At 39.5% G+C, this 569,405-nt stretch overlaps 5 protein-coding genes across 10 annotated transcripts; all 5 read left to right on the top strand.

Annotated features, from left to right (window-relative positions):
* Positions 1 to 36,946: 36,946 nt before the first annotated feature.
* MSL3 (MSL complex subunit 3) lies at positions 36,947 to 56,801 on the top strand. Of its 3 annotated transcripts, none has more exons than XM_084226981.1 (13): positions 36,947 to 37,082; positions 38,915 to 38,997; positions 39,575 to 39,670; positions 40,246 to 40,346; positions 41,212 to 41,303; positions 42,012 to 42,134; positions 42,558 to 42,718; positions 44,609 to 44,767; positions 45,034 to 45,293; positions 45,667 to 45,776; positions 45,965 to 46,064; positions 46,490 to 46,574; positions 55,912 to 56,801. In XM_084226981.1, the coding sequence occupies exons 1-13, from the start codon at positions 36,984 to 36,986 to the stop codon at positions 56,009 to 56,011; spliced, it is 1,569 nt and encodes a 522-aa protein (XP_084083107.1). In that variant the 5' UTR covers positions 36,947 to 36,983; the 3' UTR covers positions 56,012 to 56,801. The 3 variants fall into 3 exon arrangements, with proteins under 3 accessions (XP_084083107.1, XP_084083106.1, XP_084083108.1); XM_084226980.1 differs by having other exon boundaries at positions 45,031 to 45,293; XM_084226982.1 differs by lacking the exon at positions 36,947 to 37,082 and adding an exon at positions 37,153 to 37,669 and having other exon boundaries at positions 45,031 to 45,293.
* A 31,368-nt stretch (positions 56,802 to 88,169) lies between these two features.
* Positions 88,170 to 481,389, top strand: FRMPD4 (FERM and PDZ domain containing 4; the record flags this gene model as incomplete). 3 transcript variants are annotated; one of them, XM_084201307.1, is made up of 17 exons in its annotated part: positions 88,170 to 88,267; positions 372,092 to 372,208; positions 416,993 to 417,153; positions 419,258 to 419,360; positions 451,274 to 451,319; positions 460,365 to 460,469; positions 461,652 to 461,759; positions 464,693 to 464,824; positions 466,835 to 466,954; positions 467,612 to 467,748; positions 468,975 to 469,101; positions 471,460 to 471,549; positions 472,132 to 472,314; positions 475,530 to 475,668; positions 476,258 to 477,319; positions 477,645 to 478,916; positions 480,038 to 481,389. In XM_084201307.1, the coding sequence occupies 17 exons, from the start codon at positions 88,170 to 88,172 to the stop codon at positions 481,387 to 481,389; spliced, it is 5,352 nt and encodes a 1,783-aa protein (XP_084057433.1). The 3 variants fall into 3 exon arrangements, with proteins under 3 accessions (XP_084057433.1, XP_084057435.1, XP_084057434.1); XM_084201309.1 differs by lacking the exon at positions 88,170 to 88,267 and adding an exon at positions 188,392 to 188,432; XM_084201308.1 differs by lacking the exon at positions 88,170 to 88,267 and adding an exon at positions 188,392 to 188,432 and having other exon boundaries at positions 451,274 to 451,325.
* Positions 481,390 to 519,024: 37,635 nt separating this feature from the next.
* Positions 519,025 to 541,354, top strand: PRPS2 (phosphoribosyl pyrophosphate synthetase 2). 2 transcript variants are annotated; one of them, XM_084226689.1, is made up of 8 exons: positions 519,025 to 519,184; positions 528,133 to 528,316; positions 530,937 to 530,957; positions 533,578 to 533,676; positions 534,726 to 534,850; positions 537,322 to 537,495; positions 540,326 to 540,485; positions 541,069 to 541,354. In XM_084226689.1, the coding sequence occupies exons 1-8, from the start codon at positions 519,063 to 519,065 to the stop codon at positions 541,159 to 541,161; spliced, it is 978 nt and encodes a 325-aa protein (XP_084082815.1). In that variant the 5' UTR covers positions 519,025 to 519,062; the 3' UTR covers positions 541,162 to 541,354. The 2 variants fall into 2 exon arrangements, with proteins under 2 accessions (XP_084082815.1, XP_084082816.1); XM_084226690.1 differs by lacking the exon at positions 530,937 to 530,957.
* Positions 541,355 to 548,088: 6,734 nt separating this feature from the next.
* Positions 548,089 to 553,395, top strand: LOC311150929 (toll-like receptor 7; the record flags this gene model as incomplete). The annotated part of the gene is made up of 2 exons (XM_084200986.1): positions 548,089 to 548,169; positions 550,255 to 553,395. The coding sequence occupies 2 exons, from the start codon at positions 548,089 to 548,091 to the stop codon at positions 553,393 to 553,395; spliced, it is 3,222 nt and encodes a 1,073-aa protein (XP_084057112.1).
* Positions 553,396 to 557,238: 3,843 nt separating this feature from the next.
* Positions 557,239 to 567,706, top strand: LOC311150928 (toll-like receptor 7; the record flags this gene model as incomplete). The annotated part of the gene is made up of 2 exons (XM_084200985.1): positions 557,239 to 557,358; positions 564,566 to 567,706. 2 exons carry the CDS (start codon positions 557,239 to 557,241, stop codon positions 567,704 to 567,706), a joined length of 3,261 nt encoding a protein of 1,086 aa, XP_084057111.1.
* Between the last annotated feature and the right edge of the window lie 1,699 nt (positions 567,707 to 569,405).

Genomic DNA, 569,405 nt, shown 5'->3' with positions numbered 1-569,405 from the left:
CCGCGTCCCACTCCGGCCCCCGCTGCTGCTTATGGAACCCTGGTCCGCCCCGGCCCGGGCAGAGATGATGTCTCCACTTCCAGCAACAAACAGGATACTCACATTGTGCAGCACACGAGACAGGGTCTTCAACGGAGCTCGACTTGTAACTCTGTTCTGGCCCACTTCTCTCCTGCCATCCTCTGAAACGCCTGCTTTGAGGGCGCATGGACGTGAGCCCCATAGGCAGCGTGGGTCACCGAGACCTGTAACTCGTCTGCTGAGTACCTCACGGCCACAGAAAAGGAAAGGAGTGGGACCAGTGACTCTAAGCCTCCTCAGGACAAGTAACAGAACATGTTTATCTTCCACTGAGACTTTCTCTGTTCCCACTCCAAGCATAGGCAAGGAAACATCTACCAGAGAGACAGCAGAAACTTGGGGAAAGCAAAATTGTAAAGAAATGCAGAAACAGAATGCACAGAGAGGGACAATACCATAAAGGCAGCCAGCTCCTTCCTCACCTGGAGTGAAGGAAGCAGCCCCTCAGCTGCAGAATCTGACTCCTGCCACTGCTCCTAGCTGGGAATATTAACAGTCCTCTTCCCCTCACTGGGGGAGTTCAGCAGCAATGTTCATCATGTTTTCCCTGGATCTCCAACACCATCATTTATTTAGTGTTTAAACTTTATTAAGTAAACTTTAGCTTCATGGGTGTGTTCAGTTCTGTTGCTATTGTGTCAGTGATTGCTACAGCCACTACATTTTTTGAGTTGGAAAGCAAAACACACAGGACCAAATCCTGTTTTTCTTCCTGACCTATACTTTTATTTATAGGATAAGTGGAAGATGCCCAAGGATAACCCCTGTGAAGTGGCAATCCTCCCCAATCTCAGATGCTGATTCCATAGGGCCTAAGCTTCCTTCTTTTGACTTGAAAACCCATCAGCTCCACAAATTCCCAGTCTCTCCAAAACTGTTGCAGGCAGCTCTTAGAAAATTTGCCTAGAAAAAGACTGGTTATTTTGAAAAAAAAAAAGTGCTTTAGCATGTTAAAAGGGTTATTTTCTCCTCACGCATTTTCTCCTCAAACCCTAGTGCAGGGTTGTGTTCTCTCTCAGGTCCTGGAGCCAATGTAGGTAAATGCTCTATAGCAGCACTTTCTGGTTTCATCAACAGAGTAGACAGTTCTCTCCTCTGTGGCTTTGTTTAAGGTTCATAAACAGCAACAGCACACAAGTACATCCACTTTCAAAGGGAGGTGTTCTGCTTTTAGGTAATGTTTCCAAATGAGGTGGGGTTTTTTTTTTTTTTGTTTGTTTGTTTTTTGAGGGTTTTTTTTGTCTGCAAAGTTGCTTTCCCGTCTTATTTTCATAAACTGTCCTATTGCCTAATTCCAAGTTCCTCCGCAGCTAAGGTTGCAGCTGTTTCTGTTTAAAGCTTCATTTCATTTTGCCTCCTCATTAATGCCTTCAGTAAGGTCTCATGCTTGAGTCTAAAAAGAAGGTCTGAAGCATAAAACAATCTGCATTTGTTTTTGCAGTTCTGAGCCTATTCTAGCAATTTAATTGAGACACATCTGCAATACAAATATACACACGTGTGGCTCCAAGTATTTGCTCTTTTTGTCCTGTACAAACATCATGGGAACATAAAGGGACAGGAAGACGTGAGGAAAAAGGCAGAGAGGGAAATTCAGAGCTATAAGGAAGTCATCACATGAGGAATAGAGAGGCAATCACATTTGCCTCCAAAATTCACCAGAAGCAGTTCCCGCCACTCTCTGTGAGGTGCCCTGCCCCCTTGGAAGGGCTCATACTCCTGGGCACAGCCAGTTGCCAGCAGGCAAACCCCCAAGTTTCCAATTCAGATCCTTACACGCTGCACACACAGCCTGTGAAAGGAGACTGAAATGATCAGATAAGTGCATAGCTGGGAGTATACGTCACAGGTAGCAGCTCTAAATGAAGTGGAGGCAAAGCATTCTTATTTCCACCTGCCTCAGCCCAGGTATGACTTATTGCCCAGCTGGTTTTCTTCATGAAAGGCTCCATGAAAAATTACAGTTTTCATGAGACAGAGAGGATCACAGCTGCTATTCAAAGAGTAAATGCAGCATATGCATAGAGATGCTCCATGTAGACAACTTCACTGCTGGTCTTAGCTGCTGTCTGCATCTATCAGGGGTAAAAACAATAAAAGCACTTACTGATTATTTTTGAAGTTTCTGTTCATTATCACTATGAACTGCATTATTGTGAGGCCTGGCATCACCATCCTGAATAGGCTTGAGCTCTAGTGGGCACACTACAAGCACAGGACAAAAACACAGTCCTAATTCCCAAATTTTACTGAAAACTTCCACTCACAAGATACTGTCTGGGCAGCCATATCAGCAGAGGATTAGTGAGATAATGCTAGTTGATCTGATGCTGCTAGCCCTTCCTTTCTGAGGCAAAACACTGGAACAGGCTGCCCAAGGAAGTGTTGGAGGCACTGTCCCTGGAGGTATTTTTAAAAAGTGGAGGTATTTAAAAGAAGTGGCACGAAATTTTTTCTACTTATGCTTTCATTGCCTTGACCTTGACCAACAAAGTCTCCCAGCCCCTTGTGCCTCAAGGTGAAAAAACCTGTAAATAGGGAAAAAGGACCAAGTTGTGGATCTTTTCTTGAGGAGTCACAGACAAATGAAGTCTCAGGAACCAGCGGGGATGAATCTGAGGGTGCTCAAATAGCTGGATTATGTCACTGGAAGGCCCCTTTTTATGTTTGAAAGACCATCAAAATTTGGAGAAGTACCTAATGGCTTGGAAAAGGCTGAATGTTGCACCTGTCTTCAAAAAGAGCAAGGACTACCCAAGGTGCCACAGGCTGGTGGCTTCACTTCAGGAAAATCACAAAAGCAAGTTCTCTTGGAAGCCATTTATGGGCACATAGAGGAGAAAAATGTGACTGGAAGGGTAATGTGATTATCAAGGGTAATCATCAGTGATGGAACTTGTTGTGGAATCCCTACCACTGATAGTTTTCAAGAGCTAACTGAAGAAGACACTAAGCATTCTTGTCTTAGTGTTTGCCCTTCTGTGACCAGGAGGTTGGAGTATAGACCTCTTGAGGTTCTGTCCAACTTGAATCACTTTCTGGTTCTAAACAAATACTAATTTTGAAGCAAAGTCAAGAAGACCTTAACCTTCAGAAAATTTTCAGAGACTTTATGTAAATGGCTATCATCTGACTTTATAAAAAGCCTGTTACATGGTTAAGTTTTAGAAAAACTGTGGTCTTATTGTTATTTTAACAATGTCTGGTTTTATTAATGCCCCATTAAACTGAAATTGGAAGAAGTGACTGTCGCCTGTTTTGGTTGAAGTTTTAAAAAATATTTTTTTTATCAAAATGAATGTATTCATCTCAAGAATTAAATAAAGCCTGTTTTGTTCAGACTTCTGAATAATCCATGAAAATAAAGGCGATTTGGAAAATAGTAACTTTTTGTTACTCGAATTATTTATTTAGAATTTATTAAGCATTATAAAACCCTAAAGCCACTCTTTTACCTTACTTTTTTTTATTACAAAAGAATTCCTAAGTTTGTCATTCCCAGGATTTGATTTTTTTGGACAAAAAGGATTTTATCTAAAATGTATCTCTGCCAGTCTTTCTGTGAAAATGAAAGAACTGTTATATTTTTTTACAGAACTTTTGCCTTTGTTGCAGTGGAATTGATCTATAAACATTTCAGGTCAGCACTTAAGGCTGCTCCTCCAGAAGAGAGGGTGCTACAGAAGTGTTTGTGGAACAAACAGCTGTGGAGTGGGGTGCATAAGTCCACACAAGGAGCCAGCACCCAGCTTTTACTCCAGTGGGGTTCAGCCTTCACCCAGCTGGTGACCTATTCAGTGCTTAGCTAGGAAAGCTGAATCTGTGTGACAGCACTGAAAAAGAAAAAAATTAAAGAAAAAGCCATTTTCTGTAAAGAGAAAAAGAGGCTTATTTATACTGGAAGGGAGAAGTGATGTAATGCCACTAGTCCTCAAAACGTTTGCTATACTGAAGCAATAATAATGACATCGGGGCGCCTATTATATATCCTTATTGAAGTTATATATATACAGCGTGTAAATCTGTTATATAGCATATAACTATATATATATATATATATATAACATATATAACTAAATGTGGGGCGTATATTGGTAAATGTGTGCGTATATACACATGTACATTTAGATATACATATGTGTATAGAGCATGCATACATATACACCGGTACTGGGGGTCGTTTCTTGAGAGAGATAGCGAGAGGCGGAGAATTTCGCTCTCTGCGCTCCCTCCAGGCATTCCAGCGCCGCACGGACAAACCCGGCAGCGGCCCGGGGATCACTGACCGCGGGGGGCGGGGCCTGCACCGCCGTGGGCGGATATTCGGCTCTGGCCCCGCCCCTCGGCTCCGCCCCCCGCCGCGCGCGCCGCCCGCAGCCGCCGTGCCGATGCCACGTGGGAGGCGGCGGAGCCGCCGCCGCCGCCGGGCCGGAGTCGCGGCCCCGCTAACGCTGGGGACGGCGCTCACCGGCCGCCGCGAGGAGGGGAGGTCGCGGAGCCCCCGGGACCGCGCCGGAATCGCCGAGACCCGATGGGTGCTCGGCGCGGTGGCGCCCGGTTCGCGGCTCGGCCTCCCAGGCCTAGAGGCGCTGGCGGCGGCGGCCGGGCCTAGGGGCGGCTCTCCGCCCTGGGCGGCGCCCTCGCTGCTGCAGGTGCCGGCGGCGGCCCAGCCGGCCCCGCGGCGGGACGGCAGCGACCTGCCCGCCGGCGCGCCCGCCGCCCTGGCCGTGCTGCGGCTTCAGCCCGGCGCCGAGGGCTCGGCGCGGGCGGCAGCGGCGGCGGCCGGGGCCGCGCCGCGCCTGCGGACCGTCTACGTGAACCCGCGCTGGCTGGAGCGCCAGGCCGCGCTGGGGGCGGCGGCGGCGGCGGCGGCGGCCGCCAGCCCCTGCGCCGAGGCGGCAGCGGCGAGCGGCGCGGCCGGGGCCCCGGCCCCCGCCCCAGCACCGGCCCCGGCCCCTGCTCCGGCGGCGGCGGCGGCAGCGGCGGGGCAGGGCGAGGCCGAGGCGGCGGCCACCCCCTACGTGGGGCTGCGGCGGCCGCTGGGCTACAAGTTGGCCAAGGCCACCAAGGAGCGGATCTGGCGGGGGGAGTTCATTGACCTCTTTTCCTTGCTCCACACAGAGCTGGCCCCCGAGCACGGCCCGCGCCCGGGGGACACGCTGGACCAGTGGGTCTCGGCCTTCCTGGTGTACGCCAGCGTGCTGTGCGAGAAGCACCCGGCGCGCTGCGGAGCCATGTTCAAGTACCTGGACACCATCCGCAAGCTGCACGCCACCTACGGGGGCACCTCCTGGATGAACTACGATGAGGACTTCCGGCGGCGGGCGGCCAAGAACCCCTCGCTGCCCTGGGGCGACGTCGACTTGGACCTGTGGATGAAGTGGATGGCGCCCCTCAAGTCGCTTGTCCCCAGACGCCTCCGTACTGAGAGCGAGACGCAGGCCTCACCGGCCCAGCCGCCACCGCCGGGCCAGAGCCCCAAGCAGGAGGAGAAAAGCCAGGTGTGATGGGCCGATGGCCGTGTGTTTCTCTGCTCCGCTGGCTGGGCATGGCGCTCCCTCGGATGGGAAGAGGAGAAAGGCGCAGTTGGGGTGCCCTTGCCTTGGTCGCGCAGCTCTCGTCTCATGGCACTGACCCTTTGCCCATATTGACCATAGGGACACGGTATTGCGGGTGTCCCGCTGGCCACCGTGAGAGGTGTGCGCACAGATGGATGCTCTGAGCAAATGTTTGAGCATTTATTGCTCCAGCCACCAGAAAATAGGAACCCCACTAGTTCCTTCTTCTGGTGTATTTTTTCATTTTCCTGAAGACGTTAGAAGAAAGATGTTCTGTGGTTTTTTTCTTTTCCTTTGAGTTGTCTTTAAAAAATCAACTTTCTCAGCAATACAGTTATCTGTATGTAAGGCAAAGAGTACAGACTCTCCTGTTACTATGGGAGCATGTGGGCAGTTGCAGACAGCATGGGATGGCAAAAAATTGATATGAATAAAGATAAACTTCAATAAGAATGGCCACGGTGTGCAAATTCACCATGATTTGAAGCTTAAACTTGTTTTGGGGCTCACTAGATTTAATCCACAAGTTAGAGCCTGTTTTGTGGGAAAAGATGGATGAGTGGGATTAGGAGAAGTAGGGAGGATTTTGTGTACTTGGTTTGCTTTCAGTACAGGCATCACTATATGAATTGGTATAACCTGTGGTGGATGCAGGCAGGTCTACCCTTTCTCCTGCCTGAGGCATGATGCTCCACAGCCACAGCGGGTTGCCTGTCTATATTAGGGGTTGTGCTGCTTCTCTTATACTGGTGACTGCAGTCTGCCAAATTCCCAGCACAGAAAATTCAGCTGAATGCTGAATGTTAAGCTTCATGCCAGCTGAATGGTGACAGATTCTGTTATATTTGCTATGTTTATTTTTAACAAATTTTTTTTTAAAGAACTTCTGCCTTCCAGAAGAATTTTTGTTGCTTTATCAGATGCTGTGGTTGTCTGGGATTGCCAGCACTAAGTTTTTTGACTCATGTTAGCCTGGTCCCTTTTTAAGGCATCTGAAAGTGCTTAGTGTATCGCACCAAGTCTTGCCTTGGTACATATCAAAAGTAACTTGTCTAGGCCAACCTGTGACAAAGAAAGGGAGCAAACACCACGCGTAAGATAGATAAACCCAGGCCTGTTGGCCTTGTGCCTTCTGTGCTTGATGCTCTGTGTTCTGCAACTTTTTCTGATATATCTGTTTACATTTCTCCATTCTCAAGGTGAACAGCTCAGTTCTTGTTTTCCTGCAGATCTTATGTGAGCACCAGATGGGCAATGGCTTATAGCTTTCATCTCATCTGAGACTGGACCTTCAGCTTGTCATGTTAACCACTCTTGAAACTTCTTCCACAGCAGCTGGTCTGTCAGTGCTGAGCTTTGCTGGGTTTTCTGCTGAGGCACCAGGGGTCTCAATCCCCTCTGATTTCATGGAAACATCCTAGTTGATTTTTATCAGTGGCATTGTTGTACTTTTACCCCAGAAAGTGTGTAAAGAAAAAAAAAATAAACATGTTTATTTTAACTCTTAGAAAATATCAAAAGTTTAATGTTTGTAAAATGAGTAGTACTTTGACAGCACAATGAAAAAGTAAAACTTGTGCAATTAATTGCCGTGGTTTTAGCCACCTTTCTGTTATTAGAGCAGTTTTTAATTGGTAGTCTATAGTCTCTTATAACTCTTTAAAAATGTCCTTAAATGAAATGATGGTTTAGGCAGCTGTCAAAAGTAGATGAGGCCTAGGATAAAGCATGAATTTATCACTAGCATGGTCGCAGCAAGGAAATATTTTCTTGGAGGTGACCTGTGTATTTCCCCAGTTCCTTGCAAGTTCTCTTTATATTGTGTAAAACTACTTCAGCAAAATAAGATGTGACATCACAATTGAGCAAAAGAACTGGAGAATCAAAATGGGAGAGAATAGCCTTTTATGGCCTTAAGACTTTGGACAGAATCTAAGCTTTTCCACATTCACACTGTCAAGGGAAAGAGGAGTGTTTTACAAAAACCTTTTTTTACCAGGCTGTTTTGAAATTATTTTCTTTTTGTAGTGTCAAGGGATAGTGTTAGGCAGCCTGACTGGATTTCATTCCCCCTTTTAGTCCAAGACTCCTTGAATTTCAGCATCATTTAGTTTAGTGCCTGTATCTCTAATTGTGCATTTCCACAGATGGTTCAACAGTAAAAATTAAGTCAAAGTGTAGAAGGCATTGTGTCTGAGCACAGCTGTCCTTTCTAAGGCACTGGTGAAGAGCTGTAACTTTGCATTACATGGAAAGAACAAAGTGGGAAATCCTAGTTTTAGTTTGAGTGCAATAATTGGTGTGTGTGTAGGATAGCTGAGAGTCATTCCTGCTAATTTATGTCTGTGTGTATAACTTCAGACAATTCTCTTTTTTTCCCCAGACTCCATGAAAACAGAAGACCAGTTGGGATGGGAGTCAGACTAAGTGGGTGAGTTTATTTATAAAACTGAATAACTTTGGATCTTAAATATTTGCAGATTTGTTAAATACAGAATTTCTTATTGGTGCCAACAGCCTGACTCCGTTGGTGTTTAAGTGGAGCTCTGGTATTCTAGTGCATTCTTTTACCTCTGCTTCTGTTGCGTTGCAAGCTGTGCTAGAGAAGACGTAGGAAATTCATTTTACCCAATCAGCAATTGTAACAATGGACTACAAACCTGCAGAGCAAGCCAGTTTGCTGGAAAACAGGAATTCCTGCAGCGCAGCACTTGTCACAGACTATCCAAAGAGGGCAAAGATTCAGGAAGGTGAATAAATTGAACACTGGTTGAATGAGGTCAGGAACACTCTCCCGGAGGAGAATCCTGCCCTAAAATACTACTTTGAAAGTAAAAGCCAATTTAATGCGCAGATTAAACCTTCTCATTTGACCAAACTTGTGTGCAATCCTGGATCTTTGCAGATCACAACCGGACACTTCAAAACCCTATGTATTATATTTGTTTTAAAAAAATAAATCATAACTTGTCTTGTTACAGCTGTTACTTTTCCCATTTCATTGAGAGTATCTGCAACATAAATGTGTATTTGACTCAGAAAAGTATCATACACTTGGGATAATAACTCAGGTTGTCAGCAGAATTATTCTGTGAGGCTCAGTATCCTCTTTCCATTGTTCTGCATTATCCATTGCTGTCATTGTCAGATAGACCAATTGTGCATTACAAAATTCTTCATCAATTACAATGATTGACCTAAGTTATAATTTCGTTTTTATCATAGTAGACTACTTAAAATCGTGACCATCAGACTAGACCTTTGTAGTCTGGTGTTCATGAAAATCTTTTTTGCTGATGCACAGTTTTCATTCTGCATCTCAGTATTTTGTTTTCTTCTCCTTTTTCCTTGCATACTAAGGGGTATGGTCAAGGTAATACTATGATCCAGTAATGCTCATGATGATAAGGGTTTGCCTTTAGTTGTTTCAGGAAAAAGCTGCCCTTATGTCCTCTCCCTTTCTCAATATTTCCAATAATATGCATAACATAAAGTGTTTGTAAATTGATATCAAATTGTTTGTGACTTCACCTAAATAAATTTTTATATTTAAATCCTATTCTTAATCTTACCGGGTTTTTTCCTCCCTTGTTCTTGTATTGCTGCTTTGCTTTTGTATTCGCTTTTTTTTTTTATCACCTGACTTTTTACACAATTTCTGGTTTTCAGTTATTAAAGCACAACTGAATTTTAATTAACAGGTGAAAATCAATTAGCCTTTGGAATTTTCTTCCATTATTTTGCATAAAGACTTCATAATGTAGCTGTAGTTGTTGTAGCTTATTCATCTGCCAGTTTTTGAGACAGTGATAGCACATATTGGGCCTTGAAAATGAAATAGCTTCTGTACTAAAATACAAAACTGATCTAGTGAATGCTGAGATTCCTGCATTTGATACAGTAGAATATAGAGCCCTTTTACACATTACAAAAGTACTTTTTGTTTTCAAGAAGGGGCTTAAGCTCAATCATCTGATCACTCATGCTATTTTTCCCTTGTCTTCCTGTTTTAAGAATTCAGAACTTGGTTACTCTCTGGTCTGTGCTGTGCTTGTTACCATCATTGCTACATGAACCACAGGGCTGCTCCATCACTGCAGGCATCTCTGCCTGAGCAAGTGCTGTAGTGTCAGGATTTGGGGAGAGGTCTGGGAAGAGGTGAATGTGGAGTGAGGAAGAGTGAGCAAAAACTGGTCTCATCTGTCTCTGATGAATTGTCGGAGTGTGGGTCCTAACCTACAGACTCAGAGCAGCAAAGCAGCAAGTTTTGGTTTTTGTGTCCGCTTTGAAAGCAGCATAGCCAGCTGGAGTCTAAAACACTTCCTAACGTTCTTTGCTGAGTTCCTCTGCCAAGAATGTTTTGGGTTTGTTTGTTTCTCTCTCCAGCTTTCATGCCGTCTGGTGCCCTTCCTGGCACTGCCACCGCCCAGTCTCCTGGTTGCTGCTGCTACTGGGTTGGACCACCCAGTCTTCCATATCTGCTGTAGAGAATTGCCAGAGCTCTACCTTGCTCTCCAGTGTCAGTGGCTGCTTTAAAGTCACTGCCTGCTTTCATAATGAAGTTGTGTTTCATGTCATTGGCAGTTATGTTTTTGCAACCTGTGGGACCTCCTCCCCTCTTTTGCAGTTTTTCTTCCTCACTCTGAGCCACCCTGTAATTTCACTGTGGTACTTGTGCATTCTTGCATTAGGGTTTATTGTTTCATGTGTGCTTTGCCTCTCATTGCTGTGCTGTAAGATTCTGCAGGAAATTTTCCTTCTACACTAGTTTCTCATTAAAATGTTGGACTTAAGGAATTTGTTCAAATTTCAACTGTTTAGTTACTGCATGGATTTGCCTCTGTCCTTGACACTGGGGATAACCCTTTAATTAAGTGCTGTGTGAGGATAGAGCACACACTTGGAGAGAGGCTTGGGATTGAACCATGATTCTGTTCCTCTCGGAGTAACTGTGATCTGCAGTGGAAACCAGTGATACATAGGGAGTTATTTTTCTACAAATACTATTTCTCTAAGTGCTATTTCATAGCATGGGGGATGTCTTTGGTATAGTTGCAATTTCTTATGCTTTGCTCAAAAGATTTTGAGCATTTTTACAAAGGTGATGTAAAGCTTTTCACTAAGACTGATGGAATTTCCAGTTGGGAATATTTGTGAAGTGTGTGGGAATGTATTTGTATGGGAGAACCAGCAGCTTATGCAAAAACAGTTTTCTCTCAGTTAACTAGAATTAAGGAGCGTATTTTTGAGGAGTAATTTCAAATAAGTTTATTTTTAGGGATTTCTAGCAGGATAGCTTTTTTTTCCCCACAGATGTGCTTTTTCATGTGTTGGATTTATATGCATTGTTATTGTAAAGTACAAATTAAAACTAATGCAGTGTGATTCTGCCAGCACAAAACAGCTGCAACGTAGGGATAAGACTAAAATACTTTCTTTCAGTAAAATTCTTTCAGTAAGCTGACATGCTTGGGGAGTTCAGAGTTGAGCTGTAACAGAAGTAGAGTCAAATAATTGGGATTTCTAACTTCCACCTGTGTGCAGCAGTTCAGTTTGAGGTATTTAAAGCATCTGAAAAGACAAGGCTGTTACTACACTTCTGGCCTTATTAGTACAATGATGTGTCTTTAAAGATAAGGTGACAGCAGAATGTTTTGCATATGAGGTAGCCTGTTGCATCTGCAGTTGAGCAAAATTACTTCTAATCTCTGATGAGATCTTCTCAGTGTGACTTCCAATTTAAGCTTTAAACATTGCTTTCCCATCTTCTGCTGTCTTGAGTCATTGTACCAACTTGGTTATCTTCTTTATAAAAATCTGGTGAGCACAGCAGACATCTGAGGGCAGCGTCTGATCAGCCTGTCTCTATCTACGGAGCCTTTCGCTCTGTGTGGGTAGTTCTGCCAGGTTGTGTAGTCTAGCGTGAAGGAAGTCAGAGAGTGTTTAAGTGTGGCTGGGTGGGGAGCACACAGGAGGCTCCCCAGCTACCTGCAAGGCTTGTGTGGTTTTAAGAAGCCAGTGGCATTGGCAGCATTTTTTTCTGCCCACTCCTCTGGTAAAATCAAACCCAAAAGCCCCCAAGACTGTTGTAACCATTGAGGGAAGGGATGTGACTCAGTTCTAACAGCCTTGGTGTTGGTGGAGATGTTGCCTGGTGAAGTTACCAAACTTCTTTTCAGGTCATAGGCTTAACAGGGACTGCAACAATTGATAGTGTCTGTGGGAGTGCTTTGGTAACTCTTCCTAGGATGAGATTATGTCTCTGAAAACTTGGCTGGAGAAACTATAAAGATCTTATTTTCCCCTCCAAACCTGTTTTGGTACCCAAGTTTGGTTTTTACCCTATCATGAAGTTTAGGATGCCTCAGCCCAACCCAATAAAGGACACTTGGATCCATAAATTCTTCTAGGTCCAGGATTTTTATTTTTTTTTTCTTCACTTGGAAATTCTCATCAAAACTTGGCATTGGTGCAGTTTAGCAGTTTAATGGGAAATCAGCTGAAGAGTAGCAGAGATTTAAATAGCTGGAACATGTTTACAGTATCTTGCTATTTGTAAACTTGAAATAATTCAATAAGTACTTTTACCTTTTTTGGTGGTTGTAGCTCTTTTTTTACTTTAAAGAATACTTTATTATCTGCAATGTCTCAGTGCACTGTTGCTGTGTCAATATTTCCAAGGCAGCAGGGGAATGTTTACATAAAAGCACCAAAGTGTTTTCTTTAAATTTTTTAATTGCAAACATTTGTGTCCATAAAATCCTTCGCGCAAAACTTAGGTAGCTAAGTTTTATTTATTCTGCTCAAAGCTAAACCTGGATCATATTCAGTTTCCAGATTTATTTTTTTTTTAAATTTTCTGAACCGTGCAATGTGAAGATTTTATCTGAGCCTACATCAGCAGGTGTAGAAGATTCCACCTGCCACTTCAAATGGCAGTTCTAATGATCTGAAGTCAGGAGTGGTTGTTTAAAAACAGCTACATTGCTTACACTGGCTGCCGTGTAAGCGCTTTCGATATAAGCACCGTCTGCATTGCTGATACTCAGTGTCCATAAATGCCCTCTGTTACCCCCAAATATGAGGTTACACGAAGGTAGTGGCAGTAAAGTGTGCTGATATTGGTTGGTGGGGCTGCTTAGTTGATAACCTGCAAGACAACATGGTGGCAGAGGACCTGGACTGTGTGTCCAGGAGGAGATGTTCCTGGCATAAAGAGGGACAAGGCGTGTCCTTGAAATGTGTAACATGAGCTAAGAGTTCCAGCCTCCTCTGCCTGAACTTCCCACCTTGCACTTGGGCATTCTGGCATGTGTCTTCCACCATACCTACCTAGTCTCAGCTCCTGGGTTTTTTTGTCACTTTGTAACAGTGAAATGTCATTGATGGTGTTCAGAGCAAACAAATACCAGCAGGGCAGGCAGAGTACATCTCCCTGGGATGGTCTAAGGGAAAAGATTCTTTTCCCTTAGAGTGCTAAGCAGTGCTTAGGACAGCAGTGCTAAGGGAAAAGATTCTTTTCCCCAACTTTTAGCTGTGGAATGATAATTACACAAGTACTTAACAGAGGTGCTGGAATTACAAATGTTAGCAAGTCCACACTGGCAATAATAAAGTAAGGTTTGTTTGAGGTGGGGAAACCTCTGAGGGTGCCTTTGCACAGGGCATGCAGATGTGTGTCTTGCTGCACGTGGTGTGACTGAGTGGACTTGAAGCAATAGAGTTCTTGAAGTGGTATTGGATTGGGAGAAGCATTTCGTTTTCCTTGCCTGTGTCATTTTCCTTGTCCTTTCTCCTTCACCAGCACTCTCCCAAGTAGGATATGTGACCTTGTTATTGAGTACAGGTGGATAACAGGGAAATCTCACTACCATTACATAGGATTGCTGGGAGAAATGAGTGAGTTTACACCTGTAAGATCATGAAGTTTTTCCAGGAGCAGCACAAAAAATTTGGGGGTATTCAAAGGCAAAAATAGTGACTTTGAGGGTACCCAGTCTGTCACTTACTTTCCCATTGAGGAAAAGAAGATGCAGCTTTGTGGCTTAGTGTGGCCAGTGGAAAAGCTTTGGGCAGAATATCTCAACGGGGTTTGGTTGCAGAAAGTAAATTACACATGCATCAGTATTGCTGCAGGTGCTCTGTGGGCCAATATGTGAGCAGAAAAAGGAGCCCTGGCCAGTAGGTGAGGCTGTCAGTGATGCTGATCCACCAAGTTTGAGGGCATTTCATAGAACTGATTGCAGAACTATGGAGCCCAAGGAGGGACCTTAAAAGACCACTCTTCTTCTTGTGCCTTAGCATGCTTTAAAAAAAACCCAAAACAACAGAAAATCAGACAGCCACAAAGTAATTTCATTGTAAGACTGGAATTTAGTTGCAAATGCTTTCTGAGAGGACAGTGGGTGATATCTGATATGCACCATTTCCTATCATGCATTTTCTGTTCTAAACATTTTGATTATCTGCAAATGAAATGGAGTAAAATTGAATCTTTCAGTGTTAGAAAACAATACAATTTACCTGTGTGTTCTTTACTTTTGTTAGGAAGCATTTAAAAACATGTTTGATTTGTTTGGGGTTTTTTGTCAGTGCTCAAAGCATTGAAGACAAACCCTTAGCAGGTTGCAATGCTGTTGCACTGCTGAGAACAGCACAAGTTGTTCACAGGCCTGTGTTGCCCAGAGGTATAAATAAAGTCAGTTGTTCCCCATCAGATGGGGAGGAATGGATAAGTGCATCCATTACCTGCTTCTTGCATGAGGAAGCTGTTAATACAGAGTGCTTCCCCAAATGGAGAAGCGGAGAATGAGACCTTGGGTCACCTGCTTCCCCGCCGGTTCACTGCAGCAGAGCTGCTGGGCTGGGATGAACTGTACCTTTTTACTTCTCTTGATCTCTCCAGCCCACAGTCCCTGAAAGAGCAGTTTCTGTAGAGCATGGAAACAAAGAAACTCTTTCTTTGTGTTACTTCCCCCCCCCCTCCCCCACTGTTGTGCAGCTTCGGTCTTGACACCTTGTTCTCTGAAGGTCCTGCAAGAAGTGCTGTAACTGAGAAACAGAAACGGCTGAGAGGTTTACTGTTGAGTGTAAGAAAAGGGCAATGCTACTTAGCTTTCCTGAGTCTAGGAATTGTTTGTTATAGCCTGGTTAATATCTCCCAGTGTTAGAGGACCAGAAAAGAAAAACCTGCTTATTGCTGTGGCTCATGTTGCCCAGGAGAGTACCACAGCATCACCTGTATATTGAATGGCATGAGCATGGGAAGATTTGGCTGTGGTAGGAGGTAAAAATTACTCAAACAGATATGTTCTGGTAAGATGGCTTATTCTGTGGCTTAACCTGGCAAGCCACAGGAAAGTAAAACATGTCTTAATTCTCTTTCAAAATGTAGAAATTACTTTCTTGAGAGGATGTTGTTGCCTTGAGCATGTGTGCCTTTTTGATGTAGTGTTTTAAAAGTAATGATGCAAGTGATGGCCCCGCCAAGCAAGAACTGAAAGCTTTGAAATGTTTGCTGTAGATGCTTCATCTGTGAGTGTACTCTGCTCAAGACTACTGGCAATTAAATTAACTGATGTATTAATATTTTAATGCCTGTGAAGTTGCACCACAGGTTTACAGTGTCATTATTGATTAATTATTTTATGCACAGCAATCAAATGACCTCATGTTCTGATTTGTCATCTTCCCTCCTCCCCCTGCCTCCTTCCCTGTTCCCCCCATCCCAGTCTGTGGGAGAGATGCCACTGTGAAAAGGAGAGCAATTTCAGGCATCGAGGTGAAGGCTGGACTGACTTAGGGAGCTTCAGAGAGTGCCATTTACCTGATGTTCTCCTCTCTGTTGCTGCACCCCTTGAAAACAGACAGGACTAGAGCCAAGAGTCAGAAGCACCTGAGTGGGTCAGTGAGGAGGACTGAGCCCTTTAAGATAGGTAAGGATGGGAAAGTTGCCAAGATTTAATAATTTTCACCTATGGTGTCCATTCTAAGGATTTGGTGAAATAGGAAATGCACCCACCCCACACACTAGTACTTACACAGAGCTCCAGAAAAGGGGGGAAGTTTGGGGCTGGCTTTAGATTCCCTGCTTTCCCTCCTTGTCTTTTTGCCATGCTTGCTGCAAAAGCTTTGGCAGGAGGAGGGGGTCAGTTCACCACCCCTGTTCCTTGTGACACCTGGCTTGTGCAGTTCCAGGTGATGCTGGGACAGTTGGTGCTGCTGGGAGAGGTGGGTGAGCTGTGGCTGGGGACTGTTGGGAGTAGTACAGGACATCACATTGTGCTATGCCAGGGCTGCACAACAACTGCCTGAGCTCGTGATGCTGTAGGAGCTCGTGGTGGAAGCAGAAATTTAGTTGATGTCTAGAAAAGATGAGTTTGGCAAAATTGTATACAAGTGTTGGAAATTGTAACTACAGAGCCACAGGAGGCTGGAGGAAATATAGTTACTAGGGGAAAACAGTAAACTAGGGGAAACACTCTATTTGGAGGTCTCTTTCAAGCAGTAAGGAAATAGCAGTCTGTAAGACTTTGTTGTCTGTCATGTTAAGGACAGTCAATACTGAGTCATACATTATAGCAATGCATTGTGTAAATCAAATTATTGAGTGGCATATGAATATTTGTTGCCTGTGCTGTTTCCCATTGCAGTTTCTACTCCAATCTTTGTCCTGGAATTACTATTTTTTTTTTTTTTCTCTTTTTTAAACTAGGAGTTCCCAGGGGCAGTCAGTGGCAATACCCTGAGTAGAAATTCTTTAGAGCTCTCCTAGATACACTCATGGTTTACCTTTCATGTGTGCTCCTTTGCTCTTATGTAGAGTGGATTTTACCTCCTGTTGTTCAGCGTAGTTTTCCAGGGCCCTTGGCAATTTCTCTGTTTCCTTTAAAGATAATTATTCAGCCCACAAATTTCCAAATATCCCAATGTTCCTTCTAATTTCTTGTGAATGAAGCTGCTTCCAACATCTCTAAATACCTCTGCTAGGTAGTAGGTAGGAGAAGCTCAATTTCTGTGTGTGTGAGATTATTTTGTTCCTGTCATGTCTCTTGTCCTCTGACACACTGTGCTGTTCTTTAGAGTGCAAGCTTTTCCTTCTCATGTTCTTAAAACAGAGCTTAGTCACCTGACCTAGGATGCAGCATTATGTCAAAAAAATATCATTCAGTCCATTTTGTTCAAAGTGAAGCTGCTCCTACTGCAGCTATATAAAAATTACTCCATTTTTTCTCAACAGATGAGCCACTTATGTTCAGCATACTCATATATATTTATTTATTTCTAATTTTCCAATTGAGTGTTTTCATTGTTGAAGATGTTATTTTAAGAGGTTGTGGCATCAGAAAAGTTATTTGTTTCTTCCAGAGAAAAGCAATTCCTATAAAGCAGAAAAGGTCCTGAAAATCCATCTCAATTATTCTAGGATGTTTTCTTCCTTTTTACACCCTGAAAGGAAAATTGATTGATCTAGGAATTTGCAGAGAAATTTCTCCCACTTTACTGCAAAGCCTTAGAAATACATTATAACAATCTTCTCATGCACTTTTTACTGCATAAAGGTGTGTGCGGTAACAAAACATGAGTCTTGACTTATACATTAATGAAGATGGCTTGCAATACCAGTGGGATGTTTCAAAACATTTTTAAAACAGAATTTTTAAATAATTTCTCTCTTTACTTAGAGGATAAACAAATTATGTGAACCAGTTTCTGAGACTATATTTGTAGCACTGCCTTTAGTTTCTATTTTGGTGGTCTGGCTTGGAGCCAGACTTTTTTTGTTAACTTGGAATTTTTCTGGAACAATGCAAAAATGGCTCTCTTTTATTATTCCGAACATTTTGCAAAATCTCCTTTCCAAGTAGACTTTTCTAAGTTAACCAACGCTTGTGCAGTTATTTTCTACTTCTTAGAAAACCACAGCTGAAAGGAGCAATTAAAAACTTGATTGCTGCTTTAAACTTGGAATTTAATCTGTATTTAACACAAATAAGCTCTCATTTCAAGATTGCTTAAAGCAGCTGTTTCCCCTGTCAATGTTAATCATACTTCTGGGTATGTGCAGACTGTAGGATCTGGCACTTAGGGATTTAGAAATCATGGCCTCTCGTACAAGTGATTCCAGATGGGTGGATTTTTCCTTTGGAGGCTCCTGGGCCTTCCCAAGACATGACTTGTACCAGCCACTCCACACTTGTAACACGATGCCTCTCGAGAGTCATTTGGTGTAGCTGGGCTGTATTGTGCTTGGTAAAGCTGCACTGAATTTCTCTCATCCACACTTGCAAGCAGATTAATATTAGGCCTTACCAATATCAATATAAAAAGAAGCACATGAAAAATCCCTGGTGGTGACTCTCTGCATGCTCCCTGACTTTCACTGCCACTGCAGGAGCAGAGAGGTGCTCTGTGCAGACACAGCTGAGCTGATCCTGGCATCAGGTGCCACAGAGCTGTGGCAGCATCCTGGGGATGTGGGTCCTGGCAAGTCCCAGTCCCTGCTTGCTATAAACAGCATCCCCAGCAGGAACACAAAGGAGGTAAACTGCTGCCCATTTGTGGCTTTTGGGCAAGGCAGATGTCCACTTCTGTAGTGTGATGTACAGAGCTAGGATGTACTCAAAAAGCAGTCTAAGCATAGGAGAGCACTGGACCCAAGTCACACGAGTCCCAGCCATGGCAATGACTAAACCTGCATGTGACTGAGCTGTGAGTTACTGTACAGGATGCCAAAGCATTGTGCCTGCCTACCTTTACTCTCCTTCCCCCCCAAAATACAAAGCTAAGTTTATATAAACTTATATGTAAAACTCTTATATGCAAATACCAAGTGGATTTCATTCTCAAGTTTTAAATAAATGTCAATGGTCTAATAATAAATAAATAAATAAATAAATGGCTATATGTGTCTGTTTTATTCAAAGCTACAATTGCAATCCAGAAATGTTTGTTGGAGCCATCAAATTTTCCCCAGCTCTCAAGCAGAGAGAGAATCTTCTGTTGGGAAGTCGGCTGCCTCAGGTGATGCATTGTTCATGGGTGTGTTACATCTATTAACTGCAACAGCAATCCCTGTCTGAAATTTGGGGTGGTTGGGGGGCTCAGCTGCCATCTCACAAGTGCATCACAAGGCTTGTCACATAAAATCAAGGCACCTCCAGTTGGATGAACTTGGGTAAGCAGCAGGAGGACAGAAAATCTGATCACCAACAGTTTTAAGACAGCGTCTTTTGGTTGCTCTCTTCGTGTTCATCATTCCTAAATCCCAGGAAAAGTTCCCACCATCAAGAAAAAAATTAGGTCTTTTTTTAAAACAGGACGTAACTTCACATGCACAGGCTTGGTATCCACAAAGTTTCAGTGTAAACTTTTATTTCCTGGGCAGTAGAGTTTTCACTATCTTCCTGAGACATTGATAGTCTTTTCATTTTCATTCTTTCAGCAGACTACAGAGCAAATAACAAATGAGTACTTTGATTTTTACCAACTCCTAGTAGTTGGCCTGTTTTCATAATGCAGAAATTATTACACAGATTGTTGTTTTGGCTTGAGGAATAAGTTCTAACACATTGCAGATCTTTAGCAGGGAGAATTTGTTCTGGAGACAACCATGTGTCCTGGGAAAGAGATGAGAAAAGATAAACAAAATAAATGAACATTTGGAATGGAAATGATGAGGTAGTAGCTGCCCAAAGTGGAAAGCAGAATTCAAGTTTATTTCTTCTCATGCATGTGCAGTAGTTTGGTATCTTGAATCAAAAGAAAGAACACACAGAATCTGCCCATTCTTTCCAGCAACTGCCTGCATGTTCACATCCAGCTAACATTTGCATTTTCAGTTTAAGCAGGAATACTGTAAAAAGTCCTGGTGAACCAACAGACAATATATTGCAATGGTTATTTATGTATTGTTAGTCTTTTTTCGTTCCCACTACATTTAGATACTCATTTGTTTTCAGCTTGAAAATGTGAGAAGGTGTGAGCTCTGTTTTTGATTAGCTATATAGACCCATCCCACAGTGCATCACTAATTGGTAAGATTTAAATATCATAAAGCTAGACTGAGTTACAGCATTAGCAATGGATCCATCCTCCTTTGCCCTGATTGCAGGTCAGCTGAGGATTTCAGTGGTGTGGGAAGATGTATGGCTGATGTCAATCAGCAAAGCTGGCCCTGCACTGCACTCATCTGGTCCCCTGGCAGCATCAGAGCCATGCCTGCTTGAAGGCAAGAGGTCACACTCGGTGCACTGCTGAAATATGCCTGTTGTTGGCAGGAGGGTCCCTAGTGCAGAGCAGTGAAATTCAACGCAGTCCTCAGGATCAGCCTGGCAGCAGCTCATGGGTATGAAGGCACTTTGTCATTCTCCTTAGCCAAGCAATGGAAATGAGAGGCATGTTTCCAGGTCGTGTCAGTGAGTTCCAGGGAAGTGCTTGTCAGTAACTCTGTGTGTGCTCCCACTGTGCCTTGCTAAGAGAAGTGTTTCAGCCTCTCCTGGAGAGGGATGAACTTTTGCAGCTTGCAAAGTATCTTTAACTGCTCTAGCTGAGCCTCAGACTGATTTTTCAGCTCCTTAAACAAACCAAGAGATTAAAAGAAAAAGCACTCTCAGTCTGTTTAAGCTGAATTTTTGTTCTTCTGAAAAAATAAATATTTCCTTTTAAGCAAAAAAATTCTAGAGAAAGTTGTAGGGGGTAAAAAGGCACAGACCTATTTCTTACTGATGAGGAAAAAACAATAATTTGACAAGACACCTTTCAAGGATGCCATTTGCTCCTTGTCAATACATACCTACAGTACAGATTTAATTATTAAATCTGAACTATTCCTCTTCTAAAGTTTCCTCTGAGCTTTCTCTTTACACATAGTCACTATGCTGTATCTTTCTTTCTGCCTCTGTCATTAATCCCTTTTTTAATTTTTAAAAATTCTTTTTTACTGTTAATTTGATTTAAAACACCACTGTGAAGTTTTTTTCCTTGCCTTCCCACTGGTACCTTCACCATGCACCCAGTTTCCCATGACTGTCTACTCATGTTGTATGCCAGAGCCTCTCTACACCCCATCTCCCCATACCACCATCCTCTGCTTCTCTTGCTTTGCCTGAGGCTCTGCATGTCCTCCCACCTGATCTTTCTTCACACTTCAGAATGCCATCAATGTCCCTCTCAATCTCAGCTGGTCCTCATGCTTGCCCACACTGTGCCCCTCCCCAGGCCCACACCCCAGTCCTCACTGGCTTCCCTGATACCTGCATCTGCTCTCCCAAATCAGCCCTCAGATTAGGGGATTCTCCTGATGCTTTCTTTTCCATCTCACCCACTGACATTCCTAAGCAGCATGGGAGCTGGGTGAAATCAGAGCATTGGTTTTGTAATAAATAAATAAATAAATAAATAAATAAATAAATAAATAAATAAATCTATCTTTAAGGCTTTTCATGTCTCTAATCAGAAAAAAACACAGAAAAATACTCTTGTCCTAATAGAAATCACAGAGGTAAAATGGCACACAGTGGGAGTAAGGAGGACAGATGAAGCAAATCACAGAACCACATAATGGGTAAGGTTGGAAGGAACTACAGTGGGTCATCAGCTCCAGCCTCCCTGCTCAAGCAGGGTCATCCTGGAACACATGGCACAGGACTGAGTCCAGACAGTTCTGGAAAATCTCCAGTGAGGGAGACTCCCCAGCCTCTCTGAGCAATCCAGTGCTCAGTCACATGCACAGTAGGACAGTTCGTTACCTTCAGGTGGAACTTTCTGTGCATCACTTTCTGCCCATTGCCTCTTGTCCAATTGCTAAGCAACACTGAGCAGAGCCTGGCTCTGTCCCCTTGACACCCTCCCTGCAGATACTGACAGACATTATTGAGATCCCCTCTCATTAATCTCTTCTCCAGGCTGAACAGGCCCAGCTTCCCCAGCTCTTCCTCCCAAGAGAGATGCTCCTGTCATCTTTGTTGCCCTCCAGTGGATCCAAGTCCAGGAGCTCCATGTCCATCTTGTATTGAGGAGCCCAGAACTGGTCACAGCACTCCAGATGTGGACTCAGCAGGGCTGAGCAAGGGGGCAGGATCACCTCCCTCAACCTGCTGGCAATGCTCTTCCTAATGAACCCCAGGATCCCACTGGCCTTCTTGGCCAGCACGGCATACTGCTGGTTCGTGGACAGAAGGTTGTCCACCAGTATCCACAGGTCCTTCTCCACAGAGCTGCTTTCCAGCAGGTCAGCCCCCAGCCTGTACTGGTGCAGGGGCTTATTGTAAAATTTGCAGCCAATTTTTTGTTAATTGATAGTGCCATCACTCAATAATCTCCTTTTTCAGTGGGTCCTATATGCCCATAATAATACCTAAATTGGCTTAATTGCTCCCCTTCCACTTCCAAGCCTTTGGGTCTATAGCTGCCATGTTCCAGGGAAGCAGAGAATGCAGGAACTCAAAGGAAATGCCACAAATGCCTGCTGACTGTTTTTTCCAGCTATTCCCACAACAACCTACAGCCCTTTTTTGTGGCTTCAGCACGTGACACTGTGAGTCTGCAGCCAGCAGCATGTGTGTGTGAGCGGGCGAATGATTATCTGGAGAGATGAGGCAATGTGGTTTCACTGCAATGCAAAACCTCCCCAACTCCATGAGCTCCTTGATAAGACCAGCCCCACTCAGCGTGGCAGGTGCACTCCTTTTAGAAAACAAGGCAGAGAAACATATCTTGGGAATATTCTACAGGTCTGGAAAGGTTTGAGGCACAACTTTGTGAGTAGCTTTTATTTTTTACTCCAGTCACAAGCCTTATCATGGGTATGGCTTTGGGAAAGGGTTGTGGTCAAGAGAATTAGGAGTGCATTCAGGTTTGCTACTAGGAAAGAAACTAGCAGCAGCCTGTGGTAACAGAGCATTGTAATTAAGCCAGGTGAAAACTAAAACCACATTGAAACTCTCCCATAATTTGAGGTCTTTGAAATTCCAAACTACATCTAATTTTTGTAGCTTAAGCAGATACTGCTGTTAGACACCTTAGCTATCTGTCTTAGGCTGAGTCAGGGGTGATCTCATGACTGAAATCATACCACATGTTCCTTTACTGCTCTCCCCAGGACTAGTGCATGACAATAACTACACTGAAGATTACTTTCAAGAACTCCATAAATACATAATTTTAAAAAAATAGCTAAGATATTCCAATGTTTAATATAAAATGTACTGCTCCTCGTTTGTCGCAAATTCACTTTTATAGCATTTTACTAAATGACCTTAAGTCAAAATCATTTTCTTGAAAAATGAAGCATTCTTTTAAAACCTATTAAGATCCCCAGTCTTTTTCAACCTGGAGGAAGCAAGACAAATAAAGACTGACTTGATCCAAAGCCATCTGACTTCATAGAGAGTTTTGCTCATTTTTGGATTAGGTTCTCCCATAAAAAGTGATGTAAGTCATGGTAATGGATACAAAAGTTGTATTACTGGATCACCCAGCAGCACAAATCTGTATCAGATGTGAACACCTCTGCATTATGCCATATCAGAGTGAAAAATATGTTAGGTATATTGATTTCTTGCCAGGTACAGGAGAACAAACAAAACCACAGCCAAAAGAAAGTGTTATAATACCTTATGTAATATCTTATGTATAGCTTCTATAATAAGAATTCAAACAGCCTGCGTAAGTCTAGGATAAGACATACCTCCTACATACATTTTTTTGAACCAGTATGAACCAGCAGAGTGAGTTTGCCCAGCACCTTGCAATTTGTGTCTATTAGATAGGGTATGAAACACCCTAAATAATCATGTCAAACCACAGCCTGAGCACATAATAAAACCAGCTATTTCAAACAAAATTTCAATCTTACACACAGCACAGTCATGTAGCCGAAAACAGAAAACACACACATGGTCAGGGGAAACCCCCATGCTCAGAATTAAGTAATTAGCTAAGAAGTTGCACAAAAGGGAGGTTGGTTAATCCATGATTTCCACATTTCAGTTTGGCCATAAACCTGGCAATGTTTAGCTAATACCCCAGAGATCATTCCAGGCTGGAAGGATATCTTTCAACCCTCAGCTGGAAATATTAAACAAGAAGTTTTCTGCGTGATGGGATCCAAACAGTGCTGCTATAACATATTTCTGCAATCTCTGCAGCTGGGGTTCTCAAGAGGTTCATGTACCAGAGGTCCAGAGGCTCTCAGAGGCACACTTTGCACCTGAAAATATGAAAAGGGCACATCCTAGAAGAGTGGTTCCCTGTTGTTAAAATATGGAGTGCTGTTCATTCCCTTACGTGGCTCTTTAATAGAAGAAGCCAAATATCAGGAAGAATATTTGGATTTGCCTCCACAAGAATCAAGGATGCCTTTCCAAATTATTTGCACCAAAAATCATCTATTTGAAAAATGCTATCCTCTAACAGCATGAAAAAACCCAATCCAAAGTCCTGGAAATATAACAGCATGCTTAAATGACACCACTAACAACACAGAACCGTGCCAGGCTGAGGGTGAGTATTCTGGAAGTTGTACTTTTGGCTCTATTCAGCCCTATTAATTAAGAGTGTTGCAGAAAGTTTTACTATCTTCCCAAATTCCTTTGAGATCACTACTAAAGGAAATATAGGCAGTGGTGTAACCACAGCAAGTCTCTCAAAAGATCAGATACTTAATTTTGCTTAAACAGAAAACACATCCTGAGGAATAGAAGAGATTTTTTTTTCATAATATGGTGGAAAACATAATTATCTGTCTCCAGAGAGGCTATAAACTGTTGCAAGTAAACATTTAACAAATAAAATGTAATCTGGTAATCAGTTTAGTGCTGTGCCTTTACCCTGAAATAGACTGTCTGAACTCAGAGCAGAAGACCATTAACCCGAGCTATGGCCAGGCAATGCCAAGCTGGAGTAAAGGCATTATCATGCACCTTACTGCATCCATGCCAAGAGTACACAGAGCTTTCTGGAAATGCTGAAAACTAACTACTGCACAAGAAAAAAACAGTGCCACAAAGAAGTGCTAGAATGGTGAGGAGAAAGCTGTAGTTATCCATCAGGCCCTGTTTCCCTGCACAAGAAGGGGCTTGGCAGTGGCCACTTGCTGGGAGTGCCACAGTGCCTACAGTCAGTGACAGCATCCCCAGCAGGGTGAAAGATTGCAGAACCCTCAGCTGGCCTGTTAGGAGATGAATGGGCTTCAGTCCCTCCCTGGAAGTAAACTATAACAATTCATACTGTTTTTTAAGTTGGAAAGAGTCTCTGTATTCTTTTGTAGCTTGCCCACATTTAGATTTCACTTCAAGACATTGTTAAAGTGTGGGAGATGGCCATAAAGCAATCAGATGAAGTGTTTTCCTTTCCTCAGACCATATTTAGCATTGGAATGACAGGTTACATTACTGTGGAGTAATGTAACCTGCATTTGTTTACTCATTGAAACATAGTCAGAATCCAGGAGTATTTGAGTTCCTTTTTCAGGCTTTAAATAACCATTTTCACATCTTTTAGGTTTTTCTGGAACTCAGTCAATAAAATGTCTTTCAGTTTTCATTTTTAAGTTCATGTTCTATATATAGACCATATGTTTCTTAACATCTTATGCTCTGACTATATGATACCTTATAGACATAAGTCAGTTTTCTTGTGTTTCCTTTTCAAAAGATATTTAAAACTTTCTCATAAACTATTTTCTAGTCCTTGATATTCTCAGATATGTATGAAATATAAATCTATGCCACTTCAGTAGCCAAGGCTACTCTTAGTATACATGATCCAAAGAAGTTTGGACATTGCATGAGTAGTCATATAAATAATTGCATTCAATAAATAAATTAAGTTGAAATATAAAAAACAACAGTGTGACGTAATGTGATTTAGTTTACACAGAAATCTAAGTGCAAAATGTCATACTTTGGATGCCAAATACAGTATTAATATTGGATAAAAATGAGCCACTTACTCCAAGTAGCTTCTCTGTAAACCCAACATCCTGTCTTTCCAATATGAGTACTGGAATGAACAATATTCTAGGCTATTGGAGTGATCCCCTTCACAGCTTATTCAGCCTTTCTCAGCTCTCCTCCTATGTTATGCACAATCCGAGAAGACCCCAAGACTCATCTCAGCACCCACTGCCAAGAAGATTTCAGCCAGCAGCAGCTCTCCTGGATTTGCAGGTTTTGTCATGAACTCCCCAATCAGCCCTGGTCTGATGCTTGATGAAGCTGAACCCACAGCCCTCCCCAGGACCCCTGAGCACTGAGGTGCTGGGCATCACAGGAGCAGAGCTGGACCAGGGCTGAGGCCCCTGCTCCTCTGGGGCTTGAAGGACTCTGGTTTGCCAGCCACCTTTAGTCATTCTCAACTGGCACATGCAAGGAAAATAAGCATAACACATCTTATAGTCTTGCTGGCTGACTCCAAGATACCTTATCTATTTCTTTTTTCCTAGTAGGCTGTCAAGAAGATCATTAAAGATTTTCACATTTCCTCCAGACTTGGGTCCTGGAGTTTCATCTGGCCTTGGGCTACTGAATGAATACTGACTGTAATTCCCCTTTCACCCCATCACAGTACAGTTTCTATCAAATATAGCTTTGTTGAAGGGGTAAACTACTTGTGATTGATTTAATTAGGACATTAACTTGTCCTTTAATGTCCTGCCCTCCCTACAGGTGGGGCCTCACCCTCAAGTCTGTTCTTCTGACCTCAGGAGCCCAAGAGGTTCCCTGGAGAAACCATGTACATAAACAGGGGTGATGTTCACCTCTTGACTTTGGATGGGACAAAGCAGGGACCTTCAGTGTGGTCACACTGAAGTAGCTACTAATATTTCACCATGTGTTAATACTCTTTGCTGAATAAGAACAGAGTTCAGCTTTTGCTTCATTTCCAGCAAAACAGAGACTTTCAAACATGGGCTAATCATGTGTTTTGCTGAATTTTCAGCCTCCAGCAAAACAACCAAAGAACAGAGGCGAGCCCACCATCTGAGAAGCCTTCCTTCTTCCTCCTTCCAGGGTGCATTACCTCTGTTTACTTGTATTTGCAAATGGTAAAAAAAAAATAAATTGCACTGTGTGTTCTTTAGTTGAACCATTCTTCCCTGGGAAAGGCTGGTTAGTCCAGAGCACACCAAGTAATACTAGAAGGCAGAAATGACAAGAAAGAACAAAGACGCATTCATTTAGCGCAAAATAAATATGTTGAGAAAGGAATTACTCAAGGCTTGAAAGAATATAAACCCACATTTTTAATTCTTTATGTAACAGTGACAGCAGCCTGAGTAATCAACAAGAGGAAGTAATTGCTTTAAATTAGCATAAACTACACACTCAATTTTACTAATAAAAGACAGTGGGAACATTTATATTACAAGATTTTTAATAATAAATCTTATATCTCAAATGGAGTGAAAGAAAAAAATCAAAAATTCATGTTAACTGGGAAAGCAATTTAAATATTAGGTATTAGATAGGTTTGATTAGGGAAAAATCACAGAACTATCAGAGGGAAAGTTGTTATTTTCAGTTTATTGAAGAGAATTCACTGGAGGTGGGGTAGAGCAGTCGATGGTAGTTTCTCTACCTTAGATATCTAAATCCTCCTCTACAAAATATCTGAGGAATTGCTGTGGTTCATCAGCTGGACTAGGCCAGACTAACAGTTTTAACTCTTGTCATCTTTCAGTCTCTGTGAATAAACCTTGCTTGGGGCAGGGGCAGGTCCAGGTCCTGCCTCCTGGAGGAAAGACCCAGCCACTGGCCTGAGCAGTGAGTCTCCATCACTGTCTTTTTTCACAGCAGTATTTATACACAGGGAAGCAATATTAAGGGAAGCCTGAAGAAAGCTCATTGTGAACAACTTTGCAAATTGAATGTTGGGTGGTATTCTAAGAAATGGGAGAAAATCTCTGGCAATGAGGGTGTGGGGAAAACAAAAGCTTTATTTTTCCATTCTCATTTTCAGACTGGTTTGTGTAGCCTTTCTTATAAATTAATTAGGATGGACTGAGTGGGAAAAAGGGATGGGGAACTTGTACACTTTATTTCTGAACTGGTTTCCAATTCACTCAGAGCTTGGAAGCAAAGGAAGGACTGAAAGGATGGGATTTCACACCACAAAAACAATTCACAGAGATCAATTTGGCTTCTCAAATTCTTTCCCACACCATCTGCTGCTCACCACTCCTAGTTCTTGACTCTCAAACCCACCTCTGACCTCTACTTCATGCCAAATATCCTTCATTTTATAATTGTAGACAGGGCTATTGTGTGTCCACAATAATTTGTCTCAGCTTGGGAAGAAATTAAGAAAATATGGGAAGACACATAACTGCTTCCAGAACTACACTCATTTCTACACTTATTTTTCTAAGAGCCATCAGTCAGATCCTCACTCTGAGGATAGCAAAGGCCATTCATGGTTATTTCCCATGAAACCAGGACTGCCCCTCTAAAGCACTCTTTTGCAAATACATGTCATGTGGGGAAGGGCATGGAGGGCTTCACTGTTTCAGAGGGAATTTTCTTTTTTCATGCTCAGAAAAATGACATTCTGTTCCAAAGCAACTGCATGCCGAGTTTGTAGCTAAAGTCATTCTGGAGCTATCCAAGCAAGGAAGAAAAGGAAATACATATCCCAAAAATGTTTTACTCATGGAAATTTATGTTTAGGGTCTAAATAACCTAAGAGATGCTTAAAAAACTTTTGTGAATTCTGAAAAGAAAAAATCACTTAAAAGCATAGGGGCCAAATAAAGCATTGAAAATATCAAAGTACTGGACAGATTACAAACACATGAAAATGTTCATTTAAGGCTTTGAAATTGGTCCCATCCCCACCATTATTTCTTTAATGAAAAGAGTAAAAATAGGTTAAATCAAGAAACAATTTCCCCCATGTGAGTTTTCCTTTTCAGTTCATTTAGAAATAATTCAGAAGTGCTCTTGTCATGTCAAATGAAAAACTGTTAAGAATGCTTCAAGGAAATATATTCATTATAGCAGGCTTGTTATTTGGGTCTTCTAAAGGTTACCTTGGTAACTTTTTACATTGATGTTCCACAAGTACAGTTCACATCCTGTTGTACTAGAAACAGCTAAACATTTCAAGAATGCTAAGTCGTATTTCAATATCACTCTGTACTTTGACTTTTCCAACTGCTTTGTCTGACTTATTCAATGAGCAGGGAAAGAAGCAAAGGGAGGAACAGAAGGTGTCGACTGAGTGATCTTACAGAATAAAAGACCACATTGTACCTTGTTATCTCAGGTATTTATTTTTTAAAGTCTCTCCCCTTCTTTATACTTTGGAATAAGATGACCATGAAAAATAGAGCTTAGCAAAAGAATGGGCATATGAAAAGAACGACTTTACTGTACCAGTACATCAGTTGAAACTGCGCAGTATGTTTGACAGCATGAGGACATGCCTTTCTTTGGAAAATGTAATTTCATAGATCAAGCAGGGAAGGTGTAATTTTCTTACCTGTACTTTATAATAACCCTTCTGCCTCTTTTAATAAATGTGCACAGTCAGTTTTGGGTAGGTTGTTTTGGTTTTTTTAATCAATCACCATTTATTTTCATTAATTACCAGTTTATACTCTTACACCAACATGAGGAAAAATATTGAACCCATGCATATTCTCACCCTTCCCTTTCTGAGTCATGTAAAAACCCTTACATCCAAAGACATTCCTGAGAACATGCACTCCAACCAAGTGAGTGTGAAGTCAGAGGAGTTGAAGGAGTCCCTGAGCACTACTAGAAATCTTCAGGGAGGTGCTCTCAAGGTACTCTTTTTTTTTTTTTTTTTTTTTTTCTTCCTTAAAAAAAAAGAATGGGAATGAAAAAAAGGCTTAGGTGAAAAATCAGATGCATATTTTGTCACATGCCAGGTAGAAATAGCAGCCCATTTTGTTATGGAACAAATGTCAGTTCATCTCTCCCCACCCTACAAAAACAGAAAGTGGGTGAGAAAAACACTTCAGAAAATCCAAACGATTGTGTGGGATCACAAGAGATACAATGAAAGGGGAAAGGTAAACAGTGTTGAAATAGAATATGGAGGTGGTAAAAAGGAGGACTGCTGGGATTACAGAGGTTACATTAAAGAGGAAAACAAGAGCCATATGTGAATCCCAAGACCCCTCCAAAAGTAAAGAATATCACCTCAGCCTGTGCAACTGTCTGAATTGAGGACTTCTCAGAGACCACATCAGAGACTGCCTGCAACTTCTAGGGGCTCTAGAACAACACAACCATCAATACCCAGGGAGTGGCTCTACAGAAAAGAAGAAAGCAAAAAACACTTCTGTGCTATGGGACTGCAGAATGGAAAGGGCTGACTTCTAAGGCTGTGTTCCTGAGAGCCTGGGTGACTCAGGCTGACAGCTGGGCATGCCTGCTGCTGCACTGCCTGGCCATACTCCACAAATCCAGAAAGCAGCTTCTTTTGGCCTCAGTCTCAGGGCATTGGGGTGCCCTCTGCGCTCTCTGGCACTGGCTGCATCTGATGTGCCACACAACACCCACCTAACCCTCCTGCAGTGGCCCCAGCTGTTCTCTCCTCACTTGAACTGCACATGCCCTCTTACACACCCTGCTCTGCTCAGCACTTCTCTGCTCACTAAGGCAGACACAAGGTCCTGTATCTTTTCTTCCTTTCCAAGCTCCTGACTTTGGGGCAGCAGCTTGCTGTATTATTTACGATGTCACAGTGCGAAGGCCAGGAACGAGGGAGGTTTGCATTCCTAGAGAGCCACTTCTTTCCCATGAAAAGTATGCACAATCCTAACACCCAGAGTATGTTTTCTACTACAGACAAATAATTTCCATGATACGTGGTATGTATAAATACCGTATTTCTACCTCTTCTCCTACAACTTTTGCCCTCCATAGCAACATAAAATAATGACAGACCCTAAAGGAAAACAGCAAAATTTTGTCCATTTTCCTTGTATTTATTCTATGCAGATGGGGATGAGCATTTATAAAGCCTCAATGCACACCCTTTGAATCACTTGTGATTATGATTATTTTATCCTTTTTTTGCCCCCTCAAGTACTTCTGCAGCTTCATTGACCCCACTCTGCTACTGTGGTCAAGCCTCTCTCACAATACGTGTGTTCAGTATGTTTTCTCCTAAAAGTCTTGGGCCACCAAAAACCTGAAGATAAAACTGGAAATACAACTGAAGGCCTGAAGATTGTACAGCCTGCTGCCTGGACGCCTTCAGGCCCCGTGCCTTGATGCCAGCACCATTTCACACTGCATGGTTCCTTCACTGTCCAATTAAACCAGAAAAGTAGAAAAGTTTTAACTTTATCTCTCTGCTAGATTTAAATTTTATTGTTATTTCATAAGACAGAAAACAAGGCAAAAATACTGAAGTCAAACGTAATGTGTATTCATAATATCTCTACCTGGAGTTATTAAAATCTTGATTAGTTTCTAAGAATATTTGTCACTACAAGTTGTTTGTACTTCAGCTCAAGCTTCTGCTCAATTTTGCCATAGCTATATTTGTTTTACCTATATTCCAACGAGGCTCCTTATTGCACACACAGCCATGCCAGGACAACTGGTGATGGAGGGAGAAAACAGCCAGCAGCAGAAACTTTTTAAGCTTCTTCAAGGAATCCTGGCCTGAGACCTTCTAAAATAAAATAAATCTCTACCAGTCACATGCAGTATAATGTGGGGTGGGTTTTTTTTTTGCCCAAAGGACTCTAAAGCTATGACCACAGCACTAGAAAAAACAGGGCCTGGAAATGAGCTTAAGCACTGGACTGCTAATTGCCCATTATGCTTAACTGCAAGCATGTGTCAGGGAAAAGGTTTGGCTCATGTCAGCTCACACTGTCCCAGACAGAATCCAGACCAGGAGATGGTGAGAGTGCAGCCCATTCCAGCAGGGAGCATGCACCAGGCAAGCACAAGATCAGCCTCCCTTTTCCCCTCTTCCTGTGCCTAGCATCACCTTTTTTCACTGCCTTCAGACTCTCCAGAGCATATGACACATGTTCTCAGCTTCATGCTATGAAAATGTCACTCCAATAACCCTTTTTTTTTCAGGAAAAGAAAGAGCCAATAAAAAAAGCACAAGCACCCTAACAGTTGTATCATAGGTCCATGGAAATGAAACAACTGGTTCATAAAATAGATCTGGTCAGATCCTGGTACCTGGCCAAAAAGCCAAGTGCCTTCACTTTATTATTTATTATTTGTTTTATTTGGTGTTATAAATATAGTCCAGCTGCAAGAATCTGGTCTTGCCTTCACAGGGATGGCAGAAGGCACCTGTGGCACTAAGGTCACCATCACTTGGACAATACTGTCAGGCACACGGTGGATGGAGCTGAGAAGGGCCAGGAGCTGCATTGATCCTTGTGGGTCCCTTCCAACTCAGCCTATTCTGTGCTTTTGTGATCCTGCTGAAACCCTTGAGGGCATTAGAACCAGGAAAGATTTTTTTCCTTGTGCAGAACAAATGTTAGTTTTGATCCTAGAAACAACAATTGCTTTGGCTGAAACCTCTCTGTTTAAACAGATACCCAAATAAGAACATCAGGAGGAATGTCCTTCATAGGGAACAATAACCTTGCCATCCGTAGTTCTTTTTTATCCTTGAGATGTCTGTAGCTTTAGAGTAAATTAGGGTGGTTTTTTAATTCTCTTTGTTTTTAAGATCTCAGAATTTAATTATGTTGCAACAGGAAGCAGGCTTCATTTAAGTGATGTCAGAACTTCTTTCTCGAGCTGTTTCATGAGAAGAAACCTTACTTCTTTTTCTCTGTTTACACTGAAGGTTCATGAAGCCAATGTAAACAACAAAATGATTGTAAACACCAGGGATTAACTTTAGGAGATTTGAAAGCAACAGGGTTTGCCTTAATAAAATCAAACAAATAATTAAGCAGCAGGGTTTGCTTTAATAAAATTAAGCAGATACTTTAGTATTTCTATATATATGTATAGTTTAGAGGTTCTGAAGAAGTATGTTCCCCTTATTAAACATTCACCATTTGAGCTTTTTGAGGATTTCCTCAAATAATCAAGGATAGCATTATGTTGGTGTTGAGCTAATTTTTTAACTTCAGGGAGAGGACAAGTGGGTTATTGCTTCATTAAATGTGCAGACACGCACTGAAATTGTACCCTCTGCACTGCAATACAGCAAGATTTTTATTCAATACAATATTCTTAGAGGATTGTTGTCTCTTTCTTGTGAGCTGTGCTTTGACTCTAACTGCCTCCTCATCTTTCTTACTGTGGATGTCCTCTGCTTTCTCTGAGTGTTCTGTAATATGATTGGGAAAATCACCATGATACTAATACTAAAAGTCCTGGTTATAATTACTTTTTAAAAATGAGGGGGCAAAAAGGAAGAATGTCACTCTGAAAAAAAAAAATTATCTCGCTCTAATCAATGTCAGAACAAATTATTTTGCTTTTTAACAACCAAAACATAGAAGAGAACATGCAGGTGATGGCTGTTGAATAAAAGTTTAGGGAGAAAGTTATACAGTTTTAAGAGATTCCAATGTGGCCAATGCGATGAGAACCTCTTAAAGCCAAAATACTCTCAGAATACTTAAAAGTATCTGCTTGCCATTTCCAGACTGAACAAAATCAAGGCGGGATTTTAAAGAACTCAGTGCAGGGCTAAAAGAATTATTGATTGCTTAGGTATAACTGAAATCTCACTGGGATTTACAAGAAACAGCGACAGTGTGGTTGCTGGAGTTGATGGAAACACCCCTTGTCTCTACCGCCGTGCTCTCGGCTGACGTGTCTTCCCTTCAGCACCGCACCAATCCAGGTGAGCCCGGTAAATACACACCCGAACAGCGATCCCAGGGGAAACTATGAAAAGCGGGGCAGATTCAAACAACAGCAATTAACAGGATGCATACTGCATCTTGCCAGACTATCTGGGTGTGTCTTTAGGCTGCTGTCACCTTTGTGTTTGCCTGCGGACGCGCAGCGAGAAGCCCGGCACCAGCGGACGCGCGGGTAAAACTCAGGGTGCACACAGCTTAACCGCGTCCCTGAAGGCTCCGCACAGAGCAGACCGTGGGCAGGCCGCGGGCATCCCTGTTCCCCGCACAGCCAAAGTCTCGGAGTTCCCAGTGCGCTGCGCAGGAATGATCGAGGCGGGGAATTCTCCTCCTCAGGGGACCCCGACACCTCTTCCCCGCGGGGCCGGGGCGCTGCCCGCGCTCGCCGCAGGACTACAGCTCCCAGCGAGCCTTGCGCCGCCTCCATCTTCCCCCTCACAAACAGCGCGCGTTGCGTGGTTGAAACACAGCGCCTTGCTGAAATAAAACGTGTCCTTGAACAAAACTTTCTCAGAATGTGCTTTGAGCCTGCGGGGAGGCGCACAGCTGAAATAGATCCTCGGATTAGCCGAATTAGCCCTCATGATCTCGTTGGGTTCACTTTGGCAAGAGGCCGGAGTCTCCACTCCCGGGCCGCTCTGCCTCCCAGAGGAGCTGTAAATCTGCTTTTCTTTCCTGGAGGCGATGTAGTGGCCTGGGAATGTCCTCAAAATACGTGGTGGGTCAGCTCATCTCCTGCTTCAGCAATATTCAGCACACCCGGCACTGGCCTCTCGCACCACGCACCCCCCTTCACTGTTGCTCAGGGTCTAGGACGATGCTCCTGCAGATGCTGCCTGACATTGCTCTGCCGCCTGTGCTTTCTCCTTGCCGTAGACTTGCTGCCTAGGAGTGAGGAGCTGTAGTTATAGCTTTGCTAAATCTCATAGATCTATACCGGGCCTTTTGTTTATGTGCTGTCCATGGCAGGAACAACTCACAGCAGGTGCTACACGGGCAGTATGCACACACACACACAAACACAATTTCCCAAGTGGCTATTGCTCTATATTTTTGATTTTGGGCAGCCATTTGGCAGTCCTCACTATGGAGGACTCCGTACCTTTGAAAAGTCCATGTTCTGTATTTTATGTGTAAGTAGGCATTGGCGGGGTAGCACTATCACCGGTTTTCCATAAACACCCCAGCATTTCTCCTCTCCCATCTCCCTTTGGGTGGGTCTTAGTTAAGCACAGCTCACATACAGGATGTTGAAAGCCCTGCTAGAGGAGGAGCCTTGTAGGAGATCTGGCAAGGCCAGGTATCTGCAGCAAGGATTATCTACAGCAAGGTGGCTCAGGGAGATAAGGGTGGATGTACATGTGCATCTATCCCAGAGTGGGAGCAGGGAGAGAGTAGAAAGGGCAACAACTGGATTTCAAATGCTCAGGCAGAGACCTGTATATAAGTATTAGGAGACCCAAGTAGAAAGAAATTTGAGTCAAAAGATTTGAGGAGTAGATTGGATGGGAGCCATAAAAGTGGGCTGGGATGAACTAGGAGAAGCTGAGACGAACAAGAGGTAGAGTCTGCAAGTGGACACCAGTGGGGAGGAAGGAAAAGGAGGAATCTAGGAGGCAGTGTGGAAATACATAATCTGCTTATGCAGAAGTGGTGTGAGGCTCCTCTTGTGCAAGTACTTTTATCACCACGTTGGAAGCAGGGACACAAGCACAAGTTGGTGATTCTCCTTCCCTTGTTTTGTTTTGTTGTTGCTGTTTTCCCCCCATTTTTAAAGCATGGAAGCAGCTTTGTTCTCCAAATGTCCAACAACACCATATTCTTTATCTTGCAAAGAAAAAAAAAACAAAAAAAAACTTAAGTAATACTTCCTGCAATTGACATTGCACCCATGCACTTTTGGAGCCTGTTTTCTAACCTAAGCATCAGTGAGCTCTGAACAATTTCAGGAATGCTTTCTTAATTTCTCTCACTCTTTTTCCATCAATTGGCTTCTCTCACTCCACCCAGTCTTAGCAGCAGGTTTACAGACTTTTCTTACCATTCCCACTATAAAAATATGTACATTTTGAATCAAAAGAAATTGAGTACTCAGTCCATCCTATCCCAAGGAGCAGTCACCTTCTCAGAATCTTGTTTTCTGGGTACCCCCTATCACTTTTTACCTTCAGAAACTTTCTGGTAATACACTAGAACTCCATATTCTTTCCTGTGGCATTCCTTACAGCTTCCAGCTTTCCTATCAGCCTCAGTGACTGGAAAGGATTTAAATTATTAAATTTTTTATTTAATATTATTTAATATTATTTTATTTATTATAATTTTAATTTAATATTATTTAACTAATTTTAAATTTAATATTATTTAATTAATAATTCTGAAGTCTTATTGCCACCCCTGCAGTGACTGGAAGAGGATTTAAAATCCTCTTCCCCTTAGCACCAAACTAGTGTATACACAGTTGCACAGTCTAGAATCATCCATCTCCTTGACAGCTTCCACAGAAAACCAACTTCAGAAATGCTAAATAATCACAAATTAACTGGTCTTTCCACAAGGCCCAGGCCTCCCAGCCCTGTTATGGTCTTGTGTAAATCAGAAATCCAGAACTGGCATAAAAACTGCAACAGCCGGAGGGAGCATCTAATAACATCGTGTGGGAAACTGCAGCGTTCCCCTGGCTGAACCCCATGAGGTCCCTTCCAGGCATCAGTCAACATAAACTGTCAAGAAAGCTGTGCATTCATTTTGATTATCTGCACTATATGTGTGCTTGTAGAATCTGAAATTAAACAGCGGACTGGGTTTCTAGTCCCAACACCCTATTTATTTCTGGTTTTATTTTCCTGAAGGAAGGCTGAAAGAACAACGGAGAGCAAAACAAACCTTGCGGGAGGTTACAATGTACACAAAGCCATCTTGGGAGTAGGGGCGGTTCTTCGCTCAGCAGAGAACGCGGGAAAGAGGGTGAGGAATGGGGATGCCTGCTGATGTTTAGGGGAAGCAGCAGCAGAGAGAAGGGCAGCTGTTGTCCTCGGGGTTCACTTAACCCTCACCCGCACCCTGCTCGGCTGGCGGGCACAGGCCCAGCGCACGCCCCGGCTCCCATGGCGCCGAGGCACCGCCGCCACGGCCGGGAGCTCTCGCCTCCTCCAGGGACTCCCCTGACCCAAGGCGGGCGGCCGCCCCTCCGCCCGGTGGGACACGTACACCCCCCCGCCGCCGCCGTCGCCGCCGCCCCTCCCGCCGCCAGCTCCCGCATCCCGTGCCGCGCACCCCGCGTGACCGGCGGGGCGGGCACGGGCGGGCGGCCCGTCCCCGCAGCGCCCGGGGCCGAACGCCGCTCCCCCACCCAGGGCAGAGGAAGCCGGGCGCTGCATCCCCGCTCCGTCCCGGCCGCCCGCCCCCGCCGCAGGAGCCGGGGGCGGGGCGGGGCCGGGCCGTCCGCGGCGCCTCCCCGCGGGAGCGGGCGGGGCTCCTCTCCTTTGCGCCATGATGAACAAATGACCTCGCGGGGAATGAAATTTAAGTTCCACCGGGGAGAGAGAGTTCTCTGCTTCGAGCCCGACCCCACCAAAGCCAAAGTGCTCTATGATGCCAAGGTGACCGGCCGCGTGCGCTCCTGCCTCCCCCTCCCGCGTCTCCCCGGGCGGGAGGGCGCGGGGCGGGGCCGGCGCGCGGCCCGCCCGCTCCCGTTACGGCTCCTGCTCTCCCGTTACCGCTCCCGCCGGGCGCTGGGCGCGCCCCCGGGCGGGAGGCGGCGCGGGAAGCTGCTGTGGGCCCGGCCGGGGAGGCGGTTCCGCCGGCAGCTGCACTTGTTGCGGGAAACGGGCGCCGGCCCGGGGAGGGGGGAACAGGCGGGGAGGCCGCGGTGCCGGGGACGCCACGGGACGGGGAGACGAAGCGAGGCGGTGCCGTCCCTGCCGGGCCTGTCCTCCCTCCGTTGTTGCTCCCTACGGGCGGCTCAGGCCGGTGCTCCGGTGGAGCTCAGCTCTCTCCCCGCGCCACGGGAGCCCCGGGGGCGGGGGTGCGCGTAGCAGCTGTTTGCGAGCCTCTGGGCCTTGGCCGCGCTGGGGAGCAGAGGCGATGGGGCCTGCCCGCCACGGCAGGTAGACAGCGGGGCTGCCGAGCCGCCCTGGAAGTGCCGGACGCGCTTCCCGCCTTCCGTGTTCGGCTGAACACCTGCAAAGTAATTCTGAAGTCTTAGTGCCACCCCTGCCGTTTTGTAGTGTAGCTGGATATATTTCCTCTCACGCTTTCCCATACTTACTGCCCGCCCCGCTGCGTTTCAAAAAGGTATAAGTGGTACCGCTGGTGAGGGAGAATATACGGAAATAGGATAGTAAGCAGTGCGCGGTGGGCCATAGGTCAGTAAGGGGCGACTGCCTCGATTAGGGCCTAACCGTAAGAGGAGTGAGAGTAATGATAGAGCTTTATGTAAATAGTGTTGTTTTAAGGTATTAGTGGTACACAAGGTTATTTTTCAATGCCAAATAATCTGTGACTGACTTAGAGTTCTGGGTGTTTTTTTGTTACAGAGAGGGATAAAAAAGGAAGTGTGTAACTGGATTCTTGATGAAATTAGTATTTTTTGCTGCAGGTTTGCAAGTTGTGCTTATCTATGTTTCTCAGACATCTTTGATTAGGAATGCCACTGCCTGTAATATTCTGGGCCGCCCTTTTATTTGTACATTTACTCCTATGTCCTAACAACTGGCAGCTGTAGTTGCTATCCCTATAAACCTATAACCTGAGTACAAAAATGCATAGTACCTTTTTTTCTTACTGTCAGGTACCCCAAACAGCATAAGTGTCTGTGAATCCATCAGTAGTTCTTAAATTCTGGACACCCAAATTGAAACATCACTTAGCCAAAGTACTGATAATGATCTATTGAAAGCCCCTCAAGTGCAGGCACCACATGTTTTTTTTCTGAGGTGCAGGCCCTTTCATATTGGCCATTGCATATTTGTGAAAATGAAAGAACACAAGGGTTGAGATATTCCCAAAGCCTGTTTATGTTTTGTGGCTGAGAGTCTGTGGTGTTCAACAGAGCAGTATTTTTGAGGTTTATGTATAGAGAGCTGTGTTTCCTGCTTAGGGGGCTTGAGCAGACAGCACAGGGGAGAAAGTGTAAGTAGCCCAAATCTCCATATCCATACTGTGCTACTGCACTGTTTGATGTCTCCTTTTGTCTTGAAAGCATGAAACCTTTGAGGATAGGACAAAGATAGCGCAATGCTAAGAGTAGTCAATAAGAAAGATAGATAAATTCTCTAATAATTTAGTATAATCCTTCTGTTCATGTCAATATTAACTGGCAAAATATGAAGTCTTTAATTTTTTTTCTTTCATTGTGCATAGACGTTCTAAATACCCAACGGCTTAGTATCTCTCAAGCTTTTTAATATGTACCCTTCAATATTTGTTTCAGATTGTTGATATTGTTGTTGGAAAAGATGAGAAAGGCAGAAAGATTCCAGAATATCTGATCCATTTTAATGGTTGGAACAGAAGGTAAGAACCTACCTATGTGTGTGGTTTCAGTTCTTCCATTTATTCTGCAAAGATGGGCTTTGCATAGAATATCAAAGGACCAATGTTTGCAGGAGTATTTTTATTTTTGTGAATGCCTTTAAATATACTTGTTCATGTTGACATTGGTCTGTATCCATAAATTTCAGTGAATCAGTTTGTTAGACATGAGTTTAAACCTTATGGGATATCTGCTTGTGACATATACTTAGGGCACCTAAGTTTCCGTTAATAAAAGGTTTATGCTTTGTTAAATCTAGCCCTGGATTGTTTGATACCAGGGTCAGTACATGAGTGCAGTGTCTTGACTGTGATTGATGGTATGTGTCAGTGCTAGAAATGCTGTTTTGGGTAAAGTCAAGGCTTGAGAGATTTTAGATGGCAATGTGAGAGCTGAAGCCATGTCAACAGAGAAGAGTGCAAACCTTGTGATGCAGATGTTGCTTCTGAATGACATTTAATTAGTCCTTTTTGTAGATTTAAAGTAAATTAATTCATTGGTAATCATGAGTGGCATATATTCATAGTCATTTTTTACTTTCTTTTGACCTGTCCTTAGCTGGGATAGATGGGCAGCTGAAGATCATGTTCTTCGGGATACAGACGAAAACCGCAGATTACAGCGTAAATTGGCACGGAAGGCTGTGGCTCGCATGTAAGGAATCATTTTGGCCTCAAAATAAATGAGATTCATTTTCAGATTCAGACAAATACATCCAGGTGTCTACAACTGAGCTTGGCATCTGAGCTCAGCATCTGAGTTCATGCTGTAGGTGATAGATATAATACATAATACAGTCAGTGCATTCTAGAGAGCTACTCTAAGCTAGAGACCTGTGCATTGTTATTAACACTCTAAAAGACTAACAACTCAATAGCTGTGTTATTCTTAACTATTGCTGTGAAATGACTGTGTATTGGATCTGCATCTTCCCAAAGAAATGCACTTGCAAAACACTTCAAGAAAACCTGAAGTATTTTTGAGCCAAAGGCAATAATCTAATATTGGTTGGCCATGGCTAGAGGATCTCCTTGAGAGCATGAATGTGAGGTAATGTACAGACATTGGGGTATCCACTGTCAAATAAGCATTGTCCAAATAATTTCAGCTTTAATTAGTGAAAATAACTCAAACATAGGTTTCCTGTGCATTTGCACATAATCAAATTAGTTAGGATAAACAAATGAAATAATATTTCCCAAATGTCAGTGAACATTTATGTTCTGTAGGAGAAGAAAGGGAAGAAAGAAGAGACGCTGCAGGTTGCCTGGTGTTGACTCTGTGTTAAAAAGCCTTCCTGCTGAAGAAAATGATGAGAGTAGCGAAAACTGTGAGTTTGTTTTCATCCTTTGGTAACTAGTGGGATGCTTTGACCTGGGGATAAGTGCATGGTGTCTCTTGCCATGAGAGTATCATGGTCCTATTCAAAGGCAGTCATATGAAGAGTGAGGACTATGTTTCATGCTAAGCATCTGTTAAGTTGGAATATCTGTTTTCTTCTTGTAGTCCAGAGGCTTCTCCTTGCATCTCTTTTACTCAGCTGTTCTAATCAGTGATTTGAGAGCTCAGTGCTGTTTTCTTTAGTGTAGTATTAATAGGTGTGAGAACCCCTCAGATTTCTTTGTTTGAGGTTAGGAAACACAACATTTCCCTGCTAACGTTTGTGTATTTTTGAGGGCAATAAGATTATTTTTTCCCCAGTCTGCCTCACACAAAGGTCTGTTTCTTGTCAGCTGACTGGCTGATTTCACCTTCAAGCCATATTTTTAATTTCCTGCATTTTCCTTTGTGACTAGAAAGCCAGCAGGAACATGGGCTGGCACTTAACTGATGTTGTGGGAGCTACTGGTACACAGAGTCATGCCTTTTGATTGAATGATTATTATGTAATCCCCTGTGCAGAACTAAAATCCAGTGAAAATGTGGGCACTCAGGAATGTTTTTCAGTTAGAGAGGAGGCAAGAATGAATACTTCCTATTAACTCACCTTACATGTTTAAAATATTTGTAGTGGGCTGTAAGTAATGCATGCATAATTCAATTAGAATTACTCATCCTCATTAAATATAACAAGATAATTGTGGTTTTTCGGTGGGTTGGGTTTTTTGGTTTTTGGATTTTTTTTGCATTGAGGCCTCAAAGTGGTCATAACCTCTGTAATGTAATAATAAATCTGTGAAATCTCTTTTATGCAGCTATAAGTAGTTCTTCTTCTGATGACAGTGATGAAAGAACAGATGAAGAAATAAAGAGTGAAGAAAGTGACATAGATGAGAGGACAGAAATGGTATTTTTGTGTGTTCTTAAGTTAATAGAATTTAAATATCTGCACTTGATACTCTGGAAAGATTGAAGTAGGTGAAATATAGGCCACAGCTGGTAATTTAGCTGGAATTAAAAGCATAGTTTTTTTATTCCTGGTGATTGGGATTTTGAAAATTATACAATGTCATTTTCTTATAGAACTGTATGATATAATGCTAAAAATACACATTTGTTTCTTTTCCTCTCATTCTACGCAGAGTGCTTATGTGGAGAAAATGTAGCAGACTAGATTTTCCACTTTTGTGGGTGCTGTAAAAATTTGCTTGTCTATGCAGGTTGGACAAACCCTAATAGCAGCAGGGTGTTTGTCTTGTATTTTACTATGAGACAGACATGTCAACCCTGGTCTTAAGTTAAAATATAGAGAGGACTGTTCTGTTTTCAAGAAAAAAAACAAAAACTTTTTTTTTCTACAGTAAGCAGTTGTTCTGAAGATGTGTAGACTTTAACAACTACAGTGTGGGTAATCTGAAGCAGCAACACCTAACAAATTTCTGTTGTTTCTTTTTTTTTTTTTTAGCTAAATGCTTTAGAGAACACTAAATTAAAAAAAAAGGTTTAAAAAAATGAATTAGTGCCTTACTTCATTTAAAAAATTGAATTAGTGCCTTACAATTGAAGTTCTTTTTTTACAACCAGTATATTGTTTTCTTTCACTGATCTGTTGTAGAAAGAAGAACAAGACACTCATACAAAAAGGGACATGGAAGAAAGAGCAATAAGCATAGAAATTCCTGAAGTCTTGAAAAAGAAGCTTGAGGAAGACTGCTACTATATTAATAGAAGAAAAAGGGTACAAAATAAATGTTGGGGCTCTAATGTGCATGGGGGTGTGAGGAAGGTGTCAAAAGTAGTCCTTTTTTATACAACTCCTGGAGGTTTTTAACTTCACCTTTTTAGCTTCATGTTGACAGGGTAAGGAAGAATACAAAGAGTGTAGGGAGTAGAGTTCTCTATAGCTATGACAGTGGCTTGCCATATTTAGCAGTGTACTGATTGTGCTTTAGAATGCAGATTGCTTTTGAAAGCTGCAAATGCAGCAGACTTGTTAATCTGACCATGTTTCTTGTTTCTCTTGATGTTGATAAAAAATGCAGTTTAAGGGTTGAAATTATACAGTCCTGAATTTGCTTTATGCACTAGATCTTTACTAAATTAGTTGGTACATTACAACCTGCTGTTTCTATAAGACATTAATTTTTTGTTTCTTTTTCAGCTAGTGAAGCTTCCTTGCCAGACAAATATAATAACCATCTTGGAGTCATATGTAAAACACTTTGCAATTAATGCCGCTTTTTCAGCCAATGAAAGGTCTCGGCACCATCAGATGACTCCACATGCTAATATGAATCTTCATTATGTGCCACCAGAGAAGAAGTAAGTAATCTTTAGTGCACTGCTGTTGTCACAAGAAGAATGACCTTCCATTCTGTGTTCTGTTCTATGGCTGTTCACTTCTGTGAGCTTATATCATTATGTATACCTATTTACAGGGCTCAAAGTATTTAACAGATAACTATAGCAGAGTAACACTGATAATTTGTTTACCAGTGAGAGAGTCCCTGTACTCTGAAAAGTCATCATGCAAAAGTGTCAATATCCTGTTCTATCGTGTAAGTTCTTACAAACATTGAGATCCCTTTGGAAAAATGTGTTGCAGTTGTCAATGTGGAGAATTTCATACCGGATATAAGAATACCCTGCTTAGATAAACTTGAACAGGCTCATGTATTAAAAAGGATAAAAATTTAATACAAACACTTAAAAAGAATTCCAGGTGCAAGTTGTTTGTTTTAAATGGATATATGATCTTAACTCCTAGAGTCAGTATGTAGGGAAACTGTGGTAACACAAATCCTGATTTGTTGAAATTTGTGTTTTAGTCTGTTTTCTCAGCTGAGCTGTATGTTCTTCTACCATGCTGCAAATGCATTGACCATACATGTTTGCAGTGTGGTGGTTTTTGATTGTTTTGGGGATTTTTTTCTCTTACGGTAAAGATTTCTGATATTAGATGAGACTGCTTCTATCTAAGTACAATGGGTTGAAATCTTGTTATTTTATCAATGACAAATCCTGATTTGTATTAGTGTTCTATTTCAATGGTGTGTAATTATGCTATTCCTTGCAATATTTTAGCCTGAGTGTCTTGTTTTATGTGGGTGTCATTCATTCTTTGACAGATTGACACTTTTCCTTCTTTGTAGTGTAATCCCCCAAACAAAAGGTTAGCTAAAATATCAGAAATATGAACAGAGGGTTTTACACACATTATGATTTTTACAGGTTTATGTTCAAGTCACTTCCTCAATAAATTTTTTTAGTTAAAAAAAAAATGGGAATAGTTTCAGTGATCATTAAGTAGGAGGGATTCAGCTGACATCTTCATTGTACTTGCCTTACTGCTTTATCACTGAAGGTTATTGACCTTCTTGGATTTATAGAATTTCTGCACATGATGGTCCCCTGACCCAATTCATGTGTAGTAGTTTTAGTAGGTAGTATGGAATATTGGAAGTTTGGAATTTCAAACATGGATCATTTTGGCAGAATCAAATTGTTACCATACACAGATGTGCACTTGAAACATGAGGGGAAGACCTTCACAAAGGTGAGAAGTGTTGCAGGTGCCGCACTCCGTGGTTTTGGTTCTTGTAATAGCTCGTGTACTCATCACCTAACCTTGTAAGTCTTTCACACAGACCTGAGACTGAAATTCCTGGTAGCCTCCAAATGTAGTGCTCTGATTACCAGAGCAGACCATTGGAAACTGCTCTGCAAATGTATCTGGTTTTATTGGTTCACTGGATATCTCTTGAGCACAGACTTAACTGCAGCTTAGTGGCTATAGGTCAAATTCTGCTTATGCCTTTTAGAGAGATTCAATTTGTTTAGTACTTACTTTTTCTGGCAGGTGCGTCTTTTTCAGTGTAGTGAACTTTGAAAACCAAAATAATGTTTACTTGAAAAACATCTAACTAACTTTATTTACTTCACAGTAGACTTTATTAGTTTAGTAATACAACAGTTGTGTGATTTTGCTTGAGATTAAGAAGCACACCTTTTAAAAGAACTTGTATTTCTGAAGTTAACAATAGCAATCACCATCTTTTAAAGTGTGTTTTTAATCACTTATCGTTACTTACTGATTGAATCAGCATATTGTAGCTATGATGTTAATGGACTGTATTAAAGAGCAGTTTTGTGCAACTATGCTGAAAAATAGTGCTATGCATCTTAGAAATTCATCATTTTTTTCCCCTCTAGTGTCGAGCTATGTAAAGAGATGGTGGATGGGCTAAGAATAACCTTTGACTTCACACTTCCCTTAATTTTGCTCTATCCTTATGAACAAGCTCAATTTAAGAAGGTGACTTCATCAAAATTCTTTCTTCCTATCAAAGAAAACTCAACAAATACTAACAGGTAGGTTAGATATAAGAAATTTAATACTCCTTATCTCAGAAGGTAGGAGAATGTGACATTTATGGTTTTTTACCTTAATTTGAAGATAAGTATACTTCTGGAAAATAGAATTCTATAGAAGAGCTTATCACTTTAATAATTATTGGGAGGAGATTGTCTTTTCTGAATAAAAGTGTTGAATAAGATCTGTGAAACTAGAAGAATTTCTTTTGTGGCTAGAACCCTGACCTCTTCAATTGTGTAAACCTGCCATAATTTCCTAGAAGTCAGGAGGAACTTTCCCCAAGCCCTCCTCTGCTGAATCCACCCACGCCTCAGTCGACTGACAGCCAGCCCACCACAGGGGAGCCAGCCACGCCGAAGAGGCGAAAAGCTGAGCCCGAAATCCTGCAGTCGCTGAGGCGTTCGACGCGCCACAGCTCCAACTGTGACAGGTTATCAGAGAGCAGCGCGTCCCCACAGCCCAAACGGCGGCACCTCGACACCCCCGCATCTATGCCAAAGCTCTTCTTGCACCTGGAAAAAAGTAGGTTTTTTTTTTTACATTGTGGGTCTAAACAAAGCATAGAGTTCTGTTCTTCTTTTAGTGCTGAATGGGCTGTAAACTCAGTGAAAGAAATGGAAGTCATTAACTTTTTGTGTCAATTCTTTAGCTCTGAGACCTTATTACCAAAGAGAGAAATACAAGGCGATATTATCAGTACTTTGGTATATTTTTCCACAGATTGCAATGAGCTGCTTTTCTGAGAGTCTCTTTTAGGATAATCTTTATTGAATTTCAGTGTTTTTAAGACTTCAACCATTTTAGCAGCAGGCCTTAGATGGATTTAATGGCTTATAGTTCCAAGTAGTAAAATTTTTCTTACTTCTTTTGTTTTGTTTTTCCTTTTGTTTTGAAGAAACCCCTGTCCATAGCGGGTCATCTTCACCTATAACTTTGACTCCTAGCAAAGAAGGGAGTACGGTGTTTACTGGCTTTGAAGGCAGAAGAAACAACGAATTGAATGAGGTAACATTTTGGTGTTATGCTCCTAGATTTAATGATTAAATGTTTTGTAGACCTGAGAGTAAGGCTATGTAAGGAAAGATTTTGTTGGTATTACTTTTTTCATCTTTGAATTTGAAGTTCTGTACATTCTAAATAGTTTATGATGTTTTAAAGTTTTCATAACCAGTATTTTCATATTTTATCCATAGGTTTTGTCCTGGAAATTGATGCCAGAGAATTATCCACCAAGTGATCAACCACCACCTCCCTCATATATCTATGGATCTCAGCATTTGCTGAGGATGTTTGGTAAACTAATGCAAAATTCTCTGCAATTTCTCTTATTTTTTTTCCAGTCCTGATATCTGTGTGATTTTTCTGTTTGCTTTATTAAATTTATTTTTATTCTTGGAGGAATGTACATTTTAATCTATTTGGAACTTTTAGGCTATTCATAGATTTGGTTATCTTTTATTGGCTCTGTAAGCCTTCATTTTAAAAAGGCAAAGCAGTGTTACTTCTAGTACACTATCAAACATCATTAAACCCAGCAGCATTCACTTTCTTAGCATGTTTCTATTTAGTAAGGCTTTGAAAGATCAAAAGTAGCTTGCAAGGAAAAGTGGGGTCTGTGGTGAGAAGAAATTTTTATAGTTTTTTCTGTGTAGTGGATAAAAGTAATTTGAAGTTGCATTTACAAGAAGAGGTATAAACATTATTTATTTTATTCACAGTAAAACTACCAGAAATACTGGGGAAGATGTGCTTTCCTGACAAAAACCTAAAGGCATTAGTAAAACACTTCGAGATGTTTCTGAGGTAATGTGACACAATATACCACAGCAGTGTTTCTATTGTTACGTAGATCTTAATGTCCTGGAATGACAAAGAGGGTTTAAAATAAGATACTCATTTTCTATAACTACAAGATTAGGATAAAATTAGTATACTTTAACAATAGCATTTTGAGTAACGATAAATAGAAGATTTTTTATTTTTTAATTCCAGTTGAAGGGAATCAGAATTTTCTACTTTGAATTTTGATAAACACATTGATATAGAACTGAAGTGTGAAAGTTTGTTGATATGTATAGAATAACAAGTCTGACTTGGTTAAGTAGCATGTTTTATGAAGAAATGCAAAGTCTGCATTGGTATTTTTTATCAATATTAGCAGGGGGAGAAACTTGTGCTTTAAAACATGTTTTTAATTATGGTAGTTTCTTAAAAGAAATGTCTGTCTTAACTGAGCTTTTAACAGAAAGGTTTCTCTGTGATGCAGTGCAATGGTTTGTAGGGGTATGCAACTCTGACCACACTAGCTTCACCACTGGAGTCAGTAAGGTCATACCTGCACTATCATCAGATTGGTTTATCGGGTACTGTAAGTAGTATTTCTGCATGATATTGAGGATGTCGTTAGATATCTAGTGTTGGCTCTGTGTTGTGCACCAGCAGTACACTGGAAAACAAAATTGCCAAGGAAAACTTTCAGGAGAAGGTGTTGTAGATGGTAATGGAACAGATAATGGAAATTGTAACTTAAATTTGGTCAGTGACTTCAGTAGCCACTTAGGGAAAGCTAACATAGGATTACACCAGCATAAAAAAAACTTGTATTAGGTATCAGGGAGATGAAAGCTTTAAAATGCTTTTACTTTAATTGCTTATTGAAAATAAAAGATGTTTCCAATGTCAAAGTTTCTACAATACACAGTTTTTCTCTGGGAGCAGTTAGTTGTCAAGTGTTACTGATTCCATTTTTCATCTCTTTTGTCAGATCCTTGTTGGCATGCAAAATACCTTTCAATTAAACAGGACAGAATTAGAGCTTATTGTTGGAAGACTGTTTTTGCTTGAAGTGAATATTTTTTGGGGAGCTTAACTCACTGTGGAGCAGATCAGTTTTTATCAGACTTTTGACTGTTCAGATTCTTCTGTGTTGATCAGAGTAGATCTCTGTTCTTTAGTGTCCTTAATGCCATGTTTTCATTTCCATTCTATGGATAAGCTTTAATGGAGTGGAATAGATGAAAGGAGAAAGAATCATGTCTCCTACACCCCATAAAATAAAGGTTGCTTATTAGGAAAGGGTTACTTAAGGGAACTGAAATTTCTAGTGGTAGTATCTGTATGTGTTTTACTTTTCCATTTGAGCATTTCATTGAAATGTGTAGTCATCTATAAATAGAAATAAAAATCATGTTTCACATCAGCATTTTTAGGGGAGACAGAACTGTGCTTTTGAAGCAAATCTGTCAGTAGTTCCCCTTTTGTATCTTAATGTCATGGTGGAGAGTACTCCAAATACACAACCTGCATTCCTTTCAGAAAACACTTAACCAGAGGTGCGCTTCAGTCCTTGAGGCCAGGCTACAACAAAACCAAAATATGCCCCACAAGGCAAGCCTAATGTGGATAACGTGGATATCATGTATCTGTTACAGCAAAATATTTGAAGGCTGTTTTTTTTCCAAGCACTTTCTTTTTTGACAGTGTCAAGAAAGCTTCAAAGTTACAGTTACTGCTGTAGGAAGCATTTGATCTTAGTTAGCTTTGTAATAAATACTTTTCTTAGTCTACTTTCTTTGTCAGCTATGCTACTGGGCAACAGGAACCAGTACAAATTATTAGACACTTTTTTCTCAACATGTATTCACATGGGGCTTTGGAAAGTTTTTCATTTAGGCATTTATTTCTTCATGCTGCTTGTCACTGAAAGGGGTCAAACAATTATTTTCTAGACAATTGTTTGTGCTTGATTTTTATCACAGAAATAGTTCTGCATTATCTGTTTCTGATCACAAGAAAACTTGAATTTGAGGTGACATCTTTTACTGAGGCCTGGAAAATACAATATATGTTCCCAACAATGCTATTTAACATTATATAACAGAGTAAATATAAAAGCAAGCCTTTACTTGAAAGATTTCAGGTAGACAATATGGCAAAAATTGCACATGGTATGGTAATTCCACAATTTTTATAAAGTCAGTCAAGTAGTGTACTTACCATATACTGTTCAATTAAAAGGTTAATTGGTTAGGTAATGATCCCTGGGGTCCTGCCCCACTAAAGGCAGAAGTTTCTTTTGCCCCATTTTTTTAATGTCTGATCCAGATTCTGGTTGGAAAACAGAACGTCTGTGTAGTTGGTTTTCTTCTTGGAGTAAGACTAAACACTGTTTATAAGGTTAGCTTATAGTTTCTAAATATAGGGAGGAAAGGTAGGAAAATTGCTAGAAACTACAGCCATGCTTTTGAATCTACAAAGCTACAAATACATGAAAGATGCAAAAAGCTTAAAATCTTTAGGCATCAGTACTAGTTCTTCAATTTTCACATTCTGTCTTTTCCTTTTTTGGAATTAAAGGATTAATGGATGATTATTATAAATATTTTATATCAGTTCTGTTCTGGCTCAACTTTTGAACAGTCACATCTTCCCTACAACATCTGTATGCATTAGGTGTTGGCAGCCAGTTTACTTAGGACTGCTTAATTTTTTAATTTTTTTTTTTTTTAATGAACTGCTCTTAAGTGAGAAGCTGAAGTACACTCCTTTTCTTTATTTTTCTAATAGCAGAAAAAGGATTGATGGTTCTGCTTGCATTAATTAAACTACTCCTGAATCTTCTTTGATGTCTAGTAGAGTAGTCCAAGCATTAGTAGTTTATGTATTCTTAAATAAAACTTAAATGCAGTATACAACTGATTTAGTTCATGCATAGATACCGATATCATTTTGAATTACGATTTTGTGGCTAAAATTTGTAGTTTACCATTTATACTATCAATCTCCTTGGGCTGAGAAACTGACACTTATGTAATGTTATACTTTTTCTGGGAGCTTTTTGTCTTGAGTTTGCTTAGTTCATGATAGAGGCATTAAATTAGCTTCAAGATGCTACATGGATAATATTTTTCAGTCATACCCTCAGACTACTGCTAGACAAGATTTTTCTCAATTTCCCAGACAACATATATTTTTAAGGAATGTATGAAATGCATCTTTTTGACTTTCTTGTTAAGTAGAAACTCTACCCTCTGTGCTTAGTCCAGCTTTCTAAAGTGTGCAAAATGAAAATTTCTTCATGGAGAATAGGAAAGTTTATTTCTCAATAAAAGAATTTGCAGAAGAAAATCAGATTGTCAAATTAAGTACAAAATTCTGAATCTTAACTTGTTTACTTTTGAAATAATTCATAGTACTTGCAGTCTAAAGTAGACTCACCAGTTGGTTTCACTGAGTTTCACTTGGTGCGCATTTGGTCCCAAAGACTAAATAGTCTTTGGGACCAGGCAGTGGGTGCTAATGCTTTAGCTGTTGCTTAGTGGTGCTAACTGGTAATTGGACTAGTGAAAGATCCCTGATTAAATCTTCTTGCCTGTTAATAGCTTTAGAGTAAGAGGAAGTATTAGCTTTAAACTAATTCCATTATTTCAGCCACTTTTCAAATAAAATGCTGCATATGCTCTATTTTACAATTTCCTGGCATTGTAAAGGGCCTAACATGCCTTCAAAGATTGCCTCAGTGGTGAGAAATGACTGGCAGGAAAGTGCCCCTTTCTGTTTTGCTGGTTCCATTAATTTGTGCGCAGCCTTGGCTTGGAAAACTGTTTTGGAATCAGAGGCCCCCTCCCAAGTCTGTTAACCAATAGGAGCTACTTAAGAGTTAGGAGGAGGACACAGTATATCTTTTTACAAGAGCAAGACCCATCTTCACTGAGGTAATTTCAGAGAATGTCATTTGCATTTTGGGAAAAAAGGCAAAATGAAGTGGTATAGAAAGGCATAGACAGATATTTTGACTTTGATGAAATACAAAAGAATAAATAAGTGATGAAATATTTCTAAAATATTGCTTCAGAAATTTTTAGTAAGTTTTCTTTTAGATGAGGCCAGTGTATTAGTTCAGATTATGGAGAACTAATAGTCAAATATTTTAGTTTTGTTAAAAACCCACAGGTGTTTCAAACTCAGTATTTCCTTTAAGCTTAGATACCTTTTTTTTGCCCCCCCCCCCCCTCCTCCCCCGATGCTCTAAAATCTGCTTCTATCTGTGCCACTCTGCTCCATGGGTAGAAAAATATTTTGATCCAGATGAGTTTTTCTGAGAAGGAAGCCAAATCCAGAGGACTGTAATAATAAAATGTGTCTATACAAAGATGACAAGTTGTTTCAAGTAACCTTAAGAAACAGATCTCTGGTGCTGACAGCACATTTTGTGTGTAATAATTTTTTTATATATAACTGCAGTGGTGAATTATCACCACTAGTCTGTGCTAATGTACAATTATGAGAGGCTATTTGTGTCTGAGAATGAAAAAATTAAGCATTGCAAATGGTGAATGGATTAGAAGACATCTTTAGTTAGGCAAATTTGCTTTGTGGTAGAGTTCCTGTTCATTGTGAGTCATTGTGGCTACAGTTGCAAAAGGGCAAGTAATTAAAAATCACATTCTGAAAGACAGAAAAGCATGCAATTGTGCCAGTGTTTCTTACATTGTATTATTAACCGATTAATATTGTTGAATTATGCTGGGTTTTTTCCTCTCAGTTTTTTGGATTAAGCAGCTCATTGGGTATGGCACACTAGAAAACTTCATGGAATTGGAACCTAAATGTGAGAAAATCAAGTTTCTGAGTCTAAATGGAGATGTGGGTTTACAGTGCACAAACATGTAAAACAACATTTTTTCCCATGTTCTGAAACACTTTGAAGTGAAGGAATTCTCTTTGCACAGTTGGATAGTAAGGGGCCCTCTCAAACTTTTGAGCCCTCTCAAACTTTTGGCACCTTTAGGTAGAATACTTCTTAGTGAGTACCTGGTATTGTGCAGGTTCTTACTTCCAGTGGGCTTTGTTGGCTGCTTGGTCTGCAGAATGTGCTCATTGGTGCTTATTGTCATATCGACTAAGGTTTTGTTGCATTGCCAAAAACTGTTCCTAAAATTCTCCATGTGAATTGCTTCTCTTCTTCTGTTTTCCAAATCATCAGGTGCCTGGTAATTTGAATGAGCATATTGCTAGTCAATAGCTGAGGTTTGGATCATGTATCTACATTTAGAGGTTGCCCCAAGTACTTTAAATGTGTTACGGTAGCTTTTTCAGAAGGCAGCTCTGGGGACCTGTGCTGGCCTGGTCACGGGGTCTTCATCCTCAAGACAAACTAAGGACTCCCATATTGGGCTCTTATAGGACTGTTTTCCAAAAGGTCTTTGGGAAAATTAAATTCTCACTCACTCAATCTGATTCTTGGAAATGTTATGATGGTAGCTTGGCATCTTCAGGGTTCTCCACACTTCCTCTTAAAAGGCCAAGGAATATTATCTCAATTTCTGTATATCAGTGAGTCACGAGAGTCCAGTCAACAAAACAGGCCAAATTACTCCTTTAGCATGGTTCTTGAGCCATTGGGTGTTAGAATAAACATCTGAAACCTCAATTTGCTTCTTCTGTTGACTGCAATGGGGTTATGATGGACTTTGTCATCTTTTGTCCTGAACAGCTTTCCAGATGAGACAGGCCTATAAATTGGGGAGGGGTGAGGGTCAGATGGTGGCATATGTTTCTTTGTGAACCTAAAGCCTTTTAGTTTTCAAATCCCGCATTTGAGTAGTAGTGTCAGAGATGAGGTAACTTCTTAATCTGCAAATGACATTTCTTTCAATGAGGTGACTCATAGAGTTAGGACTCATAATGGTCTTCTAGCAAATTTAGATAGATCATTACAGTAGCCTTTCAAACAGGTCACTGATGTCATCAAAGCATCTTCTTACCTTTTAAAATTCTGTAGCAGAAGAGTGTAAGGTCACCTTCCTGGGAACTTTTCCTTTGGACTCTGTCTTCTTATACTTTATACCTTAATGGCTGAGGATGTCTTTCTAAAAACTAAGGTTTTCTTTTCTTTGTAATTTTCACACTTTCTGGGCTGTCCCTAAGTTTATTCATGTGATGGCAGCTGACATTTAAAAGAATTCTTTTTCTTCATTCAGAGACTTCCAGTAATAAGTTTTGTTGGTGGTGTCAAGGCAAGGCCCACCAGAGTATGCTCTTGAAACTCCTACTAATTCAGTGACTCTTGTTGAGGTATGTTCATGACATATGTCAAATGGCCTGCTAATGTGGATAGCAATAATTCAGTTCTTCTTTTTAATAGATCTACCTGTGTAAGTCAGTCAGATGATAGTGTATTTGTGAGGCTACTGCTTGCTTAAAAACACCCACACTTGAAGATCAGAGCATACCTTGAAGAATTCATAAGTTGCCCACATCTTTTCCCTTGTCTCCATCCCCTCTAGACTCTTTTGAAGTGTTTCTAGAAGGGAAACCTATGGTAGGGAGGAAAATAACTGCATTGTGCCTTATTACTCTGTTCTCAAAGCATGAGTTTATTTTTAAGAACGTTAATGATGAAAAATGCATGTAGTCTCAAATCAGTGTGGACTGTGCATTCCAGAACTTGGTTGTTGATCAGCAGTCTTGCTTTATAGATGTATGCATATGAACTCTGTAAAAAGTATAAAAATGAAACAGGCAATAATGCAACAGGTGACTGAATGGATCAGATTTGTAAGTTAATAATGAAACAATTTCTGAATAGCTCGATAGCAATATGCTTTCTGATCTATTGCTGAACATTGGCTTTGTCTGCTAATTACAGCTCCCTCTGTCTTTAAATCTTGGCTCATGACTTTCAGGTAACAGTGTAATTGATCTTGATGCTGTTCTAGCTTGTCCAAGAGCAAAGCAATAGTGAAATATCTGGTAGGCAAAAGTCTTAGGAGACTCCTAATATTGCTGTGTCAGTGTTCTGCACTCTGATGTCTTTTGAATAGCAGCTTCAGAAGGGCCCCTGCTCTGTGTATGCAGGTATAGAAGGGATTGTGACAGAGGCTGACTGCATTCCTTCAGTAGTTTTCTCCTACTTCTCTGCAGAAAATAATTTGTGTTTGCTAGCTCTGGGGCATTTTGTTTTTCACAACTGTTACATGAAGAACAGGGAGATGTACATTTGACTGTGTGCCTTTTTTTGAGTTGCAGCTGTGGCACACCATCTCAGGTAAAATTTTTCATCTGTAGCAGCTCACACTTCAGCATGCACCAAACTGGCATGTATGACTGAGGATTTAAGCAAAAGTCAGGAAATTTCTAAGAGGAAGGGAACCTATTTCCCATTACTTGCTGTTAAAATTCTTGGGACTGTCAGCTACCCAAATGCCCTCTGAAGGTTCTAAAACATGTTCCCTTGTATGATCTAGCTCTTAGTACTGTGTTTTACTGAGTGTTATCCAAAAATAGTAAGATTTTTAGCAGCCCCTGTAATTTTTTTAATGTCTTGGAGTCATTAATATGTGTTAATGAAGAATTATTGATCAAATACCACTTGTTGCTTATCTTAGCTGTATACAATCTAAGTACATTCAAAGTTAGGTTCAAGTCTATTAAGTTTTAGGCTTTTCCACACTTGCTTCATACCAACCCCTCATCCTAGAAAGTGATTTGTAGCTAACTCAAGTCAGAGGTCATAGCAGTTGATGGCTTGGGTATTTTATTAGCTTCTAAATTGCTATAATTTGAGTATTCTTTTTTAGTGGTTTGAAACATTTTACATCAGAAACCATTTAGGTCCCTCTATATACTGTTAATTATAGAGCTGCTGTGAAATAAGGAAGTATGGAAGAAGTTGACAATGTGCCTTCTAAATTAATGGTGACACCATAAAGGATTGATTTCTTTTAAAAGAGTTTCTATTTCTCACTGCTTTTTCTAGAATTAGTAGGATGTAGCTAGTAATTCCTCCAGTTTAGCACTTATTTAACACTTGCAAGGATTGGGGAAAAATCAACCCTTTTTCATTTATCTACAATTTTGTACTGTCACTATTTTCTATGAGCTCTGAGCACTTAATATATTTCTTATAAAATTTAAGTGCTTTATTTAGAGGATCTTGCCAGTGTTCTTTGATGCTTTGGCTCTCTTTAGATCAAAGAACATGCCTAGTTCAGGCAGTGCAGCAGTGAGTGAGGTTGGAGGAGGTCTGTAGTTGGTATGCCATTCGCATGAACATTTTTTAAAATTTGGACTTCTATGTCCAAAGTATTGCTTATACAAAACTGATATTTTCAGCTTCCAATAGTGAAGTCATCACCCCAGCCAGTGTTTCTTGAGAGAACACAGATTCTGTAAATGACATTGCTTTCTGTTGTTTCTTTTGCTTCCTACTCTTAAAACATGTAGTGAGCACTTTGCCATATTTATTGATGCTGATCTTTAATTTCCAGGTATTTTTGAAGGTCTGTGTTTTTTTCTGAAGTACAGCTTAAATTTGATCTTGAGTTTAATAACCATTTTGACCTTTTGCACCCATTTATATTCCCAGTGTCTTTGAAATCAAAGGAAGGAGCTTATAGTCATTTTAGCTCTTTTTCATTGGTGTTCGTAGCAGCACTGTTTATTTTCATTTTCAGTCCTAAACAAAAGAAACAGTTGTGTCTTAGAAGAGCAGGAAAACATTATGAAATATTGGGTGCTTGGTGGTTTGAATAGTATTTGGAGATCATCTTGCAGAAATATGAAATTAAGGAACTGAATTTGCAAAGGATGTGTTTTGTCATTGAAACCCATATTTAAACCAGAAAGATGGAGACCCTAAAGGCACATGAAACATATGAAAAATCATAGCTTTACTTGCCTTAAAAGATATAGTTTGGCTCCTTAGTGGCTCCTGGCTATTTGTATAAGATATTGACAAAGTGATAACTGAAAATACTGGTTTGGGCATAAATGAAAGTAGTGTGCTTAGGAGGCAACTTACAGAAGTTGCAGAAAGAGCTCTTCTTTTTCCTTGTGTCCTAGTTCTTTGAATTCTTTTTCTGAGTATAGCTTTAACTTTCAGATTTTTTTATTTTGTTTTGTTATTGAGCTTGAGGAATTTTTTTTAATGCTTGTTAGATTTCAGAATGCTAGAGGAAGGCTGTTTCTATGTGAAACTTGTAAAAAATAGGGCAAATCCTTTGTATGCCAAATTTCAAAGAGTAATAATTCTTAATTCCCAGGCTGTGTTTTTGCTGAGCTTAAAAATCAATTTGAAAAAAGCTTTTCCCTTAAATGTTTCATATTTTGTTCTTTTTTTGGTGTGCTTGCTTCTCAGGTTTTTAGCAGAATACCATGATGATTTCTTCCCAGAATCTGCTTATGTAGCTGCATGTGAAGCCTACTACAGTACTAAAAATCCTCGGGCCATCTACTGAAGCTATTAATAAGGATTAAATCCTACTATACATGACAATGCTATTCTGCTACATGGCTACAAGATGAGAAAGGAATTAGAGCAACTTCTGGAGTTGAAGACATTGGAAAATATCTTTATGATGGTTGGATTACTTAGGAATGGAGAACTACTTTTCACAGATGAGTATAAACAGTGGTGTGAGTCACTTAGAAGGTTGGATATAAATCTGACTCCAGATGAATGAAGAAGCCTTGTTCTGACTTTACTGCACAGGACTACACAGAGTAATAAAAAGCAAAGGAGGCAAAAGCATTGGCAACAGGACATTCTCATGAAGACAAATCACCATGCTGTATTTCATTGTAGCTCAGCCTCTCCTGCCTGAGAAATAAGACTTGACTAAACAGTTACACAAAGAGAATTTGTGACTGGTATCTTATGGATTGTTTTCCTCAAAAATTACATTTCATCTGTGGAACTGTCATAATAGAAAGGATTGCTTAATGTAAAAGTGGTTTTGCTGTTTGGCTAGTGTGACATCTGCCTCAAAAATGACTTTGTTGCTTGAATGAAAGATGTGTGTTGACTTTGCATTTCACAGGGGTCTATATAGACCTTTCATGGTAAAGCTGACAGGGTTCTGAGCAGACCAGACACAGCCAGGGATTCGGCATTTACCTGGCAGTAAATGATTTCCAGAGCCGTTATGAAAGAACTGATTTTCTACAAGTAAATGGGAAAGTCAGTGAAGTCATTGCAATTTAATTGGCAAACACTTATTTTCTTAATAAAGTTCACAGTGACTGCTGTGTGGATGTGTGATTTTGACTGTCTAAAACATCTTGTTAGTCCTCAATTAGTATTTTTGAGGGTGCTAAGTGTGCTTATAATGAGAGGTGGGAGCACTGACAACATATGGAGAGGAGCCCTTTCTGTATCATTGGATGTTCTTCTGCAGACTTAAAGGATGTCTCTTTAGACTTTTTTAGACACTTTGGCTCTGGAAATAGCAGTTCAGTGAGAACTGAGTTCCTACAAATCTGACAACACATTCAGTAGAAATTAATTGAAACATAATTCTTGTTGTGGAAACTGCATGCAGGACTTAGAACACTGGCCCTTCCAAATCCTCGGCTGTATCGAGATAGACACAGATTTTAAAAGCCGTGAGAGAAAACAGGACTTTAGTTTACAAACTGCATTAATCACCCTGTAATCCTTCTTGGTTCAGAAAACTTCCACCTATAATGCAGAGCTCAAGTTTCCTCACATTTGGAGAAACTAGTAATTTGAAGGCATCATCTTTCACACATAAATGGCAAGCTAAGGCTAAGAGGCCAAAAGATATGTAAAATCTGCTGTTGATGTTCATTGTCACTTTTCAGAGTTCTGTGGTGTGCTCAAGCTTATGAACTCAAAAGATTAGGATTACTTGGGTTTTAGTAACTTAGGTTCTCCTTTTTAGAAAAACTTCTATGAAGAGTCTGCTGAACTCTAGTTGTTAAACCAGTGGCGTGGATGCATGCAGATTTGATGACTGTTAATTCTAAAAATTGCCATTTAGCAGCACTACTCCTTTTAAACATGTTTCTCTTGTACCAAGAAAACCCCATATTTGTAAGCTTTTATCATTCTCAAATGACAGAAGTTTTGAATCTCTAGCAGAATCCATGTGCATCAAAACTTTGCCAACATGTTTCATTCTAGGTTTAAATGCTGTTTCTCTAAAAGAGAGTTCAACAAAATACAAACAAACTGTCTAACATGAGATCAGTCTAGGAATGCTGCCTGAAACTTCAAAATTCTATTTTAAGAATGCTCATGTATAATAGGACAGATCTGGTTTTGTTCCGTTTTTTGCACCTGTGAGTATAAGACACATTACGAACTGAGTCCTGTTGTGTGACTGTGTTTAACTGTTGAAATGAAAATTTCTGCATCAAAGGGTCAGGAGTACTGTTGGTATTGCCTTGTGGAGATGCTCAAAAGATGCGAGGGGGGGAAAAATCTGATGGTCCAGTTATAGTGTAGTCTTTGTGAACAGAATTTTTCATAAATTCTGTTGAGGCTGCTGTTGGATATAATATTACATACTATCTTACTCTTATAAAACCCAAAAGCTTTTCTCCAAAGTTGTACCTCTTTGTGCTTCTTGACACTTCTGATATAACTTTAATATTTGAATATATATTTGAATTTTAAAAATTTAGTTTTATAAATTCAGTGACAGTAATGTGCAACTTTACTGTCACTCTTCATTTATGGCATTCAAAATTTTAATACCTCATTTTTAATTTTTTTTTTTAAGCTGCAGCAGTGGGAAAACTTGAAACAGTGCCCAAGAGGGACAGTTCTTACTAGTCTTCAAATATATAGAGACTTACCAGAGTGGGCCCCAAAATTCTTGGAATGTAATATTCAAGGGTTCTTGAACTCAGGAAGCTCAATGAGCTTCTTGGCTCAGGAAGCTTAACAATGTGGCCATACAGCCTATGTGAATCTGGAAGAACTCTTCCAATGTCCTTGACTGATCAGACACTTGATGGGGATCCACATCCATCTGAGATGGTGGAAATGCACTTATCTATTTGTCATTATTTAGTTGCTCTTTGTGAGTTACTCATACCGTGTTTTCTAACCTGAGTCAAACTGGTGTGGACTAGCTGGAGGAATATGAAAGCCTGACTGAAGCAGGCTACAGGAGCCTTCAGAGGAACAAGTCTGTCAACAGACTTCAGAGACAGTCCCCTGCAGCAGAGGAGCTGAGCTGAGGGAGCAGGTTAATGGGCAGTGATAGTTCATACCAACATAGCTGTTTGTCCAAGTCACACATGCTCTGTTTCCAAGGGAAGGCAGTTTTGTTTGTGTGTTTAAGGAAATTATCCCTCTGTAATTACAGTGCATACTTACACTGGTTAGTCTCTGTGCTGAAGGTGAGTCCTGTACTTCCCTTCAAGAGTGGGGTGCTCCCACAGTGGGTTTGATGTTGGGTTTTGGATATGACTGTTCTTGGGAAAAGGCAGAGGAGAACAATTGCAGCCTAGGTTTAGAAGCAAATGATGCAGCTGATGGGTGGGAAGAGAGCTGCCCCCTTCATGTCCTAGGTGCTTGGGCTGCCCACCTAGGACTCATTTCAGTACCTGCTCTGACTTGGCACAGGAAGGTACTTGAGGAACTTAATGTGGTACCACAGGACCATGAAACTGACCTTATGTTAAGTGCTTTACTAAAGTTTACCAAAGAAGAATAAGCAAAATATGACTCTAATATTCTTCTGTTTTATTCCTGATTTTAAGCTTGATTCTGTACCTATCATCCTTGAGGAAGAAAGGCAGAAAATCAATACTGTTCTTTCAAGTGCGCTGTCTAGAATTGCCATGTTGCCTTTCATTTTGCTGTTGTGTTTTTCAAGCTCCTGTTTTAAAGCTCAGGCTTTCATGGGGGTCCTTTTCAACTGAGATGACGAATGTAAATGTGACCAAGTGCTAATTAAGAATATGTTCCATGTCCCATTCTGAAAGCTTATGCACTTGTTAGGGTTTCCCTTGGCACTTGGTGTGGGGTAACAGCAACTGTGTCGTCACCCCTTATGTCAGGAATGTTTGATAGGAACATGTCAAACTCTAGTGTAGGATAACCTTGCTTTGGATTACGCTGAGACAAATGTCTGCAGTCAAGGAGGAAATAAAAAACTGATTGGAAGTAAAAAGCTGTTACTGCTTTTCATGTTTATATCATCAAAAATGTTATCAACACATTTGGGAAGAATGCCAGGGAGATTGTTATTGGAGTTAAAATGTATATGTGTATATTAAATCCTTCATTTTGTGAAAATTACACATTTTCTCCACTGGCATCTTTAGCATCTCTTCCAAAAATATGTATACTGGGGTGGAAATAAGCTGCTCAAGGCAGGGGGAAGGAAGGAACATTTATTCTTCACCAAGTCTCAAGTCAAGTCTTAATTGTGGTAGAAAAGCTCAGTGCTGACAACTCTTGGACAGAGAGCCTTGTCTTAACTTTGGGCTGTTGCATGTTTGATGACTTTCAACTTCTTGACCAATAACAGAGGCAGAAAGCAAGATTGCACTTCAGAGCACGCAGTGGCTAGTCTAAATTCAGGGATAAACTGCCAAATAGCCGCAGCATAAGCATGCTTTGGCTAAATGTGTTATGTTTTCATCCTGTGTACTGTAGAATCTTTGTGATGGCACTTAATCACATTAACAAGTCAAGATACCTGTTCTGTTTTATACATTAATACATCTCAGTGTGTCGAGATTCCCAGGAACAACAGTTCTAGATGGTATGTTCATTTTTTTGTTCCTTTGATCACAATCAGTACAACCTTGATGTGTTTACATCAACTTTTCCCTTGCTGATGAAATAATGAATTTGGAATGATTTTCTCCTTTTTGTATAGCTGCATGCTTTTTCTGTATGAAATTAGTGAGTACAGGTACTACACTGCTAGAGTCAGAGGTAGAAACACTACAGTATTTCTGTCTCAGTTTTTGGTGGTTTTTACTTCAGTGACAACACCCCTCCCCCCAACTCCTAAACCAGAGTTTGGAATATATATGGCTTCAGGAAAATGTTATCAGCAATGACTGAGTGGCAGATGTAGATGCTTACTAAGATCTAACTCGGTGCATTCTCTCTGTTGCATGCATAATGTATTTTCCCCATCTAACTCACATAGCAGATGACTTTTTTGCATTAAGGGTGAAGATTATAGCAAGTTGAATAAAATCAGTGAAGTATAAACTTGTGCTCAAAGATGAAAAGAAGTCTGTCTTGAAAAAGAAAATTAGGGGGAAAATGAGGTGCACATTGTTCCTGCTGTCTGTCACTTGGGAGTGGTTGCTTAGGTCATGTGAGCTGGGCAACAGTGTGAAGAAAACGAACAAAGCTCAGATGCATCACTAATCCCATCACTAATACTGACCTTTAATAATGCATTCCATGGAATGGAGTAATTTCTCCGCCATTTTGTTTCCCGAAATGGTGGGAAGTTATTATTAAAAATTACTTTCTTAACCAATACAAGATATTGGATCTAATTCTGGGGGAAGCAAGCCAGGTACTAAAGCATTGAATCATACGAATGTGTCCTTAGGGATATTTTGGTGTGATGCTAGAAAAAAAAATGTTTACGTAGCAAGAAATGTAGAGATGTGTTTAGTTCCTGGCAAAATGAGCAATAACACTTCCATTACAGTTATAGTGTTCAGGTTGGGCTTCGAATAGATAATGTCAAGTAGGTGTTCAATTTATTAGACATTTTTTAGTCTTTAATTATAAGCTATTATTAATTTCCAATCTGATAATTAAGTTAATAATCTTTAAAGTCCTTGAAACAAAAATATCTCCCAAGTATTTTCTTTCTTTACTCCCGTCTTTCCTTGCTTATATTTTTTTTCTATTATTCTAGAAAGTTGTGGAAAACATGCTCATGAAGATCATGGAGAGAAGAACAGTTCTGACTCAGACTAAGCAAGTCTGAGCACATACATTTCTTAACCATTTATATGTTTCTGATTCATTCTGAGGTATAATCATCACATCTGTACATCATAGACTAGGTTTTTATTTGTAGGCTTGAAAGGAGAGCCAAAATGAAAGAGTTGAACTGAATGGTGTAAATATCTAATTGAGTTAATGGATAATTTAAATATGCCTGAAATTAGTCCCTCTGTATGTATTTATATGATGGGGTTTCTTTTTTGTTTTATGTGTAGCTTTCTGAGTCTGGTTACTTGATGCCAAGCATTATAAATGAGGGCCTTTCTCTAAAGTGTAAAACTGATTAAATGTTAACATGAGTAATCAAACCATCAAATTTTGCCATAATTTTGAATTCAAACATAGAAATGATACTATCCCATGTTATAAACAAACATTCTGCCCTTCTTTTTGTAGAAGCCTCTTAGAAAATAGAGTATATGACAAATCTACTGCCAGGTGGCTGGCCTGGTGAAGGTGTTGTTCTCAACAGCAGGACTAAGGTAAGCTGCAGCTCTCCCCAAAAAGCCTCCAGTCCTTGCAGGGTTCTTCCACTGTTGGGCTGGGGGCACTGGTAAGCACAGAGTGACAGAGTCCTTAGATGGAACAAACCTTCCCAAGTTGTCTTTTTTGTTTATCTTTCAATGACAGCAGTACAGCAAATGCTTGCATAGTTGATATTTAGTAAGAGTTTTCATGGCTTACCTTCTGTTTTTTAGGCTGCTGAGTTAAGAAATCAAAAGCAGTTCTGTTTAGGTTTTACATGCATATTTGAGTAGGAGGTAGATTTTACTAATTGTTTTTAACCAGATTAATGAGGAATTTATTTTCTGTTGCTGTGAGTGACTACTGCAGTGATATAACTTCTTTGGCATCAGAGATTTAAACATTATTTTAAAAAATCATTTATTATAAACAGGGTGAGTAGTAACTAATTGGACATTTCCTAAAGATTTTGTTTACTGGCATATGGATGATATGACACATGTAATGTATATGCAGTATTGCCAGCTGTAGGCATTAGAAATCATGAGTCAGACCCTTAAAAGTCTTGGAAGTGGTAAAGAAAATGTTACAATTATCTTCTGTTCTTTGGGCCCCTAGGGTAACATGAGTCAAGCTTGCGACAAGGCTTGCTTGAGACTTTAGGAAGGAAAACTGAGGGTTTTGACTAGTCATGTGTCTTTTAGAGTTGGAGCTTTGGAAAAAAAAAAACAAACACAAAACCTTGCAAGACTGGCAATAAAAGGATGATTTGGCAATGCTCTAATAGAGCAGGATGTCATTAATCTGAAAATAATCATAGACTGAATTTGTTTGTGAACATCTGTGCGAACATAACACAAGCCTCGGATAGTGAGGTTTTCTGGGTAGGAAAGTTAGAGCTGCTGATCTACAAAACAGGCTGCCTTTGCCAAAGGCATAAACCTAAATTTGTAGATTCAATTTTTTAATTGTTTGGAATGACTATTAATAAAATGAGAGAGATAAATTGTTTACCATAGTAACAGAGTTATGCTGTGCATGATGATAAAGCTGATGAAATCATGCATCAGAAGAAAATAAGAAGGTAAATGAGAACTCCACTGTTTCTGTGTGGTATGTGCAAACTTCTTATGTTATTTATGTTGTTAGATCCACTCATTGAATTAATTGTTCCTCTCTTGCTGTGACAAGATAACAAGTTGTTGCTGTTACCTTAGGCCCAGCTCTGGCAAGGGTAGAAGGTATCTAAAGAAAAATATAGGCTGAGATCAGATGAGCTAAAGAGAGCAATCCACAAATCCTTTCTTTTTCTAAATCAGCACAGCAATCTGTATGGCTGTAGTTGCCTCAGTTTTCTGCAGTAAAGTTATTTAGATGTTAAAAAGACAAACTGGGCTTTCAGCACCCCTGGCAGGCTTGCAAGGCCATGTGGGATGTACAGATTGAGCACCAGTTTTGCACTTGGATCTGCTGGAGGACACGTGCCTCTTGCCAATGGCAGTGCAACCCATGTTACAGCAAGAGCAACTGCTGTGGCAAGAGGAGCAGGCTGGAAATGCTGTGGCAAGTCCTTTAGATACAGTGGATTAAAGGTGGATTGGACAATGGGAGATCTGGGTTTGGTGCCTACTCCACCTCAGAAGTTTAGCTATGCACTCTGCAGACCCTGTTGCATGAGGCTTCCTTTTAGACTGCTCCAAACAAAGTCGCTTTGCAGAAAGGGCCCTGAGAGCCACAGGAAGGAAGAATTTTCTTTCTCATTGAGCTAGAGAGTGATATTTCCACTTGCATGTTCTGATTTCCCCATACAGCACTTGGTTTCCTTTTTATTTTTTGCACACCTTGAGGACAGCCTTGCCACCAGCCTGCTAGGAGATACAGAAGTAATTTATCTGAGAAATACCAGCCCAAGTTGTGAGCATTTGGAGTGGGCCAAAGTCCCACTACAGATCTGAAATTTTGGTTCTTCTGGTAAAGAGCCAAAAAAGCCCCCAACCTATCTATGCCCCCAAACTTTTTTTTTCTGTTGCTGCTCAAGCGTGTAGGGTAGGATTCAGCCCAGCAAACAGGGATAATGGATCTGACATACCCTTGTCTGAACAACCTCCATAGTCCTTGGAAAGAAGGAGTACTTCAGGGTGTGGCTGATCTTACCCTGAAGTAGGTGTTGAGCACAGGATCTTGAGCCACACTGCCTCCTCTCTGCTTAGAGAATCTAGAGTCAAGAGCTTGACAGAGGTGCTTAGGCATACATATACGTGAGAGGGTCCCTCCATGTACAATTAATTATAAATTTAAAGTGATTGGAGCATTCTAGAGCTTTTACTTCATGGTTTTGCTCTCCTTTATTTAGGGTACTTTTGTAAATGTAGATCACTCTTGCTCCAAGCCAGGAGAGGTTGGCTGTTATTCTATCTAGTTATTACAAGAGCATTCAGAGACTTGTGGCATGAGAGCAAAGATGGAAAAAATAAAGAATGCACGAATAACTGTTAGTTGTGGAGGAAGAGAGCTGACAGATTACTGGCCAATGTGTGCACAATGTGCAAGCAGACAAACAAGCACAGTGGTTTTACCTGCCTCTCCTGCAACGTTTAGCCCATGGTTGCTGGTGTCATGCTGGCAGTTGCAGGCAGTCAGTGAAACCTGGGCTTTCTCAGATCCTGCAGCAGAGACCCTATGCAGAACACCCCATAGCAGCTCTTGCTAAAGCACTGTGAAAGATAGTGCTGCTGAGGGAGGAATAAACCCCAGCTCAAACATCCTTCAGTGGTAGGAGTGCATTCTTCAGTCCCATACCAATCACAATTTTTAATTGCTCACATCAATCATTGCTTTTCTGCTCAGGAGCCTGTGATGCAAAACCCATAGAGGGTGGAACCTGGGTTCAGTTTTGCCATTTTTCTCACCTAGCCTGTTGCATCAGTGTTAGAGCAGCTGTGTTTTTTGTACTTCATGGATTGAAGCCATGTGTGGGGATTTAAGCAGTCAGTGACACATTAGGGATAGGTAGCAACACACAGACTGCCTTGTTGTGAGGCTGCCCATGCCTACCTCCACCTGGCTGGGAGGGAAATTGCCTCTGGGTTGGTGGCTAGAAGAGCCTTACTGTAAAGCAGTGTTCAGATTTGGGAGAACAGCTGGTCAATGAGGTGAGTGTGTGGTCCATGTGGGATTGAGTGCAGGCAAGCTGTGGGTCATCATGTGGAATTAAGGACTGGATGCAGCATGGGGTTTTATGTGGCTTTCCTTAGAATTAGCAGTAGGTTGGTTTTTGAGCCATTTATGAAGCTCTGATGAAGAGACTGCAGGGCATTGAAAGGAGCTCTTCTGAATATACATTTTGCTAAATACTTTATTTCTGTCCTTGAGCTTAAGGCCATGCAAATTCTGGCCTGTTTGACACTGTGTTTGTCATAGGTACAGGCATTTGGGTGAAAAATATAACACTACATTTTCAAGCAGTGTTTAGATTCTCCCTGATATGCACTTTTTATAAAATATGCAAACAATTTTGAAGTCAATTTATCCTTAGGCTATGTTAAAAAAATATGAAAAAGATGCAGCAACACTTATATTTGGAATCAGTTGAACCCTAATTTAGCTGTTCAAGTGTTTGGTTACTTTAAGAAATAGACTTGTGAGTAGTCATCAGAGTTAACAAATCTCAAAACCCCAAGTATGTTTCCTTAAATCCATATGGGTCACCTGTGTGCTGAGCATAGATGAAAGGAAATGGTAACAAACTGGGCTTCCTACATTGAAGAGGTTTGATGAAGACTTGCTTGTCCAGAGTAGAGCACTCAATGCCGTGGCAAACAAGTGCTGAGGGTTTCATTGTAGGGGTGATGGTGGAAGTCAGTGTTATGGGCCAAGGAGGTACAGAAGTGCAGAGGAACTGCTCAGAAATAGGGTGAACAAATGGAGTTTGTGGACATGTAGTACATGCTTTCCAAACTGTGATGGATGTAGGCTTCTCTCTCACTACAGATGAAATAATGAAAAATTCATAAGCACAAGAAACTCATTTTCTGGGACAGTAGAGGTGCAATTAGATTAATATTCAGAAGATTGTAGTCCCCACCTGGGATTTGAACTCTGGATTAGAAGATTAAAACTGGATCACCATATGCTGCTCAATCTCTGTGTGTAATTTGGTAGTTGTTCCTCTAAATAATTAATTAGATAATGCTCCCTGTCAAGTAATCAGTTTGGGGTTCACTTGAGGAGAAGTAATATAAAGTCCATCAAACCAGAGAGGATTTTATTAGGACAACCATGATTAAAGTTTCAAACTCTAAATGAGGACTTCTTAATTATGTTCAACTGCAGAGGGAGAAAAATTTAGTGTATTGAAAGATTACAGAAGTCACCTCTATTTTCTTTGATTTTGTCTCAGAGCAGAACAAGAAGAAAATTCACATCTTTCTCTTGGAAAAGTGAGTTTGACAAGTCTTGTGGAGTTATGAGTGGCAGACCTGAAAGCACAAGAGGCAAATCAGTCAAAATATTTTAAAAAAACCAAAAACCTCTCCTAGTTTTGATGACACCATTTCCATGAATGCAGGGTTGTGTTAGGCATTTTTCCAGTCATTTTATAGTATTTATTGTGCTTCAGCTGAAATGATACAGAGCAAGGTGAAGTCAGCACCTTTGCCTCTGATAAAGAACTTTCTGCAAAAAACCGAGACTTTCAACAAAGGAAATCCAATTGAAACAATTTCTTTTAAAAGACCCCAATACTAATTGCAGTTTTAATAAAAAAATGACCGAAAAACCAGAAACCAAAGCAACTATGAGGGGTAAAACAGCAAAGTGGAGCTCACTGGGGGTTAGTGTTGTGCCTAATACTTACTTCTGTACAAATGACCTAAAATAATAAGAGACAAAAACTTACACATCAATCAAATTCACAGATGGTATCCAGAGGCTTCAAAGAAAGCAGAGACAACAGATAAACCACCAAATAAACTAGAGATTTTAGAGAAAAAAGGAGCATTCAAGGACAAGATGCAACTTTGATACGTTTAAAGTTCTTTTGTGGATTAAGAGAAGGCTAAAAATGCAAATGTATTCATAGAAGAACACAGACACTGATTTCATCAGGAGACAGGGACAGTTTTATGTAACTGCACCTCACATCCTGTGACCAGGGGCAATTAGTTTAAATTCTATTTAAGAGCAGTTTTTTGGTTTTACGAGCTCTGTGCCTAAGTCTGCAGAGAAGCTGCAGGATTTTGTTTTCAGATGCTGCTGGATTAAGAGAGCAAAACTTTTTGTATTTCTTGTTCCCAGTTTTGTCAGTACTTGTATTTTAAAAGGATGAGGTTTGGCTGATGTTAGGTTTCAACATTGGTGGGAGACTTGCCCTTTACCAAAAGCTTAAAAAACATCAGTTTGCCAGTGAAACTTGTTGACTTTGCATCCACGTTTGATGAGGTGGGTCTCTGTGTAGCTAAATGTATCTTAGGCCACCTATGTCTGATGTCTGCTTCCATACCTGCAATGTAACCTCCTTGTTTTGATTTGGCACACAGGGCTGATTGGAAAAGCTGTGGTATTCAGCGCAGGGCTGTAAAACTCTATGAGTTTGTTATCCTTGGATAAAGGACAAGCAAATAATATTCTGCCAGATGAGCAGGTAGCCAAGAAACAGATGACCAAACTGATTTCTGGGTAGCAAAGGACATTGCCTGAAAAGGGGCACTAGTACTTATAAAAGGAAAGAGATCATTTTACAAGCAGCATTTCTTTGATTACCAGAGAAAGATGTAACTTGGCTGCAGGGACCAGAAGAGATGGGCCTTCAGCAAAACCCTAGAGTCTCTGTGACCACCAAACATATCCAAAAAAGTGATGGAAAAACTGAAGCAGTGATTCAGATGTTGCTATTTTTCTGTCTGATTTCCTGTATTACTTTGTTTCATGCATTGACTGAATAATGTGATTTTTTTTCTTTTTAGACAAAAGTTGGCAAAATTTTATGTTCTTCTATTTCTGTGGGTCCCTGAAAAATGAAACAGTAAACCAGTACATCTGTAAAGGTAGCTGCATGTATCAGAAACTTGAGAAGTATTTTAGTGGAAACATGGAGGAAATCAGATTGTGAAATTAAGCTGCTTATGGTCCAGCATTATTGTTATCCTCCCAGGTAAGGGTGTGCACACTACTACATGAAAATGTCTAAGGTTGGGGGCAGCCACTGCCATGTGAAGTTGAGTAGTTATATAGGAAATAAACAAATAGGGTTATTAGTAGATATAGTAATAGTATTATTAGTTGTAGTATTACTATAATTATTCATTTTTATTATAGTTTTTTATAGTTTGACAAATAGTCAAAGTGCTGTTGCTGCAGGAATGAATACACCTTTGCATTTGACATGGTTGTCTCAGGGCAAGACTGGTAATAGTCTGAAGGGCCTGTGGTTCAAATCTGCCATTATTAGCCCAAATTCATAAAGGTTTGAGGATCCCTAAGTGGGACTGAGTAATTTCACATATTAAACCCTAAATTTTGATCCTTACTTGCCGTTCCCTATGCTAGCTCTTTATACATACAGATTTTCATACTTGTGTTCACCAGTATTAAATATTTTATTTCTGTGCACAGAAATAGCTGTTAGTGCAGTGGTTAGAAACCAAGCCTCTATACTTCTGATCAAATTTCCCAGTCATTAGTTAAAAGATCAGGCAGCTTCTCTCTAGTCCAGTGATTTTTTTAATGACTTTTTGCTCAGGAGTATGACTGCACAGGAAGGGAGAGGAACATCCTGAGCATAAAGCCTGCAGCAGCATGGTTGGGATAGCAAGTGAGACCTGTACACAATTTAGTAATTTGGCTAAAATGGAAGTCTCCTGCTTCCCTGTCACACAGGCAATGACTTTCCCTGTGTTACACAGGCCTGAGTTCATTGTACAGCTGCAGTGCAGGAGAGGACTCCAGGCTAGAAGTTCCAACCTGATGCTAATCACAAAATCCTTGAGGTTGGAAAAGACCTTTAAGATCAAGGCAAGCTGTAAGCCTAGCACTGCCAAGTCCACCATAAGCCCTGTCCCCGAGTGCCACATCTACTCCTTTTTTTCAATAACTTCAGGGCTGGTGACTCAACCACTTCCCTAGGCAGACTGTTCTGGGGCTTGACAAGCCTTTTAGTGAAGCAATTTCTAAATGTCCCCTGGCATGACTTGAAGCTAATTTAACTGTGACTCAGGTGTGGCCACACGAGCAGTGGGCTCTCAGGCAGGTGCCTCTCTGAGGTGTCTCTCAGCAAGCCCTGGAGCATCCTTGCTCCCTACTCTGCCTGTTACAAATCCAGTGGAGGAGGCACTCAGCAGCCAGGCACCAGGAGGGCAGACACTGCAATGGCTGCTGCCACAAAACCTGGATCCCTTAATGCATCTAACCCACGGCTCTCTGACTTACAGTGCAGATAATCGTGTAGAAGGGATGCTAAAAGCCAGCAAGTTACTTAGGCAATGCAGCAGCAGAAGGAAGGTGAGGATGGCAGACCTCTCTACAATTGCATTTTGCTTGCTTTTCATTCTTCACAAGGGGACGTCTGTACAGTGGCATGGATATTTTCCCCATTTCCAGGATGCCACTTTTTCCAATGCAAATTTTTGTTTTCCTCCTCAGAACGCTTCTCTTGTTCTGTGTCTTCTGGGTGCTCTGTGGACTGTGCAGATTTGGCTGTGAGATGTCCATGCCCACCTCCCTCCTGCTGGCAGGGAAGGAGTGTGGGCTGCAGAGGAGCCACAGAGGAGTGGGGCTGGTAGCATGGATGTGGCCCAACAAACCTTGTTCTCAGTCAGCATCCTGCATTTTTGAAGCAGAGGTTATGAATGTTGGCCTTTCCTGTGTTTTCTGGAAATGGCTGCTCTGAGAGTCCCAGTTCCTCACAGCATTAACAGCTCACAAGCATAGACTTGGTGCACTCTTGCTTCTGCACAGCATGAGCTCCTGCACGATGAACCTCATTTCTGCAAACCTCTATGTGTGTACATTTGAAATGTAATGAATTTTGTAATGACTATAATTATATAACTTTATTTCATCATGTGTTATAGAAGGAGTTTGACCATTAGCTGGCTGTTTGAATATAGCTTTAATGGCTGAACTGTTGCTGAAATTATAGTTTCACCTCTACTGATAAAGGACCTCTGGATCTGCCAGCCTGAGGGATTTCATGTGCTTTTTTGGCCTACAGCTGGTTTCAAAATCACCATTTTGATAAAATGTCTCAAGTGTGAGAACTCAGCACATCACTCCAGGTATCCAAAACTACTGTGAGAACCCTTAGAGGGCTCGAGAGTCTTAAAATGTTGCCAAAAGTGCCTGGTAGCTTGACTTTGATCCATCTAGAGATGTATATTTACATCACCTGTATATGAAGATATGAGAATCACTAGAGTTTAAATAATATAAAAACAGTATAATTACAAAGCAAAACACAGGTTTTAAAATTTTAGTACAGAGGAGTTATAGAAACAAGATAGAAGAATTTGAACCTGCCTCGTAGTTCTTCTTCCTTCTTCATGTCTTCCATTTTCTGTGTGATGCAGATATTTTTTAATAAGTTCTTAGTGAAAGTACACTTGCTAATAAGAATGATAAGTATTAGAAACAAAAGGTAAATAAGATTTACATAATTTTTGTTATAAAAAGACACGACTGCCCTGTAGGTGGTCAGAGTGTTTTTAGCTGCCTTGCTGGTCAGATCCCGGCTGAGCAGAGAGAAAACTTTGTAGATAAGAAATAATAAACAACCTTGAAGACCAAACCTGAGAGTCCAGCCTTGTCCTTTGAAGCCCGATCAGAGCAAACCCATCTCACGCGTGTCTGGGCAGCGACAGACAACAGCCGGCCCGGACGTCAAGGAAGATGTTTTTATTGCAGATTCATTTTTCATATTTTGTTTTTCTCTGGTGATTATAGCAAATCTAGATGGTTTCAGCTTAATTAAAGTATCTTAACTTGGCAGGGCAACATAATCATAAGATGTAGGAGTTTTATAATAATATAAAAATTTAATAAAAAAAAAAGCAAATACTTATTGTGAAAAAAGCCTTATTTATTTCCAGTGAAATGACAGGCTTTTCTTGTATATTTAGCCTAAGTTTTAAATCACTAACTAAGGACTAACTACGTTGCATAATTAAGCAAATTCTAGAAGATTCCAATTGTTTTACTGGAACTTGAAATGTATTTCATGCTTTCTAATATGTTTGCTCAATATTTTGGCTTCTTCTAAAATAGCAGTTGGGAGTAGAGAGCAGTGAACACATATTAAATCTGAGTTGAACTATATTCTTCAGAGATGTACAGCATTATTTTTAAATGATGCATTCATGGAAACACTATAATCTCACCAGAACTACTGGATTGTGTTGTTCTAGGGCTTTCTGTGTTTTCTGAAGTCACTGCCTCTCAGTCTAAGTGCATCACTCTTTTAACTGATCTCCATATTTTTAGTTACAGCCATAAGCACCCTGACATAGAAGCATATACTCTGCTTGTTTCAGAAAAATTATCTCCTTTTCTGAATATTTTGTCAGAACCTCTTGCAAAGAGTGAACATGGAGCCAGCAGAAGCTCCATCAAATGATGATGTCTTTGCCTTCTCAGTGGGTGATGTGCTTGATAGTGAGAGAAGATTTTCAAAAGGTTTCATGCTATGTCAGTGTCTGAAAGTTCAGGTTCACAAAAGCATTTCTCATTGGTCTAGAAATCTCAGACAACATCTTTGTTTTATCTGCTACATGATCTCCAGCCCTGCTGAAACATCCTGAACATAAGGTAGTTGGATATTTCTGGTTTTGAACTCTAAAGATGAGGTCTCCAAGAAGCATCAGATAATGAAAGAGAAGTGATTTCATCTTTGGAAATGAAGAGGTTTTATGTGTTTCTTTCAAAGTTCAAGTCTTTTTCCAGCTTTGAGTATCAAGTGCTGTATTTTATATATCTCTATATCACACTTCTTTACTGTGCATGTGTCCAAGCACTGGAACAGGTTGCCCAGAGAGGGTCTGGAGTTTCCCTCCCTAGAGAACTGTCTGGATGCATTCTGTGCTCTGGGATGCTCCTGCCTGAGCCAGGAGATTGGACCTGATGACCCACTGTGACCCCTTCTAACCTGACCCATTCTGTGATTTCTGACTCATAATGTTTGCTCAGTGCCATAAATATATTGAGCAACTCAGCTGAGCAAGGCAGAGCCACCTCAGAAAAATTCCTAAAATAATGACGTAAAACCAATTTTATGTGCTGGATATTTTGAGGGGTTAGTTTGATTAGCTTGATATAGGACAAGTCCAAAAATTACAAAGAAAAGTGGTCAAGCTTCACCAGAAATTTCAATTTTACAGAAATCTGTCTGTGCTTCCTCAGTGGCACTCCAGCTGGGACACTGCAGCTGCATGCAAATATCAAATACCTTCTTAGGGTGAGTTGTGAAAAACTGGCCAGAAAAAACAGCAGAGTGGCACTGGTAGGCTTGATCTTTAAATTCTTGCTTTTCAAATTACAGCTGAATCTAGACGGCCATCATAAAGGGTCTTCATTGCTGAATCTTTATCTTTACAATAAATTTAGATTTTGTTCCAAACAATGCTGTGGCAAAAATTTTGCCATAATGACAATTGCAGAGTTCTAGTTTCCAATAATAATATTAAATGTGGAACACAAAGAGAAACTCAAGTTGGGCTTGAAAGTGCTTTATCAGCACAAGACATTCAAGACAAGAAAATATTGATTTGAAAAATGGGAATTGATTTACCTGCTTGGTAAAAGTCTTGGAAAACATGAAAACTACAACTCACAGAGAAAGAGAGTGCAGCTATTTACTGCCATCTGTTCCTTTTCTTAACAAAGGGTTTGGGGCACCTTTCCTCCCACTACAATAGTGCTTGGTGCTATACAAATTTGGGGTTTTGGGCTTTGTTTTGGGTTAGTGGGGTTTTTTGTTGTTCACTTGGGGGTTTTTTTGTGTTTTTTGGTAATGTACTGCATGGAGATGCCTAAGCAATACTCCTGTCTTGAGATATCTGGGCTTGTACATTTTTATGCCTGGAATATTGTCTCGGCATCCTTGTCTTTATGCAAAGTGAAGTGAAGCATTGGCTCCAATCTAACTTAGCTGCAAGAAAGGCAGTTTTATTTGTAATTGAAATTAAGTTAATATATGCGTTCCGACATGTCTCAAGGCAAGTGGAATTCTTTGTTTTATGTAAAATATTTACATAATTTTCTATGCCTTTTGCATCTTGTTGTCATTCCACCTTATATTTCTACATTTCGTGTACCTCGGAAAATACAAAAATGGAAAATGAAGCTAAAAAGCTTTAAAGAAAAGCTTTAAAAATCTTATATTTGCATTCTGGAAAACGGCTCATTAATTACAGCTGGAAATGAAATGTGAAAGGCTGCCAGCAGAGTCAACTCAGGTTTGTGACAATGATCATTTTATGACTTGAATCATGTCAGTCTCCCAGAAGATTCCCTCCTGCTCACAGAATAAGTGCATAATGAGTAAATGACTTCTTACAGTTGCCAGGTAGCTTGGAGCAGTGTTGTGTACTAAAATTATGTTTATTTCCATATTCTTGGATCTAGTTTTAGTTTGCCTTCCTGGCATCAAAACTCTGAGAGGTGTGACCCACGTTCCTGCTCCTTGTTTTGTGTTTGAGGATGAAGTGGCTGAAGCAGGTGGACATTGCAGCTCTCATCTAGCACATGGTAAGTACCATCCTCACAAGTCATATTTGGGCAGGCTGAGGGCACTAGGGGTTTGGAAAGGTGAAGTTCCCACTAATGCTGACAACATTCCCACCTCTCTTAATGTAGGCAGGAATCTGTTAGAATGGGAGACAAACCAACCTTATTCATGAGGAAGGTGGCTGAGTGGCAGGATGGAGTAATCAAAATAAGAGGGTAAGACTGACCCCAAACCCCTGAAGACTAAATGGAAACATATTCTGGGCTTAGGAAGATATTGAATATTGAGGGCCAAAAAGTAGTAGAGGAAAAAATTAGTGATGTTTCATCTAATAGAAATAAATAATTGCATCGAGTAAAAGATAAATCTTTTATTCCAGTCTAAACAGGTTGTCAATACCAACATATTCTCTCATTTTTATTGCTATTATTTAATGACTCTTCAGTAGGAGTAGCTGCAGATGAGAGCAGTTGTTCCTTCTATGGCTGCATTTTGTTATTTTGATTTTCTTTAGTTAAAAATGTGAAATGTGAGTCGATCTGACACTATAATACATTGCTGCATCATGCTAGTAACTCCATCATGGCAGGGCTGGGACCTGCAGAGTGTGCAGAAGTGTAAAGTCTCGATTTAGATAAATGAAGTACTTATGTGCAACAGTGCTTGCAACAATAATGTTATCTGACAACGACAGCTAATGCACATGGTACAATTCTTATGAAATGTATGAATCATCTGTCTTTGGGGAACTCATTGTAACTTCCTTCTCCTGATTCTGTGTTAATGTAGCAATATAATTTCTGTTTCTTACGCATTTTTCTCAATGGAAAAAGAGGAGCAAGCCCCAGCATTTAATAATCACAGCCTTCAGAATGCCACACGAGCTACAAAAGCATACAAATAGGCTGGGAGCATGCAGAGTTATGGAGAAAAGAACAGCGTGTTCCTCAAAATTTGCAAGCACCCATTTGGAAGAGTGCTGTGAAGGAGAACTGCCATGGAGGTTGGTACCAGTCCTTGTGCCAAGGCTTGCTGTGGATTATTCTGGACCAATGGCTTCCCCAGCAGTAGATGCTATTGAGATTTCTCACACAGCTTTCATGCTCCATCCTTTGGAAAGATCCTTGGAACGTGTTCTGGCTATCAGGGAGGGAAATTTTTGGGTGGGCTGCTTGCCTGGTGCATAACAATCTGGGCAGAATGGATACCTTTGGATTGCTACAGTTCAGCTAGCAATTGATTTTCTCTGGAGACAGGATTAGGGTTGCCAAGACAGTTTCTTGGCCCAGTTACCATTGACACTGTGGGCTCCCCCTGGAAATCCATGCAGGCCTATCTGGGGATGTCTTCAGTTAGCACAGGGTGGGTTGGCCATGCTGTCTGGTCAGGGGTATGTGTGTGATTGTGTGTGTCCTTTATTTGTTTATGCCTGCAAATAAACCATATAGCCAGTTCCAGATTAAAATGTTTCTGAAAAACTATGATTACATTTTTCCAGGAAAACTATAAAAATTATGAATCACCCCTGTTACATTTTCTTTTTCTGAAGGATATTTACTAATGCTTTGTCCAGATTGAACAAGGAAAACCTACTCCTTTTATTTTCCTATTCTACATCTACTAAGGTAATGGCTACCAAAGTAGAACAAGAATGGCATAACCCAGGAATATTTGGCTTTGCAAAATCCCAAGAGGGTTGAAATCTCAGAGGGTTGAAAATTTTTTCCCATTAAAAAATAGCCTATATTTAAAATTAAATGAAGCATATTGTAACAAAGAGTAAGTGTGGGTAGAAAAGAATTGATAGTGCTTACTGTGGTGTAACATTTTCTAGATTGAACCGATTCAGATTTCAGAAAACTCTGAATGTAATTTGGGCATTTATACTGTGGACTGCAAAGCCTGTGAAGTCAGTGCAGTCCTTCTGTTGTCCCAGTGGTCTGTGAATTAGGGACTTGCTGGAGATCTGGATTAGCCTGGCTGCATGCAGAAAACATTCTTGCATGTTCAAATCCTATTTCATCTTTCTCATGTCTCATTGTCCCCTAAGCCCCATTGCCTTTTTAAGGATCATAAGGACAAGAACTGCAAATAAACCATGTTTTTAATGTTGTTTAATTTTTTTATATGTGGAAAACACAGAGGTGACTAAAAGAGTAGTGATTAAAGTCTCAGGTTGAACGTAACCAAGTTTCCCTGATCTCTACTTAGACTAATCAGAGGCACTTCCTTTTTGTTTGGCACCTTTTATTGCTTGACTTTAGTGATGTATCAAAGCATGCATTTGAGACAGTCTCTGCCATGCCACTACTTCTTGAGAGCAGATTTAATTTCACTTTGGTGAGGAGATTCAGTGTGCCTAACATTGGTACTGAAATCCTTCATGCTGTCAAAGGCTGGAAAATAATCTCCTCCCTATGCCTTCTGCCACATACACAGGTGTAGAAACACATCCTGGGGCAAAATCATGCACATGCTAAATCCAGCAGGGCCATTAATGCCAGGAGGGAATAGCATATACATGTGTCATATATATCTATATATCTTCAGTACAGGTAGGACTTATAGTAAGAAGAAAAAAAAAAAAGTAAAAACACAGCTGGTAATTTGATTAAGTTATGTTTTTGAATGAAGAATAACTAGTTATCACCAAAGAAGTCCAGAGGGTAAGCTAAATGTTCTGCATATCACTTTGATATATTTGATTTCTCCAAACTGAATTAGTTCTAGTTTTTTCATAAATAATACCTCTTTTTTTATAAAGACTTTTTCAAAGCTTCCAATTGAGGTGAGATTCATTAAACAAATCCAAGGATGATGATTCTCACACTGGTCAGGATTTGATAGAGGTGGGTATGATAACTCTACAGCTGATTCCTGTCCAACAATTTCCCTATGGTAGAAGGTGATACTTATCCACTTTTTACTTCTTCCAAATACCATACATGCACACAATGAATCTGTGCTGGTTTTATTTGGGATGGAGGCTACTTTCCTCACATGAGCTGATAGGCATTATGTTTTGGATTTGTACTGGTGAGAGAGGTGTTGGTAAAACACCAACATCTCAGTTATTGCTGAGCAGCACTTCAGACAGATCCAAGGCTCTTCTGCTCCTCACCCCCACCAGCGAGGAGGCTGGGGGTGCACAAGGAGCTGGGAGGGGACACAGCCAGCACAGCTGACCCCAACTGACCCAGGGGATATCCCACACCATATGGTGTCATGTTTAACCTACAGGGCTGGGAAGGAAGGAAGCTGGTGCTGTTTGGAGTGATGGTGTTTGTCTCACCAAGTCACTGGTACATGTGGTGGAGTGTGGCTTTCCTGGAAATGGCTGAACACCCATCTGCCCATGGTAAGTGGTGGATGAGTTCCTTATTTCCCTTGCTGTGTCTGTTAAACTGTTTTTATCTCAACCCCTGAGGTTTGGTGCATTTACCCTGCTGATTCTTCTCCCCATGCTACTGCTGGGAGACTGAGTGAATGGCTGTGTGGGCCTGAGCTGCCTGCTGGGGTTATACCACCACAGAATTAATTTCACACATTTTTACAAGAATAGATGACATGAGGTTAATTAGCTCAAGGTTGCAAAATGAGTCAGTAAAGGGTGCTGCTGTCCATTGGGATCTCGGCTGATGTATTGAGCTATCACAGGCATGATTCTTGGCCTGAACAGCTGTGACAGAACATGGCAGGAAAGGATACCATCAACCTCAAGGAAACACCAGATTCCCTCAGTTGAATCTTTTCACAGAGAAAAACTGGTACCCCATCTCCTGTCAGCTACTTATTAAAAGTCAAGTATTCAAGGTTATTTATTAAAATGCTATTATGAAGCGTTGCCTTCTGTTCTGTGCCTCCACACTAATAAGCAAGATATTTAGTAAATCAACTGCTTTCAACAAACAAGAGCCAGCTAATTAATACAAAACCTCTTTTGCAGCACTGTAAAAGATTATCCAAAACAGTGAACGCATCTAGAGAACAACAGAACATAGTTGTTTATTGTAGCATTTCATTTACACAGTTGCAATTGGCAACTATTTAGAAATTGTTGAAGTTTTAGAAATATTTATAGTATAGTATACTGAATATTGTAAATTTTTTTAAGAGTGCATGATATAATTTGCAATGTGCTTTATGGAGTAATTCTTCACAGCAAAGCTAATGCCTTCATAAATGTCTTTATAGGCATTGGTAGAAAAAGGTACAAAGGAAATTATGAAACAAGCGTGATGACACTCTGAGATTGTCACAATGGTACATCTGGTCTTTGTGTCCATTTGCTTTGTTTTATCATGTAAGTTTTCAAATCTAATGGCCATCTTTATGATTTTCCTTTTTGCAGTACCTTGCAGAACAGGCTGTGGTTCAGACACCTGTTGGTGGAGTACAGCCCAGAGAACCAGCAGAAGGAGATGCGCTTCTGGCTCTGCATTTCTTGTATCCACCCCAAGGCTACTGTTGCCTGTCAGCTTTTCTTTAGAATCAATTAAACCTCAGACATCTCTTCTGCTTCTGGAGATCTTAATATTGGGTGTTTTCAAAAGATACTGGTAATCAAGCTGGGACCCTCATCCAGCCAAGACTGTGTCAGGAAATAAGAAGGTTTATCCTTTTGAGAAAGAAGAGAGGCTTAGGAGATAGGTATGCCACATGACTGGTTAAATACAAAATAAAATGTCCCTTTTGGGTGTGACAGAGGCACACTTATGCACTAACTTCAGTGGCACTACAGGCATGAAGAGTCAGGTTGAGAGCACGTGCTCAGGTGTACCACATACTCCTGGTCACCTAGAATAACAAGATGACTGCAGTAAAGCCAGCCCTAGCCTGTAGTGAGGTCACACAAGCTCAGGGGTGAGTGCCAGTGAGGCAGGAAGCATTGTCCAGCTGCAAGACCTGCAGCCTTTCTCACAGTGCCATGTAGATGGCAGCTCCCCACCAGTTTTACACAGCAACCTGCTGCAGGAAAGGGCAAAATCTGTGTGGAGGGACCTTCTGCCTGACCAGGCTTCACCCACGGGTTGCTGCTGCAAGGCTGTTGTGCATGTGGCACAGGGCTCGGGCAAAGGGCTCTCTCAGCAGGCACAAGGCTGCCTGTGCCAGTGTCATGGGCTGTGTGGGGACAAGCCTTCTCTGACCAAGCTGCAGGCTCTCCCAGGAGCTCCTGCCTGACTTGCAGTGCAATTGGATAAATACAGAAGCTTCACACACTGTGAATGTCCACCCTTCAGCCAAAGTTACTGTGGGAGTCATTAGTATTAGCATTAAAAGTAATCTTTTGTTACTTTTTATGGGCAGTGACTGTGTACAATGTCTACATCTGAGTTATTCATTTGGGGCACCATTCCAGCACCAGGAGATGAAGATGTGTGTTAAAGTAGGATTTACCTTCATCATCAGTTGGTGATCCAGATAAATGCATAGGATGCAGATGGTATTGGGCAGCCAATTCAAATTCATAAATTTACAGATTTTGTAAAATCTGAACTTAGATGAAAGGGAGGAAAGCAATTCTCCATGTCCAGCGACATCTATTTACCTCATTATTTTCTAATGCCCCATTGCTGTGTACATACCTGCTGCTTCTTCTCCACTTTCCATCTCTCTGTGCCAATCACTTGTTTCTCTCTCCCATACTTTGACCCTGTAATTCAGAGAGCAGAGAAACTGATACTGCAATTCTTGTGCTATGCCAAACACACTGGGACTCAGGCCTGTAAATGACTCCAATACAAACTACTGTAATAAGCCTCATTAACAACATATTCCCATCAGGATGGCACTTAAACACATTTATAAAACTAAGGATGTGCTTATGTTCCACTGAAGATAATGCTACTGAGGGCTACCTTTGGAGTTCAATGTGGTTTTTTCACCCAGCCACAGCTTGTAATTCAGTTGTCTGAAGCTGTTGATCTAAAACTCTGCATCAGCCCCAAGGAAAGGGGAGCCTAGATTACATGTTGTAATCAGGAAAATTACTGTTTGACTGCTATTGACATTTCCTTGGCACTTCATCACCAGGCTGTGAGTGCCCACAATCATTCTTTGCCTTTCTGCTGCATCTCATTCCAGTCAAGGATCTCAATACGTGTTACAAATGGCACCAGATTTGGTGAGAAGCTGAGTGTCAGTAATTGATTGATTAGCTGTCTTTTTAATAACATCTACCCTTTTCATAAAATCTGGGCTTTGACATTAAGGCTTAAGCTTGATTTGGCAGCAGATTTCAATTTGTACTCTTCATGCAGCTGACAGCAACTGTTGTTAGGTTTGGAAAACAGAGTTACATGATTTTAAATCCCTATATTTCATGTATAATGCTCAGGTTTGGAGCCCTCTGCATTATGTGTGGTTCCCATTTTCACCGGCTTTGACAGAGTTGAGCCAAAAAATAGCAAGTCCACGCAATGCTTGCAGGTTTATGATGCAGGATGTAAAGCAGTAACAAGGCCTTTAGAGCTGTAGGGGTTTAGATTGGTTTTGTTGGCTGTTATTGTTTCTAAATGGCTTCCACTTTTAAGCAACTGTAGGTAGGGCTTGTTGATTGTGGTCCTTCAATGATGCATGGAGATCTTACAATCCAATTAAACAGAGTTCCCAGCAGCATCTCTGGGAATTTTTATGCAAACAGTTACATTTACAATATGAGAACAAGCTGCATTATTGGTTTTTTCTCAAACTGTCAAAACATTTAGCAATCCTATCCAGGCTGGAGCTGCAATCTTGCCTGCTCACAGAAACCAAACATCACACGTGCAGAGGGAGCAGAAGTGTGAACAGTCTGCACCAGAGCTGTTCTCCTGAGGAGCCCTGAGGTGGTGAGTGCTGGGATGGAAGAGCTACCATGTCTGGGCAAGTCTACTTTCTACATTAAATACTTGGTATAATTTATTCAGAGTAAAATATGCTTTTAATATTCCTTGCTGTGGTCCAGGAAAGTCAGGTGCATAGGGGATGAGAGAAACAGCTTGGGAAATGGTGGGTTAAAACATTGTCCCCTTCATCTGTTGATTGTTAGCAGTATCAGAGGCAATGTCTTTTGAGGCTCTTTCAAAGCTTTAATAATTTGTCTGCTGTTCACACATGTAGATGTTACAAAAAGGGAAAAAGATGCTTAATAATGCTCCTTACATAAATTAAAAAAAAAAAAGTTCTTATAAGAGAAGGTTAAAAATCAATGTGAATAAAAGGAAGAGTCTAATGATCATACAACCAGTCTTTGAAAAAATCTTATTAATCTTTCTCTTATATTAGACTATAGAGAAAGCAGAGCTTTTGATAGACTAATTACAAGCTGAAATGTGTTTATTACCTTCTTTTTTATATCTTCTCTTTTTCTGTTGATCAGGCTGACTTGATCCATTCATCTCATCTTTGAGCTCATTTCATCATGAACTGATGAAGCTCTTAAAAGAACCTGTGATGCCTGATAAGACTATTTTTCTAAAACTTTGTTTAGAACTCCAACTCCAGATACTTCTTTTTGACTTGGAAGAGGGGATGACTTGGGTAAGAGAACTGTTTTCTGCACACCAAATTTTGTCCCCATTCCTGCAGCTTGACTCACCCATCCAGTGAAAAGAGCAAAAGATTAAATCAACAAAAGTAGCCAAATTTGTCCTCCCTCTGGATAATTTTATGACAACAATAATGCTATTGTTTAGGAATTCATCTCCTCTTCTCTCACTTTAAGTCAGCTTTGTATATGTGACAGAATTATAGTCTCAGGAGCAAAATAGAATATTGTGGCAGAAGTACCTGGTAAACACTGAAACAACTACCTAGTCACGAGGAGAGTGTCACATTTATGAGGCACAAGAAGGTACATAAAATTCAGTGTATAAAGGGTATCACTGATTGCTGTGTCATCACCATCCAGGAAGCTCAAAGGGCTCTCTCTATCTTTCAGTGGTGTAAAGGAAGCCAGTCCAATGAGATAATGATGTTGCAAGAGAACATGGGTTTACAAAATATGCAGAATCATGTTTTCTAGCAATTCTTCAGCGGTAGAATGAGTTGGGCACTTCTGAGAGGCCTGGCTAGAGGCTCACCCTCATTCCCAGTCCCACCACAACCCATGGACAGAGTGGAGCTGTCCCAGGAGAGCTGGTAGGAGAGCACACACACTGTCCTGCTGCAGGGCCTGCATTTACATTTATTCTCTTTCCATCAGCTTTACAGGGGAGTCAGAGTCATCCCACAGTGTCTGTGTGATTTTTTCTCTCTTTTAATCTTGAAAAAAGATGGGATTTCTCGGAACAGATCCTCCTCTCCCCCAGCACAGCCACACTACAGATACAGACAGTGACCACGTGCAGGATTAATCTGCTTTGAGAGGAAGGGCAAAGCAACATTTTGGTGCTGCTCTTTCCCCCATCCTGGAACCTGTGAGAGCCAGAGTGGCCCAGAAGTCCAGGAGGGTGCTGGCTGTCCCCAGAGTGCCAATGTGCACAGGCCAGCATCTCACTGCCAGCTTTGGGGCAGCACCACACACATGCTGGCAGCACCGAAGCTGAGTTTGCATGTGACACAGACAAGCTGTGCCTGATGTGCTGTTGTTCTTTTATTCGCAGTTGGTGAGTTTTAGTGATAAAAGTCAGCTGCATTTTCTCTTTCTTCCTCTTCAGCTAACAAGACTCAAAATAGGGGAAGGATTAAAAAGCAGTAATGAGACTTGACATAATTTTGCCCATATAGATCAATGAAAGAAATAAAAGCTCAGCTTCACTTCAGCTGTATGTAAAATTTGTGGGAAGCTCAAGTGCAGCTATGATAATAATAAAAGCAACAATACCAATGATTTACTCCTTTATTCCTGGCTTTTCTCTATTAGGTTTCTTTTACCAGAGATAATGAGGAACTCAGAAAGTATTTCAAGTCAGAGAACTGCTTTGATTTTATGGAGCTATCGTTTGATGTTGGAAGTAAAATGCTATAAATGATAAAAAATTGAGGTATGTTTCTGATTAAAAGGTAAAATCCAATTCTGTCTATAGGATATTGACTTGCTCTTTGCTGTTGTGTGGCTTCAGGCAATTTGGGTCTCTTTCAGTCTTGTTTCTGTTTCCACCTCCCATCTATCTATATTGCAGTCTTTTGTGGTTATTGACTAACTCTTACTGTTGTATAGTGCCCAGCATAGGGCAGTCTCAATTCCAGCATTGTGCTTCAAACTCTAAAATAAAGAAAATTGAGTAAGCAGTGACCAATTTTCTGCTCTCTGACTCCAACTGGGTTAAAATGGTTGGAACTGAAAAGCTGTAGAAGCTCCAAGGGAGTTCTCTGAATCAACATTATGATTTGCTATTGCACTGGTGACACTTCCTGGTTAAAAACACTGGCCCATAGACAGGAGGATCCTCATCTAAAGGTGGCTGTCAGAACCTTCAGGAGGCACTCTGTGTCCAACAATCCCTGCAGACACAGCACCCAGGCACTTTCATTCCCTGACAGGGCCTGCATTCATCCAAATTATGAGTTGCACTTTTACTGGTGCCTGAATGAACACCAGAGACTGGTGCTGAGCACTAGTATGTGCCATCTCCAAAATACTTTTCCATTTAATGTAATGAGAACAAAGAAGTTATTGTGCCTTGCCTTCCTCAAAAAGTCAGACACAATACAAGTTCTTAAAGTTCCTAATGTCAGTTAAATGTATTTTTGAAGGCTACCTGTGAATGAAAATATCGCTAAATTTGCTGTGAACTTCTAGATACTGAACAGCCTCTAAAAAACCTTGCGGTAGATGATGGTAATTTCTTTAGAAATATTCCTCATTTGATATATTTTCTAGAAAGGAAAAGTGCAAAACCAATTTGACTAATTATAAAGAGATTTCCTTTTCTTCTTTATCTGTGAGGAGAGATAAGATTTCAAAAGAAAAAACTCCCTTGTTTTTGATCTACCTTTTCACACAGTGAAAATTAACCAAGTTATTCTGATACACCTGATACAAAAAAAATTTTCTTTTCCTTTTTAATTTACAAACTTATTTACTCCCCAAAAGATAATGGGGAGGCTACAGGAATGGTTTTGGTGAGAAGATGCCAGAAGTTTCCTCCATGTATGGCAGAGCCAATGCCAGGCAGCTCCAAGCAGTGCTGAACACTATCAGCTCCCTGATGGGGTTTAGGAAAGTGGGACTGGGCTACATGGAGGATGGGAATATAATTTTCCTCAGTAATTCTCCTACCTGGACTGCCCAGGTGGGTCTGCAATCAGAGACGCTCTCTGGAAGGAGTGCGGTTGAGCAACAGAGACTCTGCTATTAGGTATTCTCTAGGGTACTTTATTTTCTCAGGTTCCAGGAGGGGGAGAAGGTATCAGAGAATGATCAGGGCTGGTCAAGATAATTAAAATGCCTTTGGATTGGATGTTTTTCTTTTTAAAAAAGAAAAGAAAAAATTAATTTGAATGTTTGGATATATTTTTGTTGATTGTAAGCCTTTTGTAAAGGCTTTCAACAGCCAAGATGGCCTGTTTGTCTTTTCCCTTTTCTTCCCTTTGTTTAACCATTCTTTCTTTTTTAACTATCAACTGAGTTTGAGATAATGAGGTTGTGTAGAAATGTCTGGTGAATGTCTGTGCAGCATGGGACTCATTGCCCCACAGAGCCCGCCTGTGTGACTGCACCGTACACCTGCAAACCCAGCTGCAGAAGGGATTTCCAAAGAAAGAGCACTGATCAGCAAAGATTCAGGTCTGTAGAAGTCATGGGATGTAGAGCAAGCCATTGCCATGAAAGCTTGCACATCCTGTAACTCTGTTTGTATGAGCAGTTCCATATGTTTCCATGGAATCGCTCTTGGAAGTCAGATTAAGGATATGAAGGCATCTCCCTGAGCTGTGTTTAACTTTCCTTAATTGTTATGACCAAGTTATGAAAATTACTCCAACACAGTCATATAGCTAAGCAAGGGGATATTTTCTCATGTCTAAGGCAAAATAAGGTCAATTTTCTCCTTTCCCTTCTGAATATCTTCTCCTAAACAGTCTGAAAGAGATCACTTGCTTTTCTGGGCAGTGAGAGTGAGGGGAACAGCCAGCCCTGATGTTGGAGTTAGTGGGGGACTGCAGCTGTGCCTGAAGTGGGCCAAAGCATCCAGAAGGGGCCCTGTACAGGTGAGGTATCTCCTCTAAATGTCAGTGGTCAGTGCAAACTGGCTTTCTGGAATAAAGGCATCATAATTCTTCCGGACTTATGTTTACTTTTAGAAAATAGGTTTCAAAGGAGAGAAACCATTGGGGTGTTTTCTCCCCTACTGCTGAAGTCTTACCTGCAGTAAGTTGCTTAAAGCCACAGAGCCCCTGGGAGTGAGTGGAGACAGGAGTGTCTTGCATTTTCTAACTTTGTGATACATGCAGGCAAGAGCAGATATATTGTCTTGACCCTGAGATTCACCAGTCATCTGGTAAAGATTCCAAATACTCCTGCAGTGAGAATTTTATGTGATGAAGCGCTCCTAAATCTCCAGTGACGGTTGATTTGGATACATGAAAAACAAAGCAGCAGTAACAAGTCTGGTGGAGTATCTTAACTGGGAGTGGGGGTCCTGCACACTCAGGGCTCAGAGAAGCCATCTGGTCTCCCACTGATCACCTACACATTTATCTGTGCCCTAGTGGGGCACAAGTCATTTGCATCGGTGCCAGCCCTGCCAGGATTTTCAAACTAAAATTAAACATGAAGTAAAATGTTTCTAGAGCCATCATTAAGAGAAACAGAGGAGTTGCATATTTTCAGTAATATTTGCAAAGTACCTTGCAGACTATAGTGTCTGCTCCAGGGAAGGTTTTCTCTCTTCCCTGGCAGGATTACCAATGCACCCTCTGCTGCAGCAGCGAGTGGAGCAAACAGATCTCAGAGGGTGGGTGTGGAGCTCCATGGCATGTTAGGTGTCTCAAAAATAGGCTCAAATGTTTTATTCTCTTTCTGCTCCCATTTGATGCTATTTATGTTAAGACAAAACTGGATGTGTAATATTGTTGTAAATAATTGAAGAGCCACAGTCCCTTAAAGTGTTTCCTGCATTGCACTCACAGCCATTTGGAATTTCAATATGAGAATTGTCAAAATGGCTGCAGTGTCCTTATTTTAGATGTGGTAGGAAGAGAGAACACCAAGCACAGTCCAGCTAAAGAGGGAAATAGCAATGCTGCCATATTAAAACAGTGCTGTCTGAGATCTGTATTGTCAGAAATACCTTAGGCCCCTCCTTGAGTTAACTTAGGCCTAGACAGAGGGAATAAGTAACTATATCATAAATTCATACATATCTTTTGTGGCTCAGAATAAGAACTAGTTCCAAGGTACCTGGTAGCAGTCCTGGAGTTGCTGTGTCATGCAGCACTCCCATCCTCCCTGAGCCTCTGCAACACCTCTGGTGCAGGGCAGCAGTACCCCAGTCCAAAGTCTTCTCATCCTTCTAAATGCTGTTTGCACTGTGGTTTTACCTAAGAGCCTTGGCTGTGTGTCACAGATGCACAGTACCAAATGGTGTTGAAACTAAAATAGAGAGTTCTATTTCCAGGCTTGCAGTTTTTATATACACCAAGAGACAGGAGGAGGTGGAGAGGTAGAAGTGGGCAATGCCCAGCTGGACTAGCACCATAATTTCTGCCACAGTTTGAGTGCAGTGGGAAGCTCTTGCTCCTGGGCATCTACTTGTGAAGGCTGTGAGAAGAAGATTGTGTGAAGACTCAGCGAGCTGGTTTACCCTAAGAAGGCTGACAGCGATCCCAGCTCAGCTTGCTTACAGTAGATGTGAAAGGTACATTTGCCTTGTAGAAGCAGCCAGCAGGGCATGGATGAACCCCTTTCCTCAGACCTTGGTTCTCCCAAGGCTGTGGCCAAAAGGTGGATGCTCTTCTTCTCCTGGGGTCTCTGCCTCCTTCCCCTCCACACTGTCCCCCTCACTCTGTGTTTTCTATCAAGTGTGCAATGCAGCCCTCCCTCACTAAGCACAGCGTACCTGAATTGCTTGTGGTGGCCCAAGCACAAGATCTTGTTGCACCATCAAGGATTTGTCTAGGTTTTTTTTGTTTTCTTTTTTCTGTGTAGTGTGGCTGGTGTGAAAGGATTCTGCACATTTTCACCATTAGGACCAGAGCACAACTAAGAGCCATGGAGCGGTATTCAGCCCCAGGAGGTACTGAGGCCACTACAGATTTTTAAAAAACCTTCCTCTGACAAAAAGTCTTTTTTTGTGCCAAAGGTTTTTTTGCATTTTTTACCAAATTTGAACTTGTTTTCTCTAAGAAAATCTCTAGCCTCTTTAAATTCAGTTTGTGCTTACAAGAGAGGTGTGAAACATATTAGGCAGATGAGAGAAGCTAAACCAATGTAGGGATAGACTGTTCAAGGGACTGAAGTTCTAACTATAAATTATTTAAAACACTGAATTTGAATTTACAATATCCTTTAAAATCATCCTCTGTATTCCATAATTGGAGGTAAGACTTTCAGAGATATTCAGCCTGCTGCCCTATGCTCAGCATCTTTCTTTCTTTTCCTCTTCTTGCTGGAAAGTACCTGATAGCTTTCACTTCCTCTCTGATCATACTGCATTTAAAGTTCCTTTTAGGTGGACTTTAAACCCTTGAAATGTGAGTTCACAATATTCTTCTGTAAAGGAAGACCCTCTTCTGGTTTTTACAAGCATTATATGGTTATCCCTGTCCAGACAAAGGTACACGAGGAAAGGTACGTGCTTTATTCACTGTGTTGTGTAAGCCTCTCCTGCCAGCATCCTGGCTTGATTCAACACCGAGTGGAGGACTGCTGCTGTGCTCCTCATTTTTCACTTGAGAGGGGAATGTGGATACACAGAGAGCCATGTTCACAGTGTCATCTTCCTTATCCCTGTAGTAAATTGGGCTGGCTCAGAAAAAGAGGCTATTTTTCCTTATCGAATATGAGTGCTAGGATCCAAGGCTCTGCTTGCTGCCTTGGAGAGGCTTTCAGTCTGCTACTGAAAGTGCTAAATCCTACACTTCTGCTAACTGGTTGGAGGAAGCACCATCCCCCAACTGTGTGGGTTTCAACAGTGATTTAATATATTTTTAAGTGCTTTAACACTTTCCCTTATACATGATGGGCAATCTCTAAGCCTGGATGTTGGACAAATTACCAATAAAAGGCACTGCTTCTGTTGAAAAGAAAACCTCAAGCGGCTTCTGGTGCAGACATTGTGTTTGTAAATCACTCAGGGCACATGACCTCTTAGCCGTATCTTGTTTCCAACTTGCAAAATGATGTAAAGTGATTGGGCTCCATGCACTCACCACCACTCTCCCCCCTTCTCTCATCTGTGTGATTTTCCTTCCCCCGAGCTGCTCTGACAGAGTGAGCCCAGCTTGCACCAGTCTTTTCCAGCTGAGGGGCAGCAGGTGCAGAGTGGCTTCATGCACTCCTTGCTCCCGCCAAGGGCAGGGTCCGTGACAGATTCCTGCCTCCATCATGGAGAGGGACTTTGGCAGTGGGAAAAAGCAAACCCTTTGCATTCCCTGGGACATCAGTGAAGTCATGGATGGAGTGGAAGAGGAGCAGTTTTGCCCGTGAGTAACAACACTTAATTTGGTAGCTGCTTTCTGTGCTGCAGAGGGTTGATCCACGGCGCTGAGAGCTGCTGCTGCATCACCTGGGGACAGACTGAGGTCCGTGTGTCCCTCAGCATGGCAGGGGTGCCTACAGCAGCTGCCCTCCAGCCCCTCAGAGGGTGACCTGGGCAGACAACAGCTAAAGGGTGGGCACCCCTTGTGCATGTGCGGTATCACCGGGGCTATGAAGTTTTCGGGAGCAACTGAAAGAAGGAAAAAATTGGACCTGGGTGAATTTCTGAAAGAGAAGACAGCCCCATACTAGTGATATGCTAATGCATGTAATTTTTTAAATGGCAGTAGGAGAGTTCGTTTCTTTCTTCTCTTAAGAGGTTAAAAGTCTGCTCAGAATAAGAGGGCAAGAGAGTATTTGTTTCTATCTAGATACTGTGTCTTTTGCTGTTGAAGACCTGGATATGCAGCTGCCAAAACTGCAGCAAAGAGGATGGGTTTGGTGAGGTGAGAGAAAGATTGGCATAGAAAAATATATGTTGACAGGATTTTAGGCTAGCATAGTGACAGTGCCAAAATTTTCTTTGGTTTTAATCTTTGATAAGATGAACAATCCTGGCTGAATTTCAGTACTAATTGAGGGTTTCTCTTTTGATCATCATGCACACACCAGACTTCAGCACAATCTTTAGAACTACTTAACAATGTACAAAGACATTCAGATATCCTTCTCAATCAGTAATATGGACATATAAACAGTCAGAATTTTTAATTGAGAAGAATGTTTTTCTGGTACAAAAGCTATCAGGTGAAAACCTGAATCTCACAATACTTACAGACATCCAATTCCCATCTGTCTGACCAAGCTTCTCTCATTCCTAATGGCAGCTACGGTACAGTACAAAGCTGTGTTGGATCCACCTGCTCCTTGATCCTTGTAGATTAAAAGGATTTAATGGGGAGGAAGTTCTGGGTTTGGGAAGAGGGAGGGGGAAGGGCTGCTTTTGGAAGGCTGTGTGTTGGCTGATGTGCTGCTGTACGATCGGCCACAGTCTTGGTCTTTCAGCCGTGGCTGTATTAACTGCACTACAATGTTTCTGTTTATTTCTTTCTTTCAAGGGAATGGGGAGAATTAAATCCCATTTTCTCATCCAAGTTATTCCTCTGAGCCAAGATCATGTACTCAGTTTTGGCAGATGCACTTGGACATGTGCCCCTGTCTCTTTGTTTGTAAGGCATCCTTTTCTTTCCTGGTTTGGGGAATGTGGAGTGAATCTTTGTCCCTCAGGAGTAAGCAAAGAGCTGTACACTACACCAGCATATTCTTAGGGGCTTATTATGAGCAGGTAGCCCAGACATTGGAAGGCAACTGGTCACAACTTCCTTTCCTATCATACAGTACTGCAGGACATATATCTATAGATATCATCTATATCTATATCTGTATCTATATATATCATCTATATCTATATCTATCTCTATATCTATGTCTATATCTATATCTTTATCTGTATCTGTATCTATATCCATCTACATCTATATCATCTATAGTGATATATATATATATATATATATATGTATAAAATCTAATATCTATTATATATATATATACACACATACACATGTATGAGAATGTATGCAAACTTAGATCTGGGATAAATTACCCCATTAATCACCTCCTCTGTCAAGGTTTGTGAGAGCAGGAGGCTTGGGAGCTATCCCACACTCCCACTGGGGCCAGGGCTTAAGCTTTCCCATGGGCACAGGTGTGAGCTGCCATGGTTGCTGCCATTCCCCTAGTCTGAGCTTACTGCTTTGCTGGTGCACACAAAGAAAAAGCTGCATTTTTGAGAAGAAAAAAAAAAGTTACCTTGCAGCCTATTCTTTCCTTTACCTTAAGAATCAATGGGAAAAGGAATGAGATAGCACAAACCACATCAGCTTCCAGCAAGAATAATTACACTTCTCCTGCTGTTATAAAGAGCAAAATAAAACCTTTAAATGGCACCATATAAAGGAAGACAACAAATTAGGGGAGTGTGGATACAAATATTTAGGACAGTGAGCAGTGTCCATTTCTTATCATAATATTGTCTCATTATTTTTTTCAGTTTAGTCTTAGCTAAAATAAATCTTGAAGTATCATTTCTATTTCTACATGTGGCTTCCACCCTCCCTCCATAACACAACATTCAGTATCCATTTAGATGGCTACTAATGGTTGAAAATAGCTGGCCCTAGTGAAGAACATAATAAACCATTGTACAAATATAATTTTCTCTTGCAATCATGTAGATACCCTACCTGAGGTTAGCTCCACTTTGTGAAACAAGCATGGGGAGTGAAGGTATAGGGGGTTCAGTAAACTTTGCCAACTCTTTCTATAGCTTTTCTTACCAACATTTATATCACATACTGAAATACCATCAGATAGAGTTGCTTTTGACTCCTGTTCTGCGGTGCCTACAACTTTCAGGAAAAAGCATATTAAGATGCTGAAGTGACTTTAATCTTCCACTTCATTCAGTTTAGGTTTTTTTTTTAAGCTGGAGATAAGTATTTTTATACTAATCAGTCTAACCCTCATTGAGGTCACTGTTAGGTAGGATGAACTTGGACAGTGACATGGCTTGTTCTGTCAGTTCTAGGGTAAGTATTATTCATTTAATATGTGAATAGAAACACAGCAGCTGCCTGACCTTCACATTAAGAGGTGTATGATTTGTTAGCTGTCTGTGAAGCCTTTGATTCACTGAGAAACTTATTCCACTTGCAGTGAAAGCTTCCAGCAGATGTTTTTTGATGGATTTCAGGGTGGTGGAGAAGCAGTTCAGTGAGCAGTGCAACCAGTCTTATGCTTTGATTCCCTGAAGATTTATGTCTTGAGGTTGAGCCACCTTGCACACACTGGTTCAGCCTGGGTGGCTGTCTTTTCTCTACCTCACTTCCTCCTTCCATTAATCATGTTCAAACTAAACTTCCTTGATTCTCCTGCTACACTGTCAAATAACCTTGAAATTGGCCAGCAGCTTCACGGGCTATCAGACACACAGATAACAATATCAGGTAAACACAGTAAAACACAGTAGGTCTGTACAGATATCTCTAAAACAGGTAACTTTCAGTTTCAGCATTTTACATTGGAGGGGAAGAATATGTTATGTCCAGGCCAAGCCCTAAGAAGTGCTAATTGAAGTGTCTTCAATTTCTATTAAATCCTACATAAACTTTCAGTTCTCATCAGAGGTTTGGATCTGGCTATGACTTCCTCCAGAATTGAGGCAGGTACTCTCATAGTTTATAATATTATATTATGATAAATTAATCTGAGGGTGAAAAACCCAACAACTCCACTTGATTCCACACCTCAGAACTGTAGTGACCCCAGCTGTATTTTAAATGCTGTGCAGACTTGCTTTTGGTAATAAGAATTTCTGGAGCTTATTCAACCGTTTTCTTTCTGACTTTGGGGCAGATGCTATAAAATGCCTTAAGCAAAAAGAGCTTCATATTGCAATATTCTGTCACAAGTATGACAGACTTGTGATCACAGCTGCAGGATGAGCACCATGGTATTTGAGGAGGTAGAATGTGCATTCCTGAACCCCTCCAGTAATAGTCCCTCACCAATCAGCAGTAATTAGCTGCTGCACAGCTAATTTGAAGCAGAGTTTCTTGTGCAATTGTGTAAGGCCCGTGAGTTTGGGGTCAGGTGCCCAGCCGTGGCTGATGTGCAACAGGAGGTCAGGGAAGAAGGTGGGAGAGAGGGGGCTTGCAGTGAGAGGGTCTGCACCTACCCAAGGGGCTGTGGGGCTGTTTCTGCACTGGCAGAAGGGATGGCTGGGGCTCAGGCAGCAGCTCTTGGAGGAAAGAGAGATATTTTGGCTCAGCTGTGCCTGGAACTGGAGGATAGAAGGCTGAGAGGCAGCAAGGAGCATTTAATGTTTTGATGTGCAGTATGTTGCTCTGCATCTTCTGCTCATCTAAAGGTGAAGGTCACCTTAGATTCAAGAGTGCTTTGGGTTTGGGTCAATACAGGAATTGTCTCATCTTTCCGCAGAGCATTGATGGTTGCATTAACCAGCTGGGGTTTTGTCTGAGAGGCTGCATTGTGCTGCCAGCCCAGCTTGTGCCGCAGAGATATCGAGCCTGGTTTGGAAGCTGCAGGAATGAGGGTTACTCAGAACTTGTGGCATTGGGGTTCTGCTATCACAGTTAGTGGGCTGATGCCCACTCCAATCCCATGCAATAGTATTTTCTTTTTAAAGAAGAAGAGACTGCTTTTGAGTTTGTTGAGGTAGGCAGGGTGCAGTGACAAGATGGTAGAAACAGGACCTGACATCCTTTCCTATGGTCAGGTAGGTTGCTATGGTGTTTAGGAATAAAATGAAACAGAGAAGGAGGAGTAGCTCTAAGGCTGCAAACTTTTATTGTTTAAAATCACTTTAATAGCATATACAGCTCTACACGAGCCCTGGTATTCATGACTTACTATGTTTCATTAAGTTGGAGATTATTAGCTTTTCAGAAAATAAAGGCCTGAGGTGCTCCTGGTAGCACCTATACCAAATGTGTACGAGCTAGAGATTATTTTTACTCTTTTATCTGGAGAAAAATTCTAATTAATTTTACCTTTCAGACTACTATTAATTCAGAATCCACTGAGAAGATTTTGATTAACCAAAATTTATCCTTTTATTAAACAAATTAGAGTCATTCAAGAAGCACATGAGAAATTTGTAAATCTACTATTAGAAGTAACTTATGATTTTACAGTAAGAAGTCAATTTGCCAGGAAGAGGAAACCATTTATGTTTCAGTGGGACCAGACATACTCAGAGGTGTAGCATCACATCAGTGAAGATAAGCAGCTGCATTGCTCAGGATGTTCCTAATTGTTTGTTTCCTGTATGAAAAATCTGCTTCTTGTATGTTAACACTCAGAAATGTTAAAATATGAGTTGAGAGTAAATAAGCTGAACTGCATTTAGTCATTGCACCAGCACTCTCAATAAGATTTGACCTTAACTCAATTAAGCAGAAATTATTTTCAAAGTGATAGAAACTAAGTGGTGCAGTAGAGGCTATTAGGTTGCAAATTATTATGTATAAGGATCTGCAGTAATTGTCAATGGTTCTTAATATATAGCAAAAATGGAGTCATTCAAGCCAGAGTGGTACTAGGGCAGGGAGCACACGCAGATGTTTATGTGGGAGCTGGCATGCAATAACATGTTATTGCCTCAAAACTTGTAGTCTAAGCACTAAATTATTCTGAGACTATTTAAAATAGAAATGAGGGCATCTGCAGGAGACTTTGATGAAGTTTACCTGCACTGCCTTAAATATGGGCTGGAATTAACTCTGCTGACCACTGTGCATAAGGAGGCTATGGAATGGGAGCAGGATTCTGGGAGCAGCCAAGGAAAGCCGAAATCTGTTGTGCCAGTTGTCTTAGGGAAGTGGTAAGGTGTGAGGGATTCAGGTTTCCCTTGAGAAGGGAATTGAAGATGTGACTAAGCAGGGAATGCCCCCTGGATGAAGAAATGGCATTAAAGTGCCTCTACTGTTGAACTTGATGTGAGGGAGCCAGGGACTGCCAGCACTGGTGCAAGCTGGCAGCTCATAACACCTGTCAGGGTGAAAACCCCAGCACCACCCAAATCAGGCTCCATATACTCTATTCTGCATCTCATTGCAGTGAAAGGTGCCACCATGTCCAGCTCCAGATCTTATCTGGCAGTGCAGATAACTCATACATTACATTTTCTGTGAGCAACACAAAGGGTCTGGAAAACTTGTCTGAATCTCCCACTGTCTCCTTCATACATTTCCTACTTTTCCTGTCTCATTTGGCATTTCTGAGCTTTCTCATAATGAGCATTCACAGAACAACAATAAAGAGGAAATTTGGTGAAGAATAAAGGTAAATTTATTAAATCTAGCAAGTGGGGAGAAAGATGATGTGTGCTGCATCTATAATTTTGCCAATAACGCTGACAGAAATAGCAGTTTAGGGTTTGCATTCAATTTGTGCATCTGCTTTTCTTCTCTGCTCCTTTGCAATCAGACTAACAGCCCCTGCAGAGACCATCAGTGGCAGCGATTACATTATGACCTTTTAAAGCTTACTTTCAGAGTAAAGATTTTTATCCCATATTACCAATAATTGCTGACTGAGTTTAATACAATCCTCCCAGTGCACTGAAACTGCAGCGTTTGTGATTTCCATGTTTAATAGATCAAGTGTCATGGCTTTGGGAGAGACAAACTGTTGTAACAGCATCTCAGCCATTTGGTGATTTCAAATATCCTACCAAGATGCTCTGTATTTGCTGTATGACTCTGCTGCCCAAATCTGGCAAACCACATCACCCTGCTGTTGATTATAACAATGTAAGGAGTGTAGCCAGAGATGACCTTCAAGGGCTTGTCAAAGCTTTGTGATAGTGAGGCTCCTGTTTAGTTTTATCTTCAACCAATCCATGGGAGCTGAAAGCAAAAAGGTGGTACCCATGCTTCAGCCTGCCATGGCATGTCCATCCTTTGCAGCTGTTTACTGCATGTAGCCCAACAGATGTTTCATGTGACACCTGTAAAAGCCAAGGCACAGTGATCTGTGTCTCTGTGCAAAACTGCTTTGGCGCACATCTTGGGCATTTGTGTGCCTGACTTCAGTCACATGTAGTGTGTTAGTTTGGACTTGTGGCATATGTGTATGCCAGACAAAATCTGGCACTAAATAAAAGCACAATCAGGTCACCAGCTCAGTATAAACCAAGCAATTCCAGAACATCCTTTTGGAACAGTCTAGAGGTACTGAATTGAGATGTAGACTGTGTCTTACATATTTCTTGCTTCTTATAATGAGGAGAAATATCATTAATAGAGTCCTAATAAAAAATTTGCTTATTAACAATTAAAGGTGTCACAGCAATTGCTATATTGTTTTCCCTGGAGAAATACTGCTAGCCTGAAAACACTTGGTAAGGCAGTCCTTTGTGGCTACTGAATCAGACCAATAGGCACTTTGACTCCTTCAGCAACAGCCTTCCTCCAGGGCTGCAGCTTTAAGAGCCTGTCTTCCTACATATATGCACATACACACGTGTGTGTGCGGGCACATACCGGCATGCACAGGTGTGTGCACACATTCCCATGACCATTTTTCCTCCCCAGCCAGTCCTCTTTTTGGGACAGAGCAAAACTGCAGTATGGTGGAGTGGTCATTCCTGGTGTATATCTCTGGGGCAGGCTCACTTTGCTTTTGCCATGAGCTGAACTTGAACAAGGTATGAAAGCTCTCTACAGCCATGGACAGGCCAAATCCACCTGGAAAAGGTGCAGTGGTCGTGCTAATACCATCAGAAACTGGGATGTGCCAATTTGTGTGAATTACAAAACAGCTCTTCAGGGAAGACTGAGAATGATCCCAATGATTTTTAAATTAAGGTCAAATTTGGAAAACTTTGTTTGGTTAATTTAGTTTTTGCATCTTCTGAATGCAGGTCAAGATCAGTTGACTGGGAATGACTGATTTGCAAAGTCAGTGCAGGTGGATTTTAGTGCTCAGTGCAACAAAAGCTGCTCTGAACCCTCACTCCGTTGCTTATCTTTGGATAAAGATGTCCATGCTTACTTATGGCTGATGGCAATTTGTTTCCCCATGAAGAAGTAGCATATCAAACTGATGCCAGAACTACCACTTTTAGAAGCCTCTTGGAGATGTGCTTTTACACCTACCTAATTCTTGGTATTGGTTGAGGGGACAGCTGATGCATTGCCAAACATGCCAGTGGTATACTGAGTGAGAACATATTCACTGGGTTCTGGATGAGACTCCTGAGCTGAATCATGGGTTCACTAATAGTAACAACTCCTCTTCACTGTAATTCCTGCTTTTGGCATCAGGGCAATGGCTCTATATCCACAACCTGAAAGAGAAAGCCTTTACATCCCATTCCTTACTGGTTTGTCAAACTAACCAGATTCTACGAATGAAACTAATATCCCCTGGTGTGTAATTTCCTCATTAAACAGAGAACCAAATATTTTTCCAGACCTCTGCTTTGTAGAATCCTGTATAAACAAGCTGAGAAGGCTCATCTCTTAAATTTTTTAATACAAGAAGCCTTTATAATTTTTTGAAGCGCTGAAATTGAGATCTGACTATTAGCTATAACAATTTTAATGCTTTTATTGAGCAGCTCTGACATCCATCCTTCCCATGTATTGTCTAAAAGAGCATTAACTACGTGCACGGGAGTTATGAAACTAGTCAGCTAACATTCGAACAAACATTTTAGCAGCACACCCCCACAGTTTTCAGAGGCTGAACTTTTGTTTCAGCTGTGATGTTATACAATCCTATTTCCATGGCAAACTTACAGATACACACTTGTCAAAATTCATGGTTTATTTAGCAAAACTGTCGAGGCACATATGTGCCATATGCATTCCCCTATTCTTTACAGACATGCTTTTTAAAACAGCGATTTCCTGCTGCAATTAAGTGTGGTGCTTGGACTTCAATAGATATGTGTGACATTGAAAGGGAATCTGGCTTGGACTCCTATCACTAAAAAGAGCACCTGTCAAGAAACCCTATGTGTCTTTCTACTGTTCCATCTCCTGCCTATTACAGACTTTTGAACATCCTGTTTTATTTGATTTTTATCAGTATTTATCCTGCATTCAGAAGGCATTCTTTCCTTCAATAAAACTGCACTTGCACACACCTTAATATCAGATATTTTGGGCACTGTCTATCCATGAATCTCAAAGATCAATGAATGTTATCTGCTGTGGCATCTTCTTCATATAGTCCAGGATATGTACACAGGCAGTCTGAGCACAAAGCAAAGGAGGTGCTCCTTCCAGCACAGATGTGTGTCAGGCAGGCAGCCAGAGGCAGGATTTTGTGAGCCCCCACCTTCCTCTGCAGACAGAGGTTTTAGCTCCATGCTATGTCTGGAGCACTGCAAAAGAGCAAAAGAGCAACACACAATGGAAATTGAATGCTCAGGCCTTGACTTTCAGCTGAGTAGAATCTAAAAACCTGGTCAAAACATAGAAAACTGATTTTTTTTTTTTTTTTTTTTTTACCACATATATAGTTTGAAAATATTTTCAGTGCAGAGAAAATTCCCCCTTCTGCCTTTGTGCCCTTCCTGTGTCCTTTTCCTTATTCTCAACCATCACCACTAGCCCCTGGCACTGTGCTCTGGCCATCGTCTCTGCCACTAGCTAGGATGCAACCCTTCCTATCCCCAGTGCCCTGGTCACAGTTCACTCATACCTTTGCTCCCAGTTGTCTCCCTCACCACCTTGTGTCTTGCCTTCTCCCATTCTGCTGCCCCTGTTTCTGACCTAGCATCAGCCACCCCTCCTCCCATCTTGGCACCTCTACCCCTCTTTCTCCCAGGGTCTTCACACCCTTGACTATTAATTCTAATCACAACCATTCCTGGGCTCCAGGATCAAATGTGTCTTGCTTCCTTTGCACCTGGTGCCCTGAGACAAGATGATAGTTGCCAAAATATGATAAATACAGGCAAAGTTCCCTGGTTCCCATCCTAGTGCCTGTATCCATGACACTGGGCAGCCCTGCACCACGGAGCCCCTTGAGGGTGTCCTTCACACAGCTGGGTTCAGCTGCCTAGAAAGACAGCAGTGAGCCAGTGCAAATGGAAACCTGCTCCAACATGAGAAAGACATTCCTGTAAAGGATGATGTAAGGCTGCTTATTTGGGGTTTATCAGACCTTGTTTATAACAAGGAAACCCAAGCAGCAAACCAGAAAAAAAGCAGGCGGAGAACTAAGGAATCCAGATCTAATTTTCCTTGCTCTGATCACTAAGATGACATAATCTCAGATGAGTGTGTAAAATACAATTGTGTGGTGACCCCTTTCTCCCTTTGCTGGTCACTCCTCCACCCCCAGCACAGATGCAGAGCTATCAAGCCATGACTTAACTCTGAGCCAGCTCAAAGCATAGGCACAAAAGAGCCAAAATAAATTTCAGTGCTTGAATAAGAGAACCAAAATCCCTTTCCTGTCCTTGTCCATGACGTGAGGAGGCCACTTTGCACAGTGGCAGAGACATTTGTATTGGGATTGGAAGGGGAGAGAGAAGTGACTTGAAGAGGAGGCTGTGCTTAGCTCTGCAGGAGGAATCACTAGCCAGAGCTGGGGGAGGGCAGATGGGAGTTTACAGGGGGATGCACAGGCCACTTTTATTTTTTTCCCTGTCAAATAACACTCACTAGCACAGCTTTCCCCTTCCCTACTCTAGCTTATTCACCTCTAACGGGTGCCAAACTGCCTTTCCTCACAAGAAGTCCTTCTCTGTACCTCAAGCAACAGGAAGTCCTTAAGCTTCCCAATTTTCCCATGTGAGAGACGCCTGGAATGGTGTAAGAGAAGGAGAGGGGCTGGGAAGGAAACCCTGGCCAACTGGACTTTTATTTTTTTAATAAAAAATAAATACTAACTTGCTATGGTGATAGTGTGCTGAAGGCTGTGGTTGGAGGGAAGCCCTAAAATGAGCATTTGAGGCCCTATTAGATCAGTCCATATAATTTGATATAAACACCAAACTACATGTTGTAGCCATGTTTTACCTTTAGTATGACCAGTCTGCCAGCTCAGAGTTCTGAGCTTAGACTGTAGGCCTAGTCAGTGAGAGAGCAGATCCCTAATGTTTTGGACTGATACACAGGAAAATGGAGAGCCCTACCTGAGTTAGACAGATTGCAGCCTTTCCCTGTACCACAGGTGATGATCATGGTATGATATATTTTAAAGTAGTCAGTTTTAGTGCTAGCAGTTCTCTCTGTAGTATCTTTGAACCTTCCATATGCCATCAGCAGCTATATATATAGCAACCTTAGTTTAGTGTCCTTTTCAAGGCTTAAAGGCGTTTTTCTAGTTTATTTTTTTTTTTGCTTTGTTTTTGGAGAAAGGGAAGAGGAGAAAAAGAACCAAAAGTTAGTGAGATCATGTGGAAGTGAAAGAAATGTGCAGTTGTGAAGGTTGCCTGTGGCAGAAAGGCTCCCTGAAAGGGCAAGCTGTTACAGCCTTTCAGTAATTTGCCTGTTCTGTGAGGTTGTTAAATAACCAAATCCTTCAGCTGAAATTGTTCTGTCCCCACTCTTGTCTGTACCATGGCACAAACAGATATAGCTGTTGTGGTAGGTAGTTGAAGTTTCTTATTTGACACAGCTGGAGCTCGATGCACTTGCTAGTAACAAATATTCAAAGATAAGCAGAAGTGAAGCTGGATAGAGGCCAAGTTCCTTAGTTTGTCCCAGAATAAATCAAAGGGTCTTCTGAGACAACTGCCAGAGGTTGAGAATTACACCTCTCCTTCTAGTGAAATGAACACAATTGTTTCATAGATTTCCCCTTGCTTTAAAGGGAGCGACAGCAGCATCGAGGACACACGGTCAGTGACAGTAGTCCCATTATCCCATCATGGCTCTCTAGGGGAACAGGCACATTTATTATTTTGTTTCCACCCACACCAGCACCCTCATACTGCATCATCCTCCCTTGTTTCTAGGAGTGCTATGTGTCACCTATGGAAGCATACAGCTCAAACAAGGCTTTATCTCTCTGGTTAGCTTTCCTGCATTGTCTGACTAGGATTAGATGTCCACAAACTTAAAGCTCCATTAACACATAACAAGGCTTAGGCAATTTACTTGAATTATTCATACAAAATACTGTCTAATTACTTTTTGAGTTGATGTAATTTATTCCTCCCCTTGCTAAATGTAGAAAAAATACATGTTTTCTACAACCACTATTATTAAGTAAATCAGGCTATTCCCTCTGCTTGTGATTGCCTGAACATCAGACTTTTTCTTTGGGAATTATGAATAAGGCCCAAGTCTTCACTGCTCTGCCCTACACAAAGGACAAAAAGCTATATGTAGAGATAATAGCCTTATTCCCTGTTGTTTTAAGCACATATGTGATTCTACTCCCTGGAAGCACACTCCCAATTTGTGAGCAATCTGTTCATCCAGTCTTTCAAACACAGTACTTTTCTTCCAATGCCAAAATTTGAAATAACAGAACTGTCTCCTCTGTCTTTTAGTCTTTTGTGCACATAGCCACCTAAGTAATTAATTATTAACAAGAACCACTTTCCAGATAATGCATTGTTCTTCCTCACCTAAAAATGAATTGGAATTTCCTTCATTCCTGTCACATGGGGAGTAACTGGAAATACCTTTTTCATGTCAAAGTTGTTGTGAGTGACCAGCATCCTTTACTGCAGAAACTGGCAAATTCACAAGAGCATTATACCAGATTTTTAGTTTCTTTACCAAATGAGCCCTTACAGTTCATCAAAACACCAGCAATCATTTCCTTAGCCATTAAAAACTTCCCTCCTCACAGAGCTTACCATGTACAAACTTGAGACCAGGACAGAGAACTGTGGCACAGAAACAGTCATGGAGGAAATCTGAGAGGTGAAAGCAGATTTGTTTCATGATTAAATACATATAAATAATAACTGAATACGTGCTGAAATGAAAGAAGTAATCCCAAACAAGAAATACATACCTTATTCCTTTTCTTCCTGTCTCAAAGCAGCCATTTATTCATCTTAAGCCTGAGTTTGTAGGCAGAGTAACGAAAAGAAAATGATGGAACCATTGAAAATACATGCTTGCATTTTTGAAATGATGTAAGTAAAAGTACCAGGATGCTGAATCAAATACACATAACTGAGTTGATAGTTACTGACAGTTACCATGGGTATCTTTTGATATATTTATATTTAACTTATCCAACAATAATTTACACCACTCTTAAAATCAAAGGTTAAAGTAACTATTGCTATGTAAGAAATAGGTATCATCAGTGAGTCTTCTCCCGTACTGCTGAATGTGCAACCATATGTGGTGATCAGTTTAATATGGCCATACCCACGTGCACCTGCAAACAAGAAGCTTAAGATTTGTTGGTGTTTATTATATGAGTCCAGCAGAAATGTTTGCTTGATGTTCTTTTGTTTTAATAAATAAACTGGCTTTCTTTTGTAGGACATTTTAGGTGGGTTTTTTCCTCTACAGCTTGAAAATTTCTTTTCCTAAAACGTGTTTTAGGACAGCGTTTAAAATGGGTTTCCATTGGCTTCTATGGATATAAAAAATGCTTAAGTGCCTCTTAGGAATTTTTAATGTTCTTTGAGGCAAGAGAGTGAGAAGAAGGAGTTAAAAAACACAAGTGCCATAAGCAGAAATAGATTTTACCTTCTACTGGAACACAGTATCATCCCAGTGGAAGTCATTAGACATTTTTTCTCCATATATAATGAAGGGCTGCAGTGACTCATTCCTGAGTTGTAAATGAATATTTAAAACCTTTCAGAGCCATGGTCAGGGACATCATAAAAATGAACAGCTCAGAATATTATTCCAGCCTGTAATTTCTTAGCAAGGAGATGATGCAGGTCAACTGCTGAGTAAACCTTGTTTATGGACATTGAACTTCAGGTCAAGTGTATTGCTAAGAAGTATAAGTGCTGATGAATGAAAGTCAAAGGCAATTATGAACAATTATACCTGTATAAAGCTAAACATGTCTTTTTGCTTTTGCTGTTTTAAAATATTAGTGACCAGAAATCATCAGAGACAAATCAACAAACTAATTTCTACAGACTTCTCATCAAAGTGCCTTCTATCTCTGATTTTTGTCTCATGTCTGTGGGATCAAAAATGACATTGTGTCATTCTTTCTCGCATAATTACATTATTGCCTTGCTAGAAGGAGGAAATCTTCTTTCAAGACTATTGTCAAACATTGTCCTTTCTATCCTGTTTTCACTTAGCCTCTACTTTTCAAAGTATTTGTATTTTCTAGTGTGATTTTATCCCTTTTTTCATTATCTGGCCTAGTAACCTGGAGAACAATGGGCAGAGGAACACATGTTGGCCAAAGCATGGCATCCCTTTTCCCTCCCACATCCTGTTGTAATTTAATTTTCTTTTTGCGTGTCACAGGGGTGTATCTCGTGTATCTCACCAGTAGACTGAAATGTAGGTATCACTGCTGACAATCAAGTATCTGGTCAGGCTGGAAATGGTGCATAGAAATCACAAGAAAATGATATTTTTACTTTTTTCTGTGGCTCTTGGAAAATTACTTTTGTGTTGTGTGCCTCCATTTTTGCATTTGTAGGAAGCACATGGTTACTCATCTCAAAGGACTGCTAAAACTCAGTTTATCAATATCTGTAAAGCACCATGTACTCCCAGATAGAAAATACACATATTTCAGAAGATTAAATTTAATACTTGTGGAATTCAGAGGTTTTAAAAATGGTATTTCATCCACTCAGAACATCAATTCCAACCTACACAAAGCAGTCCCTAAAATATCCCCCAGTCTTTTCATGAAAACCATGGCAAGTCCAAGCACTTTTGTTCAATTCTTTATTCAGAAAATATTCAGAGCAAAGTCCTGTCCTTGCCAAAGTGAGTGGCTAGGGTTTTGTTTCCAATCTAGATTTAGAATCTCCAGACAATAAAATGCTGCTTATGCCCTTTGGAATCATATTCCAGTGGCTTATTGCCCTTATGGCTAGAAGTCTTGGGAGATGGCATTTCCCAAAGGAGTCTACCCATCCTCAGATTTGATTTGAACCATGTCTTCTGCCTTTTAATTGAATATTAAATATATTCAGAAAATCATTTAATAACATCTTGTGGCTGCTGGCCTTTTCAAAAACAATAATGTAACTATTTTCTAATAATCTGAAAGCATGTTGCCTTTCCAAACATCTTGATTTATATGAAGGAAAGAGCTCAGGCAACAGAAAAAAAGGAACATTTTCATTCAGAGAAATATTAAAGTAGTTTTCAAAGGCTGATACTGAGAAAGTAGAGGCAGTGGGAAAATGAAAAAGGAGTTTATTAGGAGATATATATCCCTTCTGTACAATTTAATTCTCGAGTAGAAGAAAGTACATAGCAAGTGTTTTACTCATATTAAAAGAAAATGAAGTCTGGATGCATGGTTTCACATCCAATATGATAACACTGGTATTAGGTCAGCAAGCACTATAGGAGTATAATTTTTTCCCCTTTCATACAGCTGGATTGCAATTTCAGCTACAGGCATGTAGAGACAAGGGAAGGAAAGAAATCTTACAACACTTCAGACATCACTTTGAGGTACTCAAATGATCCTGGATTTTAATGACAATAGGTGATTGATGTTACAATGTTTTAGTTAAATGCCTGGGTTATTATGCTGTGAGAATTCCTGTCAGCCACAGCTGCATTGTTGCTCTGAGCAGAGCTGCAGTGAATTTCACTCCCCATTAATAAGGTGAACTAGAACAACCTGTATCTCCATGCTGCAGAACTGAGGTCACAACAATAATGCGGCACTAAAATTTGCTTTAAACCATAGAAATTTTATCCCAACCTGCATGAGGACTAGACCAGATCTTCAGGGGATGTTGCTTCCTTCTATCATTCTGTTGCATCTGTGGTGTATGATCCACATCTTCCCATCTGTTTGGAGTTTAGATCCTTAGACAAATGGAAAGGGAATGAAGCTCATAGTGTTTACATTTTTCAGGACGGACGCTGCCTAGAGTAAACTCCTTGTTTACAGCCTACAGAAGGGACACCAAGAAATGAGACTGGCAGCTAGTGAAAAAAGGTCAAGTCTTGCAGCTTGCCTCCTGTCCAGAGGAACCATACACAGGATGGACAGCTCATCCTCATGAGGAGAAGGGAGCTTGTGGCCGTGCGGAAAGGAGGTCACTCACACTGCCAAGAGGTAGTCTGAACGGGAGAGGCGATCCACTCTCTCTTCTCTGCCTGCATCCCTCAGGTATTCTGAGGCCAAACTCTCAAAGTCATGTTTTATAGCTCAGTACAATTGTTCAGGTTGGTACGGCTTCGTGTTTAACAATTTCCATTTAATGGAAGTCAGGAAATATTAAATGTCTGGTTACAGTACTGTACCTGTGTCTCTTAAGCAATGAAATGAGCAAGGACAACTGAATTCAGCAAATGCTAAAGCATTCTGGATCCACATGGATTTTACTGCAATATTTTAAATCATTCAACAGAAAATGCAATTCTCCTGTCTAAATGCATGTCTCAGTCCCTTTGAATCCAGTAATAGGTCTCAAGAAAGTTTTGCTGATGCTGTGCTTTCAAAGCTGACCGTGACTCTACCTCCTGCCCCAATTATCAGTCAGTTTCTTTAATAATTCAAAATCCTTGCTAAAATCCTGACCTTAGAGATTAATAAAATGATCCTTTATAGCCTTTCCAAGTTAGGCCGATTAAACACAAATTTGGCACAGACAACCTGAGAAACTTCAGTAACGTTATCCATTTAGCTAACAGAGTTACCTCCCCTGCTGACGCACTCCCAATTAATGCCAAGAAAGGCATCTGATCCCGTGGAAGGGGACCGCTTGTTCCGTGCTCTCCATTCCCTTGGATTTGGTCCCAATTTAATGATAACATCACTGTGATTTTCTTGAGAATTGTAATTATTTTATGGAAGTGGGCAGTGTTCCGTCCAGCTCACAAGCCTTCCCGAGAGGACAACAGGCCCCAAGCCTGGATGGGAGCAGGTGTTTTGGAGGGAAGCATTCATTAGCTCCCCCAAAAGCACATGAAGAAAGGCGTGGCAGTGGGTGATTAATTTATACCCTGCAGCACGAAGACACCGGAGCTGAAGTATTTTATAATTGCAGCTGACGGTCTTGTTTGTATCTGCTCATCAGCTTTTCCAGACCTAGGCTCTGCTGCAACCAAGCAGAGCCAGCTTAGCTCAACTCTGCCTGGAAGCAGCTCCGATGAAACTGATGCAACTGTACACACGATGACGGATTTAAAATTAGTTTTTTGTTATGCTAGTGTTTATGAATGCCAGCTGAGTCACTGCAGGCTGAATTTAAACCAGTTTACTAGAGTTCATACCCAAAATTATCGGGGTTTAGCCAAACCAGTTTAAAACTTGACGGTAGGGGTGGCACTGGCTGAGCAAGTCTTGCTGCAAGGCTGTCAGGGAGGAGGGCCATGCTGAAGGACAGAGGACGCTCTGGCCACAGCCCAGATGCCCATTGCCTCTGCCATATCCCCAGGGGTAGAGGTGACATGGGTGATAGCTGTGCCTGTCCCTGGAAGGAAGAGGAGAGCAGGAGGTCTGGTCCCAGGAGGAGTTGAAGAAATAGAATCATGGAAACATTTAGGTTGGAGAAGACCTCTAAGGTTGTCGAGTCCAACTGCTGACCCAGCACTGCCAAGTTCACCACTAAACAAAGTCCTTAAAACCATATGCACACGTCTTTTAAATGCCTTCAGGGATAGGGACTCTTACTGGAGTCCTGCCAGTCAGCGCCAGCTGGGAACTTGTCCCAACCCTTTGCCCAAAAGACCAACATAAGATCAGCAGATAAAAGCTGTATCTCTTGGATTATTTTGGGCAGTTTTTCCCACCAAACCTTAGTAACTTTGTTTTCAGGATCTAGCCCACATTGGAGAAGGGAGAGAGACCATCTAACCATGACTGATTTTATAATTTCCAGAATATAAGGTCATATGAAATGATGTCAGTAAGAATGAAGTCTGGTTTATGTTCTTTCAATGCTGAACTGGAGGCTTTGTGTAATATCTCATAAGAGGATGTTGAGGCCCCTCCCAAGTCCCAGGCAGAGAGGAGTGTCCAGGTGGACACTGTGGAGCACATGGGGTCTCCCATGGCAGGGAAGATGGGAGGTTTCCAGCTCCTGGAAAAGGCAGGGGGCTGTGCCTCCATCCAGAGCCTGAAAGGAGTGTGAGTGCCCCGTGGCAGGTGGGGACAGAAAGCTGTGCCCAGGGAGGCATCCCAGGCTCAGGGCAGCACCAGGAGGAGGCACTGAAGCATGGCAGAGAGACATCCCCCTTCCATGGGGACAGAGGCCCTGTCTCCTGGCCTGCTGATGGGGGCTTGGGCAGATCCTGGGACCCCTGCTCTGCACAGGCACCTCTGCCAAGGCCACAAGAGTGCTTGTGCTTTTCTCCTGGATCCTGACACTTTGGGGAAGGGGCTTTAGCTGTCTGCATAACTGTTGTCAGCAAGAAATTGGCTTTTACCACCACAGGCCCCACTTCAAGAACTGAGGAGGGCTTTGTGGGCACCTGAGAGGCACCACACAGTCCCTGCAAGCAGGAGATGGAGTCAGGCTCCCCACTGCAGTGCAGGGCAGGGTGGGAGGACAAGAGGCATCAGGTATATGTTGAAATGAGAGTTTTGGGCTGTGGAAAAAACAGAAACTGTCTTCCTGTGAGGGAGGCAGTGGAGCAAGTCACCCTGAGTATCTGTGCCATCTCCATCCTCAGAGGGTTTGTTCCAGATTTCACGGCAAGATGTATTCTATTGCCATCTGTATGGCAGTGGTCTGGTGTCAAGTGGGCAATGCTCCTTATCTCTCTTCCTGAGTGATCATAATCAACAGGGGGACATCTGCTGATAAGGGGCTATTGAATGTCACCACATGACTGATAAGAACTCTAACATCCCATTGTGAGATGCTCCGTCCAGAGGGAGGAGCCAAGCATTCCTACCCAGATATAACCTGGAGATTCTGACACACCAGCATGGCTCTTCTCCACTGGACTCCCCAGAGGAACAGCAGCTGCTGCTACTTCCATGGATCTGTGGAGGAATAATACACTCCTTTCCTACAGGACTGCCCTGCTCCAACAGAACCACGCCTGACACTCCAGGAGGACTGCAGCCCCTTTTCCAACCGGACTGCTACCAACACCCTGACCCACGGGGTGTCAGGTGGAGTTCTGACTCTGACAGTGTTGTTCTGGTGTATTGCATTGTTGTATTTTATCATTTTATATTTTTTCCCTTCCCTATTAAAGAACTCTTATTTCCTGCTCCCATATTTTTGCCTGAGAGCCCCTTATTTAAAATTCATAGCAATTCAGAGGGGTGGAGGAGGGTTTGCATTCTCCATTTCAGGGGAGGCTCCTGTCTCCTTTAGCAGGCACCTGTCTTTCCAAACCAAGACAGGGTTTCAAGCCCCAGCTGGTCCAAGCCATGAGCAGCCTGCTCTGGCTCCAGCACTGGCCCTGCTTCGGGCCAGGAGGTGGGATGGAGACCTCCCAAGGAAACCTCCTCACCTGAATTGCACCATCTTCCTATGATAACCAACACGTGTTTTTAAACAAAGACAGCTTTGCATGGACAGCACATTAAACTTGGTCCTTAGCCTCAATAAGGTCTTGTGGCAGTAAATTATATAAATTATAGAGATGAATCAGTTAACCATCATTTCAGTCAGCGTTATTTTCACCCTGACTTTGATTTAAGGAAGCAAGACATTTTCATTTTTGCAATCCCATGCACTTGAGGGAATCTTTCCAACATACATGCTTAAGTAAGTAACCTCTTTTTGACAGTGCTGAGCTCTCATCAGCTGTCTCTTGAAGGGAAATTATTGCCAACTGAGCACTTTGGAAAACTTCTTCTTTTGTTTATCAGCCTACATAAGACTTTTGGACCCTAATTTTTGGCACATTTTCTTGAGTGTCTCTGCTGCAGTAGCTTCTATGTGTTCTGGAAAGGTGAATTCTATCCTTCCAAGAAAGGAGCATTATTATCACAGTCACAGAGTATGCTGAGCCAGAAGGGACCCACAAATACCACCAAACTCCTGGCCCTGCACAGGACCATGCCAAGAGTCACACTTGTCTCTGAGAGCATTGTCCAAGCACATTTGGAACTCTGTCAGGTTGGTGCTGAGACCACTTTGCTGGGGAGCCTGTTCCAGTGCCCAACATCATACCTGTGTTATCATCCTCCCAAGATCAGAGAGTGGCTGACCCATCAAAAGTCTCACAGTGAGTGAAAATTGATATTTCAAACACAACCACCCATCTGTTAGTCATAGATTCCATTAGCAGAGAAGCAAGATCCACCATCCTTATCCAATCAGGTCCAAGTTTTGCTAAAATATAAAGGAAATTATATTAAATATGAACCTTACTATGTTTACCTAAAATATCAAATTTTGTGTATGTTCTATTTTTAGTCATATCTGTAAAAGAAAAGACATTTTTTGTTTCCAGCTTTTATTTATATGTCTGTTTTCTTCTCTTTTTGCAGTAAATTAGTCACTAATTTAATCATCTCTAAGATCCATATGCTCGCCCACACCATCCTTCATATGAGTACAATGAGATAAAGATTCTTATTTGCTGCACTGGGGTATAATTAAACTTTCTAAATTTCAATTATTTCAATTTCTTACCATGAGCAATCACATGGCTGCCTGCAATAAAAGGAGATACTGTTTGCATTTTAAATGTTTCAGAATTTTCTACACTCATCTTTTAATTTAGCTTCCAGTCTTTGATAACGTGGTTTACTTTCATCAAATTAGTAATACACTCCACTGACATGGTTTCTTTTGTTTTGGTTTGGTGTTTTTTCCCTCCTATGGCCGTATTGGCAAGTTTCACAGCTGAGCAGTATGACAAATACCATATGTTCACCTTCAGGCCACTATGTTATTTGCTGGTAACTGAAATTCCGGCTGCTGTAGTTGCTCTGTGAAATTAGGAGTGACTATGACACTTTCCTTCTATTACCTTAAGTCATCTTCTGTATCTAGGCAACTTTCTAGAGTCACTGCTCCATGAAATGAATTGAAATATGTGTAGATTCACATTTCTCTTTGGTAAAACACAAGCAACATTTGAATTTTGAACAGAAATGAAAAACATTCCAATTGGAAAGTTGCCTGCAAAAAATTCAATACTTTTCTGCCTTTATTCATTTATTTCAGCCTATATTGCTTATGAATCTAATGAAATGCTAGGCTAGAGCTCCATTTTGGTATGAAATGACTCAAAGGAATAGCATAAATGTCCAACTTCATGAACAGTATATGACAAATCTGTAGAGCAAGTCCTTTGATTAGTTTATCTAGTGGTTTATAACTTTGCTTTTGAATAAACAGGGATTATCAGACTGAAGTGGTGGGAGAGTTTGCTATGAATATTCATGCAAACACACCTGTCCAAAGTCTTGTGCAGTTTAATGGAGCTATACCTTTGCCTTGCTCTTATGAAATGATTTTTAAAACGAGGTTTTGTTCATTCTTGTTTAAAATGTCAAAGAAAGAGGGCACAGAAGAGCAACTGACCAAATTGCCATTCCCTGAAAATCAAAATGACTGTCAATAGGAACTAAGAGTTCAATAGAAAGGCAGGATTGGGCCTTTTATTTCCTAGTCTTTTTTATGTCCTGCTTCCCACAGGAAAATGGCTGACTAAGTAAGAGATTTCATGTTTCTTGCTTTTTTTAATCTTCTAACAAGTGGTGCAGTCCACCCAGATCAAACTTTACTCATTTCTAGGCTACCCCTGGGCCAAAGGGTTTCATTCCTTGCTCCACTGCCTCTAAAGAAATTCTTTCTGGTCCATCCTGAACACCAGCTTCTTCTTCTCCTCTGATTGCAGAAATCCTCCTTAGTGCATTGGGCTAACCCTTCCTCCTTATGCTTAAATCCTTCATCACTGCAGCCACTCACCTGCAGACATGAAGCAGATCTCTAGTTGGCAGCTGCACTGGAAGTTTACAAAACTTTATTACACACACAGTCTCCCAAGTTAGCAATAGTGCTAATGCTGTAAGGTGAAGAAAGGGAGGGAAATAGACATCAGATTCCAAGTTAGCAAAAGTGTTATTGCCTTAAGAAAATCATTGGCAGGTTTAGTGTGGGATCTTGCCAGGACTTTGCAGGAGCGAGGGGAGAGAGCTAAAGATACAGAGTTGGATGTAATCTATATGCTTTACACAGTAATAAATAGTTCAGTCTGCAGTCATAAGGAGGATTTACAAGGTGTTCTTTCACCCAGTAAGACTTTCCTTAAGGAGGTGGATCTGCTCTTTCTACAATGTGTGAGGAAAATTAGCACCCTAGAGCAGAACCTGTAAAGGCGAAGACAAGAGCTGTCTAGGTAGCAAGAGAGACTTAAGGAGCTTTAGATCTGCTTCCCTCCAGGCAGTGTTATTTTGGGCTGACTAGAGATGCCTTCACACCTGTGAGCCCCCTCCTGGAGTAAGCTTTCAGAGAAGCCAGGACAGCTTGTTCTCCAAACAGCAAGCAGGTGTTCTCCTTTTGTGGAAGGGTCCAAGAAAAAAAATCAGTCACTCAGAAGCAGTGGTGGCACCAATTCTTCCTTGTGGCTTTGTTTGCTTCCTCAGGTACTCCAGATTCCCATGAGATGCATGACAATTGTAGATGAGGAGGTTTCAGTTAAAGTGGGAATTCTGATGAAATTTAGACTCCTTAATTCACAGCTGTTGTCCTGAAAACCTCTGGCTTAACTGTTACATATTATTAGTAACAAACTTGATCAATCTATGTTTTGGGTCAGTGCATAGAAAATTGTAGAGTATGTAGAAATTGAGAAAATTAGAAAGTGTTTGCCTACAAGCAGTGTTCTTCAAAGACAATAATTAAGTTGTGGTAATTTTGTTGCTTGGTATTGCCAAAATCCAAAGACACTTTGGATTGCATATTTTGGGACCATCTAGTCTTTGGATCAAGGGCACAGATGTGTGATTTGATTTCTCTCTTCCCTCTCTCCCAGACATACCTACATCCCTTTAAGGTTGTAAAGGAGGTAGATGAAGTCTTCAAATAAAATTATTTTCTTGTGTTCATTTTGAATACAGAACATACTGGTAAAACTGTTCCAGCTAGTAAAGCTGAAGCCTTGTGAGACTAAGGTGTCAAAAGAAGAGATGTTAGAACAAGCTGGTGAAATTAAACAGCAGCATATTTAAAAGAAAACTTGGCTACTGTTCCATCAAGTGTTCCGTGGAAACAAAAGAACAAAATGGTTATGTTGTTAACAAAATGCACAGTGTTACTTTAGAAGAGACCTTAGGACAGCAAATTTCAGTCCTATATCTCACAAAAACTGTGGCAACTGTGGAAATGATAAACAAGTTCGTCTAGTGTCACTATTGAGTAAGACAATGAAGCAGTAAATAAAGGAGGTTGTTAGAAAGCAATAGGAACAGGAAGAGCTGCAATACTCACAGATAAACACTGATGCTGTAATAGAAACTGGTGTTTTCTGGTGTCTACTGACACTTTATTGTAAATGCCATATCTAATGTAAAATAACCTGAAACAATTTATTCAGTCTTTAAAAAATGAAAATTTTTTGTCTAAATTCCTGAAGTGGGGCCTGTATACTGAAATTAGGTATTATGAGGTGAGGGAGTTATGATTAGGGAACAGCAAGCTATAGAAAAGCAAGGACTACAGGTAAATACCAAGGTACCATGCTGGCAAAAGGCCAGCCAAGGGATGACTGCAGAGCTGCACTATGAATACTGTCAAATGCATTTCAAATGATGGTAAAGCTCACCTGAAGTGCAATAGAGTGTGAAAAACACCTAAAAAAGAGACCTCACAAAACTAGGTAAACTGGCAGTGGAATTATAGATGGAATATGTCAACGAAAGAGTATCATGGACAATATTGCTAGTTTAAAAATGAAAAAAAAAAAGCATCCCTAATGAATCCTTAATGCATTCCTCAGAATTAGGGACAGAAAGGGCCTTCAAAAAATTCACCAAAGTCCTCTTTATCTGCAGCAATGGCCAAAGTGTGCCTGCATGTCTAAATGAGAATATAAGCAATAATAAAATTAATTCTACATTGTAGATGTAGCATACTTTATTACACATGCCTAAGGTTTCTTAAGGCATAATGTGTGGGTGCATGGGTGGGAGTGCAGAAGTACATATATGCACTGACATAAAATATTCACCTATCTACAGAGCTGAAGTTTTAAAAGCAATAATATTTAATACAATAATCCTATGATTCAGATGTTCTGTGCAGTCCTGGGGTGTCAATACCCTGAAGTGTTGATGCTTCAGCTATTCTGTCTGTACACATATGCTCACAGAAACATGTACATGCAAATTTCTGATATACATATAAAAATATTCTCCCCTGTTTCACTGTCTTTTATAACATTTTCCTGCTTATGGATGCCTTACAGAAATAATGAAAGTTTATCATAGGAGCATAAACTGAATAGACAGGGACACCCTGTTTCACAGAGGAGTTGAAGAAGTGTATGACAGATATGTGAAATCAGGATACAGAGAAAGGCAATCAGGTGATGTGTTTAAGGTGATGCTTGATGCACCTAAAACACAAAAAATCTGAAACATACAAAGGTACTCTTATATTTATCACTGGCAAAGTAAATTTACTACCATGTGTGGAACCTACTGTCATATGATAACCCCTGAGCCCAAGATTCTCTGGCACTTAGACAGTTCAATGACAAAAACATTGAACCATCAAGTAAAAAAGAAATTAATGGAGGCAGCAAGGCTTAAAATTATAACCTCTCTAGCATCCAGGCTTTCTACAGTGTCTTTGGAGTGATCTGAGGCACCTGAAAATACAAGTAAGCATTGGATTGATGGGTAACTGTGATATAGTAAGGTAATACCACAAATCCCAATTTGTTGCATTCCTGTAATTTAAGGTGATCTCAGTAACTTTGTTGACTGCATTTCCATTGATCTTTGATAGTAATAGGTCATGTTATGTTCCAAAGAATGATCTTTTAGCCTGCAGTAAACCTCAAAACCTAATTTTCCATTAAGAATTACATCTTCTTTTTGGCACCTTAAAGTAGAAGCTGAGCTCTGTGTGAGATTGTGTCTTGCAAGACTGCTAACAGTTAGCAATGATGGAGTAAATTCAGGATAAGTAGGAATCCCAAGTGTTGTTTCTGCTCCCTAAAATTGAAAATCCTTCAATCTGAGCAAAGACAAGTGAATATCCATTTTTTCCTGAATCCTGATATGTGTTGAGTTATATGATTTCTTTCAATGCAGTTTTTTTTTTGTTTAGCTCATCTATAGTTTAGCTCAATTTTAAAACTCAAATAGAATCATAGTGAAATAAAACGTTAGTACCGAATTTTAGACTGAGGCACAAATCTATGGAGGCCATTTAAGCATTTGCTATAATGCTATTCCAGGAGTAGGTTTTTTCCTTAGACATTTCACCCCCCCAGATAAAAAGAAAAATAATGTCTCTATTGTGTGTCTTTATAGTCTTTTGTCATAATAGCTTTTACCACAATTGTTACTAAGTTTGCAAATGCTAAAATGTTAAAACTGGGCATTCACAAGCAAATGTGAATGTTTATTTAATACCCAAGTGTTCCAAAAAAGTGTTACCACTTATTTGTAACACTTGGGTATTAAATAAAGCAAATCTCTTGAAGGGTCCAACATGCTCAGTAACTGCAAGTGGCAAAAATGGAGGAAAGTCCTCTGGCCAGACAGGCGTTTCTAAGTAATTAATTTTTTTTCTCATTTTGTGTGTTAAAACTGTAATCCAGACTGGCTGATTTAGGGGTGGTTACCTCTGTTCAGCATGTCTGATTAGGTAACTTGATGTTCCTCTGCCTGGGCAGTATGGAGGCTGACAGTGCCTGCTTCCTCCTGTGTGAGCAGTTCTTAGGACCAGGTAAGCCTGGCAGGGACAACTATCATTATGATGAGGGAGATGCTTGGGAGAGGGCTGGTGGCTTTGGTCCAGTGGTATGTGTGGTGGGGATGTTGGCTTTTCTGCTCTCTTCCACTCTTGAACTTGCTGGGCAATTTTTTCTGTACCTGTCTAAAGAAATGAGAGACAGAGCTGGTGAAAATTAGTGGCCTCATAGAGGACAAAGAGCTTGCACGTATCTTCATACAACCAAAACCCTGGTGTTTCTGGTTTGGGGTTTTATTTCAGTTTCAGTAGAAAACAGGCAATCCTCTTAGGGAAAACCAAAACTGGAGCTTAAGTTCAGATGCTGAAGTCAATCAGCTACACTTCACAGACAGACAAGAAAACAGTCTGCATTTGCTTACTGCTCATTGCACTTCCTTCCCCTTCCCCTTCCCCTTCCCCTTCCCCTTCCCCTTCCCCTTCCCCTTCCCCTTCCCCTTCCCCTTCCCCTTTCCCTTTCCCTTTCCCTTTCCCTCCCTGGTTTGAATAAAAGAGACTAAGAGCAGCTTTATCTGATTCTACCTCAAAATATTTTGCATAAATTGCTCAGAAAAGGAGGCAGAACTGCTTTGCTTTCTCTGTACCTAGTCCCTTGGTAGGCTGTTTTTCTCTCATCTGGGGTGATATAATTGATGTCAGGGGCATTCTCTCTCCCAGCATCCTTGCCTCCCTCCTACTGTCCCATTCCAATTGCCCAGCCCTTTCACATGCTGCTGCCTTCTCTCAGACTGCTGCCAAGAAGTGAGGAGAGCCAGAACCAACCAGAAGAGAAGTCTGGAGTATGTTGGGCATATTTGTTCCCATTCAGCAGCATGTTCACCTCCTCCCTACATCTCTGCTCAGGGTCCCTTTCCAAAGGTAGCACTGATACCTTTGCGTCCTGACCTTGTAATACTAATTTAGAAAAATCCGAAATGATCAAATCGTTCTATGAGGCCAAGTTCTTGCAAGCACAAGTGTTGGCATACACAAGGCTGGAGGCAGGAGATCCCCATTCCCATCCACTTCCTCCTGGGCACAACAAGCAAGGCTGGTTCTGAGAACAGCTTCTGATTTCAAGAGCTGGAAGAGATCAGATCCTAATGACAACCATGCTGTTCATACACACAATGCTTAACTTTCTGTCTTAACTGAATCAAAGCTACTTTTGCATAGTGCAGGTTTTCATTGCCAAAAGGTTCACGTTGTTCCTGAATTGTTTCCCTGTGTGCTCTGTAACTGCTTTGCTGCAGTCACTGGAGATTGCCCCAGAGAAGGAGCAGGGTGAGCTCAGTCAGTGGGGTACATAGGAAACAGCACACTGATTTCTCCTTGTTCTTTTCATCTTAGATATTCTGGGCTGTAGAAATAAGATCCAAGAACTTTAAGAACATGCCTGTAAAACCTTTTGCCAGGTAAATTTAAATCACTCATTCCATGGCTGCTCTCTGCAGGTGCATAAGGGCGCTGAAGGGAGAACCCTGTTAATTTCCTTTGTATTTGTTTGAGGACTACGTTATATTCACTAGGGGATCCTTAACATTGTGTTCTTTCATTTTTTTTTGCATTTGAATATATATCTTAATATTGCCTTAGAGTTTTGTTCCTAATTCTAAAAGCAGGGTAATTGGTATGCTATTTGCCATTTTGGTTGCTATTTTCATTGTGAATCAGAAGCAGATATCTATATTTACAGGCTGAAAGTGAGTTATAACTCTCTCCATTATTCTAAAATATAGTTTTTCCTTTTTTTTGTTTCCTCCCAGCAGCAGTAAGCTCTTTAAAATAGACCTTCTTTTTCGCCATCAAAATAACACACTGTGTACCCTGCAGTTATTAATCACAGCCTATCACTGAAAATATTATTTGGAGGGTGAGGGAGCTGTTCTATGTCATGTAGATATTCAGATTTTTTTCCCCTTTTATGAGTAAATACTCAGTTTCAGGAAAATGCTCCGAATTGTTAATATCTGGTGTGCCAGCCTCAGAGAGGCTTTAGCAGCCTCTGAGTTGAGCATGCTGGGTAAGCAGCAGGAGAGATTGCTCTCCTCCTTACTCTTGGGTCACAATCCATTCCCTAGAGGGAGAGGCTTTCTGGCAGCCTGGCTTGTGTGCCATGGAGAGCTGTCCAGAGCATTTGGCCTTTCTTTCAGAAAGGTGCTTACAGGCAAATAATACAAGGGTTGCCTAGAATCTTTGCAGATCTGGGGACATTGATTTCTCCTTCAGTGATTGTCAGCTCTGCTGGGGTTGATCCCTGGGGTTGCTCCCCTTTGGTGTCAGTGTGGGAGGCAGAGGTGACAGAGCTGTTTGCCAAAGGGTGAAAATACATTTTAGCTCATTTAGGGCTGTGAAAGGCACTGGGCAATTTGTTCTCTTCTTGCCACTCTGCCCCTTCTTTCAATGTGTGCTAATTACTCATGTATGCTGCAGTAAATATTATTTACTCTTCTTCTCTCAGGGCAATTGGTAATTCATAGAGGGTTGGGAACAGCTGGAAGGCAAAGCAGTGATCCTGAAATTTTCTGAGACTAAAGTCAATGATATTTTTATGGTCATCTAATTTTCCTGGGAGTATTCTGTGTTACATTAAGTGGTTGTTATGCACTGATGAGCATGCCTAATAAATGTAGCCACTTCCCCCTGATAAATTATGGGAACAAATTTGAATGCTCATTAACGTGTATATATTAACCCTGTGTGAACATTGTAGAGTTCTGTGGGGTACGAAATTATCACTGTGGCTTTTCCTGCTGTCTGTATCTAGGTTTATCATTTGGCAGGAGATCAGCCTGAATGGAAATAAATAAATTACTTCTAATAAGGGAAACTGTACTAATATAAAACTGATTTAAAATCCCATACCCATGGGCAGTTCCTCTCCTTTAGTATTACCATTGAGGAAGTATTGAGAGAAATGACTGCAGGAATCAGTACAGTAGTGAGAGGAGAGGTAGGGAGGGCCCTCTGTGCCAGTGGCAAACTGAACCAAGTAGAAGTGTCACTTTGCTTTATTTCTGGTGGTGTCTTTGGGAACAGCAACCTGCTCAGGACCTTTACAAGGACATCACTTATGTTTGCTTCTTTAATATAAAGCTATTTTTCCATAGCCACAGACAGAGGTTTTTACTGTTGCCATAAGCTGAGGTACAGTCTCTTTCGGGCAAAAGAGTACTTTTCTTCTAGGAAAATTCAGCAGGTAATAGGCTTTTAATAATAATATGCAAAATAAGTCAAAAGGAGTAATTTTAAAAAGTAGCTTTTGAGCCAGTATAGCTTTTCCCCAGGAGCTTAGATCAGATAACTGGTTGCATTAATTGGTACTCAGTGTAGGAAGAGATGCTAAATACTTCTGCCTGTCAATTCACCCAGATGTACAGAATAATCCAAAAAAGCGCATGCAGTAACTGACAGGAATGAATTCTGAAAGAGCTGACAATCATGAATAATGCAGCAAGGTAAAAAAATACATTGTGGTTGAGAGGCAGTTCAGAGGCTCCTCTACTAACACCTTCTTTAAGTGTATTGTTCATAAATGGAAGTTTTCCTATGAGTTGCACTAAATTAGACAGCAAATTATGAAGGTAAGCTTACAAAAGAGTGGTATCACATCTGTAATATTTAAAATATAAAAACCTGGGGCCTGGGAAGAAAGCTTTGCTAAAATGACTTGTTTGAAATTGTAAAACAAATATTATCTCTTTGCTGTCTGTAAGTATAACAGAGACAAATTTCCACTGATTGGGATATAGACACAGTAAAAGAGATGCTTCTGCCCAGAGGTCCAGTAGAAAGCATCCCAGTGGCCTCAGTGGATGCTCATGAGGGAATATTTTCATATTCCTTATCTTAAGCACGTAATTTGAATATGTAGGTGATGCCAGTATTCTCTGAAGCTTCAATCAACACATCATTGTCTCGTTTGACTGCAGTTTTGGTAGGGTTACTATTTTTGTCTGCATACATTTCCTTTTCACCTTTGTCAGCTTAATGCAAGACTGCAAGAATAGAAGTATGAGTGCTGCTAAATGTACCCCAGCAACGACCACAAGCACAATAGTAAGAGTAAAAAATAGGAGTGTTTCAAGGAAGTTATGCTACCTTCCCAGCATGGTTTCTTAGCCTCTGACAACTTACATCTCTGAAACTGAGCTCAGAATTGGTGACCCTGTTTCAGATGCACTCAATGGATGTTTCTTCATAATGTACCCATCTGTACCAGGAATCACTGTCACCCCTATCAGAATGACCTCTGCAGTTTGTTGTGAAAACTGTGCTTTTTCTCTAATACTTTTGACCAGTTTCATGTGTTTGGTGGAGGTTGCTTGTTTGTTTGTTTGTTTGTTTGGCTGGTTTGTTTATTTTGTTGTTCCCCAGTCTGTGGTTGCTTAGTTTCCCTAAGAACTGTCAATGCCTGAAGATGGCCTGCTGAAAGCCCACTGAGTACTACTGGGGTGCTTTCTGTCTTGTTCAGGAGTTTGTGAGGCAGGAATTCCCTCAAAAAGTCCATGCTGACTCTTTCTTGGTGCCCCAAAATTGTCCATGTCCCTCACATTCTTTTCTGTATTATAAGTAGGTAGGCAATTTCACCAGGAAAGCAGTTTAAGTTTTGCATTTATATTTCCTCTGGGTGCCTTGATTCCTACAGAATAGTGTTGGTTTTGGTTTTTTTTAAATAGAAGATATCTTTGCCACCCTCCACTTCAGAGGGTCATCAAGGATACATGTTGGACTGCAACAAAATAGTCATTTCCCATAATGGAGTTTTCATTGTGTGGGAAAAAAGTGCCAGACTGCCATGTCATGCCCAATATAGGAAGAAGATGAATATGTAGGTCAATTTTTAGCAAAGGAAGGTAAGCATACAAAAAAGTGAAGCAAGCACAGTAGCATGTACCAAGGCTCTGTGAAACACCAGCATTCATCAAGAGCAGCCCTCAGGAATGACCTGAGGTTTGGTTTTTACACAGACAAAGCGTTTCTGGAGTTCTTGCACTGTTTTTCAGAGCTCTATCTACCCTGCCAAATAAAAGATGACATGGTTTCAAACCAAATCCAAGTGACAGAGTCAGGGTTTGTGTGTATGCTGTGAAGCAGTAGCCTCCTGCAGACCATGGCTGTCTTGCAGGCAGCTGTTTGGAGAAATCCATACCGGAACCAAGGGCTCAGAGAACAATTATGCTGTGTGGACAATCAATAATCGAGCTTGGCCTTGTTTTATTTAGGGTATAGAGGCACTCAGTGTGATCCTTCTAATAAAGAGGGACAGCTTGTAAAAGGATAAGAGAAACAGAGTGATTTCTGAGTAAATAATCTGATCTGGGGAATGATGTAAATGATGATCAGAGGCACTTCCATGCAGCGTGAAATCATTAATGTTATGTAAGAGCTGAAAGCATTCATGTAAGGCTGGTGCACTTGTATCAGGACATGGATAGTGCTCTTACTCACATTTAGCATCCTTTTATTCCTGGATCTGGGGTCACTTGGGAAGACCCATCTGCATAAACTGTATTTAGACTGTAATATTTTGATGTTAACTAAGCTGAAAAGGGCTCTCCTGATGAGCTCCTTCATGAAAAAACCAGACAAATCTGAATTTTGGAAGGAATGACTGCATATGTCTTTTTGATACTATTCAGTGTCATGAAGTTGCATTTAAAATGTGACCCAAGTAAAAATGAAGTCAAAATGGGTGAGAGTGTTTCTGCTTACTCCCCTGGTGTAAAAAGAAGATGGTGGTTTTAGTGGCTGAGAGTTCAAAGTAAAAGCAGTGCTAAGGAGGCAGGTAGTGTGAGTGCCTTTCAGGTCAGCCCTTCAGAGGCTGAAATAAGCTGTATTTAACACTGTCTGCTTTTCAGGCTTAGATTTCTCTCCACAGTAGTTTTTTTCTTGAAGCTTAATTAACAATGATGTTAATAAAGTTTCCATTTCCTGACACAAAATCTTCATTCTTCCTGAACTAAATGGTAAGCATAAGTTAAATAATACAAGCAAATTTGCCTGTGCTGTATAGCTTTTAAAAGCATGGTAGACATGCCTTGTTAAGTAATTGAAGAATTTCAGAGATATAAAAGCACGTGATTGGCACATAATGTGCAGTCAAGGGAAATACTATCCTGAGAAGCTTTCAGCAATGAGACACCAAAAGCTGCACTGTGCAAAATTCACATAAAAGAGCTAATGGGCTTCACCAGAAGAATCCAGAGCATGCTGATCCATCCATCGCTGATGAAAACCCAGCTCAAGGCTAGCCAGGACAATGGTGGTTATTTCATTTCTTTCCTAGTAAAAAACACTTTGTCTTTTAGGCCTCAGAGCGCAGCCTACCCAACACACGAGTAAGAAGGTGCTACCTAGAAAAAGCTGTGGTTTGCACAGCCCAGGTCATCATAGACTCAAAGAATCATGGACTCAGAACAGCTGGGGTTGGAAGGGACCTTTAAGGGTCATAAATCCAACTAGGATCTTGCCCTCCATTACAACCACCCTGAAAGACTTTTCCTCCGTGTCATGGTGCACAGTGGCACTCTCTCCCAGTAGGACACAGCTCTGCCCTGGAGCAGAGGATCTGGGAAGGGAACTGAGTTAGGGAAAGGTGCTCCCTGTCTGATTAGAAATCAGCACCCTTTTGATAATGGTACTCAATATAATTATTTGTGTGCAGTTTCAATTTCCTCAGCATCTCAGTAACTGTCCATGTTTTGACTCTCTTATGTGCTTCAATCTTTTCTTTGGGGGGGACCCTTAGGTAATAGAATTATTTAGGTTGGAAAAAACCTGTAAGCTGACTGAGCTGAACCAAGTCTGAGAGTGTCAGGGATGTTTTTTTTAATATAGGCTTACAGTCTTTTCTGAACCCACCTGAGTGAAAACCGTGTAAACCAAAGGGAACACAGCTGGATAGGACACATAGAGCAGTGTTTATCTCAATGTAATTTTCAATCAGTGGAACTACACTTTCATTTCAGGAAGACAGAGAAGCTGTTATTTTGGACAACTACAAATTTAGGCAAATGGAAATTGCACATGCTCTTCTGCAGGTTCAGACATCTTCAAGAGACAGACTAAGATTTTTTTCGTGAATACCATTCCCTTTTAAATCAGTTGTAGTAGTTAGCTGCAAAGAACCTCTTGGGTACTTTGATTTCATTTGTTTTAGAACATAAATAAGGTATATTTAGCTAATCCTCTAAAATTCAACTGCATTATATTTTTTATTAACCTCTCTAAAATACATTTTTACTGTTACATTTTAAAGAGGATTAATATCCCTAGTATAAATCACAGTAGTCTCTTTAGTTATGGTGCATCTTAAGGTTTGCAGATTTTAAATTATTGAAATGTTGTTTTATGTTGCCTAATTTATTCTGTTAAAGCTGTTGAGAGTGTAAGACTGTCATTAAGATTATTTTACTGCTTAATGCATCAGATACAAATCTTTTTGAAGAGATGTTTATTTTTCACCTATTATTCAAAATCTCAACCAGTCTTCATCTTTTTCTTAAATGTTTGAGAACAGATGTAAATGTTTGTAGACAGATGTAAAATATTAAAAAAAAATAGGTCGTTATAAAAATTTATTTGATAATAACCACCAGCAGGTGCATTGTCTGTATGCCACTGATAAATTGGAAATGCTAGCAAGCCCTATTCTGCCTTCTAAGAACCCGAACATGAGCTGTCACATGAACATATCTGGAATTCCTTGATATCTTTCCTCCCTGCTATCATTCTGCTATAGACATTTTTCTACAATTTTTTTTCTCACCTGATGTGGATTACATGGGACATTCTCACTTCCAGAAAAGACTATTAAGGTAACTCTGCAGGTGTCATCCTCTTCTGTAAAATACAATTGGGGTTGATCTGTGAAACTCTCAGCAGAGGTCTCCTCTCTCCCACATGTGCCCTGTTTACTCTGAATCACAACTTCCACTCAGAGCGAGCTGCAGAGGCTTGGCACAGAAAACCACCAGGAGACCAGTGAGCCGGCGTTTCCTGGGGCAAAATGAGGACATGCATGTTTTCCTTCAGATGGGGATTTTAAAGCCATTGCAAGTGGCTTACATATAATTCCTTGGATTTATTTAAAAAGTTGGTTTTAATAGGTGAGTGGGGTTACAGCAAGAATGAGGAATCTAGTCACAGTTTAGCCACTGATCTTCTGGATGATCTCGTAATAGTCACGTGTCAGGACTTTCAGAAAGGGTCTGGAATTTGGTTGTCCCAGTTTAGAGTCCCATTTCTAATTTTTGTTTAATTTACTTTTCATTTATTTAGGAGGAACATTTAAAAATGTTGCCTGGTTATTTTAGGTGGAAACATAAAATAGTTCCTTTGAAGCTGACTGCATCTTAGCCCAGGCTTTTGGTGTAGGAAAGTACTTTTCCTTTTCTGTTTTCTTATCCATATTATGGATCCAGAAATATTAATAATGTAAAACTTTTGCATCTCTATTAAGGATATTTAGCTCTGCTCCATCTGAAATCACTACAAAGCTGTGAAAGCTAGAAATCAGGCGTTCCTATCTTTTGAGCCTACAGTCAAGTGTTTCTACATGAATTTGCATTTTGAACCCATACATGTTTCAAACTGGTTTGCAGCATGCTGAGAGTGGGGGCAGATATGAGAGTTGTCTTAAGGACAGCTTCTCAGTGTGCCAGCTGGATGTTCCTCCAAAGAGATTGATCATGAGCACCCATTGGACTGCACTTTGCTGGCAGGAGAAGGGAAAGGAGGAGCATCACAAACCCTTCATCTCACGTGTGGGCCAGTGCTGACCATGCAAGGATGTGCCCTTGAAGGAGAGAGAGGGGGATGTAACCATTGCACCTGCGTCTCTTTGCCAGCCTCACGTTCCTACTGCCTCTGCCAGGGAAACCATTCACTTCCAAGCACCCTGGCACAGCCTGGACAGGGCAGTGCAGCAGCCTGAGGGCATGTCAGCCTCAGGAGGATGTGAACGTCAGGAACGGCAGAGTTCAGCTTCACTGAACTCCTGGGTGCATCTGATTATTGTTTTCAAGAAACTTCAGCAGAAATTCGATCAAACAGGCAGGGACTTTATTTTTATTTTAAACTGCAATAGAGAAAAGGAGAAAACTCCACCGAGATCTTAATGTAGGATTATTTCCTGTAGCCATCTTACCTACACACATACATATACATATTCCTTGTGAATAACTGCAGTCTAAAGAAGAAGGGATTGAGAACTCTGTGATGGGTTTGTTAATTCTCAAATTCAGAGACCCCTAAGGTCTAGGTGGGGATTACCTGTTTGGAGGGGGATGGACTTAACCCATAAGCTCTATAAAGGCAGCTGTGCAACAGTGAAAAGTGGAAACCTAAGACTGGGATTTGCTGTTTGAAGTAAGATTTAGAAAGTATCGCGGAATGTAGGGTGTTTGGAATCCTTGCTGGAATGTGGAGGGAAACAGGGGCAGCTGAGGGCAAAAGCAGGGAGCCCCAGTGACCTGACAGATAAGTAGCTCTCCATGACAGGCTTTTACATTTCCTTGTACTGTCACCTACTACTCTCCATCAGAGAGATGCTCCTGATCAGATCAACAGCCTACCTGCAAATCAGCCCTGCTGATCAGACAGGCAAATCTGCCCTGGCTCTGACACCTTCCAGCAGTGCCTGCAGTAGGGCTGATGCTGCTTAATTCAGATTCCAATGAAATGCAGTTTGTGTGTGAATGTGTATGCATGAGGATATAAAATCAGACACAAATTACTGAGTTGGGTTGCTCTCTACCATAGAAGAAGATATTTGAAAAGGTGTGAGGAAAAAAGGAGCTGTATTTATAGTACAACATTGCAACATTGTATCAAGTAATTAATTAGAACAATTGACAGATCATAAAATTTTTGTGTTTTTTTTTTCTTTGTTAAACTGACAAACAGAAATCAGAAAGGAGCTGATGTGAGTTAATAGAATGAAAATGAATTTTACAAAAGGAAGTAACAACCTGCTTTAGTGTTACCATAACTTTTGGTATTTAAATATATGATCCTTATCAGAGGGCTTTGATTAGCCATTAAGCAAAACTGAATTTTGTTTTAATCAAAGTTATAATGTTAACTGCTTATTTCACAGTTTGCTTGTGGTATATTAGCAGTAATATTTTTATGTAATGTAAAAAAAGAACAAATGCTATCTAGAAGGATGATTATTATTTTAGAATTATTCATAATTTTGTATAAATTATATATGATGAATAATTGTATTCATTAATAATGATGAAATATTATCTAGATTAATATAGATTAAGTATTATATAATTATCTCCCTTCTTGTAAACTGTACTTCAATGGTGAGGTTCACTAATTCAATATCTAAAATGCAACTTCTGGTATAAGGGATGTGTTTTTTTTACTCTTCTCTTTCTTCCCAGGTACCTATTTAGTGGAGTTTTAATATACAACTGTGTATTTGATACAGCTTTGTCAATGAAGGCAAAGTCAAGAATGATTTAGTTATAAAAGCAGTTTGTGGTTATCTGTGGGTGTGTGTTTGACACTTTGGATTCATCTTTTCCTGTCTTCTGAGAAACTTCTCAGATCTTTATCTTTGCAATGGGTAATTTACCTGGATTTGAGGGCCAGACATATAGGTATATCCTCATCATATAATAGGAATGTTAGAGATATTTTCAATTCAAGCCTTGTAGGTAAAGACAGATATCTTGCATCCTGAGCCTTTTTTTTTTCCTGGGAAGTCAACACAGAAATTGGAAGATAAGATATGAAGTTCCTGGGGTAACCACATTAATTCTTGCAGCACTGCATGAAACACAGAGTTACACATTACACAGGGGTACAGACTCAGGACAGTACATGACAGAGACTTGTACCAAGGGAGCTCCTAAGACAAGGGCAAGGGCAAGTAGCCACCAGTAGGGAATGATGGCCATTTTCTCATTTTCTCCACCAGTAGGGAATGGTGTTCCCTATTTAGGAGATGGCTGCATGCTGGCTGCAGCTTTTAACAAGTCAACAGCTACAAATTGTATACTGCTCTGACCAGTAAGGATTATGCATGTATTAGAAGAAAAGCAGGACTTCCCTCCAGCTGAAAACTGTCTTTATTTTTTCTTCCCTTGCAGCATCAATGTGTTTATTCAAATGTTGATTAAATTATCTGTTGTCTAAATTAGAGCAAGTTAAGGATGCCCACTAAGGGCAATGAAACCATCACCCCTTTTCCAAATAGGAAGCAGTCTGCTGTTCACTGAATGCTCTTAAATCCATGCCATCATTTCATGGCTTCATTGAAATGTGGGATTCCACCAGGACTAGCTCTGAATGCCTGCTTTGCAAACGAGGAAGCCTTGGTGTCATCTCCCACCATGGCTCTGCTGTGTCTCCTGTGGAAAGTCTTAAGCAACTGCAATGCATTCCCTGTGCTCCTGTAAACTCCTGAAGTTTGTTATCTCTTATAACTTGTCAGACATGGCTAATGATGTAGTAGATGCAGTAGCAAATGGATGTCAGTCCTTGGAAGACCATCATCAAGCCAGTAAGTCAGGAGTGTGTCTCTCCTTTATATTCCCTATGAATCTATATTAGAAATATAAAAAAAATCTCTTGTAGATGGGTAAGCATGAAAAGAGCTTGTACCAAGATTTTTACAATTGCACTAAGAATTTAATAATAAATGTGCCCTTTTAAAGGAAAGCTTGTGGATCCATTTCAGTTTTGAGGTAAAGGGGCAGGGTGAGGGTGAGCTATGAGTGTGTGTTTTACCACAAATAATTTAATCTCAAACAGATTAGTAGGTCATATTGCTCTGTAAGCAACCAAAGGGGGGAAGGAGTGAACTCTAGGACATCATTTTTAGAACAGTTGTTACTTCCCAATACCCTGCTAGGGGTGACTGAGGGAGAAGCAGGGGTGTGTTGATTGGATTTGGAAGAATTCTTTGTAATTAAGCTAAGTGACATGATAGGTTAAGTACAATGAAATGACATGACACTCTCTCTTTCTCTTAATAAGTAATCATTAATAAATGACAATTTAAATGCTGTTGCCATACAATAGGAGCTAACATGGTTCAAGATTGGTCATAAGAAGGAACAATTAAGTTCCAATTATTTTTTACTAATTTACATGAAGTTCACATATTTCTGTGATTTCAGGTTGTTGAAAGTCAAGCACTTTAAAGGAGTTCCTTTACTGAGCAAAAGTTTTGATTTTTTTTAAAGGAGCCCTTATACTGGCTATTTCAAGTTTTTTTAACATGTCTCCACCCCACCCCCCATTAAATCACTGTTAGGTCATCTATTTATTCTCACAGATTAAAAAGTTATGCTAAATTAAGGTGAAGATGGAATTATGCTGCACTTGTTAAAATCTGCTGGGCTACAATGTAAACAGACATAATGAATTGACTACTTTAGGCTTCCCCATATTTTTTAAAGTCTTTTACAAGAAATCATAATTGGCTGAGATGACTGCATTTTTTGCAGCCTGTAGAAAGAAACAGTGATGTTTCAGAAGTGCTGACTGAAAATAATGCAGGGCTTTTCTTGTCTACTAATTTGTATCCTCGTATCCTTGGCTTTTCTCCTTATAATTTGCACAGCATGTTGTGTTTTGAGGCAATTACAACACCAATTCTAGAATAGCTTTCTCTCCTGACTGGACATAATGCTGGGAAAAGGGAAACAGATTTTTCCTTTAACCTGAAAAAAATTAAGAAAATTGCTTTTTTAAGGAAGCAACTAAACATACACAACATATGTTGGTGATTGAGGAAGAGCTATATAGCTCAGATCTGTGAGTTATGTAGCTCTTTCTCAATCACAAACAATTCAATATTTAGGCATTTGTATGTATACAGATTTAAATAGGTTAATGTTTGTGTGCTACTTTAATAAAGGAGATAACATTCCCCTGGATTATCAGTATAGTCCCAACAATGTAAGGCATAGCACAGCAGTAAAACACACTCATGAAACACCTTTGGGAGAAAACAGCCTTTTTACTCTCATCCATGACACTTCCTTTTCCTCTTTTCAATTTTATCTTTAAAATTAGTGCTGTATTGCCAGCCAGCCCATGAAAGGAATTAATAGAAATTATTCCATGAAGTCAAGTTAAACCCTACCTTTCCCCTGAAATTCCAGAGCAAATCCAAACTAATTATCCCAAAAATAAAACCAGAGCAATAATTTGTTCCTTTTCTAGCAGACAGTAGAAAATGAATTTCTCAGTTGGGTACAGCACAGACCCTTGGGACAGCAGGGAGTCAGTAATCTGTCATTTTATAATGGCCAGGTAGGCCCTTTTAACACAGATTTTGATCAACCTGCTAACATTCATGGCAGCCTTTCAGTATTTCTAGGGAGACCAGAAGAAAGGTAGGGACAGACTCTTCAGTGTGGCCTGTTGCAATAGGACAAGGGGTAATGGTTTTAAATTAAGAGATGGTTAATTTAGATTAGGGATAAAGAGGAAAAGGAGAGTGGTGAAACAGTGGAATAGGTTGCCCACAGGGACAGTAGATTCCTGCCCCATTCCTGGAAGTGTTGAATGTTGAGGGAATATCAGACTCTAAGGTGCACACTCTGCAAGTTCGGCATCAATTCAGATTTAGATAGAACAGCTGCAAGGGGCTCTCTTGTAGCAAGTCCTTGCATACATAGCATTAAATTTGGCTAAGGATAAAAATTATAGTCAGTATCTATGGAGAACAGATGAAAATTGAAACTACCATGGTAATCTTTGGCAAGAACAGACAAAGATGGGGACTTTTCATCTCCATGGGCACGAATATGGATGATGAAATGATGAATCTGCCAGAAGAGATTCTGCCTCTGAAATAAGATTAGAACAGTTTAAAAAAGCAGTGGAATCGCCTCCTGCATATGATTACTTCTGTTTTATCTCTACCTCTGTTTTGGAATTTGTAAAGAGCTAAATTAAGAGTACTTTACTTCCCTGTTTATACAATGTCTACACATTGTTTACACTTGTTTCAGTTGAGTCAGAATAATCTCAAAACAGTCTTGAGGGCAGAGCATGCCATACCAGCATTCAGCAAATGCTGCCATCTCTTTTTGCCATCTTAATGCAAAGATTGAACTTCACTCAACCTGTCAGACCAGCTTTATTCTCTTTGCTTGGCTAGAGCCAGTACAGCTTTACTGAGTTTTAGGGAATAAAACAATCCAGACTTTCTTCTGGAAGCTGTCAACTATGCCCAGAAAATTTGCAGGTGTTCCTGGTAAACTGTGTATAATGCTGCAGATTGAGGGATCCCATCTTTCAGCCATTCTTCCTCCCAGTTACACCAATATGAGAACTCTGCAAGAAATTGCCATTCTTTGCTCCCACATTTCTCAAAATGATTACAAGAAGTCCGTGATACCCAATTATTCCCACATAGTGCCTTTTTTTAAATCTCTTCTTTAGACCTTTTGACCTACCTCTCCTGCAGGAAATTTTACAATCAACTTCCTAATGTTCTTGACAAATCTATTTTTAAATAGACACTAATCAAATTGCAAATTACAAAAAGATTATATTATGTTCTATTAGTGCTTTCTAATGGAAATAAAAGCTACAAAATAAAGCTAATACAGGTCAGTTGACATAGGGAGTATGGCAATTAAAACTGTAATCAATCAGCAACTGTTACCATTTGTAGTTTGCAGATCCATTGCAATGAGCTCTACACATCTATGCAATATTCCAGAATTTTTTTTCTCTTTTTCACACCAAATAGGCCATTAGAATATTCTAAACCCCCCTTACATTTTACAGAGCAGTTTCTGCTACCAATTCAATTATCATTTTAAACAAGGCATTTGATGTTTTCTGGAATCTGAAAGACCTGTTTGACCTATGACATTTCAGTTCAGAGTAGGTGCTTGCTTTGCAGCAGAGTGATCATCCACTTAGTGCTGTGCTTGGGCTGAGTGCACCCTGAGTGGGTTTGCAGCTGACCCCAAGCTGAATGGGGCAGCTGACATGCCTGAAGGGTGGTGGGGAGGGATAAAATGTAAGAAAATAAAGATAGATTGTGCCGAAGGTAGTCTCACACCTTCTCAACACCTGAGGAGCTGCAGCTGTACTGATCACCAAAGATAGGAACAGCCTGCCCTTAATGAGCCACAGCAGTGTCCAATAAGAGGAGTGCTGCAAAAGAGAGGGTTAGGTGGTTGAGGAGAGAGATGGAGTTTGTTGGCTGTGCTGTGAGGAGCTGCCCACGAGAAATCACCGACAAGGCATGGAACTTTTGAAATATGATGACAACAGGGTGGGATATCATCCTTTGGGACCTTGGCAGGCTTAAGGAGTGAGCCCATGGGAACTTCATGAAGTTCAACAAGGTCAAGTGCAAGATCCTACAACTAAGCTGGGGAATCCCCAGCATCCATACTAAGGATAGGGGACTAAAGAATTGATAAAGGCCCCCCAGAGAGGGACCTAGGGGTACTAGTAAAAGAAAAATTGGATGTGAGCTGGCACTGTGTGCTTGCAGCCCCCACCTGCATGGCCAGCAGGCAGAAGGAGGGGGTGTGTCCCTGTGCTCTGCTCTTGTGAGACCCCACTGGAGCTGTGGGGTGCCCAGCACAGGAAAGACATCAATCTGTTGGAGCAGGTCCAGAAGAAGGCTGTGAAGATGATCCTCTGTATAGAAATGCTGAGAGAGTTGGAATTGCCTGGGAAAGAGCAGATATGGGGAGATTTTTTTGCAGTATACTAATATATTAGGAGGAGTTATAAGAATATTGAGACTTTTCACCAAGGCCTGTATTGTCAGGACCAGGGGGTAAAGATTCTAAACTGAAAGGGGGTAGGTTTAGAAAAACTGTGCCCAGAAAAACGGTGGTTGTTCCATCACTGAAACTGTTCCAGGCCAGGGAGAATGCAGCTTAGAGTGATCTTGTAAAAAAAAGACTGTACCCATAGAAAGTGAGTGGATTAAAAGATTTTTGAATATCCTTTGCAACAAAAACTACTCTATGTTTCCATGACTCTAGACTTTCCACATGTATTTGTACTTATCACTAAGGATATGTATCCTTTTAGTCTTAAGGTAGCTGAATTAAAAGCACTCTGGGACTGGTGTACAGCAATAAAAATTATCTGGAAGATATAAGCCCCTTTTATTTCATCAATATTGAATGTTAACATAGGTTAAAGTAAGCAACACAGCTAAAGACTTAACAGTTTAAAATGTATGTTCATCATTATAAAGAAATTAATTATTACTGATATTAAAAAAGTGTTGTTATGCCAAAAGAAGAAAATACTTTTTCAAAACTTGGAAAGTCCTCCTTGACTATGCATTACTCTGTAACTTCATGCCAACATAATTAAGGTTTATTCTTCCAGATGTAAAAAGGTAGAATAAGTTTCTTCTCCTGTATGGACAGACTCAAACACGTTTAATTTCAATGAACTTTGGCTATTTCTTGCTGCTGTGTAAGAGCATGGCAATTTGTTACATCTATGCTTCACATCTTGATGGAGCTTACAAGAACCATACACAGCTCCTGTATTTTGATGATAGCAGTTCAATCCTTTATCCTGAAAGTGTACCCCAAAGTGCACCACAAAGAGTAAATCACTGAGAGAGTGAATAATGGCATATGAGCAAAGGTTGTACTTGAGCTGGAGTTCTAAAACTAATGCAGATTTGTGTCTTAAAAAGCTATACACAAAAAATAATCACTTCAGCTCAATGAATCTTTACAACAGACACTTCTCTCGTTTTCATCAAGTGTGTATGACGCTTTGAGTCACAAAGATCTTTCCTATCCTTTAGGATACCTACAAGAGTTTGATCTAAGGCCAGCAGAGAGGGTTATGTTGGTCTGCAATCTTGCTGTAAAATGAACAAAGACAAGTTGCAAGTCACTAATACCTCCTCTACCTGAGGAGAGACAGGCTTGCTGGAAAATGTGCTTCAACTGGGAGAAAGCACAAAAATGTAAGCATGGCATAAATGTCTAAGTTACTGATGTTTGAGTTCTTTGTAGTGCTCTGTTAACAACTTTTGGTAGTGTCCACCCTGCACATGTGAAGCCTTTGCTGTTTATACTTGATTAACTTTGCACTTCTTCCTTTTAATCAAAACATGAGGCAGAGACGGGATCTATGCTGCAACACACTGCAGCTGCAGCCCACTTCTACTTTGGAGGAAAGGATAGGAAAAAAGAAGAAAAGTAGTGATCAGTTTTTTGTTGGCAGGTCCTTGTGAGAGTTTTGATGGGGAACAGAACTCTGGGCAAGCACATTATTTCGCCTAAATTCGTCCTTGTGGTTTCAGTCAGTCAGAACTGATATTACTGTGTGCTGCTGTTGAAGTGCACAGCTGAGCAGCTGCTCCCTCTCAACACAAAGGAGGCTGCACTTCAGGACATGTTCAAGTGATTCTGAATTTAAAGCTTTTTGGGGTTCTTCAGACTAAAAGGCATTTTTACCACTTCTGCAGCTACCGGTGTACAGGGAACAGACAAAGAGTTCCCTGGAGCTGGTACAGATGAAACTTGAATTTAAATAGCACTTGGGTAGTTCTGGAGGTTTTTCATTCTTCTTTTAATCTGTGTTTAATCTATAGTCTGTAATGACCAGAACTTATACATAATTCTCTTTAGGGCATGATCCTAGTGTAATTAGTGTCAAAACCTGACTTTAATTAATGAGTAGGATAAGCTTCAGGGATGGCCATGCAGAAGAACTTCTCAGCCTAATGAATTGATTTCCACTGAATTGGCTATAAATATAATATCATTAATAATTAATTGGTTCATTGCAAGGATACCAGAAGACACTAGAAATGAGCAGATGTTACTTTTTTTGCCTCAGAAGCAAGTTTGAAGGGTTGTTTCCCCACTATGCTCTCTGACAATGTTGGCAGAATTTATAATGAGCAATGTAGGCCTGTCTTTGGCAGAGATGAGGAGGCAGAGGTTTGCCTGTGATGCCTCCAGGTACAGTTAAAGCAAAGGTCCTGAAAACTGATCACTCATGCCACAGAAGAAACAGCTGAAGGACCTTCAGATATCCTTGCAGTCACTGCATCTTCCTGAAAATCACCCCTGCAAAGGTAACAAGTAGGTAAATGATGACGAGATCATCAAAAGAAACAGCACTAAAATTTTTTGATGACCAAAAGTATTTATTTGATGAGGAGGCTGAGACTGGCACCAAGCAGATAATTTCAACACTTCCATTGTCCTGTAGGCTTCACTGCTCTACACTGGGAAAGTGATTCCAAAAATGCCACACTGCCGCCAGTGTTCCTTTTTGGGAAATGAACATCCTTAATGCATTGCTCTTTAAAGGTCATGATTTTTCATACCTTAGTTTTCTTGTTTTGTAGACTATGTTCTTTCTAATCACACTCAAAAATCTGTAGATGTCTTCATTTGTGCACAGACTTCCAATTAGGAATGGAAAAGACCCCAAAACAATTGGATGGGAAAAAGTAAAAATTACCATTTTGATTCTCATACATATTCTGTGAGCAGCATCCAGACCTGATTCATCATGTATTCTCTTGCAAATGAGCTATGTTTGAAAAGCTCAAGCTTTGGGAAGTTCAGAGGGCTGGAGCTTCCTGTTCCTAACACAGAGACGACAGAAACTTTGTTTTACATTTGCACAGCTCAAGGAATGCTCCAGTCAGAGATGGGGAAGGATTATTTCCAGCCGCTCTTATGAACTTTGTTTTCCAGATCAGTAGGAAACCCAAGATACTTTACATAAGTGCTGATGTGGAGGTGTTTGCATATAAGCTTATTTTAAGGGATCAGGAGCTGGTGCTGTGCTATCCCAGTGTAACACACCCATTGCCACAGCAGTCCAGTAATGCTCTCTTGGCTTCCTCCTTCATTACAAGTCTCAAAACAGATGCTCTTTGAATTGCATGTCCATATTCCTGATAATATCTTTCACATTTTCAAGCCTAAGTCCTGGTCTCTTGCATGGAAAGGACTAATTTTCTCAACTGCAGAAAAAATACAGAACCCCAGTGAATTCCTCTGGATATGGTAAATGACTAACATTCAGGAAAATCAGAACATTCAGACATTTTAAAAATAACCTAACTATTGAATATCTAAGCATGCTTGTTCAAAAATGTCATTTAAATGTGTCTCTTTGTGGGTATTTTAGAGAAAAAATATGTGATTTTTCAAACATGGTTTTCAAGTGAACCTATTTAAGCTGAGTCTGCATTTCTGTACCAGAAAGAAAATGCACAAAGGTTTAGCAAAGGTGAAAAAAATGCCTTTAAATATGAAAGTCCCCGGGCTCCTGTTGCTTTTAACAACTGAGAAAAATAAGGAAGAAAAATAGGTTGGTTTTCATGTATTTGTTTAGATTTAGAGAAGAAAAAAGAGGCATCCATCCAAGGCTCTACATTTCTGCTATCATTAACCACACAATAAACACATTCTCACCACATTAAATAATCACTTCAACAGGAACTAAGCTGGCCAGCCAGCTACCTACAGGGAGTCCTGGGGGACAGAAGAAGGAAAAATAAATACCTGTGAATACTCTGGGAAAACAGTTAATCTCTACTTTTCAGTAGCACAGCACTCCTGCTACTAGCCAACATGAAGAGCAAAAAAGCTCAGTCTTATAAACTCATTATGATACAAGATGGAATATTCCCTGCCCTGATTATTTTGCCAAGCTAAGTGGACCAGTGTTATTTTGGGTGGCAAAGAGAACTTTCTGCTTCGGAAGGAAAAAAGAGAGCCTGGCTGATGATGCTAACAGATCAAAGGTGGGGGATGTGTGGATTCACTGAGCTGTGGAAAAATACCCCAGTATGCAGAACCAAGGGTGTTTACCAGACATCTGCTTCAGGACCCAAGAAGAAGATGTACACAAGCAATGGGTTGCATTTTTTACACAGTTTTTGCATACGTGAGTAGGTTTTCAGGCATTATATCGTGTACTGAATGTATTCATAATACCATACATAACAATGCAAATTAAATGTTTAGCTTACCAAAATGTGTTAATGATCTAAGGGTACAATCTAATGTGTCTGGAACTAATTAGTGCTGAACACTGCAGCAGGAAGGCAGAAATGCCATGCACAGTTAAGTATGCAACTCTACACTGCAGGGGAAAACTCTGCCTTGTCAGAGAGCATGATCAATACATGTCCAAGGCACCAAAAGTGATGAGGTTTTGTGCAGCTGCAAAATACATCCTCACATTCTTCAATTTTTTGCTACTGAGATTGGCACTATAAGGTACATTGTGTCAGGGAAATGCGCCGTCAGTCTTCTCTGCAAAAAAGACACAAATCTATGGATTTGTTTTTCTTTCTGGTCACAGTATTTTGAAACTGAAGACATTTACAAATAAACCTCTTAGTTGAGAAAGGAAATAATTACAGCTTTAGTAACAATTCTGAGCCTTATGAAGGAATTCTTCAAAGGTTCTATAGTAACAAAAGAAAAAACCCAACCATTTTCATATATTTCTCTTTGCATTTGTAGGTCTTATAAGAAACTGATAGGGTTTCATTATGGGAAGCAATTTTTGGATGTTAATTCTTTGCTCATCTGTCTCCCCAAGCCCCTCAGACATTAATTAAACTTTTATAGCCATTCAAACTAACATCTAAACATTCCAACTCGGAGCTGCTTAAGTACAGCCTCAGGCTATATCTGGCCCAAATCCAGCAGAATGGCTATGTGCCCAATCCTCTGTTCCAGCTATTGACTGTTCTTGACCCCTTTTCCCTTTACTTTTATCATCTATTATCTTAAGGGGGCTTATCCTGCCCTGGTTCTATTTTGTCCAATGGCATTACAATTTATTATTTTTTTCTGTACCCCTCCCACCTGTGGCCAGCAAGTATTTTTCCCAGTAACGCTTTCAGAGCCCTGAAATACCTTGACAGTTTGACTTTATTGAAGTTGCACAGCGGGTGATGGTGATGGTTGTTTGAGCTTGTGCTTCCAGATGGCATGAGATCAATACATGGGATGTGACTCACAGCTAACTGGATATTTGGCCTTTGAAGTGAAGTGTTGCAGTTCCTTAGTAAGTGTTCCAAGCCTTACAGTTCTGAAGGGAACTGCTTGCTGATATTTGGTGAGGGAGAGTTACAAAGTGTCAGAGCTGAAGAACATTTGGGCTGAGGTTTACTGTTCGAGCCTTCAGCCCATCTGTATCTCCCAGTGCGTTTTATACTTCCAGCATCTAGGTGTGCCATGACTTACACAGATGTCTCAGCTCCCATGACCATCAGTGAAGTTTTAGAGAGTGATCAAGTCAATTTTGGGTAAGAAAAACAGTTATTCAGACACCACTGACCATGGGAACAACATCTCCATTGCATTTATTTTGACCTTAGACAAGCATCACCTACCTGGGGACACCTATGTTGCAGACAGATAAAACTGTCAGGTTTTTTGCACACAGATATGCAAATCTTCCAACACGTGACAGTTTCATGAAAAATATTCTTAATTGGAATCTGAGAGTGTTTTCCCATCCACAGAGCCCTCAACTATTTGGGTAATGTTTTCTAGACATATGGTTAGCCGTGACTTTTTTTGCCAGTTGAATATTACAGAATCCTCATTCAGAAAAACGTATAGCAGCAAAATAATATTACTCTCTGGGACAAAACCAAGTTTATTAGTAACTAGTTCAGGTTCATGAAAGAAAGCATACCACTTCACGTGAAAAGAAGACACTGTCTGGCCATCAGTGGATTGCAACAGGAATAGCAAGGCTGTTATGATAGCCTTAGGAGTAATTTGTCCAAGAGTATTTCTGATTTTTGCTAGTGTTAAGGAAAGGATTTTTCCATTTATATTGCTTTATTTTTGACTAGTTTTCTAAATCTTGTTTTGGATGTGGCAGAAATGTTCCTTGTTTAGACATTTCTCTTACAAAAAAACCCCACCCTGTTTTGCTCACATATCAAAGTGTTTCTTAAACTGTAAATCATAGATGACTGTATGCGTGATGGTAGATTTCTGAGGAGGACAACAGTAGCAATATTTAGCAGTGGGACTTCAATCAGCTGTACTATGAGGTCTGCCATCCCCCAACAGCACAATAAGGCTGGGGCAGGGAGTGTGAAGCCCAAGGAAGAACAAGGTCTTCTGCCTGAAGGTCCGCCTGCTTTAACTCTGATAGGAAGACAAGTAAAATGTCACTCCGCATTTCAGCAACTATATTTAGATAAATACTTATGATTGCCATGTAAATCATATAAAGCAGAGTCTTAGGTATTTAGCAGTTATAGAGAATTAGGAATCCTGGCTGTATTGGGTCAGGGTGGGGAGAGAGGAGAGGTGATTGGCACCTGGGAAAGGACCGGGATACCGAGACAAACTGTGACATCACACCACAGCATGGCTGAAAATTTGGATTCTAATGGTTCAGTTTGTCTTGGCCCTTTCAAATAAACTCAAATGCCTGCCAGCAGTTAACAAAGACCTGGTACTTGGTACTGCAGGAGTGATACTCTACTGAAGTTAACAATGGTAATTTTGATTGCTCTTCCGGTGTGGAACTATGCAATCATTACACTTCATTAATCACATTCAATAGATGTGCAGTTCTATGCACTAGTTCAGGCTGGGAAACTTTCACAGTTCCCCTCTTCAGAGATTATTCCTTTCCCCAAAAGCACTATTACCCTTTTTACTCTAGGCTCTTACCAAAGCAAGAAATCTCAAATTTAATGTTTTGTGTTTACATTACCAGTTACTAGATGGGGCAAGCAAATGCTCCAGTATTTTTAGAACCCAATATTGCAAACTGTTTATACACAAAGCTAATAGTTATGATTATCTTTATTGCTCAATCCGCATTCAGAAAGGCTTAAAGAAATGAGGAGAGAATGCCTTTGTGAGAAACCTACTGTCCAAGTCTGTGAAATCTACTGCCTATGGGCAGCTCTACTTAAAAGGCTTGTTCCTGAATCCTGTTTTCTAACCAAGAACAGGATATTCAATTTGTAGTGTAAATGTACTGGGGCAGAAAGAACTGTTTATTAAGTTCAGTCTTCTGTTTAGAAGGGAAGCCAAAAGGTCTATATCTACAAAATGCAATTTTTATGAGAGTTGATCATTAATTCTGGATCCTGACATTTTGCAGTCTTGATATATTAAAAAAGCTACTAGATAAATCTGGCAGATCTCAAAGAAAATTAATTAAGAAAAAAATTTTATAATATTCTGCTTGTTTCTGGTAAAGATGCATGAAGTTATAAAGAGAATGCCAAAGGAATTTCACCTCCCTCCTAATCCTTATTCATTTTTTCTGAAGATTAATTATGAAAAATCTACCAGAGACTCATTAAGTGCCAAAAGAAATGGCATATATGTTAATATCCCTCTAGGAGTCATGGGTATGGCTCCAGGAAATGAATTTATAATTCATGCGAATATAGATAAAATTCTTTAGTGTTTGTTCCTGGATGTTACAGGACAGGCTCTAAATATCAGAACTTGCAAAAACTATGCAATAAATAAGATCAAGCTGTTCCTTGCACCAGAGAACTAGTATAGAAACAGGGTTTTTTTTCTCTGCTTTCTTCTGTCATCTTCATCTTGCTTAAAATACACAGCAAGAGTTCTGCCAATTGGGATGTAAAATGCCTTCTTGATTGTAGCATATAATTAAATCTTCCCTTTCAGCTTTTTCTCCACATCAGTTTATAAAGGATCTACTTGAATTTGAGGCAAAAAAAGACATCTGGCTTCATGGTTTTGTGTGGGCTGATCTAGTTATATTCCTTTTTAAAATATATATATTTGCACTGAGTCAAACCTAAAATAATGCACACTCCTTACCCACTGGAATATATTCCTACATACTGAGAGGTGAAATAAATTCTGCCACAATCACTGAAAATATGCCAGAACCATTACTGCACATTGCACTACCTTGGCCCATTACCAAAAAAATTGAAGTCCTACACAAACCATGCCCTCTGCCAAACCCCTAACTAAATATCAGATCTTCAACACAAAAAATTTCAGCCACTCCAAAACCTTCTCTTCCAGGTCCAGTTTGTGACTTTAGTTAAAAAATTAAAACAGGTAAAGACTACTACTACAGCATATTGTACGAGAAAGAGAGTTTGTAAAAAACCCTGCCTATTTTCCTAGAGCAAGCCAGAACTACAGGTTTCAAAGTACTGAAAACATTTTTGCTGGGTCAACATCATCACAGCCATGCATTTACAGTGTCCTTGATAAGAGTCACAAGGCTGCTTTACAATGAAGCTCATTAAAAATGATCGATACTTAACAATTTTTGAAGGAAGCAGCAAACATATTTCTTTGATATAGTTTTACATGCTGGAAAAGACTGCAGTTTTATAATAGCGGTGGAAGGTTTAAAACTCAAATGATATCATTAGAAAACTGCATGATTTTTTAATGCCTAAAAAGGGCAAACAAAGCAGCTAATTCTGGTGGCAAGAGAAATCCATAAATCATGGGTGGTGGAGCTGACAGGGTGAGCTGTAATGCAGCTGTCCTCATAGCACACTGGGATGGAGGGGGCTCCCTCGCTGCCATTGAGTTGCACCACTAACAGAGCAGCACTTGGAGTACTTGAGAGGGATCTGGCTTATCCTAAATCCATTTCCCAGAGTGAAATAAAAAGAAATGAGAAGGTTTAACAGTGTGTTTCAAAGATGGTTGTGCATTAAGGCTGTCAAACCGTGGTTAGCATCAGTCCGGACTGTGGGAATTTTGCTGCTTGGTAAACCCTGGATGTTTTGCCAAGTGATAAACTGGATCTTTCAACAGCTTTCTAAATTGTTGGGATTGGGATTGCAGCCCCTCCAATTATCAAGGCTGGCTCCTCTGCCTCGACTGTGCTGTACTCACAACCTCTGCCACCTCTGTGCTGTGGCATCAGTTTATCCCATGGGGATCTGCTGGGGTTGAGACACCTGAGGGATTCACTTGTGAGTACCTTGCTGTGAGTATAGGCTTTGAGCTGCTTTTGAAGGAGATAAGGAAAAAAGGGCTGTTGGGCAGCATCGTGTATGGTTCTTGACGATACAGAACCATGTCATACCCCAAACAAGCTCTGAAAACAGCTTTGATGAGACCTGTTCATCACTCCAGCACACGGCAGCTGGCAGTGTTCCTGAGGGATGACAGACCCCACAGCGAGCCCAGAAGTTCCTCTGACACCCCACTGGTGCTGCAACTTGTAGCAGGAGAGAGATTTAGGGATCTAATATAACAAACCCCATACACAGTCCAGGGTGTACCCCTTTGCCCAGGTACAAATAATTTGGTTTTAGAGAAAGGCTGAAATTTATGCTCCTTTACCAAATTTCTACCCTTATGCAGTTGGCACCAGCAGAGTTGCTAGTTGCTGGACAGGCACAGGTAAAAGGGGCAAATTGATGATCTCTTAAACTGGAGCACTTGCATCAGCTATATGTCATTGCCAGGCAGCTGCTGGGAGTGGGGCCATGCAAGAACATCAGCCTCTGGTGAGCCACATGGCTTCACTTCTATCTATCCTGAGCATTTTGGTCACTGGCAATACCAAATGGCAGCCAAGCTATGGTCAGAGCTTTGCCCCCCTCAGTGATGGAGCTCTCCCAGCCTGGAAATGCACAGCTCAAGCCACATCCACAACCCCAGACTCGTGGAAACAGGAATTCCAGACTGTTCCTGAGTGAAACTACAGCTAAAAGAGAAGCTACTCTTTGCCATGTGGAGAGGTGAAGAATAAAGGATGAAGAGAGGGGAAAAAAATTTAGTTTATTGCCAAACAGTAAGGTAAAATAAAAGATAACAGATGCATGTGCCTAGAGTAGTGCCATTCAGATGGGGCTGCAGCTGGAATGTGTGGCTGTGCCGCGCCGCGCCGTGCCGTGCCAGTCCTCTGTTAGCCAAACAGTGAGCAGCCTGCAGCACGAGCTTCTGGGCCACAGGGACAGATTCCCCTTGCACAGGGAGAGGGTAGGGCTGGGGCAGGTTTGGAACTTGCTGAGGTGTGGAGTCAGGAGACATCCAGGGCATTTTGTAGGAAAGTCTCCCTAACTGACACCTTGATAGCAAATTAACCCCAAGGAATTGCATGCAGACAGCTTAAAAAATCTGGGACAGAGGTGAAACAAACACATCAGTTTTTATTTCAGTCTGTGCAAGGAGAAGAGCAGCATAGGGCTACTTACAAATGATTGTAAATTTAAGCACCTCCTGAATTTTTAAAAACTCCTCTGTCTCCTATCTTGAAGGTCATGTTAAGTGGGAAGCATTTCTGATCTCTTTATGGATTGCCACACACAGTAAACCTTTAAATAAGCAAGTGTCTTGAGCACATGGAATGACTATATTTTGCAGAGTCTTGGACAGTTTCCAAATGTATTCCTCAATCAGGTTGGGGTGCAGTTTATAAAGGCTAACATACTTTTAAGAAAGATTTGAAGTGACAGCTTTTCACATGCCCATTATCTGAGAGGTCTGAGCCCTCTCTCCTGCAGTGAGACTGACAGACTGCGTGCAGCAGGGAGGAGAATGAGCAGGGAAAACCCATGAGAGCTGTATTGCCAGTTCCATTCCATGTGTGCATACCTGGCTTTCCTCTGCGAAACAGGGATAATTTCCTTTTAATCTATTACCACACTTTCAAAGGGTTTCTTTTCCGCTTGAAATGTGATTGTGAAAAAATGTCAAGTTTTGCGGAACAAATTCACTCTCTGTGTGGATCCAGTCACATCTGCTAACCACAGTGATGAAGCATTAGCTAGTTCTCAGCTGAAATGTTCTGGCCTTTGTCCAAAGTATTTTGGTTTTTAGCCTAAAAACAATAATGTTCAGTTCTAGTGTGTAGTTTTAAATAAAAAAAGAAGACACGTCACCCATTTTTTTATTTTGGTAATGAAAGCAAATGCTTTGGGCCCTCAGTTTCTACTCAGTGACAAATGCAATTTTTGTCAGAAGGTGGTTTCTGTAGAAAATTTTACCAAGCTTATCATGTATCAGCTCTACCTACAGCCAACAAAGCAATGCAAGCTATCAAAGCTATTAAAAGGAAATTTTTTGGCGGTTATGAGTTTGGCATTAGTTACTGGTAAGTAATCCTTAGCTGAATAGCATGGGGAAGGGGAAGAAGAGTCAGAAGCTGGGAAGCGGAATTGGCCAATGTCACAAGGAAGAGCTGTAAAAGGGAATTGCCACTTTGGACACTGGGATGATCCTGTGAGGTGGCAGCGTTTGTATTGCAGATGAAGTTGTATGGCTCTTACCCAGAAGAAAATAAAGCCTACAAGGAATAGGCAAAGTGAAGTCCAGCAGCTCATTCTTGTTTATTGTCTATGTGTCTGGCTGTCTTCTAGGGTGTTACTGCCACTAGTCAGTCGTCTCAGCACATTCATCCTGTCTCATGTAGCAAGGTTTTCCTGTAGGAATGATAAAGAGCCTTGAATATTTCCCATAAAATTCATGATTTCTTCTCTGGCATTTCAGTATGACTAATAAGATTTTTGTTATCAATTCTTCTGAGCATAAGCTTTAGTGTAAGCATTTCCTGTGGACACATCTGAACTTAATCACTGCCCTAGACAAGCATGAAGCAAGCAGAAGAGTTCCTCACACAACAACAGATCTTGGCACCCATGCTTAGAGGAAGATTTATATCTCCCCACAGGACCCCTTAACAACCTGCAGATTTGAAGAAAAGGAGCAGAAGAGATGATAGTACCTTTTCTAAAGAAAGAAATATCCCTCTCTGTGGAAGAATGATCTCATGAAAAGCAGTCAACATAGCACGTTCTGCTTCCAGCCCGTATCTTATCAGCTCGGCAGATTGCAGGTTGCCTGCAGACATCCTGTCTGGATGCCCTTGGGAACATGGTAATTGTCTTATTGCATTCAAGCACACAGCATCCTCAAGTATGTGTCTCTGACCATGCTGGAGGGCAGGCTGAGATGCTCGCTGGCCAAACACTTCTACAGCTGTATGGATGCACCTGGTTCTGCAAATTAAGAGACACTGTTCTCACACAGAATCTTGGGAGGGCTGACATGTATCTGCTGCTTATGGAAGGAAGATAAATAAAATTCAGATACAACGACACCAAAATACATAGAGGGAAAAGAAAACAGGTGTTAATAAGAAATAAGGAATACAGAAGGATCATGTGCTGGCTTTCAGTGGAGATGGAATTATGGTTAGGCAAAGAAGATACATGGGCTCTGTATGAGTTAATTTAGAGGTATCCTGTATTGGAAACTACTTTCCTGACAGGGCAGATCTGCAACAAGCAGCAGATCAAGGAGGAGAGTTCAAACACATTATTTTTCAGCTGCTGCCATGATGAGGACTCATGGCATTAACTGTCACAGACACATTTTATGAAAAATCCTTTCTTTAGGATTTTTTCTCCTGAGAAGCTGAGAGGCCTCAGGAACAAAATGTAAACAATGATTATCTGCTGCTGTGGAAGGCAACAGGTGGATCTGTGATTGGTCTCATGTGGTTATTTCTAATTAATGGCCAATCACAGTCCAGCTGTCTCAGTCTGTGTGGTCAGTCACAAGATTTTATTATCATTCCATTCCTATTCCTTCTTTGCAAGCCTTCTGATGAAATCCTTTCTTCTATTCTTTTGGTAGAGTTTTAATATATCGTAAAATAATAAATCAAGCCTTCTGGAACATGGAGTCAAGATTCTTGTCTCTTCTCTAGTCCTGGGACCCCTGTGAACACCACCACAATTAACACCCTGCCTCAGAGAGAAACCTGGATTGTGACAGTGCAGGGCAGATACAGAGCTGGGTTTGCGCGCACTTAATTTCTGAATCATCTCTGGAAAGCTAAGGAGAAGTAGGTTGGATTATTTGAAAATATTCCTAATACAGTTTAACAATTTGAAGTTTTAAGATAACTGATGATGTTAACATAAAGTTTTATAAGTAATTTTCTGTCAGTTTTTAAGCAATTCCATGTCATTAGAATAATACACTAGTAATTTATATAGTTTGCTCTAGCAAACAAGACTCAAGAAAAGATTTCACAGAGTGAGTTGAAAAATTGTCCTTAGGAAACCAGAGAGCATTTTCATTCTTCCATCCAACATTTATTTCACACGACAAAAGCAGCTCATGTTCCTCTGATGTGTTTTGCATACTGAAGACATCATACTGCATGTGGATACTTTAAAAAAAAAAATCAATGTTGCTCTAACCTCTGAAGTGTTCTCTGCTCTGGTATTTCAGCTTCTGCCAAATTTCTAGCCATCTAATGTTTTGGTTCATTGTCTTTACAACCAAATGAGAACCCCGGTCTGCCATTGGCATCAGCAGGAGTATGGTCAGTCAAAACTTGGATTATCATAGAAAGGAATACTAATTTGTATACTGATGCTGACTGACTTTGATTTGACTTTGATCAGAACTCTGAGGAAAAATATATACAGCTACTGAAAGAAATTCAACATTATAGTAAAGTCATTTGCTCACCAGCTGTTAAAATTAAATAGCTATACAAATGATGTGCCATAAAAAAGACTACTGTTATGCATAAGAATGTGTCTCTTCCTTTGATGATTGTTCTTTGATTTGTGATAAGGTGGAAAATATCCACATCCTTAGCAAAGCTTTTTTATTGCTAGTGACACTTGTTAATTGTGATTTTACGCAAAACAAGTGTCACGAAAAATGCTTTCAGGTCTCCAGTAAAGAGCGGCTGTCATTCTTCTTCCTGTTAAACTTCTTGCAACTAGAAGAAGCAGCATGTAGTTGTATGTAGCACTCCCATCAACTCCCAGAGGAATAAAGAAGTTTATCACCAAGGCAGCATTCACACTCTATTGAAAGCACACAAAACCTAATTGAAATGTGAAACAAGCTGAATGACATGTAAGTGAAAAGTTGCATTGTCTTGTTTTGATATGGAGAATTTAAAGCAGAATAAAAATAATAGTGCTGATCACTTACTTGGTGTCTTTTGATGAAATTCCTTGGAACAAATCTTGATATATTCTACCTCTGTGATATATGGCAGATGAGTACGTTTCCATTTTGTGGAGAAACAAATTCAAATTCACCAAAGTTGGGAGTTAGTTATCCAGCTGTGTATTGAAGCACTTGTGCAGATGTGCAACTGAAGAGCAAGACTCTTTGCTTTGATTCAGTATTCTCCTTCATCTTGTTTTGTTTCCAATACAAAATTTTTCAGTAAAGTGACTTTAATAAAGAGCCTTCTGTTTGAATTATTTGACAGTCATCTTTGATATTTAAGCTGTGATATGTAATTCTTCGTGATTTTTATTCGTATGCAAAATACAAAGTAGCACAGCTGAAAAAGAGAAATTTTAAAAATAAAAACATCCCACTTTGCAACATTCAAGTACATGCTGATTTTTCCTATCTGACTGCAAAAAACTTTTCTATATCAAGAGCTGAAGGAAGATAGAAGAGGAGGCATTCATCACTGAGCTTTATATATGGATCCAAACTTCCACTAGACCTTTGAAAAATGCAATTTGATTGCAGGTTTCTGCCTACCTACTGTATGGGCCAGATCCATACAAGCAGTTGTGTAATACTGAATAGAAATATTAAGTGGAGTCCCATAGATTGTTGGTCAGCCCTTGAACATCTGAGGCATGTAACTGATAAATGTGTTCCAAGGGAAAGTGTGAACTGTGAACTGGTTCATCCTGAAAACAACGTAGAAATGAGAAAATAATGAGTTGTAGGTGAAACGTGAATGGATTTCAATCAGATGTATAACTGGTTTGACACAAGGCTACTGTCATTTCACTCTGACAGATTAAAAGTGATAAAAAGGTACTAGTGCAATCCATAAGGAGTTCAAAGAGAAAGTGTTGCATGGGAAAACCTGACATAGTGTACATAGCACTACTGCTTGGGGAAAAACATACTGAAACTCAGATTTCTTCTCTCTCCTGTTCAAGGCACTCATTGCTTGCAAAGCCAAAATGGAGAATCTTGGTTTCCACAGGCGTTCAAGCAGATGCCAGGCTGCAATGATCTATGCTTGCTGTATGTACACACAGCATCAAGAGAAAGCAATGTTATTCAAATGAACCTCTGGTTTACTAGATGAATTTAATTATTTCTGGTTTGTTTTTGCCCCTAGGGGCTAGTTTTTGATGGAATAAATTCAATATTAGTACTTACATGACTTGCAGTACACAAGCAACATTGTCAAGAGCATTCCAAAAGCTGTGTTCAATTATAGCTCAGTGAAGTCAGTAAGGACAATGAGGTTACATCTGTTATTCACAACCTTCAGTGGAGAAAACTAGGTTGCACATAAACTGAATATATAAGGAATAAAAGAACATACTGAGATCAAGCATGGATAAAATTTTGACTGGAGACCTATATCCTCAGATTAGTTTTTCCCCACAATAATTAATAATATTTTCTCAATAATGAAGGGAGAAAGTTTATATAGTGGGCAAAGTCTGTAATTCCAAACTTCTCACATGTAAGATTCTCACAGACAGCCATTTTAGGGGGATTGATTTTTGGATGAAACCATTGCAAAAAATTTGTAAAGGAATTTCTTTCCTGCATCCCACATTAAAGCTCCTCAAAATGCTAACTGCTTTCAAAAAATCATCTATATCAGCAGAAAAGAGAGTGACGTACTTTGGGGTTTAACAGAGTGATTGGCAGTGATTCAAATAAGTCCTTGTAAAGTCATGAATCTCCAGTTAAAAAGAGCTAAAACATTGTTGTGCTTGGGGGAAGATAAAACCAGTATTTATATACGTGAGGTCTGAAAGAGATCTCTACTTAGGCTAAAGAGCATTGAGGTCAGTGCTCACGTAGGTTTACAGTCATATATCTTTACTGGCACATGCAGTTGCTAGTAATTAAAAAAGATTATGTTTCAGTTGCTGCTTTGCCTGAATAGCTTCCCAGGCAAGTGCAGGAATGAGTGGGAGAGGGAGGTGTGCAGCAGTGGGCTTTTAATGCTGGTGGGAGGTGGCAAAGCAACTGTGTGCCTGCTTGTGTGGTTACCAAAAATAGTAGACAACTCAACTGAGCTAATATGAAAATTCTCGATGAAGGGTAAGAGCATTAAGGAGGACAAATGTGCTAAGAAAGGTCCCCTTCTTCCACAGAAGGTGCTGCCACGTACAGATGCATGACAGAAAATGCTGACATTGTCTCTTAGTTGCTGTGGGATGTGATAGAGATGAAGGAGATAAAATGAGAAATGCATTTCTTATCCTCCACCATGTTTTGTTACCATGAAGCATCCTCACGTTTGGAGCACCATGTGTGACTGAGGCAGTGACCAAAAGGCCATGTGGAAGAAGCACAGTCTAGTCAAAACCAGCCAGTATGTGTCCTCTGCACCACCAGCAGTGCCTTGATGGAGTGCTCATCGCTCTCTCAGTCACCTTGTAGATGGTTGTGGGAATGGTCAGTGAGCCCATCACTCCTACTTAGGAACACCACCCTCATGAAAATTGGGTGCCAATTCTAACACTTCCTTTACACTAAAGAAGGCATAGGATGTAAAAATGCCATTAAAATTAAGGACTTGAGAAATTAGCTACACCATTAAAAGGCATATAAAGAGAAATTAAATACTTGTCTAAGATATGTTTTGCTAATGATGATTTCAATCTGACTTTGAATTATATTCTGGTTTGTAGACTGACCTGTCAAACTGACTGCCAGAATATCCTACACAGCCCTCCAACACAGTAAATATCTCCATTAACAAATCTGTTACTGAAATCTGCTTTCCTGGGAGTGAAGACTGACTTGGAAGTAAAGTTTCTCTTTCCCATTACTCTTTTTTTTTTTGGTTGCAAGTGAATTGCCCCAAGAAACTTTTCAAAACCCCCTTACAAGTAATTTAATGAATACAATTGTTTTACTCACTACAGCCTTTCCTCTTTTTCACCTTTGTCAGATATGGTTTTCCTTTTGTTCCTTAATGTTGATTGTGGAATCTGCCGTCCTGCTGGAAGGCTACCATTTCTGTGGATAACTTAGTTGCTATAAGCTCCATCTTATTTACAAAATAGGAATATGCATTTTCCCGGAAGACAGGAGGGTAGTGCTGAGTTGCATCACTCTAAATATGCATGAGCTTTGAAAATAATTTTTAATGCTTTATAACTTCCACAGGAGTCATTATACCAGCGTCTAAACAAGAATGATGCATGGCTCATCAGAAATCCTTGACAGAAATTAGGTACAATAATAAATAAATAAATAAATAAATAAGCATGGAGTATTGCTATGTCTGGATCAAGTGATCTTTAATTATGAAGATCTTTAATTTGTTGAAATTCCAAAGTATAATTTCAATGTGTGCCACTTTCAATGTGTGCCACCTTTAGCCTGATTGCTGCTTGTGTGGTTATAGTTTGTCTGGGTTGTTCATCAGCCATTTTCAAAAGAGGAATGTTGCTTGTCACTGCTGATGTAACATGACCTTTCTCAGGCTCCATGAACAGCAATCAAAAAGGTGTGAACCTATGTGATACAGATCTGGATACCTGTTTTGGGTCCCCAGCAGTTCAGTCACTGGAAACAGCCAGAAACCACTGAAAAGACAAATTGTGGCTGCTCACAGATTTATTTTGAACAGACCTGACCTGTCAGTCATTGGAAAACCATCTGTGAGCTGCTTAACCTTGATAATAATTTGTTTCTTCCAGTTTCTGAGGCAACTCTGTGCCAAAATATTTTGGGGTGGATATAAATCTTCTGGTGGTACATGACTTCTTGGGTCACAGTCCCAGCTTGCTTACGGTAGGGTGTCAGTTTCTGTTTGGTCAAGGCAGTAAGGAATGTGTCTAAGTTAATTATTACCTGTGACTTCTGTAGATCCAAGTTTCTAAAAAAGAGAAGTATTGTTAAACACTTCTGGCAGCACTGAGACTCCTCTCTTTTTCTCTTACATGTCCTGGATTGATTCCACCATGCATATTCACCATAAGTTGTATCTAATTCTGCATGTGGGATTACCTCATAGGATTTTATCTGGCAGGTGCAAGGTTGGAAAAATGCAATTTAAATTTTTCTCCTGATTTTCTATTTCCCTGTAACTAAGGAACATGTACAGCAATAGCACTTATTGCAGCTCTGTAACATACCTGAAAATCAATTTGCTTGTTTTACCAGTCTGTTTACTGATTTTAAGATGATAAATAATAGCATATGAAGAATTCTCCTAAAGATGTCAAATGCTTTATATAGCTTTGTTGATATAACACGAGTGCAGAAAAATTACTTGATTTAATACAAACATCAATACATACCAGTCAAACATAAGCTGAATGTTAAACAAACACATTGCAATTCCGAATGGATCATAGATACAAGATTAGCACCACCACTTCTCTCCTCCAGCTCTGCCCACTCTTTTCACTGAGCCTGGGACATGCTCAAAGCTCCAGCACTGTCAGTCTGCACCCAGTTACTCATTCCTGTCTTTTCCACACCTCAATTCCTTTCACTAATGGCCAGCACTGGAGATGAGCTTGGAAGGAGAGGAGGAGCCCGGTTTGCAAGTGAGAAATACTGTATGAAAAGTTCTGACAAGAGGTGTAATTATGATAAACAGTGGGAAGAGGACTCTTGCTGAAATGCATTCAACATCATGGTCTACCTGAATTATGCTCAAAACCAGTGTGTGGATCTTAATGTGTTGGGGTTTGGGAGAATGGGGGAGTATTGGGCTTTTAAGAAAAGAGCCAGAACACTACCAGAGCATGTTTTTCACATGATTGCTGGCAAGCCTATACTTTCTGACATGTAAAAGGTTTTCTCCAAAAAACTTCCTTCCAAACCTCTTGAAGGCCAGATTCAGTCACACTAGCAAATATAATTTTATGGAATGCTGCATCAGGGGAGCAGTAGCAGTAGACTGGCAGCTTGGTAGACCAGTGTAACACCAAAGTCCAGTCTACATCTTGCTTTCATGCCTCTGTAATACAGACCCTCAAGGGAGGCTCTGAGACACAGACCTTTACTTGAAGTCTTTAGATCAGAGTTTCTCATCTAGCTTCTATTCTTCTTTGTTGTACAAAAAGTATTGCCTGTCTGCAGCACCACACACCAAACAACTCAAATAGACAGTAAATGGAAAGGAAAAGACACTTTTAGGCATTATTCATCTTAACTGTAAAGCAGCAGCTGAATTAGGTCAGATGAATCACATCCTAGAAGCCACTGTGGCAGCAAGCAGTGGGTGACCAGCAGAGACAGCCAACTGCACCATAGGCCTCTGGTGTCAGACGATGTGAGTCCTGTTTATGAGGATTGTTGCCAAGACCAAATGAAGCTAGAGCATGTCTTGATTTTGTAGAAAAAAAAAATCACCCCTTTCATGCCCTTAAATAGGGTTCATAATGTTTTTATTTTTTTCCAAATTTGACTAACATGCTATTTAATAATTGCCCTATGGTATTGCCACCATACTTGACCTCCTGATCCCTTAGAGACTTCTCTGTATTGAAATGCCATCAGACCCGAGGCACTGACACGATAGGCGAAGTTTTAATTTTTTAATAATTCCTGTGAAGCAGTAGTTAATCTCCTGTCTAGCAGCACAGTCAAATTGGCAACTTCTCAGCACTGTTTTGTGTATTCATTTATTTAGCAAAGCCTGCCTTTGGCTTTACAAAATGGTATTGAGACCTTATCCTTAGAAACCACGTTGCACCCAGGGGACTGAAACTGATGTAGAGTAAAAATAACTGCTGGCTCCACTGTAACCTAGAGCAGCCATGGAAATCAGGATGAGGCTTCACCTTGCCTCAGTTTAGTGGCTATTCCTTCTCTTATGATGTGATTCATTGGACTTAAACATATCTCTATAATGAGATCCATTACATCTACAGGTGCCTTATTCTTTAGTGATTTTGGAGTCTTGGGTGAGGGGATTAAAAGTATGCACTTTGTAAGATAGGTCCCATTCTTCCAGTTTAAATGGAAAAATGTTGGACATAACAGTGAGGGAAGAATTAATTTGGTTGTGAGTTCTAGGAGCACTGTTATTGTGGGTTTAGTTGATTTTTGTCCTTTTTTTTTTTTAGTAGCATTACATCTTTTCTAAGGCTATAGTCATGTTCATCTCAACAAAGTCAATCGTATTAAAAGCAAATCCTGTACCGGAATTACCAGTTACATAACTCATGAAACCTTTTATTAAGGCCCAGTTGTCGTAGGTTCTAGTGCATATATATTATCATTGCTCTACTGGTTTCAATGTGTGTGCATCCAATCATGCCAGATGAGCATCTGGCCCCAAATGTTCAGTACGTGACTCTCAAGATGCTTTTAAGAGTGTGGTGAGAGGAAAGGATCGTGTTAAAGGCTAGTTCATTTCATCACTGGTTTGTTCACAAGAGATGCTCTGAGTAAAGCAAATAAAATACGTCACTTTTTCCCTCTCTAGTTCTTTCAGTGACCCTCTTGCTGGAATTTCAAACCAGGAAAGTCCAGAAAGGGGAAACTGCTGGTGCTGAAGGTTGGCTTCTGGGACCTATCTCATTTTCTATCATGCTATCACTAAAATGATATCATTAATTTCTTCTGAGTTATGAGTTTGACCTCAGTGTGTAATGGTACATGAATGACTTTTGCCATATCTTTCATAGTGTGAGTAGATACCAAGATTTGCCTACAAAATATTAGAGAATCTGAAAAATGAGTAATTAAAGATCCAGATAAATCAATTTCTCAAACTGGGAGAAAACACAAGAGTGAAAGTAAGTGATCAGATTATCTATTCAAGTGCACATGAGGAAGTCATATGGAGTAAACTACCTTCATCGTCACTCAAACTATTCCACAAATATTGCCTGAATAATCTTTTAGATATGTAAACCTTTACTTCTCTTTTGGACATTTGGAAACTAATGCAGTCTGAGTAGCTATGAAGGCTGTTGAATCAGTGGGATATCTCCAAAAACACTTACAAGGCTTGAGATGAAAACTTGCTAATTTAAAAAGTGGCTTCTGATTACAGAAGTCAAATTAGTGGCATCTTGTATCTAGATGAGTTTAAAGAAAGTGATCATCTGTGGCTAACCCTTCAGGATGACACTCACTTTGAAAATAAAGCCCCACATGTCTCAGGCTAAATACTGAATATCAGTAGCTCTGTTTGAACAAATGTCTCTACAAGTTGTCTGTTAACGATTTGCTCACTGCCAGAAATAAAATTAGTTTCCGAGCTAGGATCTGGATTCAGAAATGTTGCCTAACCCCATATTTATACTGCACTTGGAGTTTTTCAGTGCCCTGGAGTTTTTAACCCCTAGATCACGTATTCAAACCACCTTTGAGAAAACAGCAGTTACACTTGTTATGGGCATGCCTAGCTTGAATCAAAGCTTACCTTAGGAAAAAATCCTGTCTGCTTTTTGCACAAGTGGAGATGTTTACCTCATCCTGTGATCCCAAAAGAAGGGCCCAAACACAAGTTTGCTAGTAGACCAGAGTGTCCAGCTGTCACGTAATAGACCCTGCAGACATCAGCCTTTCAACAAGGCTGGTGGTGGAACGTGTTCAGCCTGAGAATGAAGACTCCGGGACCTTCCACTGGCACTTTTTTAATGGAAAGATCCATAATGGTCTCCATTTCACTTCTCTACTGTGTGAAAATGTGAGTGGCACAGTACAGTAAACACCCACTGGGTTGTCAGCTTTGCTTTTACAGCAAGGCTCTGGAGCCTTGGAGTGGATTTCCTGAGTGTTTCTCAATTCTCTGCAGCCACTGCACAGAAGTGATTCTGTCCTCTCTTGTCTTGCTCTGCTTGGGCCTGCAATGAAAGGCCCTTAGCCTTGGTCATTAGCCTTTAGCTGAAATGATCTTTGCTAAGCTGTGGTCCCTTCCAACCTTACAGTGATTCTGTAATCATCACTGCAGCAATGCCAGTAGTGTTTGTGATCCAGCCATTCTGTTCTGGAGTTTTCCACCTCAGTAGGAGAGATTGCATTTCTTTGTTATTTTGTCAGCCTAGGTGACAGCTGTGGGAGAGCAGGTGGGTCTGTCTTGTTGGAAATGGAGATGCCATTTAACTAACTGCTTTCAGCACATCCCTTTCCATGGTGGCCGCCTTTGATGGTGAAAACTCACACATCTGGTATGCAACTTAATGACTGGAGCCACCACTTTTCCCTCTTGTTTTGCTTCTCTTCATCTACTTGGACACAGCAGTTCCTGTCACCCATTGTAGTCTGGGGGTAAGGGCTGGTGCACTTCCCATAGCTTCCCACATGCCTGTCACCCCAGCCTCACTGTATAATCTGTCCTTTCTCCTTCCCTGAATTAAGCTGTGTCCAGTGCTGCACTCCCGGAGTGAGGGCACTGGGTGTCTGAAGAGAGGAAGGAGTGCTCCCTTGGAAGTGCTCAGCTGTCATCTGACTTTCACAGCTGAAGGATTTTTTCATGCAGGATCACTGGGGAATAGGTTGTTATTCCTTCAGCAACTGTCTCAGCACCATTGTTTTTAAATTGCAGTGTAGGTTGGTAAGGAAATATTTTCTCTTTACTTGAAGAAATTGTATATCTCACAGGTGTTTTGTGAGGTGCTTAAGTTCTGGATCTGTAGGATCCTGTTAAAGACATAGTTTTCAAAAACTAGTGGCATCCTCCTTTGAAAATCAGAGGTCTTCAGCTTGGCAGAGGAAAACTTAGACCTAGACTCACTGGTTTTAGTGGACTGCTTCGTACTGTTTGTCCTGTGATATTTAACTGATAGAGAGTCTTTCACTGTCACGCTTTTCTTTGCATAAGCAGAAGAAAGCTTTATTTCATTACAACCCCCAAAATTATATTCTATTCCAAGAATCCCAGCCAAGGAAAAGAAAACAAAGCAATGAAAAGAAAACAGCTATGCGTATCCCTCCTTACACCGGCAGCTACTGACACATCATTAGCATTAGGCTGGAATCACACATGCTCCAGTCTGCATCAACATACATTTCTATATTTGTTAAGGTTAATCTCAAGGCTTGTTTCAAGGTGAAGCTACCCAACAGTTTTAAAAATGGTCATTAAATCATTACAGCCCAGACCACGGGACTGCAATTTTCCCATTGATCCTCTCGTGTCAGCAGCATCGACATGGATTGGCGTGCGGGAGTGTCACTGCCATAGGACCCCCCCGTGTCCCCCAGTGCCCCTGGTAGCTCTGAGCCAGCAGCAGTGTCCCTGGCTCCATAGGCAGCCTGGGAGAGGCCGTGGAAGGGGCGAGGAGGGCTGTGTGTGGTGTGTGTGCAGGTGTGCGTGTGGAGGGTGCCGCAAAGGAGGCACGGATTCACCAACCCAGATTGCCGTGCCCCAGGACTTTGCCACCCGGTTCCATCAGCTTTAAACACAATGGATGTTTATGATAACCCCTTGGGAATCTTCACCGTGATTCAGTGAGTAAGCTAACACATCTGTTCTTCCCATTTTCAGCTAATGGAAATATAAATATTTAAATATATGCATACTTTGCAAGGGCAATATGGTTTTGAATACTCACACCTCTGTGCCCTTAATGGTGAGGCATGTTTTGAAATGACTTAGTTAAACACTGAAAATAGTTTGACCTTTGAATTAAACTAATCTAAGTAGCATTTCAACAAGCAGCAACACAAGCATTCTAGATAATTTATTGAAAATGCCATAGAACTGCAGTGAACTTCAGAAAGTGAAGAAAGGAATCAGGCATTTTCTTTCCGCAAAGAATGCTGACTCTCTCAGAAGTTTTAAGAATGTTTTAGTAAGCACGTATTTATGTCACAAATGGATTTGAAAGATTGTGAAAGTAATGAAGCAAGTTCCCATTAAACTGCATGGTATGCTTGTCTTTGAATAATGAACTCATACTGTAGATAAATTATTCAAGATTTCACTGTATTGTATGTATTGGGTCATAGCATAGGATATGATGTTTGTTTAAAGAGTGCCTCTCTGCATTTATTTGCTCAAAGAGGTTGTCCAATACTTAGGAGGCTGGGAGGTGGTATGTCTGGATTCTGCTCCCAGTTCCACCAAGGACAATTCTTCAGCTCCAACTCAGGTTGGAGTTTTTTTGTTTGGTTGGGTTGCTTTTGGTTTTCTTATGTTGTTGTTATTGTTTGTTTTTTCATTTTGAATCTTTGGTATTTTTCATCTTTTTGGATGCAAAACTAGAATTTAATGAATAACAGTGTGTCAGGAGAGTTAAGTTTTGCCCAATCCAATCTTCAAGAATTGTAAAGGTTTGAACTCATCTGGTCCCTTTCTACTTGAATAGAATTGTCTCTTCTCATTGAACTGGACTGCAGCTGAAACAATTTTCTCTGGATCTTTCAGTAATGTAGGTTGTTTGTGAATGATTTAACTTGTTTTGTCTCCATTTAATTTTCCACAAATACGACAAAACACAATAAGCCCAAAGACATCAACAATATGATTGTCAGATTTCTGTATCTATTCCTTCTGCATTGTTTGCTTTTCGTTACTCTTTTTTAAGTTTTAACTCTATGCTGCAAATTTTTGGGACCTTGTCTTTGTAGGCCACCAGTGAAAAAGCTAGAATATTCTGGGGCATATTAAAATAAATTCCAGAATTCTGAATAGTTTCTTTATGAACAAAACTCTGCCCTTCCTCCACTCCATGAACCCCAAGGCAGATGGGCTCCTGCTGTGGGGCCACCTTACTCCCTTCTTCTGGATGCAGCAGCTGAATGCAGAAATTGGGCAGACTTCAAAAAGAAAGAACAGAGACACAAAAAAGATTGCAAATGAAGAACCACATTCACAAATATTTCCCTGTCCCCACCTTCCCTACTCCAAAGGCAAGAAAACAAACACCAGGATGGAATACAAACGGACACAGTCTCGGGAGCAGCAGAGGGATGGCAGCTTCAGCTCCAGGCACACGGGACCTGCTCGGGGCAATGTTGCTGCTCCTGGTCTTCCAGAGCCTCTGGATACTTTGCCTTTGAGGACTGCTGGGCTGCTATGTAAAGCAAGGCAACCACTGCCAGATTAATGGGGCATAGCAACTGAACTCCTGCGGGAGGATTTGCTGAATAAATGGATGGAAAGATAGGTTCATCTTTCCATAGGCTCCTTCACATTTCAGGGGGGCTTCAGGAAGTGTGTTTGCAAATTCAGACCCAAAGACTGTACAATAGCTGCTGGTTTTAAAGTTTATATGCACTGAAGTTATGCTCAGCAGGCTTAGAACTGATAATTTTTTTTTTCCAAGTGGAATTCTTTGAACATACTGCTGCAGAACAAAAGATGCTTGGAATGAGTGGGCAGAGCTTGTGCAGGCTCTACCATAGAGCCATGAGAAAGAGGCAGAACTCTCTATTATGCACATTCCCCTTAAAACATGAAGAAAGCTGGCAAGTCCTGAACAAGCATAAAGAATTTGAAAGCTTAAAAAGAAAGGAAATATTCAGACACAGTCATTACAGTCTCAGTTCTTTGATTATCTGGAAGAGGAGTGCCAGGGATCCAGAGTGAATTAAATAAGGATTCTTGTATAGTCATCAAGCCTCTGTATTATCTGCTGCAGATTTCAGTCTGACGTAGGCTGGGTTTTTTTTCCCAGAGCAATGAGCTATCTCCCAAAGTCAGTAATACACTGACTCTCCCTATCTGCTTGTGGTATAGCCACAAAGCTTGATCAGACAAATGCTCCTTGGTATACATGGCTGAGTCTTCATCTCTGTGAAAGCCATTGTCTCTATAAGCAACTGTGCTTCATTGCACTCTGAATGGAGAGAAGCAAGAAAAATCAAATCACAACGAACAAAAACCCCAACAAAAAAACTCCCAAGAAAGCAATATATCTAGCAACAGTTGGGCAGTGAGGGCTATGCCTGTATTTGGGGTGTTCTCCTGATTCTGTTTCTGACACACTCTTCTTTGAATGCCCATTAAACTCACTATGAAACGGACTTGCTGGAGTTTAACCAGAGGAATCGGCTTACTGGAATACAGTATTTGTGCTGTCTGTGATTTGGCAGCAGTAAACATCTCCCTTATGCAGCTATCTGCGCAGTGCTGTCCCCAGAGCACCACTCCTGACTCACAAAGCATCATAAGACCAGGTGTCCCACCATGGACATGCCTGGAAGATGACAACATCTGGCAGTGATGGCCTGGGACAAATAAATACACTTTTGGAGCCAATGCATATCAAAACTTGAGAGAATAGGCTAACAATGTAAAGGATTCCAAAACCAGTGATGTGTACTGCTCATTGTTAAACTTTCAAATTACAAAAAAGACAGGTATTTCCTGATTTGCATCTCTTTGTAACATTTAAGTCCTACCTTTCCAATAAAGAGGGAAAAATAATTTACTAGCTCTCATAGTGGTTCATCTAACTTGCTAGTTTTTTGTTTAACTGTGTCCAGACAATGTGAGCAGCTAATGATGCTTATTATTTCCACAGTCAGAATCTCTTCCCACACAAAGGATTTCCCTGGACTAAGACCGCTCCTAAGTGATCCCAAGATGTGTTTGTATTAGCAGTTTAGTACAGATCAGGAATCTACCCAGGAAGCAAATATTCTGTCCTGTTTACTGTACTTGCATTCTCAGTGGGAATGAAGTGGTCTTGGAGCACACAAAGTGCATGTCCCTTTGCTGAACCAAGTAGATGGGATTCACTCAGTATCCTGTGCAGGGTACAAACCAGAGATAGTCTGAAGTAATACCCCTAAAATGTGTACAGACTGGCCCTCAGCTGCTGTGTACCCACCATTTCACTCTACAGATCCACTCCAATCACACTGTGCTACTTGCCAATGCAGAGATGCCCTAGACTTCAAAAGGGGACAGTCAAACTCAGCCTGGCACTGAGCCAGATCAGCTATTAGCTTGCTGGCTTTTGCAGCAGTTTGCACTGAGATTATGAAGAGGTGCTGAGCAGGAAATCTATGACTGCAGTGTGGGTGGTGTTTAAAGCAGCTTTTAGCTTTAGGTTAGATGAGGGTGTCTGAAAGGGTGGTCTTAGTGAATTTTTTTGCTTCTAGACAAGATGTGTTGTTCTCTCTTGGTTTGTTTTCTTTTCTCACTATGCTCATCATCATTATGTGAAAGGTTGTGTCAGGATACAGCAAGTTCTAGCCAATGCCAACAAAAATGGCAGTAAAACCCACTGTCACAAGCCATCCACTTTTAAACAAAGACAAGGTAGAGCAAGTGTTACAAATATTCTGTCAGAGAGATCATCTGGATGATATAGCTGGATCTGTGACCTTCCTTGACTCACAGGGGATCTTTTCTGCTCAATAGGCCACTGAAATAGCTGACTTCTGGCTAGATTTAAATAAGCCACTTGTAAATAATTTTGTCATGTGTACTGAGAGGGAAAAAATCTGGCTAAAATTGATTTTGTTCCTGTACTTTCACAGCATTTTGCCACAAGCCCTCAGTATTGACAGTCTTCCCAGACCTACAGTGAATTCACAGTGGCTGCCCTAAATATCTCATGCCTGCTATTTTCTCTTTTCCTACATGTTCATGTTGAATAAACATTGAAACCATTTCTGTACTTGAAATATTTTCATACTGTGGTTAAGTTTCCAAAATGGCAAATGCATAAAATTGTTCTGTGATCAAGTGTGTAAGTGATACTTTACTGAGAAGGTACAGATGGGAATGACAAACAGCTCCCCGTTAATCTGAGTTATGCTGTGTTTGAACCCACTGCAAAGCTTACATTCATTCCAAAGGATGGGATATTGGGATTATGGAATCCTTTGGTTCAGTCAGCTGTTCCAGCTGAGCTAAGAGTAGTGTAAGTGATTATGGCTATCACCTCACACTAGACCCTGTCCTGTTTTTATGGAAGGAGGGGTGCCCTCAGATGTGGGGCACTGAGCTCTTGTTGGACAGGAAAACAGTGGTGGTCTTTGAGATGGTGACCCATAGCTGGAAGTAAAGGGTTATGACAAATGGTACTCTCTTGAAAAAGGCCAGGGACTGACAGCCTAGGCAGAGGGTCACCTGGCAATGTGCTCAATTTTGGCTCTGCTTTGAGCAGGAGGTTGGAAGAGAAACTTCCAGAAGTCCCTTCCACTCTGAATAACTCTGTCATGATGTTAACAGGACAGTGGAGAGGAAATATGCTAGAAGTAGCTTATGAAAAATAAATTAATGTGACTCTCAGAAGTCACAGACCTTAAACATAAGCAAAATACTGATGTTGATGAAATCAAGAGAGCTGCAGGCAATTACAGCACAAGCGTGAAAGATTCTATTTGGGAATCAGATACATGGTCAAATTGGCAATAACACATTTGTCTCCCTCCTCTTTGATGTCCTTCCTTCACCTTAATACCCAAACTTGCCAGTGGCACAGTTTGTAGTGGCAACTTCAGTCTTGACAAAGTTAATAAACTGAAAAGGCATTTTTTGTTGTGTCATGACATTGGCCAGCTTTTTGTTGGTCTTTCAAGCTGTGAGACCCAGCTGAAACACAGCTTTTAGTGGTTCTGACAATTTAAATATTCTTAGCTGGTGCAGCTGCAGAAGAGCATCCTCAGGTTGTTCAGTTTCAGTCTGCAATAAAATCTCAGTATCAAAATATCTCAGGCTTGCAAGGGTCTCCATGTGGCAAAGCAGAGCTTATTGTGGGCTGAGACATCCTGGTGTTCAGCATAACAAACTAGAGCTCCCTCAGAACTCGGGGAAACTCTCCTCTGCCATGAAAACATCTTCTTGTGCACCTCAATTCAATAGCAGGTAGAATTTTTTTTTAAATGGCTGTCTGGCACCTGCCTGCATGAGTCACCTTTAATAATGTGCCTTTTTGAGCACTGTTTTCAGAGGTATTCATTGCTTGTGTTTCCACTGACAGTGAGTCTGGAGCAGAGGGCCCTCACCTGCAGTTTTGCTAATCAAGCATCAGGTGTTTGATAGCAGAATTGGTGGTCATTGCAGAGAGTTCTTCAGTATATTTCTGTGATTTCATGGTGAGTTTTACTGCAGAGCTGCTGAGAAAGGAAAATACTCATTTGCATGCTGCAAAGCATAGGCAAGGAGCCAGATCTGTGCTATTACAATATCTGATCTCTGTAAGGCAAACATCCTTTTGAAAGGAGCTAATGTTTCTGTCTATTCAATTCTGATTCACAGTTCAGCACTTTCCTCATTCAAACACCCTGGGGAAGAGTTAACCGTATTTTTCTCTTCTCCTTTTATCTTTATTCCTGGATTAAGTGAAGAAATTATTGGTTCATGTTACAGCCCTTTTGTCCCCTTGCAGTAAATCATCTGCAATATTTCTTGCTATGGGTATGCTACATGTCGTGTATACTCTGTTCATGTCCCACTGAAATAGTTAATTATCTGCATGACAAACATTCAAGTTTTATCCTATGAGTTGCCCCATAGGAGGTACATATTGTTAACTAATGCATGCATGCACATATCTTAAAATGAGCTTTCCATCAAAAGCAAAATATTGCTATAAAAAATTTAATAACAAATGTTCTTGATTATTTTTCCCTTCTGTTTATGAAGAAAAATCATAATATTTAGTATAGTCATTAGTAGAATCTCAGCACTAATTTTTTATCTGCTGTTCACTTGCTGCCCATTGCAAACACTTTCCAAAAATCAAATGATAAGAGTCACGAGTTGTAGTCTCTTCTTTCTGAGGGGACATGACTGACTATTAAAAGAACCTTTAATTCTGCAAATACAAATGTTAAAATTATTTTTCTATAAATACCACACAAAATGCAATTCATATTTATCACTTGTATTCCTGCCAGGAAATTTAATTGCTGTTCACAGAGAGCAAGTATGGAGAAAAAAAATCATTTAAATATTTAAACATTTAAACATTTCCTATATGTGCTTTATTTGTGAAAAACAATTTGTGAAAAAACAATCCAAACAAAACAAGCCCACAAAACTCTTGTGATAGGGAGCACTTTACATTTATCAACACAAAGACTGGTTATGTCTTTCTCATCAGTCAGCCTGCTTATGCTTTCTCTAACACAGCAGTTGCCCTCTACCTACACCTGCAGTGTCCGTATGGACCCCTTGCCTTTCCAGCTGAACAGGCACAGGAGCTAATTATTCTTGAGATGATCCTCCATGTAAAGTCTGGGGAGCATTTCAGAAGCCTCTCCCTGCTGAACCAACATTCCCAGCATGCTGAAATGCTGAATAAATAACTTCCCTCCAAAATCAATGCATGCCATATACTGCTCCTTCATTTAAATAACATCTTTTTTATCCCAGGGCTTTGGGGTTAGAGTTCTGTAATGTGGAGGCTAGTTATCCCTGCATGGTTTCTGGCTTCAATTGCAGCCCAGGCTATTCAGGAATCTTTTTCTTCCAAATACTTCTGCTTGGTCCCACTGTGGCTTTGCTGACAAATTCTCTGCTCTGTGAGTGATGGCCCACAACAGCATCAGGTATGAATTTAAAGCCTTTCCAGCCAGTCCTTCCTCCCCAGGGGATGCCAAAGACCCTGCTGGTGCCCCAGAGCCTTGCTGCAGCAAGCCCCTCGTGGGGTGGTACCTGCTGAGACTGGGATGCCTTTGCCTGGTTTGGGCTGCCCAGGCAAAGGCATCCCAGCCTGGGTGGTTTGTCTGCTCTCACCCCACTCTCAGCACTGCTGGAGGGGGCTGTACAACAGCTGTGCCTCACAAACTCAGCTTCCCAGGGTAGGAGCTTCCAGATTCAAAGCTTCAACAGTCCTTTAATGGGGCTACAGAAAGAACCTTTTGCAGGAGGTACATCTGCTTCTAAATAGCCCTGGTTCCACAGCTACAGGTTAGCAAAGACGTCAGGGTTTCACAGCATGCCTGGGGTTTTACTGAGCTCCTGTCATCAGCCCCTGGGATCTGAAGGGGGGCAACAGGCTGCATTTCATCACATGTTTGTATTTCAAATGAGACTCCGTTTTCTTTTACTTCAACAGTACAGCATTCATGTTTTGTAAACATTGATATATTGAAGCTGGAACAGCACAGCTCAACGGATGCTAATGAGCTTTAAACAAATGGAAAAGACATATGAGTGCTTGCCGAGTTCCAACCTTGGCCAGCTGCACCAGGTAGCAGGGGAGGTTGCTTGTGGGATACAAATAAGTAGCATCAGTCCTCTCCAGAGAAATTGCTCAACATCCCTGCACATAGTGACACAGGAAAATATCTCTCCAGCTGTCAATCCTTCAGACTCCTACAGGAAGAAAAAATTGCTGTGGTTTGTTGTGACTACTTATCAGTTTAACTGGTTTATATAACCAAATATTTTACCCACATTGAAAAAATTTCAACAGTCAAATACGACAAAGAATTGAGAAAAATACATGTGGCACTAGGAAAACTGAATCCTTTTCTGTAAAATCATAAGCAAAGGCAGGGAGAAAAATATCATGCTTTTTTTTATTTTGAAATTTGCTATTTACTTATTTCTAAATAGTTATGGTTGCTTTGAAAGGTACCTTAAAACTTAAGGAAGAAATGCATTTTTTTCCAGGACTTGCAATTTTATTCTTTGCTGAAGGTTATAATTTTTTTTTTCTGTGCAATTTATTGAGCTAGTCAGGAAGAGAATTTGAAAAAAAAAGTAAGCAGTATTGAGCAGTATATTCCTGAGCATCTCTATAGGAGGACAGGTTTCTTACAAATTAGTATTCCTCAACTCTAAAAAGCTTTCTCTCCGATTCATATGGGTCAAAAATGTTCCTCTCATGAAAACAATTTAGAAAATTCAAAGGTAATCCAATTCTAGGCTCTCTGCCATCCAGGTGCTTGTACCCAGCAGGAAAAAAAAAAATCTCCTTAATCCTTTTCTGTTTTTAAAATTACTTGTTTTTCCCTTTCCCAGCACTTCTTCTGTTGAACACAAAAGTTATCATATCCAATTATACCTCTTTGTCCTTGCTTATAAAATCTTCATGTCTCCTTAATTATATATTAACACAAGATTAATCACTTGATCAATCTCAGTTTTTTTCTCATCTGGCACAGTGACAGCCACCAGCCATTTGGTGGCATGCTCACAGGGTTTTTGTTCAGCCAATGTATGTGTGTGACTGCATGGGGGAAAAAAGAGGGTGAACTGGAGAGAAAGAAAGAGCAAGAATACCAGGATCACATTTAGCATGGTAAATGCCACGGCATTTTGGAGAGACCAGCTTCCACATGTGATCATCTAATAGCTTCTGATCCATGTTGTTGTGCATTTCACTGTTTATGTAAGAGAGGCTGACAGGAAGGGCACTTCTTGGCAGTTAATGATCACTGGCATTGACCAAGCCAATCAGTCAGTAACTGGAAATATCTGACCTTTATGGCTTTCTTCCTTTGATGATTCTCTTTAATCATATATTTTTTTAACCTTTCCTGTTGGATCTAAAACTGTGTACTTTGATATTAATAAATGTGCCATACTAGAATGAAAAGATTTTTCTTTCTCGGACTATTCCTGACAGTTATTGTAACCAAAGGTAAAGCAAGATTTGCTTCTGCAAGCTCCATCATATTTACACTTCTAATGTTTCCTTTACCTCCCTAACCTTTGCTGGAGCTGCTATCACTTTGTACTGTCCACTGCATATTATCATCAGAGTTCATCTCAGAAAAAGCCCTGAATTTGTCAATGATTGTTTGCTTAAGGTCTGCTACAATATGAGTATTTTAACCTAGGGGATTCAAAGGTTTCCAAAATTGACTTTCTCTGACAAAAATACACTGTTTGATGAGGACTGTAGCCTTTCTTTGGGAAAAGGAAATTAACAAGATTTTAATTTTCAGATTATTTGGGGTTTATTTGGTAAGCCATTGTGAGTTAAAATGTTGGCATGAACAGAATTCAATTTACTAGAATGTATCATATTCATAGCATTCTGAAAAGAACTTTGCTTTCCAAGCCCATCTTGTGAATAGTTGCATTTATTACAGTAAATACTTGTATACTTCTGGCCAGGGAGAAACATTCTGATTTATTTAGGCACATATGAATACGAAGCAGAACCTCAGATTTACAAAGTGTGTTATCATCCAACAAATTTCTTAAAAATCATGGCTAGTGAGTGAAGTTCTGAAGGCCATGTTTGTCTTGGTGGCCCAAGTTCCAGCAGAGAGCTGGAACTGGGCAGGGGTGCTGCTGCTCTGACCTGCTGGAGCCTTGGAGAGATGGCTCTGCTCCCCATGACTGAGGCTTGGAAACACATTGGCCGTGCAGCCAAGTACAGCAGACATGGGGCAAGTTCAACTCAGTGGGCAAATTGATTTCCATGGTCATATTTTGTTTTGTCTTCTGGTTAAGCCTATTTCATGTATAGCATAACAGGCGCTGCAATACACAAGAAAAAGGGACCAGTCCAAGGGCAGTGAACTGGACACTGTGCAAAGGGAAAGTAGCACAACTCCAATGATTTCAGTGGGCATTCCCATTAACATAGTGCCTCTAGCTGGAAAGATGCAAGGAGGTTAATGTGTGTTAATGCATTCTGGTCTTTGGTGAAGCTCAGAGACTTTGTCCTGCCCAGTGTGAAATCTCTGTATTTGACTTGTGTCATGGAAAAGGTTACAGTTATTAGGAACCATACCTTTAAGCAATAGACTTTCTGTATTACAGCATTCTGGTAAGTTTGAACAATATTTCTAAAATTATATGAAAATTACTTAATGTTTTTTGAATTATTGTTTGTGAAGCGTTTGTTGAAATTACTGTGCTTCAGTGAATGGGTGAAAAATCACCTATCCCTGAACCTGAGCTATTACAGTAATTGTCTATACCTAGAAAAATACAATATTGGTATAGCACTCCATGAGCATTGTGTCCATGACAGCGGGCTCTCCTTTCTGGCACCAAGCAGCCAATGAGCAAAATGATGTTCAAAATGCCAAGCCTCATGTCCATAAATTCACAGAACAAAGACCTGTATCTTGTCACCACACAGATCCCTGCCTTGTTTTGCTCGGTACCCTACGCATCCCCTGACTGCACTGGTGGCAATTATCATGACACTGTGAAGTGCCCTGAGACCAGCTGCTGAAAAATGCCATCCCTGAGTTGCTGCTAAATAACCCCACGAAGCCAGGCTCCCCCCTTGTGAGGGAGAGCAATTCGTGCTGGGCCTGGGTAAGGGGACGCTGGGGAGTGAGCTCTGGTTTGCAACTCAGCTAATTAAACATTAATGAAGTCCTTTCAAAAGAGGGAGCTTTGCTTCACACGTCTGAATGCCTAAATCCAATCTGTAAATGTTTGTTTTCCCCATTTTAGCTTTTTAATTTATTCCTCAATTTTGTAACCTCTGAAATGATAATAAAATGAACTAGATTTCAAATAGAAGTCTCCAAACAGTATTTTGGCAATTTGTTAGGAGCTGGAATACATATGGATTACTCTGTAAATCTAAATTATTGGCACTCAGGAGAGATTATTTCCATGCATTTTGTTTTATTGTGTAATATTTTGCAGCTATGGCTGCAGTGCTGTTATTAACTTACAATAGTTCTAAACCCGGGTAGGTGATAAGATCATTTACTGTGTAAAATTCAGGCCTCCAGAGTAAGATGGTGCTAATCAGTTGAGCCACAGGAGTTCCAGCTGCTCACTCTCTCCAAAGATTTGACCCCTACTGTATTGGAAAAGTCTCAACAGAATTTTAGTTTGTAATTGGAAACAGTTGGTAGAATATATGTTTTTCTTGACTAGCTATAACAGAGATAAGATACCGAAAACATTGTCACAGCACAGGATGATTTTAATTTATACAAAGAAATTAATGACAGGAAAACAGTCTTTCCAGATGCAAAGATGGTTTTGCATATTGCAAACATGCTTTCAACCATTTGGAAAGAAGTGTTCTCCATTGAAGTTAATTCCTTTTCGCATTAATTACTTATGTATCTTTAAAAATAAGGCAGCTCTCTATGTTAAATAACAGCTGGCCTTGGTGAAAGATAATTTTTCAACTTGGACATTCAGGAGATAGGGTATTGCCACATTCACTCTTGGTCCTCAGGCAAGCGATTCTATTGGATTTTTTGCCTGTAAAATGAGATAAGTCGTCCCTCCTAGCTAAGGTAGGATTTTCCTTCCTTTTTTTCTCTCTCTCCACTTCCTTGCACTTTAGATGGATTTGAATTTATTCACTTAGGGGAAAAAAAAAAAAAAAGAAAACCAATGCTTGCTCAAGAAGCCCAAAAACTGACTTAGTCAAAAAAATCTTGAGAATTGTAAAGTCTAGCACCAGTTCCCACAGGGAGGAGAAGAGGACAGATAGAGTCACTCACAGATGGTCACTCACTGAAAGCTGTGAAGATGTTTTTTCTGAGCAGTTGGAACCTGGCTGAGAGATGTCTTTCACCAGAGCCTTTCTGAGCCCAGCTCCAGCCACCATTGATGTAGGTGGTACTTACTGCTCACACAGCTTCCCCAGCTGGTCTGGGCTGGTTGTAGCTTGAATTATGAAGGGCTCTGTCATTTCAGAGTTGTATAAATGTAGATTGCCACTGTCACCACACACATAACAAACACCGGATTTCTTAGGTAGGTCAGTGACCAAGATGGAAGAAGTCTTGCCAGTTCCAAGTCCTGCATTTAGCCTGCAATAAAACCTCTTCCCCCAGACACTCACAATATTTGATTTGAAAGTATAAAAATGTATTACTCTTGCTGTGTTATGTCTATCGGGGGCTCATTTAATGTACTTTTACTGTCCTAGCCCAATTGATTCAGACATAACTGAAATAAAAATGTTATTTAGAGAAGCAGGTGAATGTTATGTAAAACCAGAAGAATGCCATTCAGAACTTCAGTTCCTACTAACCTACACAAAAATGCTGGAGGGAGTGTTCAGCTTATTTTCTCAAATTATCACTTATGGCTTAGGTTTCAGACCTTAAGTTAATGACAGCAGTTAATTCAAATAACAATTTGAACAGACATATGGGGGCTTCTCACCATTAATACATTCTATGCTAGCAGAACATGCAATGGAGGAACTTCTCTCTTCAAACAGTAAGCATTTGTATTTGTTTGATATGTTTACAGACTGATGTTAATAGTTTTCTTTTTGAGAAAAAGAAATATATATATAACATGAATTGCAATTGAAGAGCAAGTGGCCTTAGCAAAAATACAGGAAAACAGCACAGGGCACTTTCACATACTTAAAGCAACAAAGAATGACTTGTCCAAGCATCCTGTCAGCTCTTCAAAATGAAATTCACATGATCAGACATCCATGCACACGATCAGGCATCCATGCAACTGTGGTATGTGTTCTTTGCACATTTTTGTCAGTCTCATCCACCGAGCAGCTTGCTCAATAAAGCCCAAAGGAAAAAAAAAATCAAAATTATAAATTTTCCTTATGCTTTTGATAAAGGTGTTAGATTATCTACATTATCAACATTTGCAGCAACATCACACCAGTTTGAGATCTTGTCAGAGCTTATAAAAGTAGCTGAGCCAGGTCTTATTGACAGGGAGATGGCAAGCTTCCAGCAGCTCCCAGGTGCTGCAGAGTTCAGCAGCAATTAAAGATGTGCCACTCTGCCTCTGAGCCAAGACCATGATAGCACGAAAAAGCCCAGAACAAAGCTATGAAGATCCTGTCAGCTTTTGGAAACCATGTAAAACTGAAGTTCTGGCTACATGTGGTCATTAACAATCCCTTCAAGCGGTTGGAAAATATCGTGCAATACCTCCTTTATCCTGGACAGGTGCCAATCCGGTTTAGTCCCTCATCTGGCAGCTGATGTTCCCTCTGTGGCCTCCTGTGAGCACGGTGGTCTTGCTTTGTGGACAGGGCTGGTGGATGGGAGCTCTGCTTCATGCATGGCTTCCATTCTCTGCATGCCCACTGTGACTGTGTGCTCTTCAGCTTTCAGCTTGCCTGAGCATTCCATCAATGAGAGCATGTGGTTAAAGTTAACATGAGGAAAATGGGTAACCGCATTACTTGAGAAGCAGTCACACAGGAGTTTTGGTGAATATTTTAAGCATTTATATGTAAAACCTGCTTGCCATTCCACTCAACCACTTCAGGACTGACTCCCTCTTACAGTTAAAACCCTTAGTGTTTTCCAGATATCTTTTAGAATATTTAAAGTTTACCATGCTCTGAGCATGCTAACATTCCTGACCCCTGCAAGCTGGACTCAAAGTCAAACAGAATCACAGACTAAGATGAAAAAGACCTGTACAATCATTGAGTCCAACCCTTAACCCAGCACTGCCATGTCCACCACTAAATCATGTCCCTAAGTGCCCCATGTACTTTCTAATACCTCCAGGGGTGGTGACCCAACCACTTCCCTGGGTAGACTATTCCAATGCCTGGCTACCATTTCTGTGAAGAAAGTTTTCCTGATACCCAACCTGAACGTCCCCTACTTCAACCTGAGGCCATTTCCTCTCTTCCTGTCCCTTGTTATCTGGGAGAAGAGACTGACCCCTGCCTCCCTACAACCTCCTTTCAGGTAGCTGTGGAGGTTCCCCTGAGGCTCCTTTTCTCCAGGCTAAGCTTCCTCAGCACTCCTGGCTGGATTTGTGCCCCAGACCTGTCGCCAGCTCCTTTGCCCTACTTTGGATGTGCTCCAGCAAATCAGCCTCTTTCTTGTAGCAAGGCACCCAAAACTGAATAGTGGCTCCAAGGTGTGGCCTCACCAGAGCTGAGTGCAGTGGGATGATCACTGTCCCAGTCCTGCTGGCCACACCATTTCTGACACAAGCCAGGATGGTAGAACAGCAGACACAATTTGCATTGACCTACAGTATCCACAGCCACAAAAATGAAGTATTTTTTATCTCCTGACTGCCAAACTAGATAACTGAATAGCTCTGTAGCTACAGCATGGGAAGTGAAAGGTGTGAATGGTAAATGCCCTGAGGTCTCTAAATTACCTAAAACATTCTTTCAGTAACTGTAAGATGGTTTGGTCTCACCAACAGCATTAAAACTTACACTGTGGTTCCAGTTGAAAAACTGGGGTTTGGCATTTCCCAGTGCAATATAGCCCCAGTTTTGTTCTCATCCTGGATTTTGCATAATAAGTAAAGCTGTCACTGGTTTCTGAAAAAAAAAAAAAAAAATATATATATATAAATATATATATATATATATATATATATATATATTTATAGTGCTGATTCAGAGCTCAAGGTCAGTCTATGTCAGAGAGACAAAAAGGAGACCTTTATGGCTACATTGTTGGGGAAAAATATTTAAAATAACATCTCTTCAAAGCTATACAACTATTTTAGGCATGTGGTGTGATTCTTGGGGCTGTCCTGTGCAGGGTCAGGAGTTAGACTTCAATGATCCTTGGGTCCCTTCCAGCTCATGGTATTCTAAGATTCTATGATTTTAGAAGCTACAAAAAATTGAGGTCAAGCAGTCAGCAAAGTGATTCTGAAATGGTCAAGGGTAAAAAAAAAAATAAAAATCTATCACCATGATCTATTTGCACTTCATCATCTGGGTATCACCACTGAATTCTTAGATTCAGACAGCCAGAAGTCCAGAAATAATGGGATAAAATAAAAGAGGAACAAAGATTTTGACTGGAATACAAATTTTTTTTCCTAAGTTATTTTGAAGCTGTTGGGGAACAAATTGCTACCTGCACTATTTTCAGTCATACCAATAATAAACCCATAAATAAAGACAAAACTGAAGTGAAGTAGAGCACTGCTTTCCACAGCTCCTGCCCTTGATCCCTGCAAATAACAGGAATCACTCTAGTTGTCTTCCACATGGTCTGATTAAAAGTTTTTTGAAATTCTATTTCACAGCCTTAGTGTTTTGAAAATGTTGTTATCCTCAGTTCTTTTCAATAGACAGAAACAGAGGTCTCCAGAGAGTCATTCATCTCATCCTAAGATAGGCATCTAAGACAGGTCAACAAATGGTGTTCTGAAGATGATTCTATTAACTATAAAGGGAGAGTAGACTCAGATATCCAACTTTTAGAAGTCTGTAATTAGACAAGATGATTTTCACTCATTGAGCTACTTTTAGACAACTTTTTTTTCCTCTTAAGTTATAAAATCTCAGCTTTCTAAACTAGAAAAATGCACTACACCCTTACTAATTTTAAAACCCTGCATATAGTAAAACGGACTTTATTCTTCTGCACTCCAGACAAACTTTCAAGAGTTTCCTTTTTCCCCCACTTGAAATGCCAGCATGCTATAGGGACATTGCTCTCTCTATATTTCTAGGTGTAACTCAAATCAAAAGTGTTTGGAAACTCGTGAAAAATATTGTACCTGTCACATTTTCAGCTCAGGTTCCGAGACTTCCAGTTCATGTATGATTCAAAGGATCATCTAAATATTAGGATGCCTGTCCAAACTAAAATGAAATTCCAGATACTTGAGATTCACCTGTCATTGAAGATAATGTTCCATAAAGAAAGCTCCAATTATTCCACTAGCAATGAAATACTGAGCATAACAGTAGTAAAAATGGCACTTACTGAATTTACAATGATGCAAAGCTATGAGCTACCAGGAAGATGAACAAGGAGTGTGGGAGACATTTTCCATTATTCATACTAGGAGCTATACTCTGCTCCTTGCTGTGAGCATACCCATCCTGTACAGTTTGCCCAGAGTCAGATACTGTCCACCCCAAACAATTGCATGTGTCAGTTCAAATTGCTCACTGAACGGTGACGCCTCACTCATTTCATGCTCCTCACCCTTTTCTCTGTATCATTCCTTTGTTGTGACCCTTTCTGTCAGAGATGTTAGTTTTAGAGCCAGCATGAGATTAACTGCATAATGCTCCCCTTTCAAGCCAGCCTTTGCTTTATCTCCATCCAGCTGAGCTGGACACCGGGATGCACCGGGCCCCCCCCGGGAACGGCTGCAGCTCCCTGTAGCCTGTTTGCATAACAGCTCACTCCTCTTGCTAACATGACCACAATAAGAAGAGGGGCCACATTTTTTTCCAGAAATAAAACAGATTAATTCTAAATCTACTGCAGAGCCAGGATAATAATTCTTTTTTTTTTAGCCATGTGTTTAACCATTTCTGAGGAGTCTAAAATAGCTAGACATTTGTGTGTATGCTATTCTTGTTTAAGGAACAATCCTCATCTGGGTTTACCAGGGATTTAAGTTTTCTCCCCCCAGTTCAGCAAAAACATTCAGAAAAAAAAAATCAAAATCAGAAGACTGCATTACTATTCGTTAGTCTCCTCAAAACAAACATATTTAGAATTTTCCCACAGTCCATCCACTGTTTCTCCAGCCAACCATTACTCAAAGATGTGTTTATCTTCTTTCAAGGAACAGTTATTACTACATTTTTTCATGAAAGCCTATACCTGCTCTCTTTGCTGATTAACCAGCTAATTGACCCCTTTTATGCGGAGGGTTTTTTTTCAAGTTTTTCTCCTGCATGTTTATTCTCTGCACAAGGCATTGATTTTCTCATGCTTCCGCTATCCAGGCAGTGCTGAGTTCTTCCCTTCAAGCTACGCTGTAATAAAACAGAAGAAATGCTGCAGTATTCTCTTAAAAAAGATTTTAACATGGATAATATTTACAAATAAAATTCACGTCTCTTAACTTTATGCCTCTATAAACTAAGTTTCTAATAATTCAGGTCATTGCAAAGAGACCATTTACATTCTCTACAGTCTTCAGACAGAAGCTTCCAGAGGGTAACTTATCCCCTGCTAAGATGGGTGCTCAAGGCAGGCACCTGCAGAAGATACTGGCTCCTATCTCAGCCATTAAATAAACACAGGACCTTAATGATCTGGTAAAAAGAAGACATGTAGGGTTAGGCAGGGTCAAGTTGCAGGAGATGAGATTTGCCCAGTGTCTGAATACCTTTAGGAACTTCTAATCTTAAAAAAACCCAAACCAGCTGTTTTCAGATAATCTGAAATAACCTTGAAGTGAAATGAGTGGTGCTGGATCATTTATCGCAGTTTAACATGGAAATTAAAGCAATCACAGAGAAATGTGTTCCAGGTGATTACAAAATTCCCCCCCCTGCCCCCCATTTCTGTGCTCTTTTGGAAAGATAATAGGAGCTTTGATTGTGCATCACCCAAGGATACCCTGCCTATGTACTTCAGAAAGATACATTTACTACGGTGATATAATGTTGTTAAGTACTGCTTAGGTTCCATGTCCTGCTAGGGAGGGAGCAAAGAAGAAAAGGAAGAGTCATTTTATCTCACTCTTAAATCTACTTCAACATATAAATTTTATCCTTTCTTGAATAAATTTAAATACGTCAACTTTCCCAAAGTTTGAAACTGCAAGCATTCTAAAGCAATTTTTCACATGATATATGTAGAGATATCAAAACCATGATAAATATCAGTTCATCTACAAATAGCATCCTGCTGAACCTATGTTGAACAGGAAAGTATCAGTAGATTTGGGATTTAAAGCTCCTAATGAACCTGGTAAGCTTATCCTAAACATAAGTTTATTTCTACTTTTGCAGAATAATATAAACTTGCACAGATGAGAAGTATGTGAGCTAGGTTGGGTGATTTTTATTTGCCATACGCATTTACTGCACTGGGTCTTCTTGATGACGTCTTTCTTTTGCCCCTCACTGTAGACCTAAAGCAGGTGTTGCAAACCTAAAAGCCTCCTGAAACAGCAGGATCCTCCTTATCCCATGCCTGCCTGTGATGTTGTCAGAGCATTTCCTAATCTCCATCCCTGTTGCCTTTTGACAAGTGTATGCAAGATTTGAACTAAGGGAAGGAAAATGTCTTCTAAGTAATATTACTGGGGGGAACTTTTGCCCCATTTGACTGAAGGGAACTCTTTACTTTTAGGCCAGCAAGCAAGGAATAGAGGAGTTTTAGGATGTAAACTCTTCAAAAGTTTAATTTGCTTTTGAAAATTGAATTGTAGCGCAGTATGGAAATATTGAGGGAAGTCTTGGTCTTTTACTGAAATAAGTTGTGGCTCCTGACAGTGATCTGCATACAGATTATGGCACAAGAAAAACTTTTGGGAATTAATCTGATACTATGAGGGGAATCAGATGGGACTCAACAGGACAAGAGATGCTCCATTTGTCTCTCCAAAAATGGCTTCTGCATTTTTAACTTGTGGTAAGCTGTTTTTTAAGTTAGTGCTTTATCCCCAGGAAAACTAAATTGCCAGGAAACCTGAATTTATGATGAGCCAATGTCAAGATCATGTAGTCTCAGCCCACTGTAACCACGTTTGTTATCCCTAAGTAGCAATTCAGGCTTTCTGCTATTCAGAAATAAATGAGCATTTTTATCTGCTTGTGTGCAGAATTTATGAAGCATACAGGAAAAGTCCCAGGTCACAACATTATTTACTTAGTGCTGCAAGGGGAGTTCCCTGGCAGCAAAGAAGAGCTGTGATATGACATTTTCTTAATATTTCTCTCTCCCCATCCTTGTTATGTACCCTGCAGTACTATGAGAGAAACTCTCATACCCGTTCTGGGAAATAAGCACATCTGGGTGCCTCCCGAGAGAGCCTGTAGATTAATGCTCACAGCATGGGGAACAAATAGGAGGAATTAGGGCTATGTTCTCATTGGAATCACAGAAATGTGGTAGGATTCTTCACACAACTGGAGAAATATGATGGATGGAGACAGACTTTTTGGAAAGGGTGGCAAAAAGGGTGAATTATGCTGTATGTGAGGGAGCAGCAGAGATGGATGGAGCTCTGCTTGGGATAGGTGGTAAAAGGGCTGAAAGCTTGTGTGTCAGGATAGGGGACAAACTGACACAGGTGATGTTGTGGGTGTCTGCTACAAACTGCCTGGTAAGAAAGAAGTGGATAAAGTCTTCTTCAGACAACTTGAAAAAGGCTCATGTTCACTGGCCCTGGTCCTCATGGGGAGTTAGAATCATAGTGGTATCTCCTGGTGTGTTTTGACTGAGCAGATAATGATGGAGCTGCTTTGGTCATGTCATACTTACAAACAAGGAAGGGCCATTTGTGGATCTGGGGCTGCCAGCACCCTTGGCTGCAGTGATTATGATGACTGGAGCTCAGAAGATGGAGTGGAGGGAACAAGGCAAAATTAGGATTATAAACCTGGACTACAGCAGAGGAGTGATGCCTTAAACAGCTGGAACAGAGGCTAGACAGAGTTAAGGGGAATAAGAGGATATTTCTTGAAAGGCCTTCAAAGGCCATCCCCTGGCAGTACCAGAGCCACGGCTTTGGCTCTGCCCAGATGGATCCAAGATGGAAGCAAAAAGAGGGCTTGGTCACCAGACCTCATATTTTTATAAGTTTTGATCCATTAGGATGTTGGAGTTAATTGTCAAATTACAGCCCCAGCCCATGAAGTCCCATCCTTCTTATTTTTCTCTCTTCAGTCCATGTTGTTTATACTCTTGGGCTTGAGATCTGGATCCAGCTGTCCTTGGTCCCTGGCAAGAGAAGGCACTGTTGGGTCTACCTGCTCTGTGAAGAGAGCTTACTATCCCTTACATGAAACCCAGACCCACACATAAAAGCAGCCTAAAATCAAAAAGAAGGAAAAAAAATCTAAAAAAAATCTAAACCCCAAGGTATCAGGAGACTTTGGCCTTTTTCAGAGATCTGCTTGGAAGAATGCCATGCAATATGTCCCTGGAGAAAAGAGGGGTCAGGGAGAGCTGGTTCATTATCAAGGATCACTTCTTCCATCCTCAGGGGTGGTCCATACTAATGAGCAGGAAATCAAGCAGAAGCAGTAGGAGGCCTGCATGGTTAAACAAGGAGCTCCTGACTCAACTCAGACATTAAAAGGAAACATACAGGAGGGGGAAGCAGGGATTTCAATGACATTTATGAGAGAACTCATCAAATATCAACAGTCTCAGTTTCCTAAAGAAAACTTGGTAGGGGACAGGACAAGGAATTTTAATTACAGAGAGCAGAAAAACAATGCAGTCTATGCATTTCATATGGCATTACCTACAGATCTGAGCAGGTTTCATTCTAACTCTGAGAGAGAGTAACTTTTAAGGAATAAGAGACTTACCATCCATTGGGACAAAAAGTGATCTGTGTTGCTGGTATTTTAGATGATGTCCCATAATTTTCCCAGTGCCTTTATATGGATATTGAAAGGAAAGAGTGATTGATGCAGAACTGGAGGGTCTTCATATCTTTGGCAAGTAAGACAAAGCAGGCCATCAGCCCTCTGATTGCATTTTGTACAGTGGATATTTTCCAGCTCAGTGCTTAACCATTAACTTCTCAAGGTAAAATGACTACTCAGCGCACTGAATATATTGAACATTGTAGAAAGACACAGGAACCTTTAAATGGGCCAGAGTGGGTCATCCATCACTCCAGCCAATGGTGTGTCTATTCCAAATTCTGTCTGCCTGATATTCAGCTGGAAGGAGTCCCTGAACCAGGTGGTAAATAACTTGGCTGTGCACAAACACAAATCAAAAGTGGTGTGGAGGCAGAGGTGGTGGAATAATGGTAAACAGCATCTAAAAAAATTTTAAAAATTTGCATTACTAAGTCTGCATTCTCAAAGCTCTCTTCCCCCCCCCATCCCTTTTTTTTTTTAATATAGAACTTGATGTCTACCACTTCACTGATGCCTGGGGCCAGAAATCTATGGAGAAAATCTGGTACTCAAAATACAAAAAAACCTATCTTCATTTTGCAAAGTTTCTGACCAGACACAGTGAAAAATAGCAAATACAGTCAATAAAAAAATACATATACTTTAGCACTTCCCTGATCTGCAAGGAAAATTTATGGGCTTCAGTTTAAAAGATGGTGTAGAAGAATTTCTTGGACTATAAAACTTTAAAAGGAGGATTGTTTATATGTTCCTTGAAGACATAACCACTTCTGCTTCATATAAATATATATACCTATATATCCACACACACACAAAGATTTATAAAGGTGATATAGTTAGGTAGTATTACAGTAAGCAGCAGTGATCAATGCACCACAAAGACATAAAGTTTGTGCTAATGGGTTTTTGATGTTGCTGGAAAAAAACCCAGGAGTGATAATATTAGCCAGATGATTCAAAAAATGTATTAAAAATAACACTAATGAAAGGTCAAAACATTGCAAAAGGAACATTGCAAAGCTCTTGGAAAGAGTTCTGGGACTCTCAAGGCCTCAGATGACTCTTGGGGATTATCAAAAAGGATCAGTCTTACTCATCCTTGAGTATGTGGAATGAGTAAAATAGCTTTGCTGCCCACTTTCACAGTATATTTTTTAAGGTCAAGTAGAATCAGAAAATGTTAGAGGACCACAGAAACACACCCTTCAAAACAGACTTAAGAGCTTCCCGACTTCAAAACTTTTATTAGCAGCAACATTCACCAGGCTGCAAACCACAATTCCATCCACTGTGCTCCTTACTTTCAGACTTAGTGTGTCCAGAACTAGTAGATAAATTCATTTCATGGCCACAGATATGGCTTCCCAAAACTAAAAAATTGAGGTCTGCAGTGTACATCTAATGTTCTCAATGCTCTTATGATTTTTTTTCAGCAGCAAAGCCTCACATCTTTCAACCACTCTAATTTATCAGACACTGCCATTAAATTATTACGTCTTTAGAGATCTACATGTGATACAGGCTAATGCCAGAATTTATCAAACTTTAAACCAACGAAGGAACTAATTGGAATTGCTGTGTTTACACTAAAAATAATCATAACCCTAGCTAAACAGCACAACCCTAGAATAATAGAGAACTATTGTGTAGTGAGTATGCTCATATCCCTGTTACAGCAGTTTTATTACAGTCTTCTTTAGGTGGCGTTTGTTTGAATTATTTGAAAGTAAATATGAAGAGGGATAAGGGGCTATGAGAGTATTCATAAAGTATTTTCTTGAAATATTACTCACAATATTACTCTCCTCTTGTGTCTGTCTTTATCTGGTGAATTTAAAATGTCACTTTTTATATATTTTTTAAATTAATTTATAGAAAGCCTTTTGATACACTAAAATATGACAAAAATTCTCAATGTTACAATACTAAGCTTAAATTTAAAGGATATTATATTTTTAGTGTTTTTAAATCACATTGGTCTAAAACAAATATGCAATATCTCTCTAATCATCCTCTTACAGTTACAGAGAAAAAAAGTAAAAATAATCCCAGTGACTCCAACTGCTTTTCTTACAAACTATCCTATAATTTGAAGAAAAATAATGAAACTACATAAAGCTGGTTTTAATGGGATTTTGGAAATTTTTGTGTTCTTACTGAGGCAATTGACTATCAAAGCCAACTCCTGAAAATGTGCATTGTTCAGTAAATTTTTATTTTATTCAGAGTAGGATGGTGTGAAAAATATCAGCCATGGAAAATAACAGTCAGAGTCAACAGAGATCTAATTACAATGTCAAAACAAAACATCTTTCATGTAAATTATGCTAGCAACAAAATATAAATTATGGCCATAGAAATGAATGGAGAAATTCTTAATCAATTAATATAGAATATAGATTTTTTTGTCTCTGTTGAATCAGCATATAACTTTAATAAATGCTATTTCTAGCCTTAAATTGGCATGCAGTTACCAGTCCACTGCTTCTGGAACAAATAAACTCCAGAAGATTACCTGTAATGTTTGAAATTCAGCCTGGGTATTTCAGGAGGCAAATTGACTTGGATCCTTCACCTCAAAAGTCTTATATTTATTCCTGCAAGTTGCAGAACAATTCAAAGTAATCAGGGTGATAAAAGCAGTGAAATCTCATTTTCCTGAAAGCTTTTACTGTTCTTATTGCAGTGTGTTAGTGTTCTCAGTCCAGTGTATTTTGAAGTTAATTGTAAATTGGAAGGTTTTCAGGTAGATGCTAAGAATGTCTGAATAGGGCTATAGCAGCATATGCCCTTTTTGGTGAACCTTTTAAACACCAGATACACAATTAATGCATACAAACTCATAAAAGCTGCAGACTAAATGAGTGAAGTCAGAAAATCAATTATAGAACAACAACATTTTTTTTTCCTTTTAAAAAACTTATGGCCTACTGTCACCCGTTCTATTTAAGATTTATACCAACACCCTTAGCACCTCAAAGCCATCACGATTAATAAAACAGATTTTTCAAAATCTGTTTCATATTGCTTCCTCAATCTGCTGAGTTTCTGTCCACCTCAGTGACCTAAAATTTCTGACTGACAGATTCCAAACCCTGCAGAATGATCACTTATGATTTCATATGAATAACTTAGAACTAGAAACAGATATTGTACCTCAAATAGGGTGTAAAATTCTGTAAAATGTTTGTGTCCAGTTCTGGCAACTGGTAAGGTACAATGGCTATATGCCTGCATTGCTCTTATGGACAGACAAAATATTTTTGTATTTTGGAGGGCTTTACACTTGTATGAATATTATTTTCCCTTTCATTCTAAGGACTGTGCTTTGTAGCTAGGCAACCATGCTGTAGAGCATTATAGTATAATATTTTTTAATTCTCTAAAAATGATATAGTTATTTGTCCACATTGTTCTCTAAATTTTTCTATAATGCTGCATAAACACACAAATCATGGGTTTGTGCCTTTGCACTTTATTGCCTTTAATGATTATATTTACCTATATTGTGGGTCATCTTCAGAGCTTATTTCTGCCTTCATTCCTTGTTAGCAATTACCAGTCATTCCTTTTTCCACTCTGTGGGAGTGGATCCAAACCAAAAATATGATCAATTGTTCCTCTGTCCCAATGATTCTTTTGTGCAGGACTCTGTGGTGCTCAGCTTGGCCATTACTCCTTTTCATCTACAAGGTCATGACTGTTTTAAGCTCTCTTGGCACCAGTGAGCACCGCAACTTTTAACTTGGTGATCTCTCATCTAAGCAGTACTAAGGGCTTTGAGTTTTCCCACTCAAAGTGGGACAAAATTGAGATTTAAGTGAGAATTTCTGTACCATATTTATTGCAAAAGATAAAGATACTGTCAGGCTTCTAATGACAGAATTTGTATCTGTTCCTCTACATTATGAATTTCATTATGAAGAAGTAAACGAAAAATTGCAGAGGATTAATCAGTGGCAGAGGACAGCAGGATTTTGCAGTCTCTTGTGGGAAGAGCAGAGTGGGATGAAACTGGATGTATGGAATCAACACGGTATGAATGTAATATTACTGTCACCTCTGGCATTGCTGTCTCTTCTTTGTCTTGGACCAATATGAGTCTCTCAAAGCTAAGACCAAGAAGCCTCCATTGAGAAGTATGGCTGCCCACTTATTTTGATGGTCTTGGGATGAGTGTGACTTCAACTTTGCACTCAGTACCCTTATGCAAAAAGCCTGGCCCTAGATTAAATTCAAAGTGTCATTTTTGACATTAAAAAATCCTTTAATGGGCAGTCATTTAAACCCTGGTGACATGACTCTTAATTACAAGAGAATCAAGATTATACCAAATTACACTGAAATACAATACACAATTTGTGGTGAATATTTAGCTTTGGGCTTCAGAGCTCATACACATCCTCTTTTGAGCACCGGGATGGGATTGTGTGCCACAATACCAGAAAGATATAAAGCTATTGGAGAGTGCAAAGGAGGGCAACAAAAGATGGTGAAGGGTCTCAAGGGGAAGCCGTGTGAGGAGCAGCTGAGAGCACTGGGTCTGTTCAGCCTGGAGGGGACTGAGCAGAGACCCCACTGCAGTTACAATCTCCTCATGAGGGGAGCAGGAGGGGCAGACCCTGATCTCTGCTCTGTGGTGACCAGCGGCAGGACCCAAGGGAATGACCTGAAGTTGTACCAGGGGAGGTTTAGGTTGGATATCAGGAAAAGGTTCTTCACCCAGAGGGTGGCTGGGCACTGGAACAGGCTCCCCAGGGAAATGGTCACAGCATCAAGCCCGACAGAGTTCAAGAAGCATTTGGCCAATACTGTTGGACACATGTGACTCTTGAAGATGGTCCTGCACAGGGGCTGGAGTTGGACTTGATGATCTTTGTGGGTCCCTTCCAGCCCAGCATATTTTGTGATTTAGTATAACTACTTCTTTTAACACAGCTGGCAGGACCACAGATCTCTGTTCCTTTCTCTTTACTCTGGCGATTGGTGCAAGCTTACCTTGACACAGACACTACCTGAGAGATCCAATTCAGGAGCACAAGCAGTGGTGCAGAGTTGAAACCCCCACCTCTAAATTCTCCCACTTCTCTCCAAAAAAACCAAGACACAAGCTGAACAACCAGTCAGACCTTAGACGGACAGAACTGCACTCAGAAAATGCTTGCAGTCAGTCTCCACTGCCTTCACAGGGAGAACTGCTCAGAAGTGGTAAGGTGACTTTCAGGTAAGCAGAGTTTGTTCCTCCCAAATGCAAACGTCTTAAGCAGGAAGTTGATGGGTGTAGTCATGGCCCCTGCAGTGGGGTTCTATTAATCTTCCTGCTTCAATGGCTTTTTGACAATTTGGCCATTCATCTGGCAGAGACATAGGAGAAGTGGGCCCTGGAGGACAGCCAGCATTGTGGAGTTGACCTGATGGATAACCAGAATAATAATTCAAGTGGATGGTCTGACACAACTAAATATGTATTTTTAATTTCATGTGTTTCACAACTTCCAAAATCCTGACATGTTTTCAAACTGCACTAGGCCAAAAGAGTCTTGAGGAATTGTTACACCAGATGTTGTGCATCTTCTCCTAGATGTGTTTCTTGAGGCACTCTGAAAAGACTGGATTCTCAATGACTGGGGCTGACTTGGCTTGGAATTTCATGGGCATCTGATTTACTTTCCCTTAGTGTATGCTGTGCTTTGTTTAAGAGGGACCTTGGAGCAAGGGGAGGTTGTTCCTTCCCCAAGGGGCACTGAGGGGTGCTCAATGAGAGAAGGATCAGGAGACTGCAGGTGCACAAAGGTAAGTTATAGAAGGGGGTCTTGACATCACGCATAGAAGACGAAAACAAAGATGACAGAGCAGGCCAGCAGGCTTTGGAGGGAGAGGGAGGAATTTCTAGAGGACTAGAGCAGACAAAGCAGGATTTCTATCCAATCAGAAATCTGTAAAGTTAGCTGGAATCATGGACTACCCTTCAAAACACACTGGATTTGTACAAACTCTGTAGAGAATTCAATTTCTCTTTATGTCCTCTTTTTGTCCTTTTTAAAAGCTAAGATTTGGGGTTTCAGTTTTCGTTCAGATGAAACTTGTATTTCTGAGTAATGAAATGCAGATATGCAATAACCTAACTTTGAAAGAATCATCCAGGGGGAAAAAGTGCTTTGGCATATTGTAAACAAATAATTGTACTATTCTCAGCAGAGAAATACAAGAAGGCTTTAATAGGACATTTATATCATCTTAAAACCACCCATAAGGTACTCACTGGACTGATTTAAATCTACAGTCACAAAAGTATTTCATGGAACATAAAGTGAGCAGCCCCTTTCCTCACCTCTTTCTTACTGCTTCACTGCAAGTGAAAGGAAAAATCTCACATAGCTCTGTGTTCCTTGCTGCATGAAGCCAGCAAGCTTCCTGACAGTTTCACTGATATTATTCTGGCTGCTAAGCTCCGACATAGTTCTGAACCCCAGGCATTTTATGAGGCCTGCTGTGATTTGAAAATACCAACGCCGATGTTTACATGGAACAAGTCCTGGTTTTTTGAATTTGACTAAAATACCATTCACCTGCAGCTGCAGAAACTCAAGCAATGGGTTGGGCAGTGGGAACAATTTTCCCAAGGGCTTTGTGGAAATTGCGCCATGTTTCTTTTTTGCAAGAGCTAGGAATATCTGTTAAGTATGTTACTGCTCTTTCATTAAATGGAATCACTTTAAATTCCTTTATTATTATTGCATTTGGATGTAAAATACATATCTGTAGAAGATCTGGGTGCACATTACAAAATTTAGATCAGAATTAGGCAACCATTTCTGTGACAACCCCCACATAGCACCAAAATAGCTGCTCTGAAAAGAAGTGATATGAGGCACATGATTAAATGTCAGTGAATTCTAAAGACTGTTTCTACTAGGGAGCACAAAGAAAGTGATCTTGCATTGTGCTCTAAAATGTCTCTACCCTGTAAGCTGATCTGCACAGACTGATGGCTCTTATGTTGTGTGTTGGCTCTTTGACTCATTTTTGACTCCAGAAGGTGTGCATGTCCATTTGTGCGGTCAAGGTGCATGATCTAGGCAGAACAGCATGCCCTGGAGGATGCTCTGCAGTCCGTCTCGCTGCTTTAAACCTCAGGGTTTGCATGCTGCAAAGGGGGAAGGGTAAAACAGGTCTGAGATAATGAGTATGGAGACAAAACAGGTTATGAATTTCACCCAGACTAGAACTGGTAGCCAAAGAAGTGAGAACAGGTGTGAAGCTCTCTTGTCAATGTTTCTTGATGATCTGGGCAAACAGAAAACATGGCACAAGAGCTTTGCACACAGGTTACTCAGGCACGTGGCAGGCCACTTGCTGATGGGGATTGGAAAGCTGGTTTTCTATTTCCTCCTAGCTGAAAGCATTAGGCTTGTACATTGTAGTAAGGAAATAGTTTTCTAAATGCACTGTATTTACAGGATAACTTTAATCAACTGCAGTACATTTCTAAAAATTGCACATACTTTCTTAAGAAACTTACGTGAACTTTATGGCATGTTCTTGTCCCTTTCAGCTTTGCAGTCCCTGCTGGTCTTTCCCCATACCATATCCCCAAGATAGTTACTCTCCAGTATTTCTTGTTAAGACACATTAGGGATTCATTTTCTGTTCTAGAAGCACTACAGAGCCTGAACAAAAATCAAAATCCTTAGTGACACTCACCAGTGGTCACTTGAATAAACAGAAGTGTCTCGAGCAAGACTCCTTATCAAGTTTCTTAGTATGCTGAGCATACAATCTGAGTAACTCTCTTACTGACAGATTTGCAGTCTTCTCTTCTGCCTGCAAAAAACAGCATTCTTAGCGCAAGCCACATGAAACAGTTGCCTGGACACACCTTGCAAACCCAGATTTACACTGAGAAGAGCCCCTGAAGTACAGAGTGGCTGTCCTGCTGATGCTGTGGTCAGGAAGAGCAGCTGCAGCGTGCTGTAACTTACTTTAGCTGAGAGTAATTCCTCTGCCTGAGACCTCACTTATAATTCACAGGCCTAGATGTATTAAACCTGCAATTAAGATCAAAAGAACACATTGTAGTGGATAAAATATGGGGTGTGTGATCTTTCAAACTACAGGCTGGAAATTTTATGACAACATGTTTTGTCTCTTCACATACTTAGGCAACTTTGTATAAGCTGCTTGGTTTTTAAAAGTACCTAGCAATCTCTTTTTCATTTGTGAATGTTTAGTATTACTGACAAGTAGGCCACCTATGTGCAAGTGCCTAAATATGGACTGAGAAAACTAGGTTTTGGCACCCAGATACAAATGCTGTGTCTGTGAAGTTTCTGCTCTTTGGGAAAATCTCTTTTTTTTTGCTTTTTTTTCTTCTCTCTCTCCTCTGACTCTGAGCTATTTTGCACCTGTGACATTGCATTTTTTCCCCCTCTTTGCTGAGATGTTTGCATATACCTGAATGAACACAGAACAAAAGTTTACAGTATTTCTTAAGTTTCACCATAATATCCCATTCTAACACAGAAAAAAAAACAAATACAGACAAGTTGGCAAATTTTTAATCCATAACTAAAATAAGAATCTGCTACTGGGAAGAATAATAAATATTTTAAACTTCAGACTACAAACAAAAACAAAGGCTTCCTTCCCCAGTACAATTCCACCACAACAATCTTGCCCTTGGTTTGATGATATCGTAAAAAAAAAAATTGAATATGCCTCTGATTTTTAAAATTCAGCACATATTTGATCATTTTAATCACAGATAGTACTAGAAGGACTTCAGTGGTATTCCTGCTTTTTAACATTTTATTAATTTAGAAGTTCATACTTTGATCATTTTCTCTGAAGTTGCCACAAAATTTTCATTCTGCAATCAGTTTTGGCTAAAGTATGAGAAAAACCCTGATGGCAGAATCAGGATTGCCTTTCAGAAAGAGGGTGAATGAGGTTTTACTTTTCCTCAATTTTCATTTTATTGTAAATGAATTTTAAGCACAAGTACTTGCACATTAGCATTTCAAATTTCTTTTTTTCTGATTCATCTCTATACATTTTCTTATGATTTGTGAAGTCATATTTATTCAACCAACACTTAAACACGTGCTTAACTTCGTGATTGTTTCAAGTTATATTTTAGATTAAGTGAAGCCATGAATAGGGCTGATTATAAGAATATCTACCATTTTCTTGAATTGGGTCCATTTGTCAGTAAAAGAGTAACTGTAGATAACAGTCCTTTCCATATTCTGATTTGAATATTTCATACATACCCATTCCAGAAAAGTGAATCCTTTTTAATAAAGATAATTTCATTTTAAAATAACTAATGCATTAGCATTGTCTTATTCATCAAAGTAGAAAATGTTGTCTAAGGTTCTCTTCCTTATCTTGACCTCATCTGAGTATTGCAGCATAGACAAATATTCTATTTAATGGTGTTTTTCTAATGCTACAGGCTCAATATACTGCAAAAGTTTTCAGTTCATAATAGCAATCAGTAGTTTTTGTTAACTGTCCTGATAAATATAGGTTTGACTACATATGTGTGGCTTCAGCAGAATTGTTGCATCAGTTGCAATATTCTTGCTTATGTTGTTCTATGCAATTCAGTATCCTTTAGGCTTCTAGATTCTTTTCTTAATTGGCAAGAAAGAAAATCTTATCTGCTATTTAAATTTTCTATCTATTACCTAATTTTGCACTTTGACATACCATGTCCACCACACTAAATTACTCAGCAAAATTGAAAATATACAGAGTTTAGCACTCTGTATGGGTCAATTATAAAATAGGCCTGAAAAAAGCTCTATTTGACACAGGTGCCAAAAATGACAGGTAGAATCTGCTGCACAGATCCAACGTAAGCAGAGGAACTTCTTGATAATGCTGTAAATACAGACATGGAGAAAATCTGTAATGATTACAATGTTTTTATGTAGAACTGTATCGTGTTGGTAAGCACCAGGATATAGAAATGTATTCTACAAAATGCCTGTTTCGAAGGCTCAAGGCTGAAAAAAAAGAATGTAACAGTTTAAAATACAAGTACCCAGAGTATTACAGGACTTACTACATGACAGAATCATTACCAACTATCTTTAGAAATAACAATCAATAAGTAGGAGATCACAATGACAAAATATCTTCCCTTAAAACTTTGCATCACCAGCTATGTATTAACACCGCCTTACTCAATGGATTTTATTATCACATTTCTTTACACATTGTTGCCATTTGGATATGAGTAATATCAAGCACTGCAGAAAAATCATAGAACCTTCAGCTCTTATCTAAAAAAAAAATTCCAATTTGATGACTTTTAAACCATTTTGAAGATGAGACACAGCACTTTAAAGTATCTTTTAAAAGATTCCAAATCACTAAAAATCCTACTTGACTAGTCTCAAAAAAATTATAGTGGTGAGTTTTTAATTCACTTGGAGAAAAACTTGTGAGACCTACAGAAGTATTTAAATATTATGTGCTTGGTTTAGGATTCTACCTGTCTTCATTTAAATTATCTGGGATCAAACTTTATGCATCCTATAAATGACACAAGATGCTACTGGTCCAGCTACAGGGCTAAATGTTTGTGCTGCTTGGTATCCAGGCAATCCCAAAGCATCTTCTTCTGGGGATTATTTAGTGCCTCAGAAGAAAAAATAAAAAACCTTTGAACTCAGGAACAAAAACATAAGTGTTTCTTCATGTCAGTTGTAAAGATATACACAATGCATCTTCATAGCAGATTCTCTAGGACTAAAACAACAGGGTTTTCAAAAAAATTAAGTCTTTACAGTGACTGGTTTTACACATTACTTGGTTTTAAAGTTTAGATAGTATAGCTTTCCTGTCTGCATTACATATGTCTGCCATTTCCTTCAGAAGAGGGAGCATCATAAAATGACACAGATTTCCTTCTCTAAAAATGCCTATGAAACTGCCATACTATATGAATTTAAGGCTTTTACTGGCCCACAGTCTACACAAGGATATCTGTGATTACACAAAGCATTAGTATTAAGTGTCCTAATTTGATTACTCTGGCCAGGCATAATAAAAAGACGATAGTGCACGGTAACAAAGCATCCTCAAAAAGCTATATTTACTATCTAAAAAAAAAAAGGTAAAAAGCCAGGTAAGAATTCAGCCAGGAAGGGATGTCAGATTCTTACTTTCAGATTAGAAATGTTCATGTTCAATTATTATTTGTTACTGAGATACTGAGTACGTGTTGGTTTGCTGTCTCTGGCTGCCTGTTCTCATTCAGTGTTTACATGTACCTTTGTCACATTCAAATGGGTTTTACTTCACCTGACTTCAGTCATCTGGAAGACAGTCCTCTAGTGAAAGGCAGGCATCTGTGCTGCCTCTCACTGGAGTTAACAAAGAAAATAAAGCACCTGCAAAAGGCAATTTATGTCACTTTTCCTAGAAAGAGATGGTTTGGAGTGCTAAGTACTGTGCACGACAGAGGTAGGGTATGACTAGCTGAGGCTGGATCCTGAAATTTTGGTAGCTATTGAGAAGAATCCCACTGTAGTAACTGAAAGGTATAAATGTATGTGCAAGAGTGCAGTCATGACATAGTCTAATTGATATTTCTGCAAATGAAGATAAAATACCAAAATATTATTTCAATGTACAGTTGATGTCTTCAAAGCCAGTCCAAACTACACATATCAACACTCACTCTTGAAACAGAACAACGCCCACCACTTCGCTTCTTTGGGTAGGCAAATTTTAATCTTTTACTATGAGACTGACAGTTTTGTATCCAGTTGCCATGACAGCAGAAGCCAAAGAACCATGAACCAAAGTTCACTCTCATACCCCAGCCTCCTTCCCCATGTGCGATTCTCACATTGCACAGCTCCAAAAGGTTATCAGCATTTAGCACAGTAGGAAGGGCACTTGCCCAGAGTCTCTTTTCATGTCTCACATCTGGGAGTATGGCTCCTATGATACTGCTATTAATGAACCTCCAGCAGGTTGGCTGGTCCAAGAGTATCTCCACAGGCATTCTGGAAGATTTGCAATGTCACAATAGCTTCTGCCTAGGAAAAAAAATATAAAAGTAACTATAAACACAGCAATATGGCATATATCTTTTTGGAAAGCTAAAGAAAGAGGAGATAATTTCAGCTTCATTTCAAATTTTAATGACTTTCACAAAGGCCTACCATTTTGGGTACACACCCTGTGTTTACAATACTGATGTTTATAAACAACGATCTTTTTTATCTCTTAGTCATTGTTTTGCTAGGCAAAATGTCTTCTTGTCATAAGACTGACTCTTCATTACCTTTAACACCCCTGCACCTGCTCTCATTTTTCATAAATGTACTTTTTGAATAAGCAGAGTATGGCATTTCTGATCTGATCTTATGCTTTCTGCTTTTCTACATATTGCTACTGAAAATACTTCAGCCAGCGTATCCTAGGATCACATTTGCCTTTCCACTGAAAGATCCTGAAACCACAGAAATTCCAGTGACCCCTTAGAATTTCTTCATTTTTCTGGCATTTACCACTATCCTCTAAGGCACCTTTATGTGAGAAGCCTTGGAGCATGAAGTGCTCAAGACGAGAACCTTGTTTGATATGGAACATATGTGCTTAATCTTATATATGCTGTATCATTTCATCAGTTTCAGTTATCTTTGTAGGATCTTGGCCTATCTCCTCACTCTATAAATAAATAATGACAGATTTATAAATAAATCAGTTTCTAACCAGCTGAAACTGTGTTATCTTTGTAACTTTTACCAATCAATAGAGCAGCATGAATGACAGGCACAGGTTCTGCAGTTTAAAAAAATATAGAATAACAATAAATAAATAGAGTACACGTAAGTACCACATAAATATTTTGATGCACTAGCATAAAATATTTCATATGGTGTTTCAGAATATGCCCAAGCCGTTTACATCTATGCTAGGCCAGGAAGTGCTTTTTAGCTAGCAGTTCAATGTTCTCACAATATAAATAGATGATCAATCATTCTTTGTTGCTATTGTTTTAAAGAATAGTTTGAAACCCAATGCACACTGTGTTAGTACTGCCTGTTCTTTTTGTTCTCTTATCAATACAAGTTTTAGTATTAAAAAAGTGCATTGTTTTCATCCAGCTGCAGGAGTATATGTGTTGAGCTCTACTGTTATTTTCTAAGTTCTTGGTTGGTGGGAGGGTGCACGTGCAAGCCTGCAGAAGAGACTGAAACTCTGTGAGGGCACAAAGTAAAGCACATATCAATCCATTCAGAGAACAAATACAAATGAAAACAATTAAGTGGAGAGAATCCACTCCCATACAGAGAATTACTGTATTACAGTGCAGAGTTTGTGTGGAGATGAATTTGAATTTCACCTGCCTTCCTGTTCTGCCCACTCAGAGGAAACTTATGGAGACCTGAAGTCCAGTGCCTCATTTAAAGCCTGAAGCAGGACATAAGTAAAAGGCAATGCATCTGTTCGTGTTCTTGTGTCAGGAGCCCTAGATTAATCATTTTTTCCACAAGATGTGGTATGAAGAATGCTTGACTTTAATTATGTTGCCACAAACCAGCCTTGTCATGCTCCTGCCACAACGGGGACGCCGTCCGTTCAGGTCTCTTTCCTGGCGTGTATAGGGAGATCACAGGATAGTACCAGCAGCCAGGCGGCGGATTTCAGCCCGGTGCCTGTCCTCGGTCCACCACTGATGAGCACTCAGTGCGAGGGCTGAAAGCCAAAAGGCCCTTCCTCACCCTCGGGGACTGCACGGAGCAGCGTGATCGTCGAAGCAAAGACGGCTCTCTGCTTTCCCAAGTTTTTGCTTTTGCAAGGCCCAGGGTGCTTCTCCCAGGCTGGGGAGATGTCGCCTCCTACTTACCAGGGCTCCCCTTCCCCTCTCGCTCAGCGTTCCGCTCCCTGCCCCGCGGAACCGCAGCCGTGCCCCTCACACCCGGACCCCTCGCCCTCCTTCCCCGGCACCGCGGCTCCGGGAGGCCCTGTGGGGAGCGCTGAGCTCGGCCCGGCGCCCGCAGCGCCGCCTCGGGCTGGAGCGGCGATCAGCGCTCGCCCGGGCCGCCGCCCGCGCCCTGCGCTCGCCCAGCGGAGCGGACGCACGGCCGGCCAGAGGAGAAGGCACCGCGATACAGCCTGCGCTCTCCTCAGCACCCCCGCCGCCTCCCTCCTCTGGGCACTGCAGAGGGGCGGCGGAGCGCCGTCGCCTCCCCCTCCGCTCCCGGAGCGCGGGCTGCGGGCAGCGCTCCTGCCGGGCAGCCCCGGCGCCCGCTCCGCTCCGGACTTACCCCGGGAGAGCGCACGGCAGGCGGGGAGCGGGGCGGGGGGAGCGGGGGGAGGGCTGCGCGCAGATGAGCGCCGGTCCTGCGAGATGCTGCACGCCCAGCTCCCCGCCGGAGGGGGGTAGCAGCCGCTGTCTTCGCCGGCTCCTGCTTTTTTTGCAAGGGCTGTTGCTGCCGCTGGACGCAACCTTCTCCCGACATGGAGCTGCTGCCGCCGCCGCCGCTGCTGCTGGAGTGAGTGACTGTGACGGGCAGAGCTAGCCGGCCGCATGGATGGATGTGTTTAGCTTTGTGAAGATTGGGAAGCTCTCCGGGTAGGTGTTTGCCGCCACCGCCGCTGCTCCGCGAACCGCGGGCGTCCCGCGGCTGCGGGCGCTGCCCGTGCCCTGCGGGGGCAGGGAGGGATGGGGGCTGGGGGGGGCTGCCCGGCGTGGGGAGCGCCCGCGCCGCTCCCAACTTCTCTGGCAACGGGGCTCGGGCTCGGTGTCGGGGTGGGGCGGTGGGGGCTCGCTGTCCGTGGTATCTGCCCGGGCCGTGCCGATGTCCCTGCGCGGGATGGGTCATCCCCCTCTCCCTTGCGAAGGGACAATGAACTGCGGCCGCAGTTGCGCGAGAGCGGTGCCCTCCTTGAGACGTTGGCCAGAGCGGGCGGCCAGAGTGCTTCTGGAAATGCAAAAGCGGCGACAGGAGCCGGAGCCGGGCGCGGTGGCGGTGGCTGAGGGGTGTGTTGGTGTTCGGGGGGTGGTGGCCGCGGTGCGGGTATCGGTCATCTGCGGGAGCGGGGGGCGAACTTCCGAGGAGCCAGCAGCGCCTGGCCGGGCCGCGCCGCCGGGAAGGGTCTCGCCCTGCCCCTCCGCTCCGCTCCCGCGGTACCTCGGGCACACCGGCTCCCCCGGGAGCCGTATTTTTGGAGAAGTGGTGAAATCGTCGCCACTCGCATCGTTTGTGAGCGCTGCCCCTCCGCCGTTTCGCACGACGATGGGTGCAGGGGCGCGAGAGGATTTGGAGCCTTTTATCCCTTGCTTGTAAGGCTCGTACTCCTCGTTGTTTAAATGTGTGGTTGATTTGTATTGTTTTTCCCTATTTCTTTGTTTTCCGAATAAACCTTCTCTTGAATGGCCTCAGAGTTGTGGTCTCAGCCTGTGGACTGTTGCGTTCGCAGCCGGTTGCCAGGCCTGGAGCTGCATAGATAGATCAAGAGGCACAGCAGCCCCTGTTACAATGTTCCCACCGTAGTTAAGCGTAACTGGAGGTAGCCCTTCGCAGTTACACAGGGGATTGTGCTTTATCTCAAAGATGCAATATGAAAGTACTTGAGTCACATTTCTTTTTCAGGGTTCTGGTGTGGATAATCTTCCTAAAGGATTTAGCTTTGATCACTGTAACTAGGAGTGTTTCAAATTCTTATGATTCACTGGTTCCTACACCATAGTTACCATATCCTTTTCTGTTTATGAGGCACGTATGAGGCAGAAATTGGATGGTGTACAAAAGGGAGAAAGGCCTCGGTAAGGAAATAAAAAAAGGTGGCTGCTCCAGTGACGGTCAGGTAGGGAGCTTGTCAAAATGACAGATGGTCTGTAAAGAACAAATATTGCATGGCTAGAAGTTACAGAGTGCCACAGGTGCAGGCGCTGCCTTTATCCCCCAAAATTCCCACCATTGCACCTGGCTGTGATTACAGCTCTGCTTGTGGCATGCCAGCACAGAACAGCTGCTGTCATTCGAGCACATCATTGTCTCATCCTGCTCACAGCAATTTTACACCATGTGACAGTGACAATACAAGCAGCCCCCTCGGCTTGCCTTGGGTGGTGTTACTGGCTGATACCGCTAGAGCTGCAGCAGCAGGAACTACAGCAGAAACTTTGAGCAGAGGAAAAAATATGCTCACACAGATAAGGAATAGGTCATGTAGTATGATACTTATTTCCAGGTAACTGAATTGTGTGACCTTCTCCAATTTTTTTTGGAAATCATGTTTTAGAAAAAACTCCCAGGTCTTCACATCACACTTGGTCTAGAATCAAAGGCAGAGAAAGGGATGTGTCATTCACAAATTTTATTATGTCAGGTTCATGGCGATTGTTAGATGTATATATTGTAAGCCTGGGTCTTTCTTGGTGTGTACAAAATCTGTAGCTTTCTGCATACTTGAAGACAGAGCTAAGATTTGCATTTAAGTAAAGACAGATAATAGAAATTCTTCAGAAGAACCTGAAGGTTCCTTCTGAAATGAAATTGCAAGTTTTAAAGCTTGTATCTGCCTCTGCTTCATTTAAGGATGTGAAATACTTACAGACTGTTTATCTAGTAGATTGCAGTACATGATTTCTGTACTAAGCTACACTTTTTATTTCTAATTTTCCGGTTGTTAAAAGACATAATAGTTTACACAGGACTTGACTTTACTTGCTGTTACCTAGGTTACAGCCAGGTATCTATTGCAGTTTTATGAGAGCATCGTGAAGAAGACAGGTTCCAGTGTAAACCCCAGTTTTAGTCCCTTTGTGCATTTGGGTTGGAAAACTAGTTTGCCCAAAAATACTGGTTGTTTGCTGCTGGAAGGAAGGCCTTTCTGAAGAAAATATTTAACTGAGAATGTTATCTTACAGGCAGATTACCGACAGAAAGTTGTTTTGAACATGGCTGGTGCTGAATTTCTTTTAAATTTTATTTTGTTGTGCATTCAGGTCTCCTCATTTTAAGTTGCAAGTCTTTTACTACAGTTTTAGTCTGCAGCCTTGATTTTGCAGGCAGTGGCACACCTAAGCTCTGTTATACATGACTACTGGAAGGGATGCTTCCTAAAGCCATTATATGATTTTAATGGAACTGGTAAGAATTTAAATTTTGTCTCGATGAATGAACATAGAAAATTTTTTATCTGGAATAAGCTTAAGATGAGGTTTAAAGTCCTAGAAGGTGGCTACTGGATATAAAATTTTACATAGCATACATAATTTTTTATATTTTGATTATCTGTGTGGTTTTTTTATGTGGTACTTTTGTGTTTAGCGTCTTTTAGACACTCTGCTTCTACAATGGCTTCAACAATTGTCCATACTTGCTGGGTAAGTGGAAAATATGGGCATAATCTGGAAAAGGATTATGTGCAAAAATGAGAGAATGCCAAACTGGTTTTATGACAAATCTGCTCTCTGGTAATCTTGTCCCTTCCTTGACTTTGTAGGTCTGTCACATTGTGTACTATGCATAAACAGACATATGCTTCATGATAAAGTTTCTGTTGAAAGTTTGGAGATACCCATCAGACACTGAAACCAAAAATAGCATTCAAAAACAGTGATCACACTTTCCCTGACATAGCATCTCCTCCAATCCCGTTTTGGAAATTCACCGATCTGGTAATGGTCTGGAGTAAATGTTTTGGTATAAATCTTATGGTGTCATTCCCTGGAGGGAAAAACCACAAACAAACAACTGCCCTTTATTGTGATGAATGTCCAAGTGTAGAGAATGATTGACAAGTCTTGTTCAATGGATCAGTGCCCTGATGTGGAGCTGTACAAGGCAGGTGAATATTTCGGTACTGTGGGCAGCATCAGTAGGAATGGTGTGGTAGCATGTGTAATTTGGGATGGAGGATTAGTGCCATAGGTGAGGTGCATAGCTGACACTTGAGGCTGGTTCAGAAGTCTGTCTTGCCTGGTATTCTCTCCCAGTTGCTTTTAACAGCTGCTTGCAAAAACAGTAGGAGTGGTGATTCTTGAGACTAGGTATAGGCAGTGGAGGAAGGATGGTGCTGCTGTTCTGAACATGGAACTGTTTTCAGATCAAGGTAAATCTGAGAAAAGGGCACAGTGTCAAGTTTCTACTCAGTACCGGACAGATAAACAACGAAACAATAGGTCAGAATAGTGAGTGGAAGTTATTGAGAATTTAAGCTGTATTCATAGAATATATTTTTAGTTGGAGTTTTTTTTTTTTTTAATTGGGAATGACTGTTTTTGTGATGCCTGTTGTCCATTATATTTCAGAGCTTTCACAGAGGAGTTATAACTTTGATGTGGAAAGATGCTTGTCTGGATATCACCTGAATGTGACTGAGTGGGGCAGTGACCCTCCAGAGTTGGGATGGGATAATAAGCTCCTCTGCCCCGTTTGTAGCTTTGCCAGATAACACAGGGAGAAAATTACATGAGTGGCAGTCAGGTTCTAAGATGTGGCAATACTGCTGAGGGTAGGGTGGACATCTCTGTCACACAGTTACATTTGTGGGGGAAGTTCTGAGCTCAGGAGTAATTTGTCACCAGAAAGAAAATCTCCAAGTAGGCCTGCAGAATGGGGTAAGAAAGTAGAAATCAAGACCTCATTGTAGCTGTTAAAAGTATAACTAATGGAGAGGTGAACCCATGTAACAAACAGGAGGATACTGGGAAGGTTTGGACCTGCCCTTAACAGCCATGCCAGTTTGTCGATGGGGTAGGTAGATTTGTCTTACCTGGATCTTTACTTTTCTGCTCAAGTTTAGCATTACCATCCAGTATCCTTGAGTTTAAATCCATTAAAATGGGATGTGAATAGCCATGCCCTTGTTAGCCAGGCCCGTGGAACTGGCTTTAAAACAATGACAAAAAAAAAAAATCTCCTAACCCTGCAAGCTCTTTTCACAAAACAGTCAAATATATTTTTTTTTCTGTGATTATGCTAAATCTGAGGCTGAGTTTCTAACTGAGAAGAAACTTCTTACCAAGTCCTTTTTTATTGGGGTTGATAAATCTCACATTCTTATCTTTTGTGTTTATCGTTCCATAGCTGGCCATCTCTAGTCAGGTAGACTGACTTGGTACCTGCACCGATGTTTGAACTTTTGGGTTCTTGCTGCTGAAAAAAGTGAAAGAAGACTTAACTGATGTGCAGCCTTGCATTTGTTCTCTCCCTTTCCATCCTTTGTAGCCTTGTGCTCAGTTTTGTCCTCTCTAGATACTGTCTTTAGATGTCCTGCCAGACTGGTGTGAAAGGTTCTCTCCTAGATCTGCCTTAAAATGTAACAGACTGGAAGCTGTGCCTGTATCTTCTGACTACTAAGTTATGTTGTGGTTTTTGTTTGTTTTTGTTTTCTGTTTGTTTGGATTTTGGTTTTGGTTTTTTTGCTTTTTTTTTCTTTTGGGAATCAGGTTGCTTGACTTCATGGTTTAATTATTTTTATGCAGCCAAGTAGATGTACGTTTTTAGATTTAAAGTTCTAAGATTAGCCTGTCTGTTGTTTGTGGTTTTGTTTTTAAAATTTTTTTAATCAGTTGAAGAATATTTTGGGATGTTTCTTTGTCTTTATCAGAATAGCACCTTTCTTTATCTGTGATTTTCCTTGCCAAGTCTTTATTTTCCTGTGAAGTTTAAAAAAACTTGTTAATTGTCTCTCCATTAAGTTATTTTAATGGAGATACAATTAAAAGTGTGATTAAATTACTGATGCTGTTTTCTATATGATTTTTGGAACAATTTTTATGAGTACTCTTTGAAATGACAATATTGTAGCTTGTAAGTTATTTTCAGTATTTACAAAAGATTCAGTAAGAAAGCCTATGATTATCCTTTACATGTTCAAAGGAGGTAATTTAATTCCAAAAAGGATTTTATTATAGTGGATGATAATTCAAATACCCAATAATTCATTTCAGCCTTTTTCCTTGAGGACTGCATTACATTTAGTGGCACATTTGCCTAGTCACATTAATATAGGAACGTTACGATATATTTTATTATTTGTCTGTTTTGTTTTGTTAGCTGACACACATAATAGAGACATATGCTTTAATGTTTGTGATGCTAGTAATGTTGTATGTCATAGTGACTCCAGCAGTTTAGAGATTTATTAAAACCACTCCTTACATTATGAACTGCTGTAAACTTGTCAAGTGGCCAGTGAATGATGATACAACTCTGTTAAATATGTAAGTTCTCTATACCAGACACAATATTGTCCCCAGAAATTTTTGAGAAAGCAAAAAAAAAAGAGAATGAGCCCCAAGTGTTGTTTTCTTTCTCCTCTTGTCCTAATTACTGAAGAAGATGGAATGCAAACTTTGAGAATTGATGCTTTGATTTAAGAAAAATCAAAATGTGCAAGTTCAATATAATGATTTTATTTCTAGGAAGATGTCTTTTCTGTTTGCTTTTGGTTTATTTTGGAGGACTTCAATCTGTAATGTAAAATTGTTGATGACATGGCTGAATCAATAATCTTGGGGCAGTTTCTCTTGTAATTGTAGCCTGCACCAATGTTCTTGTGTGTGCATGTTTAAGTCACTCTGTTAAAATTTTTATATGGTGTGAGAAGACAGAAGAGGGTTTTTGCAAAAACCCTTCTGTAGATTTTTGCCTCTATTTCACTGGTACCAGGAAAAGGCTGAGGCGTTTTACAGAGGAGAAGGTTTGCTTGCTCATGATGTGATTTGTTTGGTTTGTTTGTTTTAGAGAAGCTGGCTTTTCAGCCTGACAGATTCATGTGGGGAATTTCAGTTAAATACAAAAAAATCTCACCATAGCAGTAATAAAAAATGAGGATATGTTTCCATATTTTGCAGCATTCTAGATCATTATGGAAGTGTATCAAGCTGTTCATACAGAATACAAACCATGACCTGAAATAATGACAGGAAAATACATGGTCTGAGGTCCACTGATAATGTGGTGCAGAAGGGGTATTTTACTGCTCTTGAAAGCATTTCCAAACAGTTATGTCAGATCTATCACAGCTTAGCATCTGACCGATGGGATAAAGAATTGACTAAAGTCATGTAGGAGCCGCTGCCTTTTATAAAATGAACCATCATCTGGAAGGATCTCTATCTGCTGTAGACAAATAATGCAAAAAATCAACTGTGAGGAAGGGGAAGGTAATTTTGGATTCCAGACCTACTGTGTCACGCACAAATAGCTCTATTAAATCAGGGAAGACCATCCAGGTACATGAACTACTCATTTTCATGACTGTTTGCATATAACCTATTTGGATCCAAGTTATGGAAACTTTTGGTGCTGATAAAGTACCAGTGTTTAAATACTACAGGGACATGCTTGAACAGGAATTCATTTCTGATAATACCAAACTGTATTTAAAGCTGCTTTTTATAATCAGGAATAAAATGAATAGTTTTGTGACGTACCTTGAAGAAATCTGTGAAGTGAAAAGGCTGCACATTTATTGAAGGTTTGCTTAAAGACCTTTAAAATAATAGGTGAGACTCTGATAATTATTCCATTGACTGGAAATGAAGCAAATAACAGTGGAGTAGTATAAATTTCGGTCAGTAATTGCATTTCAAATCCTAGTGAAATCCACACTGCTTAAAATCTAAACCTGTGAAAGTACAATGGAGCTAGAGATGTAAAGTACTGCAGGACTCAAAAGTCTCTCTGACCTAAATTAGGACCTGGTGTTGGAGAAGTTTCTACCAGTATTCCTTTAGTTCAGAGCATACAGAAACTCCCTTTAAGAGGTTGATTATTGGCTACAAACTGAGAAATTTCTTTTCATTAGTTTTAAAAACCAACATTTTTAATTATAATAAAGTTAGTGAGTGGACTTGTCAGGTATCAGTTTTAGCTATGGAAGTGTGGGGAGATAAGGCTCTGCAGAATAGATGGATATCTTGCAAGATTTTGAGAACTTCTGGTAAAAAAATAATTTATACAGAAAGGAATATTTGTATGTTAGAGTCAAATGCTGAGAATGAATCTTATGATCTGGCTCTTGATAGACTTTATTTTTAGATTTTCCTGAAATTTTTGAAATTTTAAGGGAAAGAGACTTGGGATATTGTAAAGTATTATGACTTTTTTTGTATCTATAGATCATCAAAAAAAAAAGGTGTGTATGTTTGGATTGATGAAAACTACTTAGTGATTTACATTAACAATCAAAAAGACCAAAAAAATCTCCCTTCTGTTCTTCAGAATTTATCTCTGCCTATGTCCTTTCTGTTTGTTTTTGGGGAGTGGGAGAGAAAAGACAATTTTTGAAACTATTGTTGTTTAAGAAAAAATCTAAAATCACTATTTTTAAAACTGCAGTCCTTATTGTACCCTATTTAGAGTGAAGGTTTTCATTAATGTTTGTACATGACTGAGTTTTAATTCTTCAGATAAACTGTCAACTTTTCTCATGAAAGTGCTTACTTATTTGTTTAAAATACTTTTCCAGCATTATGCAGCCCCTTTATGTTGCTTATAGATTTTGCAGTTTCACTCTTTGTTCTTAATCTTGAATTTGTGATTATATTCCTCTGGATTTGGCAGTACTCATATGTTTGGAAAGCAAAATGCCCATTATTCAATGGCAGTAAATTCTACCAGGAGCACTGGCAGTTGCACCAGCCATGTAAAACAAGCCAGGCATGTGTTACAAGTCCGAGCTGCCTTATTTCACTAGTGCTCTGTGTTTGACTGCAATAGAGCAGGAGAGAACTGGAGAAGAAATCTGGAAAGATTCCATTTCTAAGCAGATTTGTAGAGGCAGGATGCTTCGTTACCTGAATGCCTGAATGATGGCACTGACTTTGACTTACTGTAAATGAGGCTGTGACAAGCCTTGAGGCATCTATGACAGGAGCCTTGAGACAGCAGAGATTGTAATTGCAGAGAAGAGCCTGCTCCAGCAGGGCTGAAGTTCAGACTTCGGAGTTGGACCTCATCTCTGATCTTCAACGTCCTTTCCAACACAAACCATTCTATAATCCTAGGATTTTTCTTTGCTTGTGATGTTAGACCTTTATCCCACAAAAAAAAAACCCCCAAAAAACCAAAAACAAACAAAACAAAACAAAGAAACAAAAAAAACCAAAGAAAAAACAATTGAAAAAAATTATGTATGGCAGTATTGTTAAGGCCTTACCCACTCTAGAAAGGGGGGTGGGGGGGGCTGTCTGTTTAACACTGCAGTACATAACAGGATGTGCACCTTTATCAGAAAAGACAAGTTTTGTTTTGACTGTTCAATGTGGCTGATAAGTCAAAATGTAGTACATGTGTTCAGGTAGAAATTATCACATTTTCATGGGTTTTCTACTGGCATTAGGTTTTGGACCACATGAAAGTTGCTATTTAAAGGCATCTGCTTTTTGCTTTTTTTATTTTTGACTTGTTGCTAACCTCAGATGATGTTAACTGAATTTTTAATTTTTATCTTTGAAGAATTTTTTCCCCAGTGGGGGTGGCTGATAGTTTTCTCGTCAAGTTGGCTATCTGCCTAGGTCTTTGCTTTGCATAATGTATTGTGTGTTACCTGTCATGTTTACAAGGAGTGCCCTCTCCTCTGTCAGGGCACACAATGAAGGGGGACAGAGAAAAACTGCACGTGGGGAATTATCTGTACTTGACTATTCTGCTTTGAAGGCAAGGTGGGTATGGGCTACAGTGTGTAATAGGGGAGGGATGGCAAAGGAAGGGAGAAAGACATTGGAGAAAGGAATTTAATGAATGTTGTATTGGGTGGGGGCTAATTTGCCTTGAGTTAATTGAATTAATTGTTCAAGACTGTGAACTTACATTGTTGCCTGGGTAGAAGTTTAGTTGCTTCATAAGGCTGGTTGAATGAATTGGTGACGTGTGCTGTAGTCTGTGTGACTGCTGTTTTAAAAAAGGGAGCAATTCACTTCAGCATTGGAACAGAAGCAACTTTTTTGTTTTCTAAGGTCTTGAGTTTCTTCTTGAAAGTCCTTTATTTTTCTAAGGGGTTTCTGGTGGCTAAGTTTGATCTCCCTCAACACATGAAATAACAAGGTGGTCTTTGACTCCCTGAGTATTTTCTGCCCCAGACACCCTGCATTCAGGACGGTGCCTTCTCTTAGGGTGAAGCTCAACCCCTGCATTGGTTCACTGATGAACCCTGTGACTTCCCCCTCTTTGAATGCAGATGACTACAGAATCTGTTGTTGTTGGGGAGCATGTTTATGTTTCATTTTGGCTTTTTAAAAGTCCAAATAAACAGAAGGCATTTGGCTTTTTTTTTTTTTTTTCCTTTAAATTGGCATGGGGAAGAATTAGAACTAAGGTACTCTGAGGCATTTTGAGGAGACACTTCTGTAATATGATCAGCCTCATGTAATGTCCACTGGCAGAAGACCTAATGAGGCTGTGGGGTCTGATTTCCATTGTTTTTGCTTTTCAGTTTCCCCATTTGTCCTCTGCAGCCCTTTATGTCTCACACCATGGTGAGCTATTTCAGGGACTAAAGGCACTAGAAAAGTGGTTTTGGTTTGTTTCATTTCTGCTGGTGTAGATATCTAAGCTGGCTTGGCAGAAGTGATTGAAGCATATTGTCTTGGGCAGCGAGGTGGAAGGGGAGAAAGGGAAATGCAGCTTCTGGCGTATGCTGAGCTCTGTTTCATTGCACCCCATTTAGTGGTGGGTGGTGCTCTGGGAGAACATGGAGATGAAACCTTTCTCCAGGCACCTCTGGGAACTGAGGAGTGGTGAGGCTACGTGAGAGCCCCACAAATGAGCAAACCTGGGAAGAGGGGAGTTTCTGTGAGGAGAGGCTGCTTCAGCCCCTCTGAAATTCCTCAGATCTTTCCTAGTTCCTCTTGCTTCCTTGTCATTTCCTGCCTTTGAAGCCAGTTCTGCTGCCTTTAATTGACTTGGCTTTGCTTGGCACTTGGGAAACCAAGTACAGGTTCTGTGTGCTAAATGCAGCTTTGTGTATCTTGCACATCCTGATGTATGAAGGTATTGTACCCTTGCTACCATGCTACACAGTCTAAAGAAACTGTCTTCCTGTTTTTAAAAGCAGATTTCTAATCATATTTTTCCTTTATTAGGCAGCAGAGGAGTGTGGTTGTCCAAGGGATTAATTTTCTTAGATTGCTTGTAGAAGGTGAACTGTCCAGGATAAATGAGAGGTTGTTTGATTTTTTTTTTTTTTTTGTTATCTTTTAAATGAACATGTGTTCATTCCTAGCAGCAAGTTTGCAGTTATATCCTTTCCATGGACGTATTTTCCAGTTTCTGGAAGCTGTCTGAAGAGATAAAAGGTTTCTTTCAAATGCTCTATTTCTGAACTTGGAAAGAACATCTTACAGAAGCAAGTATAGAGTGTCTGCACTACTTCTGAGACCACAGAAAAATAACTGGAGAGTACTAATGGCTTGCTTTTCAAATACTCTTCATTTTGAAACTGGAAATGAGAGTTTTATAGGTGCATAAGTAGTCTGTGGTTTTAATTATGCTTTGAACCACATGGCTTTCACTTTTTTAGCAACAGCAGTAGTAAACTTTGAGGAGCTTCCATACAGCAATTTTTCTCTTCCTTCTGTATCTTCTGTCATTCCTTATACATATATGGCACTTCATCAGCCCCCTTCCTTGTTGATCACTTTCATATTTTGCAATATTTATCCATCAACTCTATCACATCATTGAAAATGTGGTCTAAAAACAGTGGTGGTGATGGGGATCTTGAAGGATACATCTAAAGGAGAAATCTAAAAAGCCTCACAACAAATAATTTCGTAGGAAAATTTAAATTTAGAACTACTAAAGCTTTTTTAGCTTGGGTGTCTTATTGTAAAAATATATATAGTACATCAAAAGAAGTACTCTCAGGATGCACAATTAAAAATACAGCTTTTTCTTCTAGGTGGGTAACACCATACATCTGCATGCCTTATAGTTAGCATGCCTTACAGAAGACCACTTTATAAGTTATATCTGTGGAATATGAACAGTGGAATATAAATCTGTTTTTCTTTAGTTGACATGTTTGGATAAAAAAACTTCCAATACCTTTATTTTTTTGATGCTGAATATGTTGCATATTTGTTTACTGATACAAAGGCGTGTTCTTTCAAAGCAAAACATTGATTATTATTCTTCTCTTTTGCTGGCTTTAATAGGCATTAAGGTCCTGTGAAGGTCTTGTTGAGATGGGGATGCTCTGAAATGGCAGTGTGGAAAGCTGGCAGATTCTTCGCCCCTGCCTCTTGTTTCCATAGCTGTCCTGTTGGTTTCAAGTTGTCCATGGTATCTGTGTGTGCTACTTGGTGCACTGACTGTTTCAGAGGTTTTAACAGTAGCCTGCTATGTAGAGGATGAATTTCACTCTTCCAGATGTCAGTGCAAGCCTTCTCCTTCATATCAGTAAAAATACTTTGTATTTCTTTAATAGCAGAATGTAGATTTGCTTTTTGTGTTGTGTTTTCTAAAGCTTGTCCAAACCTCATAGTGTTCTTTAACCTTGTAATGATTAGACAAATGTATGTTTTTGGAAGTGTTTCCCTTACATTAGTGTTCTTTAACCATTAATGTCAGAGTTCATCCCATTTTCTCATGTTACATGCTGGTTCTGAAAAAGAGAAATTCTGTTTTCATGTCAAACGTTTAAAATGTTTCTTTCATAGTAGAAGGTAAAACAGCATTAGTTTGGTTTTTTTTTTTTTCCAAACGGTTCATAGTTCAGTGCTGCAATGAACAGCTTTCCAACTGGAGGACACAATACCTGTTCTACTGGGTGTTATTCCAAAATGGCCAAAATTTATTTTAGCTGCATAAAACGTTACCAGTACTATTTGTATATATTTGTTTACCAGGCTGTAATTATAAGAACTGACATTTAATCTACTCAGTGTTCAAAATATTCTTTTTTTTCTTCTACAAATGTGATGGTAAGCAGAAAGCAGTTTGTCTCTCAATTTCTGTGGTGTGGTTTGGTGTTTTACTTCCTTTCCCCCATCCCCCTCCAATCAGTTTCTAACTCAAGCAGCTTTGCTTTGCTGGTTCCCCCCTTCCACAGTGAGTACTTAATGCTGACTCACCAGTTGGGATTGGACTGCTAGGCACTGTTGGCAGGGGCACAGGCATCTGTGTGTGAGCACTCTGACCACAACAGGCACCTTCTTGATCCAGATCTCTTTTTTATTAATTCATTCGGTATTCTGGCTTTTAAAGGTGTTGGGGGGGATATGTGGTTTAGACTTACATTTATATTTATGCTCAAGGGAGAACAGTTCTAAGCATTAGAAGTTCATGGTGGTTCTGCCTTTAGTGAACAGTGACAGGAAGCTGTAAAGTTTGTTTAGTATTATGTGAAACCATAAGGAAATGTTACTCTTGTTTTTGTGTAGTCTTTGCAAAAGTGAGTAAGCAAGTAAGGACAGCATGGTTACTTTGTTTCTTACATACATGCAATTGTTTTATTCTGTCTTAATTTTTTTCTTTCTGACCTGAGTGGCACAGACCTTATAATTGACATGAGGTGGATTTTTCTCCTTCCAGCCGGACTGTGCACCCTGCATAGGCCAAATAACCCTGTGTACAGCATCTCTTTGCTCAGTAAATAACAGTGCAGCTTGAATTACAGCCAAAACTTTCTCTGCAGACTTAACTGTGGCTCTAATTTCATCTGGTAGGACCTGCCTGTCCCCGGTGCCAGGTCAGTGTGTCTGACCAGCCACAACTGCCCCGTGTACCTGAGCAGAGTAAATGAAGCACCCTCGGCACGGAGCTGCAGCCTCTTCTGCTGTCAGGCTGGGTGGGGGAAGGAAACCTGCCACACATACCTTGGGTCTGCTTCCCTGTGCTGCTCCTGAATGGGGTGGTTCCCAGCCTTGGCAGACCCTTCAGCAGGGGTTTGTATTGCACATGATCTGTTCTTCAAAATGGCAAACCTAGTCCAGCAACCGTTTTGAATAATTTGCTGGAAACCCAGCGTTAATAATGGCAAAGGAGTTGCATGTTTAGTGATTTAGGAGTCTGTGAGTGCATCCTTGTGTGCACACGCCTGCTCAGCTTACCGTGCAGCTCCTAGAAAATATCTGTTGAGAGTCTTTGCTATATAAAAGAACAATCACTTTGTAGGCAAAGACCATTCTCAAGTTAGACTTTCCTAGCTTAGGCCTGTTGTATTGAAAGTTGTGGTTGTTTCACAGTACCAAAATAAAAGTACTATTTCACCTCTGAGAAAGATACTTCTGCAATTTAGTGCCCGGTGACTTGTTTAGTATCTTTTGATGTTTATCAACACATACAAATACTTAGTGATAAGGATGGTGGTCAATTGGAAGGAAAGCTCACCTATGTAATGACCAGACACTGGGCTCAATGTAAAGATCAGATCACAGAATTAAACTGTCACCTGGTAAAACATGGGAGAGAATTTTGTTCCAGAAAAAGCCAGCAGTTCTAATTGTCTGGTTTGTTGAGCATTTATTTTTATTTCATGATTGTGGGGAAGGACAAAACCCCAGCAATTGAAGACCACTTTTTACTATTTATTCCTCTTAGAACTAGGAGTTTGGTATCTGTACTCTATAAGCTAATGCATATTGAACTTCCACATGAAGATGCAATAAATTCAAGCTGATTTTTGAAATTTAAGGCCACCTTTGGCATTTCATTATACCAAGTAGATATTGGACATTAAGAATTTTCTAAAGGACATGTTATTTGGAATTTTCCTAAAATATGCTTTTCTAAAACATAATTAAAAATACCCATGATCAAATTAAAAATGTACCTTTTACATTTCAGTTTTAAACCTGTCTGCTTTCCTCTGCCCCACGTTCCCATAGTGATTCTGATTGATTGCAGTGGCACTCGGTGGTGACAGAAGAGTGCACCACCTGCAGTCAAGATCACTTTCTTCTGGATTTAGCCAGGAGTCTGCTCCCTTGAATGGCAACTCCAACAGCATTACTGGTAGGCTTTTTTCTTTTTCCTCCTTACTTTCTTTTTTTTTCCCCTTCTTCTGATTTTCACTTCCACAGTTCAGAAAATCAGGAGAAATGCTTTTGCTGAGAACGTTTAGAACGACATGTCTGTCAGTATATTGGAAGTAGCTTTTAATTTGTGTTACTGGGTTCTACCTTCTTAACCATTTGCAAAATAAACCCTTATATTTTCCCAAGTTTCTTGTAGAAAACCCATCAGCATTCAATGATAGGCTCTGAAATCAGAGTGTTCTGTTCATCCAAGGGATGGACTTGGCAGTGCTTTTTAAAGAATTGCTTCCTTTCCACTGTAATGGGGTATAGATTTGAAGATCTTGTGAGACAATCCACGCTCACCTGGAACATTGCACGTAGATATTGTTTTAAAAGAATATTTCAGGTATTGTTTTTAAAAAAGTGCTGGAGGATAGGAAGAACTTCCACATGCGGGTGAATATTTGGGAACTGATGCAAAAAGGGGATTTTCTTAGAGATATAAAACTAAATTTTCAGGTGAGGTAAAGCATGGGTTTGATATTTACCCTTATTTCATCAAAAACTTTGGACCTCCAGAGCAGTTAAAAAAAAAAAAAAGGAAGAAAAGACAAAACAGACTTAAGAGGCGGAAATTTCATGAAACAATGTGTGCATCCAAAATGAATGCCTGTTCAGTAGTTGTACTCTTTGCAAGCCATAAATACCATCAAGTGTATTTTCCAGGAACATTATAGTCTGATTTAGTGTAAGTCTGTTAGAATCTCTGTTTTTGTGGCAAGTAGTTTGACTTCTAGCTGATGAAATTAGGCAAAAAGGGTCAAAGGTCAGTTTGCTACAGATTTTAGCTGTGTTTTGCCTTAGTATGGGGAGGGTGTCATGAGGAATAGCACTTTGGAAAATGTTCTGTTGTATTTGTTGGTGTAACATATTGCTACCACAAAGAAAACGTGAGCCTTAAGCTTTCCTATGCTTCATTGGGAAAGGTGTCTTCTCATCCATCTTCCATGGGCTGCACAGCATAGCACTTAATATAAGCTATAATTTAGAAGGATATTCTGAATGTAGCAGTCTGTATATGTTGGTAAAAAAAAAAAAAAAGGAATTCTATCACCATTTTTCCACTTGGAGAGGATTAAACTGTAAATAAAGTGATGAGAATCTGGAAGACATGCTGTTGGTCAGCTGATGAGAGTTTGTTGGTAAATTAAAATATGATGATTTATGTTTAGAATTCTCTTGTTGGTAGGAACAGGAACTGTAGAATAAATAAAATAAGGTAGAATAAATAAAATAATAGAATAAATAAACAAAATGGAGGGCAAGAGATAATCTACCTTCTCTTGAGTGTCCCTACATGTTCCAGTTGGTATGGAAAAGTGAGCTGCTGTTACCTAGTTTCATGTACATTAACTTCTGTGAGAGTTTATAAGCACCATTTCTGAAGCTGTCTACAGCCCATGTAGAATCACTGGACAAATCATTCCAGAAACTAAAAAGGCTGGATGCCAAATGAGATTTGATAGCTGCTGAAGCAAGTGTGTAGGTGAACTATGGAGCCCATTTACAGTGTTGTGATATAACCTAAAATTTTGGTGACCTCCAAAAGCTTCAGAAGAGTCCAAGTAACTTTGTTATCACAAAAAGAAGCATCCTTAGGTATGAAAATCTGCACCCCATTCCTGAGGCTATTGAATGTTCCAGACCAGTTCATGTTGGCTAATACAGAATACCAGATGTCCCTGATGAGCAGATCTGGAAAACCATTTGGCAGTAGCTAGTAGAAAATATCATTAGGCACAATGGTGTTGCAGAATTTCTGCCCTTCTTTGGATGCTGTGCATTTCATATCCCCTCTGAAGGCTGGAGATCGGAGCCAATATCTGTTGCTCCTGACTACCAGGCATTAGGACGTTCCAGGAAGAAAGAATTCTGCCACAAATACAAGAATGAAAATGGAGTAGTGAAGAATATAATGTCTGACTGTTAAGTAGTTATAATTAGCTGCCTAGGAAAGGGATCTTTCGACTCCAGTCCCTTTTCCTGGGCTTATCCAGGACTTTTATTCTCTCATTCTAACACGGCCATGCAGAGAAGAGATGACACTTAGGGGTCCTGACAGCCAACATCTTTGGCAGCTTCTCTCAACCTCATTCCATTAGCCATTCCCAAGTTGTTCTTAGGTATAAAGATACCAAGACTATGTTCCTCCCTTCCTCACTCAACTTTGCCTCTTTTTAGTCCCATTTTGTTATCCTCCATGTCCTGAGAAAACTGTAAATTATTTTACTTACTCTATTTTCATCCAGACTTGATGTTTCTTCAAATTTCTTCAACTTTTATTAGAGGATACTAAAAAAATTCATTTTGTTGTAAAATAAGGTCAGATAAAGTATTCCAAATCTAGCAAGACTCCAAAGAACATGTATTTTGACAACTTCTACCAAAATGACTTAAGAGGGCTATGCTGCTGGCAACTATAGTTTTCTCAAAATAGAGCTCCACTGCAGTGCAACATTATGCTGGAACAGTCAGCTATGGTGCAGTTGGCTTTTTTCCCCCACTTCCTTTTCCTGGACTTCATTGATGCCAAAGACAGTACAGCTAAATAGCATAATTCCTTATTTTTATTATGCAAATAAATATAAAAATGATTAAAATGCATTCTAAGCCTGAAAATTAAAGCTTCTTATGCCAGGCATATCTAAATATGAGCCTTTAATGTCGCTGAGTTTTTTCCTTGTGGAAGGTGCTGGACTCTGTGCTCTGATACACGTGATGGTTTTCCAAAGCTAAAATTAACATTAGGATAGGCTTAAAAAATTAGCTGGAAGCTATTTTTATTCCATCTTTGGAAGTTGCATCCTTGCTGTTTTGTGTTGAGCGGTGAAATTATATAAATCACTCCCATGAATTCTGATCTGGGTTATTTTGGTAGCATGTTCCACCAGAGCAGGTGGCAGTGTGCAGGTTGTGAATGCTTTCTTTGTGGCTCTGTGTTGTTTTTTTTGGGAGGAGGGGCCGCAGACAGGGGTGGCTCTGTTGGGGTGGTCTCCACGTCACCCTACTGAGGTTGTGCTGTATGCTCCTAAAGCCAGAAGAGGGAGCACAAATGAAGACCTTGTTTCTAAGATGCGTCTGAGCTCCATGAGGCAGATCCCAAGCCATGGGAATGCTGAGGTCACACGAGTTAATTCAGAGTGCATTCCTCTGTTAGACTGCATGTGAATAAAGAATGGGAATTTCAGCCTGTTGTGGGCTCCAAAAGGGAGGAGAGAAATGCAAGAAGTGAAAAGACTAGGAAAAGCTGTGCTTGGCACGAGGACTTTTAATGCAAAACCAAATTGTGGTTTGCTATTTAAAGCTAACCAGGGTATTTGGTTTGTGAGACCAGCGGTGCTTTTCATGAATCAAGAATATTGTGTGTTGCTGCACAGACTGGGTATGTTGGATGGTTGAGACTCATGCTTGTCACAGCTTTTTCAAATGCAGTTTATTAAATACAGCTGTTGTGTCTTATTGTGGGTCAAATAGCGTGTTCCTATGGTCTTTCTGGGTTTTTTATAGGCATGCTGATTTGTAGGATTGCTAGTTTGTAAATATCTATAAATTTATATGTACTTTTACAAATTATGCATTTTTAATGATAATTGGAAACATTGTGTGATGAGCAAATGTAGTATTGAAACTAATCACTAATGGGAACTATATAAGGAGACAGAGGTGTTGATTAAATTTTGCAAATTGGTCTCCTTGATGGCACTAGCTATTTTGGTTGCAAAGGCTTGTTGACAGATGTGCAACTGCTTCCCACTTAAATTAGGAGACTTTTCAAGAGTATAGTCTTCTCCTAAGTGTTTTCTGAGACTTAAGTTTGACTGCATTAGCTTGAGGAGTGTGATTAATGATATTTTGAAAAGAATAATTAAAAAAAAAGCTGCAATCTTATTAGCCTCTCACATTTTTTTCTTTCTTTTTTTGTTTGTTTTGTTTTTCAGTTTATTGTTGGGAGAGAACTCCAAATTTCATGTCTGCATCTATTTACTTTTTTACTTTAGATGTGCTATTTCCAGTGTTATGCTCGTAGACTTAACAAGCTAATCTGGGAGACTAAAGCAGAACTGTCATTTTGAAGCTACTTAGCTGAAGTCTCTTTGAAATCAGTGTAGAAAGCTCCAAGACTATTTTTGTTCCCTTTTTAATTCCTAGCGAAGACGTATTGACGGGTTATGTTATGCTTTTAGTGGTCCCTGGATGGGCTGTTACAGAAATGTTGCCTCTTTAAAATCCCCTTGGGATTAGACCACAAATGGGCATGATTTATATATAGGGACTACACTGGTCTGAAGGCAGACTTGGGATGACTCCAGGATGCCCCTTTTTTTTGAGACAATTGTTTCTTAAATTGCATAATACTGAATTTGGTGAAAGTATTTTAATGCTTAAGTGAGGAAAGATGGCCCATTAGAACTGTAGTCCATGCCAACACTGCATGATAAGAAAGGCACCACAAAATTAGGAGTACTATCATAATTCCTCTCTCTTGATACAGCTTGTTTACTGTCACTCACAGACGCTTCCAGGACTGTGGAGTGTTTATTTGTGCTGTGTCCCCACAGTGCGGTCATCTCCTCTTCCTGTCTACTTGGATTGCCCTGTCAGAGATTAAGGAGGAGGTGATTGAAGCCATTTCTGTTTGTTTGTTTTCTCATTTCCCCTTGAAGAAGACTGAGGCTATGACATATCTGTGGTGAGCTGCCACTCCTCCCTCAGGATTCCTTTACTCAAGGTCCTTATCGTGTAAGCTCTTTGAAGTTCACATGTCAGGAAGCATTTGATCATCCCTATAGCAAGAAAGTGCTGAACTAATGACAACAAATGCTGGTGACACGGGTTAATTTCACATTCTTTAGCAAGCAAATTAAATGCATGATAAATCAGATTATTGTCACACTGGCTGTGCTTGTGCTATACATCACGTTTTAGAATAATGGAATTATCATGGCATCGTAGAATGAACTGAGTTAGAAGAGACCCATCAGGATCATCAAGTCCAACTTCTGCCCCTGCACAGTCACACCACGCGCCTGAGAGAATTGCTTGAAGACTTCTTGAACTCTGACAGGCTTTAAAAGCCTGTTTCATTGCTCAACCATACTGTGGGTGAAAATTCTTTTCCTGACATCCAGCCTAAACCTCCCCCAACTCAGCTTCATGCTTTTCCATGAAAGCCTGTGATTGGTTACAAGAGTGAAGAGATTGGTACCTGACCCTCTGCTTCCCCTTGTGAGGATGTTGATAACCACAATGAGGTTTCCTCTCAGCCTCCTCTTCTCCAGGCTGAACAGCTGCTCCTCATACAGCTTCTCCTCAAAGCTCTTCACCATCCTTGTGGTCCTCCTTTGGACAGTCTCCAATAGCTTGAGGGGTTTTTTATATTGTGATGGCCACAAACTGCCCCCACCACTCGAGGTGGGGCTGCCCCAGCTCAGAGCAGGGCAGGACAATGCCCTCCCTTGCCCAGCTGGCCATGCTGTGCCTGATGCCCCCAGGACAGGGTTGGCCCTCCTGGCTGCCTCATGTTCAGTGCTGCTCATGTTCAACTGGCCCTCAACCAGGACCCCCAGGTCCTTTTCCTGGCACTGCTCTCCAGCCTCTCATTTCCTACTCTATACACACAACCAGGATTTCCCCATCCCAGATATGGAATTCATCACTTTTCCTTGTTAAACTTCTTATGGTTGGTGATTGCCCAAGATATGGTCATATGCCCATCATTGCCTTTCATATGGGTGGTGATGGCAAATTTGTTGAGGTGTGTCTGCAGGGCCTCTCTGCCCTAGTTTTGGTTGGAAGGGACTATAAAAAGTCATCTAGGCCAACCCCTCTGCAATGAGCAGGACAACTAAAACAAGTAGCTCAGAGCTGTATCCAACCTGACAATGAATGTGTCCTTGGATTTTTTCTTAGAAGATCCAGAAGACTGCTTTCAAGCATGATGGTACCTTCAAAGTACTGTCTTACACATATCTTCAGCTATGTAGTAATGTGTTTTGTTTTGTTTATCAGAATTTACAGCTGTCAAGGTTCATTGGATTAGAAGGGATAATTGATGGGCTGCCAGTTTTAGAGTGAGCTTTGGCTCTCATCAGGTCACAATGCACTTGCAGCTCCAAATGCTTCTTGAAGGATTTTAAAGGAAAACCCTGGTGTTTCTCAAGCTAAAGGTAAGATGCATGATAGGGATAGCAGATTTTCTACACTCCTTCCCCCTTTTTTTTCCAGTGTTTTCTGAGAGAAAAGGGTTGTCCATTCATCTTGGTCCTAAGTCATCCAAGTGAAGATTCTCTGAGGAGCAGTAGGTCACGTGAATGATGCAACTGTTTGTTCAGCTCTGGGTATAGCAGCAAATCCTGTGAACTTGTGTTGTCTCTACTTGAATATGTGATGAATTGAAAGGGTTCTGAAAGCTAACATAACTGCTGAATCAACTATAAACCAGGAATGTACTACCTGAACAGGGAAAATGTGTGCAGTATTATATCTGGGCATTGTGTTCATGCTCTTTCTTGTCTTGATTTACTCCATTTGTCCACCAGCAGCCTTGTACCTGCTAGTTTTGAGGGCCTCTGTTGATCACCTCATTTTTTTTTAAATGGCAGGTTCTTGGATTCTAAAGATCAGCACATAGGTAAGTTGAGCTGTTCTAGAGTCGTTGCTTTTATTCTATGCTATATATTGATAAAACAGTTCTTTCAGGCTCACGTGTTCTTGGAACAAGTTAACAAGAAATTTTTTATTAGGTGCTGGGTGTTGTCTTTCAGCTGCAGCTGAAGAAGGCACTGGTGCCTGTATGTCCCCAGGTTGCTTGAGGTTGTTGGGGATTTTAAAATCAGTGCCAGAATTAACAAATCTGTGCCCTTTTACTTTGACCTCTGGTCAAAATAATTTGGATAATTCTCTGCCATTTGAAAAATAATTTTCTTACTTAATTACTTCAGTGAAATCAGCAGACTTGGAGGCATTTTCTAATGAATGAGGATGCAGAAAGTTGTGGTAAGATTTTGTAAATCTCACGTAGATCTCCTTTGTAGAGACAGATCTGGTGGGCTCTTGCAGGGAAGGAAAGAGTTGTATTGTTTCCTCAGCTGGTTCAGTCTGAAGCTGAGGAAGAGCTTTTATCTGTAGTCCTGTATGTAAAGCAGCACTAGTATTTTATTTAAACTGATTTCCTGAGAATCTGCAACATTATTTTCATTCTCATCTTCACAGAAGAACGGCCAAGCTTATGTGCTCTAAATTTAAATTCTGTGTTTTCTCCAGCTCTGAGTTGAAAGGTGAATGAGTGCCTTAAGGATCTATTCTTTGTTTCTCAATCTTATTTTTTACAATTAATAGTGCTTAGTTGGAAATAATTTAGAACTTGCCTGGGAAAAAAGCTTGATGTTATGAAAAAGGCCAGGAGTCCACTGGAGATCTTGCTGAAAGAGCAACAAGGAAAGAGTACTGAGGACAACAGAAAAAGGCATTAATTAAGTGCATGCAGAAAATAATGTGGTTTATATGGATCAGTATTCAAAGCACAACTTGCAGTGCTTGGGTCTTTGTTAGGTTTTGTAGATTTTTTTTTCTTCCTAAATATATCTAGTAGCAACATCAGCTATAAGCAGGTAGAAATTGGACTTGAGGAGTGAATTAGGAGGACAGGTGAGGAGGAAATAGCAAAGCAAGTGGAAATGATGAGGAGATAGAGGAAAAGGGGCAGTGGGAAGAAAAATGAAATCACTTATCCTTAGAAAGAGTACACCTGTTCTTGTCTCAGTTGCACTTACTGGTGGCAACTTCTGAAACCAACTGCTATAAATCACCTGAACTGCGAAGGTTATGAAAAATTGTTCCAGCTTGCCTTGGAAGCATTCCTAGGCAGAGTACTGGTGAGATGTGCTTGTTTGTACACATTTTTTCTACCACTTTAAGAAGAAGTGTTGGCAAGGCCTGAAAGAAGACTAATTACAGCTTTGCAGTGAGGGTCTTAATATGGTTGTGGATGACATTGCCTTTTGTTTTTGGAGCAAAAAATAGATGTTAGTGTGAAGCAAGAAGCAGAGACAGCATTGTTAAAATGACTCTTAAATTATTACTTCAAGAATGTCACTTGCTGGTGATTCAGGATACAGTGATGACAGGGGAGGGTTATTCCTGATGGTTGCAAAAGATTTAATAGCATGCAGAAGAAATGAGAGAAATAAATGTGTGTTTGGGAGAGAAATAGCAGGGACAGAATGAGTGTTTAAAGAGAATGAGAGAAAAATCAGCCTGTTCCTCAGTTTTTGTGGCCAAGTTGGCACCCCCTTGACTCATTAAATTGTTCTTTTGAATCTAGAAATTGCCTTTACAAAATGTCACCTCATCAAACAGCAGAGGGCCCTTAAGAGAGAGGAAGGTCAGGGCCAAAAAATTATAAGCAGAAGCCCTGGCTATTTTACTTCTCCTCATTCAGTGTAGCTTTAAGTTGGAGACTTAATTAATTATCTTTGTGTTTGCTGACGTTTGTATCTATGCTGTATTTGCATTCTTATTTGGCATCAAGGATCAAGGATGATAATTTAATTTTAGTGTGTACAGAATCACGGAATGGTTGAGGCTGGAAGGTGCCCCTGGATGCCATCAGGTCCAATGCCCTTCTCAGGCAATGTCTGGTTGGGTTTAGAATATCTCCAAGGTGTAGAGACTCCACAAACTCTATGGGAAACCTAAGCCAGTGTTCAGCTATCCCCATGGTAAGAAAACATTTTCTTTAGTAAAAGGAAGTGCCTTGTATTTAAATTTGTGCCCATTTCTCGTTGCCCTGTCACTGGGAAACACTGAGGAAAGCCTGGCTTTGTCTTCTTTGCTCTCCCTAGCAGGTATTAATACTTGTTGATAAGCTTTCTCCTTTCCAGCTGAGCCCTGTTTGTCAGATGTTCTCAACATGTCCATATCTCTTTTGCACTGGGGAGCCAAGAGCTGGACCCAGCACTCCACATGTACCTCACTGGGGACATGATGCTCTCCCTCAACCTGATGGGGTCACTCTTCCCAATTTAGCTTGAAGGCAGACAGTTCTGTAAACTGAAGATTTTATGAGTCACTTGAGAGCTTTTAACTCAGATTTGTTATGCCATCAGCCAAGGGTGCTTTGAGGTGCTGGTTTCCCTTGGGTTTGTTTCCCTTCTGCTCTCATGCTATGTGTTGACTCCCCAGGTAGTTGAGACAGGGCAGCAAATTGAGGTTGCAGCTTCTTGGTGTGCTCAGCTGCCTGCAGGGAAATGGCAGCACTTGGATCTTGTCTTTGGAAAAGGGTTCTGGAGGGTGTGAAGAGGAAGGAAGGCGGGGATCTGGGGAAGGGAAGGCACAGGTGACAGTTCTGTGGAGGGAAGGGCTTGCCTGATTTTGCCATTTCAAAATTCTAAGGACTTGTGGACTTATTTTGAACAATTTTGCCTGTTCTGTCTATGAGATTATTTTTACTTGTTTCAGAGTACTTGGAAAAGGCTTGAATAATGCTTATTCATTTGTGATTTATGCAGTAGAGGCTTGCATCCAAAGACACATCCAATGAGTGTCCCCCTGGGCCAGACTGGTCCATTAACTTGTAGTATATTTGCTAGAGGCTTCTACTTTCCTTTTTTTTTTTTTTTTTTTAAATTCATAGCTGGTATACATTCACTCTTAACTCCCACCTTCACTGGGAGTTTATTTTAGTTATTATTTTGATTTTCATTTTTGTTGTTCAGAGTTTCTTTGCTTTAAAACCATCCCAGAAAAAAACAGACAAACAAAAAACCAAACAAACACCCCCAACAACTCCCAGAAAATAGTTGATGGATACACAGAAGTTACCACTCAGGTTTACTTAGGATAGGAAGTCAGGTAAGAAATTTGTCCAAAACATTTGGTTTACATCTGGAAGAAAAAAATGCTTCTGCCTCTCCCTTCTTGATTTATTGAAAGATCTGTGTGTTTCATAGTTGGCCAGTACTTACGTTGTGATACTGCTAATTTAAATCAGGGAAAGAAATATGAGATTAATATTGGAAGCTAGAGGTGGATTTAAACAAAAATCCGTATAAATTCTATAGAAACTACTAACTTGTAAAATATCAGCTCATTAACTTCTGGATGATATTTAGGAAATCCAATATATTTCACTGGAAATTTAAGGAAACAATTTATTGAGGCATGTACATTTTGATAAACATAGATTTTACTTTGCCTTTTGCAGTCTGCTTTTGTGCTTCTCTTATGCTAGTATTGGCAACATAAGAAATGAGAAGGAATTGCAGAAGAAAGCCTGTGATACTTAGGCTTCATCCTACAAACAATTTTGACATTCTGACTTAATCAGTTTTTATATTTATTCTCTGGCTTACACTTGAAATGAGTTAATAAAATAGGAATAATTTGTTTTGCTGTAGTTGAAGTTCTTGTAAATTTTATCCAAGTCTTAACTGTAAAAGCAATCCTGATTGAAATTAAGGTGTCACCTTAATGTAAAAAATCTTGACTGAAAACTAGTGGAAGTGATGTGAGATCTGATAGCCTTGTTGAGGATCATGCAGAAGAGCACAGTTTGGGCTGCATTAGCCATGTCTGGGTAGAAATGAGTACAAATGCATTAGGAATGGGGTATGATAACACATTTCTGCAAAAAGATTGTCTAATATACTAGCAACATTTGTATCTAACACAAGGAACTCAAAGTGATGCAAAACAGAAGATCTCATGCTGGTCCATAATGAAGACTCCTCTTTTATCCAAATGCAGGAAACATTTGGCAAAGGTTTTAAAGTCCACAGTATGAAATATCTAGCACTTTTCATAAGTTAATTTTATTATGTCATGTTCTTTTATCTTCAATTTTAGACTCCTTATATGTAAAATATTAATTTTTTAAAGACTTTAAGAATCCTTCATTTCCAATACGGAAAGAATAGACTTGGTAGGGAAACTTGTAAGAGCTGTATGATAAGGATGTCAATTTTTTTCCTATTAAAACATTTTCTGCAGTGCTTAGTGAAAACTAGAATTAATCTGAATGAGGATTGAGCAATTTCTGGATATGTTCTGTCAAAATTGGCAAATAGAAATGTAGGGCAAAATGCTGACAGAGCTCCTTTGTCATACTTGAACAGTCTTTTTTTCTCTTTTTTCTTCATGTCATGCCTATATTTCTATGTGTGAAGTGGGATAGTGCTATAACAAAGATCAGCTGCTTAATATTTCTCTTTGGCCAGGTCTCCTCTGTTTCAGAGTCCCTGCATCCCTATTTTGCAGCATGTGCAGAACTTCTTATTTCCCTAAGTTGCTCTGTGGCTCACTTATCATTGTATCTGCTTATTTGAAACTATACCAAATTCCTTTTGCTCTGCTGCTGTAAGATTCAGCAGCCTTTTCATATCTGTTTATGGAAGAGGGATTGATATGTGAAATGATTAAAGCTAAACAAATGTCTAGGTCTTCACTTGTGGCATGGGACACATAGATCTGAGTCTTCATGGGCTGTTTATTTTTTTAGCCCTCTCTGAACAATGAGAACAAAATTGTGGGGGTAGGTTGTTTTGTGGGTTTTTTTTTTGTTGTTGTTATTGTTTTGTTTTTTAATTTTAATTTTTAAAATTTAATTCTGGTCTGAAACTTATTTAAAATATTTTATAAAAATATTAATTTAGATAAATACTTGTTTTCCATTTTTGCAAATGTCAGAATCCTTCTTTCTGCCATAAATGACTTGGTTAGTGTAGACATCTTTTCTGCTTAGCACTTTTGCAAGAAAAAGGCCAATTCAGCCTCTGCTAAAAAGAAGCCCTACAACTGTAGTTTGTTGACACTGGGTTAAGTGATTTGGAAGACTTTGCTTATACTATAATCTTGATCTTTTTTCTGTCCTGATAGATAGACCTTTTTCTGTCCAAACAGACCCACCCATCTGGGAAAGGCTGGCATATTCCTGTGTCTGTATGGTTACTGTGTGTGTTTAGGTATCGATACATCTAAATAGTTTACATATATTTCTTTTATCTGGATGGTTTGTTTTTGCTATTAAAGACATCATCCAGTATCTGAAATAGCAGTAATCTTTTCATGTGTCATATACTGAATCTTAATATCCAGAATTTCAGCAGCTGGCTGGTACCTGCTGTATGTATGATTGAGATAGAAAATGAAGGTGTCCAGTGGGCTTCGCAGCTATTCCCAATTGGCTTCTCTCAGCTTTATTTTATTCCCAGTGTCTATCACTGCTAGAATTCTTCTGTCCCATCCTTGCCCCTCAGCAGGTTTCTGTTTCCCTGCTCCTTTTTCCTAACCCCACCTGTGTTGGCTGCCATCTCAGCTCATCTGTGTGCCAGTGAGCCGCGGCTGCAGCTCTGCGGGCTCATTCCTGTGCCATTCCTGTAACAGCTCCTGGTCAAGGGGATGAACAGCCGTGAGTGAAATCTGTCTCAGTTTCTTCAAATTGCGGGTGGAGCACCCTTGGGACCAAGGCTTCCTTGGATGGATGCATGGCCAGCACACAAAGAAGGGTATGAGATCTCCCTTCATTTGCAGTCAGGAGAAAAGAGACTGCTGCAGGCCTCCCCAGAAGGATGCCTGTCAGTAAGATCTTTCCCTGCCAAATCTTTTTTTTTTTGTTTTAAAACTGCTGCTAACTTGATTACATATTCAGCAAAATAGCAGACACTGGTTCAGACTGGTAAACAAATGGTTAGCTTAACAAAACTTTATTTAGCTTAGATAGAATCAAAAGTCTGTATACTAAGCCATGTGCAGTGAAAAGCTGTAGTACTTGCTGGGGAGGGGGAGGAATATGGAAAAGCATGAAAATATTCCTAGCTTTCAAAAATCAACCCTGGAAGCAGATATAAAATAAGGATGGCAAGGACCCTGTTGTGTTTTGATGTAAGTATGATGGAAATCTGCAGTTAAATACAGACTTTTTTAAGCCTTAAAAAAAAGCAGCATGGACCCTCTCTGCTTGCCCTCTCCTCTTTTTTCTTTCCCCCCCACCCCCCTTCTGAGAAGCAAATATTTGAATATTGATAGGGTATGGCAGTAACTGGACCAATCATAGTGATATGACTGACAAAAGAAATAAGATGATTGAAATAAGATGATTCTGTGGCATTTGAGTTCATCTCTTGTTTTCTGTTTCCACGAATATCTCAGATTCAGTAAGAGAGATAATATAGAATTAGCATTTCCCAATCAATGAATAACTGTAACAGAAATTTCCTGTTGATTTTGACAGCTGATTCCTTTTTTAAGGAATCTGCATTTCTAGCTTAGAATACTGAGTTATTAATGTTAGAAAAGGCCCCTAAGATCACTGAATCCAACCTTTGACTGAATACCACCTTGTCAACTAGACCATATACTACGAAGTGCCATGTCCAGTTGTTTCTTGAACACTTACAGGGATGCTGACTCTACCACTCCCTTGGGCAGTCCACATCAATCCTTTCTTCATCCTTTCAGTAATGGAATCCTTCCTGAGAATTTCTTTTAATATGAAAAGAATTTCATATTAAACGAAATTAGACATAGGACTATGATGATTTATTATCTCTGATGTTTTTGCAGTATAAAGAAATACGATGCAAAAGCACACTTCTGAATTACTTGGGAATATGAATTGAATACAAAAATCAGCAGTAGTATCCTTTATAGAACAAAACTTAGTGAAGGCATTTGGCTTTAAGTTAGGTGGCCGTGGTACTTAATTGTGGCCATAACTATATTTTCTCTACTGTATTAGAAAAATGTACCTGTTGCTGGAAAAATATTGCAGCACATAGAATGATTGCTGTGTTTTCATACATGTTTAAAAGTGTATTGAAACTGAATACTGCAATCACTCAGTTTTATTCACAGAAGCAGGTTTTATCTTTTATTGCATAAGTACCCACAGATCAGAGAGTACAATCTGTGACCTTTTGGGGTTATTTATCTTCTTTCTTGTATGCACAAGAGCTTGTGTGCTTTAATCTGTGTTTGCTGAGAAGCAGCCAAATTGCCCCTTCTGTAGTAATATATCTTTTGTGTGTGTGTGTGTTTGTGTAATCCATGTTCTGATTGATGTATTAAAGGTTTTGTAGAAAAAATGAGTCATCTGTATCAGTATTTGCTTATGAATCACATTTTATTTTATATTTATTAAGTATATGTTAAGACCTTGTAGACACTCAGATGCTATATATAAGAATAAATACTTAAATGTTTAAATGTGCTTTAGCCTGTTAGGGCTGGGTGAGATGTGGTGCCTTCTTCATGTATGTGTTCCTCCAGTTTGTTAATCTGAGGCTTTCAGATCCAACCACATAAAGCACTGACAAATTGATAGAGATTAAATAAATCTGATTTATTGAAATTTCTTGTGTGTGTAAGTAAGCCTGAAGGACTGAGGAATGAAAAGCAAGTTGCTTGGGGTAGATGAAAATTCTTTTCAAATGGGATAAATAACTGTTTCTGGTATGAGATCTAATTATGGACCAGAGAACTGAGTGACAAAAACCCCATTGACGTCAGCATCACTAGGTCTTGCACATATGAAGTCAAGGCAAATGACAAAAAAAAGTGGGTCTAAATTGTGCATTCAAATCTTCACTAGTGGTGTAAAAGTAGTTCAGTTAAAAAATTCCATGTGAGCCAGATTTCTTTCCATGATTACATTACTAGCTGTTTTAAAACTGTGTTGTGCTTAAGGTTGCACACTCTGCTGTCTCTCCCTGTAACACAAGTGGCAAAAAGTGTTGATAATTTTGTCCTGAATTTGTGAAACATTTGTCTAGGCAGTTTTGAAGCCAGTATTGCTGGTATATAGCTGTCTAGGTCAGGAAGGAAAGATAGCAAGATAGAGCTGGTAGAAGGCATCATGTAGAACAATGACAAATTAGTTTATGCTGAATTATTTCTACGTGTAGTCCAGAATTTAGTTAATAATTTGCATTGAACTTTTCCAAGAGACAAAATGTTTTTTTCTTTGTTAAAATACAATAAAAGTGTATAGTGTAAGAACTATTGAAATTAGGCAAATTATTTACTATACAGGTATGCATATGTGTATGATTTTCCCTCCTTCCCCTTATTTATAGTGGATTTATAGAGTTTTCCTTATTGGTATATTTTGTTATTCTAGAAGTCTCAGAATCAGAGCTCTTTTTTATCATGCTGCACAAATAAATTCATATTTATAATGAGGTCAAAGTAAACTCAGTAGTCTAAAATATTGATAAAAAAACCTGAGTGTAGTTTGTAGCAACATTACTTTTTGCCTAGAATCTTTGTGTCTCTGATCCCTCATAGCATGTCCCTTTTTTCCCCCATGGCTTTCTCAACCTCTGTTTCTGTGCAGATTGTGTGAGGATGTACTTGAGATAAGTGCAGACTGTGAAGACAGGGTAGAGGCTTGGGCCCATGCGCTGATGTGGGCAAGGCATCAGGATTCTAAAAGATGCTAGTGTAAGGGAAGGAAACAGGTAATAAGACATCTAAGAAAAGTGACCTTTTGAGAAGTCTGAATGAATCATCTTTATTTACTGATGGGAGTAACAAATTTTCATGTATGCAGGAGACTGATGCCAGGGGAGAAGCAACAATATGCTTTTTGTTCATAAGGGACAGGGCAAGAATTTCGATGTAGAGCTAAAAGAATGTTGGTTAGATGAAAAAAAAGAACGACAAACTGGTGATAGATAAAGAATGGGCAGAATACTTTTGAGCAGCAAGAATTGTGAGCTCATGAATAGATTACTTGGAGACTCTGAGGAACAGATTGGAAAACTCTCTCTCTGGATTACGTTGGAATGGGACTTGGGCTGTCCTCTCCAGGTCCTCTTCTGTGCCCTTTTTTTCCCCATTGTGATCATGTTGTTGTTGTTGTGTTTGTTGTTTTTAGTTAAGGACTTGTTTTCCTTAAGGATTCATATCCTATAATATGAATATATGGTAGTCCCATTTTTATTTACAGGCCAGTAATAACATTTTGCAGGCCAGTAAGTCCTGCTATCCAATGGATGTGATTATTTTGGTATTTATGATCTGCAAATTAAGGTAATTTTTTTACAGTTCCTGCTTGTGTATGCTGGAGGAGTAGCTGAATGCTTAATGAAATGGTTTCCTACAAAGCAATCAAGAAACAATTTTGTTTCAGAGGCCAGTTCTGCTTCTTTGCTTATCTCTCTTCAGATGCACCCTTAGAGTACAGGTGGTGTTAAGAAGGAGATGAATATCTGGAAAATGACAATTTAGGGGCATGAGATGCATTTACATTCAGTCCGGGAATATACTTGCCGCCTGTGAGTCAGCAGTGTCAAGCAACTATGCGGCAGAAAAGAAAATGATAAAAAGGACAGAAGTGACAAAATGAGTGCAAATTATGTAATCAATGTTTCTCTTTTTATCAAAATAGTTATTTCAAACCTAAATGAGCTTTGCCAGCTAGTGGTAACGTTTTGAAGTATTAGAGTAATTAGCATTCATTGGATTGTGTTAGTATTTTCAGTAATGCTATGTTAATATCTAGGTGACATTTATCCCAGCCACTAAGTAGTAGAAAAAGGGTTTTTTTTTAAGATATGCATGAAATGAAAAGCCTTTTTATTTTATGAAATGAGATCATATGGGGGAAATGTGTTGTTTTTACCAGATGGCAATGCCTTGTCTCTGTGTAGAAGGGTTGGGTGACTTAAAAAAATAGGGAATCCCTTTCTAATGTTGCTGTGTGATCCTGTGTGGTTTATTACTACTAATTTGCTTGGCACTGATTCATATGCCCTGGCAATTTTAAGGTCATGCAGGACCATCACATCATATGGGTTAACCTCTGTATGATATAGGCTTTATCTGAATCTATGCAGCTACCTTTTTGTTAGGCTGGTACTTCTTATGGAGTGCAGCTTCTAGAAGTGTTTGGTTTTCATTTACAGATGGGGAAGATGCATTTCACTCTAACTTCATCTGTAGTTAATGGTCCTCATTGCTGAAAAATGTAATTAAGCTCTATTTCTAATATGGATATGTCTGGCTTCAGTTTCCAGGCATTGCCTCTGGTTTCTTCTTAAGAACTCCAATACTTTATTCTTAGTGAGATGCTTATACTGTCTAATGAAGTCACCTTTCAATATTCTTGTACTAAACTAATCAGACATCTCTTTAACTCTTGTTGTAAAGATTTTCTCTAGTCCTTTGTTGTTACTTGTTGTATCGATATAAATGGTTTTAGTTGTATTTTTATTAAAGGGTTTAAAAGAGAACTGCCCAAGCACTGTTAACATCTACCTGGCCAGTGCAATACTGTATACTAAAATCAATACTCTTTGTTGTTTTCCTGTTGATTTACCCAAAGATCGCTCAGTACTTCTTAATTTTAGTGTCATCATCCTAGGAGATCAGATCCACCTACTAGCTCACTAGGAATTTTTTGTAGATGTTACTCTTCAAAACATGTATAGAGTTCTACAGAATAGGTTAGAATATTTTTTGCCCAGCTATAAACTTTAGATTATTTCCCTGTGGCGGCTTTTGTTAACAGCAGCCCTTTGTCTTCTGGGTCCTTAGTGAACTGTTAAATGGCAAAGGGCCCAAAACTGTTCCTGGTGGGTCCTACTTAGTTACAAATTTATGTTAAATAATGTCTTTTAAAATTTTAATTTTATTATGTTTGCAAATTACTTGATTTTTAAATCAAAATAATGATTGGATAAACAATTTGTGTTTGAAAATTCCAGATACATTCTGTTAGCACTCCTTTCCCATTTAGCATCGCATTCATCATTTTTTAGCTGTCAATGTTTTTAGCTGTGGACTGTAGCAGAGCCGCTAAGATGAGCAGAGGTCTGAAGCACCTCTCACATGAAGACAGGATGAGAGAGTTGGGGCTGTTAAGCCTGGAGAAGAGAAGGGTCCATCAAGACTTTACCTCACCTTCCAGTATCTAAGAGGGGACTGGAGAGGGACTTTTCACACAGGCCTGAAGTGATAGGACATGGGGGAATGGTCTTAAGCTGAAGGAGGGCAGGTTTAGATTAAATACTAGGAAGAAATTCTGTACTTTGAGGGTGGTAAGGTTGCACAGCTAGGTTGGGGTCTCCTCAGCCCTGGAAGTGTTAAAGACCAGGCTGGATGGGGCTCTGAGTTACCTGCTGTAGTGAAAGGGGTCCCAGAACAAAGGTGATCTTTAAGGTCCTTCCTTCAGATCTAAATCATTCCATGATTCTATGAGTTTCTGTGTACATACATTAATTTTTAATGCTGGCAGACATACTGGATATGTTGGATATATGAATGTAAATATTTAAGAATGTAGCAACTTAATTTCTGAAAATATTTTCTCAAAACTAAGTTTAATAAAGAAATCCTCAGTTTCAGTGATGCTCAGAGCAAAACTTCCTTTTATTTCTGTGGGGCCCATACTGTTCATCCTTGGGTTTTTGTATGTGAAGCCTGTATATCTGGAGACTTTAAATAGCATATATATCCAGTTTTGTTTCAACTTAAAAGTTTAAGTTATTGAGCAGTTTATTCAACTATCTAGAAAAATAGTAGATTGTCATGCTAGCCAACTAATTGTGTCTTAAGAAATATTTTACCTTGTTAAGTATTTGAATGTGATATCTGAAATGGAGAAACTTTGGAAAAATCTTTGGCTTTCCTTTCTGTGCTGAAAGCTACCTCGCCAGTCCTCCTATGGTGTGAGAACAAATGTGTGTAGGTGTGAGCAGGAGCAAATTGGGTTGTGTTATCAGTGGCCAATAGAAGGGCATTCTCAGTGGGGCCTGGAACTTACTGTCAGTGTAGTTGGGTTCTACAGTCCCTAAAAAGTAGGACTTGGCAGGTTGATTCTAGGCAAAGCCATGCCTGTACTGCCCCTGGGGTTCAGTTCTTGCAGAGGGCAGTTTGGTGTTCCCAGTGGAGCTGTTGGAAGGATGGATGACACCAGGGATGCTGCCTGCCCTTCATGGCATGTGAAGAAAGTGTAGTGGGAGTCACTTCTGTGCTTTTCTTTTTGGATTTATGCTGGTTACTGCTGTGAGTTCCTTGTACAGAAGGTAGATATTTAACTTGTGCCACTCTCCCCTAAATGCCTTTGCCTGCAGAAAAGAGGTAGAATTGGGAAAAAACGCCTCAAACCTCATTCCTTCTCTTGGTGCTGCAATTTTGGCCATGCTTGTCTTTGGGATGACATTGGTTCCATTTGCACCCACAGCTCAGCTTGCACACTCTATTTGTGCTCTTCCTAACATTTGGAAATAAGTAGCATGCTCGTAACATAGAGCAGCACAGGAATATTAAGAATTTGGAGGCACAGGAATAAAATGAATTAAGTCAGTGTAAAATGAAAGCCACCAGAAACATTTGGCTTGCTATTTCTTGTGTTATTTATCACTTTTCATTGGCCCCACTAATAAGTGTATTGAAATGTTTGGCATTTGATTTATGTGAAAGACTGTTAGGCTTAGGATTCACCTGCAGCTCACTAAATACCTCGCTCATTCTTAATGTATACTGGAAAACCTCCGGGAATGAGAAATCTTCCCTATTGTCTCAGAGCAACTTTTACTCTGTTTTTCTGCTCCTAACCTGTGGTATGTTATCCTGGATTGTTTTGTTGTGGTATAGGTTTCTTTTTGGACTTTTTGCATGTGGGGTTGGATTTTTAAAATTATTTTTTACTTATTTAAAAACTTTTGTGACATCATTATCTGTAATATCTGGAGGATAAAAAAAATTACCCTTTTCCAGTTGAGAGTAGAAAGTCTGAGTCATGCAATGAGATGCCATTCATAAACTTTCACAGAAAATTCTGTTAGCCAGTTGTTTGTAAACTCTGACATTAGAATTGTGTTTAAATCTTATTAAATCTTATTTTTCAGGTAATTATGATGCCAAACATACTTCCAAAGCTCAGGCTTTCTGCATAGTATGCACAAAATACCAGAGCATAATATTTATTATGTTTGTAGGCCCAGAGGGGGAAGAAAGGTGCCAAGTAAATGTAGTGAAGGCTGTCTAAATTATTTCACCGGTTGAAGGATGAGGGAACATTTTAATCTTAGAGCCTGTGGGAGTTTGGGAGGAGTGTTTCAGGGAGGAAAGTATAGACTGAAATTTGTAGTGATTCAGAGTTTGTTAGTAAAAGCCATGTGGAGAAATTGCTAATTTTGGGCTGATAGGTCATCTCTGGCAGTTCTTTAAAATCTGACAAACTTGTTTCCTGCTAATTGTACATGTTCCAATTATGTTTGAAGGCGATTCAATTGGAGTAATTTTAGAAATCACATCTGGCAAGGAAGAATTAGGGAATACAGAGGTTTAAAATTTATATGTAGCAGCAAAAGATAAATCCGGGAATGTGACTCTAGAGCAGTTTTAATTGGTATGCCAAGGTAGGCAGCCTGGTCACAGGTGTGGTGACCTCTCTCTCCAGGCTCTGGTTGACTCTCTATATCTAAAATCCTATGTGTCTTTTTTGGGCATCAGAAGGCATGTGTGAATTTTAATTTTTTTTTTCCAATTTGCAAATTCCTCTGGTGTTCAGTTGATTAAATTGGTTACATTGCCATGGTGCCAGGAAGGCTTGTAGGGTTGTACAGGTGCTGGCTGTGTTTGAGTGGTGATACAGAGGGACACCCAAGGTGTCTTTTGGATGAGTTAAGTGTTTGTGGGAGGAGGTTTTTAGAGGAAACAAAACATTATTTGCAGCAGATGTCTTTGTAAATCTTCTAAAAATGGTTTTCCAGAAGGGATGTATCTCATATGGTTTCAGCAGTCTGGGTGCTAAGGTGTTCTGTCCTGTTTAGAAAGGAAGGCACAAACCAGCTTCATAGAGGTCTCACAGAGGTGCAGGGTACCAATTCTTTGCTGAGTAGGAGTTGATTTACTTTTATTAACGTAAAGAAAAGCATCTTTAAATCACTGCTTGAATTTTTTGTCTTGACTTTTGATTTTTATGAGATTGGTTTAAAATTGATGACAGTAGATTATTTAAATTCCTTTGGCTTAATGCTTTTTTCAGCAGTTACCACCCATTAGCCAGAAGGCATAGGAGTGTGTCTTTGCTTACCTAACCTGCTAACGGTGCTTGCTGGTTTTAGCAGGGTGGAGTTAATTTTCTTTGCAGTGCTGGTAGGGGGCTGTGTTTTGAATTAGTGCTGAACACAGGGTTGATAATATGGAGGAGTTCTTGGTATTGCTGAGGAGTGCTTACAGAGAGCCAAGGCCTTTTCTGACCTATTACGAATTACAAAGGGCTATTCCATACCATTTGACCTCATGCTCAGTATACAAAGTGGGGGGAAGGAGGAGGCATAAAACTGTTTGGAGCAATGATGCTTGTTTTCCCAAGTCACCATTACATGTGGTGGAGCCCTGCTCTCCTGGAGATGCCTGATCATGGGAAGCAGTGAATTACTTCTTGGTTTTGCTATCTTGTATGCATGGCTTTCACTTCCCCTATTAAACTCTCTTTAACTCAACCCATGAGGTCTCTTTTCCCCTTCCCTCTCTCCCCCTGATCCTGCTGGTGGGGCAGTGAGCGAGTGCCTGCCTTGGGGCTTGGCTGCTGGCTCAGGGCAAATGCTGAAGATGAGTTCACTTAAACCAGAGGCAAACAACCCAAGAGCTGTGATAAACTGGCTCCTGGCATAACAGAGTTTGTGTGCCCCTAGAGGATGGTGACTTCAGTCTGGGCAGACTTGCCTCGAGGAGAAGGTAAATGTCACCAGCTGGCCCATCTGTAGTCCTCCCAAACTATAGGAAGTTGGTAGCAGGTTCATCTCAAGCTGTGGTTCACAGTTCCTTCCTCTGAATGGTACATGGTGAGGATGGGGAACAGTCTATCACAATATGCTCTTTGGAATTTGGTTTGAAATTACTGAGCCATCATTTAAATCTTCCCAAAGCCAACTGTAGAGCTTTATAGTTACGCATTTTTCCCATTATGTAAATTCTTTGCTTTCTCATTTCCCCTTCCTGCTTGTAAACAAAATAGAAAATTATGAACACAATTGAAAGAAATGTGCTTTGGGAAAGGGAAAGTGGGAGAGGGAGACAGAGATCTATTTTAAACCCATCAGTATTATAAGTGAAACAATGGAGTAAAATGTTAACTTGTTTTTGCACATTTGACACATTAAGTTGGCTTCTTACCCCAGAGCTGAGCAAGGAACTACCCTTTCTACACAACAAGTCATCTAATAAGACAGACATATGACATACTGATCTTAGCTGATAAACTGGATAAGCAGTTACACTTTATTTCAGGATTTAAGTAGGGTTTATGTTTCATATATTAAGAAGACATTTGTTTTGATGCTGTGTAATGCAGTGATTTACATGGTGTGCTTCCTCCCTTGCTACTTCTTTTACCTATTCTTTACTGAGATGCAAACCATCAAGTTTTACTTCTATTCATTTAAAAACAGTGGATTTACTAAAAAAAGTGCATGTGCATGCATCACAGCTAAGAGTGAAGGCTCACGGGCTTATATTCCTTATACTCTTTTAGTCATATGTTTTTAAGGAAAAAACATGAGAAAAAGAGATTAAAATGAAAATTGAGAAGCAATCAGCTAAAATTCTTTAATGAGAAAATTAAAATTCACAAACATACTGTGTAACTGAATTTTTACTTAATACAAATCTCTTAAGTGTAGTTTCAATATTAAGAATAGGTAAATAAATGTGAGGCTAAAAGGTAATATGTTTTGTAAATATGGATGAGAATTTAGTGAATATATTAAGCGTGGACAAACATAAACCTGGCATCCTACCACAACCACAGGGCCAGGCTGAATGGGGCTGATCTAATTAAATGGCATCTCTGCTCATGTCAGGGGGATTGGAACTAGATGATCTTTAAGGTCCTGCCCTACCCAAACCAATTTGTGATTCTAGGACAAATGAAAAACAAGGAATATAATTTTTGTTGTACATTGGAACTCCTAAGGAAATGTTTGAAGCAAAGAATAAAAGTGCTGGGAGGTAGCAACAGCAGAAGTGTACCTGAGGGAAGGCAAGACAGGAGGGGCTAAAGAAATGAGGAGTAGCTACACTAATGTTAATCCAGTTATATCTAATGCTGGGAGTGTTCCAAAGGAAAGTTAACCCTGGAGAGTTTGTATACTAGAGGAAGCCTTTACTACTCAAGGCAGTAGTGGAGGACTTGAACAAGGACATTAAAGATGATCTAGGGAATGTCCAGATTTAACCAGGCACATCTCATCTCAACATAAGGATTGTATAAAACATAAGGATTGTATAAAACAGAGGAAGATACCTTTGCCTCTCAGCTGATGGGATTGAATATTCAGCTCAAATTATTGTTGCAAAGCTGGCAGGATTTTTTAAATTATTTTAATTTTTTTTTGTCTTTAGATCAAAAACTTTCCACCGCTCTTGCCTCTGTTATTAATTTGAACGTTTTACTCAAGTAGAATATTTTAACTGTTTACTACTTTCCATTCTAACACTCTAATTTTTGTGCATTTTAGCTCTAGCTGCTACAATTGAATTACATGGTAAGTAATATATTTGAGACCTTTAAAGCTTGGCTTTAGCAAATTAGGTCTCCTCTTTTTCAAGTCTAGGAATGCCCTACCTATACATGGTCAAGGTGTGTTATATGTCTCTTATATATGCATCTGTGTAAAGTTGTGAATTCTTTGACTTCAGCAATGTTTCCCTGCCAAGTGGATGCCTGTTAAGTTATGAAATGCCATGTGGCAAATTTCTCTGTGGAGTTGTGTTGCCTCACTTTTGACTATATAAATTATTTTTTATGTGAAAAACATCAGAAATTTTAATAAAAATTAACCAATTTAATTTGGTCATTGCTGCACCTCTAGACAGATAGCATTGCTCTTCTTTTGACCAGTAGATTATAGGAAATGTAAGACCTGGTAATTAATTATTATCCGAAGGAATTTAGTCTAGCTATTTGTAGATGAATCCTGAAATGTTTGATTTCTGAATGTGGACTTTTTCCCTGGTATTTATACTGTGGTGTGGCTGTGAAGGATCTTTATTCTTGTGCCTAAGGAACTTTCTGTCTTGACTCCCGTTTCATAATGGATATTTGTACTTATTTTATTTGTATTTAGCTATTCAAACTGATGCCAAGGTACTGACTATATATATCTGATACTTCTGAGTGGTATTTTTTCTGTAGTGATGGGGTCATAATTCAAAATATTCTCATATACTGGAGCTTGTGTGTATGCTTGTTTGCTGCCATGTTTCTAAATGAAGAGTGAACTTACAAAATTTATAAAAAGGTGTTTCTACAATTCTGGGGGAAAAGAAAGCTACAGACAAAAAAGAAAGTTAGTTAACACTGATAATTGCAAGATGACAGTTCACCTTTGATTTTGGTTTTTTTCTGAAAAGTTACATATTTTAATTGTATAAGGGTATGGTAGGAATAAATATTCCTTATGTTAGCCAAACTCCCAACAAGCACCAGTGCATATTAGGAAAATGAATATGCTATTCAATGTGGGGCCTAACTCCATGCTCAGAGCTCAATTTTTAAGGCATGTTCTTTTTTTTTTTTTGAAAGTTAATGGAAATGAGTATGAATTATTCTCTTCTATGACATGAAATAAATGTGCATGAAATAAATAAAACCCCACAGTTTTAAAGTATTTTGTGTTATGTTCCAAGATGGAAGAATAAGGGGATGAGATCTTCCCTACAAAGAGAATGAGTACATTCACAGCAATATAAATGGCAGGTTACAGGTGTTTTTATTGAAAGTAACACAGGGCTCTCATGTGAAAGTTTTTGCATTGTTTACATCATACATCTTCCTAAACACAGAAGTGAAGTATGATTCAGCAGAAGAAAATATTTTCATCTATTTCATCTTATTGCATTTACTTTTATCAAGCTACTATTCACAGGTGTTGTCTTCAGTATTTGTGGAATTTGGAATGTATAGCAGGAATAGGGCAGTAAACATTATTTTATATATAAATATATGTATATTTTCATAGAAATTAAAATACTAAAAATTTGATGAGCTAAGGTTTCAGTTCTTTTTAATAATACAATTATTAAGTGTTTTCCAAAACTGGATAAAATTTAGGTATTAATTGCCAGATGACCAGATCATAACATTTTTAGATGGCATACAGAATTAGAATAAAACTAAACTTCTGTACCTGCAGAGCACTCCAACTGTCTCGACATACAGATGCAATTATCTTTAGGAGATATTTGAATTAACTTGTGCTGCATTACTGGACTTGAAGGGAGGTTATGTTGGGTAAAACTCAGCACCTTGTCTTGTTTCAGGTTAGAAGATAATTCTGCTTCTATTTGTCTTTTCTTTTTTTCCTACCAATTTATTTCTAATGAAATCTTCCTTATTATTTTCTGAAAATTGAGCTTGTTTAAAATGCTATGAGTACTTGGAATTACTTTTTTTTAAGTCTTTTTCCCTTGAACATTGATGTATAAAAACCAAAAACGCCTCCATACCAAGATTTAGTATTTCCAAATTAATTAATTCCTGAAAGGAAAAATGAGGTATTTTTACTGTCTGCTCAGGAGTTGATTAGTTATGAAGGTAAATTTGAACATGGTTGTCATACAGTGAGCAGTGGGTGCTGTTTGGTGTGCGAACATTTACTTGCTCGTGCTCTGGGTGTGAATGTGGAGGGACAGTGCCTTCTGCTCTCTGGTCTGAATGCTTGTGAAGAGCAGAACCACCTTGTTGTGTTGCCCTTGTGCTCAGCATTGCACCTGCTGTGTGAGAACAAACCACACATCATTTGGTTTGTCTAAACCTGGGTGTGCCTCCTGATTCCAGAAGATGGTACTGAGACCCTTTGCCAGAACCATTAGGAGAGGACCATAGAGTTCCAGCCTCTCTCTAGAACTGTAAGAAGCAGACTGGGACAGTATTTAGGGACTCCTACACCATTTCAGGAGTTCCCTGGAAACATTGTGGTCTTGCTTCTTGTAGAAATTGTCCTGATTCTTTCTTTTTCCACTTAAGGGCTCTTGGAAGCCCTGAAGAGTAAGAGATCATTGATAGTCCTTCAGTGTAAAAGCATCACCGACCTTTGGTCAGGAAAAGGATGTCTGCTTGGCCAAACATTGAATTGTGGGTGGAGGCCAGCCATAGAGGCAGGTCTCCCTCCATCTGTGCCTGTGGTGGCAGGTTCAAACAGATGCTGGGGTCACTTGGGACAGGCTGGCTTGGGGAGAGTGCTGTGTTGCCAGATCATACCCAGCTTGGCAGCAGGAGGTGCTCAGTTGTTTGCCCAGTACTTTGTGTGAAGTTGGTCCTGTTGGCCCTGCCCCAGACTGCCTGCCCTCTCATCACCATCCTGTGGCAGGAGGTCTGACACATGCAGCCAGCTCCAGCACAGGGTCCAGAGACTTGGGGAGGAAGCAGAGACGGGCATGGAAAAAAGCCATAGCTCCTGCTTTGGGATCTGACATCAGCAGTAGTTAGCTGTCTTGTCCAGGAATGCACTCCTGTACAGCTCTGTGTATCCATGTCATGCCTTATCACCACACAGAGCAAATGAGCTCCGTCATGACAAAAAAACTGTGCATGAGTTGCCCTGGATTGACTTTACCTGGTATGAAGGGAAAGCTTATGGAAATGCTTATTCCCTTTCACCATTAGATGGAGCAAAGAGCTGTTCTCCCCCTCTATGCCTCAGAGCTGAGTAGTCCTTGCTTAAGCCCTTCCAGGGAGCAAAAGAAGCCTCATGACTTTCAAGGGCTGTGTGTTTGCTTCAGTTTGGAAAAATAAAGTGTCCAGTGTAGAATCCCAGTGTGTTTTCCTGTCTATTTCAAGTTGAAAAACTGAGTATGTGGTAAATTATTACTGTCTGCAGTGAAGCAGCTTTTATGCACAAGCTCAATCTTTCATGCATGATTTCTACTTGAACCCTCTTAACTTCCCTGGAAAGTTAAGCCAAAACAGTCAAAGGGATGTATAACCAAATACTTCCTTTTAAGAAGTGACTTTTTGCCAACAGGAGGTGAGTATAACTTGTGCTGAAAACTTGAGTTATTAACCTGCTATATTGAGAAATGTAGTTCTTGTGATTTGCAAATCATTTTCCATTGGTGCATCTTTACATGCTGTAAAGCTACACTTGATATCTTGTTTTCTGTGATAGATTTTTTAAAAAATGTACTTCTTTCTCCATTAACTCTTCCTATTCTTTGTTTAGGTGTTAGGAGGGAGGGAATGAGCATGGAAAGGAGCAGGATGAAATCCTGCTTGTGTCCAGCAGTGGTTGAAGTTGTTTGTTTTTTTCTCTGTGTCTATGCATGTCCTATTGTGTTGTGTTTATTTTGAAAGAACAGTTGCTTGATCAAAACAGTATTTCTTTCAGGCTGTTCCCCTCTGAAGGTGAGTTGCATCTGGTAAGCATGCAGTTTTTTATGCTTTTATTTTGGGACTGAGAACAGGTTTGATACCTGGCTCCTGGCTAAGATTTTTCACTCTTGTTACTTTACAGTGTGGGGTTAGTTCCTTCCACTGTTTTTTCCTTCCTGTTTGTGTGTTTATTAGGTTTTCCTATCCTGAAAAACTATTTAATAATTTGATTCTGCAAGTAGTTATTCTTTTGCTAAGGAAAAGGACTGCTGTAAAACTGACTTGGGGAATTCAGAAATAAATAATGGTCAAAAGTAAATTTTGCTGCAAGCAGCTTGTAATATTGTGTTTACAAATGCATAGTCACACTGTATTATAAGAATTTGCTAGCATATTTTTCTATTCATATTATGCAACATTTATTGAGATGGTGTTACATCAGATGTTCTACTTTTTTATGATGTAAAAGAGTTATGACTTTAAGCAACTCCTTGGACATAATTTTAAGATGACCTGTCTTCATTTATAAGGCACTATTCCTGGCTATCTAGGTAATTCAGTAAGAAAGGAATATAATTACTTACATGGATTTTTTTGAGTATAGAGATGAGTTGTCTGCTCCTTGCAGTCTTAATGGTGGTTGAACCTTTTTATGGTTGTCAGACATCACAAGGTGGGATCTTGTTCTTTGGAGGGGACAAAGCTATTTGGCAAGCTTGCTGCTAGTGCATGAAGCTCTGTAAATTTGTACAAAGCAATGTCAGGAGAGAGGGTTTTTGGAGAATGAGACAAAGATATTGTGATGGGATTTTGTACATAGTGCATGGACATAATGTAGTTCATTATAGCATTGACTATAAGTACTGTAGAGAGATCACTGCAGGCTTACCAAAAGTAATGGGATCTATGGATAGCTCTTTTAAATAGAATCTTCCACTGCAAACTTGGATTTTAAGTGGCTTATCATTCTGCAAAGATTATTAGAGCCTTAACTCCTCCAATTTTTTACAAAACCAAACATTTAAAGAACTTTCAGGTTATTTGCTTATTCATAGGGAAAAGTCAGTTGCCTACGATTCACTGCAGTGAATACTCAATTTAGTCCTTCTCTCTTTGTCTTCTCTTGTAGTCTGATATGTGTTTTATTTAATTTCAAAATCTTCATGGATCATTTCTACATCTGCAGCTGACCTCTCATGAATAGCAGTAATACCTGTGTGGTGATGCAAGTAGAATATTGTAATATTGTTATGCAAAGAAGTTAATAAAAAGTTACTGAATGCATTTTTGATCTGTTTTTAAATAAATAATATGTATTATTCACTACTGAAAACTGAAGGAAATAAAACATTTAAATAGATTAGCATGCACCACTATTTTAGTTGGTTTTTTTTTTTCTGTAGTAAGAACTGTGCAGGAATTCTTTTAGTAGGTGAACTGAAAAATCTGATTTTCTACAGTTTAAAGCTAGAATATTTTTTTCTCCTGTCTGTGAATATTGCATACATATCATGCTGTGGAAACAACGGTCTTGCTCGGTGCAGAGTATGGTGCAGTGGCCAAGACGCTCATTAAGGAACTCCAAATTCACATTTGTTCCCTAATATGTTCTAAAGTAGAAATATGATGAACAGTTATCAAGTGGGTTTTTAGAGGTGAGTGGGGTGGGGTTTTTTTATTTGGTTTGGTTTGGTTTTGAATCACGTTTTGGAAGAAGGGGTGAATAATAGGATGAAAATATTTGGACAACTTGATCTGGATTCTCATTAAAGTTTTTAGAGTTACTGAAAGTACACATTTCTTTCAAAATATTTGTCTGACCTTTATATCATTAAAAATAACTGTGTTCCCAAGGTAGCTGATAACTCTTTACCCTGTGGGAATACGCTGGTGAATATCAAAATTACTTGGCATATTATCTCGACTTAATATGCAAGCAATCATTTTAACACCTGTGTATTTTACTTATATAGACATTCCATTCATCTATTTGCTTATACATAATTATTTATGGAATGGCTGCACTCCTGCATCAGAAGTTTTCTATGCTGTGTGTGCATGCTGCGCACCTACTCAACTGAAAGAAGAGGAAATTTTGAAGACTTACATATTTACAGTAATGCAGAGATTCTTATGAAAGGGATAACCTGTTATGAAACCCGATCAGAGGATTGGTTGTAAGCAGCAGTGAGCTGGGGAGCTGTGCTGCTGTTGCAGTAAGGGCTTGTGACATGATGTTTGCTTGCTGCAGGCTCCCAGCACCAGCGGGCCCTGGGTGCTCTGCGGCGGGACGGTCTCCACTGGGCACGGCCAGGGGAGGAAGCACTGTTCACACTGAACCCAAAGAAGCTTCATTTTATCCATAGGAGGATGAGTTCAGATGGCAGAGAAAAGTTTTTTTTTGAACAGTCAGACAGTGGAAATAGCGTTTATTTTGATTTAGAGTTTAGGTGAGAGCTAATCATGTTACTGCTTGTGACTGAACAGTAAAAATGATTGTGAAATGTTCAGGTGTTCAATGGGCATTTTCTACCTGCATCCAAAACCTCAATTTGTTTTTAGATTGTGCATTTCTCTGTGCATTTCCTGTATTAAAAATTGGGGAAAAAATTATTAACCCTCTCATTTCCTCATTAGTTCTGTAAAGCCATTCCCCCTACACTCACCCTGTAAGGATCTCCACAGGGCCAAAGGCCATTATCCATAAGTTGTGGAACTTTCAGGCACTCGTGTTTTGGGTGCTGGTGATCCTCTGAGCCATTGCTAATGATTTGAACTCAGGGTGCATCTCAAGATGGAAAAAACAAATGTGTCATTTCTGCTTTCAAAATTTGGTGTTAGTGAGAGGAAACAGGAGCCATTCTTTTGTGTTTGTATTGGAATGAATTAACAAAACAAAACCAGCCTGCAAAACCAGGATTTTTTTTGCCTTTTTTCCTAGAAGCAAAAGGGAGGAGTTTTAAATTATTAGTGTGTGCCACTTTTCACCTTGATCATTAATGTGCTAGAGAAGGACTGAGCATTTAGCAGGGGGTAGAGGGAAAGTCTTGACATTGAAATTGAAACAGTTGTTCATGTACTGATAGAAGTGACCTGCAGCGTACTCCTTTCCCAATAACTTCTGTACCTAAGGCATGAGGTCAGTAGAAGAAGCAATAGATTTTTAACATGAATGGACATAGCCATCCACTATAGATCTAAAAACCTGTCGATTTTTATTGCTGGCCCCAAGAGTAAGTCCTGGAGCACTACTGCAAATTGCTCTAGAGGTGCCTAATCGAAGAAATCCTTCTGAACCACAAAGTGCTTGTAAACATTGGGAGGTTTTTGGATTGTTGTTGCCATTGTTTTCTTTCCAAGCACTTTAAATGTGGTTTTAACTTTGCAAAACCACCATGAGCACCTTCCAGACCTGAAACAGTTGCGCTCTTCAGGGAGCGATAATCTCAGACACTGAAAAAGTGAGAGGGCCTCTCATGAGAGGAAGGATTTGAATGGCTGAGCCAGAGCTGGCATGTGGCCCTGGAGCTGGCAGGGCTGGCTCAGCCCTGTGCCCTGTGCTGGGGTGTTCGTCACACGGCGAGGGAGCAGGAGCTGGAGTGCTGCCAGCCAAGGTTCTTTGGAGAGAACAACAGCCTTGTGAACGAGCAGGAGCACCGCAGAGGAGGTTTTTTGTTTTTCCTTTACCTTGTTGGACCTTTACCTCTGTTGAACTTGCTCTGTGTCTGGCCCAGCTGCTGAGATGCAAACTGTTGGCAATGTGCTGGTCTTGAAAGAAAAGCACAAGGCAGGCAATGGGGCTGGTTATATTCTGCATGTTACATTAATTTGTTTAGAATATTCCCTTCTAAACGTCTGGGCAGATGTACAAGGCTGCATTAACAAAGTGTACAAAACGTATGAGGATTATGTAGCATTCCTTTGTGCACTTGTAGCAAAAGCAGTCTGAAGAGAATGAGACAGTGAGGAAATGATGAGGGAGCTCAGGGTGAGAGCGGAGAAGCTGTTGGTGAGGTCAGCTGGTGCCCATGCTTTGTGTTCAAAACAGCTGTGTACTTTGGGATGGCTTTGCTCTGCTCTGCTCGGCACATAAGTTGTGTTTTTGCACACAGAAGCAGGTATTGTAGGTTTTGGATCTTTCTTGAGATAGTACATATAATGCGGTGAACTGTAGGCGTTCACCTGAGGTTTCTAAACGCTCCCTTAGGAGTTTGTATTGAAGATTTCTGTTTGAGCTGTCTTATTTTTTCCTTATGTGAGTTTCACTGTCTTTAATTTTATTTCTCGTAAATGTGCTGCTTTATTTTCTACCTGGTCGCTTTTAATGGAGACAGTGTGTGGATGTTCCTTTTAAGGACATTTGTAGGTTCGTATCTCTGAAAGTGCAAGTTATTTTGAGAATATTATAATTTCTTAAGAAAGAAATTGAGTAAGCCTTGGCTTACAAAGTCATTCTTATTGTCAAAGCCCTCATATTGTCTTCCTTATCCCACCTTCAGTTATATAGCCAGCCTTATTATTTCTCATTTCTCAGCTTGGCGAGGTCTAGTTCCATTATTTATGCAGCTCGGGACTGGCAGTCTTCCACTGCCATTAAGAGAGTGATTTGCAGATCTACAAGAACAAAACTTTTTTGCTTTGAGGACAGCCTTGCATTTGGTTTTCAGTTGGTTACTGGTAAGACAAGGAAGATCTTGATCCCATGAGCCTAGAAGGTGAAAATCGGTGATGGGGGTGTTGGTGCCAGAACTGTAGTTCACGAGCCTGGCATAGCTACAGTAGAGGAGCTGTACTGAGGAACCAAGACCAGCCCCATGTGATGAACTGTCAGGCCAGTTCTGACAAGAGTAATTCTGTTTTCTTTAATTGTTTGGTTTTGTCTTGGTTTTTGTTTGTTGCAGTCTTTTTGTTTAGTTGTTTGTTTTTTTCCAGGGCATTTTTGTCCAAGAAACATTGGTGATCTCACCTCCTTTCCATTTCTCATAGTCTTTGTGTGATGAATCACAAGAAGTGTACGTCACTGAAAATGCAGGAATTCTGACTTTTTAGTTGTGAAATCTGGTAGTCAAGTTGTCAGTCAAGATTTGTCTGCAAATCATGGTATCATGACTAAAATTATCTTTCATAAATGTAATGAAACTGCCTAAAATCTATCTTAAACTATTAACTGAATGGCAGAGCTTGCTATGTACAAACACTGATTTTTTGTAAGGTATCTATAGAATGGGGAGAAAAACCTTTCAAAATTTCCTACAATTTCTCAATCTCCAATTGTGACATCCTCTCAAGAAATTGAAGACCTCATTTTGTTTAATAGCAGAGTTACTTTTGGATAGGAAAACAAAAGTTTTATCACATGAGCTGGATGATCAGGTGTGATTCCCGTATGTTTCAGAAATGGGAAATAACTGTCTGTTCATGAATTTGCTCCCATCTCGGACATGAATTAAATGTAATATTTTCCTGGTTAAAAAACTTGGGAAATAAAAAGAAAAAAAAAAAAGTGGCCATGATATCCTTTTTTCTAATCCAGGATCTTAAGCTTGAAAGATAAATGCCAGATTATCAGCAGATCTATAATAATGCTGCAATAACTCTGAACTGAAAATGCTTTTGATTCTTAATTTCTGCTGTTCTTTCCACCAAGGCTTTATTGCATTACAAAATTAATGACTCCTATTTTCTTCTTTTCATTTGGTGCATCCCTATAGTATTCATTTGGTTCATTAGTAAGTCAGCTCAACTGCTGAATTATTTCCTAGAATCACAGGGAAAACACCTAAGCTGAGGTTTAAAAACATATGCTGTCTCTTAAGTAAAAAAAGGCAACAAAAACTTAACCCCCCCAAAAAACCTGAAAGCCACATTTCACCTTTACTCCTTTGGGTAAAGCTTGCCAGATGTCCTGTAGGCCTTACTTAAACATACTAAGAATAAAATGTATACTGATATATCTGGGGTACTAAATAATTGCTTGATGTTAAGGCTGTTCATTTTATCAATATTTTTGTCTCTCAGATTTTCTTGGTGTTTTTTAAATGGATGCTTGCTCGATTCCAATGTCAGCCAGCAGCTATTTTCCCCAGGAGAATGGACCAGCTGGAAGTCTTTTTGGTAAAGGGGAAAAAAAAATCAAATAATTAAATCCAGCCAATGCCAAGTCCCTTCATCAAAGGCTGTTACTCAAAATGCCAAATCTAGTTTTCTGCCACCATTGTGAGCTATTCCTTCTGTATAGCAGATATCATCCTAACTGTTCCAATTTCAAGTCCCTGGTTGTCACTACTAAAATACAAATGACTGTTGTAATCCTGATTATTTATTTTCTTCAGTTAGTAGTTTGTGGGGCAGTTTGATGGGCATAATGGATTCATGGAATCATCAAACAATGTTTTTTTCCTGTATTCTTCTTCTAAGCTATCTTTTACAGACTTCCCTCCAAGCCCCACCCCCCCCACCCCCCAAAAAAAAAGTTAAAAGAATTTAAGCAGGCATGTTAGAAAAATTTCTCTGAATTACTCCTTACAATCAACAGTCTTCCCTCATGAAAGTAAGTCGTATAGCAAATAATCCTCTGCAGGAATGCATTTTAATCTACTGTTAATGAATACTCTTATATAGAAACATAGGAACAGAAATTTGTCAGTTCCTTCCTTCAGTAATTATGGAGATTTAGCCTTCTAGTCTAGTTTCCTGTTACATTAATATAATACCTGTTTCCTCTGTAAATTTACCCTTTAGATGACTGTTTTAAAGTCAGTTAGTGCAGTCTTTTATTTCACATTATTATTCTCATCCTCTTGAAAATGTCACTCATTCTTTGTTCATATCAAAACCATTACTGTAGGTAACTGTAGGTTACACAGTAAAGAAGTTCTTCCTCATATTCATGTAGAATTTCCTGTGTTCCAGATTCTTCCCATTGCCTCTTGTCCTATTGCTTGGCACCATCGAGAAGAGCCTGGATCCATCCTCTTGGCATGCCCCCATTCAGATACTTACTTACATTGATAAAGTCTTGCTGCTTTGTCATATTTAATGTGCTGGATTGCATGTTTTACTGTATTTTGATGTTGCATGAAGGATTGTTTGAAAACACAAGAAAGAAAATTATTTTCACAGGGCAATGATTTTAAACCCTTTGATTTGATTACAAAATAAGTTTATTTTATAAAGCCCGAGAAGTACGTGAAATTTTCAAGTGAAGTGCATGTGATGAAAGGCATCTTGTCAAAACTTGAGGGATTTCAAAGAAAGCTTCTTAAATAGTGTGAGACTGTGGAAAATAACAGTACAAAAGCAAAGTTTAAAAAAAGGAGTAAATTTCAGAGAAAGATAGAAGTTCCTTATATGACATGGAGGACCTCAAGTAAAGCAATAATTTATTAAAACTTTAAATATATATACCAAATCAGTTGCTGTTAGAATATTTATCTGAGTTAGGGTCTTGTGGGATATGAAATTTTAGGTTCAAGTTTTGCTGTCTTCTGAAGCACAGCAAATCTCAAATGATGGCACACCAGTCAGTTTTGGCAAAAGTGCTGAGCAGAGGGCTGCTGACACTTTGGAATGCAAATATATTGCCCAAATAATGTTCCCATGACAGGAACATGCTTGCTTTCTTTTGGAGGTCCCAAGAATTTTGCTTAACAAAGAATGTCAAGCAAAGAAAGAATGTTCCTTTTTTACTGTTAAAAGCATTTGGAAGCTTTATTTTTCAGTCTTCCTTTCTAGTTGCTTGCCTCAATTAATCATCTTGATTACCTCTTGCAGTCTGCAAGTAAATACAAATAATGTAGTTAACTGCAGTGCTTCCCAGGTAGTCAGTTCATTTTTTGTTGTTGGTCCTTGGCTTTTTTATTTTTATTTCCCATGTTACCTTCTAGCCTATGTTCATAAATCTGCTCCTCTTGCCCATCCTCCTATGCTGTAGATTGGGCTCTTTTCTTCTTCTTCAGACTGCCACTCATGCCATTAACATCTTGTTCCTTCCCTTCTTGGTCATTATTGGTTTCATCACCAGAGGAAGGACAACAGGTATTCCATAACAGAGTGATAAATTAGGATATTGTTTATACCTAGTAAAAGCAAACATCCTGGGAACAGGGAGGTGTATCAAAGTGATTGTTTTATAGATATTTGTAGCACTGATTTGATTTATGGCTTCACCTCAGCAGTACTCCAGCACACTCCTGGGAAAGCTGGCAGCCCCTGGCTTGGACAGGTGCACTTTTTGCTGGGTTAAGAACTGGCTGGATGGCTGAGCCCAGAGAGTTGTGGTGAATGGTGCTGCATCCAGCTGGCATCCGGCGCTTGTGGTGTCCCACAGGGATCTCTGTTGGGCCCATTCCTGTTTAATGTCTTTCCTGATAATCTGGATGAGAGGGTCGTGTCTACTATTAGCAAATCCATGGATGACCAAACTGGGTTGGAGTGTCAGTCTGCTAGGGGGCAGGAAGGCTCTGCAGAGGAACCTGGACAAGGCTGGACAGATTGCTGGAGTGGACCCTTGGAGTGCTGCAGGCCGTATCAGAGAGGCTGGAAAGTGGGCCAGCTGAGAGAAACACGAAGGTGCTGATCAACAGCTGCTGAACAAGAGCCAGCAGTGTGCCCAAGTGGCCAAGAATGCCAAAGGCATCCTGGCCTGGATCAGAAATAGTGTGGTGAGCCTGACTAGGAAAGTGATCCTTTGCCTCTGCTGCACCCCAGGTCCTGTGCCCAGTTCTGGGCCCCTCAGTTCAGGGAGGACACTGAGGTGCTGGAGAGATTCCAGAGAAAGGCAGTGAAGCTGGGGAAGGGTTTGGAGCAGCTGGCCCTATGGGGATTGCCTGAGATAGCTGGGGCTGTTTAGCCTGGAGAAGAGGTGACTCAGGGGGACCTTAGCACTCCCTACAAGTACCTGAAAGGAGACTGTAAGCCGGGTGGGCATTGGCCTCTTCTCCCAGGTAACCAGTGACAGGACAAGAGGACATGGTCTTAAGCTATGCCAGGGGAGGTTTGGGATGAAGGAGGTTTATGAAGTATTTCTTCGTAGAAAGGGTGATTTGATGCTGGAATGATCTGCCCAGTGGTGGAGTCGCAGTCCCTGGAGGTGCTTAAGGAAAGACTGGGCTCAGCACTCAGTGCCATGGTCTGGTTGACAGGGTGGTGTTGGGTCGTAGGTCAGACTTGGTCATCTCAGAGGTCTTTTCCAACCTCATGGATGCTATGATTCTGTGAAAAAAAAATAAAATTAATGTAACAATGGAAGAAATCCTAAGAGATTTGCAGCTCTGCCTCTTGCATAGCATGTTATTCCTCAGTATTTGTGAGAAATTAAACTGTTAAATATTTTCAATGAAGGGTTTATGCATAAATACTTGATCATATGTGGTAACAGGCTTTGGTCTAAAACATTCCAATGGTTTGGGAGCTGCCAAGCTTCAGCTGAGCAGTCAGGGCTCTGCAAAAGATGGGAGGGATGGTAATTAGAAAATAAAATTAAGATTATATTTTAATAATAGCAGGCTGAGCTTATTTGCAGTTTTGTTTGTTAAATTACTTGCAGCATGGTCGACAGTGCTTAATAAAATACAAGAATAGGAATGAAAAAGACCTGTTGTGTTGAGAATGGCTGTTTTACATTGTGTTATTGCAATGGTTTATATGAGGAGACTGAAACTGGGGTGAGTTGTAATAGGAGTATATTTGCACTGTGTCTAAGACTGAAGCATAACTTCCTCAGGTTATCAGAATGAATTACATCTGCTATGAAATATTTTCATTCTAGCTGTGTTTTCCACAAAGTGAGTGTACACTTCCTAAAGTATAGGGTGAGGCATCAAGAGATCTGAATTCATGTTAAGTACCAATTTCCTTTGTGATTGCTGAGATGCTCAATCATTTGAGCGTACTCTTCCTTTCTATAAAAGAAAATAACTGAAGATACTTGATTGTTTCATAGCAAAATGAAAAAATGTTGAAGAGAAAAAAATGCGTGTCTTAATGGGAACATTTTGAACATATTGGTAACGTACTGCAGAAAACCTTGGCAGTTTTCTTAGCATCAGCTAGTTATTATCTTTCATGTGTGCACTCTCAGCAAAAAGACTCACGTTTTAATGGTGAGGAATCATCCTTTTTCTTTCCTTGACATGCTTTGTTAAGCAAAACTTTTGGGATCTCGAAAAGCTAGCAAGCACGTTCATGTGATGACAACAGCAGTTGGATAACACATTTGTATGATCCTCCTGCAAATATCCAATGTTTTTTTAATGGTGTTTTTATTCTGAGAAAAAGACATTATTAATAACAAAAATGTTTAGTTTATATTATGTACTTAAACATCTATGTTGAAGTTACCCATAAAGACACCAGTAAAGAGTTAAAGCAGTGTTTAAAACCTAGTCAGTGGTGCTTCTTTTTCTACCAGAGATTAGGCCCACTGCTCAGACTTTGAATCCGCCTGGAAGTAAATCTGGAGTTCCCCAGAGGTTTTATATGCCACTTCAGGGTGAAAAGGGTTTGAGATCCTTTCTTTTGAATCTGCTTTGTTTTTTTGTGCAGCATTAGAGTCTTACTGATTGCTTGGCAGTTTTCTTTTTTTTCTTGGAGGTCTTTTTTTTTTGTTGGCTTGGTTGGTTTTTTATTTTGTTTTGGTTGTTTTTTTTTTTTTTTTTAAGTTATGGGACAGCTGCAGTGTGTATTTTCCCTGTGCTCTGAAGAAACCAGAAATGTGAAAAAATATCAGTGTAACTTATTATCTCATCTTAGTCAAGGAAGAAGCAAGTAGCATTCACCTGCTCTAGAGAGGCTTGCAGTTTCTTCCTCTTCTTCCTATACAGCTGCCAGTAACAGTATCTAGGACAGGAAGCTTTTTCTTCAACTTCTAAGAAGGAGATCTATGAAGGCAGAAGTAACATTCAAGGTGAGGTCCTTACTAGAAATTATGAATTTAAATTTCAGTATCATTTTTTAGCTTAAAGGAACCAGCTGCTTCTAACAAATGACAAATCGTTCTTTGAGCTCTGATTGCTGTTATGAAACTTAAGATCATAAGCTTCTGGGACCAAGGCTAAACCAACTTTTTGGGAGCCTGGTGCAGCTGGCGCTGTAACCTTTATTCTTTAAGCCTATTTTGTTGCAAAAGCACAGAGGGGCCTCCAAAGTGTGTGACTCCAAAGTGGGTAATGGGATGCTGTTGCCTTGCTTGACTCTATCACTGAGTTTGTTTCCTGCAATTTTTTGCAGTTTTCTGTATTTTGTGGCAAGTCTGTCTCCAAGCTGCGCGAGTCCTTGTAAAATAATTAGGTTTTGAAATTAAAATGTGTGTATGAGTGTAGGAAACATCTAAGAATGAGGTAATGCTTTCTGTCATGTTGGGGATTAATCTTTACATTTGTTGTCCAGGGGTATTTGAAACTCCGTCCAGATTTATCTGTTTCATTGCCCTTACTCAAAACTGGTCTCACAAATAAGGAATTCAGTGAAGATAATGGCTGTCTAGTCAAGTGTTCAGCTTCATAAATGGAGGCTCTGGAGCCTGGATGACATAGTATCTGCCACATCTTCTATTGAGGAAAGCTGAACTAACTATCCCTCCTTTGTTGTCTGAATGCAGACTTTTTGTTGTCTGTTTCTTTTTTTGTTCATGACAAACTTCATCCTCAGAATTCAATGCTATTATTTTTGCTTCTCCCAATAAGAAGTATTAATAGATACGCAGTGATTCAGGGGTGACCAATCTTTGCATATAAAAATACAATCTTCATACAACATTGTGCCCTCACTTGCTAAGAAGCTCAGGAGCTGGGACCCCTGCAAAGGAGGTCCTGTCCCTGGATCTCCTGTAGCTGGTCAGCTGGGAAGGAGCTGACTTCCCAAGGACACATCGTGTTGTATCCATTGGAGCAGTTCTTCCATGCTCCCTGATGTAGGAATCCCCGGGTGCATCAATATTTGCCACCTGCACTGCAGGTTTGGGGCACCTTTCAGCAGCTCATGATCACCTCTAAGAATGTTTAATGGTAGTTGTTCACCATATTTGCATTTCAAAAAGTGAATATGTATAGTAGAGCTTGGCACCCACCAGTTATGTCTCCATACTAAGACAGCTGAAAATATGTCTGAAATGTCTGTCTTACAGGTTTGGATTCTGCAGCAAAATCATATTGCTTGGCTGTTAATTATACAGCAAACTAATGCAACAGAATTAAACCTGAGCAAAATAGTGGAATAAGATATATTAAGAGAAAAATGACTTTCAAGGGCGCTGCAATGCAGATGAGTTTCTCTTGAAACAGGAGTACAGAGGCTGTCATGGTGATAATTGTGTGTTATCTACCTTACTATCCAGTCACCTGTTATTTATGGTTTGGGTTTTTTTTCCCTAGGAGTTTGGGGTTTTTGCTGATCTTCATTCTTTTATTAACTGTATGTGTGATTTTTTAAGGCATTTAACAGCTGCAGCAAGCCATAGTGTGAGTTGAAGAGATTTGTTGAGATGTCTAGGCTGTTAGTCTGAATTTAATACAACATGTAAGAGAGCAACCATGAGAGTTGTAAATAGTCAAGAGAGGATATGTTGAAAAAGAGACTACATTTTTTGCCTACATGTAACAAGTATTTTCAGGGAAGCATTTTCTGAGGTTATTCAGGTAACTGTTTTTCAGGTAGCAAGTTAGAAGAGAACCAAATCTTTACTTACAGCTTTTTTTGCTTTACGTAATATATTTTTTATACTTTTGAAAGCTATCTGTTGAAAAGTGCAAGGATTAAATTAAAAAAATCCAAAGAAAACTGCTCTGCAGAAACCTCACTGTCACTTCATATGATAACCAAAACCACTAAAATGTATCGAGTTTGAAGTAATACCAAATCATGTATGATGCTGATAAAAGGCAGTTACTACTGTGCTAAATTCCACCAATGAACAGAAGAATCTGACCTGTAACTCTAGATTTGAGCTCCTTTTAGGCAGTTTCTTTTTCTTGAAGGGAAGAGAATGGGGGAATAAAAGAAAAGCCTGAGGACTGTAAAGTCTGTACAAAGCAAATTACCTTTTTTTCTTTCTAAAAGCATCATTCAGACACCGGGAGTAAGAGGTATATAAAGCTTTTGTACCTGGCAGCCATTTGATGGACAGGCTATCATTATTTCTGTTAAACTCTTGCAAGTCTTCTGCTGGAATCTGAATGTGTAATTTTGAGCCTTTGGCAGGAGAGGATGGCAATGCCCCTTTTGCTTCTGAATTCAAACAATGCGCGTGGGCATTCAGGAAGTTTCGCTGTATTACATAAACCCTTTTGTTAGGCCTTCCACACAGACTCCTCATCATTTCAAATTAGTTGAAAATACCCTGGCATTGCCTATTTCAAATGAAGTCAAACAAGGGAAAAAAGCAACAAGAACAATAAAACAAAACAAAAAAGCCCCCTAAAACCACCAAAAAAACCACAAACCCAACATAAAATCACTCAGAAACTGGAACAAACATTCATAACTTTAAATGGTGAGACATGGACTGCTTGTTTTTTCTTCATCTGTTGGTGTTTTTTGCATTCCTGTGTAGAGACATGCTTAAAAAAATACCGTTAACCTGTGTGTACCAATCAAGTTTGAGTGTTTACCTCCTTGCATAGCAGAAAGTCTTGGTGTAGAGAAGACTGAAGATACCTGTTGTTCAAGGATGATTTTTTTGGTGTTTTGTGGGCTTTTTGATTTTTGTTTTCTTTTTGAGGCAGGTGTGTCCTGTATGGGGTGATGCTCTCATATTCTTTTTTCTTTACACCTCTGTACATCTCTGGTATTTTTTTCTGTATTTCATATTCTGAACCCAAGAATTTGAGCATCATCAGTAGAAAACTTTGACATGTACAAAACTTAAACTTCCATTTTAGGTTGAGCAGACAGCCTGTTTCCCTGTGGGACATGTACAGCGATTTCTGTAACTCAAGTAATTATGAGTAAGATACAAATATGGAGACGACCTTATCTTTCAGTGTGATGTCTGCTGGCTAATACCTCCCCACCCCCTACAATCAGGCACTTGACAGTGTAGTGAGTCCTCACTGTTTAAGGTTCCAAAAAGAGATTTTCTAACATAGGAATTGAGGGTTATAAACAGTGGTTAATACTTGCACCCTTGGGACGTATCTCTTTGATCCAATTTTTCTGGAAAGCACTCTTGTGTGACTGAAAATGTTCTCATTTCGGGAGTTAGCAGTTCTGTAGATTTTCCCAACTGTTTTCAGTAGCTTCTGTCTATATACAGCCTGGCCTTGTGGACTGAGACAGAAAAAACATTATATTTGATGGTAGGATTGCATGCTGAAGGTTTGCCTCTTTCTTCTCAGTGGGAGTGTGCCTAACTGGCTTAATTCCTCCCTCAAGTCCTAACAATGCACACCTGAAATTTGGTTTTTGAATTCTGTTCCTGTTAACTTAGTAAATATGTTTAGGGGAGGTTTTGATCAATCATGGCTTTCTGCTTGTCTTCCAGCTGCTCACTGTTATGCAGATCTCTCTCTTCTCTGGTTGTTTATTTGGAAAGCTAGAAATAAAGACCACTGAAATTCCATTAGCAGTGTCCTATTTGCTCTCCATTTTCCTCTTGATGTGTTTCCTTTGTCTGAGGACGACTGGAAAAAAGTAGTTTTGTAACATTTAACTCTCGCATGACTATTGCCCATTGTGGAACTCTTTTCCATTGGATGTGCTCTCCTCCTGCTGTGCTGCCAGGCAGCCTGGGCTCCAGCCCTATGGGATCCACATCCTCTTTGTGCCTGCAGGATGTGTCATTCTCTTACTTCCTTTTTTTTTCCCCCTGTGGGTAATACTTAGGGCTCTGTTTTATTTCCAGACTGATATTCAGAAAAGCATGCATAATTGAACGGTGCAGTCTAAAAGGTTAGGAGTGCAAAAGTTATTTTTAAGCATCTGTTTTCTGGTTCAGACTTAATGATATCTGAAGCATGTTTTTCAGGACGACTCTGTTAGAATGGTTTTTTGTGTGGAAAGGCTGATCAAAATCTATTGAAAGTGATGATTCCTTTCACATAACGTTTTCTATTCAGCAATGTGGTGAATTATGTAAAAGTTTATATAACACTGTATTAAAAAGTTGCTAGTTTGTTATTTTTGCAGTTTTCTTCCCCTTAAAGATTTAAGGAAGGGTTCTTCCTTGACTGGATTACAGACACTCAGGCAACTATTGCTTGGAGACCCCTGTTTAATGGGTACTGTACAGATAAAAAGTTAGGAAAAAAAGTAGTTCATGAAGGTTGTACATCTTCATATTTAAGAATGAAAGAGAAGATATACATTTTAAAAATAAAAATCAGGTGTATATAGATGAAAACCAGACAAGTTTTGCTAATTTATGTAATGGCACTTGTTATGTTCTTTATATGTCATGTTTTGGTTTTATTATAAAATGCCTAAAACTTTGTAATGCTTTGTCCAGGGGGGTTGCAGGATGTCTATAACAAAATGTGCATTTTAAGAAGAATCTGTTTTTAACAAAGGTTATAGATTTGTGATTTAATGAATATCATTGTATACTTCCATAGCAGGGTTTGCATTAAAGCTGTATGCTGGTGATTTTCTCCAATTTTAAACCTCATTTACTGAGTAGTACAAGAATGTTGTGACTGTGACCAAAAAAAAAAAGTAAAAAAGAATATATCTATTTATAGTGGGTACATCCTAAGAAATTATGATTCGTATTTTTGGACATGCCTTTTGTATACAAGATTCAAGGGGAATCTTGCCTTCACTGAATAGGGTAAGTACATAAAATATCTATAAATAACAGCAGAGTTTAAGACTATCTTTTCCCTATGAGTAGGTTTTTTTGGGGTTTTTGCAGTTAAAAGTTCAGAAGAACCAACGTATGGCTGGTATGAATAATATATAAAGGCAATATATAATGGAATCATGGAATCATTAAGGTTGGGAAGAGTCTCTAAGATCATTGAGTCCAAACATATCCTTGAGAGCTACATTTACACATCTTTTCAATGCTTCCAGGGATACTCTGGTTTCTTACCAAATTGTATAAATCTTTTGCCCCTTAGTAAAGACTTTCATTGAGAGGAACAGGCACAAGTGTTGAGGGATGCATATTATAAAAGAGCAATTCAGTAACATCATCGTATAAAATAAAAATTGAATTTGTCTATTCTTTTCTACAGATAAGCAGAATGCCCAATCATTTATTTCCTCAAGGTGTAAGTTTTATGTAAATTGTAAATGTGGGTGCCTTTTGGTGACAGCTGAAAACCTTTTGTAGTTTGAGCTTTGCCTTAGATTGACAGGAGACAGCCTTAGGTTTTTCCTGACCTCAGAGATTTGCTCCCATGACCACTTGGAGAAAGCTGATCTGGTAGAGGTTGAGTGGTTCATGGCTGTTACTCTGTTTAGCCTTAGCAGGGTGCAGGTGAGGTGATTTTTTTTGTGCTCTGCACAGACTGCAATGTCTCCCTGTCTGTCCCTCTGCCCCCCAGGGCTCACACAGCCATGGTGCCATCAGTGGGGCAGAGGAGGAGGAGCATACAGGTGGTGGGTGTAGGGAGCCGTGAGCTGGTCAGTGTGGTCCCTTTTTGTGGGGACTGTTGATAAGCAGTGTGGAAAGGGTCTGGGCTGGAGTTACAGTGCCAGGCAACACCTGCACTGATATAGGAAAACCCCCTTTAATTTTTTTTTTTTAATGGCTAGGCTGCTAGGTGAAGTTTGGCAAATGAGACTCAGAAGACTGTGCTGATTACCTGGTGAGGCATGCTGGCTGTTCTCAGATTTCTTCTGCTTCAGTGATCAAAGATAATTCACATCTCACTTGGCCAGGCTTCTTTTGTTAAAACCTTTTTATTAGGACTATTGTTTGCCATGCTAGGTGTGTGTCTAATTCAGTAAATGAAGCACTTATATAAGCTTTGTGTGCTAATGCATCATCTAGGAGCAATGTGAACTGCTTTCACAGAGACGAAGTTCTGCATTTTGTTTGTGTTTCTTCTAGGATGAGAATGCTTGGGAGGAATAACACGTTATTTATTTAATTCACTTGGATGTAAATTGTTTTGGAAGAAGGAGGATAGCAACAAGCTGCAATTGCTATAGAAAAATGAAAAAATGTGAAAGAAAAATATGTTTAACAAGAACCGAGAGTTTTAATACATTTCTCTAAAAATAGCCTAGATAAAGTATGTCATTCTGCTCTATTTCAGTCACATTGGTTTGTTTCATGGATTTGTTTTTAGTCTCAGTTCCTTCAGGCAGAGAAATTTAAGAAACATGAGATCATTGCATCTCTGAAGGTAGACTACCACGAGGCTTGCAGAGCCTTGGAAACTCGGTTACCATAACGCCTGTGTCCCCCATGGGAAAACTTTTGGTTTGAACTAAAATTGCCTGTGATGTGGAATGTTGTTTTTGGCTCTTTTAAGAAGTAAAATGAAGGTAGGAGGAGGTGGTGGCATGTAACAATAGTCTTGACCTTAAACTAAAGCTGAAGAAAGAACAGCCCCACTGATTTCAGCATCCTTTTTTTGGGGGGGGGGGGGGGGTGGGGGGGGTGTGGGGGGGAAAGGTTTAATAAAGCCAGAATAGCTACAAAAAAATTTGTATTTACTTTAACAAATTAGTCATAAAATTTTAAACCAGCCCAGGCTGGAAAGGGCCTTGAAAGATGATCTAGTCCAAACTTTCTTGGGAATGGGAATCTGGATGAAATGATCTACCACCCTCTCTAATCTCATTTTGAAAACCTCCAGTGATGGGATCTCTACCACATCCCTGGAGAGAGGTTGTTGCGGGGAAGGATCATTTGCACTATCAAGAAAGTGTATCTTATGCTGAGGTGAAACTACTCTTGGTGTAGGTTGTACCCTTTGCCCTTTGTCTTCTCCATGTGGCTTCTTTGAAGAGAGAGCCTCCATCCTCTGTGTAGCCACCCATTACATACTGGAATACTGTTGTGAGCTTCTTCCTGAGCCTTCTTTTCTCCAGGGAGAAAAGGTTTAATTCCTTCTGTCTTTTGTCAAAAGGCATATTCTCTAACACTTTGGTCATTTTTATGTCCTTTCTTTGGACTTTCTCTGGTCTGTCTGCACCTTTCTTGAATTGTGGGAATGAGAACTGGGTATGGTGCTGCACATGTGGCCTGAGAAATGCTGAGCAGAGTGGAATGACCACATCCCTACCTCTGCTAGTAGTGCCCCTGAGGATTCAGCCCAGGATTCAATCCCTTGCTGCAGTGACACACTGCTGACTCCTGGTCAGCTTGTTGTCCACCAAGACCCTCAGATCCCTTTGAACATAGCAGCTCCCCAGCCATATAAATCCTGTCCTGTTGGACAGGATTTGGTTATATTGCCCCAAGTGCAGGATCTGGCACTTGCTGTTAAATGTCATGCTGTTCTTGCTACTCCACTTTTCCAGTCTGTCCAGCTCTCTGGAGGATGGGTCTCCCATCTGATGTGTCATGAGCAGACTCGGTGAGGGCATTTTCAGTCCCAACATCTCCATGATTTATTGATCAGTATTTATCCCTGAGGGATGACCTGTGTCAGGCTGCCAGCCTGAGTAAAAACCCACGGCCACCACCCTCCAAGTCCGACCTCTGAGTCTGCTTCCAACCCATCTTGCAGACAGCTCACCCCATCTGTATCTTGCCAGCTTGTCCAGGAGAAGGCTGTGGGAAACAACACTGAATGCTTTGCTGAAGTCCAGATGAACAACATCCTCTTCTTCTCCCTATGTTGACAGAAGAGATTATTTTGTTGTAGAAGTTGATCAGGTTCATTGGTGTGGTTTGCTCTCAGTAAATCATGGTAGCTTTTCCCAATCACTTACTTCATTAGGTTCATTACATCTGCTTGTTTTGTGACCAAGCTGAAAGCCCTCAAGTTGCATGATGTTTACAGTAAAGGGGATTGGGAAAAGTTACCTTGGAAATTAAACTGTGAAAGTTAAAATGATTCAGGGTTGGTAAGGCTCTTTAACTTTCCCTACAGTTCTTTTTTTTTTCTTTTTAAAAGCAGCTTTATAAAAATTAAAGAAGCTTTCCAGAGTGTGTTTGATACATAAAATAGCCTGGCTATCCAGGTAGTAATGCTGTGGGGCACCTACTGAGCAGAAAATAATGATGTTTCAATATATCATAGGGAAAAAATATCTAGATGTTAAAAGCAGAATATATTAAATGTGATCAGTAAAAAAAAGACCCGATGATATTTAAAAAGAATATGAAAGTAATAGCAAAAAACCCCATATTTATTATAAAAAGCAGTTGTCTAGCACACAAGGTAATTTAGCATTCAAATCTGAGTACTTTGAGGAGAAGCACCTGCATGAAAAATATCAGATTTTTAAAAAAATCTTTTAAGGCAAAGAGAAGACACTTAAAAGATGAAAGAGTGAACCAAAGTAACTGTCCATAGTGGACAGAAGATCTTCTTACGTGTTTACATCTTACACAAATGAAATCCTTTTAACAGTTACTGGACTTTAGTATGAATACAGGGAACAATACATTAGTTCCTTTGTTGTTGTATCTCTTGGTTTTGTTCTTTATTCTGTCCCAGAGTGGTAGCAAGAATGCTTCTTATTGGCTAAATAAGGGACTAAATGAACACAAATTATTCTCTTTTTTTTGAGCAAGCTTATTTTCTTGGAAGACTTGACAAGATTCCTGTGGAAGTTAAACAAACCTCATTGTTTTCCAATCAATTGAGATCTAATTCTTATAGGATAATCAGTAGCTTTTGAATAAAAGTCTTGTGCAGAGAAGTTGCTTTTCAGGCAAATGAAAACTGCAAAGCCCTTTTCCAAATATCAGATGTGCTTGAGAAGGTGAGTAGTTTTCTTTAACTTCCAAGTGAACCAGCTGCATGTGTCCGAGGTACATGGCTATGCAACTGGGCTTGTTGAAAATTGATCTGGTGTCATAGGAACCTCTTGTGTTTTTTGGGGAGGGAGTGAATTCTGTCTGCAGCCATTTTTGGTTTTATCTTCCACTAGAAGTTTTTATTTATTTTCAAGAAGGTGTTGATAGAGATACTAATAAGAAATATGAACGCATAGTTGAAAATGTGACACTAATAACATTTTGGATTTTGTTGTCCCCATTCAGAATGTCCTTTATAAATTTTTCTCAGCCTTGCCCTTCTTTCATTTAGGAGAGCTAGAGAAATTCTTTGGCTTTTTATTAACCTTTGGAAATTGAATGGGCAAAATATTTAGTATTCTGCTGCTCTGCTTCCCAGAGACTTTTTCTAGTGAGAACCTAGACTAGTAAGTGAAGCAACTGGGACTTGGAAAGAAGTCCCAGAATGGGCTAATTTGAATCCTGTGTTCTACTTCCTGAGAGGTAATGGTTTTAGAAATCTGCTGAAGAGTTTTTCCTAAAAAAAATGGGAAGCTGTGAAAGGAGAGGAGATAGTGGTGCTGCTTCACTGTTGACCTCCAACAGAAAGAATAACTAATCTAATGACATTCAAGAAGTTTTTGTAGCTACCTCTTTTCCTGGATATCCAGGGAAGAGCAAGTGTCTTGAAAGATTACATTGAAAACCTTTTTTGTAACATTAAGAAAAATCTATTTACTTCATGTATTCCTTAATTTCCAGTTGTAACGCTTTATGTTGTATCACTAATATTGTAGTTATAAAAACAGGAAGAAAATAATCTTGTTAGAAATCGTGTGTTTTCTAGAATTTAAAATGAGTGATCCTTGTTTTCCCTCCAAAATTCTGAAAAGGTGCACAGTGTCTCTTTCTGGGACAGAATTAATAATGGTTGCAACTTAATTAATAAGGTCCTGCAACTTCAACAAAGATGCATAATAATGTGAACTAAGATGATACATGGGTTCACATTTTAATTCTCCTTCTTGCTTTGTTCCAAAAAGCAGATATTAATATATTTCTTTGGTGTCATTAGTGATACCAAACTTGCAAAGCTTGATGTTCTGTTGATGATATTGGTGATAACTGGCTGGTTCCTTGAAAAGGTGAAGTGTGTGAAACCAAAACCTTTTGTATGCTACAGAGATTAAGTAGTGGTTCTGTTCTTTGTAACAATGAGGAACTCTGTTAGTTCAGTCTTACTGTGATTTTTATTGAGCTTTGTTTGATGGATTTGCCCCTGCTTGAACATGAAAAGTGATTTTGCATTTACATTGAATTTTGTTCTACATAGTTCCTGTTGTGGCAGGTTCTCTTTTGATGCTATAAATCACGTACATTATAATGGATTATTACTTATTGCACAGTATTTTGCTGTTGCCAAAGTTCTGAAGCACTGAGTTCACATTTTGAGACTATACCTGATATTACTGTAAGATTGCTGCTTGTGATTGTGGAGTGCTTTGGCTTTTTAATGGTACTCCTGTATTTACTCTCCTAAATAGTTCTCGGTCTCTCATCACATTCATGTGCTCTTCCAAATTAGCTCGAGGGTGCTTATGAGAACTTAATTATGAGATGAATAAACTCTGAAGCCAGCTACTACTCTTGTGTAGTAGATGATAGCACTGCAACACCCATGCCCAGGAGCAGCAGAGCGGCACTTCCCTGTGAGCGCTTCACACACAGGAGTGCCTTGTGACTGCACCAAGGTTCCCAATTTCCTTGGCTTTGGGAGAGCTCCAGCTCTCCTGTTTCCTGCACCTCTTGGTCTCTGTTGCCTGTCTGCAAACACAAGGACCTTACAGGGTAGGCAGTCTAGAAGGCTTTTTTCACCCATCCCCACCCATGCCCAGCTGTCCAGGCTCTTCTTCTGCCAAAGCACATCCTAACCTAGAGCTCAGGTGTTTTAGCACCTAGTCTGAGGTAGTTGTTCTAGTTCTGCATAATAATGGGTTGAATGAGCTGATAGCAAAGGATTTGTTTCATTATCTGTATCTGGGGTCCATGCCTGTGTCTCCCTTTAATGTAAAACAGAGTGCAGGAAGTTAGGATCAGCAAAGTGAATCCTAGCCCGAGTTCATGTTTCTGTACTCCTTTAGGCACAGATGTTACCCTTCAAGGCAGTCAATCCTTACCTTCAGTGGTGTCAGAGAAATACAGATGCAGACAGAGCCATAAAATAGAAATGGTTATAGGACGAGGGACATGTAAGGTCCTTTCAGTAATTTGCAGAAAATGGTTTTTGTCTCAAAGAAGCATGATACAACTCTTACTTAAGTTAATTGGGTTCACCCATTCTGTGTGGGTTCATTCTTTACTGTCTTTGTATTAACAAAACTGTTCCTAGATCCTATTTCATATGCGGGTGTTTTTAAGACTGAAATCATATCGTGTAGCTGGGGCTGTAGTTTGTGTTATTGCTTGTTGGTTTTACATCTTTTGTTTATAATAAGATCCTTAATAATCTGAAAGATCTATGTGTTGGATCTGAGTGTTGGATACTTGTAAAGGGAAAACAGGAGTAATGTTATTCTTAGCTTGGGATTTTTGGTGAGCCAATGACATAGAGTATGAAAAGAATCACATTTATATAAAAAGGGGAGCAACATGGGGAATATGCAAGGGGAGGAGAGCTGAGAGGATACCTGGTGAAGTAGCATAGACTTCAAAAAAACAATTACAGGTGTCTACTGTTCAGGGATTTGCCTGTAGCCATGGTAGCTGGCAGAGCAGCTGTTTGGCAGTCTGGGGCCATGGGGCTGGGTGGCAGCTCGGTACAGAAATAGAAAGGTGTAGTTGATGCTTTTGACTTTGGTGACATGGTCTGTGGAACTGCTCTCCAGCAGAAGTTCTGAAAGAGGATAACTACGTCATGTGCCACTGGAAGTGGCAGTATGCTTTTAGAGTGAGCTGTTGAAGTGTTTCCTGTGGAAGAGAAACTTGCTGAGCTACCTGGGCCTTCTGCAGTCAGTTTATACATCAAATATATGTGCTGTTACCCTGTCAGGCTGGTGTTGACTGAAATGAGGTCACTGAGGGTGGAGAGGAGCTCAGAAGGACTCTAGTTCAACCTCTTTCTGAAAGCAGGATTGGTACTGAATTTGAGATGCTCTAGACTCTGCTTCTCCAACTTCTCCAATTTAGATCTCTGAGAAACTGGTTCCAGTGCTTCGCCACCCTTTTTTTTTTTTTTTTTTTTTTTGGTGTGTGGGGCTATCATGATGTTGGCAGGGCAGTAGCAGGCAGTCCACAGTGATAGCAGAAGAGCATCTCTTATAGCTCCAACTGTGTAGAACCAGGGGGCAGTTGATGCTGTAAATTGCAAGATCATTGCTGACACCATGTTACAGAGCAGTCTCACAAAATAAATGTCGAAGTCTGTACAGCTCTGAAGTAAAAAGTTTTCCTTTGTAAACACAGACTTCATATGCATAAAGATTTTGAGGTATCAGTGTCCTAGAAAAATCTCCCAAAATCTGTACAACTGATGTAAGTGCCAACACCTGGCTCAGCTCCTGGGCTGTGGTTTGCTGCTGCCTGTCAAGGAGCAGAGTGAGCCAGGGCACCTTCAGGGTCCAGAGTTGATTTGGGACAGAAACCTACATCTGGAAACATAATAACATCTGCTGTGTTTTATTCTCTAAATATAATTTCCCGAGGGGAAAAAAAGAATTCATTTAAATATGCATCTCAAAGGCTTGTGTGGAGAATCACAGCTGGCCTAGTGCCTTCAGGAAAAAAGTGTATTGCTATTGGTTTCTGTACATTCATCTTTTAGCTGATTTCTTTTTTTAAAAAAGGCCTTAGTATGCAACCACTTGTGTAAGTACTGTTCAAATGTTGCTGTCATCAGTATATTTGCATATCATCTTTATTTATACTATGTGATTGCTGACAGCTTCATTTTTTCTTTTGATAACTCCTTTGGGTTAACTAAGGCATCTTCTTCTAAGAAAGCTTTTTTTCTGTTTGATTGAGCTCTCACCCTCATACTTTTGGTCAGCTATGGGTAGCACAGGGCATGCAGGGCAGGCAGAGAGAGAAATTCCTGTTAGTGCTCTTTTCATTCCTTTTGCTGTTTCATTTTCTCTTGCAAAACAATGCTGCCTTTTAACTTCTTTGGTTTTCCTCTGAGCCCTACCAAAGTGTAGCAAGTTTCACAGCTTTTTTTTTTTCCTTAATGATATGTTTATCTTTTCTAGTCTGAGACAGCATGGCTACAACTCTTGATTTAGAGAACTCTTTATTCTCAATTTGTCTTAACTCTCCTCAACCTTTTTTTTCTGAGGTAAAATGAGGTTATACGTTATGGTGTGCTATTGTAAAACATACTTTTCAGTTGCTTCAGTCATTCTTGTCATGTTCTTCTGAACCCTTTTCAATATGTGGGCCCCCAAATTGGATATGATGCTGTCTTGGGGAAGTTGCCACAACAGTTGTCATACAGACTCTTATTTCAGATTATATGAGATTCTAAGTTTAATTTTATTAGTTTTCCTGAATGTTTTCCTAGGAAATTTGTTTCATTTGTTAGCTCTTAATGGTCTCTGGTTCTTTGCTTGAGCCTTGTTGTATATGGAAGTCAAATTACTGGCTTCAGTGAACTGTACCACTGATTTTCTTGGCTTAATTATTTATTATCTGATTTTGCACCATCAAGTAATTCAATTTTTTCAAGTAATTCAGTGAAAATACTGTAGATCACAGCATGTTGTCAATATAGTCAGTCAAAGGTGTTGTGTTGGTAACAACCGCTGGAGACCTATTATGAACCATATTTCTAATCTTGCAAAAAATTATTTTAAATTGGCTTGACATAAAGTTTTGCCTTAAATCCATACTGTTTTAGCTATATTCTTGGAAAGCTAAAACTCCTTCATACCAGTTGCTTTATCTACTCATTTTATGATATTAATACTATGTTTTCAAAGTTAAAAAAAAAAGACACTTAAATGTAGAAAATACTACTATGATGTTTGTATTTTCTATGTTGAGGCCATTTGGGTTTTGCCTTTCTTTTCTTTCATGTGTTCTCTGTATTCTTCCCACATTTGTAACTCTGTCACCCACTGTATTAGTAGCTAGTTTTCCCAGTGATTTTCCATGGCCTTTCCCTGGGCAGGACAGAAATTCCAAGGTTCCAAGCCCTGGGTGTACAAGGCCCCTCTGCTGTCTTGGCTCTTCCTGGGGACCAAGGCCGAGAGCAACTCTTGGAGGTACATTCTCATGGACAAAGTACAGCTAGTGCTAAGAAAGGGCTCCAGAGAAAAGGCTTGACCTAAGAAAAAATTGCATCCCCGCTTGTCCTCCTAATTGGTGCTTTTTATTAGTTATGCTAGTTTCCTAAAACCTATAAAAATGTACTCATCCCTGGAAGAAGTAGGATTTTGGAGATATCTTTCCAACACTGCTCCTGAAAACCTTCAAATAAACATCGACTCTTATATTATCTCCTTACTAAAATTATCTCAGGTTTCATTTCCAGGCTAAGCAAAAGGCAACAGTGTTACTATTATAGCTCCCTCACTTATTAGGAATCTGCATTATGGTGTTGCTTTTTGTAAAGGCCACTTGCCCATCATGTTTGTAGCTTCCCTAGCAGCAGGTTTCTTTTCTGTTCTCTTGAATACATTGTAACTTCAAATTTTGTATGTAACAGAAGGGCGTGTTGATTAAGAATCTATTTATGGATGTCATGCTTCACTGAGCACACGATTTTTAAGTTTAGTAAAATCAGTTGTTTTTAAAGGATGGAGAAAACCTTTTATTCTCCATGTTCAACTCTGGCAAAAATCTTTTTAAATACCTTTTGCATTTTTTCTTTATGCTATAGTTGATAAATCAAATTTTTTTCTTTTTTTTTTTTTTTTATATTGCTCTTTAAAAATAACTTTTAGGGGCTTTAGAGTAGAAATAATTTTCCTTAGGTCCTTCTTCGTTCAGCATCCAGAGGTGCTGTAACATTTAGGAAGAACAATGATTAAGCTGCCATGTTGTTTTGTGTCATTTTTGTTGTTTGCAATACCCATGAGATATACTGAATTTCTACTTTGTAAGCAGTGTGGGTAATTTGTTTCAGACATGTTAATTACTAGGGAAAAGCCAGAGATAATTTGACAGTTTCCTATGTCTTGTACACAGCTGATCCTTTGTAATTAGGCTTTCCCCACTGACTTCACATGAGATTTCTTTTGAAAATTTGTACTTAAAAATACGCAATTCTAGCCCTACTTTTGTATTATGCAGCCCCTCAGTATAAGCTTTTATTAAAAAAAAAAAAAAAATCCTGTTCCCAAGTAGTGTATATGCCTGTAATATAATTAACTCTTTCTGGTAAGCTGTGCTCCATGTTGAGAGAATGCAATTGTTTTCTGTGCAGTAGCCTGTGCTTTTTGCCTTCCTCCTTTGGCTTATTCTAGGAAATGCATCTCAAAGAGCAGGGAATGTATCTCCTAGTAACACAGCCCATTCAGGAGTGTTTTGAATTTGCTGTGTGACAGGTGGTGGAGCTGTGCAGTCAGAATCCAGAAAGATGGACACTGAGAGGTGGACTGACCTTGCTCATTCTTGGGTTTTAGCTAGGTTAAAAAAAATGGTCCCAGGGAGGAATTAAATTTCAGAAATGGAAGACTTTGGGGTGATGTTTTGGTTAGCACATTGTCAGGTCTCCAGCTGGAGTTGGGGTCTGGTTTACTTGATGAGGCATTACTTGCCTCTGTGTCTTGAGGGCATCTGCTGCCTCTTTCTCCCCGTGAGTCAGTCAGCTGAAGAACATGGATGTCTTCTTAAGAAAGCCTAAAGGATTCTAGATGTGTTTTTTGGAGACAACTGATTCCCTCCACCGGCATGTAGAAAATTAATCTTTTCTTAATGTAAATAGTATCACTTGTTATCTAGTTTACAGGGAAGGGAGTAGAATAAAAAATGTCTATTGAATGTTCTTTATGTTAATGTTTTCCTTTTGATGTCCTGACCTTTTGGCTGTAATTTCATTTTGCATTAATGATGTTCAGGGAGAATGTACTGAATGTACAGAATGGCAGAATTTCGTTGCCATTCCTATGCCATTTTACCACATTAAAAATCCATCTTCATTCTCTTAATCACCAGGTATTGAATGTGTCTTCTGGGAATTTCAGTAACAAATACTTTCTGACTCCTCAGAGAGTAAATTTCTGTCTCTCTGAGGTAGGTGTGAGTTTTATACTGAGTGTGTCACCTCTGAGCAGTGTGCATCATCGTGGCAGCTTAGCTGTATATAGCACATGAAGTCAGCACGTATGTTACCTCCGTTCCACCGCCACTTCAAACAGGAGGTGGTTTGCTGAAGGTCACCCTGCAAGCTGTTGGGCATGGGAGAAAACAGCCCACAGGTTTTCTGTTCAGCCACATTGTCTGATTTGGTGGAGAGCCCTTTCATACCAAGTGGCATGTAGGCTATTTGACAAGAGGTAAATAAATCTTCTCCTATATTGTTAGATTTTGAGTACTAAGGTGTCAGTTGTTAGTCATGATGAGTTCAGCTAAACCTGCATTTTTAGCCAAGCAGTGTGAATCCAACAAGACCAAAAAGCAGTAGAAAGTGTCCATGAACATGAAGTCCTAAAAATACCACAAAATCACTGAAATTTAAAAGGGACCCACAAGGACCATTGAGTCCACCTCCTGGCCCTGAAAAGACCCACCTCCAAGACTCACACCGTGTGCTCGAGAGCATTGTCCAAATGCTTCTTGAGCTCTGTCAGGTTTGGTGTTGTCACTACTTCCCTGGGGCCTGTTCCAGTGTCCAACCACCCTCTGAAGGAAGAATCTTTTCCTGATATCCAACCTAAACCTCCCCTGATACAACTTCAGGCCATTCCCTTGGTACCGCTCTCACTAGTCCCCACAGAGAAGACATCAGTGTCTGCCTCCCCTTGGTGTCTTCTTGTCCAGGTTGAACAGACCAAGTACCCTCAGCCACTCCTTATAAGGGTTCCCCTCAAGGCCCTTCACCATCCTTGTGGCATGTCTTTGGACACTCCCATATCCATTATCTTTCTTATATTGTGGTGACCCCAGCACTCAAGGTGAGGCCACCATAGAGCAGAGCAGGACAATGCCCTCCCTTGCCCAGCTGGCCATGCTGTGCCCGATGCCCCCCAGGACAGAGCTGGCCCTCCTGGCTGCCAGGGCCCTGCTGAGTCCTATTGAAGTTGCCATTGATCAGGACTCCCATGTCCCTTTCCATGGCACTGCTTTCCAGCCTCTCATTCCCCACTCTGTCTGTGCAGCATGCCATCCATGCGCAGAATCCAGCAGTTATCTTTGTTAAAATTCAAACAGTTGGGGATTGCCCAGCACTCTGATTTGTTCAGGTCTCTCTGCAGGACCTCTGTGCCCTTGAGAGAGTCAACAGCTCCTCCCAGTTTTGTATAATATGAGAACTTGCTTAGTGTCCCTTCCAGTCCGGCATCCACTTTGTTTATGAAGTTGTGGAAGAGCACAGGGCCAAGGATGAAGCCCTGGAGAACCCCACTAGTGACAGGTCACCAGACTGATGTTGCTCCATTCACTATAACCTTTTATGCCCAATGCATGAGCCAGCTGCTCACCCATCCCATGATGCTTATCCAGCTGTGAACTGGACAGTTTGTTCAGAAGGATCTTGAGAGAAGACAGTTTTGAATGCATTACTGAAATCCAAAAAGATTGCATCAACTGACCTCCCTTGTCATAAAAGCAAAATGAGTTTAACAAGCAGGACTTCCCTCTGAAGCCATATGGCTGTGACCACCTGCATTGCCTTTCAGGTGCTTTTCAGTACCTCCCAGAATAAACTTTTCCATGATTTTACCAGACACTGAAGTAAGACTGACAGGTCTGCTATTTCCCGGGTCCTCCTTCTTGCCCTTCTTGAAAATCGGGACAATGTTGGCCAGCTTCCAGTCAGCTGGGATGTCTTTGGATTCCCAATATGGCTCAAAAATCATCAAGAGAGGCTTTGTGATGGCATCAGCCATCTCTTTGAGAGCTCTTGAATAAATCCCATCAGGCCCCATAGATGTGTAGGGATCCAGCTGGAGCAGCAGATCGTGCACAATTTCTAGGTCAGCTGGGATTTGATAATTCTTGCAGTCATGGTCCTCCAGCTCAGGATACTGAGACCCCGTTGGTCCATCATCCATGTTGAAGACAGAGGCAAAGAATATCATTAACACCTTTGCCTTGTCTCTGTCCATGTTTGTGAGGTGACCATCCTCATCATGTAATGGGTTGATGTTATATAAATGCTTGGATACTGACGTAATCTCAGTAGCTACTGCCAAGATTATATTTTTTAGAAATCCTCCTCAGTCAGATTGTCTGCAACCATCTTGGCATTAACTTGAAACTACGATAGATCTGGCTAAATGTAGTCATGATCCTTTTGTGCTTGATAATAGGTCCGCAAATTGATCCAGAAAAGCTTTTAATTAAAATTAAAAAGTACAAATGCATTCTTCCAGATTCGCTTTTTGAAGAATCGTTTAAGTAGGGGCAATCACAATCATAAAGGAATGATGCTGGTGATTGTTACAGCTTAATTTAAAGTCTGTTTTGAAGAATTGAACAGTGTGATTGACACTGCAGGTAATATACTAAGCTATAATTCACTTTGTTGTATTTTAGTAATGATTTCTGCTGTTTAAAAGGAGATGCTCACTTCATTAATCTACATGGATTGACAGTGAGGTCATGGATGTGAATTTAAGTTATGTATCACGTTTATTATTAGGAGCTTTGTCATTTTTATTGTGACAATGAAAATGAGGAAGAAGACTGAAGAGGCCAGAATAAAAAACACAATGAGGTCTTCAGAGACTGCTTGTGCATGGTTTGGGAATGCTCTTCAACCAAACACCCCCTTGGCCATATAATATTTATTATGACTTTTTTTTTCTCCTATCCAATTTCATTCTCTCTGAACTGTTGGGAACATTTGCCTGCTGTGATAATAAGGTCTTCGAATATTAACTGTGTGTTAAATGATTTATGAAGTTTTAGAATAAACTAAACACTTATTTAAATATAGGTGGGAATGGGTCTTTGTGATTTCAATAAAAAATATGAAGTCAGCATCAAAGACCCCAAACTAAGTGGAATGTCTTGTTTGTGCTCTGCATTTACTGTATCTGGGGCCAGATGTAACATGAAGCTGATGTCACAGAAAAGTCACACTGTGTGACTTTTCTGCAGCGTAACCTATTCATGTCACTTTTGGAGCTGATTAGGAGGAGACAGTGGGAAGGGACTTGGGGTTCTGAGAGGATCTGTATTCAATGTAGTTGGTCAGGGTAAAAAGTAAGTATGGAAATAAGCTACTCTTGTAACAACAAAGTGTAAACATGTGAAGTGTAAGCAGAGCTTTATATATGACATGAAAACTATTTATTTTGTTCTCTTTAGCTTTGGTAAGATATTGTAGTAAAGATGTGGACCAATTTCAGTCCAGAAGGAAACAGGAAAATCAGGCCGGAATCTGAGAAATGTTGCCTTATATTGGAGGTCATATTAGCAGATTAGTCTTATTAACCTTGAGAGGGGAAGACCAAGGAGGAACTTAAATTCTCAACCAAACAAAAATGGCATTGCATGTTGAGTGTGTATTTGTTTCTTGTGAACATCCATTTCAATGCGACTAGCATAAAAAAAAGACTTCAGCAGCTCTATATTTCAAAGATGCTTGTTACTGAGAACTTCCCCTGCTGGAATGGGGACAGGAAAGGGATTATTTTCAGGGAAATGGGACCTATTTCATAGTAATGGGCAATGACTTCGGGCATCTGCCCTCATTGAGGTCATGGGTCTACAGGAGAGGTTCCTTCCTACGGTGCACATGTGCTGGCCTTTCAACCTCATCTGTCCTCTGTGCAGCCAGCAGCTCTCCCTGGCCAGTTCTTTGCTATGTGGAATTATGGAGCAGGAGGGAAAATGGGATCTTTGCTTATTTGAAGTGGATAGCTGTACCTGCCTGACAGGTTCTGGTTTTGAGCCTCAGCTCACTGACTTGCTGTGGAGGAGCACAGGCATCCGTATGGCTGGCTGGGATTATGGAGGTGGATAACTGGCATGCAGGAATAGAGCAGGTGTGGGAAAGAAGGTGGCACAAAACACAGGATAACAGAATGGAGGACTAAGGAAAGATCCTGATTCTCAAAAGTGGGGAAAATTTGAGTGTAGTAGAAGTAACATAAATAAATGATGTACTAAATCTTGATGTACTGGTTGGAAGTTATATAAAAGGGAAGGTGAGAGAGGAAGTGACAAATATAACTCTTCTGATAGAAGGAGCAAAGAGGAAGGAACAGACCTACCTTGACCAGGAGACTGGAATGTTATGAGGGACCTGGCAACTGCAAATTAGTGTCTACTGGCTGGTGAGAATATGAGGGATTATGGAGTTTGCTCCTACTGAAGTCAAATCAGGGCAGTTCAGGAGCTTGTGTACACATTTTCTCAGAGAATTGTTTAGAGTTTATTTCCAACTTTCTCAGATTGGAGGAGGGAATTAGTCCTCTTGTTGGCAGGACTATTGAAATATACGTCCTCTAGTTTCATTTCTGCTTTAGTATTGTTCACTAAGATTATCTGGAACTGCTCTCAATTCTCCTTTAAAATGCAGTTTTGAGGTGGGTAAAATGGTTTGAGGAAGGGAAACTACAAAAACCAGGTTTTGTAGCAGTCATTAGTAATTAATTATTTCTGTTTATCTACCTTCTCTCTTTAAGAGGAAAAAAATATACCAGCATTGCTCAGACAACAAATGCTGGAACAAAAATATTTATTGAATGGATATTTTGTGAGTAAAATTAAGAGCAAAGAGCAAAGGAAAGTTTAGAAGATGCTTGGTGAATGATGTGGAAGTTACTTAGGAACTTTTAGCATTGTTTTAGCATTATTTTATAACTGAATAAAACTAATGTATGTAGCTCATAGGCAAAAGAACTAGAAAAGATTTCAAGGGGTTGAAGAGTCCTCCTGTCAGGAGATGTAGTGTTTTGGGAAAACTACCTGTCAATAATTTTTGTGAGAAAAATATCATGCTCTCCCCAGCCTTGGTTTCTGAAAAGGAGTTATTTTTCATCAAGGTCTCTGGAATACTCAAATTGGGTGAAGGGCTGTTTTTTTGTAGTACTTGCTAGTCTTGGCTGTGTGACATTGCCAGAGCTGAGCAATTGCAGAGGGCCATTACAGTGGGAAGCAGTGAGTATTCCTGGACAATGGACAGGGACCATGGTCCCTACTGAAGTAGCTTTCTTTCTGGATGTAGGTGTGAGTTTGGTTAGATGAAACTCACTTCAGTGTTCTGAAGTTCTGTCTGGTTTTACTAGTTATGAAGTGAAATTGTCTTTATATTTCAGTAGTAAGTATTAAGGTCTAATACCTATTTTCCTCTGCAGGCTGCAAATCCTCTTCTACCTTTTAAAATTACTAGTTGACCTGCTTTGCACAAGGCACCCAGAGTAAGAAAAAGTCTCCTCTTTAACTCAAGAATTCTTTAAGACACTTCTGATAGCCATTTAAAGAATAAGCTTACTCTTTTCTGTTTAGGTTTAGGTTTGAGGTGTTTTTATTTGGTTGGGTTTTTTGTTTGATTTGGGAGGAAAACAGGTCAACACAAAATACTGTCAGCACAACAATACTGTCCAAGTCGCACTGGATTGTCCCTTTATGCCCACTGCCTTGACTAATTGCACTGTACAGGTTTGTTCTGTACACCACGGAACAAGAAAGACCTGAAGGGTGCAGTTTGTGGGAGTTCAATAAGCAGTTGCTCAGTACAGAGAGGAGGCAAAGTGAAGGCAGTGTCCGAGGTCTTTCTTATGCTTTCCTTTCTGGTGATGTGTGAAAAGTTTCCCATTCAGTTCAGAAGGAACTTGCAGTTAAACAGTCTCATCCTCCTGTGGTGATAACACTGCTTGCTGTCCTTTCTCCTGGTTGGTCTTTCAACAGTTGTTCTGCAGTTCAGCTGACTTTACTTATGGCTGAGTAAAAGATTAATTTAAAAGGGCAGGCACTGTAAATTGTATATGAATAATAGCAGATAATTTACCTTATAGAAAAATTTATCTGATTGTTTGGAAGTGGGTGTAAAAAGATATGTATAACTTATTTTTCTTTTTTCCCCATCAAACCTGGGAAAAAAATCCATCTATTTCCAGTGTAAGTTTTATTGTAATATCTGGAGAATACCTTCGTGGCCATATGATTCCTTACAGATTTCATATGATCCTTTTTGTCTCTTACTTAAATCAGTACAGGAGCTCTGTATTTGCATGTGAGCGTTTGAAATGGCTGACATTGTTGTTTTCCTGGTGTTTGTTGCCATTTGGGGTTGAAAGAATTCCAGTCCATTTTTTTTTTTGAGTCTGTAAGATGTTTTGACTGATGTTTCCATTCTGTGTCTTATTTTTCTGTAACTGGATTGTGTACTGAAGTATATAGACAAGGTGTATAAAACTGAAAGAACCATCCTTAAAATAATTACGAATGAACTGAAATGTTCACAGTCATAGAGTCACAGGATCATTTAGGTTGGAAAAGACCTTTAAAATCATTGAGAAGCATTAACCCAAGTCCACCACTAAAACATGTACCCAAGTGGCCCATCTACATGCATTTTAAACACCCCCAGGGATGGTTACTGAACCTTGCTGGGCAACCTCTTACGGGGCTTGACAAACCTTTTGGGGAAGAAATTTTTCCTAATATCCAATCTAAATCTCCCCTGGTACAACTTGAGGCTGTTTCTTCTTGTGGAATCCTGTGGGTTTCCAGATGAACTGACACTGCTGTTAATTTGTTTTGAAAGTTTACTCCCTCACATGGGAAATCCTGGAGGTGCATGAGACAGTATCGTGTGTGTTCTTTGATTCCCTCTCTGAGCTCTCAGTCTCCAGTGTGCTGACTGCTGTCAGCTATTAATGATGATTTTTTTCCCCATGCAAGTGCAGGACACTGTTTACTACAAGTAACTTGTGTGTTGTAGTTTGATCTTAAGGAAAAGTGAAAAGTAACTTTATCTGAAATGCAGTCTCATTTTGCATTTCACTGTTTTTTCCCTAGGTGTGCACAGAGCTGTGTCTAAACACTGGAGAAGTAGGAGCACTTAGGGAAATACAAATATCTCGCTAATAAAGTGTGTAGTTGGAGAAGTTCAAACTCATTTAAGAAAAATGATGGACCCAATAATAAAGAATGTTGACTGACAACTAGCATGCATCTGCTTCCAAATTTCAAGCTTACTCTTGTAACAGACAATGCTTAAAATGACTGTAATAGCACAAAATTGGATGAAGATAATGTTTCTGTCTTTGTTCATTTATATTCTGCTTTTGCAGCACTTTGGATATAGCCATCCTGTTCTTTTGTACTCAGTCAATTTGTCTGTTGTTGTTTGTAGGAGTTCAGTTATTTTCTTCTTGTGGAAAAGCAGGACATAATGTTTTCGGTGGAGAGAGGGAATATACATTATTTTGAAACCACTATTAGTCATCAGGGGACTTAGAAGGTTTGGTACCTTGAAGCTTTTTTTTGAATTGCTACCTTTAAAAGTTGAAAGGTTTAGCAAGAAAACCATGATGGTCCATAGCATTTATTTACTGGAATTCAGAAAAGCAAAATGTGGCAATTTAGAAGTCTGTTCTGTGGAGCTACTAAATATTGCACAGCTGAATTCTCTTTTGACTTTCTTGTACAGACAAGTTCACGTGTGTGTGGAAAAGCTGCAGGACAGAAGTCTGTGGATGGCATGAACTGAATCAGTCTCATCAGCTGAAGCAGTTCAGATAAACTTATTTGGATTTTGTCTTTAGAAACAGCCATTTTCATGAGCAGAGGAGATTGCAACCTGCATAAGTATTGAATGGACTCTATTAAAATACGTATTTACAGTAATAAATGTTGCTATTTTTCATATATTAGGGAAAAAGGTATCTTTTTCTAAATGAGGAAACTGTAAGTTAGTGTTAGAAGTAATAAATAAATTAGGCCTCTTTTTGGATGTTCTGATCATTTACAATATATTAGGTGTGTGTGCTGGTTTAATTAATTTTTACAGATTCAACATCTGCGTTCTGTGTCTAATTTTGGGCGTGTTTCCACCCTTTTAATCTGCACTTGTGTTGTGTGAAAAGAACAATTGCACAATCACAGAATGGTGGGAGATGGAAAGGAGCTCTGGGGATACCTATTGCAACCTCCCTGCTACAGCAGGTTCCCTTCCAGCAGGTTGTGCAGGACAGTGTCCAGGCAGGTTTTGATAATCTCAAGAGACTCCACAGCCTCTCTGGGCAGCCTAATTGTTTAATACCTCCATCTGCTAAAAGACTTTCCTAGGCTGTCAGTAATGCACACACATCAGGGAATGTTGAAATATTAAACTTCTGGAACAGATTTGGCAGAAATCAAAGCCTTCTTTCTGGTAAGAATATTTTTTTTAAACTTCAGATTAAATAAAATAGGCCAGAATATAGCTAGAAAAGTTTGGGAGCTGTCTCTTAAATGTGAGTAAATCTTGAATGTAATAGTTGTATGGTTTTCTAGCAACATAGGTTGTTATGATTTTCCTGAAATTTTAATTGCATATTCATCAAGAAACTGATTTGATGAAGCACTTAAGAATAAGCTTAATTATAAACCCGTGAATAGTCACACTGTTGGTTTTAGTTTAAGATTGTGAATTTGTTGTGTTCAGTAGCTTTGTTGATTTTTGAGGCATGGAACAGACCTTGCTATTGTACTTTATTTTTCTTGTGTGCAGAAGTGCTTGTGGGAATTATTCTTTTTTGGGGACTAATTTTGTGTGGATTCTACTAATCTCCCCATTTTTTTGTAATAGTGGTGTTGCTGAGCTGCTGAGGAGTGCAGAGGGTACAGGTGCCACTCTCCTGAGAAAATATAACATTCTAAAAAGCTGAATGTGCTGATTTGATGCCTCACTTTTAGAATTAGAGGCAATTTAGGAAGATCTCATAAACAGTTCTGTTGGGGAGTAGATTTTCAACTGCAAACAGTTTGCCTCTAAAAATCTCAACACATTTTTTGGTGTGGTTTCGTGGTTTTTTTTTTTTTTTTTTTAATGAGTTCATGTCAGTCCCCTTAAATGAATCTTGTCAGGACATGGGGCAATATTTCCAGTGTTTCCCAGGAACAGTAGTAGAACCAGACAGTCTGAAGCCAGTTCATATCTCTGCTAATTTTAGCAAAAAATGTTTGGTGAAGTGACTATGTCTTCAGGTTGAAATAAGATTTTAGTTCTGAAATAATCTGTGCTACAGAGAGACTTGGCTTTTTGATCTTCCTAAGGAACCTCTTTAAAAGTAAGAGAGCTTTGAATTCTGACAGGTGACTGGCAGACAGTGAAGAAGAGGCACAATGAAGCTTATGTTCCAAAGAAATATAGTCATCTGAAAGGTCAGTTGAATTGAGGGTGGGAATAAACATTTTCCTGCTAATACATTTTTAAAACACAAGCAATGTCAGCAAATAGTTCTGGAGAAATGTATTATAGATGTCTTCAGGTGATTCATGAGTCATTATCTGATGGATCTTTCAAAGATAAAACTGCAAGAAAAAGAAAGGATGCTACTTGCCATGTTCTAAAATTCAGAAGATTAGATGGTGCCTGGGAAATGGCATAAACACTGATTGAAAAAAGAATTTTTTTGCATCTCTTTCCTTTAGATAACTGGAAATGCTGCTTCAGAAGTTTGGGCAGATTTATTGTCAGGAAAAGTCATTGAGATGATGAATTTACAGATGCTGCAAGACAGGGTAATAGGGGGTGAACCCCAGCAGCTAGATTGGGCAGTTTGAGATGGAAAGTTTTGTGTGGCATCCAGGATAGTGATTCTTATCTCCCTGCTTACCATCTATGAATACTTTAGGAATTCAGGTATTCCAGCACATCATATCCTCACGTGCAACTTTTATGTAATTTCTGTATCTAAACTAATTACAGCATACACTTATAATAAAATAAATTCTCTGTTATCAGGAGTTTTAATTGCAAAACTTTGACAGGAAATATTTTGAGAGTACTATAAACTTAGCCAGAGCAAATACTGACTGGTTTCCCACTTGGAGCACTCTGATTCAAGAAATTAAGCAAGTTGGCCAGTGTAATGGCCTTGTAAGAGAGGAAACTAAAAGAAGGAAAGAAAGGAATGGATCTCAAATTCCTTGTTGATATCTAAATCAGAACAGGATTTCTTCTGCAGATAAGAGTTTATAGCCTGTATCCCTTCTGTATTGCCCCCATTGATATACTTTTGGTTATGTTATTCAAGCCATCTGTTATAGTGTCAGCTGAACAAACTTTCCTTCTCCTATCTGTGCTCTCAAATTTGGCATCAGGGGCATTTATGCTCAAGTAACTTTGATTGTTGTGCAGCTTCTTTTTTTGGCTATTTTTAAAGCCCAATACCTTGTTCTTTTTGCAGCATTCATGACTACCCAGCTTTACACAAAAGAGACTTTCTTCGTGTTGCTGCCACTGATCCCTGACAGATTGTGTATGTGTTTGTGTCCAAGTTTAGCTGACTAAAAACCTGGCCTACTTTCTAAAGATTTTTTCAGGTTGTAATAAATATGCCAAATTTGGAAGCAGAGAAGATTGTTCATGATGTCTAATTTGCATGCCAATACTTTGAGTACATTTGCAGATCATTAGGGCTTCTTAGCAGTGCTGGATTGTCGGGGTGGCTTTGGTGCTGTACCTTCTTCAATGCCCCCTGTTGCTTTGGGAGACTCTGTTTCATGAGGGAACTACAAAGACTTTCCACATAACTCTTTGCACTTTTGAAACTGAGAAAAGTTGTTTTTTGCCATAGAGTCATTATGACCGGGGAAGACCTCCAAGATCATCAGTTGACCAAATACCACCATGCCCACTAAACCATATCACTAAGTGCCACACCTGCTTATTTTTCAAACACTTCAAGAGAGTGACTCTCTCACAGACCCTAGAGGCCTTTTCCAATGGTTAACAACCCTTTCAGTTGTTAAGCTCAATCATACTCACTTGCAGGGAAAAAAAAACAGGCTCTATATGCTTTTGTTAATATATTTTTTCAATTTAATTTTTAAAAATACATGTTCTGCTCCATAAAAAAAAAAAGTAATATTTATTTGTCTTAGTGCAGTCAGGAAGCACTTCTGCTTCAGGTCAGATGCCTAAAAGGCTAGGAATGAGTCATAGGCCACATCCCTAGCTCATGCAAGTTATCACAGTTTGAATAAAGTAAATTGAGTGGTAACAGATTAAACTGATTCTATATTCTGTGCAGATTTTCTTTTAACTATATGAAATCCAAAAAGTCTGTTTATTCTAGGTAATTTCCTGGGGAAAATGATATGGGGAGAAATCTTTTGAAGTCCTCAAGGATTCATCTGGTGTTGAAAGCACTCTAGTTGCATCTGTGATGGATAGTTACCTGAAATACCTTTTCTTATAATGACTAATTACTGATTAAAATACTAACTTTTCAGTCCTGCTCTTTTAAGGAAATAGGACAATCCTGCTTTTTGTTCTTAAATGGTGCTGGAAGGCTTCTAAAAGTTCTTCACAAGTTTTTAGGAGAATTTCAGAATTTTCAGGTACAGACCATTCTAACTTTTTTGCTAAAAAAAAAAAAAAGGCGTTTTTGTCTTTGTCATGTGTATCTAGCGCACCTTGAAAGGAAGGTGTGATCTACCCAGAAACAGCATACAGCTTTTATAAACTTTTATTGCATTATGGATTTGATGTTGATTGTTAATATGATTCTCAACTGCATTGTAGCTTCTTTTTTTCAGCATTGAATATTTTACTGCATCTTTTAATCCTTAATTTAGGATTTTTCCTCTGTAATTCTTTATTTTTCTGCTTGATTTCAAGATTTTTATCAGATACATAAGATGCATTCTGTCAAATCAGTCATTAAAATAAAACAGTGCCACATCACAAAAAGTAACCCACTTGAAATTTAATAGAAATGCGTAAATGATAAAAATTTGACCTCAGCTCATTTTAGAGGTAAGTGTAGATGGACAGATTGTATTGGCAATGTTATAAGTGTCTGTACTTGTCAGCATGTAAAATATGCTAGAGGGGATAGCTGGCTGTGTCCTTAGTTTATGGTTGCCATCTGGTACCTATTCTCCTTTGTTGTTTCTCCCTACAGCTTCATCCTGTGCCCTTCAGCATCATAGCTGCAGATCCAGCTCTTTGGGACAAGCTTCCTGCTACAATACAAATTCTCAAAAGCATATAATTGGACCTCAAAATTATTTTGTATTTAATTCAAGGAATAAGTGCTCTAACATTCCCATTTGACCATGACACTGTCTATTTCAGTGGGCAAGGGAAGGGCTACAGATATCATTTATCTGAACTTCCATAAAGCCTTTGACACAGTTCCCCACAGCATTCTTCTCTCAAAGTTGGAGAGAGATGGATTTGATGAGTGGACTGTTGGGTGGGTAAGTTGTTAGACACTTGCATAGAGAGGGCTGTGGTCAGTGGCTCAGAGTTTTGTTGGGACATTAGTGATAAGGGGTGCCCTCAATGGGACCAATGTCATTTAATACCTTCATTAATGACAGAGACAAGAGAATTGAGTGCACCTTTGGCAAATTTGCAGGTGATACGAGGTTGGTTAGTACTCCTGGGATCCAATCCAGAGGCACCTGGATAGGCTTGAGAAATGGACCCACAGGAATCTTATAAACCTTAATAAGATCAAGTGCAAGGTGCTGCACCTGGGCTGGGGCAACCCCTCATATCAATGTGGGCAGGGATGAACAGATGGGGAACAGCCCTGCTGAGAAAGATGTGGGGTGAGAGCTGGTGGGTAAGAGCCTGGCCATGACTTGGCCATGTTCACTTGCAGCCCAGAAAGCCAAATGTGTTTTGTGTCCATCAAAAGCAGTGTAACCAGAGTTTGTTCAGCCTGGGAAAGAGAAAGCTTTGGAGCGACCTAGTTTCAGCCTTCTAGAAACTGAGGGGAGCCTGCAAGAAAGCTGGAGAGGGACAGTTTTCAGGAGCATGTAGTGACAAGACAAAGGAGAATGGCTTCATACTGAAAGAGAAAAGGTTGAAATTACTTACTAGGAGGAAGTTCTTTGCTGTGATGCTGGTGGCACACTGGAACAGGTTGTCCAGAGAAGTTGTGGATGCCCTATCCCTGGTAGTGTTGAAAGCCAGGATGGATGAAGCTCTGAGGATCCTGGTCTAGTGGAAGGTTTCCCTCCCCATAGCAGGGTTATTGGAACTAGATGATCCTCAAGTTCCCTTCCAACCCAACCCATTCTATGATTCTTTGCTAAGGTATAAGAATTAGTTTATGTTAGAAATTGTTTTCTTGTGCTTTTTAGTTCTAACACGGAACACTACTTTATCCAGGTCCGTATCTTAGACCTCTGGTTCTATTACAGTATATTCCAAAATGAAATATACCAATAAGGTCCACCTGAAAGAAAGCTTTTTAGCTCAAGATTTGTCTGAAGGATGGAGAAAGAGATGGGGAAGTTTTCATTTTTGTCATTGCTGTGCTGACTGAGTGTACTGGATGTGGTAGGAAGGGAATTGACCTTCAAAGAGTGTGAGCTCCTGGAACAGTGTCTGACAGATGTGCAGAAGATACTGATTGATATGGAGCACAATGCACCAGGTTGGTTCTTGACTGGGAGCTGTCTGAACAAGTGCTACTTCAGCAGGAAGTGTGTTGTGCAACACACAGTGTCAGTCTACTTTAACAAAGAAAACGTTTCTATGGTCTGACTGTGTAAATAATAAGAGTACAAATACATATGTTTATAAAGATTCCTAAAAAATATGCCTCATTTACTAGTGGTTGAGAAAACGTACTTTCAAATGAAAAAAAAATAACCCCACCAAAAAATTTATTAATAGCAGTTGTCAGACTGTTGCATCTTCTTCTTGATTTGCTTTACCTTGAAGTGTGAGCAATTTCTTTTTAAGAGGGGTTTTGGTAGTTGTTTGTTTGTTTGTTTTGTTTGGGGCTTGTTTTTATTGTTGTTTTGGGTTTTTTTAAGAAAGCTTGGAGAACCTCGGTGTGTAAATAGTGACTTTTCACTACTAACTTTCCTACTACTAGTAGGAGCTACATGTTTCTTGTAGTTCCAATCTTTCTGTTATGCTCCTATTTTGTGGAAGTGTTCTATATCTGGTTTTGATTGGCAGGTCAGCTGATAAAAACAAGTTGTCATAAAATATCTACGTTGTCAAGTTTTCTTTTTCCTCCTCATTTTTACCATTTGCAGATGACTTTCTGCTATTCTTGGCATTCATAGTCTTCACTTTTGTGTTATACTGATATTTGGTCCCTTTGTTAATAACAGGATTCTTTGTGCATTTTTCTTACTGTGATTCATGTGAGTTTTAGTATTTGGAATTCCTTTATTAGGTTGCTATTTCAGAGCAGCCCAGAACTCTTTTTTGCAGCTTGTTATTTCTTGCAGGAGGGAGAAATGAGAAGACTCTAGTGTACTGTTGACTTCAACTCTTTATGAAAATGCAGCTTTGAAGCAATAACTGCCTTGAATAGACTGCCTACTTAGAAGTATGGGATAGACCTATCCTTTAATGCTATTAAATTTCTTGAAGCATTGCTTAGTTTAGAAAGTAGAACACAAACTGTAGTCCCCTTTTCAAAACTCAAAATGATGATTACTCTTATTTTTGTTGGGAGCCCAGCAGTGTACAGCTACTTCAATTGTAAATGTTAAAAGCCACTTGCTGAAATCTGCCCTGGAAACCATATAGCCTTTTAAAAACACTGTCCTCGCAGGCTGTGTGCAGATTTGTGCAAGATTTCACAAGCAATCACAGGCTATGCAAAATCAGCTTGAGCTGGGAAACTGTTGGTCCTACACAGGAAGTCCTTTGTATGACAGAACTCAGTGTCTTCAACTGCAGTTCCAGAAAGAAGGTATAGTGCTCTTACTTCATTAAATACAAATTCTAAGTCTAAACCTTTTTTCCCCCTTGAATATTCTTAGACTGAGATACATCTCAGTTGTAATTTGAGGTGGACACAATGGCTTATTATTGCTTTAACCTCCTATATTAGCACAGTTTTGAAGCATTGTATTAAACTGTGTCTGGAAGTGTCACTGAATGACTATGTGCTGAATGAAAATTGTAGTAAAATATAACCTCTCCTTTTACCTGAACTAATGGTGAGACTGACTTTACATACATAGCTTTAAAGTGTTGGAAGTATCGTATGATGGTGGCACTTCATTCCCTGTTTAAAAACTTCTGTTCAGGGTTTTTTCCTCTATCTGATACATGCAACATTAATCATTTTGCAGCATCTCTGGGAAAATTGAAATGCTGCAAATATTGATCCTGAGAAGTCTTTAGTCTCAGGTCGAGGTAATTACAGTTTCTGTCATGTCATAGGATGGATTATTAGTTATTTTATATATGACCAGTCTTCCTAATTAGTACTGATCTGTTCTAGAGTGCAGTGACTTTTTAACTTAGCACTCTGAAATTCTTCTGAGAAGGTAAAGGATAAACTGTGTTTGGAGAAGAAAAGGCATGGTCAGTGCCATTTAAAAAAACCCCAAAACCCAACCTCATTTTTATCAAATCCCATTCTATTTTTCTTTATATGTGGCTGTTACTGAAATTAGGATGTCTACTGCTTATACGTTTGCCTGGATATGTCTCTTTTAATTTTTTTTCCCTGAGGATACTGGATTAAAACTTCACTTTTAAGAAAAAAGTTTCAGTTTTTTAGGATTGTTTTGTTTTTTTCATTGCAGTTGGTTCTGGTGGCCAACACTGGCTTGAGAAGAATGCCCTTATGGTGGGTGCAGTGTTATTTTCCTTACAACTATAAGTCTCAGGAGTTAATTATAGAGGTGCACTTCAGTGTCAGAGCCAGGCAGAGAGAAAGACGCTTCAGAAAGAAAATTTACTTTGTATCTGGAAATGCACAGAGGGGTTTTTGATCCCAGAATCTGTGAAGAAGAAAGATCTGGTAATGATGACAATGGAATATAACCTCTTGGGGAAAAATTCCGCAGGCATTACAGTGTGTGTCTGTCTACTGACTTCTGTGAAAAACATTTCAGAGTAGTTGGATCTTTTGTTATTTCAGTTAATTCTGAAATATTTATTATAGATGCTTTCTGAATACATATGAATTCTAAACATGCTTTTATTTCCTACTGAATCTTTCTGTAGTGCTCAATAATGGAAATGAAGGACTACTTTCTGCTATATTTCAGAAATACAAGGTTTTCTTCTCTCAAGCAATTATTTATTCAATTGCACTTGATCAATATTTGCTAATGTGTTGGATGGCTCTGAATTACTTTGTAGCTGTAATAAACAAAAAAATAATGTGGGCTCTTGCTCAGAAACACATTTCTATTTTGAATGACCCAAAGCCGGAGCAGTGATTACTGAAAATTAAAGAAGAAAAGAGTGGGAAAAATGAGTCTTAAGTTTTTGCTGCACTAAGGCTGGAGAAATCCCCCAAAGCAAGAATTTAAATCTCAACGTTTAATAATTTTGCCAGCATGGAAATAAAAATGCTACACTTAGTGTATTTTCATTGGTAAAAGAAGGAAAGGTGCTGGTTCTGGGTCTTTTCAGGAATCTTCTGAACAGCAATTCACTTTTCTTCTTCAAACAGAAACCTGTAAAAGCACTGCAAATGGTAAAATCTTTTGGTGGACTTCAGAACGCAAAGATTATTTTATGATCAGTTGTATGTGCTGACAAAAACCTCTTTTTTAATGTAGGAGATGGGGATATTGGTTTCTCTTAGTTATCTTGGAGCAGACAATAGAATATTACAGCTATTGGGAAATGCTGTGTAACAAAGGTTTTGATTATGTACTGTCTGTGGTATTTTTCAGTAATTTGAAAAGAAATGCTGACCTTCACAAAGACAAAATGAATTACATTAGTACCATGATGCCTGGGTCCTCTTCTCCCAAAACCTTCAAGTATTCCAGTGGCTGTTTAGCAAAATAGAGTATTCTGTGGAAGTGGAGAAGTCTTTACTGCTACGGCATTATCGTGGCTTCCTTTTAAAGCTTCTTAAAATGCATAAAATTAAAAATCCATCAGAAAGTGGTACAAGTACAGCTTTTGTACACAGAAAAAGAGGAAGTAGAGTGGATCTGAGAAAAGGAGCACTGCATATGAAATGCCTTAGTAATGGATGATTTTGGGATGTATGACAAAGGAAGGTACAGAAGTATATGAGGGCATAGATCATCAAAGGAAGCAAAGGAGGTAGTTTACAGACGGTGACACGAAGTCAATCAGCTCACCTGTGAAGAATATCAACTCAAGAAGTATTTTCCAGGTCACTGCTAGCCATACTTGCCTTAACAGCTGTAGGTAACTTCAAATACCAAATTGTATGCTGTGGCTGACAGCTGAGACAGACGTCCTCATGATGGTGCATATGTGGTGGCTCCTTATGTAGGAGGATTTACTTCAGGGGATAATACAGCTTTTTGGAATTTCTCATTTTACTAAGTCCCAGAAGATTGATAAAGGCCAGGGAAAGTGCACAAAGGAATGAATATAATTCTGCTTCTCTCCTTCTTTTTTTTTTTTTTGTGTGTTTGGTTTGGTTTTTGTTTTCACCCTTTCAGGCAGAATGCAAGCTGAAGACTTGACTTTCTTTGACAAAAACATTGGTGGAAAGTAGTTACACTATTTGAAGATTTTTGGAAGAAAACAGTTTCAGGAGGAGCAAATCACACTAAACCAAGTCAATCACTGTGTTTCAGAAGAAAATTTGATGCAGTAGATAATTTCCTCTCTTAAAATCCCAGTATGACTCTTGCTATCATGTAATGAATATGGCAGGGAAAACTAGCTTAGGTGACACAGAGCAGAGTGTAGCTAGAAAACTTCCTTCTAGTTGTCACCCATTTACTTGTGAATTTGTAAGATTTGCAGAGTACTGATAAGTCTGATGTTGCCCTGCATTTCTGTGAGCAAGCTGAGTGATGGAGTACATGTACTCTGTTACATTTCCAGGTGACATTTCCTCCTTAAGAACATGCTAGACAACTGTCAGAATGACATAGGCAGAGCTGATCCAGTCTTGAGGAAATAGATGCATACAGGAACTTTTTCCAATTCCATCTCATTTCACCATTGCTTCCTGGCACCTGCCAGCTCTCTGTCTGGCAGCTTAGGAGGGGGACAAGGGCTTTCTTTTTTTTTGTTTTGTTTTTTGGGTTTTTTTTAAATATGCCAAAATTTCCAGGGACTAGGAAATATCTGTTTCCTATATTTTTGCTTTCAAGCAGAAGGCAGCTTTGTTACACTAGTCTGGGTCCCTTGTAACTTCACTAGAAGTGATTTAGTTTGGTCTTTCTCCTCCATCCAAAGTGCAGCATTGCTTTTGGAAAGCCTCCTCTCTAGCCTGTGCATTCCAATGCTGAAGTTGCAATAGTTTTATATAACCTGATGTAGTATATGTTTGCTCTGCTAGAGCACTGTGTTTTATACATATGCTCCATAAAAATTACGTGGTTGTGGTCTGGGCTAGAGGGTAATACAGAAATATAAATAAACAGTGTGGTTGTCATTGTCATTTGAGCATGTTAAGGCTTGTACAGGCCTATTTTCTGGCACCACTTGAAGAAGAAACACAGTGTTTCAACTGTGAGTCTCTCTGCTCCAGCAGAATCAATTCTGGCTTCTCAAAAGGCCATAAAAATCCCCATTAAACTTGGACATTGTCTTTTGAAATGTCTGAAAAGTGATCTGTATATCTTTCTCCAATTCTACAAATATTTTGGTCATCATTGCATAAGAAGAGCAATTACAATTCATTAAAATGGGTTTGGTCTACAAGTTCCATTCCTTAATTAACCATTTATCCCAAAATACTCATAAGCATACAACTGTTACTCTTCATAAGGTCATGGTTGAGTTTTATTGATTCTGATGGCTCATTTCAGCCTGGATTACAAAGAAGAAGATGACCTTTCTCCAGCTCTAAATGGTGGTTTCCCACCAGCTTGGAACCTTTCTTCCAACTGTCCTGTCTTGATCTAAACCAGATGTAGACTTATATCTTTATTTACTGTTATATTGATATTGTGGAAACAATTCAATTTATTTTACTTTTTTTTCCTGAGTGATGGTGAAGTATTGCCATCAAATAAAAAACCAAAAGAAAACATACCTTGAAATACTAGTGAAAGGTTACTTATTCCTAAGTACAGCTCTGTGCTCTTTTCTTGTCTGAGACTTCACTGAGATGCCCCAAGGAATAAATAGGCATAAATTTTATACTCTTGCTAACAACAATCTTCATAGAATCTCAGTATATCTCCTCTTCTCCTCTAAACCATGCCATCTCATGGAAAAAGCATAGTGTGAGCAGTCTTGTATTTTTAGAAGGAAAATTTATTTTGAGAAAGTTGGTAAAAATGATTTTTTTCCCACTACCCCATTGCTACATATCTATATCCAGAACATCTCTGCTAATTTTCTCACTTAGAAGTCAGAAAAAGTGAGAAAATGAAGAAAAACAATGGAAAAACAGTTTCAGCATTACTCAGCGGAAGTTCAATGATTGATACTATGATGAAGGGTTTTTTAACAAAGGTTGTAATTTACTGGGTGTAGTAAGTAATTACAGTTGTGTTACAGCTGTCAGCATAAATGAGCAAAATACACTTGGAAGTTAAGAATCAGTTTATGCTGTTTGTTCTGGAACTTGTTCACCATAATTTAATAATTCAGTGTTGGTCTTACTAGTATGATCTGAATGAATGAAGATCCATTCTACTGTATTTCTTATTCAAAAGCTGATACAAGGTGTGCCTATTTCTCTGTGCTTCTGCACTCTGACATCCACAATAATACTTTCCTGCTCAGAAACCCCTTCTGAGGGCTGCACTGGTGGCACCCACACGTGTGGGTGTCCCTGGTGTGATGCCTTCTTGGCTCTGGTGAGCAAAAGCTGAAAGAGGCAGAGGATGAGAGAAAGAGGAATGGAAAATAGTGAAAAGAAATTCAGGGGGGCAGAGCGCCCAAAAGAAAGGAGGTGGCTCTAGATGAGAAGAAACTGAAGGATAATTGGGTAATAAAAGAAGGTAGGAAATAAATGCAGTCATGTAGGAATTTCTTGAAGGGCAGCCATGAAACTTTTTCCTGGTTATCTGAGAGGTGGACTATGATTCAGTAGCAGGTTTTGTTTGTTTTTAGCCAACCATTAGAAAATAATATAAAGGTTTGAAAGCTGCTTTAGCCTTTCCCCTTCTCCTTTAAGTGCCAGTTTCACAAACTATCTTGGCTCTGGTTCTTGGTGACAAATAATTGGTTTGGTCTGTCACATAATGCTGCAGAAGTGAAAAAACCCAGTAAAAATACCAGGCAACAAAAAATGTTCCAGCGCCTTTGTTCCTGTTCCTTTTTCTTTTTTTTTTACTTTGGACAGCAGTTGAACATGCTGGGGTGGAAGCATCTACCATCCTCCATCCTCTGAGGAAAGCATCTGAAAAATTACTTTGTATCTACACGCATTTTGTCTCATCTTTGTATTTTTCCTTTCCAAAAACCATGTTAACATATATAATGTGTATTTGTAGAAGAAAAGCTAAGTAAGAATTATTTACAGAAAATTCTAGTCCAGATGTCATCTCTAAAACAGGCAATCCCTGGTGGTGTACCTACCTCTGAGGCTTTTGGGATTTCCATTTGAGCCTAATGGAGATGGCAACTTTTTACTAGGGATTGAGGCAAGAGATATTGTATCTCTGAACAAAGGTAGAATAAGAGATAGCTCTTCCTGTTTGCTAGAGCCTCACAAAAAACCCAACCTCTTTAAAAAATAACCAACCAAAAAATTAGTTGTAGGAGAATATCCATGGCAACGATAAAGGTGGTCAGTTCCTATTAAGATGGCATTTTGTGGGCTTAGATTTAGGTCGAAGTTAAGGTTGCTTATGACCTTTGTGCCAGAGCAAAGGTATGTTTAAATATTGGTGAAATATTGTATATTGTAATCATAATCTGAGAGGACATGGTGTCCACTGTCACTCAGGATAGTGCCCATCAGCTGTGCCCAGCAGCATAAGGATTAGACAGATGAATCCTACTGAGAGAACAAAATGTTAAAACTGAAGCCCAGATTAGGAAAGGACATTGCAACCTGGTTACTGGGAAAGAAATTCTCAATGCTCATTTTACCTGATCACAAAATATTGGTTGGTTTGGTGTGATTTTGTTGGTTTTTGTTTTTGGTTGGGGTTTTTTTTTGTTTTTTTTTTTTTTTTTTTTTTTTGTTTGGTTGGTGTTGTCTTCTTTTGTTGGTTTGTTGTTTTATTTTTGTGCGTGGGGGTTTTTTGTTTGGTTGGGGTTTTTTTTTGATTTTTGAGGGGGCTTGAGTGTGTGTCCATGCTTTCAGAAGCTGAATTACTATGAGGTTTTTTGTGGTGGGAGACAACGATGTTTCAAGAAACAAGTAGACAAGGTTCTGCATAGATACTGTAGGATAAAATCTGGTTAGTCCTGAGATACACCCACACTGAGGAGATGTAGATATGCATACACCTGCATTGCTTTGCAAATAGATTTTTTTATTGTCTTTTGCAACATCCTACTAAAATAAAATTGGCATCTAAAAAGTGTTGCTGTATTTGGATATGATAGATTATATCATGCATAACTAGCTTTCTGGGACATAGATGAAGGTATCTGCCATCTCTATTTTACTACTGCTGTGAGAAACATAATGCAGTATCTACTTCTTTTAGTCAGAATTTTGATTAAATTTTCTGCTTTCACAATTTATTACATGGCTGTGTAACTTGGATAAGCTGCTGCATTTCCAAGTAACATACATTCTGAAATAACAGCATCCTCTCTCACTTTACAGTCTTCTATCTGAGGGTGACAATTACTTAATCATTTTATAATTTCTTTTGATTGCTGCACAGTACTAACTTCTCATTTGAGCAGTGACTCTATCCTGGGCAAGAAGTCGCATTATTTAGTAGCCTCTGTACAATGCACCAAAAAAAAAAGGTGCTTGGTCAGCTAAACCTTTAATGAGCTGGTTTGTGTTTAATAGATCACATTTACTTTATTAGTTAATGCAACACATACCCTTAAAGCTATTAAAAGTGCTAAGTTACATATACTATGCTGCTTCACTTGAAGGCTATATGTATTACTGTATGTATTACTAAGAGACTGTTTCAAACTTTTACTTAATAAAACTGAGGATCCCTGCAAAAAAATCTGAAGCTCAGTTCTAAAAGCCACCTGTCCTCAGTAAACCTGAAACAGAAATACTTACAGATTACATAAGTACTGTTATTTTTGTAGATTCACTAGCTTTCTTTCAGACATCTGAATACAGATGACAAGGGTAAAATATTGTGCTTTTCTCCTAATCCACGCTGCAATTTGCTATTAGCATGCTTCATAATGGGTTTACTGTCATCATTGTTGAATTGAATGGGGTTAACTGAGTCACTGAGTGATTGTGGTGCTTGTTATATACTATTCTGTGCTGTTATTTCTATGAGCACAATACTAACAGGTTGCCTTAAAAATGAAGACAGTGTCACTAAAGGGTTTGGTTTTTGAAGTTATCCCTTGCTGTTTCTTTCAGGCAGAAACCTTGTTTCACTCCTAACCCTTTTTAGCTCTCCTAAACAAGTATTTATTTTCATCCTTTCATTTCCCCTTAATTAGTCTTTAAAAGAATTGTGGCTTTGTTTTATGGGAATACTAACAAGGTCAACATTTCAGATGTATTATTTTCTTACCATCCAGATCCTCTTTTCAAATACCAAACCAGTTGCTTTGCAATTCTGAAATAGAAATGGCTTCTAGCCATATAGCTGAACTAAGAGAAAGATGTGATGGGCAAACTTTTTCTAACCTGAATCACAGAGTAGTTTGGGGTGGAAAGAACCTTAAATATCATCCAGTTCCAACCACCCCCAGCCAGGGGCAGGGGCACCTCCCACTAGACCAGGTTGCTCAAAAGCTGGGTCTCAATCTGTTCACATTTTTCTGCATGTTTTTATCTGGAAAGCAGTTTGCTGTCCCTAAAGCAAAGGCAGAAAACAGCAGGACTGGCCCGGTGTCTCCCAGGGGCTGGCCTGGGCAGGGAGGGTGGTAGCCCTGCAGAACAGGATTAATCATCCCCTGTGGTGCTGGGGCTGGGCCAAGGCAGGGAACTAAGCAGAGATCATTCCATTTTTTTAGAGATTTGGGCATGGTTGTTTATTTAATATGTTGATGATTGAGGAAAGTTACAAAGGAATTGACCCTCAGGGATTAGTACTCAGTTCCTGCCTATTCCTGTGTAATTGTGATTCTTTCAAGTAACTGGAAGGGTATCAGTATCTCGACAACTGATTTCTATAATGCTTTCAAAATCCTGAGCCTTGCTCATGAGTCTCTCACTTTCTGGGGCAGTGATTCTTCTCTGATGTGTGAGATTCAATTTAATGTGTTTAATCCTCATTTTCCTTTTCAAAGAGCAGCAATTGCAATACATAGCTATTAACGCTTTCTTCAGTGCTCTAATCCTAGGTGTGAGCTAGGGTTTATCACATTATTTTGCATAAGGAGTATGTTACAAAAAAGTGATTAGAAAACAAACGCTTTATGGGTTATTGAGGAGAGAAAGTAATAATCTGAAACTGTCAAAATGTTTTCAATGTGGAAGCATGTATCCATCACAATTTTATTGTTCCACAGAAAGGTAAACTAAGGATGTTAGATTCAGAACTCAAACAGGATGACCTAATTAATAATATTTTGCTTTAAAATAACAATAAAATGTTTATCAGAAATACTGTCATAAGTATCAATGCTTCATAATATATTTTCATGGATTATTTCTAGAGATGGTATTTTTATGAAATATTTTTGTGGTAGTCTTTTACAATTTTACCTAATCTCTTTTAGAGATGTATTTCCATAGATATGTTTAGTGACATCTTCTGTGTTCAAGACTCCTTTGTGTATCACAAAGGGAGTTCTGAATTTAGTTTCCTAAAAATAATACTTAAAAATAGGGGTTTTTTTTGTTAAGTATTTTCTGAGGTCACAGTTATGCCAGTGAAGGATGAGTGGTGATCTGTCTTTGTGCAAGCTGCATTAAAACTGTAGCAGGTTTCAGAGCTCTTCCTTCTTTTATTTTAAAAATGGTTTCAGACATGACTTATCACTAAAGCAGAGACAGTTTCACTGCTGCTGGGTGAAATTGTGTGATCTGTCCATGATGGTGTTTGGTGTTCTATAGTAACCCGCATGCTGATGTGAAGAAGCAGCTGTAAAATTGTAATGGCTGGGTCATTTCTACAGGAAGTGAAGAATAATTTTGTCTGCTGAGATAAATGATCAAATGACCATTTTTAACTCATAAAGCAGTGGTTTGCTTTTTTTTTTTTTTTTTTTGTAATGCCTAATAGTTTCCCTTAGTGATGGGGAATTCCTTTTAAACCAAAATAAAAACCAAAATACAGCATTGAACTTGCAATTGTGGTAAACTTTTTGCATAAGTGGGGCAGATTTTTTTTTTTTTTCCTTTGGCAGGGGAGAGGGGCTGTGCACTGCTAGAGCTCTAAGGGCTTTAACATATGGATTTTTCCAAATCCAATTATCTCTTGATTAATATTCAGTCAGTCTTGTATATCATTCAATAACTTTTCAAGGGATAGGAGCTTGAAACTTACAGTGACAGAGATGCTCTCAGATGTAAATTCCAGACCTCTGAGACAAAGGTGCTGTGCTGGAGGGTGGGCTAGCGTGGTGTGTTTAGAATGCAGGTGCTCAGGCCCCTGCAGTTCAGTGGGATTTGTCTGTTCCACAGGGGCTGGGTGGTGATGGTGGTACCTTTCTGTACAACTGTCCTCTCCCCGTTCTTTCATTTCTGCAGGCAGTATGTTTTTGGTTTTTTTTTTCCCAGTAAAATGAGCTAGAAACTACTGACAAGTTAAATATGTTCAGTGATGTGGAAGTTCTGCAAAGGTTTGGGGACAGATGTCAAACCAGGAACCAATCTTTGCTTGCCGTGAAGCGAAGTCATTCTCGCGCGTGTCGAAGACTTGTTCCCTCTAGCTGCTTGTGCCCTTCCCTTTTCTCTCCAGCTGGGGATGGAATCCTCTTAACCAAGATGGAAGTGCTTGGTGACTTCCTGCTGCGTCCTCATGACCTAAGAAAATGACCCTAATTAAAGTATGTTATGAAAATAAGATCTAATGTAATAGAAGACTAAGCTGTAGTCCTGCAAGATACAGAACTTATATTTATCCCACATAATACTTGATATAGTAACAAAATATATGATAAAGTAATAAAAATATTCCTTTGCTATATAATTATAATAAAATAATGGGCATTGACCAGCAAGGTTTCTGTCTTATCTAAAAGCATGTTGTAAATCATTGCAAGGAAGATAGCAAAATCAGAAATTATTGTGGAATGGAAAACATAAATAAGTGTCTTGAGATTATGCGGATACCAAGCTGGAGCTCTGTAAGAGGAATGTAGGGAGTGCATGAGGGACTGACAACATGTTATAAATGTGTGCAAGAATTGCCCAATGCAAGTTTTTAAAACCTGAGAAATAAAGATTAGATATGCATTTTCTACTGATCTTTTATTTAAAGCAAAAACATTTGGAATTTTCAATTCTGTTGGTTGCTGTGAGAGCTCTCACTTTAGATTTGGTAGCTGTAGTGATAGGTTTGGGTTTGACATAGTTTTAGGATGAAGCAAGAGGGTGAAATAAGTCCACCTCAAGAAATATCTCTGCCTGTGTTATTCTGATAAGAAAATATTGTACCTTTGTGGCTTGACTGTGACTGACTTGATATGTTCTATTCAGAAAAGAAGAAGATAAGGTATACTCAAAAATACAGCATTGGTCCAACTGAATAATTTATTCTCTATTTATTGCAGACATTTTTGTAAAATGAATTCCTTCAGTGTTTCAGTTATGTTCCTGGAAGCTCCCTAGTGGCTTAGTTTTTATATGAAGGAAGATGTACTTTTGTGGCTCATCTGAGCTACTAAGGGCAAGGTAACAAGTCTTGTATTTCAACATTTTTCTCAGCCTTGTGTGTAGTAGACTTCAGTCAGACTTCCCTATTTCTGTCTCAGACAGCTGAGGGTTGTAATGCTGAAGTAGCTGATGAACTTTGAAACTGGTGTGTTCATGAGAGTGATTTAATGCCATGTGCTCTGTCTGAACCTTTCCTACAACACTGCAGTGATTGACTGCTGTCCTTTCTTTGTGAAAATTTCATCCTGTGATGATATTGTCAAAATGCTGGGGAGGCAGATTATGCTGCTTCCCCTGGTCCTGTATCTGTTGGGGGAAAGTAGAAGTGAGGATTTCCTAAATGAAGTATGGTGGATTAATGCTTGGGTGGGTGTTAAAACTTGTTCTGGTTTTGTTTTGATTTGGGTTTTCTGGCTAGTTAGTTTTTGGGGGTTTTTGTGTGTAGTGTTTTTGTTGTTTTTTCTTTTTTTTGGCTTTTTTTTTTTTTTTGAGGGCAGAGCAGGTTGTGTTTTTTTAATTTATTTTCTGAATCCTTAATCTTTGTGGCCATTTATTTTTAGATGATGATAACCTCTGAAATCAATCATCAGAATCTGAAACAGGGATTGTGATGGATTCTGTCCTTGCAGTGCCTCCAGTACGCGCTGTTTTGAATTCAGCATTATGTGAACAGATGGTTGTTACAACTTATCTTTCTGGTGCTCTTAATAGTACAAAATTATTGGAGTATTAAAAAAAAAAAAAAAAGGCAATAGCATTTTCCTTGTTCCATTCCTGAGATGGATGGGAGGGAAGAGGTGGCCAGCAGAGGTGGTTCTCTCTGCACAGCAGATGCAGACTGAGGAGCAGCACGGGGGCAACGTGGTGCCCATGTGCACAATTCCTCTTGACGTTAATGGCCCTTATGAATATAAAGTGAGGCTAGCATGCAGTGATTACACATGAAGAGCCAAATTATTATTGGTAATGATGATGTGTATATGTTTCAGCAAAGGCTAGATTGCTTCTAATGGGTTTTGTTTTCAATTCCCATGTTTAATGTGAGGTAGTTCTGGCTCCTGAATTCTTGTTTAAAATAGGATTCCCATCTCCTGCTGTCTGAGAAACATGATTCCTGGTTTCTCTCCACTGATATATGCACTTTTATTTTTGCTGTGCCTTTTTTTGAGGGGGTGCGGTGTCTTGTTTGGTTGCCAGGGTTTTTTTTGTTTATTTGTTCTTGAACTGTCAAAATAAGCAGCATATTTTCACCTTATATAAGGTATAACTTGCGCCTTATGTAACTGTTGTGATAAGAGGATGAAATTTTGCAGAAAATAACCCCCCTTGTGTTCCAACTTGTCCTCAGACATCAGAGGGGCGGGGTGCAGCTGGCCTTAATTTCTGATTTATAACCAATTCAACACTATAGGTCTGGTTACATTGAATCAGAACTTTCACCATCACAGATTCACAAAGTGCAGTTTCTTGAAGCAACAGGTTATAGATTATGGTTAGATTGCTGGTGATAAATTCACTCAACCTGAAAATATGAGCGTGAAGTGCTCTGTACAAGTGTCCTTGTGTGCGCTTTGATGTGGTTAGAGGTACAAATCTTACCCAGGAGCTGTCCCTGCTTTGGAGGGGAGAGCAAGGAGCAAGCCTGTCAGTGAACATTTTCTGTGAAGTTTGTTTTTATTCCGATCCTCCCTAATGGAGGATTTCAAGTATCAATTTTTTTTTTTACTTTTTTGGAAAAATGCTTGCCTGTTGCTGCCATCAGAGATGGTGGGGGGGAAATGTTTTCTCATTTTCATATTGGTTGATGTGTTCTTTTTAATATATAAATTAAATGATGAATAATGAGTTTTTTGTTCCCTTCAGTCAAACTGAGTTTTGTAGCTAATGGTTGAAACAAAGACAGCATAGAACCATAGCACCTCAGTATCCTCCTCCCCCCAGCTGGGAAAGCGGCAGTGAAGTTCCTCTGACACCTGCCAGAATTTTACTCATTCTGGTAATCTCCTTGAAGGACCAGATTTATGACAATGTTTGTTATGACTGGAGGAGGGAGAGGGAGGGTAATGGCTGGCACAGAGATTTGGGTGTTCTCCTGTGCTTCACTGGGATAACATCAGGCTAGGAGGCCTCCAGTCCACCCCAGACCTCATTTGGCTGTTAAGCCCAGCTCAAGCCCAGGTGCAAGGTGAGCAAGAGGCACAGATCATGGTTCTTGCTAATTTCACCAGCATCTCTGTCTCTTTACAAGACAGACCCGACAAGCTCCCACAATAACCAATGTAAGCTATGAGGGAAGGCAATACACAGAGGCAGCAGGTGGTGAGTAATGGTGGAGTGGAAGCAAGGCAACTGGGATTTTAGAGGAGGCAGGGAATAGGAGCAAAAGCATTCCTGCAGCTGGGGCTGACTGTGCCCAGGCAGTTGGGAATGTGTGACCCCCACGAGGGGGCTGTGCTGGGGCAGGACAGCTGTGAGGAAGGACTGGGAGCTCTCATTGGGGTCATCATCTCCCAGATGGCAGGCATGCTTGTGCTGGATTCACAGGGTGCAGCAATGGAAAGTCTCAGGACCCTCCAGAAAACCTAAGCAATTCACTCATTCACTATTAGATGACAGGCAGGCCTTACTTAGTCTCTTTTTACCCTTCTGTTCCTCTCTGAGTTTCTGTATTTGGCTGTCCAGCCTGAGACACTGTCAGGGGTGCTTCCCACTCTGCCTTTTGATAATGGGGATGGTGAAACTGCCTGAAAGGTGATGTTTGGATGCTGGCTTGCTCACAGCAAAGACCAGACTATGAGCAGCCAAGCTTCAAATTTCTGCTATTAAAAAAAAAAACCAAAACCAAACCAAACCAAAAAACCCATCAGAAACCAAATCCCCAGAATTCTGAAAGTTTTTTCTGGAAAAAAAACTTAGCTGTTACATCAAGAGTCTTTGCTGGGGGAAAAAAAGGTGGTTTTGGTCATTCTTTTCAAGGGACAGAATGCCAGTATGCTAATTATGAAATTTTTTAGAATTGCTGTTGGTGAATCTTAGTGATGTATATGATTGAAATTGTGAAATGGAATTTTCAAAGAAGAAAATAGCCAGCAAAGCCATTATCTTTGGAAGGAAAAAGTAGTATAAAATTAATTGTTTGTACTAGGAAACCTTTATAAAGGATACCCTTCTTCTCTTTGTAAGTAAGAGGAACAGGAGATGGTAATTTTGAAAAGAGAAAACATTTTAATACTTTGTGTTCCATGTTCAACTTCAGTGCAGGTCTTCTGATAAACCAAGGGGGAAGCCATTTGTAAGTTCAACTGAAGACCTTGTCTCCAAATCTGGAGCATGAGTAGACTCAGAGGGATTTGCTCTCAAAGAAATGTCAGAGCAACTCCATTGAGTTCATGTCATTTATTTCCACTTTTTCAAACTGCTTTATTTAAAATTAAGTGAGATTTATCTCAGGCAACTCTAGTTTTGTGTAGTCATTACTAGTTTATCAAGCATGGCCATTACTTTCCAAAATATTTTTATTGCAGCTTTAATAAATAATTCAAGATATGTCATCATTTTCATTGCTTTCTCAAGACTGAGCATTTCTAGTGGCCTTCAGGCAGCTGCCTAATTTATCCAATGCACATTATGGTATTGGAAAAGTGATCTCCATCTCTAGGAAAGGAGGTACATATTCAAGGCTAGGAATAGCTGGCATAGCAGCTGGTTTATGCTGATATTTTATTTCGACAGTCATCAGCTTTCTGACATCATTCAGTGTTTGCAGCTGTCCCTATTAGGACATTAACTCATATTCCTGCAGTAAAGATTTCCTTTCTTTAGTTACAGTAGAATGAGACAAATGTTACATTGCATTTATTTGTTTTTCCAGTTAATTCATGTTTGTGCTAGAAGATGTATGAACAGGAGGGCAGGAGAGGAGGGTATTGAAAACAGAAGTGGTGGGAAAGAATAGAACCTGCACAATTGGGGAAAGAGCACCCAAATTTGGCCCATGGGGCAGAGGGAGATGATTATGGCAGGAAGAGAGAGGTGTGAGACTGTGAGAGTATGTTGGATTGGGAGCTCCTTTGGGGTTAGGAGCAGCAGAAGGTTGAATGCATCTGCTCATGATGCATAGAGTTTGGCTTTTACCCATGTATCTTAAAGGTCCTTTTTGACAGAGAATTGGATTCACTCTCCAAACGCTAACTTGAAAAACAACACACCCTTTCTTATTTTTTTCCTTCTGAAAAGTGGGTTGGAACTCTGAGTTTCTTCTAGGTACACTGTTGGCAAAATGTGAATCCTCAACCTTTAAATCTGCAGTGCATACTTGTTACAGTGGAGGAAAAGAATAAATTTTGATCATCTTGAGGACCCAGTGTTAGAAAGCTTTTTACACCATTTCTTTATATCAAAACTGTTTGGTGGGTACAATAATAGGGATCCTAAGCTGGGTTTGAGCTTCAGGTATGAGAGGGGACTGCTGTCTGTCGATTCCAGAAACAATCAAAAAAGAATTACCTTGCATGATCAGCTCAAGAGTTCATTTATTGGCTTGGCAACAGTTGCATAGAGCTGCTACAAGGGTGGGATAAAATTGCTTCAGTTTATAGGGAAGCATAGGAAATCTTGTAAGTAAAAGGCATATGAGAACCCAGAGACATGGTTGAAACTCTCTTAAAAGGAGGCAGAATCATAGATTTTCTGCCTGGCTTCTGAGAGAAAGATGAAGTGTGATCTAGTTGGAGTAATGACGTTTAATTAAAACTGAGCATTCATGATAAGCAAAAGTATGAATTTATTGGCTTTTTTTGTCCTATGGATTTTCAGGGAGGAGCATTTGCAAAGTCATTGAAGCATTTTTGTGAAGCTTTTGATATTTTGATTCAAATTGGTGCTGGTAATGCCGCTCAAAATTAAGGGAAAAGATATGGGATAATATCAGTTATGCAGCAAAGGTAGTATGTGTCTTTTTGTCTTTTTTCTTTGTTTCTTTTTGGTTTTCCTAGTTTCTTTATTAATTTATTCAATGTATATTGAGCTCAGGACCAGTGAACAAAGTATTGGCAACTACAGAGCTTAACCCAACTACTGGATCAATTACTCTCAGAAGTGAGTACTTGTTGCATTCTCAAGTGACTATTTGGTACCCCAAATTACCATCTCTTGCCAGGTGTGGCTGTAAGAATGCCTTAAGGAAATGGCATTATCCCTTTATTAAGGAATAACAGAGCTTGTGTACAATATGTGGATAAGGTACTCTTAAGTACCCTGTGTTCGCAGTGTTAAACCACCAACCCAGGTCTGGATTTTATATTTCCTCTCTTTTTATTTCTTTTTTTATTTTAATTGTATAGTTATGGTATGTAGTGCTAGGTACAGTTAGTACCCAACATTTTCTGAGAAGAACATTTTCTGGGAAAAAAGCTTAGTTCAGAAATCATGCTTGATTATTCTAAATCCAGTGTTAATAAGCAGGCAGGAGGTAAATGTTGGTCCATTCATCTTACATGTTCTGAGATTGTAATGAGTCAAAAGATACTGCCTCCACACACACCAAGTCTCTCTGTCCCAAATCCTCCAGCTGCACCAAATCTTGAAATCCAGTGAATTATTCAATTGCTTTTTTCAAGGCAAAGATCAGATTGAAAGCTGCCTTCTTGAAGAAGGCACCAAGAGGTTGCCTCTTTGCCCTAACAAAGTTTGGTCCGTCATGCAGCCAGCTTCCGACAGGACAATCCAGGAAGAAGTAGATGGGTCACTCTTCCAGTGTTTTGGGCTAAGGGACTCATCCATTTCTCCAGTTATTATTCAGTTGGGATAACTCTTGAAATCAGGCTAGGAAAAGTTTTGTACCTTGTTTTGTACAAGTGATATGAAGTTTGTTCTGGTCACGTGAATTCCATGTCCTGGCCATTGTATCTGTATCTTTGCTTGAACAATAACATCAAGATTGCAACTTTCTGTTACTGCCAAGTAAAAGTGTAATTAATATAGAGCTAATGCTTTGACAGGGAAAAAAATCTTCAAACCAGATGCTGGTATTAATTGGACAGTGAACTGTTTGAAATCATTCATTAGCCTGTAGGTACAGTGTTCCCAATCAGCTGCAGTTTCATTTCAGGCAGAAAGTGATAAGATAATCTCATTTTAATTAAGGTGATATTATAAATTAACCTGTCAATAAATGGCACTAACTTTTTCAGCAGTGCAGTTACAAGTGGATGGATTCATAGCGCTGTTCTTTTGCCAAAAGACAAATATTGTATCCGGTGCCAAGTTGTTAAATACTAATGAATAATTTATTTAATGAATTTTGTCTTTCTCTGTTCACAATGTGACTGACTGAGCACCAGCCCTCTCCAAATGTTCTGTTCTTCATAATTACTCTGAATTTTGAGCCTTACTGCTTCAACTTTGCTACCCAGCATGCTAACTCCTTTACTCTATTTTGGACAAGATAAGTACATTATCTGTTAATTTCCTTGATTCAGCTGAGAACTATTTTATACTAAAGGTTTTGGTGGGAAAGCATATTGGTGGGAAAGCATAATTTTTAAATTCAGTTTCTGCAAAAGGTTAGCATGTGTGTTCTCTGTAAACCTAATTGTGAAAATGATCATGAAAGTGAATCTACAGTGGCTCAGACATCAAAGTGAATTAAAAATGTGGCGAACTGCAGAAATACTTTATACTATATCTGGTCAGATCCAGGTCATTATTCTCTTTTGAAAGATTATTAGGGCTTTTTGGAAGAAGAGGGAACTATCTCCAAAAACATTACTTGAGGAAAATTGGCTTACTATGGGCATCTAGTGTAAAGTAACATGTGATAAAATTATTTCCAAGATTTGTAAGGGCTTCTAGGTCCAGCTGTTTTTTTACTGAACTGTTGGTGCTGAAGCAGCTCTCTTCAGAAGATGGTCTACATGTTTAGTATCTTTTGACACAATTTAAAACTAAACCAAAAAGTATGGCATGTTCTGGTTCAGTATACTGCAGTAAAAAGGAAACCCAGGGTCCCTGGAAGTGAGACTGTGTTGGGATGAGACTTATGCTGGAAGTGTTGCAGAGATCTGAAGGGGCAGTCATGAGGTATATATGGAGTTGGTGAACATCACTGCTGCTCCTCTTCATGAGCAGCTACTGCTGCTGCATTTTAGGCTCATATGCTGCTGCTGCTGGTGGTTTGCCCCATACCCTGTATAATCTGGTTTGCATGAAGGCACTTGACATTTTAAGCTTTTTTATTTTCTTTTTAGCATATTTTTCTTTTTGTCATCTTCTGACATCTGCTATTTAAAATAGCACTACTATTCACTACTACCCCATCTGCTTCTTGAAGGCTACCAAATGTGCTGTTGAAAAAGATGTTGTGCCTTTTTTCTCCTGCCCTCTTAGCAGACACCTTGGGGGCTGTTACTGAGGGCTGGGGAGATCTTTTTCCCTGCCTGAGTGTAAAAGAGAGAGGCACGTGCAGGAGCTGATGTGCAGTCTAGAGTGCAGGCTGGAGAAATAGGGCTTCAGTATTCATTGCTGGAACTCTGCTGGGAGCACTTGTGGGAGGGAGGTCAAAATATTGCGAGTGCATATTCAGTTTGTTTAGTCCCTGAACACAGATCGTTTGCCTTACCTGGTCTGTCACAGGCAATAGCTTTTAACCTGCCTTTAAAATCAATTGGTGTGATTATGTTTATGGCACAGTGGCTTCTACTGAAAGTCTGTGTCCTGTAGGAAACCAGGACCCAGGTCCTAAGCATAAGTGCTTAGAGCAGTAGTCAATTATTTGATGGCTGGCTTTCTTCCTGCTATTTCCATGACGTTATACGTGGTGTTACCCTAAGGCATATTAGGATGCTGAAGTGGAACTTTTTAAATTACTTTTTTAATTACTATTTTTGATTGATCTGGGAGGGCATGGGTGGGGGGGGGGGGGCGGATGATGATCCACTAGTTAAACTTTAAAATAAAAAACAGTAACAGAAAGGAAAAAAAAAACAAAAACCACAAAGCAAAAAACCCCTAAGCCACAAGGCACTGAACAGTGTGATTCAGTTACACTGAATCACAGTTATTCTGCCTTTGCAAAACATAATAATTACTATTAAATTCTTATTTCCTGTCTGAATTAATTGCATTTTGTACTCAAATATGTTCAGCTGAATTATTCTGTTCTTAAGTGACTTCCTGCTTAATTGCATTTTTAATTACGTGCCTTTCATAGTAACATGAATGTTTGTATTTGTCTCCTGTTCCCTAGTTTTTGATATATTCCCCCCACAGTCCATAGATTTCAGTAGCATTTTGAGCTCCCACTTTGTTTTGCCTGAGTTCACTCTAGGTACCAAAGGCTGTTGATTTTCTGTGAATTGGCAGTTTCACCTATTTTAAGGAAGACTAGGCAAATTCCACGTTACAGTACAGTACTGTAGCAGCTGGTTAGGAGAACTGATATTGCTCAGAGACTTCCAAAGGGTCCATAGTCTCAAGAAAAAGGTGGAGAAAATAGAGATTAAATAAAAGATTTTTTAAATTTTTTTTTTTACATCTCTAACATTGCTGTGGCTCACCAGAAGGCAAGAAAAGAAGTTGATTTTCCTTCAGCCACTTGCAGAGACGATGTGCACACTTTTCTTAGGTTGTTGAATGATAAGTAGAAAATTAAAGGATGGGGGATTTCATCCTAAATGGAGGAAGCTTCTCTCAGCTCAAACAGGCAGAGAGCAAGCCATCTTCCCAGGGAGGTACTAGGGAAATACTTCATTAGGTTTTGTGCTTAGAAGGGAGCAAACCTAATTGCCCACTGTTGGATTAGTATGAACTATGGAGTATTTCAGAATATACCCCATCTGAGAAAGCACTCTTCTTTTCCTCTCTGGAGAGAAGATATTTTTGCTAATTTAAATTAATAGCATTTTGGCATCAGGAAAGAAAAGGAGTTCATGCTTGGTTGTGGCACTTGCAAATATGAGGGCAAAACTCTTTCCTTAGCAGTAGGGATGGTTCTGCATGCTGTGTGGAAAGCTCCTGTGTGCTGGTCTGCCATCAGTGCTTTTCTCATTGGCCTGTTGCTAATGACAGGCCAACTGTAGGAGTCTCCATTTCTTGTCATTTTAGTTTTCAGATGTTCATTTTTTCTACAAATCTTAATCTTTAAACCCCAAGTTTTTTCAGCAGGAGAGCTGGAGCGTACTTTAAATCGTCTAAGCTTGAATGAAGGACTGTGGCTTTGGTCGATGGATTCTTTCTGGCCATTCATCATTGCTTTAGCTGCCAGCCCAGAGCTATTAAATGAATGGAAATTCTATAACAGGGTGACAGTGCCAACAGACTATTCTGGGCTTGCTCGTTATGCCAGACAACAAAAATGTTGTGAAGACGCGTAACACTTGCATTGTGATTAGATGCATCACTTATTCATGTTCTGCAAAATAAACACATTTAGATGGCTGACCATGATAAGCATTTGGAGAAGTAATAGTCTTTGGGCATCGGCAAAGACATAATTAAACTGAATATTGAAAAGAGCTTCACAGCTGTGAGTACAGTTAATCAATGAAATGGGCTCTCAAAAAAGCCAGTAATGTTCACATCAGTCCTACATTTTTGGGTCCAAGAATAACGTCATTTATACCCTGCTAAAAGTGATGGAGACCAGCCTTGTGTACCTCAAAGTGAACAGTAACCATCCACTGACCTCCTCTTGGGGAGCTGCACACTGTAACCCTGCTGGGGATAGTGCTGGAGTGGGCTGATTCAAAAGAGGAAACACTTGCATGTCAATAATAGCAAGAAAGATTGCTAATAGGAAGTTGGTGTGTACAGCATTGAGATAGTGCACGGTGCCATTGCTGTCATGGTACAAATCTGAAGGCTCTTCCTTAATAAGAGGAAATTTAATTTTCCACAAGAAGAAATTTTATGCTACTGTGTTTCACCTATTAATGTCTTTGTGATCAGAACATTCACTGTAAGCGTAGAAGTAAAAAATCACAGAATATGCTGAGTTGGAAGGGACCCATCAGGATCATCAAGTCCAGCTCCTACCCCTGCACAGGACACTGCAAGGATCACACCATGTGCCTGAGAGCATTGTCCAAAGTATTAAATAGTTCTGCAAGGAACAGGGGAGTTGCACTTGATCATTTCAAATTGAGATGTTCTACAAATCTGACTCTTACAGACAGTAGGGAACGAGAAAAAAGTCGAGTTGCCAAAGAGTGAAGTATAAGGAAACCACAATGTAAGGTGGAAAAGAAGAAATCATGTAGCAAAAGGAGAGGCTGGAAAGTCTAGCAAAGTGGTGGAGAAAGTTCTTAAATAACAAAGGAAATTAAAGGTGAAGAGAAGTGATGCAAATAAGTGAAAATCAGAGAAACAGATTGAAAGAGGAGGAAGAAGGCAATGATTTAACAGTCATACACTTTATTAAAAAATATGGATAAAATAGCAGTGAAAAGAGTGTCTGTATATAACAGCTGTGCAAACATGCAGACCTCACTATGGATCAGATTTCTAGGCTGTGTATTGGCAGATGGATTTACTTGGAATGCTTTATGTAAGCTGTAGGCTCAGCTGTGTCTTACTGGCCCTCCCTTTTCAAAGATAGGCAGGGGACAGTAGCCTGGCAAGTTAAGGATGGAAATCTTCTCTCAGATTCTACGTTACTACTAATGTGCAGGTAAGCTGGTGATCTAGGGTGGTAATGACCCTCTAACATTAGATGGATGTTAAAAAAATATCTGTGCATAAATTCCTCATGTATCTGTGCATAAATATCTGAACACTCCTCCTAAGTGGGACTTCCCCAAAACTTTTACTTATGAAATTTTGGATGTTATTTCAGACTTCAAAATTGGAAATTTTTAGGCTTTTTTTCCTCCAAGAAGGTGTGAGACCAGAAAAACTTGAGTTAGAAATAAAAAAAGGTTACATTTTTGCTATGCAAATCATGTGTGCAATTTAAAAAATCAAACCAAACCAACCAACCAACCAAAAAAAACCCCCAGAAAACCAAAAAAGAAAAGAAAAAAAAGAAAATCCCCAACCCTCTCTCCCTGAACAACTGGCCAGAGGAATGAGTCAAGTTTTAGGATGCTCAAAGTCAAAGTGGAAATCCAGGTGTATGTGAGTTATTGTAGCTCCATGGCTGGCAGCTTTATGAATCAGGACTATAGGAAACAAGGCTGTCATCTCTCTTGCTTTTCAGTTGATTTATAACTGCTTAACACCAGCTTCTTATCTCTATTGGACTCTCACCTTGGGTAAAGTGAAGTAATAGTGATATTGTCTTGTGGCATGGCAATGCTTCCAAAGACTTGTGTGATTTGATTAGATGGACAGTGGTAGAGTGACTTGCTGAATAGTTCTGTTTACTGATAGGAAAATATGTGTGGAACTTAAAATCTGCGGTGTTTCAGAGTAAGATATCTTGGTCCTGTTGCAATCCAGCGATATTTTAGTGACAGAGGTGGTTTTTTAAATTTCTGGTCCTTAAACTCACAAATGGAACTGTAAATGCTCCCTTCCAATTTTTCATTTTGCATTGGTTTGTGCTGTCACCCATTCTCTTCATGTTTTCAAGCAATCACCTCATCCTAAATCAGAACTAAAAAGCTGCACACCCCCAGATAGAGAACTTCTATTGGCTGTATTGGAATTACCCAGATTAATTTAGATTAACAAAGTTCTGAGTTTAGTTTTCTCTGCTACTTTATACTTTGTATAAAGTGTCTTCCAAGGTGACCTCTTTGAAGAGCTGTTTACACGTGACGGAGCACTCACTCAGTTAAGCAGTGATTTGGTCATCTTCAAATTACAAAGCTCTGTGTAAAATTGATATTTTGGGGTATTACTCTGCAGCATGAAAATTGTTTGAATTTTCCTCCATTCCACTGCTAGCTATATATATTGTCAAGGTTTCTCATCAATCATCAGTACATTTATTCTTTGAGTTTGTTTTCTTGTTGACTGGATGGCGACTCTTGGCAGTCAGCATAATCTTTTGAGTTTCTGCAGACAAACATGCAGAATCTGCTGTTTTGGGTGGAGTAACTGGGTGGTACAAATAAGAACATAAAGGTTATTCACTCGTTGGTGCATAGGTTGGTATGTGACCTGAAGTTAAACTGGGACATGGCTGGGGCTTTCTGCAAAAAACCAGCACAACTGGTCTGCCAGAGGTTGAGAGTCCTGATGTGGTTTAGTCCCTGTTTTACTTACAATTGGGAGATAATACAAGAAAACAGGACTTTAGGATTTAACTCAGTTGGTTGAAATGGGGCAAATGGAACTTGGCATAAGATAACAACTCTTGGATTGTGCACATGGGTGGTGCTTCCAGTTCCCTGTCTCTGAATATTGCCTCCCACAGCACATCTGTGTTGGTTTGACTAGAGGTAAAGCAGTTGAAATGAGTTTCCTCAGTAGGCAAAATAGGGAAATCTTGATCTGAATACAAAACACCTATTGCTTCTCCTGGAATTATTCAGTGACGGACATACTAGAAAGAGGGTCAATTCTTAGCTGAGAATAAAAATGAACAAATCAAATATTGAACTACCAGGGAGTTGACATTCTTTCAGCTCTTAGATTTTTTTTTCCCTCTTACACATGTTATATCTATAATGTTAATTAAGTTGTATTGCAGTCAGTAGGTTTCAGCATATCTAATTGCCAGCAGGTGGAATGTAAGTTCTTCAGTCTGTCTGCCTTCTATTTCAGAGAGAAAAGAAGGGAATATTTTTATTCCCTGAGTAGGTTTTGGTTGTTTTTTTCCCCTTGCTTTCATTTTTTTAAAATGTGTTTGGGTTTTTTGTTTTGGTGGGGTTTTTTTTTTGTTCATTTGTTTGTTTTAGTTTTTGTGGGCTTTGATTGTTTGGTTGTTTTTTTGTTTTGTTTTGTTTTGTTTTTTTTTTTGGTGGGAGCTGGGTTGGTTTGGTTTTGTATTCTTTCTCCTGTTGATTTGGAGGGACAGAATGTTTGATAAATGGATGCTTTGAGCTTTCACCCAACCTTCATAACAAAAACCCTACAACTTCCCCCATACTTGAAGAGGTAATTATTACCTTGCAACACTCCATTTTGAAAAGGAAAAAAATGTGATACTGGCTGATATTGGAAATCGCTAATAAGTGATTAAATGTTGAATGACCAAAAATTGGAATCTCTGTGCTACCTAGAAAGCCTTCAGTGCTGTTTCCCCCCCAAGTGAGCATTTCCTTGAGTATGAAGTTACAGTGCACATAGAATCAGCAACTCTGTCCATACAGAAGGAAAATATTTTTGTTCTTCACTGTGGGTCTGCAACTGCAATCAGTAATACATGGGAGGAAAAAAGATACCAGTGAAAGTGCTGGACTGGTTCAGCAAACACTTTTGCATATTAGGAATAACTAATTAACCTAATATCAGCCCTTGCCAACGCCAACATGTATTGCTTAAAAACTCAGGATGAAGCCAGAAGGTAGAAAAATTAAAACTTTGGTTCATGCAAGAGTAGCTGATAAGTTATTACTCTGTTTCTCCATTTAGAATTGTAATATTTATGTCTGTAACTTACAATTAATATAATCCTCTGGAGAGCATTTATTTGCCATACCTTGAATTATCAAAATTATGTTCTCAAATATATATTTTTTCTGTAATGCAGTTCCCATGTCTTTTTTTTCCTCTGCATATTGCATTAAGCATTAACCAGAAAGATTTGAAGTTTTTTGTCTTTATTCCAAAAAAGGTAGATTGTTCTTTTTCCATGATGTCATCTTCTTTTATCCACTAAAAGGATAAGCAGACAATGGCATGGCTTCAACAGCAGTAGATAGATTAGGAAGACTCTAAAAAATTTTCCATAATATTTTATTTTTATCATCTTACTCCACTGCTGCATGTTTTCTAAAACAAATTTGGTTGGAGCCGTGTGTCTTTCTACTCTTTTGAAAATGCCAACAGTCTTGCTTGATAAACTTTAAGGATCATCAAGAATTTAAACAGAATAATTTTATCACACTGGGGGTACTCTCAGTTGAGAGTATGAGCCCGTAAAGGCCCTGATGACTTTTGTAATTACTCACCACAACATGCCCTGTTGTATTGCAGCTATTAAGAAAATCTAATTTCCAGCAGTGCAAGACCTCTCTGAAACTTCTGCCCTTCTTTGCAGGGCTGAGTGATGGGGGTGGTCAGTCCAGGGCAGTGAGTGGGGATATGTGGTGTAAATCCCCTTTCCCCCACCCCCAACCAAACAGTCAGACACTCCAGAAAATTCCAGGGATCAATCCTGCAGCATAAGTGGTATGAAAGAGACAGTATTTTAGTAAAGGCATAGTGACTGAATGAGAAATATGGTGTTAATAGGAGTGCATAATAACTATATAGTGAAAAGAATAAAGAAAAGCAAAGAAATGGGAGAAGCAAGGAAGATACAGGACCCATCAAGATGTTATATTTTTAAGACTTCATTTTAATGAGCTTTTATTGTTTTATCAAAGACAATAGTGAAAGGTATTGCCACACACAGCACTTTTCTTGAACTTAGTATTTCAAAGAAATTTTCACTTAGAATGGCATCTTCTTTGTCCCATTACTTGTAATATGCATTTTTATTAGGACTAGGAAACTGAATTTTTAAAATAACTTTTTACTTCCTTGCTGTCTTGGAATGAATGATCTTTGCAACAGAGACTTCTTTCCTACTGGTGTAGAAGGAGATTACCTCGTGGAGAATGCTCCTGAAATATAAATAATGTATCATCAGGAACTGTAGAACGATGTAGGTGGAGGACTAGAAAAACTGAATGTTTGCCAGGCTCGTCTATTATTTATCAAAGTTGGTTAAATCTAGTTGTCACAGCCCAAGATACTCACAGATCTTACTAAAAGCCATTCTTCTAATAAGTCTTATTTCTTTAACCAAAAACTGCAGTTACACTAGTTCTTTAAAGAGTTGCAGGGTCTAGGAAGTTTGTTGTGGTCTTGAAGTTTTGTTTGGGTTTTTTTCCTTGTTTGTTTGGGGTCTTTTTTAATACAGTTTTTAACTCATTTGGTTGACAAGTTGAGACATTATACATTTTTGTCATATGGATCTCTGATACAACAGAAAAAATAACCATTTTTAATTAAAAACTTGTTTGTACTTTAATTGAACTGCTAGGTTTTTCTCTGAAGACTACAGAGCTAGTTCATAAAATAGACTTACCTCTAGGCACATTTGAAAATTCAAGCCCTTAATGTGTTTTGGAAGCCAAAAGAGTTTAAATCTGTTTCCAAATAGCCAGAAAGTTAGCTGTATGGATTATTAGCAGAATATATTTTTTATGTCTTTGCTTCCTATTATGACTTGGATAGGTTTGATAATTTTTTTGAGTAGCTCCTGTAGGGCCATAAAGCACGTGCAATAGAGGGGGTGTGTGTGTGTGTGTAAACCAAATGTAAATACAAGTGTACAGTCAGTGTCTGGCCATAAAAGAAGTAGAATGCTTGCAGACATGCTGACACACGCCAGGGCAGAAGAAAGAGAGCCCTGTAATAAAATCTCATTGAGGATGCAGAGAGAATGTTTCAGCATTAGGCATTCTCCTCATGTTTCACATAAATGCATCCTCCTCTCATGAGGGGATGAACAGTGCATTTGCACCGGCTCATTCAAATTGAACATTGGTAAAAGAAGAGTCTTGAGCAAACACTGAAGAGTCTGGCATTTTTTTAAGACAGGGGAAAGGTTTAGCTGACTGCTGTTTAAACTGCTGTTTGTTGGATATTTATTTGCTGGCCGTGTTTATTGAAGGTGGTGTTGAAAAGATCATTGGCAAGATTTCGGATGGCTGCGTAGCACAGGTCAGAATTCTATTAAACTAATGCAGTTTTTACAATGAAGTTTAGATCTTCATAGGTGACTTAGTAAGTTTTTTTATATCTAAGGGTGGTTAGATTGTATTTTTCTGGAAGATAAAAGAGAGTAGGATGTGCCTTCTCTGTATCATTTCCTTTCTCTCTCTCACAGCACTGCAGCTTTAACTTTGCTTAAGGCTGTAGTAAATGAGGAAGTTCCCCTAGATCCAGCATTCACAAACCAGAACATTTATTAAGAATAATTAGATTTCAATATGAATGTTTTGGTTTTATTACTTTTGTTTGCTGTTTCAAAAATAACAGAGCTCACTGAACTTGCTAATTTTCCCCTTAATGCACTGAGGGGCTGCATGGGGGCGAGTCACAGCCACTCTTTTGGGTGAAGCACAGGGTCATCTTGCAGTGCCTTAGGCATATTTAAAAGCATCACTTGTTAATGTTTAAAAACAAAAGGGAAGGCTGTATACGGACACTAGATCTGGTCTTGCATTGTACTCACAGGGAAGAGATTTAGAAGAACCAAGGAATTTTTGAGGTACTCTAATTTTACACTGGTTTAACTCTCCGACCTTGCAATAGACACGCGCACACAGGCACCAGCTCTTTATATAGCTGAATGTCAAATAAATTTATTCACTGTTTCAGCAGGGCTCTTCTTTTGTGGTGGTGTCTGAAATGTTAGGGGAAGTCTTGCATTACAAATGCATTTGAGGTGTTATTTGCTTCTCTTCCTCTGCATGCACATGCTCTCTCTTTATAATTTTTTTTTATTTTGAAGGCACTCTTTCCAGGACTTTTATGGTGATTTATTATTTTTTATTACTTAATTTGTCTTTCTCAGAGATAGGATAAAAAGTCTTGTAAGTGAACTGCTGCAATTAAAGTTTGTGTTCCTGGTTTTGAGGTCTTGCTTATGTAGTGAAAGTAGTCGGCAATATTTCCTCTGGAGAGCTGCTCTAGGAAAATACTCAAAATAGCAGTGTTTTGCTTTAAAATGTGTGTGTGTGTATGCATATCATTTATGTATATAAATATATGCTATATGTGTCTAGAGCTGGTATTGAATTGTCTATGCAAAAGAGACATGTATGGCGTTTGTATTAGTGGCGCTGCCTTCAGATTGCTTAGACATTTTTCCATGGACATTCTGGATTGGAGGTTCCTAAAGGAATAACACAAATTCACATGCAGCTCATCTTGGGGTTGACTGGCTCTGTTTGATTTAGTGTAGAGAAGCTGTAAGCAGTCACAAGCTCTGTACCCCCTTCCTTGGACAATTTGATTGCATCAGTGGTCTCAGGTGAATGGTAGGAACCAGGTGGCCTTGCTGTCATTACTGAGAGTAAACAAGGTCAATAAGCTTATGCAGCCTATAAAGCATTTCAGTACTGGAATGTGGTTTTCTTTTGTTTTGGTTTGTTTGTTTCTTTTTTTTGTTGTTGTTGTTATTGGTTTTTTGTTTTGGTTGGCTTTGTTGTTTTTTTACAAGGACAAACAATCTTGCACTGGGCTCTGTGTGTGTATTTACTGCAGTGACACTTGAAATCAGAGTAACTCTGGGATCCCAAGACTGTAAGGTGTGCTCCAGAGCTAGGTAAATGCTTCCTGTGAGTTTCCTATGTATCTGTTAATAGGTTTCCAGATGACATGGTTTGATTTTATATTTGAATGAAAGTATTATGTGAGCAGAACATAGCTTACTCAGTTCCACAAGGATTTGTTTAAATACTCACCCCTACTATCTCTTTTAGTGCAGCTAATTTTGGAAACACTGGGTGTGATCAATTTTGAGTGAAAGGGCCTATGATGGAAAAAGGCATGACATGAAGCCTAGAGAATTATTGTGGTCCATGGCATTGCTTTGCTGCCCCCATGGTTGTCAGATGCTCTGGATTTGACTGTATTTATTGCTTGGTGCAGTGTGAAATGACAGGCAGCTCTGTCATGTGCCAGTGTTTGAGGGAGGGGGGGGAAAGTGATGCATGTTGAGACCAGCACCACTTTCAATACCTGTTAAAAGGCTGAAAGACAAATCCTTCCTGGATGGGACAGCTGCATTTGGTTTTGGTGGCCAGGTCTTGGTAGCTGGGGAGCTACACAGGTGTCTTCCCTGCATCTGGCAGAGCCAATTCCTGGTGGCTCCGAGACGGACACACTGCTGGCCAAGGCTGAGCCAGTCAGGAGTGATAGTAATGCCTCTGTGTTAACATATTTAAAAAGGGAAAAAAAATGTTATTGCATGGATGTCATTGTGGCCAGAGAAGAGCAGAGTGAGAATATGTGAGAGGAACAATTATGGCCAGTGAAGGAGGGGCAGGAGCTGCTCCAGGCACCAAAACTGAAATTCCCCTGCAGCCTATGGAGAAGACTGTGGTGAAGCAGCTGTGCCCTGGCAGCCCATGGAGGACCATGGGGATGCAGACATCCACCTGCAGCCTGTGGAGGAGAGCCAGGCTGGAGCAGGTGGATGCCTGAGAGGGACCCTGTAGGGGACCCATGGAGAGAGGAGCCCACAGTGGAGCAGGTTTCCTGGTAGGACTTTTGAGTGCATGGGGGACCCATGCTGGAGCAGGTTGTGTCTGAAGGGCTGCGTGGACACGTGTGGAAGTGTTACCCACATCGGAGCAGTTCATGGAGAGCTGTTTCCTGTGGGAGGAACCTCTCACTGGAGAAGGGGAAGAACTCCTTTCCCTGAGTAGCATCAGGAGCAACTTGTGATGAACTGACCATAGCCCCCATTCCATTTCTCCCTGCACCACTGTGGGGGGCAAAGGTAGAGCTGGGAAGGAAGGAAGGGTGGGGGAAAGGTAATATTTTTCAAGATTTATTTTGCTTCTCATTATCCTGCTCTGATTTTGTTAGTAGAAATGCATTTATTTCCAATTTGAGTCTGTTTTGCCTGTGATGGTGAGTGATGTCTCTGTCTTTATCTCAACCCATGAACCCTTAGTTATGTTTTCTCTCTCCTGTCCAGCTGCAGAGAAGAGTGATAGGGCAGCTTTGGTGGGTGTCTGGGACCCAGCCAGGGTAAACCAATAACAACAGCCTCTTCCTATCCCATACACATGGCAGGTTTTGATTGCACTGAATTTTATGCTGTTGTGTCAGTGTTTGGGAGTTGTGTGTTGGAATTTTAAAAAAATTATTTTATTTTAAAATCAACTCATTTTGAACTCTTTTTTTGAAAACTGGGAGTTAAATCCCAACGCTATCTTAAATGTTAATTAACTTTCAGTACCAGAACATAGTTTCTTGCTTTTCTGCAATCTGATGATTAATGCTTTTGTTTACTAATAATTGATACGTTGTCATGTCTCCATTGATGCCCTGCTCCTTTTCTAAAATTGTTGTTCTTGGCTTTGCATGGGCAAATGTTTTATTTTTCTTGCAGAACTGCCTTAACTTCTTGTTCAGAATCCAAATAGTGAATGGAATTTAAAATTTTAATTAACCTTAGAGCAATATTTTGCAATTAAGTCTTAACATCAAGTTTTACAGGATCATATAATGGTTTGTGTTGAAGAGGTCTTAATTAACATCTATTTTTAACCCCCTGCCATGGGCAGAGAACACTTCCACTAGAGCAGGTTACTCAGAGCTCCACACAGCCTGGCCTTGGACACCTCCAGCAGTGGTGAGTCCATAACTGCTCTGGGAAGTAAGTTAGAGTTAATCCTTTTTTCTGACTACCTATAAGAAAGATGAAGGCAATGACAGCTCATTTTCCTGTGTGTGAACAGGATGCTTTCAGTACCCTTGCACAGTTGATTCTGCTGATGAGCTCAGAGGGTTCTAGTTCTACCAAACTAACCAGTCATTTGGCAGCTCTGTACATCCATCCTTCATTTCTAAACATTTTAAACATTTGTTTCTAGCAGAGCTGTCAGGCAGTTCTCAATCAATATTTCTAGTATTCATATTTGTCAGAGAACATAAAGAACTCTCTGGGTGTGTTATAATCTACATCACACCTGTGAGTGAGTGCAGCCTTTCACTCGATGGTGGAGAAATGCCAAAGGGGCTGTGTGGTTATCCCTGTGCTGTGTCAGGATGGCAGTAGAACAATTAGCCATTCCTTGGAGGAAATGTCTGAGCTGTCCCTGGGAAGATGTACACTGGTACATTAGAAGAGGTGGAAAGAAAATCAGAGCTAACATCTTCTGGGAAAGAACTTCCCTGCTGATGCCTAGGAAACTGTCCATTTTGTAGTCCTGTGCTTTCTCAGGAAGTGTTAGTGTTGGCATTTGTTATATTTACATTGTAAATACAAGTGTCATGTCTGCTTCTGATGGATGTCCCCTAAATGATGCTAAGGCAGACTTTGAGGTAAAAAGTACTCTTCTGCTAAATTTTGTTGGTTGCTTAGTCATTTTGCAGATGGGGGAAAAAATCTTACTGGGGTGTTGGGGATACCTAGCAACTCAGAGGTTTTTAGAAGTTATAGTTCACAAAAAATACAAATATCTCTGGAAAATAAAAAGAAATGGCAACTTACAGAATATTCCTAATGTGTGCTTTTTTCTTCTAGTTAAAATTTGATTCAAGAAGGTAGCTATTAAAAATTGAAATTATTAATAGATTTTGTATTTTAGGCTATTTTTTAAGTTCAAGCTGTAGTAATTCAGGAAGGATTTGGCCATTTTCACACCCATCTGAGAGCTACAGAGAGGGAAAAGACTCAAAGTTGTGCTCATGCTCTAGGAAGGACCAAACTCAGCCCTTCCTGGTGACTGGTCAGCTTGAAAGTGGACATGAGCTACTTTTCTGCTCAGCTGTTCTCATAGATACAGTCACTCTCCAGGATTTTTTAGGGAAAGAGAGGTAGCTTAATGTCTGAAGACAGCTACTTCTGTGCAAGAACTTTGGTCTATGGTGAAAAAGTCTTCCTTTCAGATACTGAAGAACAAATTTGAATTATAAATCCTTTGAATTTAGAATATTGCTATTACTCTGTGAAGAAAGTATAAGGTCTTTGTATGAATGCAGTTGTACTAAACTGCTGGATTTTGTATTTGGTTGAGTATATGCAATAAACATCAGTCAGATTTCATTGAAGGGGATGCTGCAGCTGTTGGGGAAAATGCTGTGAGTGAAATTAAAGGGTAATTATGACTCAATATTTTTTGCATGGAGTTTCTAAGAAACTGAATAGTCATTTGCCAATGAAAACAGTTCATTGAAGTTAATGTTTTATGGATATGAAAAGGGATGATGAGGCTCTAGGCATTGCAGAAAGTAGCAACAGGACAATAAAGTCCTTGCTGCAAATCAGGTGGTCTCATCAATTTTTTCTTAGTCTTTGAAAATCCTTTTGCAGTCATGTTTTTTTGTGAGGTTTTTTGCTAGTCTTTTGCCCACTCAAAATCTGAGATGCAGAAAATGTAAATGTCACTTCCATATTCAGGATTAGCTTTGGGCTTTGAGGAAAAGGCATAAAGTTAATTGGAAGGTCATAAATAAATCAGCGCATTTCTCATGTGTGTTTATGCATATGCTTTAAAAATCTCTTTGTAGAAAAATAAATCTTTGGTTTCTAAAGAAGATTTGGATAAACTTCTGCCCATTGACCATTTTAGCTGCCGTCTGTAGGATTCTCTAGTTCTCTGTTGAGAAAACTGTTTCTGAATTTCAGGAGCTGGCTGTATTGTTTCAGAAACAAAAAAGAGATGCCATATACCCTAAATAGAAAGAAATAATTTTAGCACCTGATATCAAATACTTTAGAAAAAGAAAAAGAGAAAAAGAAGAAAACTGTTTATTGTAAGAGAAACATCATTTAATGGAAAATTTGTGTGTGTTTATGGTGCAAGACAAGTTTGATTTCTCAGTTCTAGTGAAACTATATAATGAAAAATACCTGTAATCACCACCTCTGGAGGTATTTCAAAGACCTACAGAAGTGGTGCTTAGGAATGTTTTTTAGTGGTGGACTCAGTAGTACTGAATTTATTATTCTGTGATTCTATAATATGATCATGAAGGTTAATATAATAATAATATAATTTTTGGTGCATGATAATTAATACCCATCTTCCATTTTAGAAAGAAGGTTTCCAAGAGTTTTTAGCATATTTTTTTTCTATTAATTGAAAATAAAAACTTTTTCAAATACCGATTACAGTTAAATTGCTTCAGGAATGCTGAACAAGTGCTCTTGCAGCTGTGAACAGCACAAGAGCACTGCAATCTCTGAATCTATGGCACTGGACAGCAGTGGTGTGTAGTCCTTCTGTTTCTAAAGCCAGTGGTCAGCAGCTGGCCAGAAGCAGAGAACCCCCTTCTGCCTAGGGCAATCCATACAGATCGTGGGAGCTGCTGGCACTTCCACGGAGGTGAGTGCAGGGAGGGTCCAGCCATGGTGGAGCGTCAGTAAAATCAGCTTATATCACCTTCTCCAGTCCCTTGTGCCTGCAGCGATCTGAGCTGTAACACTTACAGCTCTGTGTGCTCACTAGACTTCAGTGGCTTAGTGCCACTTAGAGATGGTGTTTCCAACTTCATGAAGGTGTAGGCATTGCAAAGGTGATGTGGGGAAGCACCCAGTTGATGTGAAAGTGCTTTGTCAAACAAAACTGCTCTAAGTTGTTGTGTGTTGACAATCTTTGAGGTTTTGCCAAGTGTTTTGTATATGGTACACTCTAGATTAGCTATATATCAAATGTATAATATGAGGCTAATGAGTGAAAATTTTGCCTTAGTTATCAGACTTCTCACGTGTTTTCAGAGCTTTTTTGTATGCTGTTTCATGGTGGAGTCTCTTTCAGTGGTTTCATAGTTTGATAGTAGCATATGGAAATTGTTACCTTGCTACTAATTTAATAACTAGGGAAAATATATATATAATTTTAGTCTAAAGATGACATAGTGGTGGGCTTGTTTGTTTTGGTTTTTTTCCCTCCATCTTGGTAACTGGAAAATTAATGCTGAGTGGATGCTGTGCTCAGAAAACAAATGCTGTACATAATTCTGTTTTAAAGTGGCACCATACTAGTGTGTATATCATTACTGATATTCTCCTGGGCCTTGTAGAGTACATATATCAATGTTTTGGACTGAAACCCCTTTACTGGAATACTAGAAGGCAGTAATAGGCAATACATGAAAATGATGAAATGGAATCTGCCATTTCTTAGTCTTGCAGCCATTCCTGTTCTAAGTAGGTAGCTATTACACAAAAGAAATCCCTGTTCTGCCAGGTTGAATTTGTGAAATCTTCAAGGTGTTTTCTTTTTTCCTGAAAATCTATTCAAGACTTATTTGAGGTTTGCAGAGGAAATCTGCAAAACTATTAGTAGCTTGTACAAGGTTATGGATTTCCAGCTGATTTCTGAATTACCCTTGTCTTATGCTTCTCTTTCATCTGGGCAGCTGCTATATACAAGGTGAGTTTGGTGCTCATTGCCTCCTTCAAGGGATGGACTAAAGCCATGGTGTTGACTTTGATGTAGAAACAACAGCCAGCTGTTCCACTCCTATTTTCCATGGACTTCATGTGAAATATAATTGCATATGAGAAGGATAATGGATTCAAGGAAAAGGAGTTAGGGAGTTTACTAATCTATTAAAGCAGAGAGATGCAGAGACAGAAAATGCTAAATGAGAAAGAAAATAATGAATCCAAGAATGGTTTCTCTGCAAAGGCTGGTGGTATTTCCAGAGGAAGCCAATATGCATTTGTGACTGAAACTTGTGTATTGTTTGTAAGTTGTGTTTAGTCTGATTTCTGGTGCATTTCCATTTCAGAAAAGAAAATAGGTTCTAACTTTCATGTGGATTCTTGGGAGCAAAACACAGGTTTTTCAGAGATCAATAAATATCTCAGGATTACTTTTATATATTTATGTGCATATACACAAACAGAGATGTGTGTTGTTGTTGGGTCTGGGAATTATTTTTGTCACTCAAGTTTTAAATACCTAATCTGTGAAGAAAAGTCTTCTATAGAGCCGAGTGGGTTTTTTTTTTATTTTGTTGGGTTTTTTGCTTTGTTTTTGGTTTTTTGTTTGTCCTTTTTTTTTTGGTGGGTATTTTTGTTTGTTTGTTTTTTGAAATTTTATTTAATTTTGCAGTGATGAGCTATACCTCATAACTGTCTGGCAGAGCTAAAGTGCAGTTGTTTACTGTGCTTGTATTTTATTTCTGATCTGAGCCAAAGTGCTGAACCATAACAAATCTACAATGCAGAACATTTCTTTATAAAGATTGAGCACAGTAATTTTACAAACTGGAATAGAGTTCATTTAACAAAGTGCTGAGAAAAAAAAAAAGAAATTCATCAGCTCTATTCCTATCCCACTGCTGGATGGTTTCCAGACTTCACAGAGTAGGGTTCCAGCTCTTGAATCCAGGAGCAGGAACTTTTCTTGGAATAAAGGCTGAGTGTATTAAAGCCTCAACAGGCTTCTGCTATGCTCTGCAGTGACCACCAAGAATTACAGTTCTCCTTCTGTGAACCTGATGCCTTGTATAGAGCTTTAAAAGCTGTATTGACAAACATGTAGTTGAGATAATTAGCCTCAGGAGGCTTCACTGAGAGACGTGAGAAAGCAGCTGTCTGGTGTTGTAAGAAGTTGGGTCCTTTACAGCACCAGTGATGTAGGGCTGAAGGTCAATTCCTTTGATGTGACATGAGATGTGTAATTGCATTTTTTTGTCTTCTGTAAACTACGTGCTTATGGAAATGTGAATTTTTGATAGACTCTGCAGAATGTGATGGAGGATGGACTTTCCCAGTGGTGGGAACAGCAATACTTGCTGATGCATCTGTTTGGTTAGCTCTGGGCCATTAATAATGGTGAGTGGCACTTGAAAACACAAGCAAAAAGATCTTTTTAGATAGGGAGAGTTTAATGTGAATGAGATAATAAAGCATTTTTCTGTGTGCTGTTGTATCTTCTGAAGAAGGACAGGATCCATTTGTGATGTGAAAATAAGGCCATAGTGCGTAACATGGCAAAACATTGCTTCCATCTTTTTAAACTAGATTATTTTTCAGTGTACAGAGTCTGACATGGCTTGTTCTTGTCCATCCATGTGCATGAATGTCTTTTTAGGAAAGAATAAAAATATGCCTGTCAGCAGCTTGAGTGGCCCGGGGTCCCATTTCAGCAGTGCCACCAAAAGAAAACTTGATGAAATATGGGAGCAAAGCTTGCTTGTCTATAGCTTTGCCTGTGGATAGGATAACACCTTTACATTATGATTTTTTTCATTATTTTGGACTGAAAATTTAAAACTGTGGTGACATTTATGCTGGTTATAACTTCTTTCTGTAAGCATTTTGCATCTATTCTTAGGTATTTTGTTCTGAAACGTGAAAACTGAAAGGGAGAACTTGCAGAAAACATAGATGGCTGAACCAGAGTTTGAGTAGTCAGCTTGCTTGAAACACTCAAAAAATGTATATGAAGACACTAAAGCTGGTTTTACAATTTTCCAGCTTGGCTTCAGTTTATGTGAGTTTTGTTTTTCAACTTTGACAGAATTATTACTGTTTGCTACAATTATTGTTTAAGAAGAAATATTCCAAAATGTTATTACATGCAAGAGGAGCAAAAAGAAAAAGTTCCACAGCAATTTCCAGGAGAAGTTTAATTTGAATAACAATTTTAGTAGTGTATCCTAGAACTTATTCTTAACTGAGACTACATGAAAGTTCATTGGAAGATGTATAATTCTTAGCTCTGAACAAGTTTCAATTTGGACTTATGCCTGTTACATTTTCAAAGTACAGAACATGGGATGTGTGACAAGAATTTGGGTGAGAAGTACAGGAGAGCACCATATCTGTGGTTTGGAAGGAGCAGTTGTCTTCTATAATGTGCAGGTTTTTTAATTGGTTATTGAAATCTGAGCACTGAATTCCTTTACTGAGCTTTTTGATTTCCAGAAAAGTGTTTTGGTTTTCCTTTCTGATGTTTTTGTGCTTGCGAGCAAAAAGCTGCCTGCCTGTGAGAAGTAGATGAGAAACAATTTTTTGTCTGTTCTTTTTTTTTTGGTGAATGAAATTCTGTCAAAAGTCAACTAAGAATGTGGAAAACAGAAGAATTTCTTTCTCACTTTTTTCGATTTATTTCACTTTTTTCAATTTATTTTAGGACCTGTTTGTTACAAGGTTACAACTAGTAAGTCATTCATGTTTCCACAAATTCTATAGGATTTTTCCTATAGTTTTCCTATTTAATCTAAAATATGGGTGTCTGCACAGTGACTGTAAAAAAAGCCATTTCTGCTGTGTTAGATGTGCTTGCCCAGACTCTACAGCCTTTGCTTGTAAATACAAACTCGCAATTGCAGATCATCCTATGTCTATATGTATGCATGTATGCTTTCTTTCAATATAGAAACTAAACTCTGACCTCTCTTGCCTTGGGAGCTGGCAGTCTCCTGGCTAATTGGGGTAAGACTGGGATGGTGTCAGGGGGTGAGGTGAGCCCAGGATAGCATTGCTTCGGGGTACTGTAATAAATAACTATGATTTTTTCCTGGAAATTTTATGATTGTAGAGAAATTATAGACACTCCGTGATTTTTATTTGTTTGGCTTTTCAGTTTGTTTTTTTTTTTTTTAACTTAGTGCTATTTTTTTTTTTTAAGTAGGTGTCTGGAAAAATAATACCTGAAGACAAGAGTCTTGAATATTATTTTATTTATCACAAGCAGAAACAGCAAAATCTTCTCCAAACCTCATTGCTTCTCTATTCAAACTACTTTAGAGCACATGGGCAGCTGAGCCACATGGTACAGGAAGCTTGCCAGTGTGGTGTTTGCTACCCTTGCAGGTGTTCATGCTTCTGGAAACACGAACATCCAGCCTTGGCAAGGACTAAAATCACAACTTTATGCTCTTGTTACTCCTGTGATTGACCTGTGCTGCCCTTCTTCATTAGCTGTAGCAAACCCCTACCCTTACCCCTTTTTGCACAAGTGAAATTATGTCTTAGTATGATGTGCAAGTAACAGCTGCAGCTGGGCTCTTTGGAGGTGAGGCTCAGGTCTGCTCATGTCATGTGTTTACAAGGAAAAAGAGAAAGCAAAAATCATGTCACAAATTGTGGTGTTTTCCCAAATTGTGGTGTTGTTGGCTAAAGGGGACCTTGACCATGAAGAACCATCGTGGTTAGGGTCGAGTAGTTCTCCCCCACAAGGCAGGTCCAGATGTGTGTTTTCCATAGCCCAGCATCTGGAACCTGCCAGTTTTTTCTATAGTGACTGATGCAAGACCAAGGATGTTCAGTGACTGCAGCCTCTTTTATTTAGAGGCATTATAAACCAGAGCAAAACCTTGACCATGTTAACTCCAACTCCTAAAGTTATTGGTTGCAGTAAAGCTTGAATATCCTGAGTACCTCTAACAATTTTTCCAGTTTCTGTTTGGGAGCAGTAGGATATATCTCTGTCCCCTTACCTAGCCATGAACTATATTGCTAAAAATGGCTATAAAGTTATTGATAAACACCCCCCATACTGTGACTGGTGTGGGGTCAAGACCATAACTGAGAGTTGCAGTATTTACTCTGAATATTTTCTTTTCTGAGCAAAATGTTAATCTGATAGGTTTTGTGAGACAGATACTTGAAGTTGTGTGCTGGTTTAACAAAGGCAGGCAAACTGTGGTCTTGCACAAAGTTGGTCTAAATATCTCTTTTGCCAACTTCCTAGGCTCAGGCTTTCTTTTCTCCAGAGGTTCACCTCTGCCAAGTACTAGGTTCATTTTATTGTAACAATGTAAAGGGGTGGTAGGAGTAGAGCAGGACTGTGCTGTGCTGGGCTCTGGCAGCAGAGCAACAATCAGATTGTAGTATTATATTCAGGGTTCCCCTGAGGCAGGGAATGATTGGTATCTGATGCTATTGATTCAGAAAGTTAAATAATTGTTTTATTAACTATACTATATTACTATATAATTAATACTATATTATAATTATACTAAAGAGATATTATACTATATTGTACAAAAATACATACTAAGAAAACTCATGACTGTCTCTAGATAGCTAGGACACAGCTTTGACTTAATGGGCTAATAATTATAAACAACTATTACCAGAATATAATTAAGAACTACTTTCAGATAAATAATTTTCCTAACACATTTCACATGTGTAAAATAGTAGGAGTAGAGATAGAATAAGAATAAGAATTGTTTTCTCTTCTTTTCTCTGTGTTTCTCCAGGAAAAATCCAGGGAGAGAGAATTATGTCTCTTTCAGAGAATGTGAATGCCACATTGTGGTATTCTCCTTGCTGCTTAAAGATCAGCAGTTCCCTTATATGTTCTTTCCAGTTTGAATTTTTAAGCCTGTGTATGGCATTTATAGTATATTTTGGTAGGCCATGTGAAGTTTTCAAAAACTCACTCCAAGCTGGAGAGTTCTTTTAGTCTTCCCTCTATTTAGGGAGAATTAAAGGAAATTTATGTATGAGTTCTTTCCAGTTCTTCTAGCAGGAAGAAACTGAATTTTTTTAAAATTGTGCTATTGAAAAATCTGGAAATATGGGTGGAAGTGTGGCATTAGGGAAAGTGAAGGCACAGAACTTGCTATTGCAAGTAGGAAGGTGAAATTTATTGTTAAAAGACATGGTGTAAGCTGGTTTTACTCAGGCTAGAGAAGAGTTCTCATGGGAAGGTTGTCACTCCTCACATGGAGGAGGAGGAGAGAGAATCTACAGACTTCTTAGGATATTTCAGAAAAAAGATTAGAATAAATTATGCATTTCATTGTCTCAAAGCACTCAGTAAACTTCTACCATATGCTGTTTTCAGCAATGAAATTTCACCTTTCCATCAGGGGTAGTAATGGCACTTTGTTCTGAGTGGTGTGTGAGAGCAGCAGTGTCAGAACACACAGGTCTTCCTGCTTATAAGTGGGGTTTGTCATTGTTTTCAAAGTGTATAATATGGCTAAATGAAGAAACTTCTTTTTCAGGTCTGCATGCTGTGTTCTTACTGCTCTCAGTCCTTGTGGTGCTCTCATGCAAATCAGTGGCTGACTGGTCTTTCTCCTTTATGATACTTGCAGCAATTCATTAGCTCTGTGTTATTTAAAGGACTTTTATTTTTAGCTTTACAGTCCTTTAATGTGCTTCTTTCTGGCACTGACACATGACTGTGAGAGAGCTCTCAGATCCAGCTTGGAAATGTGTTATTCTACAGGGAATGAATACAGTGGGAATTCATCCAGCTTGTCCAGGGGCCCATATGTGATACTTGTTCTATGAACCCGGACTTCTTTCGGAGTAATTCCTGGAGTAAACTCTGCACTATGGGGAAGGGTTCTAATGACTTAATAGATGGAGTAGAGTTTGATAGCAGATTTAGAAATACTTTCTCTTACAGGATAGTGAGTTCATTATATAATTTTAAATGCACACTATAATACTCTGCAATGTGGGCATCTTGCTTACAAGAGCTGCTAAGCTTCAGTGAAGAGTCTCCATTTAAGATGCTCAGTGACAGATTCTATCACAAACTAATCTTATATTTATGTTTACCTGTCTCCTCTGTAACTTAACTGCATTATGAAAAGGCTCCTTATTTTTCTGTAAGTAGCAAGCTATCCAATAATAGCAGACTTGCACGTGGCACTGATGAGTAAGTATTATTTAGGTAAACTAAATATATTTAGAGACACCTTTCATAGTTGTTAGCATGCTATATTTAGAGAGCAGCAGCTGAGTGATGGATTTAGGTAGGGAGGTGTAGGAGAATATGGCTAGAAATTTAAGCGAGGAGTCATCTGTAGCAGTAGCTAAGAAGGGTCTTCAGTGATGGTAATGCACATAAAATCCTCCAGAGATCATTCCCCCTGCTCTTCTCATGGTCAGGGGAGAGAAAATGGCTCCTCCAAAAGGGAGTTCACTGCCCAAGAGAGATTCCAGTTTCTGCATCCCACTCCTTGGGAGAGTGGCTTTTCCTGTGTCAGCAATAGATCAAGCTGAAGGGGACAAGCATCACTAAACCAAAGATTGCTTTTCTGAATACCTCCCACAGGGCCTCTGAGGGCAACGTTCAAGTGAATATATGAGAAGCATTTCAGATTTCTAAGAGCTGTCTGCTCTCTTTGGGTTTGCTTGGACTTCAGAAGAGATAGGAAAAAGTGCAGTGGAAGTGTGCAGATATGAGATCAAGTGGGGGGAAAAATGGCATAAAAAATTTTATTTATTTATTTTGTTTATTTATTGAATTTATTATATTCTTTTTTTCTGAGGCTGTCTGTAACATCCTTTTCCATTTTGCCAGTGTTTGACAGCATTGAAAACCTGGGAAATTTAAAAAATAATCCTTAAGGAGTTTAAAATTCATTGTCTGTTTAACAAGCAGAAGCATAGGGAAGGAAAGGGAGGGGAGTGGTGAATGTATGTGGATGCTGCAGGGCTGCAGAAAGGGCATATCTGTGTCAGGCTTCTGAAGAGGAACCTTGGCTGAGGTGAGTCGTGGTTGGTTTAGTGGGTGTTGGCTAAGAGAAGTGGTATAGCAAGGGGTGGTGATGCATTTAACTGGGCTGGATCATGGCTTCAGGATGATGTTGTTCCCTCTGTTTTCACATAAACTTTTAGTACTTCTTAACTTTGCTTGTGATCATTGGTTGCCTCTTCAGTAAATGAGGTTTATCTTTGTGGCCCTCTTAGTTCAAATAAACAAGTTTCCAGTTTTCTGTCTGAGACCAGATCCCATTTGTATATGTTCACATTTCCCAAGCAGTTGGAGTCAGCAGCAGCAAGTGTAATTAGGTAATATTTTTGTGTAAATTGATTTGGTTTTCAGTTTCAAAGAGGTTCCAAAACAATGAAGGTCTTCAGAATCACATTTGATTTCATAAGGACAAAACATCTCTGCAATCTGTTCTTTAGTGATAACTCGCGTCTTGTGAAACATTTTTATGACACAGCTATTTTTTTCTTTTTATTTTATAATTTTGTTATAAATGTGTGGTTTTTTTCTTCAGTTACAGAGCATTGAGCATATTCTTGAAACTGCTCTATGCCTGACTAGTGTGTCCTGACTGATGGTACTTCAGAATCAGAAATGCCAATGGTTTCTATCCAGTGCCTGCTTTCTCCCCAAAGATGGGAACAGCTGCTTGAACAGGGAACCTCCTGGCCAAAAGTCAAATGTCAACCTCTTAAGCACTGTTTGATAGGGATATGGCTGCTACAGCCATCACTGGGACCTGCAGAGTAAGCAGAGGGCAAGGAAGGTGAGAAGTGCTGCTCCCTGGTCCCAAGGACGTGAAGAGCCAGCTGTGTAGGCAAAGATGAGAGTCCTGGTTCCTGAGGGGGAACAGACTCTGGGGAAGATATTACACACTGGGATGTGCTTCCTGTGCTGCTAGAACTGTGAGCATCTAGATGTGAAGGGGGAAAAGAGAAAACATCTCAAATACTGTTAAAAGGAAAAAGGTGTGCTGTCACATAGTTCATAGCCCTCTACCTTTTGATCTTTCAGCATAGCTAGAGAGTTTATCCCTCCTTCATGCAACATGCCTGAAGCTCATGGCCATGTGTTGTTGAAATAAGGATTTCTGTGAAATGGCTCCTGCTACCACAGTGGTGCTGTCACTAAGCAGTTGCTCCCTCTGACATCTGGCCTGTCCTTTTAATTCCCACTTTGCTCACAAGCCTCTGCCAGCTGGTGGCCTGACAGGGGAGGTATTCAGAGGTGAAGCTAATGTGCAGGGTGTGACCTGAAGAGATATGTTGCTGAATGTCTCCTGGACAAAAGAATAGATGGAGATGGTCTTTGATGCAAACAGTTGTGCTACTTTGCAGCTGAGGCAGTTGGGTGGCCATGGTGCCTCTGGTGGTGAGAAGAGAACAGATGAGGTAATCTGCTTATTTAATAATTTCTCACCAGAAAGCAGCAACTGGAAAGCAGCAACTGGAAAGCAGCAACTAGCTGATCACATGGATGCTTAGGACAAAGTAATATAATAGTCTACAACTCCAAATATACTGATGGACCAAATGGCCTCCTTGCTGTAAAAAAAAAAAACAAAAAAAAAAAAACCAAAAAAAACAACAACAAAAAAAACCTAACTAAGAAAAAGATAAAACAAAGTTTTGATATGTTTTGATATTTGCTGATAGATATTACATCTCTGTCACTACAAGGTGTATGTATGGGAAAAATATACTTAGAAGAATTCTTAGAAGAATTTATGTTCTTCATCATTCCAGTCCAAGGAGCTGTTCGTTTTCTGCAGCCTTCATAGCAGCAGTAGTATTTCAGGGTTTCAGATGTATTTTTCTTCCATCACATGCTATCCAATGCCAGATTTACAACCTATGCCAATGCAAGTGACTAGGTACTGTTTCTTTCCACTTCCTCACTTCCTCCCAAAATTTATATCCTAAATGTATATTGCCAAAATGTATATCCTAAATGTATATTGTCTTCTGAAAAACCTTGGTGCTACAACTAAATATGTTGAAACAATAGATATGAAATAGATGGGGGGGGATCACCTAGCTCCCCTGTTTATTTGGGGGTTCGGCCCTGTAGTGTTCCCAGCTGAAGCAGGCAGATATTCAGTGTGTTCCACATTCAGGTGTGCAAATAGTTCCTCCAGCAAGAGGAGGAAACCAGGTTTGGTATAATCTGGTTTACCTGGTGGATTTAGTTGGGTTGTTTCTTTTTCTTTGTCAAAAAAACCACATGACTAACTTAAACATAAGGTGTCTGGGGATAGGTGTCCTTCATAGTAAATTCTGGTGTTTCATAGACTGAATAAAGCTGTTATTTGAGAGAAACAGACACAGAGGTTTCTCCTTAGCAAATCAGCATTTTGCATGCACAGCATTCTCTTAAAAGATCAGTTTTTTTCAACTACTATCCATTTCAAAACTGATTATAATGACATAATTCATCAGGGTAAGTCTTTGTTATATGGACAAACAAAAATAAAAATGTGCCTTATTTTACTTTGTGGGAATTTCTGTGGTCAGAAATGAGAGTAGGAACTAGCAGTCTCTTCGGGAGTTGTGAGCTCAGGCATTTGATCAGTTGGAAAAGGTACTCACAGATGTTAAACCTTCAGGCATCCATGCACTCCATTTGTAACTTCTCTATTAATGAATTTGCTATGATTATGGAATTTCAATTTGCCAGAAGGAAAAAAAAAGGGCTGTAATTTCTAGGAAAGTATTGTGTTATGCTAGTGTCTTTCACTACAATGAAAAGCCGTGCATCAAACTGCAGGGTTGTCAGAGGTCTTTTGAGAGTAGATGTGTCAACAAGGAAAATGTATAATGAGAGATGAAATGACTAGTGTAGTTTCTTGAAGGAGCTCAATTTCCTTTTCTGAAGAGAAATTTTCTTCTGTATTTGAAATACTATTGCAGCGTAGCTATTTGGCAGCTTGGCTTGTTCGCGTGTTATGAGAATGATGCTAATAATTCCTCCTGACTGCTGTGACCTCTGCTGGAGGGAAAGGAGTCCATTTCCTTGCAGCCCTTCCTCTCAATGCCTAGTAACATATTCTTAATTTATTTATTTGCTACCTGTTTGTTCCTGGCAGCAAATTTCCCTGCCTGGCAGGTGGCTGAAGTAATTTGCATACTTTGTCATTTATCTCTTGTCATAAATGTAGTTCAAAATCAAATCTTTGATCAAATTTTTAACCTAATAGGCCTTCAGTTCTATGGGTGTATGCCTTGTATTCTTTGTGGGGCTTAATTTAACTTTGCCTATGAATGTCTGTCTTAACGTTTACATCACAGCTACATTTCTGTATTTGTACAACACGTCTTGCTCCGAGTGTTCAGAGATGTCAATGTGTAAGTCTAGATTGCATCACCTTTCTGAGTGCATACCCTGAATCTGCAGTCAGATCTACTCAGTTTGAAGGCTGCTGCTGCAGTTCTGCCTCTGTTTAGTTGGAAACTACTGACAGTGGTGCCATTTCAGAATAACAGATCTTTGGCTTCAGACTGTGAGGATAGCCACTAATTATGTATTTCTCATTCTTCAGTGCTGCAAACATGGGCTTACATTTTGACTTTATGCTCCAGTTCACTAATTAGATTCCTCTTTAAGAAGATGCAGGCTCAGTATCATTGTTTTGGAAACATTAAGAGGTTTGGGTTTTATGTTTTTTAGGTGGAGAGTTTTCTGAGGAGTTTGATTTGTTTTGGGTTTTGTTGTTGTTTTGCTTGTTCGGTTTTTTTAACATGGAGGACTTTTTGCTGTATCTAAAGCAGGCCTGTCATTGGCTTCAGATCAAGAGCTGATCTTTGCTGTGCTGGCTCTGCCCCAGAGGGGCTGCAGCACAGAGCAGCAGTGAGCACACCTGTGCCATGTTTTTGCAGGGACTCCAAGCAGTACATCGTAGCCCTGTTGTGTCAAACAGCCATAACTTTTTGAGCTCTGACCCAAAAGGAATGACTCCGAGTTCTGCTTGCCAGCTCTCAGCAGCCGAGGAGGAGCTTACTAGAGACACACGTAGGCCCACGTGGTGTTTGTTCTCTGCACATTTGTGGGCAGTGTTGTTGTGGTTTGGTTGTAAAAGCAGCCCCCTCAGATGGGGAAGCAGGTCAGCAGAGTGCCAGGTTTTGGGTGCGAGTGGGAGGCTGTCAGGGAGGAGTGTGAGATGGAGTTAGCTGCAGCCTTGGAGCCTCTGCCTGCTCCTTTCTCCCGGTGAAATGGTGTCTGAGCTTAGCTGCCTGTGGTGAGACACGCACACAAACCAGGTGCTGGAGCCACAGCTGTGGCACTGGCAGAAGAGAAAAATAGCTGGGAGGGACAAGGCGCAGCATTCATGTGATGCCTTAGGTTTTTGTGTGTGGGAGGGAGGGAGCTCAGTGTTCGCTCTTGCTGTCATGTCTCTGGGGGCTGGAGAGGCACCAAAAGTCGATACAGAATGAAGCTTGAGTAGAAGAATCCTAAAGAGGAAAGTTCTGGGAAAAGGGAAGGCATCTGCAGGGCATAAAGAATTTGGGAGGAATAACCAATGAAAAAGTCTGGATAACCATAGTTTTTTCCCTTCAGTTTAGCCTGTGTCCTAGCAAACAGCACAGAGTAATCAAAACCCTCAATATTTCCGAAGGTCAAAATCTAAACTACTGTACTGGGAAAAACCAAAATGTTTCCATAAATGGTGTTGAAAGTCTGATTGTCTCTTGCTGGTTGGACTGATTAAAGCTGCATATCCTCATCCTTTAGTATCTTAATATACCTTTGCTGTTCAGAGGGGCTCTGTTGGCATCTCCATCTTCTCTTGCTCCTCACCAGGCAGATTTTACCATGCTTACTACTTCATGTCCAAAGCTTTGAAGCTTAGTGAGGGAAAGCAGCTTAAACTCTTGGAGACTATCATGACCATAGTGTTGCACATGGAAAGCAATTTACAAACCTGGAGTCTGTTGGTTCTCATCTTTATTGATAGACAAGAATTGATGAGAAAAGAACTTTTATGCTATTGACATTAAAGTTATAAAAGCAAACTTCAGAAGTGGAAACAAATATAACAGTTTAAAAAATAATGTATTTTGAAAAATAGATAAGTTTTAGAAATCCAAACTTTAGAACCAGTTCTGGTTTTTTTTTTTTTTTATTTTTACTTTTTCTATAAAACCTTTATCCTTATTCGAGGGAACAGTGGAATTTGAACACAGTGATATTTACATAGTAAAGTGGCAATTATTTCCTTTTCCTGTAAGATTGATTTAATTAATATTTCTATTATCTGGGAAAAAAAGTCTACCTGCCTGCTTGACATCTCCTCATCTCCTCTAAAAATCTTCTAAAGACCTTGTGACAAAAGGCAGTCTTAACAATGTTAGCAACCACTTATGATTCATAATCTTCTATCACTTATTAGATTCATTCTACCATGAACTTTAGTAGAAGAAATACAGTGGTTGGTGAAATAGGAATGGTGATAGAAGAAATACAATTGTTGGTGAAATAGGAATGGTGATGCTTAAAATACATCACCTCTACTGCTTTTTTGGGGGAGTGGCACTCTTCCTGTAAGCCAGTCTCCAACATTGATATTGAGGCAGCACTCTTTGTGTAAAGTATTTAGTTATTCCTTTATATTCACATGAGTACTTCTCCTTATGTGGAAATCCAAAATGCCACTGAGTGTAGAAGTCCTTACAGTATCCATAGGGACACATTGTGATTGCATTTCCTATGGCTGGTGAAAAGCTGAAATGCTGGAGGTATGGAAGAGTTTGGAACACCTGTTCTTAGTGTAATACTAAAATATCTAGATGGCAGCTAGTGTGAGTTTAGTAGTGCTAGCAGTGCAGCTTTCAAGTGCCTTTAAAGAGTGAAGGGTTTGGTTTTTTTAAATTATTATTTGCAGTATTTTCTGTTGGTGTGTTGTGATGCTGCAGACCCAGGTATGCAATCACTAGGACTACAGTGCTGCCTGCTTTTCTCCAAATTACATCTCTGTGGGAGTAGTCCAAGAAAAATAGAAGGAGGACTTTCTTCTTGATGGGAGAGGACTGAGTTTCTGCATAAACACTGCCATATTCCTTAATTTGAGTTGGAGTTTGAAGAAATACTTCCCCAGGTCCTGTCTCACAACAAGCAGTTGTGGTTATCTTGACTTCCAAAACTGCTTGTGTACTTCCAGAATGAAGGGGTAGCGTTTTTCATGCTTGGTTGTAGAGTTTGCATCTGTTGATTTGTGTGGAGCTTTTTTGGTGGTTTTAAAATTTTCTTTTGGGTTTTGGTTTTATGTTTGTTTGGGGTTTTTTTTGGTTGTTGGTTGGTTTGGTTTTTTTGAGGGGAGTTAGTTGGTTTTTTGTTACTGTTTTGTATCCTGTTTTAGGATAGAGTTGAAAAGAATATAGCCTAATTTACTTCACATGCCAAAAATGTTCCAGTTGGAGGCTTTCTTCTCTAGAGGGTAAGGGAAATGTTAGTGATAAAACCTTATTGTTTAGAATTTTTCTGCCTATTAATCTGTAGAAGTCAATTCCCTTTTAAAAAAGACAGCAATCATTTATTTAATTATTTTTTCAGTAGATTCAATGTAAGCTAACCTCCACTCCACTCCAGTAAAGTGGGCCTGAAAGACAGATTTGCCCATCCCTTCTTTAAATGCCTGTCTTCTGCAATCCAGACAATTAAGTTTAATGTTTACATCTCAAGTGTTACTATGGCTTGAGTGAGCTGGTACTGGACTTGGAGCTTCAAGTTAGTTACCATTGCTTTAGGACAGGCATTTTGACATTTTCTGAAACTGAATGTTGAGCTGCAGTTTGACAATTGGACTTGTCAAGGATAACATGTTTTATGTCCAGTTCTCAGGAAATGACAGGTTGGTTTATGTTCTCCCCCCTCATCCCATAGTGCATCAAGTAAAGCTGTACTACTGCCTTCCATCCCTCACAAGATTATTTTCTGGCTTCAGCAACAGAAAGGCCTTTTTTGGTGACTTTGAAGGAAGTATCTGATTGCAGTTAGTTAGCTTTGTGGTATCTATTAAAAGTAAGTTTCAGTCATCGACTCACAATAACCAACATGTCAGAAATTATGACCCTGAACCTTCAGATGTTAGCTAGGACTTCAGCAAACATGACATGTGATAATGAGTACTGAAGGAAAAAGTTATTAGTAGTTCTTGAATTTTATTTATGAGGATTGCATGGAGCAACCTGACTTCAACCTTCAGACTTTCATTTTTGTTTCTATTAATATTGTTTTGTGTTTTCTTTACATTATCTGAATCACAGCTGATGGGGGGGGGGGGGAAATCAATATAACTTACTTGTATTGCATCAGATGCCTAAATCCCACTAATGTCTGTGTTAGATTTGTTTCTATTAAATTATAGCTAAAATGTAAATCAGTAGATTTGAATGTAGCTTTTTTCTTTTTAATTTTTGTTCTTCATTTTACTTTAAGTTATATCTTGGATTAAATCCACTTTAACTGATGTGGCAGGTGTTAATTTTCCAAACAATAGGCTGTCAAACCATTTAGGCTTGTTAGTGAGTTGTATGAAATGAATTTTTGTAATCTTTATAATGTGGGGAAAGTACGCTACAATCTGCAAGGCTACATTTTCAACTTTATCAGAGCAAATCTGCAATAACTTTTTAATGCTGTTAAGCGATTTATATTATCTCTTAATGGAACTTAGCAATAGATAAAACTGTCCCAACAGAAAGGCTAAGATTTTTAGCACCTGCTTCATCTTCTGTTTTTAGGCATGAAACAAATTCTGATTCTTTCTATAGCAGCATTTTGGAAGAAGGGGGTTAAAGCAAATAGTGTGCTGTGACACCCAGCATCTTTCTTCCATCATGTGGAAACAAAAAGAGCATGTTTTGACTCTTTGGTCTCAACAGTGCCAAGCAGGAATAGAGAAGGAATTCAGGATGATATTCATGTTGGAGAATGAAATAAATGCATGACTGGAAACTGAGATTTGGTTAAACTAGTTTGCTGATATGGAGGACGTGTGCATATGTAGGGGTGACAGCCTGGTTTCCAAAGGGGAAAAAAAAGCTTATATAATTTTGCTTCCTGTTTCTGTGCCTGTCACACATTTTAACTCATTGTCAAATGTCTCTCAAGCTGGCCAGATGGGTGGTGATCTCAGTGGTCCTAAAATAGTCTACCACAGCCTTTAGCCAGGAGGACCTATGATCCCTTCCCCAGCACTTGTCTCTGACCTGCTCAGGAATCAGAGGGGCAGTGGGCACTTGCCTGTGGCCCCAGGCAGCTGCCATGTGGCTGAGCAGCTGGTGCCCATGCGGGGCTGGATTAGCCCCAGGTTGCAGTGCTCACACTCTCTCTCTCCCCCAGTTATCAGATCAAATTAACCTTGGTAGGTGACCCCTACCAGTGTCTAAGAACTGGGCTGGGGGGAGGCTGGCAGATGCACACAGAAGGCTCCAGCACTGTTTGTGGCTGTTTGCCTGGGCTTCGTGGGCAGAGGAGAGTGGATATCTGTGCTGCTGGGGGACAGCAGGCTGGACACCCCTCCTCACTCCTTCAGACCCATCCGTCCTGTGAAGATGCCGTGACAGGTGCTAGTGGTTTGTAACTTCACCCACTGTGGGACAGGGCATGGTGTTTGCCAGCCTGATCAATCATCTGGGGAGGGCTGCTGCTTGCCTGGAGCCTGGATCCGTGGCGTTACAGAGAGGCTGCCACAGCTTACCTGGCTTTCTGACTGCTTCCTTGGCAACTCATCTAGACAGGCATCGGTGAGGTGGCCAGGAAAAGCTTTCAGCAGATTGAAGGTGACTGCAGGGCTCTGGGGGCAGAGGGAAGAAGGACAGGTGTCTGAGTGGCAGGCTCCTCAGTGCTCCCCTGTGAGATGTGAAAACTTACTGAGAGCTCAGGAAAAAATAATCCTATTATGCAAGAAGATAAGGGACTTTTAAATGAGATCCCCTTGACAAGGAACTGCTTTGGGAACTAAAATTCAGAAAGGCATAATGCAAAAAGGAGAACCAAAACAAGCTAAAGTAACAAGGAGGGATTCTTAAGGTCCATTGATAGCAAAGGGAAGTTTGGGAAAGGTGTAAATTCACTGAATAGAAGAAACCAGCCAGTATATAATGGTACAGAAGCACTAAATGCTTTATTGGCCTCAGGGAAAAGCCTGTTCCCCTGCCTATTTATTTGCCAGCATTTTTTGAACAGACAGTATCTGGAAAGCAACAAGTTAGTGGGCCCTAAAGAAGCTGAATATATCCAGAAAAGTGGGATCAGATGGGAGCTGCTGAAGGTACTGAAAGAGCTGGAAGATGTGAGACCACTACAAAAAGCCTGCACCTGGGGAAGGTCCTCAGTGAAAGAGAAAAGCCTGATGCATTATCAGTCTCTAAGAAGGACAAGGAGAAGCATCTAGGTAACTGTAGGCTGCATAGCTTCATCTCTTGGCCTGGAAAGATCATGGAGTGTGCTCTTAGTGCCAAACACATAAATAACAAGAGGACAACCAGAAATTGCCTGCACAGATTTAGCAAGGGCAAATTGTGCTTGGCTTGCCTTATTGCTGCTTCGGCTTAAATGACTTGTTGCAGGGGTGAGGGAAAGAAGTAGATCTCTTGAATTCAGTAGTGCTTTTGTCATTGCTCCCACAGAGGTTTCATTTGGAAGCTGAAGTGGTATAGCCCAGGAAAGTGGACTTTTAGATGGGTTGAAGACTAGCTGCTGAAAGGTTAATGGTGCTTTATGTCCGGTCCTTACCAAGGAGGGTACTCCAGGGAATGCTGCAGAGGCTGACACTGTTAGGGTTTTCATCAACAGCCTGGGTCATGAAGCAAGAGGCACTTTGTGGATATTTTCAGATTCAGCAAATCACATTGGTAGATCTTCAATCCAGATAGAGCACTTGATGCAAATTAGCCCGTGCATTATATTGAATTGAGCAGGAGCCTTAAATGTGCCATAGTCGCAAATAGGGTAAATAAGGCACTGGGCTGTGCTAGAAGCAGTGTCAGCCTCCAGGACTGTTTTTATCTCCTGTATTTAGGGTCTGTAAGGCTGTGTGGAATACTCCCTTCAGTTTTGGAGGCACTGCACTTCAAAAGGTAGACAGAAAAGTTGAAGAAGGACCATCTGGAGGTCTAGCAAATGATGAGAGGTTGTGGGTGGGAGGGAGAGGCTGACAGAGTTAAGCTTGGATAGTCTATAAAGGAGGAATCTGAAGAACAGTCCAGTACCATCCTAAAACTTCTTGAAGGGCATTTACAAAGATATTAAAGCTGATTTCTGTTCAGTAGTGACAGATGGCAAAAAGACAGATGTAATGGCACAAATTGTAATTTGGGATTGAACAGTAGGGAGAAAGTTTTATCTGCAGGGACAAAGCAGCACTGGAAGAGGTTGCACACAGAAGTGGTTTCATTTCTGTCCTCAGAGGAATTTGTAGCTCCTTTGGACAAAACTGTGACTGACTTCATCTGCTGTTAGCAATGGTTTCCACCTGGGCAGAAGACATCCCAGCCAGCACTTCTTTCATTCTGTGAAGTCTCAGGGACACAGAGGATGTGGGGACAGTTTGGTTTTAAGTATGGTGCAAAAAGATGTAAGAAACTAATTTCTTTCAGCAGGATGCTTTGATGGACCCATTTGGTGGTTTGTTGAGGTATTTTGTGTGGTGTCATCATCCCAGATTTCACAGAGGACTGGAAAAAGAACTTCACTCTGGGTCTCTTAAAATGCTGTAAGATTATGTACAAAAGGATAGCTTCTCCTGTGCACCCCATACAGAGTGCATCTCTAGTCACTGTTACCACTTAAGCTGAAATAAAGCAGCATAGTGTTTTTACATCTGAACTTTATTTGAGAAGTTTACATTCACTTTTTAATTGGAGAAATGGATACTTTTAACACAGGTAGTTTGAAAAACTGAGTATTCCCCATGTATTCTGAGTTCATCTTTTCTGTCAAAGTAGACTAGATAAAGGTCTGAAAGAGTGCCCCATTTGGTGAGTACTCTCTGGATTCAGGGAACCTAATGGAAGCATGTGTAATTCTGAGGTTGACTGCCTCTCACTGTGCAGCTTCTTAGTCTCATGGTGTGCTGTAAAGAGAACTTTTTGGGTGCAATTGAATGGTGGTCAATATTAGTATTGTTATACACTTTGTCTTTGGGAGACTGAGGAGGTAGTCTGAAAGTAATTGTATTGCTGTCTTTTTGTCCTTGTTCATGTGTTGCATCAGTCTGCACAGAGTGCTGTCTCTGTGGGGTAGCATGCTTGCAACCAAATTTTTACTGCCCTGTTCATTTTTCTTTCTAACTCTTCATACCTTCATGAAAAGCATTCTTTGTGCATGCCAGTACAACATGAGCCCAATAAATAGAGATTTTCCCTTTAAAAGATGTAACAATCTGCAGAACTTCCTATCAGTTTATCAGGCTTCTTGTTTAATCTAATCACGATGATTGAAGTCTGTTTACTGTGGTAGCTTTTATTAGAGATTATGCAAATTTTGTGTTAATTCCCATCAGCAATAATCAAGACCTTCTTAGCTAGGAAGTTATATTGCTTGGATTTTTTTATGCCATTTTTTAATAGCGGGGGAGTATCTGAAATATTCATTTTAAGGAATGCCTAAACTGTAGTCACACCTTTTAAAATACCACTGAACTAGTTAGCCTGGTTGACAGTAATAATGCAGTTGGTTCAAAAATCATATGCTGCCACCATTCCTGTGGTTATTGTTACAGGAATGGCATTACTATAGAGGCTCAAGGAATACTCAAGTGCTGTAGCAAGAAGCCAAATGTGCAGGCATGTGGTGTGCAGGTTTTATGAGCTCTGCACATGCAGTTTGTGACCTGGACTGGGAGGTGTGATATGTATGTGCTGACCAGATGCACTGTGTGTCTCCATAATGAACCTGGAGACTTGGGAAAAGTTTTTTCTCTTGGTCTTTTCTTCTGGAATGCTGAAGAGAAATGTGAAATACAGGCATACCCCATTCACAGTTGGTTTTGCTGCACCATTCATCCTTGCACCATGAGACCAAAGCTGTGCCTGTCTGGGAAGTGTTTCTATCTTGGGTGTATCTGCTTGAAGCATAATTACCCTTCTGAAAGGAGGATTGATAGTCCTAAAATAGACTCAGGATCTGACCTGAAATTTAACTGGAATCTATAAATGTATGTGTTTAGATGTATTATTAGTGCATGATGTCTGAGGTCCAAAACAGCTGCAAAATTTGATGTTTTAAATTATCTCTGTTTATTTTTTGAGCTGTATGCATAATGGAAGAATTTGTAATGCTGACATGGCAGCTCAGACGGCGTGTTGCTAATAGTCTTAATTACTCTGCTTCTGCAACTGAGAAGGATGACAGCTCATACCTATTTCAGTGATGATTTGTTTAATTTTGTTGTAATGTCTTTATGAATCAACTTATTTTGCAAAGCTTAAAATTGTCAGATAACAGTGGTTCTGATTTGCAATGGCTTTATTTTTAATTGTGCTTGTTTGTATGGGAAGCTGAGGGAGAGAATTGTCAAGATAGAAAATTAGGGCTATCAATGTTCTGTAGAAGCCCTTTCTGAAAAGGTGATTTTCTTTTTCAGTTGCTCATATTTTAGATGTAAATCAAAACTAAAATATTATGTTTTGCAGTACCAAACCAACATTGATTATCTTAACAATTATCTGTTGAATATGGTTACGTGAACTATTAGTAAAACTGGTCCACACATAAGCAGTGGTTGCTACGACAACTTGCAAGGACGTTGCAAGGCACAGTATGCTTGATGACTGTCTATATTGAGGAAGGAAAGGTGTAACTTGATTTTAAGCTTAGGTTTTCATGTATAAATGTTTCTGAAAGATAGGATGGTTTCCTGCTTCTCCTTTTCAATTTAACCATCCTATTGTAAACCATAAACAAGCCTTAGTAATGTTGTAAATGTCTAAATTACTAAGAATCTTAAATGTTAGAAAAGAATTTAATGTGTGATTTTCTGCTATGTTAAGGTATTTGTCTGTTAGACTATAATGATTTTAGGTGTGTAACAAAATTGGTTTTTCCCTATGAATTTAGGTTGAGTGCTTTAGCTTCAGGTGTATGTGGCCGGTTTCAGTATTCAAAAATTAAAATCATGGAATTACTGTGTTTGAGGTTAAGGGTTTCAAACATCCAAATTTGTAGCTGAATAATCTGGAATGATATAGTCTATCTTGGTTTCATGTTCTGGGTTGTATTTTGGAAGTGATGCATGAATTTCAGCACTTTTCTTGGGTAGTTATTTCATGTCATCTTCTTATGAATATGGATTAAACCTACATATTATCAATAATTATAATTAAATTTTTATTTGATAAGATCTTAATGCAGAGCATCAGCTTTTACAGTTCTCTTGGTTTATGATCCTCATGTTTTGTTGCAAGTCTCAGAAAGTTCAGAGGATTGGCAGCACTGTACAGCTGGAGTGCACAGAGTATCCTTTTGTTTTCAATTGTGCTTGTTATCTGCCTGGCATTGTACCTAAGTGCCTGCCAAGGAAAATTAACTGCAAAGAAGTCCATAGAAGCAACTGCATTTGAACCTCCTCAACCTCCTCTGACTCCTACAATGACCTTTTTTTTTTTTTTTGTTAGTATTTTATTATTTTAAAATTTGGAAATAGGAGATCTGTGTAGAAGATAGTCACTGCATACAATAGCATTTGTGAAGTTCAGGCTTTTCTATCTTAAACACTGGAGTAGACCTGTCTGTTGTCTACAAAAGGAATAATGAATTTCAGCAAATAGAGAGTTGATTTCTGATTTTATTCCTGCCCACAGGAAGGGTTTGATACTAAAAGTTCTTTAAGGTCCCTTCCAACCCAAACCATTTTATGATTCTGTTTTTTTCCTCAGTTTATGTCCTTTCTCATATGTGTTCCTGTGTTTGAAACTGGACTTTGTCTTATTTTACTGAGTAGAGGTTGATTGTTATCCTGGGGTAGTCACTTGGGCGCCTTGTGGCTTTATTTTCCCAATTTTTGCTGCATGAAGAGCAGAGCTGTAAGAATTAACAGGCTTTGAAAACAATACAAACAAGATCTGGAGGGGAAGAATGCAGAGGCAAAACCAGTGGGTTTTAAGCACACAAGAGGAACTGGGTTTGCTGCATGATGACTTCCACAAGACAGCGATACAAAAACGCGTTCATACGCCCCCGTCTCTTCCTTGGGTTACACACATCAGCTTTGCCTAAGCTAGCAGTTGTTATGAGTGCCCCCTAATATATTTTACAGACATAATTCTGAGTGCATGTATGCAGGAATTCATATGTTCTTATAGATTGTAAGTCTGTAGTAATATTAAAGCACATTTTAAACCGTTTGGAAAAGATTTTTTTCACTCTACAAAAAGTGACAAAAAAAAATCTTCCTTTTCTTTTGGCCAGTCTAATTTAGATATTTTACCTTTCCTTCCTTCATTAATCCTTATGAGTATGGAAAAAAACCTAATTATTTCAGTGAGCTAATTCTGACTAAATCCTGCGATGCAGAACAGCATGTGGAACTGCTTGTGCCCTTCTATTACTCAGGCCTGCAAGAGAAAAGGGGAAAAAAAGAGCATATATATCATGGATTATATTTTGCTTCAGGCATTTTCTGACCTACTGTATTATGATTTGGCAGTTACATAAAAAAATTAAAAGCTATTTGGGTTCTTATCAAATACATTTTATAAAAATAGAAAACACCAGTAATTCAGACTGTAGAATAGCTTTAGATGGATGATTATTCTGAAGATTTTAGTAGTCCAATAAGAACCTAATCTAATTGTATGTTTAAATGAAGTTAAATATTTTCCAAATAGATTACAGAAAGGGAATTGCATTTCAGCGGGGTACGACACCCTTCCTTCTCAGTGAGCATACACATTTAGAACCTGTATAATTTGGACTAAACAAATGCATCCCAAAGGAAATAGATATAACCAGGTAATGATGATATCCATTTTGCCCACTTAACGAGAGGATCACCAACTGTAAGGCCAAGTCTTGCCAGGGTAGCTGTAAGAGCAAGTTACCTTTGTTTCCCAGTTACAGCTTCTGCAAGACATTTAATAGGTTCAAGGCTAGTCCTGATTGGATTGAAAGATGTCCTAACTATCACAAGTAGGGCTACATTTGGGACAGTTGTAGGAACATTGGCTGGTCCCTTTGAGCTCTCAGTGAGGCTGGAGTCAGTAAGGACAGCGATCCCAGAGTGCCTTTTGCTGGGTGATGGAGCCTCCAAAGCAGTTTGGTGCCTTGAGGCAGACCTTGAGGAACAAAGGGCTGCAAGATCTGTCAGGGGTTGGTGCCATCATCCTTTCAGACCCTAAGTGAAAGGACTGGAAGCAGCAATGCAGGTCAGAGCTTTTTGGTTACCAGGTATGTCTGATACAGCATCTGACTTTCAGATGGTGTGATCTCCTTCATCTTGTCACTTTGGAAATTTTAGGTCAGTACCTGAAGCCCACACTTCTGGCGTGCAGGAGGAGGTGAGCATACTTCCTGGCTATTCAGCCTGAATCTAGTTAAATCTCTGATTTAAATATACCATTAATATAGGTGATTCTACAGCTAGAAAGGGACTAAATGAGATACTCAAAGGTAGGTGCTTTTCAGCCATCAAGTATATTGCTCTCTCCACATCTCTCCTAGTATAATAATAAAATAAATATTCACATCTATCAAGAAGTGAGTTCTGCAAGATTTTATTTTAAATAGGGAAAAAAAAAAGCCTAAGCTTTTCTCCCATCCCAGTATGAAGTACAAGCTAGGAAAAGGCTGAGGAAGAAACTAGAGCAAGGATGAGTGTAACCTTCCCCCTGCATTTGTATAACACTGTCCTGATCCTTTGCTTCTGATTTAATTTTGTGTTATTACACTTTGGATAGCATGTTATAGTTTACACAGTGGGAATAAAGACTTGTTTTGTTCTGTGCCTGAAATGGCCTAAGGGTGTGCTTTGACAAGGTGCTGAGAATTGCTGATCCACATTCAGCAGGTGCAGGTGGAGCTGGCTTGGAGCTTTCATGCTCAGCACTGGCTCAGCACCCAAAGTGCCATCAACACCACAGGACTTTTGATGAATGAATTTATGAACTTGTTTGATATCCATGCTCTGAAGGTGTCATGAGAAGAACTGCTGAAATTGATTGTGTGCATTTCAGACACAGAGATGTGAGGGCAGGAAGGGAGATAGGAATAGCTCTCTTCAGATGCCTACAGATTTGCATTAAAAAATTGGTAATTTAAAAAATCTGCAACCCTGATGGATTGGGTAAATGCACTGTATTACCACACTCTTTAAATATGAAGGAAGAAACAGTTTTTTCTCTATGCTTAATGAGCAGCTTTTCAAAATATTGCTTGGAGAGAAATCCTTTTCTGAAAATTCTTTTTGTTGTTGTTTGTTTATATTCCCTCTATCCTAAAAATAAAATGGGAATGGGAACACAGTTAACTTTCTTTTCCTTTTTTATTTCATTTTACCAATATACTAAGCTTTTGGCTACTAAAATGACATCTGTGGCCCAAAAACCTAGAGAAAAAGCCAGGAAAATTGTGGAGCAGAAAAAGGGGGAAACCTTTGTTTGGTTAATGTGACCAAAGGAAAAATATAGCTTTCTACTATTCAGTAGTTAGCTAGAAGTGTTTCTGAAAGTTGTGTGCGTAGGATCTACCTTTTTCCTAAAAGTTCCAAAAAATTAGGATGATCGAATGAGATAGAAGATTGAAAGAGATTTTGCGCCTTCATCTGAATTTTTAGTTATGCATTTGTAGGTTTTATATTACTAAGAAGTTTTTCTGTTTGTTTCAGTTAAGTCCCTTCCTAAAAAACCCCAAAGAACAGCTCAAATTTTTTAAGTTGGTAAAATTTTTGGGAGGATAGCTTTCTGTATGCAAGTCCTATTGATAGAGTGTTGCCAAGGCCACCATGAAGGCACACTTTACCACTGATATACAAAAATTAAGAAATCTGTTCTCTTCACTGTACTTGACTGATAAGCCTACTCTATTGCTTCTAGTCAGCATATACCAAAGGTATTGCAATAGGTGTATTAATATAGCAAAGTAATTTCATGAATACTAATTTAAAGAAAGTTGTCTTACTAGCTGTCAATGAGTGTCATTAACCTTAACATCTAAATACTCAAGTGTCTGTATTACTTATTAGTCTGTTTCCATGTTTTGATTTATGGATGCAGAAGAATTAGTAATTTAACCAAATACATTTATTAAGGAGTCAGGGTACATCAGTGTAGAAAAAAGCTGAATGGAGTAGTGGAATTACCAAAAACATCTGTTGTTTCCTCTTATCCATACTTATGTTCTACAAATTTTATCGTTTCAGGTTTTTTTGAGAAATAAGATACCACAGGTAACCTATTGGCACCTAAATTGTGCGCCATCAAAGCTGCATTTATTCTTTTCCCATGCCTTCGTTAAGAATGAACTCCTTTTGAGTGGTTAGCAGTTCAGTTTGGGCACGGTCTTTCTGGTTTTTTAATGTCATGTATCACCTACAACATTGCTCTTGCATTAGAAATTTGCTGCCTCTCAGTGCTGCAGGTAGCTCAGGGGCTGCTTTAGAGGGCAGTTCTCAGCCTGCAGCCCAGCATGTGTGGTGGTGGGAAACCTTGCATGTACACTGCTCAATGGAGTAGTTTCTGCTTCACCCATCAGCTGCTAACCCCTTGGTCCCTGTTTTATTGCAGATTTTGAAGTATGTATTTATATCCATCTTTTAGTAGGGCTCTCAGTGATGACCAAGATGTCTGTTCTGCCACAGGAGGGATGCCTGAGGAGGTTGGGTTCTTTTGTTGAAGGAAGGAGTTTGGACACAGCCATAACTGTCAGCAAAGTGGCTGAAGAATGTCCCTTCTCTCCAATGTAAGCTTCAGCTTCTTGGGAAAGGGTTTCAGGAAAGTATTTTCTTGAAGAGGGAGAGAGCAGTGAAAAAGTGCCCATGAGATTAAGGTTTGAATTCTTTCTCAGTCTCTTCTGAAAAATGTTCCTGCTGTCACCCATAGCCAAGCATTTAGCCAAATTGCTGACTGCAAACTCAAGCAACATCTTAAGAAACACCCACTGAGATATTTTTAAACTCTCTGGGGCTGGGGAATAAAACAAGACAAGTTCACAGATGCAGATAAAAGATTCTATTTATTCTAATCTGAATCCATCATGAATGGATTCAGATTAGAATAAAGCAGTATGTAAAGAAAGCAAATATGTTCATATTCATGTGGAACTAGAAATTATGTAAGATGAAAAAGGTTTTATTTTCCATGCAGTTTATCCTCTGTTTTTACCTTTCATAAAAAAACGTTCCCCAGCCCCTAACTGAGGGCCAAACAGGACTTCAGATATTCTTTTAATCATAGAATCACAGAATTTGCTGAGTTGGAAGGGACCTATCAGGATCATCAAGTCCAGCTCCTGGCTCTGTACAGGACACCCCAAGAACCCTCACCATGTGCCTGAGAATATTGTCCAAATGCTCCTTGAACTCTGTCAGGATTGGTGCTGTGACCCATTTCCTGGGGAGCCTGTCCCACCCTTGGAGTGAAAAACCTTTTCCCAACATTCCAACCTAAACCTCCTCTATTGTCAGCTTCATGCCATTTCCTCATTTCCTGCCACAGGAGTGCAGGGATCAGTACCTGCCCCTCTCCTTCCTTGTGAGGATGTTGAAGACCACAATGAGGGTACCCCTGGGTACTATGCTTATGTAAATTCACATGATCATACCATAGAATCATGGAATCATTTAGCACAACAACAAACTCAATACTAGCGAGTCCACCACTAAACCAAGTTCCTGAGCAGTTCATCATTAACTCACATATCAGTGCAGATACCCCGTGTGCAGATGTGTGTTGTATACCCATAGCAGAGCAGGCAGGGGCTGCAGATTCCCACATCCTATTGAATATGTATGAATCACAAATACTGAGATTTTTAGTTTTTAATGAAAGCAGTGAAACAACCTGTTATTACTAAACTACATAGAAAGTAAAACCACATTTTCTTTCATCAACATAATGAAGGATTAAGAGTGTTCCATTTGCAATCAGTACTTTTTAGTGTCATTCTTCAAAACTAGTTAATTGAAGGAGAAATACTGGACATTGCAAGATACAGACTATGTCGTGAACTCTGGCACTTCCTGCTTAAAAGGTGCTGCCATATGGTGTAACAAGGAAAAGTTAATACATTTAGACATGCTTAATTGCTGTTTTTTTTAAGTGATGTTCAATATACATGCGAATATAAAAAAAGAGATAAAAAGCTTGTATTTGAGATTGTCTTAAAGGTTTTCTTTCTTTCAAAACTTCATGTTAAAAGTTTTTGATATTACAAACTAATAGCAAACAATCAAACAAAAAATTCTCCTGTATTATTGGAAAAGCAGCTTTTTATATTCTTAAAAAGAAGAAAAAAAGTAAACAAGAGGAAGAAAGTCCTAAGTTGAAACCTAACAGAATGTAAGACCCCCTAGATAGTATAAATGAATAGCTCTTTTCAAATTAGTTGAGTTTTTGAAATAGATTTAGGTTAAAGAACAAATGCAAGAAAAATATTAAAGAATCCCAAAATTACCTGTTTGCTCAATTTCTGGGGAGCAGTGATAATTCTAAAATCATGTGCCACTAGTCTTTCTTTTAGACATTTAAATTGTCTTTCCTTTTGGGGCATTAAAATCCATTGTTTTCCTTTAACTTCTCTGTGAGAAAGTGGAGAGGAGTAGCATTGAGAGCTGGCATGCTCGAGAGAGCTGGGGAGCAGTTGTGGAGCAGTAATCAGTCTTGCATATTGCAATATCTAAACGGGCAATGATGATTAATGTTCAGCAGGATGCTGTGTGCTATAGAAAGGATACCTCTTCTGTTCAATCTGCATGCAGACAGAGTCCTGCAAAAGCTGTAATAAAGTAAGGACTATTTGCTTTGGCACAGCCTTGTTAGCAGCAGGATTTCTTACATGCAGGTTGTGTGCTGCTTACATATTGGAGGGTTTTTTAAAAATTAATTGAGGTTGTTTGGACCTTTGATTTGCTCTTATTTTTGACAGAAAGTGACTGATACTTTAAAAAGTAATTTTTGGGGTTTTTTGCTTGTTTGGGATTGAAGGGAGGTGTGGTGTTGTGGGGTTAAATATGGAGTGGAGAGTGCTGGGAAACTGCTGCAGCTGTGTGGGTTAATCCCCAATTTAGATGTTCACATTTAGAATTCTCATTCAAACATGACTCATTTGAAATGAGGGAAGGCTAGACTGTGTGAATGATCTGTTGTTTTGGCTTTTTTAAGTGCACCTGTGTGCATCTGATTCCCTCTGGTATGAAGGGTCACAGTTGCAAGTACTTGCGCAGCCCGTCTGAAGCGCTTTAATGCAAACATCTATGTGGAGAGATTTGTTGAAAGGGACATGAAAGCAAAATGAAGATTTTAGAAGAAATCCTTGCCCCTCAAAAAGCAGATTTTATGATGCCTTATTGTGTTGAACATGGGAGCCTCTTTTTGCAAAGAGCTAAAGAAGCTGGAGCCAGCTGTGGAAGGAGCCAGGGAAAACTCTGGAGTCCATGAGTGGGGAAGCCAACATGATGCAGGAGCCTAGCCTAGGGGGGGAGTCATCTGTGAAGTGTGATGTCCTGATCCCTGTGGCAACATACAGTGTTTGGCTTTGAATTTACTCTGGTGAGGACCATCAGTGGGACTGGAACTTTGAAATGATGCCCTACTATGCCACTGCTCCAGATTGCCACAACTCAGCAAAGATCATTTAGTAGTCTGTACTACTGCAAGCTAATGCATGAGTTGCCTGATGGTGAAATATGATCACTTTTAGGAAATTAAAATGTTTAAATTGAAAATAATTTTTCTCTTGATGTCTAAACTGTGGAAGAAAATAAGTACAACAGCTGCAAGAAGAGCATTGTGTTAATCTGTGATAGCTAAGGTAGGAATAACAGCCTGGAGGGACTTGCTGCTTACAATAAATATTCAAAGTTGTATAGTAACAAACAGCCTGAGGACAAGGTATTCAGGTATTTGACTGTTTGAGAAAATTGTTCCATATTGTCAGTAAGATAATAACACTGTATTACACTATGTGCATTACAGATTGGTTGTTTTAAAATCACTTAAGTAATGCAATAATAAAATAGTCAATTCTTTTTAAATTTGACTGGAGAAATTTTGAGGTTGTTTAGGCTGTTCTATAACACCTGATTACTAATAGTGAGAATACAAAAACCTTACCATTTTTTTTTGTATTTTACCTTTCTGCACCTTAAAAATAATTATATTTGTAGGTACTAAACTGACTCCATTTATTAAATTTTTTGTGTAAAACCTTTACTTTGAACTACCACTGTTTGAAATAATTCCATTAACAGTGTGGAACACAATGAACTGAAAACTGGCTAACTAGTAATTTTCAAAATAATAACAGTAAAAAACCAGTGTTGGAGAGAGGCAAGTGGTGTGTCCCAAGAAATACACCGCTGGGTAGACTTGGCTGAGGGAGCTTGCTAGCCCTGGTGTGGCAGAGCATGACAAGTCCCAGACGTGCCAAGTCATCCTCATGCTGTCTGTTGTACCTGGGTAGCCTTGGTGTCCCAGCACTCTGATTGCAATGACATGTGCCTCTGCACAGCAGGCACAATTACCCCCTTTTTGGGATGAAGCATGTTGAGTGCTCTTCCTCCCTCCCCTAAAGCCTGTATATCATTTTGTGAAGCCCAAAGGGACTTCTAGACCTTGTACTTTTATCTGCCTGCTGCGGGCTGTTAAATGGGCTGTTCCTTGACTGTGTCCCCTGACGTGGAACTGAGACCTGCCTGTTTCAGGAGTGCATTTGTTCTTTGCATTCTTGACGGTGCCATGGCTCTTGTACTCCTTTCACTCTTGTATTATAGATGAGTGTGAGCACCTTCTCTCCTTCTTTTATATGAATCTGTCTGACTGCAGTGTCAACTTTTGTCTCTGGTTCTCTTGCACTGTGAGATTGAAGTGCCTTTTCCAGACCTGCTCTTACTCAGCATTTGAGTCACATGCTTCTGCTGTTTGTTTGTGAATCCAGTCACTGTGTCCACGTCTCACAGACAGCTGCTTCTCTCTTTTCTCTGGATGCAGTTTATGGCTCTCTGCTGCATCTCTTGGAATATGGAGACTCAAGCTGGACCCCACATGTCAGCACTGATCTCAGCTCTTCCCTCTCTAACTCTGGGTCACTCTTCCCTATCAGTACACCTGGGCCTTGCAGTCCTACTCATGAGCTTGTTTTGTGGGAAGGTTCATGTGCAGCTCCTGTGCTGCTGCTGCCCACAAAAGGCCTTTTTCCAATGCTGTCTTGTATGTCAGACTTTAATTCACTATACCCAGATGTATTAGCTTATGTACTTAATTTAAGATTTCAGCCAGCTGTTTAAAAGCTGTAGCCAGCAGGGTGAGGGTAATGATTCTGCTCCTCTGCTCAGCTCTCATGAGACCTCACCTGGAGCTGTGTGCCCAGCTCTGGCATTCTCAGCATAGGAAAGATATGGATCTGTTGGAGGAAGTCCAGAGGAGGACCACAAAGATGATCAGAGGGCTGCAGCACCTCTCTCAGGAGAACGGTTTGGGAGGGTTGGGGGTGTTCAGCCTAGGAAAGAAAGGCACTAGGTTGACAGCAGCCTTCCAGTTCCTGAAGGGAGCTGCAAGAGAGCTGGAGAGACCTTTTTCAAGGGCATGTAGTGAGAGGATGAGGGGGAATGGTTTTGAGCTGAAAGTGGATAGATTTAGAATAGATAAAAGGAAGGAATTCTTTACAATGAGTGTGGTGAGGCACTGAACAGGCTATTCAGAGAACTTGAGGACTCCCTATCCCTGAAAGTGTTTGAGGCCAGGTTGGATTGGGCTTTGAACAATCTGGTCTAGTGGAAGGTGTCCCTGCCCATGGCAAGGGGGTTAGAACTAGGTGATCTTTAGGTTCCCTTCCAACCCAGACCATTCTGTTATTCTCTGACTGTATGAAAAGCTTGGTTTAAATGGCCAAAATAGCTGAATTTCTTCTGCCTTGACCTTCTCTTTTTAACTACTTCATCCATTTGCTTTCTCATCCAAAATTTGCATCAGACCTTTGTACCCTTAGACCTGCAAGGTGCCTGTCCTTGAAACACATTTTGATATGCAACGGGAATTGAAACTGGTTTTTTATTGTTTTATTTCCATTGAACCCATTCAGTGCTAAGGGAGAGAGACAATAGTTCAGTGATTAATTTGGCTTTATTTTTTATAGCAAATTTCTAAGTGAAACCAGTCTGGAGATCCCTACCTTGTGGTAAAGAACTGGTTATTTTTCTCATAAAATTTCATTTTCTTCTTGTATGCACACACCTACACATGCACAATTAAAGTTTTGTACAGATTCCAATGCTAATTTTTAGACAGAATTTTCAAAGTTTTGACATTTTAATTTTTTGGTAAACAAAAAACCTCGTTATCATATAAATGAGGGTTTTCCAAAATAACTCAACATTTTGTCTGGAAGGCTTGTAAAAATGAAAACTATTTCCAGGCTTATGTAATGGGGACAATACAATTAAAAATAGATGAGTCTATTCTTTTTTTATTGGTTCAACAGGGTATATTTTTAGTTTTCTCTATTTCTTTTAAATACTTCCACGTTTCTCTCTGTAGAAAATGTCAACAACACTCTAATTAATTGTTCTACTGTGTAAAGAAGAGTAGGCTTTTTATATATGAGCAGTGCCAAACTGGTACTATATATTTACAGAAAATCAATGAGAAAAATCTAGCTAGAATATTGTCACTTCCCAAAGGAAGTAAAATTTCATTTTCACCAATCAAAATGTCAGCTTGATGAATGTATATAAGTCTACATATACCAAACTGCAGAGTTCATTATACTAATATAAATTACAGAGTTATCATTATGTTAATTACATAATGCCTAATAAAATGAATTTCACAGACCTTAATAATTTGGCTTTATTTGAAAAAAGTGGTTATTTCCAGTAGCTCCTGGGTATTAAAATCATACTTACCTGTTCAATGTTCTCTAAAGTGCACTCAAGGGCCTCAACTCATGCATTTGTCTATTCTGTGTCTTCATTTCCTTTTCTGTAGGTGGAAAATTTTAATTCCTTCTAAGTATTTCTCTGTAAAATACATTCTGAGTCTTACTGCTTTGTCTTTTCTGGCTTAAAATAATTGTTAATGAGTCTTTATTTTGGTTTTCTTTGTATTTTTTTTTTCCTTCCAGAACTTGTAGAGTATATAGAAAATATACATTTGTCACTTAAAGCCTTTCAGTTCACTGTTCAGTACTTTCTCTCCTCACGTGCATCTCTTGGCATCTGATACATGAGAAGTTTTCTCTTAGAGCTGGGTGCCCTCCCAAAACCAGGAGAGAGGCAGGGGCTAGTTGCTGCTGACATGCTATTCATGTTGCCCTGTCCAGGCAGTGATGGTTTGGCCAGCCCAGCTTCTCAATTTCTCTCATCTCCATTATGGCCCTCCCTGGTGGAATGGGATGTGGGCCCATCTCCCCCCAAGCAGCACTGGCTCTGGACCAGGCTTCTCAGGGCTTGGACCAGTTGGAGGTTGAAAAATCCAGCAATGGAGATGGCACAACCTCTTGGTGTTACTCGCTCAGCTGCCTCGCTACCATCACTGGTAAACAGATTCTTTCACCAGCTGGGCTGTGGTCTGATGTGTGCTATGCAGAGGGGACAATCCCTTATCTCGATCTCTGGGCTGTGCCCCTGTTTGTGCATCCCAGGAGCTGCAGGATGCCTCAGTAACCAAGGCTCAGTGCACACCATTGGGATCTCCAGGTCACTGATATGGGTGGTAGAGGTCTCAGGACAGACCTCTGCAGTTGTCACTCCACTTGGTGCTGGTCTCTGGGTGGGCTACAGCTCACTCAGCCTGAGCGTCCAACCAGCATCTTACCTGTCTGGTTTAGTTGAGCTCCAGTTTTTTCTCTTCTTGGCCATCTCTCTGAATATTGTGTACATTCTTAATAGCAATTAAGAATTGCTATTGTGCTGCTTTTCCTCCCTCACCCCCTTTTTTCTTTCCCAAAAAAAAGACCCTGTACATTGCAAGAGAGCAGGGGAGCGATGCAGTAACCTAAGATTTACTCAAGAGGGTTTTCTGTACTGTGCTTGATTTCCTCAAAACACAAGCCATTAGTTGCCATAGAGTAAGCAGGATAATTTGATTCTTTCTGGGAGGACAGGTAACTAAGATCTTGCATTGCACAGTTGAACTTCTGGAGCTATAATGGAGTTTAACAGCTTTTATCTCCACAGTGTGCTCTTTCAAGAGAAGAGGCTTTACTGAATTGGTTCTTGGCTTTCCTTTTCTTTGGTTATCTGCTCTTGGATACCTCTGTTTTGTGTTGAGGAGATGGAGGAAGCTATGAAAGGATCTAAAATGACATGAATGTACCCATCAGCTTGAAATACTGTGATATCTCAGTTTTGACAGTACAGACTGCAGTATGATCTACATGCTGCTGACACACTGCCTTTGAATAGGTGAGGAAAGGATGGATTTGGTCCTGTTTCTCTCTTTAATGCCTGTTGCATTGGTATTAAAAAATATAAACTCTTGTGGTCTCATTTCACGATTTTCCTCATTTCTTGAGGAAATAACTGAATATTAAAACAGTCTGGTCCCATTACAAGAAGTAATGGTAATAACTTGCTTGACTGTAGAAGTCAGAAAAATTTTATTATGAAAACCAAGAGAAAGAAAGCCTAAATTTTGCACAGTGGTAAATGTTGAAAAAAGGTTAGATTTATACAAGGTTAAATTATTTTGTCAACACATTAGCTATAAGGATAGCTGTACTGCTCAGTTCAGGAGGACCAACCAGCAGCCTGCCAGCAAATTATGAAGAAGGCAGAACTGAGCCTTTTACAGAGGCATTTACCTGAAGAATGACAGATTATAGTAATAAATTGAAAAATGGGAGGTTCAGACTGGATATGAGGAAAGAAAGCTTCATCATAAGGATAATTAAGCAGTGAAGCAGGTTGCCCAGAGTCTGTGCAGTTTCCATCCTTTGATGTGTTCAAGACTAAATGCAATAAAGCCCTGAGGGGAAACTTGGTTTGACCTTACCTTGACCAGCAGGTTGAACTAAAGACGTCCCATATATCCCTTAAAACCTGAAATACTCCCTGGGATAAGGGTCTTCTTTATGTAAGATTCCCAGGGCCTGGCTTTAAATTCCATGGCCATTTGGCCAGGGTGAGTTCTGCAGTTTATGCCCTTTGAAAAGACCAGTTGCTCCACAGGCTTTTTTCATCTATAGCAAAACCATTAGTAATTATTACAAGGGATAGTTTCATCTTGAATGTTGCAGCAGTTAAATTGATTCTCAGGTGTATCAGTTATAAATTTAGAATTCATTCTCTATGCTTTTGTTTCACTGGTTCTACACAGAGTGCATCTCTTACTCCATATTAACCATGTCACGGGCTACATTTTCACTTCTTTCCCAGGCTTCCTTCATTGGTAATTTTAAATACAGCTTTGTACTCCCTTGCTCCTGACAGTCTTTCTGCATAATTTTCCCCCTTTTGTTACATTTCCCAGTGTCTAGAGATGTGACCGTAGAAAGTTATTTAGCTAAGTTTGTCATCATTCAAAGCAAAGAATTTTTTGAAAAGAGAAAACAAATCCCAGATATCATCATTGTCTGTGAAACTGGTAATTCTCAGGACTTTCACTGTAAAGTTATCTTGGATCTTTTGTCATTATTATTATTGCTAATAATATATTCTTCCACTGCCATGAGAGCTGCTTCCTCAGTTTTTTGGGTTTTTTTTTGTATCAAATTATCATGCTGCAAGCCACTTCTTTATAACTGTTTTGTTTTGATACTTGTTTTGGTTCATATTCTGAAAGGAAATATTCTTTTGCATCAGTGATACCTGATAATTTTATCCCAAAATTATATGCCTCTAAGATGTGAAGCATAACATGGCCAATTAGTGCACATGCTTAGTGAATTATTGTACTTCTATCTTGATTTGAGGGAAGTATTTCACATTTTTAAAATATGTATCCTTGAAACAGTTGTGTTTTATCTTGACAAGCTGGAGGTTTATATATGGAAAGAGTAAGGGTGGTGGGAAAAGTATGAGCTTGGGGAATTCCATAGTTAGGACCCAGAGTTAACCCTGCCTTGGTGAGGAGAGTTTGCGGAAAGCTTTGGACTGAATTAGGGTTTCATTGTTTACGTTGCCATCAGTCTGTGTCCTCATACTAACTCTTGGCAAGCAACATCTTTGCCCTCCTGAGCATTAAATACCCTCTGAACTGAGCAGTGTTGGGGTCTGACCCAGGACAAGACTGACATTTTCTAAGGCAAGAAGGGCAGGACAGACTGTGGTTTGGCAGGTCACAGCTGACCAGCAGCACATTTTTTGGCAGGGGGCTGAATGTGCAGGCAGCTACTAGTGAAATATATAGGTTTGCATATGCATGTGCTCTCACAAAGCCAGACTACTTTAAACTGAGATTTAACCTGAGAGATTTTATCTTTCCCATAATGTGAAACATTTCAAAATGGGGAATCAGATCTTTGCAATCTGGTTAAGGTCATGGTGCTATCTTCATGCTACAGTTTTGATTTTACTAGGATGTAGAGTTTCATTTGGCTTATGGGCAGACACATTTCCTTTGAACTGTGCAAAAGCTTACACTGGTTTTTTTTTAGTTAAAAGACTGCCAGCAGCTGGTTCACATTTTAATTTTTTTTCTCCTCTTTTGGTAGCTATGTGAATTGTGAATTGCTCTGAGGAAAATACAAATGAGTTTTGAATCAATTAGAACTATCATTCTGGCTTAAGGAAATATAGAAACATAGCCCATAATTGTAAGGCATTTGCAGGTCACAGAAGAGCTTGCTCCTGATCATCAGGTGTTCTTGCACAATATAGATGGAAATGGCTCATTATTCCCTAATTAATTAGGAACTTAATTTTAAAAACATTTCAAAAGTGAGAATTGCAGTTTGTCTGATTTTTGACATATTCCAGGTCTACATATTACAACTTAGGGTTTTTTTTTCTGAAAATACGTTAATTCTTTCTCTAGAAATTATTGCTTTGTGGCAAAGTTTTTTATGTTATAGCAGTTGCCTTGCCTAGTGGCTTGATGATGCTGCATCCTCCACCAGTTTCTTCTTGCCTGTCTGCCCTCCCCTTTTCAAAGGCAATCCATCTGCCTGTTTTGTTATTCATTTTGAGCTTTTCCATTTTTCCTGATGGGATGTGGTATAGCATTAAAAAAATAAAATCTTTCACATTACCCCTCATAAGAAGGAAAATTACTGATTCTAAGGAGCTACTTTGTGGCCTTCCTGTAGGTGCTTCAAAGTGCATTCAGGTACAGTCGGCTTTGGCATAGACTTTAGGGTCAAACTAAAGCAGATGCCATAGAAAAAGGCAGTGGTCATGGAAAAAGGCATGGTTATATTGCCCTATTTAGCCTGTGTAAATGCAATTATAATACTTTTGACTATGAAGGGGGATCATGATTTAGAGTGCTGGAACAAAATAATTACATTATTCGATGCTTGCTTTTTACTATTTCTTAATTTTTGGTGTTTGTTTCTTGAAAAATTCTTAAATTTTGATGTTTGGATTTGTCACATTAATTGTTCTTGCAGCAGTAAGCGTGGCTTTAATTGATGTTCTCAAAGTGTATCCAAATATTTTGAAAATTGCCAAGCATTCTCTACTTTATAGTTACTGAGTTTTATTTTTAAACTAACTAAAATTTAGAGCAAGTTTACTAAATATCTTATGCTTCCTTTTTTTATTTTATTTTTCTCTTTCAATACCTAAGGTTGAATTTTCAGTATTCTGCAACAGGTTTGTAATGAAGAAGAAAGGTTATTTTTCCCCTGTTCCAGAAAGCAAATGCTTGATTTAGTTTTTGAATGCTTAATTCAGAGGTCTAATGTGCTGAATTTGTAGTAGTAGGTATCATTTGATGAAGTTTTCTGAGAACTATTTTTTACATGGGTAAGGGTAATGACATGATGCTCCTAGGTTTGAGTCCCAGCTCATTAAATGGATGCCTTGGAATCCTAGCTGGGCTATTAATTTTTCATGTCTTTATACAGTATAAATGATTAATGTGTGCTCTTGCACTAGAGTCTAAGATTTTGAAATAGGAATAGCAGATGACACAGCATACTTTCAGCTGTGAAAATGTTTCCCAGGGGAGCACTGAAACCAGAAAAAAGAGTGAACAGACCAAACGAAGAGTTAAATGAAAGAAAATGCTTTAGGTTCTTGTCATTTGAAAACAGGTAAATATTGTAACGTCCCATGAACATTATATTGTTTCCTACAGATGTAGGAAAACCTAGGTATTTAATGTCATGTCAGATAAGCTACTTCAAAAAGTATCTTAAATAAAGTATAGGAGTTAGCTATTTAGTTAGTCTTTGCATTCAGATGAATTTCAATGAGAATTTATGCAGTTGATAGCAGAGGAGTTACTTTACCAGGAGTTCCCTGCTGGGAGTTATTTTAGAAGGAGTGCTTTGCTTCCATTCCCTTTGAGGAGATGCTGTCAGGTCTCTGCCAGCTGAGGTGGTCCAGGGGAGCAGCAGGAAGAGCTGTGTCTGATAGAAGTTTGCTCCACTTGCAGGCTTCTGAGGCATGGATCATAAAATACACACACATGCAGGGCCAGAAGCCAAAGACTGAAAATAAAAGAGACAGCAAGGACTAGGATGTGCTAGGGGATGGTTTGTGGCCTTGTGTCTTTCCTTTTCCCCTGCTGATGGAAGTTGAGCCCTGCGGTTCAGAGGTATGTGAAGCGTGTGACTAACGCAAAGGGCACAAATTTGTTTGTTTCACAAAGCCATTACAGTGAAGTTCCTTTCACTTGCTTAGTCCTTCACTGTTGTTTCAGATGTTCATATTCTTACAAAATCACAGAGTGAATTTTGCAAGTTGTGTGGCTCCTCTCAGCTATATCTCCTGTGAAAAACTTATTAGATGTTACATGCTAAATGACATCAGATAATACCAGGCCTGAAAACTATTCTTGCACTTGACTGGAAACTGCATCAGCTCCTGATTAAAGAAAGGCTTTCTGCTAACACCAATTTACTTGGCTGCATTCTTTCTGCAGGAGATGTGTGCTCCGCTGTTACCATGTTTGCTTATAGAACATTTTCACTCTTTCAGTTTTTTCTTTTTTGGTTTTAACACACCAAAATACAGACACTTGTTAAAAAATTAGGAACTCTCATGCACAAAAAAAATACTGTGACCAGTCTCTTGACTTTCTTATTAGAGGTTCTCTTGAGATGCTTTTCAACATTGGTTAAACTACAGAGCTTCCTCAGCCATGTGCTTCTGGAGTGCTGCCTTGGAGAGTGGAGCCTCTTTGAAGCTTGGAAGCTGTTGGAGTCAAGTTGGAAATTCTGTAGTGTGTTACCTCACAAAAAGTGAGTTATACTAATAGTGTAAGAGGTTTGCAACCTTGCTTTCTCTAATCAAGGCTTCTTTCCTTCTGAGGGGCTCTAAGGAGATGCATCTTCCCTCTTGTCCTGTTAGTAATAATTCCTCTTCTGCTTCTGTCTTCAGTGCACTTTCTGGGAGTCTCTGAATCGCAACTGTAGCATAGATGACTTTCATACAGGCACAAATCAGTCTGATACAACTTTTGTACCAAATAAATCTACTCTAAAAATGTACCAAATACCTATCTTTCATAGGATTGATCTTAAGAATCACAGGAATGATTGAGGCTGGAAGGGACCTCCGGAGGTCACCCTGGCTAATCCTTTTCTCAGGCAGGGACACTTAGAGTTGCTGGCCCAGGACTGTGTCCAGTTGGGTTTTGAGTATCTCCAGGGATGCAGACTCCATCACATCTCCATGTGAATGAAATGTAATTTGGCCTTTTAGCATATTTCAGTACGGATGAAGTATTTGGGATGCATCTAATGCATCATCATTTACGGCATCCTGCAGTAAATGTTTTCTTTGATGTTTACAGTAAATCCCAAATTTGGTCTGTTGTAAGGCTGCCATAATATGTTATACATAGAAGACATGAAGAGTGACTGAGTAGAAGCTGCTGAGCTGTGTTTTGTGGCTGTGTTGGGGGTTTATTGGGTGGGAAAGGTGACATGATGCCAGGCTGTGGGGGACGCTGTGAGGGAGTGAATCAGCTGTGTAAAGAAAATGCAGCTCTGTCCCCATCTCTGGGGCTGTACTGTTCTACTCCTGTCCCTAGACCTCTCTCTCAGGAGGTGTCCTGTCTCCCAGTGTCCACCCCCTGGCCTCTGTAGATGTGGCTCATGGATGCCATTCCAGGAGCTGGAGATGGGCTTGGGACAGCCCTTGAGTAGCTCTGCCCTTACCCACAGGGTTTAACACCACTGCTCGCTCCAATTGTGCAGACTGCTGAGAGTGCAGCCCACAGACTTGGAAAGCTTCCAAAGTAAATACCATCCTCCTTTACCTTCCTCTCCTGATCCTTGCCAGATTTGTGGTCTTAGGCCATCGAGAGAAGTTGGGGAATTACTTGGGTTTTGCTTAGCTTAAGTAAGGCCCCCAGGAGAAAATGCAGATGAAGATGCCTTGGTGTGGTACACAGGGTTGTTTTGTCTTCTTGAAATGGAGAGATGGGGAGTTGTCACAAGATGCTGCTCCTGACCGGCACAGAAAACTTTTGGGGCATTATTGCCACCTAATTTCTTCACGCTGCAATCTTCCCACCTGTGAAGCAGGTGGAGACACATTTGCATTAGCAAATGTTTTGTGAGGTTGAGTATTTTGAGGCTGCTCAGCTGTTTTGGGATCCTCAAAGTGAAATTACAATATAAAGGTCAAATAAATAATAATAATTTGGCCATTTCATTTTTCAAGACAACTTAGTTCTAAGCTAAGGAAACTTCAAAGCTGACACGATATTAGGAAAAAAAAAATGACTAAAAGCTAAGGAGGTTATTAAGCCAAACTGTGATTAACTGAATTAGTATGAAGTAATGGCAAAATATTGCCACATTTGTAATTAACTCTTTAAAAACATGAAAATTTACAAAATTGATGGTAAAAAGTAGGATTTTTACCAAAGAATCTCTTTGCCTGATTTACATTCCTTTACAGGAAAATAACTAGTGCCCCAGAATGTCATGAAAATGTATTATTATCAATGCCTACAATACAACAAGATGAAATTGAGTAAAACTTCTAGTGTGGGGGGTTTATTCTCTCATAGTCATATCAATTAATTTTGCAAATAAAATAAAAATACAGATTTACTAGTCATGCATATTAAAATTATTTCCCTATGAGAAGTTTGGCTTTTTTGAGGATTCTTTGAGAGGGCAGCACCAAATTATTAATCATATGCTGCCTCAGTGATAAGAAGGTGTTTATTGACTGTATGTTTTGCTGGGACTGGCTACAGTAGAAAATGAAAATACGCTGAGTAAATTAATAAATAAAGTGCAAAGAATAAAATTATTGCCATTTTTACAAGGCAAATTTTTTGCAAAACTCTTCCAGTAGAAGCTAAGGAGCCATCTTTTCCTGGCAATATGAAATTTCCCACTGAGCTTTTAATTTGAGTATCAATATATAAGATTACCCTGATTTAGACAGGTGATTAAGTTTCCAATTTCATTTCAGATGAAAAAAAAAAAAAAAAAGCCGTGCAGCAGAGCATGAGGAAGTATCCTCTGGTGCTCTGTGCATGGTCATTGTTTTTTCAGTCAGCTTTTAAGCCGCAGTGTGTGCCCTGCTCCTTTTTCAATGTGCTGGAGGAAAGCTGGTTGTGCTGAGAGGAATGCAGCAGCTTTCAGCTGGGGGTTCATTAAAAGGTTGTTCTTTTTTTTTTTCAGTTGCAACATGAGTAAATACAAATTTGTGGTACAAGTTACTGGTAAGGATAGCAGTCAGATGCAGGCTACCATATATATTCTTTTCTGTCTGTGCAAGAATGAGAAGCAAGGTGTTGATATCAGCATGTCAATATTCATGGGAGGAAAATATGTAGAACCTGCAAGAACTGGCTGCTGTGCACAGAATCTCTGTCTGATGATATTACTGGAGATGTCATTTTATGGTCCTGCTTAACAGATATTTTCATAGAGAGGGCTATATCTGCAAAAGAGAAGGAAAATGCCAAGAGTCAGTGAGGCTTTACTGCTTGCTTACTGTGCGGAGGTAGTGTTGAATGCTATATGATTGTCCAATTTAAACACTAAATAGATAGTTCCAACTAGAAATTAGGTGGTGCACATGTCAAGAAAATAAATGTTAGTCTCTCTCTGTACACGAGCTTTAAACAGCCTCTGCTCTTCTGAATATTTGCACATTATATCTTACAGCTAGACAAATGCATTTGCTATTTCTTTATTTTTATAACTATTATTACTATTATTAATATTATTGCTATTATTATTATTATGTGATTTTACAAAAAGCTGTCTGGATTTTGTAGCCCCTGACTGCTGCCAACTCTCTTTGAATTAGGTCTGTCATTTCTATCACACGTTACTTGAATAGAGGATTCTCAAGTATTGTAGCCTCTCAGGGCTATTGCTTGTTGCCCTCTTCCAGTATTCCCTGCAGATGAAAGAGATACTGTACTGTAGGAGGCTTTTAGGGCTATTTTTTCCTCTGACAGAGCTTTTACTCTGTCTTCACCATGCTTCATGGTGATCACAGTCAGAGCATAAGCGTTAGTTTTGCATCTCAACCTCTGTGGAGAGGGCCCATCTCTGTGTTGCAGATTAATTCCCAAAGCTAATTAAACCTCATGAAACAGTTTTTTCAAGCCCAGCAAAGCGACTACAATTGAAGATAGGATTGCTTTGGTTGAGTGACATAGCTGAAACTTCTGAAGCATCCAGCATCTGTGAACATTCTGTCTTTTGTGGTTAGGGAGCACATTCATTCCTGTTTTTCAAGAAAGGGCCTGTAAGAAAGCAGTATGCATTTGGTGAATTATACCTATTCCCTGAGGTGCTGGGGTGACAGTGTTTGACGAGAAAGACTATTCGAGTGTGGATCAGAGTCAATGCCTGAAATCTTCCAGAGGTTTGAAAAATGTCTATGTCGAAAGGTTCTTGTCCCATTCAACTCCTATGGCTTTCCTTTTCAAACATGTCAGTTCAAGTGTAAATGTTAAGGCTTTCATTCTCATGATGACATCCTTTTGAAGTGTAAACGAGATTGTATAAGCCTGCTCGATATTTAACATTAATTTTGTAGAGTACACAGGTAACTATCAGCATATAGGGAGTTGATAATGCTTACAGACTAATTGCTTGAAAATGGATTCACATTATCCGTGAAATAACTAATAATTCATTTAGCTGAAAGCTCAATGCACATGATCCTTCAAAACTGTCTAATGACTCAAGACCTTCTTTGAATTTTAACTGTTTTTTTCTTAACCAGATAAGGATCTCAGATAATGTGCTCATAATTGCTTTATTGCAAGAAAAGTATTCCTGGAGGATGTTCTTTTCTTTTGTTACTTCAGCTTTCAGTGTAATCCTCTTTCTGCCTCTATATCGAAAATAATATAGAGGACTGTTTTCTTATGACATTGACAAGACATGACTTTATTTGGCCTAGAGAAAAAAAACCTTCTTTGCTCATTCTGAGAAGGTAATACTAATTGCAGATGCTGATGTAGTCTTCCCTCCTACATTCTTGTATTCAGTCAAAACTGAATATATTTTAGATGAGACCTGCAGAAGCTGCTGCTCTTTAATTTCAGACCATAAAAAACAGCACTCTGCAGTATCAGTTCATCTCACTGGTGAGCTGCTCTTCATGAATATACTTTATTCTGCTTTCTGAGCAGGAAGGTTTGAAGGCATTTTGTCTGAAAACTCTCAACAATGGTTTTGATTCCTGTTTGCTTTGTATGAGTAGCACTAACTTTCATATTTGAACTACAAGGTTTGTGAGTTGCTAATGTGAAACAAAACAAAATCCCACATACGTGTGATAAATTTTAACCCTGGGAGTCTGGCCTTTGTAGAGTCCCTCTATAAGGAGTAGAGAAGATGTGGTAGCTCCTCTAGCAAAACCAAAAAGTGTTACAAGTTCCTCTGCTGGGTTGCTCCTGGAAGAAACTTCAATCTGTCCATTGAGAGTAGAGGAAATCTCATGAGATTACAATTTTAAGGCTGCTTTTTTTTTTAAGGCTAGTTTCCCAAAGAATTTCTTAATAGTAAAAACAGATGTAAGAGAATACTTTTAATAGGTCAGTGCCAAATCAGTAGGCTGAATATATACCTGCATGTTGATTGCTGTATTGCAAATGCAACATACCTAATCCAAAAGAAATTGCTTGTTTTAAACAACCACATTACTGCAACTTAGAAAAATATAAGGCATGAACAGCCAGCCTACCTTTTCTTACACAGGCTTCAACTAATATTAAAGTTATCACTGTGGAATAGGATTCATCAAAAGCAAAAAAAGTGTTACTGTTTTTTGTTCTCCAAAATATCTTTGTAATAGATTAACCAGATGCCACCAGAGGAATTTCTAGTTAAAGCTAGTGTATTAGCAGAAGAATATGGGAATCTGTACTGTAAAAATTTCTGATGCTTTCTTGCTCTTTACTAAAAAGAAAAAATCAGTATGATATTTTAAGATGTGTTGAATTATTCATGTAGACACATTAAACAATGAAGACTGTTGGCTTTTCACCATACCGTTTTGATAATTATTGCTGGTTTATTTTTTATGAAAAAAGTAGTGCCTTACAGCCCAGAGCTGTATTTTCCATATTATTATTTTGTCCTTGAGTTGCTGTCGTATTTAAAATCCTGTATCATTGCCAATGTATTCCAGGGTCTGCACCTCAAGCGAAAAAGAAGCTGAGATTTTTGTGTATTACAAGGGGGTTTTATATAGTATTTCTTTAATAAGGAAAGAGTGTGTAATGACACATTGCATTAATTTGGCATAATTGTATTCCTCAGTGGTGATGCACCTGGAAATCATAAAGAAAGCTTCATAACTCTAGAAATTAGGAAGTTGTTGCCTTTACTAGAATTTACATTAGTACCAGAAAAAAAGTTAAGCTGTCCCAAAATAAATTATACCTTTTTGATACAAGACAACAATATCATACAAGACAATAAACAAGTATTTGAAGTGAAAGCTTCCTAGAGAAAAATACCTTCATTCATATTCTTTTAATTGTAGGTGTTTGAAAGGCCTGAACTTCCTGAAGTAGTCTTGCCATGATGAGTTAATTGACAGTATAGAAGTGTAAACAAAATCCTTATGAAATGGTTGTCAGCGCTGGATTTTTTTATATTTTATCATTAACATAGTGATGCATATATAGTAGAGAAGTTTATTAATTTGCATGAGTAAGTTTCTTCTGGATTGTGAATGCGTTGTGCCATTGATGAAGAGACATACGAACTTGCACTGTATGGGTCAGTTTGTTTTGGGCTGATATTTTTCTCTTGTCTCACTGTAATCCCATTATCTCACTGTAATCCCATTATCTATTTTTTTGTCCTACAGACAATGGAGAACTGAGTACAGTATTGTAAAAAAGGTGTTCATTGTAAGAACTTGATTTTAATGCAAATTTTGTAAGATGGTGGACAGAAGCTGTGAAAGTATTTTATTTTTTCCCTTTCTGCAAAATCTAATGTGTTACAATTTAGGCTGTTACTACAGCTGGGGACTAAGTTGTGGGTCTTGTGTAGTACGTACCTGACCTCTCTCCTCTCTGCTGCTCTGAACTGGATAATGAACAAATTATTCTTCATAATTACCAAATATGCTGGGAAATGATTCCTAGCAGTAAGTACCCATATTTTGTTCAGTGCTCATGTGCCAGCTTTGAAACTCAGAGATGCCACATGCCTTGATGTTTAGGGGTCTTGCTGTTGTTTTCTTTCTGATGTCAGAGTTAAAGATGAACATGAAGCATGGTGGGTTTGTCTGTGCTGCTCTTGATCAGTGCAATGGTTCATTCAATAGACAGTCTCTAGACATGAGACTGTTCTTTTAGTTGGGCTTTGTATTCTATTTTTATTTTTTTAATTTAAAATTTTTAGTATGAAATGATATTATTTTGTAAGAATTTTTTTGACTGATTTCCGGGTAAAAGATAATGTAGTTCATATCTGAATAAAGAATATTTTTGATTTTAAAAAAAGGTAAAAATGCTTGAGACTCAGCTAAAGAATGTTGTCTTGACACACTGCTTGGTTTATTTTCATGGCCGTTATGTCCCTTTGTTCAAATTTAGTGAAAAATATTGAAGAATAAGTGCAGACTGAGGCATAAGGTCTATTACATGAGCATGTGAATTTTAACAGTAATTTTAGAGCAGGGAGAAATAACTAGTGCAAGAACGTTATGAAAGCTTTCCAATGAGTTCACAAATGATGCTTTTGCAAAATTATAAGAATAAACTTACGCTTTTTATCCAGATGCACTAGTGTTGTCAATACCACCTTTGAAAATATTTACTGTGCTTAAAATATAAAACAACTTTATAAAAAGTGACTGGGAATCCACAAGCTTGTATGTGTTTCTGTGTAATGGGTAATGTTTGTGTGTTGATATTAAGGGCTTCATTATGCTATATAATAAAATTCAAAGTCACTTGGCTTCCAACTGGTTTGCTTTATACAAGGTAGAGTTTAATCCTCTGGGTTTGTCTGATTTCTAGGCAGAAAGTAATTTAGAAAAATTTGGACTTGCATGGCAGATCTGAAGAGCTTGGAAGAAGTCTGACATGAATGTTTTGGATGATCATTTTCTGGTGGTATGAGAAGGGCATGGGCAAGGTCTATTCTGTCCTTGAAAAAAGGCAGACTATTGGTAGCCCTTGGATGAAGTTTGGCAATGTGGGAACAATCAATCCTGGGATTCTTCCATGCAGACTCTAAAATTTTGTTCCAGATTTCATGGAGAGAAAAATCCATAGTCCATGAGTATGGTGTTTATATTTGAAGACATTCTGCGCCTAGAAAGAGGAATATTCTGTGCAGAAATGTTGCAGCATTGCTTATCAAGATTCATGATTTATAAATACTTTGAATTTGAAAGTTCACCGAATGAGGATTTTCTTCCTCTTCCACCATCATATCCTCTTTATATGTTCCCTGTCTAAGGGTTTTGCTTAGCAAAGATTAGGCAAGCCTATTTCTTTTTGGCAGCAGAGCGGAACTTCAATTTTTCTTCCCTTTTTCTCCTTTATTCTCTATTGACTGGTCCATTTTCTAATTGGGAAATAATAATTCTTCCTACTACTCGCTGTTTTTTCATACTTCCCCTTGAGCCAACTACTAATTCTGTAAGCTGCACAATTTTTCTGATGTGCAGTTGTTAAATTTTTACTCAGATTACACCTAACAAAGTCTGGCCTATTTTCCATGGGTCCATGCTGACCTACCTTAAGAATGTCTTAAATCATCTTATCTTCTTTTCATTTAAGCTGCCATAAATCACCTGGTAAAGTTTTTGAGCCACATTGATCTTTTAATTTGACGTCTTATCCAGTTTAAAAATTGCACTCATTGATTTCTTTGCTGAGGCTGTGTTTTCTGTTTTACCTATGTGTTTTGTTAATGAACTTCAGTGTTGCATTGCAATGTTATGTGGTGTGGATTATTCCCTTCTCCCATCACATGGTCTCTCCCTCATTCACCCCCCTGCCCTGTACCCCTGGCAGTCTTTATTTTATCAGAGATGTATCTATCTGCTAAAGGTCACAACACCTGCCACCCTAAACTCCTATGGAGGGTTTTGGGGAAACATTTTAAGTCAAATTATATTATAATGTGGAGGGGGTTATTAATTTCTCTTTCACTGTCCACCTCTCATTTCTATCACTGATGCCACTATAACAAGTTCAGGCCCAGCTAAACCAAATAAATCCTGCTGTCTGATAAGTGAAATGAGGACTGTGGTGCCTGAAGGAATATTTCAGCTTGTCATTCCTTTCCAAGGAAAAATGTCTCCTTGCTTTACTACTACTCCGAGGACAGAGAAGATTACAGAATGCCCAAGATTAATATCTCTTCTGGTGCATCATTCAACCGTTTCCCTTAACTTAGGAATGAAAAATTTGTTGATGGTATTTCATGCTTGCACTGCTTTTGCTTTTTTTTTTCCTTTTTTTTTTCTTTTTCTTTCTTTTTTTTTTTACTGTGCAGCATCTCTGCATGAGCTCATGCAGCTCAGGGCAGCAGCTACATGTGGGGCTGCAGACTGGTGGCAGGGGGGTTGATGTATTTTAGGTGTGCTTTAGGTATATTTTTGAGATGAAAGAAGAGTTTTGGAAGAGAAGGTTTTTAAAATCTCAATTAGAAAAATATGTATCTATTGACAGAAAAATAAAGATCCTTCAAAGTGCTTTTATATTAAAGCAGCTGCCTTTTGTAAGTAATCAAAAGAGAATTGACTCAAGGGTTTCAATTGTGTACCTTTTTGGAAAGCAATACAATGATGTTACTGTATTTGATTTGGTGAAGTACTGTTGAAAGTGGACTTCTGATCTATCCAGTAAACTGAAGGATGAAAACATCAAAAGACATATCTGGGAGTAATAATGTTTCATCCAGTATGAGACAAATATTCCTTATCTTAAGGTGGACTATTTGAGAGAAAATTACAAATGCAACACTGTACTTCAGGGTCCTTTTATTTGTGGAAACAGCTCTGTGGGCAGTCAGGGAAGAACAGGTCTGTTCTTCTTGGGAAGTGTTTGGGGCAATTTTGTTCTATTTGTACATGTGCACTCCTTTGTTTTAATGCAGCATCAAAGCTTTACAGCCATTTATTTGCCTTCCAGCCCTAGACTGTTCTTGTCCAGGCCATGCCCCATCTCTGTTGTGATCCCTACACCTCTCATGGCTTGCCAGAGACCACTATGTGACCACCATGAAGGGAAGTCACCATTGGTGCCACTCTGCTTTCACTAAGCCTTTCTTGCTAAATAGAAATAAAGTGTGTTCTTCAGAGTCCTTTAAAAACCACATGAGTAGAAATCTCAAAAATATGACTGAGTTCAAGAAGCAGTTGGACAACACTCTCAGACACGTTGTCTTAAACTGGGGCTGCAGCAGGCCAGGAGTTGGATTTGATGATACTGATGCATCCTTTATAGTGAACAGATTAAAAACCACTTAATTAATTTGTTCTAGTAGAGTACATAAATTCAGGGTATTAACAATATTAACCCTGAAAGAATGGCTCTTAGTAACAATGGAAATAAATTATAAAATAATCTTTCCTGATACTTTTTAAATCAGAAGTTTCGGGCTTTTCCTTGAGCCTTCTCTGACCCAAGCAGTGACTCTTGATCCCATGGCATGAGGTTTGCTTGTCTCCCTGCTCCAGGGATGGTAAGGGGTACCTCATGTAAGGGGATGGTTTCACTGGTCAGGTTCTCAACTGACAGCTCTTCACCTGGTCAATCAGCCCCTGGCCCCAGGATTTTGTTGTGTTTGGGAATGAAATGATAACCCTTATGATAATGGAGTGAAAAATGAACCTGGTGTCTCACAGTCATGAGGATGCAAGCTACATGCATTTTCATAACAAGGACTCTTACTGACCTTGGGTTTTACAGATTTTCAAATAGTTTAATTGGATTTTGCTTTACATCCCTTCCAATACAAACTGAGGAATATATGATACACCTGTGTATTCCCCCACCTCTTTCTTTCTCTCTAATTAACTTTGGCCCAATGATTTTAAACTAATTAGATCATCCAAGCTGGTGCTAGGAAGCAGGGAGACGTTTCTAATGTGTTGAATTCAGTGAAAGTACAAATTGGATATTTTTCTGGCAGAAGCTGTTTTCCTGCTTTTTTGTGCGCTGATAGAGGATTTAGTTTCTCTCCTCTGCCCAGTGTTTCCAGGTAAATGAGTTAAAAACATTTTAACAGGGTTAGCCTTTGTAGGAGCGATATGTGTTCTGCCAGGCATCTCAACAGCTGGTAATACTGAATTTCTTATATGGGGTGAAATGTGACCCAGTAATACAACCAATATCTTAGAATGAGCATTGAGATTTCACTTCACTTTAGGATTCAAGTTGGTTGTTATGTTCCCAAAGCAGTGTATTTCCATTCCTGGCATTTTCTTTGCTTATGCATTTCACATGTTTACTTACAAGGTAAAGAAAAGCTACTGACTCAATATGTTATAATAAAAAGTTATGACAATTATCTTCTTATCTGCCTACCTTGCAAACATTTTTGCCCTGTTTTGCCTGTTTCTCAACAGATTAAACTGGTGTCCTATTTGTGCTTCCTAGACAAGTAGTGGGGCTAAACAAGCAGTAGCATTTTCCAGCTGAATGTGACCTAAGAGGTGAGAGGAAGTGTGGTGGAGTGGTGGAGAAGGATGATGAAAGGTATCCATGGGATACTCCCCAAGGAAGCAGAGCGTTATAAAATGAATGCATGCCTGGTTCCTGCTATATGAGAATGGTTATAGCTATGTGAGGAGTCAGTAGGAGAGATTGAGTCAAATATTATTAGTGTGGCAAAAAGGGAGAAATTGGTTTAGATAAAACCAACTGAGAACATTATGAAAGAAGCCAAGATTGCAGTAGGAAAAAAAAAAGCTTTATAAAGCATATAAACAGAGCAAGACTGTGCCTCCAGGCATGTGCTTGTATTTAGTGGAAGTGTTTAGCTCCAGTGCCTTGGGCAGTGCTAGGGGAAGGGCTGTGCCTTGGAACTAATCTGTTTTTTCCCTGCTCATCACCCTTTGCGTCTCGAGGGAAGGGGCTGCACTTCCCCACAGAGAGAGGAATCCTGCAGGCTTTGCTCCCTGGCTCAATGCTTCTGCTCACCCCTCCCAGCTTCCAAAGCCAGCTGTAGTGACAAGGGCAGGAGCCCTGAGCTCGCCAGCTCTTCAGAGCACATGGTAGTCAAGCTTCGGGGTGAAGAAGGGAGAAGAAAGGTGGATGCAAGAGCCAAAAAATGTATTCAAGGATCATTGTGTTATGCATCCGTGCAACTGCAAATTGCTTTGTGCACCGAGCGGGTAACGCTAGACATGGAGGGGTGACAAGGGAAATTTGGTGTCAGACTGAGTTTGCATTGTTGGAATGGAGAAAATGTTTCATGTTTTATGATTCCACGTGCAGCAAGGCGCATGAAGTAAATATGGCAGTAAATTGAGGAGCACTTTCCTCCTTAAAAGAGAGTAAATATTAATGAAGGTACAGGTGGTGTGCGCGCAGATGTGCACACAGAAGAAAATATAAGAGGAAGTAGAGCAGTTATAAAAAGCAAGCTCTGGAAGAGTTTGATGGATGCCTTCCCAGAGTTTTTTGGTGGGGGTAAGGTGGAGGAAAATGCAATGGCAGCAACAACAAAAGAAAATCATAACAGGGTTTTATAAACTCCTGAGGAACTGGGAGACGAGACTGAAGGGAACTGAGCAGCATCCTCTTAACAGATAAAAGGGGATGTGCTGTAAAAAGCAATATTAAAGTTTGATCTCTTTGCTGGTGACATTTTTGTGATTGATTTAGGGCAGTCCCCAAGCACAAGCTGTAACAGGCCATGCTAGGTCTAAGTACAGCACCTTGCTGCAGCTCTAGAGAGACAGGCCCTGAGGACTGGCAGCAAGGGAACAGTTTTTGCTATGGTAAAGACAGCTCAAAACTAATAATGGGCCTCAGGGCTAGATTCAAGGACAAAAAATATTTCATGCTTATAGCCAAATGCCTAATGCACAAGCCTTTAACAAAGGATGGTAGCACAGAGACCAGAGCTGGGTGGGAGACAATTTAATTTAAACCCAATGCTGCCAAACACAAACTCATGTTTGGCTTTTGTGTGGATGAGAGTTCTCAACACTGAAGATCCTTCAGAGCAAGGCTGAAGCTTTGCACTGTGCCTCACTTCACTTCTTTCCACCCTCATACAGGGCTCAGCCCAGAGCTCACATAGTCCTTGTCTCCTTGTAGGGCTCACAGCAGAGAAGCCTTTTGAAGGAGAAGCAGAGAGGTCTGAAGGACTGTCCTGCCTTGCTCTCCCTGGAGCCAGGCTGTTGGGAGCCTAGAAGGATGCAGCCAAAGGAAGGCTGTCTCCAGCTGGGCTGTGTTTCATGGCAGGCACAGGGCAGGGAAAGGACAGCAGAGAAACACAAGTGAGAACTCTGGCAACAAAGTACTCAGTTACACAGTACCTTTGTGTATATATTGGGAAAAGAGGAGGCTGGAGCAACATAATGCAAAAAGAAAGTGTGCAGAGTTATTAATTTGAATTATTTCTCCTTCAATTTTATTCTTTCTTTATATTTTTCAGTTGCTGTGTAAGTGATGCAGTATTTGAACACTCAGATGAGTTCCTGTTCTATACTTGAAATTGTATGTCTTCTGTAAGATTTATGCTAAACCTCTTACAGCTTTTAGGAAAAGAAGCACCATATTTCAGATGCTGTCCCTCTATAAACAAAATGTAGAAGGACTTTTTTTTTTAAGTTTGTGGTTTGGGGCAGTAGAAATAGATTGTTCAAAAATGTGATTAAGAATAAATATGGAAAGACGAATAAATATCTGTCAGATTTCTCAGGAATAAGTATCTAAGGATAAAATTAACTCTTTCCCAGACAAAACCAGGACAGCAGAACTCGTATAAAAGTTTTTATGCAATTCCTTTTCTGCCTCAACATTCCTCCACTTAGAGTCCAGAAAACTTCTTTTTATATCTGAATGGAAGTTGCCACAAAATAGAAAGTTTCCAGGAAGCTTAATTAGAGGACACAATAATTAAACTTGTAATAAAATCAGAGGTCCTAGCTCTAAACCAACAAAATTGGGGGAAATAAAAAAGCTACAAATGCACAGGTAAACTGAAGCTTGGTGAGAAAGCAAATTACTTTGTATGATGTGTATTTCTAATACTTCATGCATACATTACATGTGTGTGTGTGTGTGTATATATATATATTTGTGGGTCTCCTTTTTCTCCTTTTTACTTGTGGCTAGATATGCTGCTCCTCCTTTGATCATAAAATGGGTAAGGAATTTAAATTAATTTTGCAAATGTAACATTTGGTAGAAAAATAGGTAAATAAATAATGTTTACATACTTTGTCAGGGTAAGTCCTGTTAACTTGTAGACTTCAAAATGTCTGTATTAATGACACAGTAGATCACAAAGACCAGTTTAAAAAACATTGTTTGCTGCCTACTTGGATTTTGAATATGCCTACATGTCTGCCTGCTCTGACAGAGCTGGCAAAAGGAAATAATTGCCTTGTTGTGACTTAAGAAAACAAGTTTATTTTCTGAACTCTCTCCTAAATATTTACTTCTAGGGAACAGTATGGGGGGGGTAAAAAAGTGTATCCTCCCAGATATATGTCTTCAGGACTCTGACTCAACTGTGTTTAACCCAGCAGCAGAGTTAAGGCTGCTGCAATCTAAGTTGACAGCCAGTAAATATTTACCATCCAAAGCACCCTGTGTTGTTTGTGCTGTCAGTTCTGTGGAGGTAATTTTGAGTGGGTGAGATGCTGATGTGGACAGGAACGTTTCTGGGCATGTGCTGCACTCCAGTGCAGCTGTCTGAGCACACGCCTGCCCAGAGCTGCAGGAACCTGCCTGCTGGGGAGAACAACACCACCAGTTGTGCTGTGGGGTTCAGCAGCCCCAGAGATAGCTACTAGTGTTTGCTGTTGATCATATGCAGAAATGAAAACCTGGCCCTACTAAAGTTAGTAGTAAGAGTTCTGGCACCTTAAGTAGGATTAGAATTTCTGTTTATCTTCAGTAATAGTGTTGTGAAACCATAGTCCTCCTGTGCAAGGACTGTCCTCCAAAGTGAATTTTCAAACCCAGCATATTGTTGTTTGGGAACAAAGTATAACCTTCTCATTTAAATTAAAAATTAGAACAGTAACCTTTATGTCAAAAACCTAGGCATATTTAAATTTATTCTTTTGTTGGGGTTGGTGATAAATAGAAGATTAAAATGTGTTAAGATATGACCTTTAAAATAAAATTAACTAATTCCACCAATACTGTGTTTGTTGACATAATTATTTATTTCAATAATGCCTAAGACAGTCTCAAGTTAACTTAAACTTGATAACTTGTTTATAAAACCTGAGCCTAGGTTGATTTGAACTTAGATTTATCGTTGTAAATCATTGCAGTCAGGTTTTTAAGGATATTGAAACATCTAAAGGTTCAGGTGGGCTTCAGTAGAATCACAGAAAGTGTCACAGTAAATAACTCCTGTTACTGGGCACTTTTTTTGCCAGTTTTATAAATAATTAAGCCCTTATGAACACATGTAGCATTTCCGAATGTCTTTACAGAAATTAAGCTGTCAAGTTCTGGCTCTGTGCTTCAGAAAATGGGTGGGAGAGTTAATACATTGAGGAAATAAAAATAGCTCTGTGAAGTATAATGGAGTGGTGGGTGATAAAATCAGCATGCTGACCTGTTGCTTGGGGTAAAGCTTGCTAGCAAAGGCAGTGAAACAACAGCACTTAGTACTCATTCCAAATAGGCTCTGGCATCCTCCAGGACTGTTTCTTGGGGTGTGAAACTCCTCAAGTAGTTGGATGACTGGAAACCTGGAGGCTGGCTACTGTGCTAGTAGAGCTTTCCTGTGGCTAAAGCAGCGGAGAGCTCAGGATATGCTAGGTCCCTTTGATTAATCTTACCACAGCCAAGACTTCAGGCTGGCAGAATTGGTTTACGTTATCCTGTCAAGGAAAGAATCTATTTCTAAATGAACTTGCAGTGCTGGAGGAGGGAGTGCAAAAGGGTGAAAGTTAATGTATGACTCTCGAACCAAACTTGGTAAGAGTTTTCTCAGTTGCTTCTGTCTGCAGTCACTGTCTCAATAAGATATGTTTGTGCAAGACAAAAATGCACATATTACAAGAATGATCTGTTATCAAATGGCTTTTGTAAAAAAAGGGATTAAGTAATTTAATAATCACAGCCGGGGAAAAAATTAATTTTAAATGCTGGTTACTTCTTCCCTGAATTTTGCTGCTTCCTACTGTAAGGGACATGACAAGGAAGCTGGGCTCAAGCCAATTTGGGTCTGACCATCAGTATCCATTCTTTATATTGTTTTTCTATCTTCCCTGGATAAAATGGACTCCTGCAACCTCCCATGGGCACCCAAGGCTTCTTATAGTTTGACATAGGTTTTCTGATCCTTCTTCTATCAGGGCTCCACCTTTTGCTGTATCATACAGGGCAGCAAGAGAAGAGCAATTTTGTTTACTCCCTCTTCCCAAATTCTCCTGCATTTTGTATTCATCATATTCCTTAAAGTGAAGGGGAATGCACAAATTACCATTTTTCTTCTTTTTCTGTCTTCTTTCTTGCAACTCAGGAAGATGACACTTTTTTTTATTGTGAAAATCACATCTACTCATTGAATAATTTTTAAACTTTTAGCTCACTAGTTCCAGAATATCTGTTGTGCTGAGACTGTCTCATGAAAGCCTGACATGATACAGCTGGTGCTGATGTTGGGGCCAGTTCAATTGAACACATCTGTTTCATTCCCTGTTGGTATGAAGGGACCTAATTTATGGACTACTTTGTGAAGTTATTGGGAAACAATACAATGGTAGGTGGAACAATGCATATATCACCCCTTAAATGGATTAAACCCACATGTGGCTGGGTTACTCCAAGCAGTTTCTGCACTGAAAACACAGAAGTTCATTTCAGAATTGAATTGTCTGTTAAACTTTAGTGTTTCTGTATGCTCTGTGATGCAGGAAAATCACTACAGATTTTCCTGTAGTGATACTGTGCTAATTTCATTTCTCCTAGCAATGCAATTAATAGCAAACTCTGAGAACTGCAGATTTAGAGAATGCATATCAAAGAACTGGACTCCATCTAAATGCATGTGTAGGTGCACTCCTTGATTGGAGTAACATGCAGTTACAACCTGCAAAGAGATTCATCTATATTGCTGCAGGAAAACAGCCAGAAGCAGTACAGCTTTGTGTCAGAGAACAGCATTAAACCTGTGTAAGGTGCAAAGTCCCTCTAGTTTTCTTTCTGCAGGTAAAGTTCCATTTTCTCCTCCAAGATCTTTAAGGAAGCTGCTTGTCAGTGGCTGTAAGTAGGTTAGGTCAGCCTGATACCTCTGTCTGTATCATTTTCATTAGCTATCACTTGCAGAGAACTGAGAGAGATTTTTTTGGACTTTCTAGTAGCTGTCACAGTAGCAATGCAGTTGTAGCTTGCCAGAATATACACAAGCATATGTACCCAGACTCCTACCACAGCATATAACCAAGGACTGGTGAAAATCGGAGGAGGAAAGATTTAGGTTGTGGTTTTGGTTTTTTTTTTTCCCTGTGTGTATGTGCAATTTTATTTCTAAGAGCCTGCTATTAGAAGAAATTTAGAAGTCCGTTTACCTAGATGGCTTAACATCATAAGAAATTAGGGATTTAGATAGCTGGAGCCTTGGTATTTCAGGAGCTTTTTATGCAGCAGTATTTCACAATTATATTATCTCTTTTTGTTGTAAAAGTAATGTCTGCCTTCAGAATGTTTTTCAGGTCGTAAATCAAATTAGGGAAAAACATGCATTTTGTGTTACATGTTTTTGTTTCCAGAGTTTATGTTTAAAAATCACTGGGTTAGGAAACACTGATAGGGAAAGAACAGGATATAGACCAAAAACCAGGAAATAATAGAATCAGCAAATTTTGCTTTTTCTATTTTTTGTTTAGTGATTAATGGGATAGGCATATAGAGGTAAAGTATATAACTCCAGGCAACTTAGTTTTTAGTGTAATACCTATTTTTCACATTTTTTTATGCTGATTTTTTTTGAGTGGGAAATTGGAGGAGCTGGTCTTGTGAGGTCCTTCCCAAACAGAGTCCTGTGATTCTGTGACATGTGTAAGTGTGTAGACTGCTATTGGAGCATGAACACTGCTGCCTCAGAGCTCAGCAAGATCTTTTGCTGGTCATTGTGCAACGTGAAAATGGCAGACAGCCACGTGGTTTGGGGCAGCTGGTACTAGAAACATCCTTCAAGCTGAACTCTAAGCCTTGCTGCTAATCTTAAAGGCAGGCAAAAGGCAATGGTGCAGTCACTGACTTCACCAAGTGTACTATAAACTGAGTAATAGGTAAAATGTGATTCTAAGTTGGCAGAGAAGATTAATGTTACTGGTGCTCCTTGTGGTTTTCTGGGATAGAAGGGGCTCTTGTCAGAGATTTAAGTTTGCCTTGGTTCTGGTTTTGTTTTTTTTCATTTGCAACAAGAAATTTCTTCCTTTTTCTCCTGTCCTTCTTTTGCAACTTTACACATTTGTAGATTCTTGTGTAGAAAGCAGTCATTTTCTTGGAATTTCAGGAAGATGTGTATGCTAAGCAGTAGAGAATGCAGGAAAAAAGATTTTGAAAATAATTCCTGAGCAAATGTCCAGATCAATTGTCATGGGAATCTTGCTCTGTCACTTAGGGATGGATGTTTTGCCCACCTTGTTCTAAACTCCCCTGTGGTTTGGCCTGGGATGTGTTGAAGGAACGAATGCTCTGAGATCATTTGTCTCCAGTTTTGTATTGGATCTGCACAGCTTCAGATCTTCAATAAATTACATTAGTTAGTTTTCAAGGCACCTTGTATTTGGTTGATGCATATAGTTAAGTAGTGCACTTGCCCTTAAGTATGTAAGTTCTAAAATAAGTTTGAAACATGAGACTTTGGTTTCACTTTATTGGCTCACATTTCATGAAGTCGCTAAGGCTAAGGAAAAAGTTTTAACACCCCACTCCTGAATTACTCTTTCTCGTTTGTTAAGGTTTTACACATGCCTTGGTTTGTGACATAATTCTGCAGCAGAACGTGCCAAGTGTTGATAATTTCCTAAGAATGAAACTGCTTCAGATTTTGTGTTGTTTAGAGTGCTTTAAATAACCTCCTATCTGGATGCAGGCTTCTTACCACTGGTAAGAAAATGTCTGACTACTACATAACATGTCCTTTACTTACAATATTTCTCAGTATGTTGCCATAAAAACCATAATTTTCTCTATGGAAAAATACCAAGGAACTCAAAGAAAAGAATTTAAAAATCCCAGCCTTGTAGCATGATAGCAGTAGAAACACAGGCTTTTCTGCATATGTTTTGAGAATGTAAGCAAATTGCTCAGCACGTGATTTATCTGGCTGTTTTCTGAAGTTTTTTTAAGTTTTGGCTGGGAGTGAAGTATAGAAAAATGCGTAGTATTGTTATCCTTTTATAGCAGGATGGCTATTTTATAATATATTCCCAATTTTGGAAATTTTGGTTAAAAGGCAAGTAAAATATTGAGCTTTTGGGGTATTTTTAATCTACAAATGAGGAAAAAATACCTTGAACTACAATCATGTTCTTCTATGTAGTATTTGAAATTACATTTAAGCCCAGCAGACTGATTACTTTAGTAATTAAGATTTTTAAATGGGAAATGCTGCTTATGGAAAGAAAACTCAGCCAGTGGTCAGAGGCTGCATCTCATTTCAAGGTCATCAAATGTGTTTTGCAAGGAGATGACCCTTTAGCTCTATCTATAATCAATTTGCAGTGATGCTTCTTATTACTGGATTTCTGTGTAGGGAAAATATTTAAAAGATACTTTACTTTTCTTTCACCTCCAAAATTAAGAGGATAGTATTGGTTTAATTTAATTTGCAAAATATATGGGCTACTTTTATTTAATTTATTGACCATTTCATTTTATTTCCCAAGAAATTGAAAGGGGAGAGGTTAACTCATAGTAGAAATCTGAAGAACTGGTAAATATGAGGGTGTTCTCACTCTTCTTTTTTCTCTTCTCTTTAGCTTTTCCAAATGCTGTGTGCATAATTGAATTTTAATAACTATATACACCTCAGATTTTTATGGCATAAAATGGACAGTTGTGTAAGAGGTGGTAAGAAATGATATGCTATACTGTTATTTTTATTTAAAATATTATGCCACTTTACAGCATTGTGTTTGCAATGCTCTGCTTTCTACTACCATAAACTCTCATTATTAGTAGCAATGCAGTCAATGAGCTAGGCTCCATTTCTGTCAGAGGCTTTATGGGACATTTTTTTCATAAGGCAGAAATGGCAAAATTCCTGCACTTCTACCTGAAAGACAGCAGTGAGTCATGGCTGCACATTACCACAAAATGGTAAGAGGACAAATGTTCATTGAGAGCAGAAGTAACAACACTTTAAAGCAAGGAAAAAAACCCCTAAAAATCATATGTGAGATAAAATCAGCATCTGATAATAGTTGTGATTTTGTCAGGGATTGCATTTTATGAATAATTAATTTGGTGCCTGGTCTGGGGATATGCTGCATATCATATTGTAAGATTTCCTGCATGTACTAGGTTGAGGGAGGAAAAAAAAAATTGAAAAGGTTTTTCAGAAGATTTAGAAATTAATATCAGTACTCCATTTACTAAATGAGAAAGAGACAAATATGCTTCATATGCTTCATATGCTTTCATTAGTTTGTTTTGTTGAACTTTTTTTTTTTCTCCTGAAATACTGAGTAGGCCTGAGAAAGCCTAAGGTCAAAATCCCCATTAAAACAGAGAAAAGCATCTCTCACACATCAGCTGTCAGAGACTTTCACTTTGTAGTGCACACCAGCATGAAGCTAAAGCATCCTATGGAACAGAATGTCAAAGAGCCTTTCACAGGCATCCAGTCCCAATCATTACTTGCTGCTTTGGGTAATTTCTGGCTTTAGCAATGCAAAATTCTGGAGGTGAAAGTAATTCCTTCAGGACTTGGATCTCTAATGGGGTCAGTGTGCTTTAAATGAAAAGTCCTGGCAGTCAAAAAGAAAATATGATGGAGACTTTTGTTTTCTATTAAATGGGGGCCACATCTTTAATAATAATGGATGTAAGACATAGAGCGAGAAGAGACAGGCAAATGAAAAATGTGACCTGTATCAGATATTTAAAAAAGGCCACAAAACCAACCAACCAAATAAGACCCAGAACAAAACAAGCAACAGACATGAAAGTTCATTAACTGGGCAGCAATGACTGTAGAGAATCAGAGTACATGCACATTATTTTGCTGAAAGGAAAAACGCAGCTTGCGCAGAGTAGGGCAGTGCAAGAAACAGCTCTGTCAGTGATAAAGACTTTATAACTTTTTGTGGAATCAGAGACAAGAAAAGAAGCATCCTGGGGCAGGCAAGGTACCTCAAGGAATGACAAGACCTTTGCCTGTCCCTTTTCCAAGGCATGTGGAGGTTGTTAGTGCCTGGAACAGCCCAGCCTTGCCTCACAAGGTTTGTTTCATACCTTGTCCCAATGTCCTGCCTGTACCTTTGGTAGTTATGGGTCCACAGAGGACAACAGTGACTCTTTGAGCAGCCAACACACAATTCTGAGGAGCTTTCTATCTAACTGAAACAAATGTGTTCCATTGGTACTTCTCTGTGCTGTTTGCTTACTTGTGTTTTTGCACATACCAGTTAGAGAAGAGAGAGGAAAGCAAAAATAAAATTTTGGAAGATACTTGGTGAAAAATGTTCTACACAGAGATCCTTAGAACAAAGCTTGTTTGGAGGTAACATCATGTTGTTGTAGTTTCAGACTGAGAGGAACCATTCCTTGTACAGCAAGGTGTGTAATAGGTACAGTGCACATTTTGAAAATCTGGTGTTTTTGTTCTCCATCTTTCTGTACTGCCTGTGATACAGACAGGAGTCTGGAATTGATGCTGAAGTGTTTGGAACCTGTGAGTGGCTCACAAAACCCACAAACAGACTTTTCTGGCCATGTGGAACTGCCCTCTTTTTTCCCTGATGAAGTGATGGGCACCTGCTGCTGTATTTCCTGCTTGTGCGGCAGGAGAGCCGACACGGAGCCTTCCCCAGGGCAGGCATGGAATCCCTGGTAAAAGGGATTGGATCTCTTTCCTTTCAGATCAGCTACACAGCATGGAGCCTTTTTCTCTCATGACTGGTAGCAGGAGCAGTGACTTCTGGAGGAGGAATTCATAATTCATTGGAGTGTCTTCTGTTCTCAATCTAGGCATAGGCTGCCATTTAGAAAAAAATCTGTTTTAGGCACTGAGGAGATGGAAGCTAATGAAATCCATGACAAAAACAGTCTGGTGGGGTTTTCTAGAAATGTATCTTCTCTGCAATTGTGAATTGCCATAAAGGAGTTCAATATGAATTTTTGAGTTGTACTTGAGGTTTCCTCTGGTCCCCCAAAAGATTTAAAGGTCGAGTGAAGCCTTTAGCATCGTTGTCTGTTTGGAGTAAGAATGAGTGGTACTTGGTGAAATTGTGAATAATTCAGAGCATCTGTGGTGGAAAGTGGGAACAGGAGAAAAAAAAGTTTGGTATTTTTTTGCTTCAGACAGTGTTTGGGGAGTAGTTAATGCCTAAGAAAGAAAAACTTTGAGCTGGAGACAATTTCTGAGCAACTGGTGCAAGGCAACCTGGCTTTATTCATAGACCTTACTAGGAAAATAGAAAAAACTAACACAAGGTACAAGAGAGGTGAAGGCTTTTATTTTCTGAATAGCATTTGCATTTTCCTGATGATGCATGATGCAGAGAGGAAATTTCAGGCAAGTGTGAAGAATACAGTAGTCTTATTCTACCTTTGACCAGAGCATGGCTGTGTTGCAAACTTATTGAGAATGGCAGGCGTCAAAGGGCAAAAATATTCTAGCATTTTGTTCTTATGATCAAATAAGAAAAGCAGTCTTGGACAACAATTCTACCTTTGGTGATTGGTTAATTGCAAGCTTGAAACTCTAAACTCCTTGGGATGAGTGGGATGATACTCATCAAATTTCTTTTAACTAACACACAAAAGTTCAAAAATAGAACACATTTAGATGAGGACTAAAACCCTTCTGCTTTCTTACCCGTCAAAAGTTTTGAAAGCATGTGGGTTGTAGAAGATGAAGGATATCTGAAGTCATTAGGATTCCCTTCTGTACTGAAATGATTTAGTAATAAGAGACTCAGTATGAATTAAGTTTTTTTTACTACAGCAGAAGGTGTCTGGGGCAGTTTTCTTCTTCTGAGTTTCTGGCAGGACTACCTCTCTGGGGGTTTATAGGACTCATCTCTACAAAGACAAGAAGTCTTTCAGTGTCCTTGATCTTCCATCCAGAAACCATTGTCCATCATGTCTGTGTGCCCCTCAGGAGAGTTTCAGTAGCAGGGTATGATGATTGATTTTGATAGTATCTCTACAGATTCCTTAAAACTTTCATTTCTCTTTTTTTCAAGTTAAAGTGGTAGGATGGAGGTAAAAGTATTGCAGTAGTCTTCTGGGACAGGAGAGGGTGAGAACTGGATTGAGAAAGAAGGGTTTCATTCCTGAGGCAGTGGAAGATTAAATATCATAGAGAGACGGTTACTGAACTCCACTTGTGTCACAATAATGTTTCCTATTTGCAGATAGACATGCCCTGCAGATACTTCTGGTGTGGTGTTCTTACTTTTTAAAAACAAAAAATACAAAATGCTTTATCTCTGGTGTTCCTCTTGGAACCTCCTTGGGACTGTTGTGGCTAGAATTGCCTCTGTGCTGTGGAGCTGTGCATCCTTCATAAGCAACTCTGGGCCTTTGTTCAGGATGTCTTTCTTTTATGATGGGTGGGAGAGGGACTGACCTATGTATTGGCATGTGGGAAGCAGAGACCTGGCTTTTGTACCAATGGAGAGTTGAAATGAAGTCAGGCTACATGGCAAAACTCGAAATTTGGAAGTTTTTTCTTCATGTAAATATTAATATATGTAAAGGAAGCCAGCATATCGACGCTGTTACTCCATTTTCAGCGCTGAGCTGCTTGTGCTACGTGGTTGGCCTTGTGTGAGTCACTGTTGCCCCTGCAGGCAGTGCTTTCAGGAAAAAATAATTCCTGTATGTGAAGAAGTACTATCTGAAACATCAAGATGTTGAACAAGATGATTCCAGGACATTGACTATCCAAATGGTAAACATGACATTATAATGTGAATCCCCATAACAAGCATTCTGTAATTTCAGCCATCCACCACAGTTGCAGCAGTTCAAGGGCTTGCTGTAAAACAAGATTAGAATATAATCCTTCCACTGTTTTAATCCAACTGAGGAAATCCAACGTAGATGCTTAAAAAGTTACTAATACCTAAAGAGAAAATATACATAGAATATTAATATTTCAAATTATTTATATTTAGAAAAATCATAGGGCTCCATACAGTTCCACATACAGAGATTTTAAACAATTATGAAAATTTTTGTCAGAAACTCTGTGGATAATTTTAGTTTTTGATAGCCTGTGCTGTGAACTAACAGATATTAACTAAAAGCAATACTTGGAGAAAATAAGGCAGAGGAAAAAAAGCTAAGGTTTTTTTTTGGAAGACATGCCCCAACTGTGTCCTGAGTGTTGTGCCCCATTAGACATTAAATATGCTAAATACAATTGGGATATTCCATTTAACAGAGTGCTTTACCTAAGAACTCTCCGAAGAATGCAGTTCTACCATTTATTTTTGTTGCCATGTGACCATCTGTGAGACCATGAAGTCAGCAAAGATTAATCTGAATGGAAAAAAAATAGCTGCTAATTTTAAGGTGAACCAGTTTACTTTCCTTGGCACAGGGGCAACTGTGATGTGAAGCAGGAGATGCCAGGAAAATGGGAATGCTTTTGTGTCAGTGCCAGTTTATGCTGTTTTAAAAATACAGCCTGAGAGCTTAATTTCCACTAGTTTAGGGAAGAACTATATTTATAACAGAATTTACAGGCTTGGGCTATAGAGGTGGCATAGTTAAAAAGTCTGTTAAGATTTCTGTAGCAAAGACCTGTTGAGAGGAATCTCCAATTGCTGGTTAAAAAAACAGTTTGGGGCAATATTACATACTTATTGTCTGTAGATACTATTTTTTTTAATTGATTTTTTCAACCTATTTAAACATTTATTTTTTCCATGTTTGAAAGAAGAAATGGTGTGGCTTTCTTTGTTCATTATTAACACTATCTGAACTGCTCTGGACATTTGGTTTTAATAGTATTCTTTAAAAATTCAAACTGTTCTAGTTTTGATCTTTAAAAAAGAAATGGATCATACTACAGATTTGCACTTCTTCTTAATGCATGGTTTATTCTGAGTATGTTCTGCATATCACATAAAGAGCATATCACTGGTACAGTGCAGGAGACATTACATATGATCTCATGTTTCAGGTCATTAGTCAAGCACAGACAGAAAAAAGGCTGACCTGAAGATGTTTGCTGTGGCAGAGCCATGGCATTATCAATCAGAATGTCTCTCCACAGGACACATTGATTCCTCACACACCAATAATCACCACTTCGGTGATTTAATGAACTGATTGTTTAATGCCAAGCAATTTGGAGAGATCAGGTTTTGTATTTCTGCAGTAGGGATGTCAAAATCAGGTTGAGGGGATATTCTAGCTAATCTGCCTTGTTTTCAGCCCTCTGCTGGCATGATGCAGGCCTAGCTTTCGCAGTGAAGTTTGACACCCAAGAGCTGTGCTCCTCAAGGCTCTCCAGCAGCCAGGCTCTCCATTGCCAAGAGCAAGCAGGGAGTGTGATGGACAGCAGGCAGCCAGGAACAGCAGTGCCAGGGCTGCCTCTGCAGCCAGGCTTGCTGAAGTAGAAGGTGCATTTTCTTTGTCTTTTTGGTCTTTGTAAGCGCCATAAATCTAGGCAGTCTTGGTGTGCTCCTCTTTTGCCTGTGCAGGAAGGAAATGGCAAACGGTGATCAGTGGACTGAGGGATTTATCCAAGGTCACCAGCATGGAGGTAGGGTTTGGACTGGGAACTCCCAGGACCTGATGATCTTCCTCACCACTAAGGCATCCTCTTGACTGAAAGATTACCAAGATGACTTTGTGCTTCCTCCCAGTGAAATGCCTGACTTGCTTATCATTCCTTTATCTCCTCTTTGCCATCTTTTGCCCTTCATAGTGGCCACTGAAGAGAATTCTTGCAGACAAGCAGAATTATATTCAACAAGTGAAGGGAGGTGTAGAAAAAAATGCAGTACACTTGCTCCTTTTTTCAGACTGTACAGACAGCTGGGAATCCTAGTCACCTCTGAGAGTAAAGACCTTGCTTTATTGTTATGATGTGAGTGTTTATTATTGAATTGCGCAATAGCTACAGGAAAAATTATGTCTTTTTTCCCTGTGGAGCCACTGTGAATTTGCACACATCTAATGTAGGTGCATACAGTGTCTCAAGTGCTAATTTGTATCCCACTGATTTTATGAAAGTCTGGAGGAGTAGATCAGATGTAGACATATTTATAGTTAAGTAGGACAGTTATTACCTGTCATCTATGATATGGTTCTGACACCATTCATGTTTTAAGGGCTCAAAGAAAGCTTTCAAGGGAATTAGGTGCACCTTAAAATTCACTAATACTATAATCCTTACAAAGATGAGCCCTTAATTTGAATGCAGAGAGTTACAATATTGATCATCATCACTGTCCTATGCTCCTACAAATTATCTGATAGTTTGATGTACTTTACTTGGGAATTTAAATGTCACTGTATCCATTTAACAGATGGTGAAATTATAGCACAGGGTTTGTGAAACACATCTAATTAAAATGAAAACTGTTAAATGGATAGGTATCCATTTATACAGTCTTGATAAAAAAGGTTACATTCTAGTGTATTTAGTTAACTGCAGTGGTTAGGATTCCAAATACTCTGAAGTGTCATTTGAAGTCTGAGGATGTAGTTAAGCTGACATTCTCACATTGTAGTGGGGCTCCTGTCTAAAAGAAGGGAGGGACCCTTTCTTTGTCTCTCAAGCATATGAAGAAAAAGGAATGTTTATGCTCAGCTTAACAAGAAACTACATGAGAGAGTGTTGCAAGTGTATTGGATTTGTTCCTTGTATGACTGTTTTCTAATCAATTCCTTGGATCAGAAATGGACTAGCTGCATTTATCTGGGGTAGTGTAGCATATCTGACATTTATGTGTTTGATTAGCTTTGAAGAACTAATTTTTTTAAGGGTTCTAGCATTTTCAATATTAGATTTAAACCACGCCTTATGGCAAATACCACTGTTTGAATAGGGTAACAGAAATGTTTTTCTACTCCTTGAAGATAGAGTACTTAATGTAATTGATAAACTAAATGATACCTAGCAATCCATTGTAATGCTCTACTTTACATGTAAATTGTATTTTGAAGCACCATATTTTTTCTCAGTTGTGATTAATCCTTGAAATGAAGGGGAGGGTTGAACAGCTAGTTTGTTTTTAATGATACATTCCTCCTTTGGGAAAGATTAACTATGCACAACTTCATTGAATTTAGCAATTTATAATCACTTGTTGAGTTGTCTGTGGAGACCAATTCTGTTCCTTCAGGAGAGTTTGTCAGGTTACATTGTGCTCTGTTTCTCTAAAGAAAATAATTCTTATGTCTCTGTCTGTGGCAAGAGGTAGTAAATTCCTCGCTACAATTTGAATTTAAATAAATCTAGCACATAAAACTGAGCTGTAATATATTTGATGGGTGCAGAAAAGACAGAAATGGGGAAGACAACTAATTCAAAACATGCTCTTATTTTGTAGGGTTTTGGTTTTCATGTCAAAATTTGATTGTATTCAGTGTCGGGTGCTCATTCGTATTTGCCTGCCTGTCACATACCCTTGGCTGGCCTTTAGCATTTTTGGATGCCCTGCCTCTTCTTCCAGCTCTTTCCCTTTTTCAGATTGTACATAGACATTAATGGCTTGACTAATTTTGCTAAAAGACTTGTTTGTTGTCCTCTGAACCTCTTAGTTCCACAGGAGAAAGTGGAAATGTGCAGTAATATGGAGCTTAATCCCTGCAAGAGAGGGGAAAAGCTAGTGTGCAAACATTGAGTATTCCTGTGGGAAACTATGGTGGATCCTTGCTAGCTGAATCGTTTTTTGTGTGGAGTCAGTACCTCACAAAGCATTTCAGATTACTGGGGAAACACTGTCACTTGGGAGTGCTGCTGGGCCCTTTGGGAGCGGGAATGCAGGCAGAGAGCGCTGGAGCAGTGGGATATAACTGTGTGGGCTCAGAGAAGCTGCAGCATTTTAAAGGTTATTTGGTGGGAGAGCTTAATGGATAATGATCAAGGGCAACGAGATTCACACATTCAGTCAATTTAGCATGTTATGCAGCAGTGTCATGGCCTTCCCTCATTCCAGCACAAGGAGCAATAAAATGGGTTTGTAACAGAGAGAAGGTTGGTGCTCCTTCTCGTGCCAGGTGTTGCGCTGTGTGTGTGATCTGCAGTGATGTAGTGGGTGGTTTGGTTTGATTTTGGTTTTTTTCCCTAAAACTGTGCTGAGGGCTGGCATTTGAACAAGGAATGATGATAAATGAAAATGCTTCCTGTTCCTTTTATTAAAAAAGACTGAAAATTAGCACTGTGTATGTGGGAATGAGGGAGAATGACAAATTCACCAACCAAAGGGTTGAACTCAGACTGTTAGAAATGACAGCATATCTTTCTACTGACTGAAAGAATATCATAAATGTAAATAGATCTGCTAACCTCTGTTCCCTTGCCCAGGTTTTGACTCTGTAATTCACAGCTATGAAAGTACTTGGATGTCAAGGGAATCATATGAAGTACAAGAGAGAAATAACTTTTTTTTTTCCCCTCTCTTTTCCCCTCCTCATTTTCCATGATTGCAGCCACAGGAATAAATCTTCAGGCTGGCCTCACCCTTCAGGGACCTGGAGCTTGAACCAGGGGACACCTTATGGATGGGAGATGACGGCTAACAGAGATGGGAGAGACTACTTCATCAGGTCAGTGGGCAGCGGGAGCACTGCAGCCCTGCTCTCAACTGTATCCCCTTGGAACCCCTTGGAATTCCTGCTCCAGCCCAACACGGTTAATGTTCACTGCTTCGATTTATGGCACAGAGATAGCTCAGGCTGTGCTTTCTGCTCTTTGCTTTGGTACTTGGTCGCTTCATTTGCTCAAGAGAATGTTGATAATATAAGGACCTGTAGTAATTCTTTGAGAATTACAAGTAAGGTCATTAACAAAAGATGAATAAAAAATAAAAATGCCATAATGCTTCAAGAATGAGGCAGCAGGTCAGTTCTGACTGAGACTTCCAACTCTCCTCTATGTTGATGCCTTAGGATTTAGCTTTATATTTTTCAGATCCTGTACTGCTTTAGTTGTATAACTCTAAAACTCCAAAGCCTGTCAGCTACTGTTCTCCTGTTTTATTCAGACAAAGCAATTCCTCTCTAGGCCTGAAACTCAAGGACACCTTATTGTCTCATGCCCAGAGAGATGTAAACAACAGTGAAGAGGGGGTCAAACTTGGAGTAAATTACTTCATTACCTGAAACAGAAACTGGAGCATTAATGCCTTTATAGAAATAGACCAAACTTTTATCTTGTGACCATTGTTCATCTTGGGTAAAGCCCCCTGGAGGCTTTTGACTGCCCAAGGTGCACCTATTGAAGGCCTTTAATGAAGACCTGCTTTTATACTCTTACTTTTGTCTAGCCTCTGTTTTTGGTAGCCACTCCAAGGCATCAATGTGAGGTCTTTTGTTTTATCTAATATATTCATTATACTGGTAATGAGAAAGTGTGTGTTTGGATCCTGTACAGTAAATATACTAATTCTTAGCTTTCCCATAGCTTTTAGCTCTGGTTTAAAAAATAAATATCAATATGTATGATATAATTGTAAACATAATTGGCTTTTCTTTTCCCATTGTAAGCTGTGCATAATTATTTTTTTAAATCACTGAGGTGCCTTGGATAAAACACATTTTGCTGTTCTAGCAAATGTACTCTTAGGTGGCTTTGGAGCTTCTTCTCTAAGAAGGGGTGATGGTAGGGTTAGTAAAACCATTGGCTGCTTGGCATTCTTTTCTTTACCTTACATTTCATTTTCGAGGTTAGCATTTTGATTCTGTTCTTGTGGAGTTTTGGCTTTTCAAATTATTTAATTTTTGTCTTTATCAACCTATTTAGAAACTTGCAGGTGCTTGAAAAAGTCATCGATGAGAGTTAGAATTCTTTTAACACCGAGTAGAAGGATCAAACATATTTTTAATTGACTGTTAAAAGTCTTTAATTCTCTCAAGATCTTTCAACAGCAAAAAAAAAATTGTAAAGCATAAGGCTGAAGATCCCTGTAACTGTGCTTTACTTCCCTAGCCCTTTTGCCCACAGGGTATGCCTTGGCTTCCTAGGAGGTATTTGCTTTCGGAGCCAAAGCAAGATTTTGTAGCAGCCTGGTGACCTGAAGGCTTTCAAGATTTAGAGCAATTTCAGACCTGTCCAAATTGGAACAAATTTTCTGGGTTAATGAGGGCTCAGAAGCTGACTTTGAAATGTTGTTTTCTTGCTTCAACAAGTATTTGTCATGCTTTGGATGTCTGAGAGATAGGCAGTATGAAGCTGGGTGCCAGGCACAATATAACTGTATTAGCACAGGTCTTCTGCCTGAGTTAATTAGGCTTTTCAAGAAGTATAGGTGAGCCTCCAAAGTACTGTATAGATGTGAGACTCCTGTTTCTGTTACTCAAGTTAGTGAAGATACCTGCACATCTCATTCCTCTTTTATGCAGACTGTTGGCATGTTTTTGTCTGTGTGAATGAGACTCATTTGAAGGATTAATATCCTGATTATGAGGAGAGGTGCTACATTTGATTGCTCCTCTTTTCTCACTGGTCACATAATGGGATGCTGCACTTGTTGTATAGCTGTCAACAGCTTTAGCTTACAAAAAGCAGTGCCTTAGTACTCATTAATTTTGCAATTTGGGAATGTTTACTAATCCTCTGTAGCTAATGATTATTTTGTTTATTTTTTTAATGGCTTTTAGTTCCTTAAAGTGCCACATCCCTCCCCTAAATTGAGATAACTGCATCTAAGAAAAAAAAAATTCATAATAGGGAATGCCAAATTCTGCCTTGAGTGATATGAGGCCTGTGGTTGTTTTGTTGTCAGGGTGGTTGTTTCAGGTTTTTTTCTCATGCTCTTACAAGGTGCTTGTTTTTCATTCTCTTTTGGGCTCTGGTCTTCCTTCCATCTTTCTCTGCATGTGGATAGCAGACTACGTGGAGAAAAATAGTTTTCTCTGAGAGGTAAAGGACATGAGGCCTCTGTGGAAATGCATCTGTAGAAGCCATTGATGTTTTGTGCCAGACTTTCCAACCCACTGGCATCTCTGAGCAGTTTCAGGTGCAAGGTGAACAGTGCTAGATACCTACACACTGCTTGGTTTATAGTACATATTCCTACAGGACATATTCATACAGTATCAAATGCTTCACAGCAACAGCACTGCCTGTAGCATGTGCACAGATGTGCTTCCAGAGTAGTAATGCACCTCACATGAAATGATGTAAGCAATGCATTAAAAGCCAGTACTTTTGGAAACAGAATGAAATCAGGAAACCCTTTTGAGCCACGTACTGCTACCAGCCATCCACCTTTACTAGGGAACATCAGCCCAGGTGGCTCCTGCAATGTGACTGGGGAGTTCCATTAGATATATCTTGGTTTTAGAAGAATGACCAAAGAATAAATAGAGCCAGTGACTTGCCAGCTATTCCTCTGTGGAGGTGTACATAGTATTTGTCCTTACAGTGACTGTTATTTGGCAGATAAGCTCTCTCTGGCTTTCAAAAGAGCTGTTTTTGCAAATACTACATGAGACTATATAAATTAAAACAGAATTTAATTTTCTTTCCTTCATTTTCACACCTAGATTTTAGGAATGATATATTGAGATGATTGTTGACTGTTATGCCAATAAAGACAGGAGAGAGATCAGCAAGATAGCATTTTTATTGTCTTTTAAGGCTTTTTATAGCCATGCAGATTAACAAATTGCATCACACTGGAGGAGAAAAAGCAATTCAAATACTTTGCTTGGTTTTGATTAAAGATGTATAAACCAGGTATTATCTAAATGAAATGTATGTGTGAGTTCTGTACAAGCAAGTAACATAATTCATAGCAACATCAACTGCATTTTAATTTAATAATTTACTTTGTGCCATATGTACATATCCATTCAACTGCAAGCTGACATATTGTAATTTTGATATTTTAGGAGGAACAGAGAATCCAGGAGACTCTTCTGGTGAAATGAAATGTAATTATATAGTGTAGGTGCAAATGCTTTAAGGCATGAATGGGAAGAGATGTTTATTCTTTCTGCTGAAGCAAATTTGATTTCTTTCAAATCTTTGAAAGCCCTAATGGCATGAGCTAATCAGGGGCAGTTTCCACCACCAGGCAGTGCTTTTGTAAAAGTGTGAGAAGAATCTTTTATCAAAATATTTTCAGATGTTGCTATCAATTCATTATCTCTTCTGTACAGATGGCACAACCAGGGTCAAACCTCTATTTTTTCTTAAGTTTAGGCCACGGTATATAAAAGTTTCAGAACTTCACCCATTCCCTTTTGACTTGGCCCTTTTACTTGAAATAGCATTATGATATAAGTAATAAATTTCCGTAAGGGAGTATGGCAATCATCTAGTATTCTCCCAGCATGTTTCTGTACTCCACAAGCTGCATTAAACTGGACTTTTAATATGAAATAATTTGAATATGGTATATTTAACCACTTTAAAGTCCTAAGTGTTTTATTTGCATCTATTACATATGATGTGTAGTATGTGATTATGAGAAATTCTGTAATGTTAATTTGCATAAAAGCATGACACTTATTAAAAATGGTTTTGTGTGAGTATCGTATTCCAGAGAGCAGAAGGAGCAGAAAGTTTTGGCTGGTTTTGAATACAAAAGGTTAAGATTCACAGCAATTTTAGGTGCTTATTTTTGCTACTGCTGTGATCTTACTGATTTTTGGGCCTGTATATTTTTGTCCTTTCCCTTGTGGAAATTTTGCTGCTTGTCAGATCTAGAGGGAAGTTGATAGAGGGAAATAAACAGGCAAAAGCTAATAAAAAGTCAATCTTAGGGAGAAAGCAATAAATTTTATGTTGGTTTTGCTCTAAGCCAGTCCTTTCCATGGTCTGATGAAGTTGCGGAACGGTTTAGCATGGAAGAATCCTCTGAAGGTCAGCCTGCCCAGCCTCCTGCTCAGACCATGGATATTACCAGGTGATGAGCATTGCTGCCACACTGAAATATCTGAATGGTTTGAGAATTAGGGTTTTAACAGAGTTGTATTGTCTTAAGCTGCCCTGCAACTCCACTTTAAGGTGCAAGCGGAAGCAGCATTCACTGCCTTCAAAAGTCATATCTTTTGAAGGTATCCTATTGCTGTTTAATTCCTAAGGAATGAGATACTTTGGTATTTTCATGGATTAGGTTTTTGTCATTCAAATAAAGACCAGAGAATGAGAAATATAATTAGCTGAAAGGAAGTGTAGCCCTCCTCATGTGAACTTGAAGTAACACTGGTTCCACTAAGGTGTAGTTAGTTATTAGATTCTCAAGATAGAGGGGTCTGTTAGGTCAGTTTATTGCTATATCCTTGTTTGCAAGAGGTGCTATTGGTTGTGTTTACTTTATTTTGCTTTATTATTTTTATTGATTGTGTTTACTTATTCTTGCCATTGCCCGGGAGAGGATGATAGGGTCTGTCTGTGTTTCCACTTTGGCTTGCTCCCTGTTTGACTCCAAGGACCCAGACCATCTGTACTTTGTGCATATTAGCTCGCTTCTGTGCTCCAGTCTGGAACACACTCAGCAAACAGTTGGGATCCCAGACAAGAAATTAAAGGAAGCACGCCCAGAGATCAAAGTCTGCAGCATTATTACTGCTTGGCTTGAACCCACGGGTCAGTCTCCAGAGCGCACAGCAGAACTGGGAGAGTACTGCCTGTCAAAAGTCTTTCTGAATTTTATTTATATTAATATGAGGGAGTTGCTAGGGCGGTTGAAATGACTAAGTGACCCACCTAGTGGAAGAGGGAAACTCTGAGGATGTAGGCTACTTGGACTTCAGCAAAGTCTTTGATATTTTTTTCCATGGCATTCTCATGGAAGAGTTGGCAGCCCACATCTTGGACAGGTGCTCTCTTGACTGGATTAAAAACTGGCTGAATGGCTGAGCCCAGAGAAGAGCAGTAAATGGTATCACATCCAGTCACTGGTGAGGCTCCTCAGAGCTCAGTACTGGACCAGTCCTGTTCAACACCTTTACTGATGATGGAGATGAGGGGATCAAGGGCACCCTCAGTGTGCTCACGGACAACACTAAGTGGGGTGGGAGTGCTGATCTGCTGGGGATTGGAAGGCTCTGCAGAGTGATCTGGACAGGCTGGCTCAGTGGGTGAGGCCAGTGGTGAGAGGTTCTGTTGAGTAATGCTCTCAGTGCAGGTAGCTGGGTGTGCAGCTGCAGTGGGAGCTGCAGGTTGAGTGCTGCGGGCGGGAGCTGGCACTGCAGGCTGGGAACTGCCAGCCCTGTGTGTGACAGAGGGCACAGGGCCCCATAGCCCAGCCAGCTGGGACACTGAGACACAGCAGGAGCCAAGGATCCCAGACTTCTGCCCTGTGCTAAAACTGTAAGGATATAAAAGCCCAGCTTTCCTTTTTTCAGAGTCCCTCCTCAGAGGCATCCAGCTCAAGCTGTTATTTTGTTATTGCATCATGATTAAATTATTCTAAGCATCAAGACCTGTGAGACTCTGCTATGGGAAACTTGGGGTCGAGCTGGTAAGGAAACCTGGTCTGATGATGAGTGTGGGGTGTGTAGCTGTGAAGGGGCCTTGGTCCCAGCTTAGGTGGTGTGACAGAGTGACTCCTGGATGGTCAGACAGGGACAGTTGAACAAGCCCAAGTTGCTGGCTCCTGCACTTCAGTCACAACACTCCCTGCAGCACTACAAGCTTAGGGAGAGTGGTTGGAAAGCAGGCCAGTGGAAAAGGACCTGAGGGTGTTGGTTGACAGCAGGCTGAACATGAGCTGATGTGTGCCCAGATGGCTGAGATGGCCAACAGTATCCTGGATGGCATCAAAAATAGTGGGACCAACAGGACCAGGGAGGTAATTGTTCCCCTGTACTGGCCACTGGTGAGACCACACCTCAAATCCTGCGGTCAGTTCTGGGCTCCTCACTTCAAGAAAGACACTGAGGTGCTGGAGCATGTGCAGAGAGAAGGACAACAGAGGTGATGAAGGGTCTAGAGAACTGAATCATATGAGGAGCTGCTGAGGGAGCTGGGGTGTTTAGCCTGGAGAAATGGAGGCTGTGTGGAGACATTACTGCCCTTCTCAACTGCCTGAGAAAAGTTACAACAAAATGAGGGTTGGCCTCTTCTCTCAAGCAATTGACAGAAAAAGAGGACATAGCCTCAAGCTGCACTAGGGGAGGTTCAGCTTGGACATCAGGAAGAATTTTGTCATGGAAAGGGTTGTTAAACATTGGAATAGACTCCTAGATGGAGTCACCATCCCTGGAGGTGTTCAAGAAATGACTCTACGTGGCACTTAGTGCTATGGTCTAGTTGACAAGGTGGTAATCGGTCAAAGGTTGGACTTGGAGGTCTTTTCTAACCTAAATGATTCTGTGTCATATCATATTTTGATATCCTGAGCTCCTTGTTGTTCTTTAGTGTTTTTGTATTTAGTATCAAAAAATAATTTTAGACTTCTTCCAGGTGTATCTGGCAAGCTTAATTATTTTCTCTAAGGTATGTTATCCTGCATATTTAATCTCCATGATTTTTGGCTTCTGAAATCATTACATTTAGGTTGTCCTTGCTTGGCTTAGTAGCTGTGCTGTTCCTGAAACATGAAATTCTTAAATGTCAGCTTTTGCCCTGTACAGAAAATAGAGGTAACGTGTTTGCGTTCTTTGATAACTATTGTAGCTCACAACATCATAACTTGTCAAAGCATACACGGTACAATATTTCTTTGCAATAAAACAATGTTATGATATTCTTCTATACTCAAATACCTAAATTTTCTTTAGTAGTCTTTGTCTTATTCTTCTAGTGCCTGCTGTGCTTAGAAGAGGAACTCAGGTGTGTTTTCTGAAAGTGCACCTCTGTGCCTGTTGACACATCCTATCTGGCCAGTGTGCTCCTGCTTGTACACCCAGTTCTCATAGCTGGCCAGCAATGTGGAATGACACAACACAATCATTAATGATACTAATGGCCTATCAATCAAGCATCCTGCTTATTAAGGACCACTAATTTATACCAGATGCAAAACTGAGGCTCACAGCCTGCAAATCACTTTACTTCAAAATAAATAAGCACAGAAGATGATCAGACCATTCAGCAATTTTTTAAAAGTTATTATTTTCTTTTTTTATGTCTAGTCTACCCCACCCTTCTCATATATGAGTTCTGTAGGTGTTTGCGTTGTTGGAAGGTTCTGAAAACCATCAATGGATATAAGTAAAATATAGTGAAAACCTTGATTGTTGTTACTGTGCTGCTCATCTTGGGTTTTGAAAAGGCTGTTGTTATTTTACCTTAAAACTACCATAGTACGTAAGGCCATAATGAAAGTTAGAGGTCACAGGAGCCACCTTCTGCCCTGTAGGTATGATATTACATAGCACTTTATTGAGCACATTGCATTCTTTCATCTCTAAGTACAGAAACAATGTTCACAGGGGATTTAAGTGATATTCACAAAAATATGAGCAGCACAGCTGCTGCTGCTGCTTCGTTCATGAGGGCACTCATCACTTGTGCAGGGCACCTTTCCTTCGGATGAGGGCTGTGAGCAGAGCAGCCCTGCGCCGGTTCAGTGCCCCCAGCCAAAGGCTGACTGGCGTGCGCCTCTTCGGGCATCTCTGCTCCCAGGTGAGATGCCAAGGGGAAAAAAGGCAGTGAAATCACACTCTGGCCCACTTATTCCCGAGTCCCTGAAAGGGACATCCAATGAGATTGAATGGCAGGCAGTTTAACAGTGATAAAAATAGTACAACCTATATAATTAGCAAATAGAACTCTCAGCTACAGGTTACCGTAAAGCCTAAAATGCTTCATAGGATTGAAATGTACATTTGCAAAGTACATTTGTAATAAGACTTTCGTTGTTAAATGACATAGGATTAAAAAAATTAGAGCAGATACAAAATCTTATGTTTCAGACAAGCGGGTGAGTCAGCTGCTGACTGCCTAGGGCTAGGACGAAACTTCCTGTATTAATCAGGTTATTCTATAATTACAAGGTTTCTTGCACCTTCCTCTGAAGCGGGTACTGAGTGCTGTCAGAGAAAGAATACTGGACCAGGCGGACAACAGGTCTGATTGGTATGGCGATTCTTGGTTTTTTCTCTCTCTTTTATGTTTTGGTTTTTTTTTTTTTTTAATTCCCTTGTCACTAATACGGACGGTTGATATGAATAGTGCGCTATTAGAGAAAGAGGGCTACTCTGCCTCTTTCAGACTGCATACAAATTTGCTTTCTGTTGCTAAGGATTTGACCTACTCAAGGACATGATCATATGGTGCAAGGGGAAGTGGGTCTAGAAGAGATGAGCAGCAGCAGGGATACACAAATGGAAGGGACTGTTTAAAGCAAACCTGAATAATTAGAAAGAAGAAGAAGGAAAATTGTATAGCAACCTGTTTATGTCAGTGATTTGCCTAGAGACTACTCGGGTATGGAAAGTATTGCTAAATCAGCTCAACCTCCTGAAAAGAGAGGATGATTTAACAATTGTCCTTCCTTCACAAAGAGATGTTGCTCTAGCCATAAATACAGCAGTCATAAATATGACAGACAAAGTGATGTTAGTACTAGCTGGGATAAATCGTTGTTATAATGGAGGGTATGATAGCAAGGAGATGACGGTTTGTGGGGTTGTTTTATTTTAACTAGAGCATGGAAAAATGGAGAGCTCATTTCACTGTAAGGCAGCTGTACCTAACCTGGTTAGTGTGCTGTAACTCAGGAGCTAGTCACAGCACTGTGGCTCCCTCCCTCTCTACTGGCTTGCAGTTTTTGAGTCCCCTCTGCACACACATAAAACCCTCACTGACTGAACCAAGAGTATTTCTCACACTGGAAAGGTGAGGGGGTTATACAAGAAGGTGTGAATGTGGGTGAGACTCCTCAGAATAGAAGAAGCTTTTGCTCAGTCATTTGCCTTGGGTTGCCTGGATGTAATTATACCTAAGTGGAGTACAGGGAATCATACTGTGGGCCTCTGCTACAGCAAATTCGATGTTTCTGAGTGAGTCCTCTGTGTTTTCTCCAAACACAAGCTGGATAGGGACACCATGAAAATCAGAGAATATTGCATCCTGAGCACTCTTACTCTTGTGTGTTTGAAGGTGGATTAGGAAGGAATAACACTTCTGGAGCAGAACCTGTACTAAAAAAAAAATAAAAATCAAAGTACTCTAACCCAGGATCACAGAGTACATTAACACAGAGGCGCAAAGATTAAATCCTCAGTATTGTTGGAGTACACAGTGTTCTAGGTAGGTGTTTCATATGGAATAACAGCAGCTCATCTGTGAATTGAATTGCAGCATGCTAATGCTTCTGTATAAGCATTGCTTTGGTATACCAAGATACCCTTCCTGGGAGTGTAAAACAAATTAATTCTTGTAAACAGTTTGTGTGACAATGATAGTCCCCACTGGAGTCTGGATGTTTTTTCAAGCATCTCTCTCATAAAACAGTGTGGTCCCTGCAGAACTGTGATTAAAGGTGTCAAGTTCTGTTTCTGCAAAGCCATTGAAGTGGTTGGAAGAGTGGTAGTGGTTTGTAAGAAGCTAAGTCTTATCTTGGGTCACATGCTGGTATCCCAATTGATGCAAACACAGACGCTCTGCGTATGAAATAAAACCAGGCTATGTAAAAATAAGGAGGGGAGTGCAGCCCTAGAAAACACCTTAAAGGTGTTTTCTGCAGCTTGCACATGGGGCCTTAGTGGCCATGAGCTTGAAAAATTAAATAAAGCAAAGCTGTCTGCTACTTGGTGATGGAACTGAGACCTTTCACAGCAAAGGCTAGGTGAAAATTTCCCCTAGAGCTGCAGTTACGACACTGAGAGAAAAATGTGCTGGAGCTGGGTGATAGAGCTAAAAAAAAAAAGGTATGAGAGTTAGCACACTCGATTGCTGCTGTTTAAGCAGCGCAATTGAAGTTTACCTGTTCATCATGGTGTATGTACAGAATTTAAAATTAGTTACTTAATGTGTTATGTCATGCCAGGAAATACAGTATTTCCAGCAGATAGTCATGTACTAAAGAACTGCATGCTGATTTATATGAAAGCCAGCACTTAGGAAGCCTAATTCATCCTCTTGGATTAATTTCTCTCATATTAATATATTTACAGTTTTCTGTAAAGAGAATCAAGTATAAGCCTCTGTGAAAGGATCTTATCTGGACTGATACTGTAGAACAGGAAGACAATTTGTTTTAGAAAGACAAGATGAAGCTACCAAAAGTTTACTGAATTTTACTTCTCATTTAGTTTTAAATTGCCCTTTTTATAATAAAATACTGCCTAATTATACTCAAAATTTTCATCTCCCAAATATAATTCTAAGAATCCTCATATTTTGTATGTTGTCATATATGCATAAGATTCAGGTAAAGAAATAGTTCAACTGAACTCAAATTAATCTAGTCACTGACAACATTATGACTCACTGCAGTATTTTGAAAGCTGTTTATCTCAAGTTCGCTGGAATCCTGGACCGTTCCACAGAAGAACTTCAATTTAAAATAAACCAATCAAACTGTGTCGCTGAGCAATTAAATATCTCCATGGTAACAGGGATTAAGCACATAAGGTAAAGACCTGCTGACAGTGCAGAGATTATTTCAAATTTCTGGCTCTTCCAGCAGTAGACAAATGAATTAACATTTTCTGTATTGAACATTGGGAGACATAAAATGAAAGCGATTGAGCTACTTCTGTGACATCTTGGGACTTCAGACAGTATTTTCTTGACAGGGGAAGTAATTAGCTGGAATTACAAGAAGGAATTTAGCAGACAGATACAAATAAGCATTTGCTCATGGGATTTATTTAGCTCTTCATAATTAAAACCTGGATAGGCATATTATTTAGGATACAAATATCATGGAAAAATCTTGCCATAATTTAAAAAATTTAACAGCATAATAGCACCATTTTTCTTCTAATTCTGAAGTGATCTTAGGTTCACTTAGGAGAGAAGGTTATTTGCAGCTCTGCTATCGAGTAGTAATTTTAATGAGAAATGTACTTCTAAAGTTATAGTGCAGGTAAACATACTGATATTCAGTGAAGACATAGGATGATGCTTTAATCAATCCTAACATCTTTCTGATTCTCTCTGACTCTATTCCTAGCTTTTTCACGTGCATTTATTAAAACTACTGGAAATGTGCATCTGTTGGCATGTGTAGTTTTCAGCTTTCAGTTATGTGGCTTAGGGTTGGTTTGTTTTTCTGTTCTCAGATTGGCTTTTGGTTTGGTTCCTAGGGACATAGACTTGGGAGGAACCTTAAAGATCAGTCAGTTCCAAACACCTGCTGTGCACAGGGACACCTTCCACTAGACCAACCAGTGCGGTAGCCCAGGGCTGCATCCAGCCTGGCCTTGAAAACTTCCAACAATGGGGCATCCAAAGCTTCTTTGGGTGACCTGTGTCTTCCCATTCCTCACTGCCCTCAGAGTAAAGAATTTCTTCCTAGTATCTAATGTAAATCTAGCCTCTTTCAGATTAAAACTCCTTGTTTTAATCAGCTCCTTGTCCTGTCACTGAAAGCCCTTGTAAAACGTCTTTCTCCAGCTCTCCTGTAAGGCCCCTTAAGGTACTGGAAGGCTGCTCTAATGTCTCTCTGGAGCTTTCTCTTCTCCAGACCGAACAATCCCATTTCTCCCAGCCTGTCTTGATAGGAGAGTTGCTTTTCTGTCAAACTGGGGGAAGTGGAAGTGAGCTGTAGCTCTTCATCCTGTATTAGGCACTTGTAAACTCTGCAGTGCTTCTGCATTCCGAATATTCTTTCAGTATTTTGAGCTCACAATATGTTGAGATGAAAGGTGAATGCTTCCCCCCACTAGTGCTTACTAGTTTGAGGTTGGTCTTGGAGTCATGCTGTTCTCATTCTTTGTGGCAGGATGAACTTCCTACCCTTGCAGACAAGACCCTTGGAAAACATTTTATGAGACCAAGTTGTCGATGGACCTGCAAATGAACCTCTTCAGTCAGAATTACAATCTTCCTACCCTGCCAGGCTACATTTTGTTGTCTGTTTTTGATTGTGGGAGTCTATACAGTTTTGGATGTCTTTGGTTCCTTGTTCATTTCAAGCATAAGCTTAGGTCTCTGTGCGTAAAGAGACAGGCTTTTTACCTGTACTCTTATGAAGAGAGATTGTTTCAATTGTCCTAGTTGTCTGACACTCAGCTTTATGTTAGAATGTCCTTTCTTGCATATTGAGATGAAATTTTTTCTCTTTGCATCTTGGGATGAAAAGCTCTTGTTAAAAATTCACAATAAATATGGCAGATGTATCTAAAAGTCCTTGTAACTGGTACGTTCCTAAAGGAAGAGATTAATACTAAGCACATTTGGTAGGAATGAGTGTAGAGTTTCTTTATGGCTGCACTCTTATACCATTCAAAAAAAGCAGAAGCCCATGGTAAAGGTAGCTCCTGGCATAAACATCCAGCAAATGTAGAAGGAAGAAGTACTGGATCATTGATGAAACTTCAGGTAAACTGGAAAGTCAGGGGTTTATGGAGGAGGTGTCTTAAGAAACAACTTCAAAGATAAAGAGAGAGTGTCTGAGGAATGCTGGTTTAGAGAATGTAGTTCCTGGGCTTGACCAGGTGGGAACAACCGTTTTACCTGGGGTCTAAAGAGATATTTCATATTTCTGCTCCTGCTTATAATCCCTTTTGTGTAGTGTTTTCTTCCTGATGCTGTGTTTATTGGTTTTGTTTAATCCAGTCAGTGCCTTGAGCTGGACAGAAGAGACTTGGCAAAAAGCCATACTGATAAAAGACATTTTGGGTTGGGCCATGAGGGGCTGATTTTGGCAGCTCACAGTAATGACATTTAGAGATTTTGTTGCATAATTCCTGTTGCCAGCATACGATGGAGATGCAGTTCCACAACAAGGTCCTATGGAAGTATGAGCTAGTGGTCTATCTCTGAGAAGGAAACCGTAAGCATAGCAATGGTGTTACACACTGACAAGTTGTAACTTTCCAATCAGGAATCTTTTTAGTTAAAATACGCACATAAAAAATAGGGGTTTCAGTGCCTTCAAACACAGGCCAAAATTGTGGCTGTGTCTTGAAAAATATTTGGTTCCCCAGAGTGTCACACTATGACTAGCCAGAAGTTTCCAAAATGCTTTGAACAGTGCCTGGTAAGAGAAATCCCAACATCAGTATACTCAAGCTCCATCTGAGACAGCCCTGTTAGTTTCCCTGACTAGAATTAATTAATGCAAGTGCAAGCTAATGGGCAGATCATAGAAACAGCTGCTTTCATGGCATGAGCCTTCAGGAACACTGTTCCTGAAGGAGGAACCCTATCACCTGAACATAATGTGTAATAGATGCACAGCTGGTTTCCCAGCCTTGCCTCTGTGACTTGCATAGGCAATTGAGCCCTGTGCTGAAAGCCTGGGGAGAGTGACAGGACAGGGCTTCATGGAGAGCTGCTTGGAGGGGCAAGTTTAGTTGGGTAGCTTGATTTTTTCCATAAGCTTCTTTTCCAGCAAGCTGTACTCAGAGTGAGCTGGCATATCCCAGCCAGCCTCAGAAAGGATGTCATGACTGCCCATGCTCAAGATTTGTCAATTGAAACAGTCAGGTAGCAGTTAGCTTAATGGTGCTGTTGTTTGACCTTGAACTCGCATTTAGAGAATCGATCAGCAGAACCTCTGGAGAAATTTGCTCAAAAAATTTTGGCTTTGGTCACTGGGATTTTTTTGTGTTATTGTTTTGTTGGGGGGTGTTTGTTTGTTTGGTGGGGATTTTTTTTGGTGGGGGTTTTTTGTTTGTTTTGGCGTTTTTATTTGGTTTGTTTGGTTTTGGTTTTTTTTGTTTGTTTATACTACAGGAGCACAGGAAATCTGTCACATGTACTAAGTGGTTACATTTCAATTAGCAGATGTGAGAAAGACACTGACTTTATTCTCATTATGGGTTGCAAATCTAAAGCATGAAAAGATTAAGAGAATTTTTTAAGGAGGGATTTACTGCCACCCTCTCCTCCCCGAATCTCTGTTAAAGCTTAAGAACTAAATGTGGATTTTTTCATAAGTACCATTCAGTGACAAATTAAAAAGCTAAGTTATCCACATGTTGCCAGACTAAGTATTGTGCCATATTTAAAAGTCATAATGATGTTTTAATGTAAACATTAATGATAGAAAAGTGATTTTCTGTCAAGTGTTTGGCTAAATTTTTATAGAATACAGCACAAATGCTGAATGCCTCTGCTACATGGAAGAGTAAAACTCAAGTATTTGCTCTAGCCAATCAGTGTCTTATTCCCTAAGGAGCTTTTAAGTTCCTTGGATTGTCTGCCATTCCTGGGCTACCATAAAGATTAGTACGGACAATCTGAAAATTTATTTAGTTTCTCAGGCAGGTTTTCAACTCAGACTGATCTTTCTGCTACAACAGCTAAGCTGCTACTGGCATCTGACTTTGCTACTCTAAAATTAATTTGGGATAGCTTTACAAGACAATACTTGCAAGTGGTCTATTTGCTGCATTATAGAATGGCTTCTGCTTTCAATAAATCTGAAGAGCATTTTTTTTACTGGAGAGCTAAATGTGGGTATATATGAGACTTAGGAGGATTCTCAGGGTATAAACTTGAAGGTAGAGGAGAGAGAGGCAGCAGAAGCCAGGAGTGGTTTATTCCAGTCCCAGTTTCAAGATCCAGCATGATGGCACAGAGTAGTGTGCGAGCATGGAGACAGGTATGTGTGTATATACACACATAGGTACATCTCCTGCACTTGTACAGTGCTGATGCTAAGAATTGCAGAAAGTGTGTTACATATTGAAGGAAGACATTTTTAATCATCTGGGTTTATAGTCTAGTTTATAAATTCTCAAATCTTTCAGTGATATGCATGAACCTGAAAACTGTTATAAGATAGGCATAATTAGCTGAATAACCACTTCCATAATTACATTGCAAAAAAAGCAACAGATGTGTAAGGAAAGGTTCAAAGGATTGACCAACATCGAAAACTTCATAAAAAGCAGAAACTAGAGGGCTGTAGTGAGGTTTGCAGAAGTGTAGCATGAATTAGTTCTTACAGTGGCTCTTTAGCCCCACATAAAAGCAATGGGAGACCTCTGAATTTTACTGTGTTTGTCTGTGTTCTTTACAAAAAGACATTATTAAGGATTAATAACAAAATCTTTCCAATGATCTAAAAGTAATTGTTCAAACAACTGAGGAGAAGAATCTTGATTTATTAGCTGATTTGCTGAGAGAAATCCAAGTATCATCATTTGAGTATGTCACTGGAAAATGCTGTTGTAGAGATAGGGAAGTATTTATTGCAGCTAGACATGTTTGAGGGGGGGAATTCAAGCTGTAACAAATGCAGAAGTTACTGTTAGAATTATTTTGATAAGGGAAAAAATTAGGGGAGACAAGAACACATAGATTTGTCTAATACAGCAAAAGTAAGATAAAGAAGGAATAAACACCAGGAAGAAGCAAGAAATATTTAAAACAAAAACTAGTTTGTGGCAAAAATCCTAAAGGCAGTATATATTCAAATTGCAAGGGAGAAAACCCTTAAAGATTAGAGCAATGGAGTTAATATCCAAGTTTGCAGCCAGAGCACTGGATTGAGTAATCCAAAATGTATTTACAAAAATGATTATTGGTAAATATTTAAAGGAGGATATTGGACACAGTTTATATGATAAATTGTAAAACAGCAGGGGATTGGAGGTGCTGGCAAACCAGATCATTCCCATTCCTCTTTTTCTGTAAGACAAGTGACACTTTACCTCTTTCTTTAGCGTGTAGAACATGAAATCTAAGCAACACATTTGCAAAACAGACTTAATCCATTATATGCCCTTAGAACCTTTTGCAAATATTAATGAAACATATCTAATCATCTCAGTTAGACAGATTACTCGAGGCAATTTAGATTGCCATATAAAAGCAGAATAAATATCAGTGGTTTTAGTTACCATATGTGTAATAAAAATACTTAAATGGGATGATATTCAAGGCGATGATATCATTTGACCAGGCTTTGGGAAAACTGGATAAATGCTCTTTTCTAAATTCTGTCAGAGAATGATGAATAATCCCATTTTTAAAAATGCTTTCATTGAAAGATAGGAGAGGAAATATTTTTTTTCTGAAGTGTTTATATGTAGTATCAGCAAAATGTTTTTCTTTCTCTGGATAACAGGCAATATCATCAATCTTATTAAAGGATAAAACATAGAAGTAGTCTGCAAATATAAGGACAAGTTAAAGGACTATTTCTTTCTGGGAGTTTTGATTTTTATACTGTTTTCTGATAACAACCAGCATCAGTTATTAATTTCATCAGGTATGCTGGTTGTCCTCTTCTGCCTACCTATCTAAAAAACCAATTGCTAGTATCTGATATAATTCTTTTAGAAACAACATTTAGGGAATCCTTTTGCTTATGTGAACTTCTGCCTAATTGTGGTAATATATGTGTCATTTTTGAGTGAGAAGACTTTTGCTGCCAGTAATATAAATGGTGGTGCTTTAGAGGTGTGCTTGTTGGACAGCCCTTCAGAAAAACAAAACCCAGCAATCTGAATTCATTTTGCATGCATATTTTACAAGTTGCCAAAGTCTCCATAGTTCAGGCAACATAAGTAATAATCACCTTCCTTAGTCTAATGCTATAAGTTACCTCCACACAGGGTGTTAGTTTTGGGCTTTGATGGTTTTATTAGTTTATTTTAAAGCTGGCTTTTATTCGCTGTTCAGTATCAATAGCACACTTTATCTGGCATGTGGAGACAACAGTTTCCTTGAACAGGCTATCAACAATTTGCAGTGTTGCAGCACAGACCCTACAGCACCTACCACTACACCCTACAGTAGCTGCCCAATACAAGGAAATACAGTTACAAAATAGTGTCAAACAAGTGTTGGCACTGGAGCAAAGCAACTGGCTACATATGTCCAGAATGTTCTGGTGGATATCTCACATGCTTCATCAGACTTCTTTTCTGACTGGCCCAAGATCTCTTTCCCTTCTTATCCTAATGTATATAATGTAATGTTCCTTATGAATTCTCAGACATATATATATTGTTTTAATTAAAGTAAAACAACTATAGTAATGCTAGTCAAATGTAGAAAATGTTTTAAGAGAGGACAGATTGGTGACCATTTACATCAGAAGGGATTGTCCCATGCTGGTCAGATGGCACCAGGCTGCTGCAGTGCCCTGTCCCCTGGTCCAGCTCCCCATTAGGCTGAGCATGCAGTCCCCATGACTGCATGCAAACACGCTCCAGTCTGGCAGAGATGCCCCCCAGATCATGCAGGCAGGCAAGCAGTGCCTCTGCAGGGACCACACCAGTACAAACAGCCCAATCCTGCCCTTACCCATCAGTAGTTGGATCTTGCAGACTGGGTGCTTGCTATTGGGTCATGTGTACCCATGCACACACAGCCTCCCCGTATCTGTGCAGAATTTGTGTCACCAGTAGCTGATCCACACCTGTGGTCTTCCCCACAGCAGACCCTTGTCTCTGGTCTCTCCAGTGCCATGCTCCACATTGCTTTTCCTCATTGGTTTCACTTCCATAGCATCTGCACCTAGACTTGGTGTTTGTGAGCCATCACCTAGATGCCATTAGCCTTACACAGTAAGACCAGTACGGTACCCTTGGCACTGTTGGCCTTGTAAGTTCAGTTCCCCAAGGATTGGTTGGGGTCCTGTCAAATGTGGTGATCTTCCACATGGTCCCACCTCACCTGCCCATGACACACAGCCAGCCCTCCCTGTCACTTGTGGCACTTCTCACTCTGCTGTGTGTTACAGCCAGCTGTTTCTCTCAATGTGCTTTCTAGTTTTTCTTGGTTCATCAGCAGCACCTTAATCTCTGTATGCATTAAAAAGAAAAAAAAAAGATCCCTTATGAAAATAGAATAATGTGTGTGTTCACTGCATAGTGCCAAGAGTGGTCAATTCCAAATTCTGTCAATCAACCTCTGGGAAAGAAAAGAAGGCACAATATATCACAAGTTAGAACAAGGGTTTTGGTTTCCATTTCTCAGTGATGTTTGGGTTCTAACTGAGTATTACAACTATTGTATTTTAATTCTTTCTAACAGTACTTCAGGAACTTAACATTTTTATTTATTTGTGCTTTCTCTGCAGTAAATGAGGATGGTTGTCTAAGCCAGATATTGCAGATGTATAAAAAGCTATACCGCTTTGGGTATTACAAAATCTTGGAAAAACTTGAATGAAATTATCAAGTTCTTCATGATCTCATTACTTTTAAAAGGGCTGCTGAATACCTTTCATCAGCAGACCCTTTCCAGCTATTTGTAACCTTAGATGCTTTCCTTGACTCAGGTGAAAAGTTTTGTTCCCCTCTCTTTTCTGAGACCTAATTGGTATTTTGAAAAATATCTTCCCTTTCCTGGAGAAACAGAAGATGTTTTGCCAAAGTGCGTTGCAAAGCTTGGTTCCCAGTGTTTGAGACATATTTGAAACATGACCCACACATCCCCTTGGAACCAGGGATGTACTTTCTGTGGTTGCTGTGAGGCTCTCCCGTTTTAGGAGCTTTATGAAAGCTCTGGAAATTGCCAGAAACACAGAAGGAGTGATAGTGCCCATGCAATGTGTCCAAAAATCACATGGCTAAAAAGAAGTATGCTGCTAGTGACTGCTGGGCATCAGAATGGAGACTGAGGGGGAAGCTGGGTAAAAATATGGACAGCACAATTCGAGGAAGAACTAGTGTGAGTGGCAGGACTTGGTTTAACTGAGTCTAACAGGATAGTCATTAGGAACCACGAGAGGAGAAAGATTTAGGTGGAGAAGAATTGGTCTTACAAGGAGATGGGGGCAGGAAAGATGGAGGACAGGGGAAGTAACAAATGACATCTGTAATTTTTTTGCAACACAGTGACACTGACTCATGATCTGGTTATGATCTGTAATAAGCTTTGCTATTGCTCTGCCTGTTCTATTGTAATTTTTTTTCATTTAAATTCTCTGTATTTATGGCTGTCAAATGGATAGGAGCATTAAGTCTGGAACATGAATGTTAATATTTTGTTTTGTCAAATGCACAAAACACTTAGCCATGTGTTATATGCATATTTACATTATTAAAACATTTTTTGAGTTCAGGAGTGACATGAGTTAAGTGTTAAAACATTTTAGTTTTTAGGAGTGGCATAAATTCAGTATTGCAGTTCTTACTAACTGAGTCAAAATTTGTCTTACAAAATTATAATATTTAGTTGTCCTGAAATGTGACTGCTAGTAGTTCTGAAGTATTCATTTCATGCTGTGGTGCTGCCTTTCACAGAGGTGTTATTAGTATTTTAATTATGTGTATCATTGCTACCGTCAATATGAGACCACAAGATGAATACAACCCAGCTCTCCTGCACAGACTACATTTGTGTTCTGTGTTATTGTAGATCTTTAATAATACATTTCTACAAAATCTGCTCTTGAATTTAGACATTAGTTGTCATCACAGGAAATAAAGAGACAGAGTCTCTACCATAAGTCGGGTTGGCTTCATTAATGTCAGCAGAGCCCCACTGATTTACACCAACAGAAATGACACAAAAGCACTTTTTATATTTTACTGCTTCTCCCATGAGTTGCTCTATTGCAGTGTTTCATGAGTGCCAGAATAACAGCTCTTTTTCTCTTTTTTCCCATCTTTTTCTCTCTGTGCTTTCATTGTTTTTTCAGCCACTAGAGCTCAAAAATACCCTTACCTAGTTTAAGTGTAGAAAAAGTTTTAGTATTGTGGTGTTTGTCCATAGCTATCATGGAGGCATTTCAATTTTTACTTTTTCATTAGAGATATTAGTCAAAGTGTGCTTTGGGCTTTTGTGAACGGGAAATGGCTGCCTGTAGCTTTTCTGGCCTTGTCCTGCAATCATCATCCACACATAAATGTTTATGGATGTGAATGGATGTCCTGTCAGCCCCACAGTAGAACCCAAGTTGCAAATGATTGAGTTTAATTAGGCCTACTGAGTTCATTATGGCACCCTTGATGCATTTCTGTTAGATGAGTGCATTACGAGGTCATTTTTCTGGGTCAGGGTCTCAGTTGTGACTCAGGAAGAAAAAAGGCCCAGTCAAACCCAGGGTTCTCCCTGCACTGCAGTCAGTGCTAGTTGCTGTGGGTCCTGCAATCAGTGCCCCCCAGTCAGCCCTAACTGAGCTGGCACTGGTACCAGCGTAGCTCCTGCTATGGCAGCCTCAAGTTTTGGCTGGTGGGAAGTGGAGCAGGTTAAACTTGTGCTGTGCTCTGCAGTGCAGCAGCTGGGCTTCCCGTGGCACCCAAGCACTCTGGCTGAAAGCTGTAGGGATTTCAGACTTCTCACAGCTCACTACTCAGCTATTCCCTTTTATAGACAGTTGTCCTTAGTGATGGACTCGGATTTTCAGCCTGACCTATCTTCTAATGGAAACACTCTCTAGGGATGTAGTAGTCTTTTCTGCATGGGAGAATCTCTTATCTTTTGTTGCAGTTAGCAGCCTCCACCTCGCACTCCTGGTTTGTATCAGCAGTCCCATGGCCAGCAGGACTAGGGCAGTGATCATCCCACTGTACTTGGCGCTGCTGAGGCACATCTCAGATCTTGGGCTCTGTTTTGGGTCCCTCCCTAGAGGAAAGACTTTGAAGTGCCAAAGCAAGTCCAGAGAAGGGCAATGGAGATGCTGAAAGGTCAGGAACACAAGACTCGTGAAGAGCAGTTGAGGGAGCTGGGGTTGTTTAGCCTGGAAAAAGGAGGATGAAAGGAGGCTGTACCCAGTGGGGGTCAGTCACTTCTGCCAGGTAACAGGGTGGGAGGAAGTGGCCCCAAAGTTGCGCTAGGGAAAGCTTAGATTGGATGTTAGGAAACTTCCTCCATGGAAAGCATTGTCAAGCTCTGGAACAGGCTGCCCAGGGAAGTGATTTCATAACAAGCCTGGAAGTATTCAAAAGACATGTAGATCTGGCACTTAGGGACATGGTTTAGTGTTGGATTTGGAAGTACTTGGTTAATGATTTGGCTCAGTGATTTTAAAGACCTTTTCCAACCTAAATGATTTTGTGATTCTCTGAGAACTTGCAGCTTTATTCTGCGAATAATTGGTTTTTTCAGCTTGGTTGCTATTTCAGATCAAATCAAATGTAATGTGTGTGACTGTTTCTCCTCTTCTGGGTTGTTCCATGACTAGAACAAAAAGTACTCCACTTCTTCAGTAATTCATGTTTTTTCTACACAAAATAGCCCATTCATAGATGGATTCACAAAACTGCCTGAATATTAGAAACTGCATTTGCTTTTCAAAGTGATTAATGACTTGGTGTTCGTCAGTTGTATCATCTACCATGAGATAAGCTCATGATTCCTGTTCCCTGCACAAGATTATCCAGCAGTCAGCATTCCTGGCCACAATGGTACAGCTTCATGTTGCATAAATGTGAATTAAATGCTCGCTGAAGCAGAGCAGGGACCAAGTATGACACTTGTCAGATGACTCATTTGGCCTTGCTTCAGCTTGCCTGTGGGTAATGTTTTGATGAGATTTAACTGATGGACTTTACAATGCAGCCTTATGCTGGGTGGGTAGCAGTCACTCTCCAGTGCCATGGGAGCTAGCTGGATGCCCAGATCCTGGGAAGCTGAGGAAAAAACCTGGAGTTTTTTCCAGTCCCAGAGACTGCTTATCCCAAGAAGGAGTGAGCCCAGTTTGAGTCCCAGACACTTCACTCCTCTGATGATTTTGAGATTTTTACTTCAGCAAGTAAAAAGCCTGTACCAAACCCTATAGCAGTTAAAGCAGGACTGGCTCACTGCTTTCCAGGACTTTGGCTTTATGGGGGAGCTGAGGGATTGCATCCCAGTTGTCCTCTCTTTTATACTCTCTCACTGGGAATATTAGAAGGCAGAGAGCAGCTGTGCTGCTTTCTTTATGGATATTAACAAACCAGGAAAAATTTGTGTTGTGCATAGGTAGCTCATGTGATCTGTTCTAACCTCTAGAGAAACCTGCTCTGCTCCAGAATGACCACTTGATCTTCAACTTATTTCTTTGAAAGCTGTCTTTGGAGATTAAAATAATTATTTTTGCATTTAGCGGAGTGGAACAACCTCCCACCTCCCCCACACCTCCACAGACTGAAGGAAAGAAAGGAGTCTGAAATAGTCAACAAAGTTGGAAAAATTAACTGCCTTGCAACAGATCCTACTTTATTTTAATAAACCTTCCATTAAGTTGCATTTAAAGATCTCAAAGATCTTATTTTTAATTTATTTTGCAAAATCACATAAAATTTGATGATTTATTCTACACATATTCTCAAAACATTTTTCCAAAATTAATGTCATAGATTTCTCTTTTACCCCACTCTATTATTTCTTTCTTTTCCACATTTGACAAAGTATTTTTTTAAAGTAGACACTAATTTTGCATGTGTTGCTGTAAGCCTTAAAAAGGCTGGTTCAGAGGTTGTGAAAATGTGAAGTGTTTAGTGTTTATCCTTAGAAAAGAAGCACTCATTCCTAGACTCTGAAAAATATTGATCTCTGGTCAAGCATAGCTTAAATTGTGAACATGAGTAACAATAATTTGGGGGGGGGGGTGTTGGTTGTTGTTTCTTTTTTTTTTTTTTTGGAGTGGTTTTGGTTTTTTAAAATTTTGTTAGTGTTTTTTTGATTGTTGTTGTTTTGGTTTGTTTTTGTTTTGTTTTTATTTTGGGTCCAATTATATAGCTAATGGCTAACACATATCATCATTACTTTTTGTTGCCATTATCATGTCTTTCCTTAGGGGATGTAATGTTTGGGAAATAAGCTGTACATCCCCCTGTGATTTATATTCATATACATACCTGTATGTATACAGAAAGCATAGCCTTTCTTTGTAGTTAACTATAAAACTAATTTGCCACAATTCCTTGTTTGGTCTGTAACAAGCAGTAGTGCTTTACTTGTACACTGTGGTGTATTTTACCTGTACTATGTAATTTGTTCCATTCAGTTTGGTTTATTTTCTAAAACTACTTTAGCCTGTGTTATTTGATGATTACGGTGTAATGGAAGCAATTTTAAAATCATTTATCTAAGATTAGAGATGAAAATGTTATTAGATACTACAATTTTTTGCATTTGCAGTAAGGTTGTATTTAGAAATTGTGGGTTACCAGCTCTTTGGTAAGGCCATGCTGGACAGCAAGGAAAAGGCATCATCTTTTATGTGAAACAGCAGCTGGGAAGCAAAGAACTCTGCTGTGGGGATGGGAGATGACCCAATCAGTGTGTACAGGTCAGGACTGGCAGGTAAACCAACATGGGTGATGCTGTAGGAAGTCTGCTCTAGGCCACTGCTGCGGTTTAGCCCCAGCCAGTTGCCAAGCCCCCGGCAAACGCTTGCTCACTGCCCCAGCAGCAGCATCAGGGAGAGAACTGGAAGGGTAAAAGATAGAAGACTTGTGAGTTGAGATAAACACAGTTTAATAGGGGAAGCAAAAGCAAAACACAAAAGCAAAATAAAACAAGGAATTAATTCAGTGTTTCCCATGGGCAGGCAGGTGTTCAGCCATCTCCAGGAGAGCAGGGCCCTAGCATGTGTAACAGTGACTTAGGAAGACAAACACCATCACTCCAAATGTTGCCACCTTTCTCTTTCTTCCCCCTGCTTTATATACTGAGCATGCTGTCAGATGGTCTGCAACATCCCCTTGGTGACTTGGGGTCACCTGCCCCATCTGCTTGTCCTCCCAATCTCCCATGCTCCCCAACTTCCTCCACAGCGTGGCAGTAGGAAATGCAGAAAAGCCCTTGGTTCTGTGTAAGCCCTGCTCAGCAATAAAAAGCCATCTCTATATTATCAACTCAGTGTTCAGCATAAATCCAAAACATAGCCCCATACCAGCCACTGTGAAGGAAATTATCTCTACCCCAGCTGAAACCAGCACAGCCACCTGATCAGGAAGAAGTAGGTGAGACCTTGGGACAATGGGAAGTAGCTTCCCTTTAACACACAAAGGTTGTCAGGGGGGATGTGAACCAGCCTCATAACTTGCTGGTGTGCAACACAAATCAACAGCTTAGTGGCATAGGTGATGGAGGGGCCAACGAGAGGAGATGCTTTGCTGGATGTCATACCTGGAATCAAAGGCCAGCTGCAGAGATGAAGGTTAGGAGAACCTTGGCTGTAATGGCCATAATATGGTGGAGTTCAGGAGCATGAGAAGGAGCAGGGCAAAAAACAGGACCACAACCTTAGGCTTCAGGAAAGCAGGTTTTGGCTGGTTTCAATACCTGTTTGGAAGAACCACATGGTATCTTATGGTATCCTGTGGCCCTGGAAAGAAGAGCAGTTCAAGATTGATCAAGAAGCATCTTGAGCCCCTTGATGGAGTTCACTGTCCTGCTCCACTCTGTGCTGCTGTACCCTCATGTCAAGTCCTGTGTGCAGTTTTGGGCATCACAATAAGAAAGATGTAAAGCTATTAGAGGGTCTAAAAGCTACAAAGATGGTGAAGGACCTAGAGGGGAAGCCATAGGAGGACTGGATGGGATCACTAGGTCATTCAATCTGGAGAAGAGGAGACTGAGGGAAGACCTCAAAGTAGTCTGCAACTTCCTCATGAGGGGACACAAAGGAGCAGGCACTGATGTCTTCTCTTTGGTGACCAGGGACAGGACCCAAGGGAATGAGAGAAGTTGTGTTGGGGAGAATAAGGTTAGATGTCAGGAAAAGGTTCTTCACTCAAAGGATGGCTGGGCACTGGAACAGGCTCCCCTGGGAAGTGGTCACAGCACCAAGCCTGACAGAGTCCAAGAGGCATTTGGGCAATGTTCTCATGCACATCATGTCAGTCTTGGGACTTTTGTTTACAGGCCAGGAGTTGAACTTTGATGATCCTTGTGAGTCCCTTCTAACTCAGGCTGTTCTGTGATTCTGTGTTATCTTCTGCAGGATTTAATTTGGTCCATCCCAACAAGCAGTCAGCCTGGAAGCAGGAACAGGTAACCCAGGAGGAATAGGGGTAGTGCAGGGGTAGTATCAGGAAAGGCAAAGCTCATGTGGCTTCAATCTGGCAAGGAATTGAAGGGCAACAATAAAGGATTTTAGAAGTATATCAGCAGCAAAAGAAAGACTAGAGAAAATCTGAACCCACTGCTGAATGGTTCTGGGATACTGTTGATAATAGACAGAGAAAATGCTGAGGTACTCAATGCCTTCTTTGCTTCAGTCTTTCCTTGCCTTTATGAATCCCTTTATGAATCTGGAGCAAAGACTTGTCCTTAGTGGAGGGGAATCAGATTAAGAAACACTTAAAAGGGATGTAAACAAGTCCATAAGGCCTGGTAGATTGCACACGAGTGTTGAGGGAACTGGCTTATTTCACTGTGAGGCAATTCAGCTATCTTTGGAAGGTTCCTGAGAGTGGGGAAAAAACAAATACCATGTCTCTCTTCCAGAAGGACAAGGAGTGGAATTTGGGGAGCTCCAGGCTGGTCAGCCTCCCCTTGATCCCTGGAAAGGTGATGGAGCAACTAATCCCAGAAAGGATTTCCATATGCAGGAAGGACAAGAAGGGGATCCAGAGTAGTCATTGTGGATTTAGAAATAGTAAATCATGCTTATGCAATCTGACAGCCTTCTACAATGATATGACTGATTTGAAGGGAAAGGAGTGGATGCTGATAGCTTTGACTTTACTGAGGTTTTAAACACTCTTTCATAAGGTCCTCAAAGACAAGCAGATGAAATAAGGGTGAAACAGGTGAGGTGGATGGAAAAGTGGCTGAATGGGTGAGTCAAGAGGGTTGTGATCAGTGGTGCAGTCCAGTTGGAAGTCAGTCACTAGCATGGTACCCCAGAGGTTGACACTGAGCTCAATACTGAGTAACATCTGTATTAAAGATCTGAAGGATGAGGTAGGGTGCACTCTCAGCAAGGCTGCAGGTAGTAAAAAAATCTGTGAGGAATGTTAATACACTGACTGGGTGTGATGCCATTTAGAGAGACCCCAACAGGCTGGAGAAATGGGCTAGCCTGATGAAGTTCAAGAGGGAGAATGAACCTGATGAAGTTCAGGAGGGGGAGATGCAAGGTCCTGCAATGGCAGAGGAACACCATGTGTGAGTATAGGCTTGGGCCAGACCAGCTGGAAAGCTGCTTAGCAGAAGATTGTTTCTGCTGTACTCCAAGCTGACCATAAACTAGGAATGCACTCTTGGGACAGTGGCAGCCAACAGCATTCTGGGCTACCTTAGGAAGTCCCTTGCTAGCAGGTCAAGGAAGGTGATTTTCTACCCTGCTCAGCACTGGTGTGGCTGCATCTGGAATACAGTTCCCCACAGAAGCTGTGGAGCCTTCATTGCCAAAGGTGCTCAGAATCCATTTGGACACATTTCTGGACAATCAGCTCTAAGTGTCCCTGCTTGAGAAGGGTCTGGACTAGATGATCTTAAAAGGTCATTTCCTAGAATGTATGACAGAGCTTCAATTGCTCTGTGACTCCATAGCTCCCCTGATACACCTTCTCATCTTCCAGCAGTCTGTTAGTAGATTCTTGGTGCAGAAGTTGTGCTTAAAGAATGTCTGCCTTTTGACCAGAAGCTGGTTGATTGTTGTTATATCTATTTAAAAGGCCATGTTTATGAATCTTTCTAGATATGATACTTCTATTAATGTGAGTAGAATGAGACACAAGACACTGATACAATTAACACCCCAAAATTTTATTATCACAGTTTTTATTGCTGTTATCATTTAATTTGCACTAAAGCAGCTAGAGACTTTCTTAAAAAGATATTATTGTTTTAGACATCATTGAGATAGAAGCCTTTGTAAATTAAGCAGTAGTGTATGATTTTTTCAGGGACAAGAATTTGGTGGGGCCATCGGGTGAATTATTAGAATGGTCCTTGACATGCTCATGCATGTGCCACTGAAGACTTTCCAAAGGTTGGCATTTAGCATAGGCTGTAGGGGTCTTGTAATCCCCACAAGACTTTTTGGACATCACACCTTCTGTTCTGGAGTTTAAGAGAATAACTATAATGAGAAGTACAGTGCAGTTAATAATGTCCGCACAGGCTGCTCTGTGCCATTTGCTCTCAGAGCCAGTGAACAGCTCCTGGCATAATTAATTTATTATGTCTACTAGGGAGACAGAAATGTTCTAGGCCACTAGTGCTTGCATATTACTAGGAAATACATAATAGGGAGGTTGGGGATACTGGGAATCTTCTAGTCCATTTGCAGAACAAAATCAGTTATCTGTTGAGAAGTACCTGGGAAATGATAAATGAGGATGTGCTTGGAGAACACTTCTATCTTAGTAAAGCTCCATTTTTATTTTTCACTGTACATGAATATCCATTTTTGTCAGTTATCCAGCTGGCAGAAGTTATTTTTTGCCAAAGGAGTATTTCTTTTTCCTGGAGAACCCGTGCTAAAGGAATTATTTCTCTTTGAGTTTTGGTAAAGGATACTTTAAAGGCATGCTGTGTAAACTTGAAAAGGTGCACTATGTTTTTATTGAATCTTGCAAATGTTTTATTATATTATTACCAAGCTGCTTTAGGCTTTGCACTGGTTAAAAACTTCATGGCAGCCCAAAGCCACTGTGGGCATCAGCAAAGGCCATGGCAGTCAGTGGCAGGCTTTGGCAGGTAAGTGCTGCAGTGCTGACAGGAGCAGGTATGCTTTACAGAGAGACTGATCATCTGAATGCCAGAGACAGTCAGTGGATGGGTTTGTTCCCAAGCCTGATTTATTGTGCCACTGTATCTTATTTGGCACCTTATTGTTGTAATGAATTATTCCTTTATGGAAGCTCCTAGAGATTCCTTTGAGATATGCAAGCACATGTTGACTCTGCATTTAGCCTCACTATTAGTCAGTTATACCATATTTTTGATAAACCAGCAAAATAGCAGGACTTTTCCATGGAAGTTAATCCTTGTCATTGAGGCAGAAAGTGCCTTCTGGTTACCTCTCAGTTTTTTTAAGGAGATCTAAAATGTGTCTGTCTGGTTTGGATTGTTGTGAGCAAGGTTGCAGCATTTTAGGCTTTTTATATGTGAAGTCACCAAAGCATTGATAGCACCCCAGGCTGCAAAACAAAAAGGTGCAGAAACTGCATCTGTCTGGAAGCTTCAGAGGGGTGCATAGGAAACTTCATCTACTTTCCATGTGTGATTTATCCTCATCTGTAGCTGTGAGTAGAGCAGCTAAGCAGTATTTTCAAACTGATATTTTCTGATATATATGGTTGAATTTAATCTGATCTAAGATAAGGTATGGTAAATAAGCCTATACCCAGTATATTATCCACTGTGAAGTACATTAAAAACAGAGTAAGAAAAACCCTCCCTGAGAACAGTGAATAAATTTGTGCTGGTAGTGTTTTTGTAAGTGTGATAGATCTAGAAATAGAACTGAGGCAGTGCTTGTTAGCAGAGATAGTACCTTCTACTGGGATGACAAAGATAGTTTGGGAAAAAAAAAACAAACCCATGCTTTTGGGCAACAAGATCTTCTGGTTAAAAGCTTACTCATTTTCTCAGCTATATAAGCTGCTCTAATAACTTGCTATTAGGCAAACAGGGACTCAAAGTAATTTTTTTTATTCCTATAAGCTTTCCTTTACTGCTGTTCTTACAAAAATACAATTCTTCCTAAATAAACAGGCATTGCCCATCCAGCCTTGCTGGAAAGCAGCATGCCTTCCAGTATGCATGCTCCTGTTATGTCATCCTTTATACAGCATCTGTTAAGATCATAAGGATCTGAGCCTTCCCCAGGAGTGCTCCCCAGGCAGCTGCTGTGGGACCTGGGGTCTGGTTTCCTGTGTAGCTGCTCGGGGGTCAGGCACGTGCTGGGGAGTGTGTTTCTGGTGTTACCACTGATGCTGAGCTGAGCTTTGCTTCAGCAGCTGGCTGGACTAGGAACCTGATTTGCTGGACTATATCCAGATAGACACAGAAATAATTTTTGAAGTTTCCATTTGTAGAAGACACGGGCAAATCAAAAATGCTAGACTTATACTGTCTCCTTAGTGTATGTGCTTCCCCACAACTTGGGGTCCTAGCTCCCAGTCAGTAAGATCTCAGCCCTAATTTGAAAAGACTCTGAGAGCTTGCTGCTAGAGCCAAGGACACCAAATCCCCGGCATATCAGACTTGCTGCTCAGGTTTGGAAAAAATTGTGCAATGTGAACTGAGACTTGAGTCTGAATGCAATGTGTGCCTTACCTAGGCCTTCAAATTGGCTAGAGCAGCTGCCTGCCTCATCATCCCCTGTGCAGCTGAATTCAAACAGTGGAGAGGTGCTCTGAGCTCATCAGCATGAGTTCATTCCTTACTGCAGGACCACTGTCCCTCTGATCCATGGCACAATGGAGGGGTGTGAAAGTTTGAATGGAGCAGGTGAGGGTGAGAGCAGCATGTTGGGTTTTTATTTGCTGTTTATGGACTTTGTTGATAGCATGAAGTAAGTCTTCTCTATAAATAGCTTGGGATAGAGGTAATTTTCTTTTCTGAAATCAGGTCATTTGTCCATGATTTCACTTTTTTGGCACAGAAACATATACTGCACTGCTTAGCATACTTGTACCAAAGCTGAGCTTTCAGAGGCTAGTACAAAATTAGGAAGGACAAAGTACTGCATCCAGCCTTGTTGCTTTCTGATCCAAGCACATAATGTACTTACAAAAGATTATTAGCATGCAACCCCCCCCCCCAAATACTACTTTTTTTAAAGAGTTCTATTGAATGTAGGACAGCACTTTACCATATTTAGTAAACAGTGTCCATGTTGCTTTGTGCCAGCAGCATCATTCACAGGATACAGTTTTACAAGATAAGCTTTATTAATGAATTAAGATTTATATGATAGATCTCCCTGCTTTGTACACCCATCTGCTTTGAAGTTTCTTCTGATCAATCATTAGCATATATATATACCTACTGAAGAATTCTCTTTTTTATCTTTTAGAGGACATGTCTTTCTGGCTAAAACCACAACCATTTCATTTCTCTAGTTTCAGTTTTTATAGTGCATTCTCCCATCCAATTTAATATTTATCAGTAGTAATAACTGACTGCCAGGGTATTTTCAACATTAATTCCGGGTGTCTGTGCAATGGAAAGTCCTGCATTCAGAATTACTAAGCAGACTATGCAGACAGACACTTTGGCTGTAACTTGTTTGCTCATTTATATACAGAAGAATGGAGATGAATAGCTAATTTTGCTGCAGAGAGTTGTCTGCTTTGAATCCCAAATGCTCCATATTTTATAACTCCAGGAGCCTGGTCAAACTATTGTAGCAGTCTTCCAACTGGCAAAAGGGATTAATTATTCCAAGCTTCTGGGGTTTTTTTTTTTTTTTTTTTTTTTTCCCTGCCCCTGCAACTTTCACTAAAAGAGAATCTGAATCATTATTTAGGGAGCAAATTAAATACTTCCAGTATGACTGATTTAAATTTCTCCTAAGGATTATACTGCAAGTGTAGTCTTGACTGAAAATCCATAAAGGAAAGCACATATAAAGGCAAAGGAAGACACACTGCAGCAGAGGATCTGGATATTTTCTGAAGATTTTTTTCCAGCCAGATTGTGCCATATTGCTTCAGTCTAAGGGATTGATTTGACCCTAACAGCACATAAATGCAGATTTATTCCCAGCTGTTCAATATGGAAGCTGCATTGCAGCCTCAAGTTTACAAGAGCCATGCAAAACTCAGTTGAAAATCCAGTCTTCTGTTTGCCCTTAGTTACAGCTACAAGGAGATCTAAGAGGAAGAGACAGGTTTTGTTCTTGTAGAAAACATTCAGTTCATGCTCATGTTTTATTTCATCTGGCAAAATGTACACAGCTTCAGGGTTGGATTAGTGATGGCTTTTCCTCCAAGGAGCTAAGCTCCACTATAGAAGATTTCCCAAGCAGCACAGTCACTGAAGCTGTGAGAAAGGAGGACACTGGTGGCCATACCCTGTGATCCCTACAAAGTGGCTTTTACTGGGCTTGTGTGCGCTGGAGTAATTACACCCCTTTAATATAGAAGCTGCTTTAGTCTCATCGCTGTGAATTAGCAGTGCCTCACCTAGATTTTACAGGGTAATGTCCTTTCAGTATGGCCAGAAGAACAGGGAATGCAGGCTGATGGAGTAGACTGAGTTTGATGGATGGTGAGCTGATAATGTTGCCAAGGCTTCCCAGTGTTTTTCTATTTCCCACAAAGTCTTTTCTGGTGCCTGGGCTGAATTTTACCTAGATGTTACTATAAGTCAGGCTGCCTGTGGATTCAGGAAGGAATGAAATATGGATTGATGTTTGAAAGCATCCTGGTAGGAAAAAACCAAGTTGGGTTTCTTTTTCAGTCTCTGGAAGGAAGCTGGAAGTAAGATATGGAAGTTATGGAGGCTTCTTGACAGTTTTCCTTGTAATTTTTTCCTGCACTGGTAATGTCACAGGTATAATATTGAATGTTCCCAGCAGTCCAGAGGTTTGACTGTGAATTTTGTGTTGACAGGGACTCTTTTCCCACATTATATACAATTAAGCAGAATAGAGAAGTTGCTGATGAATGGCTTCTCCTCTGATATCATCTCTACCAATTCCCCTTCCCATTTCTCCTTCTGCTTCATGGTTTAACTATGAAACAAGTCACCCTGGACTTGGTGTGCTCGTGTTCCTTGGGCTTTTTTCCTCTCCCATCTTCACTCTTAAAAGAATGTATATGTGGCCTGGTGTTCAGCTGGAATTTGGCTGCTGGGTTTTTTTTCCCCAAGATGGTGCTAGTGAGGATGGGATTCTTCTTTCATACCTGGGTATTCTAAATTGTTGCCACGCATCTAGCTATTTTCTAAAGAAAAAAACTTCAGGTTTATTTAAAAAGTGATTTAATTTTCCTATTCTTCTGTCTTAGGAGAGCAGAAGAAGAGAAGTTTCATTGAAGTGGTGTAACAGAAAGATTTATTGCTAAACATTTTATATTTTTTTCTGTAGCTGCAAGTTTTTTCCTGGTTTATTTGGGGTTTGTTTTCTTTAAAAAGCTTTATGTATTTGGATCAGGCTGTAACTGGAAGGAAGAAATACAGGACCTACAACTGGCAAAAGAGTAATCTGCATAACTCTACAGAATATGGATGCAGAACCTTCAATGAGACTTCTTCTAAACACATTATTTTGTTCCTACAATTTCATTTATAGCAAAACTATAATGGACAGACATAAGATGCCCTGAATTGCTCATGCTTTAGTTGATCTCATTCTTTACACAAAAGAAGATAAGTTACTGTGTTCTACAAGGATATGAATTTGATTTAAAATGTTAAAACTTTTCCAAATCTATTCCTTATGTTTATGAACATAAGTAGTGGAGTAGTGGAGTTTGACAGAACAGTGAGTAGGTTAATTATCCATTGCTGAAGAAGACTTGCTGTTTGCTCTTGCCAGATGTTTGAATTAATTTTTGAAAATAGTAGAGCTTTGCTTTGTTTTTATTCCAGTTGTTTTAAATCAATTGTGAGAATGTATGACTCATGTTTCAAAACAGAATTCAGAGAGTAATTTAATTTCCTGATATGACAGTTTTTTTCTGTCCTATCCTCACATCTGAATAATGTAGTTTTTGAAGTGAAACTGCTTGTCAGAAATGAGTAAAGCTTCTCTAAATAACCTTTCTGAGGTTCTGATTTGTGAAATAACAATTTGATTTGCATATGTTGCTATATTATTAAATTATGAAAATGTGTTCCATTTATAGACTAGACTCTGTGATTTGAAAATATAAATGTTGGTCTGTTGAGTAATTAATGATGGGAAGGGCTGTTTTGCTTTTGAGGAATTTGTGCTTCCTACATAGACTGGCTTCTTATTCTATTAAAAATTGGTCTACTAAATGTCCAGAAATGTATTTCCTAGTTTCACTTGTAGGCTGTGATGCGACCAAGATGTGCATAATTCCTGGATCTGTCAGCAAAAATATTGTATGTAGAAGAGAATCATAGAAGTTTGGAAAAAACCTCTAAGATCATAAAGTCCAACCATTAACCCAGCACTGCCAAGTTCACCACTAAACCATGTCCCCAGTTTTACACATCTTTTAAACACCCCTGGAGCTGATTCTCTGGGAAGCCTGTTCCAATCCTTGACAAACCTTTTGTTTAAGAAATTTTTCAAACATCCAATCTAATTTCTCTGACACCCCTTGATGCCATTTCCTCTTGCTCTTTCCTGTTACTGGGAAGAGACCAATCCCCAAGTCACTAAAACCTCCTCTCAGGTGGTTGTAGGGAGTGACAAGGTCAACTCTGAGTCTTCTCCAGACTAAACACTCCCAGGTTGCTCAGACACTCCTCATAAGGCTTGTGTTCCAAACCCTTGATGAGCTGCACTAACCTCTGAAGTCAGACACTTTGGTTTGGCTTGGCTTCACATTCCTTGGTGGAAATGTTCTTTACTTCTATGGCAGACATTTAAAAGCAAAGTTCAGTATGCTTTGTAGGACCCTAAAATGAGGCCACAGTATATTTTACAGAGAGTTGAAGTTTTACTGGTATAATTAGGCAGATGTTTCCCTCTTTTTTTTTTTTCTTCCCCTGTGCTGGGCCATGCAGTTTAAATTCTACCCTGTGTTTTACAGGCCACTGTGGTTTAATGATACTCTGTGAAAATTAAGGGGCTTTGGGCCAGGAAGTGTTATCTAACTAGAAAAACACTCTTTTATAGAATGCCCTATGTAGTGGAAGTAATTTATGTAGTAAATTGGGAACTTCATCACTGGACTGTTTCCTACAAAATTGATTTATCCTTATGGTATGGACTAAGCTTAATGGGGGATAGTATTGGTCTAAATTTAGCTACAGCTAGATGATCAGATCATGCAAGAATGATGTTTAAGTAAGTGTATAGTTCAGCACTTACTTTAGTTTTGTGGTGGCTTTGCTAAAAAAAAAACAAAACCAAAAACCTTGGTCTGAACCCCAGATCAGCCCAATCCTATGCAGACCTACACTTAGAAGATAAAATGATTTACATTTACTGCCAATGGCCCAGATCTATCCTTGTTCTTAAGTTTCAGAAGATAAGAAATTAATATATTTCAGAATGTTAGTTATGGCTTATTTTCTTCAAGTTTGGCCTGTTCTGTCAGTCTGACCTGTCTATGTACAAAAAAGAGACATGACAGTTTACAGGCTGAAAATGTGTACTACAGGTGTGCAGTATCAATGACCAAGATTTTGTTTTAGTTGTATTTGGGTTTTTTTGAAAGTCTAAGTCTTTAAAGTCATATTTTCATTGTTGTATTTAATGTCAGAATTGCACTAGTGTTGTTTTTCCTTAAAAAAAACCCCAGCAGTGCTTTATGTACTTTCTCAGTTAAGAAACCTTGAAGGCCTTTATTATGTTTTTTCATGAGATGGGGCTTTGCAGAGTTTATCAGCTTTAGATTTCAGAGGAGAGTGACATGTCTGTGGCTTAAACAGAAAGCAAACCATCTGTAGAATTGTTCTGAACTCTGAAGTGAAGATTGTCATAGTTTGGAATGAACTGCTTGCATTACTAAGAGCTTTCACTGTTTACAGAGAATTGGGACTTTTTGAGATAAACAGGGAGAGCTGATGTGCTGATCAGCCTGGCTGCAACTTCCATCATCATTTATTTTTTTGTGTCAAGGTTACTGTACATGACACTTTTGTTTGACCTTTTTCTTCACCTGTAAGTAAGGGGTTTCTATCTGAATAGGCTTCCCTGGAGCAACTGTCACTCCAGTTTAATTCCAATGCATCTTTTTGAAATGTTGTATATTACCTTATTTCTCCTTTACCTCTTGAGGACGCTTGCAGACAGTTACAAATTGAAGGAGGTAATGATTCTTATACATTGTTACCACACATAGTGCCTTTAATAATATTTATATAGATACTATCAAACACAATGGATTGAAAGCTGTGCAGATTCTTGCATAGGTAAGTAGGTAAATAGAAATTACTTGCAGGCTTTAGCAAAAGCTTCTTTGATATAATGAAGCTGCAGTATGATCTGCAGCACCCCTATTTCTAAGATATATGAAATATCCTGTGGTTACTAGAAGTATTCTCACTTAGAAAGATTACCTGCTTACTTTGAAATGAAAAAGTAAGTCCGGAAAAATAGTTCAGCCATTTCTGCTGAAGTATAGAGAATAATGTATTGGGAAAAAAATCCAAAGATCAAACACACCTGAATTTTTTCTCCTTTCAACAGCCTATGCTTAAGTTTTGCATGACAGCTCTATCTGGCAGCCTCACATCCCATCAGTGCAATCTGTCATTCTGGCTTATTTCAATTAAGTTCTCTTTTTCATTTTGCATTTGCTGAAGAGTCATAATGGCATGCTCCCAAATCAGCAGTCAAGAAGAGTAATCCTCTCTATTTGTATTTATTAAAAGAAAGGAGAAAGGAAGAGATGGTTTCTTTGTTTCCTCTCTGTCCTGAAGGCCTTCTCCAAAATTACAGAACTAGAAGATTTGCTTTGAAGACTAATCATGAAGTCTTTGGTACAGATCATGAAGGTTTAATTTCGGGACCTTTGGGAGTTGTTATGAAAATCTTTTAAATTCATTCTATTCCCCCCGGTTGCTTGCAGATCCCTTTCTGTCTGGTAGCTGGAGAATTAAAGGTTTTCCTTGCAGTCATTGTATCAGTGCAGGAGTTGGACGTCTTTATAAAAGTAACTTCCTAATCTTTCCTGTGCTGGAATTTCCAGTGAAGAGAATTCATAGCCAGCATAAGAAACTGGAGACAGCAGGTTGTGCTGATGTACAGACTCTCCTCCTTTTACCCTGAACTTGGACAAACTCAATGTTTCTAACTAGGTTGTTGTGTTGTCCTTTCCTGAAGTGAACATACAGAAGCAGGTGCAGTCTGCTTCTGAGTGCAGAGAGCTGTACTGACCAGAGTGATGTAAACTCAGGGTTTATATTCCTGAGTATTTAAATACTTGGTTGTTGATAAACTAAGCAGCTGCAGTATTGAGTACCCACTGTTTATCAACTAACCCATATGCTGGTATTTCACCTGTTTTAACACTGGCAGCTGATGTTCAGTTTTCCCTGAGAAAGGCTGCACTTTGCCCAAGAGGCAATTGGTGGAATGCTGGGTCGACATGGTGCTGTCAGAAGGGCTAGTTTTGGTTCAGGAGCCCTCCACTGTAACTGGAAAGGAAGGAAATGAGTAGATAATTCAGAGCCTTTTCTGTGACCTGCTCATCCATTTAGTTGCTGAAGGAATGAGGAAGATTAAGTTCAAAGGATTAACAAATGGGTTTTGCTTCTGCTGTAATTGCTTGTCCCCGTATGTTCATAACAGCACTGAGTTCCCAAGAGTACAGAACTGTCAAAGCAGGGGCTTCAGTGTTTTAGCTGTTTGTTCATGCCAAGCCCAGCTCTACCAGGGGGTTACAATGGGCACATTAAATCTGCATTCTGTCTTCTTACCCTGTCATCAGGTTACCCACACTTAGTATTTACAGTGAGTAACACGCAATTGTTGGAGCAAGCTTCCAGCATTGCACCAGATGAGATTTTTTTAGTTAGTAGCTTTCCTAATCTAATCAGCACCTTAAAAGCAATTTCCATGCTGCTTCTTCTCCCTTGTTCTTTTGATAACATTTCAGTTGGACAAATTGTCCATGTTGAGTTGGAGATGGCAGCTCCTTTTACCTGCTGGATGGGAAATGCTGGCAGCCCTTAGCACAGGTCTGTGCTGTTTGTTGCAGACTTGGGCCAGGCAGGGCTGACAGATTGCTCTTGATGGGGTTAGTGTGAAATCTCTAAAGCAGGATGAAAAGGAGTTGTTTGTTCTGTTTTCCAGAGGACACTTTCAGCCCAAATGGATTTATTGTGTATTTGCAGGTTGGGTTTTTTTCCCTTTCCTTTTCTATGTCTGTAGTTGCAACAGGGTTTATTGATGCATGTGCAGAGGATAATGAAAAGCTACATTTCAGATCATCCTTAAGGGCCTTAAAGTAGCTCACTGTCCTAAACAGAGCAGCCCAGATCAGTAGCTCAGATTACTGGCAAAGCCAGTAATTCTGATTTCTAGCAGAAGCATCTTGCACAGTTTCCTTCTTGAAGGAGCTGAGTCAGGCAAGTGGCCAAACATCCTGCCTCCCAGTGCTATACTACTGCCCTTGCTGCATATGAAAGAGTTGACCTGTGAAAAGGTTTCTTTCAGGAAGGAAATACCAGTGACTTTTTGGCATTGTAAATCTTTTTTCCAGGAAAAGGCAAGGACCAACTGGTGGTCAAACCAGCCAGTGCTAGCCATTTGCCATTTCTGCTGGCTTGCTCTCTCCTACATTTTGGATTACCCTGTGTCTGCACAGCTCCAGCCCAGGGCTTGCCCTGGAATTTCTTGTGGGAGGCAGTTCATCCATAGCTTCATCCATGCAGTCTTGTACATTACATATGAATATTTTGTGAGCTTCCTCTAACTGTGAAAACTGCTCAAGAATGGGCCCTGAATCTTTGTTCAATGACAGGCTTTGAAACCAAGAGTATTTCTGCTGAACCTGGTGTCATCCAGGTAGGAAAAGTTTGCTGGGACAGGAACTGAGTGCAGAAGTACCATTCAGCAGTGTGTAGGAGCATGATTGCATGTTAGGGGGGTGGGCTGTCCATGTGCATGACGTGCCACGTGTACATGGCTGCAGTTCAGACTTGGTTGTCATTGGCACACCCCTGTTGGCTGTGCATTTTGGGCAGTGAGTCAGACAGAGGCTGGCATCATGCTCAACTTCCAGGGGAGGCAATTCCAGCATTCAGGTGGTCCTTTCTCCACCAACTTTCACTGAGATGTTTCTGTGCAATTTCTGCTATTTGGCATGTGCCTGTAAAGTCCTGTCCCAACACAGAAGGCAGGAAATCCAACGTTCATCATGGACAGAGCCTTTGATATGTTTGTGGTTATCCTGAGAGAAGAATAATTTTAAAAGAGAATTTCTCTAGCAATCTGTAGATACAATACTCAAAGCAAGCAACTGCTAATTGGCAGTTGGGGCTTGAGGCTTATTTCCATGTCTTTGTGGGATTCAACTATAGAAGTTTGGTTTTGTTTTTTTTTTTCCCAATATATGACATTACTATATAGAATAAGGCAGAATGCAGAAGTATTCACATTTTACACATGTAATACTATGAGTCCTAATTGTCATTGTGAATTATATTTTCAGTGTGTTTTCCCCAGTGCCTGACTAAAGTTGAGCACAAATCTTTTTAGCCCTCTGAATTTGTATTCATGTCAGTTTTATTCAGTGCAATTTTGGTTCACTTTGCCTTGCTTTAGGTTGCAGAACATGCCCAACAGTGGAAGAGTGGATTTTGAATTTTTTTTACGTGTCAGATTTCCCTGTATCCAATTTTATCGAAAAAGCTGTCACCAGCTTCTTCTGAAACCAGCAAACCTTTTTCTTTCTAATTACATTTTTACCATATGTTCATCCAGATGGCATATGCCAAACATTTTCTAGGGTGTTATAAAATGACCTGACTTTGGAGGATTTAACTGTTGAAGAAGCTTAAAAAAAAAAAAAAATTGACACTGGGGCAAAAAAAAGTAGTCCTAGAAAGAAAGAAACAAAAGCATCTGATAAATAGCCCCAGTTGCATTTTGGGGCTGTGATACTGAATTCTCAGTATATACACCTGCATAAAAACCAGTGAAAATAGAGGGAATGTTTTCTTGAAGTGTTAAAAGTTGACTCCTTTTTTAACCACCAAAAATAAAATTTTTGTCTGTTGAACATGTCTAAAAAAATTCTAGAGCTTTGAGCGATTCTCTGGTTTCCTGCAAAATGGAGCAAAAAAGAGTTTGTCAAGGCACCAGATTCTCTGTAGGAGCAGCAGTTTTACTGAGCAATGTAATAACTACTTGTGCACTTTTTTCTTGAAATATTTTCAAGTAAAAGGCAGTTGATGCATGGTCTTGACACTTGTGTCCTAGTTCTTAATAATTCTTGGGGGATTTCTTCGAGAAAATAAATTAACTTGGGAGATACTGAGAGGTTTTAGGAAGAAAGGAAGGAAGGAAATTATTTTTCATATTTAGCTGCTAGTTAAGTTAAATTAACGAAGATTTTTTCATTTTCTGTAGGGTTTGCACATTTCTTCATCTCTATGACAGTTCTCTTTTAACTGTCATTATTTTGGTAGTCTTTCCAGATTATCAAGCAGGAAAACAGAGGATGCCCTCATGTTGTTATCAGTTTCCAAAAATCTGTCTCAAGTCTCAAGCCATTTTACATAGTGCTAATTTCTGAAGAACAGTGATTGAAGGAGAATTAAATCTACTTCCTTGTGTTGCTACAATAGCTTTTCCTACTCCCAGGAAATTTTGAGTGCAGAGCCCAAGACTCTGAGTATCATAGAGTTCATAGAGTATGAAGAGGTTATTTTGGGGCAGGATGGGAAGAGACTTGTGGCAGGGACTCAAATAATTGTAAATGAAAGTTTGTTCAGTGTCCTTAGCTTGCACAGATCTTGTTGAAAATCACAACTGCAATCAACAAAGCAGATCCTCCCCCTCCTCCAGATTAATGAGACAGGATTTTAACAGTGCTCAACAATTTGAAGTGGTTTTGTTATTTCTGAATTAAACCTTTGGTAAAAAGTCCTTATCTCCATCCTCCTTGCCCACTTCCACTGATCAGTCTGTGAGTGATTTGACATTTCCACAGCCTCTTCTCTGTTATTGACCAAGTTTACTCCTGCTGTGTCTCAAGTGAAAAAGAATCTATTTTGTAGGTAAATCAATCTGTACAGCAAAAATACTGAAACTATTTTAAAGCTAAGGATTAAACACCTCAAAATTGCAAGCTGGTGTTAACCTGTGAAGTAATTGAAACAAACTGTAATAGGGGAATATGAAATGAGACACCCAAAAGCATCATGTCTCCATCCTGTCCAAGTATGATGCAACAGCTGATTGATTATAGTTGCTTTAGTTTGTGGGTGTGCAGCTGTATTCAACTCAGTCTGCTTTTTCTGCTTTCTTTTTGGAAGTCTTTGCAGAATGGAGCTAAAGTTGTTCTGGTGCCTTTGTTACTTATTTCTAAAATAAGTAAATCGTTCTAAAATGGTTCTAAAAACTATGGTATGAACCCCACAATCCGAACCAGGATTGCAGGGTTCACACCATAGTTTTCAGCTTCTTAGAAGAGTTAGAGCTCTAAGCGTTTTTCTGTGGAAACGAAAACTAATTTTTTGTCAAAGAAAACTGACATGTCAGGGAATGACATATCAAAATGCAAAGGCTAAAAACCATTGTACTCAGAAACTTTGCTTTTAATTACTATTAAGCATTATTAAATCAAGCTCTCGATCGCAGTCTTTGTTTATATATTTCTTGGATTATTCAGCCTCTAATTTAAATAAGGACAATGCTGGGAAGGTTTCCATGGAAAATGTTACCAAGTTAATAATTTTGAAGCTAATTATTTGAAGATTCAAAGTGTCAGTCTTAAACCACACCTCTGACTAAGCCAAGCATGAATTTGGATATGTGAATGTTAAGTTAGGCTCCTCATAATGTCATGGGCATCTGAACTGTGTTTGCAGGTGCTAGCTGCCGTGATGCAGATGATCAGTGCTCCCCAGGGTGTTTTTCTTTCCTAATTTTCTTCCTCCTTTGCTCACTGTAGGCCCCTTTGTGGGCAAGGGTGCACATGAATTTTATGCCACCCTGCAATGTCTCTATTCTGCTCTGTGTGTTGGTGCATGCTCGCTCAGCTGCCTTCTCTCCCATTTCCCCCTGTTAGCTTCTATATTGACTAGAGCAGTTGCCACAGAGAGTTTTGAGAGTAAGTGCTTATGATTGCACTTCTGCTATGATTTTCCATAGCTGGTAGTTTATCTCTCAGAAGAGTCTGGTATATAAAATCTCTGTTCAAGAAATTCTCTAAGAATCATTCTCCTTCATATGGCAGCAGTCTCCCACTGCTGACAACATTAGTGCATCAGAGAAGATGGCCTTTTGTAAAGCAGGGACTAATCTCAGCTGTTGAAAATGGAGAAAATAAGTGTCTCTCTGAAAAGGCAATCTAAGGACAGCTTGAGTTTGTGTACATGGAAAGAACAGTTCATATTTAAAATCTCAGGCTTTTTCTTTTTCTCCCATTTTTCCTTGCAACAAGTAAATCTTTAGCTATGATGTAAGAACTGCATCTAAATGTATAGAAATACATTTTTTTAAGGTGTTTGAAGCAAATAGCAAGTTTGTAGTATTGCAGTTATTCTTCTAAGATCTTGCACAGTGTAAGGGACGTTCTAGGTAGGATTCTCCAAAGTGGCTTTTTTGAGTCCAAATTTATTAGATTCTGGTTTAGAACTCATAGCATAGTTATTCTGCAGAAGTTAATATTTTTCATAGCTGAGATGGAGATCAAATACCTCCAATTAATGCAAAATTCAAATTAGTCTTGAACTGTGGTATCACAACTGGCATCTCAATAATGAACTAACCACAGGAGGAAGCAGATTTGTCAATGTACCATCACAAAAAGCTTTGAGCATTCATCTGATCTCTTCTGGGATCATATTTATACATCTTTGCTACTCTCTTGAAGTACACCCCCAACGTACTGAATGGCACAAGAATATCTGATGCAGCAAGCTGTGGAAGCGTGAGCTGCAGTCTTTTTAGCTGATGTATTCCAAGGTGGATAACCTTAAAAATCAATAGTTTCTGCTGTGCCTCTCAGAATCATGATGGACTGCTCCTCGCTGATCCTCTTGCTTAGGCTTTGAATAACTGATGCTGTGCTGCTGCAGATCCTCAGCACCAGCCAAGGCAAGGGCTGGAGCATCCAGGAGCAGGGCTGCTCTCTTAAGCAAATCTCTGTCTGCTCTTAGAATTTGTTACGTGGAGCACTGCTGTTTGTTGTTTTTCGTTTTTAAAACAGATTGCAAAATTGTTAGAAGACAGAGTAAATACAATGTAGTAGTACAATGAAAGTAGTTTTCAAAGGCTCTACCAGTATTTTCACATTACTTGTAAATATGGTATTTTCTCTTTAGGACAGAAGGCACTTTCTCTTTGGACTTGTAGTGCCCCAAAAATGGAAACAGCTATTAGGAAAAAATTATTAAATAGATTATCTTAACTTTGTGGAAAGTTAACTTTGTGGAGCTGTCATCAAAGAGAGGTAAAAAATGCAGAGTTTTGTCTTCTCTACCGAAACAAAGTTCTCAAGTTGAAATAGACAGTTTTTTAGATACCAGTGACACCTCAGAAACTATCCCATTAGAAAGAAAAAATGTTTGAATATCTAGAAGCAAAACCACAAACAGGAATTTATGTAGAGGAGGTGCCTGGGAGGTCTTGAAGATAGATATCTTAAAGGGTCTGCATGTAATTCTCTGGGCTTTCTAACAGTTCATTGGAAAAAGAAAAAGAATGTTATCTAAAATAAACTGACAAAAGCTGGAGGAACAGGAGGAGGAAGATAATGAAATATCAGATGTGAAGCTCTAGCTGGTAAAAAACAAGTACTTTCTTCACTGACCTCACCTTATGCATATGTTGAGAGCACAGAGATATTCTCTTGCTCTCTTATTTTTGTAAGGAAGTAGCTTTTGCTGCCTCTGATCATATGCATAAAAAGACAGCATGTTACTCTTAGGCAGACAGAATCTAGTCATACGGATAGAAAGCTTCTTTGAAGAAAAGCCCTAGAAAAATCCAGTAACAGAAATAGACTCCCACTGAGAGTTTACTGAGATTTTGCTGCTCTGTGTATCAGTAATGAAGCAGACCATGGAGAGAAAGTAAATTGATGTCATGCCCAAGATGTATGTGTTGGGGAAAGATCAGAGAAGTTTTTGCGTGTCATTGATGCTGAAAACAGATCTCTGAATGATACCTTTCTCATTATGGACTGCCAGTTTGGAGTTCTTCAAGATGCTGTAATCACAGACAGAAAAGGGACAGGTGGTGAGAGCAACAATGCTCTTAACTCTCATGTTATAAGATGTTATATGTAAAATTATCAAAGATATGTAAAAATTACTTGACTTTGATATTGTTAATTACTTATGAGAACACCAATGGATGATACTGCCTAGTGCTGTAGGGATATCTGCCTCTCTGATGTGCATTTCAGAGTTCTTAGGCTGGGCACATGGTTGTTACCTATCTCAGAGCCTGTGCCCTCTCTGCAGGATGGGCTGGGACTTGGCTTCCTCTGTTTGTCTATTGCATTTATTTACCATGAGCTTGGGTCAGTTCAGCATTTGCAGACTTACAGTCTCTTGAAAGTAAGAAAAGAGTTAACTCTTGGTCAGGCAACTAAAACAAATATTATCTGAGGTCTCTCAGGACTACAATAAGATGATGCCATGAGCTGAAATCTTTGTACTGTGCTGACCAGTTATTGCTTGTTGCCTGCAGTGGTAGTTTGGTTTCCTGAAGCATGTGAGTTCAATGGATGGTGTTTGGGGTATGACACTGGAGTGGTCTGTTTGTCTGTCTGACTGGCACTGGGAATTGGTAGCTGTGATTCAGTGTGGACTCCAGACATTGGGTAGAAATTAATTGCAAACTATGTTTTGGTTCTGACTGTATACAGCATCAGCATCGTTTCAGTGTTTATTAATGTTAATTTAAAAACTTTATGCTTTTAAGCTGTTACCTATTTCATGGATATGGGATGTTGGATAGCTTTCATCCTTTATATTTTCTGCTTGAAAACTCAAGATTATTCCCTCCAGCCACGAGAATTTTTTCTTCTAGGTACAATAAATAGGCTTTGTCATAATATGTATAAGAAAGCAAAGTATTTTAGTAATTCCACATAAATATATTTTCTTGATTTTTTTTTGTTTGCTTGTTTGTGCCCTAGAACATTTTAAAGTGATTTCGGATAGTTTATCCAAATAGCAAATACTGAGCTGTTATGGATGCCTTAGGAAGGGATAGGATTCAGCTCAGAAACTTGCTTAACATGTTAGATCCCAAAATTAAAACGTGTGTCCTCTTTTTAAAAAGTCTGACAGACTCTAGTTGTTGAATTTTATGTCATGAGTAGGTCACTACTATTATTTTTCCCTTCCAAAAATTGAAGGATGAAAAATTCAAGTGCAGATGACAAAGGCTTTATTATCGGGTTGTTTTTCTTTCATATATGGGATATGATTAAATGTGTGCTGTCAAAAAGAGGCCTCTTTAAAGCCTGATACTATTGATTACTATTTGAGACCTGCCAGCAGCATTATTACTTCATGCATAAGAAAATCTAATAGAAAATTATTAAGTTGATGCTTTAGTTCCTCTAGTGAGAACGTTTCAGATATTCATCTCATATCGTTGCATAAATTGCTCGGCTCAAGTAGATACCACAAAATCATGTTTTAATGATTTTTTTCCTTTTTCCATCTTTTATTTTTTTTCACAGTCACATGACACAATCAGCCACATTTGAAGACCCTCGAATAGAGAGCTGCCAAATAACCCCTCCAACCCCTCGGAAAGTGGAAATGAGGAGGGATCCTGTGCTAGGATTTGGGTTTGTGGCTGGTAGTGAAAAGCCAGTTGTTGTACGCTCAGTAACACCAGGTATGTTTTCCCCACCTCACCCCAGAAGAAAACTTTGATTTAGGCCACTAAGATGAAATGTAGCTACAAATTTGAGAACTGTTGAAATATTCAGGCAGGCAAAGTAATCACAAATACTAGATATGATTTTTAGCCTTGTCTTACCCAGTGGTTTCCTTCCTCACACTCATTTTTGAACATTACATAAATGTGTTGGCAAAAAGCCAGTTTGGAGTTATTGCTCAGAGCCATTACTATTATTTGCCTGAAAAAAGTTAACCCATTTCATTCAAGGAAAGAAGGTCTTCTCCCTGGTATCTTTATATGGGTTTGCTGTCACCTTCATTACCATTGAATCAGCATTTTCAAGAGGTATGTTGAGTTCTGAGATTAAAACTTGCATATGTTTCATTCTCACCATCACCTTCCCAAAGAAAGCTAGGTTATTAAAAAAAATATCTCTTTCTGAAAAAGAGGATACTATTGCTGGCTTTTTTTCTTTTTAATGAATGCATCTGTATAACTATATGGTTAAAAGCCAGGTTGAAAGATATGCCCAAACACCTTACCTGCAGTGAAAATTAGTGAGGTGTGTGATCTTTTTGAAGTTATAAGAGACCAGACCTGGGATAATCTGTTTCCCAAATTGCATGCGCCTGCTCTCTATGCTTAAAAGTGCAGTTGTTATGTAAAATTGCAACCAAGGGCAGGGATTTGACTTTGCTCCTGTTCGATATGTTCTCCAGAACCCCCACAGAGAGCAGAGGAGAGGCAAAATTGACTCTGTGAAGTTCTGATGTCATTTACCAACGTGTGTGCATTGATTACATTTGTATTGCTTTCACATGAAGTGAGCAGTGTAACTAATATTTGAACCAGATCCAGACAACTCATTTCTCTCAATGTGGCATTATTAATGTAGTTTCATGTAAAAATTTGGAAAATGTGTTTACTATGTTCTGTTTCAAGTGAATAGGAGGAAATATGAGCTCAGGACGACATTTTCCTACATGGATTTGTATCCATTTATGTGGGATATGGAAGTAGAGTAAAGTTTTCAAAGCAAAAAGAGGAAAGAATCAGCATTAGCTCAGTTTTTGAATGAATCGGTTTCGATGCTGAAACATTTCCTTTCAAGACTGTATCTTTATAGTGGTAATATTATTCAGTTTTTTATGTATCATCATTGCAGAGTGTAAAGACAAAGACTATAGAGGATATATCTCTACACTAGGAACTGTGATGTCACATCAACTTCTGGGCATGTAAATGTGCTGAGAAAAAAAGTTATATGTGCATTTTATAAAATACAATGCACTAAATGTGCATTTCAGCAGTGCCAGAATCCAAACCACATAGACATACACACGACTGATTCTCTATTCAGACTAATGCTGCATATTCATGTCTAACTGAAAGTGGCGATGCTTTTGGATGTACCTGTGCTCATCAAATGATAGGAATCCAGCAGAAAAGAGATTCAAGAAGCTGGGATATAAAAACCTTCTGTCTACAATTGAAGAAAACAGGTTTGTTTTGCCTAGAACAGAAAAGTCATAGGAGAGACCTGTGAATGACATTCAAGTATGTAAGTGATGTTTCATAGGAAAGAGGAATAACATCTTCTCTGGTCTTACTTTGCCTGGGACAGGAAACAATGCATTGCAACCAGGATGATCTGGTATATTGACCATGGGAAAAGACTTCCTGTTCTTAACAGTAGATAAACAGGATCATTTGTTCACAAGAAAAGAAATCCTTCTCAGGGTGGTCTGATATTACAAAATATCAGACAAACATTGATCAAGGATGATTAAAATATGGTTGATCACACCTTAATGGGTGCATCAGTCCATGGCTTATGGGTCCTTTTGGCCCTTCAGAAAACTGAACCCTTAGTTTAGGTGGTTACATACAGGGAACTTAAGTAGAAGCTTCTAAACCACTAGCTTGCAAGATTTTCCTGGTGAGGGAGTACTAGTAACATCAGAAATAGTGTTAGTGTAAAAATGTCATTAGTTGAAGAAAAACCACACTTGTAGTATATGAACAACAGTGTGTCCGTGCATTTACAATGGTCTGCTAACCTGTGCTCTTTTTTCTTTCTTTCTTCATTTATCTGCAGGCGGCCCCTCTGAAGGAAAGCTTATACCAGGGGATCAGATCATAATGATTAATGATGAGCCAGTCAGTACTGCTCCAAGGGAGAGAGTCATCGACCTTGTCAGGTAGTGGATGTCCTGTCACTTAAACTACAAACCCAGTGACTTATTGCCTTGTGCAGTCATTCAGTAGTACAGCAAGTCTTGCCTTCCCATGGCTGAGAAAAGAGAAAATAATTTTGCTTTAGTTATAATGAAGAATGATGAATTATTGTAGTATTGAAATGAAATGTTCTCTTAAAATGTCATCTGGGTAGCTGAAAAAGTATAAAACCATCCAGGAGTACCTCCAAAGTATTTGGGTATCAAAAGAGGAATAGTATTTTCCTGGTACTAATTTTTTTGGTATGGATTGTTGAAAAGATGATTCCTGAAGCATGGAAGCTCCACTCACTGTTGCTTTACGGTTCATTTTTCACATGAAGATAGTTAAGTCAGGTTTTTCTTATGTGAAGAATAAAGAAAATGTGGTAGGATGATTTTTGGGAGTGAATGAAGGCATGTAAATATGTATAGAAGCTCAAAAACTGTTTAGGTGGAATGCAGGTAGGTGAGTTTGTGTGAAAGAAGCAGGCAGGAAAGAGAGAAGGCGGCAGGAAACTAGACCAAAAAAAAGTGGCTGGGGATAATACAAGAGAGGAGAAATGTCAGTATTTGTAATGGGCTGTAGAAGGAAAGGAAGAACAGTGACTGATAAATACTAAGGGTATAGAAAAAGATGTATTGAGATTCATATAATAAATTTTGCTTTTGGAGTAACAAGAAATGTTAGTGCATTGCACAGAAAAATGGCAAGTAACTAAAAAAATAAACTTAAGAATTAATAACCTAAATTCCAGTAGCCTGGTTGCTGTACATCAGTTTTGTTTCTGTATTCTTCCCATTGGTGTAAACTCTGAATTGGTGGGTCTTGTTGATTCTGGGAGATGCTCAGGTTTTATTGGTACAGGTACCTCTTCTCAAAACTTACAGCTATCAGTGTTTTCACTGCTACCTGTGTAATTTTGCTAAGTCACATTTGTTTACAGAAATTTGGCCAGGAAATGCCACAGCAGTTGTACTCCTCCTGCAAACAGCTGCTTGTTTGCTGGGGATTTAGCTGAAAGAAATCTTCCAAAGATGGTGCAGAAATAGTATAAAAATGCCAGAAATGGTATAAAAATGCCAGCCTTCATCTGTGTTAGGTGGGATTAAACTATATTTTGAGATTTTCTTCAAGAAGGTGTTAACCTGCAAGTCAACTAACAAACAAAACTTGCTAAGAGCTTCTTGTGATGAGTAGACTCCTTAAACTGAAAGAACAGTCCTGCTCCTAATAAAGTTCTGTCTTGTGCTCTGTGTTGACTACTGGTATAAACCTCAAAAATGGTCTTATACTAATTTCTGAGGTCTTTGTTTCTCAATAAAGCAGTAATATTGTCTTCTATATTCTTTCCCTGATTCTTTGATATTAAGCAAAGTTAGGTTCTCTTTCTCATTTTCTGCTTCTAGCAATATGTTGTAATAACAGCAAGGAAAACAGACTGATTAGACCTGAGACAAACTGAATTTATTGTATAGTTGATTCTCTGTCTGCCTTCAAATGAGAAACTCAATTAGAATGTCACCCTTCCCAATTACATTGACTACATAAGTAATGTCAAATTAAGTGTTGTTTCATTCCAGGGAAAGCTTTAGGTGATGCTTTTCTTACACTGTAATTCTACCTCTGCTCTCAAAACCTGTCTGCTGTTGGGATTTTGACAGAGACTCATTCTTAGATGAAATTTGGAGTGAAATATATTGGGGTTGTATGTTACAGCATTTGAAAATAAGAGCTTTCTTTTCATGCCAGTGGGCATGCCTGGAATGACAAGACACTGTCAATGTGCAGTCCTGACACCACAGCATTAGCAATTCTTTACACCAATGAAATAGTGAATCTCTTCTGTATAATTGAAGGTTTTCATATGGACTAGATACATCTGCAACTTTTCAATGCACCTGCATTTTTCAATGTGCATGGGAATTTTAAAATCTTGTTTTCCTGCAGGTAGCAGCATCTCAGTGGTCAGCAGTGAGGGTGTTTTAAATGCATGGGTTACACAATGGGCATAATCACAAAAGCATAGAACTGAGAGGAGATTTCTGGAGGTCATTCAGTCTAACCTCTTGCTCCAGGCCAGGTAGTGTCAAAGTTAGATGTGGCTGTTCAGCACTTGCCTAATCAAGTCTTTCATATCTCCAAATACAGCGATTTCACAATCACACTGGGTAGGTGTTTCTGTTCCTAACCAGTGGCCTTTCAAAAAAATATGAGCCAACTTCTTTATCAGCTTTAGACCATCTATGTCTATGGACTCATGAGTGTCACTCTTACCTAAGCAATCCTTAATTCAGCCTTTGTCTGCGTCCATTTCCTAAATTCTGTCACTGAGCTCAGGGACCAGGGTAGCAAACCTTGCCACTAAAGGCCAAAGCAAAGAAAGTATCAAACTTCTGAGGTTGTTCAGTATCCTTCATCAGGTTACCCACTCAATTCAGCAGTAAGTTTGTAAGTCCCTTGGCTTTCACTGCTATTGTGGTTGTAGAGACCCTTCTTGTTATCCTTCATCCATCCTGGTTAAGTTTCAGCGCTAACTGAGCTTTGCAAACCCCATCCCTGCCTGGCCAGGTACAGCTTCTCTGTTTCTCCTGGGTAACCTGTCTCCACTTCCACGTCTGATCTCTTTCTATTTTGCACTGGTCTTGTTGAGTCTTTCCCTGTGGAGCCACACTGGTGTCCTGCTCTGGCTGCCTGCTTCCTTGCACATTGGAATGGACCATTCTGGCACCTGGAGGAGGCTCTCTGTGAAGATCACCTAGCTCTTCTGGGCTCTGGCCTTTCAGAGCTGCATCCCAAAAGACCCTGCTTGCTAGTGCCCTGAACAAGCTGCACTCTGATTTTAGACTGAACTCCTCTTCCTCTTTTTCTTCAGGTTCTTCAACTGTACTCTCTTGTGGTCCCTGCAGCACATTAATGAGGAATTGATATTCCAACACTATTTTTTGTCTGTGATCTCTTGCTGATTAGCTATAACCAGGTATATTTTATATTCTTGTGAAATTCAGTGGCTGGTTTTATGCAGCTTTCCCTCAAAGCTTTTTGTAAAGTCAACAAACAGATTGTCATTATAACTGCAGAGAGTGTGGGAAAAAATCTACTTTCAAAATGCTGATATAAAGATCATAGCATGTCAAATAGAAAAACAACCAAATTGCATAAGAAAAGAAAAAGGCAGATTTCACAATCAGGTGAGCATCAAACTTCACCAGGATTAGGAAAGCCCAAAACTTCCAAACAAAATACACATAAATGTTAGATGTTAAGTCAGCCTTGAATGTTAGAGTTTTAAATGAAACACAATATTTAATTGTTTTCCAGGGAAAGATTGCCAGAAAATTAACTTATGAAAAGTTATGAGCTTGAAGGAAAAGAAAATGGAAGAGGCAATTTCTGCTTTCTTAAAAAAAGTCTATCAAAAAAAAAAAAATTTCAAAACATCCACCAAAAAGGGTAACTGAAAAACTTCAGTTAAATCTCTTCTTTTTTTAAGAAAAACATATCCCTAATCAATAAATTAGCTTTATTTATAAATTCCCCACAAAATAAATCACAGGAATTTCTTTTAGATAGTTTTTTTATCTTCAGCCCTTTTCCTATAAGCTCCAAATTTATTTTCTAACTGTTACTCCTACAGGATTAGAAATAGATAGACTGGTTTTTCAATAAAGTCTCTTTTGCATAATGATTTTACTACAGGAAAAGTCAAGAAGTTAAAAGCAATGCATAATACAGAAATTTTCCTATTTGTAATCTTTTAATTATGTGTGGACCTTTTTTAACATTCATTACTGAAAATAATCTTCCTTAAGTAGAAAACTGTTATATCTACTTCTGCTGACTCCAGGGGGTACTGAGCAGGAACCCAGTGAGAGATTTTGGTTTGTTTTTTAAGAATGAGGGACATTCTTGCATCCTAGGAAGTCTTAGGTCTGGAGATTATCAGGGATATTCATTATAAATATCCCCTGTAGGGCATTCTGATCCATTGAATTCTTTTGGCTCTGCTTTACTGGCAACACTTAATTAGTGTTCAAGTTCTCCTTTGAAAGCCAGGGTTGCAGAAATATGAATCAAGAATGGTTTGCAGAAAAAATCCATTTGGACTCATTTTTTCTGGGTGCTGTTCAATGGCTTTTGCACCATATTTTGTTCTCCTGAGCTATTTCCAGCACAAACTCAGAAGTCATGTTTATGGTTTCCCTTGCAAAGAGAGGTCAGTTTTATGAAAGTCACTTGAGGCTGTGGTCAAGATGAATTCCATTCAAGACAGACAGTTACAGAACTTCAAAAAAGAGGAAGAAACAAGATCACTTTTCTAAATGTAAGCTTCAAGTCAAGGCAAGTAGCAAGGGAACAGAATACAAAGGATGTATTTGAAATGCAGTCAGTTGAAAATTTATCAGGAGCTATTTATGTTGGACTTATTTTGCTGCTGATACAGATTCCGTGAGTTATAGCTTTTCACACATACTTAACAATAAGTATTTTGAGATAACATTAAAGTCATGGCACAATGGAGAAATTTTTTCCTTATAGTGAAGATGAGGAACAATGCAACACTGACATATTAGAAGGTATATGAGTGTACGATATCAATTAATTGATTGCTCAGAAGTTCATGTATCTCATTATCATTGGTTAGCATTACATTTTTATCTGTTTACGAATCAGCTTAACCAACCCTTTTTTTTTGAAACAAAGAAAAACATCTAACAAGTAATTTGCCTTATTAGCTGTTCATAGGCAACTCCTATAACATGAATAACTTATTTTTCTCGGATTGCACCAAGTAGGCATTAGTCTACAAGGATCCCAACTTACTTAAACTGTCTTTTTACTTAGCAAGGTATTTTACTGAAATTGTAAGTGACACAAAAGTGTAGTGCTTACTCCATAAACCAAACAGTGAGTAGTGGCATAGCAGTGGTACTTTGTTCACACTTTAATTAAAATAGTTATCCAGGCTGCCATCCAGGAGAAATTGGCATCAGAAGAGGGTAATCTATCTGAAATACTTGTTTTGGAAAAAATAGCCTGTTGCAGAAAGCTTTATTGACTAAAGAAGAAGAACAGAAAAGTATTTTTAAGTAGAAACCTGACTTCTAGGTTGCTAAATTAGGCTAGATTAGTCCATTCCTTGCAACTGTAACAGCAGTAAATTAGTATTTGATATCCTCTGGAATTCTACTAAAATATTTTAAAAAGTGAGAAATTAAAAAGGTGAAATTCATTAAGGGCTTTTATTTCGTGTTGGCTCTATTTCCTATTTAAGAGAAATGACTCAAAACCTCTCTGAAATAACTCTTTCTTTGGCATGTTAATGTCACAGCAAGTTTTCATCAAGAGGATCTAGAAGATTCTTTAAATTCTGCACTGGAATTTATGGTTTAATGGTGTATTTCCATAAGACTGGAGAGAAGGAACCCTCCAGGATTTTAGGCTGCATGTTGCATTTTAAGTGCTAACATGAATTTAATCAATACTGACCCTCCTCACCATCATTGTGAAATGAATGAGGATTCTGTCACTCTCGTTTGACTCTGTGTATGTCAGGGAACCACTTTTCCTACTCTGCGTCCTCAGAGCCAAATGTAAGTGTAAAAGGGAGCTCAGTGACAGTGCCTGCCATCATTGTCATCTCACAGTAGCTGAAAATGCCGTTTTTCAAATGTTTCTGGATGTAGTTTAGACAGTTTCTTATACTGGATAAAGTAATTTTACTGGACTTACTATTAAAGATATTCTTTCTTCATCAGCATCACAGAGAAAAAATCAAGCATATTAAGCTATTAGCAATGATACTGCTTAGCAATCATGAACCTTGAAAACTGCTTTTTCTGAAAAACCAGTCATGCAGACATTTTAATTTGAAGGTACTCCATTACACTCCCTGTTCAGTATATGAATCTGGAGGCTGTACCCACTTTGTGTCAGGCCCTAATTGATGAATTGCTAGCGTTTTAGGTTTTAAACACATAACAGTGAACAAAGAGACAAAATGTTGGACCAAGTGATCTGTAAGAGTTTTACAAGTGCCATCAATGGAGATAAATTTTCTGCAATTTAATTAGCTACATCTGATCAGCTAGCCCATGCAGGGAGCTCAGAGTTAGGGTACTAGAAGTCAGTCCCTCTCTGTCTTGAGGGGTGTTAGATACATATCTTCTATCTTTTGAGGTGTTTCTGCAACATAATACAGAGATAACTGGATCATACTTCAAATTAGCTCTGAATCTGTGAGAGCACACATTTAATATTATCTCATTTATCTTCTCTTCCGGGCTGTTGTGGTGCTTCTTGTTCTTGAGCCAATATATTGAAGGCTAATTCAGGTTTCTCCAGATTTTAATAACTAATCTGCAATAACATTTCAGAAATGCCCGCCCACCTTTTCAAAGGTCTGTAAGAGCTGAAAGCTGTACAGAGATATTATTTGTTATTGTTAAAATCTCTGCCAACTATGGACGTTGTTCTCTTTTAAATCCATCGTATCTCTCAAAGCATGCATATCCTCGCTTATTCTTAGCAGAAAGTTGACTGACATGGTTTAGAAAGGTTTGGTCTTGATAATTCAGATGCTCTGAGTGCTGAGATCTTAATTTGTTGTGTAAATTTAATTTTCTTTTTGTGTTAACCATGCTGAATGGCCTTCAGAGTTAGCAAGTGTAGGCCCTTTTTTGAAATTTCAAGGCTGATGTGTCATCTGTTTGAAATGTCGTGTCATCATCTTACTCTGTTCTCTAGAAAAAGGAGTCAGCCGTGATGAATTTCAGGTCAGCTGTTCCTTAACAAGTTGCTTTATGGAATGCGAGAGTATGAATGGAGATGTGGAACAGCTGCGCCAAAACACAAGTAACTGTACTGATTGGTTCTTCTGATGTGAACCAGCAAATGTTGCTCTCATTAGCTCCTTCTGACAAGCTTATTGCTTCTCATCCAACTAAACTAAAAGTGTTGGCTTGTCCAAATGGAAGATTTGCTCGAAAGCCAGATGCACTGATGTGAATGTTTCAGAGTAATTGTTTCCGTGTAAAGTCATTCAAATGAACACCCAGCTTTGAGTTTATTATGAATTAATGCTTCCATGTGATGAATTACCTTTATATTGCATGCTTTGCAATAGATGTTTATCCTTCTTTGTACTGTTTATGCAAGCCTCGTGCATCAAAGGATTACATCTGGTTCGAATATGTAGCAGGAGGTAGCTAAAAATCTCCTGTCCTGTGTTTGGGGTAGGGAGGCTTGGAGAGTAGGTGTCAAACTACTGCAATTGCAAGGTTTCTCTTTCCCAGCTGCATTATATATCTCTTTTGAAGTGACATTTCCAGATCCTCAAAGACAATGTTGGGCAAGCCAGCCCTTTACATTGTGCTGTTTGCACCTGAATGTTCTGTGGATGCCTTGAAGACATTACAACAAGACAGGTACATTTACACAGGTTTATTCACTATGAAATTCAATCAGCAGAAAGTAGAAGTCAGGGAGAAACACAAGCCAGAGACAGTTTCAAGAGCTGTCTAGGAAACACCAGACTCTGCAGAACAGTTTCTTGGACTGGGGAAGCAGTACAGGCTGATAGGAGAGGACTGTGCCATGCACCTGGGGCTGCCAGTATGGCATGGCTGTGAAGTAGGAAGATGACCTAGATGCCTTCACCACTGCATGCACAGAACTCACAAAGTAACTCTGTCCTTACAGAAGTGTCTGTCTGCCCTCACTGGGAAGTTTACAACTCCTTTATCCTGCCAGTCAGTTGCTGACTAATTCAGCATATACACATCAGCTAATAAAGCTATTTTAAGGGCAAAACATACCCATTTCTGAGAAGACATGATGGTTGTGGGCCTGTAACGCTTTGGGAAGGCTTTCACAATGTGGTTTTTCCCAGTGGTGGCATCAGCATTACCTTTTATCCTGAGCCAGTGCTGGCTGTATGAATCACAGAAATTAACTGGTTTTATCTGCTGCCTAAATAGCTTCAGGATGACAGAGAAGTAGTTCTTAAAACACTGGTATGTAGATTGCATTGTCAATAAAGTGACTTGTAGTTTCTCTGAATTACACCAAAATGCTGTCTTTTGATAGAAAGATGGCAAAGGTGATGTCAAGAGCTGAGAGGCAAACATGACATTTTTATGGTTTTGTAAGTCAACCCTTGGAGACTTCTGTCAGCTACAGGTATGTAGTATGAGGGAAAGACATTTGCATCACCTCCTTATAAGGAATGCTATTTTGAAGGTGGCAGTTTTACATGCACCAGTGTTCAGAGGAGGTAAAAGGCAATTTAAACTGCTGAGAGAGAAGTGTGAAAGGACTGTGACCAATTTGCAATGTCTTGTATATTTCCACTAATTTTAAGTATCTTTAGTCTTTGGTTTTCAAGCTTTTTCCCCTGTCAAGTGGAAGTAGCACTCCCCGGGGTGGGAAGGACATAAGGAGAGTGACTGTAAATGAGTAAAACCCTTCTCAGAGAAAAATGTCATGGAGAGGTGTTGGTACTCCATGATCCACTGCTATAACAGTATAATTTTAATGAATTGCGTAACGGAAGCTGACTCAGGAGTCCCTGAAGATGACATGATCTTTCTCTATCTCTGTGGCATGCTAATGCTGTGTCTTCCTGATTCTCAGAGTTAGTTTTTACTTTCACAATTCTATTTATTTTCCAGATGACATTTAGTCAGTAAAGTAAAATAAAATGAAGAATGGTGCTTCCTGAAGCTGGGTGTGTCTGTAAGGTGACTGTCCCTCAGAACATTAGGACCTACTTTCAGTGGCAACCTCTACACTTCCATTTCATATTCCTTCTCTCATGGCAATGTTGCCTTTCAATCTGCCTAAAACATCTTAGGGATGTCAGTGCTTGAAACCTATAACCTGTAGTTTGTCTAAAGAGTTGGAAAAGCACAAAGAATAGTAGAAAGGAGAAAGTACCTAAGTGAATACTTCATAGTTAAACTAGATTGGAAGGGGCAAAGAGACAAAAACAGATTTGAATTTGTGCTAGGGGAGGTTGAGATTCAATATAGAATAAAGTTGTTTACCCAAAGAGTGGCTGGGCACTGAACAAGCTCCCCAGGGAAAGGGCCTCAGCACTGACCATGACAGACTTTAAGAAGCATTTGGACAACACTTTCAGGCACGTGGTGTGATTCTTGGGGTGGTCCTGCGCAGGGCCAGGAGCTGGACTTCAGTGGTCCTTGTGAATCATTTCCAACTCAGGAAATTCTATGTTTATAAGATTCTCTGAATCCTAGTCTGATAAAACTCTCTGCAACTTCTTTTTGATTGAGAGATGTCTAGGTTTAATTGTTTTGTAAAATAATTGGATCTGGCTTTCAGAGCAATTGACTTTGATTTTTTCTAACTTCTTTTTTTTTGTGTGGCCTGTTGTTTTTGGGGTTTTTTTTGTAAGTGGCCTGGTCTTTTGGTTTTTTTGGTTTTTTTTTGCAAGGCCTGGTTTTTGGGGTTTTTTGAAGGTTTTTAAAAAATCTGATCAAAAGGCTTTAGACTGGCCCAAGCAAGTCCTTTCTCTTTCCTGTTTCCCTCCAATAAGAATTTTGTGATTCACAGTCCCCCTTAGCCGTTGATAGATTTATGTAGTTGGAATAGAAATATTGTGGGGACTTGTGTGTTGGTTGATGGACTAGAAAAGTTTGAACACAGAATTAGATCATATTTTTATTTTAGCAGTAGTGCAGCCAACAAGGACTGCCAAAATTGCCAAGAGAGTATCTACTTCTAACTCTACCTGATATGCCCAATCAGGAGGTTAGTTAAAAGGGAGGTTAGTTAAAAGAACAGTTTTACATATTCTGACTCATTAGTCCCCAAAGTGAGATTCTTCAGTTAAATATTACCACTGATTGGGATGACTGGGTCACAGTGGGACGTGAAAGGAGAAAAACAGTTTCTCATTAATCGGAGACAAAAACTAGTAGAAGCTAGTAGAAAATAAATATAGCTAAAAATAAATTAATTTTAAAAACATCGAATGCTTCAAAAGGCAGTTTAATGTGATAGATTTCTCTGGGATTTATTAGTCAGCTTTTCCTTTATTTCTGATGTGACAAGTGGTCATCTGTAATTTATTACAGGCAGCACATAACAAGCAGTGTAAGAGAAGTATTTTAGCTACTCCTTTAGCTTTCCTAGGCTTTTTTTCCATAGACATAATTTTCTGTTTGACTTTTTGCTTGACTTTTAACAACCAAGTCTTCACAAACCTCCTGAAAGCAGCAACAGGAAGAGAGGAAAGACAAATGGTGTATTTCAAAGCAGGTGACTTCCAAATTATGTTGGTATTAATCTTGCTTTGGCTTTGTTTGAGAAACAAAGAAGCCGGTTGTGAGAAACCAAGAAGTTAGAATATTGAACTAGAGACTGCAAATACCAAAGGAGAGACTGCAGACATAAAACCAGATTGCCATCAGCCTATGTTTCCCAAAGGCATATTTCTTACATATAATGTGCTGAAATGTTAATTGTTCTTTTAGCTCCTATTCCTCCTCATGCCGACTAAAGCTTCATATATTTTACTTACTGCACAAGGGAAAATCCCTGCAGTCCAGTGTCTATATTGTTAAATAAAGTAATTCAGTTTGATTGGAAGTTTAGTTAAAACCACATTTGTTCAGCTTATGAATCAAACAAGACTCCAGGAAGAGGCAAAGGTCTTGTCATCTTGTATGATGGAACTTACCTATTTTATGATACTTCAGCTTTTCAGCAGGACTGTTACTCAGAAAGCACTGTGAGGAAAAGGCAGTTCTTCTGCAGAAGAAATTGGTTGTTACAGCAATTGAAAATCCTTTAGGTCATCTGTATTTCATAAAAACCATAGGAATCATGAGTCATTACACTGAAATCTTCATTCCATACTTCATCTTTTCGGCTCAATATTATTTTCTGTGTGTCATTTAAGTGTGACAGAGACATAAAAGGAAAGTATCATCTGCCTGAGTTTATCAAGAGAAATAGCAAAAGCTCTCCATGGTGGAAGACAGCAAAAAATTAAAACAATTAATTGAGTTTGTAATCCATATTCTTTTTAATTTTTTATCTTGTGTCATTCTCCTTACTGCTCAATTTTACACGGAAATTATACTTTTGTGACCAGAAATACCCTTTTGTTCTGCATTTCATCTGACATCCTATTTGTGTTCCAAGTCTTTAATTAAATATTAGGACAACTGCATTAGTAAAGATAATGCTTCCTTTTCCCCTTAAAAAGTATTGAATCAATTTCTTAGTGTTCTACACCAATTACAGTCATGTTGCAGTGTCCAGCAGATGGCTTGAGTTCATCAATAATTCATTCAAACTGCCATGGGTTTAAGGAAGGAACTGTACCGCATTGACATACGAGAGAGGAAGAAAATTCAGCACATAGTTTAGCAACCATGGTTTTTTGGACAAAGAGGAAATTGCATAATTTATGCTCCCAGATATATAGACTGAGGATACAGTTTGCTAATGTAAGACACTAGGATTGTTTATTGGACAAATAACATGCCGTAAGCATACAGTATATATTCTACATTTGTATGCAGGCATTTGCACATGTTTGTACCTATGTATGGAGAGAGAGGAATATGATTTATAAAGCCCTCTTATAATGGATTTGGGATTTATGAGTCACTTAGAAACAAGATCCTGAGGTTCCACCCAAAATCTTGTCATGACCATTTAACATGGTTTGTACAGTTAAGCTGTTACAAGGAGAGTTGCTTAGGCAGTTTTAAAATATTTATTTGAAACATTTCCTTTATCTCAACCTAAAAGTGATAAATAAAAGGTACAAATTCTACCATGTCATTGTGATTCTCTCCAGTAGAATAAAAAGCCATGTTTCATTACTTTTTTACAAGAAAAATACACGTTAAAATGGGGAAAGATGTGGACAGAGGGGATTTTTATAACACCTGTAATTTTACAAGTATTACTAGTTTTATGGGGTTCATAGGATATACAGGTTACGTATGAGGAGAGAGAGGGGGAGAGAGAAAGGTACTGCACACATTTTGCCGAAGATACACAATACACTTAATTTGATCCCTTTGGAGATTGTCTCACCTACAGAAGAGGCTGTTACCATGAGGTTTTTGTAAGTAAGGCAGCAACTGGAACTCCATTTCCTGTGAGATGTTGAGGAGTTCAGGAGGGCAGACTGCAGGTCATGGCAAAGCTGGTACTTAAGGATGAGAAAATAAGCACGTCATAGAGCACTTTGTATTGGAAGGGACCTTAAAGATCATCTAGTTCCAACCTCCCTGCAATGGGAAGGGACATCTTCCTCCAGAACAGGTTGCTCAGAGGCCCTTCCAATCTAAACCTGAACACTGCCAGGGGTGGGGCATCCATAGCTTCTCTGGGCAACTTGTTCTAGTGACTTACCACCATGGAGTAAAGAATTTCTTCCTTGTATTTTAAACATAGTTGTCTTAGTTTAAAATCTCTTGCCCTATTGCAGCAGGCCCAGCTAAACAGCTGGTTGCTGTCTTTCTTAGAGGCCTTCTTTAATTTACTGGAAGGTGATATAAGGTCTTCCCAGAGCCTTCTCTTTTCCACGCTGAAGAATCCCAATTCTCTCATTCTGTCTTAATAGCAAAGGTGTTCCAGCACCCTGATCATTTTTGTGACTCTGTCTGGACGTGGGTCTTTGCACCTCTAGCTGGTGGAAGCACTGTCATGAGGCAATAGCTGGAGAAATTCCAGTTATGGAAAGGGGCTTTGAAAGTTGTGTGCTGGCATTACAAGGGAGGTGCTATTTCCCAGTGTAGTGTGTTGAATATGGCCTCTGGTAGTAAACTTTGTTTCAGAAGAAGGCTGGCCAAGGTGAAGTGCAGGGTGACTGTGCCTGTTGCTCAGAGCGAGTGGATTAAAGCTGGTATTGAGACCATTCCTCTCTACATCCCCTTGGCTCACATAATGAAGCTCAGCCTGGGGTGAAACTACCAAAGACACTTAAGATACAGCACCTTGTGCCTCAGCTTGCCATGGCATTAAATAATTCATTGAATCTGACCTTTCAGAGCAGTACATTGTAGGTAATAGAATGAATATAAAATGGATATAAAAAGAATATCAAGGGGGAGTAGGGAGGCAATATAAATTTTATATATAAACCTAGAAGGTCTGCAGTGTTGTCCATTCCTGAAAGTGTGCTGGTAATTGGATGTAGTTAGGGAAGAGTAGCAAAAATTAACCACAAGTTTCCCCTTTTATGAGATTCATAAGAAATTCAGCCTAGTTAGCTTGCTACAGGACAGATCAAGACAGTTTTATCTGAGCAAGGACAAATTGGGATAGCAGGTATCTTTTCAGCTTGATAAAAGCGTCCAGTCTTGTCCTAAGAAACCACAGCTAATAACACTATGAGAGATAAGAGACAGAGAGAGCTGTGGTCATTCCTCATCATTTCAAGTCCTTAAATTATAAACTTGTATCTGTTTGGAAAGATGTGCTATAGTTCAAGCATAACATAAGGACTTTACAACACATCTACCAACAACATTTAGCCAGGAAATATGGACGAAGTCAGATATAAGTTGTGTGCTCATCTTGGATCTGCGAGTGCATCAGAATAGTAAGATTGCTTCATCTCTTACCTAAATCTGGACTTTGAGGAGTTGAATAAGCTGTGCTTACTCCTTTGGGACTATCAGTCCTTTATAGGAATATGTGAGTTTTCCAGGAAGGAGGAAAATTGAGTAGCCCTTAGTGCTGCACAGAGCCTTTCAAAGGCTTGTCCACAGCTGGATGTCTTCTGACTTGCAGCCTCACCAGATACTGAAGCTATGCAGGACATGACTTTTTTTTTTTTTTTTTAATCATTTTTCACTTTCTTTCTTTTATTTGATTGTTGTTTTGTTTGTTTTTTGGTTTTTTGAGGTCTGTATTATTTCACTGGGGCTCATGACCTAGTTTTTAAGTGGAAGTCAAATACAGGATGATACAGAGTTACTTTTCCGGTACACAATACTGAACATACAGAGTTTACAGTTATAGTTTCAGTACTATTTCTTTTTTTCTGTACTGAAATTCTGTTTTGGCAATTATAGTTCTGAATGTCAGAAACAGGTGGAAGAACTAATAATTCGGTTTGGTTGTACTGTGGTCATGACTGGTAAGGCATGAGTTCCTTAATCTGATAGGACTTACTGATCTAAAACTTATTTGTTATTTAAGCTACAGTTAATTTACAGTGGGATTTTTTACTACTAATTCTTTGATTATAAAGATGATGTTTTATCAAAGGGCAGTGTGCAGTAACTTCTTTGAATAGCTATTGTACTGTACATTTTTAAGATACTTTCATATCCTGCTCTTCAATATATTCCACAGAAATTCTAGTCTATTGGCTAAATACTAAACTTGAGGAAAATATTCTAATATGTGCTTGTGTAAATATTTAATAGATGCTTTTGAACAGTTAAATTGTTTCAAGAAAATAATATTTGGATTTTTAATTGTCTGCTGTCATCACAGTATTCTCCTCATGACAGATTACCAATATCTCCATGAGTGTTTTTCTTTCAGCTGCTGCTTTAGAATAATTACAGTACTTTTGTATGTATGTCATTAACAATGAGGAGAAAAAAAATGCTCTTATCAAGGCTGTTCATTTAAATATCTAATATATGAGGCAGGATACCATGAATTTCCCAGTAGGTGCTCGTAGTGCACCTCCAGTGGACTATTTTATTATTTCAAATAAGGTAATACAATTATAAACATGAATTTTTATGACTAGCTTAATTTATAAAGACAAACATCAGTGTCTCTTCCATCAAAAATACATTTGTTAAGATAATTGCTTAGCAATACTCTTATTGTAAATGGAGCGATAAAACACAGCAATTTATAATTATTAAGCATAATACAGAGAAAGTAATAGTGTTGATTCACCCTATCCTGCTAGTGCCAAATCTATTAAAACCCTTGGGTGTCAAATAGTCAAGTGCAAATAAAGCAATTCTACAGCTTTGTAAATTAACTATTTTTTGTTTACCAAAGACACATGGTGGATTTTTTTTTTTTTTTGCAGGCAAGGAGAATAATGCCTGGGCTTTTTTTTTTTAAGGACAGCTCTAAACATAATGAATACTTTGTATCTTGAACCTATAAATGATGTGTCCATAAACATACATGCTAAAATGCATACTGCCTACTTCTCGAAATGCTTATATTTTGCTTTCTGACAAGAAGTCCCTACTTGCTTAAGGCTGTGTTAAGGGAAAATTTGACAAAGGTGTTTTTAAAGAGGCAGGAAAGGTGTTGCTTTGCTGCCTGTTGTGTTTTTGTGTGTAATTTTCCTGGAATGGAACAATGGAGCAATGTTCATCCTCCAGCAACATAACTGATCCAAAGCATGCTGAAGATGATGGTAGTCTTTTGGTGGATTTCAGTGGCATTTGAATCAGACTGCTTAACATTTATCCCCTGGATAACTTGTAGTGGTTCTACTTATAGCCTCCTAATTTTAAAATACAGCTGACAAAATGGTGGAATAACAGGCTTTAATATAATGTTTCCCTATTTGATCAAGGGTAGTTCAAAGGATATGCCATTCCCAGTGATAACCCATGCCAGCCTCTGCAGGTCCCTTTCCCATCACCCTCACTGCCCTGAAATTCTGTGCTTATTAGCAAGGCACTGTTCGGTTTTTTTCAGAAAACACAGCATGAGAACTAGATATTTCAAGTAGACCAGACCCATTCTTAAGGTAATGCTATATGTTGCAAAGCAAAACCCAAGAGGAGAGAGACACAGGAAGAGTTTTTAGAGCATGAGGTTTTATGACAGTATAAATGACAACAAATGACAGCTGTAAATAAATAATAGAATTGTAGAATGGCCTGGCTTGGAAGGGACCTCAAAGATCATCCAGTTCCAACCCCCCTACCATGGACAGGCACATCTTTCCACTAGACAGAGGTTGCTCAGAGCTCCATCCAACCTGGCCTTGAACACTTCCAGGGATGGGACATCTGCAGCTTTCCCGTGCAACCTATTCCAGTGCCTCACCACCCTCAGGGTGAAGAATTTCTTCCTCATATCTAGTCTGAACCTACTCTCTTTTGGCCACTGCCCCTTGTCCTATCACTACATTCCACTCTCCATCTTTCTTGTAGGCTCCCTTCAGATCTTGGAAGGCCACAATCAGGTCACACCCAAAGCCTTCTCTTCTCCAGGCTGGACAATCCCAATTCTTTCAGCCTTCCCCCACAGGAGAGGTGCTCCATCCCTCTGATCATCTTGGTGGCCTCCTCTGGACTTGCTCTAACAGGTCCACATCCTTTCAGTGCCTGGGATCCCAGAGCTGGGTGCAGCTGTCCTTGAGAACAGAAGGGCAGAATCCCCTCCCTCACCCTGCTGGCCGCACTGCTTTTGATGCAGCCCAGAACACGTTTGGCTTTCTGGGCTACAAGTCCACGTTACCAGGTCATATTCAGCCTCTCATCTACAGCCCCCCAAGTCCTTCTCAGCAGGGCTGCCCCTGATCTGTTCATTCCTCAACCTGTAAATGAAAACATACAGAGGTTTAAAATGTTCATGTTTGTTCTGTGCCTCAGTACAATGGTCTGTGTACTGATGTTCCTACCATTTTTTCACTGCATCACTTTATCTTTGAAGCAATTTCACACCAGCATCTCTGGGGCAGGGTGCAGGGGCTCATGGGCTACACAGTTTGCAATATCACCCTTGAACATCACTTGCTAGCTAAAACAGAAAAAAAAAGAGTAGTTTGCTTCTTTTTTTAAATGTAGGAGCTGAAAAAAAAAGCAAGCATTTTGAAATCCTTTCTCTGTTTCTTTCATGAGTCTAAATTAAACTGTCAGGTACTTGTTATGAGTTATGGTATTCAGGTGAATGGACGAAAGTCCCAGTGTCGTTTCAGTGGAAGAGCATGGTCATCTAGACTGCAGAAAGCATAAAATCATGAGCTCAGAAAGACCAAGAATGCAAGAACAGAAGACAGAAGTTTATCATAGCTGGCATCATGGCTTTGAAGTCATGGTAGGCTTTGATACACCATTATTCAATGTATGAGTTTGACAGCACTGAGATAAAGTTTCTGATATAAATCAGTGCATCTTCTTTTCCCTGAGGCTGTTTTACTATGAAAAGAGGTTAGAGAGGGAGAAAAGGGTGATTGTGCCTTTGCCACATTCCTCCTAATTTTGTCTTCATCCTCTTCCTCACAAGTATTATGTGCAGTTTGACCATTTATCTGATGGACTGTAATAACTACCTTTATCTGCATTATCACTACCATCTTCTCTCTAATAATGGGAAAGTTTTTGACATCAAATTTCATTGTTTTTCATGTTTCTCCTTTTACTTTTCTTAAGTTAGCTGGTTTCATTTTCCAGTACCAGTACAATGCTAGAGATGAAAATACAAAGCAGGCTGCATCAGAAATGCCTCAGTTTCAAATTCTGACCTATTAAATTAAAACTTCAATACGTAAAACAAAATATGTTCTTAATTGATAACACCCTTCTTTACAGCACAAATTGTCATGTGGTTTGCAGTGAACTAATTTTCTTTCCTGAACTAAGCATTTTGTTCAGAAAAAGTTCATTTTATTCAGAACTTACTGTTATATAATTCGATATAACAAATACATTGGTGATGATTGCTGAAGATTAGGAGAACTTTGATGAGTAGCAAATGTCAACAAAAAATGTGAATACTGTCTGTACTGGGTAACTTCTGAATGTGAGCATTATCACAAGCTTTATGAAAAAGTTAATCACTTGCAAGAGGAAAACAACCATTTAGGAACCACCAAGCCAAAACAGATCCGAGGTCCTTTTTTGCTACATGTTGTATTTGATAGACATGGCTCCACTTGTTTCAGAGAAAGGTCAGAGACGCCACACAATGACTTGTGTACGGAATATTCTTTCTTGGGGAAGATCTGTTTCTACAACCCTTTAAATTAGAAAAAACATAAGCACTTTTTTTCCCCTCCCTTGATTTTTACTTCACTTTCTGCAACAGTCCTGAATTTTCCTTAAAAAGCAGCACAATAAGAACCTAGAGGTTCTGTAGGTTCTTCAGTCATAATTGGCTGCACACATAATCAAAGACCTCGTTAATGAATATATAATGTGGATTTTTCAAGTGGGAACTATAGAGTGATCGTTGTCTTTCCATTTCCCTTGGAACAGGAACGACTGTGTGTGGATCTCACCCTTACTCTGCCAAGGGAAAGGACTCTTGTCTTTCCAGAGAAGTATAATTTTCCAAATTACTTCTTAATAATGGGTAGATGGACAGCCAGTAAATGGCATCTGAAGCAGCTGGAGTATTTTGCAGCCTAGGACACAGGAAGAAAAGGTTGCACCTTGGAGAGGAGTCATCCCTTCTTCCTGTGCTCCTCATATCAAGCTCAGGGAGGATGACTTTGCTTTCCCTGCCTCTCCAAGAGCCAACCCTTTGGGAGTAAGATAAAAGGAGTAGCAGGTCTACACCTGTAGGGATTCATAAGCATCTCCAGTGGCTGGCTTTGAGTAACCAATGACTTTGTTGTGCAGGCCATTGCAATACACAGAGCCTTTGGGACACCTGGAATTCTTTGCCCATGGACAGAACAGAAAGAGGTCTTTAGGCCTCTGCTCATGGAAGGCACTGCTTCGGTGTACAAGGTGGCAGCAACAGCACACTAAGGGAAATGCAATGTCACCACCACATGTTCCAAAACACTGACGTGTGTCAGGCTGACTGAACAGGTTAATGATACTGGCAGCAGCAGAATGCAGAACAGCAAAGCAAAAGTTGAATATTTGGTCTCAATGAATGGATGAATCAAAGAACTAGGAGAGTGGATTGTGGATTGTTTATAATTGCCTTTAAGCATGTGAACAGTATGCCATTAAAATGGTGAATTTACAGATTTTGAGGAGCAAAGATCCCCTTCACAGGTGACCTTCCTGAAACTTTCTTTTGGAGCTCAGATCTTTAGAAGAGCCATGGGGAAAGTATGACCTCTGAACAATTCTTGGGAAGCTGCAGCTGGGGAGAGGGTAGAGGGAGGAAAATAAACAAAATAAACCCTCTCAAACCTCTCTGATCTCCCTCCTCCACTTTTTCTTTTAATGATTAGCTTTGAGAGTGTGATTCTATAAACATGCTTATTTCCCCTGCCTCTTTTCCTTATAGGCCTTTGTGGCTGTTGATCCTTTAGACAAAGAGCTTTTGCCCTGAGGTTATCTTTTAGTTAGGATAGGACAAAATTAGGAAATGAAAAGTATATTGAAAATAAAAAAAGACAACCAAACAAAAAATTTTAAAAAGGATTTGCAAGGTTTAAAAGATTTCTAGTAGTTGGATTATTTTTTGTAGAATAACAGATTAATACATTTGAACTAGTTTTCATTATTTTTATTCTTCTCTTGCCATGTGTGACATAAGGAATTAGTGACATGCATGTGGGCAGTTTGGTGTCTAGTCGGGCTGCAGGTGATAAAAATGCATCATGAGTGTCCTGTGACCTCTCTGTTTAGATCTCAACCTTGCTCTTGCTCTCATCCTCTTTTTGCTGACTTAAAGGCCAAAATTATGCCTGAGGATGGACTCATAACAGTTTTCCTCACTTACATCTATGCAAAAAACTACTGAATTGTAGATGTAAAGAATCTGCCAGCCAGTACTCATAATTTGGCACTCTGGCATTAGCAGTAAATGTAATTTTGAAATAATGATTCAATTTGCTTTTTACAAATCACATTTGCAGTCTAATTAGACACAAAAAAAATTACTTTGTGCCTACATAATGAAGAATATTATGTCCATTGGAACATAGAGATACAGTGATTTCTGTCAGACTCAATTTTAACAAGCCTATTTTTAATCTTGAGGTTTGACCTATAGCCCTTAAAGAACATATATCCTTCCATGCTAAATCAGCTCCTATGTCCCCTTTGAGAACTGAATTTTAATGCACGTCCTTGGAACAAGGAATTTATTCTTGCACAGATAGATTGCTGTCAGTGTGTACAAGTGAAGCACATTTTTGAAGTGCTTTTTTTTGGTGCTTATCTCATGATTGCAGCTGAAGTGAGGGATATTTGTGATGCCTAAAGTTTAAGAGCTAGCTTTAAATGAAAGTCCTCAACATGCTATGGATGAAACAGAAGTACAAGCTGTTCAAGAGGAAAATGGGGTGTTCATCCAAGAGAAGAAATCTGCAGACCCCAAAGGTTGTTCTTTATAGGAGTTATTCTGTAGGAAGGGCACCTTTATGCTGCATACTTCTCAAACTTGGTGAAGTTGTTTACATGGCTAATAAAGGATGCATTTTTACGCAGCATTCCATGAGCTGGCTCACACTACAAGAGCAAGCCCTGCAGTATCCAAAGGCCAGGTAGCTGACTCAAGGTGCCGAAAACCCTGAACACAGCCCACAGAGCCTGCCGTTCTCTCTGTGTTTGACAGGCCAGGGTAATTCCTGAACAACAAAACTTCTCTCACACCTGATTGAAAATCCACCTCTATGAGCCCCAACTCTTTAAAACCAAGCCTTTAGCCCAAACTAGCTGCCTATAACCTTCCTGAGGATTGGAGAAGCTATTTGCAGCTGTGCAAATCCCTCAGATTTCAGCGAGCATCTAGAGAAGTGCTTTGAGCCGTGGTACCTCATGCCCTGAGACAGCTCGAGGTGAATCTCGAATGGGTGCGGGGGCGGCTGGTCGCGCTGGCAGCCCCAACAGAGCCGCTCGGTTGCCATCTCTCCCCTCGGCTCGTTGCAGCTCCCGGTGAGTGTCTGCGTGCTCCATCCCAGAGCCCTGGCCCAGCGAGCCCGGCCTGTGCCCGGGGAGCCGGTCATAGGCAGGCCTGGCTGCCTCAGAGCGTCAGCCGGAGGCAGCAGCGGCCATGGGCCCTCGCCCCTTCGCTGCCATGGTTCTGCTTACAGAGGGCTTACATAAGGCGACTCGCTGCACTGTTTCGTGTTGAGGAATTGCTCGCTTCGGCAGAGCAGCGATGCCGGGAGCAGGAGCTGTGCCAGGACAGGCTCTGTCCCAGCCCCGCCGCTCTGAGCCCCCGCTGCAGGGCGGCGGCTGGGGCCGCAGCAGCAGCGCCCTGTCAGCCGCACGCTGAGCAAATAAAAGTACACCAAATAAATTACGCACGAAATACCTATGAAATCAATTTATCAAGTCACATCGGGTCAGTCCCATCTTCTTTTTCCCGTACACCAGTACGCATCTTCCCTCCTACCACCTTCTGGCTGCAGCTATGTGGTGACTTATGGATTCACCTCCCCCGTGAACAGCTTCCCTCCTCCCCCTGTTTTCCTGAAGAGCTGAGTTGTTTTCCTGTCCTTCCCTTCAGCCCTGCTACCCGCAGCTCCTAAGGAGCGGGAAAGGACAGGGATAAACTGGCGAATTTTCACCTTTTCCTTTCTTTTTTTTTTTTTTTTTTTTTCTTTTAATTTTCTCTGTGGCCGCGGTGCTGAGCGTGGCGGCGCTGCGAAGGCGGTGGGCTGGGGCGGGCCGGGCGCGGCACCGGTGCCTGTGTGAATCGTGTCCCCGAGCGAACTTTAATCTGCCGGCTGCGGGTACCGAAACATCGGCTTGGCTCGGCAAACGTGGGCGGCTTTAGAACCGATACTGAAGAGACTGGCATCGTATTTTTACTGCTGGTGTGTTACCCATCTAGACTAGAGCTCGCATCTCTGTGTCCGACTGCACTGCAATTATGTCTTCATTTTCTGTGTGCAAAGAAGAATGCAGCCATTCAGCATTTTATGCTTGGTTTGAGTTTGCAGGGCAATTTTCTTCTCCCCTTTTCAAACATTCGTTCCCCCTCTATAATTTACAATATATTTGCATTTATTAGGGAAGAGTTTCTGCTTAAGTATAATTCAAGTTTTATCTTAACAACCATATTTATAAGCAGCGTACATTTGCTTTGAAAGTTTTCAGACACACTCATACTAGTCCTAAGAAAAGTGATTTAAAAAATATGTATTGTTCTAGTGATACATAAAAAGAGGAAAAAATAAAGGGTATAGCAGCATAAATGCATTTTTAGTTTTACCAGCATAAATAATAAGATTTATTAAGTGACAATTAATAATAGGATTTTGAAAGATTGGACAAAGCTTTAAAGAGAATAGATTTTTAAAGTTACTGCTAATTGATTTTAGCCCAGTAAATAAATTTTTAAAAAGGGGGATGAACCTTTGAATTTGAAACATTCCAGATATATGGTATATATGCATGGCAGGACTTTTTAATAATGCAATTTAACGGGAACAAGTGGTTAATTGTCTGGCAGAATTTCTGTCTCAATTTCTTCTCCTTTCAGTCTTCTTCTTAAATAAATTAAATAACGTATGAGGATAAAAATATAACCAAAGAGTTTGCACTTTGAGACTGCTGTCTGAATTACTGTTCTGTGTGAATGGTAGGTTGAGAAGGTAGCCCCTTTGGCTGCTCCTCCGAATCATTATAAAATCACGTTTGCCATCACTTATACTGTTCCAGTGGCACATGGATGTATCTTTGGCATCTGACTAATCAGTTTTCTATTCCAGACACAGTAAGCAAAAATCATTCTGCATTAATCTCTACAGCTCAGTATCCATCAATTGCCTAACCTTGCAGATATAATGATAATTACAGTAATACTAATAATAAAAGCCACAATGCTCAGGACACTGCTGGAACTTTTCTTAATGAGGAATTGAATGAGTCTTGTTTTGTTCGAACATTTACTTTTGAAAACCATTTCTAGCAATCTGTAATTATTTAAAACATTATTCTAGCATTGTGTTCCATAACAAAGAATTGAGATGCTCTTAGATTGGATGAGACAGTTTGGTCCCAAAAAAGCAGATAAGACTGAAAAGCAAAAGTAATAAGTGTTCAGACATCTGAAAGAAAAATACCATCACTCTTTGAATGAATGTGGGTTTTTTTAAGAAACAATGATAAAGCCAATAATATTGAACTGAGAACAGTATATAATATAGTGCTTGAAAATACAATATTCTTCAGAATTCAAGAGCTTTATCACATTTCCAATTGCATCTTCCTCTTCTTAATTTCTTTTTCTTTATTGGCTGAGTTACTTTGAGCTAAGATAATGCTGTGAAGGACTTCCTCCACAAAATAACCCTAAGTGAATGTTATGCATTATTAATAAAAACTCAGATAGCTCTCTAAAACAAGATGATCCTAAAGCATTTAACATTTAATCAGCAAAATTTATCTCATGTTCTGCTTTTTGAAAAGCATTAAAGGAAAGAAAAAATTTAATAGCTGCAGGGATGAAGGATGTGTGTGAATGCCTGACCTTTCATTACTACATACACAATGCCCAAATGTGAAAATGAAAATGCCAGTGCCGTACGGATTATGAATAGCAGCTGTAATGGTTTCTAATGCTTCAGTACAAATGAAAATGAAGCTCTGATCGTAAAAGATTATGGTTAATTTGTCACATAGTAAAAATATCTGTAAGATTTTCTCATCTTTAGTGATCTTTCCTCCTCTTTAACATGTAGCTCCCATAAATCTCTTTTGCAATTGTACAGATACTGGCATTGATCCTCTACACTTTCTGACATCTTCAACTATCTTTTCGTTTCTTATTTCCAATTTGAAGTATAATTCTAAAGTATGTGATTTCCTTGTTTCTCAGCAAGGAACAACAAGTCATACTAGTGTTTATTTTAATTCATTGATGTAAGTATTTATTCAAGATGTTTGGCATTAGATAATGCATTTTATTAAATAATTGTTTTTATTGATCTCTTAACATCCATAGTATCTAGAATATACTGTACAAAACTATACAAAATACTGCAGCAGCATGTATGGTAGATCTTCTCTGTCCAAAGTATATGTCAAAAATCAGAGTAGGGAAGAAACTGTTGGGAGAATATACGTGCTAATGAAGCAATATTTGCATTATAGTGGTATCAGTATATCAATTACCTAGATTTTGTGAAGACCAGGCAGGCAAACAAGAGCTCTGCTAGAGTCAGTGTTCATTGTGGAAGGCAGCAACATTTCTTTTCCTACTCCAGAAGATGCTGTGGCCATCCCAGCAAGGAGACTTTCCTTCAAATCCATAGGCAGTCACTCTCCAGTCCAGCTTTGGATTGATGGTTTGTGACAGCAGAGCTGCACCTTGCTTGTTCAATCATCAGTGGAGTTTCAACCTGGGCACAGAGTTACATTTCTGCAAAAACAGTCGTTAGCTGTGCCATAAAGTTTTTGTTGACTTCTAGGCTAAGTTTAAGCGGCTGTACCACTTAAAATGAAGAGAAATAGCCCAGCACAAATTATCTCAAAACTTTCCCTTCTCATGGAGCATGAGTTATCTGCTGCATCCAGACTAGAGGAGAAAAATTATTGAGTAAAGTGATGATTGTTGTCTTCTAACGTAGTGTCAGCAAAAACAGGCATTAAAAATAAGCCATCAGAGACAGAAATTCTTTTCTAAATGAAAATTTACATAGCATCTCTTTGAAAGAAAGAAGAGGAAATCAACAAGTCTTCATTATGTGAATGTTAGAATTATGTTTGCTCCCTAAAACATCCTTTTCAATTGCTAGATCACATTGATAATCTCTGTGTTTAACTGAGATAAGTGAATGGAATAACAATTTCCACAGTTTGTAAAGTTGTCTCATAATACCCTTCAGCTTTAACCTTCATTATTTTATCTGTTTCCACTATTGAAACAAAAATGAAATAAAAGTTCAAGAGACTGTGTGACTGCATCAAGGTGTCTAATCAAGGAGAGCATAAGAAAGTTTCTTCTATTCTAATTCTGATAATGTAGAGGAACATAAGAGACCTCTACAGCGATGTTCTCAAGATGTTGTATTTCTTTTCTTTCTCTCTCCCAAGTAAGTGAACTCTGAACTCAGTTTGACCACCCATATATATTTAAAAAAATTTAGAAGTTATTTTAGAAAACAGAAGGATGTTGTTATTACATTTAGCATTTTTTAAATTAAACTTTGTATGAAAATGTATGCTATTATAGAAATACCATGATGGCTCCATTTTTGAAAGCTGAACATAAGAAATTATGCAGTAGTTGGAATGTATTTAATAACCATTGCTGGTTATGAAAGTCTCTGGTGGCTTCCTCAGGTGAATGGTTCATGCCACTCTTTCAAAGCATAGTCTGTCATATCAGCATTGGGGTGGATTTTTTTGAATGGTTAGAATTTTCCATGTTGAGCATTTTGTTCTGGAACTTTGGTGTTTTGTTACAGCTCACGTTCCTGGACATTCTCAATAAGAATGCCAGTGCAAAGGATGAGTGAACCCAAACTGCCTGCGTGGGTTTGCCATCCCTGAACACTGTGAGCAGTGGGCAGGTGTTGTGTGTCTGCTAGATCTGTGCATGGACAGCTGCTGAATGGAGAGCAGAATTGCACTTAGCTGACTTAGAAATTGTCTGAAAGGGCTTGCATAAAATGCTCACAGAAATGCCATTTAAAAGGAATTGCAGTCTGATGGAACCAGCACAGTCTGACAAATAAAGATGAGAAATTTTCAGGAGACTAAAACTGACCTTTCCATGGTGAGACCAACCTCTTCTGTAAATATTTTACTTTGCTAGTATTACATTAAAGCTCCATAGAACTATTTCTCAAGATACGTCATCAATAGACATCTTGGGACTGCCTCATATTAATTTTCTTCATTACATTTTGAAAATTAACGTTTCCTCAGAGCTTTTGAGACTTTGGCAGTTAATGATAGAAAAACTAGCACTGGAACATTGGCCTGGATGAGTGACCTGAGAGACCAATATTATCTCATTTTGTCTGCCTTTGATCCTTTAAAACTAATGTGTAGAAAGTCTAATTAGAAGAGGACAGATGAACAATTAATTAATAGGGAAATAAGCACTACATTTTTCTCCTTGGCTGTATGGTATCTTCATGCAGCGTGAATTAATTGACTTGGTGATGGTGTTGGCAGTGGTATGCCAACAGTTGGACTTGGTGACAGTCTCAGTCCATCGGATACACACACATGCTCATCTGGCTGTTGGTTGTTTTTTGGTACACTGACCAAAATAAGCACATACTGCTTCTGTTGGATCAGAGAACTCCAGTGTAGTAACTCCTAATATGTTGTCGGTTCCGTCTTGAAGTTTAACCCCAAGTGCTCTCATGGGTTGAGGGAGGCCATCATAAATCTGTGTAGGTAGGAAAATGATTGTCTAAGGAAGGCACCTCAGTCAATGTCAAGTTTTCTGCATATTGCCAATACTTCAAGATGCACTCAAGAATTAATTGAAGGCCAGTGTAGTAAGGAGCAGGTATCATTGCTCAGGAATTAGCAGTGTAATGCTCCTGCTGGTATTCAAGCAGCCTGGCCAAAGCACTCCTCTAACAGCATACACAGGTATTTACTGTTTGACCAACATTTTGGTAACTCAATTACAAAGTTTTAACAGGCTTAAAGTTGAAAATATGAGCAACTGGAAAACTTTGAGTATTTGTGAGAGGAGGGTTTGACAAGAGGTAAATATAGTTGTCATACAGCACTGAAATTCAACAACTTTATAGGGCTTATCTTGCCACAGTGCCACAGTACAGAAGGAAACGGTGTGAATTTGGTACATGTGAAAGCTTGACAGGTGAACAGCTTTAAAGAAGAGGAGGTTTCTTTATTCTCAAAGCCTCTATTGCAGAGGTATCTGAGATGGCATCTGCTGTATGAAAGCCCACCAGTGTGCCACAGCCCTGATCTGAAGGGACCACTTCTGTCAGAGGAAGCGAGTGTAATTCAGTCTGCAGACACATTCACTCCTTGACCTCTTACAGAGATTGCCAACAAGGGTTCCAATTAGTGCCAGCAGCAGACTGTGACAATTTTAAAGATTAACTTTCGCACCATGCCAGGCCTTTAAAATAAAGAACATTTATACAGAACACAATTTGCTTTGACAGTAATTTTCAGTATGCTATTATTGAAGTTATTTATATTTGAATCAGAGCATCTTTTCACTCACCTGTGTTTCTGCTGCTGTTCGATCCTGCAGTGTTGTAATAATCCCATCCTTATGTGTTTTATATTTTATGTGTCTATGGTTGTTTCAAGCATCCATTACTTACACATTTTTAGGGCTCAGGCATTCAATCAGGATTCTTGCAAAATTCCCAAGTTCTTGTGCAGATTGCTTCTGCTGTTGCAAGCCCTCAGATATTTGATGGCACACTTAAATTTTAATGACTTTGTGAAGCAGCAGGCTATGCAAATTAAACTGTAGGGTTCAGAAGTTCACAAGTTGAAGTTGCTTGGATGTCAAGAGTATTTCACTCCTTTGACAGCAAGGCTAAGGACAGCTAATATCATTAACATCAGCAGACAGGGCAGCCACAGCTTTCCAAATGTGATTGTGATGTCTCTGCCTTCTGATACCAGGGATTACAATGCACCATTCCTATCTCCAAAAATAAGACCTGGACACTATGATCTTTGTGTTCTGTCTTCTTTCATCTCCAGAAAACAGTATCCAAGCTGATGCTCATCTCTTAAGTTGTTTTCCATGTGTCTGAGCTGAAATATTGGCACTTTGGCCTCATATGACGCTTCTCATATGACTTCTTCAAGATGTCATATGACTTCTTCTGTGACTATATTTCATGCAGTGTTACCTGTCCTCCCTAAATTGGGACCCCAGACCTCACCTCTGTGGTGATGTACCTTATATTATGAGCCTCCTGCTATGCTTCCTGCAAGTGTCTTCTGAGATGGAGTTTGGGATGTTATACCATGCATGGTGTGCCTTTCCTTGCCTGCATGGTGTGATGGCAGGAATGCCCATCTCTCACTGTGTACAGGATCTTCAGAGAGAGTTCCCAGCGGTCAGCTGAACAGGCAGAGACTGAAATCCTGTTACCACTTTTCCAGCAGTTGGTTCTACCAGGATGGGCAGCCTCTAGAGAAAGTATAATTTTCTGTGTTCACCTAAAAAAATTTCTGGAAAACATCTTCCTAGGCTTGGAGAGGTCTGATTCTTCACCTGCTAAAACAGTGATTATCTATGTGTAGATGTAGATTATCTATGGGTAGATGTAATTAAAGGGCCAAAAGGTATCTGCCCACAGTAGCATGGCTTCCAGCTTGGTGTAATCTGTTGTACTTGTCAATTAGAGTCATGGAACTATTGACTGTAGTTTGTGTTCTGTGGGGTTACCTTTGGAAATGGAAAGGGAAGAGCCCCACATGCCATGGCTCTTGCTGGAGGATTGTCTGGTGCCAAGGGCTTTAGCTTGGGTGTTTTTGTTTGCACAGTGCTGCTTCCCCTGTGACAGAAACAGCCCAGCACACCCTTCCTAAAGCCTTTCTCCCTGCATCCCTCCACATTGTTTCATGGGTGTCCATGAGTACTGAGTTTGTCTGATAGTTTATCAAGGTGCCCCAAGTCAACTCAGGCAGGTTGGCATCATCACAGGACCTCAAGGCTGGCTCTGTGTGTCTGTGCTGTGTAATAGCAACTGAGAATGAGGAAATTGCCTTAAATTGGGTCTACTCTGTCCAGCCCAGGTCCTTCCAGAAGATGTCACCATCCGTGGAAATAAATATACCTGGATCTCTGGGGAAAACTCTTCCACAGGAACTGTTGCTCATGATAAAACCCTGGGGAAGTGAAATTTGTAACTTCCCTAGGTGAATATAAGTACTGCAAAACAGGTTTTACCTAAAAATGTATATACACAACTCAAATAAAAATGATCCTTAGTTGTAACTAAATTATTTTAATTTAGTTACAGTCTGCCAACCCTGTGATTCATTCTATGTAATAATTTAAAATGTACCACAATAGAGTGACTTTGCAAACCCTTTGCTCATTAATACTGTGTTAATATTCATAATACTGGAAGATAATTTTCACTTTCCTTAGCTTTGAATAGGGCATCTGAGATAACATGTTACATTTTTTAGTTAGCTTTTTACCCATTGATTTCCATTTCCTTACTTCAAAAATGTAGTGTAAACATACTGCAGATCCATCAAAATCCACAATTGTGGAATTCAGACCTTTCTCATCAATAGTGAGACCCAAATTGAAACAGATGATTTTAAAATAGCAAAGAAAAAGTGTTTCAGAACAAGAGTTTTAGACTTTATTGTTCTTTGTGAATGAAACAAGTTATGGTTAGAAAATTTTTCTGAATTGTATTCCCTGAAAATTATATTATTTGTCACAGCTTTAATTAATTCTTTATTTGTTCATCCTCAGTGTGAAAGAAACCAAGTATTCCTCTAGTATGTAAAACTGCTAAAAGCTTTAAAATTAGCATAAGCAATTTTTCATTCTTCCTTCTTAAGAGCAACATATACATTTATTCTATTTATATGCTATATTTGCTGTAGGATGCATGTGAATAACAGACCCACTTATTCTGTTTGGCTCAGATACTGGGATTCCCCCATGTGCCTCACCTGCCTTTGCCTTTCCTCTCTTCCAGCTAGCAAGAAGCAGATGAGAGGCAGTGATTTCCTGCCTCAAGTTCACAGAGGCTGGCATTGTAGCTGAATGTTAATGCCTCATGCAGCTCGAGAAGCCTGATACTAAGTAATGCAGCTTTAACCTTTATAATGGACATCATTTGATTCTGAAACCATCTATATTCTCTTCTTGTTGCAGCCCAAGTAGCTGTAAGGAGTAGTGAGAACAGACAAATATAATCACCACGCAGGACACGGAGAAGGACAGAGAAATGTATCACAAATTCCCATCAGATTTTTCAGCCTTGTTATCACTATTTGATTCTAATGTCAGGAAATGAAAGAAACATGAAGATACTTTGTTGTGATGTTGGTGTTAGCCAGTCATGCAGGAGCACTCAAAAAGTCAGCAGCTTGTTTTCTAAGCTGGTTTTGCAGATGTTTGGTCTTGAGTGACTCTAAGAGAGCACAGAAATAATTAGGTAGCTGTTAAGTGAGTATGAAAATTAATTAATTTTTTTCTTTTCCTTTTTTTAATTTAGTCATATTTTACATGAGGAAAGACATTTTAGAGTGAAACTAAGACTGTTGAATGTATGGTCCAGAGTCTAGCATCCTTCCAATGCAAGTGTTTAGCCTGCAAGAAAGTCTTCTCCACCAAATATATCTTTTGATCTTTTAGTTTTAAAAAAACCCATTTGCTAATCTAGCATGAATCTTGCCTACCTGGACAGGTTTAATCCAAGAATAATGAATAGCTGAAAAACATTTTCAGGAGAAGCTGATTTTAATTTTTAAAGACAACTCTCTAGCATAGCTGGACAGCAGGAGTCAGAGGTGGTGGTGGTAATCATAGACAGCATGAGAAACATAAAGTAGTGAGTTCAAAGTAATTTGAAGGATCATTTGGTCATGGTCCAGTTAGGCCAGTGCTGCAGTTTATCCCAAACTAACAATTGTGAGCCTTTTTGTCTACTAACCTGACTAGGTTAATATAGCAATCATAATTGGATAGATGTGGACAGCACAGAGATGATGAGATTCTTGAAATAAATTACCTTTCTTAACATGCATTTGTAGATTCCCAAAAATATGTGGTCCCGATACAAATACCTAATAAAAGAAGTAAAAAATTGAAGCTCTAGCTATTTTTTTTTTTAGTTACATGATATTAGATTAGCCTTTGCTCCTTACCTGACTGATGGCTTTGGCAAAAATAGAATTTGTTATCCCTGTTGGCATTTAGTAATGTGTTTGCTTCATCAAGAATAGACTGACTTTCCTGAAGTGTTTTCTTACTTGGCCTTCATTCTCTCCTCCATTTTTTTTTTTTTTTACCTTTTGGCTTTTTAGGTTGCATATCAGAATTGTCATTTTGCCTATAAGGTGACCTTATATACAAACAATACGGTATGATTTTTTTAGTTAGTTCTGCTCAAGAGGTCAGGCATGCATAATCAGTTCCATGTCAATTTGGCCAGGTGGTAAGTCACATAAATAAACAATTTATGTTTGAAAGTAGTAAAATCAAGAGAAACTTAATTCTATCTCAACAAAATGGCAACTGACCTTTTCTAATCTTAATATCACCCACTGCAACCATCTGATCAAAAGGTAATACAAGAGATGTCGACTGTGATTGTCTTTTCTTCCTTTCTTCCACTTTACTTTTCCACAGTTATCTACCACCCCCATCTACCCACCAAGAGTTAAAATATATGTATTATTTGTCTAGGCCACCTGCTCATCAAGATTCATAATAATTTCTTCTCTTTATCCTATAAATCTGTTGTGGATTTTTAGAGATTTTCATATGTTTTGCATTTACTAGTTTCATCATAAAGACGACCTGTTTAAATTGAAAGAAATACCTTTCCTTAGCAATCCTGTAAAAACTTATAAATTCTAGTGGGAGAATTCACCAAATATTAGTCTTTTCCCACCCATCTGAAAAGATGATCTAGAGAAGGAATGAGAGTTAAATTTTGTCTTCATTTTTGTTTTGAAAAAGAACCCTGCTGTTTCAAACAGATTTGGCTTGAAGTGTACAAGAGCTAGATGGTATAAAAGTGACTTGCATTTGTTAAGTAGAAAGAAACTCATGGACTACAGATGCTGAACTAATACAGTTAATCGAATGTTATTTCATTCTTGCTAGAGACAACCATTATTGCAGCATGCAGGTTTCTCTGATGAAGCAAAAAGATAGTAGCATAAACTGCAAAGTTAGGCCAATTCAATTTATTAGATTGGAAGAAACTTATTTCTTAATGCCTATCGTTATTTTGGCATATTATAAATCTCTGTACTACTCTGCTATGTCATTGTAATAAACATTCCTCCATATTACTGCAGTTTTCTCCATTAAAAAGAAAAGCTGGTTATCAATAGTGAATAAAAGTATGACTCTTTACTTGATTTTACTTTGTTTTTTCTTTTTATAGAAGCTGCAAAGAATCGATCCTCCTTACTGTTGTTCAACCTTACCCTGTAAGTATTGTTATTGTTTTCTGAATTAGTTTCCTAGCAACATAGCAGCTTCTTTATTTGCCCATATTCTGCTTGTGTCCCTACATTATCTGTGCAGTAAAAAGAAGTAAGTGCAATAAGGGCTATGTATATTAAAGGTGGTGTTTAAGATGGCATTACTGTGGCCTCTACTGAAAGGCTACATTAGTAAATTAAAAAATAACAGTCTTTAAACTCACAGTGATAGAGCAGAATTCTGAGTTCTGCTTCAATTTCTTGTTTGTTGCAGCTCCTGGGTTTTTCTAGATTCTGCCCTGGTCCCACAAAGTTACAGTGCTGCAGCAAAGCAGCTGTACCTTATCTAAGGGAGGGCTCTGTATCTCTAGCTTGTGGAGGTGAAGGGAGAGCAGAGACAGACAGACAACCATGTGAGGTTGCCTTGAATGGACTGGGAGTAACTGTGGCCCATGCAGAGCTGGTTGATGCAATGTGACTTTGCAACTCAGTGGTTTGTGGGAGCAGGCTCATGACCTGTCAGCTCAAACCCAGCTCCCATGAAGAAAGGGGGGAAGGCAAGCCAGGGGAGGAAACTCATCTGTCCATGCACAGCCATGCGGACATTGCAGGCTGCTGAGGGACCTCAGCCATGCATCAGGAGTAATTCAGGTTTAGCAGGTCCATTTGGCTCCCTGTTGTTTATCCTGATACACGGCAGTTTTCATGAACAAAGGACAATTGCATCCTTTTCATGCAAGAATAAAAGATGAGGTGGATTTGACACAAAGACTTGAAAACACGTTTATCTGATGAAGCTGCCAAAATGTACATCTTGAAAACTGTGTGTCTTTGTACTAGTCATTAGCTTTTCTGCTTAGTTTTGAGGTGGCCGTGCAGCTTTACTTGTTCTGCATCTTTTTAGAAGCCAGTCTGCGCTGCACCTAATTTGTGGGGGGAAAGCATGCATTCCACAGCAAAATGGGCAGGGGCTGCTGCCCTGCACTAAGATCTCTGTCAGGAAGGTGATCTGGGATCAGGCCAATATCAGTCACCTTAAATGAAAATGAGGCCTAGTCTGATTAAATCAAGAACCTATCTGCCTTTAAAGCTTGCTGGTTTACAGCCAGTGGTTTAAGTCACAGTGAATATATATAATAGGGGAAAAGAAATTCTCACACACTTTTCTTTTTTATACAGGTTTCACCCTTTGATAGACCTAATTCTTGTCTATAAATGTCAGGTGAAGAAAGGGCATTTGCTTTAGTGCACCTATGTGTAGTCCTTGAAAGTGGACAGCAAAGTGTAGTACTACACTGTGAGGTGCTACACTGTGAGGTACTACACTACTGTTCTTACCATTATGCTGCTGGTCTGAGAGCAAGCCCTGTATGAACTGAATGTAAGGGCAGCTGAAGCCCAAATAAATTGTTCACTCCATGTTCAGTGGAAGACCTTACAGCATGGTACCGTCCTTCTCCAGCCTTTAACCTGGAAAAGAAGGAAAGTCATGACCTGGTATCTTTACCAAGGGCAAGTCTTGCCTGACCAATGTAGTGGCTTTCTATGGAGTGACTGCATCAGTGGACAAGGGACAGGCTACAGATACCTTTTATCAGGGCTTCTGTAAAGCCTTTGACACAGTCCTCCACAACATCCTTCTCTCTACATTGGAGAGAGATGAATTTGTTAGGGGCACTGTTAGATGGATGAAGACTTTGTTTGATGCTCACATCCGGAGGGTTGTGGTCAACATCTCAGAATCCTCATCATCAGCTGGACATCAGTGACAAATGGTGTCCCTCAGGGGTCTGTAATGGGACTAGTGTTATTTAATATCTTTGTTATTGACACAGACAAAGGGATTAGGTGCATCCTCAGCAGATTTGTAAGTGACACCTAGTCAAGTGGGATGGTTGACAGACCTGAAGGACTAGAAGGACTTGGACAGGCTCAAGAAATGAGCCCATGGGAGTCTCCTGAGGTTTAACATGACCAAGTGTGAGGTGTTGCATGTAGTGACAGGAGAAGGGGTAGTAGCTTTGAACTGAAAGAGAGTAGGTTTAGACTAGACATTAGGAGGAAATTCCTTACTCTGAGTGGGGTGAAGCACTGGGACAAGGTGCCTGGAGAAGTTGTAGTGCCCCATCCCTGGAAGTGTTCAAGGCCAGGTTGGATAGAGCTCTGAGCAACCTTGTCTGTTAGAAGGTAACCCTGTCCATGGCAGAGGCCCTGGAACTGGATGATCTTTGAGGTACCTTCCATTCTTTAATTGTGTCTGTGATTCACAGCTATTTGTTCAAGCTCTTTGTGAGGCCTGATAAGGCAGAATCTGCTCCTCTCATTAAGCAGGAGCAAAATCTAATCAATAGCTGAAATGCTTCTAGATGTCACTGAGCTAAGGATACCACTGAAACACTTTTCTGTCAGCCATTTGGACTGATGTGCCCATTTTATACATGAATTTGCATTGCCCCATTCTGGTATGTCTATCAGAGCCCCCAGCTCTACCTCAGCAGACAAAGCACTTGTGTTTTGGGGGGGGATTTAAGCTCATGTAGGCATGAAGATAGTCTCCCCAAGAATGTGCACAGAGCAGTTAGAAGATGAGATTAATGCCTGCATGTTGGTGCTAGCTTTAATTGACCAATTTTTGTGGTATTTTTGGGGTCCCCTATGACAGGAAGGAAATGATGAATCTGACTTCATGTTCTTAGAAGGCTAATTTATTATTTTATGATATTATAATAAAGAATACTATACTAAACTATATTAAAGAATAGAGAAAGGATACAGACAGAAGGCTTAACAAGACACTAATGAAAAACTCGTGACTCTCTAGAGTCCTGACACAGCTGGACCGTGAATGGTCATTAAATCAAAACAATTCACATGAAACCAGTCAAACAACCATCTGTTGGATAAACAATTTCCAAACCACATTCCAAAGCAGCAAAACACAGGAGAAGCAAATGAGATAATATTGTTTTCCTTTTTCTTTGAGGCTTCTCAGCTTCCCAGGAGAAGAATCTGGGCAAGGGAATTTTTCCAGAGAACATGACAGTGACAGATTTTTACCCCAAAGTTGGGATGCTTAGTGAAAGGAACTGCTGGTGAGGGCCTTGACTGCAGGGCTGTTGCACCTGGCAGATCTCATCTGACCAGTATTATTGTACCTCCCTACCTGTCCAGACCAGGGTTTTATTGATTCATAGCATCCTCCCCTTACTGCTTTCAGCTTCAATTTTTTTCTGCAGTGGAAGCACGGGTGTCTGTAGGGATATGGAGCAGTTGGGATGATGCCGGTTAGTGCAGCCAAGTTTTGGCCCTGAAGCAGTGCAAGACCCCTCCGTTTATGCAAACCTTGGGCTGCAAGGTCACCTGGGTACTCCTGAGTCACTTTGAACATCTGGTCCATGCTGGCCCTCGTACTGCCACACTGTCATTGCTGTCAGTGGTGCCTGAGCCTGTTGGCATCTTTTTCAGCCTTGCAACCCCTGGGTGTTGCTGACTCCCGCTGTGTACTTGTCCTGGTCTTCTGTGCAGGGAATCCTCTGACAAACACAATTTGCTTTACGGTTTGGAAATAATATTTATGCCTTCAAAAATTATGATGAACATTTGTTTAATTTTGCCTCCTCCATGTTTCCTTTTATTATTTTGCTAATAAAACTGGGATGATGAAGTAGAAACCAGACAAAGGAAAATAAGAGCTTTTAAATAAAGACTGAATTTATTCAGATGACAGGAATACATCTCTACAAACATTTCATCAATCTCTTTTCTTGATGGTGATTTTCCTTCTACCATTGCCTGAAAGATATTTGCCAAGATGGATTACAAAAGTGCTATTTCTTAATTGGTTTTATTTGTGCTATTTAGAGTGTGGTTTGATTTTGCATTTAAGTAACCATCTTTTATGATTGCAGGTGAAAGTAGACGTAGTCTAGATTTATGGTACTCTGTAGTTCACTTAGTACTCTTTGAAAGCTTTTGCAGATAATTTTTGTTTAAATGCATTCACTTTTGTTTAATGCTTAAACACATTAAAACCCATGAAAAATTCATTTTAATTATGACCAAGCCAAAGCATTAGGCTATCTTTTTCTTTCCATCAATCTACAAATCTCTGTTAGGTTTTTATCGCCAGTGCTCCTAAGGAGGTCACCAAGCAGCTCAAGCAGTTAAAGCAGTTCAGAGTTTTGATTTCTGGAAGTATGGCATTTGATTATGATTTCTGACTGTTTTATTCTGTAAATAAACTATCATTCCGATTGTTGCCTTATTAAGTTTTAAGCATTACTTAAATCAAATAACTTGCCTGTTTGATATCCTTTCAGATTTTATGTGCAGAGATCATTTGGTAGGTTGCTTTCATGATTAATCTCTTAAGCTCCTTGGATGAAGTCCAGGCCTGGCTGAGATCTATGGCAATTTTGCTGTGCATTAAGTTTTGCAATGGGAAAAAGATAGGATCTTTTGTTTTGAAAGACATGCTTCTTGTTTTAACATGGTTGCACTTCTGAGACACAACAGTTGCAGAAAAATTACAGTAAATAACATTTATGGATCATAATGGTTGTGGCAACAATCTTACTAAGAGTTTGTTGGACTAATGATCAGACTGTGATTACCATCTAAAAATGGTAACATATAAATAATGCAAATAATTAAATACAATTGTCTATGATAGATTGCCAACTTTTTAAAAGAGAACCCAGATCTGACCTCTATTCCAACAATTAAATTTGTGCCAAGGGTTTTATTTAAAGAAATACTCCTGATGATCTTCTGTCAGTGCCATGTGGTTTTCACAAATTACTCTGTGGTAAAACTTCTCCATATTATTTCTTCCATGTCCCTACGTGCCCTTCTACAGTGCTCTTGTCAGCCAGTGTAATCTTTGCAGCCTTGTTCGCAGCTATGAATTACCATATTTAGTTTGCCTTTGGGCATTATGTCCTGTTCCACTTAATAAATGTAATTCTTCCTCTTACTCACCTTTTATTTGCTTGTTAAATATTGGTGCTTGTAATTGCTGTTAGCTGTGAACCAAAAAGTCAACACATGTTTTGAACTTGTGCAATTTTTTCCTAATTCTCTAGGAAACTAAGTATTTTATATTAAACTAATGACTATTTAAAAATAACAGGCTTAAAATTTATTGCATATATACACTCTGTGACTATTTAAAAACAACAGTGTTTCTGTAGTTTTAAATGTGGTATTTCTAATTTTGATGCTTACTGTCACAGAGCAGGTTTCCTTTTCACCTTGTGATTATCCTATACTGCTATCATTCTATCTCCTTATGATATCTCAGTACTACACTGTGCTCTTCTAGCTACTAAATCCTTTCTTTTTCTTGAGTATGAGTAAAGGTTTTGCTGTTGCAGCACCTCTACTGGCAAGAGCACTCAAAGGGGCTTTTTTAGCAAATAAAACCCACTTCCTTTGCAATCTCCCCAAATTATAGCTTACCTGCAAAAGTGCATGAAGCACTAGGCATTTTTACTTCCATCAAAAAAGTTTCCCTCATAATGTAGGATATTGTTTCTAAAATCTGTCAATAAATGAACCACTCTAATGCTGCAGACAGATATAGGATCTAATTTTGAGAAGTCTAGAAAATGAGAAAGTAACATTTTCCTGAAAGTCTGCTCTGCAATCTTTTGTGTTTTGACCCTGCTGATGGGAAGCCCATTCATTGCAGTCACTATAAGCAGGGTTCAAAGTAGGGTCTAGGTCTTCACTGTTATTTCCTGCAAGTATATCTGTGTGCAATGCTTCATTTTTCTTGTTAGCAGTTTCTCTAGGTAGCGTTGAAAGGATCAGGTGATATTTTCCTTTGAATTCTATATAAACAAGTAAAAATTATTTAAAATCCTAATAAATTTGAGCTTTTAATAGGAAACAGGGCTTAGGTAACAGAGTAAAGTTTGGAGGGTTTTGAGTTATTTTGAATCCTTGTTAAAATGTGTGCCCTCATTTTGCAAAAGTCACTCTAATTAAGCTGTTTTTATCTGTGACAATGCAAATACTTTACTTGCAGTGATAGATATCCTGCATTAGTGTAAACACCTCCTGCTTAAGGTCATTAACTGAGAATAATGGCATCCATTTGGCTAAAACAGAGAGCCTCAGAAATAAATGAATTATTATCTGGCACTATGAGAATCATTAAGTGATAATATTTTCTACAAACCTAAAGACATTAAAATACAATAAAGCTGCACATCATCTTGCTGAAGTTTTGTTAGACAGGCAAGTTCTGACAATCAAACCCAGCTGTTTTCCCGGGTATTTGCACATCCTTTGGAAACACTTCTATTCCCAACGAAAAAATGTCAAGTGTCAAGTTGATGCAGAGGTAGAAACAATGACATTGTGCAATTAAAGACAAAAGCTATGCTATTACTCAAACCTTTAACCAGAAGAGAATGTTCTCCCAAATACCTGGCACAGCTGTTTCATTTTCTTACACCCCTAGTTTATAGTTTGGAGCTTTTTGGAAAACAATCTGCTCCAGGCTCACCTGGAGTGCCTGGCAAAGGGCCAGAGTCCTTTGCATGTCGCCACAGCAAAAGTGGAAATGAAAGGAAGCAGCACGTTTTATGGTAGACCATGGTGTGCTCTCCTGGCTGTGCAATGGGTACATTAAACCCCACATCCCAGAGGGGTTCTTGGGAGCCCACGTATGTTCAAACCTTTAGTTGTTGATTGCATTTTTGTAATAACATAAGTGTTTATGCCTCCTGCAAGTGACTTTTGAGGCTGTAGAGAGAAAAAGAAAGAGGTTGTAGAGAGCAATAGGGACACATAATGGTTTGCCAGATTTGCTGTATGGGAAATAACCTTGCCAGAATCCAGAAAAAATCTGGCACTCTGCCTGTTAAGAGAGGCCAGACTTGTGACTCATCTGTAATAAAAGCAAGCAACAGCACAGAGCTTTTTTCAGCAAGAATAGTAAGAGAAAGCCACTGTTTTCCCCATGCTCTTCCAAGGGAAAGCCAGTAGCCTAGTCCTGCTGCTGTGCTGCCCTGTGGCAGTGGAAACAACAGTTTGCAGTCTATTACTTGGGTGCCAAATAGACTATCCCCCTTACACATTGCCGAGGGGGACAACATGGAGAGGAAGGAAATTGAGAAGGCATCTCTAGAGTTGTTATATTAATCATGGTACTGCTTTATACTGTATCTTTCTAGGAATTAATCTCCAGAGAACAGTATTTAAACTGCTTCAGCATTTCCATGTTGTCCTCTCTTGGTGAAGAAATCAACAAGGTCCCCCACCTTGACATGGGGTTTTTTGGGGTTTTTTTTTTGTTTGTTTGTTTGGTTGGTTGGTTGGTTTTTGGTTTTTTGTTTTTTTTTTTTTTTTTGTGCGCTACTCCTTTTTTTCTTTTTTTCTTTTTTTTTTTTTTTTTTGGTGGTTGTTTCAGAACTTCTGGGGACCTTCCACTTTATTCAGGACTGACTCTGGAGGCTGGGCTTGGTTTGTTCATGGGGTTGAATTTTCTGTTATTTACAATTATTGATTATTGTATGGTCATATGTGCTAGAGTGGTAAGAAAGAATGAACTGTGAAAGCAAAGAAGCATTTATTTTTATTTCTTGATTCTATTTTGTGCCTCAGGAATTACTGGATGTCTCTGATATTTCCTGTGAGAATGTGGCAGTGCTCATTCCTTGTTCACTGGTTGATGCTGAACCTATTGTAATAGTTACCATGTTTTCAATGGGATGATAGATTTGAGGCATGCAGAAGTGAGCTAGACTTGTTCCTGCTACTTACTAGAAACAAGGCTTCTGCCTTGAATCACAAGAAAATAAATTTTCAAGCAGTTTCAACCGAGATCAGGGACAGAAACAGAAGAGCATGTTGTTTCTGCCTTGGACTACCCCATTACTCCTGCAGATTGTTAGTTGAGTCAGAGTTTGAGTGATAGAAATGAGACTTCCCATGTTTACCAGGACAGCTCTCATGCCACATTGATCATCACCACTTGTACCTCCACTTATTTCTCACAGGAAAACCAATATGATGTTTAGTCTTTATTCAAAACTAGTAAGGCCACTTAGGACTTAGAGTAAGATTCTGAAATTCTTAATTCATATTTTCACAAAACAAATGTATCAAAACCTGGCCCAAAAGAGCTCAGTGACTTTCAGCCAAAGTGAGAAAGTCTTCCATTGCCCATTATCTCAGTCATGAAGTGGGACAATGCCAGAACCAGTGTTTGCAACTGACCTGAGAATAAACCAACCTCACTTTTGCTGCTGGAAATGGAAATCCCATTGACTGTGAATATTTAATTTGTTACTGAAAAGTAGCTGTTAGTCATATTTCTCAAGTGAGGAGATTTTTTTCCCTGGGGCTGAAAACAGGTGAACCCATTGCATAATGTAGTAGGTAAAAGTCAAGTAGTGCCCAGAAGAAAATTCAGAATGCTTCTACACTTCTAATCCATGAAGCCCTACAACATGTCAATATTGATGGCATGCCCTGCACAGGGTGTGTTTAGGGGATGCCTTCAGGGGAAGCCTGATGCCCTGCAAGTGCCTCTTGGTGGTTTTCACCTGTGCTGTGAAGTGCACAAATACAGTGAGATGCCTCTGCATGTGGAGACCTCACGGACACTTTTTTTGCAAAAGTTGTGTGTATGTCTATCCAGTAGATCACAGATTATGCAAAGATTTTTCATTCAGTCTGTAAAGAAAGGGTCACCGGAAGGTCTCTGGTCAGTGTCCCTTCATGCAGACAAGGTTGGATGATAGTCATTGTGGGAACACTACAGGAATTTGTGTGTGCACTGAGAACTCTTCTCATCGCTCCAGTGGGATAATTTCCAGTATGTTCCAAATGTACCGGTGTTTCCTTATGTGTATATACATAGAGATTACCTTAGGATGTATAATAGTTTGACTGTATTTCCATTCTTCTGTATGCAAAATACTGCTGTATGCATGGATTACCCAGCATATAAAAAAAAAGGAAGAATAACTGAAAAAAGAAAAGAAAGGTTCTAATTTTAAGTTATGTGATATATCTTGCCATCATCTTTTCTTCCAGTCTCCTAAATCAGCTTTTATTAGTGCTGCAAAAAAGGCAAGATTGAAGTCCAATCCTGTCAAAGTGCGCTTCTCAGAGGAAGTAATTATCAATGGGCAGGTGTCGGTGAGTATGCAGCTATTTAACCTCAGAAAGGATTGTGCATTTCATCCAAAGGTACAGCTCAAGCCTGGAAAGGGAGGTAATTACATGGCAGGAAAAGCAGTGACAGGCTTGCAAAGAGAAGGGTGTTTCTGTTTCTGAAGTTTTCCAAAGATCTTTTTTCAAGTTCACTAGGCCCATAATTTTATGAAGAATTTGTCCCTTAAAATAAAGATGCTAGTGATTGAATTTTGTGGTGATAACACGTTTGTCTTTATACTTTTGATAGTGTTTGTCTGTTGATTTCTTCAGCTCAACTTTGTTTTGATAAAACCCATAAGCTCAAGAGAGGTACCATGTCAGAAAAACTGATTAAGATTTTAATTTTAAAACTGATTAACCTCACAGACCACTTTAAAATGTGTCTTATCTCCTTGAACTTATAGTTTCCAGACCTCAGGCAACATCAGCCTCCCTTTGAGAGGCACTGAACTCCTTCTCAGACATGAACTCCCATCTCATTTTCATAATTTGCCAGAGCATCATTCCACACTGATGTCTTTAGCCAACTCTCTTCCAAACCTCAATCGATACTGCATTTTTTCTAAAGCAATTTCTGTTTTTTAAAATAAAAAGAAGCAAACAAAATCTCCAAAGATTTGTTTCCCTTCCTCCACCCTCTTTATTTTGCTATACCGGTTAGGTAGTAATGTTATATGTTGTTCTTCTTAAATCATGAAAGAAATAGCAGTATTTAACACCCCCCTATAAGAACATGTTAATTATTTTGATTGTAATCCTTACTAACAAATTGTAGTTTCAATTTTCTAGATTGAAAACACTAAATAGCTCACTATATTCAGAGAAACAGTAATCCATTTTTCTATTTTAGTGAAAATGTTTCAACTTCAGAGGCAATATTTATTGTCAGACAGGTAGTATTTAGGGAAAGAGAGTACGCCAAGCCAGACATAGAATGTATGCAGTTATATTTTTCCAGTTATATTTTTCCAGGACAGAAACCTATAGAGGGCAGCTGTATATTGAGCCTGGCTAGAACCTTGGAGGACACGGATATTTCTGCTTTCAGTTTGGGCCAACACCTTCCTTCTCAGTTTTTGCTTTTCTGTCAGAATGATGTACTTCTGATAGGACAATATTTCTCTTGTTGCATGTTGTAATCTGATTCACTAATTTGCTTGACAGGAAACAGTTAAGGACAACTCGCTTCTTTTCATGCCAAATGTTCTAAAGGTGTATCTTGAAAATGGACAAACCAAATCTTTCCGTTTTGACTGCAGCACTTCAATAAAGGTAAGCTAGCTATTCCTTGGTATGACACCTTTGGTAATTATCATTTACTTGGAATGCTTTAAAAACAAAATTACTGGTGTGTTCAGTTTGAGCTGGACTCTTAGTGCACAAATAATGAGGATTTGGTCCATTTTTCTTCTCCTAAAAATGTATTTTATTGTCAGTGAAGAAGAAGTGATGACTTTAATGTGCTTGGAGCACAATCAAAATTGTGTGCTTGTATCATTTTGATATGCTGCCAAACACTAGCATGACTTGTCAGCAAAAGTCAGGAACTAAGAAGATTAAGATGTTGGTTACTGATTGAATATCATCCAGCTTATCATTCAGTGAATTTAGGATGGAATATTGTAGCATTATGTCAGTGATAAATTACTTGCCTCAGCGCAGTGCCCTCTACACTGTCCGTAGCGCATTTCACATGCAGAAATAAAAAGGTAAAGCCCTGGCACAAAACTGAGTCTGCCATGGAATGTCTGTGATACAGTTCCATGTGGGTTCCTAAATCAGAGGCATCATCAGTGCCTGTGAGAGCCTTGGAGCAGTGTGGTAAGCAGCAGGGCTAGTATTACTGTTTGGGGAAGCTAGTTTCAACACGGATTAGTTACCAAATCTAGAGTTTGGTTACCAAATCTACACCAAGACATGAGAGACACATGGGCAGGATGATCGATGAAGGCTGGGGATGCCAGCTTTAGCTAGTTTTAAGGGATTGTAAAACCAGGCAGATTTGAAGAAAGGCTGCCTTTATGCTCAGCAGCATGCTTCATCAGTTAGAGCAGCCAAGAGAGTTGTTTACTAAGGCAGACAAGAAATTTACTCCAGTCTGATGGAAAACACATGCTAGAGTCACACTTAAAAATGGCATGCAACATTTGTTAATAAATGTAGCATAAATGCCTTAGGCATAAGTTGAATGCAGGTATGGATACAAGCATTCCATCCATGGGATACTGAATTCCTTGAGTTAATTTGAAAATTTGTCTGGTGAAGAAATAGGAGACATTACTCATGTAGCTAGTGAGGTCTCCATACCCTTCTAAGGTGCACAAGTCCACTTTCTAGTATTTTCTGTTCCAAGCGTATAAACAACCAACCTATTCCAGGATGTTTTTCCCCTGAAGACCAGTCTTTGGCCATCACATTTAATTAGTTTTCAGTAGTTCTGTCGTGGATGTGACATGTACTGTCAGACCAAATGTCAAATTTGAAGTCATTGGCACAGATACCCATGTGGACTCAGTTACCTAGCTGTATTGATGTTGTAAGCCTGCTTTGAACTTAGTCATTTTGACTATTGTCAGGAATAATTTCCTTTGCATCTAATTCAGGCAATTATATATTCTGAGGCCTTCACAGCTATAAATGACATATTCTTGCCTGTGTGTGTATATTCCCCAGTGTGGATGGGTGGGTGTGGATTGTCTCTTCTCTGCTTGACTGGGGTGACATCACCCAGGTGAGTCAGGGTAAATGCAGGTTTTTTCACCTCTAGCAGTCCAGTAGTTCACCACTTAAAAAGGAGGGTATAGGCAGCACCTAACCTGCAGTTCTCACTTTCCATATTGTTGGGTCATGGCACCTGGGCTGACTCTGAAAATATCAGATGAGAGGAAAAGCAAAAACTTTAGTGCAGTAATTCAGAGGCTGTGTGCCTTAGCCTCATATTTTAAAAGGCCCGGAGCTAGTGGTGGAAAGCAGTACTATTACTACCCTCTCTTAAAAGCTTATATTTAGTATTATGCTGCTTCATATTACTGTTATGCCCATAGTCTTTTAGCATAGTTTAGAAGTAGAAATAAAAGTAGATTTAATGTGTAAGTAATAAATTCCCCATTGGTCAGAATAGTATATTAGCCTTCATTATTTAGAGTGATAGCTAGCAATTCATTAATGCTATCATATATTCTCTACATTGTAGGGAGCTGTCCCCATCTTCTCACACACATTTTTTCATCCTTCCACCAGTTTGGTCTTGATTTTCCATAAACACACTGTAATTGATCAATTAATCTTCCTAAATTATGTTAAAACACTTGGATGACAATTCGTCATGATCTCCTTAGTAAATCCTATCCATCTGGATACTTACATATATCTGAAAATCTTTCAGATGGAAGGAGATGTTTTAATCTTGTCACCAACATACTGTGAAACTATTTCTAAATGATGGGTTATTATGTATTTCTTTTTCCTACAGTATTCACTAAAGTAAAAGATACCCTGACAAATTATATTAATAATCTGCATACATTTCCAAAGAGTTATATGAAAGTAATGTAGGGATTTGTTGAATGATTTTGTGAAGAGGTTTGTTTAGCTATTATTTTAGATACTGTCATTCCTAAATTAACATAGTCATAATTCAGTATGAAAATTGCTAATCAGATGTCTCTAAAAATTGATATGGTCCATCAGTTTAGAGTTATTCTGCACAGTCATCATCATTGACTTTTCTGTCAGCATTTAAAAATCAAGAAGTGAAATTTAAAAAACTCTTTGCCATAAGAACAAATAAAGGCCATTTGTCTATTTTTTTTGTTGAACTTATACATTTGGTTTTTCTGCTTGATGGTGTGGCTCTGATAAAGGGAAGAGAATAGTGATAAGACCATCTCTCCTTTGCTGATGGGTTTTATTTCCAGGGAGACAGATATGATTGAAGGGCCACACCAATATAATTTACATGTTAAATCACAACAGCATGTTGTCCATTCCTGGCAATCCCATTTATGTATTTCTCACGTTCATATCTCTTACCATCTTGGGGATATTTGAAGAATTGTAGTTGTGTCCTGGAAGCTTGTGCAAAACAGGCACAAAGTCTGGGCTTCTGCCCTGTGCTGGGTACATACAGAGTGTGTGGCAGTGAAGAACTGGATCCCAAGCATTTCATTAATTTAAGCACTTTTTATAAATCCTTTGTTAATTAGGATGTCATCTTAACACTCCAAGAAAAGCTTTCCATCAAGTGTATTGAACACTTCTCCCTAATGCTGGAGCAGAGAGATGAAGGATCTGGAACAAAACTCCTTTTGCTACATGAACAAGAGACTCTAACTCAGGTTTGTTTAATGGTATATTAAAAGAGATATTAATGAGATGGCTTAATAAGTAAATTTTCCATCTTTTTCATTACTCAGATGAGTTAGCTGCAGGCCTTTTAGTTTGATACAGTCTATCAAATAGCTAGGATATTTAGATGTGATTATAAGAATAAGGTTCTCACAGGAATTTTCTGTTACAAAAACATCATATTTCATTGCTTTATTGGGCCTTTCAAAAATATAAAGAATTTAAAAATCAGACTGAAATCTGAAAAATACTTACCTAACCTTTTCATATCACATGAGGCCCAGTTAGCAAATCCATGGTAACAATTCTGAGAAGCACAGTCTGGCCAAATTTATTTAAAAGCCTTATTTTGATATTTTCCAATTTGATTATACAGATCTGTATCTGTGTGGCAGGGAATAGTCCTCTTTCTGATGAAGTTTGGCTTGTTTACACAGAGGTATGTTATGTCACTTCATTGATGATGAAATGTGACACAGAAAATGTTGGTGTGACTTTCTTCCTTAGATCAAGGAGTGTGACTGAAGTTAAAGTATCTTCACAGTTACCAGAAGAGTACTCTGATTTTATCTCCTTATCATTTTGCCAAATTGTTTACCCTGAAATTTTCTATTATATTTCTGTGTTTCAGGAGAACATTAGTATATTTTTTTTATTTCAGTTAAATTGGAAAAAGAAGGGAAAAGGAGAAATGAATTGTTAGATGTGGAAAAATACTTAATTTAAATGACAGAATTCCTGTAATTATAATTAGTCTGTGTAATGGTGCGAAGGAGCTTAGTTTACCAGATAACAGTCCTTCTAGCATTTTCTAACCTTTAAGCACTTGCTTTTGCATTCTTTTCTTGTGGTATAAGCTACCCAGTGATTGAACAATATCCAGAAATATTCAGGACTTGTCTTCTTAGCCCAACCATTTCCTTGAAGTTTCTGGTAAAATTCTCACCGAAATCAGAAAAATCAGAATAAACCAAGTTTGTGAGCTTTCAAAAATCCCATCTGGAGCTTTTAATAACATGTACAGAGTATGTCTATATACTTAGGAAAGAGGTGAGACAGTGTCCAATAAATAGAACATTTGAAAATTGTTTGAGCATGACAGAGACTTCTACTGGAGATTTTTAAAAGTACAGTTTTGTCAAGTAAATACATTGATTTTAAAGTACCCTAACTCTAACTGCAATAGCCTAATGAATAAATTACATAAACTACATTAATTCTGAGGGTCTCTTCTTTGAAGTTCCTGTAAAATCAGCACTATTTTAATTTGCCATTATAATGTTGCTGCTGACCATGACTTATAATGGTGGGTTGGGATTGTTATGCAGTTACTCCTTTGCTAGACAGTGGTCTCCTGTGAATATACCCAGATTACAGTTAGATGCTTAAAAAAGTTTTGCTGACCAACACACACAGCAGACTTTTTAATTTTTTAATGTATTGGATCTCAGAAGTTATGGAGTAGATCTCTTAATCCATAACAATCCAGGAAAAAGACCTAATTTCTCTCAATTTGCCTAATGGATTAAAACAAACAAGAGAAGGTGAGAGTAATTGCTGCCAAGTTGGACCTCACCTGTGTTCTCAGACAGCCTAAGAAATAAAATGCGACCTCTCCCCAAATACCTAACTCTTCTCTTTTATATGTTTTAGTCCTGCTGAAGCTCAACTCTGTTTCCATTTCACTTGGATGGTTTTTGTTAAGATCTGTTTTATCTGTTGTTTCACCCTGATTTTGAGTGAATTCTGTTGCTTTGAGGATGAGTTGTATCAGGCAGTCGTGCCTGTATGAGTCTAAAAGTCTTCCCACAAGATTATATATACAATGTTCTTAGGTGAAGAACTTAATAAGTTGCCCATGGCAAAGCACTTTTTTTTTTTGACAGAATTGTTTTTCTGCTACCACCAGGCTCTGGAGCAGGGTAACATTGCCCAAGGCTATAGACCCTGTTGCTCTACCAGGGTTGCCAAGCTCTAATATTATTCTTGCACTGTCCTAGGTGACCCAAAGGCCAAGCGCGCATAAGATGAGATGTCTTTTCAGGATTAGCTTTGTCCCAAAGGATCCCATTGATCTTTTAAGAAGAGATCCAGTTGCTTTTGAATATCTCTATGTACAGGTAAGTGAAAGCACAGCCATTGCTAGTGTAAAGGAGAATAAAAAAATACACTTACTCTATATATAATTTACATCTTCACATAGAAAAGCATGGTTGCAGTGAATTCTGGCTTTTATTACTGCTGCATAAAGCCAATGAATGCACTTGGGGAATGTGCAAATCTCTATCATCTGCAAAGTCCTCTTTCTTCATAAGTCTCTCCAAATAGTAATGCTTTGATATCTTTCCAAAATAGATTTGGCTTTAGAGAAGAGTGAAGCTGAATTAATTGTTAATACTTATTTATGGTACTGTAATATCAGACAGAAATGATGTCTGAAAAGGCGCTTCCAGTAAAGGGGATGGGAGAACTCATGTACAAGCAAGGTGGTTCTCCTGAGTATCCCACCAGGTGGAATCATGCTATCCTGAATCCAGATATACTGATATCCTCCAAGCACTCTTTGTGATGGAGAATTTGTCTTCTCTCCAGGAAGGCTGAAGAGAGCTTAGGTGAAAATAATCATGCCTTTTTCTCTGAGTCCTGCTTCTGAGTTAGGGGTTACTTCTCATGAAAGGTTAATTAAAAAAAAAAAGTGAAATAAAAGAAAAGAACAGTAATTTATTTTTAGTGCAAGATTTTTTAACATGATGCTCCCTCTACTGGTTATTTGGCAGAGCTGTAACGATGTGGTCCAGGAAAGATTTGGACCAGAACTGAAATATGACATTGCCCTGCGGCTGGCTGCATTACAAATGTATATTGCAACTGTGACCACCAAGCAAACTCAGAAAATCTCCCTCAAATACATAGAGTAAGTTGAGAATGCTGTGTGTTCTTTAAAAGTGAAACATTAGGAGTAACTTGTAGATTATTTAAGGTTGTTTCTGTAGTATGTCTGTATGGATGCACCAGTTTAGATTTAATCTTTGTCACTGAAATTAATTCAGGTGTGTTAAAAGTGGTACATTTTGTCCTTTGGGTCTGTTTACCTTTTGATCATCTGTCTGGGCATGTGAAATAAACTATAAATGTAGATATGATTAGCTCATTTGCTTTCAGTGATTTAAGATCTAAGTTTATATGGTCTGAATCCTACGGTTTTAGTAAAGATAATTATAGTAAGATTCAGATTATTGGTTGGTTCAGAGGACAGTAGGTCATAGATTAGGGTTTGTAATATTTCTTAAATGCAGATGTACTCCAGTATGCACCTGTCCTATGATAGACTCTATATATATAAAACTACATATACATATATACATACATACAACCAAAATGAAAAATAAACATTGGAAAGTGCAAATGTGTGTATATCAGTTTAGATTGAAAAAAAAAAAAACGCCACAACAAAATAAAAACCCCAGGCCCTAAAACTTCTGTTGCTGTTGCTTAGTTTGCTTGCAGAATGGAAATAATAGCTGTTACACAGTCTTGAAGAGTTCATCCATCATATTAAAGGCAATGTTATATTCTATCCTATTAATGAATCTGCAAAAATAGTGACAAGTGAAGAGTCAGTCTTCTGTCAAAAGGGGGGCTTCAAGCAGAAAAATAATTTGGTAAATGGAGGCAAACTAGTTGCATTTGAGAAGGAACCAGCCCTCCCCCCCCAACCCCCAAACATAAAGGTGACAAGAAAATGGCTCTTTTTCCATGTTCTAAAAAAACCCCAATAAAATAAAATCTGACAGTGCATTGTTAAATTATCTGCTATTTTAATTCTGTAATCCTACTTGTCAATGTAATTAAGTGGTGTCTAACATAGACTTTAGGTATCAAACTTAAATATTCTTTTCTGAATGGCATGAATGAAGAGATGGAAGGGGTCAAAGAGAGATTATTTATCATTTTAAAGTACCTTTCTTGTCAGAAATAAAATGTTTAAATTTGAGAAATAACTGTGTTATTGCAAAACTCTGGACTTGATCAACTCTCCTTCTGTTTTCAGGTAATCATTCACTTGGCATCGTAGTCACCAGTCTTTAGATAAATAATCATCACAGGAATGTGAAATTAAATATATGCCTTTTATTACAGAAAAGAATGGGGATTAGAGACTTTTCTTCCATCTGCTGTGCTGCAAAGCATGAAAGAAAAGAACATAAAGAAAGCACTTTCCCACCTTGTCAAAGCAAATCAAAACCTAGTTCCTCCAGGCAAGAAGGTACTACATTTGCATCTTAATGGAAAATATGTTTCAAAGAACAAAAGTATGGCATGTATGGGACACATTTAAAGCTAATCTTTTGGAGAAACACCTAGCCACTTTATTTTCAGATTTAACTTTGGGCGCTGGTGCAACATAGCCAAAAACTATTCAAAATAATTAATTATGTCTCAGCTAAAACATCTATTTATCTTGAGAATGACAGAGAACTGACTATTAATACTTCATATATGATAACCATATATATATATATTTTCATTAACTTAGCGCGTTCTATGAATGGCAGATTTGCTAGGAAAGTTTTTGTTCTCTCTCTGATGCTCTCATCTGACATAAATGCTGTTTTTCAGATTGCTTTCTGTTTGTTACACTGTAGAGAAAGACTTTTCGCTGGCCAAGATCTAACTGGATAGATGATGGTCCTTGCAGTAAATGACCCTCCTTGCTGTTGTAAAATACTTTTCTTAGCGCTAAGCTTTCACTTCAGCTGGAAAAAACACAGATAAGACAATGTCTTTGAGAAATGCCTTTGTTACATGCATGCAGCTGAGACTGCTTTTAGACACCATAATGCGGTTTCTTAGTGCAGGTCATCTTCTCATGTGTAGTCAATGGAGAGAAATAGGCACTTCCAGGGAGCGATGCATCCCATCCCACATTCGGGAGCAGAAATAGGTCAGATTGCCTGTGCCCTAGAAATGCTTATGTCTCTTCATGGACTATAAAAAGAACCTGAAAGTGACTAGTTGAGACATAAAGTGAGCTGAATCCTGTTTCATGACACTTTGTTTATGAACTAAAAAACCTCAAAACAGCTGGTGCCTGAGCTAAGGCACATTGCCATCAGCAGAAATCCTGCTTGGAGGTTTCAGAGCACATCGTGACTGTGAATATAGCTCTACGTGTCTGACCTCAGGAAGAAAGGCTGAAGCAGTGCATGTCTCCTATACTTCTGAAAGTAAAGCTAAATTATGCCAATTGCTTATTTTTTATCTTGGTAGTATAAATTTGGATTTATTTTGGAAGCCATCACTGCTGCAGGCCTTACCACTGTGACATGTGCCTTACAGCAGCATACCAGTATCAGTTCTTGGTTAGAAGAGGTTTTGCAAGAGTCCCTTCCTGCAGCAAGCAGACTTTGTTGGGTTTGCTTCATTCTTTTTGATCTGAGTTTTGGAAATGCGTGTTTGCCAACCTGCTTTCTTAGCAGGTAGGTCTGAGAAAGAAAGCATCTGAGCTCTTCATCCCCTCCTGTCTCACTTGTAGGTACCACCACAGGAACTAACTGATTTCTTTCTGAGGTCTTCTCTTCCTTCACATGAAGGGAAGCTTGTCATTCTTAGGATTCTCCTGGTTTTTTACAACCCTTGTGTATTTCTGCACCAAGTGAACATCTGGTGCAGCAAAGGGCAAAGCATTACCACTAGTTGCTCTGCTTTGGATCCATTTCCTCCTTGTTGTCTAGGAAATATTTAGGATAGGGGCCCTTAAAATGCTGTTCAAGATTAAATAAGGTTTTGAATTCGAATTTGAAATCCAGTGAATGGAATGAAACTAGAAAATTATATGAGATTGTTTTATATTATCTTCTAAATGTCCAGATGCAAGGATTTACACAAGGATTTAAGGGAAGTGTAAGGTTAGGATTCAGACTGCTGAAATGAACTGTTTCTTGTTTCCCTTCTGCCTCATAAAATATTTCCAAGTTTTCTTTTTTAAGTAGGTAGTTTAAGCTCAGAGGGAAAAAGGAGGAGACAAATTCTGATATCTATTATATAACATGATCATATGTATCCATGTGCTGTATTTAGTTTTCTGATTTATTACCTTCTAAATATAGTGGAAGAGTGTTATTTTAGAAAGTAGGAAATGCGGTAACAAGGTGGAATAATATGCCCAACACCACAAGTACCTAGCAAAATGTAAAATACATAGCTGACAAATGCAAATTCTCTGTTCTCTTTCTCTGTGTAGGTACATAAACGTTTAAGAACTGATGGAGTTTATGAATGGAAAGCTGCTGTCTTAGCCTTGAAATCCCTCAGTGAACAGATGTTTAATCTGAGTACTTTAACATTTTCCCTTCATTAAAGCAGTTAGGATGTTCTTGAAGTGCTCTGATCTGCCCATTCCCAAGTCCTCAGTGCATTTTAACTAAACAAGCAAGATATTAATTTTAAGAATGAAACTGTTTACCCTCATTTGAAGCTCAAGCATCTCAAGATTTAGTTTCAGGCTCCAAAGAGCTGTTATTTCAGACCATTCTCTTTATATTACACAAATACATTTTCTTTCAGAATTTTATAATGTGATGATTTCCACAACTACCTCTTACCCCCATTTCTCCTTTCTCAGCTCTCTGCTCTGCAAGCCAAGGTGCATTATCTAAAGTTCCTCAGTGATCTACGATTATATGGAGGGCGTGTCTTCAAGGCAACACTAGTGGTAACATTTCTCTTAAAATAGTCTCTTCTCTTGATTTTTTTTATCTAATGCCTTTTTTTTTTCAAGAGCTGGATCATATAATTTTCTTTAGAAATTTAAGTTTTAGTCATATGCTTAAAAATAATTTTTAATTTAACCAAATCACGTTTTGCTTCTTTTAATCTTGAAAATAACATAATAAAAATTGTATTGGGACTTTGGAGAAAGATAGTACTTTCTTAGAAAATAACACCATCCAATTATCTATTGAATGCTAAAATTGTTAGTCTGGAAAAATCTTAATGACCAAGTTTTTCTTTTAACAGAAGCAGAGTCCATCCATCGTCTGTCCATCTAACTATCCACCTAAAATCTAGAGTGCAATCAACATACAGCAAGAAATTCCTTTACTTTTTTTTAAATTATTAATCAAGTATGCTCTTATGTATTGTATCTATCTAGTAAAAACATAATAATCTTTAATGTAGAAATGCCATGCAAATGTAACTCTGTGTAACTGAAAGAAGGGAGTGATGATTTCTGTCACTATGCCGTACCTATCATGATTTTTACTTGTGTTTTCTTTCTTTTTTTCTGCTAAAGCAGGGAGAAAAGCGTTCAGAAGTGACTCTGTTAGTAGGGCCAAGGTACGGAATCAGCCATGTGATAAACACCAAAACAAATCTTGTGGCTCTCCTGGCAGACTTCAGCCACGTGAACAGAATTGAGATGTTTACAGAAGATGAAAGCAGTGTTAGAGTTGAGCTGCATGTCTTAGACGTAAAAGTAGGTTTGTTTTTGATTTGTGTTTATATAATATCTTTTAATAATGCTTTTCTCTTTGAGTATTATATTGAGCTATGCTGTTCTGAACATTTTCATGCCAATAGTACTCTGAGAGTACATTTTCAGCTCTTTTTTTGGTCACAGTACATTTATACTACAGGTAGGGCCTACTGTGTACTAGGCTGGTGTTTTCCAGCACCTGCATTCTATTTGATTTTCTCTCAGCTGACCCCCAGAAACTTGCTTTGTTATTGTTTTCATGGATTTCCACGGTAAGAAGAGGTGATGATGAAACTGACCTTCTTTTGGAGCTCCTTCTAGTGTAATATACAGTATCATTACCAGTAAAGAATTGCCAGCTGCATTGGACTAGTGTCCCCTATAATCCACTGTTAGATCCACAAAGTTTACTGCAAGTAACCACATTACAGCTGCCAATTAAAAAACCGTAAGAATGAATGGGGTTTTTTTCTTAACCTTTATAATTCCAGTTTGGTATTCCCAGATGATCATCATCTACCTATAGTCATTTAATTTCTTTTAAATATCACTTAACACTCTGCGTCTGTGTGGCATCTAGTGGCAAAATGAGTGGAGTTTTGTATGTTATACTGTCCTGGTAGTTTTTAGTGTGGTTTCTATTTGTCTTTGAAGTGAAAGGCTTCAGAGACTTTCTAGGGCATTAATCTGAATAACAGAGATTGAAAGTAGAGTTCTCATTGTATTTGAAACTTAAATATTAGATTAAAATAAATAGAACCTAACAGTTCTTTTTGCTTACCGAGTTATACACAAAAATCTCACATGAGGAATATTTTACTAGGATTTTTCTTTGAAATCTTTAGGTGTATTGACCTGGAAGTGTTTCTCTGTATTTAAGGTAATGAAAAAAAATTGTTGTAAAGTAATCTAGATGCTCTTTGACAGCAATTTAAGACAAACTTACAGGTTGGTGAACACAGCATCTCTTTCACCTTACTTACTCAGCAATGGTAACACCTGAGGATCTCAAGCTGCTTTGCCTGCATTACTGTGCTAAACTCATAGCCCTCATGTAAGAAAGCTATTATCACCTTTTTACAGATGGAGAAAGTAATACAGAAATGAAATCCTTCCCATCTGCCCCCATATCTAATATGCAGCACAGTATGCCATAGTGTTATGTATTACCATGCTATTATGTTGTTATATATTATAATACAGTTACTGTCTTATTGCTAATTGTGTATATACTCATCTCCTTGCACTTACACACGTGGTCTTAAACCCAGAGAGACTGACTAAAAAGTTAGAGGCTCTGGGTAGAATTTGACAAAAAGTTGCCTCTCTGTGGGGCACAAGTAGGGGTTGTGACCATGTCCTGTAAAGGAGATGCAGGCACACACTGGTAGGTATTCTCAATGATGTTTTCATCCTTTCACTTACCCTCAAGTAGCAGATTCATGTATCCAGCTTCTGAATGTACCAAGATATATGATATTATTTTCTTAACAAACAGTTCAGATTTTTATTTTATTTTTGTTTCTTTGAATATGTTCTCAAGCATGTTTCACTTGGCAGAAGCAGGCAATAAAAGTTTAGCTGTCACAGGACTTTTCACCAGATTAGCAGTATTTCACAGAATTGTTTTCAGCAATCTGAGAATTCTGCAGATTTCATCAATTTCTGCCAATCACTGCAGAAAATTTGAGATGAATGTAGCATTTCAAATGTCAGTTTTTAGTAGTTGCTCAAAAGAAGAGATTAATTAATCCACTGTAGGTTTAATAATTTATAGTAACTATAATAGCTACAGTTGAATACCTTGAAAGAAGCATGTATTGAATAGAAGCTGTAGCAAAAATAGGTTAAAGAAAAAAAACCTTCATATATTTTTCCAAGTTGCTGAAAACAGTTTATGCAATATTCAGGGTACTTAGAACATTGTGGCCTAAGGTGCTGTAGCACAGGCTTTTAAGAACTCATCAGACCTATTGTGGGTTTGGTAGTAAGCTGTGATCAGTTATGTTTTGGCCACAGTTTCCATCAGAATCAGTTGTCTTTTTACTACTAAGGGGTTGAGTAGGTTGGAGAGCCACCCTTGTTGCATATGACATTCCTCCTGGAATGAATGATATAGGTCCTTGCATCTGTCTTGTGACAGTGGGCTCTGCATGCTAAATTATGATAAATTGTCACAAATGTCCACATACTCTGAGTCACTACAAACTGTGAGTGATAAGATGGGTTGTCTGTGGTCTAATTTCTATCTATGCATCATGGTAAGGGCTTCATTTTTATTTCCTGTCTAGGAGTTGTAGAGGGTAACCACCTTAATAAATTACATTTGAGGAGATACTTTTAGTATTAAAAAGCTATAGAGATGAAAAAAAATTTTAGGCAGGAAAATGTTTACATAAAGAAAAGTGAAAGAAAATTAAAATTTAATTAAAAGAAAATAAATAAAAGAAAAATTGCTTAAAGTAAGTTTCACATGGATGTCTTGGGTTCGATACTTGCTGTCCTGGCAGCCACAGTTTTTTAAAGCTCTGAGGTCTCACTTTTTGTTAGGACTGTCTTTTTTTCTAGTGTTTTGTGTTTATTTTCTTTGCTGGTCATTCTTCTGGTGATCTTTCTCTGATCTCTTTGTCTCATCTTATCTGCTTATTTTTTCACCACTTGTCATTTCAGTAAGACCAGGCCACAAACACTGAAATCTTTTAACCTGAACCTGTCTTACAGTGCAATGATAGCTTTAACCTGACTGCTATATTTTATGAACCTCAGCTTTCCATGACTGTTAGCTTCCCCTGTCATGCCTCTTTGCATATACTTAGTGCACCACATTTTCAGGGAAGCAGCAGCTTCCCATACAGCACCTAATGTACCAGGTTCTTCACCTCTGGCATATTCAGAGTAACATTAAATAATGGTTTTGCCAGAGTAAGATATCTATGGAAGAAAAGGATGGAGCAAGAGTCTTAAAATGGTTAGCTTCATTCAGAAAGAGAGCAGTCAGTTGTTTAGATGTCTAGCTGGATTTCTACCTTACTACAACTCCAGTCTTGACTAAACTTTTTATACTGTTTGATATTGGTAGTGAGGAAAAGAAATCCTCATGTGTATTTTTCAATGTGGTGTTTGTGATGTAACTACTTTTGCTCTGCTGTGATAGTATTGTCAACAGGCAAACAAACTGAGGAGGAACAGCCTTAACTTGATTGTATTCTTCTTAGCCTATTACTCTTCTGATGGAGTCATCAGATGCAATGAATCTTGCTTGCCTAACAGCTGGATACTACAGACTGCTGGTTGACTCAAGGCGCTCAATATTTAACATGGCCAACAAGAAAAATGCAGGGAGCCGAGAAACAGGTATTTATCTCACAGTATGTTAGCCATGGTCCAGTGTATAAAGCAGAAATCAACTTAAGCCAGAGCACCTCCAGATAAATAGAAAGCTGTGTCAAATGATATCTGATTGCTGGCTCAGACCTAGCACCACAGTATTCAATTCAGCTTTATAATGTTCCAATACCCAGCTTATGACAGCATTTCCATGGTAAAATAAACCATGTGTCGAATTTTCTTCATACTCTAGTAGACAGATGCATGCTTCCTGTGAGTGTTATTATTTTATATGCATGTATCTTTTGTCAGAATACATATGGTTTTGTAGAAACCAGCTGCTTTTGTGTTACTATGCCTGGAACAACATTTGTACCTAGCCGAGGTTTAGATTTGTTTTAGAGTACAGAAGGACCAGTGTAAACTTCAGGTCATTAAGTCAACAGGTATTTAACTTAGAACAGAGGTGGATTTGAAAACACTTTTCTGAAGTATTTGATGGCTCAACTATCCTACTAAGAGTGTTTAATACTTAGCATCAACAAATTATTGTTTACAAATTACTTGACTTTGTTCTTTGATTTCACAATGTTGATTTTATTTCACCATGCTACAGGACCTGAAAGTAGAGGGAAGCATAATATCCTTGCTTCTGAGTGGAATTGTATACCAAAAACTACCACTTTCCTGGCTGAAGGAGATCAGGAGGCTCAAATGTCCTTTGCTGATGCAAAGCAGAAGACTATAGATGTTTCCGAAAGTCTGTTATGTCAAAAAGAACACAGACATCTGTACATAGAAAATACTTATAATTCAGGTGGATTTGATCAGCATCTGGCCAAGCAAAGTGACCCTGCTGAAACAGAAGAAAGCAGAAATTTTAACCAGCCTTCACTGCTGTCACTCTCAGGTTTGGAACCTAGCAAGAAAGCACAGGATTCTCCCAGGGGAGCAAAAGTTTCCTTTATATTTGGAGATCCCAACTTGGATGGTATCAGTCCCCAGACTCTTGGCTATGAAAGGCTTTTGGATGACAGTCCAGAAGTATTAGAAAAACAAAGAGCCATTTATCTTAGTAATGCCAATGATATTAAAGGCCTGGAATTGTCACCAGATGCTGAAAGCATTCAGTTTGCTACAAACTCTGTTTACGCAACTATAAGCGATGGTAAAATATTTGGAGCTGCAGAAGGGATAGAAGAGCCTTTGCTGCATGATATCTGTTATGCAGAAAATACAGATGATGCCGAAGACGAAGATGAAGTAAGCTGTGAAGAAGATATTATGGTAGGAGAAATCAATAGGCCTGCTCTTCTCAGCCTTTCTGGTTCTAGTGATGACATTATTGATTTGACTTCACTTCCACCTCCAGAAGGTGATGACAATGAAGATGATTTCCTTTTGCATACCTTAAACATGGCCATTGCTGCTCCTCCACCTGGTTTCAGGGACAGTTCTGATGAGGAAGACTCTCAGAATCAAGCGACACAGCCTAGAGACAACAAGGAGCAAGACAGTAATCTAGGCAATGATGACATCCCAGTGTCGCTTATCGATGCTGTCCCTACTAATACAGAGGGGAAGTGTGAGAAGGGGCTAGATGATGCTGTAGTCTCTACTCTTCAAGCACTAGAAGCTTTGGCTGCTTCAGAGGAACAGCAGACGAATGACAATTCAGGTTCTTTCACCATAGTTACATTTATTCATTGAGAATCATTCCATCTCATCCATTTAGCTTTGGAAGTACTCCATTTCATGAGGGTTGGTTTGGTTTTTTTTTCTAGTTTTCCTTTTAATTTTTGCCATCATTTTGCATACATCGTATTTCATATTTAATGGAGCCACCACTGTTATTAAACTACCTGTCTCGGGAACTGTGCAATAAAGTCAGAGTATTCTTACAAAGAATATTTTTGTCTCTAATACACCCCCTTTTGCTTGTCGCTTATCCAGGTGCCTCAGCTGCTGTCATTTAATTGACTCTTATTTTTTGTGGCTTGCAGGTGTAGCTATCCTGCGAGCATATAGCCCTGAGTCATCTTCAGATTCTGGCAATGAAACAAATTCCTCTGAAATGACTGAAAGCTCTGAACTAGCCACAGCACAGAAACAGTCGGAAAACACTGCACGTATGTTTTTGTCCACAAGTGAAGGCTACCAACCGCTTGTGGAAGAGCAGACTGAATTTCCCATTGCTAAGAATCAGGCTGGAGGGCCAGGTATGAAGCCCTCACAGCCTTTGGCTGGTGGTCAGGCTGCAGAGCTACAGTCAAAAGTTGTGCCTTCAAAGCAGATTCTTCATTCCAATAACATGGAAATGGAGCCAGAGACCATGGAAACAAAATCTGTCACTGATTATTTTAGCAAATTGCACATGGGATCCTTGGTATATTCTTGCACTAGTAAAAGGAAAAATAAGATGACAGACAGCGAAGTAAAAGCATCCTCTGATGGCAATGCTACTGTGAAAAAGCAACAGGGAAATAAAAAAGCAGAGTCTGATGAAGATCTAAAAGCTAAATTTGGAACTCTTTCAGCAAGAGACAGCCAGCGCTTAAGCACTTTTAATGTGGAGAGAACTGCCTTTCGCCAAAGATGGTACGCTGCCGATGATGGAGCAGCAGATAAGCCAAGCCCAGAAACAGTTAATGGGAAGACTTTTCCAAGAGTTCCTGTCCTTGGTAAAACAGAAACTGACTGTAAGGATGAAGTGGATCCTGAGGTGGATCAGGATGACACCTCAGGGCTTAGCCAAGGTGAAAACTTCCTGTCAGATATGACTCCCGTGTCTTCAGCCAAAGACCTAAACGATGCAGAAGATACTGATTTATCTGCAGATGACCATCCTTCAAAGCTTCCAGAAGCTGAGCAGAGTGTGGCTAGACTTTGTGAGTATCACTTGGCTAAGCGCATGTCATCTCTGCAAAGTGAAGGCCATTTCTCGCTGCAGAGCTCTCAGTGCTCTTCAGTGGATGCAGGATGCAGCACAGGCAGCAGCACGTGTGCTACCCCCGTTGAATCCCCTCTTTGTACCTCTGATGGTAAACACATCATCTCCGATCCATCGATGAAGGGCATTGCCTATGTTCCAGCAGATGAGAGAGCTGCCATTCTTCCAAACCATGGAACGACATACAAGGACCTGCACCAGCAGCCTGAAGCCGTGTGTCACAGAATGACGGTGCCTGTTGTGCATTCAGCAATCAATGCTGAACCACTTTTCGGCACTTTGAGGGAAGGATGTCATCGGATCCCCAAGATAAAAGAAACTACAGGTACAGCAGTAATAGAGTGTTTTTTCTGTTTATTCTTAAAGCTACAAGTTCATGTTGAGGTCTAGGTAAGACATTTCTATTATCTTTATCTGGAACTACATCATCAAGCTGTAACAGACAGTGAGATCAAACCTTCAGTTTATCTGTTCATTTTATTTGTTGAGATATTCTGATGATCTGCATACAAAGATCAACTTTTTAAAAAACCTCTCATTGCAGTTATAATGTAGGGAGGGACGCTGATGGAGAGGCCTCTCTTCTACTCTTTGGAAGCCTCTCCAAAATCCATAGTCAGTTGAATCCCAGATGCTTGTTAGATTGTAAAATTACTTCAGAAGTTATATTAATATAGGAGAGCAAAACCTTTGATTCATTTCTTAGGTATTTTATATGCTATTTTAGCAGGTTGTCAAAAACATGCCAATATGAATAAAAAGCTCTAGATGTTAAGAATAAAAAAATGTCACTACCTTATTAAGCATAAATTTACTTCACAATCTGACAGTAGGTGTTTCTTTAAAGTTATAAAAAATGCAGTTTTCAGAGACAGCACTGAAATTCTTTCAGTTGAATTTTAAGTGTATCCCTCTTCTTGGATTGCAACCCACATGTAGCACTAGTGTGTGAATGCATGAAAATCCAAAAGTGGAACAGACTAAGACTTAATATTCTTTCTCTGCCAAAAACTGCCACAAAACCGAACCAAAATTACTATGAGCACATCTTTCCATGCTCTTTCAGGTGTAGTTAAAGAAGGTATTTTAATCTGAAATAATTAATCTAATTAGTAAATAAAAAACATGCAATCCATATATTAGGGGAGATTTAGGATGTTTTGTACATAATTTGCTATTCCTTTTCTTGAGTAAGTCTGCTGTAGTGAAATGAACAATTACTTAGTCATAAATTACAATTTGTTGACCGGTTGTAAAAGGCATTTTAGTGAAATACAAAAGACTTGTAATGAATTTTGATGGAATATTTTGAGGAATGGGGACCATTGGGAAGTACCAGGAAACCATTTGTACTGACTGTTAAGAGATATTTAAAAGTTCAGCCTATGAATATTATCAGGGTGATGCTTAATTATTCTGTCTGCTCTTCTACTACCCCTAGTGTAGCTTTCACAGAGCCTGAAAAGGGAAGACAAGGAGGCATGCCTACAGCTTTTCCTAGACAGCCTCTAGCTGACTCCATCATGCTATCATCCATGCTATCAGAATCAAAGGTGCCAAGTCAAAATGAAGACTCTTGTGACATTCCCAAAGTAAATCAGGCTTGTGGGGCAACAGTTAGTTTATGGCCATATGACATGATAGGAGGAAGCCTCAGGATGCCGCAGAACAAGAAGATGCTGAGACGCAGCAGCAGCAGCAGCAGCATTGGAAGATCTGCAGGCACTGAGATGCTGTTTGAGAAGAAGGCAGCCACGGCCAGCTTGAAAGTCCTGGACACCACCCAAAAGGATGAATCCAAATCGGAGAGAAGGGTGGAATTTTCCCTGGGCAAAAAGCTGTCAAAAAGTTACTCTCAGAGTTGTGTGTACGTCAGCACTGACAAGAAAGACAGTAAGAGGTGTTCAGGCACAGGCACCAGTCAGAAGGACTCCAAGCAGTGTCGAACACTGCCCTTGCGAAAGCTGACCAGCAGCACCTGGAGGTGTCGGGGCCCCTTTAGCTATTGCTTCCTCAGCAGAGGAAATGATGACAATGAGGAGGAAGATGACCGGGACAGCCATCAGCTCTCACATCTCTTCGAACCACAGACCCCGTGTGAGCTCACAGAACCAGTTGCTCAGTCATCCGGTGACAATGAGCAGAAAGTCTTGGAGTCCCCGAAAGCTGCTGAGCCGCCACATGATGCAGTCAATGAGCATGAGAAGAGCAGTGCTGACACCCAAGGTGGCCAAATTGATGTGAATCTCAAGGATGTAGCCTTCGATGCACGAATCACACGAATAAACGTGATGAAAGAGAAGACATATGCAATGCCTGATGGATTTATTGCAGCACAAAAGGATGCCAATGAGCTACTCTCACTGGTCCGAGCAAGTATGGGCAAGAGAGAAGATTTACATCCAGAAACATATGACCTTAAACTTTCTAAGTACAAACAACTGTTATCTTTGGAATCGAGACAGTTGGGAAGTGCCTGCAGGAAAATGGCCATGGCTGATAAAAGCCCTGAGGAAATGCTTTTAGCTATGACTTCCAGCTTTCAAGTACTCTGTTGCTTAACAGAAGCCTGCATGCGTTTAGTCAAAGTCATGAACTCTGAAACACAGCAGCAGGAAATTATAGCTAAGATAGACGAGGTTGTAATAAACTACATTTGTCTTCTGAGGGCTGCAGAAGCAGTGTCAGGCAAGACCTCCGGTGATCCTAGCATTAAACTCTTGGCTCGACATCCGAATACCATGGCCGCTATTGTAAGCACACTAACACGTTCTCTTAAAATGCTTTTAAACAAATAAAATACAAAAGTCACTTCATAATCTACCTTTGCAAAGCCATACATTAAAAAATTTTATTTACTGTATGTGTATGAACTAATGTAACAAACTCAGCTTTCTCTGTATATTTTGTTATTTTATATAAAATAGGTAGGAGATTAAAAAAAGTTAAAATACTGAACATTGACAAAAGTAATGACTAGGTCTGTTCTTCAGTTTATACAAAAACAACAGCCAAAAAACCCTTTCCCCAAGATCAGAAAAACAAACAGAAAAAAGTCCCATATAGGAGCAAATTGATGTTTGGCTATTTTTCATATAGTCAAATTTATGGTTGTATGAAGTGAACTTCTAAAGCCTGTTATGTCAATGAAATTGTTTTCTGTTTCATCCAAGTTTTCACTTGGAGAATGCTCCATGTTTAGAATGATTAATTAAATCATAATGTATATAACACAATATTTAATGTTTTAAAATTATAATTTTTAAGCATTGAAAATAGCAAAAAGACATTTAAAATCCAAGAGACTATTATAACTTACTAGAGAATATATATATAATAAATGACTCTTTTGTTCATATGGACTGAATTACCTGATTCTTCTTTTCTAGGAAATTCTGTATTTAAAAAAATGTATTGAATATATGACTATACCAACTTCAGAGGGGATCTGATGTATTGAACTTATAGTGTTGGCCTTTTAGACAGTGAAGGTAACTGTGGAGGACTGAGGACACAGAAACCAGAGTGGTGGTGGTGTTCTCTCTGAAATGAAAGATTGACGCCATAATGGTCAGACCAGAATGTATGAGGCAGGTCTACATAACCTTTTTCCTGGTAAATGACAGAGAAGACCACCAGAAAATTCCTATGCTGTTTACTGTTTCATCATATATTTATGGTGCACCTGAACAACATGGACTGCATCTATTTTGTTAAATATTTTATACTTCATATTTTATGATCCTGAATGTTTAACTGTAAATAAGTTAGAAATAAAATGAAATTTTCAGAATACAATAAATATCTCTGAAATATTTCCAGCTAGAGACAGTTCTTCTCTTGAGTGATGACAAAGGCAATTTGTGAGTAATCTCTTCCAACTGAACTTTTCTGGAAAGCATTTTGTAGCCTTGTGTTTGAGAGGCAGCCAAAGCAACAGCTCTCAGTTCTGGCTGGCAAATAGGCTTTCACAAGAGCATCTGGTGACCTTCTCAGTGACCAAGGAGCAGCAGCCTCCATTCTCCAAACTGCTGTAGGTAATTTTCAGCTGTTTCTCATAACACCATGTGCAAAGGGTATTACTGCTCTTGTTTTGGAAACTTAGCTTTTCAGTTGAAGCACACATGAAGCTTTCTGTGCTGAACTAGAATTACTAAACCAACAAAAACTTTCTTGCACTTCACTTCATAAAACAAAGACATGCCTTTCCCTCTGGCTGCAGAGAAACACCTTCAGAAACACAGTACCAGCAGCTTCATCTGTTGTCTGTAGTAGAAAAATCTGATATCTGAGACCAATTCACTTAGTGCAAGGACCCACTTCGGAGGGCAGCTCAGAGGTAGGCTGCAGGCTGACTTACACTGCTGGTGGCTGACAACAGCTTGTCCTGTGTGATGCTCACACTCAGTGCTCTCATTCTGGCAGCCCAGAGACTGGGGCTGTGAGTGCTGCCCTTGTGCTGCAAATACTATGGGATTTGAGCATTTCATACCGAGGAGAAGAACCAAGCTGAACTATTGCATTGGTATCTATTCCTTGATGGTTTTCTGAGTTTATAAAAATGTCAACAGTGATTTAGAAATGCTAAGTTTCAAAAATAAATTTAGATTGTCACAACTAAGCATTGACATAGATAGGAATGTGTCACTTTAAGCATTTTTAATCCAGTTCTTTTCATTCCACTTCTTTTCAATTAATCTAATTTTATTTCAAAGGTAAGTACATTTTTGTTCTTCTTACTGTTCAAGAAGTTTTCTGATTGTAAACATGTTCATTTGGCTCCTTAAAGTTAACTATGGTCTCTGGTCTCTCTCTCTTTTTTTTTTTTTTTTTTTTGGTTGGTTGGTTTTTCCTATTTGTTTGGCTTTTCCTGTTTGGTTGGTTTTGGTTTTGTTTTTGGGGTTTTTTTGTGTTTAACAAGTGGCAGGGTGGGGGGGAGGGGTGTATCTTCTGCTTTTTAATGCATTTTCATAGAATCATAGAATCACAGAATAATTTGGGTTGTAAATATAAATGGTTCTCTGTAGTTCACCTAGTTCAACCCCTGCTCTGGTCTAATTTGATCAGGATGCTCAGGGCTGTTTAAAGGGTTTATTGGACACCCTCCAAGGATAGATGTCCCACAGTTTCTCTGGGCACCAGTTCCAGAGAATAAAAATATTTTACAGTATTTATGGCTAAAAAATGCAAAAAATTCTTTAGGTCTAATCAGAATTTTCCATGTTCCAACAATATCCATTGCCTTTGATCATATCACTGTGCATCCTTTAGAAGAGTCAGGCTCTGTCCTCTCTCTATCCTTTCATCAGGCAGCTGTATGCTGAAATAAAGTCTCCCCTAAGTCTTCTCTCCTCCAGACTGAGTAAAAGCACTTTCTTCAGTCTTTCCTCATATATCATGTGCTGCAGCCCCTGACTACCATGGTCACCCTTGACTGGGCTCCATGGTGTGATTTCATAAACCACCACCATGCTCTTGTGTCAGTTTTGATAAATAGGATCGTCTAGCCAAGCTCTCTGAGGCATCTCTTAGAAGGCAGTTTCTTCTTCCCCCAGGACTTTAGATATCCCCATGTGGTACCATATGAATGTCTTTTTCATAATGGTTCCATACAGATTTATATGCAGGCTTTTAAATGCTGCCTTGTGAGAGCTTTGTACAATGGCACAGCTGCTGGAAATTGTCTGCAGTCTCCCAGAATCACATGTATTCACAGGCATATTAGGTTAGTGTCTCACAATCATCCTTTGTCAGAAAGTATTCTCATATTTCTACTGGGCTTTTGGGAGACCCTTATTGCAACCTTTCAATACTTAAAGAAGAACCTTATAAGAAGGATGAGGACAAGCCTTTTAGCAGGATCTGTTGCACTACAAAAAGAGATAATGGGTTGGAACTACAGATACAAGAAAGATTTTTTTTTTATTATGAGAGTGGTGAGGCATGGAATAGATTGCCCAGAGTGATGGTAGGTGTCCCATTCCTGGAAAAATTCAAGGTCAGGCTGGATGGGGCTCTGAGCAACCTCATCTAGTTGAAGATGTCCCTGCCATTGCAGGGGGTTGGACAGGATGACCTTGAAAGGGTCTGTCCAACTCAAACTGGTCTGTAATTCTAAAATTGTATGATGCAGTTTGTCCTGTCCAGCTGAGAGTATTGAATGAAAATAGACATAACTTTTATTAATTCTGGGGCATATCAATTGCACACCAATTGATGCTGAATTATAGCCCATTTCTATTAGCTTGAGCTTTAAGGTAACCTTGTCTTCCTGTGTGGCGTCCTAATTGATTCCTGCATTAATTGCACATTTTAACTTCATGAGGGAATGCCATCAGCATGTGCCTACTTGCACTAAGGCAGTAAAGAAATGCTAAATGATATCATGTCATCTGTATACTATATATTGCAATACTTTTATAAACTTTTATATATACACTATATTTTTAGGGATTTTTAACTTGGCAAAATGACAGGCATCTTCATGTTTGAGTCCTTGAGTTCAGGCTGTTTTAAAAAATGATTGGGCAAAGTTTTCCATTTTGCCATTAAGAAACAAAGCTGCATACTTACACTTTTTTCCTTCTATTTCATTAATACTCCTTCAATTTGTGTTCACTAGAAGATCCAGAATGCTTCCTGATGTCCTCCCTGCTCCCCAGAAATGTGAAATAATCACACTGGCACATTATTCAAAGCTGAGAAATGCATTCCTGAGTAACTTTGTTTAAACACAATTTATATCAAAGAGAGACCTGCTTACTGCACTGAAATCCAGTTAAATTTAGTAGTATTTTATTAGGGATTAATTTGTTTCACTAGGATGAGGCCAAAGCCAGAGTCTCTTTGAACTAAGCACGAAACTGTTACAAATTGAAAACTTGGTTCATGTCACAAATAGTTTAGTGATGAACATGTGGCACTAACATTAACCAGTATTTTTAATTTGCCACTCAAAATTCCGTAGTAGCTGTTCTGCACAAAAAGAAGGTGATCACAATCTTACACTGTACTATCTGTGGAACAGCCCTAATATGTTTTCAGACCTAGATTTGGCCAAAGCCATAGAGAGGTTGAGGCACAAATCATTAAAGTCTAAACTAAAACAAATAAAATAAGTTAAAATAAATAAAATTCTAAATACATTTTCCTCTAAGTGTTCACAAGGTAAAATCTAACATTTTCTGTCAGTACTGATGGAATTTGGAAGATGCTGATGGCTGGAAATTCATGAGACTCAATCAAAACTCTTCATTTAGAGCCTGTAAAGCTATGGATTCTGGGGAGAGCAAATTCTGGCCCATGAGATCTGGGAGCAAATCTTTGATTTCCTAAGGGTGGGAGGGAAGGAAAACTAGTCTAACACCCTGTTGTAGTACAGCAAATGCAAATGTTTCAGTACTGATTTTGTGGTGCATTTCTTTTTCAAAAAGAGACTGTGGCACATTTTTATGCAGTAGGAAATACTTAATTGCATTTTAAAGCTCATTTTGTCATTCTAAAAAAAACCCCAATTATTTACTCTGAGCCTGCAAAGCTAAGAGAGAGAAAAAGGAATGTATTATGTCTCCTGCTCCACTAGGAAAATACTCTAAATTCCTTTTTTTAAGTGGTTGTCCTGCTGCACTGGATTTATGTGGACATTATTGCTCAGGTTTCTGGGGTGTTTACTCCTTATGATACCTGCACTTAAAACAGTCTTCTCTTATTCTCAAAACATTTGACAAGATGTTGTTACCTTGAACTATTTCAGTTTTTCTCAACAGCCAACTAAGTTACTGTCATTTGTTCTTCAACCTTGCCTTCTTTCAGGATTACCTTTTTGCCTTTTTGATCTGAGAGATTTGAATTGTATCTTGCCACCTGTTGAAGAGGTGCCTCTACTGCCTCAAAATAAGGCACCTTTGTGATCCTTTCACCATACTTTCAAAAGTGGAATGAGAGGGCATCTGAGTGTTTATCTAGTAGCCTAAGAAGTTTCTTCTCATCTGTGAGGCCAAAAATGCAAAACACAAAAAAAATATTGGGAATATTGGCCAAGCTGAAATGCTTGTCACCTTCTCACAGGGAATGGCTTTCATTTTGGCACAGCCAGAAATGGTTGTCCTATGATTTATCCTCCAGGTGATGCTTCCCCCTTTCCATAATGCTAAAATGAAGCAGAATTTTTCAGTCCAAGTGGCAGGGATTACAGCATAGACAAAGTCCCTACATCAATATTGCTATTCCTTGAAGTGGGAGAACTTTCTCTTGTGGTGGCAGCATCAAGTTTCCACTGGGGGATGATGCCTACATTTTAGATGTGTTCCCTCCAGTTTGACTGCCCATTTGGGCAACAGGATTAAACAGGGACTGGCCGAAGGACTGGAAGCTTCACATCCCTATCATGGAGTTCCACATTATCTGAGCTGCAGGAATGGCTTTCTATCATATCTAAAGTTGTTCACTCAAATGCAGACTGCACCACTAAACTACCCATTTTTAACTTGATAACCTGGAAAGTGTGTGTGCAGGTTTCCTTTCTCTCTTCCAGTATTTAATTAGCCCTTGGCAGAATGTCATAGAGAACTGTGTACTAATTTATTAGTATTTTATCCACCAGGCCCTCCTCAAAAAAATGTCTGTCTGAGCTCTACCAGTGGATCTATCACAAACAGATTGGTGTGTCAGTTTGTGTCCCACAATGCTAATTTTCTTCTATCTTGAACACTCATTCAGGCATCTTGTGACACTTTCATGAGAGTGGTTGAACTGTCCAGCTGCCTGTTGGACAGTCCCCTGATCATGTAGATGAAACACATCCTCCAGACCCTGTGTCCCCAGTTTCAGGTTCCCCTGTTGAGGGTAAGGTGGGATGAAGGATGCAGAATTTTAATATCAAGATTTTCTCCCTTTCTCAAAGAGACCTCTGCTGCTACTCATCTATCTGTTAGGTAGGTGGGCTACCTGTGGAATGTGGGCTATTTGACTCCTCTGAGTCTAGAAATGCTTTTCTCCATGCTGCAGATGGAGAAAGACTCACTCTTTCAGCACTCCCGTTTCTCTTGTGCCTTATAAGTAATGGAATGGAATGTAAATTATTAACTAGATTAGATTTTTGGGTTGATGTTTTTGTTGGCCTTCCCATCAGTCCAGTCTGTTCCAAGTTACCTGCTCAAACTGAAGCAGTCTGGTCTTTGTTGCATGTTTCTTACCCTTAATGAAGTCTGTTTACCATCTGTCACAGCCTTGAGCTGTGCTTATCAAGATCTTTCCATCTGCCAGGCAAGTCACTTGCTGGAATTTTAATTTGGTGTTTCATATTCTCATGGATTCTTCTTCTCCAAAAAAAAAGTGGCATTCTTTATTGTTATCTACTCTGTTAGGAAATCAGAGAAATCCATACCCTTATGATTCCTTTTCTGACCTTACTCTTCAAAGATAGGCCAGCTCTTGAGATGCAGCCATCATTTTTGCTGAAGGTAGTGTCTTTAACATCACTTGTTTGTTTATGCTTTCTTTCACCTTCCCTTGGGCTTCTAAGAAACATGCTTTATTTTGTACCTTTAATAGAAAAAGAGCTCCCTTTATATGTGTATTCCAGGCTATCTCAGAATATACAGACTGTGTATATCTCTGACAGATCCAGCAGTTATCTAGATGGATGGTAGGTGTCTCAGTATTTGCTATAAAACTTAGGAATCGATACTTCCAACTGAGTGTACAGCTTCTGTGAGACTGCTGAGTTACTGACCCGCAGTATATCCGCCACTCTTTCCCCAGGCACTGTGCCATCTCTGGTGAGCTGCCTCGAGGGCTGCCACAGCACTTGGTAAAGTCAAGAACCTCTGGTAGATAATTTGTGTCAGTTAATTTTATGAAGTCTCACAGTGTGAGCAAATGTGGATATTAATTTGAAAGTTGAAAAGTTAAGAAGTTCTGTTAACTCTACAAGCTCTATTAGCAGAGCTTGCTTCAATGTTTTAGACCATGTCTGTGTGGCTGATCATTTAAGGAAATGATATGGGGAGTTTTATGCTGTTGTGTCAAAGGTGAAGACAACAGTGTGAATACATCATCCCTGGTTACTACAAAGGAAAAATCTCTGCTGTCTGGAGGGATAAGGGGTAGGTGAACCCTCAGAACAGCTTTATTTATAGTCTGTGCATCGCAAAGAAGACTCACTACTGGTAACTTATGTTTCTTTCTTGAAGACCAATCTCTTTTCTCTATTCTACCCATGGATTGCGAGGAAGAATAATGGGGCAGTCTGTATCAACAAAGATAAAATTATGCTTATAAAAATAAAACAGATTAGTGTTGTTTCATAGCATAAACAGAGGATCAAAAGAAGATAGTTGCCTCATATAGTTGCCTCAGATGCGCCAATAACTACTAACAACAAGCACTACCCTCACATTTTTATGCAGTAATTTGATAATGGGCAACACTGAGATGTTGCACAATGGTAATTGTTTTTACAATGTTTTTTGAATTGCTCTTCAGAGAGAAGATATGTTTTTTAAATCCTTTTTGGCAGTGCATTGCAAGATTCTCCCACGTTGCTCATGCCTTTCAAATGACAGCATGGGGTGACAGTAAATGTCATCAACAGCTTTATCCTTGTAAGTCTTTTTTTTCATGTGCTAAACTCTAAGACTGTTTACAGGACAGGTTTGAAAATGGTGTATCTAAGTATTATTGGTAACAGCCTGAAGGCTTTAGCCTGTGTTCCAGGGTTTGGTTTCAGTAGAAGTGCTGAGTCCTTTAATACAAATAAGTCTTTCAGTACCCATCGAAGGAGGTGATCTTAGCCCTTTATGGGAATCCCATTTTCATAATGGCCAGCACTGGCTTTTTTCTGAAAGAGAAGCCGAAGGATCCAGTTTTACTTTAAAACTTTATTGCCAATAAAATGGCCATAGATGCAGCTGAAGATCTAGTTTGTCCCTGACTGGCAATGCAGACACCGTGGATGCCTGAAGAATTTCCTGATCAGTCATTTTGCTGAAATGGAGCATCCTGTCATCCTCACAACAATTTCTGATATGAAATCTTTGTGAATGGCTCAAAGAACTGGCAACCTTGAGAATACAGAGCCCCAAAGTCAAACTTCTCCGAGTCCATAAACCCAAGCTTACTTCTCCAGCTTATCTTCAACTGCTTTTTGCAGTAAGAGGAGAAAACTGCTTGTGCTCCCTCACTTAGTTCTAGTCCAAAGTCAGTATGTTTTAGTGGAAAGTTTTAATGTTTTCCAGCCCCACTGAATATGTTTTTTAGGGCTTCTGCTACAGGTCACTTCTACGAGGAAATAATGGGCACAAAGGCAGTACAGTTAATTGTGCAACTGAGCTTCTCCTGCCTAAAGCAGCCAGATGTACTCTATAGCACAGTCAAGTTTCAGCAAGTGGAATGCCTCTGAAACATTACTACCTATGCAGGACACTACTTGAATTAGATAGTTCAATACAAGCCATTTATCATACTGAAATTTGGCTTTTTGTAACTGTGATCTCAGTTTTCTTTCAAACACTTCAGATACTGAGATTTTGCACTTGAAAACCATGTCTTAAGAAGGGATACATTAAGTATGTTTCTCATTAAAGATGCTTTTTTATTCTCATTGGGTATTTCACTTTTAAAAGCAGTTCCTACCTTCTAAAAAGTAAAATGTTTACTTTTAGCATCTTCTCTTTAAATGAATGAAACAGAATATTCAAAACAATCTTCTCAAGTATATGGAAGAACTACGAGAGCAAGGCAGCAGTACATTCCTTGAGGAGTCAGGAGGGGTAAGTATTCACCAGAACAAGTGAGGATGTGCCTTTCAGCTGCTTCATTTGTACACTGATAGGGCTTCAGGTAAAATATTGTGTCCAGGAGAAAAAAAAAAAAAAGCAGACCACCTTTGCCTTGGAGATGCTTCTATGGGGCTTCCTGCCAGCCTGTCCTCCATAAAAAGATAAAGTTGCATCCAGCAGAAAGGTTCACAGACCTGCACCAAAATTTGAAGGATATCGTGAACAACCTTGGACAAATCTTGTGTCTCTGTGGAGGCAGCCTGTTCAGCTCACATGGCTCTGCTTATGGCATGAAGGTAAGATTGCAATTTAAATTCTTCTTTTCACATTTTAGAAATTCAGTTTCAAAGCTCTTGTTCTTTTTTCTGCCTGAATTTCTGTTGCTAGTCTTACTGACTTAAAAAAATAGGTTTCAATGTTTTTTCTTTCTTCTCTTGCTGCATAAAAGACCACATAAATGAGTAAATTAGCCATTAGATTATGAAAAAAACCTGATTCTACACAATGGCTTGTCTTGCATGTAAAAAAATTATCAGTACAGTCAGTATAGATTTGAGATCTCCTATAACAACTGCAGTATTGTTGTAATTGCAGTAATGTCAGTAAAAATTTTTAAAATAAACTTTATTTTGTGTAACTGAGTTCCCCACTGGCAACTTATTTTAATGATATTGGAAGATATTGGAGTCTAGCTTTTTTTTTTTTTTTGCTGCTTTTTAAACTTTGTTTTTCCTTCCCTGCTTATTCTAAATTTCAGGAAAATGCAGTTTTCTTTACAAAGCTTGGAAAAGAATCTAATTTAAAATTGCATTAGTCTTCCTGAATGTCCTTATTTGCACTTCACAAGTTACACATTAATAGATTGGGAGTCTTTTTCCTTGCAGAAAAATTTGCACTGTTTATATCTCTTATGTCAATAGGACCTTTGAATTGAAAGGTAACTTCTTCTAGCTGAGTCTTTTTGTGTTTTCTCAGTGCAGACAGGCAGGCTCAAAACCCATCTTAAACGCACTTGGGGTTTTCTTTGGGTCTTGGGTCTTTCTTTGTAGATAGCTGTTCCAGGACATCACTGCTTTTCATTTCTTACCAAAGCCTCAGATAAAAAGCTAGTTCTAATACATTTTTTTAATTTAAATAGTTCTCTTCTGTTACTGGTGCTTGTGCATCAAATTCCAGATGAGATCTGACCCATTTTTATATAGTGGTAATATTTCTTCTCTGTCTGTGGAAAATTTCTTGTCTGGCTTACCGCAGGATGCCTTTTACCCTTCATGCCTGAAGCACACTGGTGGCTTAGAGTCATTCTGTGAATTACTGGCATGCTCAGTTCTTTCTCCTTAATCAATTAAAACTGATGAACTCCTAAGTTACCATGGACTTTTTTTTCTTTCCTCAGGGCAGAATTCATCTTGCTTGACTCTGGTTGTCTAAATGCTGGGTATTGGGTATAAATCACATAAACACTCTCTGCAGTCAATGCATGGAGTGGAAGAGACATCTCCAGAGGCACATTCAAAGATATCTGGGATAAATCACCCCCTGGATATGTTTTTTATTCTCTTTTCATTGGTAACATAGAGAGCCTAGACAACCAGCTTGTCTCAGTGTTGAATATAGGGAGACGAAGATTTCTGCCTCGCTCCGCCCCCCCCCTTTCTCTTCACACTGTTCTAAATTTTAACTCTCATCAGTTAGCATTTCTCAAGGTCATCTACTCCTCACTTCTAGTGACATCTGATCATCACTGAATTGATGATGCTTCCTATCTTTGAGTCAACAAAGTGCTTTGAAAGGTACAAAGTACTCCACAAAAAAATGCATTTAAATCAAGGGATGTGCAGCTTTTTCCAGTAAGTTTGAGAATGTTGTTTAGACAGTTAGAAACCATCTCCCAGCTTCTCAGACTTTTTTCCTTGTTTGCCCTATTCATATTTGCATTTTTAAATTTTTGCTTGCAAAGTTTTAATGCACTGTGAAAATTTAGGGGAAAGTTTCTCCAAAGCTACTGGAGACATTTGTGTGATTACTTATCACATTGTTCATGTTACATTAATATGAAATTAGTTTCTTTTGTTTGATCATCCTGCTGATTTAAACTTGAACAGAGTATTAAATCCACCAAAGGTGCTTCAAATGAAGCTATAGCTCACTTAAGCAGTGAACAGTAAGAAACAGTTCCAGAACTAGTAATGGTAAAAATTTTCTTTGAGTTGCTATGGCTGAATTCTGGTGCTTAAATGCATTTGAGGTTCTTGGATCAAAATTTCTTTTACTGGATCATTAGCAGAATATGATTATTGAAAAAGAAAAATAAGATTATATTAAATGACTGAAGATGTTTTTATCAGAAGTCTTCAAATGTGAGCTAGTCATGTTGGGCTCCCTTTGAACTGGAGAGAAATAGGCACTACTGGATGCTACTCATATCACTGGAAAGTAAAATCAAAAATAGGTAAGTGAATTCACATCTAGGAAATGTCCATTTCTCTGTGATAAATTTTTAAGAAAGTCTAAGCTGACCAGCTCAAATGTTCATGCTTACCTTGTAGATGCTTCAAGATTTTGTTTTCAAAGCTAGAAAATGAAAAAACCCAGCTGAGAAACTATAAGGGTATTGAATTTCATCCATTCAGAAGGTCTATGAAGCTCTCTACATTTTCCTTTTTTGTTGTTGTTGTTGGGGTTTTTGTTTTGGTTTGGTTTCCTTGTTTATTTGTTTAAATTTATCATTATAGTGTTTTCTCTTCCTTATTTTATGTCATGCTATCCTTTGAAAGGCATATTTAAGCTAGTAGAAGACAACATGGAAGAATAACTTTGATAATACTACACAACCTGGTGTTGACTTTGGCATCATCATGTGGTGCCAAAACTCGTTTGGTTTGGGATGTACCAGCTTTCCCAGCCTTCCCAGTCTCTCTGAGTGCTCAGGGACCAGCACTGTCTGCCAGAACTTCTTGTACACATGCACTGGCCTCCCTAAACCTTTGTACCACCAGTGCTGGAGATAAAGCAATGAGCTTTGAGAGCCTGAAAATGAGTGTCTAGGTTCTATATAAATCTCAGTATTTTATTTTGCATCAAACTTTAATAGGAGTGATTAACAGCCCTTCATAATTGTTCACAGTTTAAGAACAGATCTTTCTGAATACTCATTAGAATTTGTATAAAAATTACATAAATTGTATTTTTCAAGATTTAGAGGGGGCAGAATTCCCAGCTATACTTTTCTCATATTTCTAAATCCCATTTCAATTAAATTGCAGGTCAGTATAATAAATAGCAGAAAAAAGGCAGATGGAGAATGTGAAACACAATTTCAGGAATAATGTCATAGTTATGAAGGAAAAGTCAAAAGACTGTTTTTCTTTTCTTAGAAAAATGCCATGTTTTTACTTTGAGCATATGTTGTTATTTCCTCAGTGGTGCACAAAATCCGTGTGTAGTTCTTCTTTCAATTCAAAAGGCCAAAGTTTTCTACAAATGAATCTCACACTCTCAGATGGGCCATTTTAGGGGATTGTAACAGCTGTTTGTTTACATTTATTGTTTAGGATGCACATCAATTTCCATGAGACTACTCACATTACATATTCACAGCTTTCATTATATCTCTTTTTCAGTTCAAATTGGCCAAGTATGGTCTTAGTCTGAAGGTTGAACTGGTTTAAAAGCAGTGAATTTGTTGACAGAGCAAAGTACATTTTGATGATTTTAAAATATTCTGCCAACACTTCAGAAAAGAACTACATCAAAAGCAATCCAGCCCTCTTCACTCTTTGCTTTGAATGTGCATCATTGGTGATGTCAGTGGAGCTCTAGTAAAACAGTTGTTAATTAACTTATGTCCCTTCTCATGGTGCTGCAGAATAAAAGCACAAAATGTTGTAGGAGCAACCTGAAGAGCAAACATTCGTTTGTTTGGTTCTTTATTAATAATTTATCATGAAATGTTGTCAAATTCTCCCAACCTATGACAACATTCCTTGGACTGGACCCCATCAATCTTGCCCCATCCTGATCATTGCGATACAAAAGTTACTGTAATACTTGCTCCTGCAAACACTTCTCGACCCAGCATGAGTTCAGATTTGGCTTGCAACTTAGTGCAACAGGGTCCTCTTGAATATACCTTTGAAAACAAAAAAAAAGGCTGCAAACCTAAAATTAAATTAATTTAAATTAAATTGAATTGATTTTTTTATGAGCTGTCCTGAAAATAAACAATCCGAGCATAATAGTGGTTCTTATATGAAGATCAGAAAGTAAAACAGACCAAAAACCACCCAAACCTTAGTTCCTCCTATTACTCTTTTCAAGGTTAGAAAAAACCTGCATGGAATAAACCTTGAAAAATCAAAATTATTTCAATATCCTTAATTTATTAAGGCTTTGTGTGTGGATAATTGTTCCTTTAATTTAAAACAACGGCCTGCACTTGCCTCTTCAGATATCCCCATTTACTCATTTGACTTAGTGAAAAGTGTAGACACTGAGACTTGTTTTACATCAGGTGAAAACAGAGACTTTTTGCTCTTGTGCTCTTCAGGCAGAATCTATAGAGAATGCTGTGAGCCATCCACATTTCTTTTGGTTTCTTCTAAAAACCACAACATGTCAAGCTTCTCTGACAAAGAGTAGAACTCCCTTCTGTACAGACATATCTGGGTACTGCCTTCTTCACGTATCTTTGCTTTCCATATTCTTGTTTTATATAGCACTGACATCCTAGTGCCTGCCCTTTGAGTAGGAGTGCAGTAGAAATCATCATATGGGAAACAGCAACATAAATTTTGCAGAGATAGGAAGGTTTAATTTTTAAATGTCACAACTTTTGAATATTTGACTTACGACCTTCCCTGATATTTTTAAGCAATTTTCTGGAGTTAGAAACTCCAAACAAATCTCTTTGCACGCTACAGCGATATTCACACAGGTTTGGTACCTGTTTCTCCAGGATAGCTGTTCTGAAACCTCACTCCTTGCAGAGCTAGAAATTTCTTCTTTATTTCCAGGTGAAAACAACATTAATGCTTTTTGCAAACCTTGGGCCTTTTAAACAGTTCTCTTTCAATCTATGATAGCATCTTCCCACTTCACATTCCCTCTGGGTTTCTTAGCTAATCTTTGAACTCTTCAGATTCTTTACAATCTGCTTAATCAGGCCTTTGATAATCATCTGTCTCTACTGACAGTACTTCATATGTACATACCACCATCACATTTACATTTTTCAGTACACCAGTAGCTCTTAATCATTCTGGCCCTGATTACTGCCAGTGGTTGAGGTTGTTACCATTACTTGTTGACACCACACATTCATCCCACTTCTATCACTTATAGTCCTGAAGGGTATCTGATTCTTCCTAAATGTTATCCTCACCTAACCAAACAATGCAACAGAAAAACACTCACAGAATAACAGTTCTATAAAAATGTTGTGAAATGAGGAGTTCACTTGGTGTAAAGAAGTGAAGAGTGAAAATTTACTTTAATGAAAAGTTTAGAAGAGTTATAATTTAGATCCATGTTATAACTGAGTTAGAGTTTACTTATACTTGAGACCCAACATCAGGAATGCCAAAGAGCTGTGCTAGGACAAATGAGAAAGTCACTTAGCCATAGATGAAACTTGTCATGTGAATAATATTGATTGTGCTTTAAGCCTAGGCCATTTCACAAATGGCAAAGAAACAGAAAAATTAAGCCCATAAACCAAAACCCCATCAGACACATGAATAGCTTTCAAGGTATTTCATTGTTTTAAAGGAAAACAAAGTTGTAGAGTTTAGGCACTTCTCAAATAATTGGACTTTCCCTAAAATGTGTCAAAGCCCAGTCAAGCAAGCAGAGATGGGGAGTAATGGTGACATAGATGAGAAAATTCCTGAAAGCCTGAAGAGAGAGTACCCAGAGGAGACAGAAAAAGAACACAAGCATCAGAGTAGCAAGGAAAGTTTTTGTCACTTCCAGTTCTTAAAACAGACTAGGACCCTTGCCTGTCCCTGAAAAGAAAAAGTATTGAATACAAATTTGGGCTTTTTTTTCAAGCAGATGAAGCACTGGCAAACCTTGGAGGTGGGAAAAGCAGACAAAACTGGAAAGTGGGATGAGAACTGCAGACATGGGGTGGGAACTCAGTACCAATGGAATTTCTTTGCATCATTGAATTATGTGGCCCATCCAAGTAGATCTAAATTTTCTAAGCAGGATGGGAAAGGAAGTGACTAGAAATGGTTCCAGTGTTATATAAAACGACATGCCTTTTTTCATTAAAAAGTGTGAACTAAGACTAGAGTGTAGGTTGAGGCAGGGGCAGACACTGTGTTCACACAGAAAGGTCTAGGGTACTTCAATTGGATGATGACCTTCAATTTTAAAAAGCAGCTTTGAAGAGAGGCATTTTAATTTTTTTTTTCATTAAAAGGTCACCAGGAGACAACATGGTATTTTACAGCAATATTGAGACTTTTATTTGATTCTCCTAGCAAAACTCTCGGTTTAAGTTCCATTATACATATATATCCTGTAAGCAGAATTGGAAAGAGACCGTGTGGACAATTCCTCAGAAAAATAATAAAATTCTTTTAATAGTCATGCATTTAAGCAAGATATGTTGAAGCATTAAATGAAAAATATGGGGTTTTGCTGTCTGCTAGATCAGGTAATATTAAAGCCAGATAGCTTCTTATTACAGTTAGTCTACTATCTTTAGATTTCAACTGGGGGGAGAAAAAAGAAACAGTGCAGTTGTTTAGAAATATTTCTACTATCATTCCAGGTCTTCCTGCAATCAAAATGAAATCAAATATTTGAGTGCAGACTCTTTTCTGCGCTTTTATTTAGATCATGAGAAGAAATTAAATGGAAATGGGAACAAAGAATGAAGGATTATACAAATTTACTAACATTACTAACAGAAAAATAAAGAGATGAAAGATGTAAGTAAGAAAAAGATGTTATGTATCCACCTTGAAATATTCTATGCTCTTTGTTTTAAAAGCGAATAGATATTTCTGTGGATTTCCAAAGTACAAGTTTGTGCCTCTAGTTACAAATAAGTTTTTCCAAGACACTTATTTCAAAGGTGTGCCACTCTACAGTCTCATAAATTGTGTAGGTCCATAAGGTCCATTAAACACTTCAATTGGGAGGTGAAAATAAAAGTTGATTCTTTACTTCAATATTTGTTTCACTGCTGCCATCTTAAGTTTGACCTACCTGGTTCACAACAAGGGAAAACACTTAACTTCTGTTGTTATTTTCTATGTATACAGCTCACACTAATGGATTGCTGCAATATCACTCCCCTCAAAAAATAGAACTCCATCAAGTCCATAGAATGACTTTATAAGTCATAGTGCATGACAAACAAATAATTACAGATAACAAAACTTGCAAATTTAGTTTTGTCAAGACATTTTTTTAAAGCAGGAAAAATTCACTGAAACTAGCAAATGCATCTTATCTCTGACATATTTACATTTGGTATTTAAATCATGACATGACTTAACAGAAAGCAGACAGGAACTAAGCAAATTTTTTGCATTATTTTTGGTATAGTTATATAAAAAACAAATCCCTGGTGATAGAGGATTAGAAAATAGAGATTAGGTTCTTAAACGACACGAAAATCTAAAGTTAAATTGTGGTGCCACTTTCAATTATCTTTTCTCATTCCACATTATCTAAAGCTACCCAGGAAAAGTAGATGCTGCTCCAGTTTAAACAGGTTATTATGTCTTGTTGAATGTATTTGGTGGCTTTATTGACATCTCCTGATTATGTACAAAGTGTGGGGGGAGAACAATTAATCATTCTGGAATATATCTTAATGAATTTTAAAATTAATATTCTCTTCTGGTTTTTTCTGTGCAAGCATTCAATGAATATTTGATAGCCTGGTTTTTTGGTGGTTTGTTTACATTAGAGTAGTCTTGTCCCAGTCTTTCACTTTAAGCTTTTCAATTATTTTCAGAATCTCAGATAAGCTTGAATGAAAGACCTAATCTTTTAGTTCATGTCTTCATTAAAGATGGCATCAAAATCAATCCTTCATTAACATCTGTTGAGCAAGGCCAATGCTGCTAGAGAAATGCTGCTACATCCCCAGCCAGTGTGAATCAAATCCTTAATGAGACTATCTTCTGATTGCTAATGTCACCTTATTAGCAAGGGAATGAAAAAAAATTAATCTTAGTACCTTATCAGGTTAAACAAGCAAATCAGAAGGGGCATATTTATTTTTGTTCCAACAGCAAGAACAATCAAGAGAAAAAGCACATAAATCACTTAATGAAAATCCCAGAAATAATAATGTGCATGCAATTTACAGGAGTGACAGGGAGATGTGAAGATTTTCAAAGCTCCTAATTTTGAAGATTCAAAATTCTTAATCTGTTCAGAAACAGATTTTAGCATCTGTTATGTATCAGCCTAAATGGAGATGAAGTGGAAAGCAAATATTGAATACAACCCTCTAAATCTCACAATAAAATACAAAATTTTGTTACAGATAATTTAAATGAATATACCTTTAAAAATGTGGGATGAACTGACTCTGCTTATTCATTTTGCCACTTATTCTACTGCCACTTATGGACCAAAAAAGCTTCATTCTAAATTTATGGATGCATCTTGTCACAGTGCAAGGCAAGGAGATTTGGTTGTTGTATCTGTTTATTTTTAAACAGAACTCAAACTAAGGTTTTCTTCTGTTAACAGTCAGTGTGGCATTTATCAGAACAAATATTAATCATTCCACCTTCAATTTATAGGCAACAGATCAACTATGGGCAATTCTGCAACAGAATTTCTCTCATCCTAAAGAAAATATCTTAAAGAAGGCAGTTTATTTGTGCTCAAGAAATTCTGGAGTTTTTTTCCCATGCCCTCTCAATGGGAACTGTGTAGGGAGACTGGGATGCCAGTGCAATTATGGAAGTCTAGTCTGTAAAGGTGTAGATATTGATGGGATGAATCCTGCTAGTAACAGAGTTTGCTTCTCATTTGTAGGAATTACATTGCTTTATAACCCAGTTCTATTTGAATTAATAAAACTGGGTTATATCTTGAAATCTTGGGCACATCTTGAAATCTTTGGCTGCAGCTCAGCTTTTACAGAGTTTTCAGATCAAGGAGGCCAGGAAAAAAATCTCGTATTACAGGTAACAGCAGAAACTGAAGGCCTTTAAAATGTGAGAAAACTTAAAAATCAAAAGAAAATAGAAAAGCAGGGTTCAGGTGTAAATTTTGTTTGATATTGTTACAGGCCATTATATAGATGTTACTCCCTGTTTCAGGCATCTATTACATATCTGAGGTTAATTCCTGAAGTTGTGCAAATTTAAATATAGCTAGACATAACCCTTGAATACTTCTACTGACTTCAATAATTCAATGTAATCCTCTGATTTCAGTGCCTCATGTCTTGCAGTGCTCATTTTTCTAGCTTTATTTCAGTTTCTATTTTTAAGTGCCCAGGCATAAGTACATGAGGCCAAATTCAGCAGAAAATGACTGAGTACTCAACAGTCAATTCTTGAGAATTTCAGTCAGAAGCGGCATTTCTCATTAGCTGTGCTAAACACTTCTTCACAGGTTTCTGTTAGTGAAAGCTGTGACCAAAAACCAACAACAAAAAAAACCCCACAACTAGAAAACCAACAAAAAAACCCTTGACTTTCCAACAATTCCCTACCAAAAGTTTTCATCTCTCTGAGACAGAGTCTGGCATTGTCTTGCCCCACTCACTGCTGGTGCACTCATGGAAACGTTTCTTCTCAGCCTTGCTAATTACTTGCCCACCAAACCTGCTTCAGTGGATTCATCACCTTCAGGACACAACCATTTGCCTCCTCCAAGCCCAGCTCTACCTCTCTTGCCCTCCCTGGATGTTCCCTGAATGTTCCTCTTCAGCTGCATTGTCTCACTGAGGTGGAGGATGTTTGTCCAAGCCCAGACTTTTCAGGTGGAGGAGCCTTGCTGCTCTGGTTAATTCAATTCTTTCTATGCATCTAACACTGAAAAAATATTTCCATCCCTTGCATTCTGGGGGCTGCTATTCAGAACCCTGTTCTTTGGGTGGCCTGTCCCAAGCTGTGCCCTCTGACAGGTGGGAAAATTGGGAACCCAACCAAGAACAAAAGTGGTAGTAGGTTCTTATCCCCAAGGAATGGAAAAAATCCAACCAATCAAAGAATTTAATTAATTCCCACCTAAATGAAAGCACAGAGGAACATCTTCAGGTATGTCTTAAAAATTCAAAATAATTGCAGTAGCCATTTTAAAATGACATTTGGGAGTGAGCACCAGAGACAGAAACTAAGAATCCTTTTTTAACATGCAGAAGATAAACACCTTCGTTAATATTGACTAGCCTTGCAAAAGGTGTTCATAAAACCGTCTCTAAATGCTTTTCCAGGTCAAGAGCAGCATCCTAAATTATGTTTGTAAACTACCAGTTAGCCAAGGAAAACAAAGGCACCCTGGTTTTACCAAGACTGTAATCTAAGGCCCTCTAATTAGGAGAACCCCACAATTTGCTTCAGCTCTCTTGAGCCATGATTTTGAGGGTTACCTGGAATGAGAACAATCTAGAGACTGTTTGCACACAGAAGTGTTGAAACCCCTGGCTAGCAGGAGCAATTATCCTGGCTGCTTTTGCTCCCATCTGTATTTCGTAAACACCGAAGGTCACCAAGTGGGAACAGAATTAACAAGAAAAACCCCAAATCCTCAAATGAATAACTCTGCTGAAAGGAAGATCTTATTCTTCTCATATCCTCTGGTTGTTGGCCTGAGTAGACAAGTCAGGTCTACCTTAGTTTTTCAAATCCAAATAGAAGAGACCTTGTACAGAAAGTCATTGTAAGAATTAAGTTTAGAGCAGGGATGATTAGCACCAGGCCCCAGCCTTCTCTTTTCTCTCATAAGGTCTTGACCTGGTGTCCTGGTTTGAGAGAAGTGGGTTTTCTGGGATGCTGTGGTCAAACCAGTAGTTGCTCAGATTTGAATACTGGCACCTGGTGTGGCCCCTGAGGACATGGATACGCCTCTGAGAACACAGGGGGTGAAAAGCAGAGAACTCCCAGGGGAAAACTCTCTTGGGTTCTGTCAGTGAAAGAGCTCAGTGCTCCCCTGCCCGGCTCCGAGCTGGGTGAGGAGGGGAAGCCACGAGGCCTGGGTGAGGTAGGCCGGGGCCTGGAAAGAGAAGGGAGGAGAAGGCCCAGCAGGATAGAAGGGTGGAGGAACCCTGAAAGCCATCAGGCAGCCCCTGAGAGAGAGAGAGAGAGAGGGAGAGAGAGCTGGTGTCTGTGCCTGTGCCACCTTGAGATTTGATAGCATGGCCAGCCGAGAAGGAGAAGGGGGGTGCAGTGAGAAGGTGCCCAGCAGGGCAGCTGTGGGAGTTCTGGACAGGCAGAGCCTGAGACTTTTAACCCTTTTTTGGATGATGGAACCTTACAAATGCTGATTCCTCCTGGAGTCGAACGAGAAGAGAGATAGAGATGTGATAAGAGGAAATGGGTCATGAGAGAAGTTGAGAAGAATCATGGTTGGGAGGAGGTGATGGAGTGGCCTTTGCCTGGACTTTTCTTGTATAGTCATGGGCAGAGCCACTTTTCCTGTGACACAGAGACTGCATTTAAGGGAGGAGCAATGGCTTAGAGCCAAGAGAGTGCAGTGATGTGATGTGAAGGAGTGGCGGGAACAGAGACGACGGGCAGGGAGGGTGGTGGTGGTGCCCTCCGTCTCCAGGGAAGAAGAGGAACATCTCTGTTCTCGAGGCCCCAGGGGGTGAAATTTGGGGGGACAGGTGTCCCAAAGGTGAGAGACTGTGCTTTTTTGGAACTGGGCAAGGCACCCTTGAAAAGGAAAACCTTAGAAGCAGCTCTGGTCCATGCACAGTGGTGAGAGCACTGGGCATGGAAGGAAGATGTCACAATGGCAGATGATCTCCAGAGGGGAGGCCACGTGTGACAGGGAAACACAAGAGGTTTCAACTGTGTTTCCAGGGGAAGCCCATGGTGCAAGAGGGACTCCTCTCTCCTTGATGAACTGAGAATTGATTATCTAAAAGATGGTGATGGCCTGAGAGTTGATGATCTGAGGAGTGGATGTATTGGGAATTTGGTGAGGGGGAAGGAGGAATATTTTTGGAAGGTTTTCATTCCAAGTTCTGTGTGTTTCTCTTTATATATAGTTGTTGATTAAGAAAGCTTTTTTCCCCTTTTATTCCTAAACTGGAGCCTGCTTTGCTCTATTTCTGATTCACATCTCACAGCAGACACCAGGGAGAAAGTATTTTCATTGGGGCACTGGCATTGCACCAGAGTCAAACCATGACACCTGGGAATAAGAAACAACTGTCTTCTGGAAACATTCAACAAGAAAGCTTTTGACCCCCAGTGTTTCCATCCACTGCAGCTACAGGGAAGTTACTGCCACCTCACCAATGTAATTTTTGCAGCATCAGCCCAGGCCCTTTCAAAACTCTGTTATTGGCTGCAGAAGTGCAGGACTTCATCTTTAACTTCACTCTGCTTTTAAGCAATGAGTGTGCTGTGTCATAGCCAAGGTTTAAAAAGCTGCAGAGGATCTGGATATGTTTTCTTCATAGACTCATTTGAAATTCAAATCTCAATTGAGTAACTGATTTAGAAAACAAATGTGTTACTCTGCAGTGCATTGTGTGGCAAATAATTACGTGACAAATTGCAAGGTACAAAATGTAAACATTTTTGCTTGAGAACTCTGAGGAAGTGCTTCTATTTTGTTACACTGAAAGTGTGTCTTACCACCACCTGAACTGAAAGCAGTTATTGAAATTTTTTCAAAATATTCTCTGTAAAAATTAGGTCTGAGCAGATACCAAACTCTAAAATTTAATCTCTTACAACCTAGAGATGATTTTGAAACAGGTTTTTTAACAATGTCACGTCCTGCTCTCTCCAAACAGGTCAAATATTAATTATTTTAAAGCTGTGCAATGGGATGCAAGGGATGAGAGCAAGTGTGTGCACATGGCAAGAGATTGTTAACTGGGATATTATGACAGGAGGCCAAACACTTGAATACTATTGGTGTCCAGCCCTGATTTTTCCACTGACAGATTGTATGATCTTGAATAAATCATGTAAACAAATCAGAAGGCTTTTAAGGATTTAAGTATTTTAAGGATTGATAGGTAAATACTTTAAATAATCCTTTGAAGGAAATTTTCAGTCAGTGCATGCAGATCCAAACAGAAGTCTCAGCAGGGATTTAGCAGTACTAGAGGAGACACATGTGAAAGAAAGCAATTAATCCATATTCAGTTTTACTGGATGATCTCCTCATTCTAGAAAGTCAACCTTTTATTACAGAAGTGCAAACTATATGATTTAATTTTATTTCCTGGGAATTCTCTTCAAATTCCAAGAAAGAAAAACCATTTGTGTAGGGAAGGGTGGATATGGGGGAAATATTTTATTCTGGAGAGACATTTTGAGCAACAGAAAATAGGGAACAATTATTTTCTTCCCTAATTTCATTTAATTTCCCACAGAATACTTTGTAGACAAATGACAGGGGCCATAACCTTACTTGTTCAAAATTGTTAAGCAAATTAATCTGTGATTTTATTTAGAAGTACATCAGGTTCTCTCTTACAGTCCTGGGCTTTGAAAGTTCACAGTAGGTTTCACATGAGAAGCATGAGACTGATGCTGGCAGTCAGTTTATTTGCTTAGGTTGGGACAAGAGCAAGAAGAGAAACACTGCAAATGTTTACTCTGCATAAAATAATTTAATCACATCCATTAAGCTTGCAAGACTGAGTTGAATCACAAAAGCCTGCAGCATTGGTGAATTGCTAGTTCCTCTCTGCAGAATTATGGGAAAACATCAATGACTAATATTTTATTAATGCTGTTAATGTAGTATTTTTTTTTTAATAGAGGTCACTAAGAATTGCTGCCTGTAACTTAGAGGAAAATTAGTTTGAAATTACTTTGTGTGATTCAGGATTTTTTCCTGAAAGTTCTCAATCTACTGTAAAATCTGTACAGTATAAAAGCAGTTGGTGATGATTTAATACATCAGCAGAGCATCTCAGATAGGGAATTATGCTGTAAAACCATCTTAGCATTTATTCCCTGAGGGACTGTGCTGTGCTCTGAGTCTGGGAAGTGCAGACAATTCAGTAACTGGCCCCACACCTGGCCAAGGTACATAGGAGCATATCCATGTTATTCCCTGGTTCATCTTTTAAAGCTGTTAGCAGCAGAATTTTTCTGCTGCTAAAATGTCACTCTTAAAAATACTATTTTGTGGAAATTGTTTAATTCTGACCTTTGAAAGTACACAACCTCTCCTTTCTGAGATTCTGGTCTTTTTTGGTTTTTGGGTTTTTTGCTGTATTTATGGCCATAATTACATTAAAAAAAATCAACCAAAAAAAAAACCAAAAAAAACCAAAAAAAAAAACAAACCCACAAAAACAATTTAAAAAATCCAACAAACAGCCAAACAATCAAAAAACTCCCTCACCAAATCACAGCACAGAAAGAACAAAACAGACACATCTTCCTCCCACCCATCCCCACCCTCCATACATTTTTATTTAGAGGAAATCAGAATTACATTTCTCAATGGAGATGTGAAGATTTGTTTCCTTATTTTGAAATTCAAACAAGTGAACATTGTCTTTTTTTTTGCTCCAGCAGCAAAAACAAGCAAAAGCAGGCGTCAGTATGTATAACAATCAGTATTTGCAAAAAGTAGTAAATTGCCAGCACCATCTTAGAGCAATTTGTAAATAAGGGTCAAATTCTCTAAGTAATTTTACTAAGAAAACTGTTCAGGTTTAGCAACAGCCAAGCAGCGCTGACTGTGAAGTAAGCAGACTTTTCTTTGGATTTTGTAATTTGGTGGTCAGAGACATCATGAAGTGGAATTCAGATTCATTGCTTCTTGTGGTTTTGAAGATTTTGAACCCATTTTGGGTATAACCACAATATGTGTCCTGTCACAGCAGAGTTATTTAACACTGATACTTAACACTGGATATTGCTTGGATAGAGGATGGGCTAATAGATCACCTTCAACCACATGTAATAATTTCATTACAAAATAAATTTGTTTTGTTTGTATGTAATATTCCCCCATCCTGTCCCATAGGGTATGTCCCCAGGGCAAAATGTGCTAAATAATTAGCACTTTGGAATATCTGTGCTCTCTCTTTACCAGGGTTGATACAGCTCATTGGGTCATCTGAAGACTTTTTGGGTGTAACTAAGGGCACAAATGAGGGCTTCAGAGGCAGTATTACAGAGCTGGGGATAACCTAACTTAGTTTCCAGAGCTGGTTGCAATTCACTGGATATGAAATTAATAAACATGTGGAAACCTGTGAGAGAAGCAAGCTAGACTTCTATCAGCATGTAGTTACCTCCAAGGAGAGACCTGGGTCCCACTGCAGAGCACTGGGCATTCTCATTTGTCTCCCTGAATCCATTCAAAAAATTATGGATGATAGGTAAAATTTGCATTACTTTTTTCCTGCTTATCTTACAGTTTGAGCCCCAGAGTGGCTAATTTTTAACTCACTACACTAAATATGCTTCCTGACTAATTTTGCTTTGAAAAATCCCTTCAAGCTCTCAGAAACCTTTGGCTTCTCAGTGACTGGAGAAGATAAATTATACAGGCAAGTTTGAAAGGCTTATTTATGTGGTCATTCTGCCATGTTGTGATCCAAGAAAGTGTCTGCAAGTAATTTTTGAGAATTATAGACAACCTTTTTTTCTTGATACCTAGGCATGGAGGCTTCAGCAGCGTTTCATTTCCACTTTTTCTTTCCTTTTTCTTTTCATATATTTTAAGAGTGCCTCTCCTTTGCTTTTACTTTTCATTCTTTTCTCAATCTCTGCACCAGGTTTCATGGCTAACAGATTTACTTCAAGATTTATTTCGTTTTGTTGAATGTGATGTGAACTGGGTACTACTTGAATCTGACATGACCTTTGAGGAATAACGAGTCAGTAGGTTTCAAATGGGCCTAAAAGGATTCTCTTGGTGATGATCCAGACTTTTATCATCTGAATCCCAAATACTGCTTATTTTATAGCATCACAAACTACAGGGCCAGAACATCCTAGAATGACAATGGTATAAAAATTAATTGGGTCATTCTAATCTGGCTGCAATATAATTATAAATATTTATATAAATATTTTATTTATATAAATATTTTATTTATATAAATAAAAATATTAGCATAGATTTACATATAGGTAAAACAATGCAGCGCCTGAAATTGCCTTTGGAAAACCACTGAGGAACTTCTCCATGTCCACAGCAAATTAGAAAAGCTACTTCCTCCAGTGAAATTGGATCGACATTTTTATATCTTTATCTTGCAGGTACAAGCATAAGGCCTACCTGCAAAATATTAAAAAAAAAAATTGTTTTATGAATTCCAGAGGCTTTTGAATGCCTAATTCATTTATTAATACTAGAACATTTTTTGCAAAGGGTAAAAGTAGAAGTTATCTTCCTTTTTTTTGATGGATCCTCTCACACATCTCACAATTCTCTGTATGCTTTATTTCTACATAAGTGAGACAAGTGGCAATATCTCTACATACTTTTTGCTCAGTGCCCTTTTGCTGAGTGGGTCTGGTGACTGAGGGCAAAGTCATCAGGTTGTACAGAAGCAGGGAGGGAAGGGATGCATCATCTTCCCCTTCTTTTAAGGAGACTGGGAAAAATAATGAAGCGGTTTATTCTGCTTCAGCACCCCAAGGATTATGCTGCATATTTCAAGGAAATAAAATCAAATAAAAGCTAAAAGCTATGAAATAGTAGTCATCTTCCACTCCCTCAGGATGTTCAGAAAGCTGGGACCAATTCCTCCTATGGAGAGGCAAGGCACATACCAAGCTCAGATGAAACACTCTAAGAAAACAGGCATGTTTCCTCCTCCTGAGAACACACTGGCCTCTCCCTAATGAGATAATTGTTCTGTCCATATCCATTTGTGGAAGTGTTCCATGTGATTGTCTTTCCAGGAGAATGGGGACTATGAGAAGCCTAACTATGATAACCTTTTGTATGAAATCTCATAGCTACTCTAGAAGAAAATAATGACATTCATCATGTCATGATAGCTGTGTCTTATATGATGTCCACAATATACAACTTCTTCCACCTTATAAATAAGGTGGAAACAGTAGCCTCTCCCCATAGGTCTTGCAGTCAAAAATTTAGCTCTGAAATGGTGAAAAATGGGCATGTTGCCTGTGCATAACATCAGGTGGTATTTTATTTAATAGAAAAAAAATATGCTTGCTTGTCTGTCTCTCTTATGGAGTGCTACTGAAATGGAATATGCATGCAGCTGAGATCAGACCCAGAGGAGAATACAGAGCACCAGGCTACATGAAGGGGAAAAAAAATGGAGGAAAAGCCACACATAGTGTGAAAGTGAAATAGAGTTGGGAATATAAGGAGATATAAAATCTTTAGAGCAACCATTAGAATGTCCCCACCTTCCCAAGGTAATGAAAGCCTGAATCTACTGTTGCTCAGTTTTACTTGTGCCTATTTCCAACCTACTCAGGGGTGTTCATGGAATAACAATAGGCTTTCTCTTAAATTCCATGTAAAGGTCAGGTTCTCTCTTTTACAGGAATGAGTGAGCCAAACAATTAGAGTACTAGGGCTGAAAAGCATAGTCACCTTACATGGAAGAAAACCACATGTAGTTTATTTTTGTTCCTATCATTAAAAACAGGACAAAGAATGACAACTTAAAACTATGTTTGGAAACTGTGTAAGACCTGATAGCAGAAATTGAAATTCTGTTGCACACAAGTACTTATACTGAGATCTAGAGAGAAAAAACAGTCTTTTTATCTATAGTTTTACTGTGAGATTGCAAGCATTGGGTGAAAATCAGAATTTTTTTGCGTACAGAAAACAGAGCCACCCTAGCAGCCATTTTGCTCTGCCCTTACTAATATAATTCTGAAGCACCAGCTACTGACAAAGTACTTATATGCAGCGCATTAATTCTCTAAGTAGAAAATCTAAATTAATGGTCCAATTCTGAGTCCTCAGCCAGAGACTGTGGTCCAATCGCCATGTTGTACAGATGATTAGAACTACTGGAAATGGGTAAAAGATTTCTAATGAAGTGTAAAACAGCAGCACAAAGGTTTCTCTCTTAAACAGAGAAACTCCTCTGGTTGGTTTAGACTAAGATTTATTTCAAGGGGTGACAGTGAAGACTTCTAATTTTCAGGCTGCTGGAAAAGGTTATTTTGCCTCCTTGGACATGTTAGGCTTTTCATGGCTTCACTCTTTTTTCCATTATGTTTTGACAGGTATGGAGTCAGGACAGGAATATCAAGGTTTTACCACCTTGAAGCACCTATTTTTGTGTTATGATTTGATGTGACATCTATTTCAAACTTGGGGGGAAAATACAGGTTTCTACTGCAGGCAAGTTAATAGTTGTGTGTAAACATTTTCTGAGAAAGGAAAGGGATGACTCCTCTCAGATATGCAGCAGTTCCAACTCTTGATTGCCTTCAAAATCAATCAGCACGTTTTTGTAATTATGGAATCATACACATTAAGGGACACTTTAAGTCCAGTTTAAGGGGCTTCTAAAGACTTTTCAAAGTAGATCAAATTAGACTGTGTTGCTCAGCGCCTTTTTGAGTTTTGAATGTCTCCAAGGATGAATATTTCATAGTCTCTCTGGGCAACCTGTTTCAGTGTCAGACCACCCCATGGATAAAAAGGGTTTCCTGCTTCTAATCAGAATTCCCTTGTACCTGCCTGCATCCATTGCTTCCTCTCCTACCACTGTGTCCCTTTGAAAAGAGTCTGGCTCCACTATCTCTAAAACCCCTGGAGACAGCAGCAATATCCCTGTCTTTTCTTCAGGCTGAGCCTGCCCAGTTCTCTTGCCCTCTCCTCTTCCTTCATGATGCTGTCCCTCCGACCATCCTGGTGGGTCACTCATAGCAGGACTCCAGACTACCAGTGTCTTTCTTGTACTGGGGAGCTCAAAGCTCTGCCTGGCGCCCCAAAGCAAAAAGGAAACACTTGCCTTAACTTGCTGGTCACACCCTTGCTAGAGCAGCCCAGGTTGCCCAGGCTGCCTTTGCCACAGGCACATTCCTGGTTTATGCTCAATGTGTTGTCCACCAGGAACCCCAGTTCCTCTTCTGTAAAGCTGTGTTGTCGCTGGCCTGTCCCCAGCATGTTCTGGTTCCTGGGCTTTTTGCTCTCTCAGTTCAGGCCATTTACCTTGTTGAGGTTTCCATGAGGTTCCTGATGGCACATTTACACAGCCTGTTGAAGTTTGTCTGAATACCACCCCTGTCCTCCAGCCTACAAACCACTCACCCCAGTTCAAACTTCCAGAGTGTGCGCCTCTGCCCCATTGCTGAGGTTGTTAATAAATGAAATAAACAGTATTAGCTCCAGTATCAACCCCTCAGGCATGCAGCAGGTAACCAGCTGCCAGCTGAACTTTGTACAGTTGATGACAACCCTTTGAGCCTGATGAGCAAGCCAATATTTCACCCACCTTATCATCCACCTCTGTAGCACATCTTGGTTATAGGATACTGTAGCAGACTATCAAAAGCATTTCACTTTCTAGGAATGTTTACATTTGCCTATTTGAATTTCCTACTCCATGCTCCAGTCTACTCTTTCTGTGTACAGCAATAGGTTTTAACCATTAAAATGAACTACCAGTCCTGACACTGAACATATATGCCTTTTTGCCTTTGCTTACCCTGAGAGTTAGTGGATATAGGCACTTCCAGAGGTAAATCAGTTTGCCAAGAGCAGAATTAACTCCAAGAATTATTTTCTGGTAAGAAAATATCTTTTTAATTATTGAATTTAAATCCCTGTTAACTCTTTTATTTTTATCCCCTTGCTAATCCCTAGTATTGTTTTCTTCATACATATGGAGAGATGTCCTTGTTCCTTGCCTGATTTTTCCTAAATTCTCACATTGTTTTAAAACTCTTGGTACAGCCACAGTAATTTCTTATCTCTGCTTTCTGTCTAACATCAGAGATGTTTGCTGTTCTCTCTCCATTTATAAACCTCTTGAGTTAATGCTATCTTCCTGGCAGTCTTCTGTCATTTAAATGAAGTTTCCAGAAGACTGCATCTGCCAGGTCCTTGAGTGTGCTACAGTTTGTTATTTCTTCTAATCCCTTGACTTCTTCCTCTCCTTACGATAATGAATTCTTCTCATTCAATTTCACCAGGCTTGCTTCCCACCTTTATGTTTGCAGAAGTTTTCTAGTAGCTTCCAATTTGCATGGCTGGGAAAACAAAGGGTTAGAAGGGGGACAGGGCAATGGAGAAATCATTACCAGAAAAATTTCCTGGAATAACTGTGCCTTTGCTTGGAGATTTCAGCACGTCTGAGGGTACTGCTGACCTTTAGAGGATAATCCTTTATGCCAACAAACCATTAAACTCTGCCCTGATGTGAGCTTGGCCCTTCCTAGCTAGTGCTTTCCCCAAATACTTCTTGGGGGCAGTTCAGCTCATCATTCTGGGGGTCACTGCCAATAGGTAGTTTGCACACAGACACTGATTTGGAGCTAAGAGATTTTATCTAACTGCATACTACTTCGCCTCAGTGCAAAGGAAAATTCTTAGATATGTTTTATTCACAGGTATGTAAGATTGCTGTACTTTGTACATTTGCTTTTCCGACAGATTTGATGATTCCATCCAACATTAGATTCTGTCTTTTGTAGGCTTCAGTTGTAAATTTGAAAGAAAAAAATCCCTCCTCCTCCTGGTAAATAATTTACAGATTTTTGTGGTTAAACAAGCCTGGATCTCACCTCTTGAGCTTCACAAAGACTATATACCTTCTTGGCATGAACCTTACCACTATTTCCACTGACTTGCATTTTTGCTGCTTAGTCAACAGGATGCATCTATGCCTTTCCAGGCAAAAGCAACTTTTAGCTATAACCACCATTAGTGGAGAACTGACTCCCAGTGTCTTTCAGAGCAAGTGAGGGTTTTTTTTATTGCGATTGTCTCAAAGGCAAGAATTGGCTTGAGGTTTTTCATATATTTCTTTTTAAAAATATATGCACCTTATTTTTCTTTTCCTTTGTAAGATAGCTCCATAAAAATGAGCAGGAAACAGGAAAAAGCTTATAGGACTTGAAGAAGGAAAAATTAGAATATGTAAAGACTTTTAAGGATCTAAATATTTCAAAGAAGATTTTAAAATGAGTAGACCTGTTTTGATTTAAATAATACAAGGGTCCTGGAGAATGTTTTGATGAAAATGGTTCTTGAGCTCAAGGCAACAAGTATACACACATACAAAGATATCTTCATCCAAATAATGAAGTTCCTCAATGGATTCATTACTTTGTATTTTATTTATGAGTAATTTTAGTCACTGATATGCTACACAGAATATTAGAGCAGGACTTCTTGAGTAATCTAAAGTTAGAATACATGACAAGATCAGAAATCAAACCCATGTAGTATTTTGTTAGGATGTTGAAACAAAATGAATGGGGACTTAGTACTATTTAAAAATTATTTCAGAAGGAAATAGTCACTGTCTTATTTCTTCAATAATTATTCCTCTCTTCTTAGCTTCATAATAGAAGTGAACATTAATATGTGGCTAGTTTGAAGCAGGTTTGTGCACACATACTTTTTTCCACCCATTTGTAACCCTCATTTTCTTTTTTTTTTTCTGGTAAAGGCTGCAGATTTTTTAATATGTTAAATTATCTAAAATCTTTGCATTACCTTGGTGATTGAGAATTGGTTTCAACTGTAAGGCATTTGGTCTGATTTATATACAAAGGCAGCAAATATGAAGAAGCATTTTGAAGATGGAGGGACTTATGATGAACCAGAGATATCGAGTCTTGTTATATTTCATCAAATTTTTATTTCTTGGTACTTGTTATGCTGGTGTTAGTGAAACTTGATTTGCATGCCTGTCACTTCTAGTGAAGAAAATATTTCTCACACCAGATTTGAATAAAACACTCAACTTATAGAGCTGTCTCATATAATAACACTACAGTGGAGTTGATTAAACCTTCTTCAGAACTTTAATGGGAAAATATTTCTCCTGTCTTTGCCAAATCCTTAGTTCAATTCAATAATAATTCCAAATACTTATCAATTAGAAAAAATATATAGATAGGCAAAAAGTATTTTCTACATTTTTCTTTCACCAAAAAAAAAATTATAAGCTTTAAGAATCTTCAATGAAGGACTTCTATAAATATCAAAAAAATTTGATTATTATGAGTTGGATGTATCTATTATAGTTGTGTTTGTAGCAATGTTGTAGGGATCCCTAATTTCAGATTCAGGAAATTCAGCTTTACTTTGTTAATATTCTTATATTTTTTTTCTATTGTTATATGAAGTTTCTATGCTAATTTCTAAAGTAACTAGCACCATTTAATAGGAATTATAGTATGGGAACATGAAGGGGAAGTTTGACTCAGTAATACATGACTCTTTTTCAGTCCTACTTTGTTTCTATAGGTGTACCTCAGATCTCTTCCTTTCAGTATGCTTGCTTTTTGTAATCAAGAGGTAGTTGGTAAATAATTAACCACTTGCATATCTTATCCTGACTGGGTATCCTGAATATCCTATGGGATATTCACCCAAATGTGGAAGCAAGGAAGTCTTCTTGGGTCTCACTGCACAACCACGGCCAAAGAAACCACAAGATAATTCCTACAAACTTCCCAAGGCAAGTTTTACTCAAAACTGAAGAATTAGCATCACAGACATCACAAAAGTTTACCCTGTGACTTAAAAATAGACTAAGGGCTGTCTACTTTCATGGAGACTTTTTTTATTTTGGCTTGGCACTTTATGCTGTCAGAACACAGGTATAAAACATCAGAAAGGCCACACCAGCTCTGAACATATCTGAGAGAGATACCTGACATTCTGCCTCTGAATGGAGTAAAAAACTGGTGCCTGTGGTTGTGCAAGAATGATTTGAAAGAGTGCAGTCTCAGATTGTGATCTCCTTGCTTCTCTTGTTTGCTTCTCTTCCCTTATCTTTTTCCAGTCAAAAATGTCCCTGCAGAATGGTTTTCCTTTGGAAAATGTGATTTGACAGCACAGAGACACAGCATGGTGATGTTTTCATTTAGTAGAAGATTAAAGAGTAAGCAGTCAGGCTTGCAGGCTAAGCTGCATCCTATGGCTGTCTAGACTTAGAATCAAGATGCATAAAAGACAAGCTAAAATTTTCTAAATTAGCCTGAAGCAGAATGCACAAGATTCAGCCTTACAAAAGAAATGGAAATCTTTGATCCTTTATCTTGAACAAGGCTATTTTTAAAGGAGTAGAAAACTCTTCTGAAGAGTCTTGGTCTTTTGCCTCTGATACCTGAATGGACGATATGTAACAATTTGCTCCGTCCTTCCACCTTATCTCGGCACTGATATGATCCTTCCTCCATAATGGATCCCTAGAGCTTGTGTTCTGCAAATCAACTTCAATCTGTTTATATATAGACTTACAAAGAAGTATTTAATTCCAAGATCAGTCTGCTGTCTTGCCTTTATTTACTCAGGCATGTGGTAACAAAGATGCTGAAGACTGGTGGTTGACTAACTGGGGCAAACAGAGGTAAAAGCCCTGGTACTAGGTTAGAGATGCATCATTCAAGCATGAAGATTATGAGCTACTCAGTAGTTCAAGCAGGCAAAATCATGGAAGAAACAAAAAAAAAAAAAAAACCAGTGAAAAGGGACCTAAGAAAGAGGTATTACAGAAACTGGAAGTAAACTCTTGGGAAAAAGGAAAAAACAGCTTAGAAAAAGTTGAAAAATGATCCAGTAGTAGAAGCTAAATCTCTGAAAAAATTAAAATGTTTCATGATTCACCAGGAAATCCTAATGGAAGGATCCTGTGTGGTAATCACATATCCTCTGAACAGAGAGAGAGATAATTCTCTCCCAAGATTTTCCTGGGAAGCTCTGAGAAGCTGTGAGAAAGCTCAGAGAAAACAATTCCTATCTCAACTTACTATACCTGTTGTTGTGCACATGTAAATGTTATGGAGATTGTTTACCAAAAAGTAGTTTCTTAATTAAATTCTTAATTAAAATCAGTGTTTTGATTAATTAACTAAGTCAAAACTGTATCAGACTATCTAGAAAAAAGCAATGTTTTTCATATAACATAGTAATAGTAATAGTATAGTATAGTATAGTATAGTATAGTATAGTATAGTATAGTATAGTATAGTATAGTAAAAATAAAGCAATGAATCAACCTTCTACAATCATAAAATCAATACTCATCCTTCTCCAGCGGGGACCACTACTACAACCATCCTGGTCTAAACCACCAGGCTAAAACAATAACAATACTCACACTACCTACAGCTGACCATTTTAGTTATGGTTATGTGTCAAAGAAGTTATGCTCAGGACAAACTACAGATTCCAGATAGTACTTCTTTAGAAATAAGAAGCCTGAAAGGTGCTTTGTAGCCTGTCTGGGAAAACTGCAGCATTATGAGGTGACATATATACATAAGTTTTGTAACTTGTCCTAGCTACAAGAATAATGAGTGATTGCTTACTGCAGTTGAAACACATCCACCAAAGATCAGATTGGAGAAATAATGATGAGTTTTCTGGGTTTCTCAACACCAAAAGACAATTATGTGTTGCTCAAGTAAAGGCAGGTTAAGAGAAAATCAGGTAGAAAAGCAGAAAGCATCCCTGTGATAGGTAGGGGGCTAAGAACAGTCTAGAACATTTATGTGAAAATGTCCAGATAGCAAAGCATGAAGTGAACAGTTAAATTTACGTTCTTGAACAGTTAAATTTACTTTTTTTTTCTCTCCATTGCTCATGATGTACTCCATTATACAAGATGCACTTGTTAGATGATGATTAGAGTCAAGAAAGGTGTGTTTTGATGTACATTAGGAGAAATTTATGAAGAGAGATTGGCTTAGCATCTTCCTTCAGAACAAATGTAAGAAGGGCAATGAGCTGTTTTCCAGAATAAAGTTGGTGAGACAGTAGGAGTCATATCTACTGACAAAGGAAAGTGGAGCTAAGTGATCAAAGAGCAGCTGAATAGGACATCACAGAGCTGTGGATCTGAAATAGAAGCAGCAACTGAAATATTCAGTATTCAGAAAATATCCAGAGGTAATGTTAGAAATGATCATGGGAAGCCATAGAGCAAAGCCAGGAAGCATTGGGAATTTGGAAGCTGGGAGGGAGATTACTGGGCTATGAGGAAGTTAGGATCATTGAGGGGAATTTGGAAGCTGTGGGGGGCCAAGATCATGAAAATAATGCTAAGTTATGGAGTGGTAGGAACAACTCTAGGGGCTTTTTGAACAAACTTTATGCTTTCTCAGTAGGATTATTCATTTAACAACTTTTTATGTTTTTCTACTTGCAGGATAGAACAAGCTTTGGAAGAACCAGATCAGCATTTGAAAACAATAGAATCACAGGTCTCAAAATGCAGAGATAATAGGTTTGGACAGATGTGACTGTAATGTTGTCAGCTGCTGCTATTCCATATCAAGGCCTTTAATATTTCCTTTTTATTTTTCAAGCCAAAGCCTATGAAGACAAGTGTTTAGAAACAATATTAGCTGCTTTTTTAGTTTTTAAGGGAGATTCTGAGATCTTGAAATCATGACAAAAAAGTACGCTAACAGTTAAAAATAGCCAGCAACTATTTATTTTAAATCTCAGATTTTTTCACAACTAACTGTTTCAAGACCAAAGCCATGATTTGCTAACATTTGATAACTGAATGATGTAACTGAGGGCAGAAATTGGTCAATGGACTCTTGTAAATTATGACAGTAAAATGAAGGAACTAAGTAGCTTGATATTCCGATTGTATTTCCAGAGATCCAACCGCGATTTTTGCCAGTTCTTTTAAGTCCAACAGATATTCTCCCATAAAGACATTTTGTAATTGGAAGGGAAAAAATCAAACAAACAAAAAACCCTCACCAAACAGTCAGAAAGCATTGTGATACAAAAACTACTAAAGCCCTGAGTTACTTTGACTTTTTTCAGGGTGTAACATTTTTTAGTACAGGAACTGTAAGGAGAATCATAAAGCAAGCTGTATGCTAAGATTTGCAAAACTGCAGTGTAAAGAAATCAAGATGGGCAAAAATTTTTCAGTTTTATGTAAATCAGAGAATTTCTGATTTCTGCTTCTGATATTTAGAAGTCTCTTATTGTTCCTTGTCTCTCACACCTTTCCTGGAAGTGTTTCCTGTTGCAGGAGCTGATTCACACGTTTTCTCAGGTCCAGCTGACTCGCAGCTGTTTCAGACTTTGTCTTGGCTAAACTGACCAATACTTTGATACAACTAGTTACCAGAAAAGAGCATCTGCTTGTTCTTTGCTGATTATGACAGCCTATACATCAGGCAAGACTGTTTCTAACCACAGTGAGATGACAAAAGGAAGAAAGCTATTTCTGGTTGGGAGTTTTAATTTCTCTTGTTTGGCAGGTACCTTCTTTATGGTTTTCATTTATCAAAAGAGTGTTTCTTTATTTTCTTTAGCAAAGTACAAAGCTTCAGGTGGGGATGGCGCTAACTTTTGAATTCTGGTCTGCTATTTTAGTCTATGACTAAAATATAGGGAAAGACAATCACACTTAGCATGTCTATCACCATTATTTCTTTTGCATGACAGCCTCCATGACTACTTTTAATATGCAGTTTCTATACTGTACTGGATAAACATTAATTGGCTATTGGGCACAAAAGTTGTAATGGGCCAAAAAGAAAAGTCTGGATATCCTGCTAAGCCAGTGAATAAAGAAATATATAATAATTATGAGGGCAAGAGTTTTAACTGGATGCATTAGGGAAAAAAGAGTGGATCAAGACAATCACCAATTTCATTATAAGGTTCAGTATGGGCAAATATATATATAAAAAAAACTGAGGGCAGTCCAAGTTGGTTTTTTTGTCTTCTTTCTGGTCCTGCAGACCATTTTAAAATTTCTGGCGTTGCTGAGTGGACAGTGAAGTATGCTTTTCCTTTATTATGTTATTTTGAAGTTAAATTGCCCTTTTCTGTCTAGCAATGTTTTTAGTTCTGATAAACCTGAGGTCATATTAACAAACTTCCTTTTTCAGATATTTGAAACTTGCAGTCTTATTGGCAGCTGTGATGTCCTGTCACAGATCTAAAAGATTTTAGACTAATCAGTACTAAAGATCACAACAAAATCAGGACAGTGGGCAAAATTTGGAATTGCAAGAAACTCAATAAAATGTAGCCTACAAAATTAGTCTTTGAAGAAGATATATGAACTGGAAGAATTACAAATTTGACTTTGAGATGCTTTATGGTGCTGACAGTTAAACACATTTCTTTTTCATTGTGTAAAAAGAAAATACAAAGAGGGCAAGTGGGTGAGTGGGCCAAAAAAACAGTCTTTGTATGCTGAGATATTGGCAATGTATCAAAAACCAGAACAGATTCTAGAGTTATGCTGTGGTAAGTCAAAATACTTATATTTTCCATTCTCGTCCATAAGCTGAATCCCTTATTTATATTCCCTCTACAATGATGAGATATTTAGCAAGAAGTGTCTATAATTTGTGCAAGCATCTGGACCACCAAAAAATGGGAATGACAGCAACCCAACCTATTAACCCCCAGCTTCCCAACGCAAAACATTTATTACCAAGTTGTTGACTAAAACATTAATTTTAGTTTGGGGAGTTTTTTTTTGTTTGTTTGTTTGTTTGGTTGGTTGGTTGGTTTTTTGAGGAAGTTCCTTACCAGACTTCAGGTTCAGTTGAAAAACTTACTAATTCACAATGGAGTTTATTTAGTCATGAATTATCCTATAGACAGAGCATAAATTACTGTGTGTTCCAGACCCTGTTCTTTGAAGAAAATGCATAAGACAGGAAAACTGAGGTGGTTCTGAAGTCACCTCTCCAATGCAATCTATTTATTTTTATAATACAAGTTAAAACAGCTCTTCCTGAAAGCTAAGACTTTTTTATCTTAGTCAGTTTTCAGATAGCACTTTGCTTATGAGCATATTTCTAAGCAACAATCGATAAAACCAAGCTAATGGAAAATGTGTAGCGTTTACACAGAATCGGTCACGGGTTATTTAAGGACAGCTCTGCTAAGTAAAACTAGTAAGATCTCTAACCCCACATCAACGTAGACATAGCTGTATTCGGCTTTTTTTAGGTATCGGTGTCACCTGAACCACATATCCCATAGGCAGCCGAGCCTCCGTGAGGATCTTCCTTTCGTGCCTCTCTCCAGGTGCCGGAGCGACGCGCGGGCAGAGCCCTGCCCGCCCGAGGAGCGGCCCGGCCGAACGCGGCTGGGAGGGCGCGGACCGCACCGGGCCCGAACGGGGAGGGGGAGGAGGAGGAGGAGGAGGCGGTGGCAGCCAGCCCCCCGACCGCCACCCCGCGGCCGCGAAGGGCGCCCAGCCACACCTGTGCCCCGCGGCGCCCCCGGCTCGCCCCGCCCCGGTCCCTCCCGCTCCCGGCGGGGCGGGCCCGCACGGCCGCTATTTGACCCCGCACCGCGCTCCCCGCGCTCCTCTGCCGCTCTCGCCGCAGCCCCGACCTCGCCCGCCCGCCGCGCTCGCCCCCGCCATGCCGAACATTGTGCTGTTCAGCGGCAGCTCCCACCACGACCTGTCCCAGCGGGTGGCGGACCGGCTCGGGCTGGAGCTGGGCAAGGTGGTCACCAAGAAGTTCAGCAACCAGGAGACCAGGTGCGTGCCCCTGTCCCGGCCCTCGCCGCGTGTCCCGTTCCCACGCCCCGCTGGCGTCACGGGCGCACCCCGGACACACCCCCGCGCCCGGCGGCTGCAGCGGCGGGGCCCGCCCCGCTGTCACCCGGGGCTTGCGGCCGGTCCCGCTCCGCTGTCACCCGCTCCGCTGTCACCCGGGGCTTGCGGCCGGTCCCGCTCCGCTGTCACCCGCTCCGCTGTCACCCGGGGCTGGCGGCCGGTCCCGCTCCGCTATCACTCGCTCCGCTGTCACCCGGGGCTGGCGGCCGGTCCCGCTCCGGTGTCACTCCGGGCTGGCGGCGGGTCCTGCCAGGGTGGCTGAGCCGGAGCGGGACCCGCGTACGGATGGCTCGGTGCAGGCGCAGCCGCGGGAGCCCGGCGTGGTGCCGTGTGTCCCGCCCGGCGTGGTGCCGTGTGTCCCGCCCGGCGTGGTGCCGTGTGTCCCGCCCGGCACTCGTTCCTGGTTGAGCCCCCTCCCGTTCCCCGCCTGCGGAGCACGAGCACCTCACCGCCGGTGTCTCTGCGGTCTTGTGACCGCCCAGCTCGGCAGCGCTCCCGTCGGGAGCTCCTTAGCCCCGGAGGAGGGCTGGCACGGCCCTGGCCGGGTGTAGAGCATCCTCCTCTCCTGTGTACGGGGAATGGGGTTTGCAGAGGCAAGCCCCATTCCGCGATGTCAGGTGCATCCTGCTGCTCGCAGATAATTAACTGTGCAGTTGATCAGCTTTATCTACCTAAAGATAAAAAAAGTCTTATGAACTACAGTATGTCATACAGTTTTGTAAGTAGGTCTGCATACAGGCAGGTATAAAAACAGGATGCTGGATCTGGATTAGATTTTAAAAAGCATCTAAGTCAAATTAGACTTCCAGAATTTGTTGCAACTGGTCTTTATTTTGCATTAGCAGCCAGGCGTGTGTGTGTGATGCACCCATTGCAGCTCCTGTAGGGCTCCACTCCCTAGTCCAAGACTGATGGTCATGCATGAGAGTGGTACAGGTTGTTGTGATGGCCTTGGCTTACTCCTGAAAGTGCAGTCATACCAGATTCCTAGCCAGCCAAACACTGAAAGTATCTGGTAACAGTGCAAAAAATCCTGTGTGAAACCATGAGGACAGCTTGCTCACCTGGAGTCTGTGAATGTGCTTGCCAGTGTTTTTTCTATCAATATTGCCTCTCTTTACTAGTGTGTCAGCTTTCTGACCCACCTATTTAATTTGCTCAGTTTTAATAAAGAATTTTAAACTGAGGTGACAGTGGTATGTTCACCCCATGAGCTGGTAAGACTGCAACTGCTTCTCTGTATAGGTATGTGAGTCTAGGCTGCCAGCTGATTCTGAAACACAAGTTCCTGCTGTAAATAGCTGGCTAGTCTCTGAGGTTCTTGTGTGTTTATTTTCATCTGTTCTTGTTCTGAATCTCCTGAAAAAGCATGTTTTCATTGCTTTCTTTGAAAGATTAACATGATGTGTTCTAAAATTGCTCTCTCAAAGCTTGTCCTTTTCTGTCTACATTTTTGCATTCTCAGTGCAGTTGCTCTTGTTCTAGTTATGCTCACTGGCATTACTATAAACCCTCTTCCATTGGTGTTTATGCAATCTAATGTTTGCACACTCTAACTCTTCTATTCATTCCTGATTAAATGAAAGCTTAAATCTTCTCTCAATTCTTTCCAGCCCTATACTCACTTTATTGCTCTTTGATCTCCTTTCTGCATGATAAAACTTAACTTGTGTATTTGGTTGCATGACTTCCTTGCTAACTTGTCTATTTTTTTTAATGTTTCTTCTCCAGAGACACTTATCTTAATCTGTGCTTGAAGCATAGCAAACAGCAGAACTAAATTGATTTAGATTTCATCCAAGGTAGAAATTTATCTCCACAATTTGCATATTTATAAGATAAGTTAATTATAAGATAAGTTAATTAAATTCTAGGCTTCAGGATACACCTATTTTTCCAGGTATGGAATATTCTATTTTTCCAGGTATGGAATATTCTCTCTACCATTAAAAAGAAGGTAGTGGTGACTGCAGTATCTCAGTGGTTTTGCTAATCTAGAAGTGCCAGTTTATTTTTTTAGGCAGGTAGAGATGTACACATGTGCAGAATGTATTTATTAGAAACATTATTTCTGGTTGCTTCTGTTGCAGCATGGCAAGGCTGACATTATCTTTTTTATTTATTTTATTCCCTGAACTAAAATGGTTTAATATTTTAAACCTTTAAGTGTGTGGGTTTTGTTTGGGTTTTTGTTTTGTTTTACAACTTCCTTCTTTTGAGAGTCAAATCTGAATTTCCTGTTTCCCCTTCAGCAAGTAAAGTTGTATCCACTATATAATATTTCAAGTATTTTTTTCAATATTCTTAGCAACTTACTTCAGGATGTTGATTTTCCAGTTTTCTAGACTAATGTTCTTAATAAAAAAAATCCCCAGCAAGTAAGAGAATTCCTCAACAATGTATTTGAAATTAAACTATAGGTAAAGTTGATACTTGTACAGAGGAGTTCTTTCCTGAGGCATCTGGATTTTCAGTCTTTCTATACTGTTAAACTGTGTGTGTATGTAAGCAAAAAATGACTTCTTCCTATATACAGTGACTCCAACACAGTACTTTTTAAAAATTTTTCTTCCATTTTAAAATTTATAAACAAGTGTATTGGTATTATGAAATACACTTGCAGTATTGCAGAATACTAAATCCTGATAGTTAAAAAGCTCAAAGAACCTTAAACCTTCCAGTGGCACTCCAGCAATCCCCCATGCAAACAGATAAGCCTGGGCCTGAGGGTCAAACTCTTGTTTTGTCAGATCTGTTAAGTTAGCAAGTTGCAGAGAAGATTTACCTTTTGTTCAAAACTCTGTTTTGCTACTTGCTGCATTCTCTTAAATAGAAATGATGAGTAAATTGACAGCTGTGTGCAGCCCCAGGCTTAAATCTGTGCAAGAGGTCCTAGCTGGAAGCCTTTCACTTGAGAGTTGTAATTAGTCTGGCTTGCAGAATAGAGTGGAGGGAAGAGTTATTAAATATTTTGCATTATATTTCAAGTCAAACAGGCTTTAGGTTTCAGTCCCACTTCTCAACAGCTGTAAGTGGGTTTGAGAAACTGATGCTGAGGTCAGCCGGGGTAGGACCACCACTGACAAATGCTGTGGCTAAATAGCCAGTGCCTGTATGTTTGCAGCTCCAGAACATTTAAAATGGGAAAGGCTTCTCATTTTTATCTGTACAGAGACCGGTGTATCTAGCAACAGTACCACAGTCATCATCTGATTTAGGCAATCCATATTCTTTCAGATTCTGTAGCTGGTAAATGCAAAGCCTGTGCTGAGAAAGTGGGGGAAATTGCTGCCAGACTCAATCACTGCCCCATTTTTTTCCTGCTTCCCTTTAAACTGTATGGAAATGCTTTCCTTCACCTGGCTCCTAAAGTCAGGCAGCCCTACCAAATGCAGCACCAGAGCCCCTCAATAAACTCTGGTTGTGGATGATAACTGTTGGTCTGCATAGCCTGTGTGTCAGTTAAGCGCCAGCCACAGCGGCGTGGTAGGAGCTTGGGTGGCACCACCTTATTTAGCTGGCAAAATGATAAGGACTGCAGTGGGGGCTTAGACAGTTTATCTTCTTCAAACCCCACAAACCAACTGTCATCAGCAGTTTTGAGGCTGGAGGAAGAAGAAAGAAGTCCTTAAACAGGGACAGCTGTTGCAGCCTCAGCATCATGAAACTATTTGACTGGCATTTAACAGATGCATACAGATATTAAACTCTGAAGCTTTTTGCAAAATTATCTTAAAATACACTGAGGTGGCATTTAATTAGAGTTGCTGTACAATTAAACCCCAGTGAAGATATTTTTGGTGAATCAATTGAAAAAAATATTATTAAATTTATTACTTTGTAAATAATTTTGTTTTATTACAAGGTAGGGTGTTCTTTCTTCTCTGAAGACTATTTCTTTTAACTCTGCCCTTGATATACTTGTTATTCTCAAAATGGAGAAAGTACTCTCAGATGGTATTCTTTTGCACACATTTTTCCTAGTGAAAGATGGTTAGTGCTGCCACCCATTCCTGTGAGGTTCCTGGCTTCTTGCTGTCAGATTCACTGGCTGAAGTGAGTCTTGTAGGTTTTCTTGATCCAAGAGAAAAGGAATTGAAGTCCTGCCTGGCACATGTGAATTTGAAGGCTTTGTACCCGCAGCCTTATTCAACTGCTGAAGTTGGACTGTTTCAGAAACATCAAATTAAAGTGAATGTAATTTAGCTTTTGCAGAAGGAAATACGGAATGACTACAAAGGGACATTGTCTGCTTTATGGGAAAAGCTGTGCTGTTGATATGAGAGCCATTATTTTGTGAGTAAATTAAACTTGATTTCATGGGCTGATATTTGATCTTGGAAGCTAGGAAAAAGTAGCTGATGTTTCCCTGGAGAATCCAGGATGGGTTTGCATCTCTATTTCATACAAAGTGGCAAAATGAAGTCACTTTGTTCCATGAAGAAAGTAACTGAAAAAAAATCAAGAGCAAACCTGGAAACTTGTGTCGTAGAGATTTACAATTTGTCACCTGGCTTTAAGACTTCCCTCTTAATCCCCCATCAGCATCCTTGTACTGCAGATGTCTCAGATGAGACATAACTCCATTGCATCTCGTGTAACCTGGGTCCTTTGGGTTCAGCTGGTGTGGAGCCATGAGCTGTATCACCCTCCCTGAGTAGATGGTTTGGGGTTTGCAGATCCCTAACCATGGAATGAGCAAGCTCAGGTCATAAACTGGTGTTAGAACAGCTGAAGGCAGGAGGGACTAGGGACAGATGCTGATGTGAAGTGTTTCTTCGTACTGCAGAGTTTGGTACTTAGCCTTTGAAGAGTTTTTGCACACATTCAGGCTTGTTAGACATTTGTTTCCAAATTTTTGAGGCTGCATGTTGTTAAACCCAGAACTTGCTCAAGAAAAGGTGTTTTGCTCTTGCGGTGGCAGGCTGTATGCCAGAGTGGAGAGTAACAAGATATTTCCTATCTTCTGGTGTTTACCATACCAATGCTCTGCATCAGAGCTGGGCAGTTGTTAATGGAGATACAGCAGAGGGTTGTCTTGGAACTGTTAGTCAAAGTGGAAAAGCCTAGAGCTGAGGGGACACCATGGGTGCCAGGAGATATGGGATCCATGTAGCCTTAAAACCAGCTCTGGCATTTTTATTGTTTCTTTGTTGCTTTGGGCTTTGCTGGTATTCACTTTATGATGTAACATCACATCAGATGAAATATTTGCCCAGTAAGTTGAAACTCTTGGGTTGAAAGACTTTACTCTGGGAAATGTGTTCCCAAAGGTAAGAGGTCAAACACACCCTGCCGCTCAGTGCTTGCCATTGGCTGGGTTTCAATCAGTTGCAAACTCAGCATGTGGATTTGTTTGATCACTTTTGAGATATCGATTCATTTGCACACTGTATGAGGACTCTAGACCTTCATTTTTGGCCTCTTCTCTGGGTGTTGAAAAGGCCTGAAGTACACATCTACTTTTTTAGCATCTAATTTTTTTGAGAAATCTTACTTTTTATAAGCATGGCTAGAAACTTAAACTGCTGTAATTACTTTTAAAAATACATAGAGCCCTTTTAAGTGTGTAATTTGAGCATCCTGGCTATGTATTTACATTATTTACCTTTGTAGTCTGGTTCTACATACTTAATCCCCTGTTTCCCCACAGCTGCTTGGCTTTTAGTTAGAACACACTAATTTGTAATTTCCACCACTAAGTTCAGTTGGGACTGCACTATAAATCTAGCTCAAGAGGACCTCAATCTGTGATTACTCCTGATTCTGATTTTTGCTTAATGGATGCTTCAGCCATTGAAATGTGTTTGTAATCTAAGCGGGTTTTATGCTGTATCCTGAATTCATGGTTGTTAGTCTGTCCAAGTTTCTAACCTGCTAAATGGAACACTCAAATTAGCAAGCTGAAGGCAGATATCAACACTTAAGCTTGGTATTCATCATGTCCTGTCTTATGTGTATCTTTCCCAGCTAGAGCTTTGTGCTTCTGGATGCCAAGCATCTGGCTCAGAGTTAATTACTTTTGTTTGCTATTGATTTTTGTAAATTTCCCTTTTAAACACAATTGTGTGGTGTCAGGGCTTTTAATGTACAGGTTATGTTGACTCTTCTTGAACAGAAATTTATTTAAACTGTTACCAAATAGCTGAATTTGATTAAATTGCATAAAACAAACAGAGCTTGTAATCTTGAGGCAAGAGCTTGTTTTTGCGTCCTTCCTCTATGTCCTATGTGAAATTGTTTAAATAACCTCATAAACAGTTAATAAGGTCATGATATAGATGGGGGAATTTAGTAGCAATGTTAATAAGATAACTGTCACAGAGTTTGACTGCAGTTAGCTTAGTGTTGTCTAATAGAAATTTGACATACAACATTCAAATACCTGATTCTATAGTTTATAGTCTTTTATTGGTTGCCTGAATATGAAAAAAAAAAAAAAAGGAAGGGATGGGGCAAAAAACCCACAAACCAAAACAAACCCTAACTGCTAATTCCCTGCCCTCCCTCCAGTAAAACAAAAACCAAAAAACCACCACGCAAACCCCCACCAGTGTGGTTAGTACAGGCTGTATCTGATGGAACTCTTGCAACACCACAATGACTGGTTATCTTTTACTCTTGGGCTTGGGGAAGGTGAAATAGGCAGCTCTGTGTGTATCTGTTGGTTGAGTCCGCACAATACCTCTCAATCTTTGAGAAAGTACATAAGAGATACTGATCTGTTGTACAGCTCTGTCTTGTTGACTGGGAAATGTGACTACTCACATTTCTATGTGACAAATAAGTATGCCATTCTAGCCTTAAAAACATAGCTACACGTCTTTTTCAAATGCACCAAGAGAGAAAGAAGTAGCATGTTTGTTTTCTAAGTTGTTTACAAGTTGGTGTTTATTGGTTGCCCAAGATCATAAGAAAAAAATACAATTAATGACAATGGAAAAATGGCACAGTATTAACCAGACCTATAGTTGCCTGAAAGTATGTTCCTTGACCTTCTGAAAACTGTTATTTTTTAATGATGTGCATAGAAGTGACAGTTTTTAAAAAGAGTAAAACAACTCCAAGTGTTCTTTCAGTACACAGTGAACATTAAGATTGTATACTTTCATCACTCAGCCAATTTTTTTCCTAGTGTGTAATGTTAGACTGTTAAATTAGCTGTTCATTTTTTTTTCCTTAAGTAATAAAATAATTTTTCTTTGGACATATTCCAAAGGTGTGGTATGAGACAACACTCATTATGAAGCAGGTCTGTGCAACTGCTGAGTCAGGGTGCAATCAGAATTTTTTAAAGCCTTCACAATAACCACAAAGCTATAATAATGATTGCGGCCACATCTGTAAGCTTGTGAGTAGATTCCTCACACGGAGCTGGGTTTGTGTTCACAAGGGCTCCTACTTAAGCCTGGCTAGTTTTTTCCAATCATGCATCACGCTTGGTATCTTGCTGAAAAAATGTTATGTTGACCAAAACTTGTACAGCTTCAAAAAGGGAAACAAACTAAGAAAATATTTCAGTCAAAACAGAATTCTCTGAATGGCATCATTCCATTGATCAAAAACTTAGAGAGGGAAATAACAATTTTATGACTAAAAAATTGTGTCTTTGTGGAATGATGAAAGCCTCCAAAAGGTTTCCTGGCATATCTGCAGATGATGCTGTCCCTGACCACCTCTGTCCTTCCAGAGACCTGATGTTTGCTTTCTTTTGACCTTCAGAAATCCTGCTAGTAGCGTTCTTAGGGAAAAAAAGTATCCAGTTAAGGAGAAAAATTAATACAGGATATTTATATAGTTTGTTTGGGGCTGCAGAGAACTCAAATAGGGCAGCTGAGAGCATGTACTCAACTATCTTGATAGTGATAAATCAAATGTGTCCTTATCATTAAGATGTTTAAATTCCTTTCTGCAGAAAGCTCATGAGTTACATTGCACCCTGAGAGCTGATAAACAAAACTTGTTAGGACTGTGTTTGACTAGAGCGAGCCTCAGCATTGAAGGACCCATTAGAGAAATTATTCTACCCACATCTGAGCCATTTGGATGGTTTCCAATCAGAAACTTCAGCTTATTTGTATTCAAAAAGGATACAACCTTTTAAATAAGGGTTCAATATATTCTAGCATTTAATAACTGAGACTAACATAGTAGAGCATGGATTTGCAAGGTCTGATCACTTAATTATTTAGTAAATCTGTATGTTTTGTGTACATTGTACATGGATTTAGGGAAAAACTAAGGTTTTTATGTTATATTTATGTGTAGGTTTTAGAGTAACAGGTGTGAAAAGTTAGTGTGGTTCAGCAGTAGATGTCTTCTGCTTGGATCTAGAATTGAGAAAGAATTACACATTCAACAGTTTTATTTTTCCTGTTTGCCTTTAAGTTCAATTTAATTTTTGAATTCTGTGGTGTGAGCAGTGATTGATCCCAGAATTTGTCTTGAAATCTGTGGAAGAACAAAAAAACTTAAATACATAAGAAACCAAAGCATGTCAGAGGAAATAGAACAACTGACACAAAATGAGCTGTGCCCTGGTAAGCTGCTGATTAGCAGCCTTCTTAGCTTTTCTGCAAGATTTTTGTCTTTTAAAAACACTTGAACATCATAGTGTAGATTTTATAGGTGTTGGCAGGTGCTGACCTGATGAAGACCATACTGGCTTATATTGAAATTGTCAAGGAGGCTCTTATGGAAATTGCTATAAAAATAATCCCACTCTAAATGGGAAGTTTGCAGAAGACCTACGGTAGTTTGCTAAAACACAACAGCTTTTTTTTTCTTTTTTTTCTTTTTTTCTTTTTTTTTTTTTAGTAATGCCTTTCCAGTAATTTAAGTGTTGAAATGATTATCTCCTGCTCTTTCAGTGTAGAGATTGGTGAAAGTGTGAGAGGGGAAGATGTGTATATTATCCAGAGTGGCTGTGGAGAAATAAATGACAACTTAATGGAACTGCTGATCATGATCAATGCTTGCAAGATTGCATCATCCTCCAGAGTGACTGCTGTAATTCCATGTTTTCCATATGCCAGGCAAGATAAGAAAGACAAGGTAGGTAAGAATTGTCATTTTGGAAGGCTTCTATTCACTTTGCTCACTTCAAATTTTTGGAGATTAACAACTTTCATAAACATTTAAGTGATTGTAAAGATTTGAACCCCCCCCCCCCCCCCCCCATCCTTTTCTCTTGGTAAAATGTTCAATTATTTTTTCCACAATGGAGCAAGACAATAAATTGGTTTTTTTGCTTGTGTTTTGATAATTGACATGCCTGCAGTTTGCAAAAGTAGGTACGTTCTATGTGTGTGGTCTATTGCAGAGTACTTTGCTAGCAAACTGCATTTTATGGGATTGTTTATCCTGCTTTTTCAAAGTTTTTTTTGTTTTTAAATCCCTATTAATGTGGAGAGAACACCTTTTTAAGCATTTTAATTGCATGGAATTAAATACTGAATTCAAAGTGCTAGAACAACTATGTAGGTAGGTTTTTTCCTAGATGGTTAAACAGAGAAAAATGGAAGGAACTGATAAAATCCACAATACATAACAGAAATTAACAAAAACATTATTTTATGCTGCCAGACAGATTTAAAAAAAAATTGTATCTGTAATATTTTTTTGATTTATGAAGACAAGAAATTGTATGGAAACCCCATAAATGCTCTACTGATTTTATTGCCCTTTTCCTGAATTTGGTCTGTCATTACTGATGAATATATCAGTTCAGCCAAATTGGTAGCACAATAACAAACCCTCTGTGGGAAGTGAGACTGATTTTAAAAAAGAGAAAACTGGACTTTATCTCTACTATATAGACCAAAAAAAAAAACCAACCTTTGAGAGGTTATATGAATGGTACTTTTACCTAAGCTCATTTGAAAAGAAGTAGTAAGAAATGTGAATTTGGCTTTAAAGATTGGATTGCAAAGATTGTATTTTTGGAAAATTGTCTCTCTCCTTTACTTCTTGTAAATGGCCTGCCCCCTCTCTTTCACTTTGGGCATCAACAAACCATTCTGCAAGCCTTCTGTTGGTTTTTTTATTCTTTTAAATAAGAAACCTAACAGGAATGAAGTAATGGAGAAACTAAAAATAATAGCAGTTATTACATATATGTAATAGTCAACCTGTGATATCTGAGAACAAAACCAAAAAAACTTATTTTCTGGTATATTAGTTCTTTAAGTGCAGGATCTGTAAGACCATACTACTACCATGAAAGTCTACTTGCTATGCTTCCAAAAATGGAATTAAGAAATTAAAATGTAAGGCCCTATTCTATGCCTACATCTCTTGGTAGTTAATTTTTGCTGTTTTTTGTAGTGGATGATGCTTTCCCTTGATCAGAAGGGCTGAAATACTTTTATATCAAATGACCTTGAATGGGAACCAATAAGCATTTTGTTGATAAGAAGTGAAAGCACTTGCACTTCACTATGTTTTATTTTCCCACTTCATATTGGGAAGTTCTGCTGTACCATCCTCTAAGTTTTTGGTGCGGGAAAAGGATGAGTATATGCCAAAATTTCCATGCATCTAAACTGCTGTGTCAAGGGTACCCAAATTTTGTGTGGCAGACTTCCAGACTCATTTTAACCCTGCAGAATGGTGGCACAGTGCATGCCCCCCAGGAGCATTTTGTATTTCAGAAAGGCTGTGGAAAGTGATTTTGATTAATAGAGATTTTGAGATTTTTTTTTCCATACTGTTCTCTGTGTGTCACTGAGTTCCACAACTGTAGGCATATATTTTTTGTTGCTGTTGTTGTTTGTGGGGGGTTTTTCCCCCTCTGTTTTGCAATTGAGAAAATGTTTGCCATCTTTGGAAATTAACCTTGGTAGTTGACCTCTAAGTTGCAAAATAAGCTACAATACAGCTGTCAACATTGGGCAGCTTATTGACAGGGACATCTTCCCTCCTGCTTGCATCAGATCACTTGGTCTTTGACCCATCATGAGTGCACAAGCTTTGTGTGCTGCCTGAAGTGTCAGTAAAGTGCCAGCCATTTTCTTCCTATGATCACACACAGATTTTCTTCTATGGTGGAAGACGTTGCTGTAGCTTGCTTGACTTTGAACTGAAGTAGTATAATCTTCAGTACATGGATGTCATTTTCTAGTTTGAATTTAAGTTAGTGGCTTTAATTCATTATGAACTAAATAGATGGAGTCTTTGCTGCTTAAAATAACCATGTATTTGTCATACCTCTGGCGCAGTCATGATTTCTGAGAAGAAGGAAAGTGCTCTTCATTTAGTCATGTAAGGAAAGGGCCTTGTAGTAAAAATCTTAGTCTGAGCAATCTAATCTACTCTGAAAATTTTAGCGCTAAACGTGGACTATCTTTAAATGAGAAACAGATTTTAAAAAACCACAAAGGCTTATTGCAAATGATAAAAAAGTCAGTAAATTAATTTAGATTCAGTCAAGTGCTGCCCTAAACTAGAATATTTCTTACGCACAAGCTAGCTAAACTTAAAAATAGCTCAGATGTTTCTGTGCTTTGACTATAACTGCACTTATGCATCCTCTAATTATGCCAACCTTCCAAGCTGTGGGCAGGAAGCTTTTATGTAGGATGCTACAGAGATGCCTTTGAGATAAGTTAGAAGTACAGTGACAGATGAGTTTGGTGTTCTACAGCTCATGTAACTTTGTTTTTTTGATTTGTAGAAGGGGTCCGTGGAGCGTTGGGTAGGTATAATTTTTTTTTTTTAATCTAACGCTACGCATTTCCATTAATATGGCCTTAAAGGGTGAAACTTACTGGGCTACATTATGTATAACTAGGAACATTTTCAGTTTCACTTCTTGATTTCAGTTGTGTTTCACCTAGGCCATGACAGTAATCCTGTGGAATAATTGCTACAAAAACCCCCTAGATTCTAGTTTAAAATATATTTGGATATTCAAGATAATGGCTGTCAATTTCTGAGGCTTCAAAGCAAATCTCATTTTTGAAATTATAAATTTGGGTAATGCATTAGTCAACATTCAGTATCTATACACTTCACAACTGGCTTTCTTGGAAGTGAAAGTTCAGTTCCAGTTATAAATCTTTGGGCTTTCTTTGATTTCCTTTCTTTTATTCTTTTTTTTTTGTTCTGTGTGCATGTGATGAATATTGAGCAAAACAATGTACTAAGATGCTTAAAGGCAACAGAACTTTGATCTTAATGGACCGCTTTTACTTTCAGCCATGTGTCCTTTGCACAGTTACTCTTGTGATGTTGTTTATATTAGCTTTGTGGATTCCCCCTGCCACTGGTAATTCAAGTGATTTTAACAGTTTTGTTTCTTAACATAATCTAATACTGCATTTCACACTATTAATTTTGAAACTAATCTAAAATTGCATCAAAGAATTGAACAATGAATACTGTAAATCTATGCTCTTACCTCTCTCATCAGAAGGGAATCTTACAAATGACATTATAAAGAAAATCATGAGTTCTCATTCACCTTTGTCATCCAAGTCTCTGAAGAATGAGGTCAGGTTAAATGAGATTCCCATGAAGGGAAGTGTCTAGCCTGGAAAGATAGGATAGTACAAGCAGGAGAGGAAACCTCTCATTTCAGATTTACCTGTTAGTCCAGCTTTAAACTAGAGCTTTGGAAAGAGCTGGTAAGAGAACACTGCAACAGAATGAAAAGAGTAGGCACTAATTTTTGTTTGTTAGACGTTGACAGAGATTTGAGAGTATTTTGAAGTCCAGCTTAAAAATGTCAGGTGCTAAAATGAGCTGAAGTGATCAGGAATTCAAACAGCATGAACAAAAATTTGCTACTAATAATAGAAATATCCAGAAAGCTTTGGACAACTTACAGAACTGAACTCAAATGAAGAGCATTGTTGTTCTCAGTAAGTGGAAGATGAACTGTGCTGAAGCAGTAATGATGATGAACTCTTCTGGAAGTGATATGCATCTGAATTGCAGAGATCTAGGGAAGCGCTGGCTGTTGCATCTGTTTCTTTGTGTCTTACACAGACAAAATGGTGGTGATGAAACACAACACCCAAAAGGGATGATTGCCAAAATGAAGAATTTCAGTAATGATGGTGATAAACTTGATCTGGCCATAAAACGAGACTGCACTATCTCTGTTTCTATTCTGGAACTGTGTTGTCAATCTGCAGGTTAAAACAGAGAAATGCCCAGTGTCCACCTAAACTAGGAACAGTTCTGATGAAAATATTGGCTTCTTGATAGGACACAGATGGAAAAGCATCCAGCCTAAATTGTCAGTCATTCAGCTCATTGTCACTCATGCCCTTGAGCATCAGTGGAAAGAAAACAGAGGTACTCTGTAATTGTGTGTATGGACTGGAAGGAGAGGAAGTTCCTGGGAGGTGAAATATGGCTGTTTGATAAAGAGATGTAGCAGGAGAGAAGACTGTGCCAGCAGAAAGCAGTCTGATATTGAGATGGAAACTCTGACTTGCAGTTCCGCCTTCGTGCTAATGTTATTGCCAGCTATTAGCCTTATTTAAAGATGAGCAAAAGAAAGCAGGAGGTTTTGTTTAGTGTAGAGAAAACTGTCTTAGGAAACACAAGCTTTTTACAAAGCTTAAAAAAATAAAAAAACTTTGGAGTAACTAAAAAAACCCTGAGGTATCCTCCAGTCAGAGTTTCCTTTTTTTTTACTTGTTTGTTTGTTCTGCATCCTTGATGCTTTTAAAAATCTCTTGACATTGGCGTTAACTTTGCTAATAAGATTTTTATTCTTCTTTCATTCTTTCTACTTAGGATTTCTTCATCCTCCCCTGTGCCTTTGGGGAGTTCTAGACTCCTAATTGCATCCAGGAATTAAACATAAATTTAAAAAAAAAAAAGTCAGGGTAAAAGATCCCGGCCAACAAGGATCTGCGACAAGCTTTACTGTGTTTTGAAGAAATGCTTGATACTAACATTGTTTTAAAGCAGTGTTCTCAAAAGTTGGGTTCATTTTGCTTTCCATCTTTGGGTTTTGCAATGTTTCTTAGAACAAGATAGAATTGAGTGTTTCTGTGGAGTAGAGAAGTGAAGTTAGCTGAAACTTTTAAGTAGAAGAATTGGAAAACTGTATCCCAAATTTTATCTCTAATACAAAGCATTGTTAGGCAGACTGTGCAAACTGATTTAGATCTTCCTAAATGCTTTACTGAGTTTCAAAACACTAGTAACAAGATTGACAGGCTGGTTTGACTAAAATTATGAAGCTTTGCAAATCTAGATTCCAAATATTGTAAAGGAAAAAAACCAAGAAAAATAGCTAATCTGATTCCTTGCCTCTAGTCAAAATATTTTTTAAATGTTTGTGCTTTATTTCTCAGAGCCGTGCACCAATCTCTGCAAAACTTGTTGCCAACATGCTCTCAGTTGCAGGGGCTGACCACATCATCACCATGGACCTGCATGCTTCTCAGATCCAGGTAACTGTTGGTTCTTACCTTCTCTCCTATAAGCTCTACTGAATTAATGTGACAACCTGAGAGTAATTTTCTGTGGCTTTGGTCATTATTTTGAAAGCTAGGTACAGAACTGTGAAGGTTCAGAGGAAGTCTTGCCACCTGCTTCATTAGAAACATCATTTTAGAAAGAGACCAGTCTCGATTTAATGGGGTGATTTTGCAGTTACTTCAAATATTTGTGCATTGGAGTCTTTGGTAGAATTTGCCAAGTCTAATGTAAGAGCTTCCAGAATATAAAATATACTGGCTTGGGGCAAATTCTCTTAATCTTAGCCTTGTCAGAGATTATAGTGTTGCCCTAGGTAGAGTTTTGTTGTTACAGCCAAAGGTGTAATATTTTCTTAAAAGAAGTGGAGATGAAGCCTGGCAACCCTTATCTGGCTTACTGCTGAATCCAACAAATCACAAAACCTTTTCCTCAGACACAGAGCAGACATAATTTGTCATTCTCATGTGTACCTTGTTTTAAGATAACTTATTTTTTACAGAAAACACCATATCTTTCAGTTCTGGGGCTCCATTTAATCAGAATTTCTTATTATGCTAGATGGCTGTCACATAAATAAAAAGGTCTAAACCAGATTTCTTGTTCTTACAACCTGTACCAAGATTCCATTTTAGTTTGAGTCCTCCCCATGTTGAAATACCGCTGTTAATGTCAAGCAGTTGAAATTTATGGAAGTTGAGTATTATTCACTGGATGTTTTGAGAGCTTTTCACTAGCATGAATTTACTTGAGTGCCTGAAGGTGATCATCTTTTCTGATTTTTATATCAATTGAGAACAACTGTTTCCTTTTTCACTACTCTTGGGTGATATTTTTTGAGACCTTAATGTTTATTTGACTTCAGCAGCATTTGACAGTAGTATCAAAAGCAGAATCAGACCAGTGTAAAATACTAATGAAGTTCTGTCATTCATGAAAGGCAAAGGCTTGATTCTTTCCCTTTGTCTTCATTCCAGGTAAGATACAAACACATATTTATGAAACTCTTTCTCTTTTGGACTAGGGTTTCTTTGACATTCCAGTAGATAACCTGTATGCAGAACCTGCAGTCCTGCAGTGGATTAAAGAGAACATTCCCGAGTGGAGAAACTGTATCATAGTCTCACCTGATGCAGGTGGTGCAAAAAGGTACTATACAAGCCTAAATCAATTCGATTTACATACAGTTAGTGGTTAATGATCTAGTTTGTCTAGTCTTCTATATTCCTCTATGAATTGTGCAAAATAAAGGGTACATCACTGATCCAACTGCATTGTAGAAACAGAACAACTACTTCCAATGATGTCCATGCTAAAAAAATTCAGGCGCTTTCCATACTCTAAAGAAAATATTTTTCTCTCTCCCTGGATATGGCCTCATTAGCTGAATCCCTCCACTAGAGGGAAGAGATTTTCCCTGCTGCTTGCTTCTTTAGTCAAGTTGCTGCACCTCTTCCTGCTTCGCTCTGGAACTGCCTAAGCTTCCCTTCTCTCTCAAAGCATATGGCCTATTCCCACTGTACCTGCTGGCATTTAGGTAAGAGCTTGCTTGACTCATTTCTTTTTTCTGTACATTATTGAGTTCCAGATGTAAATCTGCTGACCCCAAGTTTTGCACTATAAATACTAGAAAAAGGGAATGAAAGTTTGAGTGGCAAAAGGTAAAAATAGTTCATTGGAGGCTTTCTTCATTCACAGCATGTGTTACTCATTTAGCAGACTCTGTTTTATTTGGTATTGATTGAGCATAAACCAATGCCAAAGCTCAGAAGCAGACTGGCTGGTGAGGTCATAAAGCATGCCGTTGAGGCAAAATGCTTATTCCCAGGTTTTATTGCTCATGCTGCTGTTGCAGAGGGAACAAAGACAAATGAAGTAAGACTTTTGTAAGCCCATAGCAATTTAAATGTCTGAAATGTAGTAGCATGGGGAAAAGTGTGAAAGAGTGTCATCATTTGATTTTAATTGAAGTCCTTGAGTCTGCTGTGAGCATTCATGTTGTTATGATTTCTAGGGAAATAAGACTGAGTGGAACTCCTAATTGTTTGGGTTTTTTTAATCAAGTTAAGGATGGGAAGAACATAGAAAGCATTCTAAAAGATCACTTAGTTAAATTTCTTTGTTTGTTCCTATCAGGATACTGGTTTTTTGCATTTCATTTTTGTGTTGGTTTTGTTTTTAAAGCAAAATACAATCTTTGCTTAGAATTCAAGTCAGAAGAGAGCATTTTCCTCTACCAAATATTTTTGCATTATCAAATTAATGATACAAGTTTATTTTTCGAAGATCACTCTCACTGTATTTAATATAGAGAGTGCAGTCAATCTTTAGTATCTTTCTGTTGTAATGCAACCAACCAGTCTCTAGTGAAGTAGGGGTAGATGTTGTTTTCAGTGAATTCATAGGTTCTCCTTCACCTTCTGGAATAAAAAGTAAAGGAAATTGTTTGGCCTTTCCATTTTAAATATGCAGAACTTCAAAATAAAACTTCATTAAAAAATTAATAGAATGTGAAAATTTAACATGAATTGTCTTAAAATTTAGATCTGTAAGTATTAATTTAAAATAAATCCATTTTCTTGCACTCATTTAAGATACTTGAATTCTCTTTTGTTTCTTGCCACTGGCTTGGTTTTTCCCCAGCTTATTAGATGTTGTAACTGAAATATGGCATAGAAATTCTATTGATATCTTAATGCCTCTGAGGTATTGAGACTTGCTATGAAATTACGCTATCCATAAAAAAATGCCAATTTTTTTTTTGTTTATAATCCATTTGTTGAAATATAGTAACTAGAACTTCCATATTTAAGTGGTAAAGAAACAAAACTGTATTCTCTATTAACCATGAATGTTAATAACCTTGTAAACAACATTCTAGACACAGTCTAAAAAGGCAGGCTAAAAGGCTGCATCAGCATTCAGAAAAAAAGATGGAATTGTTTATTCCTGTCTCTTTATATCTAAGAGCTCTATTATTTTAAAGAAACTGGTAAAAAGCAATCAGAAGTCTGTAACAAGTGGTTTATTATTAAAGTTTGTTTGGCCACCAGAGGTCACCCTGAAGAGTTTTAAAATATCTTTGTCAAGCAGATGCATGCTAAGGGAATTATTAATGAAGTAAGCTACTTGATTACTAGTCAAGTACTGTGAAAAGAATTATTAATCACTATTAACTTGTTTGGGTTTTTTTTCTCCCTTGGCTTGGTTTCAAGCCATGCAATGGTATTTTCCAGTTAGAGTGTTAAAGTGCACATTCCCGTAGGCTTAGAATTTACTTCCCCCTACTTTAAATTACCTAGTGTGACTGGTATTGCAGCAGCTTAATAAAAGCTTCTGAATAGCTGAAATGTTTTCAAAGCCAGGCACTTAATGACAGAAAACCAAAGTCAACTCAATTAAAAAAAACAATTTTTGGGGTATAGCTTAAGACACTCTGGTTCATAATTAGCAATGAATTAAGATTGCTTCTACCTGTCTCATTCCTTGCAAAAGATTTTGCTGTAGTAATTTGAAAGCCAGAAGACAAAAATTGTGCTTTGTGACAAAAACATTTGTATGACTTTTTTTTTCTTTTAAAATGGTTCTCTAAATGTGGTGTGTTTCTTCCTGTAACTTAGGGTTACTTCAATTGCTGACAGACTGAATGTGGAATTTGCTCTCATTCATAAGGAAAGAAAGAAGGCAAATGAAGTGGACAGAATGGTCTTGGTTGGTGATGTGAAAGACAGAGTGGCAATTCTTGTTGATGATATGGCTGACACATGTGGCACAATATGTCATGCAGCAGACAAGTAAGTGTTATTATGGTCTGTCTTGCTGTAGTGTTCTCCCTCCTGCACAACTGATGAATACAGTTGTCCTCAAACCTATAACCCAACCTGACCTCTGTAGTATGAAGTCATTCTGAGCCTTGAATTGATAGGTCACAGTTCTGTGATCTATCAGCTGTGTCCTTCTTTAGAACATGAAATTGAGGAAATATTTACAGAAATATATGATCTGTACCTAGGAAGAGCACAGAATAAATAAAATGTCATAACTTGGAAAGGGCTTGGGACATCTAGTGCACTTTACAGTTCCAAGGCAGAAACAGCTCAAAAATCATTCCCTCCTTGAACCTCATCATGGAGCCTTTCCACTCTCCTTAGGCAATCTTTAACAAAGCTTTACTGGATTTAACACTGTAAAGTGTTTTCACCATAGTGTCCAATGCAAATGTAATATTAATTTTTACTGTACATCTTAAACATAAAACTACTTGTCCTTTTAATCTGGGGATGTGAGCATAAGTTTTCCTGTCTTCTGCCTGAAAGTAGGTCGAAGAGTTCTCATTTCGCTCTTGACTTGAGTAACTTGAGTTTTTCAGTCTTTCCACAAGGTTTGTAGACTTCTGCTCAATTACGACGCCTTCTCAATTCCTTCCAGCTGTTCTGCTTCTTGAAGAGGAGCTTGTGAATGTAGACCCACTATCCTAACTAAGGCTCTAGCAGTAGAACTAAGGCTCAAGCTAAGTAGAAAGGATTATTTATGGTTTTCCAGGTGCCTTTATGCTGGTTCTTTTCAGGTACTAGTAAGTTTGGCTCATGTTCATCTGGTTCTCAACCAGCACCCCCAGGTCCTTTTCCAGCAGACAGCTTTTCAGCCTCTTCCCTGAGCCTGTAGCACTTCATGGGGTTGTTGTGACCCAAGTACAGACCTAGGACTTGGCCTTATTGAACCTCATACAAATGGCCTCAGCCCATTGATCCAGCCTGTCCAGATCCCTCTGCAGAGCCTTCCTGCCCTCAGGCAGATCAGCACTCCAACCCAACTTGGTGCTACCTGCAAACCTAACTGAGGGTGCCCCCACTCTGCTTCTCCAGATTCCTGATGAAGATGTCAAATGGCTTTGACCCTAGGGGGAACCCCACTAGTGACTGGCTGCCAGCTGGATATAATTCCATTCACTACCACTTTCTGGGCTCAGCCATCCAACCAGTTTTTTTACCCAGTGAAAAGTATACCTGTCCAAGCTACACAATGCAAATTTCCACAGGGGAATGCTGTGGGAAATGGTATGAAAGCAACAAGTGAGTTAGACATTGTTATTGGTGGTTTGAAGTAAAGTTAATCTCATGAGTTTACAGTCTTTAGTTGCAGACTTGCTGTTTGTACCTACATAAAGGATGTCAAAAATTCACATATAGTCTTGTGTTTCTTACAATTTTCATGGAAACTTGATGAAATTTTGTGGAGATGTTGTGTAGTTGTTTGCTATCTGCATTCTAATCTACATCATACCTCAAAGTATTCTTTTAGGCTGTGCCCTTTGCAGATCAAAATCAGAAATTGCCTAGCTAACATTTTTTTAATACTCTTGTGAATAGAGGAAGTTAATTCCAGTCAAAAACCTTTATTTCTTTCCTATTTTGAAAGAAGCCCTCTTTATTTATCTACAGTACATTTCTTGTGATGAAATAAACCAAATTCTAAACCTGTCAATCACCTTCAATGTATCTGCAGTGTTCACTAAGAAAGATGCTTTTGCTTCAGTGATGCTGCCTTGTGTTGTCTTCTTGGCATGAACTAGTGCTTTTCATTGATGTCAAATCCAGGTGGGATGCACTTTGTGTATAATAAGACTCATGCACCAAAATACTCCCTAGAACTCTTTTTGTCCATGCAACCTAGATGCATATCAAGCAGATGAACTAAAGAACATATTTTCAGATACAACAAATGAACTCGCTCAAGTACAAACTCAAGTACACACACTTGGTACACACTCACCCTGTTGTAATGGATACACCTTCTAGGCTGCATGTAGTAAATGTAGTGCTGAAAATGACCAGAAAACTTAAATTCTATTAAATCATTCAAAATGAGATTATGCTTCTGTGGTTTTGTCTCTTTTTTTTCCCTCTCTTATGCTTCCTCCTGTGCCTTTGTGATGATCTGATAAAATGTCATTCCTCAGGGCCTCGGTTTCTAAGGCTAGAGAAGCAAGTAGGACATAGCTGAGCATCTAGAGGCATTGTGGCCATTAGAAGCTAAATTAGGATATTTTGACTCATTCACAAGGTGTTCTACTTCTTTGATTTATACTTTTTTTCCTCCTTATGCATCACTTCACTGAGTGCTTAGCTCAGCAGCATGTCTTCCCACAACCTTGCAGTAAGCTAGGGTTTTAATCATTAACATTTCTTCTTCCTCAGAATCTCCTTCCAAGCAGAACTGTTTGAATTGCAAATGAAAATAAAGGTGGACAATAATGGAGGCACAATAGAGTTGTGAATACTGCCATCCAACCTATTTAATTTTTTGCCTGGTTAAGATAGAAAGCTTGTACTGGAGTTCATTTTTATGTTGCGCTGGTATTGTCAAAAGTGCAGCACACTAGATTAGTATCACTGCTGCAAATAACTTTTTAATTTAATTATAATTTTTGTTGGGGATTTTTCTGAGACAATCAAACTTCTTCGGGTTATACAAATATTGCAATTATTTTGCAGATATTTTATATTTCTTTAAAAAGGTGCTTCCTTTGTAAGTAAAATGTATTTTAGATATTTGTATCTGGCTTCATCTATAGCCATGTATGTACACATGCATCACAGCATGCTATTTTTGTGTGTTCTACAGGTTAATGTCTGCTGGAGCTACTAAAGTTTATGCCATTCTGACTCATGGCATCTTTTCTGGTCCTGCCCTCTCTCGGATTAATAATGCATCGTTTGAGGCTGTTGTGGTAACCAACACAATCCCCCAAGAGGAGAAAATGAAACATTGCCCAAAAATACAGGTACAGTGGTGTTATGTCATTTATTTAGACTCAGTATTTGTACTTGACTGCTTACTGGTGCTAGAATTTGTGCCTTGAGACAAAATTAATATTCTTAAATACATTGTTTGCAAAACTTTTTGCTAAAACATGCTTAAGAACTGTTTAAGGGGGTTCAGGTAATAGATAATAGGGCACTTCAAAATATTTGGTACTAGATTTTTTAAAAGCTTAACATTTGGTATTTATTGAAACAGGGCAAGCACTTAAAAAGGTGTACTTCCCTTAAATTGTGTTTGTCAAGCAGACACTGCCATCTGATGGCAAGAATAGTGGGGCTTTTTGACAACATGCCCTTTGTCAGAAGTACTCAACAATATGACTCTTCAGTGATCCTAGTCAATGCATTCCTACTCAATTTTTGAGTTCTTATTTGGTATTATTTCAGTTCTTATGTATATATTCAATGCCTAAGCTTTAATGTTTTCTTACTTTCTAGGAAAAACTACAAAGGTAGATGGAATGTTTGTTTAAATGGTTCTAAACTGCATAGTTTATTGCTCTTGGTATGCCATCAAATTTTTCTTCTCAATTTTTCTTTCAGTTTATTGACATTTCCATGATCCTGGCAGAGGCAATTCGAAGAACACACAATGGTGAATCAGTGTCTTACCTGTTCAGCCACGTCCCCTTGTAACTGCAGGGGATTACACTGCATCTTTGCAAAGGTCTCTTAAGCTAGCACTGTTTTTAACTATGCACATCAACCATGAGAAATTATCTTTGTACAATTTGAAAGCTTGTATGTTTAATTATCATATTTGTCTTGTAATTACCATTTGTTCTTTGTAAATGGGCAATAAATCTCCATCTTGCAGAAACCTTAAGAATTCTCTTGAGAGTCTGGATGTCCTATGTGTTGTGCAAGTTCTTCTATGTGCCTGTTCTCACATTTGGCTAACCCCTGTGTCAGAGCCATTTTTCTATACAGAACTACCAACAGTTCACAGAAGTTAACAGGATGTACACATGTAAGGTCATTCTCTGTGTTAAGCTAAATGCTACAGACCTGAGTCTCTTGTATCTATTAATCTGTTGGGCAAACAGCTGGGGTTTTTTGTTTATGTTTAAGTACCATGAGCAGTATTTTGTAAGTCCTAACAATATGTAAAGGTCAAGTTAATTTTGAGGAACTGTTGACATATACATATATGACCTGTTTGGTACACTTAATGTTCACTTTTTTTCCCCACGAGATATTTGGGGCAACTGTTTACTTTTGTAAAGCTCTCATCACATTAAATTGTTTGCTTAAAATCTATTCTGTAAAGTTGCTATCTTGTAAGATTGATGTTGTTATTCCCAATATTATTAATATCATGTCTAAACAATGACCAAGCTTTAATCGTGAGCAGTTTGGTGTAAATTTCATTTTTTTCTCTGTAGTTTTAGACATTCCCTGATTGGGATGATACAAAAAATTTTATAAAAGCTTTCCTATTCATATTGTAAAGATTTATTGTGCCAAGTCCAAACAGAAAATGAAACACACTTACACAGACTGGTCTGTGCAATGATGGAAAAGTATCTGAAAATACAGGGGTTTTCAAACTGCACAGTCAATGGATCTTCTCCAAATTCCTGTTACAAAATACTTGACTGTGCTGTGAGTGAACTAGGGTACAGTAACTAATCTTGAATGCTTTAACATTAGAGAATTAAAATAATTATGAAAACAATTTTTCCTGTTGTATTATGGGACAGTTTTTGGTTAAATATGGGTAATGCAGTCAGTAATGGATTGGGGGGGGGCGGGGGGGGGGGGAGTTGGGATTGCAATTTTGTAATTAGGTCTTTGAATCCTATAATGAACTGTTTTCAGTCTTTCTGTTAGAAGAGTAATGTGTATTAAAATACTATCCCTGCACCTAGATCACAGGAATTCAAGTTTCCTACCTGAAATTGCAGTTTTTAATTACCAAAGCATTGCCATACTTGAGAGGTGCTTCCTTGCTATAGCGCTGCATAAAAAAAACCCCTTATTTCATCCAATCTTGCTTATATGGGGATGTAATTATAAAAATATAATGATGTATTATAAAGTGAATTTTTCCATTCCAATTAAGACAGACTTCAGAAAGGATTTTTTTTTTTTCCTCTGAAAATAAATCTTATTGGTCTTTATTTTTTCCCCCAGTAATTTTCTATTGCTTCTGTCAAATTCTCTTTTTTCTACATGAAAATAAGTAAAACAGAATTTCACCTGTACTGCTTTAAGTGATGAATACAGAAACAGAGTATATAAACTTGTGGTGAGAATTCAGTTCAACTGCTTATTCTCAGAGAAGGTCCTCATTAGATTTGGATGTTACAAGAGTGGAAATGAATTTACAGTATTTGGTAAAGAAATTTATTAAATGTAACATCACATAATCACATTATTTTGGAACTAGGTTGTTAGACCCCAAGTGTGGGGCCATGTAATTATACCACCAGAATACTACACAAAAGGCATACAATACAATCAATGCACTGTATCAATTCACTTGCTCAATGCATCAGATTGTTGGAAGCACACCCACTCAACTGCATTTAACAGGATGAGACGGGGGAAAGAGCAGAAGGAAAATTTTAGAACTAATCTTACTGTATGTGCTGCAGCTTGTGTGCCCAAAATGCTTCTGAAGAGTTACAGGTGACTTCCAACAGCTCTGTGAAAACTGCCTTCGTTTTGACAGAATTTAAAGCCATGAGAACAGAAAATGGTGAGGAGTTTGGTGTTTAATTCTCTGTGCTCCCTGGTCCTTGCCTCGATTCCAATCTGAAGATCTGTCTGTTCAGCCTGGTGGGAAACATTCTTCTCTCCACAGCATTCTTTCTGAGATAACAAAAAAAAATTACCCCATTGCATTGCAGAAGTTGAAGGATTTAGCTCATATTTGTACATAAACTTTATATTGACTTGTTCCACTGCCCTAGTGCAAGTACACATTTTTGTCTCTCTTGGTAAGAGTATCTGATGTTTGCAGCTTTGCTGGAAGCTCTCATCATAGACTCCAGGGGTTTTAAATATCAAATGCTCAGAGCCTGGTGCTGAGGTATTGGACTGTGGGGAGTGAAACCTCAATGTCATTCTTGTACTGAAGAGCCCAAAACTGAACTGAGATAAAGATTCTCCTTAGCCCTTCTTTGGTTGTTAATGCTTTTATAGGAGTACTTTATTCTCTTTTTCTGCAGTAGCCAGGTTAATTTCTATTTGGTCTTTAGACCTTGTCATTTTCTCCCTGCTCACCAAGCTCTAAGTGCTTTGTCTGCTCTTGTTGTAGGCCAGTCTCCTCCAATGCTGTTTTCTGTTCATTGTTTTGGTTAGTTTTAGTGCCTGCAAATACATTTTTGCAATGGCTATCAGCAAGGAGCTTACATTAAATACACAGATCATACATACAGAAGCTTTAAGGCATCTGCATTTTGTTATCATTTCCCCAATTTTGCTATCCATTTCTCTTTTTGGTTCTTTCTGCACATCTGTCTACATCAGTTAGAAGAGTCAACTTATGTATTTCAAAACCTGAGCAAGATAACTGCTTTTCTTGAATAATTTCATGGGTAAATTATGCAATGTTACACTGAATGTTGTATTAACTATGAATAGGTGGGGTTGTATCCTCATTCTTGAAATGAGCGTCAGCACTTTAGAAAGAAGGCATTGCTGCAAGACCTTAAGACTGCAAATAAACTACCCAGATTTAAGATGAACACAGTGGAATCCTAATTTTGATAAATAAGTTAAAGCAACTTGCTGTAAGTTTTCTTTTAGAAGACATGGGGAAAAAAAGGAAGTGTGAATTCACCAATTTGATTACAAACGAACTGATGACAAAACTCAGAGGTGAAGGACTAAAGCAATTACAAGTGCCTGCTTTATTTTAAATTACATTCTTCACTCACAGCAGCAGAATATACCAGGGGGTCCTCCCCTAACACATAATGTAGTAGGAAGTACTTTTTTGGTTTTAGGTTACTTTGTGTTTCAGAGGAGTCAAGAGATTATGTGCAACTTCTGAGGGAAAATGAACTTTTAAAATCAGTAAACCAGTAACTCCCTGTGCCTCCAAAAATCAAACTATATTCTGGAGTTCTGAACTGTAGTGCATTTACTTTCACCACTTTTGAAGGGAAATATTGCTGTATTTTGCTTTCCACATTTCATTGGTTTAAGGAAAAAAAAAAAGCAGCAAAAGCACACTCTGTGTTTCTATTAATGTTTAGCTAAACCTGCAGTTTCACTCTGTAGAGAATTGAAACTCGTGTGCTCTTAGATGGGTAACAGCAAGTTTCTAATATAAAGAAGAATCAGCCTTATTTCAAAATAAAATGCTGAGTATCTGCCTAGATATTAAAATATCTGAAGTTTGTGGGTTTAGGCTGCAAGGAAGATCTCCAAAGACCCTGTGAACCTGCAAATAATTATTGGTTTGGGTGATTGGACATGGATTAAGAAACCCACTTGCAACCAAAACAAGTAGATATAAAGCATCTCATGTTCTGGTGTCACATAGCAGGGACAAGGCTGGATAAAGAAATCAACATACACAGTCCAGCTTGTGCCAAATCATTCTCCTCTTTCATAATTAGTTAAGTACATTATCTTTGCTATAGGGTCAATAATTTAAGTGAGTGGAAGCTAACTTTCCTTTGTTGTGACATCCACAGTGAAACATCCAGAGCAGAATAGGTAGTGTAGAGCGTTTTCTAGTATAGAGTGAAGGTTTTTCTCCTACCAGAAATTTCTTGAATGGTCTTTCAACACATAGCAGGATTTTAGTAAGATTTTTGCATTAGTTATGGTAGCACTCAATGAAAACCTCAGTGTTTTTTGAAAAGCAAAATCCAGTCAACAGTAAAGAGAACAAGAATTATTCTGCATTGCAGTACTTCTAGCATTCAGGCACAAAGGTGAGAAATATAGTCCTGAATTAATATATTTGGAAATTAATAAGCCCTTTTCTAGGCCTTGATTGAAATGGCAATGATGCTGTACAACTTCCCCGTTTATGTCTATATGACTCAGACACTAAACACAGGAAATTTGAAAGTATAATTACAAATTGTTTCCCTGTTTATTCTTCAGGTTCCTGTCACCTGAAATGAATTTCTCAGCTCCATTATAGTCAGAGAAATTATAAATTGCAATTTCAAATATAAAGAAAAATATGTGGAGAAGGAAGGCATGAAAAACCCCACAAACTCCACCTAATAAACATCCTAAAAATCAAACCAGTCTGTTCTGGTGAGCATGGAGGCTTGTAAGCATGAAACTGTCTGAAAGAAGCCATGTTCTGTGAAATGCTGGATTGTCCTCAGCATAAGTCTATCCATGTAGTTTTAAGCTTTGGCCCTTCTACACTCTCCCACAGAGTTTTGACCTTGCTGTATGCCATTTCCTGTGCCCTCGCCACTATCTATTTTATCCTCATTGGGTTTGTTTCCCTTCCCCAAAGTCCCATTCAATTACTAGACATTTCTTCCCTGGAGTATTCAACTTAAAACCTGTTCTTGAAGCTATTTTCATCAGGAGTGAACGTCAAATAATAATAAGAATGACTAAACTTCCAAAACTGAACTATTGTTAACATCAATAACCAACTTCTGTCTCTCTTTTCATGCAGCTTACACTAAAAAGAGGGGGAGGGGGAAAGGAGGAACTTGAGCTTCTTCAAATCTTTGTTTAGTCTGAAGTGACTGACTTATGCTTATGTAACACATTTTTCTCCTTGCTGATTGATCTTAAACTTTGTGGCCAAATATTTCACAATTGTCCTTTGGAATTCCCCATAGCTTGAGTGTTAACTTTTTTGAGTAGTTTTTATAGTTTTTTATGGTGTGGCACTGTATCTAGGTAAAACACAGTTTGAAATGAAAACTCTCTTCAAAAGTAGCATAGAAGAAAGCAAATTGCAACATATGAGAATAAAAGCACATGGATGTATGAGAAATGTAAGAATTTGTTTAAAGGGGGAAAAATAAGAGTACTTAGTTATTTCTGTGGGGGCGGAGCAGTAGATGAGGTGCTGTTGTTTAAAGTACAAATGTTAGAGGAAGTAGGTTGCAGCAGTTGTTTCACATTCAATTATTTCTCAAGCTGCAATCGAGGTGAAAAATAGTGATGGAGTAGTGATTTCTGCTCTTGTTGTGAGTGAGTTGTCATGTTACATTCTCTTCTGCACCTCAGCTGAACCACTGGAAACCACTTTGATGCTGTTTCCTTCTGCTCTGTTTTATAGTCTCTTCCAGCATCAAATCTGCCAGACCTGGAAGCACACAGAAAATGGTATGTTAAACTTTCATTTTAAAATTGCTCTTAGGTATCTTTGACTGGAACTGTTGTAGAAGATTTTCAAGAACATATTCTGCTTTTCTGTTTTCTAAATGGTAGGGTTTACTGTTATGTTTAGAAATTGCACTGCATCATGACCAGAAAGGAAAGTATTCATTTGCATTAAAACTTATTGTACAGCAGTGCTACAGAACAAGCAATGAATGTCTTATCAAATTGCTCTAAGTTCTTAGGTGTTTATTTTCCTCTTCCCTTTCCTCCCGTCATAACCTAAAATGCATGTGGAACCTCTACAGAAAACCTTCCTTCCGAAACACATAGCTGTACTGTTGCTGAATATTTGAAAAACACCCTAAATCATTAAGAATTTATGCACATGAGATCGGTAGATTAGTTCTTTTCAAACTTCTTATAAAGCCAAGCATAGATCACAGAGAAAAGAACAGATCCCATACTCTAGCTGTACATTTAAGCAGGCCTCTCATTGCAAAGACATTTCACCAGACAGCATTGCTTTTTGCTCTTATTAGAGGTCTTTTTGTTTGTTCTGGAACTATAATGAACATGAGGTTTTACACATGTGAATATCCAGATACAGCAGCAGAATGTTCAAATATGCAAATATGCAAAAATGCAAAAAATGCATTAAAAAAGATTATCAGGAAAAGGAAGAGCATACAAAGAAATGAAGCACAAAGATGATAGTAGCTAGGCTGGCTCTGCAACCACACTTAGGTTCCTAAAAGTATTGAAATATGTGAAAGTTCAAAACCTGAGCATTGTAAAAGACTCAAGAGTCTTTTCTGAAGAAACATATTCAAAAAAATATTGATGAAGACTTTCAAACCCCATATTCAGTGCACCTAATTTCAGGCACCTAAATATGCAGCATTAATCTCTGCTTGGTGTGTACTCAGGCAGATCTCCCTCAATCTTCAAAGTGAGCAGTTCCTGCAGAGAGGCCTCTCTCTCTCCCACTCAAATTTCTGTGCTGCTGTGCTCCATGGGCACTTGCCTTGGGTAACCAGACTAACTCTGGGCTCCATCAGTCTGCTAATGCAGGAAATGGAGGCAGGCAGCTGCTGGGACATGACAGGCCATGGTAGCATAGGCCTTCTTTGGTATTCCATTAGTCTCCTAACATCCTTCACATGTATACTATGCTGTGTCCCCTGGGAAAGAATTAAGGAAGGCAAATTTTTTTCAATAATATATCCAGATTTTTCTTTGGCAGTGCCTCTTGCCACTCTAAGGAAGACCTTCAATTTCCCATATAATTTAATAGCAATGGCAGAGTCCTTCCTGCTCCTTCCCACATCCCTGACCACATTACTGGAGAAAAAAGGATTCTACCGAAAAACTTGGGTGGTGAGAGGAAATTAATGCCTTTTATCTTTTCCAAATTCACTCCCCACTTACTCTGATTATTCTCATTTATCCTTTTTATCCAAATGCTTTTCTACATCAAGAGGTCAAAAAACTTAATCCTGCTCTAAAGCGGATTGGCTAGACTGTACTGAAAACACTGCTGAACTCTCTTACCCAGTGATCTCTGTCTGGGTGAGTTTCCTAAGTGAATTCCAAAAGCCAAATGATGGTTAATTTGAGACCTAGCAAATGAAAACACAAGAGTTGAAGATAATGAAATATGAATACACAGGCATGGCCTGGTTGCTCCACATGAGCCTTCCCTGAATGATTGTATGAATGACTGATGTGGCTACCAGCCATGGTACTTAGCTACCTTGTCTTTTCCCAGAGGATCTGTGGAAAAGAAGATAGCACTGCAGCACTTTCAGGGAATGAGCAAAGAAACGTTGGTAGCACTGCAGCACTATGACACTGTATCAGGTTACACTGAACTCAAGGTCTGCAGTGGACTTTTACATTTTTCCCTCTATACTGGGGCTCTGTAATTACAAAGATGACTGAAGGAATTACCAAATGGATGTTGAGTCAAAGCAGCAGAAGTGCAGTGCTGTGTGAGACCTGATCTGGCTTCTCTCACATTTGCTGCCCTGCAAGTCACTAGAGCTCTCTTCCAGATACACAGATGCAGAGGTAGATCAGTGTAGTTCTCGAAGGTAACACAGAAACACAAATTTGTACAGGTGACATAGTGCTCAAAATAAACAGGGTGAGCAAGAGGAAGCCTCACTTCACCTCCAAGTCCGTGTCACCTACAAGGCACAGCTTTGGCAGCACTCAGCAGGGTTCACACAGACTGCTAGGCAGGTCTCTGTATGTTCTTGTGTCCCAGCTAAAGAGATAAAAACATTTCCATGTATCTTCAAAATTTTACCAAATCATCCAGTTTTCGCCTGCTTAACTGGGTTTTGACATTTAATCAATATTATGCCACATGTAACCAATCCTCATTGTTTGACCCCTCTATGTGCCATGCAAACCTCCACCACTGAGTTTTCAAAGGAGAAATGAGGCTGTTGATTTTCACGGGGTGCCTTGTCTTTAAAACTCTTGACCACCACCAGACACAAGCAGTTGAGATGCTAGGCAAGGCAGCAAGATGGTCAGGGCCCCTGTGCCTGTGCCACACAAGCCAAGGCTGGCAACCTGCCAGCCAGGGTTTCCTTGACACTGACTGCTGCTGAGGAAGTAACTAGTAAGTTGTGAAATATTAAAAGCTTTTTCCGTAATACACACAAATCTTATGAAGTCGGCAAAGGCTCAACAGACAGAGAAGCTTCTTTACATGCCTGCGGGATTTTGGCTCTGGTTATGTATTCTGATTAGTAGTCTTTTATGGAACACACCCAATTTTAAACTTGCCTTTGATTTTCATGTGCCCATCTGACGCTGATACATTGGGGTTTTGTCCTTCTTCTCTTATTGTGCAACAAAAATGTAAACTGGTATTAAATTTTATGGCAATAAGGACATTGACTGGCTTAGGTCAACTCTACATACATTCTGACACTTACTAGAAGAAGAATACACATTATGATGTTAAATTTTAATTAGGAATTCAGTCACTTAATAGTGAAGCTTTGAAAGTTTACACAAGCTTTTAAGTGAATACATATTTTACCCATCTTGCTTATGATTTGAAAAAATAGCTGAGTCCATCAATGCTATTATGCAATGGCAATCTGCAGGATGTTTAATGGCTCTTATTTTCCCATTAAAAAGAATGTTCACAGAGACATAGACTTTGTTCACGCCTTTTCAATTTTTCAGGAAACATTTTTTTAATAATTCATTTTTTAGAGAGTTGTATTTAAATTAATGCTAGAATTCTTGGATATAATAAAGAAGCATTTGAGGAGAAAAAAGAAAATACGCTTTCCAAAACTTCTAATCCTACCTGCACATCTATTCCTTGTTAGTGTGAGACAAAAAACAGAATTTAGATGTATAGTTAGCCTGACCAAGTGTATAGTTGAAATATTCTCATTCCATTAAACTAATACCTCCATTTTTCCTTGGTTTTAGGTACCTTGTGCAAAGATGTCAAATGCATTGCCATTTGTTTTGCTCTTCATATTCCCAATGCTGCTGTCAGGGGCTTGGTTTCCCAAAACTTTACCCTGTGATGTTAAACCTTCAGAAGACACAGTGACAGTGGACTGCACTGACCGGCGCCTGACAGAAATCCCCAGAGGGATCCCTGGAAATGCTACCAACCTTACCCTGAGTATTAACCATATTCCCCACATCTACCCAACATCCTTTGATCATCTTGAAAACCTCCAGGAGATTGACTTCAGATGTAACTGTGTGCCTGTCAAAATGGGGCCCAAAGATCATGTGTGCAACAGCCCATTGCAAATTGAGAATGGCAGTTTTGCTGCCCTGACAAGATTGAAATCATTGTATTTGGATGCAAACCGGCTGGCAGGAATACCCCGAGGTCTTCCTGCTACTTTAACCTTGCTGAGCCTGGAAGCAAACCATATCTTTTCTATCCAAAAAGCCAGCTTCTCAGAGCTAGGGAACATAGAGGTATTGTATCTTGGACAGAACTGTTACTACCGCAACCCATGCAATGTTTCATTTGAAATTGAGGAAACAGCCTTCCTGGGACTGAAAAAGTTAACCGTTCTATCCCTGAAGTCCAACAACTTAACACGAGTCCCATCCAATTTGTCATCTACTTTAAAGGAATTGTATATTTACAACAACATGATTCAAGAGATTCAAGAACAGGATTTAAGTGGCCTTCCCAACCTAGAAATTCTTGACCTCAGTGGCAATTGCCCACGTTGCTATAATGCCCCATATCCTTGCATTCCCTGTCCCAAGAGCTCCATTCAGATACATCCAAAGGCTTTTGACTCCTTGGAAAATTTAAGGATTTTGCGGCTTCACAGTAACTCTCTTCAGAGCATACCCAGCAGCTGGTTTAAAAACATCAAGAATCTCAAAGAACTCGACCTCTCCCAAAATTTCCTTGTGAGGGAGATTGGAGTTGCCCAGTTCTTGACATTACTCCCCAGCCTTGTGCAGCTTGATCTGTCCTTCAACTTTGAGCTGAAGGTGTATTCTGCCTACTTGAATCTTTCTAAGACATTTTCCTTCCTCTCTAACCTGGAAACCCTGAGGCTCAAGGGTTATGTCTTTAAAGAACTGAGGGCACAAGATCTACATCCACTGCTCAGTCTTAGGAATCTAACCATGTTGGATCTCGGGACTAACTTTATTAAAGTTGCAGACATGACAGTCTTTGAAAAATTCCCAGCTCTTAAGTTCATTGACCTCTCAGTGAATAAAATTTCTCCTTCTTCAGGGGAAAACAACTTCTATGGATTTTGCTCTAATCCTGGCATTTCAGTCGAGCAATACCACAGGCAAGTACAACAAGAGATGCATTATTTCAGGTATGATGTGTATGGGCGAAGTTGCCGTTCCAAAGACATAGAGGCTTCTTCCTACCAGTCTTCAGTTAAGGAAGATTGTCTTAACTATGGAAAAACTCTGGATTTAAGCAGAAACAACGTATTTTTTGTTAACCCCTCAGACTTCCGGGGACTTAGCTCCCTCAAATGTCTCAACTTGTCAGGTAATGCAATAAGTCAAACTTTAAATGGAAGTGAATTCTCTTACTTGTCTGGATTGAAATATCTGGATTTTTCTAACAACAGGGTTGATTTGCTATACCAAACTGCTTTCAAAGAACTAAAACTTTTAGAAATTCTAGATCTGAGCAATAACAAATACTATTTTCTGGCAGAAGGTGTTACTCATGTGCTTACTTTTATGAAAAACCTAGCCCATTTGAGGAAGCTGATGATGAATGAGAACGACATTTCTACCACTATTGATACGGGAATGGAAAGTCAATCTCTTCGTATTTTAGAATTCAGAGGAAATCGTTTAGATGCTTTATGGATGGATGGAAATGCTAGATACTTGTCCTTCTTCAAGAATCTGACCAGGCTGGAAGAACTGGATATTTCTTTCAACTCACTCAGTTTTTTGCCTCGTAGTGTTTTTGAAGAAATGCCTTCCAGTCTCAAAGTCCTCAACTTAACAAACAATCGACTGAAGAGTTTTATCTGGGGAAACCTCCCCTCTCTGAAGAACCTAGTAACTCTGGACCTGAGCAATAACTTTCTGACTAATGTTCCCCGAGAACTGTCCAATTGCTCCTCATCGCTCCAAGAACTGATGCTGCGAAACAATCGCATTCACCGATTAACTAAATATTTTCTCAGAGGCGCTTTTAAATTGAGGTACTTGGACCTCAGCTCAAACAAGATTGAAATAATTAAGAAATCTAGCTTCCCTGAAAATGTCATTAACAACCTGAAGATGCTGCTTTTGCACGGCAATCCTTTCAAGTGTAACTGTGAGGCTGTGTGGTTTGTCTGGTGGATCAATCGGACCCAGGTGACCATTCCTCTTCTGGCCACCGACGTCACCTGTGCCGGCCCAGGGGCACACAAGGGAAGGAGCGTGGTTTTCTTGGATCTGTACACCTGTGAGCTGAACACATCCTATTTGATCCTGTATGCTCTGTCAGCTTCGGCCATCCTCGCCTTAATGATGTTCCCAGTGATGAGCCATCTCTACTTCTGGGACGTGTGGTACAGCTACCATTACTGCACTGCCAGGCTGAAGGGCTATCGGCGCCTGTCTTCTCCGGCTGCTTGCTACGACGCCTTTATTGCCTATGACAGTGAAGACCCAGCTGTGAACGAGTGGGTGCTGCAAGAGCTGGTTGAAAGGCTGGAAAACCAAAAAGCCAGGCAGTTCAATTTATGCCTGGAAGGAAGGGACTGGCTCCCAGGACAGCCAGTCTTTGACAACCTTTCCCAGAGCATTCAGCTGAGCAAAAAGACCATATTTGTGCTGACCAACAGGTATATTAAAAGTGGCCGCTTCAAGACAACATTTTACATGGCCCATCAGCGGCTTCTGGATGAGAAAATGGATGTCATTATCTTGATATTTCTTGAGAAGGTTTTGCAGAAGTCCCGCTATGTCCGTCTGAGGAAGAGGCTGTGCAAAAATTCAGTCCTGGAATGGCCAACTAATCCTCAGTCTCAGCCCTACTTCTGGCAGTGCCTGAAAAATGCCATAGCTATGAGCAATTCTCTGGCTTACAACAAGCTTCTCCAAGAAACTGTTTAGTTCTACCCTTTCCCTTAAATATTGTTATGATACACATGCACCTTGCTTGGCACGTTTTACTGTGCAGCAAGAAATGATGCACTACCCCCTGGAAGTCACTGTTACAGAAAATCACCACTTCCAGCTTTTAGTTCACTATAGGCCTCCAGCATCTCCTACGTTTGGATAAAGTGTGGGTTAGACCCTTGGTCAAGATGCTAAATACGCAGAGTGATGGAGTGGTTGGACCATGCCTAAAGCTGCTGCTGTTCAGACACTGTTGGAATAAATGGGATTTTATAGTTTATCTATTTGCTATATTTATGAAAATTGAGGAAAGAAATCATTGGCTCATTTGCGTCCGGAAACAGCTTTAGAAAAGCTCATTCTTTGATCTTGGGAGTTGGGAAAATAAAAGATTTCTTGTCTTTTCATCTTAGGCTTACAGCTTCTGAGTCTACCTCTACCTACTTCTGTCTGAGTGGGGAAACTGGGGAAAGCAAATTCTGTTGGGACTGATGTCAGGGGCTTGGGTCTGGTACAGGAACCCTCCCACTGTTGCACAGTCAAAAAGCTTACAAATCTGAAGAGACTTGGAAGTATGTGTGTGGACTGAAATGGAGGGATATGAGTTCAGAAGCTCTTGTAGGCTGTGGGTGAAAAGGAGTTATAATGTAAAGAGATTCTTTGTGCATGGGTGCAAGAAGAAGGAGAGGACAGTATATGGGCAGAAGGAGAGGCACAAGGAAGATGGACAAATTCAGTTAAACCAAAGAGACAAAGAACTAGATATATTCCAGACCCCTTCTAACCCAAACCATTCTATGATTCTGTGATCGCAGCTGCCTCAGGCAGTTCCTTGCCTATGTCTTCTGTCTGGTCATTTCTTTAAATAGTGCCTTTTGGATTTAGTTTTTACTAAACTAAATCCAAAAGGGAGAGAGACAAGAACACAAAAACAAACAAGAAAACTAATACTCATATAATATTACAGACAATAAAGATTTTTTTTTCCTCCAAATTATCATAGTGGGGTTATTGATTTACAACAGAATCAGGAGAGAGATCAGGGCCTGATTAGAAGAGTGGATGTTTTGATTTTATTTTGGCATTGGAAGGAGCATCTGGGGAACTAAAGGCATGTCAGCCTGACATCGGTGCCAGGGAAGGTCATGGAGCCAATCATCTTGAATGCCATCATGCAAGTAGAAGAAAACCAGAGGATGAGGTCCAGCTGGCATGGGTTTATGAAAGGCAGGTCTTCTTGACCAACCTGTTCTCCTTCTGTGACCAAATGACCTGCTTAGGATGAGGGAAAGGCTGTGGATGTTGTCTATCTAGAGTTTAGTAAAGCCTTTTACACAATTCTCCATAGCATTGTTTAGCCAGGAGAAAAGGCGGCTCAGGGAGACCTTATCACTCTCTACCAGCACCTGGAAGGAGGCTGTACTCAGTGAGAGTCAGTCTTTTCTCTCTTCTAGAAAGTGACAGGATGAAAGGAAATGGACTGGAGTTGCACTAGAGGAGGTTTACATTAGATATTAGGACAAAAAATATAATAGAAAAGGTTGTTAAGCAATGGAACAGACTGCCCAGGGAAGTGGTGAAGTCACCATCCCCGCAATTGTTTAAAAAACACATGGATATGGCACTTGATATGTTTTAATGTTGAACATGGTCATGGTGCTAGGTTGATGATTAGACTTGATAATCCTAAAGTCTTTCCAACCTTAATTATTTTATGATGCTGTGATTTCTTATGGTTCTGTTTGTTAACCAATTATTTGAAGTTCAACTTCTTTGTGCTCATTGTGACTGGCACAGTCACCAATCACCACTCTGCCCATGAATCCCTCTCTGCTTCCAAACAACAAATCTAGGCAGGCACTTTCCCTAGTCGGTTCCCTTAATATCTCCACCAAGAAATCATCTTCAACATGCTTCAAGACTGCTTGTGTCCATTGTATAAAGTTCTTAATTGAGGTCTAGGAAGTTAAGATCACCCATAAGGACAAGGACAGCTGACCTAGAGATATTTTCTTAATTCTTTTTGGAATAATTCCTTAGTGCCATGGTCCCAGATGGGTGGTTGATAGCATACTCCCACAACAATACACATCTTCATCCTTCCCAGAGACTCTCAACCACATCATCACCAACCCCTCCCTCGTATAAAAAGCCATCCCCTGACTTCCTTGCACAGCCTATCCTTCCTGATGAGCCTATAACTCTGTTTTAACACAATAACACAATGAATTGACAGTATTGTTTTATTTGGTAAAGAAATTTCTTAAAAGCAAGATCATTTAACCCAGGTTATTTTGCAGTTAAGTTATTAATAACACCGAAGTCTGGGGTCACATAATTTTACCAAAGTTTACACCTGAGCACTACACTAAAGGCATTTAATGCAGTGTATCAGTTCAGTTGCTTTATATATCAGATCTTTGTTTCAAATAAAGTGCTGAATTATTTGCCTTCCTTGTGCACAAGTACTGTAAATAAAGCTTCAAAATTACTTGTGCCAAGAGGTTGCTTGGGCTCCTATCCTCTTCTTATGCAGATTGTGGCTTGCACAAGTCAAATAGAGAAGCATTAAAACAAGTCAAATAGAACACTGACTGTCATACAAACCTTGTTCATAAATCATGCTCCAGCTGTCTTGAACATAAGGATGAACTGTTAATCACACCAGACTGGTAAACATCTTCATAACAAGATCATGCTTTTATTTTTTTTATGGTCTGACAGAAGGGACACAATGTTTAAATTTCCTTGGGAGTCTGACTTGCATTTCACGAGCAGTTGGAATTTGTATTTCTCAGATTGTTGGAAGCAAACCCACTCAACTGCATTTGATGAGATGGGGGAAAGAGCAGAAGTAGAATTGCAGAACTAATCTTACTGTATGTGTACCCAAAATGCTTCTGAAGAATTACAGGTGGCTTCCAACAGCTCTGTGAAAACTGCCTCTGTTTTGACAGAATTTAAGGCCATGGGAACAGAAGGGGGGGGTGAACAGGTGAGGGGTTTGGTGTTTAATTCTCTGTGCTCCCTGGTCCACACCTGGATTCTGGTCTGAAGATCTGTCCGTTCAGCCTGATGGGAAACATTCCTCTCTCTGCAGCATTCTTTTCTTTTGAGATAACTGAAAATTTACTCCATTGCATTGCAGAAATTGGAGGATTTAGCTCATTTATTCTGTAAACCTTACTTTTAATCATTCCACTGCCTTAGTGCAAGTACACATTTTTGACTTCCTTGGTAAGAGTATTTGATGTTTGCAGCTTTGTTGGAAGCTCTTGCCATAGACTCCAGGGGTTTTACATGTCAAACACACAGAGGCTGTTTCTGAAGGAGTGACTATGGGGAGTGAAACCTGGGCGTGTTTCACTGTACAAGTCCCTCTCTCAGTCGTTTCTCAGGTGCCTGTTGTCAGTGCTGGTGCTCTGTGGTCTCTTCTGCACTGAGTGGCAGCTGAGCATGTCTGGCAGGGGAGAGGATGGGGAGGGCAGCTTCAGAGCAGCTCTTGGTTGGGGATAAAGCTCCTGGGGAGAGATAAAGCCAGGCTAATAAGTTAAGGGGAAAAAAGCCCCAAATGATGCAAAAGTGATCACTCACCACCTCCTGGCAGCAGACCAGTGCCCAGCTAACCTCTGAGTGACGGCCGCTTTAGCTAAATCCTGCCACCCCTCCCCAGTTTTATTGCTGTGCACAAAACCTGAATGGCATGAGTTCTGCCTTCAGTCAGCTGAGCTCCCTAATGGTGTCTGCGCCCCCTCCCAGACTCTGGCTCACCCACAGCCTGCTCACCAGTGTGAGGAGTGAAGGCCTTGAGGCTCTGCAGGTTCCCCCACATGCACCATGCTGGTGTGTAACCCACCCTGCTTTGGTCACCAGTCGGTACCAGGGTACCACAGGGCTGCTGTGGAGAAAACGGGCCCCATCCCAGCCAGACACAGCGTGGTTGTTGTGACTAATGAGGTTTGTCACTGATTGTGGATACTCATGGCTGTCTTTTCCAGGCCTGTGTTGGGCTATACTTGTAAGAAAATATAAAGGAAGGAAAAAAAAAAAAAGAAAATGTACGGAATAAGCAAATCATAGAGACTTGATGAATTCCCTGCTCAGATGTTGTGCCCCCATGCATGTGCATACACATAGATATCTGTTCTTATTAGCAGAATTCGTAGCGGATGGCTTTCATCCAACACTAAGGGAAGAGCTAGTCTTTGGCAAAGTGATGATGGTGTTATATTGTAGTTACAAAGAAAGCAGTTTTTATAGGATATTATGATTCGTATAGCACATCAATTATTATTATTAAAATGCCACAGGATTTCTACAAAACAACATTGTGTGAGCTGTAAGTAGTGTAATACAGAATTTATAATAAATTTAGTGACTTGAACCCTGTGCAGATCAAGTCAAATCCTAGTCCATGCTTTTCTCTATCAATATAGCAACTATAATTAGACTCTCAAAACATATAAAAGAATAAGTCACTCCCTCCATCCTCAGAGCATGCAAACAATGGTGGAGTCATCCCTGCTACTGGAGATTGATGGGTTTCACTGTCTGTCTGTAGCAGACACTGAGATGGCCAAGGCCCCACGGAAGATGTAAGTCTGAGATAAGCAATTGCTGAGTCAGTATAGCTAAGCCTGGAGCCTTCACTTAGGCCCTCTGGCCTAGCTTATCTCTCTGTGACCCTATGGGCTAGTTTTCCCCAACCCTTACAGTTGGTCAGTTTTCAATCCCCCCTAACCCTATATAAGTAGTGACCCTTGCCTATTCCTGGTAGAAGAGCTGCCGTCGGAACCCTTCACGACCCCTGCAAATAAACCATGGTGGAATCTCCGAGGCTGCCTTCTCCTCTCTCTCTGTCTGCTTTGTGGATGCTCACTGAGACCTTAGTGAGCAAAGAGCTGAAATTATAAAAGAGCTGAAAATCACTAAGAGCTGATAATCACTGAGCTCGCTAAGGTGTCAGGCTTAGGGCCCTCAGGGTTTGGGCACTCGGCCTGCTGAAGGCTGGGCTGCCCGGCCCCAGACTGCTCGCCTGAGGAACCCTGGACCCGTCTCGCTGACCGGCTAGAAGAGGCCCAGTGGCGGTAACACATCTGTCCAGCAGCAGTTCTGGGTCAGCCCCCACCCTTGTACCTCATAACTGGTTGGATCTCTAGACCGTGGGCATCTGCACTTCACCTCCCTCTTCCATGGGGCCTGGTGGCCAGGGGCCTGGGACCCTCCAGGACAGTAAGGAGGGGAGCAGTCACCTGGTGCCAGGAACCTTGAGGATGGTAGCGAGGAGAAAAAATAGTTGGTCTGGGTTTCCTTCTGGGTTCACAGAACCTTCAGAGCCTGAGAATGAGGTGAAGGGTAATGAAGACATGATCCACTCAGTGACAGGGGATGGCTGATGCCTCGTGAACTGGCATTAACCTAATCCATGAGCAGGGGTTGAAGCAGGGTGAACTGGTGGCAGTGGCACACATCAACACTTCACTTCTAGAGTGACTTTTCAGGGAAGGCAAGAATGAGGCATGTGCCACTGCTGCTCAGCTCTGAGAAGACCCCTGGTCCCACCAAGGCTTGCAGGAGTAGGGTTCAGAGAAGAGTGCTGCGAAAGCAAAGGGAAAATCTGCCTCCAGGACAGGATCTAGAGCAACCAGGGAGGAAGGTCACAAGGCTGGGAGTGGAAGCCTGCATCACTGTAAATGGCAGGGCTCTGGACTTGGTTAAACAAGTAAAAACATTTGTGCTGCAGTGTATCTGCAACTATATGGATAATATGCAATATACACATTATACAAAATACATTCCTGTTGCAAATAGGTGTTTTGCATGTAAAATATACATACATAAAGGGAGACAAGAAATCAATCCATTTCATGTGCAGTTCATGATATTAGAATCAAAATAATCTCTATTGAATAGTAGCCCTCACAGATAGAAATGCCATGCACAGTTGTCAAAAAGGCAGTATCAAGGTCTAAAATAAATGAAAAAATTATGTCTCATGGTCTTTAAAACTCCATTAATCAACATGCATGTATGTCTAATGTGAGCTGTGTTGCAGTAGCTTGCCTGCCATAATCTTAAGCCTTTATTTCATGTGAAGCTGCTCTCCAGCTATGTGGTTTGTTTGGGTCCAGCAGTGTCTGAGTTCCATGTTGTCCTGCCGGAGTGGCTCCAGTGCTCCCTCAGTGCTCTTGCCTAAAGATGACTTCATAAACCATGGCAGGATTACCGACATGAAATATGAAAAAAGGTTAGCAATGTCATCAGTAAGAAGCAGGATTTGAGGATATCCCACTTACAGGTGCCAAAGTTCCTCTGAGCCTGCAGTGTTATGATTTGCCACCACCTTCTCCATTGCCGTGCACCATCACTTCCAGCATTACTGCCTTGGCACTTCTCCTCATCATCCCTCAGAGACAAGAAGGAATGATGTCTGTGGCTACTCTGTCCTATCTGCCCATGAGGAAGGGGCAAGCAGAAGGGACACAGTTGCAGTGCTGACCCTGGAGAACTTGGAAAATAGCTCCATCTTATTTCAGCTATTCCTATTCCAGGATGCCTTCTGTCTCCCTTGAAGGTAACTCAGTTTCAAAAACAAGAGTGCTGGGCACCTTTGCTTTGAACAAACAATTTTAACCTGTTGTAAACCAAACAGTCAGTCCTGGTACTGAGGTAGCCTGGGGCAGCCTGAGCTTTAAGAAAAGGCAGTGTCTGTTTCTGTGGTATTAGTGGCTCATTCAGCCACATCTCAGCACCCTGGGCACTTTGGGTGAGCTCTTAACACAGATCTGTCAGCGTGTCCTCCCTCACCAGGCCTTCCCTGAGTGCTTCCTCTGCCCTTGTTGTAGGCCAATCTCCTCATGTGCTGTCTTCTATTTTTTTGTTGTTGTTGTTATTTTTAGTGCCCGCAAACACATTTCTGCAACACCGATCAGCAACTTCAGTTTGAAAATTCAACTTATGTATTTCAAAAATGGAGCAAGACAACTCGCTTTCTTGAATAATTTTGTGGGAAAATTATGCCACGTAATGCTGAACACTGTATTAACCATGAATAGATGGAGTTGTAGGCTTATTCTTGAAATGAGCGTCAGCACTTTAGAGAAAAGACATTGCAGCAAGACTTTAGGACTGTAAGTAAACTTATCAAGATTTAAAATAAACACAGTGGAATCTTGATTTTGACAAATGAGATAAAGCAACCTCCTGTAGACAAAGGGAAAAAAAAAAAGGAAATGTGAGTTCAACCATCTGATTACAAGCCAACTGTAAACCAAATTTATAGATGTTGGATTAAGACAATTAAGGACTCCTGCTTTATTTTAAATTATTTTCCTCACTCACAGCAGCCGTAATATACATTTGCTCTTACCAGTAGATCCTCCCCCAACACGTGATGTAGTAGGAAGCACTTTTCTGCTTTCAGTTACTTGGTGTTTCAGAGGAGGCAAGAGATTTTGTGCAACTTCTGAGGGAAACTGAACTTTTAAAATCAGTAAACCAGTAACTCCCTGTGCCTCTAAAACTCAAATTATAGTTCAGAAGTCCTGGACTTCTGAAAACTCCCTTCCATTTACTCCGCCTCGATCGCTGAAGTGAATTATTGCTGCATTTTGCTTCCCACATTTCATAGGTAAAAACTGAATAAAGATAAGAAGGGCTCTGCGTTTTACTAGCACTCAGCTAAAGCTGCAGTTTCATTTTACATAGAATTGAAACTCCTTGAGCTCTTAGCTGGTTGACAGCAAGTTCCTAATATTAAAACAAACAAACAAAAAAAGATCAACAAGAAACTGCCAAATGTTGGTACAGCTATTAAAATTTCCACAGTTTGTAGTCATAGACTATGAGGGAGCCCCTGTCAAAAATTACAAGGTTGGGTGACTGGATGTTGTCTTTTAAAAAACCTTCATGCACGCAAAATGGACAAGAAGCATCTCCTATCCCAGTGACATGTACCAGGGATGTGGCTGGTTACTTGAAGAAAACATTCCCAATCCAACTTCTGCACACTCTTCCACATAGTTTTCACTTCTTTGTGTTCAGTTACCTATGTCCTTATCCTTTTTGTCTTGGTTTTGGTTCCCTTCCCCAAGTTCCTTTCACTTATCAGGCATTTCTTCCAGACCTCTACATAAAGTATTCTACTTAAGAGATTTGTCTGCTCATATTAGCCCATAAGTGATCCTTAGAAAGATCTGAATCCTTGAAGCTAGTAACTGCAGAAATAAATACCAAATAATAATTATAAAAATGACTAAACTTCCATGTCAATTAACAATTTTTGTCTCACTTCATGCAGCTTACATTTAAAAAAGGGAAAAAAAAAAAGGAACTTGAGCTTCTGCAAACTTTGTTGATCACATGAGTATTACCCTTTCCTGATGCCTTTGCTTCCTAGCTGATTAATCTCATACTCTCTCATTAAGCATTTTGCAGTTGTGTCCTTTGGTGTTCAGATGAAGAGAAAGAAGATACAGCGTAGAATACTGTTGTTTTGAGTGGATTATGTCATGTTACGTTCCCCCCTACACCTCAGATGAACCACTGGAAACCACTTCGATGCTGTTCTCTTCTGCTCCAGTTTATGGTTTCTTCCAGAATCTAATCTGTCAGACCTGGAAGCACAAAGAATATGGTATGTTAAACTTTTATTTTAAATTTGCTCTTAGACATTTTTGACTGGAACTGTTGTGGAAGATTTTCAAGAAAAATATTCTGCTTCTTTGTTTTCCAAATGGTTCAGTTTACTGTTATGGTTAGAAGCTGCAGAGAATTATGAAAGGAAAGGATTTATCTGTATTCCTGTACTTCAGAATGAACGTAATATATTTTCTACTTGCTGTAACTTCCGAGGTGTTCCTCTAGCCTCTCCCCTATGAACAAATACATGGAACCCCAGCAGAAAAACTTCCTTCAGAAACACATAGCTGTACTGTTGCTGAATATTTAAAGAACACCGTAAATCTTTAAGCACACCCTAAGACTTTATGCACATGCCAGTTAAGATCAGTAGATTAGTTCTTTTCAGACTTCTTATAAAGCCAAATACAGATCACAGAGAAGAGAACAGCTCCCAAACTCTAGCTGTACTATTAAGCAAGCCTCTTAGTGCAAAGACATTGCACAAGTCAGCTTTGCTTTATTGCTTTTTGCTCTTATTTAGAAGCCTTCTTGTTTTTTTCTGGTACTATAATGGACATGAGGTTCTACACATATGAATATCCAGATACAGCAGCAGAATGTAACTCTATACAGTTCAAACAGCTAATGCATTAAAAATATTATCAGGAAAGGGAAGAATATATGAAGAAATGAAGCACAGAAAGCAAGGCTGGTGCTGCAACCACACTTAGGTCCCTAAAAAATCTGAACTACATGACAAACTTACAAGTATATTCATGAAGACTTTCAAACCCCAGATTCTTTGCACCTAGTTCCAGGCACCTAAATGTGCAGCATTACCCTCTGTTTGGTGTGTAGTAAACCAGAGCTCTCTCCATCTTCAGAGCCAAGCAGCAGCTGGATAGGGATCTCTCAGTCTCTCTCGTCCTTCCCCCCTTCCTCTCTTGAATGTCAATGCAGCCTAGGTTAATGACAATAAAGTAAGAAACTTGGGTAAGCACCTAAAATTAAGGGTCTGAGTGCAATGGCTGCATACAAGTTCATGTAGAAAGTTTGTGTCTTCAATCTAGACTGCGATCATACCTTGCCCATGTCTTGCTCTAATGCTTGAACAGTGCTTATTTTGGTTTATCACATCTTTAAAGGTTGAATCTAATTAGCTTTTCCTCCTGTTACATTAAGTATGTAGCAATTTGGCATAAAATAACCTCCCTTGCTTTCCAGCTGGTCCACAGAAACCTGAGGGGCTGGGCATGTTTGGGCTTAATTTCTGATTTGAGCCAATTAATTACTACTAAGCCGGGTCAGGTCCCCAGATGCAACAATAGTCTGATTTACACTACAAGCCTCATCTCATTCCTGAACAGATTCACCATTTTTGAGTATTACTGATTACTCACTGCAAGTCTGGTTTAGTTCAGTAAGAACTTCCATGAACACAGATTCACCAACATAAATACACTAGACTTGCAACATACAAACATGTTGTGCTATGTAATTGCTCCCAGTGCAAATCTTACCAAAGAAGCATCCCTAATTTTGTGAAGAGAGAGAAATAACTCCATAACAAGTCCATAAAATGGCTGTATTCTCATCCTCTGCCAATGAAGATTCCAAATGCCAGTTTATAGCTTTGGGAGAAGTGGAAGCGAGACTGTGGTCAAATATTCTGTTACTGCCGTCTTTAATGGGGGACAGAGAGAGAAAAGCCACTTCTATGTAAATGAGGGATACCAAGAGCAACAAAGCAATTACAAACACTTTAGGTCTTGCACAAGGAAAGTACAGAATTGTGAAACTCTAGCATCACTTCCTCTTCTACCTGGCTGACTGAGGGTAAAAGGGTTACCATTTCTGCCTGATAACATATCACACATCAGCACGCCATCATGCCCGGAGCAATCCCTTAGCCACAGATCTCATGGAAATCCCCTTACCACATATATAACAGCATATCTCATGGCTGTAGGCCTCATTCCTACACCTTCCTTGTTTTAAAGGTGGACTTTGATGTGCAGCGGCTGCCACTACTGCCCTCTCTGACTGCAGATTCTCTATCCACGGCTAGTGACAGCCAGCACTTCATGGTCTACTGTGGTGTGCATTGTCAGACACACAGTAGAGGGTACTCCTGTGATGGAGTAAAATGTCTTGCTGTGCTAGGCTTCCCTACCAGCTCTCTGCTATGCTCCATGGGCACTTGCCTTGGCTAATGTTCTCGGCCCTCGGGTACATTACTCTGCAATAACAGATGGAGACAGGCAATTGCTTGGATATCATGGGCCATTTGGCTAGGCTAGACACTCTTTCATTAGTCTCATAATGTTCCTTACATACATAAAATGCTGTGTCATCTGGGAAAAAAGAAAGGAAAGAAAATACCAACATATGACTTCCGAAACTTCGAATCCTACTTGCACATCTATTCCTTGTCAGTGTGAGACAAAAAACAGAATTTAAATGTATAGCTAGCCTGACCAAGTGTATAGTTGAAATATTCTCATTCCATTAAACTAATACCTCCATTTTTCCTTGGTTTTAGGTACCTTGTGCAAAGATGTCAAATGCATTGCCATTTGCCTTGCTCTTCATATTCCCAATGCTGCTGTCAGGGGCTTGGTTTCCCAAAACTTTACCCTGTGATGTTAAACCTTCAGAAGACACAGTGATAGTGGACTGCACTGACCGGCGCCTGACAGAAATCCCCAGAGGGATCCCTGGAAATGCTACCAACCTTACCCTGAGTATTAACCATATTCCCCACATCTACCCAACATCCTTTGATCGTCTTGAAAACCTCCAGGAGATTGACTTCAGATGTAACTGTGTGCCTGTCAAACTGGGGCCCAAAAATCGTGTGTGCACCAGCCCATTGCAAATTGAGAATGGCAGTTTTGCTACCCTGACAAGACTGAAATCATTGTATTTGGATGCAAACCAGCTGGCAGGAATACCCCGAGGTCTTCCTGCTACTTTAACCTTGCTGAGCCTGGAAGCAAACCATATCTTTTCTATCCAAAAAGCCAGCTTCTCAGAGCTAGGGAACATAGAGGTATTGTATCTTGGACAGAACTGTTACTACCGCAACCCATGCAATGTTTCTTTTGAAATTGAGGAAACAGCCTTTCTGGGACTGAAAAAGTTAACCATTCTATCCCTGAAGTCCAACAACTTAACACAAGTCCCATCCAATTTGTCATCCACTTTAAAGGAATTGTATATTTACAACAACATGATTCAAGAGATTCAAGAACAGGATTTAAGTGGCCTTCCCAACCTAGAAATTCTTGACCTCAGTGGCAATTGCCCACGTTGCTATAATGCCCCATATCCTTGCATTCCCTGTCCCAAGAGCTCCATTCAGATACATCCAAAGGCTTTTGACTCCTTGGAAAATTTAAGGATTTTGCGGCTTCACAGTAACTCTCTTCAGAGCATACCCAGCAGCTGGTTTAAAAACATCAAGAATCTCAAAGAACTCGACCTCTCCCAAAATTTCCTTATGAGGGAGATTGGACATGCCCAGTTCTTGACATTACTCCCCAGCCTTGTGCAGCTTGATCTGTCCTTCAACTTTGAGCTGAAGGTGTATTCTGCCTACTTGAATCTTTCTAAGACATTTTCCTTCCTCTCTAACCTGGAAACCCTGAGGCTCAAGGGTTATGTCTTTAAAGAACTGAGGGCACAAGATCTACATCCACTGCTCAGTCTTAGGAATCTGACCATGTTGGATCTCGGGACTAACTTTATTAAAGTTGCAGACATGACAGTCTTTGAAAAATTCCCAGCTCTTAAGTTCATTGACCTCTCAGTGAATAAAATTTCTCCTTCTTCAGGGGAAAACAACTTCTATGGATTTTGCTCTAATCCTGGCATTTCAGTCGAGCTATACCACAGGCAAGTACAACAAGAGATGCATTATTTCAGGTATGATGAGTATGAGCGAAGTTGCCGTTCCAAAGACATAGAGGCTTCTTCCTACCAGTCTTCAGTTAAGGAAGATTGCCTTAACTATGGAAAAACTCTGGATTTAAGCAGAAACAACGTATTTTTTGTTAACCCCTCAGACTTCCAGGGACTTAGCTCCCTCAAATGTCTCAACTTGTCAGATAATGCAATAAGTCAAACTTTAAATGGAAGTGAATTCTCTTACTTGTCTGGATTGAAATATCTGGATTTTTCTAACAACAGGGTTGATTTGCTATACCAAACTGCTTTCAAAGAACTAAAACTTTTAGAAATTCTAGATCTGAGCAATAACAAATACTATTTTCTGGCAGAAGGTATTACTCAGTTGCTTACTTTTATGAAAAACCTAGCCCATTTGAGGAAGCTGATGATGAATGAGAACGACATTTCTACCACTATTGATACGGGAATGGAAAGTCAATCTCTTCGTATTTTAGAATTCAGAGGAAATCGTTTAGATGCTTTATGGATGGATGGAAATGCTAGATACTTGTCCTTCTTCAAGAATCTGACCAGGCTGGAAGAACTGGATATTTCTTTCAACTCACTCAGTTTTTTGCCTCATAGTGTTTTTGAAGAAATGCCTCCCAGTCTCAAAATCCTCAACTTAACAAATAATCAACTGAAGAGTTTTATCTGGGGAAACCTCCCCTCTCTGAAGAACCTAGTAACTCTGGACCTGAGCAATAACTTTCTGACTAATGTTCCCCGAGAACTGTCCAATTGCTCCTCATCGCTCCAAGAACTGATGCTGCGAAACAATCGTATTCAGATGCTAACCAAACATTTTCTCAGAGGTGCTTTTAAATTGAGGTACTTGGACCTCAGCTCAAACAAGATTGAAATAATTAAGAAATCTAGCTTCCCTGAAAATGTCATTAACAACCTGAAGATGCTGCTTTTGCACGGCAATCCTTTCAAGTGTAACTGTGAGGCTGTGTGGTTTGTCTGGTGGATCAATCGGACCCAGGTGACCATTCCTCTTCTGGCCACCGACGTCACCTGTGCCGGCCCAGGGGCACACAAGGGAAAGAGCGTGGTTTTCTTGGATCTGTACACCTGTGAGCTGAACACATCCTATTTGATCCTGTATGCTCTGTCAGCTTCAGCCATCCTTGCCTTAATGATGTTCCCAGTGATGAGCCATCTCTACTTCTGGGACGTGTGGTACAGCTACCATTACTGCACTGCCAGGCTGAAGGGCTATCGGCGCCTGTCTTCTCCGGCTGCTTGCTACGACGCCTTTATTGCCTATGACAGTGAAGACCCAGCTGTGAACGAGTGGGTGCTGCAAGAGCTGGTTGAAAGGCTGGAAAACCAAAAAGCCAGGCAGTTCAATTTATGCCTGGAAGGAAGGGACTGGCTCCCAGGACAGCCAGTCTTTGACAACCTTTCCCAGAGCATTCAGCTGAGCAAAAAGACCATATTTGTGCTGACCAACAGGTATATTAAAAGTGGCCGCTTCAAGACAACATTTTACATGGCCCATCAGCGGCTTCTGGATGAGAAAATGGATGTCATTATCTTGATATTTCTTGAGAAGGTTTTGCAGAAGTCCCGCTATGTCCGTCTGAGGAAGAGGCTGTGCAAAAATTCAGTCCTGGAGTGGCCAACTAATCCTCAGTCACAGCCCTACTTCTGGCAGTGCCTGAAAAATGCCATAGCTATGAACAATTCTCTGGCTTACAACAAGCTTCTCCAAGAAACTGTTTAGTTCTACTCTTCCTGTCAATATTGCCATGATGCACAAGATCAAATGATCCTAAACAAAGATCCTGAACTTCATTTGCGGATACTGTCAAAGCCTGGAAGTTATACCTCTTTGATGTTATACCCCAAGATGAAAGGCACAATTACTTCTAAATTCAGTAATTCCAAATTGAATAGAAAGTGTTGCCAGAACAGATATTTAGTTGACATTCACCTTGCTTTGCACTGATTTCTGTACAGGAAGGGAAGGTGCTAAACTGGGAAGGTATATGAGATCAGGTTTTGTAGGGTTTGCAGGCTGCTTTGTGAAAGCAAGGAGGGGGAGCAGTACAGCAGAGAGGCAGAGGAATAGGCACAAGGCAGGTGTAAAGACCAAGACAGGAAGGGAAAAGAAAAAAAGAGAAAGTGGAAAATTTGATAAGAAAGGAAGAAAGTGCAGCTATACTGGAGCATAGCAGAAGTTCAGATGCATTTATTGCTAATTTCCAAATAGATTTCTCACTTTGCCTTTTATCTGCCTCCTGGGATTTTGGCTGAGCTGGCTCCTCCCTGAAGACTTTAGGGCTCCTCTCTAATGTTGTACTATCAGTTTGAGGACCTTCTCTGCCCAAGCCCGGAGTGACCACTCTTTCTGTATCTTGGATGCTAGCTGCTCTAGCCAGGGCTGGAGCCTGAGGAATACCACCTGTCCCCAGAAAAAAATTTAGACAGAATTTGGAAGGGAAAAGCATGTAAGATCAGGTCACACAAGGAAAGTATTCTTCCCACTGTTTCTTTAGCCGTGCTGTGGTTCTCCAGAGAAGCCTTAAGCTCTCCTTCATCTCTTTGTTCCCCAGGCAGGTCCCTCTCCCACAGCAGCTGATGGGGCACTACTAAACACTTGAGACAGGAATGAGTCTGACTTTAAGGACATCCTGAAGAAGTGAAGAAAAATAAACACCTGTGTCTGTTCCCCACTCTGTTTCACAGTACAGACTCATTGAACACATGAGAGTATTTCAAGTAAAACCTTTTGTAATGACAGCCTAAACCTCTGAGCATGACATAGGCAGGTTCTCTGCTTGATGTGATGATGTCTGTTTTGGGAGAAGCAGCATATTTTCACCTTGCTGGCCACTTCTGTCTGCAGCAGTCTGGGCAGCTTCTCCCCTCTTGATCAAAGTTCTTTTTCTTTTCTGGCAACTAGTCTTGGTGACATCTCTGGCTGTTGTTGTCATTGTTAACTGCTTTAAATTTGTTTATTTCAGATGCCACTTGCAATTCCTCGCCTAAGTGTTCTGGCTGATCCTTTCCTTTGTCAACATGACAGAAAAACAAAGAAATACAAGAAAAGAAACTTTATATAACAATATAACAGATAAGAAGGGTTTTTATTTCTCAATTTTTCACAACATTTTTTTTGATTAAATACAGAAGTAGGAAAAAGATAAGGGCCTCTTTAAAAACTGGGAGTTTTAGGGTTATAATTTAATCATGTGTATTTCTGGTGGTTTTGTTTGTAAGCCTAAATAATCTGTACATCTAAATATGACACAAACTGTAATGTGACTCTCTCCATAAGTAATACTCGAAACAGGAACCTCTATCCCACAGTTACTCCCACACCATCTCCCTCTACCTCCCCACAAAATATCTGCTTGGAGCAGATCCTCTTTCTCAGCCTCACTGACAAGGGCAGGAACACCAGGTCACTTAGCCTTTCT

This window comes from Fringilla coelebs, assembly GCF_963513975.1.
Source record: "Fringilla coelebs genome assembly, chromosome: 2".
Lineage (NCBI taxonomy): Eukaryota > Metazoa > Chordata > Aves > Passeriformes > Fringillidae > Fringilla > Fringilla coelebs.
The sequence above is the reverse complement of the archived record's forward strand: the minus strand, read 5'-3'. Positions and strand labels throughout refer to the sequence as shown.

Excerpts from the sequence above, each read along its gene's own strand:
- MSL3 (XM_084226980.1), top strand. The coding sequence starts at position 36,984 with ATGACCTCGCGGGGAATGAAATTTAAGTTCCACCGGGGAGAGAGAGTT. Across the intron at positions 41,304-42,011 it reads TAGATGAGAGGACAGAAATG|AAAGAAGAACAAGACACTCA; the intron begins GTATTTTTGTGT and ends GATCTGTTGTAG. Across the intron at positions 46,065-46,489 it reads GCATTTGCTGAGGATGTTTG|TAAAACTACCAGAAATACTG; the intron begins GTAAACTAATGC and ends TTTTATTCACAG.
- PRPS2 (XM_084226689.1), top strand. The coding sequence starts at position 519,063 with ATGCCGAACATTGTGCTGTTCAGCGGCAGCTCCCACCACGACCTGTCC. Across the intron at positions 519,185-528,132 it reads TTCAGCAACCAGGAGACCAG|TGTAGAGATTGGTGAAAGTG; the intron begins GTGCGTGCCCCT and ends CTGCTCTTTCAG. Across the intron at positions 533,677-534,725 it reads TGCATGCTTCTCAGATCCAG|GGTTTCTTTGACATTCCAGT; the intron begins GTAACTGTTGGT and ends CTTTTGGACTAG.